The sequence below is a fragment of the Hyla sarda genome, chromosome 6 (assembly GCF_029499605.1).
Source record: "Hyla sarda isolate aHylSar1 chromosome 6, aHylSar1.hap1, whole genome shotgun sequence".
NCBI classification, from domain to species: domain Eukaryota; kingdom Metazoa; phylum Chordata; class Amphibia; order Anura; family Hylidae; genus Hyla; species Hyla sarda.
In genome coordinates, this window is record NC_079194.1 from 237,147,446 (window position 1) to 237,724,161 (window position 576,716).

The window sequence follows — 576,716 nt, forward strand, 5'->3', positions numbered from 1 at the left end:
TACATAACTCTGGGAGCAGAAATGGGAATACCCCTTTAAGAATACATAGTTCCTTTCTAAATGCAAGTAAGAGTCATAACAGAAAAGTGCTTGTGTATTGTGTTACACTACATACAGGATGCTTCTGTAACACTATAGATGAAAATATTACATTGCTGCATCCCTTAACTGTGTATGGTAATACATACAGTAACTGCATTTTGGCCTCAAGCATTACATGAGTCTAAAACAGTCCAGAGGTCAGTACCATATTCTACTAGTTGTCTTATTTCAATAAAATAAACACTGTTAAAAAAGGAGCATATATATATATATATATATATATATATATATATATATATATATATTCCACTAAAACTCTCCGCCATAGCTTTTTTTCTTCTTCATCCAATCCCTCCAATGACATCCCCGAGGCACTGCGCTAATACCAATGAGGCACTGTTTCAGAGCGAATTGGTCGAATTCACCCTCATGTTACCTGGCCCATACAATGGTTCATGACAGCAACAACGTGGGTTTTAGAAAATTTATCCATCTTAACATACATTAAATTTGTTTCCCTTAAACACAATCTTTTTTGTTCATACCTACATATTAAAACATGAATATTTTAGTGACTTAAGTCCTCAAAACTATACCACCATTATTATAAAAAAAAAGAAAAAAAGGACAAAAATACAGAATCCCACAAGTTAATTCATAAAATTATTTGCAACATTTAAAACATCAGTTTCTTCACTGCCAAAGCTGCAAATCATAAGATGTGGGTTATCTTTTTGTTTTTTCCACTGGTGCAAGTCAGCAGGTTTGACCTTCAAAAATTCCAGTTCCCATTCCAAAAGGGAGGGAGGGGAGGGAGCGAAAAAGAAAAAAAAATAAGTAAAAAAAAAAAAGTGAGCAAAATATGAGGTTTATGGGTTTCACTATTAAATAGCAGAAGTATCCAATACATTAAAATATAAAAAGTACAATTTATGTTCAGTAGCGGTGGGTAGGAGGAGAGAACTTGAACAGTTGGTTGTAGAAAGTTCAGAGGTTTTTTTGTTTGATTAAGTTCCTTTCGGGATTTGTTTCCCCATTAACCGGTAACGTCTCGTCTTCAGGTCTGTACTCTTGTTTCTGACGGCGAATTTCTTTATAACGCAGTGTAATGTCCCTGTGGAGGAGGAACAAAAATCCGTAATACTGTAGTTTAATAAATCACACTATACTGATACAATTAATGTTACGGGTGATGTACATAACAGGCTTGAACTTAACGTTATCAAAAACATTTTTTTTTTTTTTTGAAGGAAACAACATCAACTGCTGCCATGGGATAACCAGTCTATTGGTTTAGGATGTTCCAGCTGCAGTCTTAAAAAGGGGTGGAAATAAAGCTAATTTATTCTGGAACAGCACCACCTTTGTCCTCAGGTTATGTGTGGTATTGCAGCTCCGTTCTATTAATGTGAATAGAGGAAAGTTGTAATATCACACAATCTGGAGGAGGAGTGGTGCTGTTTCTAGAAAAAAAAAAAAAAAAAAACTCGGTTTCTAGGGGATAAGATGTCAGATTGACGGGGTCACGCTGCTGGGGACCCCCAGGATCACCACCGCAGCACCGCGCTATCAATACTGCACAGAGCGAGTTCGCTCTGTACGTAATGATGGGCGATACAGGGGGCCGGAGCATTTTTTACGTCACGGCTCCGCCCCTCGTGACGTCACAGCACGACCCCTCAATACTAGTCTATAGGAGGGGGCGTGGCGGTCGTTATGTCCACTGCCATAGACTTGCATTAAGGGGGCGGGCCGTGATGTCATGAGGGGCGGAGCTATGACATCACGCGGCTCCGTCCCCTGTATCGCCCGTCATTACGCACAGAGCGAACTCGCTCTGTGCAGTAATGATAGTGCGGTGCTGCTGCAGCGATCCCGGGGACCCCAGCAGCGGGACCCCGGCAATCTGACATCTTATCCCCTATCCTTTGGATAGGGGATAAGATGTCTAGGGGCGGAGTACCCCTTTAATGTCAACAGACAAAGAGAAGTCGTCTTCATGTACCCCACATCAGGTCCTGCAGTGACCACTAGAGTATTTTTGTCAGTACTTAAAGGGGTACTCCGCCTCAAGACATCTCATCCCCTATTCAAAGGATAGGGGATAAGATGCCCGATTGCGGAGGTCCAGCCACTAGGACCCCAACGATCTCTGCGCAGCACCCAGCGGTCGTTTAGAACGCTTGGTGTGGGCATCGGGGGTCGTGACATCACTACCACGCCCCCTCAATGCAAGTTTATGGGAGAGGGCATGGAAGCTGCCACGCGCCCCCCCCCCCCTCCAATAAACTTGAATTGAGGGGCGAGCGGAGTACCACTTTAAAGGAAACCTGTAAGCCGGTTCATATCTCAGGACCTACTGGACATATTTAGGTAAGCGACCACTCGTTGGGCTTCTGTTCACCCACACTATAACTCAGTGTATTTGGTTTAGTGTGGGTGAACAAGGCCCAACAAGGGGTCGCTTACCTAAAAATGTCCAGTAGGTCCTGAGATATGTCCCCAAGAAGATACTCTGCTAAATTATGTGAATTGCGAGCAGGAGGCGGAGCTTCGCCCGCTCAATTTGCATATTCATTGTCTGACTCCACATCCTAGTGAAGTGGAGTCACAGACAATGAATTTGTAAATGGAGTGGGCGGAGCCCCGCATCCTGCGCGCAATTCACAGATTCTAGCAGAAGAACTTCTGGGGTCATGTCTCAGGATCTACTGAACATATTTTAAGTCAGTTACCCCTCACTATAACCCAGGCTTTAACATTAAAAATAAATAAAAAGGTGAAACGCTTTCCATTATAGTATCTCTGTGTTGGTTCCTCTCCTGGTTTATGTAAAAACCCTGAGCAAAACAAGAACTTAGCCTTATACAGAATCCTTATTTACAAAGTATGCCCACCTTGCTTACCCACTCTTCTCTGAGCATGGTAAAGCTTATTTTACCAGTCTCCTGGGTATCCTCTCTCCATCAGCACAGGTGCCCTCCTATTGTCATTTCCCTTCTGCAGTGATAAAACCAGGGCCATACAGTATCAGAATGGCCTAGGCCAGTGTTTCCCAACCAGGGAGCCTCCAGTTTTTTCAAAACTACAACTCCCAGCATGCCCGGACAGCCAACGGCTGTCCGAGCATGCTGGGAGTTGTAGTTTTAAAACAGCTGGAGGCACCCTGGCTGGGAAACACCGGCCTAGCCCCACCCCCCAGGGTGTCTGAATGCTCTTGGTTTGTCTTGGCCTGTCCTTAGAAATCAGGCAAAGCAAATGTCTGCTTACCTGATGAAGAATCGCCATGCTGTCCACACTAGGACAAGAACAATACCCAGAATCCAACACTGCGTGACATAGAATGGTAATGGTAGTGTTATAGTGTAAGGATCATATTTTACAACAATAAGGAACTCTGTTACGGTGATAGCAGCCACCATCCATGCCTGCTGGCCCAGCTTCTTGTGGAACTTCCTGGAGAGTAAACAGGAATAAGTTATTGTAGCTCTCCTGTCATTAGATTACTGTACAATTGTCAGACTAGATGAAGAACGAAGGGAGGTAAAGCCTCTGTTTAATGCTGGGAGCACAACCTTTTAGGGCTCATTCACACTACATATTTGCTGAGTGGAGGGGGGAGTCAGTGCAGCAGCCTCCCATTGTTCTTAATGGGATTCGGCTGCAACATTCACACTATGGAAATTCCAGACCCCAGACTCCACTGAAAGAATAAACATGTTCATTTTTTCGTCAATACCCACTCTAAGTGCATTGCCGTCTATTGAGACAGTGAGACATTGAGAAAGTGAGGTCCTACAGACTGGTATTGCAGCTCTTCACACACCGCACAGTGTGTATGTACTACTCCTTGGGGAGACTATAGGATGCGAGAAATGGTTGTATTCTGCTAAGAGACTTGTTTGCCAGCAATAGGCAAATTATGGATCTCATCCAAACGTTAACGCAGTGTCACCAGGTTCAATGATCATAGTTAAATGCCAGGATATATCACATGTAGAAAGCAAAGAGACTTCTCTAGCAACCAATTTCTTATTTTCTTATTTAGGGCTCTATTCTGCCATCTAGTGCCGCATAAGTGAAGTACGTGTCACTCACACAATATTTATCTATCTATCTATCTATATAACTGGCTGTAAGTGACAAAAAGTGCACTCTCTAAAGCAGTGTTTCCCAACCTGGGTGCCTGCAGCTGTTGTGAAACTACAACTCTCAGCATGAACTTTGGCTGTGCAGGCATGCTGGGAGTTATAGTTTTGCAACAGCTGGAGGCACCCTGGTTGGGAAACACTGCTCTGAAGCAATATAAAAGCCTTTCCATATGTTGAGCCTAAAGACAGGCAATTTCACTGTAACTATATATTACCAAATGGATGCCATAAAGGTCAGTCGAGCAGTAAATTGCTATTTATAACATTGTGGTTGTCTTACATGTGATGAATATTAGAAAGTATCCTTAGAATGGTATGAAATTCATTCTTTCATCAAGGATGAGAGGTCCTCTAGATATCAGAGGAGGAGTGTCATGTGTGAATACTGCCAAGCGGTTGTCATTGTTCGGAAGGTATGTAGCACAAATACAGGGGGGTAAAACATCTGGATGTAGGTAAGAACACTGAATGAAGAATATGAACTTACAAGTCATCCATGAAGTCATAGATCTCCCTCATGGCCACTCCTCCCACGTTCACGAAAAACACCAAACGCAACAACACCAAGTAGTGTTCTGGAGGCATCCACAGGACACATTTTAGGTAAAATGTGTTGAGTTCTGCAAGTAAAAACTGTAGGGAGAAAAAAAGAAAAAATACAAAAAATAAATCCAAAACATTTTACATGAACCCAATGAGATGATGGTGATGGGTCATGAAATACCTGAATCTGATTTACTTAGGGGTACTTCTGTGGAAAACAAACAGATTTGTGAATTACTTCTATACAAGAATCTTAATCCTTCTAGTATTTATTAGCTGCTGTATGCTACACAGGAAGTTCTTTTCTTTTTGGACTTTTCTGTCTGACCACAGTGCTCTCTTCTGACACATCTGTCCATGTCAGGAATTGTCAAGAGTAGGAGCCCATCCCTATAGCAAACCTATCCTACTCTGGAAAGTTCCTGACATGGACTGAGGTGTCAGCAGAGAGCACTGTGGACAGATTGAAAAGAAATTCAAGAGAAAAGAACTTCCTCTGTAGTATACAGCAGCTGATAAGTCCTGGAAGCATTAAGTTTTGTAGATATACGTAATTTACAAATCTGTTTAACTTTCTGGCACCAGTTGAATTAAAAAAAAAAAAAATTCCACCGGAGTACCCCTTTAAGTGCTAAACCAGTCTGAAAAGAAAATCTGATCCACCACAGATACAATTCTTACATGTTACCAATACTACTTCATATGTACTCCTCATTCAGCAACCCTGAAAATGCCCTGAAACAGTGTTAGGCTATGTTCACACTATGGAACTTCCGAGTGTAGAAATTCAGGTGCAGCAGAATCCTATACGAACTGTGCAGCGGAATCTCATTGACAGCAATAGGACTCTGCAGAATCCAGACACTACAGAATTTCTTCACCTGTAAAATTCCGCTGCCAAAAGTATGATCTTGTTGTCCTTCTTTAGGCAGAACCCACATGATGTACATTATATAGTCTATGGAGACCGCAATGTATGCACGGTGCTAGCGCCAGCGCACTACGAATCGCAACCCAGGATTTTTCCATACTGTAGATTCTGTAAGGATAACCCAGCCTTAAAAGGGCCACTTCAATAGGGTATGGCCTACAGCCTTGTTTGCCTTAGGTGATGTAGAAGAGTCAATGTATATTTACATAAAGCAGATTTGCCACATAAATCAGTTCCTTTACAGGAAAGAGAATCTGATTTTTCTGCAACATATCTGCTTTGTGTGAATATACAGTTACAGCTTTATATTTCTTAGCACATTCTTATGTTTCTTCTATGTGTTATTAAAGGTTACCACATTGACAGTCATTGCACACCAACAGTGCACTGTGGACCCCAACATCTTATAAAGTAGAAGTGTGTTGCATGCTGTTACGGAGGCTGGGGCACAGTTGTGAACACAGCCTAACATGGTTGTACAATGACCGTTGCAAGAAAAAGTATGTGAACCCTTTAGAATTATATGGATTTCTGCACAAATTGGTCATAAAATGTGATCTGATCTTCATCTAAGTCACAACAATAGACAACCAGTCTGCTTAAACTAATAAGACAAAGAATTAAATCTTACCATGTTTTTATTGAACACACCATGTAAACAATCACAGTGCAGGTGGAAAAAGTATGTGAACTCTTGGATTTAATAACTGGTTCCACCTCCTTTGGCCATTCCCCTTTACAGAACAGTTTCAGTTCAGCAATATCCTTGGGATGTCTGGTGTGAATCGCTTTCTTGAGGTCATGCTTTGGGTCATTGTCCTGTTGCAACACCCATCTTCTGTTGAGTTTCAGCTGGTGGACAGGTGGCCTTAAGTTCTCCTGCAAAATGTCTTGATAAACTTGGGAATTAATTTTTCCTTCGATGATAGCAATCCGTCCAGGCCCTGACGCAGCAAAGCAGCCCCAAACCATGATGTCCCCTACTACCATACTTCACAGTTGGGATGAGGTTTTGATGGTGGTGTGCTGTGCCTCTTTTTCTTCACACACAGTGTTGTGTGTTTCTTCCAAACAACTCAACTTTGGTTTCATCTGTCCACAGAATATTTTGCCAGTACTGCTGTGGAACATCCAGGTGCTCTTGTGAAAATATGCAGCAATGTTTTGTTTTTTTGGACAAAAGTGGCTTCCTCTGTGGTATCCTCCCATGAAATCCATTCTTGTTTAGTGTTTTATGTATCGCAGATTTGCTAACAGGGATGTTAGCATGTGCCAGAGACTTGTCTTTAGCAGATACTGTAGGATTCTTCTTCACCTCACTGAGCAGTCTGCTGTGCTCTAGCAGTCATCTTTACAGGACGGCCACTCCTAGGGAGAGTAGCAGCAGTGCTGAACTTTCTTCATTTATAGACAATCTGTCTTAGGCTAGGTTCACACTACGGTTTGTAATTACGGTTCCCTTATACGGCTGGGAGGAGGGGTGGGCGGGGCTTAATCGCGGCGCTCGCACTCAGCCGTATAGGGAACCGTAGTTAATGTATGTCTATGAGCCGACCGGAGTGAACCGCAGCCTCCGGTCGGCTGCTTTTTCGGCCGTATGCGGTTTCCCGACCGCAAGCAAAAACGTGGTCGACTACGTTTTTGCTTGCGGTCGGGAAACCGCATACGGCCGAAAAAGCAGCCGACCGGAGGCTGCGGTTCACTCCGGTCGGCTCATAGACATACATTAACTATGGTTCCCTATACGGCTGAGTGCGGGCGCCGTGATTAAGCCCCGCCCACCCCTCCTCCCAGCCGTATACAGGAACCGTAATTACAAACCGTAGTGTGAACCCAGCCTTACCGTGGACTGATGAACAGCAAGGTTTTTGGAGATACTTTTATAACCCCTTCCAGCTTTATACAAGTCAACAATTCTGAATCGTAGGTCTTTGGTGAGCTCTTTTGTGCAAGGCATCATTCACATCAGGCAATGCTTCTTGTGAAAAGCAAACCCAGAAGTGGTGGATGTTTTTTATAGGGCAGGGCAGCTGTAACCAACACCTCCAATCTCATCTCATTGATTGGACTCCAGTTGGATGACACCTCACTCCAATTAGCTCTAGGAAATGTCAGTCTAGGGGTTCACATACTTTTTCCACCTGCACTGTGAATGTTTACATGGTGTGTTCAATAAAAACATGGTAAAATAATTGTGTTATGAGTTTAAGCAGACTGATTGTCTATTATTGTAACTTAGATGAAGATCAGATCACATTTTATGACCAATTTGAGCAGAAATCCAAATAATTCCAAAGGGTTCACATACTTGCAACTGTACATATAGCAATAGAACAAAGTTTCACTTATGTGCAGTTTTGGCACTGCTGATTTCTAGTGTGGAATGTTTTAATAGATTGCTGTGATCTTTGCTGCAGATTCACATCACAATATGCAAAAATTACATTCTGTTGTGGATTTTCACTTCACCATTAAAGTCAATTGGAAAAAAACTACAACAAATCTGCAGCATAATCATAACCAACAGTGGATAAAAAATCTGTTCAAGTGAATTCTCAAGGAACTTTTGTGCAGATTTTTTTCCTGTAGCAGATGGATGAGATTTATTAAAATCTTGTCTACATTGCTGCTACTATAATTTGCTACATGTGGACATGCCCGAATACACCATGACAAAATGTTTGAGCCAAAGCCAGAAGTGGGTCCAACAAGGTGAATTACAAGCCTCCCCTTATTTTTCTTCCTTACCTGTCACCAAACTAAACTTTTAATATATAAATCCACATGAAAGAAAGTCAGAGAAATTCTGGCACTGCTGTTTTATCCTGAGTAGTCCATTAACAATATTCAATGTATACTGATGGTAACTGAATGCCAAATTGTGGATCACTGCGGGTGGTGCTGAACGCTAGTAGAACATATGAAATCAATACACAAAAAGAGAAAAAGATTGCGGAGTAGCTCACCAGATCCTAAGTCTGTAGTATCGGGTGTCACATCGCGGTCAGGCGGCATTTTCTCCTATTACTCCTTGTAAAATTTTAAATTTGGGTAAAAACCAGCATTTTAGTAAAAAAAAAAAAAAAAAATGTTTTCTTCATTTACACATCCGACTAACAAAAAGTCGTCAAACACCTGTGAGGTGTTAAGGCTCACTGTACCCCTTGTTAAGTTCCTAGAGGCTTGTGGGTTGTAGTTTCCAAAATAGTAGGACATTTTTTTTTTGATGTTCTGGCACCATAATGGCTTCCTAAATGCAATATGCCCCCCAAAAACCATTTCAGCAAAATTTGCTTTCCAAAAGCCAAATGTGACTTCTCTTCTGAGCATTGTAGTGCGCCCGCAGAGCACTTGACGTCCACATGGGGTATTTCCATACTCAGAAGAGATGGGGTTACAAATTTTGGGGGCATTTTCTCCCATTACCCTTTTTAAAAATGGTAAATTCTGGAAAAACAGCACTTTAGTGGGGGTGTGGCCTGACCGCCGAGCTGAGCAGACGCATGCTGCGGTAGCTCCGTACTGAGTCCGTGCTTCCATACCTCCTGCCATCATCCTGGACACCTTAATCTTGCCCCAGAGGCTTCGGAACCAAGCAGGATCACTGGGCTCCCTCATGCCGCAGAACAAGGCCTCATCGGCAGCCACGGCGAAGCTGCAGCAGTTCAAGATGGCGCTGGTCCCTCGCTCCCACAGCCGCAATCGGGCCCTGCTGCTGCTGATATTCCGGCAGGTCTCCCACCACCTATACCGCCCGTACTGACATTAGAGGAGGTATCTACCCAACTCCTATCTGCTATTACGGTCTGCAAGACCTCACTTACCAACAAGCTGGAGGAGGTAAGGGTCGGATCTGGGCCTCCTTCGTCAGGACCTGCATAATCTTAGGGATCGGGTCTGGCAGACAGAGGATCGGATCTCCACAGTGGAGGATGCGGTGGCGCCTATACCTGCCTCCATTACCTCACTGGAAAGAGAGGCCTCTCGGTGGAGAGAGAAGGCTGATGACCTGGAGAATCGTCTGCGCAGGAACAATCTCCGCATCGCGGGGCTTCCGGAACGTGCAGAGGGCCAAGATCCGGGACCGTTTGTGGAACGATGGCTGCGTGAGCTCCTGCCTGACGCTCCCTTTTCTGCGGCCTATGCAGTGGAGCGGGCCCACCGTGTACCGACGCGCCCCCTACCACCTAGGGCACCGCCGCGCCCGCTCCTCGCCAGGATGCTGAACTGCAGCGACCGGGACCTGGCTCTCCGCTCCTTCCCAAAATCACTTATAATGGCTCTCCGGTCTCTATCTTCCCAGATTTCTCCCAAGATCTTCAGAAGAAGAGGGCGACCTTCCAGTCAGTTAAGCGTAAGCTGCGGGAAATGGCAGTGCCTTACTCTATGGTGTACCCGGCCCGGCTCCGGATCGTGGATGGGGACCGCACGCTCTTCTTCCTCTCCCCTCAAGATGCGGACGAATGGGCCTCTCGCCACCACAACCGCAGATGAGAGGTACCCGCTGGGTTGTAATTGTTGAGCCTGCGGTCCCCTGGGACTTCCCCTACCCGTGGACAGCTATTTGTGAGTACTGGCCCTGCTGCCTCCTGGCCCTCACCTGCCTGTTGAACTTCCTGGCACCCAGCCTCCCCTCTCCCCCTATGCCCACACCCAACCCCTTCCTATGCCCGGGATTGTGACCCACCTCGCCCCGGAGTGGACCATGACCCCCTAGACTTCATTGATGAGCAACGTCCTGCTGTTTGCTTGATTTCCCCCCCCCCCCCCTCTCCCACCTCACCCCTTTGTTTCCCATCCTGGACTGCCATGAGCATACTGCACAAACTCCCCCCACCTTCTCCTGGATTCCCCCACGACATCATTCCTCTCTCCTGATGTACCCATCACCCCCTGGACTGTCCCGTTCCCCCATGAGTATCCTGCTGCTGGGGATCCCTCTCCAATGATGCCACATGACTGAATCCTGTTACCCTCTGTGAACATTTATTCCTGGGACACTGAGTTATCGGGACTCTCGACAGTTGCTGATGTCTGTACCCCCCTCATCGGAGGTGGCCCTGACTACTCATAGATGTTGTCCCTGGGATTCGCTTCCTTACTGCCCGACTCTCGTTTTTTCCGTACCTTTCTCCTGCCTATTCCCCCCCCCCCCTTTCCTTCTCCCTATTGTATCTCCTTCCCCCCTTTTCTTTTGGGAGTTCTCTTATTGGGACTTGAGGTCTTTGTTCTGTACCCTCTTACATGATGTGACCTGGTGATTCCCAATCCTGGGATTATTTCTGAGTCTTGAAACTGTGCTGTGTTTTCTTGTAAAGTATGCACCTTGGTTCTATGATCACCACAATGTTCATGTTTTTTGGTTGGTATGTGTTCAGTGTGTGTCTTTTGTTGTCTGTATGTTCTTGTGCAACCACCTCATACCCTCTTCTGTCCCTGTCCCTCTCCCACTCCCCCCCCCCCCCCCCCCCCCTTATTGTTTTCTTGGTCTTTTTATTTCTCCCATGTGTCCTGTTCCTCACCTCTTATTCTTTTCTCCCTTACTTAATCAGGTACAATAGCCACCATGAAATTTATGTCATTGAATGTGAGGGGCCTCTGGTGTCCTCGTAAGCGTTCCCTAGTTTATGCTACTAACCTTAAGTATAACCCTTCACTTGTTTGCCTGCAGGAGACACATCTGACCACTGCCACCGCTCATTGGTTGTCCCGCCCCTGAGTCCAATACACGAAACACTCATGCCACACTTCACACTCACGTGAAGTCTCCATAATGGTCAGACTGACCCTGATCGTTAGATACGTGTTTATCTCCTCTCTGATTGACAATGTTCCGTATGTGGTGTTGGGTATATATTCCCCCCCGCCTTGTTCTCTGGATATTCTCCACCAAGCGGCAGTCTTTGCAGCAGCCTTCCCTGGAGCTAGAGTGGTGTGTATAGGAGACTTTAACACGGTTTTGGATCCAATGTTGGATAGGGCGGGCCCTGCCTCATCGGCTCGCTCCTCTGGCATTCATTCCGTTGCTACCCCCTTAGCTGCACTCCTTCAGGAATTGGGATGGCTAGATTTCTATAGGCACTTTTACCCTACTACCCGTACATTCTCCTGTTAGGCGGTAGGCTATTCTTCCCTTTCCCGTATTGAGTACGTGGTAGGAAACCCAATAGCACTCTCCAATAGCACTCTTCAATCTGCTATCTCCTTCCTTAAGAGGGAATCTATTCGAGAGGAGAACGAGCTGGCGTCCCGCTGCTCTGAGCTGGAGAACAACTATATAACTGACCCTACTGACACTCGACGGGATGACTGGTTGCAGGCTGGGCGACTGTATTTACTCTGCTTACAAGAGAAAGCTGCTAGGAAATTGTTCTTTAACAGACAGGTGGCCTTCGAGTTGGGCAATCATTCCAGTAAATTGCTGGCTCATCTCATACACCAAAACTCGTCGTCTCCGACTGTGCTCCAGATTCGAGCCTCGGATGGGAGCATTCTTACTTCTAGTGCAGACATATCGGCCAGATTTGCCTCCTTTTATAGTGACTTGTACACCTCGCGGGCCACCTATCCCCTGACTGCCTTGACCGACTACCTGGACACTCTTACATTCCCTAGACTAGCCCCTGACAGTGCGATTTCTCTGGATTCAGACTTCACTATGGAGGAATTGTCCAATGCCTTGGGTGCTCTAGCGAGGGGGAAGTCGCTGGGCCCCGATGGCCTCCCAATTGAGGTTTACAAGCGGTGTGAGGAGCAGCTGGCTCCCTGCTTGCTGGCCATGTATCAGGAGGCATTTCGTGATGATCGCCTCCCTGAATCATTCTATGATGCCTCCATAGTGGTGATTTTAAAGCCGGACAAAGACCCCCTGGACTGCAGCTCCTACAGACCTCTCTCCTGAATCTTGATTATAAAATGCTCACTAAAATGCTAGCTACTAGACTCAATCAGGTGATCCTAGAAATTATCTACGCTGACCAATCGGGTTTTATGCCCAGCCGCTCCACCTCTGATAATATCCGCAGGGTTCAAGTACTGACACAGGTGGGGGAGTCACGTAGTGAGGACTGGGCCATGCCATCTCTGGATGCAGCAAAGGCCTTCGACTCTGTTGAATGGCATTTTCTTTTGGAGGTGCTACGTAGGTTTGGCCCTAATTTTATTAAGTGGGTTTCCCTTCTGTACCGTTCTACAAGAGCCAGGTTGTCGGTGAACAGGGTGCTAGCCCCGTACTTCTCTTTAGCCAGGGGAACGCGGCAGGGCTGCCCTATCTCTCCCCAACTTTTTGCCATAGCCATCGAGCCTTTGGCGCTACTAATCAGTCAGTGCCCGGATTTTCGAGGCATCTGTATTGGCTCTCGGGAGGATAGGGTGGGTCTGTACGCTGATGATATGATACTTTTCATGTCCCAGGCCAGAGACTCCCTTCCTGTGGGAATGACAATCAGACAGGTTTGGACAATTTTCGGGCCTACATATTAACTGGGACAAGTCCACATTTATGCCCCTGAAATCGGGAGGGTGGGGAGACCTCTTTCACAGCTTACGAGTGGTCTCCCACTTTAAGTATCTTGGTATTCATGTAAACAGAGTGTATGGTGACGATCACCTGCAGAACATTCATCCTCTTCTCTCTCTAGTTCGAGATAAATTCCGGGTCTGGGCCTCCTTGCCGCTATCTGTGGCGGGACGTATCAACCTGGTCAAAACGGTGATCCTCCCCAAGTTTCTCTATGTTCTTGAACATGCATTCGCTCCGGTGCCAACGTCCATCTTTAAACAACTACATGCTATGTTTCCTTCCTTTGTGTGGGGTGGGAATAGGTCTAAGCTTAGATTGTCCGTCCTGCAGTGCTCCAAATCTGAAGGGGGTATGTCACTGCCCGACATGCATTTATACTATCTAGCTGGTCAACTACGCCATCTTAGGCACTGGGTATCCCTATCCCTGTTTCCTAATGGGGAGCACCACCTGGCCCAGTACATTTGTCGCAGCTATGGCCGGTCCTAGAGGGTAGAACCAATACGGGAACCTCTTGGCTGCCCCTACACAGACTGGCATCCCAGGTTTGGACGGCCTCCAAAAAACTCCTTACATACACTGACGTTATGTTGGACAGGCAGCTTTGGTCCAACCTGACACTCGCACACCTGACCGACTTACGCAACCCACCTTTCTGGAAATCACATGGGGTATACACTATAGGGGATATTCATGACGGAGACAACCTTGGGGACTTTCAGTATTTCTTAGACAATCACGGACTCCCCAGACACTTTTTATAAATACCTCCAGCTCAGGCATGCGTTCGCCACGCAGTTCCCCTTCTCGACAGTGCACTTCTCTCACTACCCCATCATTGGAGTCTTTAAATCGCAGGGACCCCGGGGCCTTGTCTCTGCTCTATACACCGCCCTTTTGAATGCCAGGATGGCGGGTGACCCTATCCCGGTTGAGACACGATGGAAAACTTTTCTACCTGACCTATCTGAGGAGGAGTGGAGGGAAGCCCTCTCCTCTCACCTCTTTGTTTCCCCCGCTGTCAACAATAGACTTATCCAGCTGTATATGTTTCATCAGTCCTATCTCACGCCTATTCGTCTGGTTTGGATGGTTAGGCACACATCTACGAACTGTCACCTTTGCGGGACACTAGGGGCTTACTTCCTGCACTTGATGTGGTCGTGTCCGATCATTCAAGACTTTTGGAATCAATCGATAGCCTTTCTAAATTCGCTCTTGCAGCGCCCCGTTCCTCCAGATATTAAAGTGTGCCTCCTGGGCATACTTTATGAGGAACAATGGACCCCTTATGAGATTATATTTTTAAGTGAGACACTATTTCTGGCCCGAAAGTCTATAGCTTTACGATGGATGGACCCTAGAACACCCACCATAGCTGGGTGGAAGGCGTTGGTGAACACCACGATTAATTACAAGTATTTGATTTATAAACATCGCAAGAACCCCTCTAAATTCAAAAAGGTGTGGTCAACCTGGTGTGCTTCTCCGAAGGCAAACTTTACCATCTCTAGATTCCTAGCTATGAGAGACCAGTTTGGGCCCCCCTCCTAGACTCATACGATTCGTTCACAGTGTTCTCATAATGAGTTTTCACACATAACCACTCTTAGTAGATGTCTTCGCTGTCGAGTTGATTTTCCTACTCTCAGTTCCTTTTCCCCTGCCTCCCTCCCTTCTTTTCTCCCCCCTTTTTTTTTTTCTTTCTTTTCGGCGGTTGCACTTCTATGTTGGTTCGTCTTGTCCGTTGTCCTTGTTGAGTCTCTGGCGTATTGTTTGTGTGTCCACAGTTCCAACTTAACGTGGTTGGTTTCAGAGTGTTTCCCTTCCGTTTTTTTTTTTGGTTTTCTTTTTCCCTTGGTTTGCTTTACACGGTATGTGCCTTCCTTATATTTTGCACTTTATGATGCCACCTGACGTGCCGGTCAGGTCTGTACTACCAATTTAAATGACTCTGCCTGACAGTTGTATTTCTCTACTGCACATACTTTGTAATACAGACAGTTAAGAAAAATCGAAGAAAACAGCACTTTAGTGAAATTTTTTCTCTTCATTTACACATCAGACGTTAACAAAACGTCAAACACCTGTGGGGTGTTAAGGCTCACTGGACCCCTTGTTTCGTGCCTTGAGTTTCCCAACTAGTATGCCATGTGTTTTTTTTTTTTTGCTGTTCTAGCACCATAAGGGCCTCCTAAATGTGACATGCCCCTAAAAACCATTTCAGAAAAACTCACTCTCCAAAATCCTATTGTTGCTCCTTCCCTTCTGAGCCCTCTACTGTGCACGCCAAGCATTCACATACACATATGAGGTATTTCCTTACTCGAGAGAAATTGGGTTACAAATTCTGGGGGGCTTTTTCTCCTATTACCCCTTGTAAAAATTCAAAAACTGGGTCTACAAGAACATGCGAGTGTAAAAAATGAAGATTTTGAATTTTCTCCTTCAATTTGCTGCCATTCCTGTGAAACACCTAAAGGGTTAACACACTTACTGAATGTCATTTTGAATACTTTGAGGGGTATAGGTTTTATAATAAGGTATTTCTAATATGAAGGCCCTTCAAAAGCACTTCAAAGCTGAACTGGTCCCTGAAAAATTCAGATTGAAAATTTTGTGAAAAATTTGAAAATTGCTGCTGAACTTTGAAGCCCCCTGATGTCTTCCAAAAAGTAAAAACATGTCAACTTTATGATGCAAACATAAAGTAGACATATTGTATATGTGAATCAATATATAATTTATTTGGAATGTCTGTTTTCCTTACAAGCAGAGAGCTTCAAAGCTAGAAAAATGCAAAATGTTTAATTTTTTTCAGCAAATTTTGGAATTTTTCACCAAGAAATGATGCCAAATTTACCACTAACATAAAGTAGAATATGTCAAAAAAAACTCTCTCGGAATCAAATTTATAAGTAAAAGCATCCCAGAGTTATTAATGCATAAAGTGACAGGTGAGATTTGCAAAAAATGCTCCTGTCCTTAGGGTCAAAATGGTCTCCGTCCCCAAGGGGTTAAAGGGGTGTGGAAATTTTTATAAAAAACTACTTGTCCATGGGACTAAAATGGAGTAAAATCTACTTGTCCCTCATGACGATCCACTTGTCTGGGCCAGTTTTCGCTTTACGCTCTAATTTTTTCCTCCTCACCCTATAATAGCCATAATTACCTACTATAATGATACCTTTTAATTTTTCAATAACATATTCTCCGAACCAAAAAATATATATATTAGGTGAAGTGAAATTGAAATAGTAAAAGATAATTTTGCAGATTTGGTGGTTTTCTTTTCTACGCCATTTACCTTGTGGTCAGATAACATGTTATTTTGATACTTTAGGCCGGCCTGATTACAGCATTACCAGATTCGTATAGTTTATGTCATGTTTTACAAATGTAAAAAAAATTTTTTTTTTAATTGCCATATTTTTTACCCCTGTAGCTTTATTTTTTTTTCACATACCAGGCTGTATGAGGGCTCTTTTTTTGCGCCATAATCTGTTTTTGTATCGGTACCATTTTGGTATTGATCTGACTCTTTAATCACTTTTTGACTTATTTTTTTCTGGGATATTATAAAAATTGCAATTCTGTGGTTTGGCATTTTATTTTTTACATTTACCGTACAGGATACATAATGTTATATTTTAATAGGTCGTACAATTCCGCACGAAGCGATACCAAATATGTTTATTTTTATTATGTTTGCATGTTTTTATATAGGAAAAGGGGGTGATTTGAACTTTTAACATGGAAGGGGTTAATGTGTGTTTTTTTAAACTTATACTTTTTTTTTTTTTTTACACTTTATTCATCTGTATGAGGAATCTAATGATTCCTCCTATAAGTCTAATAGAGTTCTATTGAACTCAATTGATATGTGTGCTCTGTGATCCATTGATAGAGCCTAGTCCAGCCAGGATCTATCAATGACAGAGCCACGGGACAGCAGGGAACAGAGGTAAGCCCTCCGGCTACCTCCACAGTGGATCACCCGCCCACGATCGCGCTGCGGGGGGCGATCCACATGTCCCTTTAGACGCCGCTGTCAGCTTTGACAGCGGTGATCTAAAGGGTTAATAGCCAGCCGCGGCGATCGCTGCATGCTGGCTATTAGCGGTGGCCCCCGGCTACTGAGAACAGCCGGGGGCTGCAGAGTATGGAGCGGGCAGGAGTCCGGAGCCTGCTCCATACACACTGCTGAGCACCGCATGCTGGCTATTATCGGTGGTGTGAAACTTGCGCCCCGTGCAGACGTATGACCGCTCCTCCCCTCAGCTCTCCAAAGCTTAGAGCTGTGTGGAGCGAAGGCAGAGGATGCAGGTCTGAACGGGGAGCAAGAAGCCATGCCGCCTCATCTCCCCCTCGCACGTCTGCATGGCAGAAAGAAGGCAGAGCAGGGGAGATAGGATCTCCCCTGCTCTGCTTCAGAGGACGCAAGTTTCCACAGCCGGGGGGTCCAGAGTATGGACCAGGCACGAGTCGGGAGCCCGCTCCATACAGACTGCAGAGCGCCGCAGCGCTCGTCAGGTCCGGTCCTGCTTGCCTTCGAAGCCGGGCTAAGGGCCGGAAAAATTCACCTGCCCGGCGCCCGGGACTGCATGTCCCGGGCGTCGGGCGTATGAAATTCCACATCCCTGGGTTAAATTATTAGACACTTTGCTATTTACTTGCTGTTAAAATTCTCAACCATTGTAGGTTTTTAATGTGCTTGAAAAAACGGCCACTAGTGGGCTCTGTTCTGTTCCCTGCTACAAGTCAGTTAGTTTGGTCTCCTTCTGGCCTGTCAGGAGACCAAACTTAGGTAGTGCATGCGGGGCATGGGGAGGCACAGATCTCACAGGCTCCAGTGATGTTGCGTCTGCTGGGGAACGCCCACTTTCTCCTGCCAGGAGCTCAAGGAGCTCACACAAAGTGATACAAAGGTATGATACAGAGCTTTTTAACCCCTTAACGACGCAGGACGTATATTTACGTCCTGCGCCGGCTCCCGCAATATGAAGCGGGATCGCGCCGCGATCCCGCATCATATCGCGGTTCCGGCGCTCATCAACGGCCGGGACCCACAGCTAATACCACACATCTTAACCACACATATTAACCCTTTACAAGCGGCGGTCAAAGCTGACTGCCGCTTCTAAAGTGAAAGTGACCCGGCTGCTCAGTCGGGCTGTTCGGGACTGCCGCGGTGAAATCGCGGCGTCCCGAACAGCTTGCAGGACACCGGGAGGGCCCTTACCTGCCTCCTCGGCGTCCGATCGGTGAATGACTGCTTCGTGCCTGAGATCCAGGCAGGAGCAGTCAAGCACCGATAACACCGATCACAGGTGTGTTAATACACGCCTGTGATCTGTGTAAAAGATCAGTGTGTGCAGTGTTATAGGTCCCTAGTGGACCTATAACACTGCAAAAAAAAAAAAAAAAAAAGTGTTAATAAAGGTCATTTAACCCCTTCTCTAATAAAAGTTTGAATCGCCCCCCTTTTCCCACAAAAAAAATAAAACCGTGTAAAAAAAATAAACATATGTGGTATCGCCGCGTGCGTAAATGTCCGAACTATAAAAATATATCATTAATTAAACCACACGGTCAATAGCGTACGCGCAAAAAAATTCCAAAGTCAAAAAGAGCGCATTTTTGGTCACTTTTTATACCTAAAAAAAATGAATAAAGTGATCAAAAAAATCATACTGATAAAAACTTCAGATCACGGCGCAAAAAATGAGTCCTCATACCGCCCTGTATGTGGAAAAATAAAAAAGTTATAGGGGTCAGAAGATGACATTTTTAAACATATACATTTTCCTACATGTAGTTAGGATTTTTTCCAGAAGTACGACAAAATCAAACCTATATAAATAGGGTATCATTTTAACCTAATGGACCTACAGAATAATGATAAGGTGTCATTTTTACCGGAATATGCACTGCGTAGAAACGGAAGCCCCCAAAAGTTACAAAATGGCGTTTTTTCTTCGACTGTCGCACAATGATTTTTTTCCCCGTTTCGCCGTGCATTTTTGGGTAAAATGACTAATGTCATTGCAAAGTAGAATTGGTGGCTCAAAAAATAAGTCAAAATATGGATTTTTAGGTGGAAAATTGAAAGGGTTATGATTTTTAAAAGGTAAGGAGGAAAAAACGAAAGTGCAAAAACTGAAAAACCCTGAGTCCTTAAGGGGTTAAGGAGTGGTTTTTTTTCCTTTTTTGCATTTTCGTTTTTTGCTCCTTGCCTTTAAAAAAATCATAACTCTTTCAATTTTGCACCTAAAAATCCATGATGGCTTATTTTTTGCGCCACCAATTCTACTTTGTAAAGACATCAGTAATTTTGCCCACAAATCTACGGTGAAACGGAAAAAAAAATCATTGTGCGAATAAATTGAAAAAAAACAACCCAGTTTTGTAACTTTTGGGGGCTTCTGTTTCTACGTAGTACATTTTTTGGTAAAAATGACACCTTATCATTATTCTGTAGGTCCATACGATTAAAATGATACCCTACTTATATAGGTTTGATTTTGTCGCACTTCTGGAAAAAATCATAACTACATGCAGGAAAATTAATACGTTTAAAATTGTCATATTCTGACCCCTATAACTTTTTTATTTTTCCGTGTATGGGGCGGTATGAGGGCGCATTTTTTGCGCCGTGATCTGAAGTTTTTAACGGTACCATTTTTGCATTGATAGGACTTATTGATCGCTTTTTATTCATTTTTAAATTATATAAAAAGTGACCAAAAATGCACTATTTTGGACTTTGGAATTTTTTTGCGCGCACGCCATTGACCGAGCGGTTTAATTAATTATATATTTTTATAATTCTGACATTTCCGCACACGGTGATACCACATATGTTTATTTTAATTTTTTTTCACACTTTTTTTCATGGGATAAGGGGGGTGATCCAAACTTTTAACAGGGGAGGAGTTAAATGATATTCATTCACTTTTTTTTTTTTTTGCAGTGTTATAGCTCCCATAGGGACCTATAACACTGCACACACTGATCTTCATCGTTGATCAGTGGTTTCTCATAAGAAACCAGTGATCGATGATTCTGCCGCATTACTGCTCATGCCTGGATCTCAGGCACTGAGCAGTCATTCGGCGATCGGACAGCGAGGAGGCAGGTAGGGGCCCTCCCGCTGTCCTGTAAGCTGTTCGGGATGCCGTGATTTCGCCAGCTTTCACTTTCGGTTTTAGCCGCGATCGGCGCTGCGCGCTATTAGCGGCGGGTCCCGGCTTCCCTATGATGCCAGGCCCGCCGTGATATGATGCGGGGTTACCGTGTAACCCCGCGTTATATCAGGGGAGCAGGACCAAGGACATACCAGGACGTACCAGGACGTACCAGTACGTCCTTGGTCTTTAAGGGGTTAAAGCTTGGATTATTTTTTTTTAATTTTCTTTTTAAGGGCAGGAGGGTTGTTAGGAGTAGTTAGGGAATATAAACGAAGTTAGTTTAGAAAATATGGTTTGATGACAGGTACTCTAATCGGAATTAATTTCTGGCTTTGGCTAATTAAAATAATGCATAAACAAATATGCAAGATACTTACTACAAATATAATACCGCAGACCGCCAGCCATCGGCGGAGATTTGATGCCGGCTTCCATTCAAACTTTACCCAGCTGTATGGTGTGAACTGAAAGGCTATTCTCTTCATTTTACCTCTAGAAGCAGAAAAAAAAAAAAAAAAAAAAACACATTGCATCAGACCCTGCAATATTGACACCACTGTTCGGATCATTTAACCCCTTAAGGACCAGGCCCACTTTCGTTTTTTCACCCTTTAATAGCCATAACTTATTTTTTCATCTATACACCCATATAAGGGCTTGTTTTTTGTGCATCAATTGTTCTTTCCAATGTCTTCATTCAAGTTTCCATAACATATGCTCCAAAACGGAAGACCGATTTGTGAGGTGAAAAAAATAAATAAAAAAAATAAAAAATAAAAAAGTTAAGCAAATTTGGGGGACTCTTTTGTTAACGCTATTCAATGTGCACTCAAATTAACATGTAATATTAATACTTTAGGTCGGCACAAATAAAATATCTAGTTTGTATAGTTCTCATGTCTTACTAGTAAAAAAAAAAAAAAAAAATGTATTGCCATTTTCTGACCACTATATTTTTTTGGTTACCGGGTTAGTATTTTTTCACCTTTACGAGGTTCACCATACAGGATAAATAAGGTTATATTGTAATAGTTCAGACAATTACGCACGTGACAATATTAAATAAGTTTATTTTTATTATGTTTACATATTTTTTATATGGAATTTTTGGAGTGGGCGATTTTAACTTTTGATATTGACTGGGTTAGGAGGAGTCATTAGATTCCTTTTACTGATCAATGCAGTTCCATAGAACTGCATTGATATGTGTTCTCAATATGTGTGCTCAATTGATAGAACCTGCTGAAGGGAGGCTCTATCAATAGCAGAGCCCCAGATGGCAGCGAAGGAGAGGTAAACCTTCCGGAGAGCTACACCCCCTTGCCAACCGCAATAGCGCTGCGGGTGGGATCCACCCCACTAGACAAGGTCCATTTAAATGTCCCTTCAGAAGCCATTGTTAGCGGCGATTCAGGGTGTTAATAGCCTGCCATGGCGATCACCGCATGCTGCTGGGAGCCGGCTGGCATAGCTCCCCTGTCTCCTACATGATCCTTGTTAACCCCGCCCCTTTATTATTATGCTAAGGAAGGCTGCCGGTGAGCACACAGAGAGCAGAGCGTTCGCCCATGCCCTTCATTAGCAAAATAGTGAAGGGGTGAGGCCGATGGGGGATTATGTAGGAGACGAGGGAACTATGCCAGCAGCCGCCCCATCTCCAAGGCACCCTGGAGCGCATTAGGAATTACATTCTTTACAAGAAGAACGCAGCACAAAAGTTAAAGTATTTCAGTGAGTAGCCCCTCATTTTACAACTCTTCACCCGCAATATAAACCAGTATACTGGGTTTAGTGAAGGTGAACTAGCTGTCAGATTCCCTTTAAGTATGGCCCGGCCGTGGTTAAGATTTTCTGGCGCCAAGAAAACATTTTTAGGGTACTTTCACACAAACAGGATTTTCTGCTGCAGTTCTCAATGTAAAATAAATAACCGAGCACAGCTCCTAATCTGCAGTTACAAATCCTGTATGTGTGAATAGATCCTTTGGCGGAGATTTATCGAAACCGGGGGAGAGGAAAAATTGCCCAGTTGCCTATAGGAACCAATCAGCTTGATTTTTACATTCTTAAGGTCTCTGAAAAATCAAGCGACCTGATTGTTTGCAACTGGGCAACTTTGCCTCTGAACAGGTTTTGATAAATCTCCCCCTTCATGTGTAAATACCTAATAGTTTGTTCTATTGTGATCATTAACAGATCCATCCACCTTATGGGAATTTTGTAGACTGCCAAGTATTGTTATATGCCATATTTGAACGTCCCATAGGGAGTGACTGGAATTTGACCACCATTACTACATACTTCTAATATAATCTTGAGATAACCCCTTTAAAATGTGCGGCTCCCTACATGGTCAGTGTCAGCGTGAAGTCTGTACCTACCTATATGTAGGAATGTTCCATAGGCCCTGCCATTTGTATGGTTTCATGGAGAGCCACTTTAAGGTCTTCATGCCACAATAGATTCCAAATCCATTACATACAATTACATCCATAATCCACTAAAAGAAAAAAAAAAAAGATATTTAGAATTGAAAGTGTTAAACTGTAAACACAAAGCGTAAATGATGTGTTGTCCAGGCCACAAGTTACAACACTATGGCCAACCTAAGTGGTTTCCTGCACGTGTAAGGCAAAGTTCACACTACTGTTGTGCTTTAACTCATTCAGGGTCTTTTGCGTCGAAAGGACCCTGAATGAGTCAGCGCACGACTGACACTACTATGTCCCAATGGATTACAATTACTTTATTGGTGTCCGGCAGGTGTCTGGTATTCTTGGAGAGTTAAGTGGAGAAAAAATAAAATAAAATAAAATAATAAATAATCAACATGCAGTATTTTTTTCTCCGTTCAACTTTTTGTGACAAGTGCGAGCAAGCCCTAACAATACTTTGCAAGCTCCTAGATTCTGTTCAGTCTCACAGCAGTATCTGTCTGCCGATACTCTCTTTTGAATGCTCACTCATTTAAGCTCAGACGAGATTTCATTTTAGTTAGTTTGATCAGATTCTAGCTTAAGGTGCCCATACATTTTCACTAATGGTCAGCTGAAGGTCAGTTCTCTTAAGTCTTCCCCTTTCTGCAAAGATGAATGTTCATGTGTTGTCTATGGGGAGGGGAGGGGTGAGCTGCAACCACACTTCTAGCGCTAGCTTAAAAGGGGTACTCTGTCTCTGGACATCTTATCCCCTATGTAGAGGATAGGGGATAAGATGTCTGATCCTTGGAGCCTCTGGGCGGGCTCCCCCCCCCCCCCCGGGCTCCCCCCCCCCCCCCCCAACGATCTCTGGCCCAACCAACAGCCCCCATCCCCCCGTTAATAATTTATTTTTAATTTTTTCCAGCAGTCTGGGTTCAGACAACATTGTTCTTGACGTCACGCCACAATCATGTCTATGGGAGGGGGCGTGATGGCGGTGGTCAATTGTCACGCCTCCTCTAAGGGTCAGGCAGCAAAAATCCAGTACCCCCAACCCTTGTCTCCATAAAACGTATTGTTTGGAGGCAGCCATACACCTTAGACAGTTGAACCAGCTAAAGGTGCATGGGATTTAGATTCAAACTCAGTAGAGGAAAGTGTAGCGGAGACAGTGTATAATTTTTTTTTATAGTTAAAGGGGTACTCCGCTGCTCAGCGTTTGGAACAAACTGTTCCGAACGCTGGAGCCGGGAGCTTGTGACGTAATAACCCCGCCCCCTCATGATGTCACACCCCCACCCCCTCAATGCAAGTTTATGGGTGGGGGCGTGGAGGCTGTCATGTCCCCTCCCATAGACTTGCATTGAGGGGGCAGGCTTTGACATCATGAGCTCCTGGCACCAGCTCCAGTGTTCGGAACAGTTTGTTCCAAACGCTGAGCAGCAGAGTACCCCTTTTAAACCTATGGCTAAGATGTTTTATATGACATGATACACACTGCTAAGGAACAAGTTTTAGTGAAAGTTGTTTCCGTGTCTGATATTCACTTAACAAAAACCTCAAAATAAAAAGGAACTTACGTGATCCCACCAGCATTCACTGAAATTGGGCAACTGATGCTCCAAGCTGTATTCCAGGAACTCGAACATAACACTGATCATCATACACATCCACCAGTCTCTTATCATTAGAGTCTGAGGAGAAGGTGGAGAGAAAGAACAAGGGATTAGAGACATCCAGAAGATAAAAGCACAGCTGCAATAGTAGAAACACTTACACATTATAAATCTATACTTCAGAAGAGCGAGGTGCACAATAATCCCACTACATGTACGCATAATAAAACACCCCACCGACCAAACCAAAAGTAGTATTAGCCCTGACTTACTTTTATATACCAGCCAAGGAAATGTGCAGGTACAAAGCCATCCATCTTGTCCTAAGAAGAAAGAAAAAAAAAAAAACCTTAGATGGTGGAGGCCCTGCACATGAGAAATCCTGTGGACATATAAAACCATATTTATGGTGTTCTTTTATTATATCATGCAGCTGCAAAAAGGAAAAAAAAGAATGTGTCATTTGGCAAAGGTGAGAGAAACCAAGATCAACTTCCTGTAGAATCTAACAGAAAGGATAGTTAAAGGGTTACTCTGCTACCCAATGTCCAGAACATTGAGTACTGAATGCTGTGTGCTGGCTTCCGTGTTCACGCCCGTCCCCTCTTGACGTCACAGCCTGCCCCCTCAATGCAAGTCTATGGGAGGGGGCGTGAAGGCCATCGCGCCCCCTTCCCATAGACTTTCATTGAGGGGGCAGGCCGTGATGTCAAGAGGGGGCAGGCGTGAACACGGAAGCCAGCACACAGCATTCAGTACTCAATGTTCCAGACGCTGGGGAGTGGAGTAACCCTTTAATTCTGGCTAAACTGGTTTCGCTTTCAAATTGCTCCAGCTGCCTAGAGAAGTCCAAGACTACAACCTGAAGTCTCCGAATCTAGTTTGGTCAGAATAAACCAGTCAATGACCGATCCGTTAGATCCCCATTCAGCAAAGGTTACTGTAGTTGTGTTCCCCTCCGCTCATGGGTTTTGTAAAATGTTACTGATTCACAATCTTTCTTGTGCTTTTTTCCCTAGCACTATGCTCAATGTCATGTGCACAATGACGCATGTGGAACTGACCAAACTGTTAAATGGGCACTAAGAGAAAAAACAAAAACACTTGGCATGCTGCACTTTTCTCCCAGCTTGTTCTAATTGTCAGTCTAAACAAGGTTTTTATTTTTTAAAGCAACAGATACACTCAACGATCACATTCCAGGTTACACTCACGCCTTCAGCACTAAACCTTTATGTCTCTTTTGAGCCTATATTACAACCATCTGACAGTAGCCATCACTTTTCTTCCTCCGTTTAGGACTTACTGAGATTTAGGGGTTTTAGTCGAATATGTTTCCTAAACGCACTAGGACTGTGAATTTATGGAACAGTCTACCTCAGGAACTGGTCACAGCAGGAAAAATTAACAGCTTTAAAACAGGATTAGATACATTCCTGAAACAAAACAACATTAATGCTTATGAAGAAATATAAAATCCCATCCCTTCCCCAATATCGCGCCACACCCCTACCCCTTAATTCCCTGGTTGAACTTGATGGACATTTGTCTTTTTTCGACCGTACTAACTATGTAACTATGAATCACTACATTATTCCACTGTCCTTTACTTTTCGTCTCATGATTATTTTTCTTTTCTACTATCTTTAATTCTATATTGTTTTTTTCTATTCTTTCCCCTCTAGATCTTGAATCTGTAAGGGCAGCTGGTCTGACCTTGAGATTATTATTTTCTTTGCCTTTCATGGATGTTTTAGGTTGAGAGCATAGAACACCCCTACCTTTGTGGTTACAGCTCAAGATTAAAGGGGTTATCCAGGAAAAATTTTTTTTTTTTTTATATCTATCAACTGGCTCCAGAAAGTTAGATTTGTAAATTACTTTCAGTACTTATGAGCTGCTGAAGTTGAGTTGTTCTTTTCTGTCTAAGTGCTCTCTGATGACACGTGTCTCGGGAACTGTCCAGAGTAGAAGCAAATCCCCATAGCAAACCTATTCTACTCTGTGCAGTTCCCGAGACAAGCAGAGATGTCAGCAGAGAGCACATTTTGGAAAATTAATAAACCGTAAAAAAAAAAAAAAAAAAAAAAAAAGGCATGAATGTTGACTCTGGTCCCTTCTGTCCACAATCCAGGTGATTCATACAAGTTACAATAAACATATGACCGTGCCGATCAGCTCCAGTAAGCAGGTCACTTATGTGATCTGAGGCCAGGCAATGTCAGTACGATGCTCACATTGTGCACTAGCTTACAGTTCTAACCTCCCTTTTGCTTGTCATTTTGTTACTGGAGTTTAAATAGAGAAGACAAATCCTTTCTAATCCTTCCTAATCCAGGCTTGGGCTGTCTGCTATGGGCTCCAGATGTGGAATGTCACACGTGAACTATCGTCGCGGCCATTTGTGTGTTTCAAGCACAACAGATAAGAGGAAGGGTCATGTAGTGCTGCAGCTAGTACAAGGCGACTTTATTTTCCTCCCATGGCAAGTGTCACATACAGGCAATGAAAACATTCCTTTTAGAGTACTTATCACCAAACTAAACCTAATATACTGTTCCTTATGTAATCATAAGACACTTTGCTATTTACTTGCTGTTAAAATTCTCAACCTTTATATGTTTTTAATGCAACAAAAACATCCACTAGGTGGCTCTGTTCTGTTCCCTGCACAAGTCAAACCATTTTGTCTACTCCCAGCCTGGCAGGAGACCAAGCTCAGGAAGTGCGTTCTCCAGCCGGGAACTCACAATAATGGACATCAACGGGTTTAGTCAGGTTTTCTTTACTATAATTGTCGCAAAATTGTCGCAACTGCGACTACGTGTTTTTCGTGCGACAATTTGCATGAACAACAAGAAAAGCAATAAAATTCAAACTTGCTTACGTAGTAAATTTTTCAAAATGGATTTGCTTTAGTCAGGTATTTATCAACTGCGACAGTCGCAACTGCGCAAAAAAAAGTCGCAACAAGGTTAAAAATTGACTAAATTTACTCCAGCTCCAACATGGAGCAGGAAAAGCTACTACCAAAGTACAAAAGGAAAAATTGCTTACGTGAAAGAAAATTATCAACAGGCTGAAACCAGTTGATAAATAAGTTGCACATAAGCAAAAAAAAAAAAGTAAAGAAAAAATTACTAAAAAAAGGAATACATAAGCAAACATTGATATATGTCCCTCAATGTGAGCAAGGGGAAAGGTATGATACAGCTTTTTAAAGCTCAGAATTTTTCCTTCAGTAGGAGGGGTGTTAGGAGTAGTTAGGGAATGTATTCTGAGTTAGTTTAGAAAATATGGTTTGATAACAGGTAGTCTTTAAAAGTGGACAGTACCGCAGCTCTGGTTACATGCAGAATATCATAGGGATACCTGTGTAAAATTACGCTGCCACCCATGTTTTACATGGACAGCAATTTTAGGGTTTTCTGTGAACAAACACCCAACAGACCCCATTTAAGTCAATAGGATCTGCCGGCGGTGTCAGTCGTGCTCTGACCGCTCAAGGTCCATTCGGCACAAAAAACCCTCAGTCAGACTCTGAACAGGAAGGAGCTCAGGTGATGTGAACTTAGCTTTAGAGCAGTGTTTCCCAACCAGGGAGCCTCCGGTTGTTGCAAAACTACAACACCCAGCATTGGAGTTGTAGTTTTGCAAATGCTGGAGGCACCCTGGTTGGGAAACACTGCCTTAGAGGGTATATACACGTTTGTCATAGCGCCCTGGAACCAAGTGACAGCTTACCATGCCACAACACATTCAAATTGTTGTTTTCTTGAATTGGTCCAACTGCATTGAAAAAAAAAACAAAAAACATTTTGACTTTTTGACCAATTGTGCAAAAATCTCCAGCTTTTTAACCACCAATGAGGAAAAAAAACAAACCAATCGCTAAGCTACCCCCATTGTTTAGTGGCTGTCCCGGATTACTGCAGGGTGGCTCTCACCGAAGTGAAGGGAAGCTGAGTTAGAGTTACACAACGCTGCTGGCTTTTCTGTTTAGCTGAATACCCTTCCTGACTTGGTGTTTCTTTGCTGTATTTACTTACTCTGGCGCACTCTCAATTATTGCAACATAAAAACCAGACAGAGAACATTTGTTGTCACACAACAACGAGAAATCCGAGAAGCAGTGAGCAAACTTGGCACGAAAAAGGAGAACTGTGTCGGCAGGGTTTTATGAACTTTGCCACAATTCTGTAAAGTTCTGTCAACATGTTCTACTGAACTGTCAGCCATGCCACTACTATACAAGTCAAAGGGGGTTATGTGGTGTAGGGCATACCTGTACCCCTTCATCCTGTTACCAGGGTTTGAACGGTGCTCATGAGCTGAGCAAGCTTCAAACCCGGTGGGTCCACACTGCTATCAGCAGCCAGTAACCAGGGTTAAAGGGGGTACTCTGCCCCTAGACAACTTATCCCCATCCAAAGGATAGGGGATAAGATGTCTGATCGTGGGGGTCCCGCCACTGGGGACCCCCATGATCTCTGCTACGGCACCCCAGACATCTAGTGCACGGAGCAAACTTTGCTCCGTTCAGAAAGATTGGCGATGTGGAGGCTCGTGATGTCACGGCCATGCCCTCAATGCAAGTCTAGGGGAGGGGGCATGACAGCAATCACACCCCCTCCCATAGACTTGCATTGAAGGGCGTGAGGGTCATGAGCGGGGCGTGGCCGTGACATTACGAACCTCCGGCGTGGCACCCGATGCTCTAAAGGAACGCCAGGTGCAGCAGGGAGATCGCAGGGGGCCCCAGCGGCGGTACCCCCATGATCAGACATCTTATCGCCTATCCTTTGGATAGGGGATAAGATGTCTAAAGGCAGAGTTCCCTTTAATGCCGGGCATTGCCGATCGGGCGATGCCCGGCATTAACCCTTCAGACGCCACAATTAAAGTTGATTGCAACATTTAAAATGCTGGGTTAATGTTCCATTAGCTGAGAGGAGCTGATCGGGACCATCACAGTGAAGCCCCTCCCCTAATAAAAATTGGAATCCCCCCCCCCAAATTACCCATTTTGCTAATAAAATAATGTAGTAGCCACATGCGTAAATGTCCGTACTATTAAAATATAAGGTTAGCTAAAAGAAAATAAACCTACATAAATTGGGTATCTGTGTAACCCTATGGACCTAAGGAATAAGTGTCATTTTTACTGAAAAGTTCACTGCGTAGAAACTGGAACCCCCGAAGAGTTACAAAATGGCTTTTTAAATTTCACCCCACAAACCCCTTTTTTTGGCTTCGCGGCAGATTATTATTTTTTTTTATAAAATAAGTCATGTCAAGTGCAATTGGTGACGCAAAAAATAAGCCCTTATGTGGGTCTGCAGGTGCAAAATTGAAAGTTATGATTTTTAGAAGGGGAAGAGGAAAAAACAAATGGATGTCCCATCTCTGCCAGAGACTGGCTGAGAGGTAGCGAGACATTGCTGTTGTTCCTGTTCTGGATCCCAACTGATCAGAAAAACCTAAATGGGGTCCATAGGAAATCTGGTATTTTACTAGATTTAGCAAAGAAAAAAAAAGAAAAATAGGATATGCATTTTTTTTCTCTGCTAAACTCCCATCGTTCTAACAGACTAGTTGATGGAGCACCATATACTTGATGGGAATGTGAATGAGCCCTGACATATTGGAAGACGACCTGGGCTGGGCTTAATATATTATATCGGTGCTCAACCTATCACTGGCTGAGGAAAGACAGCTTGCTCCCGATCTACAAGTGCAATGGTACAAGGGAAGCGCCGATAACACTGATCAATGCTATGCTATACCAAAGCACTGTTAGAGAGGTCAGAAAAAGGCTAATTTTAAAGCATACATTTTCTTACAAAAAAAAAAGTAAAATAAAACCTATATAAATCATCACTTTCAATTGTATGGACCTACAGGAAAAAAAAATTAAATAATTATGTGTAATTTTTTACCGAAAAAAGTGCACTGCATTAAAAGGAAACCCCCCAAAAAGTAGCAAAATTGCATTTTTTTTATTTAGCCCCACAATAAATCTTTTTGTGGTAAAATGAGTGATGTCATTACAAAGCACAATTATTGGCAAATATATAGTGGGCTACTGACAAGTCAAATTCTACACAAAATTATCAATAAACAAAATATATATTCATTTTAAATTTACTTTGTCGACAGATTCTTGACACTACGTGCAAAGAAAGCACAAACAACATGTTCATAAATTGACAAACGTTTTACTTCTTAAAAAGGTAACAGACTTACCCATACATTGTGGTAAGGATCAGTTTTATTGTTGGGATCGTATATAAGGCAGTTTCCGCCATAATCTCTTTCTGGTAGAGGAACTCCCAATTTGGGGTCAATGAATTTCATGAACTGTCTTCCATCTTGTACGGTCTGTAGGGATCAGAGTCACATTAACTACTAGCACAGCATGCAGTATCCTAACCATACAACATTATAAAAGAGAGCCAGAGCTCTACATTAACGTGACGCCATGTGCGCTCCACAATACTGTTTCTTAATTCAGACTTCTGCCTACAAGTTACAAGCAAACAACTTTAATTCACAGAAATGGAAGTTTTTCTGGATGTCAATGGCGGCATGTTCATTATACATAGGACATTTATATATCGACAATCGCTTGAGGATCCTAATTCGGAAAATCTGTAAGTGAGCCGTAAAAAAGTTCTATAAAGAAACTAAAGAAACCGCTCCACCCTTGACCATAGGCCATGCCTGGGTTCAGCTGCCATATCAGACAAGAGAAAAAAACAACAATCTATATCACGTTGTGGGAGAGATTTACTAGAGAACCATTAGGGTGTGTTCACACGTGCATATTTTTGCTGCAGATTGTTGCCTATTGACTTCAATGGTAGAAAAATCTGTGGCAGCAAATACAGCTGCAGCAGAAAATACACACGTGTGGAATTGCCCCTTAGAGCTTACGCTGCAGATCTGCCCAGAGCGGCAATACGCCACTACGAGCAGACACACTGTGATGTGCGAGTTGCAGCGCATACGAGGTGTACTCGCACATATCGCGGCCACTCCCCTTGCTCCATGAGCTAGGCCGAGAGCTGCCGCGATGTGCAGGTATACTGCGCATGCGCGCTGCGACTCGAACATCGCAGTGTCTGCTCGTAGCGGTGTATTGTCGCTCCAAGCAGGCACATGTAAAGCCACCATGCAGGGGTCCTTCAGCGGTGTAAAATACACTGTGGGTCCGCTTGTGTAAATGTACCCTTAAGGGTAAATGAACATGCTGCAGATTTATCACAGAAAGTTCTGACACTGTCCTGGCCATCTGCGCAGGTTGCAAAAACCAATCCCTATTAGAAATATGGAATCCTTTTTAGTAGAAGAAATGTCTGCAATAAACCTGGTTGTTATAATGGTTGTTAATGGCAGGATATGTCTCCTCACACAATGGGGGAGATTTATCAAAACCTGTGCAAAAGAAAAGCGGCCCATAGCAACCAGATCGCTTCTTTCATTTTGCAGAGGCCTTGTTAAAGGGGTACTCCGATGGAAATCAAATTGTTTTAAAATCAGATGGTGCCAGAAAGTTAAACAGATTTGTAAATTACTTCTATTTAAAAATCTCAATCCTTCCAGTACTTATCGGCTGGTGTATACTACAGAGGAAGTTTTATTTCTTTCAGGAATTTTTTCTGCCTGACCACAGTGCTCTCTGCTGACACCTCTGTCCATTTTAGGAACTGTCCAGAGCAGAAGAAAATCCCCATAGCAAACATATGCTGCTCTGGACAGTTCCTGATACAGACAGAGGTGTCAGAAGAGAGCACTGTGGTCAGACTGGAAAGAATTCCTGAAAGAAATACAACTTCCCATGGAGCATTCAGCAATTCATAAGTACTGGAAGGGTTAAGATTTTTCAATAGAATTTATAAAACTTTCTGGCACCAGTTGATAAAAAAAAAAAATGTTTTTCTCCACCTCTTTAAAAGTGAAAGATGTAAGCTGATTGGTTGCTATGGGCAACCAGGCAACTATTCCTCTGGACAGGTTTTGCTAAATCTCCCCCAATGTACTTATATTTTGCGCATAATATATTTATATATATATATATATATATATATATATATATATATATATATATATATAATGCATTCAGAAAGTCTTCAGACCCTTTCACCTTTTACACATGTTAAAATAAAATTTAAAAAAAACTGTTTTCTCTGTCATTATGGGGTGTTGAGTGCAGAATGATAAACACCCCATAATTTACCATAAGGAGTGCAATAGTAAAAATTAGTTTTAATGAGAGTGACCCTTTAAGGGGTTAAACTCCTTTGGCAGTGGTTTCAGTCTCCAGTCTTCTTGGGTATGATGCCACAAAGGTGAACAGACCGGGATTTGGGAATTTTCGACAGACCATTTAAAGGTTTGATGTAGACATGGGTAGAAGGCATTTTGAGGTGTTTGCAGACATATGCGATTGGGTTCAGGTCAGGACTCTGAATGGGTCACTCAAGGACATTTAAAGCGTTGTCCGTAAGCTACTTCTGTGTTGTGTTGGCTGTGTGTACAGGATCACTGTCTTGTTAAAAGGTGAACCTTTAGCCCAAGTCTGAGGTCCAAAGCACTCTGGGTCAGGTTTTCAATGATAATATCTCTGTACTAGGTAAGTATATATCTCAGCCCAGGGGACTACTTATGGGGCGGCGGGAGAGACTTGCAAGCTTCATATTTTTATCATCCCTGGGGGGTAAGAACATCCCCCAGGGATGATGAGGATGAAGATTTTACCATATATAATGCGTTGACACACATTATGTAATTGTCATTTCTGACGCTTGGATCCCTTTAAAGTGAAAGTGAAAGAACCAGACCACAATGCACTAATAAAGCATGGCAAACTGCTGGCTGTAGAGAAGTGACAAAATTGAGATATATGCAGTTTCAGTCCTTACCTGGAAGAGAATGAAGATGAGGAACAGCTCATACACCACACTGACACACAGCCAAAACCTCCAATAAGCTGCAAGACAGCAATGTGGACACTATTAATATGCAGCTTCTTTACAGACGTTAGAAAAGCTCTACTAGATGTGACTGAATGGGAGGCTGGGATCGCCCCTGCTCATATGATCTGCATTACACATGTGCACAATTTTTCCTTCAGAAGCAATTTGCAGTTTGTCCTTTGCTCTCCGCATGCACGGCATGTAACTGCTGGGGCCAGTGCATCGGCTGATGCATCATGGGAATGTACCAAGTATCATAGTTGCAGGCCCCAACACTAAGGCTAGGTCCACTTCTGGTTGGAGGCCCTGTCTGAGGCCTCCATCACAGATTACATTGAAATAACTGGACAAAGAAAAAGAAATTAGCCTGTAAAATGACAGACAACATGACGGAAACTCAATGGACCCAATTAAAGTCAATGGGTCCATTGGGCAGCAGTGCTGTTGAATGCATTCCGTAACAAATGAAGTCTCCGAACAGAGATGTGAACCTAGCCAAAGGACCTCAGTTGTGACCACCCATTTAGTTCAACCATTTTTCACTATTTTATCCTCACTGTCACTTTTTATCGTCTATTCCGTGAAGTTAAACTTATCTTTGTTAACTATTAAATAGTTGAAAAGAAATAATGATTACAAATAACCTAATAGAGCGTCCCAATCTGGCACAAAACCTGTGAGCCACCAAAATACCTGGATGAGGTCTTGAAAATGGTCCATCTTTAGCTTGAGTCACTCCAAAGCATAGGAAAACCAATATACTGGCAACGATTCCTCTGGAAAGTCAATGGAAGAAACATGAGCATCTTACTACAACCTCTATGATTTGGGTTGTACTTTAAAGTTGATCTTTGACACCCAATAAAAATGGAGGCTTACGACTTTATGAAACATTACACTTATGCTGTTCTACAGCACTGACAATTCATCATCATGACATAAGGGCCAGAAGAGAAGGGCTGCTAAAATGTCACATCAACTGTTTAAAGAAAGTACAGCTCACCTTCCCTGTCACTTCAGGCACGGATCCAAACTCTGGCTCCAATGTCCACTCAATGAATAAAGACTATGATCCAGCACTTGAAGGACAGCAGCTTTATTGTAAATAGTCAGGATAAACACACACAATCACTTCCACTCGTCTTGTCCATCTTGACGCGTTTCGAGCGCATGCGCTCGAAACGCGTCAAGATAGACATGACGAGTTGAAGTGATTGTGTGTTTTTATCCTGACTAATAACAATAAAGCTGTCGTCCTTCAGAGATGACCGCTGAGTCAGCTCAATAAATACTATACCATCTGGTCCCCCTGGCTCGCTTTTATGTCCTCTTCCGACTTTGTAGGTCTGCATACTGGAGAGTAGATACCTAGGATTTGGCCCTGCTATCTTTATTTCTATTACTCCATTTGAAACCGATGTTGAGTCCAGGGGTCTGCAGATCGTGCTCTCTCCATGAGGTGGGTATAGTCTTCCTCTCCTCTGTACAACTTTTTCTATTCTTTCCTCTCAATTCTTTTTTTTCTCCCCCTTTTCCTAGCTTCCCCCTCCACCCCTTACTTCACGTGCTTCTTATTTGGATGATGGGTTTCATGCCATTCCCTTTACATTTCCATCCCATTGAGATATAAGAACTGGACCCTTTTTTAGTCTTTGTTCTGAGAAGGTTATCCTGATTTACGTTTTAACCTGCTGAACGCTTCTCTCTATTTTCTACATCACGGTAACCTCCTGATTGTTGGAGAGGAGGGGTTCACCTACCTTTTGTGATGTATTTACATTGCTACTGTTGTGTTTATGAAAACTAACACTTTTTATCTATTTATTACTTTAGCAAGTTAACAACATCTTTGGTCTCAGCAAGTGTATATGTGTGTGTGTGTATATAAATATATAAATATATATATATATATATATATATATATATATATATATATAACAATTTACAAAATTTACACACACACAAACACATATATATACACACACACACACATAATATAATATACACATACACACACACATAATATAATATACACATACACACACACATAACATAATATACACATACACACACACATAATATAATATATATATATTAGGGATCAAGGTAATTCCCAAAATCGTGATCATTGGCCGATAATATGTCAAAAATAACTTTCCCTACACCCACTCCTCTCCCCCACTGGGTGAATCTGTTATTGCTATTCAATAAAACCAAATTAATATAAAAAAAAAAAAAAATGGAGCTCCCACAAGTGCTCCATTTCTTTTATTACATTCAATCAAAATTTTTACTTTCAAAATACTTGATTTAAATAAATAAAATAAATAGAAAGCTGCCATACTTCAAGTGCTGGATCATCTTTCTTAATTCCTATCAACTGTTTACCTGGGAATTTGTACCTGCCTGAGATTATATTACAGGCATCAGAAGAGCTGTTCATGTTTGATACTGGAAGGCAGATAGACTGGAGGCCGCCATACAGTCTGAATGATCAGTGATGACCGCATGTTATCAGAATATGCCAACCTAATGACAATATCACATGGACTTTCTAACTTTAAACTACTTGATGTAAAATATTTGTGAACTTGTCCAATACAAGAAGTGTGCAGAGCGGGTCAGGAAGGGGTGGAAGGGGACAGCGACACAAACTTCCTCCTGTTCCCTGAATATAAGGAATAAACAGGAAATCTCCACCTCCAAATAGAAGACCCAAGTTTCACCAGGACGTTATTTATAGCGGCCAAGATTTACACACGTTCTGATCTGTATTAGTGAATGTCTACCATCATTAGCTTCGCATCTCAGCATATAGTACTTACATGAAATGCTGATATTGCACATTACCGTGGAGGGGAGGGAATGCCCCAGCAACAATGTGAGTAACATTAAATGGACGATGTCAATAAAACAAATTTTTGCTATTGCACTCCTTACGGCAAATAAAAATTCTCTCTAACATACTTCGTTTAAAAATAGAAAACTTAATTTTTTTTATTTATATGTATTTGTATTTAAAAAAGTTGCCACTAGGTGTCTCCCTACTTGTCCAGAGCACATCTTTCCCCCACCTGGCAGAAGTCCAAAAGCAGGAAATGCAGTCTGGAGTGCTTAGGGGTGTGTGTGAAGCCTCTGCCAATCATAGCTCATCTAACAGTGAACTGCTCTGGGCTGTGTGTAGCAGAGTGAGGGAGGAAGTTCTCCCCAGTGTGGCTTTAGATGTCAGCCTGCTGTGGAACGCCCCTACCCAGTCTGTGAATCTGACTGAGCAGAAAATACAGAGCAATATCAAGGTAGAAAACTATTTTTTTTTTTAAATAAAAATAAAGGCAGGGGTGGTTTATCATGATGGGGGCAGTGAACTGGGAGGATTGTAAAATTTAACAAGATCATGAGAGGTACTCTATAAGGTGGGTCTATATTTACAGCTGCCCACCCACCTCATGCACACATGGGTATTACGGATCAGTGTTGAATAGGTGCATAATGCAGCTCTTGCACAATCTACGGCCCATACTGTACCTCCATATGCCCTTGATTCTATTACATCATAAGTCACATGGCTTATAAGGTTAAAAAAAAAAAAAAAAAGACCGAAGCCTATATCAACTTCAACCTATACCGCACAAGAATTGCTTCAAAGGCAGATGCACCATAAAGTGGCACACCGAGTGACTTCACCTCTGAAACATGTAGCCATGTGCACACCACAAAGCCCTATGCTGTACATTATGGATATGAATAAAAGATAGTGTGGTACAGAGGCACATGGATCATAACGATATAGCAGCAGAGATTGCACAGTGGCTTTGCTGCTTGTATGAGAGCAATACAAGGAGTCCTTAGGTTAAAGACAAGAGGTATCCAGAAGAGTAAAAAAAAAAAAAAGGATTAAGAACAGGAAGATGCTAGATGTTACAGAAAATGACTAAATCCAACCACTCAGTGCAACCTCAGTGTTCAGGAAGGTGGATAAGGTCCAGAGGACACAGAAGCCATTGAAGAACGGAAAGAGCCCAACCGACCTCCGCTACCTACTGAATGAATCTACCACAGGACACAGAGCCTACATTAATAACCTTTCTGCTAGGTCCCAATACTGACAGGAAACCCCTGTGGGATGAGGATAGACCATAAACCCATTTCCTGCCCTTATTAGGGTGAGGAGTTAAAGGGGTATTCTGGCTTTATACATCTTCTCACCTATCCAAAGGATAGGGGATAAGATGTATGATTGCAGGGGTCCTGCCGCTGGGGACCCCCGTGATCTTTGTGCAGCCCCCGGCATTCTGTGCACTGCCTCCGAGAAAGGGACGTGACGTCACGCCTCCTAGTGACGTCGCGCCACATCCTTCCATTCATGTCTATGGGAAGGGGCATGACGGCAGTCATGCCCCCTCCCATAGACCTGAATGGAGGGGGCGTGACATGAAGTCACTCCCATAGACATAAATGAAGGAGGCGTAGCCGTAACATCATGTCCTCGTCTCAGAGGCAGCATCCGGCACAGGATGCCAGGGGCTGCACAGAGATCGCAGGGGTCCCCAGCAGCAGGACATCTTATCCCCTATCCTTTAGATAAGGTATAAGCCGGAATACCCCTTTAACCTTCTGTTGTGCTGTTAATAAAGGATGATTCGAAAAGTGCCTAGGTGTATTATTTTTTTTTTAAACCAATGTTGTGAGTGGTCTCCAGACAACCCAGTAACACCTAGTGAACACAACGTAACCCTGCCAATACACATGATAGCCTGCGGGGTCTGGTGCTTGTAAAAAAGAAAAAATAACTTTCACCTATGAGGAAATAAGACGAAAAAGTTTCAGTGAAAACTGGGTGAAAGAACAAGTTGTATACATTAATCTGATGAGAAGTGCAGATTCCACACTAAGGTGTAACCTCCTCCAGTACAAGGCATATCCCCTTAGCTGTGCCCAAAAATGCTCATGACTGATGGGTCTTACATCAGCACCCAGCTCTACGGCATTCCACACAAAGTTACAGGTAACACCGGGGGGTTAAACAAAGGTAATCCCCTGGGCTCTGTGCTAAATCACAATATCCTACAACAGATTATGCCCTTGAGATCATAACCTTCAAGTCACAAGACAACCGCCCACCACCCCCACAGGGGGCACGATCTGTCACACAATTCACGCTTTACACACTATGTTATGAGACGTTTCCTGTCAAGTAGTTCGAGGTAATTGTATACTAAATACTTCCCTTGTAAGCAAATAGCAGCCATTACAGATACAGTTCACACCCACACCTCCCAGTCTGGTTACTCTGCAGTCACTGAGCAAGGGAAAGGAATATCTTATAACTAGATAGATCCGGAGGGTCTGGGAAATCTGGGGACAACTATGGGAGCCACAACAGGAACCACTTGTCAGTAGGGAAACAAGTAGGTAACTAGAGAAGCGCAACGCCAATTACACAAAATGCATGATCTATCAGACGTACTAGACGTAGAGCCACAGCTATGCTTTTTCCAGTGTTACTTGACAAAAAAGCCAAAAAAACATAAATCTGCGAGAATTTTTTTTTTTTTAAAGTATACCTTTATAGATGAATCCATCCAGGATGACAAGAGGTTTTCCCAACATTCCAAGTCTCTAAATAACACCAGTGGCACCTAAAATGCAGACATCTAATAGATGCTCATCATGTGTCAGGACAGTCCTCTACAGTCCCTGAGAAAATGGTGGCTGTGTAAGAGGTCCCGATGTGGTCAGCCATGCACTTAGAAGCTATCCTTTAATCGTATAAAAAGAAAAGGCAGTATGCACTCACCGCTAGGTTACGGTCATTGATCCTTGGAGTCCGGGGACACAGGTAGGATCGGCGTCTTCTAGGAGCGCTCGGAGGCTACACCCGTAGTTTCGCAGGATCAACCCACTTCATCCAGCCGAAAGACGCCGATCCTACCCGTGTCCCCGGACTCCGAGGATCAACGACCGTAACCTAGCGGTGAGTGCATACTGCCTTTTCTTTTTATACCATTTATGATACTGCAGCTTCTCTAATGTGCACCCCGCAGGTGGCCGAAGTATAAGGATACCAGGACTGCCATATACTGAGGTATATTAAACCCAGAGTGTTTTAGCCAATAAGTAGGCATTAGATAGTGACGACCTCACGAGTGCCCCCACCTTTTCCCTTATATGTGCTATCCTTTAATCTACACTAGTATTTTCTAGAGTGCACTGTCCTGTCTGGTGAGATATCCGTCTGTAGGCGACTGACACCTGAGTTCATTTTAGATTTCTTTTTTACCTAAAACCAAATATTAATACTTTAACTGATGTGTTTATATCTATTTACTGACAATGTATTATTCTATTTTCCACACTTGATAATGGGGGAACCAATCTTACTTCAGAAGTTGTTTAACCCCTTAACTACACAGGACGTATATTTACGTCCTGCATTTACGTCCTGCGCTGGCTCCCGCGATCACATCGCGACCCCGCATCACATCGCGTCGGTCCCGGCGCTCATCAACGGCCGGGACCCGCGGCTAATACCACACATCGCCGATCGCGGCAATGTGCCGTATTAACCCTTCAGAAGCGGCGGTCAAAGCTGACCGCCGCTTCTAAAGTGAAACTATCCCGGCTAGTCAGTCGGGCTGTTCGGGACCGCCGTGGTGAAATCGCGGTGTCCCGAACAGCTTACAGGACACCGGGAGGGACCTTACCTGCCACCTCGGTGTCCGATCGATGAATGACTGCTCCGTGCCTGAGATCCAGGCAGGAGCAGTCAAGCGCCGATAACACTGATCACAGGCGTGTTAATACATACCAGTGATCAGCATGAGAGATCAGTGTGTGCAGTGTTATAGGTCCCTACGGGACCTATAACACTGCAAAAAAAAAGTTAAAAAAAATAAAATAATAAAAAATTGTGTTAAAGGTCATTTAACCCCTTCCCTAATAAAAATTTGAATCACCCCCCTTTTCCCATAAAAAAAAAATAAAACCGTGTAAATAAAAAAAAAATAACCATATGTGGTATCGCCGCGTGCGTAAATGTCCGGACTATAAAAATATATAATTAATTAAACCGCACGGTCAAAGGCGTATGCGCAAAAAAAAATTACAAAGTCCAAAAAAACATTTTTTGGTCACTTTTTATACCATTAAAAAATGAATAAAAAGTGATCAAAAAGTCTGATCAAAACAAAAACCATACCGATAAAAACTTCAGATCACGGCGCAAAAAAGGAGCCCTCATACCGCCCTGTACGTGGAAAAATAAAAAAAGTTATAGGGGTCAGAAGATGACATTTTTAAACTTATACATTTTCCTACATGTAGTTAGGATTTTTTCCAGAAGTGCGACAAAATCAAACCTATATAAGTAGGGTATCATTTTAACCGTTTGGACCTACAGAATAATGATAAGTTGTCATTTTTACCAAAATATGCACTGCGTAGAAACGGAAGCCCCAAAAATTACAAAATGGCGTTTTTTCTTCTATTTTGTCGCACAATGATTATTTTTTTCCGTTTTGCCGTGAATTTTTGGATAAAATGACTAATGTCACTGCAAAGTAGAATTGGTGACGCAAAAAATAAGCCATAATATGGATTTTTAGGTGGAAAATTGAAAGGGTTATGATTTTTAAAAGGTAAGGAGGAAAAAACAAAAGTGCAAAAACTGAAAAACCCTGAGTCCTTAAAGGGGTACTCCACTGCCCGAGCTTTCAGAACATTTAGTTCCCAAAGCTCGGTGCGTGGTCGTGATGTCACAACCACGCCACCTCAATGCAAGTCTATGGGAGGGGGCGTACGCCCCCTCCCATAGACTTGCATTGAGGGGGCTTGGCGGAACTAAATGGGCTTTAGGAACCAAATGTTCTGAACACTGGGGCAGTGGAGTACCCCTTTAAGGGGTTAAATAATTTAAAGATTTGCAGCAGCCACATCAACCATAGAAACCAATAAGACTACTGACTATGGAAGAGTTGCGGCCATGCTCTTCCCATCACCTATAGTCACCAATGTATCCTGTCTTATTTGCATCCATGCTTGTAATCCTAATGTAGTCCTAATGTAGTCCTGCCTGTGATGATCAGTAGATCAGTGGGAAGTGATGGCTTATTATTAGGCTCCCAGGCCAGACAGAAAAGTGAAGTTCTGCTGCTGTTCCCAATCTGCTGAAGGCCCAATCACTTGGTCTCGACCAATCTAAAGCTTCTTTGCTGTAGGAAGGAAGGCAGTGCCGCCTATGTAACTCCATGAGATACCGTACAAACATCTCAGAGATATACAAAGGTGGCAAAGACTTTCGGTCTACAGTAGCAAATTTGTAAATTAGGACCAGGTCACATGGGTATTCACCGGGTTGGGAACAGTATTGAAATGGACAAAATTACTTTGAAATATGGATCTGCTAATGTGACTAAGACTGGCACATAAGTGCAGCGCGTCACACAAAATGTTATGAGGGATACTGGTTCACATTAAAAAGGGGTACTCCGCTGCTCAGCGTTTGGAACAAACTATTCCAAATGCTGGAGGCGGCAGCTCGTGACATAGCAACGCCCCCTCATGACGTCATGCCCCACCCCCTCAATGCAAGTCTATGGGAGGGGTCGTGACAGCCGTCAAGCCCCCTACCATAGGCTTGCATTGATGGGGCAGGGCTGGACGTGATGAGGGGGGCGGGGCTATGATGTCACATGCTACCGATGCCTGCTCCAACGTTCGGAACAGTGTTTCAAACGCTGAGCAACGGAGTACCCCTTTTAAGAGATCCAATTCTGTATGCAATTTTACAGGTAATACTCCATGGGAAAAGATTATGCAAATTAGCTGTCCCCGAGAAGTGAACTATCTAGTGCCACCTTTGGCTAAGATACCTTGTAAGTTCATTTCTAACCATTAAAAAGAGTCTTGGATTATAAGGATAAGAGTCATGTTTCAAGGGTTTAACAAGGGTCAGGCATTGACATAGATGGCACTAGCTAGCTTCCTTCTGGAGGGAATCTCATTTGCATGTCTTTTGCCAGCATCATGACTTCTGAAATACAGATAGATGGTTACGAACCAACCTCATTGACTTTGCTTATGTGAGGCAAGAACAGCAATATATGGTGTGCACTGATCCCAACAGAGGCTCTTAACACTAGTGCGAACACAGACAACAAGTACATTAAGAAATCTGATTATTAACAGACTTTACCTTTTTGTATTGTAAGCTGTGTCTTGGGGCGTCTCTTCAAGTAACGTAACATACACCAAGGAACATGTCAGGATGAATAATACGGTTAGTGTGTGGGCTCTCCTATAAACATTTCACAAAGAAGGGAAAGAAAAAAAAAGGGACTTATTACAACGTGCCAAATGGTAGGTCTATCAACATTTATACAAGCAATTCAAGAATTCACTAAATAGTCATGGGGAAAGATGTATGGGTACCAAGTCAGTGTTCGATAGCCGGTGTCAAGAAGGTCTTCTACGTGTCTAAAATAATCTAACCAATAAAGGGAAGAAAGGGGATTACATTCAGGAAGGAGCACTGTGTACTTACAGTAAGAACAGTACTTATGTAAGGAACAGTTGCTCAGACCTTTACAGCTGGCCATAGTTAAAAGGAAAGCCTTTATTTAGCTTTCAGGCACAGCATTGACCTTCTGGAAGAGGTCCCCTAGACAAGGCTTTCTCCTATACATAACTTTTTTAAGTTCCCGACCCCTTCTATATGGTGCAGAAGAGGGACCAAGACAGAAGGGAAGTGAGAATTTGTGGTCAAGAATTTAGAGCTGTTTTTTTCTGGGGTAAGGATTCATCTTTGGTGTATTATGTAATTTACGAATGTGTTACAAATCACACAGGCTATCAAATGGAGGGACAAGCCCATTTTCACCTTAAGGACCAGGCCAATTTTATTTTAGCACTTTCCTTTTTTCCTCCTCGCCTTCTAAAATTTTTTTTTTTTTTTGGTACACTTTTTATGTCCATATAGGGGACTACCTATAGCAATCATTTGATTGCTAATACTGTTCAGTGCTATGCATAGGACATAGCACTGATCAGTATTATCCGCGATCTTCTGCTCGATCTCAGGCCAGAGCAGGACATGCCGGGATACGGACGGAGGCAGGTGAGGGGACCTCCGACCGCCATTACAGATGATCGATCGCCGCACCTGAGGGGTTAATGGCGGACATCCGTGCGATCGCAGATGTCGGCCATTACTGGCGGGTAAATGGCTGCTGATAGAAGCCGGAACCTGCCGTGTATGAAATAAAGCTTTCTTGGCAGCATTAAGTGGATATTCACAATATTAAGTAGGTGGCTTTAATGTTATGGCTAATAGGTGTTCAGAGTTATTGGCCCAGATGTATCAAACTGAGAAAAAAAGTGGAGAGATTTTTCCACAGCAACCAGCTCAGCTAACAAGCTCTGGTAAAGTGAAAGCTGAGCTGTGATTGGTTGCTATGAGAAAATCCCTCCACTTTTTCCTCTTAGTTTGATAAATCTGGGCCATTGTGTGCACAAACTGGCATTTTCGTATAACAAAACACTGCCTTGCCAAAAAACACTTCACTTAAATCAGTGTTACCCAAACAGGGTGCCTCCAGCTGTTGCAAAACTATAACTCCCAGCATGCCCGGACAGCCAAAGGCTGTCCGGGCATGCTGGGAGTTGTAGTTTTTCAACAGCTGGAGACCTCCTGGTTGGGAAACACTGAATTTTGATAATAAACGATTTCTTTCTGTCACATACAAAAGGCTCAACACAAACTGACAGCCATAGCAGTGACAGTCGACATGCCTTACTGCCACAGCCCCAATCTTTAATGTTATTGTACAGTGAAGTTTAGGCTATGTTCACACCAGCGTTTGGAGATCCGTTCACTGATTCCATTGAGAAAAAAAATTCATGCAGGTCAAGGTTTTTTTTCTGCCTGCTGAAATCATGCAAAATAATGGGGCATCTAACAGAAGCCAAATGGACCCCATATAAAGAGTACCTGTCAGCAAATAAAACTTTTAATAGTGTTCCTTGTGTAATTCGCAGACACTTTCCCATGCACTTGACTTCAAAATTATCAACATAAATATGTTTAAAATGTAATACAAAAAACAGCCACTAGCTGACTGCTCTGTTCCCTGCTGCAATTAACACAGTGAATTTGGTCTCCTCCTGGGCTGGCAGGAGACCCAACTCAGGAAGTGTTTCTCTGCACTAAGCTTGATTGACAGCTGCACAGAAAGTGAAAGCTCCACAGATTTTCACAGAAAGCTGCACAGACTCAATGCTGCAGGAGAGCCTCACTGATAGCAACACAGACTGAAACATGCACAGAGCCTGAGGTCTTTTATTTATCACAGCTCTGCAACCATTTGAGGGCGGAAGTTGTCCACCAGCAGGCTTCAGTGATGTCATGCCTGCTGGGAAATTGCACAATGTGAACAAGAAGGAAAAGGATGATACACAGCTTTTGAAAGCTTAGGTAGTTGAGAACAGTTTATTTGGTGACAAGTACTTTGGCGTCCGGTGTCACAACCTCCTGAACATAGCCTTATAGCTATTATACTAGATCACTTTTCCTTCTCACTCATCAATTGAACAAGTCATGGAAGAAAGGAATAATAGAAGTTTATACTGGTCTTAGGGTTTTACCAACATGAGTTTTTCAGAGGTTTTCTATTTATGGTTCCGAATGACTACACCATCCAGCAGATCCATAGTTTATAGAGGTGTATCCCAACCAGGGTGCCTCAAGCTGGTGAAAAACTAAAACTCCCAAGTTGTAAGTTTTTACACCAGCCGGAGGCACCACAGTAGGAAACCCCTGGTTTATAGACTGACTTGTCAAATTTTGTATTTATTTTATTGACTGCCCATTCAAATATGCCATATTGGATCCCAGACCATGGTAGACATGCAAAGCATAGCAGGTGTAATGTGTCTCCACTATGGTACAAAACCAATGTGAAATTGACATCACTACTTTAGGCCACCCAGTATTAAAAAAACTAAAAAATAAATCCAAATATATATTCTGTGATAAAGTGTCTCCTGTACACAGAGTTCCTTTAGTGCAATGACAGCGCACATAATTTTTCTCCTGATTCTCTGTCTCCCTCTGACAAGTCTATTCTTTTGGCAGACCACAGAACGGGATTTCCCCCATGTGGACAGTGAAGCAGAATCCCATTGAAATCATTCCCGCCAATCAACCATGTGGACTGAACTAAACATTCTTAGCCAATAAATGAAGCATTGTTGCAGTACTTCCAAAAATGTGGTGGCTGGGTGCACGACTGTGTAGTAGAAGCATCAAAGGGACCTCTGTCCTCCAGACCGGTAAGTTTGGTGTCCGACAGGTCTTAAAGGGGAACTCCGCCCAAAGGATAGGCGATAAGATGTCTGATCGCGGGGGTCCTGCCACTGGGGAACCCGGTGATCTCAGCTGCGGCACCCCAGACATCCGGGTGCATGGAGCTAACTTCACTCCGTACCGGATGACTGGTGATGCAGGGCGGAGGCTTGTGATGTCACAGTCATGCCCGAATCATGGTGTCACAGCCACGCCCCCTCAATGCAAGTCTACAGGAGGGGCAGTCACACCAGACTTGCATTGTTAGGGCATGGAAGTGACGTTGCGAGTGGGGCATGACCGTGACATCACCAGCCTCCAGCGCTGCACCCGACGCTCTAAACAAACGCCAGATGCAGCAGGGAGATCACAGGGGTCCCCAGCAAAAGGACCCCCGCGATCAGATATCTTATCTCCTATCCTTTGGATAGGGGATAAGATGTCTAGGGGAAGAGTACCCCTTTAAGATTCATCGTTAAAAATACCCCTTTAACTACCTTCACCTATACCAACTTCCTCCATATCATACCCTGCAGGGAGTAGGATTAGGTTTATTAGCCTGTCATTACATGGAAAGCACGGCTTAATGTTCACAGTACAATCCTACAGAAGAATAGCAGACTACAGCCTAATGCCTGCAAATTACCTAAAGAGCACGTCATATAGCCTCTGGCATCTAATATAGCAGGGATCTAAGTGCATTGCTTCAAAGTCTTACCTAGGATTGTTATATTTCCCACACTCTGTAATGGCAGCAGAATACAGTGCAAGAAAAGCGTTAAGTTGGGGTGATAAGATACAATGAAGAAATGTAACATTGGGGGGATACACAATGAATTAAGCAATGGTCAAGGGATTTGCATTGGACTCTCCTTGGTTATAGGACTTTATAGTGAAAAGATATCTACCAATTGGCCACCATCTGATGTCCAGGACACAGATTCCAGACATGGCGGTAACACTGGGGAATGCTCAGAAGCCTGGCTTTTGCATTCTGTCGATGTGCTGGGAGGGTCACTGCAATGTTTATACTATTCAGAATACATGGACAGCTGGATAACATAAGGTAAAAGGATACAGTGCATATCTGCAGCGTATTTGACACTGCAGATGAACTGCCATCAGTCACAAAGCTACTGCAGAGTGAGCTCCCTGCTGCGGACGGGTAGCTCTGTGGTCTTTGCCACACTGGCAGCACATTTGCAGCAAAAATTTTCTTTTGCAACTTATGTAAAATGCCGTAGTTTCACCTGTCACCTGTATACATCTACAAGCTAGCCTGATGAATGGTAATGGTAGTGACTGGTCCTGTTTTATAAACCCTAACACAACAAAAGACACTCAAAGTACCAGCATTATCTCAAGACAAAATGGCTACTAACAGATGAAGAGTTCCCGCTAAGAACTTAAAGGGGTACTTCCCTACATTAAAATCTCCCCCCCCCCCCCCCCCACACACACAAGATAGGGGATGTGTGTGACTGCCGAGACCTGGCAGTGCCTTGTACGGCACCCAGGCTTACCTCGTGCACAGAGTGGGGGTCAACACACGCCCCTCCCTTCCACATGTATCCCGACACAAGAGTAGAGCACCCAGGCTCACGTCATGCACATGGGGGGGTCAACACGCGCGCCTCCTCTCCATGTATCCCGATAGGAGAGCCGCAGATACTCGAGTAACCCATAGACATGCATGGTGGTGGCAAGTCAACCCTATTGTCCTGCATTTTATGCAGGAGAAATATTCTTAGACTTCACTATTTTTTTTTGTATGACCAGAAACCCCTCCTTTTAGGTGTTCTGGTCTAGATCAATCAGGGTGTCTCTACTCAACTAGCTGCAGTTATGCAGGGCCCTGTACAATGATATCAGAGGGAAATTATTAGTCTAGACAGCACCCCTGTAAATCTTCGTGGAGTATACCACTGCACCCAAATAAAAGGCAGCTGGGAGATGCATCATGTTTGATGTGGAACAAACCACTGCACACATAAGGAGGGGTTATGACCATACTATAAGGAGGGGTTCTAACAGTTAAAGGGGTTTTACAAATTTACAATACATTTTATGGTTTACAACACATTTTATGGTTAAAAGGGGTACTCCACTGCTCAGCGTTTGGAACAAACTTCCAAACGCTGGAGCCGGCAGCTCGTGATGTCATAGCCCCGCCCCCTCAATGCAAGTCTATGGGAGGTGGCGTGACAGCCATCACGCCCTCTCCCATAGACTTGCATTGAGGGGGTGGGACGTGACGTCATGAGGGGGCGGGGCTAGACGTCACGAGCTCCAGTGTTCGGAACAGTTTCCAAACGCTGAGCAGTGGAGTACCCCTTTAAGTACCTGAAGAGATTAATAGCAAAGCAAAAAAAAAGAAACTTTGTAAATTCCATAACTAGGTAAACACAACAAAGTTAGTAATAAAAACTAGTATATAGTTACCAAACAGAGAACATTAAGACCAGTTTAGTCTCTTGGACGATGAAGACAATGAAGGTTTCTGAGAAGAAGAAGCCAAGATGCGGCCACTCAGTATAAAAGGGAAGTAAAGAAGGGAGCGCGGCTCCACCATCATTACATGGCAGGAACAGGTATAAATAAGTAATGAAGTATATGAAGAAATTCATTTCCCTTTCGGCCCTCCCCTACCCTGTTGGCATGGCTTTAGAGGCCTGTTCAGTAGCATTCTGCAGGTGTAATTGAATTATATTACAGCGGTGGAGCATGGTAAGAACGGAGATAAATCCCTGCCGGACGCTAGGATCACTTTTTAAATGCAGATATTATAGGAACAAGTTATCAGATCCCAGATAGGAGCGGTAGTATTATATCCTAGATCTGAAGATTCGGGACACACCTTTATCTGATGTTTAAAATAACATCCTGCAAAACCTGTCAAATATATGTTCACCTGTCTGTCCCCTGAAGACAGTCAGCCAGTGTAAAAGGATTAGAGATGAGCGAACTTACAGTAAATTCGATTCGTCACGAACTTCTCGGCTCGGCAGTTGATTACTTTTCCTGCGTAAATTAGTTCAGCCTTCAGGTGCTCCGGTGGGCTGGAAAAGGTGGATACAGTCGTAGGAAAGAGTCTCCTAGGACTGTATCCACCTTTTCCAGCCCACGGGAGCACCTGAAAGCTGTACTCATTTATGCAGGAAAAGTCATCAACTGCCGAGCCGAGAAGTTTGTGACGAATCGAATTTACTGTAAGTTCGCTCATCTCCAAAAAGGATTGAAAAAGGAAACTCTAGGGCAGTGGTCTTCAACCTGCGGACCTCCAGATGTTGCAAAACTACAACTCCCAGCATGCCCGGACAGCCAACGGCTGTCCGGGAATGCTGGGAATTGTAGTTTTGCAAAATCTGGAGGTCTGCAGGTTGAAGACCACTGCTCTGGTGCAACCTATAAGTAGCGACCCTATAAATCAATGTCCAACCCATAAAACCATCACTCGTCCTACAGCACCATTTGTTTTATATATGTATTTCACTACTCTACCTTGGTCATGTGATCACCAGTCTGACTGTCCGAATCTTTCGCTACTTAATGGTTACAACAGGATGTCAGACTGACTTCCCGTGACCTACAGGATAACATCACCTTCCAGATCCCCTTCTGCTTGTTCCCAGACCCCTCCCAGCTCCATCTGTTATCTCTATGGGATCAGGATATGTAGTTATATATGTAGTCATACACCTCCCCTGAGGCTCTGTTCACATAGCATTTTTTGCTGTGATTTTTCCAAAACAATGGCAAAAATTGGGATTGTGCTGCAATTGTGCAAAATCTTGTAAAAGCATGTCATTTTCACAACAATTTTGAAAAAATTCTGCAAAAAAACAAATGCTGTAAAAATGTGTGAAACATGCAGTGAAAATTCAATGTGTGAAGACAGCCTAAAAACATCAAATCTTCATAAAATCCTTCAATTGTGATTATAGGTCAAATCCCCTTTTCATGGTAATATTAAAAAAGCAATTTGAAGAAAACTGCACAGTGTGAGGTGACTGCAAGCTACTTAGACTAAAGTTCACCTGGGTGATCTCCAGCACAAGCAGTCTGATGAGATGACCAGCTGCAATAATCAAACACCCCACCCAAAGTGAGAGGACTCATGAGAAATGCAGACTGCTTCACAGAACAATTATTGTGCATTTGTAAACCTATGCCTGCCACATCAGATAAGCACAAGCCATAAACAAGAAGCTCTATTCTATGTTATAATAATTGCCTATAATACACTATATAAGCAACAAAAAATGTTTCCAGAATGCTGCTTTAAAAACAGCTTAGGAAATAGGGCTGCGCCCATAATGTACTTAAAATGTACATGGAGGGGGTGGGGGCGTGTCGGCCACGGCTTAGTGCAGGGGTCGAGACGCCCCTTTCCTGCGAACTGCCAGGGCACAGTGCAGGAGATCGAGGGGGGTTCCAGCGGTTGGACCCCCATGACCTAACTTACCCCCTACCCTTTGGATGGGGGATACATCTTTTTTCACTACAGTACTCCTTTAATGTGTTCATAGGGCTAGTAAGCATTGTGCAGTGACTTTCCATCCTGGAGGTGCTCCGACATGCCCTCCAACCACCAGTTTTTTTTTAACCCAATCCTCAAGCTTTTCACATTCTTAGCACTAGTCCCAGCTATTTGTGCATTTCGGCTGCCAAAACGGCTTCCAAGTCCTGTAATCCCCCGCCCCCTGCAAGGAGATAAGAAGATTAAAGGGCTCTTGAATGTAACAAGAACAAGTTATGAGAACTGTTGACAGGATAAAGCCGTTTAGTCTGAAGTTCTGGGGCCTTTTATGTTGCTAGTATAATCTTTCCTTCATGCATCACCACCTAAGAAAGTCAACTGTACAGTTTGTATAACCGGTCACACGCCGGGAGATCGTAGAGATACGAGGATGTTACTAGGATTCTAAATGGGCTGAACACAAAAGGAGTCTGCCAGCTGAAGCACCAGCTATCAATTGTTAGCACGAGGGCAGGGGACTGTTTGTCGTATGGCAAGGGCACTTATGTAACTTATGAAGGCCTCCAGAATGTAAGCGTGTGCAGTGGACCTCTAGATGGGTCCCAAGTAGCAAATTATCAACATGACATTCATATTATTCAAAGGGCAACCCAGCTATAAAAGGAGAAACACTACAGAAGTAGTGCTACACGTACACAACACACCCAAAAAGGAATACCCAACTTGAACCCTGGGAGGGGCACAAAAAGACCATGAAATCAACAAGGGCTATTAAAGGGGTACTCCGCTGCTCAGCATTAGGAACAAACTTTTCCGAACGCTTGAGCCGAGAGCTCATGACGTCATAGCCCCGCCCCCTCATAATGTCACACCCTGCACCCTCAATGCAAGTCTATGGGAGGGGGCTTGACGGCCATCACACCTCCTCCCATAGACTTGCATTAAGGGTGTGGGGTGTGATGTCATGGGGGCGGGGTTATGACGTCACGAGCTCCCGGCGCCGACTCCAGCGTTCAGAACAGTTTGTTCCAAATGCTGAGCAGCGGAGTACCCATTTAATGTTCCCCAAATTCAATCCTCCGGTTACAGGAAAGTGTAAGGGTGCGTTCACACGGCCGTCTGTCCCCTTTTCTTTCCCCTGTTTAGGTTCCGTTGTTGCTGCTTGTAAAATAATCCCCATTGAGGTCAATGGGATTTTTTTTTCCACAATTCCTTCACATACGTCTGCACTTTTTTTTGACGGGAGAAGAGACTGTGCATGCAGTATTTTTCTCCCGTCAAAAAAAATGGAAGCAGAAACAGATACAGTAAATTTAACATTGAAGTCTATGGAAAACAGATGAGCCTTTAATGTCATCCATTTGCATCCATTTTTTGATCCGTTTTTACTTCTGAGCATGCTCAGAACAAAATTTGCTAATTGTTTATTAGCTGAACACTAACAAATCCAAATGGATACTAACTGATAACATCCGTTTGCATCTATTGTCTTTTTTTTTAAAGTCAGTTATTTTGAATTATACAATTTTTATTAATTAAAGGACAACTGCAGTGGTAAACATTTATATATGCCCGGGCCTCAAAAATAAACAAAAACTCATACATACCTCCCTACGAGCCCCCGTTGGTCCGGCACAGGCCTCACGGTCCGGCAGTGCCGACATCAATCCACTTACTGGGGACAGGGACGCCGCAGAGCCATCGGCGTATCACCGGCCGTAGCGATGTCCCGCCCCGGCCGATGATAGGCTGAGCCCACTGTCATGTAAGAAGCCGGCCAGAGCTCCTTACATGACAGTGGGCTCAGCCTATCACAGGCCGGGGTGGAAATCGCCACGGCCGGTGATACGCCGACGGCTCTGCGGCGTCCCTATCCCCAGGAAGTGGAATGACGTCAGCACTGTCGGACCGTGAGGCCTGTGCCGGACCAACGGGGGCTTGTAGAAAGGTATGTATGAGTTTATTTTGTTAATTTTTGAGGCCCGGGCATATATAAATGTTTACCACTGCAGTTGTCCTTTAATAAAAAATAAAAAAGTAGGTGTCACATGTAGATTGAAACTATCCAAGACCCGTAAAAATAGAACCTGGATCGTGATGGTAGCGGGGTACATACTTATAACATCCCCAGCTAATAATATGGGCAGCAGGCACAGCTCTAGGTGCTCTGCCTATGCCCATCTTTTGTTAAAGGGTTACTCCACCCCTTGACATCTTCTCCCCCTATCCAAAAGATGTCTGATCATGGGGATTCCACAGCTGGGACCCCCTCAATCTCTGTGCAGCACCCAGCGTTCGTTTATAATGTTGGGTGTCGGCGCTTGGGGTCATGACGTCATTACCACGCCCCCTCAATGCAAGTCTATAGAGGGGGTGTGGCAGTCACCATGCCCCCTCCCATAGACTTGCATTGAGGGGGCGTGGCGTGATGTCACGTGCGGTGTGGTGTGGTCGTGATGTCACATCCCCAGCTCCAAGCTTCAAGGAACATACAGCACAGTTTCTCAATAGTGATAGCCCTGTCATGTACAGCTGAGAAAGCTCTACTGAGCATGTCCAGAGGACGGAGCTGTCCGAATTTACTACGCATGAGCTTCCTGCTGAAGATTTAATACAGCCAGGTGCCACTGGACTTGGGGTACTTTGAGACCGTAATTTCAAGTAAACTATACTATTTAGGCGAGTATGAATTGGTTATAGTACTTTACTTGGGAATAAAATCTGTAATTCTGGGACAACTTCAATTGTAAGAGCCCATTTACACTACTGAATTTACGAGCAGAGGTTCCGACGCTGTAGCCTTCCATTGTTTTCAATAGGATTCTGCTGCACTGTACACACTGTAGAATTTTGGAAGTTACAAAATTCTGTATTTTGACGAAAGAATCAACACGCGCAAAGCCTCAAACTACACGGTCGTTAATCGGGATGGCACATATACTTTGTAGTTCTACTGATAAGATGACTTAAATATACATTAAAAAAACGTAAACTTTAACGTAAAAAAAAAAAAATCAAAAATGGAAATAGCCACCACTAGGGTCATCTGTCTTTATGGAGACCGACTACTCTGTATTTTGCAGCATACTAGATACCGGCCGTAAAGTGTGTTGGTATCCAGTATAGGAGATCACCATTGCACCACTACAGCCTTCAGATGTTCCTAAACTACAACTCCCATGATGGGATTTGTAGTTTTGCAACAGCTGGGGGTACAATCTTTGTAAAACTGTTTTAGAGCTGTGTATTCTACAGCTGTGTGCCTCCAGCTCTTGCAAAACTACAGACAAAGGATGCGTGGGCATGCTGGGAGTTGTAACTTTGCAACAGTTAAAGGCAACAGTGCTTTATAAACACTGCAGCTACAGCTGTTGCAAAACTACAACTCCCAGCATGCCTGAGCAGCCAAAGCTTTCTCCTGAATGACAAAGAAGCTGATCAGACATTCAGAAGTCAGTGAAAGCTGAATGGCACAGTGACAGCTATGTTGATTAGCATCCAGCTTTACTAAAACCAGATTGAAAATGTATGAATAAAAACTACTGTGCAGTGATTTGCAGACTGCCAGGCTGCTCCCAGACTCAGATTAGTCATCACAGTGAGGAAGAGAGATGGACAAGCCCCCTCCAGAAGGCAAGAACACAAAGAAAGTGAGCAACATATGAATGCTATATTTTAGGGATATATAGGTCCTAGACACATTAAAATTATATGTACATGATCAAGTTTTTTTTTCACTATGACAGGTAAGCTTTAAAATGGAGAGATGCTGGGTGTAGCAAAAATACAGTAAACACGACAAAAGCAGCACCCCCCCCCCCCCCCCCTTTCCCATGGCATTCTTCATATTTGCCAGGCTGAGCTGACAGACTTCACAATGAACACTTAGGCAAACAAGAATTCAATTGAATACAAAGTAAGGCAATATAGAATAATGCCACTCACCTGTCTTGTCACCAGGAAAAACGAGGACACAGCAACCAGAAGAACAGGTTTAGAGTGGCGCAGGTCTCACAATGGACTAAACTTTATTCCTTCATGCAAGTAGTATGAAAACATGCATTTTACTACACCAATATGGGGGTTATTGTCTGTGTAAGTCATGTTCTTCTTACCTCCTGTTAACCTGGCCATGTTCTACCCGCACATTTATCAAAGAGGTGCAAGTTCTTCATAGAGTAGCTAGAACTAGCCAAACTAATTCTATACTGCCTGTAAGGCCAGATTCCTGTATGCAGATAAAATCGATGCATGCAGAACTTTTGATCAAACATGACCCCCTGGAGGGCATCTAAACCGGATTATCTGCTGGTCTGGTGCTGTGATTTATTGTAGCCTACGGGGCATGAGAACATGTATGATGCAGGGCATCTAGCTTGTTGCATCTGGTGTGGGCTCTGGATGCACAGAAGTAGGTGACACTAGCCTAACAATGATTGTGCTAATCTTGGGTGCCAAAGTCCCCACCAGGTAATCCTACAAATTAAAAACAAACAATCAAACCTTTCAGATAATAGAATCTACAGATGGCAACAAATTAATGAGATTACCTGGAAGAAGCTGGGGCCCATAAAATGCTGTCATTTACAGAACAACCCTAGCGATCACAGCAGAGCGTTACCTGTGGAACAGTCCTCGTGATCACAGCAGAAACAAACCTAGAGAACAGTCCTCGTGATCACAGCAGAGCCTAACCAAGAGAACAGGCCTCGTGATCACAGCAGAGCCTAACCAAGAGAACAGGCCTCGTGAACACAGCAGAGCCGAACCAAGAGAACAGGACTCGTGATCAAAGCAGAGCCTAACCTAGAGAACAGGCCTAGTGATCACAGCAGAGCCTAACCAAGAGAACAGGCCTCGTGATCACAGCAGAGCCTAACCAAGAGAACAGGACTCGTGATCACAGCAGAGCCGAACCAAGAACAGGCCTAGTGATCACAGCAGAGCCTAACCTAGAGAACAGGCCTCGTGATCACAGCAGAGCCCAACCAAGAGAACAGTCCTCGTGATCACAGCAGAGCCTAACCTAGAGAACAGGCCTCATGATCACAGCAGAGCCTAACCTAGAGAACAGGCCTAGTGATCACAGCAGAGCCTAACCAAGAGAACAGGCCTCATGATCACAGCAGAGCCTAACCTAGAGAACAGGCCTCGTGATCACAGCAGAGCCTAACCAAGAGAACAGGACTCGTGATCACAGCAGAGCCGAACCAAGAACAGGCCTAGTGATCACAGCAGAGCCTAACCTAGAGAACAGGCCTCGTGATCACAGCAGAGCCCAACCAAGAGAACAGTCCTCGTGATCACAGCAGAGCCTAACCTAGAGAACAGGCCTCATGATCACATCAGAGCCTAACCTAGAGAACAGGCCTAGTGATCACAGCAGAGCCTAACCAAGAGAACAGGCCTCATGATCACAGCAGAGCCTAACCTAGAGAACAGGCCTCGTGATCACAGCAGAGCCTAACCAAGAGAACAGGACTCGTGATCACAGCAGAGCCGAACCAAGAACAGGCCTAGTGATCACAGCAGAGCCTAACCTAGAGAACAGGCCTCGTAAAACAGCAGAGCCTAACCAAGAGAACAGGCCTCGTGATCACAGCAGAGCCTAACCTATAGAACAGGCCTCGTGATCACAGCAGAGCCTAACCTAGAGAACAGTCCTCGTGATCACAGCAGAGCCTAACCTAGAGAACAGTCCTCGTGATCACAGCAGAGCCTAACCTAGAGAACAGTCCTAGCAATCACAGCAGGGCCTAACCTAGAGAACAGTCCTAGCGATCACAGCAGAGCCTAACCTAGAGAACAGTCCTAGTGATCACAGCAGAGCCTAACCTAGAGAACAGTCCTCGTGATCACAGCAGGGCCTAACCTAGAGAACAGTCCTAGCGATCACAGCAGAGCCTAACCTAGAGAACAGTCCTAGTGATCACAGCAGAGCCTAACCTAGGGACAGTCCTAGTAATAACAGCAAATACTAACCTAGGGGGGGCAGTCCTAGAAATCACAGTAAACAAAACAGTATTAACAACAACCTCCTTCATAGCTGCAATGCACACTCATACCACCAATATCTTTTACCTGATCAATATAGGAGAAGCAAACAGTATCATTGCCATCTCCTAGTTGTCAATGGTATTGAAAGGGTTGTCCACAATTAGAAAAACATGGCTGCTTTCTTCCAAAAACAGCATGGCACCTGTGCGTTGTATCTGGTATTGCAGCTCTGCTCCATAGAAACGAAACGTGCTAAGATTAGTGCTGGGCGATATGACCAAAAATGAGTATCACGGTATATTTTTTTTTTTACATTGAGACTTGCATTGAGGTGGCGTAGCGGAACTATATGGGCTTTTGGAACCAAATGATCTGAACACTGGGGCAGTGGAGTACCCTTTTAAATAGATGTAACAAACAACCATACAGCCTCCAGCTGTTGCAAAACTACGACTCCCAGCATGTTGGACTATATAGTAGTGCATAGCATAGGTCAGTGTTTCCCAACTAGGGGTGCCTCCAGCTGTTGCAAAACTACTACTCCCAGCATGCCTGGACAGCCGTTGGCTGTCCGGGCATGCTGGGAGTTGTAGTTTTGCAACAGCTGGAGGGCCTACTGTAGGTATAGTATATTATACAGACCCCTGTCCATCCCAGAACCCTGACTCACCTTCCCAGTTGCTGAAGGGACAGTCCGGGGAGGGCGAGCCGGGCCATCCATCCTTCCTGTAGTGTCCGGCGGCATTCCGGGTGGAGGGTGAACCGGTCCGGGCTGTCCTTCTCCGGGGGTCCTCTTCTCCACTTCGGGCAGGCTCCGGCCTAGTAACGCTGCACAGACGCCGCTGTGCAGTGATGTCCGTGCGCAGCGACGCACCTGACGTCACGGCCGTCCCAGCATAGCGGTGTCTATGCAACGTACTAGGCCGGAGCGGAGAAGAAGGACAGCCCGGACCGGTTCACCCTTTACCCGGAATGCCACCGGACACTACAGGAAGGATGGATAGCCCGGACCACCCCCATTACGTGTAAGTTACATTTTTTTATTGACTCGGAGGGTGGGGGAGGGGCCCGACCGGTATAGCAGTATGGGCAAAAATCCATACCGTGGGAGAAAAAAAAAACGGTATCCGGTTCATACCGGTATACCGCCCAGCACTAGCTAAGCTCCATTTTTATTTAACAGTTCATTTATAAGTCTGATGCTCTCTAATACCTCAAAATACACCTAAAAAGCAAAGTCAGAAAACAGTCAACCTTCTTTATATCCTATGACTATGGGAAAAAAGCAGCACAGATTTTATGGTCTACATTCCTGCCGGCCTCTTCATCCAGGGTAAACCAATGCTATGTGGTTACTGATTAGTTAGAGGTGACCTTAGATGTGTGTGAGGAACATATAAAAGATCATGACACCACTTTTGGAAGTCAAGTTTCTGTAAATCCAGAGACTTCAACGGAGAAAGCCACAAAAGTGTAGCCAACACAGCTACAACAAAATACGAGTGGAGGGACCCCCGCAGCGCGAAAACAGGAACATTTACTTCTGAACGCTGGCCAGTGGAGCACCCATTTAGATAAATCTCCTCCAATATGGTCCATAAAAAAAAAAAAACAGCCTAAGCGGGTCGGTGCACAACTTGTCCATGTTGGACATAAGGATTCTACCGGAGGCCGGCGCCAAGAGCCATTCTTGGATCTTTTTTCTGTGCACAAATCTGTTAACCCTTACATCGCAGCATCAGATTCAAAAGAGAAAAATGTTAAGATCATGTGGTGACCAATCTTTTTATACGCTACACAATAACTACTTTGATAAAGAAAGAGGGCTCCAAATAAGATGTTGATGTGGTCGCCATGTAGATGGGATCCGCTAAACGCTGACACAGCAATGTACTTCTATACCACACTGGCCATTACAAGTGCTGTGCAGTTACTGTCTACAGCCAGATATATAGAATCCTCAGGATATGACTGATGGGATACCAGAGATATGTTGCAAGGGGCTTAAATCAGCGTTTCCTAAACATAATGCATCCAGCTGTTGTAAAACAACAACTCCCAGCATGTACGTACAGCCGAAGGCTGTCCGGACATGCTGGGAGTTGTAGTTCTGCAACAGCTGGAGGCACCCTGGTTAGGAAACGCTTGTCTAGCCAATTAAATATAAACAGCAGATGTATAAAGCTGCCTTCACTGGAGGTTCATTTCTGTAACTGCTCTATACATCTAAATGGCACTTTCCAAAATCTTTACACCCCAATTCATATGCCCATAACAGATTCTCAGTCGCAAAAGAGTGTGCAGCAATCCTATATAAGGGTACGTTCACACGAGCGGATCCACAGCGTATATTACGATGCAGATCTGCGGCTGAAGGACCCTTACAGTGTGCCTTTAGATGTGCCTGCTCGGAGCAGCAATCCGCTGCTACAAGCAGACACTGCTGCAATGTGCGAGTTGCCGCGCATGCACGGTCTACTCGCACACATCACGGCTGCTCCCGTTTCCCGAGCAGCCGCAATGTGCGAGTATACTGTGCATGCGTGTGACGATTCTCACATTGCAGTGTGTCTGCTCGTAGCGGCGGATTGTCGCTCCGAGCAGGCACCTCTAAAGGCAGCATACAGCGGTCCTTCAGCGGCGGATCCGCAGCACAATCCGCGCTGAGGATTCGCTCAGGTAAACGTTCTCTATGGTTGAATTTGCACGGCCGCCTGTCCCTGGTTTTTTTTATCCCCGTTTCGGTTCCGTTCTTGCAGGCTGTAAACGGATTAAAAACGGTTTTAAAAAATCCCATTCATGTCAATGGGATTTTTTTTTACAATCCATTTACATCCGTTTGCACCCGTCTGCGCTCATTTCCTTTTTTTGACAACAGTAAAAACGGCACATGCAGTATTTTTTTCTTCTGTCAAAAAAACGAAAGAAAAAAAGGAGACAGTAAATTTAACATTGAAGTCTATGCATTATCGGCAAGGTAATTGCCGATACCGATAATGCCCAAAATCATGATTATCGGCCGATAATATCGGCCAAACCGATAATCGGTCGATCCCTACTCAGAAGTAATTCTTTTTTGGTTTATTAAAGACAATAACGGATGCAGAATGATGTTATCCGTTTGTATCCGTCATTGTTCAGTTTTTTTTTTTAAAGTCCGTCTTAATTTTTGACGGAAGAACGGGACGGGTTTAGACGGCTGTGTAAACACAGCCTAAAAGATTATGCCCTGATGCCAATGTAAAATCCTGCGCCAAAATCCCCGCGATAGTGCAAGTATTTCTCTGTTTATTCCGCAGCATTCCCACCACAGATTCAGTAAGTGAACCGGGCCTGGTAGAACTTTATTCTTTTACACTATTGTATTATTCTTGTAGGATCTCTGAGAGGATTCCGCAACAAATCAGCAGTGTGTGAATCCAGACAAACAACATGCCGGGAACACATCAGGATGTCTATCATCATCACTTCGTAAGCCATACAGCCCAACAGAGACCTAAAAATGTCAAGTGAATGCTGCCATAGCCTACGGAATTTCTTTTGCTACAGAGTTCCATTGCTTTTAATGACGATAAAAACAGAAATCTCCAAACAGGGCGGGATGGATAGGAGCGCTGAGACCAGGTAAGAGCTTAAAAGGTTTGTTCCCACAATGCAACGCATTTCACGGTTACCCGCTTCCTCAGGCAACCGTGAAACGCGTTGCATTGTGGGAATAAACCTTTTAAGCTCTTACCTGGTCTCCGCGCTCCTATTCATCCCGCCCTGTTTGGAGATTTCTGTTTTTATCGTGATTTTATTCCAGCGGGAAGAAGCTGCAGAGACCCTTTGATGATATGCTTTGATCCATTGTTGTACTTGGTTGCAGTACAACTCCATGTGGTAAGCGCAGTTCACACATAGCGTTACCAATTGTACCCTGGTGTTACACTACGGAGCGCATCCATTTGTGCTTTTTATTTAAATTGCTTTTAATAGGATTCCGCTGAACAGAGCATGCCACAGAATTTCCATGCCGGAAACATCTGGTGCAGAGATTAAAACTCTGGCCTTTGCAGAAAGAATTAACATGTCAATTCTTTATGCAAAATCCACCAGGAAATGCAATGCCATCTATGGAGACGGGGGTTATATGTCTTATGTGGCACATTGTGCTGTAGATGCAACGTGGATTTACTGCAAGATAACCAGCATGCTCCATATCTGATCTACTGTCTGCTCATTTTCTTGCTGTAAGGGTGCATTCACACCACGATTAGTTGACAAGGTCACCGGATCCGGCTGGTAGATGTGAAAACCGGGCACTTCTGTACCCCAGCCCGCATTTCATTGATTTGAATGAGCTGACTGGGTGATGTCAGATAGTGACACCGGTCGACTCTTTTGTCCCGTATCCGGTTTTGTGACCAGACTGAAAACCGTGGTATACTACAGTTTTCAGTCCGCTCACAAAACCGGATACAGGGCAAAAATGAGCTGACTGGTGTCACTATCTGACCTGTATTAAGAATCCCTGTATTAAGAAATCGTTGTGTGAATGCACCCTAAGTGGATGGGTTTTGATCTCCCCATCCAAACACACTGCACAGTATATGTGCAGCTATTTCACGCACATGTGAACACGGCCTTAGGCTACAGTCACATTGGTTCCTACTAAGATGTCTGGGACAAAAGTGCTTTTGTTTCAATGTTGCCATTACACCCCTACCTCCACCAAAGTAGACAGATACGTCGAATTGAATCAATGTTGCAGTCAGCTATAGTTTTAGATAACATACATGAACAAAGGCTTACTCCTCCAAACACATGGCTGGATGAAAGGGCGCTGAGACCAGGACAAGATAAGGGAATTTTATTACACATCGGAAGGATAGGGGATAAGTTATAGATCACGGGGGGTCCGAGCGCTGGGCCCCCTGGGATCTCCTGGAAGGGGCCGTGGCAGTATTCTGGACCGCCCCCTCTGTGTACCCCATAGACATACATGGAGGGGCGTGTCTGCCGCGGCTTTCTGCTGTGGACAAAACAGCACTTCCTGCAGACTGCCGCGGCCCCGTCCAGGAGATCCTGGGGGCCCCAGCGCTCAGTAACCCCCCCCCCCGATCTATAACTTATCCCATATCTTTTGAATAGATAAGTTATGTTGAGATGGCGTGTTCCTTTAAAGGGGTACTTCACTGGTCAGTGTTCGGAACATTTAGTTCCGAATGCTGCAGGGGTCGGCTACGCCCCCCTCGTGACATCACACCACGCCCCCTCAATGCAGCTCTAAGGGAGGGGGCGTGACGGCTGTCACGCCCCCTCCCATAGACTTGCATTGAGGGGCCGTGGCGTGGCATCACAAGGGGACGTGGTCTACCCTAGCAGCGCGCGCACACAGCGTTCGGAACTAAATGTTCCGAACGTTGGCCAGTGGAGTACCCCTTTAAAAGAGCCATTTCCATCTCATATTGATGGCAGATCACTAGAATATGCCATCACTTCATGATCGTGGGAGCCTGTCCTATGGAACATTCAATTATGAGAATGAATGGGTCACAGAGCCGATTCAGTGCTACATCCCCTTTCAAGTTTTTCCCAGCACAGAGGTACACCAGGACACCCAGGACTGTGCAAGGAACCACAGCCAGCTCCAAGGACTAAAAATAGAGACACTGCCGAGTTGTGCATAGCTGGTTGGTTGAAGGAGCAGCAGAGAACAACAATGTCCCAGAGATGAGACCCCCCCCCCCCCCCCCCTCCAATGTTCATGAAGTGATGGCTTAAACTAGATTCACTTCTGTGCTCCATTCAGGGATGGAAAACTTCGCATGACTGTCCACTGCATGACAGACACCAATGGAAGCCATTAGACCCCACTGACTTTAATGGGGCCTGTTGGGTGTCAGTCATCATACTAGAAGATAACCAAACCTGCATGCAGCATTTTTTCCAGTTATCATAATGGATTCTTCCCTTCTTCCAATAGGAATGGCCCTATAACAGCAATGTGCACTTTTGTGTTTTAGTGCATTTGAGAAAAAAACAAAAAAAAACACATTAGCAAAATTACTATTAGTGTTCTAGAAAATATCCTTTCATTGGCATACTCTGCTTCTGTGCGCACTTATGAATCCCTAATGCAATGTTTCCCAACCAGGGTGCCTCCAGCTGTTGCATAACTACAACTCCCAGCATGCCCGGACAGCCGAAGGCTGTCCGGGAATGCTGGGAAGTTGTAGTTTTGCAACAGCTGGAGGCACCCTGGTTGGGAAACACTGCCCTAAGGCAACAAATTATGTGCACTCGGCAGTCCCATGTAACCTCAATCCTCTCTTCTATCTGCCCCGTCTACCTGTAGTAAAAAAAAAATAAAAATAATAAATAAATAAAAAAATAAAAAGTAACTTGAATTGTTTAGTTTATGAGGTTGAAAAAAGACCAGAATCCATCACGTTCAACCTATAACCCTAATGAGTCCCTACTGAGTTTATCCAGAGGAAGGCAAAAAACCCTCATACTAGAGGTAAAAATTCCTTCCCTACTCCAAATATGGCACCAGAATAAATCAACGTTCTGTCCCTATAAATCTAATATCCATAGCCTGAAATTTTACTACTCTCCTAAAATGCATCCAGCCCCTTTTAAATTCTTTTACAGAGTTCCCCATGACCACCACCTCAGGCAGAGAATTCCACAGTCTCACTGCTCTTACAGTAAAGAACCCTAGTCTGTGCTGGTGTAGAAACCTTCTTTCCTCTAAACGTAGATGATGCCCCCTTGTTATAAATACAGTCCTGGGTAGAGATAGATTTTGGGAGAGATCTCTGTACTGTCCCGATATATTTATACATAGTTATTAGGTCTCCCCTAAAACGTCTTTTTCCAAGCCCAATAACCTCAATTCTGATGATCTGTTGGACCTCCGATGACGGCTATCAAGGGATCCTACTCCACTTTGCTAGTCCTTGGAAAAGCCTACGCAGCACTATTGGTACTATGCAGGAACCTCTCCTGATATACTTTAGGATGCACCAAGGGGAGATAAAATAAGAGAAGCAGCGGATGAATAATGAAGTATATGGGAAGGCGTATACATGGCCTGTAGGCTGCTCACATTGCACAGGATATATGAGGAGGGGGTTTATGAGCTGCTCCTAATACTGTGGAGTGTCTGCAGGACGCCTCATGTTAACATGATGTGGTTTATCCAGAACATTAATCTCAATCCACTTAATCCAGGCTATTGAAGGCATCACGCTCATCCTACTAATTCATTTATGAGTAGGTTTCCTGAGGAGGAGAGTGATCTCAGTGAAGCCGGAGAGGGGCAGCCGCAGGAGAAAGACGTTTTTGATGACTGAGGCTCCATTACAGTAACCCCATGTCCTCTACAAGTAAATCCTGTTTGCACTCACTAATGGAGCATGTGTCTACATAAAACAACAAATAGTAAGGAAACACCAAGCCACATACCCAGACAGTGACTTCACATTAGGGATCGACCGATATTGATTCTTTAGAGCCGATATTTTGCTGCCGCCACCAGCTTCTCTCCCCCTGCCGGTCCTGAGTCCGACCATCGCCGCTGCCCCATTGCCTCCCCCATCCCCAGTTTTATAATTACCTGTTCCCTGGGTCCACACTACTTCTGGCTCCGGCGGCGTCCTGAGCTGTCACTGTGCGCACTGAAGGTGATGTCGCTTTGAGGACGTCACTCGTCATTGCGCAGCGCACAGCAACAGCGCAGGACACTGCAGGAGCCAGAAGTAGTGTGGACCCCGGGAACAGGTAATTATAAAACCCGGGGATGGGGGAGGCAATGGGGCAGCTGCAGTCTCTGGGCAGAGGATAGGTAGGGGGGGGGGGGCAGTGGTTGGACTCAGGACCCCAGGACAGGCAGGGGGAGAGAAGCGGGTGGCAGCGGCGGTCTCTGGCCCCGCAAAAGCCGCTGCAGTTCATTTATTTAAAGCGCCCGCATTATCGGCAAGGTAATTGCAGATACCGATAACTTCCAAAATCGTGAATATCGGCCAATCCGATAACCGGCCGATCCCTACTAAACATAAATGTTTTTTGGGCTCAACCAATAAATAAACCAAACAATGGGTGCTACTTCATAATAAGCACATTAATTCAAAACAAGAAAAAGCAGAAAGCACATACCGGCGCACACCAATGAATAAATGACAATTGATACTTTATTCAAATCACAAACAATGTATGTATCACACATTTGAATTTTTTTTTACAAATGGGAGCCAGATCACACATGGTCTCCCAAAGCCACGGAAGAGAACCCCCCAATAATCTGGAGAGTCCCCTCAAGGGACACCTGCTAATCCAAAGTCAAATATAACAATCCTCATATAACAAATGTGCACAAAGTGCAAGAGCGCCTGTGCAAGGTGGTGGATGTGCAGCGCACCGGAATCAGATGTTCGCCCGAAACAGATGACCAGAGGTAAACACCGGAAGCATGAGTGGTGTGTGTGATTGAATGAGAGGCTCAGAATGGACCCATCACACCTGTTGGCACTGGGGTAATTTAACATGTAAGTATATAATGGAGACGAGAGCACTATCAGGCCATGTGACCCTGAGGAAGTCACCCTTGGTGACGGAACACGTGGGGACACCTGCTCCTGTACCTACCATGTGATGTATTGCTAACTGCTTTTCTTCCCTTTATCGCATATTGGGCAGCATTCTTTATGACTTTTGTGGTTGTAACTAGTGTGACTAATATTGTGCACTTCTATTAGTACCTGCGTCTGCATAGAACCTGTTTACGGTGTACTTTAGTTTACATACTTTGGCTGCTCGGAATTGCGCAATATATTCATCTTTACATATAGGCATAGGGGTACATAGTGATAAGGGAGGATTGTTATATTTGACTTTGGATTAGCAGGTGTCCCTTGAGGGGACTCTCCAGATTATTGGGGGGGGGGGGGTTCTCCCCGTGGCTTTGGGAGACCATGTGTGATCTGGCTCCCATTTTTTTTAAATTGTTTTTAAATGTGTGATACATACATCGTTTATGTGATTTGAATTAAGTATAAATGGTCATTTTTTCATTGGTGTGTGTGCTTTCTGCTTTTTCTTGTTTTGAATTAAGATAGCCAGTAGAGATGAGCGAACTTACAGTAAATTCGATTTGTCACGAACTTCTCGGCTCGGCACTTGATGACTTTTCCTGAATAAATTAATTCAGCTTTCAGGTGATCCGTGGGCTGGAAAAGGTGGATACAGTCCTAGGAGACTCTTTCCTAGGAATGTATCCACCTTTTCCAGCCCACCGGAGCACCGGAAAGCTGAACTAATTTACGCAGGATAAGTCATCAACTGCCGAGCCGAGAAGTTCGCGACGAATCAAATTTACTTAAGTTCGCTCATCTCTAATACCCAGCCATCACATGCTTCTGCCTCAGGGGGATCAATATCGCAGTCAATAGTGATGGACATGAAGCTAGATTACTTTTTGTATAACTTCTTTATTTGAAGATAATTTCTTTCAGATGTTCTGCAGCGCTGGGGCACATAGTCCAGCTGCTACACAACCTTGGCATCTCAGAGGCTATGCAGCAGGTTAGGCACCAGCTGGGATGTTTATAAGGAGAGTGAAGCCCAGTGTCAGGCACAATTGATGGATCTGAATTTTCTCAACACTGCTCAAATAAAGGGAACACTTAACCAACACAATATAACTCCAAGTCAATGACACTTCTGTGAAATCACACTGTCCTCTCAGGAAGCAACACTGTGACTCAATTTCACATGCTGTTGTGCAAATGGAACAGACGACAGGTGGAAATTATGAGCAATTAGCAAGACCCCCAAAAAAGGAGTGGTTCTGCAGGTGGTGACCACAGACCACCTCTGTTTCTATGCTTCCTGGCTGTTTTGGTCACTTTTGAATGCCGGCGGTGCTTTCACTCTAGTGGTAGCATGAGACACAGTCTACAACCCACACAAGTGGCTCAGGAAGTGCGCTACCAGGAGACCGGCCAGTACATCAGGAGACGTGGTGGAGGCCATAGGAGGGCAACAACCAAGCAGCAGAACCACTACCTCTGCCTTTGTGCAAGGAGGAGCAGGAGGAGCACTGCCAGAGCCCTGCAAAATGACCTCTAGCAGGCCACAAATGTGCATGTGTCCACTCAAACGATCAGAAAGACTATGAGGGTGGTATGAGGGCAGATGTCCACAGGTGGGGGTTTGTGCTTACAGACCAACACCGCGCAGGATGTTTGGCATTTGATAGAACACCAAGATTGGCAAATTCGCCACTGGCACCCTGTGCTCTTAACAGATGAAAGCAGGTTCACACTGAGCACATGTGAAGGACGTGACAGTCTAGAGATGCCGTGGAGAACGTTCTGCTGCCTGCAACATCCTACAGCATGACTGGTTTGGTGGTGGGTCAGTAATTGTGTGGGGTGGCATTTCTTTAGGGGGTCGCACAGCCCTCCATGTGCTTGCCAGAGGTAGCCTGACTGCCATTAGGTATTGAGATGAGATCCTCAGACCCCTTGTGAGACAATATGCTGGTGGGGTTGGCCCTGGGTTCCTCCTAATGAAAGACAATGCTAGACCTCATGTGGCTGGAGTGGGTCAGCAGTTCCTGTAAGAGGAAGGCATTGATGCTATGGACTGGCCCGCCTGTTACCCAGACCTGAATCAGATTGAGCACATCTGGGACATCATGTCTCGCTCCATCCACCAACGCCACGTTGCACCACAGACTGTCCAGGAGTTAGCGGATGCTTTAGTCCAGGTCTGGGAGGACATCCCTCAGGAGACCATCCACCACCTCATCAGGAGCATGCCCAGGTGTTGTAGGGAGGTCATACGGGCACGTGGAGGCCACACACACTACTAAGCCTCATTTTGACTTGTTTTAAGGACATTACATCAATGTTGGATCAGCCTGTAGTGTGGTTTTCCACTTTGATTTTGAGGGTAACTCCATATCCAGACCTCCATGGGTTGATAAATTTGATTTCCATTGATCATTTTTGTGTGATTTTGTTAACACATTCAACTACGTAAAGAAAAGCATTTCATACGATTAGTTCATTCATTCAGATCTAGGATGTGTTCTTAGTGCATTATACTGTATCTTACTGTTACTGTTTCCCAACCAGGGTGCCGGCAGCCATTGCAAAACCCCAGCGTGCCCGAACAGCCAAAGGCTGACATGTAGTATAACAATAGTATAATGATCGAAAAGAAACCTGTCCCCCTTCTCCTGCTACCTATGGAGACAGCGTAGCGCAAGTCTTATTTATAGGCCCCGTTTTCTTGGTGGTACCTGAAGGACCCCATTATATAGCAGTGGGGTACAGCGAGCAGGCATCAGTGGGGTCTATTGGGTTTTAAAGCTGACAGGACACTTATCTTGATTACAGTCTTTCGAACAATTAAGAACCTTTTGTAGATGATCATGCTCCAGCTGCTGCAGAACTTCAATATGTCTTCACTGAAGATGCTGCTTCACATTAAAGGAGTACTGCAGAGTTAGACACTTATCCCCTACCTGCGATCTCTGGTATGGGGACCCTAAACACCCCTACATAGAGCTCTATGGGAGAGGCAGGGATGCACGAATGCTGGTCCGCCTCTCCCATAGAGATACATGCAGCAGCTGACACCTTTTGCATGGGATAGCAGCAGCAGAGCCGGGGCCTCGTACAAGAGATTGCGGGGGGGTGCCAGGGTTCGGACCCCCTGCAATCAGACACTTATCCTGCGGATAGGAGATAAGTGTCTAACACTGCAGATCTCATAACACTCCAAGAGGTTCTTTAAGGTCTATTCACACGTACAGTATTGTGCGCAGATTTGATGCGCAGGATTTCAAGCTGTGTTCATTTAGTTTACATTGACATCTGCAGCACAAAATTCTGAGCTTCAAATCTGTGCAGAATACTATACGTGTGAATAGACCATAAAGGACAAATATAAAGGCATAGCACGGTCTTGGTATGTCCATGATCTGTGACTAAGGGATGAGAACTTGTTATATGGCCTCAGTATGTGTTATACTGTTATATGGCCTCAGTATGTGTTATACTGTTATATGGCCTCAGTATGTGTTATACTGTTATATGGCCTCAGTATGTGTTATACTGTTATATGGCCTCAGTATGTGTTATACTGTTATATGGCCTCAGTATGTGTTATACTGTTATATGGCCTCAGCATCTCCAATATATAAGTTATAGTAGGTAGTACAGAGTCATATATAAACCATTCTAAAAACATTAAACATGCTATGTTATGGGTAGGGTATGTACAGGTATACAAGTCAGTGACTGCCTATTGATGTACAATGGAAAGTACAGTCACTGGACAATAAGTCTCCGTAAGGCTGGGTTCACACCACGTTTTTACCAATATGGGCGCCTATACGGCTGGGGAGAGCTAAAAAAAAAAATTGGCTCATTTTTGCCCCATATGCGATTTTCCCACCACACCTAAAATTGTAGTCGACCACGGTTTGAGGTGTGGTGGAAAACTGCATACCGGGCAAAAATGAGCCGACCGGAGTCAGCGCCTCACTCCGGACGGGTCATTGAAATGAATTCCATATGTGCGACATACGGCAGGGAGTGCGAAGTTTTAGCTCCCCCAGCCGTATGCGGTCCCGTATTGGTAAAAACGTGATTTGAACCCAACCTAATAAAGAATGCAGCTTCTCGGCAGTTTTTTCTTCTTCTTTACAATCTTTGAGTTTTATTAAAGGGGTACTCCACTGGAAGACCTTTTTTTTTTTTAAATCAACTGGTGCCAGAAAGTTAAACAGATTTGTAAATTACTTCTATTTAAAAATCTTAATCCTTCCAGTGCTTAGCTGCTGTATACTAAAGAGGAAGTTGTATAGTTCTTTTCTGTCTGACTCCAGTGCTCTCTGCTGACACCTCTGTCCATGTCAGGAACTGTCCAGAGCAGGATAGGTTTGCTATGGGGATTCTCCCCTACTCCGGACAGTTCCTGACATGGACAGAGGTGTCAGCAGAGAGCACTGTGGTCAGACAAATTAAATTCAAAAAGAAAAAACTTCCTCTGTAGTATACAGCAGCTGATAAGTACTGGAAAGATTAACATTTGCAAATCTGTTTAATGTTCTGGCACCAGCTCATTTAAAAAGAAAAAAAAAATCCACTGGAGTACCCCTTTAACTCCAGTGATTATCTGTTGGATTAAAAACAGAAAATCCTCTAGTAAGACTTCCTCCGAATCATGGAGGCCGTTGGGTAATATTGGGTGCAGACCTGTTATAAGATGAAAGGTTGTGCACATATATACAATATAGGTATATTGATAGGGGGGTAGGATGTAAAGATCCTTACAGAACATGCCGGCAGCACATACCGTAGAGCTACTCAGAGTTCTCTGCTGGTAAACCCCATGATCTCTTAAGATGTGGAAAACATTTACACAGCAGACTTGTGAGGACTGCCAGTTCCTTCTTCATAGGGTTCACTAAACTGCTCAAGTAGTTGCCAAGAACTCAAACTTTTGTAGGATATTCTGCATGCCATTGCCTACATACAAATATAACTGTGATGGAGGGAGGCAAACCACAGAACAGTGCATTTCTACCCCCAGTTCTGCTGATCGGTGGGGGTCTCAGCATGTAAAAAAAATTAAAATAATAATAATTCTTTAATGGGGGTCCCTTACAGTTTTCTGTTTTCCCATACCTCCAAGACCTACAGAATCATATGGAAATGATAAGGAACCAGGACCAGGCAGACCACGGCTGGGGTTTCCACTTTTGACAACTTTTTTACCCAATACAGAATCCTTAGTTAGATAGTGGGGGGTCCTCTGTACATGACCATCAGTTCTTGGCCAGAGTAAAGAAGTTACAAAGAGCATCCGTCTCCCGTCAGCCCAATAATATGAATACGTAATAAAAAAGGACAGGATCAAGACGGCGCTAGACAGGATTAAGACTTCCGCCGGGATAAGAGAACGTGTGGCTTTATTAGACCAACATGCAACGCGTTTCGCTGCGCATGCGCAGCGAAAAGCGTTGCATGTTGGTCTAATAAAGCTACACGTTCTTTTATCCTGGTGGAAGTCTTGGCCCTATCCAGTGCAGTTTATCATTCCTGGTTCTTCTTAAAGGGGTACTCCGCCCCTAGACATCTTATCCCTTATCTGGGCACCCCCGTCATCCAGTGCACGGAGCAAGCTAATGACTGGCAATGCGGGGGCTGGTGGATCGTGGCGTCACAGCCCCACACCCCCTTGTGATGTCACGCCCCGCCCCTTAATGCAAGTCTATGGGAGGAGGCGTGACTGCCGGTCACCATATGACAGGGGGTGCTGCAGGTGAGATTGTGGTGGTTCCCAGCGGCAGGACCCCCATGATCAGACATCTTACCCCCCCATCCTCTGGATAGGGGATAAGATGTCTATGGTGGAGTACCCCTTTAAGTTCTTTGATTACATATCCTCTTGGTGCAGGAAGGCTACAGATGGGAGCTGTTATTCACTTACACGCTTTCCATTGTTGTGTTGTGGTTACACAACTGAATTGGGTAAGCGGTTCTCTACTTTTGCCCATATCTGGTTATTGGGTTTTCCTTCACCATGGATCACCTCAAATTACAATAATATGAATGGACACTGAACCCCAGTTTCTCTTATGGTGATGCTCAGGAATATTGAGCAGATAACCGCTGATCGCGAACAGTCACTTTCATAGTCAAGAACCAATGGGTAGATTTATTATTATTATAATAATAGTAAAGCCATGCTGGGATTGGTTGCTATCGGCAACAAGGAAACACTTACTATAAGACAGATTGATAAATCTCCCCACTTAGTCAGTACTGACCCCCTTATGATGTTTTCTATAGGCTCCTTAAAGGGGTACTCCACTGGAAATTATTTTATTTTTTTTAAATCAACTGGTGCCAGAAAGTTAAACAGATTTGTAAATTACTAATACTAAAAAATCTTAATCCTTCCAGTACTTAGCATTGCTGTGTGCTCCACAGGAAGTTCTTTTCCTTTTGAATTTCCTTTGTCTTACCACAGTGCTCTCTGCTGACACCTCTGTCCATGTCAGGAACTGTCCAGAGCAGGAGAGGTTTGCTTCTACAATTCGTAAAATGGACAGAGGTGTCAGCAGAGAGCACTGTGGTCAGACAAAGGAAATTCAAGAAGACAACTTCCTGTGGAGCATATAGCAGCTGATAAGTACTGGAAGGATTAAGATTTTTTTTTATAGAAGTAATTTACAAATCTAAGGGGAAAAAAAGAGACTGTGTGTGCAGCTCACAACCTGGGATATTCGAGGTTAATGTGAATAAAAATCGGTCCCCACCGATCAAATAATGAAAAATCAAGTATGCAAATTTAACCACACCTCAAGAATATCGCCCTACTGGGTACACAATGAATAAAAAATGAGACAGATGGTTTCTGAAAAAATGCAAATTTTAATAAAAAACAGAAATATCAATATAAAATAGTAGTTAAAAGATCAGAGCATTAGTAATATTAAACTGTCACTGGGCCCTAATGACAGATAGATGTTGAAGCAACTACCTAAAGAATTCTAGAATAGTCCATGGATATTGCTCCGAATTGGACTGTTAGTCCGGCAAAAAAATTGTAGATGTTTCAAATGATGGCACAATTGTTAGAGTGGCATTAGATGGATTCGCTCACAGTTTGTATACAATGAATGGAACAGTCTCACCCAGGCTGCAAGTTCACTACTGAAGAAGGGGTCAATTTGAGCACCCTGAAACGCGTCTAGGCCGTTTCATCTGAACAGAGCGATATACAAGCACTACCTTAATTACCAACAACATCTGAACTTTAGCCGGCACGGAAGTTCGCAACCCAAGCCACCTGCTGCACTAACTACTGATCTCGCTCACTGAGCCTACCACAAGTCTGCTGCTTCTAGTGTGAGTCCGTTACTGACATCGGTGTTTGCTGACACCACGGACCGCTTACAAGGGAGCTCCTTGCCGGAACCCTCCAACTGCCAAGGCGTTCACGCCGAGAACATCGCAGAGAATACAGCACTTGTTTCCATTGCCCCGCCGCGGTGCGGAACCAGCAGCCTGGGTGAGACTGTTCCATTCATTGTATACAAACTGTGAGCGAATCCATCTAATGCCACTCTAACAATTGTGCCATCATTTGAAACATCTACTATTTTTTTTGCCGGACTAACAGTCCAATTCGGAGCAATATCCATGGACTATTCTAGAATTCTTTAGGTAGTTGCTTCAACATCTGTCATTAGGGCCCAGTGACAGTTTACTATTACTAATGCTCTGATCTTTTAACTACTATTTTATATTGATATTTCTGTTTTTTATTAAAATTTGCATTTTTTCAGAAACCATCTGTCTCATTTTTTATTCATTGTGTACCCAGTAGGGCGATATTCTTGAGGTGTGGTTAAATTTGCATACTTAATTTACAAATCTGTTCAACTTTCTGTTCCAGTTGATTTAGGAAAAAAAAAAATTCCAGTGACTTACCCCTTTAACTCCTCTGTCCACCCCAATATAAGCAGAAGATGTGAACTGGATGGATCTTCCATCTTTAGAAACCCTCCCATGCTGGGCGTTCTACAATTCCAGCTTCTTGGGTCTCGGCCTGCTTTTTATTATGATATGTGGCCCCTCTCGCAGAAGAAAAACAAAGCCGCTTTAACCGCAAGATTCTATGTTGCCATTGAAGCAGCAGGAGACATCCCGGGAGAATCAGTCGCATGTCTGACTAGAGAAACACAAGCTATATTTATGACCCCGAGAAGAAGTCATTTGAGTGAAGAAGCTGTGAAGGTATTTCTATGTATCTCGTATTCTAGAGGCATTTGGCATGACACGGCACCAGCTGTAATGCTGCAGAGAAGGTGACGCTATTCACACGTCCTCCGCAAAGCAGGAAGAACACCAAGATGAAAAGTGCAACTTCTCAACAGAGATAATAAAGTTGTGGGAGAGAAGAGGTCCAGAGATATCTTGACTATACCAGGGACTATATTACAGGAGTAGATAGTAAGAGCTCTTTATTAGGTCTTAGCACGGCTACAGCAAACCTCCGTGTCACCATTTTATTTAGGAAATAACCCCCCATCCTGTAAGAAATGATATGGCAATGCTTGTCAAACATGTCTAAGGCTGGGTTCACACCACGTTTTGTTAACTACGGTTCCCGTATACGGCTGGGAGGAGGTGGGGCGGGGCTTAACCTCTTCAGGACACAGGGCGTATGGATATGTCCTGCATTCCGAGTCCTTAAGGACCGAGGGCGTATCCATACGCCCGTGGGAAATCCGGTCCCCACCGCTAGCCGGTTGGGGACCGGAGCCGGATACCTGCTGAAATCATTCAGCAGACACCCTGGCACATCGCCCATGGGGGTCCTGAGACCCCCCCATGTCAGTGATTGGAGAAAATCGCATGTCAATTCAGACATGCGATTTTCTCCAATTCCGGGCTGATCGGGTCTCTGGTGACCCGATCACCCGGAAAATAGGGCTGATCGGAGTTGTTAGCAACAGCTCTGATCAGCCTAAGGGATAGGAGTGAGGTCGCAGAGCTGCGATCTCCTCCTATCCCCTGTCATTACTCAGAACGGAGTTCTGACCAATGGCAGCGCAGGACAGGGGGTTGCCATGGCAACCCCCCGTTCTGCCCGCCCCTGGATGTCGAGGGGCTCTTGGAAGAAGATGGAGGCCGTACCTGCAGGAGAAGATGCCTGGGGACCTGGGATCTTCACTGGAGCCTGCTGCATCTTTGCTCAGGTAGGGAATCGACAGTGGGGGATTGAAAGTGAAAGTAAAACGATCTTTACTGTGGCAACCACTAGGGGGGCCAAACTACAACTCCCAGCATGCTGGGAGTTGTAGTTTTGCAACATCTGGAGGGTCACAGTTTGGAGACCACTGTTACAGTGGTGCCCAAACAGTAGCCCTCCAGATGTTGCGAAACTACAACTCTCAGCATGCCTCGACTGCCCAAGCATGCTGGGAGTTGTAGTTCTGTAACATCTGTCCCTTCAGATTTAGCAAATTTCATGACATTTTTGAAAATTGCTGCTCTACTTTGAAGCCCTCTAATTTTTTCAAAAAGCAAAAATATGTCCATTTTATGATGCCAACATAAAGTGGACATATTGTATTTGTGAAGAAAAATAAAATTTATTTGGAATATCCATTTTCCTTACAAGCAGAGAGTTTCAAAGTTAGAAAAATGCAACATTTTCAAAATTTTCATGAAATTTGGGGATTTTTCACCAAAAAAGGATGCAAGTAACGCCGAAAATTTACCACCAAAATAAAGTAGAATATGTCACGAAAAAACAATCTCAGAATCAGAATATTCGGTAAAAGCGTTTTCGCGTTATTAATTCGTTAAGTGACGGTGGTCATAATTGCGAAAACGTGGTCGACCGCGTTTTTGCCTACGGTCGGAAAACCACATACGGCCGAAAACGAAGCTGACTGAAGGCTGCGGTTCACTCCGGTCGGCTCATAGACATACATTAAATACGGTTCCCGAATACGGCTGAGTGCGGGCGCCGCAATTAAGCCCCGCCCCCCTCCTCCCAGCCGCATACGGGAACCGTATTTAACAAAACGTGGTGTGAACTCAGCCTAAGGCTGCATTCACACCACGTTTTTGCAATACAGTTCCCGTATCAGGTTTTTGATGAAAAACGGATTCCTCAAAGCCGAACTTAACTGTATCAAAACGTGTGTACAAATTATAACCCGTATACGGTTTGAAAAGTGTTGTCTGGCTGCATCCGTTTTTTTTAAGAAAAAAAATGTATACGTTTTTAACCTTTCATTCCATTATGAATAAAGTTTCACTTCTTTGATTGAAATTCCAAGAAAAAAAAACAGTGCCAAGTCAAAAAAAAGTATGGTGAAAACCTGATGGAACCGTATGCGCACACAGTTCTCTACAGTTCCCATTGACTCCCATGTTAGGCTGCATTCACACTTCATTTTTACATTGCGGGTGCCGGATCCGGCTGGGGTACGGGAGCACCCGGTTTGCCCCTCCCCCAGCCGGATCCGGCACCCGTAATGTAAAAACGAATTGTGAATGCAGACTAACATAGACCAGTGCTGAACTCCATTTACTTTAATGAGCCGACCGGAGTCAAACGGTGACTCCAGTCGGCTCAATTTTTACCCGTATGCGGTTTCCTGACCGGACCTAAAACCGTAGTATACTACCGTTTTAGGTCCGGTCCCAAAACCGGATACAGGTCAAAAATGAGCCGACTGGAGTCACCATTTGACTCCGGTCGGCTCATTAAAGTAAATGGAGTTCAGCACTGGTCCGGGAGTGCCCAGTTTGCCCCTCCCCCAGCCGGATCCGGCACCCGTAATGTAAAAACGAAGTGTGAATGCAGCCTTAAAAAAATAAATAAATAAATAAACGTATACAGTTTCAATACGGTATTTCACCCGGTCCAAAAACCGTTGGGAAAAGGGGGGTGATTCAAACTTTTAATAGTTAAATGATCTTTATTCACTTTTACTCACCCATAGGGACCTATAACACTGCACACACTGATCTCCTATTCTGATCACTGGTTTCTCATAGGAAACCAGTGATCGATGATTCTGCCGCTTCACTGCTCATGCCTGGATCTCAGGCACTGAGCAGTCATTCGGCGATCGGACAGCGAGGAGGCAGGTAGGGGCCCTCCCGCTGTCTTGTAAGCTGTTCGGGATGCCGCAATTTCACCACGGCGATCCTGAACAGCTCCCTGAGCTAAACGGCATACTTTCACTTTAGACGCAGCGACACTGCGATCAATGCCGCGCACTATTAGGCCGGGCCCGACCGTTGTTAGAGGCCGGGCCCGACCGGCTATGACGTGAGGCCACACCGTGGCCTCGCATTATAGATCGGGAGCGGACACATGACGTTCCAGTACGTCATGTGTCCTTAAGGGGTTAAAGGGTACTCCACTGGAAAAACATTATCATTTTTTTTTATCAACTGGTGCCAGAAAGTTAAACAGATTTGTAATTACTTCTATTAAAAAATATTAATCCTTCCAGTACTTATCAGCTGCTGTATATTCCACAGGAAATTCTTATCTTTTTGAATTTCCTTTCTGTCTGACCACAGTGCTCTCTGCTGACACTTTTGTCCATTTTAGGAACTGTCCAGAGTAGGAGCAAATCCTCATAGCAAACCTCAAACATCTCCTGCTCTGGACAGTTCCTGATATGGACAGAGGTGTCAGCAGAGAGCACCGAGGTCAGACAGAAAGGAAATTCTTAAAGAAAATAACTTCCTGAGGATCATGTAGCAGGTAAGTACTGGAAGGATTAAAATTTACAAATATGTTTAACTTTCTGGTACCAGTTGAAAAAGAATGTTTTCCAGTGGAGTACCCCTTTAATGCCTTGGGTACTGTTCACACTGATGTTGTGACTTTTTTTTTATTTTATCAGGAGGCATGACAGTGGTTCTCTTTTAACCTTTAGCTGCTTTCCTCAGACCTGTGGTAAAGCATCATCTGTCAGAAAGCAGCCGTGTAATGGATTGGGTGGGTCTCTGTATTTTTAGCTGGTTAGAACACCTCAGTATGCCATGCTGTTGTACAGGTAGCTCAGTGTTTCCCAACCAGGGTGCCTCCACCTGTTGCAAAGCTACAAAACTTGTAGTTTTGCAACAGCTGGAGGCACTCTGGTTGGGAAAAACTGCCCTAGGGACTTGTGTACACACTCATACGTTTGTATTCTTTTCTCTCTGGCTCTCTCAAAGACTGTCCGGGCATGCTGGGAGTTGTAGTTTTGCAACAGCTGGAGGCACCCTGGTTGGGAAACACTGAGGTAGCTGTTGATCGAATGCTCTTTTGGCTAATAGCCGTTCCTCCTGACTACCTTCCAATAGGAAGAGGACCAGAAGGATTAGGTGTGTGTACAGCTGTTGCAAAACTACAGATGAGGTGTCATTTTTACCGAAAAATGTACTACGTAGAAACGGAAGCCCTCAAAAGTTACAAAACGGCGGTTTTTTTTTCAATTTTGTCTCACAATGATTTTTTTCCCCCGTTTCGCCGTAGATTTCTGGGCAAAATGACTGACGTCATTACAAAGTAGAATTGGTGGCGCAAAAAATAAGCCATCATATGGATTTTTAGGTGCAAAATTGAAAGAGTTATGATTTTTTAAAGGCAAGGAGGAAAAAACAAAAATGCAAAAACGGAAAAACCCTCGGTCCTTAAGGGGTTAATGTAAGTGGCTCCTGGTGCAGAGGTTTAGAGCAAATCCTAAACATCTATTGACAGCATGAGAACCTATTCCCAGAGGTCTAGACATTTACTGTGTACAGTCCACATGAATAATACTGTTATCCCCGGAGAATGGGGGAAGCTTTCCAGACCGATCTAACATTATCACCTACAACTTATCCGCCCTTTATCATTGGAAATGAAGGAGTTACTTTTGAAATATTTTACATGAAGCTAGATCATTAAATGTAGACACAAAAACATTTCACTAGCAACGCCTCTAAGGGTGCGTTCACACTGAGGAATTCACGAGGAATAATTTTGGTCAGGTAATTGTTGCCTTCTCCATCAAGCAGAATTTCCATGCGGAAATGAAGAGGAATGAAGGAAGAGGCCATTTAATCTACTTTTCTGAATTCCGCTCGAAAACGATGTCGGGCAGAATTATTTTTTTTTACCATTGCTCGCAGATTCCGCTTGAACAATGAACATGTTCTTTCTTCAAGCGGAAAGGAATTCAGCGCCAGAATTCCGCTAGCAGAATATCCACAGTGTGAACAGGACGGCAGAAATAACATCAAAGTCAATGGGCAGAGGGGATGTGCATTAAAGGGAACCAATCATCAGATTTTACCCTATATAATGCTTGGTAAAGCGTTATATAGGGTAAAATTGTTGTCCTCACCATCCCCGGGGGACGCTCCTGCCCCCAGGGATGGTGAAGATATGAAGTTATAAACTAGTCACCGCCGCTGCCATAAGTAGTCCCCTGGGCAGGGAGCTCCATTTACCTACTCCCGTTCTTTGGCCGGCAGCGAAGCCCCCTCCGCTTGATTGATGGGCCGCGTCATTGTTCTACTCACTGAACGGACGGAGCAGAGCGATGACGCGGCCCGTCAATCAAGTGGAGGGGGCTTCGCTGCCGGCAAATACCTTTATTCCCCTCTATCTTCAGTAGCTCAGTTTTGAACTGTGTACAAGGGGAGGAAGCGGGCGTGGACCGGCAGGCGCGACGTCATCTGATGCCTGCCGGGGCCGGCTTCTGCCCTTCTTCCTGTATGCAGCACTCTCAGGAGCGTGCCTACAGGCTGAGTACAGGGCAGGGATGGCAGCCTCTGAGTCTCCTCCTTTCTGGATATACACGTATCATACAGAGAGGAGGAACATCGGAGGGCGGAGCTGCAGTGCCCTGAAGGGATACGTGCACAGCGCTTGCTCCCGCCTGTCTGATTGACAGGCGGAGAGCTGCGCTTAGTATGCGATTTCAGACTCAGCAGCCAGGCCGGCGTGAGTCCGAAATCACTGAAACAGCGATCATAGGGAGCCCCTAGTGGCCAAACTTTCAAAACTAAAAAACACATGAAAGGAAACTTTTAATACAATACAATTACAAACCTAATCTATATATATTAAGCTATAAAATATCTGTAAAAACTTTGGACGAGAGGTACTCTTTAATATGAAAACATTTGTTTTCCACCGGAGAACCCCTTTAAAGGCTGTTCGGGCATGCTGGGACTTGTAGTTCTGCAACAGCTGGGCGCACACTGGTTGAGAAACACCGGATCTAGGGAGCCCCTAGATTGCAGCTGGCATCCTGAAGAACACCGACTTGAGAGGGGTACTCCGGGGGAAAACAAATGTTCTCATATCAACTGGTGCCAGAAAGTTATACAGATTTGTAAATCACAACTCCCACCATGCTAGGACTGCTGAAGGACGTCACAGCATGATAGGAGTTCATATATTTCAACAGCCAGAGACACAGGTCAGGTGCCCGTACCGGCCAACTATAGTGTGTATTTGTATGGGGGAGCACGAGGCCGAAAGATCATGTGGCTGACCGCAAACTAAACGTCATGACGGAAATCATATACAGTGATCCCTCAACTTACAATGGCCTCAACATACAATAGTTTCAACATACAATAGTCTTTTCTGGACCATCATAAGTTGAAACCAAACTCAACATACAATGTACGGACAGTCCAGATCTGTGAAACGTCTCAATGGCTTGAAGAACCGACCAATCAAAATGGGCATTCCCTGGTAAAACCCCTGTATTACTGAAGTGTATGCACTGACTGGTGTCTGGTATTACATGTTCTGTACACTTTACCTGTATCAGGGATAGCTGCTCTTTTGGACACCAGGTGAGGGCGACTCCATTACTTTATTGGGACATTGCGTGTACTGTACAGTAGGGATGTAAGAAAAAAATCGATTTGCGCGATTATCGCGATTTTTTCATTTGGCGATACTGAATCGATTCAAAATATTTTTGAATCGATTCTTTTAGGGATGTGGAATTTGTATCTCCTGACGCCCAGAACAGCATGTCCCGCCCATCAGGAGATACAAATTCCACATTTGTGGAGCCGGGCAGGCCGGATCTGACGCGGCATCGCTCTGGGTGTATTGAGCGGGCCGGCCGGATCTGACGCGGCATCGCTCTGGGTGTATTGAGCGGGCTCCGACTCCTGCCAGCTCTATACTCTGCAGCCCCCGGCAGTTCTCAGTAACCGGGGGCTGCCGCTAATAGCCAGCATGCGGCGATCGCCTCGGTTGGCTATTAAAGGAGTAGTCCGGCGCGCACTTTTCTCGTTTTATCCCATCTGGGCTGCAAAATAAAAGAAAACACACTCTCTCTTACCTGCCAACAAGCCCCCGGAGCTCCGGTACAGGTGTTCGGTCCCCGGGCTGTATTCTTCTTACTTAGAAAAGTGCGTGCCGGACTACTAGATCGCCGCTGTCAGAGCTGACAGCGGTGTCTATTGGGATCTATGAATGCTCCCAGGTGGGCGATGTATCATCACCTAGACGGTATCGCGATATATCGGGATATATCGAATCGCCATACTGGTATCGTGATTCGAATCGTATCGCCAAATTCTTGGCGATTCACACCCCTACTGTACAGGACCCTGAAGAAGCTCCTGCCCGCTACATAGACCAGTGTTTCCCAAGCGGGGTGGCCCCTGCTTTTGCAAAACTACAACTCCCAGCATGCCCGGACAGCCTTTGGCTGTCCGGGCATGCTGGGAGTTGTAGTTTTGCAACAGCTGGAGGCACCCTGGTTGGGAAACACTGACATAGACAGTGATTACAGCTCCCAGTAGATCTTTCTTACTTTTATATATAAGGATTTGCTTTATCTATATTAGTTATCTACTTATTTTTCTTTAATCCTCACTTTTTCCTATTTTTGGATGACATTTTGGTGGCTTCAGAACAAATTACCAGGTTTCCAGTTCTGGTCTCAACATACAATGGTTTCAACTTACAATGGTCGTCCCAGAACCAATTAATATTGTAACTTGAGGGAGCACTGTACATCCATGTCAGCAAAAGAAAGTCTTCCCACAGCGCTAAACATTTACTGTGTATAATAGACATGAATAATACAACACGTATCCCCAGAGGAAGACCCAGCGAACATTAGGTTTCCATACCCCCTTCATATGGGGGCTGTCATTTCTGGGAGGTTTGTCAAAATCTCTCATGACATGTCTGAGACAAAGGTCGTAGGTCAGAGAGGTCAATTTACATCATTTCAAGTGTTCCAGTCCTCAACAAGTCATGAAGTCTACCCCCCGCGATCTCCCTGCAGCAGCCCACATTCTATGCGTAGCTGCGTCTGAAGTTTCGGAAATCGCCGGGCTTCAGAGACAGGAACGTGACGTCATGCCACGCCCCCTAACATAGAAATAAATAGAGGGGGCGGGGCGTGATGTCATGTCCCCATCTCGGAAGCCCGGCGATTTCCGAAACTTCAGGTGCAGCTACACACAGAATGCGGGCTGCTGCAGGGAGATCGCGGGGGGTCCCAGCAGCGAGCCCCCCGTGATCAGACATCTTATCCCCTATCCTTTCTATAGGGGATACGATGTTTTTGTCCGGAATACCCCTTTAAGGTGGAATTGTTCCAACTTAAATAATCTTCATTGAGGAAAAAGGTCAGTCAGCCTTAAGTGATGAAGCAAAACAGGGTCAGGGACACCCAGGAGTATATCCTATACCTCAATCTATATACCCCCTGTATATCTATCCTATACCTCAATCTATATACCACCTGTATATCTATCCTATACCTCAATCTATATCCCACCTGTATATCTATCCTATACCTCAATCTATATACCACCTGTATATCTATCCTATACCTCAATCTATATATACCACCTGTATATCTATCCTATACCTCAATCTATATCCCACCTGTATATCTATCCTATACCTCAATCTATATCCCACCTGTATATCTATCCTATACCTCAATCTATATACCACCTGTATATCTATCCTATACCTCAATCTATATCCCACCTGTATATATCCTATACCTCAATCTATATACCACCTGTATATCTATCCTATACCTCAATCTATATCCCACCTGTATATATCCTATACCTCAATCTATATCCCACCTGTATATATATCCTATACCTCAATCTATATCCCACCTGTATATCTATCCTATACCTCAATCTATATACCACCTGTATATCTATCCTATACCTCAATCTATATATACCACCTGTATATCTATCCTATACCTCAATCTATATCCCACCTGTATATATATCCTATACCTCAATCTATATATACCACCTGTATATCTATCCTATACCTCAATCTATATATACCACCTGTATATCTATCCTATACCTCAATCTATATACCACCTGTATATCTATCCTATACCTCAATCTATATCCCACCTGTATATCTATCCTATACCTCAATCTATATCCCACCTGTATATCTATCCTATACCTCAATCTATATCCCACCTGTATATCTATCCTATACCTCAATCTATATCCCACCTGTATATCTATCCTATACCTCAATCTATATATACCACCTGTATATCTATCCTATACCTCAATCTATATATACCACCTGTATATCTATCCTATACCTCAATCTATATCCCACCTGTATATCTATCCTATACCTCAATCTATATCCCACCTGTATATCTATCCTATACCTCAATCTATATCCCACCTGTATATATCCTATACCTCATTCTATATACCACCTGTATATATCCTATACCTCATTCTATATACCACCTGTATATATCCTATACCTCATTCTATATACCACCTGTATATATCCTATACCTCAATCTATATACCACATATATATATATATATATATATATATATATATACACACACACCCTATACCTCATTCTTTATACCACCTGTATATATATCCTATACCTCAATCTATATACCACCTGTATATATCCTATACCTCAATCTATATACCACCTGTATATATCCTATACCTCAATCTATATACCACCTGTATATATCCTATACCTCAATCTATATACCACCTGTATATATCCTATACCTCATTCTATATACCACCTGTATATATCCTATACCTCATTCTATATACCACCTGTATGTATGTATATATATATATATATCCTATACCTCATTCTATATACCACCTGTATATATATATATCCTATACCTCTATCTATATACCACCTGTATATATCCTATACCTTTATTTGTATACACTATAGATCCCTATGTATACTATATCTACAGATCCTTCTATATACAATGTAAATGCTACAGATGTCTATACCCTATAGATCCTTCTACATACAGTGTATACACGATTGATCTCTATATATCACATGTATACAACACAGATCCTTCTATATACACTATAGCTCCCTCTACAAAAAATGTATGATACAGATCTTTATAAACCACATTCTATAGATCTATATATCACATGTATACACTATAGAGCACTCCATACCATATAGATATTACTATATACGCTATAGACCCCTCCATATACATCTATACCCTATAGATCCTTCTATATACACTATAAGGGGTCTCCATATATACCCTATAGATCCTTCTATATATGCTATAGAGGCCTCCATATACATCTATACCCTATAGATCCTTCTATATACGCTATAGGGAGTTTCCATATATATATATATACCCTATAGATCCTTCTATATATGCTATAGAGGCCTCCATATACATCTATACCCTATAGATCCTTCTATATACGCTATAAGGGGTCTCCATATACATCTATATCCTATAGATCCTTCTATATACACTATAAGGGGTCTCCATATATACCCTATAGACCATTCTATATACGCTATAAGGGGTCTCCATATACATCTATACCCTATAGATCCTTCTATATACACTATAGGGGGTTTCCATATATATATACCCTATATATCCTTCTATATATGCTATAGAGGCCTCCATATACATCTATACCCTATAGATCCTTCTATATACACTATAAGGGGTCTCCATATATACCCTATATATCATTCTATATACGCTATAAGGGGTCTCCATATACATCTATACCCTATAGATCCTTCTATATACACTATAAGGGGTCTCCATATATACCCTATATATCATTCTATATACGCTATAAGGGGTCTCCATATACATCTATACCCTATAGATCCTTCTATATACACTATAAGGGGTCTCCATATATACCCTATATATCATTCTATACACGCTATAAGGGGTCTCCATATACATATATACCCTATAGATCCTTCTATATACGCTATAGGGGGTCTCCATATATATACACCCTATTGATCCTTCTATATATGCTATAGAGGCCTCCATATACAACTATACCCTATAGATCCTTCTATATGCGCTAGAGGCCTCCATTTATATAACCTATAGATCCTTCTATATACGCTATAAGGGGTCTCCATATACATCTATACCCTATAGATCCTATATACGCTAAAGGGGGTTTCCATATATACACCCTATAGATCCTTCTATATATGCTATAGAGGCCTCCATATAAATCTATACCCTATAGATCCTTCTATATACGCTATAGGGGGTCACCATATATATACACCCTATAGATCCTTCTATGTACGCTCTAGAGGCCTCCATATACATCTATACCCTATAGATCCTTCTATATACGCTATAGGGGGTCGCTATATATATATTTATATACCCTATAGATCCTTCTATATATGCTATAGGGGGTCGCTATATATATATTTATATACCCTATAGATCCTTCTATATACACTATAGGGGGTCTCCATATATATACACCCTATAGATCCTTCTATTATATATGCTATAGAGGCCTCCATATACATATATGGGGAGATTTATCAAAACATGTCCAGAGGAAAAGTTGCCCAGTTGCCAATAGCAACCAATCAGATCGCTTCTTTCATTTTTAACGAGGCCTCTGCAAAATGAAAGAGGCAATCTGATTGGTTGCTATGGGCAACTGGGAAACTTCCTTTGCACAGGTTTTGATAAATATTCCCCCTATACCCTATAGATCCTTCTATAATCGCTATAGAGGCCTCCATATATCCTATATACGGATACAACTATATAATCTATAGATCATTCTATATATCCAGCATCACTAGGGGCCAATCACACAGATGGAATACATTATTAGGATAGATCCCTGGACGTCAGGGCCCCACACACCGTCTCCATATGTGCAATTATTCCTATAGGTGCTACCTGGCAGTGAATGAAGTAATCGCCCAATGACTCGCCATGTACCTAATATGGTCTTCACAGGCTTCCAGCTACAAGAACTTCTACAGCAATGCTACAATTCCACACAATGCCCCATTAATGGACAATGCAGTTCCCTATCCCAGTGTTTCCCAACCAGGGTGCCTCCAGCTGTTGCAAAACTACAATTCCCAGCATGTCCGGACAGCCGAAGGCTGTCCGGACATGCTGGGAGTTGTAGTTTTGCAACAGCTGGAGGCACCCTGGTTGGGAAACACCGCCCTATGCAGTAGCAAAGCCACAGGTTGGATCACTTGTCTAAAAGAAGCTGCAAATTAAATGGTTACTAAAAAAGACCAGCTAGCCCAGGCCTATCCAGAAGGACTACCACCCTGCAGATGCCTGATGGGAGTTGTAGTACTACACAAAGTCAGCAGTGCCGGACGGCCTACTCCTGGCACAGGCGCGGTCAGTGTAGGGCACAAGCCCCGGCAGCAGCTCACCAGAAGAAAGTGTTGGTGCCATCATCAAACACTTCGGACTCCGTGGTGCTCCTGGAGGTGTCCCCCCTGAGCAGGGACTTGCCGGCCGGGTTCCTACTTCTGACAACCTCCGTCTCCTCCCAGCACTGTCCGTCCAGGGAAGACTTCCTAGTAGCGGCTCCCTTCCTGCCCTCATGGCGTATCATGGCTCAGCAGTGGCGGCCGCTATCATGAGCAGCTCCGTCCGCCTCAGCCGCTGGGAAGTCTCCCACTGTCCCGGGGAGAGGGCGGAGCCGCCGGGGACGCACGCTTTCACCTCACCACGTGGGTCGGCAACACGTGACCACGTGACGTCGCCAGTCCTGACAGCCTGCTGGACGAGGCCGCTCGGTCGTTGCTAAGGGGCGGGGTTTGGGGATCACGCCAGGCGCGAGTGAGCCCGTCACGCATGCGCTGTCCGCGGTGCTGAAGCCGTGTGTACTAACTGTTCTTTTCCAGTAATTGTGTGCGGCTATCCTAGGGAGGTCCCTGAAGTGGTGGGGGGTCACAGCCATGGGGTTGTCTTTAGATAACAATACTTACAATTTATCTCCCCCTAAGTGACTATGTTACAGTGTTTCCCAACCAGGGTGCCTCCAGCTGTTGAAAAACTACAACTCCCAGCAGTCCGGGCATACTGGGAGTTGTAATCTTGCAATAGCTGGAGGCACACTGGTTGGGAAACACTGTAATAGACAGAAACTTTCTAACTGATTTATAAAATAAAAAATATATACAGTGATCCCTCAACATACGATGGTAATTTGTTCCAAATGAACCATCGTTACTTGAATCCATCGTATGTTGAGGGATCCGTGCAATAGTAATATAGAAAGTTATATTCATGTGTCTCCGCTGCTCTGGACCGTCACCACTGCCCTGGATCGTCGCTGTAATCATGTCTCCAAGGTGTCCTCGCCGCTCCGGACTGTCACCGCTGCCCAGGATCGTCTCTCTCCATCGTCGTCATTACGACCCCGGGGTGTCCTCGCCGCTCCGGACTGTCACCGCTGCCCAGGATCGTCGCTCTCCATCGTCGTCATTACGACCCCGGGGTGTCCTCGCCGCTCCGGACTGTCACCGCTGCCCAGGATCGTCGCTCTCCATCGTCGTCATTACGACCCCGGGGTGTCCTCGCTGCTCCGGACTGTCACCGCTGCCCAGGATTGTCGCTCTCCATCGTCGTCATTACGACCCCGGGGTGTCCTCGCTGCTCCGGACTGTCACCGCTGCCCAGGATCGTCGCTCTCCATCGTCGTCATTACGACCCCGGGGTGTCCTCGCCGCTCTGGACCGTCACCGCTGCCCTGGATCGTCGCTGTAATCATGTCTCCAAGGTGTCCTCGCCGTTCCGGACTGTCACCGCTGCCCAGGATCGTCGCTCCCCATCGCCGTCATCACGACCTCGTGGTGTCCTCACCACTCTGGACCGTCACCGCTGCCCTGGATCATCGCTGTCATCACGTCCCCACGGTGACCTCGCTGCTCCGGACCGTCACTGCTGCCCTGAATCGTCGCTGCCATCACGTCCCCGGGGTGTCCTCGCCGCTTCGGACTGTCACTGCTGGCCAGGATCGTCGCTCTCCATCACCGTCATCACGTCGCTGTGCACACCGCTTCGGACCGTCACCGCTGCCCTGGATAGTCGCTCCCCATTGCCGTCATCATGTCCCCAGGGTGTCCTCGCCGCTCCGGACCGTCAACGGTGCCCTGGATCATCGCTGTCATCACGCCCCCGGGGTGTCCTCGCTGCTCCGGACCGTCACTGCTGCCCTGGATCGTCGCTGTCATCATGTCCCTGGGGTGTCCTCGCCCCTCTGGACCGTCACCGCTGGCCAGGATCGTCGCTCTCCGCACCGCTGCTATTGGATGATGGGACGGCGTGCACGGTGACATGATTACGACGAAGGAGAGCGACGGCCATGCAGCGGAGCCCGAAGAGGACGGTCCGGGACTTTGGGGACAGGTGAGTGACAGTGCCGGATAGCCGTTTATGCCATGGCCCCGACATAAAAAAGCATTGTATGTTGATGCTGCCTTCAACATGTGATGACCTCTGAGAGGCCAACGTATGTTGAAATTATCATATGTCGGGTCCATCGTAGGTTGGGGATCACTGTAGTCCCCCTGCTCTTACACAACTGCATTCCCTCCTATTCGTACAGTATACTGCTTCTAAATCTATGAGGGGAATTTATGAAACCATTTAGATTGCTTTCTTCGTCTAATTTTGGCTGACCCCGTGCAACATTTTCTGCGACATTTCATTTACAACGTTTACGTTTCTATGTCAGTGTTTCCCAATCTACTACAACACCCAGCATGCACATTCGAAGACAATTACCCTATGTGAATGGACCTGCAGGAAAAGTTGTAGTTTCTTTAAAGGGAACCTGTCATCCGATTTTACCATATATAACGCATGGCAATGGTAAATTCTTCTTCCTTATCATGCCCCGGAGACGTTGCTGCCGGCAGAGTTGGTAAAGATGTTAAGTTTGAAAGGTGTCCCTTCCGACCTGTAAGTAGGTATCAACCGTCCTCTTCTAGTCCCTTCTGCTCAGCCTGAATTCTCACATTTTCAGCATGATTGACAGCATGGGTGCAGCCGCGTCTTCGCTCTTAGGGAGCAGAACGCTGATGCAGGCTGTCATTCATGCTGTTCTCTGATCACAGCCAAGCAGACAGGACTAGAAGAAGATGGCCTAGGGGACTACTTATGAGCCAGCCCTTCTTACCTGGGCATGTGTCCCGGGCATGGTAAGGAAGAAGATTTTACCATATGTAACCCATTGCCATTCTTTATATATGGTAAAATCTGATGACAGGTTTCCTTTAAGTGCCTGCGCTCTGGCAGTCATACTTTTTTTTATAGGATGCAATATATAGGAAGAAGTCTCGGCACTCACGTATCTCTGCAGCTTGGTCTGCGGGCACCACTCTGAGTCACACGGGTGCCGACTCCATCTACTCCATACTTTTTTAAAGGGACCCTTCAGCCTTAAATTTTATTTAATCAGGGGCAATTGCAGGTTAAGGCTAAACATTCGCCTCGTCTCACCACACAGTTTCATTCCCCTGCTATTCACTTTACTCCGCGCTGCATTATGACTAGTGTTACGCATGAATATTCGCAATGCAAATTTTGATATATATTCGCAATTGCGAATATTCAAATTTTTTTTTCACAGTACACATCACAGTACAAATCACAGTGATCTCCCCCCCTGCTTCCAGCTTGTGGTCAAGAAGGCTCCAATACTATTTACTGTGTGAGATTGGCGTGCAAATATTCGCAAATATTGATCCCTCCCTTCTTTTAGCTTGTGGGTCAATGAGAATGATGCAGATACAGTTGTCAGAGGTTAGCAACATCCCTAGCAACCAATAGGAAAGTATCCCACCCCTTCACTTTATAAGATTCCTCCCAGCAGCAGCTCCTCACGATATTGCGCATGTAAATTTTATGGGGAATGCGAATGCGCATGCAAATTTGATGATGAATTTTCGCATAGAAAAAAAAAGCCGCAAATATTCACCCATATATTTGCGAAATATGGCCTATGCCGCTCATCACTAATTGTGACCAGCCATTTCACACATAGGGTTGGGTGTGAAGCGGAAATCTATCTTCCTCTATGTATGTCTGAAAAAGATAAGAGAGCGCTCCAATGTGAAAGACTTAGAGGTTCTTGGTGAGGCCCCTGGTGCAGGAGATTACTCACCAAATCTTGTTGTGCAATCAAAGAGGCACAACGCTCAGCAGGCTTGATAGAAATGCATGTCCTGGAAGGAGATGCAGATGGTGGTAGTTCCCCTGCAGGACTGCGACTGGGTCCCGCTACTCACATGGATCATGAGCACATCAATGAAAGAAGTAGCACACAGGTGCATGCGTAAATGAGGAATTTGAAAAAGCACTGTAGTAATGCCGGGGTAATGCATGAAGAATTCAGGATTTATTAATAAAAAATATATATATAAAAATATATTACATGTAACGCGTTTCACAGGCAGGCTGCCCTCTTCATCAGACATCCTGTCATGATGTCTGATGAAGAGGGCAGCCGCCCTTGAAACGCGTTACATGTAATATATTTTTATATATACTTTTTTATTAATAAATCCTGAATTCTTTATGCATTACCCCGCTTTATGGACAGTGCTTTTTCAAATTCCTCATTTACGCACGCACCTGTGTGGTACTTCTATGTATGTCTATAAGACTCTCAAAGACTGCATCAAGGAAGTGACTTCTGCTTGACTGCAGCACACCAGGACTTTAGCTGGGGAAATAGCAGGAGAACAGTGGCCCAGTGGCCCCATCAGGAGAAAAATGAAAATGTTTTGTGGTTTGACACCAATTTTGGTGACACCAAAGTACTCCTCTCTTAGACATCTTATACCCTATCCAAAGGAAAGGGCATAAGAAGCCTGATCGCAGGGGCCCCGCCGCTGGTCACACCCGCGATCTTGGCTGCGGCACCCCAGACATCCGGTGGATGGAGCGAACTTCACTCCGTGCCGGATGACTGGCAATGTGGGGCGGAGGCTCGTGACGTCACGGTCACACCCCGCTCGTGATGTCACGCCCACTCCCATAGACTTGCATTAAGGGAGTGTGGCCGTGACATCACAACCGAGTGCAACCATACCTTAAATTTTTTTTTTTTTAAATTAATAAAAAAAATTAAAAAAAAATTAAATATATATATATATATATATATAAAAATATATATTGCTTTGGTGGATATTGTCTGTTTTAGCGTAGGAGGCTCGTGACGAATATATATATATATATATATATATATATTATTATTATTATTTTTTATTATTATTATTTATTTTTTTTTGGGCTGACTATTATATCTGAAAAATGACAGCGTCATCGGCCAGAAAGAAATCGGATAAGCAATAAGATAATTTTCCTTTACAAACTATCTTTCAGTAAAGTATCTTCATCCTTCTATATAGACAGATTAAAGTGCAATTAGACAATAAGATCCAAAAGTGTCCTGTAAGGGGTTATAACATTTTAAACATTTCTTGTAACATCTTTTATAAACCAATAAAAGGTATAGTAAAATGATAAAACACACATTATACATGTTGGGATAGATAAATCCTGGAATAGGCAGTAATATGACTGTTATCTGCAGTCCATGACATATCAGGCTTCGAGTCACGTGTATTTGCATTTCTCTTGATAAAGGAGTAATCAAGTAGTTTTACCGCTTTCATTTAGCCAGTAAAACCTGCAGATGTGTCATCCCACTGTCTGCTCATGTTGACCTTCCGATAAGTTTTATCTCTGTGTACTTTAGACGCCAACAATCAGTTCATATATAACCCATGGGGTGATCTGATCACCATCTTATGTAAAAGTGACTTACAATGTGTTGCACCATGTGCTACTGTTCTAAGATGAACGTTAGTTTATGTAAGATAGAAATACATCAGATTGTTCGGTTCATGGACCTTACGGAGATGGAGATAGAGAGTACACGCTCATCATCTGCAGTTAAAAGGTAGATACTTGCAAAATGTACTTCCTGCAATGCTGGAATAAAGTAAAGGTAAATGATAATGTATGACCAGGTTAACATTGCATAACTGCATATCTGTATGACCAGGTTAACATTGCAGTACTATGCAATCTTAAAGGGGTATTCCAGGCCAAAACTTTTTTTTTCATATATCAACTGGCTCCGGAAAGTTAAACAGATTAGTAAATTACTTCTATTAAAAAATCTTAATCCTTGCAATAGTTATTAGCTTCTGAAGTTGAGTTATTTTCTGTCTAACTGCTCTCTGATGACTCACGTCCCGGGAGCTGTGCCGTTCCTATGGGGATATTCTCCCATCATGCACAGCTCCCGGGACGTGACATCATCATTGAGCAGTTAAACAGAAAACTTCAGAAGCTAATAACTATTGGAAGGATTAAGATTTTTTAATAGAAGTAATTTACAAATCTGTTTAACTTTCTGGAGCCAGTTGATATATATAAAAAAAGGTTTTGCCTGGAATACCCCTTTAACCTGATCATACAGTTCACGTAGGTGGCATTCGGCTAACAACTATATCTCAATTTCTCTCCCCATACCAGTGGTGAATTAAAATATTGGATGTTTTGGGTGACTGTTAGGGTTCCAATGCTCGCCAGGTGCCCATAACTACCCACTTATACAACAATGAAACAAAGGAGACAACATTGTCCCCTTTAAACTGCACAGAAGTGCAACCACACAGATAAAAGGGTCTATTATAAAGGGTGATTAAAGGCTATAAAACGCTCATTCAACAGATGACTGACGGGATTATGTGGCCCTAAGAATCGCTGTTTGTAGACTGCACATCTAACTGTATAAGCCTGTATACAGCCTGTATGTGAGTGCACAGCCTGTATACAACCTGAATGTGAGTGCACAGCCTGTATACAACCTGAATGTGAGTGCACAGCCTGTATACAGCCTGTATGTGAGTGCACAGCCTGTATACAACCTGAATGTGAGTGCACAGCCTGTATACAACCTGTATGTGAGTGCACAGCCTGTATACAACCTGAATGTGAGTGCACAGCCTGTATACAGCCTGAATGTGAGTGCACAGCCTGTATACAACCTGAATGTGAGTGCACAGCCTGTATACAGCCTGTATGTGAGTGCACAGCCTGTATACAACCTGAATGTGAGTGCACAGCCTGTATACAACCTGTATGTGAGTGCACAGCCTGTATACAACCTGAATGTGAGTGCACAGCCTGTATACAACCTGAATGTGAGTGCACAGCCTGTATACAGCCTGAATGTGAGTGCACAGCCTGTATACAGCCTGAATGTGAGTGCACAGCCTGTATACAGCCTGTATGTGAGTGCACAGCCTGTATACAGCCTGAATGTGAGTGCACAGCCTGTATACAGCCTGTATGTGAGTGCACAGCCTGTATACAACCTGAATGTGAGTGCACAGCCTGTATACAGCCTGAATGTGAGTGCACAGCCTGTATACAACCTGAATGTGAGTGCACAGCCTGTATACAACCTGAATGTGAGTGCACAGCCTGTATACAACCTGAATGTGAGTGCACAGCCTGTATACAACCTGTATGTGAGTGCACAGCCTGTATACAGCCTGAATGTGAGTGCACAGCCTGTATACAGCCTGTATGTGAGTGCACAGCCTGTATACAGCCTGAATGTGAGTGCACAGCCTGTATACAGCCTGTATGTGAGTGCACAGCCTGTATACAACCTGAATGTGAGTGCACAGCCTGTATACAGCCTGAATGTGAGTGCACAGCCTGTATACAACCTGAATGTGAGTGCACAGCCTGTATACAACCTGAATGTGAGTGCACAGCCTGTATACAACCTGAATGTGAGTGCACAGCCTGTATACAACCTGTATGTGAGTGCACAGCCTGTATACAACCTGAATGTGAGTGCACAGCCTGTGTACAGCCTGTATGTGAGTGCACAGCCTGTATACAACCTGTATGTGAGTGCACAGCCCTGGGAGGGGACCGTGCAGTAATATAACCTTTTCCCTTTTCTCTTTTTTGTTTTTCTTTCCTTACTCTCAATCCCCTATTACACTCAATATTTTATAATTATTAATATGGCCCTTTGTATCTCTCTGAGAGCCATATGCCCTTTTCCCTACAGGGGATCCATATGGAGTCTATACCATAATATATATTTCCTGACTTATTGCTGCAATTTACCGTATTTTTCGCCCTATAGGACGCACCGGCATATAAGACGCGCCCAATTTTAACCCCTTAAGGACCAGGCCATTTTACACCTTAAGGACCAGAGCGTTTTTTGCAATTCTGACCACTGTCACTTTAAACATTAATAACTCTGGAATGCTTTTAGTTATCATTCTGATTCCGAGATTGTTTTTTCGTGACATATTCTACTTTAACTTAGTGGTAAAATTTTATGGTAACTTGCATCCTTTCTTGGTGAAAAATCCCAAAATTTGATGAAAAAAATGAAAATTTTGCATTTTTCTAACTTTGAAGCTCTCTGCTTGTAAGGAAAATGGATATTCAAAATAAAACATTTTTGGGTTCACATATACAATATATCTACTTTATGTTTGCATCATAAAATTTATGAGTTTTACTTTTGGAAGAAACCAGAGGGCTTCAAAGTTCAGCAGCAATTTGGAAATTTTTCACAAAATTTTCAAACTCGCTATTTTTCATGGACCAGTTCAGGTTTGAAGTGGATTTGAAGGGTCTTCATATTAGAAATACCCCATAAATGACCCCATTATAAAAACTACACCCCCAAAGTATTCAAAATGACATTCAATAAGTGTATTAACCCTTTAGGTGTTTCACAGGAATAGCAGAAAAGTGAAGGAGAAAATTCACAATCTTCATTTCTTACACTCGCATGTTCTTGTAGACCCAATTTTTGAATTTTTGCAAGGGGTAAAAAGGAGAAATTTTTTACTTGTATTTGAAACCCAATTTCTCTCGAGTAAGCACATACCTCATATGTCTATGTTAATTGTTCGGCGGGCGCAGTAGAGGGCTCAGAAGGGAAGGAGTGTCAAATGGTTTTTGGGGGGCATGTCACCTTTAGGAAGCCCCTATGGTGCCAGGACAGAAAAAAAAAACACATGGCATACCATTTTGGAAACTAGACCCCTCAGGGAACGTAACAAGGGGTAAAGTGAACCTTAATACCCCACAGGTGATTCACGACTTTTGCATATGTAAAAAAAAAAAAAATGTTTTACCTAAAATGCTTGGTTTCCCAAAAATTTTACATTTTTAAAAAGGATAATAGCAGAAAATACCCCCCAAAATTTGAAGCCCAATTTCTCCCGATTCAGAAAACACCCCATATGGGGGTGAAAAGTGCTCTACTGGCGCACTACAGGTCTCAGAAGAGAAGGAGTCACATTTGGCTTTTTGAAAGCAAATTTTGCTCTGGGGGCATGCCGCATTTAGGAAGCCCCTATGGTGCCAGAACAGCAAAAAAAAACACATGGCATACCATTTTGGAAACTAGACCCCTCGTGGAACGTAACAAGGGGTAATGTGAACCTTAATACCCCACAGGTGTTTCACGACTTTTGCATATGTAAAAAAAAAAACATTTTTTTTTACCTAAAATGCTTGGTTTCCCAAAATTTTTACATTTTTTAAAAGGGTAATAGCAGAAAATACCCGCCAAAATTTGAAGCTCAATTTCTCCCGATTCAGAAAACACCCCATATGGGGGTGAGAAGTGCTCTGCTGGCGCACTACAGGTCTCAGAAGAGAAGGAGTCACATTTGGCTTTTTGAAAGCAAATTTTGCTCTGGGGGCATGCCGCATTTAGGAAGCCCCTATGGTGCCAGAACAGCAAAAAAAAACCACATGGCATACCATTTTGGAAACTAGACCCCTCGGGGAACGTAACAAGGGGTAATGTGAACCTTAATACCCCACAGGTGATTCACAACTTTTGCATATGTAAAAAAAAAAAAAAAAAATTTTACCTAAAATGTTGGTTTCCCAAAAATTTTAGATTTTTAAAAAGGGTAATAGCAGAAAATACCCCCCATAATTTGTAACACAATTTCTCTCGAGTACGGCGATACCCCATATGTGACCCTAAACTGTTGCCTTGAAATACGACAGGGCTCCAAAGTGAGAGCGCCATGCGCATTTGAGGCCTGAATTAGGGACTTGCATAGGGGTGGACATAGGGGTATTCTACGCCAGGGATTCCCAAACAGGGTGCCTCCAGCTGTTGTAAAACTCCCAGCATGCCTGGACAGTCAGTGGCTGTCTGGTAATACTGGGAGTAGTTGTTTTGCAACAGCTGGAGGCTCCGTTTTGGAAACAGTGGCGTACCAGACGTTTTTCATTTTTATTGGGGAGGGGAGGGGGGCTGTGTAGGGGTATGTGTATATGTAGTGTTTTTTACTTTTTATTTTATTGTGTGTTAGTGTAGTGTAGTGTTTTTAGGGTACAGTCACACGGGCGGGGGGTTCACAGTAGTTTCTCGCTGGCAGTTTGAGCAGCGGCAGAAAATTTTCCTCAGCTCAAACTTGCAGCCGGATACTTACTGTAATCCTCCGCCCATGTGAGTGTACCCTGTACGTTCACATGGGGGGGGGGGGGAGAAACATACAGCTGTTGCAAAACTACAACTCCCAGCATGTAGGGTCTATAAGTGCATGCTGGGAGTTGTAGTTTTGCAACAGCTGGAGGCTCCGTTTTGGAAACGGTGGCGTACCAGACGTTTTTCATTTTTATTGTAGGGGTATGTGTATATGTAGTGTTTTTTTAACTTTTTATTTTATTTTGTGTTAGTGTAGTGTAGTGTTTTTAGGGTACAGTCGCACGGGCGGGGGTTCACAGTAGTTTCTCGCTGGCAGCTTGAGCTGCAGCAGAAAATTTGCTGCAGCTCAAACTTGCAGCCGTATACTTACTGTAATCCTCCGCCCATGTGAGTGTACCCTGTACATTCACATTGGGGGGGGGGGGGGGGGGGAACATCCAGCTGTTGCAAAACTGCAACTCCCAGCATGTACGGTCTATCAGTGCATGCTGGGAGTTGTAGTTTTGCAACAGCTGGAGACACACAGGTTGTGAAACACCGAGTGTGGCAACAAACTCAGTGTTTTGCAACCAGTGTGCCTTCAGCTGTTGCAAAAGCTACAACCCCCAGCATGTACGGACAGCGGAAGGGCATGCTGGATGTTGTAGTTTTGCAACAGCGGGAGGCATACTACTTTGGCTGGGGATGCTGGGGATTGTAGTTATGCAACAGCTGGAGACACACTGGTTTGCTACTTAACTCAGTGTGCCTTCAGCTGTTGCAAAACTACAACTCTCAGCAGTCACTGACAGCCAACGGGCATGCTGGGAGTTGTAGTTATGCAACCAGCAGATGCACCACTACAACTCCCAGCATGCACTTAAGCTGTTTGTGCAAGCTGGGAGTTGTAGTTACACAACAGCTGAAGGTACACTTTTCCATAGAAAGAATGTGCCTCCAGCTGTTGCAAAACCATAAGTCCCAGCATGCCCATAAGTGCATGCTGGGAGTTGTGGTGGTCTGCCTCCTCCTGTTGCATAACTACAGCTCCCAGCATGCCCTTTTTGCATGCTGGGAGCTGTTGCTAAGCAACAGCAGAAGGCTGTCACTCACCTCCTGCTGCTGCTTGATCGCCGCACAGGTCAGTCCCGCCGCCGCCGCCGCCGTCGCTCCTGGGGCCCCGATCCCAACATTAACGCCGGGGATCGGGGTCCCCAGCACCAGGGGTGCACGTCCCGCACCCGCTCACGTCCTCCGGAAGAGGGGCGGAGCGGGTGCGGGAGTGACACCCGCAGCAGGCGCCCTGATTGGTCGGCCGGGAATCCGGCCGACGAATCAGGGCGATCGTGAGGTGGCACCAGTGCCACCTCACCCCTGCAGGCTCTGGCTGTTCGGGGCCGTCTCTGACGGCCCCGATCAGCCAGTAATTCCGGGTCACCGGGTCACTGGAGACCCGATTGACCCGGAATCGCCGCAGATCGCTGGACTGAATTGTCCAGCGATCTGCGGCCATCGCCGACATGGGGGGGCATAATGACCCCCCTGGGCGATATGCCGCGATGCCTGCTGAACGATTTCAGCAGGCATCGGGCACCGGCTCCCCTCCGGCTAGCGGCGGGGGGCCGGGAAAGGACAGGACGTACTCCTACGTCCTCGGTCCTTAAGGACTCGGAAACGGGGGCGTAGGAGTACGTCCATTGTCCTTAAGGGGTTAAATGTGAAAAATCTAGAAAAAAAAAAGATTCTGCACCCAACAGTGATCTTCAACCTGCGGACCTCCAGATGTTGCAAAACTACAACTCCCAGCATGCCAGGACAGCCGTTGGCTGTCCAGGCATGCTGGGAGTTGTAGTTTTGCAGCATCTGGAGGTCCGCAGGTTGAAGACCACTTGGCGAAGACCACCTGTCCCCGCCGCTCCGGACCCGTCACCGCTGCCCTGGATGTCGCTCCATCACTGTCGCCGCGTCCCCTGCGCTCCGGACGACGTTTTCTTCCCCGGGATCCATGCTCTCCGTCGGCGTCATCACGTAGCCGTCATCACGTCGCTACGCACGCTGCTCCTATTGGATGACGGGACGCCGTGCGCGACGACGTGATGACGTCTAAGGAGAGTGTCGGCCATGCAGGGGATCCCGGCCCGGAGCAGACACCGAGGTGGCAGGTAAGGTCCCTCCCGGGGTCCTGTAAGCTGTTCGGGACGCCGCGATTTCACCACGGCGGTCAAGAACAGCCCGACTGAGCAGCCGGGTTAGTGTCACTTTCCCTTCAGACGCGATGGTCAGCTTTGATCGCCGTGTCTGAAGGCTTAATACAGGGCATCACTGCGATTGATGACCACAGGGACAACCGCAATAGGTGTGTGTATTCGCCATATAAGATGCACCAACTCCCCCCCCCCCCCCCCAGTTTTGGGGAAGAAAAAGTGCGTCTTATACGACGAAAAATACGGTAGCCTACGAAATAGTTCCGATAATAGATTGTGGTAATAGAGATATCTGGTGATACACAAATGTACTTAGTATAGATATGATCTTGTTAGATATCAATTATACTAACAATTGAAGAGGAAATATGGAAATGAGAATCCTATAACTGCCTGTACTCCTTCTATTTGTTATTATGTGAATGTTTATTGTCTTTATGAAAATTTTAAATCATAAATAAACAGTTATAAAAAAATTAAATCAAAGTAAATTTGGACATGTATGCAGGTCTAGACTAACTACATACAGGTTTAGTAAGTAGTCGGGAACTTTGGTAACATACAGGTCTAAATAGAAGCCGCACACACAAAATGGGAAGACATTTTAATGCAGTGTCATTTTCGGCTTAGATCCGTTTAGAGAAATAAAAAATTTGACTGTAAAGATGGGGATATACTGTAAGTTTTGTCTTCAGAAATATATACAGCATTCATACAAAATAAAGGAATATAAATGTCACGATGCCGGCTGGCAGGTAGTGGACCCTCTGTGCCAGAGAGGGATTGGCGTGGACCGTGCTAGTGGACCGGTTCTAAGCCACTACTGGTTTTCACCAGAGCCCGCCGCAAAGCGGGATGGTCTTGCTGCGGCGGTAGTGACCAGGTCGTATCCACTAGCAACGGCTCACCTCTCTGGCTGCTGAAGATAGGCGCGGTACAAGGGAGTAGGCAGAAGCAAGGTCGGACGTAGCAGAAGGTCGGGGCAGGCAGCAAGGATCGTAGTCAGGGGCAACGGCAGAAGGTCTGGAAACACTGGCAAGGGACACACAAGGAACGCTTTCACTGGCACTAAGGCAACAAGATCCGGCAAGGGAGTGCAAGGGAAGTGAGGTAATATAGGGAGTGCACAGGTGATAACTCTAATTGGAACCACTGCGCCAATCAGCGGCGCAGTGGCCCTTTAAATCGCAGAGACCCGGCGCGCGCGCGCCCTAGGGAGCGGGGCCGCGCGCGCCGGGACAGAACAGACGGGGAGCGAGTCAGGTAGGAGAGCCGGGGTGCGCATCGCGAGCGGGCGCTACCCGCATCGCGAATCGCATCCCGGCTAGCAGCAGGATCGCAGCGCCCCGGGTCAGAGGACGTGACCGGGGCGCTGCAGCGGAGGAGGTGAAGCGAGCGCTCCGGGGAGGAGCGGGAACCCGGAGCGCTCGGCGTAACAGTACCCCCCCCCTTGGGTCTCCCCCTCTTCTTGGAGCCTGAGAACCTGAGGAGCAGACTTTTGTCAAGGATGTTGTCCTCAGGTTCCCAGGATCTCTCTTCAGGACCACAACCCTCCCAGTCTACTAAAAAAAAATTTTTTCCTCTGACCTTTTTGGCAGCCAAAATCTCCTTGACCGAGAAGACGTCCGAGGAGCCGGAAACAGGAGTGGGAGGAACAGATTTGGGAGAAAAACGGTTGAGGATGAGTGGTTTGAGAAGAGAGACGTGAAAGGCATTAGGGATACGAAGAGAAGGAGGAAGAAGAAGTTTATAAGAGACAGGATTAATTTGACACAGAATTTTGAAAGGACCAAGATAGCGTGGTCCCAACTTGTAGCTAGGGACACGGAAGCGGACATATTTAGCGGAGAGCCATACCTTGTCTCCAGGGGAAAAAACGGGGGGAGCTCTTCTTTTCTTATCCGCGAACCTCTTCATGCGTGAAGAAGCCTGTAAGAGAGAATTTTGGGTCTCTCTCCATATAATGGAAAGGTCACGAGAAATTTCATCCACAGCGGGCAGACCAGAGGGCAAGGGGGTAGGGAGGGGGGGAAGAGGGTGACGGCCGTACACCACGAAAAATGGGGATTTGGAGGAAGATTCAGAGACCCTGAAGTTATACGAGAATTCGGCCCATGGAAGGAGATCTGCCCAGTCATCCTGGCGGGAGGAAACAAAATGTCGCAAATAATCACCCAGGATCTGGTTAATTCTTTCTACTTGTCCATTGGACTGGGGATGATATGCAGAGGAAAAATTTAATTTAATCTTGAGTTGTTTACAGAGAGCTCTCCAGAATTTAGACACGAATTGGACCCCTCTATCCGAGACAATCTGCGTAGGCAACCCGTGAAGACGAAAAATGTGTACAAAAAATTGTTTAGCCAACTGAGGCGCAGAAGGAAGACCAGGAAGAGGAATGAAATGTGCCATTTTGGAGAATCGATCAACGACCACCCAAATAACGGTGTTGCCACGGGAAGGGGGTAAATCAGTAATAAAATCCATACCAATCAGAGACCAAGGCTGTTCGGGGACAGGCAGAGGATGAAGAAAACCAGCGGGCTTCTGGCGAGGAGTCTTATCCCGGGCACAGATAGTGCAGGCTCGCACAAAGTCCCCAACATCCGTCTCCAGAGTTGGCCACCAATAGAAGCGGGAGATGAGTTGCACAGATTTCTTGATGCCCGCATGACCTGCGAGATGGGAGGAGTGACCCCATTTGAGGATTCCGAGGCGTTGGCGTGGAGAAACAAAGGTCTTTCCTGGAGGAGTCTGTCTGATGGAGGCAGGAGAAGTGGAGATCAGGCAGTCAGGTGGAATGATGTGTTGCGGAGGGAGATCAACTTCTGAGGCATCCGAGGAACGAGAGAGAGCATCGGCTCTAATGTTCTTATCGGCAGGACGAAAGTGAATCTCAAAATTAAATCGGGCAAAGAACAGAGACCACCGGGCCTGGCGAGGATTCAGCCGTTGGGCCGACTGGAGGTAGGAGAGGTTCTTGTGGTCGGTGTAGATAATAACAGGAAATCTTGATCCCTCCAGCAGATGCCTCCATTCCTCAAGTGCTAATTTAATGGCTAGAAGTTCTCGATCCCCGATGGAGTAGTTCCTCTCCGCTGGAGAGAAGGTCCTAGAGAAAAAACCACAAGTGACAGCATGCCCGGAAGGATTTTTTTGTAGAAGAACAGCTCCAGCTCCTACTGAGGAGGCATCAACCTCCAATAGGAAGGGTTTGGAAGGGTCAGGTCTGGAGAGCACGGGAGCCGAAGAAAAGGCAGACTTGAGTTGTTTAAAGGAGTCTTCTGCTTGAGGAGGCCAGGACTTGGGATCAGCATTTTTCTTGGTTAAAGCCACGATAGGAGCCACAATGGTAGAAAAATGTGGAATAAATTGCCTGTAATAATTGGCGAACCCCAAAAAGCGTTGGATAGCACGGAGTCCGGAGGGGCGTGGCCAATTTAAGACGGCAGAGAGTTTGTCTGGATCCATCTGTAGTCCCTGGCCAGAGACCAAATATCCTAGAAAAGGAAGAGATTGGCATTCAAACAGACATTTCTCAATTTTGGCATAGAGTTGGTTGTCACGAAGTCTCTGAAGAACCATACGGACATGCCGGCGGTGTTCCTCTAGATTGGCAGAAAAAATTAGGATATCGTCCAGATATACCACAACACAGGAGTATAATAGATCACGAAAAATTTCATTGACAAAGTCTTGGAAGACGGCAGGGGCATTGCACAGTCCAAAGGGCATGACCAGATACTCAAAGTGTCCATCTCTGGTGTTAAATGCCGTTTTCCACTCGTCCCCCTCTCTGATGCGGATGAGGTTATAGGCGCCTCTTAAGTCCAATTTAGTGAAGATGTGGGCACCTTGGAGGCGATCAAAGAGTTCAGAGATGAGGGGTAAGGGGTAGCGGTTCTTAACCGTGATTTTATTAAGACCGCGGTAGTCAATGCAAGGACGTAGGGAGCCATCTTTTTTGGAGACAAAGAAAAATCCGGCTCCGGCAGGAGAGGAGGATTTACGGATAAAGCCCCTTTTTAGATTCTCCTGGACGTATTCGGACATGGCAAGAGTCTCTGGGGCAGAGAGAGGATAAATTCTGCCCCGGGGTGGAGTAGTACCCGGGAGGAGGTCGATAGGGCAATCATAAGGCCTGTGAGGAGGTAGAGTCTCAGCTTGTTTTTTGCAGAAAACATCCGCGAAGTCCATATAGGCCTTGGGGAGACCGGTTACTGGAGGAACCACAGAGTTACGGCAAGGGTTACTGGGAACCGGTTTTAGACAGTTCTTGGAACAAGAGGACCCCCAACTCTTGATCTCCCCAGTGGACCAATCCAGGGTTGGGGAATGAAGTTGAAGCCAGGGAAGTCCAAGGAGAATCTCCGAGGTGCAATTGGGGAGGACCAAAAGTTCAATCCTCTCATGATGAGATCCGATGCTCATAAGAAGGGGCTCCGTGCGGAAACGTATGGTACAGTCCAATCTTTCATTATTTACACAATTGATGTAGAGGGGTCTGGCGAGACTGGTCACTGGGATGTTGAAGCTGTTGACGAGAGAGGCCAAAATAAAATTTCCTGCAGAACCAGAGTCCAAGAAGGCCACTGTAGAGAAGGAGAAGGCAGAAGCAGACATCCGCACCGGCACAGTAAGACGTGGAGAAGCAGAGTAGACATCAAGGACTGTCTCACCTTTGTGCGGAGTCAGCGTACGTCTTTCCAGGCGGGGAGGACGGATAGGACAATCCCTCAGGAAGTGTTCGGTACTAGCACAGTACAGGCAGAGGTTCTCCATACGGCGTCGTGTCCTCTCTTGAGGTGTCAGGCGAGACCGGTCGACCTGCATAGCCTCCACGGCGGGAGGCACAGGAACAGATTGCAGGGGACCAGAGGAGAGAGGAGCCGAGGAGACGAAACGCCTCGTGCGAACAGAGTCCATATCTTGGCGGAGTTCCTGACGCCTTTCAGAAAAACGCATGTCAATGCGAGTGGCTAGGTGAATAAGTTCATGTAGATTAGCAGGAATTTCTCGTGCGGCCAGAACATCTTTAATGTTGCTGGATAGGCCTTTTTTGAAGGTCGCGCAGAGGGCCTCATTATTCCAGGACAATTCTGAAGCAAGTGTACGGAATTGTACGGCATACTCGCCAACGGAAGAATTACCCTGGACCAGGTTCAACAGGGCAGTCTCAGCAGAAGAGGCTCGGGCAGGTTCCTCAAAGACACTTCGGATTTCCGAGAAGAAGGAGTGTACTGAGGCAGTGACGGGGTCATTGCGGTCCCAGAGCGGTGTGGCCCATGACAGGGCTTTTCCGGACAGAAGACTGACTACGAAAGCCACCTTAGACCTTTCAGTGGGAAACAGGTCCGACATCATCTCCAGATGCAGGGAACATTGGGAAAGGAAGCCACGGCAAAACTTAGAGTCCCCATCAAACTTATCCGGCAAGGATAAGCGTATCCCAGGAGCGGCCACTCGCTGCGGAGGAGGTGCAGGAGCTGGCGGAGGAGATGACTGCTGAAGCTGTGGTAGCAACTGTTGTAGCATAACGGTCAGTTGAGACAGCTGTTGACCTTGTTGCGCAATCTGTTGTGACTGCTGGGCGACCACCGTGGTGAGGTCAGCGACAACTGGCAGAGGAACTTCAGCGGGATCCATGGCCGGATCTACTGTCACGATGCCGGCTGGCAGGTAGTGGACCCTCTGTGCCAGAGAGGGATTGGCGTGGACCGTGCTAGTGGACCGGTTCTAAGCCACTACTGGTTTTCACCAGAGCCCGCCGCAAAGCGGGATGGTCTTGCTGCGGCGGTAGTGACCAGGTCGTATCCACTAGCAACGGCTCACCTCTCTGGCTGCTGAAGATAGGCGCGGTACAAGGGAGTAGGCAGAAGCAAGGTCGGACGTAGCAGAAGGTCGGGGCAGGCAGCAAGGATCGTAGTCAGGGGCAACGGCAGAAGGTCTGGAAACACTGGCAAGGGACACACAAGGAACGCTTTCACTGGCACTAAGGCAACAAGATCCGGCAAGGGAGTGCAAGGGAAGTGAGGTAATATAGGGAGTGCACAGGTGATAACTCTAATTGGAACCACTGCGCCAATCAGCGGCGCAGTGGCCCTTTAAATCGCAGAGACCCGGCGCGCGCGCGCCCTAGGGAGCGGGGCCGCGCGCGCCGGGACAGAACAGACGGGGAGCGAGTCAGGTAGGAGAGCCGGGGTGCGCATCGCGAGCGGGCGCTACCCGCATCGCGAATCGCATCCCGGCTAGCAGCAGGATCGCAGCGCCCCGGGTCAGAGGACGTGACCGGGGCGCTGCAGCGGAGGAGGTGAAGCGAGCGCTCCGGGGAGGAGCGGGAACCCGGAGCGCTCGGCGTAACAATAAACTTATTAGGGGGTTTTCTATCTTAGAAAGTGATGGCATATTGCTATGATATGGCATTATTTGATTGGTGGGGGTCTAACCAATTATGAGAATAAAGGGGAACAGTACTGTGCCCCCTTTTGGCCACCTAGCTATGTAGGGAAAAACTCAGAATGGATGTAGTGCAACACCAACACGTCGTCCCATTCATTTTGACAGTCAGTGAAGTTCCAGAGATCATAAAATGATGTCATATCCTAGAGAGAAATGTCATCATTTTAGAGACAGTAAAACCTCTTTAACCCCTTAGGAACACAACGATTTTTCATTTTAGCTTTTTCATTTTCTCCCTATGGCCTTTTAATATCCATTGGTCTTTTCATTTTCTATCTACAGGGCCATGTGAAGGCTTGTTTTTAGCAGAACTGATTAAACCTCATAAGGACATCACTCATTTTACCACAAAATCTATTGCAAAGCAATAAAAAAAATTGTGGGTCGAAATTGAAAACGAAAAACACAATGTTGCAGGTTCTGGGTGTTTACTTTGTACGCAGTGAACCTTATGGTTAAAATGACATTTTATCTTTATTCTGGAGGTCAGTATGATTACAACCATACACAATTTACATGGGTTCTAGTTTCATTTTTAATACTAGATCTCAGCTACAATGTAAAGTAGTGAGTGCACAGCATATATAACAGTGTTTAATATTGTGTCCCGAGCAGAACAAAAAATCGAGCAGCACACTCAGATATATGTGTAATATAAGATATTTAGAATTGCAATACAGCTATAGAGAAAATAGAGGTTCTTCGCTTACCTTTTGGCTAAATAGTGTGTACCATTCTACCACGTAAATGTGACCTCATTTGGGACGGACCCTACACTATAGATATGCCTCTCATGGGCTAGCAATAAGCCTAACATTTCTGGGCATGTAACATCCAGCTATTCCCTACTTAAAAACACCTAGTGAAAAGGGTGGAGTGCACAACCAAGATGTACCACTGTCCAGAGCTGTGCCACAGTATAGAAGTATCAGTGTTATAAGGCCTCTGCTTCTCCAGCCTGCCAAAGCAGAGCACTATTAAGATGGCAGAAAGGCAGGTGAAGGACCTCTGGCCGTCAACTCAGCTGATCAGAACACTACTGTCGCACTGCAGAGGTTCTGATCAGCTCTCCTTAAGTATGGGCACCAGTATTTTAATGCTCTTAGATCCCACAATTGACTTTGATAGCGGGATCTGAAGGTTTAATGTTGGACATCTTGGACCTGATTGGACATCTTGGACCATTTGGACCTGATGAAGAGGGTGTCCCACCCCTTGAAACGCGTAGTCCGTCACTTTTAAGCTTCCAATAAATCGCATCTTGATTTTATTATTTTATCTGTCCGCATCGGTTATTAAGTACTGTAGCCCAACTTACCTGTGCACTTACGACAAGAACCTTCCAAGAGAGCGCCGTAAACAAGGTCCTTTTGCCTTCCGTGTCCACGGAAAATCTACAAGCTAATGTTGGGCATCGGCACAATCGCCGATGTCCAGCATTAGCGGTGAGTTCTAACTTCTGATAGCAGCCATCACTCACGGGCTTTGAAGCAAGTTCAGCTCCTGAGCTCGCTTTAAAGTCTCATAGTAGACATAGGGCATAAATATGTCTTTGGGGTGGTCCTTGACAATATCTCAGTCTTGATTGATAGACCTCTACCCGTTTTCGTGTAGAGAGAGAACTATAGTCAAGGCTGGTGGAACAGGTTGGAGCTGTTGGGGACTGCCCCGATGACTTGTGGTTAAGACACATGATCACAGGGTCCCTTTAATAGAAGGGGAAAAAAATGTCATGTACTAGTCGTTTCTAAGATAAATTTTGACAATACTGTCCCTTTAAGAAAACCACACTATGGAGCTCTCTGCATTTTTATATACCTGTGATATATTCCCCATAGACTTCAATGTGATGGGACAATGGGGTTTTCTATGGAAGCAGTTCTAGTAGGAATATTTCCCAAACCTTGTATAATGACAGCGTGAAACATATTATTGTAGAATCTAAGAAATAAACATAGATTAGATCCATAGACAAATCAAATCCAGAAATGATGATTTTTGCTGGGGAGATGCTTTGCTGCGATTGACTGAAGATCCCAGGCATAATGTGTTCTCTTTGAGGATGATATGCAGGTCTCTGCGTGGGAGTCAGTCTGCTGAAGGCCAAGTAATTCATCTGACAAGGTTTTCCAAGGTAAAACCACTAAGCTCTGAAAAGAAGAGGAAATAATGGAGATATATTATTAATGATGAATATATTAATTTATCACTAATATAACAGTACATTACATGGATGTTACTGTAAATGCTTCCAAAATAGGAACCTTTATATCAAATTGAAAAAATTGTGCAATCGTCATGTCATTTTAATTTAGAGCATTTTTTTTTTCTAATGGCAGTAAATCAATTGTCCTTTCATGTAAAGGCTTTTATAGATCATTTATCGCTTTCTTATTATATCTGGTTCTGCTAGGTGACAGACAATGGGGGAGATTTATCAAAACCTGTGCAGAGGAAAACTTGCCCAGTTGCCCATAGCAACCAATCAGCTTGCTGCTTTCATTTTTATGAAGGCCTGTGAAAAATGAAAGAAGCAATCTGATTGGTTGCTATGGGAAACTGGACAAGTTTTCCTCTGCACAGGTTTTGATAAATCTCCCCCAATGTCTCTGTCATATACCGTATTTTTCGCCCTATAGGACGCACCGGCATATAAGACACACCCAATTTTTAAGGTGCAAAATCTAGAAAAAAAAGATTCTGAACCCAACAGTGATCTTCAACCTGCGGACCTCCAGATGTTGCAAAACTACAACTCCCAGCATGCCCGGACAGCCAACGGCTGTCCGGGCATGCTGGGAGTTGTAGTTTTGCAACATCTGGAGGTCCGCAGGTTGAAGACCACTGGATAGGAGGTAGCACTCACGTGTCCCCGCCGCTCCGGACTCGTCACCGCTGCCCTGGATGTCGCTCCATCGCTGTCGCCGTGTCCGCGTCGCTCCGGACCCGTCACAGCTGCCCTGGATGTCGCTCCATCGCTGTTGCCGCGTCCCCGTGGTTGCATCCGACGCTCCGGACGTCTTCTTCCCCGGGATCCACGATCTCCGTCGCCGTCATCACATAGCTACGCACACCGCTCCTACTGGATGATGGGACGGCGTGCGCGACGACATGATGATGTCGAAGGAGAGTGCCGTCATGCAGGGGATCCCAGCACGGAGCAAACACCGAGGAGGCAGGTACGGTCCCTCCCGGTGTCCTGTAAGCTGTTCGGGACGCCGCGATTTCACCGCAGCGGTCCCAAACAGCCCGACTGAGCAGCCGGGTTAGTGTCACTTTCCCTTCAGACGTGGCGGTCAGCTTTGATCACCGCGTCTGAAGGATTAATACAGGGCATCACTGCGATCAGTGATGTCCTATATTAGCCGCGGGTCCCGGCCGATGATGGCCGCAGGGACCGCCGCGATAGGGGTGTATTCGCCGTATAAGACGCACCAACTTCCCCCCCCCCCAGTTTTGGGGAAGAAAAAGTGCATCTTATACGGCGAAAAATACGGTATACAGTACATTATATGGATGTTACTGTGAATGCCATAAAATGCTTCCAAAATAGGAACCTTTATATCATATTGAAAAAATTGTGCAATCGTCATGCCATTTTAATTTTGAGCATTTTTTTTTTCTAATGCCAGTAAATCTCTGGTCCTTTCATGTATAGGCTTTTATAGATCATTCATCTCTTTCTTATTATATCTGTTTCTGGGATGCTAGGTGACAGACAATGGCCCTCATTTACTATTCTAAACCCAACCTCTTTTGTCGGGTTTTTTTGGCGCATCTTTGTCTGCGCCATGTCGCAGATATCATGCGCCATTCTGCGACACTATGCGACATTTTTTCCTGACGGACCCGATGTGGATTCTCCCAAACCCGAAAAAGGGGCGTTGCCCGACATTTCTGAGCTTTCCCACGTATTTATTAAGGTTTCCAACCCGAATTTGTTGAATTGTTGTGGATTTTTTCCCGACAGCTCAGAGGAGTTGGAAACCAAAACCTACAAAACCCACGTGCGACAAACAGGATGCGACATAATAATAAATACCAGGGGAAAAAAGCAGTCGGGTAAGAAAGCAACATAGACTTACAACCCGATTTTCTTAGTAAATGAGGGCCAATGTCATATATTAACTTTTTACCCAGTTTTTCCAATCTCTAAATCTATAAATCATACTAAAAGTTTGTGCACATCGGTGTATTATTGCACTTTACAACCCCAAAAGATGTATAGAGCCATATGATGGTGCGCATAGATATCTATGGGATCCTACTGTACTTAATTTTGAATGGTTGGTTGTTATTTTTGTGTTTGCATCACAATGACTCTTGGGGAGATGTATTATAAAGCCATTCTTCCCAAGAGGAATTATTCCTAGCATATGAAGACACCATACAGGGGAATGCAGAGACTGAACAGGGTCCTGTAGGTGGCTCTGCTGTGTGCATGAGGACTAATGTTGTTGTGTAGTTATACAGTATATAACTTTATAAATACCCAGATTTGCTATTCTAGAGTCCTGAAAAGCTATGTGACTACTCCTATTGGAGCTCCAATGCTCACTATCTGAGACTAGCAAGAGTTAATGACAAGGATGCACTCCATAGGCACTGACCTCAAAACTCCTCCCCAATGACAGATATCTGGAGTAGAGATGAGCGAATCGAATCTGACGAACCCGAATTTGTTACAAATTTCAGGAAAAATTCGATTCTGATCGAATACGAACTTCGCCGGGATTCGATCGCACGAATTGCTTTATTAAACTCCATTTTCCTGCGTTCTAGGCTGTTTTAGACCTAAGATGGCGGCTCCACATGTCAGTACATGGGGCAGGGCACCATGGGAGGGTGGGAAGCTGGCACGGGAATCAAGGTAAGCGGGCTGACCCTGAATCACTTGTCAGATGCAGCCTATCAGTGTTCACTGACCCCTGTGATGTCACAGCCCTATATAATCGGCAGCCATCTTCCCTCTGGTCATTTCTTCTCCACACGAGATAGGGAAAGGAAGTGACTACACGTCTGTGTGCTGATCGCATACAACGGCGTTATACAGCATCCGACCGCTACGAGTAGCGGTGAAATCAGCATTAGGGAAAGACACAGGGCACAGTGTTGCTGCAGTTCTGACCGAGAACGATTCTATCAAAACCTTGTATTCTCCTTTCTCCATATAGCAGGCAGAGAGGTGCTGCATAGCAGTCACCTGCGTCATAGATCTCACAGCTGTTTTACCTGTATGGAGCATCTAATCTCCTCTTTTTTCAGCCCAATTGAGTTTTTTCTGTTGCTCCAGAAATCTGATTCTCACAATTGTGTGACAGAGTGCAATTTAGGGTTTAATCCCTGTAAAAAAAAAAAAAATCTGTGGTGCTGCCCAGTTGGGTCCTGCTGCTGTTCAGAAATAAGTCATATTAGTGTGGACTTTAGTGCCTTTTTACCATTTTTCACCTGTTACTCTGTCTCTGTGCTAAATTCAGTGTTATACCAAACGTTATACACCTGCCGGTGTATTAAAGAAAAAAAGTTTTTCCTGCGTACAAATACGCTTAACAGTGCGCTCATCATTGCAAAGGGCCTACATACAAGCAAATAGCGTACCATATACTACCTTTTTTTTCTGTCTCTGTGCTAAATTCAGTGTTATACCACACGTTATAGCCCGTCCCCTCCGTCTCCCTCCCCCCCCCCGCGCCATCCCCCGTTCCCTCCATCACAAACCCCCCTCCCGCATACCCCGTTCCCTCATTACACTTACTGCAGAGTCCGACAGCGGGCGTGCAGGGACAGCGGCGGCGACGAGACGGTGGCGGCGGTGATGTGCGGGAGGAGTGGCCGGGAGCGAATGCAGCCTAACTGAAAAAGGACTGATTGCCAGGCCAAAATCAGTCCTTTTTCAGACATGATCAAATGTAAATTAAACCATTTTAATAAAAAATAAATATAATAAAAGTATATTAGAGATATGTTGTAGTACATAAGTACTACAACATATCAAAAAATAAAGTTGGTGACAGTGCCCATTTAAGGCCCAGGAGCACTGTATATGAAATATTCTGAATTGCATTACTGCTTTACTTACGATAAATGTAAATTTGAGGCTCTTAGCATACTTTATGATCAAAATGTGTCCCCCAAATGGAGATGGCCTAATTTCAGACAAGTCCCTAACATTCAACTGTCTCGCCTCTCCTCAGCTTAAAGGGGTACTCCGCCACTAGACATCTTATTCCCTATCCTAAACTTGTATTGAGGGGGCGGGCCGTGACCTCAAGTTACTCTGGTCCCTGTATCGCCCGTCATCAGGCACAAAGTGAAGTTCACTGCGTGCAGCAGATGACAGAAGGTGCTGCAGGAGAGATCGCAGGGATTCCCAGCAGCAGAACCCCCACGATCAGACATTGTTACGCCTAGCGCTCCGGGTCCCCGCTCCTCCCCGGAGCGCTCACGGCGTCTTTCTCCCTGCAGCTCCCCGGTCAGTCCCGCTGACCGGGAGCGCTGCACTGTCATGGCCGTTGGGGATGCGATTCGCACAGCGGGACGCGCCCGCTCGCGAATCGCATCCCAGGTCACTTACCCGTTCCCGTCCCCTGCTGTCATGTGCTGGCGCGCGCGGCTCCGCTCTCTAGGGCGCGCGCGCGCCAGCTCCCTGAGACTTAAAGGGCCAGTGCACCAATGATTGGTGCCTGGCCCAATTTGCTTAATTGGCTTCCACCTGGTCCCTGACTATATCTAACCTCCTCCCATGCACTCCCTTGCCGGATCTTGTTGCCTTGTGCCAGTGAAAGCGTTTAGTGTGTCCAAAGCCTGTGTACCTGAACTTCTGCTACCCATCCTGACTACGAACCTTGCCGCCTGCCCCCGACCTTCTGCTACGTCTGACCTTGCCTCTGCCTAGTCCTTCTGTCCCACGCCTTCTCAGCAGTCAGCGAGGTAGAGCCGTTGCTAGTGGATACGACCTGGTTGCTACTGCCGCAGCAAGACCATCCCGCTTTGCGGCGGGCTCTGGTGAAAACCAGTAGCCTCTTAGAACCGGTCCACTAGCACGGTCCACGCCAATCCCTCGCTGACACAGAGGATCCACTACCTGGAAGCCGAATCGTGACAGTAGATCCGGCCATGGATCCCGCTGAGGTGCCGCTGCCAAGTCTCGCTGATCTTCCCACGGTGGTCGCTCAGCAATCGCAGCAGATTGCCCAACAAGGACAGCAGCTGTCGCAGTTGACCGCCATGTTACAGCAACTTCTGCCTCTGCTACAGCAGCAACCATCTCCTCCGCCAGCTCCTGCACCTCCTCCGCAGCGAGTGGCCGCTCCTAACCTCCGCTTGTCCCTGCCGGACAAATTTGATGGGGACTCTAAACTCTGCCGTGGATTTTTGTCTCAGTGTTCCCTGCATATGGAGATGTTGTCGGACTTGTTTCCTTCAGAACGGTCTAAGGTGGCGTTCGTAGTAAGCCTTCTTTCAGGAAAGGCCTTGTCTTGGGCCACACCGCTCTGGGACCGCAATGATCCTGCCACAGCCACAGTCCAGGCCTTCTTCGCTGAACTCCGGAGTGTCTTCGAGGAGCCAGCCCGAGCTTCTTCTGCCGAGACTGCCCTGCTGAACCTGGTCCAGGGTAATTCTTCCGTTGGCGAGTACGCCATACAATTCCGTACTTTTGCTTCTGAACTATCCTGGAATAATGAGGCTCTCTGCGCGACCTTTAAAAAAAGCCTATCCAGTCGCATCAAGGATGTGCTGGCCGCACGAGAGATTCCTGCCAACCTCCAAGAACTCATCCATTTGGCTACCCGCATTGACATGCGTTTTTCTGAGCGACACCAAGAGCTCCGCCAGGAAAAAGACTTAGATCTCTGGGCACCTCTCCCACAGCATCCTTTGCAGTCTTCGCCTGGGCCTCCCGCCGAGGAGGCCATGCAAGTGGATCGGTCTCGCCTGACCCAGGAAGAGAGGAATCGCCGTAGAGAAGAAAATCTCTGTCTTTACTGTGCCAGTACCGAGCATTTCTTGGTGGATTGCCCTATCCGTCCTCCACGCCTGGGAAACGCACGCACGCACCCAGCTCACGTGGGTGTGGCGTCTCTTGGTTCCAAGTCTGCTCCTCCACGTCTCACGGTACCCGTGCGGATTTCTTCTTCAGCCAACTCCTCCCTCTCAGCCGTGGCCTACTTGGACTCCGGTGCCTCTGGAAATTTTATTTTGGAGTCGTTTGTTAATAAATTCAGCATCCCGGTGACCCGTCTCGTCAAGCCGCTCTACATTTCCGCGGTCAACGGAGCCAGATTGGACTGCACCGTGCGTTACCGCACAGAGCCCCTCCTCATGTCTATTGGACCCCACCTTGAGAGGATTGAGTTCTTCATTCTCCCCAACTGTACCTCTGAGGTCCTCCTCGGTCTGCCTTGGCTCCGGCTTCATTCCCCCACCATTGATTGGACCACCGGGGAGATCAGGAACTGGGACTCTGCCTGCCACAGGAAGTGCCTCTCCCCCCCTCCCAGTCCCTTCAGGCAAGCCTCTGTGTCCCCTCATGGCTCCCGTCCTTGTGTCTCCCTGCCCCGTGCCAAGCTTCACCCTCTGCCCTCCCTCCCCATTCCTACTCCTGCTGTACTGCCTGCCATTGAGGAAACCATCCATTCCTTCCCGGTGTCCTCATCCCAGGGGAGGCAGTCACCGGACAAAAAAAAGGGGAGACCTAAGGGGGGGGGGGTACTGTTACGCCTAGCGCTCCGGGTCCCCGCTCCTCCCCGGAGCGCTCACGGCGTCTTTCTCCCTGCAGCTCCCCGGTCAGTCCCGCTGACCGGGAGCGCTGCACTGTCATGGCCGTTGGGGATGCGATTCGCACAGCGGGACGCGCCCGCTCGCGAATCGCATCCCAGGTCACTTACCCGTTCCCGTCCCCTGCTGTCATGTGCTGGCGCGCGCGGCTCCGCTCTCTAGGGCGCGCGCGCGCCAGCTCCCTGAGACTTAAAGGGCCAGTGCACCAATGATTGGTGCCTGGCCCAATTTGCTTAATTGGCTTCCACCTGGTCCCTGACTATATCTAACCTCCTCCCATGCACTCCCTTGCCGGATCTTGTTGCCTTGTGCCAGTGAAAGCGTTTAGTGTGTCCAAAGCCTGTGTACCTGAACTTCTGCTACCCATCCTGACTACGAACCTTGCCGCCTGCCCCCGACCTTCTGCTACGTCTGACCTTGCCTCTGCCTAGTCCTTCTGTCCCACGCCTTCTCAGCAGTCAGCGAGGTAGAGCCGTTGCTAGTGGATACGACCTGGTTGCTACTGCCGCAGCAAGACCATCCCGCTTTGCGGCGGGCTCTGGTGAAAACCAGTAGCCTCTTAGAACCGGTCCACTAGCACGGTCCACGCCAATCCCTCGCTGACACAGAGGATCCACTACCTGGAAGCCGAATCGTGACAGACATCTTATCCCCTATCCTTTGACTTCATGACTTCATCTGAGAAAGGCCTTTGCAGTCGTTATCATCCTTGTGAAAATAAAGAGGAAAATAACATGTGAAAGAAGAAGCAAATTGGAAGTACCCACACACTTCTTTAAAGGTGGCAATTCATAGAAGTCTGCTATAGGAACATCAAAAATAGTGTCTCCTTCTTGAAGGAGGGCTCCATTTTGAAGTACTTTTTTCATCAGGAAGAGATTTAGGCATCCTAAATTGACTATAAGGCACCCGTCCTCCTGGGTTTTGGTATAAACTCTTTAGAAGGGGAACTTCTACTAAATCATTCCTCTGACTGATTTTCTAAGAGAATAGAAAAGACCTCCCTCCAATAGGAAGACTTTAGAAGTCAGGCTTTTTCCCTCTGTTGCCCCTTTGCTCCCCTCTGGGAACATTGACCCGGAGCTCTTCTGGACTGGAAGAATCTTTTAGAAATGAAAGCCTCCAAAAGAGCTTCACCCCTAACTCCTGTAGCCTCAAGAAATAACCTCAAATAGCTCATCAAGCTCTGCTCCACTTAAAGTGGAGGATATACAAGCTGTTTTTTATTTATTTATTTATTATTTTGATATAGCATCTTCTTGCCAGGTCTTACCACATAGCTCTACTTCCAGCTATAAAAAGTCCCATTGTTCTGGCTGCTAACGTCTTAAAAGACAGGATCCTAAATCACCATCATTTTAAACTCGTTGAAACCAGCTCTTAGGAAGTCATACTGGGCTTACAATGCTTATACCAGTTAAATGATGCTAAAAGGCATTGTGACAAAACCCAGAATCGAACAAGCGACCTTTAGTTAAACACACTCCCAAATTAGCTATTTTAACCTCCTGGCCAGCCAGGTATTAGCAATAGCTGTTGGTTAACCTCTAAGAAAGACACATTTGCCTCTTTAGTCCATAGGGTCCTTGAGATTAGAGCATCAGATGGTATGGTCTTTTAGGGTGGTTTCACACCTTGTTTTCAGCCTACTGCTGACGGATCCAGCTGGGGGAGGGGAAAACCGTACGCTTTCGTACCCCAGTCGGACCGGTGCTGAAATCCATTGACTTTAATGAGCCGACCGGAGTAAACGTTTGACTCCGGTCGGGTCATTTCTGCCCCATATCCGGTTTTGTGACTGGACCTAAAACCGTAGTATAGTACGGTTTTAGGTCCTGTCAGAAAACCGGATACGGGTCGAAAATGAGTGACTCCGGTCGGCTCATTAAAGTCAATGGATTTCAGTGCCGGTCCGGCTGGGGTATGGGAGCGCTCAGTTTTCCCCTCCCCCACCAGATCCGGCATCCACCTTGGGGGGCACTTGCCAGGAAGTTCTTGCTCTTAAAGGGGTACTCCGCCCATAGACATCTGATCCCCTATCCAAAGCCTGCTGTTGGGTAACCTCTAAGAAAGACACATTTGGCTCTTTAGTCCATAGGGTCCTTGAGATTAGAGCCATCAGATGGTATGGTCTTTTAGGGTGGTTTCACACCATGTTTTCAGCCTACTGCTGACGGATCCAGCTGGGAGAGGGGAAAACCGTACGCTCCCGTACCTCAGTCAGACCGGTGCTGAAATCCATTGACTTTAATGAGCCGACCGGAGTAAACGTTTGACTCCGGTCGGGTCATTTCTGCCCCATATCCGGTTTTGTGACCGGACCTAAAACCGTAGTATACTACGGTTTTAGGTCCTGTCAGAAAACCGGATACGGGTCGAAAATGAGTGACTCCGGTCGGCTCATTAAAGTCAATGGATTTCAGTGCCGGTCCGGCTGGGGTATGGGAGCGCTCAGTTTTCCCCTCCCCCACCAGATCCGGCATCCACCTTGGGGGGCACTTGCCAGGAAGTTCTTGCTCTTAAAGGGGTACTCCGCCCATAGACATCTGATCCCCTATCCAAAGCCTGCTCTACCCGGCGTTCGTTTAGAGCATTGGTGCAATGCCGGAGGCTCATGACATCACGACCGCGCCTGGCTTGTGACGTCATGGCCACACCCCATCATGGGAAGGGGCGTGACGGGGCATGGCCGTGACGTCACAAGCAGGGCGCAACCGTGATGTCACGAGCCTCCGCCCTGCATCGCCAGTCATCCTGCACAGAGCGAAGTTTGCTCTGTGCACCGGATGTCTAGGTTGCCGCAGCTGAGATCCTTTGGATAAGGGATGAGATGTCTAGGGGCAGGGTACCCCTTTAATAAAGGCAGCATAATATTTGAAGGACATTAGAGCTATGATAGATATGCTCACTTAGAAAACCCTAGGCCCCCTAGAGGTGGACTTTTCACTCTGTCTTGTCACTGTGCCTCTGCGCAGTCTCCAGGTCCTCTGACCAGATTACCCAAATAAACATTGGTACCTTCTCAGTGTTAGAGGCTGAGTGTGGTGCTGTCTTCCTCGTCAGAGCCTTGCTCATTCATGGACTGTTGTATCAGTGTTGAATTCAGCTGGACCCAAAGGAGTGTCCCCATACCTCCTGGGACACTGATAAGTCCCACACAGGGGCGGACACAGACAGCAGAGGGCCCCTGTGCAAAGAATATGCCTGGGCCCCCCCCCCAGGTAATATGTTTGCTAGGTAAGTGGGTAGTACGTTTGCAAGTAGTACATTTGCTAGTTAGGTATGTAGAACATTTTCTAAGTAGGTAGGCAAGTAGTAAATTTTCAAAACATATAGGCAGTTAGTAAGTTCAGTTGGTAGGGAGGCAGGTAAAAGGTTTGGTGCTAGGTAGGTAGGTAGGTAGGCAGGTATAAGTTTGGTTGGTAGGTGGGTAGCCACATAACATTTGGTGAGTAGGCCCTTAGTCCAGTGTTTTCCAAACAGGCTTTGGCTGTTTGGGCATGCTGGGAGTTATAGTTTTGCAACAGCTGGAGGCACCCAGGTTGGGAAACAATGGACTAAGGACCTACCTACCAAACCTGAGTGCCTCCAGCTGTTGCAGAACTAAAACTCCCAGCATGCCTGGACAGCTAAAGACTATCCGGGGAATGCTAGAAGTTGTAGTTTTGCAACAGCTGGAGGAGCCCAGGTTGGAAAATACTGACTAAGGAGGTGTTTTCAAAACAGTGTTTCTCCAGGTGGTCCAAAACTACAACTCCCAGCATTCCCGGACAGTCTAGTGAATAGTGAGTACAGCTCTGGAGTATAATACAGGATATAAATCAGTACATAAGTAATGTAAAGTGACCCTACATTCACCGCAATAGTGACATCTTGTACAACGGGTGGCACCCATTGTGCAAAATCTAACTATTGCAATAAATGAAGGGTCACTTTACATTACTTATGGTGGAAGCAGCAGGTCACTCACCTCGTCTCCTAAGGAAACTTTTAGATTCGACTGTTGTGATGCTCCTCAGGTTCTGTTATATGAATGGCGGCTCTGGAGTATAATACAGGATATAACTCAGGATCAGTACAGGATAAGTAATGTAATGTATGTACACAGTAATCTCACCAGCAGAATAGTGAGTACAGCTCTGGGGTATAATACAGGATATAACTCAGGATCAGTACAGGATAAGTAATGTAATGTATGTACACAGTGACCTCACCAGCAGAATAGTGAGTGCAGCTCTGGAGTATAATACAGGATATAACTCAGGATCAGTACAGGATAAGTAATGTAATGTATGTACACAGTGACCTCACCAGCAGAATAGTGAGTACAGCTCTGGAGTATAATACAGGATATAACTCAGGATCAGTACAGGATAAGTAATGTAATGTATGTACACAGTGACCTCACCAGCAGAATAGTGAGTACAGCTCTGGAGTATAATACGGGATATAACTTAGGATCAGTACAGGATAAGTAATGTAATGTACACAGTGACCTCACCAGCAGAGTAGTGAGTGCAGCTCTGGAGTGCTGACCAATTAGTTGCGGGTGTGGTCGTGCTTCAGCTGTGCTGTGTGTGTCTGCTGTGTCTCCTGAGCTCCAGGGAATTACCATCTATTCCACCTGGGGCCTGCTTCCTCCTCCCCAGGGAGGGAGTGGGTTTCCAGGCATGAGTGAGGGAGGCGAGGCCCAGGCTTCTGCTCCTCGGACTAGGCCGCAGGGGAGCAGTAGAAGCCAGCAAGCGGCCGGAACATCGGAGGATTTGGGGGTGAGGCGTTCCACCAGGAGTCGCAGCAATGCTGCTCCAACTCCCCCCACAGAGGCGAGAAGCTCCAAGGTGGGATCCTCCTTGGAAAAGCTGGGTGCAGCCAGCGGAAAGCTGGGTTTGTCTGGAAGAAGGCAGAGTGCTCATGGAGGTGAAGCCGACCTCAGTGAGGAAGGCTGGGGAGTGCTGAGGACCCGGGAGTCTATTTCCACCTATACCTCCCGGGTAAAAAGTCACCTCCGTGAGTATGAAGACGCCTGTAAGGCCATCAGGAGGCTCCGAGAGGAACTGCGCTGTGCCCGTGCCAAGGCCAAGATTACTCCAAAAAGGAAAAAGACAGAGATCCAGGGGCAGATAAAAAGACTTATGTCTGAAATACAAGTTTTGGAGGAGAGGAGAGCCGAATTATTGGAGAAGAGTGGTCCATTTAAAGAGAAACTGGAAAATGAGGAGCGCTTCAGGGTGAAAGAAGAAGATAAAAATAAAAGGTTGATGGGGCTGCAACCTGACAGCCAGGTGGATGATGTGGAGGAGATGGAGGAAGAACAACAGCCAGATCTACCTGGTGGCCTGCGGCAACAGCTGCAGGCCCCGTACAGTGGGCCCCCTGCACAGCAACCAGCAGTATCACCTGCCGACTCAGGGGAGGACAGTGACAGCAGCTACCAGGGAGGGGCGCTAATGGCCCAGATCCGCATGCTGGAATCCCCAGTGTGTCCTCAGAACCTGATGTTTGGAGATGAGCTCCCAAATGAGGCACCTGGGGGTAAGAAGAAAAAGAAGACCAAGCCAAAGCAGCAAGAAGTGGTGAGTTACATCTACACCCCCCTCCCTGTATACCCTGAGTCGGCCGCAGGGTCAGCTCATTGTGCAAGCCCCGTTACCCAGCCCAGCCCGTGTTCTGTGGTGGACTCGGTGCAAAGGTGCGGGGAGAGTACAGATACTAAAAGGGCGCAGAGCTCCATGCCTGTTTGCAGTAGCAGGGATGGAGCAGAGAAGGCATCGGCCGAAAGGCCGTACAGTGAGGGCGGCCCAGCGGTGGGCAGAGAGGCAGACTCCGGTGCTGTAGTTCGCTCCCCTGTGGGAGAGGGGGGTGACTCAGTGCCGGAGGTAGCAAAGGGCATAACGGACACTCCCAAAAGTGAAGAAAAACGTTTGTTTTGTATTGGTGCCGCTGATCCCATTGATCAGCGGCGCCATGAAAAGACTGGAGATGATGCTGATGAGGCGGAGGGCACTAATAAGAACAGGGCTGGGGCCTCCTCTAGACCGGGCAAGCATGCTGCCCGGTCCCTTAAAGGGCCAGCGGAGGTTGTCCCAGCCCTAGTGCCCCGTGATGCTGAGGCCGGATTATCTGTTTCAGGTCCAGCCAGTGTGAATGAGAAGGTAAATGGGGGTACGGGGTGTATGACTGGGGAGCGGATGGAGGTTAATATTATTGGAGAAGGTGATTTTGCTGTTGCTGAAATTAGGGGTGGTGATGGGACTACAGATGATGTTATTGGAAACAATGTTGTTGGGGGAAGTGCTAATGTTGTTATTGGGGGTGGTGGGGATGTTGTCATTAGAAGTGGTGTAGGTGTAGGGTCTGGTCCGGTTGCCCCCCCAGTGGTGACAGATCATAGGAGTTATGCCAATGTCACTGCTGGGGGAAGTAGAATACTTTCCTCGTCTCCTGACTCTAGGGACGGTTTATTGCAGCGACGTCTCCTGGAGGCTCTGAAAAAGGGGGAAAGGTCGATTAATGTAGAGGGTAGAGCAGTTGATCTGTCCTTCTGGATAGAGAGACACGGTCTCTCTGCCTTCCGAGAGGAAAGAGGGGGCGATACTGTGTGGTCCCTCCCAACAGCCGGGGCAGGTAGTAACCGTAGGAATGTGGTCCGTCTTCGGTGGCAGGGCGAAGATATGTGTCCTTCAAGGAGCAAAGTGGTTGAGCTCTTGCTAAAGATGGGCTTCAAGGCAGTTGATATCTTCGCCTTGATACATCCCTACGGTGCTCCTGAATTCGATATCAGTTTTGTTCGGCCAGAGGGGCTTGAGCTTTTCTGGTCGAATTATGAATTGGTAAAGAATGAGCCCGGCTGGCGAGACTTTGCCGTACAGGCATTGTCTCGTCAAAACGAAATCAAGAGAGTGACCGTTTTGACCCGTAACGAATCACTCTCTTGTGTTGACATCATCACCTGGTTAGGACGGTATGGCGAGGTAATGGGGGTCCCGCAGAAGAACAGGGACGAGTTTGGCATCTGGTCAGGAGCCTGGACGTTTCTGGTAAAACTTAAACGTTCAGGAAATACAGTTACCCATATTCCATCCTCTGCCTTTCTCGGCAGGGATCGTATCCAGATTTTCTACCGGGGTCAGCCGAAGCTCTGTCACAGATGTGGTGACCCCACACACTTCAGTGCAAACTGTACGGTGCAGAAATGTGCCTTGTGTGGGGGTGTAGGCCATCTTGCCGCATCTTGTGCGGAGATTAGGTGTCACCTGTGTGGTGACTTAGGTCACCCATTCAGTCGTTGTCCTCGTTCTTTCGCTAATGCAGTCTTGTCCCCAGCGGGTGAAGATCACGAGCCGGAATCTGCTGGGGAGGGGACTAGCAGGGGTGGAGGAACTGAGGGGTCAGTGAGGAACAGCAAGAGAAAGACACCAGCCCAACTAAGACGTCTTGATAAACGCCAAAGGGATAGGGTGATGGGGAAAGCCCGGGTTACTGGGACGACCTCTCATTCTGTCCCAGAGGCCAACCTTGCTGCTGAGACCCTGAGGGATGGCGAGCTGAATGAGGAGGTCAGGAGGATCCAGAATGAGGAAGGTGCCATCTCCTCAGATAGCGTGGAGGAGGATGATGTGGGATGGCAGAAGGAGACACGAAAGCGGGGTACAAGTAAAAAAAAAAAGGGAGATTTAAGATCTTCTCCCACCCTGGTCCAGGTGCCAAAGGAAGGCAAAACTGACTCCCCTCTGGTTGGCCTTTCCAATCGTTTCCGACCCCTCAGGGACATCTCCTCCTCTTCTTCGGAAGGGGAGGATGAGGGGGAGGTGGCAGAGGGGCTTCCAGGGGGCGCCGAGTCCTCTTCCCCTGGGGAGGTTATGTCCTCGGGGGAAGGGACTGGCCTAGAATCCGGAGACCAGGAAAGTAAAACGACGTCTGGTGAGATGGACACTTCCATTTCTCTAAAGAGGGTGAAGAGTTCTTCTGATGTGGAGGGTGAGAAGGGGAGTGGGAAAAAGAAAGCTGTTTAACTCAATCACCCTTGATGGCGGCACCCTCTCCGTTGACGCTGGCGTCCATTAATGTCGCCAGCATTAAGTCAGATACAGCTCGTTTTGCTGCCTATGATTTTTTTGCCCATATTAATGCTGATATTTTATTTTTGCAGGAGACCAGGCTTACAGATATGTCATCTATCTACAAGGCTAAAAGAGAGTGGAGGAATGGGCCCTCCTACTGGTCTCTTGGGGCCGAGCCGTATAGCGGAGTGGCGGTCCTTTTTACCGCAGCGGTAGAATGCCGACGGGTTATCGAGTTAGAAATGGGGAGGTGCCTGATCTTAGATGTCCTCATGAGGGGACAAGAACTTCGCCTTATTAACATCTACGGCCCACAGTCTAAGTGAGACCGGAAGTGCCTCTTTATGAGGATCAAGCCCTATCTTTTTACAAGTCGGCAGGTGGTCTTTGGAGGGGACTTCAATGCTGTCACGAGGCCCCAAGATAGGGGAGGTTCCAGAGACAAGCTGACTTATGATAGCGTCGCCCTTAATAGCATAGCGAGTGAGGCTCGCCTGGTGGATGTCCACATCCGGCACACCCCAGGCCATGCGGGATTCACCTATCATAGGGGTAGTTGTAGGTCTAGGATAGACAGGTTTTATTTAAAGGAGGAAGCCGTCTCTTCAGCAGTGTCTGTTGTTGAGGTGGAGTTCTCCGATCACTGTTTAATTTTGTTTTCTCTGAATGTCACAGAGACCCCCCGGATGGGCAGAGGCTATTGGAAGCTGAATTCGTCTCTCTTGGAAGAAGCGGAGATAAGACAGTCCTTTGAGGATTTTCTTCAGAGCCAGGTACCATTGCTGGGCCTTTGTAACAGTAAGTCAGAGTGGTGGGAGATCTTCAAGGAAAGGGTTGCGAGATTCTTCCGCCAGCTCTCGGGCCTCAGAAGCCTAAACAGGTACCGCTTGTACCAGGGCCTGAGGAAGAAACTTGAGAACCTTGTCTCGACTGGAGGTAGCCGAGAGGATATCTCCAGAGTGAAGTCCTTGTTGATGAAGTGCCAGTACGATAGGCACGCATCTTTGGTTTTTGAGAGGGATTACGGGAAGTACCGCTCGCCCGACCCTTACAGAAACTGCAAGATGTCAGTGAGTAGTAAAGTGGTCTCAGGACTGATTGATAGTACGGGATCCTTGAAGAGGTCCAGATCAGGGATCCTGGAGGTCGTCAGATGCTTCTACTCGCACCTCTTGGGAAGGAAGGATCTAGATCGAGATAAGGTATCAGCTTTCTTGGCTGAAACCATCCCTGAACCAGGAGTAGACCCCTCTCTTGACGTTTTGACAGAGATGATCCGGGAAGAGGAAGTCAGGATGGCTATTGATGGGCTTGCCCTCAAGAAGTCACCCGGTCCGGATGGCTTAACATCTGAGTTCTATAAGACCTTTAAGGACCCTTTGGTTCCCCTCTTGACTGCGGTTTTTAATGAGTGTCTATCCTCGGGCACTTTGCCAAAGTCAATGAGGAGGTCAGCGCTGATCATCCTGTCAAAGGGTAAAGACCCGTCCCACATTGAGAATTGGCGTCCCATAGCACTTCTCAATGCGGACAGAAAGATTCTGGCAAAAGTGCTGTTTAACCGGCTGGTGGAGTTTGCACCCCGGCTCCTTTCGGGGGCTCAGCATTGCTCTGTTCCGGGCCGCAGTACATTTAGTGCTGTGCTCAGTGTCCGAGAGGCTGTGGAGCAGGGTAGGGCTGGCCACTGGAAGGGGTACTTGCTGTCCTTGGATCAGGCAAAAGCGTTTGATCGGGTTAACCATGAGTACCTCTGGTCTGTCCTTCTGAGATATGGCCTGCCAGGGGTTTTTGTTGATTGGCTTAAGACCTTGTATGTAGGGGCAGAGAGTTTCCCGCTTGTGAATGGTTGGATTGGCCGCTCTTTTGAGGTTGGGTCTGGTGTCCGTCAGGGTTGTCCTTTGAGCCCTTTGCTGTACGTGTTTGCAATCGATCCTTTCCTTAGAAGGATTTATTGTGGACCGTTGGCGGGGGTGAGAATGGACCTGGCGCTGCCGGATTCGGCTCTGAGGGCGGTAGCGTACGCTGATGATATCACCGTGTTTGTCTCCTCACAAGAGGAGGGCAGATGGGTGATGTCAGAGGTGGACCGCTACTCGGAGGTATCCGGGTCCAAGATCAATCAGGATAAGTGTGAGAGTCTCTGGCTGGGAGGGGGAGATCCTGATTTTAACCTCCCGGACGCCCTTCCAGAGCCCCAGGAATCCGCAAAAGTCCTCGGCATCGAATTTGGTCACGGGGATTACCCCAAACAAAACTGGGACAGCAGGCTTAAGATCGCCGCTCAGAAGGTGGATCAGTGGAAGGGTTGGTCTTTGACCCTCCGGGAAAGGGTTAACCTGATGAAAACTTTCCTGCTCCCTTTGCTGATATATCTGGGCAGTGTATGCATGTTGCCAGAACCTCTTTGGACCCGGGTCTACAGTGTGTTCTTCCAAATGTTATGGGGGAATAGACTGAACCTAGTGAAGAGGGAGGTTACTTACCGTACAAGGAGACTAGGGGGGTTGTGTATGGTCAACCCCGTGGTATTCCTAGTGAATACCTTTCTTAAGACCAATATAGCAAACCTCTGGTCAGAGAGGGCTCCTCCGTGGGTATCCTCCTGTAGGGGATGGTTTCGGCCTTTCTTCCAGGAATGGGAGACAGGAGGGCAAGTGAAGGATCTTCGCACACCACACGGGCATCTCCCGGCTTACGCTACCCCGGTTCTGAAGGTTATTCGTCGGTGGGGTCTGGGGATGTGGGAGATTAGGACTCTGTCGAGGAAATTCCTTGACAAGAGGGTCCTGTCTTCTCATTTCCAGAGGCCATTGGCGCTCAAGGACTGCCCAAGTCGGGATCTGGAGGTGGGTTTAGAGCTTTTGAATTCTATCAGGATCCCCTTGAAGTTTTGGGACTTGACTTGGCGCTGCTTCCATGGGAAACTGTGTGTGAGGGACAATCTGAAGTGCAGGAGCTCTGATGACCGGGGATGTCCCCGCGAGGAGTGTGGAGGCATGCTGGAAAGCATGGAGCATTTTCTGCTTCATTGTCCCTTTAACACAGAGGTTTATAACAGGGTGGGCGCTTCCATTGGTTGGCCTCGGCTGGCCAGTCTCTCCTATGCGGAATGGGCCTATGGGGCATTCAGAAACCTTGGAGGCTGGGACCGGTGCACTTTATTCCTAGTCAGCTCAGTGGTCAGGTATTACACGTGGAACGCACGGTGTTTAGTGTCGACGCAGCGTAAAATCCTCCCTGTGGGTGAGGTGGTTAGGAACATTCTTGGTGACCTGGTGAAGGTGCGTTCTCTGGAGTACGAGAGGCTGGGTGCTGGCAGGGCCTCTCGTCTGTGGAGGGGCTCTGCCTTTAAAGTGCCTTAGCCTGTCGTCTCCCCCTGGTGGTGGGCTGATGCTGGCACATGAGTCTTTTTGTTTTGTGCTGTAGATATATGGTGATATAGGGCTTGCAGGCACTGAACTTGAGCTTTAGGGGTTTGTGTGATTGAAAAGCCTTATTGTTGTTTGTTGTTTGGTTTGTATAGTTTGTATTATTTTGTATATATTTGTTTTGTTTGTACATTTATGTATATGTATATATATGTATATATATTGTATTTTTTTTCTAGGGGTTGTGTTGTGTTGGGGTTTAGTGTTAGGTTGGGTGGTGGGTAGATGGGGGGAGGGGGGATTCTGTGTGGGACTTTTTATTTAAAAAAAAAAAATAAGTAAAATCCTGGACTGGTTCATGGACGTCTGTTATCATGTACTGGGGGCATGGGATGCGGGACCAGCTCAGGGCCAAAAAAAAAAATAAAAATAAAAAATAAAAAAATATTTGTATATTCTGTTTTTCTGTTTGCGGTGTTTGTTGGTGGTTTGACACATATTTATTATTTTGGGTGGTGAAATGCAACCGGACCAGTTTTTAGTTATTATTGTTATTATTATTACTGTAAGTATTATTATTATTGTAGAGTGTTTAGTAGTTGTTGTTATTATAGCGGTGTGTTTGGTGAGAATGAGGCTGGACCAGAAGATACTTGGTTGGACATTTTTGGACTAATATGGACTCATTATTGTATATATTATACAGGTGTATGTTGTTTGTATTATTGTTATGGTGATGTTCGTTCTTTTTGTAATGTTTTATATTTTTTAATAAAAGATCTACAGGATATAACTCAGGATCAGTACAGGATAAGTAATGTAATGTATGTACACAGTGACCTCACCAGCAGAATAGTGAGTACAGCTCTGTAATATAATACAGGATATAACTATTATAATTACTAGGTTCACACTGAAAACTCTCCAGACAGCAATGCATTTCTGAGCGGATCAGCAAAAAGATCTGCACGGTCCTGGCGCCGCCCAAAGGGCTAGCTTCTGGAGATTCATCAATGTGAACCAAGCCTTATACATGTGAGCAGGGGATTATTATAATCCTCCACTCACATATATGTAACATCTCCCCATCACATGTATAATCTAATAATTTCCTCCTCACATTTATAATCGCAAAATCAGATTATACATGTGAGGAGGGGATTATACACATGTGAGGGGGGATTATACATGTGAAGAGGGGATTATACATGTGAAGAGGGGATTATACATGTGAAGAGGGGACTATACATGTGAGGAGGGGATTATACATGTGAGGAGGGGACTATACATGTGAGGAGGGGATTATACATGTGAGGAGGGGATTATACATGTGAAGAGGGGACTATACATGTGAGGAGGGGATTATACATGTGAGGAGGGGATTATACATGTGAGGAGGGGACTATACATGTGAGGAGGGGACTATACATGTGAGGAGGGGACTATACATGTGAGGAGGGGATTATACATGTGAAGAGGGGACTATACATGTGAGGAGGGGATTATACATGTGAGGAGGGGATTATACACATGTGAGGGGGGATTATACATGTGAAGAGGGGACTATACATGTGAGGAGGGGATTATACATGTGAGGAGGGGATTATACATGTGAAGAGGGGACTATACATGTGAGGAGGGGATTATACATGTGAGGAGGGGACTATACATGTGAGGAGGGGACTATACATGTGAGGAGGGGATTATAAACATGTGAGGAGGGATTATACATGTGAGGAGGGGATTATATACATGTGAGGAGGGGATTATATACATGTGAGGAGGGGATTATATACATGTGAGGAGGGGACTATACACATGTGAGGGGGGATTATACATGTGAGGAGGGGACTATACACATGTGAGGGGGGATTATATACATGTGAGGAGGGGATTATATACATGTGAGGAGGGGACTATACACATGTGAGGAGGGGATTATATACATGTGAGGAGGGGACTATACACATGTGAGGGGGGGATTATACATGTGAGGAGGGGACTATACACATGTGAGGGGGGGATTATACATGTGAGGAGGGGACTATACACATGTGAGGGGGGGATTATACATGTGAGGAGGGGACTATACACATGTGAGGGGGGATTATATACATGTGAGGAGGGGATTATACATGTCAGGAGGGGATTATACACATTAAAGGATTATTATAATCCTCCCCTCACATATATTTATCATATCTCCCTCACATGTATAATCTGATAATCCCCTCCTCACATTTTTAATCCCCTCACATATATAATATCATAATCAGAGTATATGTGAGGGGATTATACAGGTGAGGAGGGGATTATTATAATCCTCCCCTCACATATATGTATTATCTCCCCCTTACATGTATAATCTGATAATCCCCTCCTCACATTTATAGTCCCCTCACAAATATAATCTCCTAATAAGATTACATGTGAGGGGGTTATCAGATTATACATGTGAGGGGGAGATGTTACATACATGTGAGGGGAGGATTATAATAATCATTATTATCCTCCACTCACATGCATAATTTCTTCCTCCCACCCCACACACAATCGCAACCCCCCCCCCAATCCTCACCCCACCCCCCTGCCAAACAACCCCCTACCCCTCAACTCACATGTAATCCAGATGATATACCGGTCCATCTGGCGGTGAGTGACGCTGCAGCCTGGAGGCCGTGTGGGGGCTGTAAATCACTGATAGAGAGGAGTGGAGGACTCCTCTCTGCTCCGCTCCTTTCATCTCTATGATGCCCGCGGTCCGCCATGACGTCGCACGTCACGTCAGCGGGCGTGACTATTTCCCAGGCAGCCACAGCGGTCCTGGGATAGTGGCTGCCTGTGGAAGATTGACGGCGGAGGCGGCAGCAATGAGTTAAAAAAAAAGGTAGCGGGCGGCGGTGGTGGTGGGCCCCCTCCCTCAGTCAAAAATTTTTAAGCCTGGCCCGCCTGTTTCCCAGCCCGCCTGTCATGACCAGAGCCCCGCGTGGGGCAAAAGGGGCTAGCTGCTTTTGGGCCCCCAGGAATGAGAGGGCCTGGGGGAGCTGCCCCTTTTGCCCCGCGTTAAAGACGGGCCTGGCCCCAGCGGTCAGTGAGTGACTGTCACTCACTGACTCGCTAATAGTTTCAGTTCCGGCTGGGCCCCCCTGGCTCCTGGGCCCCTGTGCAGCTGAACAGGCTGCACATATGGTATGTCCGCCCCTGGTCCCACAGCAGCATCAGCTTGTCCAAGGGTCATGGACAAGAGATTGATGATGGACAAGGCTGCAGGAGAAACACAGCTTGCAGCAATACTACTGTAACAATGAGCTTTACTAATCATGTGCCTCCAGCTGTTACAAAACTACAACTCCAAGCATGCCTGAACAGTCAAAGGATGTCTGGGCATGCTGGGAGTTGTATTTTTGTAAAAGGTGTAGACATACAGCTGAAAGCAACACTGCTGTAAAAAAGAGTTATCCAAACACTTTACTTCCAATTTATCCAAAACTATAAGTCCCAGCATTACAGGATTGCCTAAGGATGACACACATGAATGACATAGGAAGATGTAAGTTATACACTCACCATACTGTCTTTGGAGGTAGAGTACAGGCAATCTCCATTAATCATTGTTTGTGTGTGTGTGTGCTCCCAGAGCAGTGAGTCAGCAGAGTGAGAAAGGGAGAGGCGTTATCACAGTGCAGGCAAGAGAAGGACACACCTCCTTCCTCTGAGACAATTTAAAAGACATTGAGCAGCTATAATATGCTATTTTCTAGTATAATATGGGTGATAGAGATAGAAAAATTACATGTACATGATCAGGATGAGGTACTGAGAAACATTTAACAGTTTTGTTTTGTTTTCTTATCCTGTAGGATCTGACAGGTACGCTTTAAATGACGGACATTGGAGTGATCTGCGATGTCCGTCATTACTGGCAGATGTCAGCTGCTCATAGCAACAGGCATCTCCTGGTTATGACGCGAACCCGACCCATGGGCCCGTGTCATGTCCGCACACCCGGCCCATGACATGCATGTCTATCATGGGTCAGGAAGGGGTTAATCATTCCATCGGTCCTATTAGTCCGCAGGGCAGAGAAATCCCCACAATTATGCTGCTGACAGGACACAAGGGAAACCCTGGTTTTCAGGTCATGCTGCATTTTAATGTAGTCTCTTGTCATTTTACCAATGTAAAAAAATGGCAACATAAAAAAATTAATGAAAAACAAGTTGAAGTCATGATTTATTTTTTTTGACATGTGGCACCAATATAAGAACATTTGGACCAGTTTATTTTTTTCAGTGCAGAAATGATGTTGTGAGAGCACCCTACAGCCACCATAAAATAAACTGTTACATTTGTTTTTGAAATTTTATGTGTTAAAATGCCATTGGCATAAAGACACAGCATCCAGCAAATGGAAGAAAGGAAAAATAAGAAGATTCACATTTCTTTCCAGACGTGGCTATTCTGAAACTTAAAGGGGTACTCCACCCCAAAACATCTTATTCCCTATCCAATATAAGATATATACTGTCTAAGATGTCCGATCGCGAGGGTCCCGCTGGGGACCCCTGCAATCTCTGGCGCAACTCCGCAGTCATCTGTGCACTAACTGAGCTCCGCTCCTGCCAGGCGACTGGCGACTACAGCTGCCATGCCCCCTCCATTCATGTCTATGGTAGGAGGCGTGACGGCTACATACAAGCCGTCACACCCCCTCCCTTAGACATGAATGGAGGGGGCGTCGCGTGATGTCACAAACGCGGAAGCTCCAAGCTTCTGTGTTCTGGATGCCACCGTTGCCGACACAAAGATCGCAGGGATCCCCAGCGGCGGGACCCCCGCGATCAGACATCTTATCCCCTATACTTTGGATAGGGGATAAGATGTTTTTTGGCAGAGTACCCCTTTAAGCAACATTGATGCCCTGTTACTTATTGAATTATAATACAAAGTAACAAGCTGACTTTATAAATACAGGAGCAATATGATCCCATATTTCTGCTAGCCTTAAGCTTCCTTACATGTATAGTAAACAAGTGAATTAGTCTGTGACAAAAGCCATCTAGAAGCATTGTAAGAAAGCCTCAAGGCTCCCGATTGCCCAAGGGACTAGTGACACATACAGGATTTAGTCAGAGCCTCCAGAGATAAGTAATGAGATCTCAGCTGGATAGAGGCTGAAACAAATATTTATCTGAATGTTCAGCCAATAATGTAAGTGTTTGTGTCAAGGTTAGAAAGTTTATTAAAACATGTCGAGGAGATTATTAGGGTTAGTAAATGTTTGTTTGTTTATCTGTAAATAATAGCACAAAGGGTTACAGAAATGTGACTTCAGTCTGTGCCAGCCTATTAGATGTGATATCAGGTATAACTCTATAACAGAGCTCTAATGCAGCTGTACTCACATAGCCTCCAGAGCTGCATGCAGAATCACAACAGGAGAACCCTGTTCAATTGTACACCACATTTAAAGGGAACCAATCAGCAGATTTTAGCATATATAACACTCGACAATGCATTTTATATGCTAAAACCATTATCCTCACCATCCCCGGGGGACATTTGTGCCCCCAGGGATGGTGAAGATATTAAGTTATAAAGTCCACCCCGGCCACCCAGCAAGTAGTCCCCTGGGCGGGGACTTACACTTACTAGCTCCCGTTGCTCCGGCTGTGGCCCTGCCCTGACGGCTTGAATGACGGCTCGCATCATCGCTCTGCTCCCGTAGCAGATGGAGCAGAGCAGTGACGCGAGCCGTCAATCAAGGTGAGGGGGCAGGACCATGGCCGCAACGAACAGAGCTAGTAAATGTAAGTCCCCGCCCACGGGACTACTTTCCGGGGCAACCGTGGGGGACTTTATAACTTAATATCTTCACCAACCCTGGGGGCACAAACGTCCCCTGGGGATGGTGAGGATAACAATTTTAGCATATATAATGTCTTGTTGAGTGTTATATATGCTAAAATCTTTAACTGCTACTGTTCAAAGTTAGTCAGTGGACTTAAACATCCAAGGCCCACCCTCCATTTACCTGATACATGGTAGTACCATATCTCCCGGTTTATGGCCAGATAGAACACCACCAGTTGAGGAAATTCCAGGCGGACATTCTGTGTACAGTGGGTGTAGACTGATCAGTAGGTGCTATGACTGCTCAGACATGCACCTTCTCCATAGACGGCAATGCTTCTCCGAGCGCATGATCATTCTTTCGGCAGACTCTGGAATTTTAGTTTCTGCTGCTGAATTTTTTTCTGTGAAAATTCAGCAGTGTGCACTGTGCAGCAGAATCTCATTGAAGGCAATGGGAGGCTTCTGAATAAGTATTTCTGAGCATAACTTTTCAGCTTGGAAATTCTGTAGTGAGAATGTGGAGTGGCGGGGTGTGAGGTGCAGGGCAGATGTTGTTACCCTAGGGGCAGATGGCATTAACCCCTTGCATTCATGACGCCAGGGTGTGGTTTAGCCTATAACCACCCAAAGGTATACCGCTGGATCCTGAGCTAGGCACGGGGGCAATGAAGACAACGGTAGCTTTACTGAGGGTAGACAGATGGTACCATCTATGCAGTACAGCCAGGGCCCAAGGAGGTGACCAGTGACACAGAGACCTTAAGGGCTTGCTGGGCAACATTGCTTGACAATTTGACAGAGACGGACTTGACTTGACTGATGACGGACAATGCTGCGGGTTTAGCTTACTTGCACTTGACTGGCGCTGCAGAACTTGACTTGATGCCTCCAATACTCTGGACACACACACTAGGCACGGATGACCTCAGCAAAGACTTGGTGCAAAAGAGAAATAGGCTACCTCCTCCCAGGCTTTTATGGGGGAGACATAACATACAATACAGGAATATGGGTGCACTACTGTGGTAGATGTATACAATGACATTGGCTATCCCTAAACACTGATGTTAAAATTTAGACATTCGCTAGTGTATCCTTATATGAAGGACACACCAGAGCCCGCACACCAACGCCAAGGTTTCTCAAGATGGTGCGAGACCTACGCTAATCCTACCTGTGCTTGATAAGCAAAACAGGGGCCAGTGGGCAATTACGGCAGCATTCGGTCGACTCACAACTTCCTCCCAGATACCCTCCAGCGTGACTGAGCACACATGCAATGGGAGGAGGGAGGCAAGCTGCAAGCCCCACCTGAGTTGGCTAATATGGGTGCCTGGCCTCACAGGTGCTACCTTAATGCTGCCTTGAAGATATTCAAGGCGCATTAATTTTGGAGTTTACACACCTCCAAGTATAAAATTTAAACAAACAACAAAAAACGTGGTCTCAAATGGCTGGAGGTTCTCAACCCCAAATGCGGTTGTGCATTTATACTGGGGGAGCAGATCCTGCCCTTGTAGTCCGTTGATAAGGGCGATCCCCAGCATAAAAATGCATACAATGGAGGATGCCTGCAGCGGACTACAAGTGCCACAATAGAATCCTACACCAGATAAACGGTGTGGATGTGTAACAATTAGAATACAATACAGGAATATGGGTGCACTACTGTGGTAGATGTATACAATGACATTGGCTATCCCTCAACACTGATGTTAAAATTGAGACATTCGCCAGTGTATCCTTATATGAAGGACACACCAGAGCCCGCACACCAACGCCAAGGTTTCTCAAGATGGTGCGAGACCTACGCTAATCCTGCCTGTGCTTGATAAGCAAAACAGGGGCCAGTGGGCAATTACGGCAGCATTCGGTCGACTCACAACTTCCTCCCAGATACCCTCCAGCGTGACTGAGCACACATGCAATGGGAGGAGGGAGGCAAGCTGCAAGCCCCACCTGAGTTGGCTAATATGGGTGCCTGGCCTCACAGGTGCTACCTTAATGCTGCCTTGAAGATATTCAAGGCGCATTAATTTTGGAGTTTACACACCTCCAAGTATAAAATTTAAACAAACAACAAAAAACGTGGTCTCAAATGGCTGGAGACATAACATATTTACAATGTTGGAAACACTGCAGGGGGCCCTTGGGACACGGAGGGACACTGCCTGACAGGGCAGGGAAGGTACGGGGCAACACCATCCTGTACTGGGCCACCACAAACTCCCCCTTTTAAGTGAAGTCGCCCTCGACGCCCAGTCCTGGAGGGCGAAGGACCAAGGAGGCCAATAGGGCCAATGACAGTTCCTGGGGCATTAATACTCAACGGCCATTGCAGGTCTGATAATAGGAAGCAAAAGTTTTGCATGTGGCATGGGTAATGTCCATACATGCCCTTAAACATATGCAGGGAATTTTGACCTTGTAATCACTCTCTTGACATACGTCAACAACTATATGCATAATAATTAAACACAACTTTTCGGATTGGGCTACCGGAGGCTATCTACCCAATGCATTGGCTACTGGGGTCCTTTGGTTTTACACACTTTCCCCTAGAACTCTATACATATTATTCTAGACATTAGTGTTACTTTGACATTTGGTTATCTCTGTCACTTTACATGTTTTGTATAGCTATCAGGAATACCTTCTGGCCAGTAAAGTATCCTAGACACTTGGACGTGAGAAAAATATTAGATACATTTACTATAGACATTTGGATCTGTGGACTGGGACTAAAGTTGGTGCTACAGCCCTAATTTAATTATGAACATGTATATAGACTATTTAATTTTGTATGGTACATAACTTTGTGTGAGAAATTAATCTCTGTACCATGCTGGAATTTGACCGTTGGGACGTACGCAACACCACTTCTGGAGAGTCTGGAACACTGGTGTCTTCTGGAGCTCTTGGTACAGCTGGAACTGTGACTGGGTCTACCTCAGCGAATTTGAGAGTTGGTACAGGGTCAGGACTGGAAGGACACAGAGTCGCTAACTGTGGTGCTGGAGAGACTAGTGACAGAGTTGGCGCGCTGGAAACTGGTTTATTAACTGCAGCCAACGGTGACAGGACTGGAGCTGAAGTAGATATTAATGTTGGTGGAACCGACCCTGAGGCTGGTGAGACACAGGAGACCGCAGGCTGACTTGGAAAAAACATAGGGAAGTCCATAGATGGGTGGATTCCCTCACCTGGGACGTACTCTCTTACACGTCAGACAGCTGGAGGAGATGGCACTGGGAGCATGGGAAGGTCTTCTTTTAGACACAGTTTGATTCGTTTGTGGTGAACAACTTGTGGCTCATACCCGGGCTTTTGTACTTCGTACACGTCAGAGTCTGGATAGGGTATGGCCATCACCGTATACAGTTCCGTCTCCCAGATAGAGCCTAATTTATGGGTTCTTGTAAATTTCCGCAGCCACACTTTAGCGCCCAATTGAAGTGGTTTGGCAGAGGCATGACAGTTGTAATCCTGTTGCTGTCTTTGTTGAGCCTCGTCAATTGCTGACAATTTCTTTTGCTTTGTGGATTCTTCTCTGGTGGTCCGAGACCCATTCCAGGGAGGCTTGCGGAGAGTTATTGAAAGGGGCCTGGAGCCCAAACGTCCGGTCTTTAGAAAGCTGTCCATGTTGCCCCATCATCAAGTAGAAAGGGGTGTATCTTGTAGAACAATGGACTGTATTATTATAGATCTCTAATAATTCAGGCAGTAGTCAGGGCCACTCTTCATTTCTAGAGACAGAGGCAGCTCGCAACATGTGGATAAAGACTTGATTAAGGTCGCTCTACATACCGATCCAATAGAATCTGCTCCTGACAGCAGCTTCGGTCTTGTGGACTCCAAAGTGTCCCGACTGATCATGGTATGTGTTGAGGACCATCGCCACGGGAACCAGAATCTGATTAAGTCGATCACCAGAGACCGGATCCAAATAAATTTGGTATAACAGTCCCGTGTGCACAAACAGTCCCTTCCTCTGTCGCCACAGACTTTTCAGCTCATAATCACACTGGGCCCGGCGTAGACGGGTTGGTACCTTTTTTGCCAGAAGGTAATCCAACAGATCCCCCATGACTCGACTTTTGTCCTGAAGAGTCTTCCAGGTGTATAGGTCTTCTTGCACCTCTTCGGACCTGGGTTTGCCATCCCTGAGGGCGGTCACATTTTGGTTCACGAACTGTTGATAAAATGGGGGCATCTCCATGTCTTCCCACACGTCTTCGACAGGGGGTTCTTTGCCGGGGGTCATTCGAGACAGTACATCGGCATTGACAGTACATCGGACATTCATGTTCAGGTGGGCCAACGGGTTATTATCTGTGTAGACAGTAAAGGGTCTGGCAGCCAAATAGTCTTTGAACTTTTTTGTCATGGCCCATACCAAAGCGAGAAGTTCTCATTTGAATGAGCTGTAGTTTGCATCGTTCTTCCCGGCTCCTCGCAGGTTACGAATGGCATAGGCAACTACACGCTCCTGTCCTTCCTGGACTTGGGACAGGACAGCTCCCAGGCCTTCGAAACTGGCATTGGTATATAGCCGGAACAGCTGACTGTAGTCTGGATACACCAGAATGGGTGGTTCTGTCAGCACTATACCAGAACAAGAGAATACTGCATAGAGTGCACACCACAACAATGAAAATATTGTACAAATAATGCTTTGTTTATTTCACATGACAATAAGACCCAAAAAAGAGAGGGCTAAAATCAATTAGAAAGCTCAACAGAGCATAACCCAACATGGGAGAGGGGCCATGAACCCCCCCCCCCCTCACCAATGTCCCGTCCCAGTGATGTATACACTCAATGTGACTGCTAATACAAATAGAGATTATAGATCCATGTACTGCTTAAACACCTCATGGCTTTACAATGCAATTAATTCATATACAAATCTATCACAAAATATCAAAAATAAGTAAGGTGCCAGCAGAACAAATAATATCACCAAGATACAGCAGCCACAGACGGAGGATCCATACAGATAGACGCCGGGATGGGACCCCTAGACCCCACGCGTTCCGTCACACTCAGTGACTTCCTCAGGGGTGTTGTTTCTATAGTGGTTCTGTCAGCAGACATTTGAGAGCTGCTCTTGCTCTTAGGCCAATTCAACAGGTAGCCTTCCATTGTAGTTCTCCTTCGCCGTACCCCATAAGAGAGCTGTGAGGGCTTCTGCAATCTGGGCGAAGTGGGGAATGAAGCGGCGGTAGTAGCCGGCAAATCCCAGCAAGCTCTAGGAACACATTTTAGACCATAATACACACAAGTTTGCAGATTGGTCTGCCAGAGGCTATCTACTCAATGCATTGGCTGCTGGGGCCCCTTCGGTTCTTAACACTTCTCCCCAGAACTCAACAAGTAGTGTGATACTATATAACCATTTTACTTCTGCATAATGTACTCTGCCTCAACACGTGTCTTACTAACTTAAGAACTAACCTGTAAACGCTGTAGAAGGAGGGAGAGATCCTGGTGATATAGATGGAACTCTAAGTGGTGTGAGGGAGTGCTCTCCTGATGACTAAAAATGAATACACAGTGACTTAATTATGTAAAATGATATGCATGTCAATAGATTTGAGCTCTGTCTATATAGCGTGGTCTACCTTTAAATGATCAGTCGCGCTGGTGCAAGCGATGGAGGTTCAAACGGCTGGTGTGGTAAGCTGAGAGGGTGATGTTCCTGTGGTATAGAATGGGTTAAACAATTTGGTTATAATGAAAGGAGTGGTAAATGATTTCGGCAGAGTCGTTCCTATTAATACCTGTTAAAGAACTGTATTACTGAATCCGTATGGGTATTATAAAGGAGAATGCTTGATACTGTATGCCTGCGTGGGCTCTCCCTGAGGGTGCTCCAGAGGTTGAAAGTGCGAGAAAAGTCCCTTTCTACAGTTCAACTCTGAATAATTAGTAATAATAATGTGATCACAGCTAAGTATTGCAGGCTAATGGATGTCCGCAAAGCATATAAGTATTTTCATAAATAGCTGTTTGCTATTATAGCACTGAGTGGCGTACCTGATGTGGCTCCCGCTGGTGTCTGTTGCGCGATTAACGCTATTACGGGCCCTCACTGGGGGTGCTCCTGGATTGGTGAACGGGTGCGGAATATTTGTTTGTAATTCGGTTGGTTGAAAGGAGCGTTTGGCGGCAGTGGGAATGCGCCCCGGCCGGTGGCGCCTCAACCTACCTGCACGCTCGCTGTTAGATGGTTAAGGTGGAGGTGATTTGGATCTGGGTGACGTCACTACGGTATCCTCTGTGGTCCACAAACCTATCGACGCGTTTCGGAAGACTATCGGCTTCCTTCGTTTGGATAGAGCTGGTGGTTTGATGGTCCATTCTTATAGCGGCGTGTCTCCGATGTTAACCCCTTACAAACCGGATTATCAGTGTGTCGTTGCTAATGGTTACAGATATGCAAACAGTTCTAATTCAGCATTTAAACCGTGAGGTGCTAAAGAATTGAGGTTAAATATCCATTTGGTTTCGCTTCTGGATAGTTGTGCAATAAAATTACCTCCCCTCCAGTGGGGGGTAATTTTTTCAAATCCAAAAAATTGGGACATTTTAACTGATTGTTTGTGCATAGTTTTATAGTGTGCAGATAACGGGTGACCCTCAAAACCCCGTTGTATATTATATACATGTTCTTTGATACGCACACCTAGTTGCCTCTTGGTTCTGCCCAGATATATTTTATCACAGGGACATCTAATTGCGTATATGACTCCCTGTGTCTTACAATGTATGTGGCTTCTAATTTTATATTCTGTTTGTTCTTTACTGTTTTTCACAATTGTTGTAGGATGTTTGTTATCCATAGCTTTGCATGCATTACACATTTTGCAAGGATAGAAGCCGTTTTTTAGGGGCAAGAAATTATTACTGGTGTCTACTTTATTCTTATTTTTTGTTGTTTTATTCTGTACTGAGGGTGCTATGAAGGTTCCGATGTTTTGGGCCTTCTTATAGACAAAAGTCGGTACTTTTGGTATAGTACCTCCCAAGATTTTGTCTTCTAGTAGAATGTCCCAGTGTTTCTTGATTATTTTTTGAAATAGCAGACTATGTTTATTGTATTGAATTACTATTGGGATTTTTGTATTACAATTTGTGTCCTCATTCTTTCCAGTTGTTTTATCTTTTGGTATTAATAGTTTATCTCTGTCCGCTTCAAATACCTGTTGTTGGATTAGATTTAAATCTTCCTCTTTGTATTCCTTACTGATAAATTTTTTCTTTAGGTCCTCAGATTCCTGACTGTATTCTGCTGCCTCTGTACAAATCTTAATCCTTCCAATAATTATCAGCTGTTATGTGCTCCACAGAAAGTTCTTTTCTTTTTGAATTTCCTTTCTGTCTGACCACAGTGCTCTCTGCTGACACCCCTGTCCATTTTAGGAACTGTCTAGAGTTGAAGCAAATCCCCATAGCAAACCTATACTGCTCTGGACAATTCCTGATATGGACAGAGGTGTCAGAAGAGAGCAAAGTGGTCAGACAGAATGGAAATCAAAAATAAAAGAACTTCCTGTGGATCAAACAGGAGCTGATAAGTACTGGAAGGATTAATATTTTTCAATAAAAGTAATTTACAAATCTGTTTAACTTTCTGGCACCAGTTTATTTTAAAGTTTTCCAGTGGAGTACCCCTTTAAGGTCTCTGCGTCACTGGTCTCCTCCTTGGGCCCTGGCTGAACTGTATAGACTTTACCAACTGTCTACCCTCAGTAAAGCTACCGTTGTCCGTAACTTGGCTTTGAAGTCTTCATTGCCCCCGTGCCTAGCCCAGGATCCAGCGGTATTCCTTTGGGTGGTTTCAGGCTAAACCACGCCGTGGTGTTACGAATACAAGGGGTTAATGCCATCTGCCCCTAGGGTAACAACATCTGCCCTCATCACACCTGCTACCACATATATATGTGTGTATATATATATATATATATATATTTATATTTATATGTATATATTTTTTTTAAGTTCCATATCGTTCTGCTGGAAAGGGCTGAGAAGACTTATTAGAACTGGCCACAGCCTTTGAACCCATGATGTCCAGTTATAATACAGTGTAATATGCTTCTGCTACATCCAAGTGATGTAGGGCATTTCTTTATTTTACTTTGGTCCCTGACCTTTCCCAGCATTTCATGCGGCCAGAGACAACATGTCATCAGTTACATGGTGTCCAGGGGGCTGTGCTATGCTGCAGTGGGTGGGTGGGTGGCATTGCTTCAGCAAATCTCATCCACCCTACTATCTACCCACCCACTGCAAAAGTTTTGATGGGTCGGTATCTCAGTGCAGAGATGCCCACACAGTTGTGGTTCATTCTCAGTTCTTAGCAATCTTTGTCCCACTGCTCCATTATACGTCTATGGAACAGTGAGACAAAGATCCATATGAGCCGGGGAGTAAACTTACTCTTCTCTGGGCTCATTCTCCTCACCAGAAGGGGATCTCAGCACAAGATGTGGATTTGTTTGTGTCACATCAGGTTTAATTGTTTTTAGGTTGTTTTGAGTTTTGCGACCTCGGTGTGAGTCTCCACTGTATTTCCCCAGACAAATACAAGTTTGTATACAGGTTTGACTATGTACCTGTCACTGTCACGATGCCGGCTGGCAGGAGGTGGATCCTCTGTGCCAGAGAGGGATTGGCGAGGACCGCGCTAGTGGACCGGTTCTAAGCCACTACAGGTTTTCACCAGAGCCCGCCGCAAAGCGGGATGGTCTTGCTGCGGCGGTAGTGACCAGGTCGTATCCACTAGCAACGGCTCACCTCTCTGGCTGCTGAAGATACTGAAGAAAGGCGAGGTACAAGGGAGTAGGCAGTAGCAAGGTCGGACGTAGCAGAAGGTCGGGGGCAGGCGGCAAGGTTCGTAGTCAGGGGAGATAGCAAGGTACTGGTACACAGGCTATTAAACACACAAGGAACGCTTTCACTGGCACTAAGGCAACAAGATCCGGCAAGGGAGTGCAAGGGAGGAGACTAGATATAGCCAGGGAACAGGTGGGAACCAATTAAGCTAATTGGGCCAGGCACCAATCATTGGTGCACTGGCCCTTTAAGTCTCAGGGAGCTGGCGCGCGCGCGCCCTAGAGAGCGGAGCCGCGCGCGCCAGCACATGACTGCAGGAGACGGGAACGGGTAAGTGACCTGGGATGCGATTCGCGAGCGGGCGCGTCCCGCTGTGCGAATCGCATCCCCAACGGCCATGGCAGAGCAGCGCTCCCGGTCAGCGCTGACCGGGGAGCTGCAGGGAGAAAGACGCCGTGAGCGCTCCGGGGAGGAGCGGGGACCCGGAGCGCTAGGCGTAACAGTCACATTTTGGTCCTACACTAGTATACATGAGCAATTTGTCAAAAAAAGGTATATATGTATATAGGGTGCCTCATTATGGGAAGCATAGAGGCTGGATTCACCCTTGCTAATACCCTATGCAGTGTCATTGGTGAAAAATACTAAAATGGTCAATTCAAGAGCATATTCTTTTAAAATGTAGAATACATAAATTAAAGGGGTGCTCCGGGGAAGTTAAGAAAAAAAAATGCCCCAAAGATACCACAATACCTGTTCCCTTGTAGTTATCCTTGTTATTTCCCTGCTCCTGTGGCCCCTGTAGTCTCCTGAATATTCATTTATCTTGCTTACAGCCCCGACTATAACTCCCAGCAGCAATAAATCCTGCTATGTTTTAAATGGCAGCAGTCAGTATAGCTGATATTTGTGATATTTAGACAAATAAATAGGTTGATGAGAGGGAAAGGATGGGCTATGAGTTTAGTTCCTCAGAGTACCCCTTTAAGTAGTAAAAACGTACCTGGCCCAGTTCCAGTGCCATCGGTCTTCAATCTGCACGGTCATCAGCATCTTACATTGTCACTCTATAATTTAGCCAGCTGGCCAATCAGCTGTGTCTGCCAGTGCTCCCACCTCTGGGCGGTGAGTTATTTAAATGGAAATCTCACTAGTCAAGTTGATTTTGGATTGTGCCCTTCACCAATGTACCTGTACCCTATGCTCTTCTGTGTCCTGACCTCTGCTTGTGACTTGACATGGCCTCTTACTCACTGATTTTGTTCAATGCAACTCCTTTGTTTTGACCCTTGCTTTTCCAGACATTGCTTCTGGTTCTGATTTTGTACTGTGCTGCCTTCTTGTTTTTTTAAAACACCTCTGGCTTTTCCCTGGCAAACCCCTTGTCTGCTGATTTTGTACTTTATCTGCTCATGTGTTACTGACTGTCTGCCCTCCCTAACGCCCCATTCACTTATTAAGTGTAATGACAGTCGCCCAGCTTGGGGGTGCAATTTAGGAGGAATTGTCCAAGTAGTTTGAGGTGAGCTCAGATATGCACTGCTCCCTACTTGAAGTGACAGTAGGGTTTAATTGACTTCATACATATAAAAGATCATGATCGTGTAATATCCTTGTAAATCAACCACTGTCTTTAGGAAGTCTTTATAGTCTACCTCTATGAAAATTTCTATATAAAGGTAGAAAAAACATAAAAGGGAAGTATCCTTAGATAATAAGTACACATTAAATAGGTACTAGAATATTTAATAGGATCTAGGCCTTATACAAATTATGATTAAATTAGAGAATTGTATGTTGTGTAGTGTCCCAGACACAGTCTTATTGCCTAAAGAAAAAAAAAGATAGATGGGGAAAAGGATACCAATAAAACCATTTGAAATAACCTCATGACAAAAAAAGCTGTAATCTCATATTAAGTGTCAAGGCACTAACATAACATGTACATAATAAGTGCAATAACAGTAAGGGAGGTTGAAGGAACAGCTATAAGAGCAATGGATAAACAGAATGTTTATATAATATATACCTTCATGAGATATAATATCAATAAAGCCAGCCTAAATAACCACACTACACTATAGCTATAACTCATAAATGTGAAGGTATTAGAATGACCTTTGTTACTAGACGGAGTAATAACAATAGAGAAAAAAGATGTATTCATAGTAATAAGTAGAGAATAAAACTAGCCCAAATAATTGAGTGTAGTAAGGCTGCAATCTAGGGGCATTGAAATGAAAGTAGAAAAAAATAAATGTATTAGTTAAAAACACAGGTAAGGAAGGTTGTTGGGAGGGAAATGTAAGTTTCAGTAATTGGAATATCCTGTTATTAAAAAGTCGGCTTAAGGAAAGGAAGGAAAGAGTTAATGGAATCAATCATCTTGGGATCATATTAGTGCACGCTAATTTCAATCAGGCTAAAACTGAACCTTATTTAAAACAGAACATGTGGCCCACCCCCAAATGATATGCTACTCTCATAAAATAGCTTAGGATACTCTGATCACATGAGATATGAGGGTTTGTAGTTTGTTTGACAACTCAGGGAATCAGTCAAATGGGCTGAACTTGATTTTAATAATGGAAGTGACTATCAGGTAAGGGGGTGGGCTTTTACAGTCAGGGGTGTGAATGTTTTACATTGACACTGACTGTATTATCCCACTCATTACCTGATATTTATTCCTATTATTAAAATTAAAGGGGTTAGCCATGTTCTAAGTAAAATTGTAAATAGCCCCAAAATATATTAAAGGGGTACTCCGGCACTAAGACATCTTATCTAATCCTTTGGATAGGGGATAAGATGTCTGATCGCCGGGGTCCCGCTGCTGGGGACCCCCATGATCTTGCACGCAGCACCCCACTACAATCAGTCCCCGGAGCATATTCGCTCCGGGTCTGATTACTGGTGATCACGGGGCCGGAGCATTGTGTCTTCACGGCCCCGCCCATAGGCTTGCATTGAGGGGGCGGAGCGTGACATCACATGACGGCGGGGCCGTGACGTCGCAATGCTCCGACCCCGTGATCGCCAGTAATCAGACCCGGAGCAAGCATGCTCCGGGGACTGATTGTAACGGGGTGCTGCATGCAAGATCACAGGGGTCTCCAGCGGCGGGACCCCCGCGATCAGGCATCTTATCCCCTATCCTTTGGATAGGGGATAAGATGTCTTAGCACCAGAGTACCCCTTAACCCCTTGGGGGCGGAGCCCATTATGACCCTAAGGACGGGAGCATTTTTTGCAAATCTGACCACTGTCACTTTAAGCATTAATAACTCTGGGATGCTTTTACTTATAAATTTGATTCCGAGATTGTTTTTTCGTGACATATTCTACTTTATGTTAGTGGTAAATTTTCGGCGATACTTGCATCCTTTCTTGGTGAAAAATTCAAAAATTTCATGAAAAATTTGAAAATTTTGCATTTTTCTAACTTTGAAGCTCTCTGCTTATAAGGAATATGGATATTCCAAATAAATTATATATTGATTCACATATAAAATATGTCTACTTTATGTTTGCATCATAAAATTGATGAGTTTTTACTTTTGGAAGACACCAGAGGGCTTCAAAGTTCAGCAACAATTTTCCAATTTTTCGCAAAATTTTCAAAATCGGAATTTTTCAGGGACCAGTTCAGGTTTGAAGTGCATTTGAAGGGTCTTCTGGTTAGAAATACCCCATAAATGACCCCATTATAAAAACTGCACCCCTCAAGGTATTCAAAATGATATTCAGTCAGTGTGTTAACCCTTTAGGTGTTTCACAGGAATAGCAGCAAAGTGAAGGAGAAATTTCTAAATTTTCATTTTTTTTACACTCGCATGTTCTGGTAGACCCAGTTTCTGAATTTTTACAAGGGGTAAAAGGAAAAAAATCCTCTCAAAATTTGTAACCTAATTTCTCTCGAGTAAGAAAATACCTCATATGTGCATGTCAAGTGTTCGGCGGGTGCACTAGAGGGCTCAGAAGCGAAGGAGCAACAATGGGATTTAGGAGAGTGAGTTTTTCTGAAATGGTTTTTGGGGGGCATGTCCCATTTAGGAAGCCCCTATGGTGCCAGGACAGCAAAAACCCCCACATCGCACACTATTATGGAAACGACACCCCTCAAGGAACGTAACAAGGGGTATGGTGAGCCTGAACACCCCACAGGTGTTTGACAACTTTTTGTTAAAGTAGGATGTGTAAATGAAAAAAAATATTTTTCCACTAAAATGCTGTTTTTCCCCCAAATTTTACCTTTTTACAAAGGGTAATAGGAGAAAATGCCCCCCAAAATTTGTAACCCCATTTCTTCTGAGTATGGAAATACCCCATGTTTGGACGTCAAGTGCACTGGGAGCGAACTACAATGCTATGAAGAGAAGGAGCGCCATTGAGCTTTTAGAGAGATAATTTGTTTGGAATGGAAGTCGGGGGCCATGTGCATTTACAAAGCCCCTCGTGGTGCCAGAACAGTGGACCCCCCACATGTGACCCCATTTTGGAAACTACACCCCTCACGGAATGTAATAAGGGGTACAGTGAGCATTTACACCCTACTGGCGTTTGACAGATCTTTGGAACAGTGGGCTGTGCAAACAAAAAAATTACATTTTTCATTTTCACGGACCACTGTTCCAAAAGTCTGTCAGACACTTGTGGGGCGTAAATGCTCACTGTACCCCTTATTACATTACATGAGGGGTGTAGTTTCCAAAATGGGATCACATGTGGGTATTTATTTTTTTTGGTTTATGTCAGAACCGCTGTAAAATCAGTCACCCCGGTGCAAATCACCAATTTAGGCCTCAAATGTACATAGTGCGCTCTCACTCCTGAGCCTTGTTGTGCGCCCGCAGAGTATTTTACGCCCACATATGGGGTATTTCTGTACTCAGGAGAAATTGCGTTACAAATATTGGGGGTCTTTTTTTTGCTTTTACGTCTTGTGAAAATAAAAAGTAAAGGGCAACACCAACACCTTTTTTTTTACACTAACAGGCTGGTGTAGACCCCAACTTTTCCTTTTCATAAGGGGTAAAAGGAGAACAAGCCCCCCAAAATTAGTAGTGCAATTTCTCCCGAGTACGGCGATACCCCATATGTGGCCCTAAACTGTTTCCTTGAAATACGACAGGGCTCCAAAGGGAGAGAGCACCATGCGCATTTGAGGACTAAATTAGGGATTGCATAGGGGTGGACATAGGGGTATTCTACGCCAGTGATTCCCAAACAGGGTGCCTCCAGCTGTTGCTAAACTCCCAGCATGCCTGGACAGTCAGTGTCTGTCCGGAAATGCTGGGAGTTGTTGTTTTGCAACAGCTGGAGGCTCCGTTTTGGAAACACTGCTGTACAATACGTTTTTTATTTTTATTGGGGGGGGGACAGTGTAAGGGGGTGTTTATGTAGTGTTTTACTCTTTATTATGTGTTAGTGTAGTGTAGTGTAGTGTTTTTAGGGTACATTCACACTGGCGGGTTACGGTGAGTTTCTCGCTAGGAATTTGCGCTGCGGCAAAAATTTGCCGCAGCTCATACTTGAAGCAGGAAACTTGCTGTAAACACGCCCGTGTGAATGTACCCTGTACGTTCTCATGGGGGGGGGGGGGGGGGAACCTCCAGCTGTTTCAAAACTACAACTCCCAGCATGCACGGTCTGTCAATACATGCTGGGAGTTGTAGTTTTGCAACAGCTGGAGGCACACTGGTTGGAAAACCTTCAATTAGGTTCTGTTACCTAACTCAGTATTTTCCAACCAGTGAACCTCCAGCTGTTGCAAAACTACAACTCCCAGCATGCACGGTCTGTCAGTACATGCTGGGAGTTGTAGTTTTGAAACAGCTGGAGGCACACTGGTTGGAAAACCTTCAGTTAGGTTCTGTTACCTAACTCAGTATTTTCCAACCAGTGAGCCTCCAGCTGTTGCAAAACTACAACTCCCAGCATGCATGGTCTGTCATTACATGCTGGGAGTTGTAGTTTTGAAACAGCTGGAGGCACACTGGATGGAAAATACTGAGTTAGGTTCTGTTACCTAACTCAGTATTTTCCAACCAGTGTGCCTCCAGCTGTTGCAAAACTACAATTCCCAGCATGACTGATCACAGAAGGGCATGCTGGGAGATGTAGTTATGCAACAGCTGGAGGTACGCAACTACAACTCCCAGCATGCCGAGACAGCTGTTTTCTGTGTGGGCATGCTGGAATTTGTAGTTTTGCAACATCTGGAGTGCTACAATTTAGAAACCACTGAACAGTGCTCTCCAAACTGTGGACCTCCAGATGTTGCAAAACTACAACTCCCAGCATGCCCAGACAGCAAACAGCTGTGTGGGCATGCTAGGAGTTGTAGTTTTGCAAGATCTAGAGGGCAGTATAGAGACCACTGTGCAGTGGTCTCTAAACTGCAGACCTCCAGCTGTTGCAAAACTACAAATTCCAGCATGCCCACACAGCAAACAGCTGTCTGGGCATGCTGGGAGTTGTAGTTTTGCAACATCTGGAGGGCTACAGTCTAGAGACCACTATAGTGGTCTCAGACTGTAGCCCTCTAGATGTTGCTATGCAACTACTCACCGGCTTCCGTCGCATCCGGGAGCCGTCCTCTTCTGCCGCACGCCGCCACAGATCTCCGTCGCCGCCCGCCGATCCCCCTTCTATTCCGGGTCACCGGGTCACCATAGACCCGTAATGACCCGGAATCGGCGCAAATCGCAAGTGTGAATTCACTTGCGATTTGCGCCGATCGCCGACATGGGGGGGGTCTAATGACCCCCCTGGGCATTTGCACGGGGTGCCTGCTGATAGATATCAGCAGTCACCCCGGCCCGGTCCCCGCCCGGCGCGCGGCGGGGACCAAATTTCCCACGGGCGTATGGATACGCCCTTCGTACCAGGACGCAAGTACCAGGACGCAAGGGTGTATGCATACGCCCTTCGTCCCCAACAGGTTAAAGGGGTACTCCGGTGAAAACCTTTTTTCTTTTAAATCAACTGGTGGCAGAAAGTTAAACATATTTGTAAATTACTTCTATTAAAAAATCTTAATCCTTCCTGTACTTATTAGCTGCTGAATACTACAGAGGAAATTCTTTTCTTTTTGGAATGCTCTCTGATGACATCACGAGCACAGTTCTCTTTGCTGACGTTATTATAATAATAATAAGTCTTTATTTATTGTTGCCCTTATTGGGATTTGAACCCAAGCCCCCGCACTGCAAGGCAGCATTGCTAACCATTGAGCCACCATGCTTCCCTTAGCATACATCTGCTATGCATGGTTGCTAAAATGGACAGAGATGTCAGCAGAGAGCACTGTGCTCATGATCTCATCAGTGTTCCAAAAAGAAAGGCATTTCCTCTGTAGCATTCAGCAGCTAATAAGTACTGGAAGGATTAAGATTTTTTAATACAAGTAATTTACAAATATGTTTAACTTTCTGCCACCAGTTGATTTAAAAGAAAAAAAGTTTTCACCGGAGTACCCCTTTAAATTCTTCTCCACTGTATTCACCTGTATAACATTCAAGAGATACAATTTTGGAATATCTTGATAAAAATAAATGTATTACTCCATATCAGCATGGCTTTATGAGGGATCGGTCCTGTCAAACTAACCTGATCAGCTTTTATGAGGAGGTGAGCTCCAGACTGGACCAGGGGCAATCGCTGGATGTCGTATATCTGGATTTTTCCAAAGCATTTGATATGGTGCCACATAAAAGATTGGGAAATAGTAGACCAAATCCAGCTCACCATACAGTCGCCCCTCGCTCGGACCGTGCCGTGGCAGGCACACAATGCAATGTAGTAAACAAAGGAAGTTGTCCAGCGAGGAATTAGTGCTAAAAATCTTCTTTATTGTATGTACATACATTTTTAGTTTCTATCTATTCACCATCATACATTTTATATCCAATAATATCTTCAATAGTCAATGGATTTAGTTTTGATCTGTGCTAAAAGAATTGGGGAATAGAGGATGTATATGTGTTTATATGCACGTATGTGTTTTTTATTTTTCAATTTTTACTTTCTTTTCTTCCTCTTTTGCATTGTGTTTATTTATACTTTGTGCATATGTTTGCTCTATTTTACACAGACTAAGGATTTTTTCACGTGTTCTACTACAAGTTCTGTGATTTTAAACAGCAATGTGTACTACTTTACCCGCACATACATGTATGTATGTTTATATATGTACTTGAGTTTATACTATTTGTAATATTTAATATTCATCGCCCTATTGAGAGATATTATATATATATACGTTTTCATATATTTTTTCATACATATTTCTACATATATTTAATTTTGTTTTTTCGTAGCAGTGTGGATAAGTATGTATCACTTTGCTATTTTGCACATATATTCTGCTGCCCTGTCTTTCGAGCACATTTGATGTTGCTATTGGCAGTGCAGCATGATCAAAAGGATTTTACATGGGGATTTCACCTGGGGAGGGCTGACTCCACATCTCCCCATGCATATATATATATATATATATATGTGTGTAATTCACTCAGTTTTAATATGTACGACTAAGGGTGCCTATGGACACCTGAAACGCGTTACTTTATTCCTGTTTGCCGGCTTTTATACAATAAAGAAGATTTTTGGTACTAATTCCTCGCTGGACAACTTCTTTTGTTTGCCACATAAAAGATTGGTGCATAAATTGAGAAGGATGGGGCTGGGGGAGAATGTGTGTAAGTGGGTAAGTAACTGGCTCAGTGATAGGAAACAGAATGATTATTAATGGTACTTATTCTGATTGGGTGACTGTTACTAATGGGGTACCACAGGGGTCCGTCTTGGGTCCGGTTCTATTTAATATATTCATTATTGACCTTGTAGAGGGGTTGAATAGTATAGTAGCAATCTTTACAGATGATACTAAACTCTGTAAAGCGGTAAACACTATAGAGGACAGTGCACTGTTACAAATGGATCTGGATAGGTTGGAGGTTTGGGCTGGGAAGTGGCAGATGAGGTTTATAAGGGATTATAAGGGATTACATACAGGAATACATAGGGGATAATTGTATTTTAAGTGATAGCCAGCATGGGTTTACTAAGGATAGAAGTTGTCAAACCAATCTAATTTGCTTTTATGAAGAGGTGAGTAGAAGCCTTGACAGAGGAATGGCTGTGGATATAATGTTTCTGGATTTTGCTAAAGCGTTTGATACTGTCCCTCATAGACGTCTGACAGGCAAGTTAAGGTCTTTGGTAGAGATGAGCGAACTTACAGTAAATTCGATTCGTCACGAACTTCTCAGCTCGACAGTCGCTGACTTTTCCTGCATTAATTAGTTCAGCTTTCCGGTGCTCCAGTGGGCTGGAAAAGGTGGATACAGTCCTAGGAGACTCTTTCCTAGGACTGTATCCACCTTTTCCAGCCCACCGGAGCACAGGAAAGCTGAACTAATTTATGCAGGAAAAGTCAGCAACCGCCGAGCTGAGAAGTTCGTGACGAATCAAATTTACTGTAAGTTCGCTCATATCTAGTCTTTGGGTTTGGAAACTTTAGTTTGTAACTGGATTGAACACTGGCTCATGGATCGTACTCAGAGAGTGATGGTCAATGATTCGTACTCTGATTGGTCCCCGGTTATTGGTGGTGTACCCCAAGGTTCTGTACTGGGCCCGCTGTTGTTTAATTTATTTATCAATGATATAGAGGATGGCATTAACAGCTCTGTTTCTATCTTTGCAGATGACACCAAGCTTTGTAGCACAGTACAGTCTATAGAGGATGTACATAAGTTACAAGATGACTTGGATAGACTAAGTGTCTGGGCATCCACTTGGCAAATGAGGTTCAATGTGGATAAATGTAAAGTTATGCATCTGGGTACTAATGACCTGCATGCGTCGTATGTCTTAGGGGGGATTAAACTGGCAGAGTCACTGGTAGAGAAGGATCTGGGTGTACTTGTAGATCACAGACTACAGAATAGCATGCAATGTCAGGCTGCTGCGTCCAAAGCCAGCAGGATATTGTCATGTATAAAAAGAGGCATGGACTCGAGGGACAGGGACATAATACTCCCCCTTTATAAAGCATTGGTACGGCCTCACCTGGAATATGCTGTTCAGTTTTGGGCAATAGTCCATAAAAGGGACACTGTGGAGCTGGAAAGGGTGCAGAGACGCGCAACTAAACTAATATGGGGCATGGAACATCTTAGCTATGAGGAGCGATTAAAGGAGTTACAATTGTTTAGTCTTGAGAAGAGACGTTTAAGGGGGGATATGATAAATGTATATAAGTATATTAATGGCCCATACAAAAAAATATGGAGAAAAACTGTTCCAGATTAACCCCCCCCCCCCCAAAGGACGAGGGGGCACTCCCTCCGTCTGGAGAAGAAAAAGTTTAGTCTCAAGGGGCGACACGCCCTCTTTACCATGAGAACTGTGAAGTTATGGAACAGTCTACCTCAGGAACTGGTCACAGCAGGAAAAATTAACAGCTTTAAAACAGAATTAGATACATTCCTGGAACAAAATAACATCATTGCTTATGAAGAAATATAAAATCCCATCCCGTCCCCAATATCGCGCCACACCCCTACCCTTCAATCCCCTGGTTGAACTTGATGGACGTATGTCTTTTTTCAACCGTACTAACTATGTAACTAACTATGTAACTATGTAGGTTCAACACTGATAAATGTAAGGTAATGCACATTGGGAGGAAAAATCCCAGCAGGGTTTATGTATTAAATGGGAGAACACTTGGACGACTGATATGGAAAAGGACTTTGTAGTCTTAGTTAATAGTAAATTTAGCTGTAGTGACCAGTGTCCGGCAGCTGCTGCCAAGGCAAATGAAATCATGGGGTGCATCAATAGGGGCAAAGATGCCCATGACAAGGAAATAATTCTACCACTATACAAATCACTAGTCAGACCACATATAGAATACTGTGTACAGTACTGGGCACCAGTGTACAAGAAAGATGTGGTCATGGGGAAACCTGTAAAAGAATTCAAAAGGGGTCTGGATTAGTGTTGAGCGGCATAGGCCATATTCGAATTCGCGAATATTCGCGAATATATGGACGAATATTCGTCATATATTCGCGAATATTCGCATATTCGTTATATCCTCGTTTTATTTTCGCATACGCGAAAATTCGCATACGCGAAAATTCGCGTGTGCGAAAATTAGCATATGCGAAAATTCGTATATACAAAATTAATGCACGAGAAAATTCGCATATGCGAATATTAGCATATGCTAATTTTCGCATATGCGATTTTTCGCACGCCAGTCTCACACAGTAGTATTACAGCCTTCTTTACACCACACAAGCTGGAAGCAGAGAGGGGTGATCACTGTGATGTGTACTGTGAAGAAAAAAAAACAAAAAAAAACGAATATTCGTAATTACGAATATATAGCGCTATATTCGCGAAATTCGCGAATTCGCGAATATGCGATATTCGCGAATAATATTCGAATTGCGAATATTCGCGAGCAACACTAGTCTGGATACATTTTTGGAGAGTAAGAACATTGCTGGTTATGTATATTAGATTTATAGGGACAGAACGTTGATCCAGGGATTTATTCTGATGACATATTTGGAGTCGGGAAGGAATTTTTACCTCTAGTATGAGGATTTTTTGCCTTCCCCGGGATCAACTCAGCAGGGACTCATTAGGGTTATAGGTTGAACTTGATGGACTCTGGTCTTTTTTCAACCTTATTAACTATGTTACTATGTAAGAAACGACAGGAATGCAGAGTAGTAACCAGACTTTAGAGAATAATAGCAGCAGGTATATAGCAAACAGACAACAGCCTAACAACCAAATCCAGATAAAGGGCAAGAATGATAATATGAACTAGACAGGATAACTAAAAATATATAACAGCGAGACTAGAACAGGAATGCAGGGGTTGGACAGGTAAGACACTATATATCAAGAATGAATAAGAATGCATAAGAACCAATAACAACAGCTGTAGCAACAGCAACAGCTGTAGCGTCGCAATGGGGAAACAGAGGAAAGTGAGTTAATGTTTGTTTTGTTTTTTGCAGCCCGGACACAATAGGATGAAAAAAATATTTCATAATAGCACTCCTTTAATGACAATGAGGTTCGGCAACAGGCCCTCTTTAAAGGGGTACTCCGGTGGAAAACTTTTTTTTTTTTAACCAACTGGTGCCATAAAGTTAACTGCTTAACGAGGAAGGACATATATTTACGTCCTCTGCCGGCTCCCGCGATATGCCGCGGGGTCACGCGGTGACCCCACGTCATATCGGGTCGGTCCCGGCGGCCATCAACGGCCGGAACCCGCGGCTAATACAGGACATCCCCTGGATGTCAGAGCAGAGCGGGGGGAAGATGGAGGCGGGTGCCGGAGTACCTGACTGCAACAAGGGACGGCTAGGGACTGGCAATCGCGGCGGGACTGGCGGTGGAAAGGAGGCAGCGGTGGAGGCAGCAGTGAAGATCAGTGGTAAGTGATCTTCACTGCTGCCTTCTAGGAGTTTCCAAACTACAACTCCCAGAATGCCCAGACATCCTAAGGCTGTCTGGGCATGCTGGGAGTTGTAGTTTTGCAACATCTGGAGGGCCACAGTTTGGAGACCACTGTGTAGTGGTGTCCAAACTGTAGCCCTTCCAGTTGTTGCACAACTACAACTCCCAGTATGGCTGGACAGTCTGGGCATGCTTGGAATTGAAGTTTTGCAAGATCTGGAGGGCTACAGTTTGGACACTACTACACAGTGGTCTCCAAAATGTTCTTTTCCAGTTGTTGCATAACTACAACTACAACTCCCAACATGTCCTTCGGCTGTCTTGGCATGCTGGGAGTTTTGCAACAACTGGAGGCACACTTGCTGGGAAACACTGAGTTAAGTAACAAACTCTGTGTTTTGCAACCAGTGTGCCTCCAGCTGTTGCATAACTACAAGTCCCAGCATGCCCTTCAACTGTCACTGCATGCTGAGAGTTGTAGTTTTTGCAACAGCTGATAGCACACTGGTTGCGAAACACTGAGAGTTTGTTACCTAATTCAGTGTTTCGCAACCAGTGTGCTTCCAGCTGCTGCTAACTAAAACTCCCAGCATGCACTGATAGACCATACATGCTGGGAGTTGTAGTTTTGCAACAGCTGGAGGCACACTGGTTGAGAAACGCTGAGTTAAGGAACAAACTCTCAGTGTTTTGCAACCATTGTGCCTCCAGCTGTTGCATAACTACAACCCTAAGCATGCTCAGACAGCCAAAGGGCATGCTGGGAGTTGTAGTTTTGCAACAGCTGGAGGTTTGCACCCCCCCCATGTGAATGTACAGGGTACATTCACACGGGTGGGGGTTTACAGGGAGTGTCTCGCTGCAAGTTTGCAGCTCAAACTCCCAGTGGGAAACTCACTGTAAACCCCCGCCTATGTGAATGTACCCTAAAAACACTACACTACACTACACTAACACAAAATAAAAATGGCTGTAAATGTTGACACACCTGAAATTTTTCAAGAAAATTTAGTATTTCTCACAGAAAAGGATTGCAGTAATACATGTTTTGCTATACACATGTTTATTCCCTTTGTGGGTATTAGAACTAAACCAAAAAAGGGAGTAAAAAATGGCAAATTGGACAGAATGTCCCACCAAACTCCAAAAATGGGCTGGACAAAATTATTGGCACCCTTAACTTAATATTTGGTTGCACCCCCTTTGGAAACAATAACTGAAATCAGTCGCTTCCTATAACCATCAATAAACTTCTTACACCTCTTAGCCGGAATGTTGGACCACTCTTCCTTTGCAAACTGCTCCAGGTCTCCCTTATTGGAAGGCGCCTTTTCCCAACAGCAATTTTAAGATCTCTCCACAAGTGTTCAATGGGATTTAGATCTGTACTCATTGCTGGCCACTTCAGAACTTTCCAGCGCTTTGTTGCCATCCATTTCTGGGTGCTATATGACATATGTTTGGGGTCATTGTCCTGCTGGAAGACCCAAGATCTCGGATGCAAACCCAGCTTTCTGACACTGAGCTGTACAGTGCGACCCAAAACCAATGGTAATCCTCAGATTTCATGGTGCCTGAGGCAGCAAAACAACCCCAAAACATCATTGAACCTCCACCATATTTCACTGTACATACTGTGTTCTTTTCTTTGTAGGCCTCATTCCCTTTTCAGCAAACAGTAGAATAATGTGCTTCACCAAAAAGCTCTATCTTGGTCTCATCTGTCCACAAGATGTTTTCCCAAAAGGATTTTGGCTTACTCAAGTTCATTTTGGCAAAATGTAGTCTTGCTTTTTTTTATGTCTCTGTGTCAGCAGTGGGGTCCTCCTGGGTCTCCTGCCATAGGGTTTCATTTAATTTAAATGTTGACAGATAGTTTGCGCTGACACTGATGCTCCCTGAGCCTGCAGGACAGCTTGAATATCTTTGGAACTTGTTTGGGGCTGATTATCCACCATCTGGACTATCCAGCGTTGACACCTTTCATCAATTTTTCTCTTCCATCCATGCCCAGGGAGAATAGCTACAGTGCCATGGGGCTGCAAACTTCTTGATAATATTGCGCACTGTGGACAAAGGCAAATCTAGATCTCTGGAGATGGACTTGCAACCTTGAGATTGTTGATTGTAGTTTTGCAACAGCTGGAGACACACTGTTTGGAAAATACTGTCCAAGCAAAATTTTATTTGTATTAAACCCATTCTTTAAGTATTTTGGCATTAGTATTGCCACACTGCAAGGCAGCCGCAGGGAATTAATATACTCCCGCAACTTTCCTAGGAAGAGGAGGGAAGGCCAGATAATCCTACACAGCTCTGTTCTGTAAAAACTGACCTGATTTTTAACTCAAGATGGAGCACTACTTTTCGCTTCTCGGCCTTTTGGCTAAGATCAAGTGTAGTATCTGTTCTTATCAGTTTTATCGGTGGATCAGACACCATCGATGTATGACTGGTGTGGACGGGTGCTGCATGGAGGGGGCAAGTGTACCGGGGCATTCCGGGGCTGGTTTTCGATTGAATCAGCTCAACAGCTGCCCTGATATGACCTGCTTCCTTCGGGTCTCGCCATGAGGCTGAGAGGGTCTAGAGCCGAGGTACTTTTGTGCCTCTGGGAGTGGTGAACCCCGAGGTGCCGAAACTCACTGAGAGGATGGTCTCACTGAGTGGAAGCACTTGCCCCATATCTCTACACCTTGTGGCACTCATCTCTTGATTTCATGGCCTTCTGGCTAGGATCAGAGACATTTTTATAGATCAGACTGAATGTCCGGGCAGTAAACCTGCACACATTCATTTATTTCTTTCTTTTTGTTCACTGTGTCACTTTTTGCGTGTTTTTGTCCATAGGATTTGTCAGGATTTGGTAGCCCTTCTAGGTGTCCTTCCTGGCGGTCTAGGGGAGGTGTGTGTGGCCATCAGGTTCCGCACCTCCCTGCAAAAACCCCGGGTACACCTGCATGGGCAGGGTACTGACTGTTTACGCAGGGCCGGCGTTAGGGCATGGCAAACTGAGCAATTGCCCAGGGCCCCTGTCCTCCAGAGGGCCCCCTGCATCTGCTGGAGTGTTTGTAGCTGGGGAAAACAGTGTAGCCCTGCAGCCAACAGCATCCAGGATTGAGCCTCGCTGCAGAGTTCAATCACATAGTGCTGACAGTGAGAGGTTCCTTTAACACCCCTCTTTTCCCCATCTCCTCCTCCTCATGCTGCTGCTGTCGCACAGTTTAGCTGCCTGTCGGCCGACGATGAGGCCCAACCCTAGTCCAGCAAATATCCCAGCAGTGGCAAAATCCCAGCATGCTGAGAGTTGCAGCTTTGCAACAGCTGGATACACTCTGATTGGGATATATATATATATATATATATATATATATATATATATATATATATATATAAATATTATTATTTTTCTTTCCTCTGATATATACACACGCACAGTAGTGTATTTCAGGGGGTGTAATCCAAACTTCACCCTCTGGTGTGTCCAACCATCCGGCGTCAAATATGTTACTGTATGTGAAAATATTGGTCTGTATATCGTGGTTTTAATTTGGGAACAATATAGAGGTATTGTGTGTGTGTCTAGCAAATATTGTGTGTCTACAGGGACTGACGCTTTGTGCTCCTGATCTTTTAATCCTTTCAGGACTCAGCATTTTTCAGTTTTTGCACTTTCGTTTTTTTTTATCCTCACCTTCTAAAAACCATAAGGCTTTCAGTTTTCCACCTACAGACCCATTTGAGGGCTTGTTTTATGCGCTACTAACTTTACTTTGTAATGACATCAGTCATTTCACCACAAAATCTATGACGAAACAAAAAAAAAATATTTGTGTGAAAAAAAGACATTTTGTAGTTTTTAGTGGCTTCCATTTCTGCACAGTGCACTTTTCGATAAAAGTGAAACATATTTTTTCTGTAGGTCCATATGGTTACAAGGATACCCAATTTATATAGGTTTTATTTTATTATACTAATTAAAAAGAATACAACTACATGCACCAAAATTAGTATGTTTAAAATTGGCATCTTCTGACCAAGATATATGTTTATTTTTGTTTACATTTTTTTTTTTATGGGGGTGATTTAAACTTTTAGTAGGGAAGGTGTTAAATTACATTTATATTGCACTGATATTGACTAAAGATAATAAAACTCAACTTTTATTTGATTGCGTTTAAAAATATAAAGTGCACATTTCATAACATAACTACGGCCACCATCTACTACCTACTAATATAGTGTATCTGGGCGTAGTGAATTATTTGCTTTGATGTCAGCAATCAATTCAATTAGTATCCATACATTGCACTCACCCCTAGCAACAGTTTGGTATTGCACAGTTCCCTTTATTGCAATGTCCAAGCAGTTGGATGTCTTCAAATTATTGCACCATTCCCTTATGCAGAGTGTATAGCTAACACAGTTCTTGTGTGATAACGAGGTTACTGATAATGACCTTGTTGACATTAGTGATTCACTTTGCGTTTTTTGGTGTTTTAGGGTTAGGGTACCCACAGACCTCTACATCAAGGTGCCCCTGTGCATCATAGCAATTGGTCATAGACTAGTTCACTCTGACCACAGTCTATATATGAGGTGCCTGTGCATACATGTTATTACAATATTCCTAAGGTTCAGTGCATGTATGGATGATTGAAAAACCTGTCTCCCAGGTACTTGCTTCACCGGTCAGGGTTTTCAGTGTAGAGATATTCAGTTGCGATTCAACGCGTTTCATTGTCTGTTCATCAGGAATTGCTGATAAGGTTTAATAAAAGATCATTTCGCCCATAATCGGCTGGCGTGCAGGGCTTCTGATGGCGGCCGTGATTTAAACTTTTATTAGGGAAGGGGTTAACCCCTTAAGGACTCAGCCCATTTTGGCCTTAAGGACTCAGACAATTTAATTTTTACGTTTTCATCTTTTCCTCCTTGCCTTCTAAAAATCATAACTCTTTTATATTTTCATCCACAGACTATTATGAGGACTTGTTTTTTGCGCGACCAGTTGTCCTTTGTAATGACATCACTCATTATATCATAAAATGTATGGCGCAACCAAAAAACACTATTTTTGTGGGGAAATTAAAACGAAAAACGCAATTTTGCTAATTTTGGAAGGTTTCGTTTTCACGCCGTACAATTTATGGTACAAATGACATGTGTTCTTTATTCTGAGGGTCAATTAAAAAAAATCACAAACTTTTTAACCAAATTAGTACGTTTATAATCCCTTTATTTTGATGACCTCTAACTTTTTTATTTTTCCGTATAAGCGGCGGTATGGGGGCTAATTTTTTGCGCCATGATCTGTACTTTTTTATGATACCACATTTGCATATAAAAAACTTTTAATACATTTTTTATATTTTTTTTTTAAATAAAATGTATTAAAAAAGTAGGAATTTTGGACTTTTTTTTTTTCGTTCACGCCGTTCACCGTACGGGATCATTAACATTTTATTTTAATAGTTCGGACATTTACGCACGCGGTGATACCAAATATGTCTATAAAAAATGTTTTTTACGCTTTTTGGGGGTAAAATAGGAAAAAACGGACGTTTTACTTTTTTATTGGGGGAGGGGATTTTTCACTTTTTTTTTACTTTTACTTTTACATTTTTTAAAAATTTTTTTTACACTTGAATAGTCCCGATAGGGGACTATTCATAGCAATACCATGATTGCTAATACTGATCTGTTCTATGTATAGGACATAGAACAGATCAGTGTTTTCGGTGATCTTCTGCTCTGGTCTGCTCGATCACAGACCAGAGCAGGAGACGCCGGGAGCCGGACGGAGGAAGGAGAGGGGACCTCTGTGCGGCGTTATGAATGATCGGATCCCCGCAGCAGCGCTGCGGGCGATCCGATCATTCATTCAAATCGCGCACTGCCGCAGATCCCGGGATCTGTATTGATCCCGGCACCTGAGGGGTTAATGGCGGACACCCGCGAGATCGCGGGCGTCGGCCATTGCCGGCGGGTCCCTGGCTGCGATCAGCAGCCGGGATCAGCCGCGCATGACACGGGCATCGCTCCGATGCCCGCGGTTATGCACAGGACGTAAATGTACGTCCTGGTGCGTTAAGTACCACCTCACCAGGACGTACATTTACGTCCTGCGTCCTTAAGGGGTTAAATTACATTTATTAACTTTTTATTTCTTTGTACACCATTTTTTTTGTCCACATAGTGGACCATTACATGCAATCTTCTGATTGCATACACTGTTTAATGCTATGCCATAGCATAGATCAGTGTTATCTGCGCTCTGCTGATCCAGACGATTTTACCGTGGCGGTCCTGGACAGCCCAACTGAGCTGCCGTTAGACTTTCACGTTAGACGCGACAATCAACTTTGATTGCCATGTCTAAGGGGTTAATGTTGGGCTTCACCTTGATCGGTGATGTAAGGCATTAGACATGGGTCCTGGCTGCTCATAGCCAGCGTCATAGCAGGGGTGCCGGCGCAGGGCATACAGGTATGCCCTGCGTCCTTAAGAGGTTAATAAACATGTAACACTTTTGGCATGCTACATCCTGAATTAACTAAATGTGACTGACTTGTTCATCTTTTGGGGCCCCACTTTTAATTTTGCCCAGGGTCTAAAACCGGCCCTGTGTTTATGGCTCTGCGGGCAGATACCTTGGCTTACGCCAAGGGGGGATGCCGGGAGCATATCTGGTCCCTTAGTAGCTTTGGCAAAAAGGGACATCGAACCTGGAACCTTGTAGGTACCTTTTGGTACGGAGGTGAAGGGTAAGGTTTGTTGGGGGGCCTCTCTCCTGTAGGAGAAGGGCTTGCGATAGACCGCACCCTTTGTGCACATTTTTTAGTGTAACACGTTTTGCACTTTTTCTTGGGTGATTCGAGAGCATGTTCCTCGACCGCTTTTGACTTTTTTCTACGACTACCCAATAAATCCACTAGATGGCACCATATCACTTTGTTTAAATAGCTGTACGGAATTATTTCACAAATATATGGAGGTTTTCAGGCAGAGGGAAAGCTGCATTTTATTGTTTAGATGCATACAAGATAAAGAATATTAAAAGTCTATAAGATAAAGAACAAAACATAGTTAAATGAACTTATAAAAATATTTGCATATTATATATCAAATATTAGTCTTCCGATGAATGGTATGAGCAGGTGGCTGAGGATACCCCATTCAAAACTAAGCCAATGTTTGTTTCCTGTTTTTTGCATATGTACATGTACGATATGTACTTCTGTGCACTCTCCGGGCATTCCCAATGTATCTAGATGGCTTGTTAGTATCTGAGGGATTGGGGTGAAGGGGCACTTTGATGGATACAGGAGTAAATACAAACTTGCATTGCATTTGTTAGGACTTATGAAGCATCTCTAAATATACTATATCTATGTGGTGTCCCGGTACCGTATTTCATACCGTACCTTGTGGTGGGGTCCTCAAAGTCAGAGTCCCTAGGAACAGTGGGGGTCCTCTTCTTTAGTTAACCCCTCGTCACCCCTCAGTTAGCTAAAATTTGTGTAAATAAAAGTGTAAATAAGTATATTTAAGATGCCTACATTGTTAGCGTCGCAGGACCTGCGGGTCATGTGACTTGGTTCACAGAACTCTATGGTTTGCTAAAGGAACTTTGGTGGTTCTAGTCAGGTGATCACCCACAATCCTATATAACGGTGAGTGACAGATGACATGGACCAATCTAAAACGGTTCAGCCCCTGCCCATATAAGGCAGCTGCGGCCATTAATCTCTCTCTTTCCTCGTGGGCTGCTGATGAGGGTGGATCTGCGCAGCTACCATCGGCAACCCCTAGGCCTAAGCCTTGCGGCCTCGGCCACAATCCAAATTGTGAGTTATTACAATTCCCCAAAATCTTCGCAAGATCACTGGACCTAAACAAACCCCTAAATCCAGCGGATCTATGCAATCTAATTCTCCTACTCCAAAGAGAGCTTACTAGTCCCAACCGACTGTCAGTCATTGCCGTGCTGTATATAGACTCTGTTATCTGGACTATTACTATTACTGCATGTACAGAAAATCTTCAGTAAAGTTTCTACAAGTTTTCCAGTTCAGCACCGGTTGTGGACAATCCGTTATTCTACACTCACCTATCGCTCTTGGGAAGGGTGGCGATATGATGCCAAGGTGAGGGTTAAAACTCTGAGGTAATGCTGGGCCTGATTGACAAGGGTTAAATTAACCCCTCATATACTACAGCAACACCCCAACTACCCTACACCCCGAGGCCTACCACAAAGCCTTTTTGGCGTCTGACGAACAGGATTCGGGTGTGTGCCTGCTGCTGTTGCCACTATTGAAATTGTACTCCCCCAAATATAACGGACTTTATTCATGTGCTGTAAACCGCATTATTGTGTACAAGAGCGGCGCACGTGGTGCGTAATACAAGGGGGCCACGCGAAAAGTAAGGGGGGAGGCGAAGATTTATTCGCAGCAAGAATGTGTAAACTGCTAAATAAATACATGCTACGATCCTCTGGTCCGGTCAGCACAGGAAGAGTTAACCTGCTGCCGGAGAAGTGCGCGAAGAAGTCCCGCGCTGCGCCACACGCCGCCCCTGGGCGTGGCTGCCAAGTTGCTGTATCACAGCCGGAAGGGAACTTAGAGACAGAGGAGTCATTTCTGGGAGGACCGGAATTTCGGGGCTGCACCGATGATGTTCTTCCTGCCGGCAGCCATTTTGGGGAAGCCAAATATAAAAGAGACCCTGCACAGCGATCTCTTCAGTCTGCACAAGGAGCCGGAGAGTACAGACATGGAGGAGAGCAGCGTTCCATGTGGTGAGAACATCAAAATGGCGCCGGAGCAACGGAAAGTTGTGGCGGGCGCAGCCCAACTGTTCCAGGATATTGCCGACCGTCTGCAGCGGTTGTCATTGGACGAAGAGGGGGCCTGCAATCTTCCCCCACTGCCCAATGATGATGATGATGACTGGCCGGATACACCTCCAGGAGACTGCGCTGGGACACCTGGAGTAGCATCGCCGGTGAGATTGTTCCCTCACCACAGGACTTGGGGCTCGTGGGCCGAGATCCCATCAGAGGAGTCTGCAGTGAGTACCCCGCCAGAGGCGGCCTTTTCTTCCTGAAATACCCCTATCCAGCCTGCAGAGTGCACGACCGCGCTCGCCAAATTTGCCCCAGTGGATTTTTGGGGACGAGCCGGGACTCATCGAGTATATGCATGAGGTTCTACAACCGACACCTGAGAAGCAGCTCCCACCAATCCCAACTGCACAGAGGGAAAGGGCCCGTCAGGAAGCCGAGCTGGCTGAGTTGATGGACAAAATAAAGGCCCGACACAGAGAACTGTGCGCCCCTAAGCATGTGCAATTGCCTCCTGAGGAGAGAATTTGTTATCAGGAGAATACTAAAGAAATGGAAGCACTGTTCATCCTCAAGTGGGATCATCCCCAAAAGGGGAGGAGCCTTTAGAAAGACGAAGAGCAACTGTGGCCAAGTTCGACAAGGTCAGAGGTTATGGGACACTCTTAGATTGCCATACAGGGCAAACCATCCTTGCAAACCGGCGAGCAATACAGAGGCCATATCTTCATAAAAAGTTCTACTCTCTGGAGGTGGGTGAGATAGTGGAGTACAACCCCGTCCAGGGCCTGCGTTGAGAATTGGCTGCTGTGGTCACCAGACCAACAGCCCCAACACAGCTTCCCTTAAAATACTTTCCGTCTACAGAATGGGAATCAGATCCCTTCAACCTGAGGCCAAAATGGTCTGCTTCTGATGCCTCCACCACCGTACTCAAGGAGGAGGAGCCTCCCCAACAACAGTCATCTTCTTCGTACACCAAAGGGCCAAGGCCTGCTCAGGACCAAGAAAGTAGGCCCAAATTGCGGGCACCAAAGACTGTACCTAGACCCTCTCGGAGCAATGAGGGTTTGTCTGTTTCCAGGGTACCAACGTATGTACCAAGGCCCTCTCGGAGCAATGAGAGTCTGCCTGCTTCCAGGGTACCAACAAAACCGCTTTGGCCCACTCCTGGCATGGAGATGGGGCTAAAACCTTATGCACCAACCTTGATCCTGACCAGTAAATCCCTGATCACTTTGAATCCCACTGTTACCCACTCTACTCTCACCAATGTGGTGTGGGAGAGTTATATTAACTCCCAGCCAGCCCCTGATGTTGGAAGGGCTAGGGGGTCTACAAGAGGAACAAGAAGAGTTTGGTAAAATGTCTTCTGAAGGACTGTAAAGTAATGACTGTTGCTTTTCTTTGCTAACCACGTTTGTTTTCCAGTAACCAAGTTCAAGAGATTGTGCCTAGCAGGACTATGCTAAGAGTGCTCCAGTGCCAAGTTCAGCAACGTAACCATTAAGCTTTGTGCCTGACCATCAGGTCAAGAGACTCCTAGTCTGTAGGAGATTCGTAAGTTTTGTGCCCGGCTGATTGTGGTAAAGCCGTGTTTCCCATAGACTCCTCGTGTAGGTGGACTGCAGATCCTTACACGTCCGTTTTGTGTATATATCTATTTACAAGATTTTCTTGTTAAAAATGGCACTTATCAGGTGTATGCGCCTGAACCTTGTTGGAGAGTTAATAAATGTGTAAACGTGTATAATAAAAATGTATATGGTTCTTGTGCACAGGAAAATAGCCTTGTGTCTGTATACATAAAAAGTAGGTAAAGGTTGTACACGGAAAATGCCCGCTAGATGCACGTGTACACTAAAAACTAAAAACTTAAATAATTCTTGTATACATGTACATACAAATGTATAAAAAATACTAAAAAGGTGTTTTGGTAGTTGCTAAATAGGTGAATCTCCCGGCCCCTCCGAGAGTAGCATTCCAGTTGCCAATTGCTATCACAAAAAAATAACAATAGTAAACTACCCTTAAGGTATCAAGACTGACTACTAATCAGTACTTGCACACATTGTACCTCAAATGGCTCACTTAAATGTACTTAACTCAGTCTTCTTCAATACACAAAGTAAAATAAAAATATGTCTCACACTCAAGAAACACTTTAGGAATTGTAGCCTATTGATATTCAATTCCTGCCACTGTTAGGTACACTAATCTATCTTCTCTTTATTACGTGTGTGAGATGCTCTACCTGGCCAGTAGGTGCTCTTGCGAGCTAAAATTAAAAACCTAGGTAAGGTTATTCTGTTGTGTTCTAGGGGTAAGTAGCGTGTAGCCGATAGACCCTAGCAGCTAAACTTATTGGTAGATAGCCTCAGGCAAGCCAATATAACTTTTGTGTACAGGTGACTCATCGCGCAAAACAAAAATGTGGTGAGATTTCCAAAATGTTTAGTCAGCTTGAAGAAAAATGTATAGAGAGCTGCATAAATGTTTAGTTAGCCTCATAAATGTATAGAGAGAGGGCTATAAAAATGTCTAAGGAGCTAGAAACTAAATGTTAGATAGTTTCATAATGTCTAGTAAGCTTCATAATTGTCTAGGGAGCTTCATAATGTCTAGATAGCTTCATAATGTCTAGTAAGCTTCATAATTGTCTAGTCAGAATGCTAGTCAGAGTAAAAAGAAAAATGTCTAGAAAATTTAAAAGTGTCTAATGTTTACTCAGATTTTGTCAGGATGTGTATTTTGGTTAGTAATCCTGTCCTAGTCCTAGTCCCTCTGCCTTAGGGGACAGGCGTCAGGGTCGACTTGTTTTAAGTAAGGGGGTTTATTTTGTCCCGGTACCGTATTTCATACGTATTTCATACCTTGTGGTGGGGTCCCCAAAGTCAGAGTCCCTAGGAACAGTAGGGTTCCTCTTCTTTAGTTAACACCTCGTGACCCCTCAGTTAGCTAAAATTTGTGTAAATAAAAGTGTAAATATATATATTTAAGATGCCTACCTTGTTAGCGTCGCAGGACCTGCGGGTCATGTGACTTGGTTCTGGTCAGGTGATCACCCACAATCCTATGTAACGGTGAGTGACAGCTGACATGGACCAATCTAAAACGGTTCAGCCCCTGCCCATATAGGGGAGCTGCGGCCACAAATCTCTCTCTTTCCTCGTGGGCTGCTGATGAGGGTGAATCTGCGCAGCTACCATCGGCAACCCCTAGGCCAAAGCCTTGCTGCCTCGGCCATAATCTTAATTGTGAGTTGTAAGATCACTGGACCTAAACCAACCCCTAAATCCAGCGGATCTATGCAATCCAATTCTCCTACTCCAAAGAGAGCTTACCGGTCCCAACCGACTGTCAGTCATTGCCGTGCTGTATACAGACTCTGTTATCTGGACTGTTACTGTTATTGCATGTACAGAAAATCTTCAGTAAAGTTTCTACAAGTTTTCCTGTTCAGCACCGGTTGTGGACAATCCGTTATTCTACACTCACCTATCGCTCTTGGGAAGGGTGGTGATAGGCCCAGCATTACCTCATAGTTTTAACCCTCACCCTGGGGTCACGAGTGACAAGGGTTAAATTAACCCCTCATATACTACAGCAACACCCCAACTACCCTACACCCACCGAGGCCTAATATATATAATATTTCATATATTGCAGGACTCGTTATAATATGACTTTTCACAATATATACCTGTTAAAATTTTTTTACATTTTCACCTTAAATTAAAGCTCAAAATAGCCACTAGGGGTCGCCTGTCTTTTAGCCAGACAGATTAGTCTAGATTTTACAGCATACTGGATACCGGCCGTAAAGTATACCAGTATCCAGTATAGAAGATTTCTATTGAGTGTATGCGTGGGCACGCACTGCCTGTGAACAAGCACAGGGAGCATGCTCACACAGGCAGTCCCCCCCCCCCCTCCCTCACTGCCTTCAGACAAGCACCAAGGTCAGTTCCTAATTCAGTTCCTAATGTGTATAGCAGTGTGTGTATGAACATTTCTGTTCAGGTGGGGGTATGTGCAGAACATTGCACCGTTGTCTGTATTACAGACAATGGTGCAATGCTCTGCACATACCCCCACCTGTATAGGAATGTTCCTACACACACTGTGAAGGAGACAGACTGACACGCCCCCTCCAGCCAGCACAATGAAAAAGTTACTCACCAGCATATAAATGCTTATATCTGTGGATATATAGGTCCAAGACACATAAAAATTATATGCACATGATCAGGATTGGGTACTGAGTAACATATCACTTTTTTTCCTTTTTTTGCACTATGACAGGTACGCTTTAAGGACGCAGCCCATTTGGGCCTTAAGGACGCAGGCAATTTAATTTTTACTCTCAACAGTAGAACAGCAGACGGCTGGCACTGGTATGGTGTGGATGTACGCTTCTGATTGGCAATGCGGGGGCACTCAGGTTTAGGTGATCAGGTACTGGCTTCTTTATTTTCTCAGTGCAGGTAAAATCAATGCATAGCGGGGAGTCAGAGGACGATAGCTATTTCGTGGCGCTCCCGGCACTTCTTCAGGTCACGCCCCTCCAGGTGAACTGGGGTCAGGTAAATACTTCCTGCATCCCCACATCATCGGGAAAAGGGCGTAGCAAACGTGTTATACAAAAATACAAAAATGTAAAGTACAGACACTTCTTTAAAACCAACATTAGTAGTGATATCACCAAATATCATTTAGATACAAAATTGAACAAAAACATATGACGACCTGCTAAACGGATGAGTGTTTTACTAGTAAGGTCTTCATTCTGTCATACATCAATCAGGAAAAAACGCTCATGTCGAGACGCTCATTCAGACCAAGGTTTCCCTCTGCAGAGGTCCGAATGATCCATCTCGCTTCAGTTTGTAATAAGCGTTTTTTACTATCAGTTCCTGGGATTGAAAAAATCTTTTCTATGCCGACAAACTTTAATACTTTCATGTTCCCTTCATGCTCATCTTCCACAGGCGAGATTAACCTAGGGCACCCTTTTTTTGTAACTAATGACCTAACGTGTTCCCTAAAACGCACATTCATAGGTCTAGTGGTGCAACCTATATAAAATAGTTTGCATGTGCAAAAAATTGCATAGACAACATTGCTGGTTCTGAGGCACATAGTACTTTTATGAACAATATTGACACCTCCAAGTGATAAAGCCCCATCAATGTACGCATGCTGACACCAATTACAGGTGCCGTATCTGTACATTCCTGGGGACAAAGAACGATTTAGCCAGTTCTCTTTATTAGATTTTTCTTTAAAAGCTGTCTTCACTAGTACATCTTTTATGTTTTTAAATTTTTTAAAAACCACAATAGGTTTCTGGCTCGTACATTCAGCGAGATCCGCGTCATTCTGAACCAGAAACCAGTTGTCACTTATGGCTTTTTTAATTTTTTCTGCCATGGGGCTAAATGAAAAAGAGAACGTAAAACGGGGACTATCTACTTTCCTAGAGCCCTGTTCCGTGATAACGGATGATGCGATTTCTGTCCTGCCCTCTGTCTCTGCGCTCTGTCTAATTACCTCCCTATTACCTCTGTATTTTGGGGGTTTTCTGCTCTTATTCTTTCTCCTGTTTTCGCCATTCAGCAGCATTTTTCTATCTTGACGTTTTGCTCTATCCAATGCTTTTTCCAGCAGATTTTTAGGGTACCCTCTACTCATCAAGCGGCACATCAGGTCGTTCGCCTGTTCTAAGAAATCCTCGTCCCTACTGTTTATGCGCCTTAGGCGCAAGAACTGTCTGTAGGGGACAGCCTTCTTGACATGCTCGGGGTGGTAGCTATCAAAGTGCAGCAGTGCATTGCACGCTGTAGGTTTTCGGTAACCCTTGGTAACAATGCTACCTTCCTCTACCACCACGAGCACGTCGAGAAATTCTAGTTCTCCTTGTCCCACCTTAGAAGTAAAAGAAAGATTCATGTCATTGCTTCCATTTAATTCTGCTACGAATTCACTGAATTCTGACTTCGTCCCCGTCCACTCGATGAAAATATAATCGACAAATCAATGGTAACCTGCAACGTACTTCAAAAAACGGTTTGAACTTGAAAATACATCCTTTTTTTCGAACATTGGAACATAAATATTCGCCAAGGTACAAGCAATGGGCGTGCCCATGGCAACGCCGCCTACATGTTTAAACCACTTTTCGCCGAATTTGAAGGTGTTGCAGGTTAGAATAAGGTGGACAGACTCGCAAATGAACTCTATATAGCTTGATGATTTATTTGAATCCTGTAGAAGTTCACGAATGGCTGCTACACTCCTCTCCTGAGGGATACTCGTATAAAGGCTTTCAATGTCTAGTGACACCAGAATGCCATTGGGTGGCCAATTCATGCCCTCCAATGCTAACAAAAATTTGTTGTTATCTTTAACTAAGCCTGGTATCTCCTTCAGAAGAGGGTGCAGGAGCCAGTCAATATATCTCTAAAGAGTTTCTGTTAGTGACCCCACCCCGGAGACAATGGATCTCCCGGGTGGGGCCACCAACGTTTTGTGTGTTTTAGCATCTCCAACACTTGTTTTTCTTTAATGGATAAATTAGGGGGATCTTGGGGGTAACATAGTGCTCTCATGTCTGCTAAGACACGTTTTTGGAATAAATCAATGCTGCTGCCTGCAAAGATGGGGGGGGGGGCAAAAAGAGGATTTTACTCCACCGGTAAATTCAGATACTTCTAGGACATCACTTTCCCTAGATGGAGTTGCATCCAGCAATAAATCAGTGAGCATATTTAAACAGGTCATATCTGTCCCTTCCTGTATGTTAGAAAATCCCAAAGGACCAACACTAACCGGGACTTCCCCTCCATTCTCGCATTAGACTGTTTCTTATTCTGGAAAAATTTCTTCAGACTCAATTTACGAGTGGCTTTGAACAGGTCCATACGGAAATCAACCGGGTCAAAGTCATCCGTAATACAATAATTAAGCCCTTTACAAAGGACAGACCGCATAGCATCATCAATTTCATCGGTAGAAAGGTTAATTATCCAAAACCAGCGAACTGGTACTTTTTGCCTAAAACACACAAAACGTTGGTGGCCCCACCCGGGAGACCCAATGTCTCCGGGTTGGGGTCACTAACGGAAACTCTTTCGAGATATATCGACTGGCTCCTGCACCCTCTCCTGAAGGAGATTCCGGGCTTAGTTAAAGATACCAACAAATTTTTGTTAGCATTGGAGGGCATGAATTGGCCACCCAATGGCATTCTGGTGTCACTAGACATTGAAAGCCTTTATACGAGTATCCCTCAGGAGAGGAGTGTAGCAGCCATTCGTGAACTTCTACAGGATTCAAATAAATCATCAAGCTATATAGAGTTCATTTGCGAGTCTGTCCACCTTATTCTAACCTGCAACACCTTCAAATTCGGCGAAAAGTGGTTTAAACAAGTAGGCGGCGTTGCCAAGGGCACGTCCATGGCTTGTACCTTGGCGAATATTTATGTTGCAATGTTCGAAAAAGAAGTATGTATTTTCAAGTTCAAACCATTTTTGAAGTACGTTGCAGGTTACCATCGATTTGTCGATGATATTTTCATTGTGTGGACGGGGACGAAGTCAGAATTCAGTGAATTCGTAGCAGAATTGAATGGAAGCAATGACATGAATCTTTCTTTTACTTCTAAGGTGGGACAAGGAGAACTAGAATTTCTCGACGTGCTCGTGGTGGTAGAGGAAGGTAGCATCGTTACCAAGGGTTACCGAAAACCTACAGCGTGCAATGCACTGCTGCACTTTGATAGCTACCACCCCGAGCACGTCAAGAAGGCTGTCCCTACGGACAGTTCTTGCGCTTAAGGCACATAAACAGTAGGGATGAGGATTTCTTAGAACAGGCGAACGACCTGATGTGCCGCTTGATGAGTAGAGGGTACCCTAAAAATCTGCTGAAAAAAGCATTGGATAGAGCAAAACGTCAAGATAGAAAAATGCTGCTGAATGGCGAAAACAGGAGAAAGAATAAGAGCAGAAAACCCCCAAAATACAGAGGTAATAGGGAGGTAATTAGACAGAGCGCAGAGACAGAGGGCAGGACAGAAATCGCATCCTCCGTTATCACGGAACAGGGCTCTAGGAAGGTAGATAGTCCCCGTTTTACGTTCTCTTTTTCATTTAGTCCCATGGCAGAAAAAATAAAAAAAGCCACAAGTGACAACTGGTTTCTGGTTCAGAATGACGTGGATCTCGCTGAATGTACGAGCCAGAAACCTATTGTGGTTTTTAAAAAATGTAAAAACATAAAAGATGTACTAGTGAAGACAGCTTTGAAAGAAAAATCTAATAAAGAGAACTGGCTAAATCGTTCTTTGTCTCCAGGAATGTACAGATTCGGCACCTGTAATTGGTGTCAGCATGCGTACATTGATGGGGCTTTATCACTTGGAGGTGTCAATATTGTTCATAAAAGTACTATGTGCCTCAGAACCAGTAATGTTGTCCATGCAATTTTTTGCACATGCAAACGATTTTATATAGGTTGCACCACTAGACCTATGAACGTGCGTTTTAGGGAACACGTTAGGTCATTAGTTACAAAAAAAGGGTGCCCTAGGTTAATCTCGCATGTGGAAGATGAGCATGAAGGGAACATGAAAGTATTAAAGTTTGTCAGCATAGAAAAGATTTTTTCAATCCCAGGATCCCAGGAACTGATAGTAAAAAACGCTTATTACAAACTGAAGCGAGATGGATCATTCGGACCTCTGCAGAGGGAAACCTTGGTCTGAATGAGCGTCTCGACATGAGCGTTTTTTCCTGATTGATGTATGACAGAATGAAGACCTTACTAGTAAAACACTCATGCTTTTAGCAGGTCGTCATATGTTTTTGTTCAATTTTGTATCTAAATGATATTTGGTGATATCACTACTAATGTTGGTTTTAAAGAAGTGTCTGTATTTCACATTTTTGTATTTTTGTATAACATGTTTGCTACGCCCTTTTCCCGATTATGTGGGGATGCAGGAAGTATTTACCTGACCCCAGTTCACCTGGAGGGGTGTGACCTGAAGTGCCGGGAGCGGCACGAAATAGCTATAGTCCTCTGATGCCCCGGTATGCATTGATTTTACCTGCACTGAGAAAATAAAGAAGCCAGTACCTGATCACCTAAACGTGAGTGCCCCCGCATTGTTTCTTTGTTGGTCAATTTAATTTTAACATTTTCGTTTTTTCCTCCTCCTGTATTTTGCGCGACCAGTTGTTCATTGTAATGCCATCACTCACTTCACCATTAAATATATGGCACAACCAAAAAAATACTATTTGTGTGGTGAAATTAAAAAGAAAACCACAATTTTGCTAATTTTGGAAGGTTTTGTTTTCACCCCGTACAATTTACGGTAAAAATGACATGTGTTCTTTATTCTTTGGGTCAATACAATTAAAATGATACCTATGATAACATACTTTTCTATTACTGTTGCACTTTAAAAAAATTGCTAACTTTTTAACCAAATTTGTACGTTTAAAATCTAAGTATAAAGTATTGAAGACCTATAACTTTTTCATTTTTCCATATAAGCGGCGATATGAGGGCTCATTTTTGCGCTGTGATCTGTACTTTTTATTGATACCATATTTGCTTATATGGAACTTTTAATCAATTTTTTATAAAATTTCTTGGGAATAAAATGTTATAAAAAAGCATCTATTTTGGATTTTTTTTATTTTTACGTTCACGCCGTTCACTGTACGGTATCATTAACATTTTATTTTAATATTTCAGATATGCACGCGGCGATACCAAATATGTATATAAAATATTTTTTTAACACTTTTTGGGGGTGAAATAGGGAAAATGGGACAATTTATGTTTTTATTGGGGGAGGGGGTTTTTCAAATTTTTTTAACTTTATTTTTTTACTTTTTTTACTTTTATTTTTACACTTTAATAGTCCCCATAGGGAACTATTTATAGCAATCACTCGATTGCTAATACTGTTCAGTGCTATGTATAGGACACAGCACTGATCAGCGTTATCGGTCATCTTCTGCTCTGGTCTGCGGGAAGGCAGATCAGAGCAGAAGACGCCAGGAAGGCAGCGGAGCCAGGTGAGGGGACCTCCGTCTGCCGTGCTGGATGATCAGATCGCTGCGGAAGTGCTGCGGGTGATCCGATCATCCATTTTAGTGACCGCGATGCTGCAGATGCCATAATCTGTATTGATCACAGAATCTGAGGGGTTAATGGCGGACATCCGCGGGATCGCGGGTGTCCGCCACTATGGCTGGGTCCCTGGCTGCGATCAGCAGCCACGACCTGCCGCGCATGATCCGGGCATCGCTCCGATGCTAGCGTTAAGTACCGCGTTAAGTACCACCTCACCAGGACGTACATTTACAGCGCTTGTCGTTAAGGGGTTAATGTATAGACGGGATCCTAATATATAGATAGAGCAGAGGACCTGTGAGAGGTTGTCTCAAGAAAGTTTTGAGAGACAGGCATGAAAAAAGGAGGCGGCTGCCCCCCCCCCCCCTACTGCAGCGTCACTGAAAGCTCTGTCAGCTTTGTTTACAGACCATAAGAGACTCAAAATTATGAATACAGGAAAAGGGGATTCACATAGTAATAAATCACAGATCACATGACAACTAGTCACCAGGCTATGTCTTGTAAAATACAAGAGTGTCGAAACAGAACAGCATAAGCAAGAAGAGGCAAGGGTTAAATGACTAATTACTGATATTAAACAGATATCAAGACACAGGATCAGGATTAGTAAACACAAACATTGAATTTATCTTTGGAAATCACAACCAAACAAACCTAATAGTGACACAAAGATATATATATATATATATATATATATATATATATATACACTCGGACGCAAAAAGCTTATCAGTAGCCTTCTAAAACAGTCTCGCTGAGAGATTATATTCTGCTTCATTCAACTAAAACATTGCATACTCCAGAATGTCCACTAATCCGGCAACTTTCACATTTACTAAAAAGTATTCACAAACTGTCCCATAAGGTAAACACTTATTTCTTTGTCTACAGTATGTGACGTACAAGCCCCTCCTCTTGGAATTTTTGGGCGCTGGCCAGTCCCTAGATGCCATATTTAGACCATAAAGGTATCATACCTCACATAAGAGAAAAAAAGAGTTTCATTTCATTAAGACTCACTTAAAAATGTAGAATGTTAGGCACACCATGTCCTGTATACACAGTAGACAACACAACCTGAAAAAACAAACAATTGGTATGGAAATAACAAACATACACATAGATTTCACAGAAAGCTTCTATTTCCTTCACTTAGCTTTAGTCAACTCAACTTGTCAACATTCCCATAACCTGCTATCTTTCCAAACGCTGATTACTCAGAATTCCATCACTGTCACATTCTGATTTCATTTTTAACTCCGTACATCCCTTTAGTCCTGCTTGTCAGTCCCCTCGTCAGCAATACGTTTTCTACAGTTCTTTTTTATGTGTCCCGTCTTGTCACAATAATAACAAATTGGGGGTTTTGGGGGCCTGTCTCCTTTATTATTCTGCCCCCCGCCTTGGGATTTTTCAGAAACATATGCTATTGTAGTCTTTTTAGGGGCTCCCCGTAGGTCAGGTCCTATCCCCTGGGCGTTCAGTTGTTCCCTTCTCTGGGGTCTTAGACCGTCCACAAAAGCACATACAAACAGTCTCTGTATTGCGTCACTGTTCATGTCCGAACCTTCTAGACTAGGGTAATCGTCAGATACAGTCTGGGTCGGGGTTTGAGTACCTACTGTCACCGTCCCCCTCTCTCTCTGTCTTTGCATGCAAAAGGTTCTAAGAGAGTTAGTAAACGTCTGTCTGAAGGCCTCTCCCCTGGGTTCATTGGGTCTAGCTACATGAGTGACAGTTATAAATTGAGAGAACATGGTGGGTGGCATTTTTAACCTGCAAAGGTCTTCCCCATCCTGCCATGTGGCATTATGAGATTCCATGACCTGAGTCAGGTACCTACAAAAACCCAAAGGCTTAGTAAGTGGGTCAGGGGCATTTTGCACATTCCGCAGGGCTCCATGGTTTATACAGGTGCCTATTTAAAGGTACTGTCTGATACATCATCTCTCTCACCTCGTCCCTCCGTGGGTGTACAGGGGCTAGGTTGACAACCTGTCTTTGCCAAGGTGCCCCACATGCCAAGCATGTGTCTTTCCACCCTGGATTTTGCTGGCTGCAATTTGTGCAGACCCAGGAATGCTGAGGATCACAGGGACCAGGTTGTGACAGGAGGGCAGTCTGTGGAGTAATCATTCTGATACTCCGAGGTACCCCACAGTGGTAGCATTCTGAGGTTTTCTCTGGGTTAGGATACCCACATTTACAATGCCATCCTGAATAAGGGGGGTTACATACTTCTGACCCACGTAATGTAGAGAGGTCAGGGTACATTTTCTCAACAGGGGGTTTTAACTTCTGTTGGGGAGAGGGATTATTAGCTGGTGTAACATAGGGTGGAGGTGGGGCGCCTGTTTTTCCCCAGGATTTACTGGGCTCCATTTTCCACCCTTTCTTCTTATCGTCATATGTCCAGCCTTCCTCAACACATTGTGTGGAGGTGCTGATCAGACATTTGACTTGATAATCCCAATTGTGATCTTTCACTATGCCTTTCTTTCTTTCTGCAATATTTTCCCAAAACTCTGGATTCAATTGATCATTCTTTGGGACATGGAATTCCTTCAGTTCTCCCTAGCTGGAGTACTGCATCCTTGCCGTGTAACTCTTCAAGGATTGTTTTAAGAGCGTGTATCTGGGGTTCTCTGTCATTCTTGGACATTAGCTGACCCATCGTTAGCCGTCCGTCCTAAGTAGCTTATTGGGGAAACCCGTAGGTGTCTTTCCCCCGTTGCCGTCCTCTTAGGTGACTAATAGGTTAAAAAGGCTCTCCTGGCCTTTACCTGATTAAAAGGCTCTCCTGGCCTTTACCTGTGATGCATGACAATTCTGTATTAGACATTAGCTAACTCATACTAGCCGTCCGGTCCTAGGTAACTTATTGGGGAAACCCTCGTAAGGTGTCTTTCCCTCATTGCCTTCCTCCTAGACGACTAATATGCTAAAAGGCTCACCTGGCCTTTTCACTGTCTTCCACATCACTCTTATAGGGGCAGTGTCCGTCTAGATGTGTTTTACCACACCTTATTCCCCACAGACTACACGCGCTTATCACACGAATCCTGTCCTGGACTTATGATTTATTCCAGGCTCATGCTAGCAACCAGATAATAGTTTATGTGATAATATGGGATTTAAGCATAATCTGTGACCCCGTTAGGCGCTTTCACAGATCAGTTCGGCAATACCCTCATAAAATCACATACCATCCTCTCTTGGCTCATACATTCATTCCATGTCTCCTTGCGGAGTAACAGTGTACTTATCCAACCGACAGAAGGTATATTGGTTCTTTGTCTATTCAAAAATAGACCCACTATCACAGGAGTTTAGCTATTCTAAAAGCCAGTCTAAGTGCAGGACCCACAGCCACAGATCTCAGGAGGGCACAGATATAAGAAAAATAAAGCTTTTTCTTACCTGGCCAGGTAATTTCAATCTGTGGTCTCCAGAGTCCCGAGCCATAGTGGTCCCGCACTATATCTAAGATGCTCCTTGTTTCAGCAGCGGGTCCCTGTTCGGGCGCCAAATAATGTTAGGTTCGTCCCCAAAAGGTCGAGACGTCTTCTGTCGGCGGATTCCCAATAGTGCGTGGAAAGCCTGTATGGGGCTGCAGTCACCCTACTTTCCTTCCAATGCTACCTGCCATTCAAAATCACGACACAGACACAAATGTTGTATCTAGCTGAAGGCAGAACTGGCCTAGCCCTCTTTTCATCTGTATTTTATATAGCCCATTTTCAATTAGGCATGCACAGTAAAATTTACAAACACAAAAAAATATAAATCTTTCGCATAGTCACCCCCAATATATAGATTTGCTACACAGTGCCCCCAATATATAGCATTGCTACACAGTGTCCCCAATTTGTTAGCAGTACCCCGATATATAGCATTGCCAAACAGTGTCCCCAATTTGTTAGCAGTACTCCCAATATATAGCATTGCCACAAAGTGCCCCCCAATAAATAACATTGCCACACAGTGCACCAATATATAGCATTGCTACTCAGTGTCCCCAAAATATAGCATTGCCAAACAGTGTCCTCAATATATAGCAGTGCAACACAGTGTCCCCAAAATATAGTAGTGCCACAGTGCCCCCCAATATATATACTATAACACAGTGCCTCCAATATATAGTACTACCACAGTGCCCCTAATATATAGTACTGCCACATTATCCCCAATATATAGCAGTGTCACACAGTACCCCCAATATATAGTACTGCCACAGTGCCACCAACTTATAGTAATGTTGCACAGTACTCCCCATACATAACACAACTTGTGATTTTTTACAGGTGTTTTTTTTTTGTTTTGTTGTTGTTATTTAGGAAAAAGTTACACTCATTCTTACTTATTCTCAATCCTAATACAAATACTCTCCTACATGAACAAATAGAAACAAGAGATATCAGCACTGTTCATCCTCAGTCTTATGTCCTGTCTGTGTGGAGCACGGAGTACGGACAAAGGCATCCAGACCACAGGCAACACGGTAAGTAGTAAATAGAACTGCATTACTTTCTTTTATCTTCATAATAACAGGTCAGCACAAAAACCAACGCATTACTCATGCCTCATTGTAAGAACTGTTTTGTTACCCTAAATTGTCACCACAGGGGCCATTGTGCCCATAGATATCAATAGGCTATCCATGGTATTTACAGATATGTTGGATTTATCATTAGTCCTTGGGCGTAGTTGTTTTTCTCTACATTTTTTTTCCTTTGAATTTTGTGGAGTTGAGGAACATTTAATAATTGTTTGCACAATGGCCCTCATTTACTAAGAGTGGAGTGTCGGTTTGTGTTTTTGCAAGTCCTTTACTCCTTTTTTTTCTGATGCTATTTACTAATCTGTCGCCCAATTTCCCAGAAAAAAGTCTCTGCAAATTCTGACTACATTAGTGCTTGTACTACTACCCCTATCATGGAACAGGGTCTGTTCCATGTTGGGGGTAGTAGTAGAGGGGCTGAGGGATTGATCGCACTGAGTCTCACTTCTGAGATCCGATCCGATCAGATGTTATTAAGCAGGGGAGCGGGTGGCATGTTCCGAACCCCTGCAATGTACAGTAAACTTTCATTTTTAAATTCCCCACCAGGAGCCCTGAATGGCCGGGACCGAGGAGCCAATCAGGGCTCCTGGCAGGGTTTTAATATAGAAGCGCTGTGGTGGGCAAAGATGTATAGAATCGCTGGGGGGGGGGGTATATATCTGGCCCCTCCAGCGTTTCTATATATCTTTCCCCCTCCTGCGCTATATCAAACTTAGTGCCCACTGTGCTTGAATAAATGTACTGCCCCCCCAGCACTATTATATATCTATACTGCCCCCCGCTGCGCATATACTGACCCCCGCTGCGCATATTTATATATGTATACTGACCCCCCCCCCCAGCTGCGCATATTAATATTCATATTTTCTCCCTCCCCTGGTTGCCAATGAATGAAAACTCTATTAGCGGCGGTGCGGAAGGCTCGGAAGAGTTTGTCATTTATAGCGGGCAGCAGCTGCATATCATGCTGTGGGGGTCAGACATATGGATATGTGTCTGACCCTCACATCATACATATACAAATGCCGGCTCACCACTATGAATGACAAGTAAAGCAGTGCAGGGAGGCTCGCGCTGCTGCTCTTAATAGCTTACTTGTCATTCATAGCGGTGAGCCAGCATTTGTATATGTATGATGGTAGGGTCAGACATATATCCATATGTCTGACCCCCACAGCATGATATGCAGCTGCCTTCCGCTCCGCCGCTAAGAGAGTTTTCATTCATTGGCAGCCAGGGGAGGGAGAAAATATGAATATTAATATGCGCAGCTGGGGGGGGGTCAGTATACATATATAAATATGCGCAGCGGGGGTCGGTATATGTGCAGCGGGGGTCAGTATAGATATATAATAGCGCTGGGGGGGCAGTACATTTATTCAAGCACAGCGGGCACTAAGTTTGATATAGCGCAGCAGGGGGAAAGATATATAGAAATGCTGAAGGGGCCAGATATATCCCCCCCCCCCCCCCAGCGATTCTATACATCTTTGCCCACCACAGCGCTTCTATATTAAAACCCTGCCAGGAGCCCTGATTGGCTCCTTGGTCCCGGCCATTCAGGGCTCCTGGTGGGGAATTTAAAAATGAAAGTTTACTGTGCATTACAGGGGATCGGAACATGCCGCCCGCTCCCTTGCTTAATAACATCTGATCGGATCGGGTCTCACTTCTGAGAATGCAATCAATCCCTCAGCCCTTCTACTACTACCCCCAACATGGAACAGACCCTGTTCCATGCTGGGGGTATCAGGATTCACTCCGTTTTGAGGAATTTACCGACAGCTCTGAGCTGTCGGTTTTCTGTGAAGCAAAACTCACAGGTTTTCCTGTGAGTTTTCTTCACACTCGGAGTGTTTTTTCTCTTTTTGTCAATTTTTGTTGGGAACACGCCCCTTTTGTCGGGAAAAACGCCCCTTTTGTTGTTTTTTTTTGAGTGATTTTGATTTTGTCGGGTTGTGAGCCAGATTCTGGCGCAAATTCTGGCGCAGACAGAATTCGGGCGCAAAACCCGGGATCCTGTTCGTAAATGAGGGCCAATGTGCGATAAATTTCACACAAGTACACTAATTACTGGGTTTGCGCTATATTTCTGTGTTTTATACAAATGTCACACATGATACATTCATTACCACCGCATGCACATCCAGTGGAAAAAAATGCCTAGCTGGTCACTATTGTTGAATGCTTGGTGCTGACAGATGTTTAAGAAATTCACAAAAATTACGAATAATTAATAGATGAGAAAATATATGCGCACAAATTACACAAATTACACAAAACAATTATTAAAAAAAACCCTCCACATTCTTTTCAGCTTCTTTCCACTCTAAATGGTAAAAGTCATGAATGTGCACAATATTTAAAAATGAAGGAACATGGGTTTTATTTTATTTTTGCTTGGTCTTTTTGTAAAAATGTTTTTGATTATCTACTAGCTACATAAACAAATAACACTTTTTGTTTTCTTTAACTAATTTGTGAACTTTACTGTATTAGGCTGGGGGGGAATAAACAGAGGCATCTCATAATTAGTAGAGGGTGAATGAGTTAATGACAATATACTGTACTGCTACAGAACTATATGATGCAGAATAGTAATGTTCTATAATATGTGTATAGATAGAGATCACTCTGGTGTCCAGGAAGGGGCAGTAGTTTATGACGCTTCTCAATTACTCCATTCATTTCTGCTTTATTAATCCCACATCCTGCAGCTCTACCCAAACAACTGGAAGAAGTGTATGCCTCCAATATGGCCCCATTAGGGGTTTTAGAAATAAAGCATAAAGTGTAAAAACATTAAAAAAAACAACAGATCATTACTGTTCTATAGACTTAAAAAGCATTACAACAGTTCAGACATACATTTATGGTATTGTTGAACACATAGCTTTAAAGTAGCATCCATTCTCATTTCCTTAGGACATGTACTCCACAGCCAAGTTCAGACATCACTGGAATCCAGAAGGAAGCAGAGGCACTTGGAGGAGAACACATTGCAAACACTGAGCAGATGGCGCCTCGGTGGGAGCTGGAATCCTTACTCTGAAATGACTATAATTAGTAGAAAAAGGTGAAAAATATTTATAGAGTTAAAAGAAAAGAAAGGGAAGAAAAATATTTATCTACCAAAGTCAATCTGCAGTCGGCTTGAAATGAAAAAGCTGCCCTAAATCCTTATTTGCTATGAATGTAATCTCTGGTAATCTCAGCGATGTTTGCTCTATACGTCTGTGGCCTTTCTGAAGCAAAGAGACATGACAGATAGATATGAGATAGATAGATGATAGATGGAAAGATAGATATGAGATAGATAGATTTAAAAAAAATTCAAAAAAGCAGCACATTTGCCCAAGGCTAATGAAGAGTATGTTGGTGCACGCAGTCATAGGAGGCTTGGTTAGAAACTCCAACTTCAACACATCGGAAAAAAAAACACAGCACACAAAAAGTTTCTTTAGTGCAAAAAAAGTGCTATTTATTCCATCTTTAGCAAGATATACAAAAAGTAAAATGTTTTGGTAGTCTCACACCACCACCATATGCCTGAAGATGGTGATGTGAGACTACCGAAACGTTGCACTTTTTGTATATCTTGCTAAAGATGGAATAAATAGCACTTTTTTTTGCACTATAGACACTTTTTGTGTGCTGAGGTTCTTTTCTGATTTTTAGATAGATTGTTAGATAGATAATGAGATAGATAGATAGATATAAGATAGATAGATAGATATATAATGTCCCAGTACAGGACATGGTCCTGTACTACCCTTAGGCCCTGTCAGGTTGAGACCCTCAGTGACCTGGGGGCTCTCCTGCAGGGTCTCCCCCTGTTGTTTCCAGAATGTTGTGTATACTGCTTTAATGTGTAGTCAGTGTCCTAATGTATAGCTAGTCTAAAGGACTTGTAAGTCTGTCACATGTTATGTTATGCAGTCACATGATTTGTTGTCCAATGTTCTCCCAGAGAGCACCAGCTTAACATATCACCCGCAGCTTGACCAATGGGCCGTAGTCCAGCCCCCCACTATAAAAAGGGGCGGCCATTACAATTTTCTTCTCCACTCTTCCTTTACTGAGAACCAGCAAGTGCTAGTGACCAGCATCTGGAAGACAACAAAACTACAGTCATTCCAGTAAGTCACAAGTCTATGTCTGCTGTCACTACAAGTAGCCAAGTCCTGCATATAGTCAAGCCTCAAGATAATTGTCTCAAGTTTATTACAAGTATAATTGGTCCCAGCAAGCTGCGAGGTCTTCTGAGTTCCTGGCCACCTCTCTGGGAATCTGGCCTAGCTGTGAAGATAATACCATCTGTCTTAAACTCAGTAAAGCCTCCCTTAAACCATAACTGGTTGTGGACTCTCCTTTCCTTAACTAGCCATTAGAATAGCAGAGATACCGTTCGTGTGGTTCCGGTACAAAAGATCTCTCTGGCGTCACGAACACTAGGGGTTAATAATATCTTGCCCCAGGGGTTTATACCATTTGGCCCCACCACCTACACTACTACACCAGTGGTCCCGCCATACACTGATGGTCCACCACAGATAGATAGATATGCCGTGAAACTTAACTTTTTGTTACCTTATATGTGGACACCTGAGATTGAGTCTTTGGACAATGGGATGTAGTAGCCCTATTGAGGGGTCATCTGTGTTGTTTTGGTATCACTGTGCGTTGTATTTGGTGGTTATTAGACCTTATAATTAAAAGTTAAGTTATACGGCACCTTAATATAATTTTGATTAGCTTCATTTCTGTATGATGGTAGGATTGGGAGTACGTATATCCCTACTTTAATATGTATTGGCTAGCTATAGATAGATATGGTGTCCTCCATCCACCATGTGGAGGTGGCCTCTTGTCGGATGGGACCCTAACATGCTTAATCCACTCACCTCTGCTGGGTATATGGCCTCTGACTGGGTGACATGCAGGATCCACTACCAATTTAAAACCTCCTGTGAACAGGGAGGGGTGGGGGGCTAGAGAGGGTGCCACTCCCCCTAACTTGCATTGCAAAAACACAGAAAAGAAAAATAGCCAGCTACACTACTTAATACACGAGTGCACACTGCTGTGGAAAATGCAAAGTATGTAAAATAGGAGGTTGCAGTAGCACTCTTGGTCAAAAAATGGAGGCACTTGATCAAAACGTGTCCTCCATCCACCACGCTGAAGTGGCCTCACTTCGGATGGGACCATAACACTCATTTTACTCACCTCTGCTTGGCATATGCCTGGGTGACATGCTGGGCCTCTGACTGGGTGAGATGCAGAATCCACTATCAATTTAAAATAAAAATTCCTGTGAACAGGGTGATGTGCACGGATAGAGAGGGTGCCACTCTCATGTTTTGATTAAAAAAAAATTGCAGTAAGAGCCTCCATTTTTTGACCAAGAGTGCTGCTGCAACCTTCTTTTTTGTATACTTTGTATTTGCCACAGCAGCTTGCACCCGTGTATTAGGTTGTAGTGCTGGCTATTTTTCTTTCAGTTTTTTCTATGCAAGTTAGGAGGAATGGCACCCTCTCTAGCCGTGCACCCCTCCCTGTTCACAGGAGTTTTTTTTTAAATTGATAGTGGCTGCATGTCACCCAGTCAGAGGCCATATGCCCAGCAGAGGTGAGTGAAATGGGTGTGTTAGGGTCCTATCCGAAGTGAGGCCACGTCCGCGTGGTTGGTGGGGGACACGTTTTGATCAAAAAGTACACTAATAGCCTCCTTTTTTTCACCAAGAGTGCTGCTGCAACCTTCTTTTTTTGGATAAATAGATAGACCCATCTGTTACTTGAATGTACACGTGTCCTGCCTCATCTCTCTGTTGGAATGCCTTCAGTAGGTTGCATGTCATCCAGAAATATACTTAAAGCTATTACGGTTTATGATATTATTATGACTCACACTTTTCCTTGCCATATATAATGTGTATAATTTATTCTGCTTGTTTATTTATAATATTTGCCTGAAATAATGAATACACATCCCACCTGCACCACATCCACATATGCCCTCTATATTTAGAACAGCGCACATCATAGCTCTTATTCATTACTCATTTTCTGGCCCACACAATTCTTTAACAACCTCCCCTATTGACATCCCCAGCACCTACACTGCCCACTCAGTGGTGCTGTGCCCTTGCTGCCCATTTATTACAAGAGACATATCCTCTGTCCAAAAAATAAATGTAATAAAGAACAAAAACTAAATCACAACAGCAAGACAGAGAGGCTGCTTAGACTTCCAACAACTTCAAAAAAAGAAACAAAAACTGCAAGAAATAACAAGAACCATCCTAGCAGTAGTAGTAGTGTAGTTATAGTAGTAGTAATAGACTAGAGCAAGGTACAAAATAAATGCAAGGAATATTGGGGTTAAAAGCTCAGAGTTTATGCACAGAACTGCAAAAACTGCAAAAACAGGGAATTGGATTTTTAGAGAGAGGCTAACTAGTGTTGAGCGGCATAGGCCATATTCGAATTCGCGAATATTCGCGAATATATGGACGAATATTCGTCATATATTCGCGAATATTCGCATATTTGTTATATTCTCGTTTTATTTTCGCATATGCGAAAGTTCGCGTATGCGAAAATTAACATATGTGAAAATTAGCGTATACAAAATTAACATACGTGAATATTCGCATATACGAAAATTAGCATATGCTAATTTTCACATATGCGAATTTTCGCACGCCAGTCTCACACAGTAGTATTAGAGCCTTCTTTACACCACACAAGCTGGAAGCAGAGAGGGGTGATCACTGTGATGTGTACTGTGAAGAAAAAAAAAATACGAATATTCGTAATTACGAATATATAGCGCTATATTCGCGAAATTCGCGAATTCGTGAATATGCGATATTCGCGAATAATATTCGAATTGCGAATATTCGCGAGCAACACTAAGGCTAACCAGGATTAGCTCAAAATAAACTGATCCAGAGCAAAGGTTCAGCTTCAGTGACACAGTTGTATAGCATTGGAATGGTTGATTGTACAAGATATTCGGCACATCACTGCTGGCAGCTTGTAAAAAAATTCTTACTAAAAAAATTCTAGGTATAACCCCAGCATACAATTTAACTTGTCTGATGTAGGAAACCCATTTTTAAATTTTCTACTAGGGAATAAATATAAGAATTAATAACAGAGGGATCCCCATTCACAATGCCCAGTAATAGGAACAGCACCCTTTACTTTGGAGGACTCAACATATTCATGTATTAAACACAATACATGAGCACAGTGTAATGTTTTGTTTTCCCTGTGGTGGCGCTGTAGGGGGATTTAAACACTTGCTGCCTGATTCTCTCTCAGATTACAGAGGATTGCTGGGGTTTCTTGAAGTGGGATGTTCTGTGGTCAGCCTATTGTCTGAAGACCCTTCTAACAAACAGATACTGTCTAAAGCAAAATTATCTGTATTGTAACATACTATGGGGGTTAAAAGAAAATGTATTAAGAGGCGCAGCCTCCTAAAAAATCTGTGACATTTTTGTATGTCACATTATTCCAACCACCATTGATTTCTTATTTTATAACTCACACTAGTGTTTGGACATTGTAATAAATGTGTTGGGCATTGGAGACCCTACCCCCTTCTGCCATGCCATACCATCTTTTTTGTAAACATGGTAAGAATAGAGCTAACAAAAATAACAAACAAGCAGGGTTCTGTACACTGAGGACAAGCAGGGCTCTGTGCACTGAGGACAAGCAGGGCTCTGTACACTGAGGACAAGCAGGGCTCTCTAAAGAGGACAAGCAGGGCTCTGTACACTGAGGACAAGCAGGGCTCTATGCACTGAGGACAAGCAGGGCTCTGTACACTGAGGACAAGCAGGGCTCTCTACAGAGGACAAGCAGGGCTCTGTACACTGAGGACAAGCAGGGCTCTGTACACTGAGGAAAAGCAGGGCTCTCTACGTAGGACAAGGAGGGCTTGGTGCACTGAGGATAAGCAGGGCTCTGTACACTGAGGACAAGCAGGGCTCTGTACGCTGAGGACAAGCAGGGCTCTCTACAGAGGAAAAGCAGGGCTATCTACAGAGGACAAGCAGGGCTCTCTACAGAGGACAAGCAGGGCTCTGTACACTGAGGACAAGCAGGGTCTGTACACAGAGGACAAGCAGGGCTCTCTACGGAGGACAAGCAGGGCTCTCTACGGAGGACAAGCAGGGCTCTGTGCACTGAGGACAAGCAGGGCTCTGTAAACTGAGGACAAGCAGGGCTCTCTACAGAGGACAAGCGGGGCTCTGTACACTGAGGACAAGCAGGGCTATGTACACTGAGGACAAGCAGGGCTCTCTACAGAGGACAAGCAGGGCTCCGTACACTGAGGACAAGCAGGGCTCTGTGCAGTGAGGTCAAGCAGGGCTTTGTGCACTGAGGACAGGCAGGCCTCTGTACAGTGAGGACAAGCAGGGCTCTGTGCAGTGAGGATAAGCAGGGCTCTGTGCAGTAAGGACAAGCAGGGCTCTGTACACTGAGGACAAGCAGGGCTCTGTACACTGAGGACAAGCAGGTATCTGTACACTGAGGACAAGCAGGGATCTCTACAGAGGACAAGCAGGGCTCTCTACAGAGGACAAGCAGGGCTCTGTACACTGAGGACAAGCAGGGCTCTGTACACTGAGGACAAGCCGGGCTTTCTACAGTGCACAAGCAAGGCTCTCTACAGAGGACAAGCAGGGCTCTGTACACTGAGGACAAGCAGGGCTCTGTACACTGAAGACAAGCAGGGCTCTCTACAGAGGACAAGCAGGGCTCTGTACACTGAGGACAAGCAGGGCTCTGTGCACTGAGGACAATCATGGCTCTCTACGGAGGACAAGCAGGGCTTTGTACACTGAGGACAAGCAGGGCTCTCTACGGAGGACAAGCAGGGCTCGGTGCACTGAGATCTAGCAGGGCTCTGTACACTGAGGACAAGCAGGGCTCTCTATAGAGGACAAGCAGGGTTCTGTACACTGAGGACAAGCAGGGCTCTGTACACTGAGGAGAAGCAGGGCTCTCTACAGAGGGCAAGCAGGGCTCTGTACACTGAGGACAAGCAGGGCTCTGTACACTGTGGACAAGCAGGGCTCTCTACGGAGGACAAGCAGGGTTCGGTGCACTGAGGACATGCAGGGCTCTGTACACTGAGGACAAGCAGGGCTCTCTACAGAGGAAAAGCAGGGCTCTGTACACTGAGGACAAGCAGGGCTCTGTACACTGAGGACAAGCAGGGCTCTCTACAGAGGACAAGCAATGCTCTCTACAGAGGACAAGCAGGGCTCTGTACACTGAGGACAAGCAGGGCTCTGTACACTGAGGACAAGCAGGGCTCTCTACAGAGGACAAGCAGGGCTCTGTACACTGAGGACAAACAGGGCTCTGTACATTGTGGACAAGCAGGGCTCTATACGGAGGACAAGTAGGGTTCGGTGCACTGAGGACATGCAGGGCTCTGTACACTGAGGACAAGCAGGGCTCTGTGCACTGAGGACAAGCAGGGCTTTGTGCACTGAGGACAGACAGGCCTCTGTACAGTGAGGACAAGCAGGGCTCTGTACACTGAGGACAAGCAGGACTCTGTTCAGTAAGGACAAGCAGGGCTCTGTGCAGTGAGGATAAGCAGGGCTCTGTGCAGTAAGGACAAGCAGGGCTCTGTACACTGAGAACAAGCAGGGCTCTGTACACTGAGGACAAGCAGGGCTTTGTACACTGAGGACAAGCAGGGATCTGTACACTGAGGACAAGCAGGGATCTCTACAGAGGACAAGCAGGGCTCTCTACAGAGGACAAGCAGGGCTCTGTACAGAGGACAAGCAAGGCTCTCTACAGAGGACAAGCAGGGCTCTTTACACTGAGGACAAGCAGGGCTCTGTACACTGAGGACAAGCAGGGCTCTCTACAGAGGACAAGCAGGGCTCTGTACACTGAGGACAAGCAGGGCTCTGTACACTGAGGACAAGCAGGGCTCTGTGCACTGTGGACAAGCAGGGCTCTCTACGGAGGACAAGCAGGGTTCGGTGCACTGAGGACATGCAGGCCTCTGTGCACTGAGGACAAGCAGGCCTCTGTGCACTGAGGACAAGCAGGGCTCTGTACACTGTGGACAAGCAGGGCTCTCTACGGAGGACAAGCAGGGTTCGGTGCACTGAGGACATGCAGGCCTCTGTGCACTGAGGACAAGCAGGCCTCTGTGCACTGAGGACAAGCAGGGCTCTGTGCACTGAGGACAAGCAGGGCTCTGTGTATTGAGAAAAAGCAGGGTTCTGCTTGTCCTGCCCTCACTTCCTGTATTTTTTCTCTGCACAGAGACACACAGGCAATAGCTGCAGGGACAGCATTTTTTCACCAAAAGTATACACATTTTTAAACAGTGTATATTACAAATATACATATAATGTTATTATTTACATTACATAATAAGTTTATGCAAATAAAAAAGGTACACTTTAACTCCTTAAGGACTCACGATGTACCGGTACGTCCTGAGCCCAGCTCCCGGTGTTTAAAACCATAGCCGGGACCCTGGGCTAACAGCGCGCGGCACCAATCATTGTGCCGTGCGCTGTTAACCCTTTAGACGCGGCGATCAAAGTTGACCTCCGCGTCTGAAAGTGAAACTAAACGCTTCCCGGCAGCTCAGTCGGGCTGATCGGGACATCGCGATAAAATGGCGATGTTCCGATCAGCTGGGATGCAGGCGGAGATCTCCATACCTGTGTCCGTGGCGTCCGATCGGGGTTTGATTGCTCCAAGCCTGAGCTACAGGCTTGAGCAATCGAGCCCCTATCTCGCTGATCCATGCAGAGCTATGGCTCTGCAGGGATCAGCATAGGAGATCAATGTGTGCAGTGCTATAGCTCCCTATGTAAAAAAAAAAAAAGTTAACAAAAGGTCATTTAACCCCTTCCCATCACCCCCCTTTTCCCATAAAAAAAAACTGTGTAAATAAAAATAAAAATAAACATATGTGGTATCGCCGCATGCGTAAATGTCCGATCTATAAAAATATATCATTAATTAAAGCGCACGGTCAATGGCGTACGCGCAAAAAAATTCCAAAGTCCAAAATAGAGTATTTTGGGTCACTTTTGATATCATATAAAATGAATAAAAAGCGATCAAAAAGTCCGATCAATACAAAAATGGTACCGATAAAAACTTCAGAACACGGCGCAAAAAATGAGCCCTCCTACTGACCTGTATGTGGAAAAATAAAAAAGTTTTTGGGGTCAGAAGATGACAATTGTAAATGTATGCATTTTCATGCATGTAGTTATGATTTTTTTCAGAAGTGTGACAAAATCAAACCTATATAAGTAGGGTATCATATTAATCGTATGGACCTACAGAATAAAGATAAGGTGTCATGTTTACCAAAAAATGCACTGCGTAGAAACGGAAGCCCCCAAAATTTACAAAATGAAATTTTTTCTTCAATTTTGTCGCACAATGATTTTTTCTCCGTTTCGCCGTGGATTTTTTTGTAAAATGACTAATGTCACTGCAAAGTAGAATTGGTGGCGCCAAAAATAAGCCATCATTTGGAATTTTATGTGGAAAATTGAAAGCGTTATGATTTTTAGAAGGTGATGAGGAGAAAATGAAAATGCAAAAACGGAAAAACGCTGAGTCCTTAAGGGGTTAATGAAAAGGGTCTGTTCAGGCTCTGAATTGACTCTGAGCTGAATTAGGGTGCATTCACTCCACGTTTAGCTAATATGGTCACCAGATCAGGCCGCTACACTTGACTTTAATACCAGACATAGTCCATAGATGGTGTTTATGTAAAATTAAACCAATTCATTCAGATGACTTTTTATTTTACCATTAGAATAATGAACAGGGCTGAAGAAATATAATCAACTCTTTTGGGCCCAGATACACCGGACTAAACCTCATAGGTGACATTATTAAGAATATGATGGACGGATTCTTTGTGCTAGAGTAGTGTGACTTGATTTATTGATTCCATAGCTCTCCATTGTTATTAATGAGAGGGACTTTTCACTAAGATTGATGGAGTGGTCCCACCAAGTAATGAATTTCCAGCTTATGTTTGCATTAAAGGAAAACTGTCACAAAATTCTCTCTCCCCCCCCCCACACTAACCAGAGGTACTTGCTGGTAGTGCAGGGGACACTGATCAATATGCTGCCTACCATGCCAGTTCCTGAGAATGGTGTGGCTGCAGGCTTTATACTTCTTCTCTCTTAAGGCCTTCTCAGATCACCTCAGACTTCTTCTCATACTTCTCCACACTGTACCTCAACTCACACTGTAGCTCTGCACTCAGACTAGACTAAACAGTTTCTCCCCCCTACACTACATACATAAAGGCTATGGTAGGGGCCTCCCATTGGACATCAGGATCATCTGGTTCACTCTGCAAGGTTGATCACACTGGTAAAGATCATTGAACACAAAATGGCAGCAGAACACAATACAGTAAACCCTGGAACAGTGGGCCTAGAACAGGGACACCAGGTGTGCCTGAAGCAACATTTCGCAACAGGACAACATACTGTACTGGGACACCACGGTTGGAGTTCTGAATCTGATCTCAGAGGTGTGTGAGCACTGCCAGAGAGAAGCAGAGATGAGTTGCTCTGAAGCAGATCAGCTTCTCTGTGATATGGTGGATACTGATACACTGCACCAAAAAAGGCTGACTTTAGGACTGGGCGTGCCAAATTGTGAGTGGGAAGATCAGAAGTTTATGTAAAGAACCTGATGTTTATGCTTCTGTTACACCACATGCTGCAATCACAAATGTATTGGTTTATGAGAATTATTATGATAAACCTAAGACTAATAAACTGTCACCTACCTGTTTGGGTCTGTTTGCTTTCTGGCAAGATGATTTAAAGGAGATATATCATGCTGAAAAGCCTATTCCCTACGTAATAAGTTTTAGATCGCTGGGGGTTTCAGTAAAAAAAAAAAAAAGGTTTAGCAAACTTTATATAAAAAAATTAAACGTTAACCTAATCCACGTCTACCAGACGATCACCCCCTCTCCAAACTGTGCTTTATAAAAGAAGATTGAGCTTAAATCAGGATGTAGGTAAACTTCATGGTAAAGTCACATGGCCTAATAATAGCCGGGAACACGTCTCCTCATAAATAATCTGTCTTCAGCAACCCTTGTAACTTGGTGAAATATTTAGGGCAGAAACTTGCCAGTACTCATTTGAACTCCTGATGTTTCTACTGTTGAGCTTTTCCTCAGGAGCAAAGTGATATATCCATGTTTAATCAGAAGTGACAGATTGGCCGCGGCGCGGTGGGAAGATGTTTTTGCAGCTTTGTCAGAAATGTTATTCTCATCTTACAATTCAGGAAAAGAACATTTCGAATATCTTCACTTCTTATACAGTCACACCATTGTGGACCCTAAGTCCTTTAGTATGGGGGGACAATATTAGACAAATAGAATATTTTTGCTATGCTAAATATATCAGTTGTATGGGAAGCATATACAGTGGTCCCTCAAGTTACAATATTAATTGGTTCCAGGACAACCATTGCATGTTGAAACCATTGTATGTTGAGACCGTAACTCCATGGAAACCTGGTAATTGGTTCTGAAGCCCCAAAATGTCATCCAAAAATAGGAAAAAGTGAGGATTAAAGAAAAACAGGTAGATAACTAATACAGATAAAACAAGTCCTTACATATAAAAGAAAGAAAGAAAGAGCTGCTTGGAGCTGTAAATTAATGTGTATGTAGAGGACAAGAGCTTTTTCAGGGTCCTGTAGAGTACACAATGTCCTAAAAAAGTTAAATGGAGCCGCCCTTACTTGGTGTCCAAAGGAGCAGCTAACTGTGACATAGGTAAAGAGTAGTACAGAACATGTAATACATCCCTGTACTGTAGAGAGGCGCTACCAGACAGGAATTCAGTGCATGTGCTTCAGTCATGGCCGGCGTTAGGGTGGGGCAAACCAGGCAATTGCCTAGGGCCCCCATCCCCCACGGGGCCCCCTGCCGGCTGCTCAGTGGGGGCAACTGCTTTAAAGTAGGGGGAGAGGGGGGAGCAATGAGCAGGGGAACTATACTGCCAACCTAATGTGGGGGAACATACTGCCAACCTGATGGGGGAAACTGCAACCTAATGTGGGGTAACATACTGCCTACTTAATGTGGTGGAACATACTTCCAACCTAATGTCGGGGGACATACTGCCAACCTAATGGGGGGGGGGACTGCAGCCTAATGTGGGGGGGACATACTGCCTACCTAATGTGGGGGAACATACTGCCAACCTAATGTGGGGGAACTATACTGCACCTAATGTGGGGAAACTATACTGCCTACCAAATGTGGGGGGAAATACTGCCAACCTAATGGGGGGAACTGAGGACACGCAGGCCCCTGTACACTGAGGACAAGCAGGCACCTGTACACTGAGGACAAGCAGGGCTCTGTGCACTGAAGACAAGCAGGGCTCTGTGCACTGAAGACAAGCAGGGCTCTGTGCACTGAGGACAAGCAGGGCTCTGTGCACTGAGGACAAGCAGGGCTCTGTGCACTGAAGACAAGCAGGGCTCTGTGCACTGAGGACAAGCAGGGCTCTGTGCACTGAGGACAAGCAGGGCTCTGTGCACTGAGGACAAGCAGGGCTCTGTGCACTGAGGACAAGAAGGGCTCAGTGCACGAAGGACAAGCAGGGCTCTGTACAGTAAGGATAAGCAGGGCTCTGTACAGTGAGGACAAGCAGAGCTCTGTACAGTAAGGACAATCAGGGCTCTGTGCAGTGAGGATAAGCAGGGCTCTGTACAGTAAGCACAAGCAGAGCTTTGTACACTGAGGACAAGCAGGGCTCTGTACACTGAGGACAAGGATGGCTCTGTAAAGTGAGGACAAGCAGGGCACTGTGCAGTGAGGACAAGCAGGGCTCTGTACAGTAAGGACAAGCAGGGCTCTGTACAGTAAGGACAAGCAGGGCTCTGTACAGTGAGGACGAGCAGAGCACTGTACACTGAGGACAAGCAGGGCACTGTGCAGTGAGGACAAGCAGAGCTCTGTGCACTGAGGAAACAAGCAGAGCTCTGTACACTGAAGACAAGCAGGGCTCTGCACACTGAGGACAAGTAGGACTCTGTAAAGTGAGGACAAGCAGGGCACTGTGCAATGAGGACAAGCAGGGCTCTGTACAGTAAGGACAAGCAGGGCTCTGTGCAGTGAGGATAAGCAGGGCTCTGTACAGTGAGCACAAGCAGAGCTTTGTACACTGAGGACAAGCAGGGCTCTGTACACTGAGGACAAGGAGGGCTCTGTACACTGAGGACAGGCAGGGCACTGTGCAGTGAGGACAAGCAGGGCTCTGTACAGTAAGGACAAGCAGGGCTCTGTACAGTAAGGACAAGCAGGGCTCTGTACAGTGAGGACGAGCAGAGCACTGTACACTGAGGACAAGCAGGGCTCTGTAAAGTGAGGACAAGCAGGGCACGGTGCAGTGAGGACAAGCAGAGCTCTGTGCACTGAGGAAACAAGCAGAGCTCTGTACACTGAAGACAAGCAGGGCTCTGCACACTGAGGACAAGGAGGACTCTGTAAAGTGAGGACAAGCAGGGCACTGTGCAATGAGGACAAGCAGGGCTCTGTACAGTAAGGACAAGCAGGGCTCTGTGCAGTGAGGATAAGCAGGGCTCTGTACAGTGAGCACAAGCAGAGCTTTGTACACTGAGGACAAGCAGGGCTCTGTACACTGAGGACAAGCAGGGCTCTGTACACTGAGGACAAGCAGGGCTCTGTACACTGAGGACAAGCAGGGCTCTGTACACTGAGGACAAGCAGGGCTCTGTACACTGAGGACAAGCAGGGCTCTGTACACTGAGAACAAGCAGGGCTCTGTACACTGAGGACAAGCAGGGCTCTGTACACTGAGGACAAGCAGGGCTCTGTACACTGAGGACAAGCAGGGCTCTGTACACTGAGGACAAGCAGGGCTCTGTACACTGAGGACAAGCAGGGCCCTGTACACTGAGGGCAAGCAGGGCTCTGTACACTGAGGACAAGCAGGGCTCTGTACACTGAAGGCAAGCAGGGCTCTGCACTGAGGACAAGCAGGGCTCTGTACACTAAGGACAAGGAGGGCTCTGTAAAGTGAGGACAAGCAGGGCACTGTGCAGTGAGGACAAGCAGAGCTCTTTGCACTGAGGACAAGCAGAGCTCTTTACACTGAGGACAAGCAGGTCTCTGTACACTGAGGACAAGCAGGGCTCTGTGCACTGAGGACAAGGAGGGCTCTATTATGTTAGAACCCTCCTAGCACAGGGGCTATAACATTGCATAGAAAAAGTGAAAAAAAAGTTAATAAAGATGATTTAACTCCTTCCCTAATAAAAGTTTGAATCCCCCCCTTTTTCTCATAAAAAAAAAAAAAACTGTGTAAAAACCGTATTTATCGGGGTAAACCACGCACCGGCCTATAACACCCACCCTCATTTTACCAAGGATATTTGGGTAAAAAAAAGTTTTTTACCCAAATATCCTTGGTAAAATGAGGGTGCGTGTGTGTGCATGCGTATACCCCGATACACCTCCAGGAAAGGCAGGGGGAGAGAGGCCGTCGCTGCCTGCTTCTCTCCCCCTGCCTTTCCTGGGGTCTAGAGCCCTGCTGCTGCCGCCGCTTCTCTCCCGCTGGCTATCTGCGCCGCTGCCCCTTCTTTCCCCCTGGCTATTGGTGCCGCTGCCCCATTGCCGGCGCCGATGGCCAGGGGCCTCCGGTGTGCGTCCCATGCGTCGTAGCTATGCACTGCATGGCGCGGCGCAATGACGAGTGACGTCATTGCGTCTCGCAGCGCACAGCAACGATGCAGGGGACGCACACCGTAGGCCTGAAGCAGCGCGGACCCGACCCCGGCAACAGGTAATTATACAACCGGGGATGGGGGAGGCAACGGGGCAACGCTGCCCCTTCTCTCCCCCTGTCTGTTGGCGCCGCTGCCCCATTGCCGGCGCCGCTTCTCTCCCCCTGGCTATCGGCGCCCGCAATGGGGCAGCGGCACCGATAGACAGGGGGAGAGAACAGGCAGCGGCACTGATAGCCAGGGGGAGAGAACGGGCAGCGGCACCGATAGCCAGGGGGAGAGAAGGGCCGGCAGCAGGGCTCTAGACCCCAGGACAGGCAGAGGCAGAGAAGCCGGCAGCGACGGCAGGTCTCTGCACCTGCAAAGCCACTGCAGTTCATTGATTTAAAGCGCCCGCTTTAAATCATTGAACTGCAGCGGCTTATCGGCATATAAAAATTTTTGCCTAAAAAGTGCGTGTCATACGCCGATAAATATGGTAAAAACACTGTGATCGCCTGGAGGATGTAGGGTATGGGGACTGTAGCTGTGCGGTAATTAAAGGGTGCTTGTTAACCCTTGCTATTCGTGACGCCAGGGTGAGGGCTCCTCAGTAATGCTTGTCCTACTGCCACCCTTCCCAAGAGCGATAGGGAGGTATATAATAATAGATTGTCCACAACCGGAGAGTTTTCTGAAACAGGATTACCTTTTACTGAAGATCTTCTGCAAGCTTCAATAACAGAACAGTCTCTATGCATACAACTGCTTTCTTTGGGGATTGACAAAGGTTGGGACTTTAGCATTTAGAGTCTTTAGGTATTGTGCGCTGTTCCACTGGATTTAGGGGATTTAGTTGCGGTCCAGTAGTCACGCTAGCTTTAGCGGGGGGTTAGATTAGAACTCGTGGTTTTGGTTCTGCTGAGGCCGTAGGTTTTGAGGCCTAGCGTGTCTTTGAAAGTTGCGCAGAACCGTCCTGCTAATCCAGCATCCACGAGAGCAGCAAACCAAGAGAGCGATAATTGGACACAGCTCCCTTATATGGGCAGGGGCTGGACTAGTGCTAATTGTTCCATACTGATGTCAATCACCATTACAAAGACTTGTGGGTAACACGTGACCCAGGGACCTCCAAGGGTCCTACAACATACCATAGAGGTTATTAACATGGTCACATGATCGAAGGTCCTGTGACGCTAAATAAGTTAAGTACTATATATTATTATAAAATATATACTATTATTAAATATATACATGTATTAACATTAGAGAATTAGACTTGAGGAGAGGTGACTAGGGGCTGTCCCACCTGAGGAACCCTACCTGAACATAGTTACTCTGACTTTAGAGACCTCTACACTAGGTACGGTATGTAATACGGTACCGGGACACCACAATAAAAATAAACATATGTGGTATCGCCGCGTGCATAAATGTCCAAATATATTGTTAATTAAACCGCATGGTCAATGGCGTACGCACAAAAAAATTCAAAAGTCCACAATAACATATTTTTGGTCACTTTTTATACAACAAATCTTTTTTTATCAAAAGCGACCAAAAGTCCGATCAACCGCCCCATAAGTGGCAAAATAAAAAAGTTATATGGGTCAGAAGAGGATAATTTTAAACATATAAAGGTGTAATTTTTACTGAAAAGTGAACTGCGTAGAAACGGAAACCCCAAAAAATTACATTGTCACACAATAATTTTTTTCTGTTTCACCGTAGATTTTTGGGTAAAATGACTGATGTCATTACAAAGTAGAATTGGTGGCGCAAAAAATAAGCCATCATATGGATTTTTAGGTGCAAAATTGAAAGGGTTATGATTTTTAAAAGCTGAGGAGGAAAAAAATAAAGTGCAAAAACGGAAAAACGCTATGTCCTTAAGGGGTTAAAGTATGTTTCTTATAAATTGCTTCCTAAAATATTCCCGGAAACATTTCTTGTACTTTGTAAGAAAACCATAGGATGTTATTTGCATTTTCTGTGGATGATTTATGATGTTGCTTACACCTCAATGAAGATGGAGCCATGCTTGTCCTTAGGCAACATTTGTTTGCATTAGTTCTTTTCTATGATTAAGATCTGCAATTGGCTTGAAATGCGTGTACATTAAAATCTCCTGTATAGATATGCATATAGATTATTTTAATGGATGGACAATTACAATTCTGACCTTCATCTTTTACTACATAAAATAAATTTATAGACTTTATTTCACAATCAAAAATGTATCTGGTCTTTAAGGGTTAATTGGATAGTCATATCACATAGGCATTTGAGGGTGAAGTCACACATGGCAGATTAATTACAAAAATGTCTATGACTATTCTAAGTATCTGGATGGGGTTCGCAGAAATCCAGGTTCTTGCCCATGCAGATAAATAAAATTGAGTTACAGCTGCAGAAATCTCTACAACCAACCTGCCATGTGTGAACACACCTTAACCCCTTAAGGACCGGAGGTTTTTCCGTTTTTGCATTTTCGTTTTTTGCTCCTTGCCTTTAAAAAATCATAACTCTTTCAAATTTACACCTAAAAATCCATATGATGGCTTATTTTTTGCGCCACCAATTCTACTTTGTAATGACGTCAGTCATTTTGCCCAAAAATCTATGGTGAAGCGGGAAAAAAAATCATTGTGCGACAAAATTGAAAAAAAACCCGCTGTTTTGTAACTTTTGGGGGCTTCCGTTTCTACGTAGTACATTTTTCGGTAAAAATGACACCTGATATGTATTCTGTAGGTCCATACGATTAAAATGATACCCTACTTATATAGGTTTGATTTTGTCGGACTTCTGGAAAAAATCATAACTACATGCAGGAAAATTAATACGTTTAAAATTGTCATCTTCTGACCCCTATAACTTTTTTATTTTTCCGTGTATGGGGCGGTATGAGGGCTCATTTTTTGCGCCGTGATCTGAAGTTTTTAACGGTACCATTTTTGCATTGATAGGACTTATTGATCACTTTTTATCCATTTTTAAATGATATAAAAAGTGACCAAAAATGCACTATTTTGGACTTTGGAATTTTTTTGCGCGCACGCCATTGACCGAGCGGTTTAATTAATGATATATTTTTATAATTCGGACATTTCCGCACGCGGTGATACCACATATGTTTATTTTTATTTACACTGTGTTTTTTTTTTTATTGGAAAAGGGGGGTGATTCAAACTTTTAATAGGGGAGGAGTTAAATGATCTTTATTCACTTTTTTTTTTCACTTTTTCTTTGCAGTGTTATAGGTCCCATAGGGACCTATAACACTGCACACACTGATCTTCTATGTTGATCACTGGTTTCTCATAAGAAACCAGTGATCAACGATTCTGCCGGATGACTGCTCATGCCTGGATCTCAGGCACTGAGCAGTCATTCGGCGATCGGACAGCGAGGAGGCAGGAAGGGGCCCTCCCGCTGTCCTGTCAGCTGTTCGGGATGCCGTGATTAGCCGCGGCTATCCCGAACAGCCCGACTGAGCTAGCCGGGAACTTTCACTTTCACTTTTAGCCGCGCGGCTCAGCTTTGAGCGCGCGGCTAAAGGGTTAATAGCGCGCGGCGCCGCGATCGGCGCTGCGCACTATTAGAGGCGGGTCCCGGCTTCACTATGACGCCGGGCCCGCCATGATATGACGCGGGGTTACTGTGTAACCCCGCGTTATATCAGAAGAGCAGGACCAAGGACGTACCGGTACGTCCTTGGTCCTTAAGGGGTTAAGCCGGGCTCACACGGCCGAAAATGAGCGGATGTTCTCCCGGAAAACACGGACAGACATTCCGCACATTTGCACGGTGCTAGGACTGCTGTGTGCAGTCTCATAGACAGCAATGCATTTGCGAGCGAAATAGACAAGTCGATTCTTTTTGCAGACGCCGGTCTCCTTAATAAAATTTGCTGAGTCCTTAAAGGGGTACTCGGGTGGTCAACGTGTTTTTCCGTTTGTGACTTACCCTATTTGTTTTGTTTCATTTCTATTCTTGTTGTTTAGCCTACTCTATTTCCGTTCTTTTTATCCCCCACTTTGTTTTCCTATCTTTGCTTCTATTTCCTGTTTCTTGCTGTGCTGAAAACTACAAATCCCAGCATGCCACATGCCTTGCTGGTTTGGGGCGGCTCCTTTTTTTTTTTGTTCAGCCCCCCTACTTTACCCCCCCCCCCCCCCCACCCTACTATTTTCCCGGTCAGCCCCCTTATACACAGCACACTAATAAAATCAGCCCTGGTTGGGATACACTGGCATACACACACACACAAAAGGGACTACAACTCTCAGCATGTGTCATTCAGGAGTCTTCAGTCTGTGGTATAACACCAGCATGCTGCCTCTGTAGTCTCCTGGGGGTTGTAATTCATCACACCTCTATAGGGCATACACCAGTGTTTCCCAACCAGGGTGCCTCCAGATGTTGCAAAACTACTACTACCAGCATGCCCGGACAGCCAAAAGGTGTCTGGGCATGCTGGGAGTTGTAGTTTTGATACAGCTGAAGACACCCTGGTTAGGAAACAATGCACTTTGTTTGTAATATACTGAATAGGCTAGGCCAGTGTTTCCCAATCAGTGTGCCTACAGCTGTTGCAAAACTACAACTTCCAGCACGCTCAAAGGCTGTCAGGGAATGCTGGGAGTTGTAGTTTTACAACAGCTGGAGGCACACTGGTTTGGAAACACTGGTGTAACATGATGTGTATGCTGAATAGGCTAGGACAGTGTTTCCCAACCAGTGTGCCTCCAGCTGTTGCAAAACTACAACTCCCAGCATGCCCAATGTCTGTCCAGGCATGCTGGGAGTTGTAGTTTTGATACAGCTGGAGGCAGACTGGTTTGTAAACACTAGCATACACACACATAACAGGGACTACACCTCCCAGCATGTGTCATTCAGTAGTCCCCCCCCCCCCACCTCACACATAGAAATCATCCCCAGTCTGAGATTTATTCCCCTGCAGTCCATACATCCCCAGCCCGTGCACTTTGTTATCCCTTCACATTCATCTTCACTGGCTTCTTTCAGTGCAGACCTGCGTCCTCACAAGAGAGGGGAGATGAGGAGCTGTGTAGGAGCTTCTTGCTCTCATGCACACCTGTGACCACCTGGAGGGGGAGATAAGGGGGAGTGGCTTATCTCTCATGCAGTTTTGAAAGAACAGAAAAAAAAAAAACATGAGATCTTGTCCACAGCCTAATCCTAACCTGTGGACAACAGTCAGAGATCCAACACAGAACTACAGAACTTCCTGGCCCACAAACAGGTAAGAAAAAAAGACACATGCTACACAAACATAGAATACATGTCAATTGCAAAAAACATGAACATTAAAAGAAGATGCAATATAGCCAAAAATCTTAACCACCGGAGTACCCCTTTAAGACCTAAATGGGCTGAATCCTTAAGGGGCTAAAGGGGTACTCTGGTAGAATTTTTTTTTTTCTATATCAACTTGTGTCAGAAAGTTAAACAGATTTGTAAATTACTTCTATTTAAAAATCTTAATCCTTCCAGTACTTATCAGCTGTTATATGCTCCACAGGAAGTTCTTTTATTTTTTAATTTCTTTTCTTTCTGACCACAGTGCTCTCTGCTGACACTTCTGTCCATTTTAGGAACTGACAAGAGTAGAAGCAAATCCCCATAGCAAATCTCAAACCTTTTATGCTCTGGACAGTTCCTGATATGAACAGAGATGTCAGCAGAGAGCACTGTGGTCAGACAGAAAGGAAATTTAAAAAAAAAGAACTTGTGGATCATACAGCAGCTGATAAATACTTGAAGGATTAAGATATTTTAACAGGATTAATTTACAAATCTGTATAGCTTTCTGGCACCAGTTGATTACATTTTTTCCCCCCCAATGCAGTACCCCTTTAGCATAACCCCTCCAAAACTAATCAGGCTAAAGCTTTGTAAACATTACATTACATGCCGATGTTCACATGGCTGAATCTGTGCGGAATGTCTGCAGGTGGGCGCTAGGACTGCTCGGAATTGCACCGTTTAATAGACAGCAATGCATTTCCAAGCAGAATCTACAGAAAGGAGAACGGAATTTCCGCTGTGTGCACTCTGCAGCAGAATCCCATTGAAATCAATAGGACTCAGAATGTCCATGCAGCATATTCCGGGGAAATTACGCATGGACATTACGCCGTGTGATCATACCCTTAGGTCTTCTTCACACAAGTGAAAACAGACATTTAGCACATTTAAACAATCCGGCGGGTGCTGGGACCACTCTGAAATGCCCCGTCTCATAGACGGCAATCCACAAAAATGAATAGACAAGTCTTTTCTTTTCACAGACAACGGAATCGGAATTCCAGTGCAGCAGAATCCCATTGAATGTTTGCAGTGGAATGTCTGTGTGGAATATTCTGGCAGAATTTGGCACGGACATTTCGCTATGTGGACATATCCCTACTGTGACATATTAAAGGCTGCTTGCCAATACAAAACCTCTCCAAAACTAATGAGGCTGAAGCTGAAACAGTGCAGCAGAATCCTATTGCTGCAGCGGTATGTCCGTGTGAAATATTCCAGTAGAAATTGGCACGGGCATTCCGTCATGTGAACATACCCCTACTGTGACATATTAAATGGGCACTCTCATTAAAACAAATGTTTCCTATTGCACTCTTTAAAAATGAAGTTTTCCATGTTTTATTTGTGTTTAAAAGAGCTGCCACTAGGTGTCTCCCTTGTCCAGAGCACATTTCCCAACATCTCTTGCACATACTTTGGACTCCTGCTGGCCTGACAGAAGTCCAAAATCAGGAAACGCAGTCTGGAGTGCTGAGGGGGGGGGGGGGGGTGCAGCCTTAGCCAATCATAACTCATCTCACACACTGAACTGCTCTGGGCTGTGTGTAGCAGAGTGAGGGAGCAAGTTCTCCCCTGTATGGCTTCAGATGATGTCACGCCTGCTGACATGGAGGTGCGTGCATGTCACGGCTTTCTGCTGGGGGCAAAACTGCACTTCCTGCAGACTGCCGCGGCCCTGTCCAGGAGATCCCAGGGGACCCCAGTGCTCGGACCCCCAGAAATCTATGACTTATCTCCTATCCTTTGGATAGGGGATAAGTTATGTTGCGCTGGAGTACTCCTTTAAAATAATAAAAAATAAAGGTGGGGGGGGGGGGGTTATCATGATGAGGGCAGTGAACTGGGAGGATTATGACATTTAACAAGATCATGACAAGTATTCTTTAAAGCGTACCCTTCAGATCCAACAACAACAAAAAAATTTACATATCACTCAGTACCTAATTCTAATCATGTACATCTACATTTTTATGTGTCTAGCACCTTTATTTATGTTTTTTTATTACACTTTTAATTTAGCTCACTAATCTGAATTCCTCTCAAAGGGAGGGGGCGTGGCCTCACTGTGCAGGTCTCCGCCCCCTCCCTCAGTATGGTGTCTGCTCACATCTCCCCTAGCATTAGCAAAACTACATCTCCCAGCTTATCCTCACTGACAGTAGCGGGACACAAGATGACAGTGGGAGGATTTTTCCTTCAGCTGTGAGCCCTGCGCTCAAAACTGTCAATCAAGGAAGTATGCCCATGACTCATGGACACAGCAGGACTAGTATGTGTGTCCAAGCAGGCAGGGGAAGCAGTTGTTTGACTGGCTTTTTTAGTATGAAATACTGAACATTTTCTAATGAAAGCAATTGCAATACCTATTGGTTTTGCATGCTTTACAACATATCAAAAGTTTTTATATCTGACGGTGCCCATTTAAAGCCTACCTGCCATGTAACCCTTCCAAAACTGATGAGGCTAAAGCTATCAGGGTGACTATCTCCCAGGGTCTAGGGCACTGTTTCCCACCAGCAAGTCTCCAGCTGTAGCAAAACTACAACTCACAGCATGCCCGGACAGCCGAAGGCTGTCCGGGCATGCTGGGAGTTGTAGTTTTGCAACAGCCGGAGACACCCTGCTTGGAAAGCACAAGTCTGGAAGGTCTAAGACCCCTACCTATGGCATCGTCCAACATTGGTGGTGTCTGCATTTGAAGACTAATGTGCTGCTATATGTTCTGTAAGCTGATTTAACATGCATTATTTGTGCTTTAACTGAATGCAAAATAGCACAGAAAATCTGCAGTGTGGGCAATGAGTAAAAAGCATGCTGCAGGGCCATGATATTGGAGGCTTTGATCTTGATATACTGTTATTACTCTGACACAAGAAGAGGATCTGCATTCCATTTGGTGACTGCAGCCTGCAGTCTACTGCAGCAACTTAGTAGTGTGTCTCCCAGCCTGTGCAGCACTGTATTGGGAATGCCCCTACACCAGAGTGTTTTCCTGAGGATGCCCCCCTCTTCTGAGCTTCCCTATACTAGTGATTTCAGGGGTGGGACTTCTGCAGTCAGTAGGAGGGCTTGAATGAATGCAGTGAGAAGCATCCTCTCTGCCTCCCAAAATACCTAGGCATCCCTGTGGATGTGCTCTACAATTCAGCCCCAAAGTCTCTAGGATGCACATATGAGGAGCAGGGTCCCCAGGACTGATCAGGACATCTCTGGGATCTGCTCCAAACATGGGTGTTTACAGGAGAGCAGCTTGTCCTAGGGACAGAAATCACATGTAAGGAGCCAGAAGCATCTTAGATCATTCCTGCAGCAAACTCTAAGCAAGGTAACCCTTTCATGCCCACCCTCTTCGAACTTTTACACTCTTCCATAATATGTGTAACCACCCAGCCCTGAACATTGCCCAGTAGTTATTGTAGTAATTATCAATATTTGGTGCTGGTATTGTGGTTGTTTATATATTATCTATATTATGTTTACAAACAGTTGTAGTCATTATCAATATTTGGTGCTGGTATTGTGGTTGTTTATATATTATCTATATTATGTTTACAAACAGTTGTAGTCATTATCAATATTGGGTGTATGTATTGTAGTTGTTTATATATTATCTATATTATGTTTACAAACAATTGTAGTAATTCTCAATATTTGGTGCTGGTATTGTGGTTGTTTATATATTATCTATATTATGTTTACAAACAATTGTAGTCATTATCAATATTTGGTGCTGGTATTGTGGTTGTTTATTGTTGTTTATATATTATCTATATTATGTTTACAAACAGTTGTTGTAATTATCAATATTTGTTGTATGTATTGTGGTTGTTTATTTATTATCTATATTATGTTTACAAACAGTTGTAGTAATTATCAATATTTGGTGCTGGTATTGTGGTTGTTTATATATTGTTGTTTATCTATATCATTTTATCACATACTTCGTAGGGTTCTGTCTACCTCTTCACCAGGTACCTTAAAATATTTAATAAATGGTTTGTAGCTGTAGTATTCCCCAGTATGATGCTGTCAATTATAGAGGCTGCAAAGGTAAATCTCTGGTTGTTTTTGGCAGGGCGAAGGGTTGTGTACCCCCTTTTACAAAGTGAGCCTCCCAGCAACAGGCTTCCCAAGGGGTGTCTAGTGTCATATTGGTGAAGGGATCCTCAAAGTTGTTGTTTTCCCTCTGGAGAACAAAGCATTACGCGGTGCCCATTAGAATCAATGAGTGTATATTGATTTTGATGGATACTGGGCAGCTTTCCAGGGCTGAGAACTGATCTGACTGTAGGGTCCAGAGTGTGGGATTGCCCTCTATGAGTCTGATATGTCCTCAGTTCACACCATGATATATATATATATATATATATATATATATATATATATATATATGTCACTATTTATCTATTTATATCATTTGTTATCTATTTATCCATCTCATATGAATCGAGGTATCTCCCATCTATCCATCTATCACAGAGCTTCCCAATCAGGGTGCCTCCAGCTGTTGCAAAACTACAACTCCCAGCCTTTGGCTGTCCAGGCATGCTGGGAGTTGTAGTTTTGCAACAGCTGGAGGCACCCTGGTTGGGAATCACTGGTCTACCATCTCAGTGTGATACAGGTTAGCTGCCTGTTACATAAGCATAGACACTGTAGTGCTGCAGTTCAAACTTGGCTCATTGACGTCAGTAAAACCATTACAATACATGTAGACTGCAAGAAGTTGCAGAAGCTGAGCTTGCCATTGTGAATGTAAATCACTGTGTTTATCTAGCTGGATTGTCGCATGTTCCCATTCGGTAGCTGTACCCTGTAGGGAAGTGTTTTTGAAACTGGGTGCCTCCAGCTGTGGCAAAACTACAATTCCCAGCCAAAATCTGTCCGGACATGCTAGTAGTTGTTGTTTTGCAACAGCTGGAGGCACCCTGGTTGGGAAACACTGCTGTAGGGTTGTTGTAACCCCCCTGTGGCTGCCATTACAGATTCTATAGGAGCCATCTCTCTTTTTTTTTTTATCACAATAGTAAATCAGTGCTACATTCCCAATTCCATATTGCTGTATAAGGCGAATGCACTGCTCAGGTTTATAGGAAAGAAGGCAAAGTTATAGTGTATGAGGATGCAAGAAGCAACAGCTCCTATGTATGACTGGCGATAGCAATGTAGGTCATCCTGTTAGCAAGCAGAATATATATCAGTGACTACTGGGATGAATGATAAACAATGGGAAGCGTTACACAACAGCCCAGAAGTAATAAGGGTTTATAAGGCACATTATATAGAGATCGTGTTCACTCAGGTAACCCTAAACCTTCCAGTACTGAAGATGAGAATGCTCAGTATTCAATGGTTGTCTATCAGAAAAAATGTAAAAGGAGACGATGTCACCAATGATTATAAGGAACAGAGACTTGAGGGCATTGCTTCTTGTGTATATTGTCAAGGGGAATGCCATGTATAGGGACATTGAACCTTATGTATATTTTGCATAAAGCATTTCAAATTAAAGGGGTACTTTTTGTTTTAAATCAACTGGTGCCAGAAAGTTAAACAGATTTGTTAATTACTTCTATTAAAAAATCTTAATCCTTCCAATACATTTTATGGGCTGTATACTATAGAGCTTTTCTTTTTGGATTTCTCTGATGTCACAACCACGGTGCTCTCTGCTGATCTCTGCTGTCCATTTTAGGAACTGTCCAGAGCAGCATATGTTTGCTATGGGGATTTTCTCCTGCTCTGGACAGTTCCAAAAATGGACAACAGAGGTCAGTAGAGAGCACTGTGGTCGTGACATCAGAGAAATCCAAAAAGAAAGGCATTTCTTCTGTAGTATATAGCCCCTAAAAAGTACTGGAAGGATTAAGATTTTTAATAGAAGTAATTTACAAATCTGTTTAACTTTCTGGCACCAGTTGATAAATGAAAAATGTATTCCACAGGAGTACCCCTTTAAGGATATTCCTGGTGTCTAATAAACCAACACTTGTTCCAGTACAGAATAACAATATTATGTGGAATTTCACAGCATCAGATACAGGACACAGAGCAGAGAGAATCAAAGAGGACATTCCTATGTTTAAAGGGGTACTCTGGCGCTTAGACATCTTAACCCCTATCCAAAGGATAGGGGATAAGATGCATGATCGCGGGGGTCCCGCCGCCGAGGACCCCCGTGATCTTGCACGCCGCACCCCGTTAGAATCAGTCCCCGCACCCCGTTAGAATCAGTTCGCTCCGGGTCTGATTACTGTCAATCACGGGGACGGAGCATTGTGACGTCACGGCTTCGCCCCGTGTGATGTCACGCTCCGCCCTCTCAATGCAAGCCTATGGTAGGGGACATGACCACGCCCCCTCCCATGGGCTTGCATTGAGGGGGCGGAGCGTGATGTCACACGGGGGCGGAGCCGTGATGTCAAAATGCTCCGTCCCCGTGATCGACAGCGAACACGCTCAGGGGACTGATTCTAACGAGTGCGGCGTGCAAGATCACGAGGGTCCTTGGCGGCGGGACCCCGGCGATCAGGCATCTTATCCCCTATCCTTTGGATAGGGGATAAGATGTCTAAGCGCCGGAGTACCCCTTTAATTCCTGTGTTTAATCTACAAATGTATTGTAGACGATTTCATATAAATGTTTTATTTTTGTGCTGTATTCCTGAGAGTTCTCTTCCCTTTCAAGTGAGTTGAATACACATCTCTATGACAGTCTGATAATCCAGAAGAACTGATGCAGCTGATATTGAGGAGGAATTTTGCTATTATGGTTTCTGGTACCATGAATTTGACCTCTTCCACACATAACAGCCATAGCAAGGGTCTCCTGTCTTTGAGGTTGGAGGTGGCTGTCGTCAGAGTATACAAGCCACTTGTCTCTGTGCAAATGAATTGTCCCGAACCAGGTGTCATAATCCCCCTTCTTTGTGCATAATACATCTAAAATGTTAAGGAGTTGGAAGAGTCATCCATTCTTTAAATGTTTACTTTAAGTTATTGGTTTGTGAAAATGTCTGGCTATCCTCCTCCCTCTTGGATCTTTATATGTTTGCCAAGCAGCATTGTCATTAAAGGTATCATTCATGCTGCCTGAACAGAAAAAAAGATCTCTACCTATAACTCAACAGGAGATCTATGAATCAAAGCTGTTTGGGAGAGAAGAAGTCACAATGGCTAGAGAATTGGGCAGCATGAAAGTGATGACAGGTTACCTTTAAATGGTCGCTCTCATTAAAACAAATTTTTGCTATTGCACTCCTTATGGTAAATAAAAAATATTTCTAATATACTTTGTTAAAAAAAATGAAGTTTTCTATGTTTTATTTGTGCTTAATAAAAGCTCAAGAGCACATTTTCCCCCATCTCATACACAGACTTAGGACCGAAGTCCAAACACAGGAAGTGCAGCCTGGAGTGCTGAGGGGGGTCTATCCAACCAACAGCATATGGCAGTTAAGTGTGAGAGGAGCTATGATTGGATGAGGCTGGACACCCCCCCCTCAGCACTCCAGGCTACACTTCCTGTGTTTGGGCTTCAGTCCAAAGTCTGTGTATAAGATGGGGAAAATGTGCTCTTGAGCTTTTTTAAGCACAAATAAAACATAGAAAACTTCATTTTTTTTTAAACAAAGTATATTAGAAATATTTTTTATTTACCATAAGGAGTATAATAGCAAAAATTTGTTTTAATGAGTACGAAGGGCTCCCTCTGAATAGCACAGGATTCAGCAGAATGTTTCGGGGCAGTACTTTGGGTAGCTTATGGCAGTACTTCTGGGTATCATTCAATCAAGACAACAATAAGATAGAAACCAGACATATATACTGGCGTGAGTATCTATACATTAACAAGCAGAGCAGAGTTTCCCATAGTGTAATGCCATAGGATTACTAAAAACAGATCATATAACAAATCGCGGTTCAGCTTGGGCTGTTAATAGCTTATTTACGTATATATAGATGAATAGTGCAGCCTCCCGGACTTCAGTAGGTAGATTCCTGGCTGAATATAGAGTATAGCTGAATTGTGCAGGGAAAAAAACTGGTTTTCTACGGCACTGTCTACTAGGTCAAAGAAACGTTAAATCACACTCCAATGTGTATTGTAGATAAAAACTTTTATTGAGCCAAATCATCAAACATATTTCCAGACTTAAATGTCTCTTCCTCAGTGAATACGCTTGCCCAATCAAAGTGTATTCACTGAGGAAGATACATTCAACTCTCAAAACACGTTACATTTTTTGACTTAATAAACTAAGTATTTATCTACACTACACATTGGAGTGTGATCCAACATCTTTGACCTATGAGTAGATGACGCTGTGAAGAACCTGTGTTTTTTATTACACAATTAGCTATATTTACAGACAGGGAACTCAGATATATATGACTTAGGGTAGTGTGATGGACAGATCAAATAAGAACAAAGAAAAAAACTGGATGTCCAATCTTTATTTGAAGCCTCCTCAGAAGTTTTAAAATTCATGTTACTGCTTTTATCTAATGGAGATTTTTGAAGGGAAATGTGTAGCTACCAAAATAAAAGTCTTCTGATAATAATCTGATCAAACAGTATGCTGGCACTCCCAGCAACCACCCTGGCAGCAAGCATTCGATTTCCCTACGGCACTACCACAGGGTAAATGAAGCATTTCATGATGCCTATTAAAATCAATGGACTATCTGAGTAATGCTTAGACAGGTTGGGTCCTCCAGGGGCTCAAACTTATCTTTTACTTCACAATAGGGTATTGGAAAAAGAAGGAGCTATAAACCAAGCAACCCATTTAAATATAATGTTGTGTGGTGTCCCGGTACCGTATTGCATACAGTAGCTAGTGTAGAGGTCCCCAAAGTCAGAGTAACTACGTTCAGGTAGGGTTCCTCAGATGGGACAGCCCCTAGTTGCCCCTCTTTAAGTCTAACTCTAATGTTAATGTGTGTCTATATTTAATAATTATATCTATATTTCATAGTAATGTATAGTACTTACCTTGTTCGGCCTCGCAGGACCTTCGGTCATGTGACCATGCTAGTAACCTCTATGGTATGTTGTAGGACCTTAGCAGGTCCTTGGGTCACTTGTTACCCACAAATCTGTGTAATGGTGATTGACATCCGTATGGACCAATTACCATTAGTCCAGCCCCTGCCCATATAAGGGAGCTGCATCCAATTATCGCTCTCTTGGGTTGCTGCTCTCGTGGATGCCGGACTAACAGGACGGTGCTACGCAACTTTCAAAGACACTCTAGGCCTCAAAACCTATGGCCTCAGCAGAACCAAAATTGTGGTTCAAATCTAAATTCCTACTAAAGCTAGCGTGACTACTGGACCACAGCTAATTCCCCTAAATCCAGTGGAACAACGCAATAGACTAAAAGGCTCTGAATGCTAAAGTCCCAACCATTGTCAATCTCCAAAGGAAAGCTGTTGTTATGCAAAGAGACTGTTATGTTAATGAAGTGTACAGAAAATCTTCAGTAAAAGTTAACACTGTTTACAGAAGCTCTCCGGTTGTGGACAATCTTTTATTCCCTACCTCAAACCTATTATCATCTACCTCCCTATCGTTCCTGGGAAGGATGGCGGTAGGAAAAGCTTTATTGAGGAGCCCTCACCCTGGCGTCACGAATAGCAAGGGTTAACAAGCAACCTTTGATTATCGCACAGCTACACTCCCCATACCCTACACCCCCCAGGCTATCACAGTTGCTTACAGCATCTAACACATTAAAGGGACCTTGTCATCACTTTCATGCTGCCCAAACCTCAAGTCATCATAGCGGTCCCTGGGAACTTCTTCCGACCCCATTGGCCTTGATTGATACATCTCTTCATTTTTGGGGTTTAGGGGAGATCTATCAATCGAGACTAATGTGACAGGAAGAATCCACCAGGAAGCAATAACAGGCTCCCTTTAAGCTTACCGTAAGAGAAAACCAGTGATTCTGCTCTATAACATTTTATCTTAGATGTGGTATAGCGGCTGTGATATAGGCAAGTTGTTTTGAAACCTGCTGAGAGACTGAGCGTCTCGCAGAAGTGGGTTGCCAACATAGTTTGGACACTTGCCCAAAATACTGTAGTTCAATTAATATAAGGCATCCAGCAATAACATGTAGCTAAATGAATTTGATCATCCCTCCAGCATTATAGTAGACTCAAGAGTCACTGACATCACCCACACAAGTAGCAATACCATGGCTCTCACATTTCTAGTTGTTTCCATGCAATTCATAATCACATTTCACATCTATCAGTGTGTTGGTTCATTTTTCTCAATAGAAATCAATTAAAGGGATGGCGCCAAGCTATAACATTTTACATTGGTTCCAACATTGCAATTTGCTATCACAATCCATACAGCATCCTAGAAGCTAGGTGTCCTATGAAGTGACGTTAATATTGTGCTTTCTCTTGAATTGCTAAGGGATTTCTCTAGATGTTGCATTTGGAAGCTTCCTTCACCTTCTATTACATTATCTCCAAGCCCTGAATACAGGAAGACACAACGATATGCTTCTCATTTATTCTCCATTCTCGGCAACTTGTGTATTTGATTTAATTAGGTCATTGCTAAGATACAGAAGGAATCATTCGAGATACCAAGCTGCGTCTCACAGAGAATTCTGGTCACTTCATTGCCTCCAGGCATATAGCAGAGAAGTAACAATTGCGACATTTCAGCTGTTTCAGGCACTAAGGGAGCAGGATGATGTGAACTACAACCCCATATGTGCAAAAAGTTACAATGGAGCTGGAATCCTTTGCTAATGAGTCTATTAGGAAGCTTCATTTCCTGGAGACCTCACTAAGCTGCAATGAAAATCTGCTGGAATTACTAGTATAGGAAGTTACATGATGCCCCTCGGCACTACTGATTGGTTTGGAGCAGGGCCGGCTCTGCCTATAGGCAAAATAGGCAGCCGCCTAGTGCACCCTCCTGATGGGGGCGTCACTCTGTCCGCCACAACAAAGTTAGACAATCAGCATCTAAACCACTCGCTCAAACAGCTCAGCCAGCAACACCACCATAACCCCCCTCATGTGTGTTCCCCCAGTAGTAAAGTAAGTATACAAGGAGGGAGTTTGTTACAGTGTGTCACCCCAGTGGTAAGGGGATTACATTAGAAGGAGGGGGTTTGTTACAATGTATCACCCCAGTAGTAAAGAGATTACATGGGGAGGAGGTTTGTTACAGTGTGTCCTCCCAGTAGTAAGGTGGGGCATGTCAAAGGGCAGGCCAATAGGCAGAGTCAAGGGGCGGCAAAATTAGCTTTTGCCTAGGGTGGCAAAAATTCTTGCACCAATCCTGGTTCGGAAACACTATATATGTGTGTAGCCTGCTATAATATATCCATCTGGGACTTGCTACCTGAGGGCATATGGCATCTTACACGACACTACAATGAAATGTCATTAATCTGAGATGCTAATGACTAAGGGTGCATTCACATTACGATTTGGGCATACAGCAGCTGGATCTGACAGGAGAATGCATAAGACATCTGCTGCTGTATACCTGCTGGACCCGCGCTGCACCCCATACTTTTCACTGGAGTCAGATAGTGACACGGGTCGGCTCATTTTTGGCCCATATCAGTTTTTTGCCAGACTGAAACCGTGGCCTGCTGAGGGTCCAGTCCAGCAACAAAAACTTGCAAAAAACTGTCAGCAGCCGTTTTTTTGCATTCTTCTGCTTTATCTGGATTCTATGGGGGAGATTTATCAAAACCTGTTGAAAGGAAAAGTTGCCCAGTTGCCCATAGCAACCAATCAGATTGCTTCTTTAATTTTACAGAGGCCTTGTTAAAAATAAAAGAAGTGATCTGATTGGTTGCTATGGGCAACTAAGCAACTTTTCCTCTGGACAGATTGTTCTGTGGTTTATTATAAAGCGAAAATAAGGAAAAGAGAATAACATGACTGCAGGATCAGATTACCCAGGATGTGTTTGTAGTCTGTAACCATGGAGAAACATACCGTATTTTTCGCCGTATAAGACGCACTTTTTCTTCCCCAAAACTGGGGGGGGGGGGGAAAGTCGGTGCGTCTTATACGGCGAATACACCCCTATCGCGGCGGTCCCTGCGGCCATCAACGGCCGGGACCCGCGGCTAATACAGGACATCACCGATCGCGGTGATGCCCTGTATTAACCCTTCAGACGCGGCGATCAAAGCTGACCGTCGCATCTGAAGGGAAAGTGACACTAACCCGGCTGTTCAGTCGGGCTGTTCGGGACCGCCACGATTTCACCGCGGCGGTCCCGAACAGCCCGACTGAATAACCGGGTTAGTGCTTACAGGACACCGGGAGGGAACTTACCTGCCTCCTCGGTGTCTTCTCCGTTCAGGGATCCCCTGTATGGCCGGCGCTCTCCTTCCTCGTCATCACGTCGTTGCGCATAACGACGTGATGGCGGCAACGGAGAGCGAGGATACCCGGCCGGCAGCAGAGAGGTTCTGGAGCGACGGGGACACGGCGACAGCGATGGAGCGACATCCAGGGCAGCAGTGACGGGTCCGGAGCGGCGGGGACACGTGAGTATTACCTCCTATGCAGTGGTCTTCAATCTGCGGACCTCCAGATGTTGCAAAACTACAACTCCCAGCATGCCCGGACAGCCAACGGCTGTCCGGGCATGCTGGGAGTTGTAGTTTTGCAACATCTGGAGGTCTGCAGGTTGAAGACCACTATTGGGTTCAAAATCTTTATTTTTTTAGATTTTGCCCCTAAAAATTGGGTGCGTCTTATACGCCGGTGCGTCCTATAGGACGAAAAATACGGTAGATCTTTATAAGTGCTGTATACATCACCTGGTAGAATATTTAAAATTTAGATCATTTACAGACTTGATTTAGTTTTTATTTTAGATGCATTGGAGCAATGGCAAGGGTTAGAAAAATGCACATAACTTTTGACACAGGTTTTACCTCTTGGCAATAGCTCTCCAGTAAAGCCTGGTGTTATACCTTATGTTCTGTCCACCACATGGACCACCAGACACCTCAGCAATGATACCCCACAGCTCACCCCGGAGACACAGAGACTAATACTCATCCATCATGCATAAAAACCTCCTATGAAGCACTTTTGGGACTTGAGGGTTTACGGCAGTGTACCGATTGTCCTGCTTTCATTAATCACTTATTATGTGCATTGACTAACTTGACTTTACTGCACAATCTCCTTAATTTACATGGGTTAGTGGTTCAATAAGAACCCCAAATGAATGTCAGCTTGACCTATCCCGAGTTGACTTCCACAGGAGTAGTATTGATGCCTGCAGCAGTAGTGTCTTGTCAGCTAATCTCTCCAGACAGTGTATGGATTGTTTCATTCCTCAAAATGTCATTTTGAAATACCCAAGAGGATTCTGGGGGAGTTGGGAGGGAAGATCTGGGATATCCCTTATTTGACATGCTGGGCACAGAGCTTACTGCAATATGTTTGTTTGCTTCAGATTCTACTTGAAAGCTTTGTTGTAAAAGGAACCTTTTAGTACATAGTAGGGCTGGCCATATAATGGGTCCTGTTGGGTCCATTGGACCCAGGCGGCACCTTCACAGAGGCGGCAAATTGCCACCCGAGAAGATTTATAACAGGCAGGGGCAAGGCCGCCATCAGGGGGATACAGACAGTGCCGGCTCCTGGGGGCCCAGGCCCCCGCTGCACCCACTGCAGCACAGAAGCAGCAGACATCTGTTTAAACAGCGGTCTCCTGCTTTCAGGGATGGTCCAGGACACATTAAACTATAAACGCAACTTATAGACATGCATATTGTTCAATGCGGGGCTCCTCTCCCTGTCAATCACTCTTGTGGCCGCCCACAATATGCAGGTGTCCACAAGAAGCCCAAGTGTTCTTTCTCTGCGCTCCGGTGCATGAAGGACATTATCATCATGCGCCAGAGCACAGACCGGAGGAGAAGACAAGAGGGAAAAGGCCATGGACCGTGCTGGGGCCAGGTAATTATGATTTTTTATATATAAATCTGTTAATACCTAAAGGGGGTTGCTGCTTATAACTACCTAAGGAGGCTGCAGCTTATAACTTCCTAAGGGGGGGGGGGGGGGTTGCTGGTTAATACTACCTAAGGGGGGCTGCTGCCTATAACTACCTAAGGGGGGCTGCTTGCTATTACTACCTAAGTAAGGCCGCTGCATATAACTAATTTTACTCTTGGACCCAGGCAGCACTATGTATTGGGCGGGCCCTGGTACATAGCATAGTAATGCAAATGTAGTATTGTAGTACAATTAGCTATTTACTCTGGAGCAACCTAACTAATGGGTGATGGACAGACCTACCTACTCTTTCCCAACCCACTTATCTAGCCACTCTATTATTTCTGTAGGGAGCGTTATAGGTGCTGGAAATGTGTGGAGACGAGTTGTGAAAGGAGAAAGAAGAAACTATCATGACAGTCTAGGTTGGATGGAGAAGAAAATGGAAAGTGAACGACTTCAATCAGAGAAGATGTCACCTGTGAGGGACCTGATGTAATTTTACTCTTGGAACCAGGCAGCACAATGTCTTGGGACAGCCCTGGTACATAGCATAGTAATGCAAATATAGTATTGTTATTTAAGTAGCTATTTACTCTGATATTAAAAAATCTGATATTAATGTCCTCCAAAAAGTTTGTCACTGTTGCCCACCTCAATTTCTGGAAATTATATTTTGTTAGCTCAAAGCTCTGTCAGAGTCAGACACTGTCTTCCTTTTTAGTATTAGAGATAACCAGCTTAGATAGCAGACAAGGGTGAAAGAAACCTTGGAGGACAGTTCACAGGCTGGAAGGAGAGAAGGAGAGCAGATACAAGGCAGTCTTCAGTAGAGAATCATAACGTCTGTGAATGAGTATGGAAACAAAATAGAGTTTGCAAAGGAAACTAGAGGCTATAGAAGTAAACATCATTTTTTATGAAGACCTACGGAGAATTTTTTTTTGCAACATAATAAGTACAAAACAGGGATTAAAAACGTCTTTTCAAAAGGTGTCCATATGCTTCTAAGTATGGCTGCTGCACTAGGTAAGGGAAACCGGTAACAAAAAGCTGGAATATGATTTCTGGATGTCACAGAACTTCCCTGCTGACCTTCATATTGTCATAGTGGCTTACTGCAGCTATCAGAACAGAGATCACACCGCAAACATTTTTATATAGCTTCCATCGACTTCTGCTCAGTATACACTTAGCTAGTGTTGGGTGCATGTAGCCAGAATTATCAAATTTATGACAGTCATTTGTCACTTACTAGAATCAACAGAACAATTCCCCATAACTTGCTGTTGACAAGAGGAGAGCCCCAAAGGAGCTATGAGACATTGGCTGTTTTAGAAACAGGGACACCATATACATTATTTCCGGGGGATTCAAGATAACAGGAAATTTCAGATTCTTTTTACTTAGCTCATTCCTATCGGAGTCTTTATATATGGTCTGTATCTATGTTTCAATACAATAGGTTTAGCAGTATCCAGTATAAAAGAGTCAGTACACTAACTAATTGTCACATCTGCTTAAACCCCAACATCTTTCCTCCTTCAATTCCATTCAGGATCTAAATTACCCTTATGAATCAGTTTCACTGTTTAGTTTTTCATTAAATATGAATTAAACTTCATTATCCCAGTGTTGTCTGAAAATGAAATATTATAATGAATTCAAGTACAATTAATAGGAAATTAATATCTTACACCACATAACAGTAACAATGATGCCACTACATCTTCTGATATAATTGGCAAATTAACTGATGCCAATGGTTTACTATGAGGAGATAATGGAACGTAACCTAAATAACTCATCATTCAATTAGAAGTAAAGTGCAGTCAATGATATGTGTGGTTATAAGAAAGATTCTACAATATCAGCCCTAGTTACTTTAAAGAAGCACTCCAACATTCAGTATAGAATAGGCTGTTCTTAAAGGGGTACTCTGTTGAAAAACACTTTTTTTTTTCATATCATCTGGCTCCAGAAAGTTAAACAGGTTTGTAAATTACTTCTATTAAAAAAAATCTTAATTCTTCCAGTACTTATCAGCTGCAGAAGTTGAGTTGTTCTTTTCAGTCTGACCACAATGCTCTCTGCTGACACCTCGGTCTGTATCGGGAACTGTCCAGAGTAGGAGCAAATCCCCATTGCAAACTTCTCCTGATCTGGACAGTTTCCGAGACAGACAGAGGTGTCAGCAGAGAGCACTGTGGTCAGAGAGGAAAGAACAAGTCAACTTCAGCAGCTGATAAGTACTGGAAGGATTAAGATTTTTTAACAGAAGTAATTTACAAATCTGTTTAACTTTCTGGAGCCAGTTGATCTGAAAAAAAATGTTTTTCACCGGAGTACCCCTTTAAAGTATAATGTAGAGGCTCCTGCGTATACTTTAGTTGATGTTCTCCTATTTGCTTCTTGTATCAAATGGCTCTGCTAATGCAGACTCATGTCCAGCCCCACAGCCTACATTTCTACATTATACCTCTGGCACTTTAGAAGCAGAGGAGGCAAATTACCGCTCTGAATCTTGTGTACGGACAGGAATTTAAGATCAGTGTAGGAACCTGTGCATGGCTGCCAACTATCTGTGAATTCACGGATGGTTTGTTCTGAAAAGTTGTGAAATGACTCAAGATTCGTCACTTCCAGCGATCAGCTGTTTTATTACTGCGCATGCCCGTGCTATACATTACACAATGGGAGATTTCTCAGTGCAAGAAAAAAATTACTGAATGTTCTCTGTTTAAAGGCATGGGCAAGACCCTCAGAGCCAATGACAGACTAAAGGGTTTCCCTGCCAACGCCGCCTGTATATATGGACAGGTCAGTGCGTGGGGGGCGGTGCCCAGGAAATTCACCAGGGAACTACTTTGCTGCCAAGCTGGGGAGGGTGGGAAGCTGACTGAGATGCTGCTGTGGAACCCTGCCTAACTCCACCACTCAGGCCGAGTCAATATAAACTTGATCCAGCGCACAAAGAATTAAATCTCCTAAATTTATGTTGATAAAAATAGAAATGCATAAGGCAAACTATGCCAGCAGCACCCCAGCTGAGAGTCAGGAACATTGTGGGGGTTAAGAATAAACACCTACCTCACTCACAGACCACCAAAGTGGCTGCTGACTGAGCCCATTCTGCCTGCCCTTTCTGGGGCTGTGTCATTGGGAAGTAGCCGGTAGCTACTGCCTGCCTCTCTCCTCCTGTTTGTGGCATTCTGGCTGTGGGTGCCTGGTCTAAGTCTCTAGAGTTTGGGCAGGGTATTAAGGATTGTTAACCCCATTTAGGGCAGTCACTGGGACGAGGACCTAAAAGGAGTATTCCGGCCAAAGACATCTTATCCCCTATCCAAAAGAAAGGGGATAAGATGTCTGATCATGGGGGGGGGCTGCTGCTCCTGTCTCGGAAACCTCAGTCTTAGAAACCATGCCACCGGCCATCACGCCCCCTTCCATAGACATGAATGGAGGGGGTGTGACGTGACGTCACGAGGGGGCGTCATGTCACATCTCCAGTTCTGGAAACACAGAAGTTTCCGTGTCTGGAGCAGCAGACTGCGGGTTCTGCATGAAGGTCGCGGGGGGTCCCAGTGGCGCCAAACCCCCCCCCCCGCGATCAGCCATCTTATCCCATACCCTTTGGATAGGGGATAAGATGTCTTTGGCCGGAATACCCCTTTAAGCCCTTTAGACCCCATCAATAAGATGTGATTTCATATGAAAGCAAATGTTTCATTCATTTCCCTATAGTGGAAAAAATGTGTTTTTCAGCAATTCACATTAATGGCTTATCCTTAATTTAGCCCGTCCATGTATTTTCCCGGTATTTCCCTCTAAATGCACATGGTTAGTAAGGTCTGCATCCCAGCTAAATAAGGCATCACATTTCTTTAGTCTTTGTATCCAGGACTCCGTTTCTTGCTTTCAAGTGTTTGTTTTATGATTACTTCACCATACAGAATGAAAAACATGCTGAAGGCGTTCAGACGAAGATGCTGGCTGGAGCTTCACTTGCATAAATCTGTGCTCGTGAATCGGGCATAAAGCTGCATATCTATTCCTTTAGAGACTACGGAGTTTTGCGGGTTTTTGCTGCTTCAGCTGCTTGATAATAAGATTTTCTTGTATGGCTCTAAGAAAAAAATGTCACTTTTACAGCTCTGCAATACATGTCTATTTTTAATGGAATTGAAATAGGGGGCAACTGTACACTGGCTACATTTATTTCGCACTTTAAAAAATCAAACACCAGCACCAGAGTGAAAAATCCTGTATGATATGAAGCTAAAAGCATTAAGAAAATCCAATAAGGCACTGCAGTAATGGGAGGCTGGAGTGTGAAAGCCTGAAGACCAAGCCTTCATTGTACTTAAAGGTTACTGAAAAATATTTGACAGAACAGCAGTATACCATAAAGTTGGCTATGGTTAATAAAGCGGTTGACTGCTTTGAACAATTCCTTTTGGTTAAGAGGGGTTCCTTGAAGGGGTACTCCGCCCATAGACATCTTATCCCCTATACAAAGGATAGGGGATAAGATGTCTGATCGCGGGGGTTCCCAGCCATGCCCCCACCCATAGACTTGCATTAAGTGGGGTGTGATGTCACAAGGGGCCGTGACATCATGATCCTCCAGCCCCTGCATGGCCAGTCATCAGGCACGGAGCGAAGCTCGCGCCATGCACCAGATGACAGGGGATGGTGCACGATCAGACATCAACCCTCATCGACCCCCACGATCAGACGTTTTATCCCCTATCCTTTGGATAAGAGATAAGAGGTCTAGGCTGTTACATTATGCGCTCCGGCCACACACGCTGGCCGTGAGCGCATGGTCCCGTTACCTGCTGCTGCCGGCAGGGCTGGGACTCACATCGTGGGACGCGCCCGCATGCGAGCCCCAGTCCGTCACTCACCTGGTGCTTCTCCTGCTCCAGCCTCTGCCTCTCTGTTCCGGCGCATGTGTCCCCGTCCCCTAGGGCGCACTCACGCCGGAGCTTTAAGTATAAAGGGGCCAGTGCGCCAATTAGAGTGATTCACCTGTGGCTCATTGATACATTTCTCCACCCTCCTCACTTCCCTGCCGGATCTTTGTTGCCTTGTGCCTGAGAGAAAGCAATTCTGAGAGTTGCCTTACCGTGTATCTGATCCTTTGCTCTGTGACTTGACCTTCCTCCTCTGCCGCCTGCCTACTGACCTCCTGCTACGTCCTGACTACGCTACTTTGCCATCTGCCTTGACCTTCTGCTATCCTGACTACGAGCTGCCTTATCCCTCCTGTGCCTCGCATCTCCTCAGCCGCCTGTGTGGTCAAGCTACGCCAGGGGTAGCTTGACCTGGGTGCCGCCTGCCGCAGCAAGTCCATCCCGCTTTGCGGCGGCCTCTGGTGAAAACCAGCACCACCTTAGACTCTGCTCCCTGGTACGGTCCAAGTCATCTGCCACACAGGTCCAGCAGATCCACATCCACCGGAGGGCAAATTAAGCATTACACTGTAATAATTAAGCTGTTAATGTAATGTGTGAATGTGCATTATTCCACCTCCACATTTCCGGATTAAAGAAAATGATCCTGAATGTGGGACCCCATTTTGTTAATACATACTCTGTTAGGAAATCAGAGCTTTCCTAACAGCGTATTTGATGTGTTTTCCAAACCAGACATTCCATTTACACACTGTGGGTGTCATTGATAACATGTGCGGCATTTGTTTTTCTTGCCTGTGTGGCGCAGCTGGTCAGAATTTATCAAGATGCCTGTTCCCTTTAATTAATGGCGGCTAATGTTTTCAAAAATTATGTGAAGCACACATGTCAGTCATTCTGGCACAGCTGGAGTGGCTGTTGTGTAAAAATGTGCGACTTAATAGATCAATGTGTAAACTGTGCCCCTATAAAACTTCACACAAACCACACCTACAGATAGCCCATGGGATTCACCAGCACATAAAGTCAAATATGCTGTTGCATAACAAATGCAGAAAACACAATGCGCCCCGACTGTGCAAAAATATAGGCTTATTAGGGCCTTGATAAATGACCCCCTTGTTCAAATGGAAGAATTTCGGAGCAGAATCCAGTAGAATCCCATTGTTTTCAATTGGATTCTTTTGCCCCATACACACTGCAGAATTTCCGTGCCGGAAACATCTGGCATGTAAACTTAAAGGGGTACTCCGCTAAAAACATCTTATCCCCTTATCCAAAGGATAGGGGATAAGATGTTAGATTGCGGGGGTCCCCCGCAATTTCTAGTCTGTTCTAGTACATAGCCATCACGCCTCCTTCCATAAACATGAATGGAGGGGGCGTGGCGGCTGGAATCGACAGTCATCGGACATGGAGCAGAGTTCGCTCCGTGCACCAAATGACAGGGGTGCCGCCCGCTATTAGACATCTTTTCCCTTATCCTTTGGATAGGGTATAAGATGTTTTCAGCGGAGTATCTCTTTAAATTCCATTCTTCACAGAAAGAATTGACATGTCAACTCTTTCTGTGAAATTCAGTCAGAAATGCATTTCCGAGCAGTCCTAGCTGTCTGTGGAATGTTGGCCGGAAAGTTAGCGTTGCATTTACAAATCAGTTGTGAATTTGTGTAGATTACAATACATTACAATTTCCCCAGAGTTTTTTTTTTTCATAGCACTACCTACCTTATTCTTTGATACTGCAGAAGTGATGGACACGTCCAGTGCCACATTTTGAATGACTTCAATCGGTAGGGAAATATACAGCAGCAAAATACGGCACATTTGACCCTACCCTTAAAGGGGTACTCTGCTTAAAACATCTTATTCCCTATCAATCTCTGGGCCAGCAGAGGCAGCACCTGGAAGTCGGAAGCTTTCAGCTTCCGCATTCGTGACATCATGCCACGTCCCCTCCATCATGCCACGTCCCCTCCATTCACATATGTTGGAGGAGCCATCACGCCTCCTCCAACATGTGAATGGAAGGGGCATGACGGCTGGCATCGCCAGTCATCGAGTACGGCGCGTAGTTCACTCAGTCCACCAAATGACAGGGGTGCCGCAGCGGAGATCGTGTGAGTCTCCAGCAGCAGGAACCCCGATATCTAACATCTTATCCGATATCCTTTGGATAGGGAATAAGATGTTTTCGGCAGAGTACCCATTATAAGGGGATGTTTAAATGAACACATTGTTGTCATATCACTAGTCATTTCCCATAGAATTTATACTTCCAGTTTTAAGGGAGTTTTTCCTTTAAATTCCCTAAAACCCACACACTATAGAAGCTAATTTTGCAGATAAAATCTGTTGCCTTTAATTGAGTCAAATGCAATTGAATCAGCACTGACATTTTAAGTTGGTGCTTTTCTAAGCACAACAAAACCATTGCAGACTCCATTGGCATTTTTATTAGTAAATGTGATTGTGAGCTTGAGTTTAATAGGATTGTACCAAAAAAATTGCAAACAAAGAATTCCTAGGGAAATGCTTAGACTGAAACTTCAATGCTAATTTATTTTACTGGAAGAGAAATTAACCTAAAGCAATATCTACATCAGACATTTATATGAAAAATGTTGTTGTTTCTGAGATGCTGGAATATGATATTTACTTTTATAAATCCTAAAAAATATAATAATATGACTTTACATGGTGAAGTTAAACAACAAAATGTTAGTTATCTGTACACACCACTAGGGGCAACGTATGTCATACAGATTAATATAGCTCCTAATAAATATAGCCTAGCATGGAATTCTTGGGTCCTGCATGGATTCTCATTTCCTTATAGTAAAGAGCATAGTAACAACCAAGACGGAACACTTTTCTCCAAGGACCCATACATAGCAGCCTGTCCTCATGGTAGATACACCCTTGATTTCAGCATTTAAAAGGTGTTATCCAGGAATAGAAAAACAGACCTAATTCCTTTCAAAGACCACTCCCTGTCTGTCTCCCCTTTGGGTGTGGTATTACAACTTGGCTCAATTCCCTTCAATAGAACTAAGCTGTAGAACCACACCCAGCCTGGGGACAGACAGGGAGCGGTCTTTTAACAAAATTATCTGTTTTTCCATTCCTGGATAACCCCTTTAACCCCTTCCCGACCTATAACATACCTGTACGTCATGGGTGGCAAGGTGTTCCCGACCCATGACATACAGGTACGTCATGAACATTTTTGCCGCTACTCGCGGCATCCCGCAGCGCCCGGTAAGATGGAAGCCAGCCATCTTACCATGCGACCACGGGGGGTTTCGTACCCCCCCCCCCCCCAGCGATCGCTGCTATCAGCTGGTCAAATCTGACTAGCTGATAGCAGCGTTTCGCTATCAGAATACTTAGCAGCGCGGTGTGTCGGGGATCGGGACACACACCGCTCTGCTAAATGTCCCTGACCTGTCCCCCGGCGTCACTTACCCGGCCATGCGATGTCCCGAGCGGCCCCGGCGCGAGCGACATCTTCCAGGCAGTTCCGGCAGCGCTGCGTCCCAGCGGTGAGTTTCCGGCAGCAGTGCGGCATCTTCATTGGCAGCAGTGAGATCGCCGTAAAGCGATCTCACTGCTGCCTCTGGGAGTTTCAAAACTGCAACTCCCAGCATGCCCAGACAGCCTTTGGCTTTCTGGGCATGCTGGGAGTTGTAGTTTTGCAACATCTGGAGGTCCACAGTTTGGAGACCACTGTATAATGGTCTCCAATCTGTGCTCTTCCAGATGTTGCAAAACTACAACTCCCAGCATGCTCAGTCTCTCCAGGCATGCTGGGAGTTGTAGTTCTCTAACATCTGGAAGAGCACAGATTGGAGACCATTATACAGTGGTCTCCAAACTGTGGACCTCCAGATGTTGCAAAACTACAACTCCCAGCATGCCCAGACTGCCCAAGCATGCTGGAAGTTGTAGTTTGGCAACATCTGATCCTTCAGATATTGCCGAACTACAACTTCCAGCATGCCTGGGCAGTCTGGGCATGCTGGGAGTTGTAGTTTTGCAACAACTGGAGGCACACTAGTTGGGAAACATTGTCCGTTTCCTACCTCAGTGCCTCCAGCTGTTGCAATTGTTGCAAAACTATAACTCCCAGCATGCACTGACAGACCATGCATGCTGGGAGTTGTAGTTTTGCAACAGCTGGAGGCACACTGGTTTGGAAACACTAAGTTTGTTTGCAAAACACTTGAAAGTTTATTACTTAACTTAGTGTTTCCAAACCAGTGTGCCTCCAGCTGTTGCAAAACTACATCTCCCAGCATGCACGGACAGCCAAAGGGCATGCTCGGAGTTTGCAACAGCTGGATGTTTGCCCCCTCCCCCCAATGTGAATGTACAGGGTACACTCACATGGGCGGAGGTTCACAGTGAGTGCTGCAAGTTTGAGATGGCGCAAATTTTGCGCTGCAGCTCAAACTCCCAGCGGCAAACTTGCTGTGAACCTCTGCCCATGTGACTGTACCCTAAAAACACTACACTACACTAACACTAACCTAAAATAAAAAGTAAAAAACACTACATATACACATACCCCTACACAGCCCCCCCTCCCCCCAAAAAAATGAAAAACGTCTGGTACGCTACTGTTTCCAAAATGGAGCCTCCAGCTGTTGCAAAATAATAACTCCCAGTATTGCCGGACAGCCATTGACTGTTTAGGCATGCTGGGAGTTTTGCAACAGCTGGAGGCACCCTGTTTGGGAATCATTGGCGTAGAATACCCCTATGTCCACCCCTATGCAAATCCCTAATTCAGGCCTCAAATGCACATGGCGCTCTCTCACTTTGGAGCCCTGTCGTATTTCAGGGCAACAGTTTTGGGACACATATGGGGTATCGCCGTACTCGGAAGAAATTGCCTTACAAATTTTGGTTGGCTTTTTCTTCTTTAACCCCTTATGAAAAGGTGAAGTTGGGGTCTGCACCAGCATGTTAGTGTAAAAAAATAAATTTTTTACACTGACATGCTGGTGTTGCCCTATACTTTTCATTTTCACAAGAGGTAAAAGGGAAAAAAGACCCTCTAAATTTGTAATGAAATTTCTCCCGAGTACGGAGATACCCCATATGTGGGCGCAAAGTGCTCTGGGGGCGCACAGCAAGGCCCAGAAGGGAGAGTGCACCATGTACATTTGAGGTGATTTGCACAGGGGTGGCTGATTGTTACAGCAGTTCTGACAAACGCAAAACAATAAATATCCATATGTGACCCCATTTTAGAAAATACCAGAACAGTGGACCCCCCCACATGTGACCCCATTTTGGAAACTACACCCCTCATGGAATTTAATAAGGGGTGCAGTGAGCATTTACACCCCACTGGTGTATGACAGATTTTTGGAACAGTGGTCTGTGAAAATGAAAAATAAAATTTTTCATTTGCACAGTCCACCGTTTCAAATATCTGTCAAACGCCAGTGGGGTGTAAATGCTCACGGCACCCCTTATTAAATTCCATGAGGGGTGTAGTTTCCAAAATGAGGTCACATGTGGGGGTCCACTGTTCTGGCACCATAGGGGCTTCCTAAATGGGACATGCCCCCCAAAAACCCTTTCAGAAAAACTCACTCTCCAAAATCCCATTGTCGCTCCTTCCCTTCTGAGCCCTCTACTGCGCCCGCCGAACACTTTACATAGACATATGAGGTATTTCCTTACTCGAGAGAAATTGGGTTACAAATTTTAGGGTGATTTCTCTCCTTTTACCCCTTGTAAAAATTCAAAAATTGGGTCTACAAGAAAATGCGAGTGTAAAAAATGAAGATTTAGAATTTTCTCCTTCACTTTGCTGCTATTCCTGTGAAACACCTAAAGGGTTAAAACACTTACTGAATGTAATTTTGAATACTTTGGGGGGTGCAGTTTTTATAATGGGGTCATTTATGGGGTATTTCTAATATGAAGACCCTTAAAATCCACTTCCAACCTGAACTGGGCCCTGAAAAATTACGATTTTGAAAATCTTGAGAAAAATTGGAAAATTGCTGCGGAACTTTTAAGCCCTCTGATGTCCTCCAAAAGTAAAAACTTGTCAGTTTTTTTATGCAAACATAAAGTAGACATATTGTATATGTGAATCAATATGTAATTTATTTGGAATATCCATTTTCCTTTCAAGCAGAGACTTTCAAAGTTAGAAAAATGCTAAATTTTCAAAATTTTCATGACATTTTTAGATTTTTTACCAAGAAAGGATGCAAATATCAGTGAAATTTTACCAATAACATAAAGTAGAATATGTCACGAAAAAACAATCTCGGAATCAGAATGATAAGTAAAAGCATTCCAGAGTTATTAATGTTTAAAGTTACAGTGGTCAGATTTTTAAAAAAGGCCCAGGTCCTGAAGGTGAAAATGGGCTGGGTCATGAAGGGGTTAATAAGACCATTACCATAATTTAAAGGGGTACTCCACTGGAAAACATTTTTTTTTTTTTTATCAATTGGTACCAGAAAGTTAAACAGATTTGTAAATTACTTCTATTAAAAAAAATCTTAATCCTTTCAGTACTTATCAGCTGCTAATCCTTTCAGTACTTATCAGTACTTTAGGAACTGTCCAGAATAGGAGCAAATTCTTATAGAAAACCTATTCTGCTCTGGACAATTCCTAAAATGGACAGAGGTGTCAGCAGAGACCACTGTGATCAGACAGAAAGGAAATTCAGAAAGAAAAGAACTTCCTGTGGATCATAACAGCAGCTGATAAGTACTGGAAGGTTTAAGATTTTTTAATAGAAGTCATTTACAAATCTGTTTAACTTTCTGGCACCAGTTGATTAAAAAAAAATATGTTTTCCAGTGAAGTACCCCTTTAACCACATAAACCTCTTGAAGATGACAATTTCATTTTATATCAGATCTTAAAGATCAAGCTAATAAAACTTATCTTATCCACAGGATAGGGGATAAGTTTCTGAACCCTCCCCAGTTAGACCCTTTGCAATCTCCAGAAGAGTGCCCATCTCTCCCCTCAGGGGATTCCAGTCCCCACCTTCTAAAATATGCTTGTCTTGGCAGTGATGGCCAGCTCAACCAATCACTAGTACACCCCCCCCCCCCCACCCCCAAATAGACACTTAACCCCTATCCTGTGGAAAAGGTTTATTATTTAGATAAACCCCTTCAAGGGGGGTTTTCAGGCTTTCAGCATTGATGGCCTATCCACAGGATACAGCACAACTCCCATTTAAGTGAACGGGAGTAGATGGTTGGGTCATTAGTGTTGAAAGCCCAGAAAATCCTTTTGGGACAGGGTCAGACAGGGCGCATCTGTAGTGTATTTCACGCTGCGGATGCGCCGACAGCAGTCACAAGAGGAACTGCAGAGTGAGCTCCAAGCTGTAGTCGGGTAGCTCTGTGTGCTTGTAGCGGTGGATTTCTACAGCATCAAATATGCTGTGTGCGCGCCCTTAATGTAATTTTTTAAGGGGTGGACAATGATTTCAAATAAGGGTCTGCATTTTTATTCCAAAAACAGCGCCACTCTTGTTCACGGACTGTGTCTAGTATTGCAACTCATCCCCATACCTTTCTTTCTTGAGTTAAGAAACATCCCTAACTCTATAGCTATGTCCTCAACTCATACAGCTCAGTAAAATATTGAGCCATATCGCCACCACCGCAGTGGCTTTGGATTATAGCCTTTTAGCAATTAAATTATAATTCTTTAGTGGAAAATGGAATGGAAATGAAATATTAAACCTGCCCTGAAGACGGAAAGTACTCAGATTCTATGGCAGGCATAGTTATTATTGGAAATTTAGTAAAGTGCTGCAATAGAAGCCGGGATATTCTGGACACCTGGTGCACACTGGGATATGCGGTACGCTCTAAAATACGATCTGGTTTGTGACAGAATGTGTTTAGTCATCCATTTGTCAGCATGATTTGGCTTAGCTAGAAAGATTTTATATTGTGTTTTCTTTTATAGGCAAGCAAGGGGCAATCTGTCATGTCAATAAATTTTATCCCCTTTAATGTGATGAAGCGTCCGTTTATGTCAAAATGATTATTTTCTCGCAGTTAAGGTTTGCTGGGATAACATGCACAATGATGGACTCATTTCTTGATGTGTTACTTGTAGAGCAGTTTTTCCCAACCAGGGTGCCCTCAGCTGTGGCAAAACGACATCTCCCAGCATGCCCGGACAGCCGCTGGCTGTTCGGGCATGCTGGGAGTGGTAGTTTTGCCACACCTGGAGGCCCCCTGGTTGGGAAACACTTTTCTACTACATCTCCCAGCCATCATTGCAGCTCTGCTCTGCCAGCCCCCACCCTTTTGCTCTGAGCAGCAGAGAGAGATACAGTGTCTGATTGGCTGAGGCTGCACACAGCTCCCAGTTTTCAGCACTAAAGAGAGCATGACTCATCAGTGCAGGGCACAGGACACTGGTCTATGTCTCTCAGGAGGGTGGGGGCTGCTTTCAGAGAGCGATTTGGACAAAGACAGAGTGGATGGCTGAATGATGTCTATCCCTCACTTCATGCAAGTGACAATCAAAGAGGGGAAACTGCTCTATATAGCTAATGAATGATATTTATATGGTGGCGGGGTGTGTGGTGCAGGGCAGATGTTGCTACCCTAGGGGCAGATGGCATTAACCCCTTGTATTCATGATGCCAGGGCTTGGTTTAGCCTATAACCACCCGAAGGTATACCGCTGGATCCTGGGCTAGGCACGGGGGGCAATAAAGACACCGACGCCAAGTTACGGACAACGGTAGCTTTACTGAGGATAGACAGTTGGTAAAGTCTATACAGTTCAGCCCGGGCCCAATGAGGTGACCAGTGATGCAGAGACCTTAAGGGCTTGCTGGGACTTGTAGTGGGACTGGACAATCTGGTGCAGACCACGCTGACTTGACAGATGACAGGGACTGACTTGACTTGACTCATAAAGCTGTGACTTTAGCTTACTTAACTTAATGGTGGCTGCAGGACTTGACTTTGAGGCCTCCAACACTCTGGACACACACACTAGGCACGACTGCACTGGACCTCAGCTTAGCAGATGAGCAGAGCTCAAAAAGAGAGAGGCTAGCTCCACTCAGGGCTTATATAGGGGAGACTAGCAGGGAGCCCATAGGTCACTCTTGGGGTCACTTGGTCACTGATACCTCCTGGGTAACAAATCACATGGCATATCACATGATATAACTCTTAAAACAACATTACATTCTATAACACTTTACATGGTAAAACATATTTACAATGGGGAAATAAGTGCAGGGGGCCTTGGGGACACTGAAGGAGGCTGCCTGAGAGGACAGCAGGAGCACGGGGCAACACTTCCCGTACTGAGCTACCACAAACTCCCCCTCTTAATCAAAGTCATCCTCGACACCCAATCCTGGAGGGCGGAGGACTGAAGTGGTCACTAAGGCCTAGTGACAGTTCCTGGGGCATTTATGCACAATGTCCTTCTCAGGTCTGGATTACGAAACAAGATAAGGATGAGTCCATGTGGCATGGTGAATGTCCATACATGTTCTTTAAACATATGGGGTTAATTTGACTTTGTAACTGCTTTCTGAAGACACTCAAGACAACAATATACATATCAATATACATAGATTTACGGATTGGGCTGCCGGAGGCTATCTACCCAATGCCTTGGCTGCTGGGGCCCTTCGGTTCTCAACACTTCTCCCCAGAACTCAATATAGGTTGTTACACTATACAACAGTGTTACCTTTACATTTATCAATTCTGTTGCTCTACGTGCTTTATCTAGATATCGGGTGAACCCTCTGGCCAATAGAGTACCCTGTACACGTGGACAGGAGAGAAAACTTTAGACACATAACTGTATATATTTAGAATTTGTGGACTGTAACGACAAATTATGTTACAGTCCTATCTTAACTATTTGCATATATGTGGACTACTTTTACTACCTTGCAGGAATTTGTCCTTGTGTCGACCGTTGGGACCTTAGCAACATCACTTTGGGAGGATCTGGAACTCTTGCATCTTCAGGAGTCCTTGGAGCCTATGAAGCTGCAGCTAACTCTTCCTCGACGAATTCAAGAGCGGGTATTGGTTCAGGGCTGGCGGGACCCAGAGTTTCTGGCATCTGCACTGGAGAGGCTGGAGACTGAGTTGGCACTCTAGAGACTGGCATATAGGCCACAGCCAATGGTGACAAGACTGGGACTGGCGTGGAGACTAGTGTTGGTTGAACTGGCACCAGGGTAGTGAGACACAGAAGATCACATGCTGAGTTGGAGGAAACATGAAGAAATCCATGGATGGGTGGATTCCCTCACCTGGGACATATTCTCTCACAGGTCTGACAGCTGGAGGAGATGGTGCTGGGAGCACTGGCAGATCTTCTTTCAGACACAACTTGATTCGGTTTTGGTGAACAACTTGTGACTTATACCCAGACTTGTGTACTTTGTATACATCAGAGTCCGGATAGGGTATGGCCATCACTGTGTCTCCCAGATAGAGTCTAACTTTTGGGTCCTTGGAAACCTCCGCAGCCAGACTTTATCACCCAACTGAAGTGGTTTGGCAGAAGCATGACGGTTATAATCCTCCTGTTGTCTCTGCTGGGCCTTGGCCATCTTCTTGCTGACAATTTCTTTGGCCTCTTGGATTCTTCTCTGGTGGTAAGAAACCCACTTCAGGGAGGCATGTGGAGAGTTGTTGAACAAGGCTTGGAGCCCAAATGTTCGGTCTTTAGGCAGCTGGCCATGGTGCCAAATCATCAAGTAGAAAGGGGTGTACCCCGTAGAACAGTGGACTGTGTTATTATAGATCTCCAATAGTTCGGGCAGCAGTTGGGACCACTCTTCTTGTCTTGACACTGAGGCAGCTCGCAACATGTGGATAAAGACTTGATTGATGCGCTCACAGAGCCCATTCCCCTGGGGGTGATAAGCAGTAGGAGTTTCTTGCAGGCATGGAATTGACACAGCTCTTGGAAGAGTTCGGCCTCAAAGGCCGTTCCCTGGTCTGTTAGGACATACTCCGGACACCCAAGGATTTGCACCCAATTGGAGTAGAACATCTGGGCCGCTTTCTTGGCTGTGAGATCTTTGACGGGGACAACGACAAACCATTTAGAGTAGTGATCCCCTATGCTGAGAGCATAAGTGTACTCGGACCGGGTAGGAGACAACTTGACATGGTCTAGCTCGACCAACTGGTTAGGCCTTTCACTCTGGATGTAATGGAGGGGTGCTCTTGCGTCATTGTGTACGTCCGCATTCTGATCCAATAGAATCTTCGCCTGACAGTAGCTTCGGTCTTGTGGACTCCAAAGTGTCCCGACTGATCATGGTATGCGTTGAGGACCATCTCCGCTTCTCTTGGATCCAAAGAATTTCGGCACAACAGCACTTTGTGCACAAACAGTCACTTCCTCTGTCGCCATGGACGTTTCAGCTCATAATCACACTGGGCCCGGCGTAGACGGGTTGATACCTTTTTCATCAGAAGGTAGTCCAACAGATCCCCCATGACTCGACTTTCATCTTGAAGAGTCTTCCAGGTGTACAGGTCTTTAACTGTCACGATGCCGGCTGGCAGGTAGTGGATCCTCTGTGCCAGAGAGGGATTGGCGTGGACCGTGCTAGTGGATCGGTTCTAAGTCACTACTGGTTTTCACCAGAGCCCGCCGCAAAGCGGGATGGTCTTGCTGCGGCGGTAGTGACCAGGTCGTATCCACTAGCAACGGCTCAACCTCTCTGACTGCTGAAGATAGGCGCGGTACAAGGGAGTAGACAGAAGCAAGGTCGGACGTAGCAGAAGGTCGGGGCAGGCAGCAAGGATCGTAGTCGGGGGCAACGGCAGGAGGTCTGGAACACAGGCTAGGAACACACAAGGAAACGCTTTCACTGGCACAATGGCAACAAGATCCGGCGAGGGAGTGAAGGGGAAGTGAGGTATAAATAGGGAGTGCACAGGTGAACACACTAATTGGAACCACTGCGCCAATCAGCGGCGCAGTGGCCCTTTAAATCGCAGAGACCCGGCGCGCGCGCGCCCTAGGGAGCGGGGCCGCGCGCGCCGGGACAGGACAGACGGAGAGCGAGTCAGGTACGGGAGCCGGGATGCGCATCGCGAGCGGGCGCTACCCGCATCGCGAATTGCATCCCGGCTGGAGACGGTATCGCAGTGCACCGGGTCAGTGGAGCTGCCCGGAGCGCTGCGGTAGCGAGAGAGAAGCGAGCGCTCCGGGGAGGAGCGGGGACCCGGAGCGCTCGGCGTAACAGTACCCCCCCCCTTGGGTCTCCCCCTCTTCTTAGAGCCTGAGAACCTGAGGAGCAGACTTTTGTCTAGGATGTTGTCCTCAGGTTCCCAGGATCTCTCTTCAGGTCCACAGCCCTCCCAATCCACCAAAAAGAACTTTTTTCCTCTGACCGTCTTGGAGGCCAGTATCTCTTTCACTGAGAAGACGTCAGAAGAACCGGAGACAGGAGTGGGAGAAACTAATTTGGGAGAGAAACGGTTGATGATGAGTGGTTTAAGAAGAGAGACATGAAAGGCATTAGGAATACGGAGAGAAGGAGGAAGAAGAAGTTTGTAAGAGACAGGATTAATTTGGCACAAGACTTTGAAGGGACCAAGATAGCGTGGACCCAGTTTGTAACTGGGGACATGAAAGCGGACATATTTAGCGGAGAGCCATACCTTGTCTCCGGGAGCAAAAATGGGGGGAGCTCTTCTTTTCTTATCGGCAAACTTTTTCATGCGAGATGAAGCCTGTAAAAGAGAAACTTGGGTCTCTTTCCATATGGTGGAAAGATCACGAGTCACTTCATCTACCGCGGGCAAACCAGAGGGCAAGGGAGTAGGGAGGGGGGGAAGAGGGTGACGGCCGTACACCACGAAAAATGGGGATTTGGAGGAAGATTCAGAGACTCTAAAGTTATACGAGAATTCGGCCCATGGTAGAAGATCTGCCCAATCATCCTGGCGGGAGGAAACAAAATGTCGTAAATAATCACCCAAGACCTGGTTAATTCTTTCTACTTGTCCATTGGATTGAGGATGATATGCAGAAGAAAAGTTTAATTTAATCTTGAGTTGTTTACAGAGAGCCCTCCAGAATTTTGACACGAATTGGACGCCTCTATCCGAGACTATTTGTGTGGGCAACCCGTGAAGACGAAAAATGTGTACAAAAAATTGTTTAGCCAACTGAGGCGCTGAAGGAAGACCAGGAAGAGGGATGAAATGTGCCATCTTGGAGAATCGATCAACGACCACCCAAACAACAGTGTTGCCACAGGATGGGGGTAGGTCTGTAATAAAATCCATACCAATCAGAGACCAAGGCTGTTCGGGGACAGGCAGAGGATGAAGAAAACCAGCGGGCTTCTGGCGAGGAGTCTTATCCCGAGCACAGACAGTGCAGGCTCGCACAAAGTCCACGACATCCGTCTCCAGAGTCGGCCACCAATAGAAGCGAGAGATGAGTTGCACAGATTTCTTGATGCCTGTATGACCTGCGAGATGGGAGGAGTGACCCCATTTGAGGATTCCGAGGCGTTGGCGTGGAGAGACGAAGGTCTTTCCTGGAGGAGTTTGCCTGATGGAGGCTGGAGAAGTGGAGATCAGGCAGTCAGGAGGAATGATGTGTTGCGGAGAGAGTTCAACTTCCGAGGCATCCGAGGAACGAGAGAGAGCATCGGCCCTAATGTTCTTATCGGCAGGCCGAAAGTGAATTTCAAAATTAAATCGGGCAAAGAACAGAGACCACCTGGCCTGGCGAGGATTCAGCCGTTGGGCAGACTGGAGATAGGAGAGGTTCTTGTGATCGGTGTAAATAATAACAGGAAATCTTGATCCCTCCAGCAGATGCCTCCATTCCTCAAGTGCTAATTTAATGGCTAGAAGCTCTCGATCCCCGATGGAGTAGTTCCTCTCCGCCGGAGAGAAGGTCCTAGAAAAAAAACCACAAGTAACAGCATGCCCGGAAGAATTTTTTTGTAGAAGGACCGCTCCAGCTCCTACAGAGGAGGCATCAACCTCCAATAGGAAGGGTTTAGATGGGTCAGGTCTGGAGAGCACGGGAGCCGAAGAAAAGGCAGACTTGAGCCGTTTAAAGGCGTCTTCCGCTTGAGGAGGCCAAGACTTGGGATTGGCATTTTTTTTGGTTAAAGCCACGATAGGGGCCACAACGGTAGAAAAATGTGGAATAAATTGCCTGTAATAATTGGCGAACCCCAAAAAACGTTGGATAGCACGGAGTCCGGAGGGGCGTGGCCAATCTAAGACGGCAGAGAGTTTGTCTGGATCCATTTGTAGTCCCTGGCCAGAGACCAAGTATCCTAGGAAAGGAAGAGATTGGCATTCAAACAGACATTTCTCTATCTTGGCATAAAGTTGATTGTCACGAAGTCTCTGAAGAACCATACGGACATGCTGGCGGTGTTCTTCTAGATTGGCAGAAAAAATCAGGATATCGTCCAGATATACAACAACACAGGAGTATAAGAGATCACGAAAAATTTCATTAACAAAGTCTTGGAAGACGGCAGGGGCGTTGCACAGGCCAAAGGGCATGACCAGATACTCAAAGTGTCCATCTCTAGTGTTAAATGCCGTTTTCCATTCATCCCCCTCTCTGATGCGGATGAGATTATAAGCACCTCTTAAGTCCAGTTTGGTAAAGATGTGGGCACCTTGGAGGCGATCAAAGAGTTCAGAGATGAGGGGTAGAGGGTAACGGTTCTTTATCGTGATTTTATTAAGACCGCGGTAGTCAATGCAAGGGCGTAGAGAGCCATCTTTTTTGGACACAAAGAAAAATCCGGCTCCGGCAGGAGAGGAGGATTTACGGATAAAGCCTTTTTTTAAATTTTCCTGGATGTACTCCGACATAGCAAGAGTCTCTGGGGCGGACAGAGGATAGATTCTGCCCCGGGGTGGAGTAGTGCCCGGGAGGAGGTCAATAGGACAATCATAAGGCCTGTGAGGAGGTAGAGTCTCAGCTTGTTTTTTGCAAAAAACATCCGCAAAGTCCATATAGGCCTTAGGGAGACCGGTTACAGGGGGAACCACAGAGTCACGGCAAGGGGTACTGGGAACCGGTTTTAGGCAGTCCTTGAAACAAGAGGGCCCCCAACTCTTGATCTCCCCAGTGGACCAATCCAGGGTTGGGGAATGGAGTTGAAGCCAGGGTAGTCCAAGGAGGATTTCGGAAGTGCAATTGGGGAGGACCAAAAATTCAATCTTCTCGTGATGAGGTCCGATGCACATTAGAAGGGGCTCCGTGCGGAAACGTATGGTACAATCCAATCTTTCATTGTTTACACAATTGATGTAGAGGGGTCTGGCGAGACTGGTCACTGGGATGTTGAACCTGTTGACGAGAGAGGCCAAAATAAAATTTCCTGCAGATCCGGAATCCAAGAAGGCCATAGTAGAGAAGGAGAAGGCAGAGGCAGATATCCGCACAGGCACAGTAAGACGTGGAGAAGCAGAGTAGACATTAAGGACTGTCTCACCTTTGTGCGGAGTCAGCGTACGTCTTTCCAGGCGGGGAGGACGGATAGGACAATCCTTCAGGAAGTGTTCGGTACTGGCACAGTACAGACAGAGATTCTCCATGCGGCGTCGTGTCCTCTCTTGAGGTGTCAGGCGAGACCGGTCGACCTGCATAGCCTCCACGGCGGGAGGCACAGAAACGGATTGCAGGGGACCAGAGGAGAGAGGAGCCGGGGAGAAAAAACGTCTTGTGCGAACAAAGTCCATATCCTGGCGGAGCTCCTGACGCCTTTCGGAAAAACGCATGTCAATGCGAGTGGCAAGATGGATGAGTTCATGTAGGTTAGCAGGGATTTCTCGTGCGGCCAGAACATCTTTAATGTTGCTGGATAGGCCTTTTTTAAAGGTCGCGCAGAGGGCCTCATTATTCCAGGATAATTCTGAAGCAAGAGTACGGAATTGTACGGCGTACTCGCCAACGGAAGAATTACCCTGGACCAGGTTCAACAGGGCAGTCTCAGCAGAAGAGGCTCGGGCAGGTTCTTCAAAGACACTTCGAATTTCTGAGAAGAAGGAGTGTATAGAGGCAGTGACGGGGTCATTGCGGTCCCAGAGCGGTTGTCACGATGCCGGCTGGCAGGAGGTGGATCCTCTGTGCCAGAGAGGGATGGCGAGGACCGTGCTAGTGGACCGGTTCTAAGACACTACTGGTTTTCACCAGAGCCCGCCGCAAAGCGGGATGGTCTTGCTGCGGCGGTAGTGACCAGGTCGTATCCACTAGCAACGGCACCTCTCTGGCTGCTGAAGATAGGCGAGGTACAAGGGAGTAGGCAGAAGCAAAGTCGGACGTAGCAGAAGGTCGGGGGCAGGCGGCAAGGTTCGTAGTCAGGGGAGATAGCAGTAGTTCTGGTACACAGGGTATAAACACACAAAGAACGCTTTCACTGGCACTAAGGCAACAAGATCCGGCAAGGGAGTGCAAGGGAGGAGACTAGATATAAGCAGGGAACAGGTGGGAACCAATTAAGCTAATTGGGCCAGGCACCAATCATTGGTGCACTGGCCCTTTAAGTCTCAGGGAGCTGGCGCGCGCGCGCCCTAGAGAGCGGAGCCGCGCGCGCCAGCACATGACCGCAGGAGACGGGAACGGGTAAGTGACCTGGGATGCGATTCGCGAGCGGGCGCGTCCCGCTGTGCGAATCGCATCCCCAACGGCCATGAGAGAGCAGCGCTCCCGGTCAGCGGGACTGACCGGGGAGCTGCAGGGAAAGAGACGCCGTGAGCGCTCCGGGGAGGAGCGGGGACCCGGAGCGCTAGGCGTAACAGCGGTGTGGCCCATGACAGAGCTTTTCCAGACAGAAGGCTGACTACGAAAGCCACCTTAGACCTTTCAGTAGGGAACTGGTCCGACATCATCTCCAAGTGCAGGGAACATTGGGAAAGAAAGCCACGGCAGAATTTAGAGTCCCCATCAAATTTATCCGGCAAGGATAGTCGTAGACCAGAAGCGGCCACTCGCTGCGGAGGAGGTGCAGGAGCTGGCGGAGGAGATGATTGCTGAAGCTGTGGTAGTAGCTGCTGTAGCATCACGGTCAGTTGAGACAGCTGTTGGCCTTGTTGCGCTATCTGTTGTGACTGCTGGGCGACCACCGTGGTGAGGTCGGCGACAACTGGCAGAGGAACTTCAGCGGGATCCATGGCCGGATCTACTGTCACGATGCCGGCTGGCAGGTAGTGGATCCTCTGTGCCAGAGAGGGATTGGCGTGGACCGTGCTAGTGGATCGGTTCTAAGTCACTACTGGTTTTCACCAGAGCCCGCCGCAAAGCGGGATGGTCTTGCTGCGGCGGTAGTGACCAGGTCGTATCCACTAGCAACGGCTCAACCTCTCTGACTGCTGAAGATAGGCGCGGTACAAGGGAGTAGACAGAAGCAAGGTCGGACGTAGCAGAAGGTCGGGGCAGGCAGCAAGGATCGTAGTCGGGGGCAACGGCAGGAGGTCTGGAACACAGGCTAGGAACACACAAGGAAACGCTTTCACTGGCACAATGGCAACAAGATCCGGCGAGGGAGTGAAGGGGAAGTGAGGTATAAATAGGGAGTGCACAGGTGAACACACTAATTGGAACCACTGCGCCAATCAGCGGCGCAGTGGCCCTTTAAATCGCAGAGACCCGGCGCGCGCGCGCCCTAGGGAGCGGGGCCGCGCGCGCCGGGACAGGACAGACGGAGAGCGAGTCAGGTACGGGAGCCGGGATGCGCATCGCGAGCGGGCGCTACCCGCATCGCGAATCGCATCCCGGCTGGAGACGGTATCGCAGCGCACCGGGTCAGTGGAGCTGCCCGGAGCGCTGCGGTAGCGAGAGAGAAGCGAGCGCTCCGGGGAGGAGCGGGGACCCGGAGCGCTCGGCGTAACAGTACCCCCCCCCTTGGGTCTCCCCCTCTTCTTAGAGCCTGAGAACCTGAGGAGCAGACTTTTGTCTAGGATGTTGTCCTCAGGTTCCCAGGATCTCTCTTCAGGTCCACAGCCCTCCCAATCCACCAAAAAGAACTTTTTTCCTCTGACCGTCTTGGAGGCCAGTATCTCTTTCACTGAGAAGACGTCAGAAGAACCGGAGACAGGAGTGGGAGAAACTAATTTGGGAGAGAAACGGTTGATGATGAGTGGTTTAAGAAGAGAGACATGAAAGGCATTAGGAATACGGAGAGAAGGAGGAAGAAGAAGTTTGTAAGAGACAGGATTAATTTGGCACAAGACTTTGAAGGGACCAAGATAGCGTGGACCCAGTTTGTAACTGGGGACATGAAAGCGGACATATTTAGCGGAGAGCCATACCTTGTCTCCGGGAGCAAAAATGGGGGGAGCTCTTCTTTTCTTATCGGCAAACTTTTTCATGCGAGATGAAGCCTGTAAAAGAGAAACTTGGGTCTCTTTCCATATGGTGGAAAGATCACGAGTCACTTCATCTACCGCGGGCAAACCAGAGGGCAAGGGAGTAGGGAGGGGGGGAAGAGGGTGACGGCCGTACACCACGAAAAATGGGGATTTGGAGGAAGATTCAGAGACTCTAAAGTTATACGAGAATTCGGCCCATGGTAGAAGATCTGCCCAATCATCCTGGCGGGAGGAAACAAAATGTCGTAAATAATCACCCAAGACCTGGTTAATTCTTTCTACTTGTCCATTGGATTGAGGATGATATGCAGAAGAAAAGTTTAATTTAATCTTGAGTTGTTTACAGAGAGCCCTCCAGAATTTTGACACGAATTGGACGCCTCTATCCGAGACTATTTGTGTGGGCAACCCGTGAAGACGAAAAATGTGTACAAAAAATTGTTTAGCCAACTGAGGCGCTGAAGGAAGACCAGGAAGAGGGATGAAATGTGCCATCTTGGAGAATCGATCAACGACCACCCAAACAACAGTGTTGCCACAGGATGGGGGTAGGTCTGTAATAAAATCCATACCAATCAGAGACCAAGGCTGTTCGGGGACAGGCAGAGGATGAAGAAAACCAGCGGGCTTCTGGCGAGGAGTCTTATCCCGAGCACAGACAGTGCAGGCTCGCACAAAGTCCACGACATCCGTCTCCAGAGTCGGCCACCAATAGAAGCGAGAGATGAGTTGCACAGATTTCTTGATGCCTGTATGACCTGCGAGATGGGAGGAGTGACCCCATTTGAGGATTCCGAGGCGTTGGCGTGGAGAGACGAAGGTCTTTCCTGGAGGAGTTTGCCTGATGGAGGCTGGAGAAGTGGAGATCAGGCAGTCAGGAGGAATGATGTGTTGCGGAGAGAGTTCAACTTCCGAGGCATCCGAGGAACGAGAGAGAGCATCGGCCCTAATGTTCTTATCGGCAGGCCGAAAGTGAATTTCAAAATTAAATCGGGCAAAGAACAGAGACCACCTGGCCTGGCGAGGATTCAGCCGTTGGGCAGACTGGAGATAGGAGAGGTTCTTGTGATCGGTGTAAATAATAACAGGAAATCTTGATCCCTCCAGCAGATGCCTCCATTCCTCAAGTGCTAATTTAATGGCTAGAAGCTCTCGATCCCCGATGGAGTAGTTCCTCTCCGCCGGAGAGAAGGTCCTAGAAAAAAAACCACAAGTAACAGCATGCCCGGAAGAATTTTTTTGTAGAAGGACCGCTCCAGCTCCTACAGAGGAGGCATCAACCTCCAATAGGAAGGGTTTAGATGGGTCAGGTCTGGAGAGCACGGGAGCCGAAGAAAAGGCAGACTTGAGCCGTTTAAAGGCGTCTTCCGCTTGAGGAGGCCAAGACTTGGGATTGGCATTTTTTTTGGTTAAAGCCACGATAGGGGCCACAACGGTAGAAAAATGTGGAATAAATTGCCTGTAATAATTGGCGAACCCCAAAAAACGTTGGATAGCACGGAGTCCGGAGGGGCGTGGCCAATCTAAGACGGCAGAGAGTTTATCTGGATCCATTTGTAGTCCCTGGCCAGAGACCAAGTATCCTAGGAAAGGAAGAGATTGGCATTCAAACAGACATTTCTCTATCTTGGCATAAAGTTGATTGTCACGAAGTCTCTGAAGAACCATACGGACATGCTGGCGGTGTTCTTCTAGATTGGCAGAAAAAATCAGGATATCGTCCAGATATACAACAACACAGGAGTATAAGAGATCACGAAAAATTTCATTAACAAAGTCTTGGAAGACGGCAGGGGCGTTGCACAGGCCAAAGGGCATGACCAGATACTCAAAGTGTCCATCTCTAGTGTTAAATGCCGTTTTCCATTCATCCCCCTCTCTGATGCGGATGAGATTATAAGCACCTCTTAAGTCCAGTTTGGTAAAGATGTGGGCACCTTGGAGGCGATCAAAGAGTTCAGAGATGAGGGGTAGAGGGTAGCGGTTCTTTATCGTGATTTTATTAAGACCGCGGTAGTCAATGCAAGGGCGTAGAGAGCCATCTTTTTTGGACACAAAGAAAAATCCGGCTCCGGCAGGAGAGGAGGATTTACGGATAAAGCCTTTTTTTAAATTTTCCTGGATGTACTCCGACATAGCAAGAGTCTCTGGGGCGGACAGAGGATAGATTCTGCCCCGGGGTGGAGTAGTGCCCGGGAGGAGGTCAATAGGACAATCATAAGGCCTGTGAGGAGGTAGAGTCTCAGCTTGTTTTTTGCAAAAAACATCCGCAAAGTCCATATAGGCCTTAGGGAGACCGGTTACAGGGGGAACCACAGAGTCACGGCAAGGGGTACTGGGAACCGGTTTTAGGCAGTCCTTGAAACAAGAGGGCCCCCAACTCTTGATCTCCCCAGTGGACCAATCCAGGGTTGGGGAATGGAGTTGAAGCCAGGGTAGTCCAAGGAGGATTTCGGAAGTGCAATTGGGGAGGACCAAAAATTCAATCTTCTCGTGATGAGGTCCGATGCACATTAGAAGGGGCTCCGTGCGGAAACGTATGGTACAATCCAATCTTTCATTGTTTACACAATTGATGTAGAGGGGTCTGGCGAGACTGGTCACTGGGATGTTGAACCTGTTGACGAGAGAGGCCAAAATAAAATTTCCTGCAGATCCGGAATCCAAGAAGGCCATAGTAGAGAAGGAGAAGGCAGAGGCAGATATCCGCACAGGCACAGTAAGACGTGGAGAAGCAGAGTAGACATCAAGGACTGTCTCACCTTTGTGCGGAGTCAGCGTACGTCTTTCCAGGCGGGGAGGACGGATAGGACAATCCTTCAGGAAGTGTTCGGTACTGGCACAGTACAGACAGAGATTCTCCATGCGGCGTCGTGTCCTCTCTTGAGGTGTCAGGCGAGACCGGTCGACCTGCATAGCCTCCACGGCGGGAGGCACAGAAACGGATTGCAGGGGACCAGAGGAGAGAGGAGCCGGGGAGAAAAAACGTCTTGTGCGAACAAAGTCCATATCCTGGCGGAGCTCCTGACGCCTTTCGGAAAAACGCATGTCAATGCGAGTGGCAAGATGGATGAGTTCATGTAGGTTAGCAGGGATTTCTCGTGCGGCCAGAACATCTTTAATGTTGCTGGATAGGCCTTTTTTAAAGGTCGCGCAGAGGGCCTCATTATTCCAGGATAATTCTGAAGCAAGAGTACGGAATTGTACGGCGTACTCGCCAACGGAAGAATTACCCTGGACCAGGTTCAACAGGGCAGTCTCAGCAGAAGAGGCTCGGGCAGGTTCTTCAAAGACACTTCGAATTTCTGAGAAGAAGGAGTGTATAGAGGCAGTGACGGGGTCATTGCGGTCCCAGAGCGGTGTGGCCCATGACAGAGCTTTTCCAGACAGAAGGCTGACTACGAAAGCCACCTTAGACCTTTCAGTAGGGAACTGGTCCGACATCATCTCCAAGTGCAGGGAACATTGGGAAAGAAAGCCACGGCAGAATTTAGAGTCCCCATCAAATTTATCCGGCAAGGATAGTCGTAGACCAGAAGCGGCCACTCGCTGCGGAGGAGGTGCAGGAGCTGGCGGAGGAGATGATTGCTGAAGCTGTGGTAGTAGCTGCTGTAGCATCACGGTCAGTTGAGACAGCTGTTGGCCTTGTTGCGCTATCTGTTGTGACTGCTGGGCGACCACCGTGGTGAGGTCGGCGACAACTGGCAGAGGAACTTCAGCGGGATCCATGGCCGGATCTACTGTCACGATGCCGGCTGGCAGGTAGTGGATCCTCTGTGCCAGAGAGGGATTGGCGTGGACCGTGCTAGTGGATCGCTTCTAAGTCACTACTGGTTTTCACCAGAGCCCGCCGCAAAGCGGGATGGTCTTGCTGCGGCGGTAGTGACCAGGTCGTATCCACTAGCAACGGCTCAACCTCTCTGACTGCTGAAGATAGGCGCGGTACAAGGGAGTAGACAGAAGCAAGGTCGGACGTAGCAGAAGGTCGGGGCAGGCAGCAAGGATCGTAGTCGGGGGCAACGGCAGGAGGTCTGGAACACAGGCTAGGAACACACAAGGAAACGCTTTCACTGGCACAATGGCAACAAGATCCGGCGAGGGAGTGAAGGGGAAGTGAGGTATAAATAGGGAGTGCACAGGTGAACACACTAATTGGAACCACTGCGCCAATCAGCGGCGCAGTGGCCCTTTAAATCGCAGAGACCCGGCGCGCGCGCGCCCTAGGGAGCGGGGCCGCGCGCGCCGGGACAGGACAGACGGAGAGCGAGTCAGGTAAGGGAGCCGGGATGCGCATCGCGAGCGGGCGCTACCCGCATCGCGAATCGCATCCCGGCTGGAGACGGTATCGCAGCGCACCGGGTCAGTGGAGCTGCCCGGAGCGCTGCGGTAGCGAGAGAGAAGCGAGCGCTCCGGGGAGGAGCGGGGACCCGGAGCGCTCGGCGTAACATTAACCTTTTCAGACCTGGGTTCACCATCCATCAGGGCGGTCACAACATTCTGGTTCATGAACTGTTGATAAAATGTGGGCATCTCCACGTCCTCCCACACGTCTTCAACAGGTGGTTCATCGCTGGGGGTCATCCAAGACATTGGCATTGACATTCGACTTGCCGCTTTTGTACTTGATGGTGAAACTGTAATTGGGTAATCTTGAAGCCCAACGTTGCTCGATGGCACCCAACTTGGCAGCGTTCAGGTGGGCCAACGGGTTATTATCCGTGTAGACAGTAAATGGTGTGGCAACCAAGTAGTCTTTGAACTTTTGGTCATGGCCCATACCAGGGCAAGAAGTTCTAACTTGAATGAGCTATAGTTTGCATTGTTCTTCTCTGCTTCTCGCAGGTTACGACTGGCATAGGCAACTACTCGCTCTTGCCCTTCCCTTCCTTCGAAACTGGCATTGGTATATAACCGGAACGGCTCACTGTAGTCTGGGTACACCAGGATGGGTGGGTCTGTCAGCAGACTTTTAAGAGCTCGGAATGCTGTCTCTTGCTTTTCGGCCCATTCAACAGGTAGTTTCCCATTGTAGTTCTCCTTCACCGTACCCCGTAAGAGAGCTGTGAGGGGTTCTGCAATCTGGGCGAAGTGGGGAATGAAGCGAAGGTAGTAGCCAGCAAAGCCCAGGAAGCTACTGACATCTTATACCGTACAAGGAGTAGGCCAGTTCTTGACAACTTCCACCTTTTCAGGATTGGGCTGGACTCCCTCGGCACTGAAAGCATGACCCAGGTAGTGTACCTGAGGTTTTAGCAAGTGACACTTTGACGGCTTGATATTTAGCCCATGCTTGATCAGGACATGGAAGATGTCTGACAGATAACTGAGGTGTTCCTGGTAGGACTTGGAATGCACAATGACATCGTCCAGATACAATAGGCCATTTTGAAAATTTAGATAGCCCAGGCACCTTTCCATCAAACGCTGAAATGTAGCAGGGACATTACATAGCCCAAACGGCATACTTTTAAACTCGAACAGTCCCATGGGTGTCACAAAGGCAGTCTTCCACGGCCAGAAGTTGATGGTTCTATCTTTTTTCTTGACCAGGACAAGTGACGGCGCCCAGGGACTCTGATTTTCTTGGATGACGTCTGCCTCTTTCATGTCAACCAGCATCTTCTTGACAGTCTGATACATGCCTGGCATGTCTGAATGTGTCTTTCCTTGATAGGTGGGCTGTCGCATCTGAGTATTCGGTGTTGGATCATGGGCGTATGCCCGAAATCTGTGGAGTGTTTGCTAAAAGCTTCATGGTACCTTTTGGTGACATTGATGGCTCTCTTTACTTGGTCCCTTGGGGTAGTGTCGTCTCCAACTTGGAGTTGTGCCCACCAGTGCTCAGGAGGACTCGGACTGGATCCTTCAGCCACTTGGGCTGCACGCTGTCGGGCCATCATATGTTCTGTTAAGATGTCCTTTGATTATATAAAATACAACTGAGCTACTGGGGTTTATTTGGGTAACACAGTAGCAGTATCAGACAGGTTGACTAACCGGACTGGAACTCTCCCGTAACGGTGACAAGGCTTCTCGCAGCTCGGACAAGAGAGTGTCTTCTAGTTGCAGTTGCTCCAGCAGGGCTTGATAGTCTCTATTCTTGACTCCGGGACGTGCACGACACCAGATGATAATCTCTGTGTTGGGTTGCAAGGTCACCGACCGGATGTCTTGTACTCAAACTCTGCAGATTTCACCTTGCTTGTTGGCAAACTTCTGCTCCGCTTGTGGAACTTTCAAGTGGTGCTGCGCAGCCCGCTGGCCTGAAGGGGACATATGGGGAAGAGAGGCATGCAAGGCATCTACTATTTCAACAAAGCAGTTCTTCATAATGTTCATCCCCAGTATAAATTCAGCAGACCCCTTATCTGTCACATTAGTTACAATCACTCTGTGCCCGCTAAGTGCATGCTCTCCCAGCTGAATGGTTGGCTCCCAGTATCCATGTCTGGGGACTGGTTGCCCATTACCCGCAACTACTCTGAAGTTAACATCCTCCGGTTCACACAATAAACTAGCATCCCAATGCTGATAGAAAACATTTTTAGGTATAGTAGAAATTTGTGACCCTGTATCTATCAACGCCTCCACCTTATACAATCATTTTTACATAGGGGCAGGAGGCAACATAAAGTGAGAGTCCTGACTGAGGTCGTTTGGGGATTGGACCTGATGACTGTTTTCCTGAGGGCCAGTCCGCGACCTCAGGGGAAATCCTTTTAAATCCCAACACTGCATTTTCCAATGTCCTGTGCAAAAGGGTCTTTGAGCCACTGAGGGTCTATTAGGTGGAGGGTTGTTTGGGTTGAAATTGCAGGGAACAGGAGTTTTCTGGGTAGGGGCAGTTCAGGGGCGGTAGCTAGTCCTATACCACCACCATCACCAGCCCCTGCCCCAGTGTCACCTGCTTTGCCAGTCACCGCAGCCTCAGATTTACAGACTGTTCAGTAGGATATTGAATAACTGACTATGGCTGTGAAGGAGCTTGCCACCCGGTCGGCCCCTTTGACCGTGAACCACCCTTACCCAGAAAACAGTTGCCTTCTCGGCGGATGGCCAGCTGCGGACTTCCTCGAACGCTGGTCCCTGTAGTTGTCCTTTGAGCAATTGTACCTGTTGATTAGGAGGGAAAGAGTAAAAGACAAACAAACTCTGGATCCTTTCGTTGAAATCCCTCAGGGTGAAGGGGTCTCCATTGTAGGTAGGGAGGACAGGTTTACCCATGAATACCAGTGCAGATGCTGGAACACAAGGGTTGTTGATGTGGACTGCAGACAGGACTGGCAACATTCCAGCCGCTGGGGCAGGTGATGATCCCGCTGCTGTCGCCTGGTTGATCTAGAGAGCTGGGTTCTGACATCTTGTTGAATTTTGAATGCGTTGTCGCTTTAAGAAGAATAAGGTGCTTTCCCCTTTAAGATGATTGCTGAAGTGCTGCATTACCTTTGACTCGGCTAGTGGGAGTACTATAATGAATGCTCCCCCTCTATTTTGCAGGTAACTGGTAGTAATATGTCTTGCGACTAGACTTGCAGACACTAGGGGGTTAATTCTGATAGTTACCGACACCGGAGACTTGATACTGGTAATTGTTGGTGTTTCCAGAGTCTGCGCTGCAGAAGGTGCTTGATAGAAGATAGAGGAGCCGGATGCAGCCGCCAGAACCTCCAATATGGTCCGGACGGCAAAGTCTTCCCCTATGCAACACAGTGCGGCTCTTTGGTTCCTCCTCTCTGTGCTCGAGAGGCGTCACCACTGGGGACTGACGGGGCGAAGCTGCGACTGCTCTCACGCGGGAAGCACCGGACCCAATTAACAATTTCAGGTACCAAACCTCTACAGTCCACGATGGCAAATAACAGTCTTTTCTTCACCTCTGTTTCACAAGCGCCACTAGTAAAACACTTTTCACTTGCAAAGGCCTATAACCTTTTTGGCACAGACTTAAATCGCATCGGCATGCGGTTTTTGCAGACAATATTGGAAACAGTTCAGACTAGGGGGGAGGACTTGTGGCATAAGGCGCACACCCGTATCCTGTTCATGATGCCAAAAGTTGTGGTGGCAGGGTGTGTGGGGCAGGGCAGATGTTGTGACACTAGGGGCAGATAGCATTAACCCCATGTATTCATGACGCCAGGGCGTGGTTTAGCCTATAACCTTTTTGGCACAGACTTAAATCGCATCGGCATGCGGTTTTTGCAGACAATATTGGACACAGTTCAGACTAGGGGTGGACTTGTGGCATAAGGCGCACACCCGTATCCTGTTCGTAGGACGCCAAACGTTGTGGCGGCAGGGTTTGTGGTGCAGGGCAGATGTTGTTAAGCTAGGGGCAGATGGCATTAACCCCTTGTATTGGTGACGCCAGGGTGTGGTTTAGCCGATAACCACCCGAAGGTATACCGCTGGATCCTGGGCTAGGCACGGGAGCAATAAAGACGCTGATGCCAAGTTACGGACAATGGTAGCTTTACTGAGGGTAGACAGTTGGTAAAGTCTATACAGTTCAGTCAGGGCCCAAGGAGGTGACCAGTGACGCATAGACTTTAAGGGCTTTCTGAGACTTGTAGTAGGACTGGACAATTTGGTGCAAGCCACGCCTACTTGACAGATGACAGGGATAGACTTGACTTGACTCATAAAGCTGTGACTTTAGCTTACTTGACTTGATGGTGGCTGCAGGACTTGACTTTGAAGCCTCCAACACTCTGGACACACACACTAGGCACGACTGCACTGGACCTCAGATTAGCAGATGAGCAGAGCTCAAAGAGAGAGAGGCTAGCTCCACCCAGGGCTTAAATGAGGGAGACTAGCAGGGAGCCCATAGGTCAATCTTGGGGTCACCTGGTCACTGATACGTCCTGGGTTACAATCACATGATATATCACATGGTATAACTCTTAAAGCAACATTACATTTTATAACACTTTACATGGGAAAACATATTTACAATAGGGAAACGAGTGCAGGGGGCCTTGGGGACACTGAAGGAGGCTGCCTGAGAGGACAGCAGGAGCACGGGGTAGCACCTCCCATACTGGGCTACCACATTTAGACAATTAAATAGGTTGATGAGAGAGAAAGGGCCATGGCTTTAGTTCTCTGGAGTACCCCTTTCAGTCCTGAATTATAATACAGATTTGCAGTTCCTGGTGAGCTTGTAACACAGTTGTGATGTACCCAGTTAGCTCTTAGAGCCTTAGGGTATATTCACACTACGGAATCTCCGCATGTAGAATTCTGATCGGGAATTCTGCTTGGAGATTCTGTTTGGTGGTAGCCGCTGAAATCCTTTGGCTATAGGACCGTGTGGACCAGCGCTATTCACCATTGACAGCAGTGCAGTCTGCACGTAATTCAGCTGATAGAATGAACATGTTCATTCTTTTGACAGTTTAATACAATTATGGAACCTGAACACAATTCCTCGCATGAAAATTCAGTAATTGTATGTTTACATTCAGCTGATACATTGTAAAAAAAAATTCAGATTTGCAGGAAAAAAACTGCAGCATTTCCACAGGAAATATATACACCAAATATATATATATATATACACACACCAAATGGGGGATTATCCCTTAGTGTGTGTATATAAGATCTGTTATTCCAGGGTTATTCTAGCACTACATTTTATTTTTGGACTGAAACCATACTGACCCTTACCCCAATCTTCTGCATCTGCCATTCTGACGACTCACTGTCCCCCTGCTCCTCACTTTTTCCTGCCTCCTGTTAAATCCCAGCAGGAACTGCCACTCAGCCAATCAAAGACTGCAGTGGTGACCCGCTCCAGTCAGTGATTGGCTGAGCTGGAATTTCCTTCATGGAAGACACTTCTAAGGAAGCAGTAAGAAGCAGGGCAGGTGAATATGGTTTCTTTTTTATTTTTAACTAGCTGAGTACCCGGCGTTGCCCGGTTTTTCCTTCCTAATCCTTGTTGTGGAGGAAAATCAACAGAGGAAGCTTTTGACTTCATATCCCGTCCTCATATATTGTTGTCATATCCCAACCCCATATCTCATCCTCATATCCCAACCTCATATCCCGACATCCTATCCCGTCTTTCTATCCCGTCCTCCTATCCCGTCCTTCTATCTCGACCTCCTATGTCAACCTCCTATCCCGACTTCCTATCCCGTCCTCCTATCCCGTCCTCATATCCCGTCCTCCTATCTTGACCTCCTATCTTGACCTCCTATCCCGACCTCCTATACCGACCTCCTATCCCATTCTCCTATCCCGTCCTCCTATCCCGACCTCCTATCTCGACCTATCCCTTCCTCGTATCCCGTACTCCTATCCCAACCTCCTATCCCATCCTCCTTTCCCATCCTCATATCTTGACCTCATATCCCGTCCTCATATCCCGACCTGTAATATGTGTACCAGCTATTGAAATATCTTCAGCCGTACGGAAGTTATGTGGGAACATACATTTCCCATTGATTTGCATGGGACTTTAAACGAAAACCCCGACCCTCACAAATGGGGTAGCTAAGGGTTAAATTATGCATAATTTAAGGGTTAAATTAACTATCCTATATTTTAAGTGGACATATAAGTAACATGTGACCAAGTATTATCAAAATATCTCCAGCCGTTTGGAAGTTATGCAGTAACATATATTTCCCATTGACTTGTATGGGACTTTAAATGGGTATGTCACGCCCCCTCCCATAGCAGTCACGCCCCCTCCCATAGGTTTTCATTGAGGGGCAGAGCCGTGACATCACATGGGGCTGAGCCGTGACGTCACAACGCTCAGTCCCCGTGATCGACGGTAATCAGACTAATTTAGATTTTAATGGGGTGCGGCGTGCAAGGTCACGGGGGTCCCCAGTAGTGTTGAGCGGCATAGGCCATATTCGAATTCGCGATATATTCGCTAAATTCGCATATTCGTAATATTCGAGTTTTATTTTCGCATATGCGTAAATTCGTGCATGCGAAAATTAACATATGCGAAAATTAACATAAACCAAAATTAACATAAGCGACAATTCGCATATGCGAAAATTCGCATATGCAAATTTTCGGATGTGCGAAAATTCGCACGCCAGTCTCAAACAGTAGTATTAGAGCCTTCTTTACACCACACAAGCTGGAAGCAGAGAGGGATGATCACTGTGATGTGTACAGTGAGAAAGAAAAAAAAAAGAATATTCGTAATTACGAATATATAGCGCTATATTCGCGAATATTCGTGAATTCGCGAATATGCGATATTCGCGAATAAAATTTGCATTGCGAATATTCGCGAGCAACACTAGTCCCCAGCAGCATCAAGCATTTTATCCCCTATCCTTTGGATAGGGGATAAGATGTCTAAGCGCTTGAGTACCCCTTCAAACAAAAACCACGACCCTGGCAAATTGGGGGCGAGTAAGGGTTAAATTACCTATGCTATGTTTGTTGTTGACATATAAGTAACGTGTGCCAAGTTTCATGTTAATAACTTTAGCCGTTTGGACGTAATGCTGGAACATACACACACAACACACACACATATATACACACACATACATCGAGTTTTATATATATATATATATATATATATATATATATATATATATATAGATTTACACCTTGACCTGGAATAACCCTTTAAAATCTCAGACCCTAAATTGTAAAAATAATGCACTACAAATTTTCTGCTTGCAAAATCTGCATGAAGGCTGTGTTCACAGTCAGTATGCATGTGTTTAAGGATGAATGGGCATCTTTGACTCTCTGCGTCCTTGTTTGCTGCACTTTGCTTCCAGCACCAATGGCAAGCTAGTCTGGATTTTGCTGACCTTCCTTGGATTGAATTGGCCTGGCAAAGGAAGAGTATCCAATCCCAGATTGTACATGCACTCTCTTTACTTTAGCAGGCGATACAAATGCTTCCACATCCTTGTCATATTTCCTGTGCAGGTATAGATGTCAGTCATGTATTGAGGGCGTGGAGTTTAGCTCAGTAAAGATGGGCAAGCAGCATACTGTTACGCCGAGCGCTCCGGGTCCCCGCTCCTCCCCGGAGCGCTCGCTTCCCTCTCGCTACCGCAGCGCTCCGGGCAGCTCAACTGACCCGGTGCGCTGCGATACCGTCTCCAGCCGGGATGCGATTCGCGATGCGGGTAGCGCCCGCTCGCGATGCGCATCCCGGCTCCCGTACCTGACTCGCTCTCCGTCTGTCCTGTCCCGGCGCGCGCGGCCCCGCTCCCTAGGGCGCGCGCGCGCCGGGTCTCTGCGATTTAAAGGGCCACTGCGCCGCTGATTGGCGCAGTGTTTCCAATTAGTGTGTTCACCTGTGCACTCCCTATTTATACCTCACTTCCCCTTCACTCCCTCGCCGGATCTTGTTGCCATTGTGCCAGTGAAAGCGTTTCCTTGTGTGTTCCTAGCCTGTGTTCCAGACCTCCTGCCGTTGCCCCCGACTACGATCCTTGCTGCCTGCCCCGACCTTCTGCTACGTCCGACCTTGCTTCTGTCTACTCCCTTGTACCGCGCCTATCTTCAGCAGTCAGAGAGGTTGAGCCGTTGCTAGTGGATACGACCTGGTCACTACCGCCGCAGCAAGACCATCCCGCTTTGCGGCGGGCTCTGGTGAAAACCAGTAGTGACTTAGAACCGATCCACTAGCACGGTCCACGCCAATCCCTCTCTGGCACAGAGGATCCACTACCTGCCAGCCGGCATCGTGACAGTAGATCCGGCCATGGATCCCGCTGAAGTTCCTCTGCCAGTTGTCGCCGACCTCACCACGGTGGTCGCCCAGCAGTCACAACAGATAGCGCAACAAGGCCAACAGCTGTCTCAACTGACCGTGATGCTACAGCAGCTACTACCACAGCTTCAGCAATCATCTCCTCCGCCAGCTCCTGCACCTCCTCCGCAGCGAGTGGCCGCTTCTGGTCTACGACTATCCTTGCCGGATAAATTTGATGGGGACTCTAAATTCTGCCGTGGCTTTCTTTCCCAATGTTCCCTGCACTTGGAGATGATGTCGGACCAGTTCCCTACTGAAAGGTCTAAGGTGGCTTTCGTAGTCAGCCTTCTGTCTGGAAAAGCTCTGTCATGGGCCACACCGCTCTGGGACCGCAATGACCCCGTCACTGCCTCTATACACTCCTTCTTCTCGGAAATTCGAAGTGTCTTTGAGGAACCTGCCCGAGCCTCTTCTGCTGAGACTGCCCTGTTGAACCTGGTCCAGGGTAATTCTTCCGTTGGCGAGTACGCCGTACAATTCCATACTCTTGCTTCAGAATTATCCTGGAATAATGAGGCCCTCTGCGCGACCTTTAAAAAAGGCCTATCCAGCAACATTAAAGATGTTCTGGCCGCACGAGAAATCCCTGCTAACCTACATGAACTCATCCATCTTGCCACTCGCATTGACATGCGTTTTTCCGAAAGGCGTCAGGAGCTCCGCCAGGATATGGACTTTGTTCGCACAGGGCGTTTTTTCTCCCCGGCTCCTCTCTCCTCTGGTCCCCTGCAATCCGTTCCTGTGCCTCCCGCCGTGGAGGCTATGCAGGTCGACCGGTCTCGCCTGACACCTCAAGAGAGGACACGACGCCGCATGGAGAATCTCTGCCTGTACTGTGCCAGTACCGAACACTTCCTGAAGGATTGTCCTATCCGTCCTCCCCGCCTGGAAAGACGTACGCTGACTCCGCACAAAGGTGAGACAGTCCTTGATGTCTACTCTGCTTCTCCACGTCTTACTGTGCCTGTGCGGATATCTGCCTCTGCCTTCTCCTTCTCTACTATGGCCTTCTTGGATTCCGGATCTGCAGGAAATTTTATTTTGGCCTCTCTCGTCAACAGGTTCAACATCCCAGTGACCAGTCTCGCCAGACCCCTCTACATCAATTGTGTAAACAATGAAAGATTGGACTGTACCATACGTTTCCGCACGGAGCCCCTTCTAATGTGCATCGGACCTCATCACGAGAAGATTGAATTTTTGGTCCTCCCCAATTGCACTTCCGAAATCCTCCTTGGACTACCCTGGCTTCAACTCCATTCCCCAACCCTGGATTGGTCCACTGGGGAGATCAAGAGTTGGGGGCCCTCTTGTTTCAAGGACTGCCTAAAACCGGTTCCCAGTACCCCTTGCCGTGACTCTGTGGTTCCCCCTGTAACCGGTCTCCCTAAGGCCTATATGGACTTTGCGGATGTTTTTTGCAAAAAACAAGCTGAGACTCTACCTCCTCACAGGCCTTATGATTGTCCTATTGACCTCCTCCCGGGCACTACTCCACCCCGGGGCAGAATCTATCCTCTGTCCGCCCCAGAGACTCTTGCTATGTCGGAGTACATCCAGGAAAATTTAAAAAAAGGCTTTATCCGTAAATCCTCCTCTCCTGCCGGAGCCGGATTTTTCTTTGTGTCCAAAAAAGATGGCTCTCTACGTCCTTGCATTGACTACCGCGGTCTTAATAAAATCACGGTAAAGAACCGCTACCCCCTACCCCTCATCTCTGAACTCTTTGATCGCCTCCAAGGTGCCCACATCTTTACCAAACTGGACTTAAGAGGTGCTTATAATCTCATCCGCATCAGAGAGGGGGATGAATGGAAAACGGCATTTAACACTAGAGATGGACACTTTGAGTATCTGGTCATGCCCTTTGGCCTGTGCAACGCCCCTGCCGTCTTCCAAGACTTTGTTAATGAAATTTTTCGTGATCTCTTATACTCCTGTGTTGTTGTATATCTGGACGATATCCTGATTTTTTCTGCCAATCTAGAAGAACACCGCCAGCATGTCCGTATGGTTCTTCAGAGACTTCGTGACAATCAACTTTATGCCAAGATAGAGAAATGTCTGTTTGAATGCCAATCTCTTCCTTTCCTAGGATACTTGGTCTCTGGCCAGGGACTACAAATGGATCCAGACAAACTCTCTGCCGTCTTAGATTGGCCACGCCCCTCCGGACTCCGTGCTATCCAACGTTTTTTGGGGTTCGCCAATTATTACAGGCAATTTATTCCACATTTTTCTACCGTTGTGGCCCCTATCGTGGCTTTAACCAAAAAAAATGCCAATCCCAAGTCTTGGCCTCCTCAAGCGGAAGACGCCTTTAAACGGCTCAAGTCTGCCTTTTCTTCGGCTCCCGTGCTCTCCAGACCTGACCCATCTAAACCCTTCCTATTGGAGGTTGATGCCTCCTCTGTAGGAGCTGGAGCGGTCCTTCTACAAAAAAATTCTTCCGGGCATGCTGTTACTTGTGGTTTTTTTTCTAGGACCTTCTCTCCGGCGGAGAGGAACTACTCCATCGGGGATCGAGAGCTTCTAGCCATTAAATTAGCACTTGAGGAATGGAGGCATCTGCTGGAGGGATCAAGATTTCCAGTTATTATTTACACCGATCACAAGAACCTCTCCTATCTCCAGTCTGCCCAACGGCTGAATCCTCGCCAGGCCAGGTGGTCTCTGTTCTTTGCCCGATTTAATTTTGAAATTCACTTTCGGCCTGCCGATAAGAACATTAGGGCCGATGCTCTCTCTCGTTCCTCGGATGCCTCGGAAGTTGAACTCTCTCCGCAACACATCATTCCTCCTGACTGCCTGATTTCCACTTCTCCAGCCTCCATCAGGCAAACTCCTCCAGGAAAGACCTTCGTCTCTCCACGCCAACGCCTCGGAATCCTCAAATGGGGTCACTCCTCCCATCTCGCAGGTCATGCAGGCATCAAGAAATCTGTGCAACTCATCTCTCGCTTCTATTGGTGGCCGACTCTGGAGACGGATGTCGTGGACTTTGTGCGAGCCTGCACTGTCTGTGCCCGGGATAAGACTCCTCGCCAGAAGCCCGCTGGTTTTCTTCATCCTCTGCCTGTCCCTGAACAGCCTTGGTCTCTGATTGGTATGGATTTTATTACAGACCTACCCCCATCCCGTGGCAACACTGTTGTTTGGGTGGTCGTTGATCGATTCTCCAAGATGGCACATTTCATCCCTCTTCCTGGTCTTCCTTCAGCACCTCAGTTGGCTAAACAATTTTTTGTACACATTTTTCGTCTTCACGGGTTGCCCACACAGATAGTCTCGGATAGAGGCGTCCAATTCGTGTCAAAATTCTGGAGGGCTCTCTGTAAACAACTCAAGATTAAATTAAACTTTTCTTCTGCATATCATCCTCAATCCAATGGACAAGTAGAAAGAATTAACCAGGTCTTGGGTGATTATTTACGACATTTTGTTTCCTCCCGCCAGGATGATTGGGCAGATCTTCTACCATGGGCCGAATTCTCGTATAACTTTAGAGTCTCTGAATCTTCCTCCAAATCCCCATTTTTCGTGGTGTACGGCCGTCACCCTCTTCCCCCCCTCCCTACTCCCTTGCCCTCTGGTTTGCCCGCTGTAGATGAAGTGACTCGTGATCTTTCCACCATATGGAAAGAGACCCAAGATTCTCTTTTACAGGCTTCATCTCGCATGAAAAAGTTTGCCGATAAGAAAAGAAGAGCTCCCCCCATTTTTGCTCCCGGAGACAAGGTATGGCTCTCCGCTAAATATGTCCGCTTTCGTGTCCCCAGTTACAAACTGGGTCCACGCTATCTTGGTCCTTTCAAAGTCTTGTGCCAAATTAATCCCGTCTCTTACAAACTTCTTCTTCCTCCTTCTCTCCGTATTCCTAATGCCTTTCATGTCTCTCTTCTTAAACCACTCATCATCAACCGTTTCTCTCCCAAATTAGTTTCTCCCACTTCTGTCTCCGGTTCTTCTGACGTCTTCTCAGTGAAAGAGATACTGGCCTCCAAGACGGTCAGAGGAAAAAGGTTCTTTTTGGTGGATTGGGAGGGAGGTGGACCTGAAGAGAGATCCTGGGAACCTGAGGACAACATCCTAGACAAAAGTCTGCTCCTCAGGTTCTCAGGCTCTAAGAAGAGGGGGAGACCCAAGGGGGGGGGTACTGTTACGCCGAGCGCTCCGGGTCCCCGCTCCTCCCCGGAGCGCTCGCTTCTCTCTCGCTACCGCAGCGCTCCGGGCAGCTCCACTGACCCGGTGCGCTGCGATACCGTCTCCAGCCGGGATGCGATTCGCGATGCGGGTAGCGCCCGCTCGCGATGCGCATCCCGGCTCCCGTACCTGACTCGCTCTCCGTCTGTCCTGTCCTGGCGCGCGCGGCCCCGCTCCCTAGGGCGCGCGCGCGCCGGGTCTCTGCGATTTAAAGGGCCACTGCGCCGCTGATTGGCGCAGTGTTTCCAATTAGTGTGTTCACCTGTGCACTCCCTATTTATACCTCACTTCCCCTTCACTCCCTCGCCGGATCTTGTTGCCATTGTGCCAGTGAAAGCGTTTCCTTGTGTGTTCCTAGCCTGTGTTCCAGACCTCCTGCCGTTGCCCCCGACTACGATCCTTGCTGCCTGCCCCGACCTTCTGCTACGTCCGACCTTGCTTCTGTCTACTCCCTTGTACCGCGCCTATCTTCAGCAGTCAGAGAGGTTGAGCCGTTGCTAGTGGATACGACCTGGTCACTACCGCCGCAGCAAGACCATCCCGCTTTGCGGCGGGCTCTGGTGAAAACCAGTAGTGACTTAGAACCGATCCACTAGCACGGTCCACGCCAATCCCTCTCTGGCACAGAGGATCCACTACCTGCCAGCCGGCATCGTGACACATACATAACAGTCAAAGACAGCGACACAGTTCAGATGCAGTACAAACTTACTGTCTCCTGCTTTTTATTATCCAAAAACAAAATAGAGCCATATTCACATTGGCTGAAAACAAAACTAAACCTGCTGGTCCACCACGAACTAAACACTTTTAACTGGTCCTCACTATACAGCTGGAACGCTACTGGCCACACGACAAAACAAACTTGAAATGTGTTCCCAGGAGAGGCTAGCAGACCTCAGGACTTCAAGTCAAGTTCCTCATAGAGCCTCTCTTGGCAGACTGACTCTCAGGTAGTCTTAAAGGGTTTCTCCAATGCCCTGCCTTCCGGAGCTCCACTCGCAGCGTCCGGAAGTTTATTACTCCGAACGCTGTGTGCGGGCTTCCGTGTTCGAGGCCGCCCCTCGTGACGTCACGCCCACCCCCTCGTGACGTCACGCCTGCCCCCTCAACGAAAGTCTATGGGAAGGGGGCGTGACAGCGGTCGCGCCCCCTTCCCAAAGACTTTCGTTGAGGGGGCGGGTGTGACGTCACGAGGGGGCGGGCGTGACGTCAAGAGGGGGCAGCCGCGAACACGGAAGCCTGCACACAGCGTTCGGAGTAATTATCTTCCGGACGCTGCGAGCGGAGCTCCGGAAGGCAGGGCAGTGGAGAACCCCTTTAAAACCCAGTGACAAGCTGTCTCCAGCACCTGTGCTGCTCTGAACTTGTTTGAAATCCTGGAGTGGCCCAGGAAGGGGATGAAAGGCTCAACTATCAAGTTGCCTTGCATCCCATTAAAATCCAGCCCAAAATTAGGACTTACCAAAAGTCCCTAGCAAGCTAATTTTGCCAGAAGTTTAACTATCTCCAGGATTCCATTATACCTCCCCAAGCTTTCACTGGATGACACGTGCATCCTAGAACCTTTAGTCCACATATAACAGCTAGCCTGTGGAAATGTAGCTATCCCCAACCACCATTATTGTCACGGGACATACAGCTGAAGCTTAGTGTACATTACTAGGACTTATCCAGTAAAGACCCAGGGGGACATTTATGATTGTGTTTATGCCTTTTTTTTGGTGTTAAAAAGGTGCATCTTTAGGCGCAGTGTGTAGTAGTACCTATTTTGTGCGCCTTTTGATTAAATGGCCTTTTTACAACCCGGCTGTGAAATCCAGTGGTGCGCTTTTTCCAATGTAGTGGATGTTATTTATTACATGCACCTTTTTTCAAAAGGGCACATAAAAAGCTACATCTACCTAAAAAGAGCACAGATTCATTCCATGTCGAGGCAACCTTTCCATTGGGGCTGGAGCCAGCGAAATCTGAGCTAAAATTCAAAAGGCGCAATATATTTTAAGGCCGTGTGCCTATAGTAAACTAGCTGAGTACCCGGCGTTTCCCAGTTTTTTCTACCTAATCCTTGTGGGGGAGGAAAAGCAACATAGGAGGAAGAACTTGTCCTCATATCCTGACCTCATATCCAGTCCTCATATCCCGAACTCATATCCCGACCTCTTATTCCGACCTCATCTCCTGTCCTCATTTCCCATCCTCATCTTCCGTCCTCATCTCCCATCCTCATATCCCATCCTCATCTCCTATCCTCATATCCCAACCTCAGGTGGAGCTGAGTTGTGATGAAGATATTGTAGGCCGAAAATAGAAGGAGGTGTGGTTTTGTGAAGTGGGCAGGACTTGTAAGCTGGACCAATGCACAAAAAGGGTAGAAAATAAAAGGGGTGCAGCCTAAATTGTGGGTGTGGCTTTGCAAGATGGGGCGTGGCATGCACGCGGCGTGTGGCCAGACTGACACACCAGGAGAAGCAGAGCGGAGCTTGTGGAGTATGGTATTGGAAGTCCTATATACTTGCATGGGACTTGACAAAAACCCCATCCTTCATTTAAGAGGTTAGGTTAGGGTTAATTTAAATATCATATAATTTTATTTCAAATATAAGTAACATGTGTAATAAGTTTCATCAAAATATCTCCAGCCATTTGGAAGTTATGCTGGAACATACATTTCCCATAACCCCACTGTTGCAAATGGGGGTAGTTAAGGATTAATTTATCTATCCTGTGTTTGTAGTTGGCATATTAGTAACATGTGTACCAAGTTTTATCAAAATATCTCTAGCCATTTGGAAGTGATGCTGGAACATACACACATACACATATACACACATTGGCCCTGATTTACTATTGTAAACCCGACATGTTTTGTCCAACTGTGCGCCAGATATTGTGTCTGCGCCAGAATTTGCTCCAGAATTGACAAAAACCCGACCAACTCTCCATTTTTACTGAGAAAACCCGAAAAAGGGGTGTGACCGTCAAGAAAAGTGGGCATGACCGCTGAAAAGTGGGCGTGTCCCCGACATTTTCACAAAAACCCAACATATTTACTAAGGTTTCCACAGAAAATGTGGTGGATTTGAGCTTTGGAAAACTCGACAGATTGGAGCATGAGTAAAAAAGCAAAGTGTAGGGAGAGTGGAAAATGTAGGGAATTAAAACGCACAAAGAAAACTATACTCAACTCTTAGTAAATCAGGCCATTTAGTTTTAGATATATAGATTTGGCGCAAGTTAGACAAAAAAAAAGCCCCAAAAATTGTGCCAGGGAAAACTGAATCCTATAGCCAACATAAATGTGCCCCCCCCCCCCCCCCCAGTGTTTTATTGTATTTTAGAAGACATTAGTACAGAAACATTTTAAATGATAGTAAATACAAAATTACAAAACTCGTTGGTTTTTCTGTCTGAAAATATAAACTGCTGTACCCTGCAGAATTTGGAAAGCTCTTGTTGTAAGTCACTTTTAGCTTCAGCTGATATAAAATTCCTGGGCACAAGAGAATATAATAATGAAACAACCCATCTTGTCATATTACATGTTAGGGAATGTACTCGAAGAATTAAGCTTGCCGATTAGACTCGAACGGTAGCCGTAAAGAAGGGAATTGATTGGAATTACTTGCCAAATGTATCAAAGTTCAGATTCTAAAGATTACTCTTTAATTACTAAGTTATTTCCGTCACTGATTTTAGTAGCAATTAATTTAATTGCTGAACATTTAAAGGACGATGAGATGTGAAATATCAGATTCTCTGTAGAGGGTTGTAGCAAACATGTTTCAGATGATATGAAAGCATATCCGTATTACTGGCCTGACCGAGGTCTAATGACCTGAACACTACAGGCGGACTAAGACTTGTGGCCATGACTGATGAGGCCTGATAATTACCCCATAATCTTGATAAATAATAACCCCTTCCCCAAAAGAAGACAGACACAACTTTAACTGTAAATGGGTAGGGGTAGGCCACAGCTTTTATTTCATAAATAACAGAGATAAGTAACAGAGAATTTAAAGGGGTACTCCGCTGCTCAACATTTGGAACAAACTGTTCTGAACGCTGGAGCCGGCGCCAGGAGATTGTGACGTCATAGCCCTGCCCCCTCATGACGTAACGCCCCACCCCCTCAATGCAAGTCTATGTCACGCTCCCTCCCATAGACTTGCATTGAGGGGGCGGGGGCGTGATGTCATGAGTGGGTGGGGCTATGACATCACGAGCTCCCGGGGCCGGTTCCAGCGCTCAAAACCTCTATAAGGCACTTCAAAATCAATGACAAAGTTTGCACAATAAGCACTGCTGCCTCTGGCAAGCATGAATGCCGCAGACCTGGGCCGTACCAGTGCAGTTTTGCTCCATAACCAACCGCTGTGGCTTCAACTGGAAACTGACAAACTGCAAGATACAGAAATCAACAAACAAAACGACATAACAAAAGGCAGGGAAGGCGGGACAACCTATGGGATCCAGTGAGGGGGAAGGTGCCTGAGGCAGCAGTAAATGAGGAGGGACTAAAAATGGCGGGAACAGACTAGGGGTATCCCGACCAAGAACTCACAGGGGGAGGGAGAAATAACTTAACCCCTAAGGATAGCAAAGAGGGGAGGCGTGAGCCCCTTAGGTTTTAAAGAAACAGGAGGGCTACAAAGTAAGGAGGGACAATATTGGCATCCAACAATGAGCCCCTACAATTACACTAGTCTAAATCTGCCTAAACAGTATTAGAGCTTGTCCTAGACACACACACACACACACATAATCTCTTTTGTATAGATCCATATACACATACTTTATGGAGCATATTTACTAAAGCCTACATACTCTTTGCAAAACCCCCTTGGATTGCCTTGTGCAACCATAGATTTTGCACACTATTTTTGTTATATGTGAATAAACCAGTAAGCATGATGAAAATAATGCTCATAACGAAAGTAATAATTCATATGTAAAAATGGGAACTATCTACTATACTTGCATGAAGATCTATCACTGTGTTCTTAAATCTAACTGGTCACCACTTTTGAGCCGAAGCACACCGGGGACTGGAAAGTAGCTCGGACCAGTGCAGGTGAAAAGAGACACTTATCCCCTATCCTGTAGATAAGGGATAAGTTGTGTTACCCAGAGTACCCCTTTAAGGAAAGATGCCCCAGAGTTGTTATATTGGGGTGAATACAATAATTTACTGAAACAGATCATCTATTTTACACTGCGGGTTCATCAATGACGGATCCTACAGTGTGCCTTCAGCTGTGCCTGCCTGCTCGTAGCGGCAATCCGTCATCGGTAGATCCGCAGTGTAAAATATGCTGCGGATCCGTTACATGTAATCCTACCCTTAAACAGCATTTACAAATGAGACAGTGTATGTTTACCATTATTGTCAATTGTTCGGCAATGTTCACACTGTGTTGTGATTTACATTCAGAACAGAAGCCAAGATGCTAGGTTAGATTTGCTCTTGAACTTGAGATTGTTGCTGTGAGAATATGCATTTTACCTTTTCTTTTTTCCATTTAGGTAGAAACTAAATACATGACATGGAGGGTAAAATGATTGACTATCGCATTAGTGGTAAGTGACATTTTATGATTCATGACATTAAGGTGTGAACTACTGGGGATGGTTTATATTGTAATAAACTTGTGGACTAAAAATAAATAAATACTGTAACACAAGGAAAACAAGGGTTTCATGTCTGGTTTCACACATTTTACCGCCATAGTGAAGAAACGTATATATAGAGATCAGCCCTGATATTCATTGTCCTGAGCTCTGAAGTGTCTCAAGTCCAAAAAAACATTAAATGCAGGATGGAAGATTGGAAAACTCTTCATGCTGCTGAACGTGGATTTAGATCCCATTTAGAGAGCTTTACATATTGACTGCTGCCAACTGAATTTTATTGCTGCTTTATGTTCCTACATAAAATTCTTCATGGTTATTTTATGGACGTGTTTTACAGTCATCACAAGCCCGCCTGGATGGGAAATAGGAATATACATTGCTGGCGCGCTGACTTTACTTGGGGTAGTGGGTCTCCATTTATGGAAGCTGTACAAATCAGGCAGCTACCCATCTCCTTCTCCGTTCCCCAACTACGATTATCGATATCTGAAGCAAAAATATGGCGCATCATACTCAGAGGTGAAGAAGAAGGTAAGATCTTTGCAACAAGTGCCTGGATTAAAATAAAATTGTATTGATTATTAAGCTAGGTTCACATTGGTCTTTTTTCTGTTCATCTGCTCGTTGACTTTATTGGGGTCTATCAGGTTTCCAGCATGCATTTTTTTGTCCGTTGTTTTGGGCTTAGGCTGCATTCACACTTCGTTTTTGCATTACGGGTGCCGGATCCGACTGGGGGAGGGGCAAACCAAGCTCTCCCATACCCCAGCCGGACCAGCGCTGAACTACGGTTTTAGGTCCTGTCACAAAACCGGATACGGGTCAAAAATGAGATGACCGGAGTCGCCGTTTGATTCCGGTCCGCTCATTAAAGTAAATGGAGTTCAGCGCTGGTCCGGCTGGGGTAATGTAATGTAAAAACGAAGTGTGAATGCAGCCTTATTCTTCTTTCCAACAGAGCTTTTGTTGCAGATGTGAACATAACCATTGATGCCAGAAACATTTGGGACCATTTATTATTGTTGTCTTTAGAATGTGTGTTTTAAAGTAATTTATTTTTGCTTTGGTTTTGCTTACTGGTCCAAGTTTTGGAGGGGGTTGTGATTTTTTGTGCAACACTCATACCCTATAAATCCATTACCACTGCAAAGTAAAAAATAGAAAATTGTTACATCTCGCACAGTGGCCGGACATGCTGGACGTGGGCGCACCCCTTGCCCGTCTCCCTGTACTATGTCAGGGACAAGATGCGCCGTGGCTTGCATGTCCAGCTGCAGGCACACTCAGCCGGCCGGAGGATACTCACCCCGCCACGTTCCTGGCTCCTCTGTCTTTCCTGACAGCCGGTGTGTGCATACCCCGCTTCCTAGGACGCGCACGCGTCGGCTCTCTGAAATTTAAAGGGCAAGTGCATCGGTAATTGGCTATTGCCAAGTGCTGACCCTATAAAGTCTTCCTTTGACCCCTGCCGGATCTTTGTGCTATTGCCATTGTGAAAGATTACCCTAATTGTGTTTTGCCATACCTTGTACCAGTTCTGTCTGCTACGTTCCTGTCCATTGTATCTTGCCACTGGCCCTGACCTTCCTGCCTGTGCCTTACCAGGAATCCTTCCCTACTAGTCTGTACCTTGCCTCACCTCAGCCACCACTGTGGGCAAGTCGCACCAGGGGTAGCGACCTGGGAGTCCATCCTGCTTTGCGGCGGGCTCTGATGAATACCGCTCCCTGGTGCGGCTTTCACCATTGTCCTCAGTGGTACAGCGGACTCACTATAACAGCCGTTACGGTAAGATCCGGCCATGCATCCCACCGAGGTGCCTCTGCCGAACGTTGCTGACCTCACCATCATCGTGGCTCAACAGTCTCAGCAGTTAGCGCAACAGGTGCAACAGTTGAATCAGCTTTCCGCTATGATGGGGCAGCTCCTTTCCTCCCAGCAGCAGCAGCCGCAACTGCAACTGCAGCAACCTGCTCCTCTGGCTCCTCCGGTGTCTGCAGCTTCCGTGGTGTCTTTTTGTCCTAAGCTTTGTTTGTCCCTGCCTACCAAGTACGAAGGGGACCCTAAATTGTTCAAGGATTGTGTGACCCAGTGCTCCCTGCATGTGGAACTGATGGCCGACGAGTTTCCGACTGAGCGTTCCAAGGTGGCATTCATGGTCAGTCTTCTTTCCGGGAAGGCCCTGGCCTGGACTACTCCTCTCTGGGACAGAAGCGATCCAGTGACAACTAATTTTCAAGCTTTCCTCTCGGAGTTCTGCAGCATCTTCGAAGAGCATGCACAGGCCTCCTCGGCTGAAACCGCACTTCTGAAACTTTGCCAAGTGGATTCTTCAGTTGGTGAATACGCGTTCCAGTTTTTCACCCTAGCCTCTGAGCTTGACTGGAATGACACGTCCCTATGTGCCTCTTGTCGTGCTAATTAAACCCAAAAAATGAATCACTATGTTTTAATATGTTTCATAGCATAATAGCATGATGTCAGCCATTTTGTGTATGTTCTAAATAAGACCACAGTAATTCTAAGTTCTCCTATTCTAATGCCAGTCTGAGAGTACAATGGATCTTGTATCTTCAGCTTATTTATGGTGTTTAGATTAGAGACTGATAAGGGGTTTGGTTACATTCTCTAAACATTCACACATCTGTGAAAGAGACCTATATCAAACTCTTATCACTTCAATAAATTAGGATGTCTAATTGGAGACTCTATGTCTATGAGAATCAAGGGTTTGATTACTTATAGATGTCAAAAGTAATCCCTGTTTGTTAATTATTGTTCCATTCGTCAAAGTGTGGAATGTTGGTTTAAGACCAATTATTGACAGTTAACCCTTGATGGTAATTATGCTAATTTCTTATGCAATAGCACCCCCTAGCGGATGGGTAGTTGACATTACACCCACAAGAAAGGCATTATGGGTGATATGCTCAATGCATTCTGGTTAGTAAAGTGATGTCATAGTCATTACCATATGTACACGCCCAACCTACATTCATTGGGAAATTCCAATTTAGGAGGGTGTGTCTAACTAATTAAAAAGTCTGGTAAACCAGATGTTAGATACTGAATACTGGGAACTGAAGACTCTCTGAACTGTAGACTGTAGGCTGAAAAGGACAGACAAAGACAGGGTCTTCCACTGAAAGAGGTCCACAAGATGGAAGCCAGGAAAACAATGTGAGATCCCAGATGCCGGACTGATCACACGGTACCGACCCAGTGGCTGCCCCTGATGATGAGATGGACCGTTCAGGGTTCCTCAGAGCAGAAGTATGGTTTTTACAAAGTTTTGGTGAGAGACACAAAAATGGTATTCCATTTAATTAAGACTAATTGAGATCATGTGGATGGGATTATACCATTTAGATTGGCGAATAAATTAATTAAATACAATAATTTATTATCTCGATATTGAGATTATAGTTTTAGGATATTGTGAGACTTCATTCTACCTTCCATGGTGATTCAGTGCCCTTTTTATGTATTCTGCACCTTTCTATGTATATTTTTAACTTTTTGTATCTAATAAAGTATATGGATTTATAATGATTTCATGTTTTTGTGTGCACTGTTTGGTACACATTTTCGGCGTTCCCACTTCATTCTACCTGCAGAAGAATCAAGACTCATAATCTATCAAAGCATTAAATAATTGCTTAGACATTGATAGAATTCCTACTCACCAAGCTAAGTGTTATAAATATATTTCCCACACACGAAACTTGTTTCAAGTTTTTCCTCCTAAAATATAGAGCAAGATCATATATCTCTGCTAATTGTCTTAATAGTCTTACCAAGATCATGTATAGAAAATAGTCCAGAATGGGGTAGAATTAGATCATAATTCTTCCACATTTATATCTTAGATGGATTTCCCCATTCTTGGAGTCATGTGATTTGTAGTTGGTTAGAAGAGGGCGGAGTGTATATAGCATTCCATATTTATGTCTTTGATTAGATATTTCCCACCTTAATATCATGAGGTTCCTCTAATGATATTCTAACCTGGTAGCTTTTGTTTTATTGTAACAAGTTACTTACTACTCACATGTATTGTTCTACTATATGTAGTCAATTAACAATCTTATACCGTTTACTAATATCTAATTGATATTCATTTGCATATATCGTGTTTATTACTCATTTATGTTTATAATCTTATAACCAATAAATCTTCATACTTTATAATACCTGTGTATTATTGTATATTGCAAAACTACATCCTTAAGCGTTAATGTCATCCTGTCATAAAAAGAACTTGTTGATATCTGAGGAAATAGTTGGACTCAGATGTGAATTGTATTGATTAGCTTTGTTTACAATTCACCAGGTCATAATTTTGATATTTTTAATAATTTTCAATTTTTCATAATTAATAAATTTTTTATGACCATAATTTATCATTCATAATTGAGTTATTACCGCACGACACTCTTTTAAAAAGGTCCTTTTCAGCAGGGTCAAGGATGCTTTGGCCGCACGAGACCCTCCGTCTTCCCTAAGTGAGCTTATTTTGTTGACTACCCGCATCGATGTGCGCTTCACTGAGAGGCAAGAGGAACGCCGCCAAGAATGCAAACCAGCCCGGTCACGTCTTCTTCCCCGTTTGGCCCCTGTGTTCCAGCGGCCGCCTCAACCACCCAAGTTGCCATCTGCTGAAGAATCTATGCCGGTGGATCGTGCCCACCTGACCCAGCAGGAATGGTCTCGTCGATGCAAAGAAAATTTGGGTCTTTACTGTGCCAGCCCAGAGCATTTCCGCAGGAACTGCCCATTACAGCCTCAACGTCTGAGAAACGCACGCACCTAGGGTTTGTGGGAGAGGCACCCCTAGGTGTGAAAACCTCCTCTCCCCGACTGACCATGCCAGTTATGCTTTCCTCCCCAACCGGGGTTCCGTACCACACCTCAGCCTATGAGGATTCAGGTTCTGCTGGGAACTTTATTAATCGCGCGTTAAGCCGTTATACAATGCCTGAACTACGTGGTGCGTTTTCGCACTGAACCACTGATGCTGCAAGTAAATGTCTTGCATAAGGAGAGGATCAAGTTCTTCGTGCTTCCTCACTGCACTTCGGCTATTTTCCTCGGTCTTCCCTGGTTGCAACGTCACTACCCCATCTCCCGCTGGGGGAAAGATTGCTTGAATCGCTGTCTGGTGACACCACAACGGAAGTCTTCCTTACCATCTCCTTCCTTGCCAGGCCTGCCTTCTCCTTACCAGCACTTTGCAGATGTGTTCTGCAAAAAAAAGGCATCAGCCCTATGTTCCGATTTGGCATGTTCCGCATCGGCCCGATGATAGTCTGATCGACCATCTGCCTGAGACTACACCTCCCCGGGGAAGAATCTATCACCTGTCAGCCCCTGAAACTCTAGCCATGGCTGAGTATATTAAAGAGAATCTGCAGAAAGGATTCATCCGAAAGTCCTCCTTCCCTGCCAGTATTGATTATCGGGGGCTCAATAAAATCACAATCAAGAACCGGTACCTCCTATTTCTGATTTTGGAACTTTTTGACTGCTTGCAGGGTGCCATGGTCTTCTCTAAGCTGGATCTGCGAGGAATTTGCAATCTAATCAGAATACGGGAAGGAGACAAATGGAAGATGGCCTTTAATACCAGTGATGGACATTTCTAGTTTTTAGTGATGCCATTTGGTCTCTGTAACACCCCGGCTGTTTTCCAGGTATTCGTCAATGACATCTTCCTGGATCTCCTTTATACTTGTGTCGTGGTATATTTGGATGACATCCTGATCTTTTCGCCAAACTTGGAGGTCCATCGCACCCTTATGCGCCAAGTCCTGCAACACCTTAGGAGCAATCGACTCTACGCCAAACTTGAGAAATGCCTTTTTGAGAAGATGAGTCTGCCATTTCTTGGTTATATTGTTTCCAACATAGGCCTCCAGATGGACCCAGACAAGTTATCATCTGTTCTCAAATGGCCACGACCTACTGGTCTGCGGTCTATACAGCGCTTGATTGGATTCGCCAATTACTATAATCAATTCATTTAACATTTCTCCTTGTTGGTTGCCCCGATTGTGGCGCTTTCCAAGAAGAATGGTAATCCCATATCCTTGCCCCTTGAAGCTGAAGAAGCATTCACCCAGTTGAAATCGGCGTTTGCCTCCGCACCTGTTCTGTCTAGACCCAACCCTGAAATGGTCTCTTTTCTTTTCCAGATTTAATCTCCTTGGACTCACATTGCCATTACACCGTCATTTGGGTGATCATGGATCGGTTCTCTAAGATGTCCCATTTTGTACCACTGCCTGGACTTCCCTCTGCTTCTCAGCTGGCGGACGAATTCTTTCAGCATATTTTTCACCTACATGGGTTACTGTCACACATTTGTCTCCAAATTTTTGGTGGGCTCTCTGTTCCCGTCTCAAGGTCAAGTTGGACTTCTCCTTGGCATATCACCTGCAAACCAATGGCCAGGTAGAGAGGGTGAATCAAATTCTAGTAGATTTCCTCCGCCACGTTGTTTCTGCTTGGCAGGACGATTCGGCCAACCTGTTACCTTGGGCGGAGTTTTCCTATAATCATCGGGACTCCAAGGCTACAAGAACATCTCCGTTCTTCATTGTCTACGGTCGCCATCCTCGCCCTTCCCTTCCTCTGCCTGCCTCTTCTGGAGTACCTGCTGTGGATGACCAGGTTCGGGACTTAAATGCTATTTGGCAGGTAACCCGGCACTCTTTAGTTCATGCCTCTATCCGCATGAAGACTCAGGCCGACGAGTGAAGACCATCTCCGATTTTCTCTCCTGGGGACAAGGTTTGGCTGTCTGCCAAATTTGTGAGTTTGAAGATCCCTAGTTACAAACTTGGTCCTCGGTTTTTAGGCCCTTTCAAGATCTTGCATCGGTGTCTTATAAAATCTTTCTGCCGCCATCCCTTCGTATACCGAACTCCTTTCATGTCTCTCTCCTTAAGCCGCTAGTACTCAACCATTTCTCCCAGGGGGATGTCTCCTGTGACTGGTGCTGCGGACATATTTGAGGTATAGGAGATTCTGGCCACCAAGACCGTCAGGAACAAACGATTTTTCCTGGTAGACTGGAAGGGGTTCAGACCTGAGGAAAGGTCCTGGGAACCAGAGAAGAACATTCTGGACCAGAATCTGGTGCTTAAATTTCTGCAGGCAAAAAGGAGGGGGAGACCTAAGGGGGGGGGAAGGGGGGGAGGGGGTACTGTTACATCTCGCACTGGTAATTGGCTATTGCCAGGCACTGACCCTATAAAGTGTTCTCACTTCCTTTGACCCCTGCTGGATCTTTGTGCTACCTTGCCATTGTGAAAGCTTATCCCAATTGTGTTTTGCTATACCGTGTACCAGTTCTGTCTTCTACGTTCCTGTCCATTGTATCTTGCCGCCGGCCCTGACCTTCCTGTCTGTCCTTTACCAGGAGTCCTTCCCTACTAGTCTATACCTTGCCTCACTTCAGCCGCCACTGTGGGCAAGTCGCGCCAGGGGTAGCGACCTGGGAGTTCGCCTGCTGCAGCAAGTCCATCCCTCTTTGTGGCAGGCCCTGGTGAAAACCAGCGGCTCCTTAGACTCCGCTCCCTGGTGCGGCTTTCACCATCGTCCTCAGTGGTAAATCGGATCCACTACTCCAGACGTTACAATCATTTGTAGTTTTTTGCTTGCAGAAAAAGTTGCAAAAAATGTGCTTAGGGCATGTGCAACATTTCATGCACCAAATATAAGGTAAATCTCCTCCATTAAATTTGTAGTGCTTGGATGGAAAGTGCATAGAATAAACATAGCCAGCCCAGACATTTCCAGAAATAAAAAAGCTAAATGAACTGCATATAGCATAATGTAGCTATTTCTAACCTGGTCTTGACTGTCTCAAAAATTATAGTGTACATTAGTGATGTCTGAGGGACTGTGTTTTACTATCACAATGAAGAGACAAATATTGCTGGTAACTGGGTTAGGGCATTGCTATAATGAACCAATAAAGAATGCATGATGTTCTATTTCTGGAGGCTATAGTCCTTTAGTATATGCCTAGATAGTCACAATGCATGCTGTGCATAGTTAAATAGGCTTCTTTATTTGCACAGATACATTTATATTTATACATTAGATACTGTATATACAGTACCTGTATGTAATATAAAAAATTACCTGCCTAATATTGTGTAGGTTCCCCTTGTGCCACCAGAAAAGCTCAAGCATGTACTATACAAGACCTCCTAGGGTGGTATTTGGCATCTGAGGTTGACAACAGATCCTTTAAGTCTTTTTGGGAGTGGGGGCCTTATGGACTTGTTATTGAGTCAATTGAATTTAGATGCCCCCTTTAAGAAGATAAGCCCCCAATTGATCACAAATAGTAGGAAGGCTAGCCCCCACACAGTAGGTATACCTTTATTATGTCCCATACACTAGTTATGCTTCTTTTTATTAATAATGCTGCCATTGCGCCAACAAGAGATAAAAAGAGAGTGACCGCTCCCTGTACCATGCTGAGTGACTATGTCCTCTTCCTACTGGATGTGATCCAATGCATGGCTCAATACAGTCATATCATTGTGCCTCCTGCACTAGGACACTGAAGTCTTCAGCTTGCTCAATCACTTGTAGGCCCCATAAATCAGGCTATGGTTTTCTAAGAGCTTACAGGGTAGGGAGCAAATGGTTCTCTGCTCCAATAGTGCCACTACAGTTTTCAACTAGATCTGCTCCAATAGTGCCACTACAGTTTTCAACTAAATCTGCATTCTAAAGATACTGATGAGTGTTGATGCTCAGGCCACCAGCAGGCGATTCCCTTCCCTGACAGCCAGGGGCTATCTGACCATCTTAGCCTGTTTTATAGTTATGATAGACATTTAACACATTCATACTTCACATTGCTTTGTGCTCCGACCTTTTCTCTGCATAGAAGTCTATGCAGAGAAAAGGTCAGATCTCCTGGTTGGCCTGGGAGCGAAGCGCAATGCTGCTCGCTTCCCCAGTTAATAACTCACAATCGTAGCAAGTGAGACCTGCTGTGATTGACAAATTTTCACATGTTTGAGCCACGTCAAAAGTTGTTTTTTATGAAAATAATGCCAATGTCCACCATAATCTTCTAACATAAATGATCAATTCTACTTACTCGTATCTTATGCTATGTCAGAAATGTCTGTTATTGCACCCTGGAACGTTATTTTAGGAAATTCACTATTTGGCAATATTCAAACATCATGTTTTTTTGTTCTGGATCACGATGTTACAGTTCACTAGTTACATAAACTTTTTTTTTTTTTTTTTCTAGAGAGCCTTCCAGAGCAATGCAGCAATGGCAAATCTCAGTGACACCTATGAAAGCGTTAATGAATTTGGTCCAATGGAATTGATCAACAGGGATATGGAAATGTCTCCCTATGGGATGTTGAAGAAATCCGTCTCTACTGATTCCCTCAGCTCTATCTCTTCCATTGGAAATAATTTTGGCTCAGACTTTACTGTGGGGCAGATTGAAGTTACTATGGACTATGATGTGAATTCCAACACATTACATGTCTCTTTAATACAAGGAAAAGATCTGCTGGAGAAAAAAGAAGATGGCAACTTTGAGTCTTGCTTTGTGCACATCAGCCTGCTCCCAGATGAACAAATTGTTGGCATTTCCAGAGTGAGTATACCCAAAACGTGCATGTACAGTAAAAAACATGTATATCATTGATACTGTCTGCATATTATGGAATCCTGAGCCTTGGTCTGAGCAACCAAATGCACATTCTCTTTCACCATGCATGTGTATCCTGACCTTTTGGAAATGATTTGAGAATCTTCAAGGCTATCTCATAGCAGATAGATAGATAGATAGAACGTTATTCTACATTGATAGATATGAACCTTTATCACAGGTTCAACCTACATCCAAAAAGTAGTATTCTCCGTTGACTGGTTTCCAACTGTCCAACTTGCTGGACAGTCTATAAAAATAGAGAAACATTTTCCTGTGTTAGGGTGTTTTCACACCACATTTTGTACTTACGGTTCCCGTATACGGCTGGGAGGAGGGGGGGGGGGGTTTATTGCGGCGCCCACATTCAGCCGTATAGGGGAACCGTATTTAATGCATGTCTATGAGCAGACCGGAGTGACCCGCAGCCTCCGGTCTGCTGCGTTTTTCGTCCCTATGCGGTTTCCCGACCGTAGGAAAAAACGCGGTCGACCACGTTTTTACCTGCGGTCGGGAAACCGCATACGGCCGAAAACGCAGCCGACCGGAGGCTGCGGTTCACTCCGGTCGGCTCATAGACATGCATTAAATACGGTTCCCCTATACGGCTGAGTGCGGGCGCCGTGATAAAGCCCCGCCCCCCCCTCCTCCCAGCCGTATACAGGAACCGTAAGTACAAAATGTGGTGTGAAACCACCCTTATATGGCTTTACAGATTTCACACTGTTTTGAGGCACTGGTATCACTGGTCACTGGTATATGTCAGGATACCTTCATAAAGGCATGCCCATGTATACCCCAGAAGGTCCGTTTAGATTAATTAGCTAAAAAAAAAAGAGTGTACTCGTGACTATGTTTGGTTCATTTCCTGAACACTTATTTTGCAGGACTCAAAACCATGGTCTTCGTCACTTTTGAGTTCAAGAAAATAAATGTACATATTGACGAAATAGAGCAAACATAGTCACTAGTAGACTCTGATCTGAACAATTTAGTTTTAATCCACTGGTGCCAGAACGTTAAACATATTTGTAAATTACTTCTATTTAAATATCTTAACCCTTCCAGGACTTATCAGCTACTGTATGCTCCACAGGAAGTCCTTTTCTTTTTAAATTTCTTTTCTGTCTGACCACAGTGCTCTCTGCTGACACCTCTGTCTGTCTCAGGAACTGTCCAGAGCAGGAGCAAATCCCCATAGCAAACCTATCCTGCTCTTGACAGTTCCTGACATGGACAGAGGTGTCAGCAGAGAGCACTGTGGTCAGACAGAGAGGAAATTTAAAAAGAAAAGAACTTCCTCTGTAGCATACAGCAGCTGATAGGTACTGGAAGAAGATTAAGATTTTTAAATAGAAGTAATTTACAAATCTGTTTAACTTTTTGGCACCAGTTTATTTTAAAAAAGAAAAGGTTTTTCACTGGAGTATCCCTTTAAAGGGACTATGCAAGCCAATGTTTCCCAACCAGGATACCTTCAGGTGTTGCAAAACTACAACTCCCAGCATGTCTGGACAGCCTAAGGCTGTCCAGGCATGCTGGGAGTTGTAGTTTTGCAACATCTGGAGGCACCCTGGTTGGGAAACACTGATGTAAGCACATAGGGGGAGATTTATCAAAACCTGTGAGAGGAAAGGTTGCTCAGTTGCCCATAGCAACCAATCAGATCGCTTCTTTCATTTTGCAGAGGCCTTGTTAAAAATGAAAGAAGCGATCTGATTGGTTGCTATGGGCAACTGGGCAACTTTTCCTCTGCACAGGTTTTGATAAATCTCCCCCATAATGTTATGTATGTCAGCATAATTTTTTTTTCAGGTATGTTGACCTGTACCTGCTGTGAGTCCCACTGCAGTATGAACCCAGCCCCCAAAAAATGGATGCGTGTGCGGGTTATTGTATAAATGTCCTCATTTTACAGGTCACAGTAATGCTAGTCTGAGCTATAGACATATGGGCCCAGATTTATCAAACTGTGTGAGAGAAAAAGTGGAGAGATTTTTCCACAGCGACCAATCACAGCTCAGCTAACGATCTCTGGTAAAGTGAAAGCTGAGCTGTGATTGGTTGCTGTGGGAAAATCCCTCCACTTTTTCTCTCACACAGATTGATAAATCTGGGCCATATTACTTTATATATATATATATATATATATATATATATATATGTGTGTGTACATATAATATGTATATATATATATATATATATATATATATATATATATATATATATAAATCTATCTATATATATATGTTTATTTTTGAGATTTTACATATAAAAATAAATTTTTTTAAATTAACAAATGGATAACATATAGTAATAAAGGACAAAGAAAAAAGAGAATTAAAGGAGTAGTCTTGTGGTGAACAACTTATCCCCTATCCTAAGGATAGGGGATAAGTTGCAGATTGTGGGGGGTCCAACCACTGGGGCCCCCCGTGATCTCCTGTACCTGACAGCCTGCGGGAAGGGGGCGTGTTGACCTCTGCACAAACCGGCGGCCAACACGCCCCCCTCAATACAACTCTATGGCAGAGCCGGAGCACTGCCTTCAGCAATCTCCGGCTCTGCCATAGTGATGTATTGAGGGGGTGTGTCGGCTGCCGCTTCGTGCGGTGGTCGACACTTGCTATCTGGCCGGAGAGCCGGGGCCCCATACAGAGAGTTCGCAGGGGGCCCCAGCGGTCGGACCCCCCCGCACGCGATCTCAAACTTATCCCCTATCCTTAGGGTAGAGGATACGTTATTCACCACTGGACTACCCCTTTAAAAACAATTCTCAAAAATTACCATCCACACATGTCCATCTAAAATATAACATCAATGAGGCAGATCCGAGACATGTATAGAATCTGGACATATTATTTTTATGATTCGTTATGGTTTTTTTACAATATATTTTATCCATGATTTTTGCGATACAATATGCAGAAAAATTCCGATTGGCAGCCCTGTGAGGATATACTTATGCCTACAGCAGGTCCATTCCCACTCTGGATTTCCTCAAAGCTTTTCTCCCGAGCACTTTGATACCATCAGGACTTTTAGAGATGCGCCGCTCCATATTAGGGCAGACAAGGGTGATAAAAAGGCTGTAATACAAGCAGCAATTTGAGGAGAATGATGTAGAATGCATTAGAAATAAATACAACTGTGATAGTCCAGGGATGAATATAGTCCTCTGGTCTGTACTAAAGCGGCTGATGATTTGTATAAGATCTTATTTACTCTCTTTCCATTGAGGCCAGTCTATTACATGTCCCTGAATGCTCAGATCTACATTCATTACATAGCTCTCTCTTAAGACTCCCACCTCCTTCCATGTTAAAAGACCTTGCAGTAGTGTTATATAGAAAGCTAGTGAATCGTATAGGCAAGGAGAGACGAGGCAGGCAGATCGTCCTTGGGGGATACTGCTTGCCAGGCTTCCAGCATCCCAGTGTGCTGCGTGGGTGTGTGTGTGTGCTGCAAGTTTAATATGGTAGATACTTATTAAAATATGACAGCAGAAAATTGTGTCCCGCTCCGTCTACATGCCGCAGGATTCTTTCTACCATGGTCCTCTTCATTATAAGGAAGACAGCAGTACAAGGGACTGCACAGCAAGTCTTACAATGACGTACAAAGGACTAGTGCATAGAGAACACTATAAGAAACATATTAATCGGCAAGAAAATGAAGATAGGGCACTCACCAGGCTGGTTGTCTTTCTGTAATGCTTTATTCAAGAACTTGAGGACAGAACAATAATAACTTCAGTGCAGGACGGACAGGTGTGTAGCAGCAGGGCTTCCTGAGCAGGCAACGGTGCAGTATCACGCACAGTTGTGCTGCGCCTGGCCCTTAAGGGCCAGTCGAAGCGCAACTGCACGTGAAACGGCACTCACCAGGCTGGATGAGTGCCTTTTAGGGCCAGTCGAAGCACAACTGTGCGTGAAACTGCACCGTTGCGCGCTCAGGTAGCCCTGCTGCTACACACCTGTCCGTCCTGCACTGAACTTATTATTGTTCTGTCCTCAAGTTCTTGAACAAAGCATTACAGTAAGACGACCAGCCTGGTGAGTGCCCTATCTTCATTTTCTTGCCGATGCATTTGTGAAGTGTTGTTCAATGATAGTGAGCACCACGTGGTGTTGGCAGCGGGAAGCCATGTGAACAGTGTCCTGGATTGCCAGTCAGGATTAGCCGGCATACTTTGGCGGTAGAGCTGTGCCGAGTCTACTTTTTTTTCTCCTTGTATCAATGGACACTGTAAGAAACATACTCTGAGATAGTCTTCTAGGGGGCTTTACCTGATAAAGATTTAGAAACATAAATCATGCAAGATTTAGGAAATGTGATAAAGAAATGTACAAATCCTCTAAATGTCAAATCGGGCAGAAGATATCCTGTTGGGTTTGTAAGCCATACACTTCATTAGGATTTGACGCTCCATTTGTTCAGTACAGAGCCCTGATAGGATGCTCCCGGGTGCGTTGTATTTCTCAGTGCCTGCCCTTTTCACTTGCTACACACTCCATTTTATCTCAGAGTAGAGTATAAATAGCAAATAAATACACCATGAAACAACTAGGAGACACAACCACAGGAATACTGAGGCACTCTGAGGCAAGGACAAGACCATTGGTGTCCCAATACTGACAAATAGAGCACTGATATTTATATATGCATATTGAAGAGATATAGCTAGGCTTTTTATCACTTTTCATTTTTGCTGCCATCATCCTGTATCTAAATACTCTCGTAAAGGCTGAGGGACTCCCTGGCACTAATGTGCCTAGTATGCATGGCACATTAACCATCAGGGTTCTCTTAGTTCTGCCTCTAGCTGCTCAGCTGGGGAAGTTCTTCTTCACTTTAGATTGTAACCAAAATAGTTCCCCTATATAACTTTATTATTAGATATTCTACTTTAGGAGTGATCCAATAGTAACATAGCCACAGGTCTATGGAGATATATCAGAAAAACATAGGCTGTAGATAAACACTGTAAGCAATCTGTAAAGCAGGCAAATAGCACCACGCCTGTCCCCAGGTTGTATGTGGTATTACAACTTGGCTCCATTCACTTTAATGGAAAAGAGCTGCAATACCACACACAACCTAAGGACAAGAGTGGCACTGTTTTTTGTGGAAATCAACTGTTTTTCTATTCCTGACAACTCCTTTAACTTCGGCCTGTCTGACTACGCCTGCCTTCTGCTTGAAAATCTTCTATCATCAGCTGTTGCTAAAGGAGCTGGGCTTAGTGACCTGGGGAGTCCCTGTCACAGACTAGCCCAAAGCTTAATGTGTTATAACCAAAAGAGTCTACCCAGGGAGGCCATTTGTCAATGTGTCAATGTTTAGCATTTTCCAATAGTAGCAATTTTTGTACTTCTAGTACACCTGCCTCTATAGACCAACAACTGCTGATATTTCTTGCTTTTGCTGATCTATGGGCTCTTTACCTGTTTTTTTTTTGTAATAATTATATGGAATAGTAAAGAAATAGTGAAGTGAGCTGTGTGTATAATATTCAGGACAATAAACAATGTATTGGGTGGGGTGAGGCATAGATTCAAGCCAAATATCATCAGTTTGTAACGCCAGGGATAGTGAGGAGGCTTGACATTTTTATTACTTTGAAAGAGATTCCCTTTAGGAAATAACCTACTGTTTTCAGTCCACAAGTGACTATAAATGTAGGGTCAATGTCTATAGAATTTGATGTCACGTAATTGTAGCCATGCTACTAAAAAAGAAAATTGGATTTTCTCCTCCTTAGAACTATTGGGGAACTCACCTCACAAAACATCATAGATAATGATGTGTCTAATTGACACCAAAGTATTCAGGCGCTGCTACGTGTTTTTTAGTGTCACCTAAAGATCAAAAAGTTGAGATAGTTTGAATTTTTGGATATCTAGTGGACATTTGGTGGTGTTTGGAGTCAGCCTGTAACCTTTACTTAGCTTAAAGGGGTACTCCGCTGCTCATCGTTTGGAACAAAATGTTCCCAATGCTTAGAGCCGGCGCCAGGAGCTCATGTTGTCACGCCCCCTCCCATAGACTTGCATTGAGGGGCGGGGCGTGACATCATGAGGGACGGGGCTATGACGTCACAAGTTCCCGGCACTGGCTCTAAGCATTCGTAACATTTTGTTCCAAACGCTGAGCAGCGGAGTACCCCTTTAAGGGGGGCTGTTCACATATTTTTTATAGCATGTTAATCATATAGGGCCTGAGATATAGGGCTTCGTAGCCCCTTTGAGGATAGAGGTAATCCATCAGTGGGCCAGGAACGGTGATTATAATATAGCCTGTGTTTGGTCCATAGACTGTAAAGAGGGGGGGAGGTGCATAGATATGGCTGCGCTATGTGAACAGGATCTCTGAAAAATTAGACTAGGGCAAGTCATCACGATTATGGGCATACTTTTTTATGTCTATATCCTTTTTAAGCACCGAGAAATAAGCCGTTTTTGTTATTATGCAAAGGAGGCACAAAAGCCCAGGCTGGAGTTTTCTAGCACTGCAAGAACCCAAGTCCAACCCATGCCCTCTTTATCTCCTGGCCGTCAGTAAAACAAGATACATGGATGGAAGTGGGCCAGAGGACAGTAACAAAAGGACATGGAACTTTTTTTTGTCTCATTTGCATAATAACAAAAAGACTTGTATAAAATTGCTGGGAAGAACAATAGAGATAAAAAAGGAGGAGAATGAGCTGATGATGTGTAAACCCCCAAGGATCTTGCAATATCTTTGAGGGTGGGGAAGGTGGCTTTTTACCTTTCCTCTGAGGAAAAGGTAGTATTTTAAGGTTTTTCTCAAAGAGTCTCTACAAAGAGGTTGTATAACTTAAAAAGAAAGGTGTTTCTCTACCCCAAGTGATCAACTCCCCTTTCAAACAAAGGGCAATATGTGTAATGAATAGTGATGAGCGGCATTGGCCATATTCGAATTTGCGAATATATGTTCGCGAATTTCGCATATATGTTATATTTGCATATTCGCGTATTCAAGGAAGAAAACAGTGAGGGGGTGGGGGTGGGCAACTTTACTATTGGTTGCTAGGGATGTTGTTGATAACCTCTGACAAGTGTATTTGCATCATTCTAATTGGAAAAAAAAAACTTGAGGGCGTGGGTATTATTAGGCTCCACGTCAAGGCCACAAATTGTATAGCCCACCCAGCATAAATCATATGTTAAACCCGAATAAAAGTTACATTTTAAAGCACACCCTGAACACAACCCCCTGATTTGCTGTTCTTAAGATTTATCATTCTAATTGGCCCACAAGTGAAAAGAAGGAATATGCGCATATGCGCATATATGGAAAAAAAGCAAATATTCGTAATTTCTAATATAAATAAAATATATTCTAATTTTTATTGCGAATATTCGCAAATTTGCAATATTCGCAATAAAAATTCAAAATACGAATATTCGCACACTAGTAATGAATGTACATTTTTGATCCACTATGCATCTGTTCTAGCACAGTGGGGAAGGGGGTCCCAAGCGGGAGCTCCTCTATGATATCTACATGCTCATATCGGACATTTGTGGGTGCTATTGTGAGACAACCCCTTTAAACTCTTTTAATCCGGTTTAGGAAAGAAAGTTTGGGAAAATTCTCTTTTTTGACGTCAAGTATGTTCTTCTATGTATTTGTGGTTCCCTGTGTCCTGGTGGTCACTTATGTCTGAGCTTGTTATTGATCTCTTTATTTGTCCTTCAAAAAAAATCCACATATTCTTCCTTAAAGTCAGCCAAAAAATGTATTTAAATAAATGGAGAATAAGCTCACGAGGGCTGGGGAATCGCTTCAGTATATTGTAAATGTGTCAGATACTTTATATTAACCCCTTAACCCCTTAAGGACCAGGCCATTTACACCTTAGGACCGGAGCGTTTTTTGAACATCTGACCACTGTCAATTTAAACATTAATAACTCTGGGATGCTTTTACCTATCATTCTGATTCCGAGATAGTTTTTTCGTGACATATTCTACTTTATTTTATTGGTAAAATTTTGTCGATACTTGCATCGTTTCTTAGTGAAAAATTCCAAAATTTTATGAAAAAATTTAAAATTTTGCATTTTTCTAACTTTGAAGCTCTCTGCTTGTAAGGAAAATGGATATTCCAAATAAAAATTTTTTTATTCACAAATATAATATTTCTACTTTATGTTTGCATCATAAAATTGACGTGATTTTACTTTTGGAAGACACCAGAGGGCTTCAAAGTTCAGCAGCAATTTTCCAATTTTTCTCAAAATTTTCAAACTCACAATTTTTCAGGGACCAGTTCAGGTTTGAAGTGGATTTGAAGGGTCTTCATATTAGAAATAACCCACAAATGACCCCATTATAAAAACTGCACCGCCCAAAGTATTCAAAATGACATTCAGTCAGCGTTTTAACCCTTTGGGTGTTTCACAGGAATAGCAGCAAAGTGAAGGAGAAAATTCACCATCTTCATTTTTTACACTCGCATGTTCTTGTAGACCCAATTTTTTTATTTTTACAAGGGGTAGAAGGAGAAAATGTATACTTATATTTGTAGCCCAATTTCTTTCGAGTAAGCACATACCTCATATGTCCATGAAAAGTGTTCGGCGGGCGCAGTAGAGGGCCCAGAAGGGAAGGAGCGACAAGGGGATTTTGGAGAGTACGTTTTTCTGAAATGGTTTTTGGGGGGCATGTTGCATTTAGGAAGCCCTATGGTACCAGAACAGCAAAGAATCCCCACATGGCATACCATTTTCGAAACTAGACCCCTTGGGGAACGTAACAAGGGGTAAAGTGAACCTTAATACCCCACAGGTGTTTCACGACTTTTGCATATGTAAAAAAATATATATTTTTTTTCACTAAAATGTGTGTTTCCCCCCAAATTTCTCATTTTTGCAAGGGTTAATAGCAGAAAATACCCCCCAAAATGTGTAATCCCATCTCTTCTGAGTATGAAGGTACCCCATAAGTGGACCTGAAGTGCACTACGGGCGAACTACAATGCTCAGAAGAGAAGGAGTCATATTTGGCTTTTGGAGAGCAAATTTTGCATATGTAAAAAAATATATATTTTTTTTCACTAAAATGTGTGTTTCCCCCCAAATTTCACATTTTTGCAAGGGTTAATAGCAGAAAATACCCCCCAAAATTTGTAACCCCATCTCTTCTGAGTATGAAGGTACCCCATAAGTGGACCTGAAGTGCACTACGGGCGAACTACAATGCTCAGAAGAGAAGGAGTCATATTTGACTTTTGGAGAGCAAATTTTGGTCGGGGGGCATGTCGCATTTAGGAAGCCCCTATGGTGCCAGGACAGCAAAAAACCCTCACATGGCATACCATTTTGGAAACTAGACCCCTTGAGGAACGTAACAAGGAATAAAGTGAGCCTTAATACCCCACAGGGGTTTAATGACTTTTGCATATGTAAAAAAATATATATTTTTTTCACAAAAATGTGTGTTTCCCCCCAAATTTCACATTTTTGCAAGGGTTAATAGCAGAAAATACCCCCCAAAATTTGTAACCCCATCTCTTCTGAGTATGAAGATACCCCATAAGTGTACCTGAAGTGCACTTCGGGCGAACTACAATTCTCAGAAGAGAAGGAGTCATATTTGGCTTTTGAAGAGCAAATTTTGGACGGGGGGCATGTTGCATTTAGGAAGCCCCTATGGCGCCAGGACAGCAAAATAACCCCAACATGGCATACCATTTTGGAAACTAGACCCCTTGAGGAACGTAACAAGGGGTACAGTGAGCATTTACCCCCCACTGGTGTCTGTCAGAACTTTGGAACAGTGGGCTGTACAAAATGGTTAATTTGCACAGCCCACTGTTCCAAAGATCTGTCAGACACCAGTGGGGTGTAAATTCTCACTGCACCCCTCATTACATTCCGTGAGGGGTGTAGTTTCCAAAATGGGGTCACATGTGTTTTTTTTTTTTTTGCGTTTGTCAAAACCGCTGTAACAATCAGCCACCCCTGTGCAAATCACCTCAAATGTACATGGTGCACTCTCCATTCTGGGCCTTGTTGTGCGCCCCAGAGCACTTTGCGCCCACTTATGGGGTATCTCCGTAGTCAGGAGAAGTTGCATTACAAATTTTGGGGGGCTATTTTCCCTTTTACCTCTTGTCAAAATGAGCAGTATAGGGCAACACCAGCGTGTTAGTGTAAAAAATTTATTTTTTTACACTAACATGCTGTTGTAGACCCCAACTTCACCTTTTCATAAGGGGTTAAAGGAGAAAAAGCCCCCCAAAATTTTAACACAATTTCTCCCGAGTACGGCGATACCCCATTTGTGACCCTAAACTGTTGCCTTGAAATACGACAGGGCTCCAAACTGAGAGCGCCATGTGCATTTGAGGCCTGAATTAGGGATTTGCATAGGGGTGGACATAGGCGTATTCTACGCCAGTGATTCCCAAACAGGGTGCCTCCAGCTGTTGCAAAACTCCCAGCATGCTTGGACAGTCAACGGCTGTCCGGCAATACTGGGAGTTGTTGTTTTGCAACAGCTGGAGGCTCCATTTTGGAAACAGTCAGACGTTTTTCATTTTTATTGGGAGGGGAGGGGGGCTGTGTAGGGGTATGTGTATATGTAGTGTTTTTTACTTTTTATTTTATTTTGTGTTAGTGTAGTGTAGTGTAGTGTTTTTAGGGTACAGTCTCACGGGCGGGGGATTATAGCGAGTTTCCCGCTGCGAGTTTGAGCTGCCACGCAAAATTTGCTGCATCGCAAACTTGCAGCCTGATACTCACTGTAAGCCCCCTGCCCATGTGAATGTACCCTGTACATTCACAGGGGGGGACCTCCAGCTGTTGCAAAACTACAACTCCCAGCATGCACAGTTTATCAGTGCATGCTGGTAGTTATAGTTTTGCAACAGCTGGATGCACACGGGTTGGGAAACACTGAGTTAGGAAACAGACAATGTTTCCCAACCAGTGTGCCTCCAGTTGTTACAAAACCACAACTCCCATTCTCAGGCATGCTGGGAGTAGTAGTTCGGCAACATCTTTAGATCTAGATCTGTGCCCAATCTGTGCCCTTCCAGATGTTGCAAAACTACAACTCCCAGTATGCCAAAACTGTCCAGGCATGCTGGGAGTTGTAGTTCTGCAACATCTGAAGGGCCAGATGTTACAGAACTACAACTCCCAGCATGCCTGGACAACAAGGGCATGCTGAGGATGTGTAGTTTTGCAACATCTGGAAGGGCACAGTGGTCTCCAAACTGTGGACCTCCAGATGTTGCAAAACTGCAACTCCCAGCATGCCTAGACGCCAAGGGCTGTCTCGGCATGCTGGCAGTTGTAGTTTACAGGGTCCCATTACAGCAATGCATGTCGCTTTACGGCGACATGCATTGCTGTAAAGGGCCCGACCGCGGCTGAAGATCAACTCACCTGTCGCCGCTGCCGCTGTCTCCGTCGCCGGGATCCGGGTCTTCAGGGACGAGGTAAGTACCGGGGCCGGTCCCCAGCACTCCCCTGTCCCCCACCGCGTCCTCCGGTCTTCCTCCCGTCCTCTCTGAACTTCAAGGGGCCGGGCAGGATGGGAGGAAGTAACCGCCCCCCCCCCCCCTTGCGATTGGTCGGTTAGTTAACCGACGGATCGCAGGGGATCGGAGGAGGTGGCAGGCTTGCCACCTCGCTCCTAGTCTTCAGCATGGTCCTGGCTGTCTGTGACAGCCGGGATCATGCAAAATTACCGGGCGGTCGGGTTCCAGAGACCCGATCAGCCCGGTATCGCCGCAGATCGCAGGGGCGATTTCCCTTGCCTACATGGCCCCCCTCGGCGTTTGCCCTGGATGCCTGCTGAAGGATTTCAGCAGGCATCCGCTTCCGATCTCTGCCCGGCGCGCGGCAGAGACCGGAAATACAACAGGACGTTCTCTAACGTCCTTGGGCATTAAAGCCCAGTTAGCGGGGACGTTTTTTTTTCTTCCATCCCTGGGAGGGTGAGGAGGGGTGTTAGGGCTGGGGGTGAGGCACTGGCAGATCAGGGGGGGGGGGGCCTGGATGCCTACCTAATGTCTGCTGCCTACCTTATGTGGGGGAACTGCTGCTATACCTAATGTGGGGGAACTCCTGCCTATACCTAATGTGGGGGAACTCTGCTGCCTATTCCTAATGTGGGGGAACTCTGCTGCCTATCCCTAATGTGGGGGAACTGCTGCCTATACCTAATGTGGGGGAACTGCTGCCTACCTAATGTGGGGGACATCTACTACCTTCCGAATGTGTGGGACATCTGCTGCCTAGCTAATGTGGGGAACTATCTACTGTGTTCCTGCCTAGCTAATATAGAGATAAAGGGGGAGATTAAGCAAAATCTGTTCAGATGAAAAGTTGCCCAGTTGCCCATAGCGACCAATCAGCTCGCGTCTTTCATTTTTAACAAGGCCTCTGCAAAATGAAAGAAGCAATCTGATTGGTTGCTGTGGGCAACTGGGCAACTTTTCCTTTGCACAGGTTTAGATAAATCTCCCCCAAAGTACCAAACTAATAGGGGGGTTTTCATACAGGGGACAGCTACAGGGGGGATTTATCTACAGGGGGAATGACTACCTACCTGGGGGACATTAACTACTGGGGGGCATGACCTATTATGGGCCACTACCTCCTGGGGACACTACCTATCTGGTGGCAATATCTACCTGTAAGTTCACCTTATTTGCTTTCCGCTAACACAAAATTCTCTGATAGTGCCCCTCCCGAGACTAGACTCTGGATCTGCCACTGGGTGGAGGAAGGTGCTGGCTACCTACTTGACTAACTATCTGGCTACCTAACTTTATACCTGGATGCCTAAATACTTACCTGGCTATATAACTACTTACATACCTGGCTACCTAACTACCTACATACTTGGCCTACATACCTGGCTGCTTAACTACATACCTAAATATCTTGCTACCTAGCTACATACCTGGCAACCTAACTACATAAATGGCTACCTAACTATGTACATACAGTAGCTGGCCTTCATACATGGCTGCCTAACTACCTATCTAGCTACCTACCTACATACTTGGCTACCTACCTATATATCTGGCTTCCTGATCTACCAACCTAGTTACCTACCTACTTGCCCTTTACCTGTGCAGGACACCAAAGAGGGTATTATTACAGTTTGTGGGCCTATGGATGGGAAGATTGTGTAGAGGAGAGGAGGGCACTGGAAAATGCAGAGTCTAACATGTTTGCCCTGCAGATGTCAAGAGATCGACATAGTGGTCTTATCCAGACAGAGCAAAAAAGGAAAGAGAACGCCGACGATCAGAAAATACATAATTGTTGGTCCCTAGATGTAACTGTAATCACTTATATGGTGTGTACAGCTGATATTTTCCGCCATATGGTCCTGTATATAATCACTTATATGGTATACAGATATTTGTACAGTTTGTATCTGTAATCACTTACACAGATCCTGTATAGTATACTGGTCTGTGGTTTTATTCAGTATAGTATGGCGGTATTATCCAGTTATTGTGTGGTGGTATATATTCCCTATTTGTATACTGGTATTATTAGTCATGGAAAATGATGTGTGTAGGGGGGTGGAGGGATTTGGGTGGAAAAGGGGCGGGGCAAAAGTGTGACCAGCGGCGGAGCCTCGCAGGTGCCCTTGCTGTTTCTGGTCCGGGGGCCCTTAGTTTTGTCATTCTGTCCCTGTTCCCAATAGTGGTCCCAGTGTTGGTAATGACTGGTTCAACAGACAAGGAGACATGGGGGGGGGGTCTTTGCCAGACATAAGTTATGGGTAGGCAGTAAGATAGTATAGGCAAGAGAGTCAAGGAAGGTGTCACAAGATTAGGGTCAGTAGTACAGGGTCAGGCACAGGAGAAACAGTGTGGCACACAGGAGTCAAGCAGATGCAGAGTGAGGAGAAACAGGTACAGGTCATACACAGATCAGGAAATACAGCATACGTTTGATATGAACCACAGTATTGCTCAGGAACATGTAAGTGAGTAAATAGGTAGCTCAGAACCATGTGGAGGACAGATTTGAAGTGACAGGGTAGGGAATTGTGGTGACCCACGGTGATGACGGGACACCAGGGTTTAGCGGTGTAGGTGGATGGGGCAAGATGGTATTAACCCCTAAAGTTTGTGACGCCAGAGTGGTTTTTGGGTACCGGTATCTCTGCTATGCCAATGGCTAGGCAGTGAAAGGAGAGTCCACAACCAAGTTATGGTTTAACGGAGGCTTTACTGAGTTAAGACTTAGAGTTATTATCTTCACAGCTTGGCCAGAATCCCAGAGAGTCGACCAGTAACACGGAAAGGGCCCTGCAGCTTGCTGGGACTTGTAGTTATTGTAATAGACTTTAGTTCAGCCATGCAGACTAGAATAGACTTGATAAGTGTCTTGACTTTAGTAGAGACAGCAGACATAGATGAGATGACTTACTGACAATGTGGCTGGTATGCAGGCTTTATGGCCTCCAGGTGTGCTGGACATAGGATCTGTAATGTCTGTGCTTTGCTGTCCTCAGCAGAAAGAAAAAGAATTGTAATGGCCGCCCCCTTATATAGAGGGGGGCTGAGCCAAAGCCCATTGGTCAAGCTGCGGGTCATAGGTTGCATACAACTGCTGGAGTCCTCCAAAGGTCCTTTAAACTGACTATACATTAGGACACTGACTATCCATAAAATAGATAACAGTAGACTAACAGCAGGGGAGACACTGCAGGAGAGCCCCCAGGTCACTGAGGAACTCAACCTGAGAGAGCCTAAGGGTAGTACAGAACCATGTTCTGTACTGGGGTATTACAAATCCCCCTACTTAACACAAATCACCCTCGATGCAGGTTCTGAGTTGAGGTTCGAGGTGGCCCTGGGGCCGGATGCAGTCCCGAGACATTTTTGCACACATACGTCCATTCCAGGCTGGTAAAACTGGAAACATAAGAGTCCCTGTAATATTGTCCATACATGCTCTGATTTTTTGGTGTTCAACTGAGAACAGGATTAATAAGGACTAGGACCAATACATGTAACCTAACTTTAAGGACCTTTGACTATGCATTTGGTGACTTGACTATGCAAAACAGTGTATTAAACACAACAGGACATTTGGACTATGCATGTAACATAATACTCATGACTAGACTTAATACACTAGTCATTTGCGGATTGGGTTGCCTGAGGCTTTCTGCTCAATGCCTTGGCTACTGGGGTCCCTTGGCATTGAAAACACTTCTCTCCAGAACACTATATTAAGTGTATTCTAGACATTTTTATGCTAGACAACTGATATAGATAACATTTTGACATTTCTGTTACCTTATATTGACTATGTGCAGTACTTTAGTATCAGCAATACCTTCTGGCCAGGAAAGCATCCTGTGCACAAACACAAGAATACATATGACATTAGACATATGACATTGTCAGGATCTGGATACTGTGAGGATACTGGTGGTGGATCCTCTGTGTCAGTGGGGTGATGACGTGGGCCGTACCAGGGGAACGGAGTCTAAGGGGTTACTGGTTTTCACCAGAGCCCGCCGCAAAGCGGGATGGACTTGCAGCGGCAGGTAACCCCCAGGTCGTTCCACCCGATAGCGACTCAACCCCAACTGACGGCTGAGACAGGCGCGGTACAAGGGATTAGGCAAGAGCAAGGTCGGACGTAGCAGAAGGTCAGGGCAGGCAGCAAGGATCGTAGTCAGGGGCAACGGCAGAAGGTCTGGAACATAGGCTTGGGACACACAAGGAAACGCTTTCACTGGCACAAGATCCGGCAATACTGGGAAGGGGAAGTGAGGTTATATAGAGAGGGCACAGGTGTGAGTACTAATTGGGCCAGGCGCCAATCAGTAGCGCACTGGCCCTTAAAATCGCAGAGAGCCCGCGCGCGCGCCGGGACTGAGCCGTCGGAGAACAGGACGGGTGAGGAGAATGGGATGCGAGCCGCGAGCGGGCGCGTCCCGCTACGCGGGTCGCATCCCCGCCGGTAGCATTAATGCAGCGCTCCCGGTCAGCGGATCTGACCGGGGCGCTGCAAGAAGGTGAACGCCGCGAGCGCTCCGGGGAGGAGCAGGGACCCGGAGCGTTCGGCGTAACTGACATTAAGTAGACAGTGTAATTTTGAGTGCTACAGTACTACTGTATGTGACTTGTGGTGTACATTACTTATGTGTACTTTTTATGTGTACATTATGTGGGAGATTTATCAAAACCTGTGCAGAGGAAAAGTTGCTGAGTTGCCCATAGCAACCAGATTGCTTCTTTCATTTTGCAGAGGCCTTGTTAATAATGAAAGAAGTGATCTGATTGGTTGCTCTGGGCAACTGGGAACTTTTCCTCTACACAGTTTTTGATAAATCTCCCCCTATGTGTACATTTTACGTGTACATTATGGGGGAGATTTATCAAAACCTGTGCAGAGGAAAAGTTGCCCATAGCAACCAATCAGATCGCTTCTTTCATTTTTCATAGGCCTCTTTAATGATTGGTTGCTATGGGCAACTGTACAACTATTCCTCTAAACAGGTTTTGATAAATCTCTCCCTATGTGTACATTAGTGTACTACACATACTGTTTATTGTATATGAACAATGTAGATCAGGACAAACCCCTGTAAGGATACAACCAGTCATCAGAAAAAGACTGTACACAGTGACCTTTTGGTGTACAATAACTTATATACACTTTTTTGGACCTTGCCAAACATACTACAGGACCATAACATTTTAGTGTACCCCCGTAACCATTTTTATAGAACAAAATATATTACTTTAGGTATTTACACAACAGTTCATGTACTGCTCAGTATTTCATGTACATAAAGGGGTTCGTTGATGTGGCTCAAGTCAGGGTCCCCCTCCTGACTTGTTTGTGCCTATGCAGAACTAATAGTGAATCTCCTTCACCCAGTAGTCTCTCGGGTGAACCCGGGCACATTACTTACAAATCTTGGTTGCAAAAAGAACAAACATTTTCTTGACAAGTCTGCCAGGTACATTTCTTGAATGTTGTAGGAATCTGGAACAACAAAAGTGTGCTACTGCACCACAGTCAGTTAGTCTTGCAACTAAAGTTTGGTTACATTTACTGTACACAAAGTTACTTAACCCCTTAAGGACTCAGGGTTTTGCACTTTCGTTTTTTCCTCCTTACCTTTTAAAAATCATAACCCTTTCAATTTTCCACCTAAAAATCCATATTATGGCTTATTTTTTGCGTCGCCAATTCTACTTTGCAGTGACAGTCATTTTACCCAAAAATGCACGGCGAAACGGAAAAAAAAATCATTGTGCGACAAAATCGAAAAAAAAACGCCATTTTGTAACTTTTGGGGGCTTCCATTTCTACGCAGTGCATATTTCGGTAAAAATTACACCTTATCATTATTCTGTAGGTCCATACGGTTAAAATGATACCCTACTTATATAGGTTTGATTTTGTCGCACTTCTGGAAAAAATCATAACTACATGCAGGAAAATTTATACGTTTAAAAATGTCATCTTCTGACCCCTATAACTTTTTTATTTTTCCACGTACAGGGCGGTATGAGGACTCATTTTTTGCGCCGTGATCTGGAGTTTTTATCGGTATGATTTTTGTTTTGATCGGACTTTTTGATCACTTTTTATTCATTTTTTTAATGGTATAAAAAGTGACCAAAATACGCTTTTTTGGACTTTGGAATTTTTTTGCGCGTACGCCATTGACCGTGCGGTTTAATTAATGATATATTTTTATAGTTCGAACATTTACGCACGCGGCGATACCACATATGTTTATTTATTTTTTTTATGGGAAAAGGGGGGTGATTCAAACTTTTATTAGGGAAGGGGTTAAATGACCTTTATTAACACTTTTTTTTTACTTTTTTTTGCAGTGTTATAGGTCCCATAGGGACCTATAACACTGCACACACTGATCTCCTATGCTGATCACTAGCGTGTATAAACACGCCTGTGATCAGCATTATCGGCGCTTGACTGCTCCTGCCTGTATCTCAGGCACGGAGCAGTCATTCGTCGATCGGACACCGAGGAGGAAGGTAAGGGCCCTCCTGGTGTCCGATCAGCTGTTCGGGACGCCGCGATTTCACCGCGGCGGTCCCGAACAGCCCGACTGAGCAGCCGGGTCACTTTCAGTTTCACTTTAGAAGCGGCGGTCAGCTTTGACCGCCGCTTCTAAAGGGTTAATACCGCACATCGCCGCGATCGGCGATGTGTGGTATTAGCCGCGGGTCCCGGCCGTTGATGAGCGCCGGGACCGACGCGATATGATGCAGTATCGCGGCGCGATCCCGCTTCATATCGCGTAAATATACGTCCTGCGTCATTAAGGGGTTAAACTGCCTTCTTTCTTTCCCAGTCTCGCCTACCAGGTGAGGTCCTAGGCTGTGAGATGAATCTAGGGTTGCGAGACTGGGCCCCTTGCAAGTGGTCAACATGGGTGTTCCATGTTACATGTGACAATCGAGAATTGGTGATGGTGGGGCTGACTGTAACCACCACCTGCACTGCAGCGGCTTGCGCCACAGAGGGATTACTCGTTGGTGCCTGTTCTTCTGGCCAAACCTCCGCCACTGCAGGAGTAGGCTGAGACACTTTCATCGGTAGCCGCTGATTAGGCCAAACCTCCTTTACAGCTGGAGTAGGCCAGGGTACATTAGTTGGTGCACGATGGTCAGGCCAAACCTCATCGCTCCTCGGAGTATGCCTGGGCACATCTGTACTAGAACGGTGAGGTAGGTACTTGGGATCCATCGCTGGTGGATCAGGATACTCCTCCTGGACGACTGCTCCTTTGGCACTTGGAGGAAGAAGACCGAAGGGGGGAAATAGGCGAATGGGATCTGGGTAGGAATTTTGGGTCTGGTGACAGCAGCTGCCCAATCCCCTTGCAAGCTTTGCACTGGAGTATATTCAACAATCTCCCCGCTCTTTAGAGGATGCTTTTCTGGGGGGGGGGGGGGGGGGAGATAGTGCCTCTGTACAGCTCTCCTTTTGACTAGGAATGCCTCCCTGGTGACAGTCCATAAGGGTGCCAAATCCCCGTACACGATCATGCTTTACTTCTGTGGCATGTCGGTGCTCCAGGGGTGGCTCACACTCTCAGGGATGCTCTAGTTTATGGATACACAGCGCATCTGGCTGCTTAGTGTCCTGTTGCTGTTTCTGCTTTACTTCAAAGGGCAGATGTTTAGGCCCATATCGTTGTAGCCTTTGCGCCCTCAGTTCCTCCATGATGGCGGCCACCTCTATGTCTCTCTTAGCCCTTTCGGACTGGGCCAGAGGAACTGGGGGCAGGGGCTTCCCGAGGAAGGGAAGTAGGTGCTCCCGCATGTACCAGATGAGACTCGGCTCATCGCCGAACAGCCACTTAGGGAGCGGTGGTGACCGGGGATGTGCTGGAGGATGTTGGGCCTTGGGTGCAGGCTCATGGCTGGAGGTGGAGGAAGGAGTAGAGAAATCAGCCTCAGCCGGGGTACTCCCATCAGACTCCTCCGTGGGGATCTCAGCCCAGGAACCCCAGCTGTGGTGGTGAGGCGACAATCTCACAGGTGACGGCCCACTCTGGAATCTTCCGTTGTCCCCTTCTCTGGGGTGATGGCCCACTTTCCGTCATCCTCGGGTAGAGACACCTTCATTAAGGTTTCTTTGGTCTCGATAGACAAGCGGTGTAGATGCTCCGATAACTCTTGGAACATCTTCATCCGATCCTCTGGCTCCATCTTGGGACTCCTGGTGCACATGGATCGCTGTGACTCCGCCATGTTACTGCTCACTGCCAGCACTTCCTGTAGACTGAGAGGTCGGACTCCGCTTTGCCTTTTATATTGGTCTCCAACAAGATGGTCGCTGGCCGGAAGGACGTCATCAGCGGAGAACATGACAACAGAATGTAGGCCCACACAATATGAAACGGGAATCAAATGCAGCCAAAAACATTACCGTAGAAACATACCAAGAGCCTGTAAATCCCACTCATGGAAAACTTAAAGTCACAAAAGGGGAAATATACAGAAAAGAGAAATTCCAGAGGTCAAAGAATATTCAGAGGTGACATAGAACCTTCTCATCCATAGCCCAGGCTGGACAAGCTCTAACAGGATGGTAAAGTCCACATCAGCCTGGGGGTGGGGGGGTCCATGCAGTCGCCACCGCAGAGGCAGCTGTTGTCGGGATGCAATCAGGGGAGGGCCTCATCTGGCGATGAGGCAGCGGAGGGCGAGCCATGCCCTGTAGAAGAAGGGTACATCGACAAGGCCACACTTCAGTGTGATGTTGCTTAGGGTCCACATTGTATCCTAGCCCTGCTGAGTACTGATGCCTATAACGCATCGTTACTGTGCTGTTTTTACAATATAGATGTTCTGTAAAACATTTTACGACAACATATTCAATTTAACCTGTTCTCATGACTATCTCTGGATTAGCAGCAACCATCCAGAAGCTTTATGTTACATATCATGGATATCTGATTTGAGCCATCTTATTTGTTAATATTTTGTTTGCAATATAATCCCTATCCATACATTGTAGAATCCCTAATGTTTATATACAAACAGAGTCATCCTGCTATTTAGCTTGTGTCTTTGGTTGGGATTACCATAGTCAGTGATCATAGCTTCATTACAAGCTTAGTCCGATCAATACAGTAAATGGACAGGCAGGCTGAGGTAGCATTGTAGCATAAAATGCTTGTGTCTCGGGGGGGAATTAATTAAAGTGACCTTGTGTTCTGCAGAGCGGAGCAATTAGAAAGATGAATTTACTGCTCCAGCTTAACGGGAAACATTGCGAATATTAAAGGGCAGAACTGTCACATTATCTGGGCGCACATTACAAGAATATCACTCATTGAGGAGTTGTCATCTGCTCTTTGGGGTCAGTCGCTGTAGGGGAAGAACTTATATATGAAAGCACGAATCAATGCAAGCTGGTAACCAATATCGAGAACAGGAACTTACCAATTAACATATACCAAAATAAAATGTTATGACCCACCCTCTACTATATAAAATATAAATATTTATTGTTTATCAATTAAGACATACAATATAAAGTGCATAGAGAAATCAAATACATGCAAACCAGGTCAGCACCATCATCAGTCAGTATATAATGCCAATAATATATATATATATAGAGAGAGAGAGAGAGAGAGAGAGAGAGAGAGAGTAGGGATATACCGATACTAGTATCGGTATCGGGGCCGATACCCGGTATTTGCATGGGACTCGTCTAATGCCCCCGATACCAAAGCTGATACCTGGTGGAGTGCTCCGCTGCTTCTCTGATCCGCATCATGCCGCAGCCCTGTTCTGCCGTTCCGATTACTGCTGCTGCTCCGTTCTGCCGTCTGCATCCTGTGGTCTTATGGGGGAACATGTGACACACACGTCACTCCACGTCCTACCCTGCGCCCAGTATAACGCTACGGAGGAAGCAGAGTGACGTGTGTGTCACATGCTCCTCCATAAGACCACAGGATGCAGACGGCAGAACGGAGCCTGCTGGCTAAAAGGGGGGTCCTGCTGGCTAAGAGGGGGGACCTGCTGGCTAAAAGGGAGGTCCTGCTCACTAAAAGTCAGGTCCTTCTGGCTAAAAGGGGGGTCCTGCTGGCTAAAAGGGGGTCCTGCTGGCTAAAAGGGGGGGTCCTGCTGGGTAAAAGGGGGGACCTGCTGGCTAAAAGGAGGGCCCTGCTGGCTAAAAGAGGGGTCCTGTTAGCTAAAAGGGGGGCCCTGCTGGCTAAAAGGGGGCCTTGCTGGCTAAAAGGGGGGTCCTGCTGGCTAAAAGGGGGGCCCTGCTGGCTAAAAGGGGGGCCCTGCTGGCTAAAAGGGGGCCCTGCTGGCTAAAAGGGGGGTCCTGCTGGCTACAGGAGGGCTGATACAAATGTCTACAGGGTGGGCTGCTGTCTAATGTCTTCAACTATCTATACTACTTACAAGGGGATACTACCTACTATTAAAGGCAATCTTACAGCAGATTCACCTGCACTAACTTAAATTTATAGGTAGATAGTGCAGGTGACCCGGTTTCTACCGCTGCTCACCATGTGTACATCAGTCATCGTTCTCGCCGCCAATACAAATTCCCTGTTCTGTCCAATGGAGAAGAGAGAAATCTTGGCTCATACTACAGCAGCCGCCTCCATTGTACACAACAAGGACCCACATATCATACGGTAAACAGCACCAGAAACCGGGTCACCCTGCTGTCAGATTCCCTTTAAAATATAAGTACTTGTACTTGGTATCGGCGAGTACTAGAATTAAAGTATCGGTACTGGTACTCAGTCTTAAAAAAATTGTATCGGGACATCCCCAATAGAGAGAGCAGGAAAAGATATAACTATACCAAAATATGGAATATACAGACTTGATATGTAGGACAACCAGTCTAAGCAAAAAGAGATTAAGGGTATAAATAGAAACATTATAACATTATAAACCACAATGGATCATAGCAACCATGCATGTAAGACAAAATAGCCCTCTCCCGTGTACCATAATTATCTACCTAAATTAACGCGAATCTACAATGAGGGACATTTATGAAGGTATATAGAACCTTTTTTTTTTCCTTACTTCAGGCGCACAAAAAGTTGCATGTGTGCCTACGCACTGATTTTTCTGCAAACACCCCACCCCCCACCGCCAGCACCCTAAGGCAGCTGCTTTGGCTGCCTTAAGCTAGCACCAGCCCTGGCTGATACACCAGGATTAAACTGAGAGAACAGCAAACACAAGGCACAGAAAAAGCAATTACATAAGAATGAATCAACTGGACTGACCAGGAGCAAAACTCTGCTAGAATACGGATATAAGAAAAACAAGAAATACCGAGTTTAAATACCCAGAGCATTTGCTATATTACGCACCCTCTGCAAAAGTTAGACATCTTTAAAGAAAGACTGACCAATCAGAAACTTGTACTCCAAACAAGCCATGAGTTGAGCAGCAAAACCAGCTAATCCACACTAATAAGTCAGCTGTGGTAGTGGATAAGTTTTTATGGTGATAAAAACCCCTTTAATGGGGTATTCCTCTGGAAAACATTTTTTTTATATCAACTGGTGCCAGAAAGTTAAACAGATTTGTAAATTACTTCTATTAAAAAAATCTTAATCCTTCCAGTACTTATCAGCTGAATTTTTTTTTAGTCTGACCACACTGCTTACTTCTCTGTCCAGGTCAAGAACTGTCCAGAGTAGAACCAAATCCCCATAGCAAACCTTTCCTGCTCCGGACAGTTCCTGACATAGACAGAGGTGTCAGCAGAGAGCACTGTGGTCAGAATGAAAATAACTACTCAATTTCCTCTGGAGCATACAGCAGCGGATAAGTACTGGAAGGATCAGGATTTTTAAATAGAAGTAATTTACAAATCTGTATAATTTTCTGGCACCAGTTTTCCAGCGGAGTATCGAATGGAATGAGGAATTGTAGAGGAAAAGTGTGTAGAGTCATTGTTGGATTTGAGGAGCTTCTGTTGGGGGAATAGATCCTAAATCATGAAGTAGGTTATTAAAGGGGCTATCCAGTGGTATTTTTTTTTGAGGACTTAAGCAGTGAATGACATTAAAAATAAAAAATGTTACTTAACTTACTTACCTCCAGTGCTCTAGCAGTGGCTCCGGAGCTTAACTTGCACTGACGTCAGCACCGCCCGTCAGCAACGCTGCCCACTTAGGAATATTCATCCCCCCTCCCTCCAGCTCTCTCTCTCTTTTCGCAGCTCCTAACTGGACTTCACGGCGCATGTCAGGAAGCGGCGCATGCGCAGTGAAGATCAGTTGCAGTGAAGATCAGTTAAGCTACAGAAACCTCGCCCGTGCCAGTTACAGCCATATTTCCAGACATAATAAAACTAAGATTGCGGGCGAACGGCCTGGCGGATCCGGCCAATGTAGGGATCATAGGACTCCCGCACTATCCATCAGTACCCCTGGTTAGTGCGGGAGCAAACATGTGACTGTTTTCTTTTAAGGACACAGACAGTTGTATTTTTGCATTTTTTTTTCCTCCTCGCCTTCTAAGAATCATCACTCTCTTATATTTCCATCCACAGACCCATATGAGGGCTTGTTTTTTGCAAAACACATTTTACTTTGTAATGACATCACTCATTTTACCATAAAATGTACGGCGCAACAATAAAAATATTATTTATGTGGGGAAATTGAAAACAAAACCACAATTTAACACATTTTGGAAGGTTTCGTTTTCACGCTGTACACTTTATGGTAAAAATGACATCTTTTCTAAAGCCAAGTTTAAAAAAAAATCTCAAACTATTTTAACAAAATATGTATGTTTGAAATTGCCCTATTTTGACCACCTATAACTTTCTCATTTTTCTGTATATGGGGCAGTATGAGGGCAAATTTTTTGCTCTGTGATCTGTAGTTTCTATCGGTACCACTTTTGCTTATATTTTACTTTTTAATTTAATTTTTTTTTAAATACAATGTGACAAGAAAGCAGCAATATTGTACTTTTTTTTTCTTTACATTTACGTCGTTCACCATATGGGATAATTAACATTATATTTGGTAAGTCAGAGATTTACACACGTGGCAATACCAAAGTTTATTAATAATTTTTTTTACACCTTTTTGGGGGTAAAATGGGAAAAAGGGACGATTTACATTTTTATTGGAGGAGGGGATTTTTTTTTACACTTTATATGTCCCCATAGGGGACTATTTATAGCAAACATATGATTACTAATACTGTTCAGTGCTATGCATAGGGCATAGCACTGATTAGACCAGAGCTGAAGACCTCTGGAGACGGTCGGAGGCAGGTGAGGGGACTTTCGGCCGCCATGCTGGATGATCGGATCCCCGCGGCAGCGCTGTGGGCGATCCGATCATCCATTTTAAGTGCAGCATCTGAGGGGTTAATGGCGGAAATCAGCGTGATCGCTGATGTCCGCCATTACCAGCGGGTCCCTGGCTTCTGATAGCAGCCAGGACCTGGCGTGCATGATGTAAGCACCGGTACGGTGCTTGTGGTCATGTACATTACGTAAATGCACGTCCTGGTGCGCGAAGTACCACCGCACCTCAAAATTTATGTCAGATGTCGTTAAGGGGTTAAATTTCCCTATACCTTTGCAAACCAAGCACATCAAATAATTTTTTTTTGTTTAGAATAATGGTTATTGTTGTTCATGAATTAAGGGCCCATGCCCATCATTGCTGTATCTTTGGCTACAATCTAAGACAGACAACTGAAATCCCTCTTGAGTACGTCACCCCCTTTTATTATTAATTTGTCTCCATTAAAACAACACCTTGGAAAATACCCTATCATGCGCTAAAAAATAACTAAATATAGATAATGTATTATTTATATGTCCTTAGATAATGTCAATTCACCACCATTAGCAATTACATGGCAACAATTGCTCTCTCTACAGTTGCGCTCATTACATTTAACCTCATTTTTTCTCGATATTTCCTCTTGTCTCAGAAAATATGCAGGAGCCTCAGAGATTTGAACAGCGGGCAGCAGGATAGTTAAAACCCAGCAACATATGACAGATAATCCCCCGTCTCTGCAGGAAATCCCAGTTGCATCAATTTGTTCCTTTTGGAAATGTTCATTGCTTGACTGAGTTTGCTGCATCAGATGCTGAGCTCTTAAAAATATAAGAGACTTACAGTTGAGAATACAAAGGCTCATTGGTGAGAAATACTGAGCTCTCCCAGTCATATCTCTTAAAGGGATTGTTCACCTTTTATCATTATGTCATGTTAGATCCAACATTCTCTGCTGATTTATTCCTTAATATACAGTTATAGCTTCATTTTTCTTATACGAAGCCCTAAATATCTTGTAGAGACCTAGAATTCACCCCTTAAAGGGGTACTCCACTGCCCTGGCATTCAAAATATTTTGTTCCGAATGCTGGGTGCGGGCCGCAGCGGTCGTGAGGTCACGGGCACGCCCCATGTGACGTCACGTCACCCCTCCTCAGTGCAAGTCTATAGGAGGGGGCGTGGCAGCCAACACGCCCCCTCCCATAGACTTGCATTGAGGGGGCGTAGCGTGTCATCACGAAGGGCGTGGTCGTGAGCTCACAACCCCCACAGCCTGCACCCAGTGTTCGGAACAAAATGTTCCAAACACTGGAGCATGTGTGGGACAACTACACAGGGCCACTGTGGGCAAGGTAGCCTTGTGTGTCAATTAAGAGGAGGAACAGTCGTGACATAGAGAAAAGCCTTGGGGCCCCTGAAGTGTAGCGAACCCAGGGTCCTACCTCTTTCACAGTCCTGGACGACTTCTGGTCGATTTTAAAAAAATGTTTTATGAATTTACAGTCCCCCCCCTAAATTATGAAAAAATGTATGTCTGGATTTGGCCTGTAAAGCTCTACTGCAATGTGTGTGCATCTTAACAAAGTCTTTGTTATGTGACAGATAACAGGGAACCTTTCATCAGTTTAATGCTTCCCAAATCATGGGCAGCATAAAACTGGTGCAGGCAGTGTAGTCTTGCAGTTCATAGTGTACCGGCATAGTGCTGCCTGCACTTGTGCTGTCAGTTTGGGCAGCATAAAACTGATAACAGGTTCCCTTTAAATAATAACATTTTGGCTGCCATTAGCCACCACTAGAGGAGCTTGGGAGCTTAAAGGGGTACTCTGCCCCTAGACATCTTATCCCCTATGACACAGGGGCCGGAGCACAGTGACATCACGGCTCTGGCCCCTCGTGCCGTCACGTCACGCCCCCCCCCAATATATAAACAGTATGAATACAAGCAGACAGACTAATTGTCTCTGTAGAGGAGTGTAAATCTCCATAACAGCAGCAGCGTTTGAGCGATATTGAACTAATTCAGTGTCCTATGAGAGCATGCTCTGCTACTTCAGTGTCCTATGAGAGCATGCTCTGCTGCTTCAGTGTCCTATGAGAGCATGCTCTGCTGCTTCAGTGTCCTATGAGAGCATGATCTGCTACTTCAGTGTCCTATGAGAGCATGCTCTGCTACTTCAGTACCCTATGAGAGCATGCTCTGCTACTTCAGTATCCTATGAGAGCATGCTCTGCTGCTTCAGTGTCCTATGAGAGCATGCTCTGCTGCTTCAGTGTCCTATGAGAGCATGATCTGCTACTTCAGTGTCCTATGAGAGCATGCTCTGCTACTTCAGTATCCTATGAGAGCATGCTCTGCTACTTCAGTGTCCTATGAGAGCATGCTCTGCTACTTCAGTATCCTATGAGAGCATGCTCTGCTACTTCAGTGTCCTATGAGAGCATGCTCTGCTACTTCAGTGTCCTATGAGAGCATGATCTGCTACTTCAGTGTCCTATGAGAGCATGCTCTGCTGCTTCAGTGTCCTATGAAAACATGCTCTGCTGCTTCAGTGCCCTATGAAAACATGCTCTGCTACTTCAGTGTCCTATGAGAGCATGCTCTGCTGCTTCAGTGTCTTATGAGAGCATGCTCTGCTGCTTCAGTGTCCTATGAGAGCATGATCTGCTACTTCAGTGTCCTATGAGAGCATGCTCTGCTGCTTCAGTGTCCTATGAAAACATGCTCTGCTGCTTCAGTGCCCTATGAAAACATGCTCTGCTGCTTCAGTGTCCTATGAGAGCATGATCTGCTGCTTCAGTGTCCTATGAGAGCATGATCTGCTGCTTCAGTGTCCTATGAGAGCATGATCTGCTGCTTCAGTGTCCTATGAGAGCAGGCTCTGCTGCTTCAGTGTCCTATGACAGCATGCTCTGCTACTTCAGTGTCCTATGAGAGCATGCTCTGCTGCTTCAGTGTCCTATGAAAACATGCTCTGCTGCTTCAGTGTCCTATGAAAACATGCTCTGCTGCTTCAGTGTCCTATGAGAGCATGCTCTGCTGCTTCAGTGTCCTATGAAAACTTGCTCTGCTGCTTCAGTGTCCTATGAGAGCATGATCTGCTGCTTCAGTGTCCTATGAGAGCATGATCTGCTGCTTCAGTGTCCTATGAGAGCATGATCTGCTGCTTCAGTGTCCTATGACAGCATGATCTGCTGCTTCAGTGTCCTATGACAGCATGCTCTGTTGCTTCATTGTCCTATGACAGCATGATCTGCTGCATCTAGCCCATGCTCTGCTGCTTCAGTGTCCTATGAGAGCATGCTCTGCTGCTTCAGTGTCCTATGAGAGCATGATCTGCGGCTTCAGTGTCCTATGAGAGCATGCTCTGCTGCTTTAGTGTCCTATGAGAGCATACTCTGCTGCTTCAGTGTCCTATGAGAGCATGATCTGCTGCTTCAGTGTCCTATGAGAGCATGCTCTGCTGCTTCAGTGTCCTATGAGAGCATGCTCTGCTGCTTCAGTGTCCTATGAGAGCATGCTCTGCTGCTTCAGTGTCCTATGAGAGCATGCTCTGCTGCTTCAGTGTCCTATGAGAGCATGCTCTGCTGCTTCATTGTCCTATGAGAGCATGATCTGCTGCTTCAGTGTCCTATTAGAGCATGATCTGCTGCTTCAGTGTCCTATGAGAGCATGCTCTGCTGCTTCAGTGTCCTATTAGAGCATGCTCTGCTGCTTCAGTGTCCTATGAAAACATGCTCTGCTGCTTCAGTGTCCTATGAGAGCATGCTCTGCTGCTTCAGTGTCCTATGAGAGCATGATCTGCTGCTTCAGTGTCCTATTAGAGCATGCTCTGCTACTTTGTATCCTATGAGGTGTATTCTTTACACTGAACCCATAGGGGTTAAAAAAATCCTCTTGGATATGTGTTGATAAATAATACTTAACTTTTAATGTATATAAATAAAAAGTGAGAACGAACATTTAAAACCACACCTCATGAGGTGACACTATTTTACTATTGGTCCCTACTGTACACTAATTAATCTAAACGCCACTGTTAGTCCCAATTTAGGGTATGTGCCACTATATCAGTCCACTATAAGAACGTCACTACAATAGACTCCAATTAGAGATTTGGAGTGGACGTATAGTGGTAATAGCTTGTAGGCTGACCAAGGTAAATTTATTTTATGGCCAGCCCACCATTGAAGCCTGTGATGATTGACATCAACCACTGTTCAAGATAGAGTTAGCCAACCCCCCACCACACTGTGCACCGCGGGTGTGGGTTGGACGGTGGTGCTTAGGTAGGAATTAGTTATTTATGTACATTTCACTCTTTAGGTCACAATGAGGTGCAAATTTAAAATAAAATGTTGTCACCCTGACATGTTTCGCCCCTCACAGGGCTTTATCAAGGAGACAACTGACAGCAATGAGTGTCTCAGTGCTTCTGAGCTATTTATACCATTTTGGGAGGGTCTAATTTAGACCTCACCAATCAGAAACCGTATACATATCTGCCAATAAAAATGACACACAGCGCTTATTTCCAACCAATCACCATGCTATCTACTCTGTTATTAACTTACTAACCAATGTATCACTTGCACATCACACGCCACCGCACTTCTAGCCAATCAGGGTATGTGAACGTCATCTCTATACACAACACACATTTGCCCAATCGCAGCGTTCCGCAGACGAGCCTCCTCGTCACCATGATCCGGCTCCGCGATTGGTTTCGTTTTCATGCATCTGTGATTCTCACTGGGACTAAGGTGCCTCCTACCAATCACGCTAGAGCTCCACCGGTATCCGCCCACAGTATCCTTCCAGCCAATCCTTCCAGCATACTGCCGTTGTTTACTCACGTGATCCTGGCCATGTGGTACCTGGTCAAATGAGCTGCGCATGTATCTAGAGTTTGTTTATCCGTTGGTATGGAAACATCACAGTGCAGGTATTACCTACATACTGTGATAGAGCAAAACAGTGTATTTACGGAATAGCTTATAAACAAACAGGTAAGTAGATGTTCTATTTAAATACAATCGATATGCGATGGGTGCGTGGTCACAAAGCCAGGCATCTTAGTCCCAGTGAGAATCACAGATGCATGAAAACGAAACCAATCCGGATCATGGTGACGAGGAGGCTCGTACTCTGCGGAACGCTGCGATTGGGCAAATGTTTGTTGTGTATAGAGATGACGTTCACATACCCTGATTGGCTAGAAGTGCGGTGGCGTGTAATGTGTAAGTGATACATTGGTTAGTAAGTTAATAACAGAGTAGATAGCATGGTGATTGGTTGGAAATAAGCGCTGTGTGTAATTTTTATTGGCAGATATGTATACGGTTTCTGATTGGTGAGGTCTACATTAGACCCTCCCAAAATGGTATAAATAGCTCAGAAGCACTGAGACACTCATTGCTGTCAGTTGTCTCCTTGATAAAGCCCTGTGAGGGGCGAAACATGTCGGGGTGACAACATTTTATTTTAAATTTGCACCTCATTGTGACCTAAAGAGTGAAATGTACATAAATAACTCATTCCTACCTAAGCACCACCGTCCAACCCACACCCGCGGTGCACAGTGTGGTGGGGGGTTGGCTAACTCTATCTTGAACAGTGGTTGATGTCAATCATCACAGGCTTCAATGGTGGGCTGGCCATAAAATAAATTTACCTTGGTCGGCCTACAAGCTATTACCACTATACGTCCACTCCAAATCTCTAATTGGAGTCTATTGTAGTGACGTTCTTATAGTGGACTGATATAGTGGCACATACCCTAAATTGGGACTAACAGTGGCGCTTAGATTAATTAGTGTACAGTAGGGACCAATAGTAAAATAGTGTCACCTCATGAGGTGTGGTTTTAAATGTTCGTTCTCACTTTTTATTTATATATATTAAAAGTTAAGTATTATTTATCAACACATATCCAAGAGGATTTTTTTTAACCCCTATGTGTTAATTTGTTGTTAGGGGTCGATACCTCTGTATGTGTTGTTTGGCCACAAAATAGTAGTGAGAGTATTCTTTACACTGGGCTCGGTACATTAGTCTGAAGCATCATAATTTGTCACTTAGTTTGTGCGCTTCAAAACATTGGAGCATAGTTTGAATATTCCACAGAGACCTCCGTATTTCTTCCAGCAGAATGCGCATCTCATTTTAACATATGCATACAATTTTTGTTTTGACAGATACAGAGAAATGCATATTCGGTTTTATTTGATGAAAAGTTTTCCATTCCCCTCGATCCGTTGGCGCTAGAAGAAAACAGCCTGAGGTTTTCTATTTTGGCAATAGATGGGGATGAAAGGAATGTGAGCACGGGAGTGGCTGAGCTGAAGTTATCAGACCTGGATTTGACTGTGCGACCTTTCAATACATGGATATACCTCCAAGACGTCAATAAGGTCAGTGTATTGATTTTCTTTACTATTAAGGACTAAAAAAGGTAAATGAAGCAACAGTAAAATCTTCCCAAAAGACCACCTCTGTGTGAAGACCACCCTCTTATCCAGACCAGATTTTCTCTTACTGATTTTCAGCACCACCATATATTATGCATACTGGCACTGGCTTAGCTATAGGGGGTGCAAAAGTAGCAGTCTCATTAGGGCCCTGGTGCCTTAGGGGCCCAAAAGCACATCTGCCCTATAAGAGACCAGTATTATATTTGGTTCATGGGACCCTGTGGCAGGTTTCGTATCAGGGCCCATAAGCTACAAGTTACGCTTCTGCACACTGGCCAACTACTATGAGAATACCACCCACAATATTGGTTGGTTACCTCAATGGGTGAGATTTATCAAAACCATTGCGAAGGGAAAGTTGCTCAGTTGCCCATAGCAACCAGTCAGATTGCTTCTTTCATTTTGAGAGGCCTTATTAAAAAGGACAAGTTTTGATAAATCTCCCCTATATCCTTTCATTATGATCATTTGTTGTTATTTTGGTGGCTTTATGTAGTTGCTTGAAAATGTTCTTCATTGTCGGCTGTTTTTATGTTTTTTATTTTGAGTGCAGCTCCTAGAGGGAGTCTAAAGTATTCTGAAACCTCTTGTCTTATCATTGGCTACTTCTCTGACCCCATCTATTATTGCTCTGACAGTTCTGATTGGCTATATAAAAGCACAAACCCCTAGACATCTTATCCCCTATCCAAAGGGGACCCCCGCAATATAGCAGGCGGCACCCACCTGTTACTGCTCCGGAAGCGCTGGAGGGTCTGGGTCCCGACCACGGGAATGGAAGATCGTGACGTCACGACTCCGCCCCCGTGTGACGTCACGCACCGCCCCCTCAATGCAAGTCTAAGGGAGGGGGCGTGACGACCCTCCAGTGCTTCCGGAGCAGTAACAGGTGGGTGACGAATGCTATATTGCGGAGGTCCCCAGTGGCAGGACCCCCGCGATCAGACATCTTATCCCTTATCCTTTGGTAAGATGTAAGGAGTAGTCTAATATAACTATCCACACAATCTGTAGGATCTCCCGCCAGGTGCCCCACCCCTATGCATAAATGGAGTGTGTCAACAACAGCACAACGCTGTGACCAACACAACCCCCCTATACATCTCTATGACAGAGCCAGTCATACCCGAACGCTGTATCTCTCCCATAGATATACATGGAGGGGATTTGTTAGCCACCGTTTCGTGCAGTGGTCGACACGCTTCCATTCATGATGAGAGTGGGGCACCGTACAGAAGATTGCTGGGGGTTCCAACAGTCAATTAGGCGATAACTTTTGTTATACTGGATAACCCTTTCCTGGGTTAAGTTACCTTGGTTAAAAGACTTTACAGGAAATTTACCAATAGCTTTCCATCACTATTTTAATGACAAATTGTGCCACTCTCACCACAAAAACAAGAAAAAAGTGGGATATCCACTCGCCAATGGGTTTGTTATAATTAATGGCAAAAATCTATGCCAAAATAGACCATGAACAACATTACAAAATGAGCTAAAACACAGTATTTTGGAAAAACAAAACTACATCATGACATCTAAGCCATCTAATGACCATTATATGCACAAATAATGTCAAAAACAAAATCACAGTTTTTTGGCTGAGCAATGTCCTGAAGATGACTTCGTCTAAAGCAAGAACAAGAGATCGGCCCTGTCCCAAACATGGTTTTGCATCTGATTTATAATGGTAAACAGAAGATTAGGTGAAAATCCCTTATGTAAACCGCAGTGTTGTCTTTTAGGCCTCAGATGCTGTAGGAGAAATTCTGCTGTCTCTCAGTTTCCTTCCTACCGCTGAACGTCTTACAGTGGTGGTAGTGAAAGCAAAGAACCTACAGTGGACAGAAGGGAAGTCAACAGCAGGTAAGAGCATCGGCCGTATTGTATAAGACCAAATTATTGTGATGATTACAGCATAACAAGTTGAACAAATTCTTAAAGTCTACCTGTCTCTTTTAAAAACTTTTGATATGTCCTAAAGACATGTCAACATTTTGATCAGTCGGGATCTGAGTGTTTAGACCCTGGTCGATCACCAGAATGAGCAAAGAGACATTGTTAAGTTTGTGTTGGTTATGTGGCACAGAGCTTGAAGAGAGCGCGCTTAACACGCTCTTCTCCCAGCTCATTCTAGCAATCCGTCAGGGTCTAAATGCTCAGACCCTTACCATTAAAAACATTTGACTTTACATGTAAAAAGATTTTATTTAAGTGACAGTGCCCACTTATTCTATATACATTTGTAGCTTTGTTCCAGGGCATCTATAAAATGGGTCATATTTACACATAGGCTCAGATTTTTCAAGCTGTTTGAGACAAAAACTGCCTGGCTTTGCCCATAACAACCAATAACAACCAATTGCTATGGGCAAAATCAAAATTTTTTTCCCAAGCAGATTGAAAAATCTGGACCATAGTCTTAATCAAATATCCCACTGTTTTCTGTGTACAGCTTCTCTATACACCTGTCTAGAGAGTCAGTCCATTTTAAAGTGCACCACCATCTGACCTTTTTAAAGTGACACTCTGAGCACAATGTAAGTATTGTAACGGCTGGCCACCTAGAGGTATTAAACATGCCTTGGCCTTTAGTTTTGTGATGTTTTTTTTATCTGAGTTTGTAGCATGAATTGATTGTTTTCCACAGATATTACAACCTCTGCTGCACATCAGTGGGCTGGCAGCAGTAGTTGTCATAATCATTGCCCCATTATTCAGGAGCTATGGGCAGAAGCTGCAAAGTGCTGAGCATGGTGGGGCATGAAGATGTCACAGGCTATTATAGACTCTTCTGACTATTCTTCAGTGCCCAGGCAAGGCTCTGTGTTTGCCTATTTAGTATAGAACCCAACATGTTTCATGACTATGTCCATGGCTGGCTCTGCATATAGGCAAAATAGGCAGCCGTCTAGATGGCCCTCTAGATGTGGGCGCCGCTGTGCCTACTGCAATAAAGTTAGCAAGTATCCGAAGCACCCGCCCATCAAGCAAAACTCGCCACGCTACCCCCACCCTACTATAATTATCAGCATTTTGCAGCCTGCTGGAGGAGCGCAGCCATGGCAGACGGGAAATCACTAAGGTCAGGTCCATCCAACATCCTGTCATCGCGCGTGCCTCCATACATCAGGAGGAGCCAATGGCATGGTCAAGGGGCGGAAAAATTAGCTTTTGCCTAGGGTGGCAAAAATTCCATGTCTGTCAGCCAGTGCAATGAAAACAGGGGCCTATAGAACAGGCATAGGCAACCTTCGGGACTGCAGATGTTTTGCACTGCATCTCTCACGATGCTCTTACTGCCAAAATGCTGCTAAAGCATAATGGGATATGTAGTCCAGAGGATCTGCAGTGCCGAAGGTTGCCTATGCCTGTTCTAAAAAGTAGTGGATCCAGCGGTGAATCCACCAGTTTTCCTTTCTGGAGATCTCAATCATCACTTTATGCCTGACATTTGCATCCATGCTAACAGTAAAGAGTCTCATTACCATAAAAAAGGGTCTTTTGGGTGCATGCTAACAGTAAAGAGTCTCATTACCATAAAAAAGGGTCTTTTGGGTGTAGGCTAGAATAAAAGGTGGCTGAGGCTTATACGCATAAGGTTGTACATTCCAGAAGAGCTCTTAGAATTTTTATACATGAATCTACAGCACTTTAGTAAAGATGTATAACCCTGGCAGTAAAATCACTTGGGTTATATTTGTATGTGGATGCTGTGTCTTGTTCTAAAATTTTATGTGGTTATAAAAATAATGATCTCCTAGTGTTAAAGTATTGAAGAATAATTCTTGCCCAAACTCCTCATTGAAAGGTAATCGTGGGTATTCATCACCTTGCAGAAGACGATGGGTCAGCAAATATTTCATGGTTTTTGCTCCTGGCATATTAACACGCCACCTCGGTAATACCAATGAGCACAAAGGAGCTTTGTATTCCTAAGAATTACAGCGGTGTCAGGGCAGTCGTTTATCTTTATCTCACGTAACAGAGAGAAAAAGCAAATATTTTCTCAACTCTTAGGACCCCAGTATGAAGGTTGGGACGCAATGGAGAGTAAAGTCCAACATGACACACACTATGATTGGACCTGGAAGACATTTTATCTGCTGCAGACATTTGCAAAATTCTACTATTTCCTTATATTCTTAACAGTGTGTTTTTTGACCTTTCAACATTTTTTGGACACCCTAAACCCTTCTTGGCTGAATTGGTGGATTGTAGCAGGCTATGTGTATTTGATGGTGTCGCAACTCTTCTGGATGCAGATATCGAAGAAAACAAGGATCTGGAAGTGACTTATTTCCCTCATTACATTAAAAACGCTTGCATGTTAAACCAAGACAAGTGTGCATGTGTTTGGGGTTGTCAGCAGGAAGAGCTGTTGACTAAAAACTATAGGAAATGTATGGACAGCTTTTTTTCTGCTTGAACACCAATACATTTATATTTAGTCTCAAGAGCAGATTTATGATTTAGACCACCACAGTATATCCATACATAGGCCTACATTCATGCTGCATAATACAAACATACATACATCAAATGTTTCCATAGATATGCTGTATATGTAAATGCAGAGCCTGTTGTGAACAGGTTTAGGTGCAGATTGGTTTTGTGCAACTATTACAAATATAGAAAGCCAGCCATGACATAGACACAGCATTACGCCAAACCAGCACATATTATGAGAGCTTTCATATATATATATATATATATATATATATATATATATATATATATTTGAAATATGTTAATTTCATATAATGCACCAGTTTAGACCTAGTTTTCTTAATGGGACAACCCCTTTAACATGTGTCCTGAGATCTTCTGAATGTGGTTTGCATGGTTCATAGCAATCAAAGAACCAGTCAGTAACCAGGTTATGTGTGTCTTTATTTATTGGAAAAAGTATCCATGAAGCTCTCTCTTCTAATTTTAGTCCAGATCTCTGATGAAGCTCTGAGGAGCAAAACATGTCAGGAGGGCTATGTGTTTGAGCTTTTAATTAGCCTTTGTCACCAAGCATATTTTAACTCTGTTGTAAGGACTGCAGCCATCAACATTACATATGATTTGAGCCAGTCAGTGCTGCCTTCTAAGAGCAAAATAAAGGAGAAGACAAGGAGAGGACAGCGCCTCGTGTGATTCCGTGGGTATAATTCCCACTTTTACCCCAGTGTGATATGTGCTTACCTGGGGGACTTTTGGAAAAGGTGTATCACCCCTCCGTGTGGCGTCAGACAGGAGATCTCGGGCTGCAGCCTGCAGGAACTTGGCCGAACACCTCGGGTGGCGATCGGCAGGAGTTAACGTTCTTGGAGAAGGAAGAAGATGTTCTGCGCCGCTGCAGAACCTTCTAAGAGCGGAAGCTCTAATATGTTACAGTGATGCACGTTCACTATAGTTAGACTGGTGACACCGGTATTTTTAAACTTCCTTTAGTTGTACCTTTTAACATATATCAATACAAGTGAAGTTTTAGGGTGGTGAACAGTTTGGGTATTAGTGATACTCTTTGTAGTATTTGTGGTGTTTAGTTGTAACTTACCTGCTGGTGCATTATTATTATTATTATTTTTTTGTGTGGAATATAGTTTATTCCTCCTGCTCAGTAGATACTTTACAAGGTCCTCTAGTGTAGGATGCCACATAAATGTTTTAGAGGAGCAGAGACTCCTGTTGTTTTGATGGGAGACCCTGATCTCTACAGTAAGCAGTAAGGATCTATGCATTGCTACTTACTATCCTTGGGCACATGGAACTTAATGCTATACAATGCTACTTATGTTTATTACACACGCTGGGCTAAGCACTTGGACCCCCTGACAGGCCAGATGGACAGAAGTTATTACATAGTAGCAGGAAAAGTGATTAGTGTTTGCAGGGCCGGATTAAGAGCATAATGGGCCTGATGCTGAAGATTTTGATGGGCCTTTTTACAGAAATATATAAAATAAAAACGCAACACAAAGCAATTTTGTTCAACACAAATAAAGTGAATTCGTCACATGTTTTAAGCACATTAAATTAAAAGGATAGATCTTTATGTACCTGCCTTTAACATATAACTTATATCTCAGACTGTGCCATATACAATTCATAAGCCACCCACCTGGCCAGGCTACCCTGTTTTGGGTCAATGCAACTGTCGACCTGAGAAGGCCGGCAGAGAGATCAGGGCACTTCTTCGGGAGGGCTCTGTACACTGAGGACAAGCAGGGCTCTGTACACTGAGGACAAGCAGGGCTCTGTACATTGAGGACAAGCAGGGCTATGTACACTGAGGACAAGCAGGGCTCTGTGCACTGAGGACAAGCAGGGCTCTGTACAGTGAGGACAACCAAGGCTCTGTACACTGAGGACAAGCAGGGCTCTGTACACTGAGGACAAGGAGGGCTCTGTAAAGTGAGGACAAGCAGGGCACTGTGCAGTGAGGACAAGCAGAGCTCTGTACACTGAGGACAAGCAGGGTTCTGTGCAGTGAGGAAAAGCAGGGGTCTGAGCAATGAGGACAAGGAGGGCTCCGTAAAGTTAGGACAAGGAGGGCTCTGTAAAGTGAGGACAAGCAGGGCTCTGTAAAGTGAGGACAAGCAGGGCTCTGTGCACTGAGGACAAGCAGGGCTCTGCACAATGAGAACAAGCAGGGCTCTGTACACTGAGGAGAAGCAGGGCCCTGTACACTGAGGACAAGCGGGGCTCTGTGCACTGAGGACAAGCGGGGCTCTGTACACCGATGACAAGCGGGGCTCTGTACACCGAGGACAAGCAGGGCTCTGTACACCGAGGACAAGCAGGGCTCTGTACACCGAGGACAAGCAGGGCTCTGTACACCGAGGACAAGCAGGGCTCTGTACACTGAGGGCTCTGTACACTTAGGACAAGTAGGGTCCTGTACACTGAGGACAAGCAGGCCGTACACTGAGGACAAGCAGGGCTCTTTACACTGAGGACAAGCAGGGCTCTGAACACTGAGGTCAAGGAGGGCTCTGTAAAGTGAGGACAAGCAGGCCGTACACTGAGGACAAGCAGGGCTCTTTACACTGAGGACAAGCAGAGCTCTGTACACTGAGGACAAGCAGGGCTCTGTGCAGTGAGGACAAGCAGGGGTCTGAGCAATGAGGACAAGGAGGGCTCCATAAAGTGAGGACAAGGAGGGCTCTGTAAAGTGAGGACAAGCAGGGCTCTGTACACTGAGGAGAAGCAGGGCTCTGTGCACTGAGGACAAGCAGGGCTCTGTACACTGAGGACAAGTAGGGCCCTGTACACTGAGGAGAAGCAGGGCCCTGTACACTGAGGAGAAGCAGGGCTCTGTGCACTGAGGAAAAGCGGGGCTCTGTACACTGAGGACAAGTGGGGCTCTGTACACTGAGGACAAGCGGGGCTCTGTACACTGAGGAGAAGCAGGGGTCTATACACCGAGGAGAAGCAGGGGTCTGTACACCGAGGACAAGCAGGGCTCTGTACACCGAGGACAAGCAGGGGTCTGTACACCGAGGACAAGCAGGGGTCTGTACACCGAGGACAAGCAGGGCTCTGTACACCGAGGACAAGCAGGGCTCTGTACACTGAGGGCTCTGTACACTGAGGACAAGTAGGGCTCTGTACACTGAGGACAAGCAGGCCGTACACTGAGGACAAGCAGGGCTCTTTACACGGAGGACAAGCAGGGCTCTGTACACCGAGGACAAGCAGGGCTCTGTACACCGAGGACAAGCAGGGCTCTGTTCACCGAGGACAAGCAGGGCTCTGTACACCGAGGACAAGCAGGGCTCTGTACACCGAGGACAAGCAGGGCTCTGTACACCGAGGACAAGCAGGGCTCTGTACACCGAGGACAAGCAGGGCTCTGTACACTGAGGGCTCTGTACACTGAGGACAAGTAGGGCTCGGTACACTGAGGACAAGCAGGCTGTACACTGAGGACAAGCAGGGCTCTTTACACTGAGGACAAGCAGGGCTCTGAACACTGAGGTCAAGGAGGGCTCTGTAAAGTGAGGACAAGCAGTGAGGACAAGCAGAGCTCTGTACACTGAGGACAAGCGGGGCTCTGTGCACTGAGGACAAGCGGGGCTCTGTACACCGATGACAAGCGGGACTCTGTACACCGAGGACAAGCAGGGCTCTGTACACCGAGGACAAGCAGGGCTCTGTACACCGAGGACAAGCAGGGCTCTGTACACCGAGGACAAGCAGGGCTCTGTACACCGAGGACAAGCAGGGCTCTGTACACCGAGGACAAGCAGGGCTCTGTACACCGAGGACAAGCAGGGCTCTGTACACCGAGGACAAGCAGGGCTCTGTACACCGAGGACAAGCAGGGCTCTGTACACTGAGGGCTCTGTACACTTAGGACAAGTAGGGTCCTGTACACTGAGGACAAGCAGGCCGTACACTGAGGACAAGCAGGGCTCTTTACACTGAGGACAAGCAGGGCTCTGAACACTGAGGTCAAGGAGGGCTCTGTAAAGTGAGGACAAGCAGTGAGGACAAGCAGAGCTCTGTACACTGAGGACAAGCAGGGCTCTGTGCAGTGAGGACAAGCAGGGGTCTGAGCAATGAGGACAAGGAGGGCTCCATAAAGTGAGGACAAGGAGGGCTCTGTAAAGTGAGGACAAGCAGGGCTCTGTACACTGAGGACAAGCAGGGCTCTGTGCACTGAGGACAAGCAGGGCTCTGTACACTGAGGACAAGTAGGGCCCTGTACACTGAGGAGAAGCAGGGCCCTGTACACTGAGGACAAGCAGGGCTCTGTGCACTGAGGAAAAGCGGGGCTCTGTACACTGAGGACAAGTGGGGCTCTGTACACTGAGGACAAGCGGGGCTCTGTACACTGAGGAGAAGCAGGGGTCTATACACCGAGGAGAAGCAGGGGTCTGTACACCGAGGACAAGCAGGGCTCTGTACACCGAGGACAAGCAGGGGTCTGTACACCGAGGACAAGCAGGGCTCTGTACACCGAGGACAAGCAGGGCTCTGTACACTGAGGGCTCTGTACACTGAGGACAAGTAGGGCTCTGTACACTGAGGACAAGCAGGCCGTACACTGAGGACAAGCAGGGCTCTTTAAACGGAGGACAAGCAGGGCTCTGTACACCGAGGACAAGCAGGGCTCTGTACACCGAGGACAAGCAGGGCTCTGTTCACCGAGGACAAGCAGGGCTCTGTACACCGAGGACAAGCAGGGCTCTGTACACCGAGGACAAGCAGGGCTCTGTACACCGAGGACAAGCAGGGCTCTGTACACCGAGGACAAGCAGGGCTCTGTACACTGAGGGCTCTGTACACTGAGGACAAGTAGGGCTCGGTACACTGAGGACAAGCAGGCTGTACACTGAGGACAAGCAGGGCTCTTTACACTGAGGACAAGCAGGGCTCTGAACACTGAGGTCAAGGAGGGCTCTGTAAAGTGAGGACAAGCAGTGAGGACAAGCAGAGCTCTGTACACTGAGGACAAGCAGGGCTCTGTGCAGTGAGGACAAGCAGGGGTCTGAGCAATGAGGACAAGGAGGGCTCCATAAAGTGAGGACAAGGAGGGCTCTGTAAAGTGAGGACAAGCAGGGCTCTGTACACTGAGGACAAGCAGGGCTCTGTGCACTGAGGACAAGCAGGGCTCTGTACACTGAGGACAAGTAGGGCCCTGTACACTGAGGAGAAGCAGGGCCCTGTACACTGAGGACAAGCGGGGCCCTGTACACTGAGGACAAGCGGGGCTCTGTACACTGAGGACAAGCGGGGCTCTGTACACTGAGGACAAGCGGGGCTCTGTACACCGAGGACAAGCAGGGGTCTATACACCGAGGACAAGCAGGGGTCTGTACACCGAGGACAAGCAGGGCTCTGTACACCGAGGACAAGCAGGGGTCTGTACACCGAGGACAAGCAGGGGTCTGTACACCGAGGACAATCACAGGGCTCTGTACACTGAGGACAAGTAGGGCTCTGTACACGGAGGACAAGCAGGCCATACACTGAGGACAAGCAGGGCTCTGTACACTGAGGACAAGCAGGTATCTGTACACTGAGGACAAACGAGGCTCCGTACACTAAGGACAAGCAGGGCTCCGTACACTGAGGACAAGCGGGGCTCCGGGGCTGTAGTAGTGTGGAGGATGGGGGGGCTTTAGCATCCTCAATCTCTACACAGCTACAGCCCCCCCCCGGACATTCTCCACACTCCTACAGTGACCCCCCCCCCCCCTCTGCCATCCTAAACTACACATTTCCTTCCCAGCCGAAACCCGCCCTTCCCCACCTCCATAGTGTCCGCACCTTGTAGAAGCAGCAGCTCTTGGCAGCGGCGGGATCTCCTTCTGCTGCTTAGCAGCTGGGGTAGGGACACGTCCGTGACGTCGGGCATGCATACGCTCGGACATTTTAAAGCAGCAGCGTCCCTGCCCCTGCTCAGTTTATTTGGAGCCAGGTGAGTTGTTGAGAGCACCGCATTTGCTTTGTCAGCGGGTGGTCCACATTGTTGGCGGCTGCCAGTTGAGTACCCCTGAATCTAGCGGTCACCGGCGGCCTTTGTGGGCCGCCTGTGCTGACCGCTGGGTTTATTTTAACGTAGGGGCCTGGAGCGGCAGCTCCATCCACCCCTACGTTAATCCGGCCCTGAGTGTTTGAATTTTGAGGGTTAAACTGCTGGAAACCCCATGATCATGAGAATGGTGATCCCATGTCCCCTTAGTTTGAATGTAGTGGTGGTTAGGCATGCACAAAACGTCTCCATTCACACTATGAGATTCTCAGAAATAGCTAAACACTGTACATTCCGTTGAACCTGGTGGGGGGGGGACCATTGTTCATGTGACCCTTTCGGTATTCTCCATACTCATTTTCACCACTATCTGCTCTATGCAAAAGGTATCCTGAACAGATGGATAGACTTACATAACTTTTTTTTTTTTATGTTTGATATGTACATATGTCTTTTCTAGATAATGTTTTACTTGTGCATTCGCTGAAATTGAAAAAGAAACTGTTGATTCATGTCAGGATTGTATCTGTTTCCTGCAGCTTCATATATTTAACTAAACACTACTAATGCCACGTTAGAGAAGCACATTGTTTACCCTCATCCTGTTACATTGATTTTATAGACCCATTTGTGAAAGTGTACCTACTGCAAGAAGGCAGAAAGATCAGCAAGAAAAAGACGGCTGTGAAGCGAGATGACAGAAATCCGGTTTTTAATGAAGCCATGATATTCTCTGTACCAGCCATAGTCCTGCAGGTGAGTCATGGCAATTGTGCCATAATGGATTCAAATCTGTGAAAAGGCAGCTGGCGGGGACATGTAATAGCAGACGTGGCTGTGAATGCATTACTCAGTTTTTCAGAGTAAAATTATATTCCTGTCCTTAAATAAAGTTTCTCCACCAAAAATAATTTTTTAAGGAAAATCACATTCATGTACACCTGCGCCTGGGTCCAGATATTCAAGAATTTTCCTTTTGCTCTTTAAAGGGGTACTCCGCCCCTAGATATCTTATCCTCAATCCAAAGGATAGGGGATAAGATGTCTGATCGTGGGGGTCCCACCACAAAAAAAAAACACGATCTCGGTGCAGCACCCAGCATTCTTCCAGAACGCTGGGTGTGGGAAATGGGGTCATGATGTCACTGCCACGCCCCTCGTGTTGTCACGCCACACTCCCTCAATGCAAAGTCTATGGGAGGGGGTGTGGAGGTTTATACCTATGGATACATTTTTTTTCCCCCGAAGTCATCTGGAAGATTTCTATTATCTGGCGATCTTTTTTCCTATTTTTTATGTTAGGAGGGAATCCACTCTAACTCCTGGTTTTATCTGGGGTCAGATTACAGATTGTTTTCTGATTAAGTGTTATTAGTAGAAGAAAGACATTTATAGAGCAATGAAAAACGACCTTGTGCACAAGGCTGCAGGAGTCTGTATGCTGAATACTGAGTGAATGGAACAGGACACAGAAATCCGCTCACATCCTCTCTTCTATACCAATCCCAAACAGAACTGTGCGCATTATATACACATGGCGGTTTATCCTTTCCTACTTGTTGTTTTTATAATCCACATGCACACTAAAATAAAACTAGGCACAATCCCATTTTTCCCAATAATGCACACACGTGCAGATTATTATTATTATTATTAATAATATATATATATATATATATTTTAACTGTTTATTTATAGGCTTTTTCACATTTTTTTCCATACAAAGTGAAAAGCAAGAGATATTCAAGTATAAAATACAGGAGTAAAATTAAAACAACAAAAAACAAAAGGGATATGACCTACATAACAATGTTGCATCACTGTCGATTAAATTCAAAGACATGAAGATGCATATACTGTATCAGTAGTAGGCACTTGCAAAATCGGTACTGGCATAACATTGGTCTACTGTGTGGTGAGGATACTTAAAGCATAACAGAAAAATAGAAAAAAAAAAAAAAAAACAATATAGGGAAAATCTAAGCCAAATAATAAGAACAAAAACAAGAAAGAGACAAATGAAAAAGAATAAGGAGTAAGAGCAGTAAAGATATTAGAAGCCCGCACGGCCGTGCACGAGAGCTTCCCCAAGGGAGAAGAAAAAGAGGTTTGGAAGTTAAGCGTTATCAGTGAGGTCCCATGGCCTCCATATTTTATAAAAAAGATGTAAGGTATTATCAATAATGGCTGATATGTGCTCCATTCTACGTATATCCCTAATCTTGTCCAGGAGACTCGACATAGGGGGAGCTCTAGGGGATTAATATTTATTTTTATAGCGCCTTGGTTCCAGGAAGCTGTACGTATGATAAAGGTTAAAGGGGTTCTCCAGTGCTTAAACATCTTATCCCCTATCCAAAGGATAGGGGATAAGATGCCTAATCGCGGGAGTCCCGCCGCTGGGGACCCCTGGGATCATGCACGCGGCACCCCGTTTGTAATCAGTCACGTCGCCCGCCCTGTAGTCGCCGGTAATCAGTCCCGGAGCGAACACGATCCGTGGACTGATTACAAACGGGGTTCCGCGTGCATGATCCCCCAGCGGCGGGGAACCCCTTTAAAATACGTAACACAAAGCAAGTACAATAAAAGTGACACAGAGTAAATGACAGACTGATCTACAGGTAGAGAGGGCCCTGCCCATGAGGGCTTACAGTCTACAAGGAGAGAGTAGGTGGGAGAGACAGCTTGTCGTCTATATGTTAGGGGACTAGCCATTCCCAGTGCAGCAGGGTTATTGTAGGTCACAGGCTTGCAGTAGGTCCTTTACTTTTCAGAGGTACCCCTATTAGAAAGCAAGTGGTCAGTGGTCCAGTGTACTATCTACAGTGCCAAAGATTCCTATATGCTTTAGTTAATGTCTCCACAGATGCAAATAAGTATTTCCATGGTAGCCAGCACCAGGGCCATGTTTTTTGATCAAGTCATGGGGTAAAGATAGTACAAATTCATTTGAATGGTACAGTCCAGTGACTGTATCTCCCATATAGGGGCTCTTGTTTTCAGGGTATTTATCTCTTTTAAATGAAAAGCGGATCAAATTTAGGAAGCTCCAAGAATTTAGCGAAATTAAATAGAGAAAATTAAAAAGATAGGACAGAAAGTTGGTCAGTAACTATAGAGGGTCGGACATAGAGTATCATAGACACAGATCACTTACCCCCCTGTTCCTACAGAAATATGTGTGCACACACAATGGAGTTGGGCATGGCTGCCCTCAACCAAATAGGTGTTTAGCCAACAGTAATCCTAAAGAGATTGGGAAATTCCTGTCCATATTTCCTATTCTGGGCAATATATATCTTACAGCATGGTATTCTGCTATGAATTCCTTACTTCCTATGAGTCCCCACTCTTGGTATCCTCTTTTGGGACCCATTTATATAGGCTAGCGAAAGAACCTGCTGCAAAAAAATCTCCTTTTAACTTTTGTGTATGACGTGATCCCTGTCAGCCCATGAGCATCTCTGAAAAGAATCATTGTAGTCATACAGATTGATATGGAGTTCAATGAGCCATATGCCTTTCTCTATGCTATGTACCGTTTCTAGGTTCATGAACCACAATAATGATTTTCAATTCGAAGCAGGTAGGACTTATCTTTCTTCTTTGGCCTGGGCTACATGGAGATTTTTTGGAGTGACAGTATTTATTTGGTCTATAGTTAAAATCAATTGGGAATGCTGCAAAAAGTCTCATGTAGCCCAGGCCTAAGGCATATGTGTTTTTCTGGAACAGTTTTTCTGGAATACAGCAATGAAGCAACTTTCCAAATATTCTTAATTTTACTATATTGTCAATACAGCATTTGTGCAGATCTATGTATTCATATAGTTACAGACTAACATCTTTCAGCCATATACTATTTTACATTATCCCTCCCTCTTCTACATTCTATAGGCCAACAATAAAAACAAGCCATACACATTGTTTAAACCCACCAATTTCAGCAGGAAAAGGTTATAGGGGTCTCCTGCGTCTCCACTAAGAGCAAATGTCACAGGAAAGAAGGATTGGGCATGTTGATAGCCTTATAGCCACTAAAATTGCAAAGATTATGCATGTTTATATGAACTCACCTATGTTAAAAAGCGTGAAAGAAAAAGAGTAGCGTAGTGGACAATTGGCCTACAGTGTGGAAGAGGTTTGCTATGGGGATTTTCTTCTAAACTGGGCGGTTCCCAAGACACGTGTCATCAGAGAGCACTTAGACAGAAAAGAACAACTCAACTTTACCAACTCATAAGTACTGAAAGGATTAATATTTTTTTAATAGAAGTAATTTACAAATCTGTCTAACTTTCTGGAGCCAGTTGATATATAAAAAAAAGTTTTTTCCTGGATAACCCCTTTAAGTGTATTAGCACCTTAACACATGATTGCAGGGTCAGACTATAGAAGGCTTGTTTGCCATATGTTACCATTGGTACACAGATGCCCAGATCTATCAATCTGCCTAAAATCCAAATTGTCGGGTTTTTTCCCATAACAACCAATCACAGCTAAATTTTCATGTCTTAACAAGTTCTTGTAAGGGGAAAGTTGAGCTGTGATTGGTAGCTATGGGGGAAAAAATTGACAATGAGGGCTTCAGGCTGATTGATAAATTAGGGCCAGAGTTCTGCATTTCAGCATTGTATATTTTAGATACAGTGGTGCAATAGGAAATTTCTGGTACCCTTTAAAGGGTAGCTCCCACCATCCTTTTTTTTTTCTTCTGTCCCTGCCTATTGCCCATCTATCCCTAACCCCCTCTCTGCCTTTAATTTTTTTTTTTTTACATATTAAAAATGCCTTTTGTCTGCCTGGTAGTGTGCTCACTACCAGGCAGACTTCCCCAGCAGGCACAACGTCACTGATGCCTGCTGGGGGGGCACACTTCTGCCCTTAGTTCACCTATTCAGTGTATCTCCAGCTGTTTCCCCACTGCAACTCCCAGCTTGCCCTGACATCTATTGGCTGTCAGGGCATGCTGGGAGTTGTCATGGCGAAACAACTGGAGGCATACTGTATAGGTGAACACTGATGGCCGCACATCCCGCTTCCCGCCGCGCACCCCGCAACCCCCCCAATTTTCATGAAAAAAAATAAAATAAAAGTATATTAGAGATATGTTGTAGTAGTACTAGAATATATAAAAAAAAAATTGGTGACAGTGCCCATTTAAGCTTGGTGTCTCCATCAAGTTAAAACCTAATGCTTTGTTGTCATTTTAGGACCTATCGTTGAGGATTACAGTGGCGGAATGCTGTGATGATGGAAGGGCAGAGAATATTGGACATGTGATCATTGGTCCATCAGTTAGTGGGATGGGCATGACTCACTGGAACCAAATGTTAGCTACACTAAGAAAACCTGTGTCCATGTGGCATCAGTTACGGAGAAATTAAGAAAGTCGGGAGCCCTGATTTGTCAAGGAGTGCAAATGAACACAAGACTAGAGGGGCATTTGCTCAAAATGTACACTGGTAAACATATCAATATACAGAACCTTTTGTGTAGATATTGTGCATGGCACCAACACGTTCCTATGACTTGTAATATTTCAAGCAGGTGACACCTGCTGCGTTTATGATTTGTTTTGTGAAATTGTTTCCAGGGATTATATAAAGACAGACTGCGTATAGCAAAATATATTATTATTGCTTTTAAGCGTTATTGCCAAACAATGATATGCTTTGCTGCACAAGCTATATTAATGCCAGTTATTAACCACAGCTATCTAATGGACACAGGGGTATAATAGCTACGCTAACTACAACACTTAGGGGAGAGCTGTCCACCAATGGGATAGTAACTACCCTTGACCAAAGCCATAAATACATGTACTGACGGAATAATGTACTTACTTTTACTATAATAAATATCCATCTGAACAAATACATTATTGAAATCCGTGTTGGGATGCATTCACTTAGAGATTTTGCCCTGCCCAAATGGGAGGTTGCAATGGACAGGGATGGCTTCGAGAAGGGACCCGGCTCAAACGGCGCTGACCCACCACGACAAGGTATGAAGAATAAAAGAGGACTTTATTGACCAAGATGCAACGCGTTTCACTGCACTTGCGCAGCTTCCTCAGGCATGACAAAGGAGGTACAACAGCATGTTTATAAAGGTAATAATTAACCCCTTCTTTAACAAGGCAGGAACCAGACACAAGACAACAGGAGAAATTAACCCCCTGTGTGTCTAATATTATCCACATTGCGAGTTGCCACGGGCAGTCGCAAAATGCGAATCCCATGGCAAATCGCAATGTGCAGTTAACACGAGTATTAACACCAATATATGAAGTTACAAAAATAAAATATAAAAATGATTACAAAATTATTACAAAGCATACATGTATTTTTATAAAATATACATACATAAAAAATTATTATACAAAAAATATATAAAAATAAAAATATATATGTAACACATGCAGCAAAAACATGAAAAATGTGTGTGTGTGTGTGTGTATATATATATATATATATATATATATATATATATATACACACACAATACTGTAAATAATCACCAAACATTCTCTATTGATTCACTAAGCCCCTGGGGAGTCAATGTGGCAAGCTTAAAAATCCAATAGGATTCACGGTTAATTAGTTTTTGATAACGGTTAGGAGTTATTTCTGGGATAGTTTCTAAAATGATAAGATGTAAATCATTAATGTCATTATTATGTACACTAGAAAAATGAGGTGATACACTATGTAATAAGTAGTTGTTTTTAATATTGGATCTGTGTTTGCACATACGTGATCACACAGTTTGAATTGCGTGACCCATGTATTGCCAACGACAGCTACAACACAACAGATATACCGCTAATTGAGTATCACAACTCACCCTATGAATAATAGAAAATGTTGGGTTAGTTTAAAAAGAATCAAACACAGTATTGGGTGTACCAATCATGGGACAGCATAAGCATCATACCTTATTACAGGGATAACAACCCATCATTGTTGATTTAGAAGAAATTTGGATCTCATCATTGCTATTTTTTTACCTATTCGGGGGCCACTAAACTTTGCAAATTTCTGAATCGCCAAAATGTCACTCCAGGGGTCACAGGCACAATATCTTTTAAAACAGGGTCACTGCAAATAATAGGCCATTTACCCCGCAAAATACTTCGAATCTTGGTAGCTCCACAATTATAATTGGTGATAAAATTATACTTAAATGTATTTTGGTCTTTAATTTTATTTGTATTTTTTTTATTTTTATAAATGTTATCATCTTTTTCTCCTTTTGTTGTGATGGTATTATTAATAGTGGTATTATTTAGATCTTCATTCTCATTCTTTTTTGGAGTAACAAGCTCAGTCTGTTTAGTGTTTTTTTTAACCTTTTGATAAGCTCTACTAAGGAGGTTTCCTTGATATCCCTCTGCTGAGAAGCGGCCCCTAAGAATGGTCGCTTGATGGTAAAAGTCGGCATCTGAGGTACAGTTTTTACGTATCCTCAGGTATTGGCCGTAGGGGACGATCCTCAGCTAAGAAGGATAGAGGGCACTTCATAATTAAGAAAACTATTAACGTCTACTGACTTAAAACATTTTTGTATAATCATTTTTTATGTATGTTTATTTTATAAAAATACATGTATGCTTTGTAATAATTTTTATATTTTATTTTTGTACCTTCATATATTGGTGTTAATTCTCGTGTAAACTGCACATTGCGATTTGCCTCAGGATTCGCATTTTTTCACTGCCTGTGGCAACTCGCAATGTGGGTAATATTAGACACACAGGGGGTTAATTTCTCCTTTTGTCTTGTGTCTGGTTCCTGCCTTGTTAAAGGGGTTAATTCTTACCTTTATAAACATGCTGTTGTAACTAGGGATGCACCGATATATCGGCGGCCGATACATATCAGACGAAAATAGCTATTTCGGCAAAATGCCGAAACAACTAAAAATCTGCCGATAATGACCCACCTCCCCTGCCCGCCCACAGCACAAGTTACAAACACTGCCAGTGGCAGAGGCACTCGTGGGGGGTGCAGGGGGGGCCGGCCGCAACATCTGGGGGGGGGGGGGGGGGGGGGGGGGTGTTGCGCTCTCCGGGATAGGATTAGGAATACTTCTTTTTATGTGCCCGGGCCGGCTCCTGTGTGTGGCTGCAGGCGGGGGCCGACCAGAGCATATAAAAACTAATACTGTATACTAAAAACCAGGGGGCCTCCAGCTGTTGTGAAACTACAACTCCCAGCATGTCCGGACCAGCAAAGTCCATAGAGACGCAGGAGGACCGCAGGATCGTCGCAGGAGAACGCACGCCGGCCGGGGCCTGGTAAGTGACCGCGTCATCTTCTTCAGTGTTCCGGTCATCGCTCCTCCGGTCCCGGCACCAGCACCTACTGCTATGGTCCATGGGCCATAGCAGTAGATGTGACACCGGAACACTGTGGGGGCAGCAGTACAGACATACAGCCTCCAGCCATACACTGAATATGGCTGGAAGCTGTATGTCTGTGGGGTGGGGGAACTGCTGACCTAATGTGGGGGGGAGCTGCCTAAAAATGTGTGTGTGTGTGTGGGGGGAGCTGCCTAATATTGTGTGGGGGGGGGGAGCTGCCTAATATTGTGGGGGGGGGGGGAGCTGCCTGATATTGTGGGGGGGGGGGGAGAAGCTGCCTGATATTGTGGGGGGGGGGAGCTGCCTGATATTGTGGGGGGGGGGGGGAGAAGCTGCCTGATATTGTGTGTGGGGGGGGGGAGCTGCCTGATATTGTGGGGGGGGGGGGAGCTGCCTAATATTGTTGAGGGGAGCTGCCTAATATTGTATGGGGGAGCTGCCTAATATTGTTGGGGGGAGCTGCCTAATATTGTGGGGGGAGCTGCCTAATATTGTTGGGGGGAGCTGCCTGATATTGTGTGGGGGGAGCTGCCTAATATTGTTGGGGGGAGCTGCCTGATATTGTGTGGGGGGAGCTGCCTAATATTGTTGGGGGGAGCTGCCTGATATTGTGGGGCGGGGGGGAGCTGCCTACAAATGTGGGGGGAGCTGCCTAATATTATTGGGGGGAGCTGCCTAATATTGTGTGGGAACTGCCTACTATTGTTGGGGGAGCTGCCTACTATTGTGGGGGAAATGCTGACCTAATGTGAGGAACCTGCCTACTATTGTGGGGGAACTGCTGACCTAATGTGGGGGGAGCTGCCTAATATTGTGGGGGGGGGGGGCTGCCTGATATTATGGGGGGGGGGAGCTGCCTAATATTGTTGGGGGGAGCTGCCTAATATTGTTGGGGGGAGCTGCCTAATATTGTTGGGGGGGGAGCTGCCTACAAATGTGGGGGGAGCTGCCTAATATTGTTGGGGGGAGCTGCCTGATATTTTGGAGGGGGGGGGGAGAGCTGCCTACAAATGTGGGGGGAGCTGCCTAATATTGTTGGGGGGAGCTGCCTAATATTGTGTGGGAACTGCCTACTATTGTTGGGGGGAGCTGCCTACTATTGTGGGGAACCTGCCTACTATTGTGGGGGAAATGCTGACCTAATTTGGGAACCTGCCTACTGTTGTGGGGGAGCTGCCTACTATTGTGGGGGAGCTGCCTACTATTGTGGGGGAGCTCCCGACCTAATGTGGGGGAGCTGGCAATCTAATGTGGGGGAATCTAATCTAATGAGCGGAGCGCTGCATTTTACCAGAAGACGGGGAGAAGTCATTTTCGGTATCGGTTTCGGCCGGACATTTTTTTTTTATTTCGGTTTCGTTTCGGTTCTGAAATTTCCATTTCGGTGCACCTCTAGTTGTAACCTCCTTTGCCATGCCTGAGGAAGCTGCGCAAGCGCAGTGAAACACGTTGCATCTTGGTCAATAAACTCCTCTTTTATCCTCCATACCTTGTCGTGGTCGCTCGGCGCTGTTTGAGCTGGGTCCCTCCTCAAAGCCATCCCTGTCCATTGCATATACCAGTGACCGGAGGGCAGCAGACAACCTACTATTTGTATGCTATCATCATTGTTGTGTATGAAGCTACACAACCACCCAGGGTGAGCAATCATTTGTTTTTTACCTCACACTGGGGCTTAACAATGTTATGGAGTGCTTGTTTTTCTACTTCTAACACATGGGAGGTTTTCATTGTACTCCTCCAGTCTCCAAAAATGACCACCAGGTATAGGAAGTAACCAATTGAATTTGTATAACTTGCTATAGGTTTATTCTGAAGTGTTAGCTATTGTGGATCCATGAATTCCACCATAATGGTTGTTATTTGCCATAAAAATAAAAGTGAATGTAGACTCTTGAACACTATCTTGCTATTTTAATTTAAAGTAAAAAATAGTTCTGCAAAGATTTATTTAATAGATCTTAAATAATATATCTTTATAGAAATAAAGCTTAGATTTATAAATACAAAGCTCTAAATCTCTAGTATAGCCACAGAGCAGGACAGTATCTGCCATGAGGCGAGATGAGTATCTCCCCTCAGAGGGCATGTTGCAGAATCCCTTAGGAGTGGCATGTTCCAGGGAGTGGCTGTACATCACACCGTCTACACATCACACCATTCATCCTATGACCTGCAAGCAATGACTAGACACAAATGTAGAATGCAAGGCAGTCATGACTGGGAATGCAGTAATGGGTAACTGTTTGACACTTTGTACATTTTGCTGGAACTGTTATATATACATTGCTGATTTTCTGCATGCAAACCTTTCTTATGATTCTCAATGGGAGCAGGGGGGCACCATTTTATTTATTGCCTCAGATAGCAGAAAAGCAAAGTTTAAGTATAACTCCAACATTTGTCTCCTACCTGTTCAGATCAGTGCCGAGAGACGCAAGGTCCTCTGGGCGTTACAGTTCCTGAGGCAATCGTTTGATGTCTAGCAAGTATAGAGCACCAGCCCCGCTTATCAGAAAAGGTCTTGTGCATACAACCGGGTGGGCATCATATAGTAGCCGAGGCAACTTTACCACCCAGCACGAGCTGCATCTCTCGGGACCAATCTTTCTAGAACAGATGGGAGACAAACACTTTAGTTACACTTTAAATGATATTAATCTGGCAGTAAAGTGCCACATTTTCTTAGTCTCTGACTCAACCCATGGCAGTGTCTGCTCAGCCAATCACTGAATGAAGTGCATCATCGCTGGTACCATTGTCAGAGTGGGCATCTGCTGTGTGTAGGGATGAGATGCTAGACCTAAAATGACATGGTGCTAAAAAGAGGAGACACTTAAGGAATTTTATGGCATGGAGAAAAAAAAAACATAAAAAAGCAATAATCAACTGCCTGATCCCCTGGTTCTGTGGTACCATCAATGCTTAGTCCCTGCTGCTCACTATAATCTGGTTCCTGTCTAGGCAGAAGGAAGAGCCTGCTCAGCCAATCACTGACTGAAGTGAGTCACTGCTGTAGCTTGTGACTGGCTGTGCAGCATTTCCATATGTTTGGAAAGCAACAAGGAAGTGGTAAGCCTCAGGGATTGGCATAGCTAAAACGGTAGCTGCACCTGACTAATCTGTTAGTACAGGGTTATAGAGCAGGTGACACCGATGACTACCATACTCATGATCTTCTATCAGTGGCTATATCCTTCTATGATACCGGTCTTCTGTATATGGTAATAAAACGCTTGGAGCACGAGGGGCTGTCCTAAGCCCCCTGTGCAGGGTGACTTCTGTGTTTTAGCATCTGTGCATGCTGGCTCTTTCATTGTCATTTTCCTCCTGCTTTGCTAAGTCTGCTGTGCTGCAGAATGGAGTTCCACTCTGCAGCATAATGGCTCTCCTCCCCATGTGCGATAGCCATGGCCACAGCCATTATGCTGCTTAGTGGAGCTCCATTCTGCAGCACAGCAGGCTCAGCACAGGGGGTAGTTGGGAATGCCTCCCTGTACTCCAAGCTCCTCTTTACCATATCCAGATGATCGGGGATGTCAGGAGAATGAAACCAAAGACAGAAGATGGGTAAGTATGCTTTTCATCAGTGTCACCTGCACTATGACACTGTACCAACAGGTAAGTGCGGGTGATACTGATGACAGATTCCCTTTAAAACTTTTTTTTTCTCCAGCTTGGCCATTTAAAAAAATTAAAATAAATAGCAGACAATTTTTTTTTAAGATGGCAGTTTGGTCACAATTATACTTGATGTGGTAGAGGAACTTCCAATGCCATTTGTTCCTATTTTACAGTGATGTCAGACAGTGAAACTTGGTCTGACTAAGCACCTTTTTTTTATAAACCTGTAAAGTCTTGGATAGGGAGCTGTCAGATAGCAAATGGGTTGGATTTAATTACATGTAAATATATGTAAATGAGCAAGTTCTAGTTGACTGTATGCATGCAAAGTATGTCCGGATATTTTTATATTGTAAGGTAAGGTTAACAGAATGGGCTACTTGTAGGCAATGCAATACTAGCAAAGGAAACTCTCTAAATACTTCACTTTATGAACTCGAATCGATATGTAAAATTGTATTTTCTTAAATATATTTGTTATATCTGATAACCTTTGGCTAAATATTGGTAAGATTGTAATTAAAGGCACTCTCCAGGATCAGGCAATAGGATATATTTTTCTTCACTAAAAGAGTGCCACTGTTTTGCATACCCTTTGTCTGGTATTGCATCAAATCACCTTTCAAGTTAATGCGGCTAAAGCTGGCCATACAAATTAGTCAGCTGATCTGACTACCATCTTGAGTGTTTGATGGCCTCCAAACTTTCCCCTGATGGCACTTGTAAGGGGAAAGAACTGTAGGACATGTTAGATTCTTCCCTTCTCCCCATTCAGACAAGTGTGCATGGGTTTACAGAGAGGTAAAAAAAAAAAAAAAACATTGTTGGCTGAATGAGCATTCACCTGCCAGCTATCTGAAATGTATGGCCATCTTAAAGGGGTATTCTGCCGCACACATCTCACCCCCTATCCAAAGGATACGGGATAAGATGTTAGATCGCGGGGGTCCCTACGCTGGGGACCCCTGCGATCTCTGGGCCAGCAGCTGCAGCGTCCAGAAGACGGAAGCTTGCAGCTTCCGTGTTTGTGACGTCACACCACGCCCCCCTCCATTCATGTCTATGGGAGGGGTCGTGACTGCTAGTACAGAGCCTTCACGTCTCCTCCCATAGACTTGAATGGAGGGGGCGTGGCGGCCTGCATCGCCAGTCAACGGGCACAGAGCGCAGTTTGCTCCGTGACCTGAATGACATGGGTGCTGGCACGGAGATCGCGGGGGTCCCCAGTGGCAGGACCCTGCTATCTATACTTTGGATAGGGGATAAGATGTGTGCGGCGGAGTACCCCTTTAAGCTGAATTTCCAGATAAAGCATGGCGCTGTTTCTCCAAAATTTTTAATCCTGGACAATTATTAAAAAAGTGTTTAAAATGTTTTAAAAAATGCCCTCTTGTCCTTTACTTTTTCCGAAACAGCGGCACACTAATATTTTTCACAGATTTCATGTCTGCAGTTTATATTTTTCTACAAGACTCTTCACATGTACATGCATTTAATATACATTAACTAGTTCAGAAAGAAGGCAAGCCAATTGTGATAATGGTGTTAATGAAAAATTTGTATATATGACTATTCTTATCATTATTACTACAATATTACAGTATATCATACATAATCCAGTATACCCAATCCAGCATTACAATAAAGAAAATCTAGAAGATTATATAATACAGTCACATTTAAAAGTTAAATCGTAACTCTCATTAAAATAAATTTTTGCTATTACATTCCTTATGGTAAATAAAAAATATTTCTAATATACTTTGTTTAAAAAAAATAAAGTTTTCTATGTTTTATTTGTGCTTAAAAAAACTCAAGAGCACATTTTCTTCCTATCTTATACACAGACTTAGGACCGAAGTCCAAACACAGGAAGTGCAGCCTGGAGTGCTGAGGGGGGTGTGTAGAAACATAGAAAACTTCATTTTTTTTTTAAACAAAGTATATTAGAAATAGTTTTTATTTACCATAAGGAGTGCAATAGCAAAACATAGTTTTACAGGGGTACTCCGGTGAAAACCTTTTCTCTTTTAAATCAACTGGTGGCAGAAAGTTAAACATATTTGTAAATAACTTCTATTAAAAAATCTTAATCCTTCCTGTACTTATTAGCTGCTGAATACTACAGAGGAAATTATTTTCTTTTTTGAATGCTCTTTGATGACATCACGAGCACAGTTCTCTCTGCTGATGTTATTATAATAATAATAACACTTTAGTTATTGTTGTCCTTAGTGGGATTTGAACCCAAGTCCCCAGCACTGCAAGGCAGCAGTGCTAACCACTGAGCCACCATTAGTATACACCTGCTATGCATGGTTGCTAAAATGGACAGAGATGTCAGCAGGGAGCACTGTGCTCGTGATGTCATCAGTGTTCCAAAAAGAAAAGGAATTTCCTCTGTAGTATTCAGCAGCTGATAAGTACTGGAAGAATTAAGATTTTTTAATAGAAGTAATTTACAAAAATGTTTAACTTTCTGCCACCAGTTGATTTAAAAGAAAAAAGGTTTTCACCGGAGTACCCCTTTAATGAGAGTTACACTTTAAAGGAACACTCTTAGTCTTGATCAGATTTTTTTTACATACATTTTCCAACAAACATAAAGTGTACCAGTGGTTTCAAATAACTTTTTAGGTTAAGCTGATGTAAATAGATAAGAGGCAGTATCATATCTAACCACTATATTAGTTGTATATGGAAATTTTCACCAGTTTTCCCAGCTTTATATCTAATTTTAAGTTGCCCTAAGCCAGTGAGTGGAAACAAGCAGCAATGGTGTCTCCCATACACTACATACACACAGAACTGGGGATCTTGCTCCCCTATATTTCTATAGTAGCAACAGCAGCATGAAGGACATTATAGACCAGTAGTGAGAAATGTAATGACACTTACTACAGCCTTCAGCAGCTTCTATGTGTCTCTCTCTTCCTCTCACTTTCCAACCACTCACCTCTCACCCTGTTTAGTGGTGAAAAATACGTTTTTCTCTAGTAAAATACAAAGTTTGTGATATTCACTTATGTTCTTGTTACAGACCACCCCCCACCAGATATAATTTATAGATTATATTATTTGTCTGCTAATACCTGAAGTGTTCCTACACTAAAGGGAACATGTCATTCGTTTCATGCTGGCCAAAAATGGTACAGGCATCATGATTCCAAGAAAAACTCTGATATGCACGGGCTTTTCAAAGTAGTCACAGTTTAAAAATGCCTCCGCTACCGGGGTGGTACCTGATGACTGCTCCAAGCCGGACAGGTTTGAGTGACGCATCTGTCCCCATACACTGCTAGGGAAAGACGTGTCTCTCAGTACTCGCTGGGCGAGGAGCAATGCTGCAGTTACGCTTCAACCAAACAAGGATTTTGTCAACAACAGTTAGAGATGAAAAGGCTTGGAAACAAAAAAAATTAATTGGAAAAAAAATTGTCTTTTTCAATTTTTTTTTTCCAAAGCTCCAATGGCTCCATGGCTTCAATACTTGGAATAACAGCTTGAAATCCTTTTCTGGGCCCATGCAAAGTATCTGGAACATGAAACATACCGTATATAACAAAATTGAACTGTTATATATGTTGACATATTGTCACTTAAAGAAAATTCACTAGTGTTCTGTATTATGACCACTACATTTTGTATATTGTCCGCCAAAATAACACTATATATCACAGTGTTACACTTTATATCTTCTACTATGTTTATTACTTACATCTATACACACCCAGATATTCTCCCATGATAAAAAAAAATCTGTGGATGACTCCATTTTGGAAAATAGATAAGAGCAATAATTATTTTCAAAGTTATTATTGTACATAAATGTATCTTTATGGCTCTCATGTCCATACTTTATAATATACCGTATATATGGACACTCTTTCTTGGTATTTATTATATGGGGGAAAATCCATCTATTCACTTAATATGTCCGTAACATAAATGCAATAATGTGGAAAGGGAAAAGTAAGATTTTCCACTAGCTTCTGTCATGTTCAATTTAAGGTTTCAGTCTGTAAAAATGTCTCTTTGAAATTTTATGAAACAATTAAAAACATATAAAAAGTGAAATGTTGTTTCCTGATATTTTTTATGAAATTAGCTGTGAAGTACACAAGGAAAATGCATAAAATACAATAAGACTAATGAATAGCATTGCTATACACAGGGACACCATTAGGGCTTAACAAGTAATACTGTGTCAGGGACCCAGAGATTTAAGAGCCTAAACACGCCTGTGGGAGATACAAAGTTGTATTTATAAAATAAAAGGGCCACGTGCTATAAGCAATGATGTGAAGCTCTAGGTGCCCACCAGCCGGGGACGTGGTCCAAGTCTACTGAGGATCCAGGTTTTTTTGTCCCATGTGCAGTACACACACATAAAGTAGAAGGCGTCCCCTCTGTATGAGCCACATCTGCTGCCTACACAGAGAGGAGGTATGACCTCCGCCCTCACGCGTCACTCATCGGCACCTGCACTGTTGAGGAAGGAAGACGCGGGCCCCTGCTGCGTGGGACATCAGGTGACGATAATTTTTTATTTCAACCACGGAAATGGTGGGGGGAACTCTGCTGCCTACACCTACTGGGGGGGGGGGGGGGGGGGCGGGGGACTCTGCTGCCTACACCTACTGGGTGGGTGACTGCTGCCTACACCTACTGAGGATCCAGGTTTTTTTGTCCCATGTGCAGTACACACACATAAAGTAGAAGGCGTCCCCTCTGTATGAGCCACATCTGCTGCCTACACAGAGAGGAGGTATGACCTCCGCCCTCACGCGTCACTCATCGGCACCTGCACTGTTGAGGAAGGAAGACGCGGGCCCCTGCTGCGTGGGACATCAGGTGACGATAATTTTTTATTTCAACCACGGAAATGGTGGGGGGAACTCTGCTGCCTACACCTACTGGGGGGGGGGGCGGGGGACTCTGCTGCCTACACCTACTGGGTGGGTGACTGCTGCCTACACCTACTGGGGGGGACTCTGCTGCCTACACCCACTGTGGGGGAACTCTGCTGCCTCCACCCACTGTGGGGGAACTCTGCTGCCTCCACCCACTGTGGAGGAACTCCGCTGCCTCCACTCACTGTGGGGGAACTCCGCTGCCTCCACTCACTGTGGGGGAACTATCTACTATGTTCCTGCCTAGCTAATAATGGGAAAAACTACCAAACTAATAGAAGGGCTACCTATAACTTGCATAGGGGTTTTTCTTACAGGGGGAAGTTTTCTGGGGGATTTACCTACAGGGGGCATGACTACCTTCCTGGGGGACATTAACTATCTGGGGGCATGTAAGCAACACCTTATTTTATGTCCGCTAACACAAAATACTCTGATAGTGGTCCTCCTGAGACTAGACTCTGGATCCACCACTGGGTTAAGGGGGGGGGGGGTGCTGGCTACCTACCTTTATACCTGGCTGCCTAGCTACATACCTACATATCTTGCTACCTACCTACATACCTGGCTACCTAACTATGTACATACCTGCCCTTCATATATGGTGGCCTAAACACCTAGCTAGCAACCTATCTACCTGGCTAGACACCTACCTACATATCTGGCTTCCTGATCTACCTACCTAGTTACCTATTAACCTGGACACCTACCTACCTGCCCTTTTACTGTGCAGGACACCAAGGAGGGCATTATCACAGTTTGTGGGCCTATAGATGGGAAGATAGTGGGGAGGGCACTGGAAAAACAGAGGAGGGGAGAGCACTGGAAAAACAGAGTCTAACATGTTTGTCCTGCAGGTGTTAAGAGATCCAAATGGCGGTCTGATCTGGATGGAGAAGAAAAGGAAACAGGACGCCGCCAATCAGAAAATACGTAATTGAGAGTCCCTAGGTGTAACTGTAATCACTTGTATGGTATATACATCCTGTGTACAGCTGATATCTACTGCCAAATGGTCCTATATATAATCACATATTGTATACAGATCTCTGTACAGCTGGTATCTACCACTATATGGGCACTGTATATAATCACTTATATAGTACTGTATACAGATCCTGTGTAGTATACTGGTCTGTGTATAGTGGTTTTATTTAGTACAGTATGGCGGTATTATTCAGTTATTGTGTGGTGGTGTATATTTACTCCTTGTATACTGTTATTATTGGTAATGGAAAATCGTTTCACCTACCTTAAAGTGTTTCTTATTTATAAAATGTAGTTTATTTTGTGTGTAGGGGTGGTGGAGGGATTTGGGTGGAATAGGGGCAGAAGTGTGACCAGCGGTGGAGCATTGCAGGGGGCCCTTGCTGTGTTGAGTGTTATCAGTCCGCCCCTGCCACCAGCCCAGCGTCTAGGGACCCACCAGGTATACAGTATGGGCCTAAAGGCTGTCCCAGGACTTTAGGAGCCCTTACCGTTTTACCTGTATGAATCCTAGATATTTCTGATGGTGTCTCTGACTAGTCATACCTTTCCTAGTGTCTGACACAGAGTGAAAAACAGAGCGATTTCTTGAAACGTTACATTAGAATGCAGTGAGAAAACTGCTGAAGATTTAAAACATTTAGGGTCTATTCACACGTACAGTAATTCTGCGCAGATTTGATGTGCAGGATTTCAAATCATTCAGTTTACATTGAAATCTGCAGCAGAAAATCCTGCACATAAAATCTGCACAGAATACTGTACGTGTGAATAGACCCTCAAGAAAGGAATAAAGAGCATCAGCTAAAGAAGGGGGGTTTGCAGCCTGCAGTGGTAGTGGTGCTCACAGCTTCCAACCTGCTCCTCCGCTCCCGGAAGATACCCTCAAGCCTTCCTCACCACTCTCTGCCTTCCCCACTGTTAGACAATCTTTTGCAGCAAGCTGTGTTTTGTGGTACATGTGCCCAGCCACGCACCACTGAGGGAGAAATGACATAGATATATATATATTAGGGGTGTGAATCGCCAAGAATTTGGCGATTCGATTCGAATCGCGATACCAGTGTGGCGATTCGATATATCCCGATATATCGCGATACCGTCTAGGTGACGATACATCACGATATATCCCGATATATCGCCCACCTGGGAGCATTCATAGATCCCAATAGATGCCGCTGTCAGCTTTTCTCATGTTATCCCATCCGGGCTGCAAAATAAAATAAAACGCACTTTATCTTACCTGCCAACGAGCCCGCGGAGCTCCGGTACAGGTGTTCGGTCCCCGGGCTGTATTCTTCTTACTTCCTGTTAGTCCGGCACGTCACATGGAGCTTCAGCCTATCACCAGCGGAGGCGGGACATCGCTGCGGCTGGTGATAGGCTGAAGCTCCATGTGACGTGCCGGACTAACAGGAAGTAAGAAGAATACAGCCCGGGGACCGAACACCTGTACCGGAGCTCCGGGGGCTCGTTGGCAGGTAAGATAAAGTGCGTTTTATTTTGCAGCCTGGATAGGATAAAATGAGAAAAGTGCGCACCGGATACTCCTTTAATAGCCAGCCGCGGCGATTGCCGCATGCTGGCTATTAGCGGCGGCCCCCGGCTACTGAAATCAGCCGGGGGTCGCATAGTACGGAGTGGGCACGAGTCGGAGCCCGCTCCATAGCCGTGTCAGATCCGGCCTGCCCGGCTCCACAAATGTGGAACTTTTATCTCCTGATGCCCGGGACATGACATGCTGTTCCGGGCGTCCGCAGATAAAAATTCCACATCCCTAAAAGAATCGATTCAAAAATATTTTGAATCGATTCTGTATGGGCAAATGAAAAAATCGCGATTATCGCGAGAATCGATTTTTTCTTACATCCCTAATATATATACATATCTATATATACACACAGAAGTGTACCTACTGTCTGGTGCCCTGTGCAGACCACATAACATATCCAGAGCCTGAGGTTACTTGTGCTGTGGCTGTGCCTTTTGACCTCAGGGCGCACACCTGGCTAAGATGGAGGGCTGGCATTTGATATTCCAGGCTAAGTTCTGCACTAGTGTGTGCCCTGAGGTCAAAGACCACAGACGCAGCACAAGTTACTGATGCCTGGATCTTTTTTGTGGTTTGTGAGTCCCCTGTGTGTGTGTGTGTACATAAATAGCTGGACCAGGAATCATTGTCTTGACTCTCCCTAGGACAGCAAACTGGCTGTAGGGGGGAGGCACATGGAGGAAGACTGAGTGAGAAAGGAAAGAAATCAGCTCACCCAGTGCTTTTGGAGGCTGTGAGGGACCCATACAGCGAGGACTGTGATGTCATGGTAACACGAGTGGAGTACTTTTTCCCCAGTGCAAAGGACAGAGTTGGACGGGCTAGCTGAGGAGTTCAGAAGGTTGAGGTGAGTAAGGCTGCAGAAACATGTGTTTTTAACCCCTTAAGGGCCAGGGTTTTTTCCACTTTCCTTTTTTCCTCTTTAACTTTAAAAAATCAAAAAATCATAACAAATATTTGCACCTAAAAATCCATATGATGGCTTATTTTTTGCGCCACCAATTCTACTTTGTAATACAATCAGTCATTTTACCCAAAAATCTACGGAAAAACGGAAAAAAAATTGAAGAAAAAATGCCATTTTGTAACTTTTGGGGGCTTCCGTTTCTACGCAGTAAATTTTTTGGTAAAAATGACACCTCTTTATTCTGTAAGTCCATATGATTAAAATGATATCCTACTTATATAGGTTTCATTTTGTCGTACTTCTGAAAAAATCATAACTACATGGAGGAAAATTGGTCCTTAAGGGGTTAACTGCCAGTGATCACTCCACCAGTTGGGAGACTGTAATGCTTAGTTAGTGGCCTGAAAGTATTTTGTTTGGTTCCTATCTTTTGTTTTTATATTGTGCAACCTGCCTAATAAAGCTGGCGAGGAGCCAGACTTGCATGAATAAATAGTTCTTGGTCTGGTGAATGAGGTGGAAAACGTGTCCTTTTGGCTGCGGAGAAGGACAATCCTGGAGCGAACAGATCAGCAGTTATTACATTGAAAATTACCAGCAAAAAACGTTACCTGTGGGGGAACAATGTCGCCAAGACAAATCAAATGGTATTCATAGAAATTATAGTTGGAGATGGTGGTTTTTATAGATTAACCCCTTAGAGTGGTGATTTTAGTGCTTCCACCGCTGATATTGAACCACTCCATGATGCACATCAATTTATCATTCTCTCCATTTCAGTGGGCGTGACCAAAGCTGAGATATTTGCTAGAAGCACACACATAGCTTCTTCCTTTCCTTTATTTGCCTGGTCAATCATAGCACTGTACCCACTGCTATGCCATGACATTAGTACTGGTGAAACTGCACTGGACTTAACAGGCCGACTGTGCTCTGGGAGGATTTACAGTATACTACTATAAGATGGCTTATGGAGGGAGAAGGTGGTTACTGATACATAGGCTTTGCAAGGTACTATGTGAGCAGAAATGAAAAAAAGAGCAGAAGCACAGTAAGGAAGGGGTTACCCTAAGTAATGAATTTCTGCTGAGATAACAGGGAAGCCCTGAGTTAATTTCAGGGATAGTGTAGATCATGAAGATTATCAAATGGTGTGAATTCAACCTAAATACAGGCTTATCTCTATTAAACTAAAACAACATAAAAGGACAGGTATACCTATTCACTTGTTTCAATGCAAAAATAAATAAAATTTATTTTTTTCTGTTTTGTGTTCTGTAACGTCCCAAACAGGTGGGGACCCGCTTTGTCACTTACCAGTTTGGCTTTGGCCCAAACTTGGGAGTGGAATCTACAGTAAGTGTTCCTCTGGTTTTCACTCTTAATTCCACTCCAGGATGCAGAATTTGGACTTAACCGCAGGGGAACACCAGGTCACTGCCACATGAGTTGTCCTGGTAAGTGACAGCTAGCTGGGCAAGTCAGAGCACCCTAGTGCCAAGCACTAGGGAATCCAGGCAGGTGGGGAAAGCCGTTGTAGGTGGAATAAGTGCAACTACAGAATGAGGTGCAGAGGAGCTGGTCAGGTGAATAGCAGTGCTGGTGCTGTTAAAACAGCAGAGGTGGATAGCTCAGGTGCAGATAGATGGATCAAGCTTGCAAGTAGGTAAAGGCATAATCCATGGTCCAAGTCAAACACAGGAGAGGCTAAAACAGGAGCAGAGGAATCAGGCAGAGACATAGTCAGGAAAAAGTCAGGAAGCTGGTACACAGGAACAATACTATCTGGAACTTTCACTGTAGTAAACCTACAATATTGCTCAGGCACCATAGGAAGGGAGGAGAACTATCTTATAGGTGGTGGCTGGTAGGGATTAGAGGAGGATCCAATCGTAGCACAGTATAGACTGGCCCTATAAGTCTCAGCCAGTGCACGCACGTGGCCCATGGATGTCGGAGGTGAAATTGCAGCACTGGCAGAAGCAGCAGGAGAGAATTCAGAGGAGGAAGATCAGAATGCATAGCAAAGACACAGCACAAATTTTTTTTCCTGATGCAGGTAAGAGCCAGTACGCTGATGCTTGCCAATCAGCAGCGTTACCTTTTTATGTTTTAAGACTACAAACAAACCCTGTGTACTCTGATACCATAGTCATACTCCCTATTCCCCTATACTCACCTATTTCTTACCACTTACTTTAGTAAGTTAACAAACAAGAGAGGGTTCTTTCTATATGGAAACTTGTGTGTCTGCACCTGCAAAACAAAGGAAGATTTATGCTTCTTTCAAGCTGCTTCATTTAGATGAATTGGGACAATTAAATGGTTGTGTGAGAGTAGAAGAAAGTCTGTTTTCTTCCCAGAAACAGTACCACTCTCCTCTATAGACTTTCAAATCGATGGGCTGAACTGCAATACCAGACACCGCTCAAGAGTATTGTTTCTGAAGGAGGGGGGAGAAGCCATTTCTGCAAACAGTGTTTAGATATCCTCTGTGACAGTTTCATTAACCAGTAGCTCTTGGGCGCCCTGCATGTGGCTGCTTTAGAAACCTTCGTGTACAAATGGTACCACGGATGTGATAGAATAACTAAAACTTCATAGAAGGGAAAAAATTATCACTGCCAGTAACCACTAGTCATACAAATTTATATTACTAGACCATATATTTAAAGGGGTTATCTTAAAAAGCGTTACATTTATTTATTTATTTATTTAATTTAATATAACTATGGGTATCCACAGTTCAATGTAAGAAAAACATGTCAAATAATTCCCATACCTTGTCATTCCATTGTTTCAATGACAAACAGATGGGTGCTAGCACAGTCACTCATTTGGAGGGGGGGGGGCATCGCAGCCATGACACTGTTTGCTGAATATCTGAACACCAATCCATACAACTTAAAGGGGTTATCCAGGAAAAAACTTTTTTATATATATCAACTAGCTCCAGAAAGTTAAACAGATTTGTAAATTACTTCTATTAAAAAATCTTAATCCTTTCAGTACTTATGAGCTTCTGAAGTTAAGGTTGTTCTTTTCTGTCTAAATCCTCTCTGATGACACCTGTCTCGGGAAACGCCCAGTTTAGAAGAGGTTTGCTATGGGGATTTGCTTCTAAACTGGGCGTTTCCCGAGACAGGTGTCATCAGAGAGGATTTAGACAGAAAAGAACAACCTTAACTTCAGAAGCTCATAAGTACTGAAAGGATTAAGATTTTTTAACCCCTTAAGGACTCAGGGTTTTTCCATTTTTGCACTTTCGTTTTTTCCTCCTTACCTTTTAAAAATCATAACCCTTTCAATTTTCCACCTAAAAATCCATATTATGGCTTATTTTTTGCGTCACCAATTCTACTTTGCAGTGACAGCAGTCATTTTACCCAAAAATTCACGACGAAACGGAAAAAAAAATAATTGTGCGACAAAATCGAAGAAAAAAGGCCATTTTGTAACTCTTGGGGGCTTTTGTTTCTATGCAGTGCATATTTCGGTAAAAATGACACCTTATTATTCTGTAGGTCCATACGGTTAAAATGATACCCTACTTATATAGGTTTGATTTTGTCGGACTTCTGGAAAAAATCATAACTACATGCAGGAAAATTTATACGTTTAAAAATGTCATCTTCTGACGCCTATAACTTTTTTATTTTTCCACGTACAGGGCGGTATGAGGGCTCATTTTTTGCGCCGTGGTCTGAAGTTTTTACCGGTACGATTTTTGTTTTGATCGGACTTTTTGATCACTTTTTATTCATTTTTTAATGGTATAAAAAGTGACCAAAATACGCTTTTTTTGGACCTTGGAACTTTTTGCGCATACGCCATTGACCGTGCAGTTTAATTAATGATATATTTTTATAGTTCGGACATTTACGCACGCGGCGATACCACATATGTTTATTTTTTTTTTAGGGAAGGGGTTAAATGACCTTTATTAACACTTTTTTTTAACTTTTTTTTTGCAGTGTTATAGGTCTCATAGGGATCTATAACACTGCACACACTGATCTCTCATGCTGATCACTGGCGTGTATTAACACGCCTGTGATCAGTGTTATCGGCGCTTGACTGCTCCTGCCTGGATCTCATCGGACACCGAGGAGGCAGGTAAGGGCCCTCCCGGTGTCCTGCAAGCTGTTCGGGATGCCGCGATTTCACAGTGGCGGTCCCGAACAGCCCAACTGACTAGCCGGGATACTTTCACTTTCGCTTTAGAAGCGGCGGTCAACTTTGACCGCCGCTTCTAAAGGGTTAATACCGCACATCGCCGCGATTGGCGATGTGTGGTATTAGCCGCGGGGCCCGGCCGTTGATGAGCGCCAGGACCGACGCGATGTGATGCGGGGTCGCAGCGCGACCCCGCTTCATATCGCGGGAGCCGGCGCAGGACGTAAAGGGTTAATAGAAGTAATTTACAAATCTGTTTAACTTTCTGGAGCCAGTTGATATATAAAAAATAAGTTTTTTCCTGGAATACCCCTTTAAAATTTACTTACCATGTAAACTCAACATTCATAGTTTTTTTGGAGTTAGAATTGACAGGAAAACATCATGACACCATTTCGGTTGCCACTCATCGCAAACCCATTTCTGGGAACACGGTACTTAGGGCTAATAGCAATTACCCTTTCCACACTACACGAGCTATATCTGTAGGAGTGCTCACTAGGCCAAAAAGAAATTGTACCGAACCGAAGGTGTTTAAAAAACAGAGACTTAAATGTAGGGGTTATTCCTTACATACATTGAAAAGAGCTAATCATATTGTAGCTGGTAAGGATCAAAACAAATTAATTAACCCTCTATATGTAATAAAAAAACGGTGTCAAATACCTGTTCTTGCACTCACGTTTTCTCCTCACTTCAACAGTGTGAAAAATATAGTATCGAATTACTATCGAATTACTTACATTTTTTTTTAAAACAAGATGAAGTTCTGAGGTGAGGGATGTCATGTGGTCTCCAAGAGGCAACCTACATTAGGGGACCAATCGTCACCTAGTATTGCCCATACTCAAACAAATTCTAATAGCAGTTGGCTAGCTCAATAAGGGCTCTTTTAAATGTGGCCACAATATCTGTCGCACGTGCAACTTACCTGCCTACCAAGCAGTTCGAAAATGCAGATGTAACCAAGACATTTTACATAAAAGATTATATTAACTGCAATTACAGTAATATAGTTTATATTACTGAATGTACCTCATGCAAATTGAAGTAAGTGGGCTACACCACATGCAAACTCAAAGCACGAGTGCTGGAACATCTTAATGATAGTAGTACCACTGCTGTTCTGCACATTTTCATTCTGCACATGGATTTAAAATCTATGCAATAGAACATGTAAATGCTGGGATAAGAAAGGGATGATTGTAAAAAAAAATGGCAGATAGAGAGGCATTCTGGCAATTTACATTTGGGAAGTGAGCCCCATCAGGGATGAATGCCTGCCGTGAATTATTATTTCATTATAAAGTTCTGCCAGTTTTCCCTAACTTATCCCACATGTTGTCCTGACCCATTAGGTTTTCACCATGTTGATTTTTATGCATTTTATCATATTGTTCAAGTGTTATAGTGAATGTCTCATCTTCAGTTTACCTTTACTCCGCCCCGCAAACAGGCATTTAAACCCTCACCTGGGAACAGACTGATGTCCCCGAGGAGGAGCGCATGCACTCAAAACGCGCCTGATGGTATAGTCGTTTTTACCAGTGTGTGATGTGATCTTCAATGAAGTGCTGGCCATCACCTACTTTCCAGATATGGCAGCACAGTCACAAATTACCATTAGTTTGCATTTTTGCTCGGTAATTAATTTTCTGTTCCCGCCCCCGAGGGACTGCATTTTTTAAACTTTCATCTCCTTCCTCCAAGCTTCTGAAAATTAGTTTTTTTTACTTAATCCTTGTATAATAAAGTGTCCTGCCATATCTGCTTTATACAGCTTTCTCTAATAGGCTCAAAAGCATATGTTACTCTGCCCATGTGGGTTCTTCTCTGCTTGTTTAAGAAAAAGTCACAGCATTTGTGCATGCCCTGCGTTTTCCCTGAGGAATAACCTGCTGACCACCAAACTACTAATGGATAAAGAACAGAGAAACAACATGCATGTCCACCATTTCACTGCAAGCAACGTTAAAGGGTGCATCACGCAGGGGAAAGGGAAGCCACAAGGGTACTACAACTCTACAAAGAATTATAGGGCTTCAATACAAAATATGCTTAAAATTAAGTGGTCTATCAGATTTAATAGAAAACTACTCGCGGGATAACCTTTTTATAGGCCTTTTCACTTTTATTATTCAATGTGGCTCAATATCAGCCCTCATATTTGAAAGTGGCTTCTGGCCTACAAATTGTTGGGGGTCTGTGCTCTATGACAATGTGCAGCTCATTTGTTTCTTAATCTCTATTGTGCTATGTAATGAACTGCAGAAAGATGTTACATGCTACAATGGGTATGGACTACAGGTCTGCATTATAGCCGTCATTGATCACATAATAAAACCATTAAATACAATCTGCTAAAGAATATTTAAAATCTTTAACTTTTATTGCAAAAAATAATTTACTTTTCCTTCTTAACTTTTCTTTGGTTTGATAATTCATTAATTTTCTTATCTAGTTTTCTGTGTAGATGAGCTTTCTTTGTTGGGTCTAGAGAGTGGTCCTTGTATCCACTTCCTGCATAAATCACTCCTTCCGAGCTGATTCTTATTCGTGCCTTTGCTTTGGCTCTGTCACCACAGCCGTGAACCTAGAAGACATTATCAACATGGAAGTTAGCAAAGGAAATTTATCAAAAGGAAGAAACCTGGTGTCAAAAATCAAGTACATTGAGGAATTTTAATAGACAAGTGTCCAAAGAAGAAAGGCAAAAGAAGGTGACAAAAGATTTACCAGTTAAATTTTCTGGCATAAATACAGTACATAGTAGAAAAGTTTGGTATTTGCTCGGAAGGTCATCTTAATTTTTTATGAAGATTTTCAAAATTTTTTGCTTTATTGATGTTTGCCTACTTCGGATTTGTCTGTGTGCAACATGTTAATGGATCTGACAATAAAAGAAAGTACAAAGAACGCACTCACCCGGGTTTCATGCCAAAAAGGTGTAGGTTTATTCCAAGCAGTACATGGAAATCAAAAGGTTCGGGTCGGGGAAGGAGAGAAAGCATGAGCTCAGCCGAGCTTGTGGAACGACTGTCCCGGGTTCTCCGCTTGGTCACGCCCCTGGAATAAACCTACACCTTTTTTGGCATGAAACCGGGTGAGTGCGTTCTTTGTACTTTCTTTTATTGTCATATCGGATGCATCATTTTTCTATATGAACGCACCCCCAACACAGCCACATCACCCGTCCACACGCATCCACCTGTCTCCACCTCAGCACCGCGGGAGCATTTCCGTTACCACAGTGCCGGCTGCTTTTCTCTATGTTATCCATATTAATGTTCATGGATCTGGTGCACTCTTCACACTAAAGAAATGCTAGCATGGAACTTTAATATGGCTTGGTCCAAAGATAGGAACAGAATAAACAGTGCCTGGTACTGCAATTCTCTCTTATTTATTCATTATGTTGAATAGCCACTACATTGATCAGGTATTGATAGGCCTTTCATGTTTAAATACTAGAAAACCCCTTTAAAAATGTTTTCTCAATTTTACAAATATATTCCAATGTATAATACTATTATTAATGAAGGGGGCGTGGCTGTGCTCTTAGGAGATCCTACTTTCTCAACATGGCCACTACCCCAACACGGCCTCCCGCTACAGTCACCGAATGGAACACAGCCCATATATATATACCCCAGGTTCCCCCCCTCTGGCAGACTGCCTTGGGACTACACAGCCCTATAACTCAGGAAATGTGGTAGGGAGGGGAGGAGGCGATCATCATGCTGTAAACCAGTATTTAATGAGCCCCCAATATAGCTACAAAATAGTTTACTGCCACGTGTGTCCACAGGTTATGGCTTGATCATCATCTGTATCACAACTTGTTGACAATGGGGTGAACTTATCATTGATATATGCTAAGCAAATTTTTTTGACTTTCCTTACTTGAGATCCCCTCTGATTTTTTTGTCCGGATCTACTGTATATTATGTGCTGAATTTGTTAAATACAAATTTTTTTAAGCAAAAAAGTCACATTCTGATGCCACACAGGAGGTGGTTTATTTTCAAGCATACAGCAAGGGTGGTGTATTACATGGTCTATGTACTGTCGGCACACAGGCCATGAAATAGACGAGAAGTCCAATGAATGATAACTTACACAATCTTACCTGCGACACTAATTTTGCCATATATTTACTGTCTTGTCAGTGCGGTTTACAATATGTGGGCCGCACTGTACAAACAGTTCGGGCACGTATGAATCGCCACAGATGGAATATCAGACATGGGTATATGCTGCACAGCATTTCTAAACATTTTTCATTAAAACACAATAGTTGCATAGATTCTTTATATTTGATTATTTTGGAATCGGTTCCAAAAGGTATTTCCAATAGATTCCAACGTTTAAGTAACCGTGAGAGTTTTTGGATTCATAAGTTGGTAACTTTATTTCCGCACTGTTTGAATGAGACAATTGAAAATACTCGTTGACTTTATCATTCGTTTTTATAATTTTTTGCAATATTTTTACCTATATCGAATCTTCTTCTATTTCTCATTCAGACTGTGCATATTATTATTATTATTTTTATTATTTTAATACCTTCTTATTATTTTTTGGAACCTGTTCAGACTGTGCGTTTTTTGCTAAGCTTCTATAAAAATGTTTTTCCTCTATTTGATGTTCTCTGTATGAATCATGCAGCTCATTCTATCAACCATCTGGCTAAATTGGATACGCCCTATTGGAACCTTGTTCTTATTTTCCACCAACTCACACCATGCGGTTATTTGGTTTTTTATTTTTATTATCTTTATATATGTCTCCTTAATTTTATAGATGTAATTTATATAATATTTTCTTAAGATCAGGGCTGAGTGTTATAAATTTATATGTATGATCATTGTTATTTATACATTTTACATTGTCCATTTATTATGGTTTGGAATATATTTTAATTATGCATTTCATGGGTTAATCCCGTGGGGGTATATAACCCCGGTACAACTGCCGTGTATTAAGCCTGATGAAGCCGCGCAAGCGCGGTGAAACGCGTTGCTAATAAACCTCCTTCTTTTACCTGGGCTCCGATACCTTCTCTATGGTCAGCGCCGAAAATCCTGGTTTCTCCCTGAAGTCTTGTTTTATTCCACATATCCTCCAGGAAGGCTGCAGACAACAGGATTGTGATCCTTAAAATCACATGCATTCAGCATAGTTGTGTATGTCTTCACACAACTCAGCAGGGTGAGCACGGATATTGCAGTAATTCTCCTCTCTACCCTCGTGCTGGCTTTACTACTCAAGGAGCACCTTTCCTCTTTTCTCTTTTTTTAAACTTACACAGTGGGAAAACTTATTAACAATTTTTCAAGAACTTTGGCAACGAAACAGAGAGAATGATAAATCCCACCCCCCAGGCAAAGTTTGTATCCTTTAAAACCCATCAAGGCATTTTCCCATGTTGTGGATTTGTCATAACCAAATCTGATGTGGAGTCTAAACACTCAGATTTCTGTTATGTGCCAAAAATGCACAAAAAATGATCATCAATAAAGTGACTGCATCTCTTCTGTGTGGAATCAGAAGAAAATAAGTGACATGTTATTTATAATTCACTTGTATTGGAGCATTCACTTGTCTTCAGACCTAGATTTTTGCGCCAAAATCTGTGTCAAATCTAGGACTGCAACGACTGATCAGTATAATCGATTTAAATGGATAATGGAAATCGCTGTCGACAATTTCAATAATTAATTAATCAGTAGTTAGGGGGCAGGACCTCAATCGTTAGGTGGCATAACCAAGTAACAATATTCCTACTATTTTTGTCTGCCTTTTAACCCCCTCAGTCCACCCCCACATGTCCCCCTCCATCTCCTCTTACCCTCTGGTGCCTTTTTGAAGATGTTGCCAGCCTGCGACATCTGCAGCCTACCTGCAGCGCCCAGATCGCGGCCTGGAGTGCTGTCCGGAAGCTCGTGCTGCTTTCTTGTCCTCGGTGCTTCCTGTAAAAGGAGGCTCCAGTTCTGACATTGCGGGAGCCCCCTGTCCGGCAAGAAGCTGACAGAGGTTTCTGGTGCAGGAGGACAAGCCATCACTGAGGTCTATGAACTGGTCCTTCTCCACTGTAGCAAGGCTCCTCTGTTAACCCTTTAGGTGCTGTTCCCTTTCTTTCCCCCCTGTTACCTCTTCACAATGCAGTCCCAACTTCCTCCCGCCCTCCTGTTAACCCTTCCCTGGTCCCATAATCCCATTTTGGGTTTTTATTCGATTAATCGTACCAATAATCGGCTAACTAATAGATTTTAGAAATAATGGTTAGTTGCAGCCCTATTCAAATCCTTCATGCAGTGCTTCCCAACCAGACTTTGGCTGTCCGGGCATGCTGGGAGTTGTCATTCTCCAACAGCTGGAGGCACTCTGGTTGGGAAACGCTGCCTAAATGTGTCAACATGTTACCTTAAATGGGTGAATATGAAGTAATTTTCTTCTTTTTTTTTGGGAACATTAGATATCTGGAGTGGATTTTGGCATCAGCTGTGGATGAGATCTAACCAAATCTCACGCACTCAATGCAGACATTCTCTGTATATAAACAGACATGCAGTGTGGGTTTATAAAACCGCCCCACGTCAACTTATTTTGAAGATTTATTCATTCATTTATTGTAGTTTTCCCCATGAACTTTTAGCGGGAGTTTGCATGCAAACCTTGTCCGTGGATCTTTAAATGGGCACTCTCATTAAAACTAATTTTTGCTATTGCACTCCTTATGGCAAATAAAAAATCTTTCTAATGTACTTTGTTAAAAAAAAAAAAAAAAAAAATGTCATTTTCTATGTTTTGTGTTTAAAAAAGCTGCCACTAGGCGTCTCCCTACTTGTCCAGAGCACATTTTCCCCCATCTTTTGCATGTACATTGGACTCCTGGTGGCTTGGCACATGTTCAAAAGCAGGAAATGTGTACAGCCTTCTCCAATCATAGCTCATCTCACACTGAACTGCTCTGGGCTGTGTGTAGCAGAGTGAGGGAGGAAGTTCTCCCCTGTATGGCTTCAGATTATGTCACAGCCTGCTGGGTTACGCCCCTTCCCGGTCTGTGGATCTGACTAAGACTGAGCAGAAAATATAGAGCAATATCAAGGTAGAAAACTAACAAAAAATAAAAATAAAGGCAGGGGGGTGGTTTATCATGATGGGGGCAGTGAACTGGGAGGATCATAAAATTTTACACGATCATGAGAGGTACTCTAACTTAATCTGCAATTTTGGATTTTAATTAATCTTTGTAATTCTTGTTCCTGAATTTTGGATAACAAACATATACAAAGAGTATATTCTGCACGGCTGACTTGTGTTTCGTAATGGTGGTTTTGTGCTAAAGTGATTTAACAGGACAGTAAAACGAAAAGGTCTCCTGTCTACACTTAGCAATAGGAGGCTATGTATTGTTTACTATTGGAACCCGTTAATTTGAGAACAGGTTGACTATAGTGTTGTTTATCGGGAAGACAGATCGGAAGTCCAGGAACATGTCTATCTCCCATGATCACAACTCTCCCTGATATCTTCAGTTCCCAGCATTCATTTGCATACATATTCAGTATAAGTTGCTACTATATATAGGCCAGTGTTTCCCAACCAGGGCACCTCCAGCTGTTGCAAAACTACAACTCCCAGTGTGCCCGGACAGCCAAAGGCTGTCCGGGCATGCTGGGAGTTGTAGTTTTGCAACAGCTGGAGGCACCCTGGTTGGTAAACACTGCTATAAGCTGCTGTTCTTAAAGCATAAACATATCATATTAATGCAATGCAAGCTCAATGTCCTGTCTACGTTATACAGACCGTGTGTTAAAAGATAAGGCTATGCAAGTATTCAAGTTCTTTTTTTTATTTTGCTTCTGCTGAACATCAACTACGCGTGCCGCTCAAAGCGCGATGCTTGTGCTGATATACGGCTTGCTCCATGACGCCGACGTGTTCTGAATGGGGATGAGGCTCCCATGCTGATTTCTCATAATGACAATAATAAACCACTGAATGGGTCGGATATTACTCCATCACTATCTGTATATTAATGTGAAATGTTATTACATTTCATATTAAAGAGACTTGTATTAAAAAAAAAAAAAAAAATTGCTCCGTACAAAATTAATTACACTGTTCTGGGCAAATAAAAAAGGTTAGAAACAAAGAATTGCGTTGAAAGAATAAAGAATTTAAAGAGATATTTCAGGTGGCTGTCAAAGATTACTGATACAAATGCAGCCCTGGTTTCCGAGGAATACACAAGGAAAGGCCTAGTTCAGCAACGGGATGGTAAGTATAACTCTCTTCACTGTATTACATTATACAGCTATATAGATGGTTGCATAAGGTATACACCCCCCTCAATGAGTTAACTAGCCCTGCTCAGCAATGTTAATTAACTCCTTCCTTGTTGGGCTGAGCTGTAATTGCAGCTGTCAGCTGCAAGCACAGCTCGGCCCTGACATTGCCAGGTTTGTGCAAGCCAAACTTGGAAATGTTCGGTGAGCCGCGAACCACCCGAAGTTTAGATCGAATCAGAGTTTGCGGGGCTCAGCTCGCTCAACTCTACTAACCATTATACATCAGATGGGTCTCTTTAAAGAGAAACAGAACTCCCCCATCCTGAGTCGTATCTAAGGCATCTATCTATCTAGCCAGCCAGTGCCCTGTTCTGTACAGATAAGAACCTTGAAACAGGTGTCAGATTGGTGACTTTTTCCATTTGTATTAGACTGGCTAATATGACATTTCTTCTGGATGGCAGCTAATTTAAATAAAATGTTCCCAAAGCACATTGTTGGAAAATAAATCTCCATAAGCCAACTGGGTCTCTTAAATGATAAACAGTAATCTCACTTACCAGTGTTCAACCATTATTATCGGCTGGAGTCAATAGTTATTTTTTCTCATATGCAATAGATTTTTTAGTTTGAACCCTTTGTCGGGACTATATATTACTAACTAGCTGTCATAAACAATCTAAAAGACAATAGAATCAACCAAAGAATCGTGTTGACCGAAGCAGCCGTTCATGATGGTTGACACATAATTGATGGGGTATACTACTAGCTATGAGTTCTTCTGAGTTATCTTTTTGTCTGGCTGGCTTCCAGAACATTCACATTCTGCTGCCTTGGTTTGGTCTCCTACTGATCGTAATTTGTGACAGGATCAGACAAGGCTCATTCAGTCTGTCTCTGTCCCTGTGTGGTACGCTAGCAACATAACAAACTCATAATTCCCTTTCAGATAGTATCTGGAATACACAGCCTAATCTAATGGATGACATAAAGAACAAACCTCTCAAGATCGCATTCTCAGACAAGCAGAATCAATGTAAGGGGACGCGCTCACTGATGGTTATAGTGCAGCCCACGGTAGTGCTTGAATTGTAGATCAATGTCTTCTGCTTCATCAGTCTTAATAGCGGTGTTTTAATGTTATCGATATGTAGGTGTGTCTGATGACCTGTACTACAATTACAATTGCAAATATGTACGATATAACATGCACAGTACAAGTGAGTCTACGGGAGATGAAACAATTGCATTGAGAAGAGTGCCTCCATGATAGTACTGTAGAAGAAGGCTCTACAGCCCAGGCCCCACACCAATCACATATTTATGGCCATCAATGTTATCTGAAAAAAACCTTTATTATTACTGGTTATTCTACCAGTCATCAGGCATGCAACTGCCCCTGTACCAAGAAATCATTGCTGATTTAACCTTGGCAGAGGCCCAGTGGCTAAAAAAGTAGTCTGCCCCATTCTACCTCTGGAACCTATATCCCACTGGAACGAGGCTTTTGTTTTGCTGCATTTGCAGCATATGTATTGTGTGACTGATAGAAACAGCCCTCAGGGATCGCTTTATTTCCACAAGTTACCTGTCCATTGTGGACACAAGGTTTCAGAGAGCATATATCACATCCAGGGAAAGCTGTATTAGACATGATGAATCTAGGAAATGGTTAAAATCCCTGGCGAGACTTCACTTGCTAGGGAATTTGGGAAGTACGGTTATTGGATCTGGATTTTTTTTTACATGAAAGGAAGGCTTGGTAGTGGGGCCTTTTATTCCATTTTTCTGGGCTAATCCAAAATTTCACGTTGGCCCCAAGTGAGCACAGGTGCTGAGACTGATTAATATTGGGCTTATAGAAGTTGGAGTCCTGAGGTGGGTAGCCTCAAAAGAGTAACACATTTTTGGTGACTGTTTTGTTGGGTCAAGGCGCTGGGAGTTGTAGTTTCTTATCAACTGAAGAACTGCACTGCTGTACTCAAAAAGAAACCTGTTCTGTTGACAGGTTACCAATCGACAGAATATATCACAATCAAGGGAGCTAGATGAAGCAGCATAATGGAGATAGAAATATCCTCTCAGTAACCCCACGGAAGAGCATTGGAGGCATTCTCTTCATCAATGGATGACAATTGCTGATAATTACATTTAGCTGTAAAGCAAATGTAGGATACATGTGTTACAAATGTGTTATCCAGCATTATAAAAGAAAGCTGGAAAATAAAGCCCTCAATATAGGCTCAATAAAACTCAGTACAGAGATCATTCTAGGGATCTTCTCATACCTTGGCCGGTAACCATGACAAGGGGGCATCCTCTACATCTACAGACGGGGATTCTTTACTGTAAGAGCAGTGAGACTATGGAAGTCTCAGCCACATGATGTCTGACTCAATAAACAGGATGTTTTTCTTGATAAATCTAATATTAAAAGTTATGGATACTAGATTTCTGGACACAGGGTGTTGATCCAGGGATTTATTCTAGAGTTTAGAAGGAATCTCTCCCCCTATTCTTCATAAGGGAAATTGGAAACAATCTCATAAGGTTTTTTTTCCCTTTTTTTGGATCAAGATAGAAGGGTTATAGGTTGAACTTTTGTCTCTCTTCAACCTTATCAAATTAAGAACCCTGGCACTCCTGCCGATTAGCGGTGAGCGCTGCAGCATCCATCACTTGTACCTGCAAGCGTCCAATTCAAGTGAATGGGGCAATGCTGCAATCCCTTGTACCACAGCTACTAAAAGTTCAGCTATGCAGGTATGAGAGCTGTTAAACATTGAAGAGAATGGTCCCTTCAAACGAATTATCGAGGGTATAACATGAGGGTGCCAAGAACTCCACTGATCTAATATTATATCATATTCTTTATAAGACTAGAGAACCTCTTTAGCATACGCTTAAAAGGGACACAAAGTATAAGAACGGTCTCTTCACACCGTCTTGTTTGCTCATTCGGTATAAATAGCCAGTATTGACCTTTCTGGAGGATTACTAAATCCAGCACAGTAGTGATTTTGGGAAATAGGAACCACATTACTATCATAAATGAATCGCGGGGAAACCCAATTGAGTGCTTTTGGTTTACATTTTAATGTAGTATTAGTTGGTTATCCACTAAACATGGTGTAATTATGGTTCCCATAGGACCGCGCTACGAACAGCTGCTCTTTCCAAGCCTGAAGGCATTTATACAAGTCACATGATCTGGCGTATTATCACTCAGCTGGGACTGAAGGCATATCAGGACTATTAACTACTTGTGGGACAAATTAGTAAGATGATCTCTAAGACTTGCCAAGGAATAGCACATGCCAGGGCTTCTTAACATTGTCCTCAAATGCCTCTGATTTGCCAGAATCTGTAGCATTAATCTGCTGAAATATTCGGCAAAAACATTATTAGGCACTTTTGCCCACATTAGGACTCTTTTCAGACTGTTGTTTTCCATAATCCATGAAGTATTTTATTTCAATAGATCTCATGGTCTTAAAATAGTTCTGTCAGGTTTCGACCTTTTTAAAAACTTCTTTTTATTTCTAAAGTTCTTCTGCAGACCTATAAAGTAACAAACTACAACCAAACCCTGAGCGGTCTGACTATGCAGTCTTAAGATCCTCATGCAATTTAGAGGTAAGTCTATTGAACACGCAACTTCTGTGGGAATGGCTAACCATCTACAGGGTATGGCGGCCTCCCAACTCTGCCCCAACATGTGATGTCAGTGGAGAGAAGATCTGCATGTTGGATTTCACCTGCACGACCCATTTGTCAGAGAGATTGGATAGATTAACAATATGACTGCAGCAACAGACTAGACAGGGTTTTGTTTGACGTCTGTAACCATGGAGACACGTGTCTGCTCTCTGTAAGGGTGTGTTCACACGGCCGTCTGACCCCATTTTTTTTTATCCCCGTTTTGTTTGCTTTTTTGCGGGCTTTAAACAGATTCAAAACGGTTTAAAAAAAATCCCATTCATGTCAATGGGATTTTTTTTAACAATCCGTTTGCACTCATTTTCGTTTTTTTTTGTTGGCAGAAAAAACGGCACATGCTGTATTTTTTCTACTGTCCAAAAAACGTTAGAAAAAAAGGATACAGTAAATTTAACATTGAAGTCTATGGAAAACAGATGAGCCTTTGTCATCTGTTTGCATCCGTTTTTTTCAATCCGTTTTTTTATCCGTTCTTACTTTTAAGCATGCTCAGAACAAAAAAATATATTTTTTTGTTTATTAACTGAACAAATACGGATACAAACGGATAACATCCGTTTGCATCCACTACTGTCCCTTTTTTTTTTTTAAGTCCGTTTTTAATTTTCACGGGAGAAGAACGGAACGGGTCTAGACGGCCGTGTGAATGCAGCCCTAGAGCAGAAAATATTACATTTTTAACTAAGACAATTTTTACATTTTATCTTTGATACAGTAAAACATTTTTTTATTTTTTATTAGCTACATTGGTGTTCATTGGCTTTAAAGGAGTTGTATCATGGACATAAAAGAGAATCTTACAGCTAGTACAGCCGCATCAAACCCAGTATACTGGGTTATAGAGCAGATGAACAGCTGTAAAATAAGGGGTTACTCACTGAAATCCGTAGGTTATGTGCAGAGTGAGGCTTGTACACAGCTTTATCCCTAATGCGCCCGCTGTAGGCGGGTAGCCAGTTGGCTGAGCTCTCAGTTCCTCCGCCCCATGCAATCCAATACTATGCTAATGAAGGTCGCAGATGAGCGCTCTGCTCTTTGTGTGCTCACCAGCTGCCTTTTTAGCATAATAATGAAGGGGGCGGGGCCGACGGGGAATAGGAAGGAATCAGGGGAGCCCAGCCAGCCGGCTCCCTGCCTCCATTGCACGCTGGGGCAAATTAGGAATAAAGCTGCTTACAAGCATAACGCTGCACATAACCTACGGATTTCAGTAACCCCTTATTTTACAACTGTTCACCTGCACTATAACCCAGTATACTGGGTTTAGTGCGGGTGAATTATCTGTCAGATTCTCTATAAGGAGGGAGGACTCAACTCTGGAACCCATATGAGCCAGAATAGAGAGCTGTTCCAGGAAAAGGGCTCCTGTTCTAGTAGAATCGAGACGTCCATGCATTCATTACCTGCCATGAGAGTAAACTTCTTCCCTACATCTCCCTTACAGCAGCTAAGGGTTTTCCAGTTGTTGCTGGGAGAAGACTCATTACAATCAGTAGATCGCTATGGCACCTACATATAGAAAGGTGTCTCTGAGGATACAACACACATTTCTTCTTGTTGCTCTATAAGCTTACCAGCAGAATGTGGGCTGTCCTTAAAGCAGCAGGCACAGGCTGTCAAAATGTAACCTATTTTGTGTATGGACAGATAATAAATACTTGAGAAATTATAAATGTGACTGCACTCCTACTGTGGTGTGTGCTGCATGCTGTTCACAAACCGATGCATCTAGGCAGAGGAAATATACAGTCAACAAGGTTCAAGTACATGAGCCCTGCATTACAGGTCCTATGCTATAAAATGGGGGTATTACAGCAAGGCTCCCATACTGAATTTAGTACTGCCTGTATGCACTGTAGATCACTGGAAGTCTATACTGGAACACTGCATATGTAAGTGAGCACCAATCTAATGAATGAACACTAATCTACAAAGCCTTTATACTAGGACTCCAACAGTCCCAGGCGTCAGGTTGTCATGGCAACTAAGAATTTAATGCTGGTGTCGAAGTGTTTGTCAGCCTGAGCAGTGTACAGAGGTTAGATGCAGCCTCAGCAGTGACAGCCAGGTACAGAGGTTAGACACACCCAGCATGTATCTCTCTGAATCAAGCGCTGAGCCTCCTGTACAAGGAATGAACCAGCTTGGTGCTGCCCCTAGCAGTAACCGGAGGTAGCTCCTCCCATACTTTCCCCTCATTGAGAGGCTCCTGTGCCGCCTCCTCTTACATGCAGAGTCTTTTGGACTAATCTGGGGTCTGTACACCAAGATTCAAAGTCATCACCTTTAAACAGAATAGGTGACAAATACCTGATCGGTGGGGACCTGACCCCTCTACCGATCATGAGAATAGAGATCCCTTGTTCCCGGGGTGAAAATTTTATTTAAATTAATGTGCCCAGACAGCCAAATAAAACAATAAAAGTTTTTAACTAACCTTCCTTGCTTATTGGTCCTCAACAACTATGTCTAGTCTCACCGCTGGTACCCCACAATCCCTAGAATGGGGACAAAACTCAGTGGGGATCCTTTACTTAGTAACTCCCCCCCACACACACACACTTTGATCAGCATGTTTTTCTATATTAAGATGGAAATATCCTTTTATATAGATAATTTTAAGACTATTTACACCTTTGCAACCAATTTTTATATTGCTCTAGCAGCAAATTTGTAAATAGTGTTTATTAAACATTAATCCAACTAAGGCTGGGTTAACACCACATTTTAGGCAGTACGGGACTGCATACGACTAAGGAGAGCTAAATCCGGGTAGCTCCCGTATGCGGCCCATATGTAATGTATTTCAATGAGCCAACCGGAGTGAAACGCTGACTCCGTTCGGTCCATTTTTGCCCTGTATGCGGTTTTCCCACCAGACCTAAAACCATGGTCTACCACAGGAGCACCCGGTTTAAGCTGCCCCCAGCCGTATGCGGTCCCGTATTGCCTAAAATGTGGCGTGAACCCAGCATAAGGCATCTCCATGGTAACAGGAAGGTGAGGACAGAACTCCTTTCATAGGTGCAATAACGGCTACTAGTCTGTAAGAAGGTCTGTTCTAACTGTCTACAGTCAAGGTATCAAGTTCATATACAAGCTAAATAAATTCTATTGTTAGAAAAAAGCACCTGTAAGATCAATGCGGGAGAAGGTTAACGCTAAGAAGTAATTCTTCTTAAAGACTCAAATTGTTAGTGGCGTCTGAGTACATCGGTGAGATCTATTTTAACAGGTTACACCATTAGGTACCTCATAGATCTCTCCAAATGAATGGGCCTGGTTAATGTACTACAGAAGGCCAGCACATACATAACAGTGATTACCTCTGGGATGTGGTGACTGAGGCAGTAGCGTTTATTGCAGTGTACGCAGAACTCTCCCACGGTTACAACGCTGGACTTGCATTTAGCAAAACCGCAAGTGCTGTCGGCTTTTACTACAGACGCAATCAGTGCATCAAAATTGTCGGCGTCCAGGTTCTCTGCCGCTGGTTTTTTATCAATTTTACCTGGGACATAAAAAAAATAACAGTAAGTAGGCCGATACCATACAGACATAAAGGAGTGCTCTTATTACATCCTGGTTTCCTCACTTTAGGTTGGGCAGTAAATAAATTCTACAGCTTAAAAAGTAACAGAAATTCTGTCTGTGAGATGTGTCATACAAGGTGTTTGGTCAAATAAGGTTCACCCACTATTACTAGTACAAGACTGCAACATAGCTCTCCATTATGTGCACCCTGGATCACACAAGACACCCCCATGGACTAATTGACCAGGAATATATATAATGTATAACCTGGCTGCACGTCTCTAAACCATGTATATGGAATAAGGAACCCAGCACTCACCGGCAATGCTAAATCATGTGGATTTATTGATCCATAGTAAAATTCATTACATGAAGGACGCGTTTTGGCATTTTGCCTTCCTCAGCTTGCTGCCTATGGCAGAAAGCTGAGAAAGGCAATATGCCGAAACGCGTCCATTATGTAATGATTTTTACTATGGATCAATAAATCCACATGATTTAGTATTACCGGTGAGTGCTGGGTTCCTTATTCCAAATACTGGTCTGCTCCCATCTCGTGCACCACCACCACAGATGGAAGTGCCAACCTGACTATTACCAAATTATCGAAACCATGTATAACCTGGCCGCATGTCTCTAAACTATCTATAACAGCCTCGTTGTTCACTCTCCATAATCCTGGCACCATGGTGATGCCAGGGGGACAAAGCACGACCGCCGAGGCCTCCGATTGGCTGCAGTGGTTATGTGATGTCTGCTTAAGTAACTCTGAAGCACCGTCCTTGAGGCAGAACAAAAACAAGGGATCAGCAAGGGAATGGTGGGGGAGGTGTAAGCACAACAGGGGATTGGCGTGGGAACAGAGGGGGAGGGGACAGTTATTTTAAAAGGTGGATTACCCCTTTAACCAAATGCCAGAGGTAAAATATAGGTGAGGTTCTCAAGACTGACACCATATTGAGTCCTTTTCAATTAGCCCACGCATGTCCTACACAGGACTTATGTGAAGTGCCATAACATTTTTTTCCATATACTGGTCTGCTCCCATCTCGTGCACCACCACCACAGACGGAAGTGCCGACCTGACTATTACCAAGTTATCGAAACCATGTATAACCTGGCCGCATGTCTCTAAACCATCTATAACAGCCTCGTTGATCACTCTCCATAATCCTGGCACCATGGTGATGCCAGGGGGACAAAGCACGACCGCACGACACTTTGATCAGCATGTTTTTCTATATTAAGATGGAAATATCCTTTTATATAGATAATTTTAAGACTATTTACACCTTTGCAACCAATTTTTGTATTGCTCTAAGAGCAAATTTGTAAATAGTCTTTATTAAACATTAATCCAACTAAGGCTGGGTTAACACCACGTTTTAGGCAATACGGGACTGCATACGACTAAAGGGAGCTAAAACCGGGCGCTCCCGTATGCGGCCCATATGTAATGTATTTCATTGAGCCAACCGGAGTGAAACGCTGACTCCGTTCGGCCCATTTTTGCCCTGTATGCGGTTTTCACACCAGACCTAAAACCATGGTCTACCACAGGAGCACCCGGTTTAAGCTGCCCCCAGCCGTATGCGGTCCCGTATTGCCTAAAATGTGGCATGAACCCAGCACATATATAAAAAATCTTTAAATAAGAATTGGATATAGAATTTGCTAAAACATTTAGGGTGAATTTATCAATGCTTGAAACCAGAAAAATGAGCACGTTTTTTGTGCGGGGCTCTCAATTTTTGCACTAAACACAGAAAAATTAGCAAAGTTTCCCACAAAGATAAGGCTTGCGCAAAACATGGCAACTTTTTTACCCCAGTTTTTTGGTGTCAAGCATTGATAAATCCCCCTTTATATATAGAAGTTATAAACGCCTTTATATAGGCCATGGTATAGCTGCAGGATAAATGCACTGTAGCGTAACCTACTTTTAGAACCAGTCTTCTTCTTTTCTGTAGCTTCCTTTTTCTTCTTCTCTTCAAGTTTTGCGTTCTCCCTCTGCATCCTTTCCATATGTAGAAGCTTCAGATCAGGAGTGGCTGAGGGGACACCACTGCTGACCTCTTTCTGCTTTACAGTTTTTTCCACTGTCTGCAGTTGTAAATGTTTCTGAATGACAGATTCATCTATTGTCGGAGACTCGGGGACAGCTGAAATTGCTTTGGTTTTGGTGAGGGAAATACATCTATTTCTGCCGTCGCCGGAGCTTACATGCTGCAGTCCATATTCTTCAGCAATCTGATGGACCATCAATCGGTCATGTGATGTAAGCTCTGATGGGAACGTGAACTGGGTCTTATTTTTATCTTCAAAAAACTGAAGAATTGTCTCTCTTAGGCTGTCCTTACTGGAGGTATCTTCTGTTTGCACATCTGTGCTCCCAATTGTTTTCTTATTATGAGCAGAGTCAGCCATCTTTGCCTTGCCGGTCCCTTTAGGCAGACTGTCGGCAGTACTACTGGATTTTTGGCTACCTACTTTTGGAGCACCAGTCTTTTTTGATTTGGTGTTACTTTCTTTTCTAACACTGGCTTCTGCCTTACAAGCACTGCCAGTGTCATGGGAATACTTCTCAGGGATGATGTCATCAAGGTATTCAAAAGCAGTCCGGACTTCTCCTTGTTCAGTGAAGTAAGTCACCAAGTCCTTGAGAAATTGGTTGTTCCCGACAGTGTGAGAATCGCAAATGACAGCCACGTGACGGCGGGCACGCGTAACAGCTACATTTATCCTTCTTTCTTCAGCCAAGAACCCAACTTCACCTAAAAAGAAACACACCACTTGTATTATGAGAAAGCTATTATACTAACTAGGAGAACAATAATTAGTACAATCTTGTTCTTCCTGTTATTAAGTACATTAATACAATGCAAATATAAGAACTACCTGGCATGTACAAGTAAATGGATGAAAATAGTAAAAGGAGGCATGTCTGTTTATCAGCAAATACCGTATTTTTCACCGTATAAGACGCACTTTTTCTTTTTCAAAACTGTGGGGGGGGGGAAAGTTGGTGCATCTTATACGGCGAATACACACACCTATCGGGTCGGTCCCTGCGGCCATCAACGGCCGGGACCTACGGCTAATACAGGACATCACCGATCGCGGTGATGCCCTGTATTAACCCTTCAGACGCGGCGATCAAAGCTGACCGTCGCGTCTGCAGGGAAAGAGACACTAACCCGGCTGCTCAGTCGGGCTGTTTGGGACCGCTGCGGTGAAATCGCGGCATCCCGAACAGCTTACAGGACACCGGGAGGGACCTTACCTGCCTCCTCGGTGTCTGCTCCGTGCCTGGATCCCCTGCATGACGGCGCTCTCCTTCGACGTCATCACGTCGTCGCGCACGCCGTCCCGTCATCCAATAGGAGCAGCGTGCGTAGCGACGTGATGATGGAGAGCGTGGATCCCGGGGAAGAAGAGGTCCGAGCGTCGGGGACACCACGGGGACGCGGCGACAGCAATGGAGCGACATCCAAGGCAGCGGTGACAGGTGAGTACTACCTCCTATACCAGTGGTCTTCAACCTGCGGACCTCCAGATGTTGACGGCTGTCCGGGCATGCTGGGAGTTGTAGTTTTGCAACATCTGAAGGTCCGCAGGTTGAAGATCACTGTTGAGTTCAGAATCTTTTTTTTCTAGATTTTGCACCTTTAAAATTGGGTGCGTCTTATATGCCGGTGCGTCCTATATTCATTAACATATTTTCATATAACGCCTAGAAACATATGAATAAACTGACAACTAGATGCTGCCAATTAGGGGAGTGCCCCTACATACTGTGACATGGTCCAATTGGAGTGTATGCACAAGACCCTTTGACAAATGGAAAGGTAACACCCAGCTGCCAATCTCTTCCTATCTTTTTAGATGGAACAACAAAGGAACGACATGGCTGGAGTTCTTAGCAAAGATTATTCTTAGGGGGCTCTCCAGGTATTAAAGAGTACCTGTCATGATCTAAGTTAAATTTTATAATCCTCCCAGTTCTCTGCTCACCTAATGGTAAACCACCCCCTGCCTTTATTTTTTATAATTTTTTAAGTTTTCTACCTTGATATTGCTCTGTATTTTCTGCTCAGTCAGATTCACAGATGGGGAAGGGGCGTTACCCAGCAGGTGTGACATCATCTGAAGCCATACAGGGGAGAACTTCCACCCTCACTCTGCTACACACAGCCCAGAGCAGTTCAGTGTGTGAGATGAGTTATGATTGGCTGAGGCTGTACCCCCCCCCCCCCTCAGCACTCCAGATTGCATTTTAGATTTTAGACTTCTGCCTGGCCAGCAGGAGTCCAAAGTCTGTGCAAAATATAGGAGGATATGTGCTCTTGACAAGTAGAGAGACACCTAGTGGCAATTTTTTTAAACTCAAATAAAACATAGAAAACGTAATTTTTTTTTTTAACAAAATGCATCAGAAAGATTTTTTATTCACCATAAGGAGTGCAATAGCAAAAATTAGTTTTAATGACGGTGCCCATTTAAACAACGATGGAAGCCCTGGGTTCCACAGAACAGGGGCCCATCTCTAACCTCTGAGCGCTCCAACCCCTCACTTTATGAAACTGGTCTCGGCAGTGACGGCCTACTCAGCCAATCGATGATTGGCTAAGAGGTCTGTCAATGCTGAGACCAGTTTGTTTTGGAAAGTGGGGGCAAGAGCGCTCAAAGTTAGGGAACGGGCCCCATTTTGGAGATTGCACGGGGTCCCAGCATTCGGACCTCGTGCGATCAGACACTTCTTCTTCTATTACTCCATGGCCGAACGTGCCCATTGTAAGCATTTTTTTAGGTGGATGGTGGTCAGCGCGGGCACTATGACTGTTCTGCAGTTGCACAGTCCTATACACAGAAACATTTAGTACACAATTTGTGATACAGTAGCACTTTTGTGGAATAAATCCAGACAGACTAGCCCTCATCCCCTATCATTGAGAATTCAGCATCCATGACCCTGTTGCATGTTTTCTGTTTGTCCTTCTCCTTTGGATCACTTTTGGTAGATGCTAACCCCTACATACCAGGAACATGCCATAAGAGATGCTCTGATCCAGTCATCTGTCAATCACAATTTGTCCCTCGCCTGATTCAATAAGATCCTCACTATATCACATTATTTCCTGCAAGAACTGACAGATCACTTGCTGTCTAAATACATCCCACCCCTTGACCCCTTACCTTTCACAACCTGAAAGGTAGGTCTAGCCGAAAAGACTGACTGAATATGTATTTATATTCAGATGTGATGATTAGATATTACATTGGCTATTTAGATTATGAAAAATAGAATGTGCATAAAGAAGCTAAAGCGTGTGCCAGCTAATAGACATCTCCTAGCAGTCACAGTACCTGGGGGGATCACAAGGCGCACTACTATATGATTTCATCTGTAAATGAGAGTTTTCATAGCTGCTATACACAGATGAGCAGAGCTTAATCTATTACAGGCAGTGTAATTAATCTATAAGATTAACCCTGTATCGCCACCAAAACCAACAAACCTGGTATATATGAGCAAAAATAGATGTCTCTGGAAATACTGCTACCCAAATGATGTGTGTAGTCGGGAGAAAAAGCATATCTTAACCTGGCATTTTAACTTTATTGACAAAAACATAAATAACATGTATTCTCTATGGCTCCCATGGCTGGAGTGATCAGAGTACAGTGCTCTAGTATCCCTGGGGGCTCCTATACAGAATGTGTGCTGACCCCACGCTCTATACAGCGGAAAGATTTGGGGCCCCAATGTGGAGATTGTGGGGGTCCTAGAGGTCGACTCCCCCCCCCAAAATAAACATAATCAGACATCTATTCCCTATCCTGTGCATTGGGACTATGTTTTTAAATGCTGGAGTACGCCTTCAATAGGGCATGGTCAGATCCAAAAACCTTTTAGATGTTTTGTAATATTTTTTTTCCCCCTCTATGGCTATTGTGTGGTATATAGAAAAATAAAATAAACATCTACTTACCTCAAGCGCTACTGCAGTTCCTCTGGTGTCCCCTGCAGCCATCAACTTTCTGAGCTGCAGCGTGACGCTGGCCACAGCGACGTCCCACCTGGGCCAGTGATTCGCTGAGCAGGAGTATGACACATTGGGCCTAGGTGCATCCATAGATGATGTCACGCTGGTGCTCAGGAAGACTATCGCTGCATGGGACCAGAGGAGGACACTGGAGGCCCCAGCAGAGTTCTCCTATAATGATTACCTGTCAGTATAAATCCTTGCCATCTCCTATTAAGCTGTTGAAATTCAGCCATTTCTTTGTTTTATTTGGCCTGGGAAAGCTGGGTGAAATATAATAAGGTTGCCAATACAGACTGTCACCCAGACTTACCAGTCCTATGCAAGATTGCTTGGCAAAGAATAAGCACCCGTCACTGCTAGATATGTTGAGTGCAGGGGACACCACATGATGATGGCTGGTAATTACTGACTAATGATATCTGTCACATGCTAATTACCTTAATGAGTTGTCACTGGGTCACTCGCTGATTGTCCCAATGTGGGTGTATGCTACATCTGCATTAGTGTATCCAAGTATGTGACATTTCAAGAATGATTTCCCAGAATTCCACAAAACCGTTAGATTTATTTCCCATTAGATTTATTTTAATATTATATACTCATACTAATTCTTTGTACAGTGCTCTGAATTCCACGTTAGACCAATCTTCCAGAACAATGAAAACAAAATTGTAATTTGAGGGTCGGCCATACATGAATTATTACACAATTATTGTGCATTTTTTAGGAGGGGTTTTTTGGGGGACACAAGGTTCTTGTTTTTTTTTTTTTTTTTTTTAAATAAGTCCAGGTGCTACAAATGAAATCATACCCCCTGTTCTGACCTCCCACAACTGTCGTCATCAAGATTGTGCCCAGTTCCTATTGCACTCTGGTTTGCTCAGCCAGCTGCCAATTGTTGGCTCAGCAGGCAGATCCTGCAATGGGATGAAGTGTAGAGAGCAGCAGGGAACAGGTGCCATCGGAAAGGCAGCAGCAGGGGATAAGGACAAGGGAGTATAGATTCATTTTTATTTTTGCAGCAAAAAAAATTGGTCTCTGAAAAATCAATTTAAAGGGGAACTCTAAGTTCTTTTTCCCTATCCACAGGATAAAGGAAAAGTGTCCAATTGCGTGGAGTCTGACTGCTGGGACCCCCTCAATCTCCAGCCCGGCACCCCGGTTCTCCACACACACCCTGCATGGATTACTTTTGACAACCCTCCCTCCATGTATCTTTATGGGAAAGCCGGAGATACAGCGCTCGTGTATTTTTGACATGGAGGGGCATGACGCCACTGCTTTGTGCGGTGGTCAACAGTAATCCGTGAATGGAGCTGTGGCCAGAAGATCGCAGGGGGTCGAAGTGGTCATATTCCCCCTGTGAGCGGACACTTATCCCTATCCTGTGGATAGGGGATAAGAACTTATGTACTAGAATTCCCCCTTAAAGGGGTAGTCCAGTGGTGAAAAACGTATCCCCTACCCTAAGGATAGGGGATAAGTTTGAGATCGCGGGGGTCCGACCGCTAGGGCCCCCTGCGATCTCTCTGTACGGGGGCCAGGCCTCTCCGGCCAGATAGCGGGTGTCGACCACCGCACAAAGCGGCGGCCGACACGCCCCCTCAATACATCGCTATGGCAGAGCCGGAGATTGCCCAAGGCAGCGCTACGGCTCTGCCATAGAGGTGTATTGAGGGGGCGTGTCGGCCGTCGCTTCGTGCGGTAGTCGACACGCCCCCTTCCCGTGGGCTGTCGGGGCCCCGTACAGGAGATCGCGGGGGGCCCCAGCGGTCAAACCCCCCGCGATCTGCAACTTATAAGTTGTTCACCACTGGACTACTCCTTTAAAGGGTTTAGGCAATTCTGCAACCTTCATTTTATTTGCTTCAATGCAACTAAAATAAGAAATCGAGAGGCCAAGCCATCCCTGAAACGCTGTTGGATTTTTTTGGGGATTTTTTTTGGCCTAACTAACTCTTAGTAAGTCCTGTAGCTGTGAGTGACGTCACTACTATCATCTTCACTCTGCAGCATGCAGGTAGAGACGCCGCCGGCCGGGGAAGTTCTCCCTGCAAACTGCACGGATTACTATACAGTCCAGTATAATCGGCAGAAACATCGCAGATACTGGAGGAATAGGATCAGACCAGAAATACACATCAATAAAGGTAAAACATCTTATGAATATATTCAAATACTTGGCTAAGTTGTGACAAGTACATCTCGCTCTGTAACACAGAGGCATGGGTTCGCACACACTACTGTGCGCTCTCATGCACATACGTATATCGGACAACAGAACTATTTGTAAGACCTCTACTAGCACTACTGACGGTCAAATAACTTTGTAAAATAATAAATCGAGTAACTAGGTAAACAGACTTGATTAAAGGGGTTGTTTTAGATAAGAAGAAAGGGTCTGTTATTAAACTGGAAACAGCACCACTCTTCTTTATTGGCTAGTATTGCAGTTTAGCACCATTTCATTTAAGCCACTTAATCCCACTAATTTGTGTATACAGCTCCTATGCAGGCCAAAGTATCTCTATGGTTACAGACTACAAAACAAACCATGACTGTAGTCTGATACTTTACTTGTGTACAACCTTCTATACTGCACTCAATAGCTTAGCACAGTGTTTCCCAACCAAGGTGCCTCCAGCGGTTTCGAAACTACAACTTCCAGCATGCCCGGACCGTGTTTGGCTGTCTGGGCATGCTGGTAGTTGTAGTTTTGCATTTCCTGGTTTGGGAAACACTGGCTTAGCATGAGGAGGAGGATCTGACAGTATGCATGGTTTGTGAATTGGTAGTCAATTTGAACTTTTTTTTTTTTTTTAAGTTACATTAGGGCAATGACATTTTTTTAAATGGTATATATTCTGTAAAACAATATCTTCTGACTGCAGGAAATCTGCTCCAATAAAGAAAAAGATATGTGAGGCAATGCAATAGTATATCACATACAAAGGAATATCCATGGGGACAATCTTTCTGTGTCTTGTTCTATTCCTGGTGCAGATCCAGTAACCGCTGGATTGGAGATAACCTGCCTTATGTATGCCCAGATTTAGTCAACATTGTTCTGATCACTGACCTTTGGCATTGGACCTGACAAAGGATAATATCACAGCTTCTTTCTCTCTTCCTTGAAAGCCATCCACAGATTTGATTTCAAGATCTGAATATCTCTGCCGGAGACACTGTCGGAGCAAATCCACCTGGAAATGAGACATGAGAATTTGTTGGTCTTTATTAAAGAATGATGTATCGGTGTAGTCCTACTTGCAGGATACATACAGTAATGGCTGCATTCATCGCCTGCGTTTGTGAACACTGAGAACTTCAGTGGATGCTACCTAAGTGTAAATCATGGAACACACAAATGCACAATAGCTGAAGATGTGGTTATATGCAATATGTGGACAGTCCATAGATTTCATTGGGAGCTGTATAATGCTGCACGGGAGGAAACATACCCGGTGATTAGTTTGGATGGGAGAACAGAGGATATGTTACCTAGAAAACAGCTACCAGATTGCTGCAATGGTTACATACAGTAGCTATGGGTGGTGTGATGAACTGTACCATTATTTTACATATTCATAGATGCAAATCAATAAAACACACCTTTCATTCCTTGTCAAAGTGGCATGGAACAGGCACTTAGGTGCCATGTAATGCCTCTTCCTGCTCTCATACACCGACCTCTCCATCCTCAACCCCTTTGCTTGACAAAGAGGGGTCTCCGAACACTCAGAATGTAGAGTGGGCAAGTCACTTGGGCAGGGAATAGTGCAGCCCTGAGTTCACTCAGACCACTGTCCTTGTCTTTTGGGGTGCCCACCTCATTAATAGGATGACCCCAGCAACAGTGCCAGACCCTACAGTGCAAGACGTAGTAAAGTCCAATAAATAAAGCCTGTACAGAAATCAGTATAGAAGGTCAGGACACAATGCAATAACAGGCATAACACAAGAAACAAAACACGGGATAAACAGACAAACAGCAAAGAATAATCAGATGGGCCGAATCCAAACCTAGAGAGCTCCCAGTACAAATACGGAAAACAGAAGAATAGTCAGGTCACTAAGCTAAGGGTCAAAATATACAGGATAGATCAAGCAAGGAGTAATAGAAGAGCTAGTACAGAAAGAACTTAGCTCAGGCAAAGAGTAAAAGGCTAGCTGAGCATTTATATGCCACCTGAGAAGGGGGTGGACGCTGAGACCAGATGTAATTGGCCTGTCGGCCAAGCCCCGCTTCGCCAAAGCAACACAGGATGCATCAGCCAACTCTGGAGGAAATAACCATTTTGCTAGAAACAGATCTACTCATTACAGGGAAAGACTAAGCACTAGCGCTCTGACAGTGACTGTGTACACGTGGTAAGGCAATGAAGCTGCCACTGATTCAGGTTTACATTTTAAGGTTTGGTATTTCCAGAATTCTGTCTTTTACAATCTCGTTGCCATTGTGCTCCAGCATGTTCACTCCCTGGCCTGCTCCCTTTTGTTATGTGAGAGCCGGGTGTAGCGAGGAGCAGCGCTCTTATCCGCCATCCCCTCCCCCACAGACTCTCATGTTGCGGAAGGAGGTGGGCCAGGGAGTGAATATTGATGAGGTAGGGGAGCTGGGTGAGCTGGAGTGCAAATGGCAACAAGATTGTAAAGGGCAGAACTAAGTATCTAACCTAAAAATGTAAGTGCTGTTATTACAACTATTCACCTGTACTATAACCCAGTATATTGAGTTTAGTGCGGGTAAAATAGCCATCAGATTCTTTTTAACGGTGTGTGGCATTTAGCACTCCACTGGAAATTATAGGAAAAATAATATATTCTTTTTCCAGAATTCCCAACTGAGTGCAAAATGGCTGAACATTTTCCACACATTGTTAAGGTGCTCTCCTCAAGGAGAACAGATACCCCAAATTGATAAGCCTCTCACATGCCAAGCCAGATCAAACATACTCTGTACTGATGAGGAAGGAGCACGATTGGGTTAAATCTACCTTTTTAGAGAGATATCTGGCTTGGCAAAATTTTCCAGTCAGTTAGCAAGACTCCATAGCAAGTGATAGCAAGTGTCACCTGACCAAGAGGCATATACTGTACATTGACTTTACATATTCTTTTAATACAAAAATATGGCCCATGCATAGGATTTCAGCAATCAAAGGAGGTGTAGGCCGGAAAGCACAGTGTAGGAGAAAGGAGAGAGGCATTAGAGGGCAGGGCACTTCAGTGCCTTAGCCACGCCTCTTTGACACTCCAGAGTCGGCATAAAAGGCATTTTGTTATTGTATTGCAGCCACGGACAAGTGAAATAACGCTTAAAGCTTATCACACTGCACCCATAGCTATGTAACCATTTTAGAAGTCAGGTAGCGATTTTCTAGGAGACCGATTTCCTTTAAAGTGAATGTACATGATATTACAATTTATATAGAGATATAATCTACATTAGCAGTTTGTATAGATATTGTTTTACTTTTTGTACCAAATCTTGAGTTACAGCCAGTTGTCTACCCTGTAACAATAAAACAATTGGTTGGGAGGTTTGCTGTGTATGCTCTAATAATGGAATGGATGGGGACTCTACAAGGACTCCTGCAAATATCCCCCCTCACCTGAAGATTGTAGGGCGCTATAACCGCAATATCACAGGCTTTCAGGCCAGCGTTGGTCAGAGCCTGAACATGTAAATCCACCAGCCGCACCTCACCTGACAGGAACAAAAACAACAATATACAGAGCTGCAAGGGAATGAGGCTTCACATCGCATTGTGCCAAACGTACATTTATTTTACACCATGGTGACATTATTAGAGATGAGACTGAAGTAAATGGACGCTAAGCTGTCACTACACAATGTACAGGGCTGTTTGCTACGGTCTCTCTTCTTTGTATATATGGGAACAGCTGATCAGCACAGGTGCCGAGTATGGATCTGATACTGATGACTTATACTGAGGAAATCAATACAATAAGCCCAGAAAACCCCTATAAGAAACGGAAACAATTCATCTTTATTATGTAAACTGGACATGTTTTCAATCTTACTCCCTTATGAATGTTGTAAATGAGTAGAAAACAATGATGGATTATCTGAGTTCTACAACACATTTCTCAACAACTGATCATACATCTCACCTCTTCACATTTCATTCATAAGGGACAAAAATGACATTTTATTAGAGAATTGCTATGCTATGCAGGGGGGCTCTGACAATACAGATATAAGTCCAGGGCAGTGTTTCCCAACCAGGGTACCTCCAGCTGTTGCAAATCTATAACACCCAGCATGCTAAACCCTCTCCACCCAGGCTGTTATCTGCCAATGAGTTGCACAGTGCAGACTGCCAGAGCAGTAGAGTATTTGCTGACTGACCTGCAGGGCAATTGCATGGTATCTGCAATTTAAAGGGGTACTCCGGTGGAAAACTATTTTTTTTTTATTTAACTGGTGTCAGAAAGATAAACAGATTTTTAAATTACTTCTATTTAAAAATCTTAATCCTTTCAGTACTAATCAGCAGCTGTATAATACAGAGGAAGATATTTTCTTTTTTCCACAGTGCTCTCTGCTAACACATCTGTCCATGTCAGGAACTGTCCAGAGCAGGAACAATTTCCCACAGCAAACACATCCTGCTCTGGACAGTTCCTGACATGGACAGAGGTGTCAGCAGAGAGCACTGTGGTCAGACTGAAAAGAAGTTAAAAAAGAAAACAACTTCCTCTGTATTAAACAGAAGCTGATAAGTACTGAAAGGATTAAGATTTTTAAATAGAAGTCATTTACAAATCTAAAGTAAAGAAGGACTCGGCACCACCTCTATTAGCACTTGGGATATAGCTATATTCGGTTTTCCTGTGTCTTCCCTTGCAACTGCTGGAGGGACTTCAGTGGTGCTCTACGTTAGGACAAGTCCATTCAATATGTGTATAACAGAGAGATAGAAAAACGGAGCAACTCACCACACCGACCCAGGTATACTTTGCAAGTGGTTCTTTATTCCATATCTTCAACCATAGAAAAGAAGCAGGGGAGAGTGAACGTAGGACGCGGGGGTATCCTCTCGGTGACGGGACCGTTTGGCGCCGAGGCGCTTCGTCAGACCGGGATAGTGAGGTCACGGGAAGGGGTGTGCTTTAAAACAGGTAAGACCCAGTGACGCTTGTCATTTACAAATCTGTTTAACCTTCTGGCACCAGTTGATTGAAAAAAAAAAAAAAAAAGTTTTCCCCCAGAGTAACCCTTTACCACTTTTAGTGTTACGTTGGTGCACTTGACCCGCCTCCAAACCTTACTGCACACACAGGGCTGCGACAGGAAAGCCCTGTGTGTCTGTTCATAGCAAAATGTAGTGTATTTCTCGCAGCGTGAAATACTGAAAGCAATCCCACTGAAAGCAATAAGAGGCTGCTGCTCCATATTTTCTTAAGCAGAGTTCCGCTAAGAAAATATGTAGTGTGAATGGGCCTTAATCTTTAATGTGTTAAATACTGCTGTGTGAATGAGGCCCTTAAACTGCTATATAGGCACCTCCCACAAAGGGGGACAAAAACCAGGCATCCAGTGATATTTATTTTGCCATTTATCAATGCAGTGTTCGGCTCTATGCCACATTTTTAGATTAGAAGAGCTGTTTCTTCCCGAGGACTTGAACTCCGGTCACTGTACAGAAATGCCTTATGAACAATTCTCTAATACATATTTCAGATCTGATTTAATCCCTGTGTGAGTAGAAGCGACATGGTATCAGAGCAGACAACTGAGTTTGCCCTTCTGGCTGGGGGTCAGGAAAATACAGACATCAGTGTGTGTTCACTGAACAAAGCCAGAGACAAAGCCTACAAGCACAACGCACTTTTATTGTAGTGATGACCCCCACAGGGCAGCCATGGCGAGATTCAATTTCTTACGGATGTCTTTCAAACATAACCCACTTCTAAGGGGAGTAGTTTGCTATACAGATCTAAGACTTCTTCTACAGCTGCCTGATATGATCTGCAATACTGTAAGCTATGTTCAACTTGATAAAAGGATCCAAATTACTGAATCTCTGGACCATTCCGGCTGCCATTCGCTTACATTATTGTTGGCAGCAGATCCCTATTCACAAAGGGGAATATGCTACCCACTGATAATGATTTTTAGGGCCACACGATCCCATTGACCTGACTTGTTTATTAGCTGATGGCTGGGCCTTTTACACATGCCTGTTCGACTTCCCATGTGAAAAAGGGGTACTCCACTGGCCAGTGTTCGGAAGTAAATGTTCTAAATGCTGTTTTCGCTCTACGTGGGTCAGCCACGCCCCTCGTGACAACATGGTCACACCCCCTCAATGCAAGTATATGGGAGGGGGCGTGACGGACATCACTCCCCCTCCCATAGACTTGCATTGAGGAGGCGTGACCATGTATCGAGGGGCGTGGCCAACCCCGCAGCGAGAAAACAGCGTTCAGAACATCTACTTCCGAACGCTGGCCAGTGCAGTACACCTTTAAAGAAAAAAGGGAAATATAAAAAAATCTGTCAGGTCCAGCAAAAGCCGGTTTACTCTGGACAAAACGATTACACTACATTATACTTGGCACCAGAAGTGTAACTTGTATCTCTGGGCCACAATGCAAAATCTGCAGCTATGAGCCTTAGTTGCAGATTCTGTTCAAGAGCAGTAAAGTAGAGTGCTGGACAAAAAGGGCATGACGGACACCAACAGATCTACTTACTCGATTTTAGTCATACATATAAACAAATATACGCAAATATACGATAGCAGTCATACAGTCAACCTGAGGTTCTTTCCTAGCAATACTATTTACAAAATTAAAGGGGGGAAAAGTGCATCTAAAACATAAATTTTATTAGGATCATTAAAAGCTCACCAAACACTGTTGTGAACCCTACTACCAATAAAATACAAATTTTGCCAGCCACTGCTGGTCTCACCGGATAGTAATAATATAGGTGATGTGAAGATATCAACAGTCAATAGATCAAGAGTGCATGAAAAATCAATTATTCCCCGACGAGTTTCTACCACTGTTCGTGGTGTCTTCAGGGATAATTGAAGTAACAAAGTCTGAGAAATAAATAAGTTGCCACATAAAAATAATAGGTTTGTACTATGTACTTTGTATTATTTTGATGTGGCAACTTATTTATTTCTCAGACTTTGTTACTTCAGTTCCCCCTGAAGACACCACGAACAGTGGTAGAAACGCTTTGAAGCTTGAGGGAATAATTGATTTTTCATTTACTCTTGATCTATTGACTATTGATATCTTCACATCACCTATATTATTACTATCTGGTAAGACCAGCAGTGGCTGGCAACATTTACAATAGTGTTTGGTGAGATTTTAATAACGTTAATAAAAGTTATGTTTTAGATGCACCTTTTCCCTCCTTTCATTTTGTCTTTTAATTAAATAGATTCAGCCTCAGATGCCCCAAATTGAGCAAAAGCAGATGGAAACATAACCCTTAGGTAGCACAGGGAACCCCCAGACATCAGGGCCCTAGTGCAACTGCTTCCTCTGCACCCCCTAAAATGAAGCTCTAGCTTTGTATGGGGACTGTGCATGATACAGGGACTGAAAGAAAAGAGAATGCCAATGTTGTGAAACACCTTTCAGGCCCAATACTCAGTTTTAATGGTCTTTAAAGGAGCTTTTTTTTTTACTGAAATAGGTAAAACAGGACACTGCATTGGATATAAATGATAAAAACAAATTTGGCAAAAGTGTGGCCCTATGTAATGAATACAGAATACCGCACTATGTGACCTTACCTGGATTACCCTTTGACTGCTCATCTTCAATGTCTATCTCAAACAATCCACAGTGAGCAGTATCAATAAGCAATAAGGGAATACTAGTTTCATCTGTTGCAGTCACCCCTGGTAAATCCCTACAAGAGATAATAGAAAACACATACATGAAAGTGTCACTGTCATTAAAAAGTACCTGTCACCAAATAAAGTGTTCTCAACTACCTCAGGCTATGTTCCCTAACTACTCCTAACACCCCTCCTGCCCTTAAAAACAGTTTCAGAGCTTTAAAAAGCTTTGTATCATACTTTTCCTTCTTGCTCGCATTGTGCAATTTCCCAGCAGGAGAAAGTGGGTGTTTCCCAGCAGGCATAACATCACTGAAGCCTGCTGAGGGACCACTTCCACCCTCACATTGTTGCAGCATTGTAATGAATAGAAGACCTCAGGTTCTGTGCATGTTTCAGTGTGTGTTGCTATCAGTGAGGCTTTCCTACAGCTTTCAGTCTGTGCAGCTTTCTGTGAGAATCTGTGGATCTTTCACTTTCTGTGCAGCTGTCATTCAAGCTCAGTGCAGAGAAGCACTTCCTGAGTTTGGACTCCTGCCAGGCCGGAAGGAGACAGAACTCACTGTATTAATTGCAGCAGGGAACAGAACAGAGCCACCTAGTGGCCATTTTATATATTACATTTTAAACATATTTATGTTGATAATTTTAAAAGCAAGTGAATAGGAAAGTGTCTGCTAATTACACAAGGAAAACTATATTAAAAGTTTTATTTGGTGACTCTCACTCCTGATACCCACTGTGATTAGGAGTTATTACTCTTTGAAGTGCACTGCAGCGATCTTCACTCCCCTGATGGCTGCTCTATTCGCCCAGACATAGACCAATGCAGTGAAAGTGTATAATTTGTTTGACAGCTGGGGATCGCAGGACTGAGAACCAATGCGTTCTAAACTTTTGTCTGGATAACACATCAACATTTTTTAAATTACACTAATTCTTTAATCTACCTGCTACATTTTAGGTAGTCACATGTGATTTGTATATTTAAAATAGCAATGCACTTGGGATATTTGTGTAACTACCATGTTTCTCCGAAAATAGGACCGGGTCTTATATAAAATTTAGCCACAAAAAAACACACTAGGGCCTATTTTCAGGGTAGGGCTTATTTATTTACAGTACGGTATGCACATTGAACAACATGGCGGTTCCACGGTACGGTATTTACACCCCCCTCCCCATTATCAACATGTGATGGGCGCAGCTCTGCCCCCCAACGTCCCTGCGCCCCCCTGCCGGTTTATAAGCCCAGCGCTGCACACCACATCGGGGGACTAATCATTTGTCACCCGCGAGCGCAGCTTCTCTCCCCCCCTGCAAATAATTGTCAGCCGCTGCGCTGTATCTATTCCTGTGCCCGGGCTGCAAATATTAAAAAACAAACTTTAACTTACCTTTGTCCTCCGTTCCCCCTGTTGCTAAGGCACCGGCCTCCGTCCTCCGCTGTTCTTGCTGCTTCCTGGGGATGGGAACGTCACAGACCCTTCAGCCTATCACCGGCCACAGCGATGTCCTGCCTCGGCCGATGATAGGCTGAGCCGACTGCCATGTAAGAAGCCGGCCGGCTTCTTGCATCACAGTGGGCTCGGCCTATCATCGGCCGAGGCGGGACATCGCTGTGGCCGGTGATAGGCTGAAGGGTCTGTGACATTCTCATCCCCAGGACCGCAGCAAAAACAGCGGAGGACAGGGAGGCTGGTTCCTTAGCAACGGGGAAATGGAGGACGAAGGTAAGTTAAAGTTTGTTTTTAATATTTGCAGCCCGGGCATTGTCTAGGTCAGTGGTCTTCAACCTGTGGACCTCCAGATGTTGCAAACATTTGCAACATCTGGAGGTCCGCAGTTTGGAGACCACTGGTCTAGGTCTTAATTTCGGGGTAGGGCTTATATTGCAGCCCACCCCGATAATCCAGCTAGGGCCTATGTTCGGGGTAGGTACTATTTTCGGGGAAACGCGGTAGTAGAGTATTGGTAAAACTGATCTATGGTTTTCTAGGATCTTGGTATACAGAATATGTGAAAGAAATATAAAATGCAACAAGGAGTATGCGGCTAACTGTATTTCCAGTTTACAATGTCATAATCTGCTGCTCGGCTGGAGTTACCTATAGGCACAGTAGACCTGGTCCTATAGACTGCTTCTAACAGAATTAACATACTGTTCCACTGCAGTGAGTAAGGGAAGCTGGCAGGTTTCCCTGGCGAAGATGTCCCTTATATTGTTTCTTAGAGTTTATATGGTTCCCTCCAAATGACATTACACTTTTTCCTCAGGATTCTCCACTCTGCTTCCGGGAAGGCACCACGCCGGATACCATGTATCATGCATAGTGGAGCTGCCCAGTGGTTGCAGAGCTCTGGAGGCAGGTGCTGGATATTTTGACTGAAATTGGAGTACCGCATCCCACAGACTCCCTCATTCTGCCTCTTGAGCTGTAAACCTAGCAGAATGCCTTTCACCTGTTCAGATTAGCTCCGTTTATTTCATAAGCAACCCACATTTATATAGCTTGATAGTAAAAACAACAGTCATTGGTATTGGTAAGGGTTATTGACACGGTCAGTCTGATCCTATTGAATGAGAAGTTATCTGCCAATCTTGAAGATGGAAATAGTCTTCCCATTGTCCACCTATTCAACATTGTATGTCTCTTTACTAAGAGGGCGATGGATTGTTTGGGGAGGGGGCAATATAGCTTATCCCCTATCCTAAGGATAGGGGATAATTTATAGATCGCGGGGCGTCCGAGCGCTGGGGCCCCCGGGATCTCCTGGACGGGGCCGCGGCAGTATGCTGCAAAGGGGGCGTTCTGTCCCCGCATGACGTGGCGGCCGACACGTCCCCTCCATGTACCCCCTAGAGATACATGGAAGGGGCGTGTCTGCCGCGGCCCCGTCCAGGAGATCCCAGGGGGCCCCAGCACTCGGACCCCCACGATCTATAACTTATCCCCTATCCTTTAGGGGATAAGTTATGTTGCGCTGGAGTACTCCTTTAACATTTAAACACCCTTAATAGCACACGATCATGTACAGATGTAGCACATTTTACCCTGAGCTTTAATTTAAATACCATAATAAAAGAAATTACCGTACATTGAAATGTCATTGAAAATGTCAAGATAAAGTTAGTAAGTGACATGTATTTATATCTTATGTTAGTCGTGAACTCACAGTACTGTAGAAATGAGAGCAGGACAACAAGAGAGGGATGAGAAGAAGGATGCAGTGTGCACTTAAAGCAACGCATGACCTAATGTGTGGCCTACTAGACGGGCAAAGTCTAAAACTTGTTACAAACATTAGATTAATGTTGGCCGAACCTGACAACCATCTAATATGTTTGGGGCCCTCCTGACCCTTTCCTGGCAGTAGATGCCCGGGAAAAGAAGGGTCGGACATGTTGAGTTTAACAAGCATGATTATTCTGTTCCAATAGGAGATAAGGCCACCAACAGATGAGTCTAGCAGCAGCCTTCCCCTCTTTCCCTACAGTGAACACAAGCTCGGCTGAGCAAGCATTCATGTATATGAGGATTCTGAAAGCAATAAGCGCCAACCAAGCAAGACATTGGCAAAGGCCACAAATATGTAAACCCAGTTGTGTTCCACATAGATCATGATTTTAGTTACACATCAGACGACACAACTATTATACCTAGTGCATGCAAACCCATAAACCTAAGAAGCATTTGATGACATTAACTATTACTCTTAAGCAAGGAAAACATATGAAAAATACTGTGATTCACACTTGACTTACTTGAGTAAATGTTGTGAGACAGAACAATGTGATTCCAGCTTCCCACCGTACAGTGCATGCGATGCCCACTGCATTATACAGTCATGCATACGATATTGTACAGTCAGCATTTTCACCACCCTGTCTCCATACTTCTCTATAACACGTTCCATTAAACTCAGGGACAAACCCTTAGCCGCAGCCCTGTAAACAACAGAATAATAGTGGAAGCATTTACTATATGCAATATATAGACAAGCTGAATGGCAAGGAGTAGTAATGCTTATAAATGACTTTACAATGGATATTATGTTTACCTCAGCTTCATAATCTACTTCTGTTGTTTGTTGTATGTTAAAATACAGGACTACTGAAATAAACACAGAAATACCCATCTAACCTTGTAATATGAGGACATAGTGGAAAAGAATAATAATAAAAAATAAAAATAAAAACTGAATACTAAATGAATAATAAAAAGGAATGGACCACACAAAACATGCCCTCCTTCATGCAACTCTGAGATAACTAGCTGCAGCAGGAGCCCCCCCCCCCCAGCTCATTGCGATGACAGACAAATAATGTTAGGCCTCACCCATTCCACAGGCCCCATCCATCAATCATTTGCAGCCAAAAAAGAAGCGTGGCTTAAAACCTAGAGGACGTAGGGTGTACAGGTACGCCCTGAGCATCAAGGACTTAGGGCACCTGTACGCCCAGAGTCCCGCTGCGGCTATGATGTGAGTGCAGGAGTTGCACTTGCATCATGGACCGCGAGTTTGGGCTGCTATCAGCAGCCAGGGACCCGTAGTTAATGGCAGAAATCAGTGATCGCACTGATGTCTGGCATTAACCCCTCAGATGCCATGATCAATATTGATCCCAGCATCTGCGGCGGTTCTGGTGGCAGATCTTATCGCCAGCGGTACAGCCCCAGGTATCAGATCAGCTAAGATAGCGGGCGAAGGTCTGCTTACATGCCTTCTGCAGCCATCATGGTATCTTCAGAATTACAACACAGAACCCCAGGGGGTTCACCAATTCCTTCTAAGGTTGCATTCACACCACGTTTAAGAGATCTGGCTGCCGGATCAGGCTGGAAAATGTCAAAATGTTGCGCTCCTGTATCCCAGCCAGGACCAGCGCCAAATCTCATTTATTTAAATGAGCCGACCGGAGTAAGATATTGACTCCAGTCGATTCATTTTTGCCCCTTATTCGGTTTTGTGGCCGGACTGAAAACCGTAGTATACCACAGTTTGCTCATTTAAATGAATGAGATTCGGTGCCGGTCTGAGCAGACCAGAGAAGTAGATCGCCAATAGATCGCATATGCATAGCACTGATCAGTATGTGCAATCTAAAGATTGCAATATATAGTCCCCTGTAAGGACTATAAAAAAAAAATTTTTTTTTAAAAGTAATAAAAGTGAATAACCCCCTCCCTCAAAAAAATATAAAATTCCCCTCTTTTTTACTATAAAAAAAAATTATTAATTAATAATCAAATCAATATATTTTGTCGTTACAAAGTAAATTTGGCCATGCAAAAAACAAGCCCTCATATGGGTCTATAGGGGGAATAATAAAAAAGTTATGGCTCTTAGAAGGTGAGGAGGAAAAAGCGAAAATGCTAAATTGGAATTTTCCTGTGTCCCAAGGCCAAAATGGGTTGTGTCCTTAAGAGATTAAAGTAGGGGCGTGGCTTGGAACTAACTTAGGCAAGTACAGCCGAAAAAGCGCAGTTGGTGCCAAATACCAAAGGGGGCCGGGACCGGTTTAGTGTACAGGGCATGGTGTTTATTTTATTACTAGCTGAGTACCCGGCGTTGCACAGTTTTTCCTTCCTAATCCTTGTTGGGGAGGAAAATCAACAAAGGAGGAAGCTTTTGACTTCATATCCCTTTCGCATATATTGTTGTCATATCCCAACCTCCTATCCCGTCATCATATCCCAAACCTCCTATCCTGTCCTCCTTTCCTGTCCTCCTATCTCGACCTCCTTTCCCGTCCTCCTATCTCGACCTTCTTTCCCGTCCTCCTATCCAGTCCATCTATCCCGTCCTCCTATCCAGTCCATCTATCCCGTCCTCCTATCCCGTCCTCTTATCCCGACCTCCTATCCCGACCTCCTATGTCGACCTCCTATGTCGACCTCCTATCCCGTCCTCCTATGTCGACCTCCTATCCCGTCCTCCTATCCCGACCTGTAATATGTGTACCAGTTATTGAAATATCTCCAGCCGTACGGAAGTTATGTGGGAACATATATTTCCCATTGATTTGCATGGGACTTTAAACAAAAACCCCCACCCTCACAAATGGGGGTAGTTAAGGGTTAAATTAACCATCCTATATTTTAAGTGGACATATAAGTAACATGTGACCAAGTATTATCGAAATATCTCCAGCCGTTTGGAAGTTATGCAGTAACATATATTTCCCATTGACTTGTATGGGACTTTAAATATAAACCCCGCCCCTGGCTAATGGGGGTGGAAAGGGTTAAATCACCTATCCCATGTTTGTTGTTGACATATAAGTAACATGTGTGCCAAGCTTCATGTTAATATCTATAGCCGTTTGGACGTGATGCTGGAACATACACACATACATATACACAAACGTGGAGTTTTATATATATATATATATATATATATATATATATATATATATTATTAACATAGGGATTTTAATTTCAGATTACTTAAATTAACGAAATGATTTACCTAAAAAATTCTGATAATACAATATTACAAAAACTATATTAAAAAAGGAGGCGGATCAATGTATTTTCGGTTTGCGTCCAAGCACTGCCTAAATTTTTGATTTCCCTTTCGGTGCATCCCCAATATTAAAGGTCAATAGCAGTAACAACACATTGTACTCAATTGCACAGCAGATCAGACAGGATAGATTTAAAGGGATACTCTGCCCCTAGACATCTTAACCCCTTATTCAAAGGATAGGGGATAAGATGTCTGATCGCGGGGGTCCCACCCCTGGGTCTCCCTGCTGCACCCGGCTTTCGTTTAGAGCGTTGGGTGTAATGCCGGAGGCTCGTGCAGTCACGCCCTCTCTCATAGACTTGCATTGAGTGGGCATGGCCGTGACATCACGTGCGGGGTGTGACCGTGACGTCACAAGTCCCTGTCTCGCATCGCTAGTCATCCGACATGGAGCGAAGTTCGCTCTGTGCACTGGATGTCTGGGGTGCCGCAGCTGAGATCGCGGGGGGTCCCCAGCGGTGGGACCCCTGCAATCAGACCTCTTATCCCCTATCCTTTGGATAGGGGATAAGATGTCTAGGGGCAGAGTACCCCTTTAACTTTTAGTGTCCCCAGTTATTGTTTCATAAGATACCACAAAGTGTAACTAATTGTTATGGCTCTGATATAGTACAAGGAATGACAATGTAGCCGCCATCTTCTTACTTGTGAGAGATGATGGTGGGTGGTAGCTGTTTGTGATCACCGGCCAGGATACACTTCTTTGCCTGCAGTAGTGTGATCCAGCAACTCGCTTCTAACGCCTGAGCGCACTCATCAATCACGACCAGGTCAAAATAATTCTCAGGAAGCAGCTTCAGAGGACCGTCCAGGGAGGCGCCTGGCACAGGGAAGAAGTTGGATACAGATCAATGAGTCTCCGACACTGTCATTTCTCAATAAACTATTATTGGTAATTAGTATAGAAAAATAAGCTTCATTAAATGTAACGGGGAGAGGGCATTGCGCCGAGCCAGATCTCGGAGATCATTCCACAATCTGTTTGCAGAGATTAGGTGAACACTGGCAGCCTGGAAGCCAAATCGGGTCCAAAACCTTGTAGACAACATCAGTCATGTGTAAGGAGCAGAAACTATAGAGAACGTACTGTCCTATATTCAACCAGTCACATTCGTGTCTTCTGTTATTAAAATTTCACAGTACTTATTATCTAACATGTCATTTTATTATGTCCTTCACCCCTGATCTGCATCAGTGTCTTTTGTTGCTGGATTAAAGCATGAGACACAGTAAAATAACAATAATAAAGTATGCAGCTACGCTCCTGCTTCTCTTGACCTGCTGTGACTCAAATACCATGGTAACTATGGCTAATACAACTGCAAAACACAATACATGAAGATACACCCGAGTAAAAAAAAAAACAATGCCGCTGCCTAAGATTACTCTACTCTCCTAAACACACTACAGTTCAATAGATCATCAATATAGACACAAAAACATAATAATGATAATAATAATAATTACAGTTACATTTTTTTAATCTGACATCCCTCAAACCAGAATTGTTGACAATCTTACACTTATTTCCAGCATCTTTTATGTTAGAGTTATTTATTCCATAGCATCATTACAGTGTACGTTCTCTTTCAATAGTTGCTGGACAAAATCTTTTTCTGCCAAAGCTATTCCTCTCCCTATACATATGCATGATGGGTGTAAAATCACCTAAACAATTGACATGAATCAGCTAAACATGACCGGGGACAGAAGACATGTTGAATTTCAACTACTCTATATTTTTGTTCTTGGGGAATTTGGCAGCAACTTTTCCCCTCTGTCCATTCAGAACATGATAAAGAGGTATTCCGTCCCTAGACATCTTAACCCCTATCCAAAGGATAGGGGATAAGATGTCTGATCGCGGGGGGGTCCTGCAGCTGGGGACCCCCGCAATCTCGGCTGCGGCACCCCAGGTGCACAGAGCGAACTTCACTCCATGCCGGATGACTGGCGTTGCATGGTGGAGGCTCGTGACGTCACGGTCATGCCCGCTCATGACATCACGTCCATGCCCCCTCAATGCAAGTCTAAAGGGAGGGGACATGACGTCCGTCATGCCCCCTCCCATAGACTTGCATTGAGGGGGCGTGGCTGTGACGTCACGAGCCTCCGGTGCTGCACCTGACGCTCTAAACAAATGCCGGGTGCAGTAAGGAGATCACGGGGGTCCCCAGCGGTGGGAACCCCACAATCAGACATCTTATCCCCTATCCTTTGGATAGGGGATAAGATGTCTAGGGGCGGAGTACCCCTTTAAGGCTTGCTCAAGCATTTATGTGTATAAAGGGATCAGGAGAAATAACTGTTGACCTAACATCAGGCAATAGTATTTGTATGGCCAATTATACAAAAAGGTCTAAATACATAACACTTACATATAAAATACACTAATAGAGAAGTACAGAGAGCCCAACCCGTGAAAACCAACAGTGTTAATACATCTTCAATAGCTGTTGAGCAGAGTTCCTTTGGCCGACAGCTATTCCTCCTCCCTATACAAATGTGGGCTTGACCTGGACCCATAACACATAAGACAGTCGACTGTTCCCGTCTAAAGGCTGAATTTTCTCTAATGTAAATAGGGGCCATTACAATGTAAGAAGCAATAGTGAAAGGGCAGAGGGTGGAGATAAAAGCTGCTTATACAGTAGATATCAAAAGTCTACACACCCCTTGTAAAATGCTAGGTTTTTGTGATATATTATATATTTAAAATAAACAAACTGGACTTACCTCCTGCCACCCCTCTGGTGCCACTGGTATTCCGCTCCCGAGCTTCACAGCGATCCTCTTCCTTCTTGTGGTCTACGCGTCACACTGTGGCTCAGCTAATCGCCGGCTGCAGCCATGTCCTGCCTCAGACGGTGACTGGCTGATTGTCAGTGTGATATACGGAGCCCAGGCCTTGGTGCCGGGGCCCAATACTTCACACTGCTGCTCAGCCAATCACCAGCTGAGGTGGGACATCGCTGCAGCCAACAATTAGCTGAGCCACAGTGTGACGCGTAGACCACAAGAAGGAAGAGGATCGCTGTGAAGGTCCGGAGCGGTATACTAAAGGCAGCAGGGGAGCGGCAGAAGGTAAATCAAGTTTGTTGCTTAAATGCCATCATTCCAGGCAAGTTTAGATTTTTTTTTTTTTTATCCCGGAGTACTTCTTTAAAGAATGAGACAAATATAAATAAATGTCAAAACTTTTTCCACATTTAATGTGACCTATAACATGAACAATTTAATTGCTAATCAACCAAATCTTTGAGGGGGAAAGAAAAAAAAACTGGTTGCATAAATGTGCACACCCTCTTATAACCAGGAAGTGACCCGTTTAGAATTAACCCCTCACAATTCTCAAAAGCATCAGATGAAACACAGTGAAAACAGTCATCATCAAGTGAAGAAAATATGGCACAACAGAGACGTTATCAAGAACTAGACGTCCCTCCAAAACAGATAAAAAGACCAGAAGAAAACTGGTGAGGAAGGCTTCAAGGAGGTCTACTGCAACATTAAAGGGGTACTCAGCTGCTCAGCATTTGGAACAAACTGTTCCGAACGCTGGAGCCGGCGCCGGGAGCTTGTGACATCATAGCCCCCCCCTCAATGCAAGTCTATGGGAGGGGGCGTGACGGCTGTCACGCCCCCTCCCATAGACTTGCATTGAGGGGGCGTGGCGTGATGTCATGAGGGGGCGGGGCTATGACGTCACAAGCTCCCGGTGCGGGCACAAAACTTTCATGTATTCGTTAGAAAGCTAAAGATGAAGAGGACGTTCACCTTCTGGCATCATGATGACACAAAGCACACATCCAAACCCACAAAAGAATGACCCCACCAGAAGAAAATTAACATTTTGGAATGGCCCAGACAGAGCCCAAATCTTAATCCTATTGAACATCTGTAGGATGATCTAAAGAGAGCTGTGCACCGGGATGTCCTCGCAATCTGACAGATTTGCAGTGCAAGAACGTGTGGGTTAAATATTGCCACGTCAAGTGTCCTGCTAATAGACTCCTACTCAAAAAAGACTAAATGCTGTAATAAAATCAAAGGGGCAACAAAGTATTAGTTTAAGGCTAGGTTCATACTGCGGGATCTCCGGGCAGAAAATTACCGCCCGGAGATTCCGAGTGTGGCCAGCGCCGACTGAATCTGTTGGCACTAGGACCGCGCGGATACCGCAGTCTCCAATAGAATGCAATGTGTTCCGCCAGTATTTCCGCCTGAAGAATGAGCAACGCCAATTCACAAATTCTGAAGTGTGAATTTGTGAACGGAAACCCATTCACTACACTAGACATTTTATTTAGCGGAATTTCTGCCTGAAATTTTAAAGTAGAATTACAGGCGGAGATTCCGTAGTGTGAACCTAGCCTGAGGGTGTACACAGTTATGCAGCCAGGTTATAGTGTGTTAATGTTTTATTCTTTTCCCTTTAAAGGTTTCAGTTTGTTTTGCAATTGAATTGTTCACATTATCAGTCACTTAAAAAGGTGGAAATGTTCTTACATGATTTATTTTTGTCTCATTCTTTAACATCACAAGAACCTGGCATTATAACAGAAGCGTGTAGACTTTTATATGCACCGTATATGTGTGTAGTTTAGTTACTTCAGGGTGTAAGCTTTTTCTAAAGAGTTGTGTGTCCAGGTTGCTTTTGTAAAAGTTAATAGTAGGAGAGAGTCTGCGGTGCTTTAGCAGTGAGTTTCATTGTATAAGAGTTGTGTGGGTGTAATAATGGATAGGGTGATGTAAGGATGTATAAGACGGTCCAGTGATGACAGCAGATTTAGGGGGAGATAACAAGACAGACATATCCTGAGGGAGTAGATTGTAAAGGGATTTAAAGGGAAACAGTCATCAATTTCATGCTGCCTAACCATAGTTTTGACTCATAGTTCTCTCTGTTTTGGAAGAAGCTCCCGATGACCACCCTAAGAACCGGTCATGCTGCCAGTGATGAGCGGTTCTTGGGGCGGTCCCTGGCAGTGGCAGCAAGACAGTGATGACGGGTTCTCTTTAGATGTCAGTCTCCTGAAAGGTATTCTAGCTAACCGGCAGGAGAAGTGGTAAGAAAATAGGGGAGAAGTAAATTAACTGGGCAGCAGATCTGAAGATGGTTTGATGGGGGCGAAAGAGGTTACGAGGAGGCTACAGAGCACAATGTTGCAGTGTTGTGGGTGGGATGTGATAAGGGCATGTTTAGGTGACAAAAAGAAAGTAGCTCTAAGATGTTTTCTGAGCTGGAGGTGCTTAAGGGGTTAAATGGGATAGGGAAAGAGGAATTTTAGGATGTGTGAGGTGAAGAGAGAGAACTCTGGGTAAAAGAGGGAAAAATCAGAGGGAAAGCTCAGAACACAGAACCTTGAGGATGTAAGGAGGATAAATGCGGTGTGGGTTTGGTTAGACAATCATAAGGAGACACTAACCAATCAACGGCCCCTACCGTTCTCTGGAAGAAAGGGGCTGCAGTTCACAGGCACTTCACATTTTGCAGATTTCATGGAGAGACATTAATAATAAGTCGTCAGCTAAAACAATAGGACTATTATGTCCCATTATATTGATAGAAGCCAAAGAAGCACAGTATGAAGTTCTAGTGATCAGTAAGGCTCCCTATTCAGGGACCTAAAAAATATAAACAGACAGCAAATTACTGTCAAGTACAACATTAAAAGCACCAATGCAAAACCAGACCAGTCACTGACTTCCTTAAAGGGGTTCTCCTGTGGAAAACTTTTTTTTTTTTTTTTATCAACTGATGCCAGAAATTTACACAGATTTGTAAATTACTTCTATAAAAGAATCTTAATCCTTCCAGTACCTATTAGCTGCTGAATACTACAGAGGAAATTATTTTCTTTTTGGACTACAGAGCTCTCTGCTGACATCATGACCACAGTGCTCCCTGCTGACATCTCTATCCCTTTTAGGAACTGTCCAGTGCAGCATATGTTTTCTATGGGGATTTTCTCCAACTCTGGACAGTTCTTAAAATGGACAGAGATGTCAGCAAAGAGCACTGTGGTCATGATGTCAGCAGAGAGCTCTGTGTTCCAAAAAGAAAATAATTTCCTCTGTAGTATTCAGCAGCTAATAAGTACTGGAAGGATAAAGATTTTTTAATAGAAGTAATTTACAAATCTGTTTAACTTTCTGGCACTAGTTGATAAAAAAAAAAAAAGTTTTCCATCGGAGTACCCCTTTAGGAAGTCAGTGACTGGTCTGGTTTTGCATTGGTGCTTTTTATGTTGTACTTGACAGTAATTTGCTGTCTGTTTATATTTTTTAGGCCCCTGAATAGGGAGCCTTACTGATCACTAGAACTTCATACCGTGCTTCTTTGGCTTCTATCAATCTAAAGGGACATAACAGTCCTATTGTTTTAGCTGACGACTTATTATTAATGTCCTTTAAGTAACTCCATGCAGAGTCTAATCCTTACGGGTGGAGGACAACAACAATGCCATTTAAACTAGTCACAATATTATTGACCAATAGGAATAACAATCATAGAGGAACACATGGCTTCTTCACTGAGGGTCAGGAGTCAGACCCCTACTAATCTGATAATAATGGCATATTCTAAACAAGTTACATGGTTAGTACGGTCGAAAAAAGACATATGTCCATCAAGTTCAACCAGGGAATTAAGGGGTAGGGGTGTGGTGCGATATTGGGGAAGGGATGAGATTTTATATTTCTTCATAAGCATTAATGTTATTTTGTTCCAGGAATGTATCTAATCCTGTTTTAAAGCGGTTAATTGTTCCTGCTGTGACCAGTTCCTGAGGTAGACCGTTCCATAAATTCACAGTCCTCACGGTAAAGAAGACGTGTCGCCCCTTGAAACTAAACTTTTTCTTCTCCAGACGGAGGGAGTGCTTCCAATGTGGGCAGAAATATTGCCCTGGGGGGCACTGAAACGAATGGGGGGGGGGGGGGGGGGAGTATAGTTGCAAAGGCAAAAATACTTAAAATAGGCAATCAGAAAAGGTTAAAGGGGCTCTCCAGGACTTGACCTTCAAGGTTTGATCAGTGGGGGTCCAACCAATACATTCTGTCCGGCAGAGCTATTGTGGTGTTGGTGAGGAGGGGGATGTACGCAGTGTACAGGAATGAAGCAGAAGAGTTTCTTTCACAATAAGATCTCATCCTGTCCTCACAGCATTGGTGCACATTCATCATACCGCAGGATAGCAATATCCATCCAATTATACTTCTGAACTATGCAAAGAAACAGGGAGCCGGAGGACTGTCTATGGCAGGCAGGCTGGTACAATGGTCAAATCCTATGGAGCTTATTATGAGAGGGGGTCAGGTCTGAGATATTCAGAGCAGCATTTTAATTCAGCTTGTCCTGGAAATATCGTTATAAAAAAACTGTCAGAATGTCAGGTGTCTGCAACGCTGTTATTGCTACCAATGGAACAATATTGGAGAAATGTCACGTTATATGAAATATAAGAAATTATCAAATTGACTTATTATGTAAAGGAACAAACTGTTCCGAACGCTGGAGCCGTCAGCCTGTGATGTCATAGCCCCGCCCCTCATGACGCGTGATGTCATGAGGGGGCGGGGCTATGACGTCACAGGCTCCCGGTGCCGGCGTTCGGAACAGTTTGTTCCAAACGCTGAGCAGCGGAGTACCCCTTTAATGATGCAGAGAACACATGCTGAAGAAACCACATTGGTGGACTGCACCCCCATAATCCCAATAAAAAAAATTAAAAAAATTATATATATATATATATATATATATATATATTTTAGGGATCTACCAATTATCGGTTTGGCCGATATTAACGGCCGATATTCACGATTTTGGACATTATCAGTATCGGCAATTACCTTGCCAATATGCAGAGAATGCCCCGCCCCCCTCTCCCCGGCCAGAGACCACCGCCCCCCCCCATTGCCTCCCCCATCCCCGGTTATATAATTACCTGTTCCCGGAGCCTGGGGTCCGCGCTACTTCTGGCTCCTGCAACGTCCTGCGGCGTCCTGCGAGCTGCGCAGCACAATGACGAGTGACGTCCTCAACGCGACGTCACCATCAGTGCCGCACAGTGACAGTTCAGGATGCCGACGGAGCCAGAAGTAGTGCGGACCCCGGGAACAGGTAATTATAAAACCAGGGATGGGGGAGGCAATGGGGCAGCGGCGGCGGCGGTTGGACTAGGGAGGACCCCAGGACAGGCAGGGGGAGAGAAGCGGGCGGCTATCTCTGGCCCCACAAAAGCAGCTGCAGTTCACTGATTTAAAGCGCCCACTTTAAATCATTTATCTGAGGGGCCGGGGGGGGGGGGGGGGGAGGGTGTTAAATAGTAGGGATCGACCGATATCGATTTTTTAGGGCCGATACCGATAATCTGTGGAGGTGAAGGCCGATAGCCGATAATTTATACCGATATTCCGGTATAAATTATCGGCTATTTCTCCATTGCGCCAGCATAATTCCACTGTGGCAATTCCACAGTATACACAGAGCAACAGAATCCCATTTTAAACAATAGGACTCTGCTGCTAGTGGATTTCCACAGTGAAATTATGCCAGCCGAATGTCCGCAGTGTGGATGAGCGCTTAGTCCCCCTAGATCTCTTAGTTCTCCTCCAGATCCCCCCTTTCCCCTTGTTTGGAACCCTTAGTCCAGTGGTGTCCAAACTGTGGCCCTCCAGATGTTGCAAAACTACAATTCCCAGCATGCCCGTTCCATTGGCTGTCCGGGCATGCTGGGAGTTGTAGTTTTGTGGGCCACAGTTTGTACACCACTGCCTTAGTCACTCTCAGACCCTCTGTTATCCTCCTTCAGCCACTAAGTCCCCCCCAGATCCCCTTGTCTCCTTCTCCACCACACTTTTCTGCCCTCCTCCCCGACTCTATAATTATTAAAACTTCACTGCCATCAACCACACACACACACCTCTCTGATGCTTTGTTATCTTCTAACCCCCCCCCCCCCCCCCTGTGATTTTCTACACTCCAATTACAGCCCCCTCCCTCATTCCATACTGCTCTCTCTCCCCTATCCTCCTTTTCACCCACCTTGTGGGGAGGACAGCTGAAGCAGCTCTGTGGCGGCGGGATGTCCTCCTCCTCCAGCCAGGGTACGGACCGTGACGTTAGGTGCCTGCGTCGTGTGCTGCGTCCCTGCCTGTTAACTCATCGCTGTTGTAATAAAGAAAACTGTGTCCCTGTAGCAGAATGTGACTCTCCTCCACAGGGACACAGTTTCCTTTATAACACCGGCCCGGAGCGAGGTCCCCTTAAGTGCAGAAGGGGAGGAGAGCGGCGAGGTCCGCATATGCTTTATTAAAAGAAAAAGTGCAAGGGCAGATAAACGGCCACTGTAAATATGCCACTACTGCCTCCTGACATTCGGGACTCCTTTGCTGACATATGGGGCTCAGGCCCCGGATAATTTGACTTAGTGACGCCGTGGATGGCAGCGGGAGAAAGGTGAGGGAGTGGAGAAGTGGAGGAGCGGAACAGCTGACAGCTTCCTCTTCACCATGCTGTCAGGCAATTGCTCCGCACGGCAAAACAAGGCGTGCGCACGAATGGCGGGACTTCAGTCCCGGCCTGAAGTTCAGGGCCGGGACTGAAGTCCCGCGATTCGTGCGCACGCCTTGTTTTGCGCATTATCGGCAGGTTAGAAGCCGATACCGATAACGGGAAAAAACGTGAATATCGGCCGATCATATCGGCCGTGCCGATAATCGGTCGATCCCTATTAAATAGCCGATAATTTATACCGGAATATCGGTATAAGTTAATGCCTATCGGCCTGAAAGGTTGCAGATTATTGGTATCAGTATTGGCCCTAAAAAAATAAAAAATCGATCCTTATATATATATATATATATATATATATATATATATATATATAGCTAATCCAAACGAATCTCTGTCCTCAAGGAAAAGGTGGTCATTGGAGGAAATGGGCATGTCCCCAAAAAAAGGGGCATCTCTATGCTTTAACACAGCCCTGTAGAGTTGATTACAGGACCTGTAATAAAGAAAATCTATTTGTCCTTTCGGCTTCATGTTTGTTGATGAGATCATTGAAAAATAAACTATATATTTCTATTTGAAACTGAATACAAGCCTCTATCCTTCTACCATCTGCCTTTTTGTTTTCCACAACACGTTTCACCAGTAACCTGGGAATCTCAGGAGACCAAGACACTGTCCTCAGGGGATCAGGTTACTAAAGAAATTTCTTGGAGATACGTGTTGCTTCTTAAAAAGATCTAAAACTCTCTGGTGTACTGAACACAACGTGCATCTACAGCATACAGCAGCAAAGCATCTTTTACTCATATACCATATATACTCGAGTATAAGCCGAGTTTTTCAGCACAATTTTTCGTGCTGAAAACACCCCCATCGGCTTATACTCGAGTGAACTCTCCGCCCTCAGTGGTCTTCAACATGCGGACTTCCAGATGTTTCAAAACTACAACTCCCAGCATGCCCGGACAGCCATCGGCTGTCCGGGCATGCTGGGAGTTGTAGTTTTGGAACATCTGGAGGTCCGCAGGTTGAAGACCACTGTTAAATCAGACATTGACAAGTGGTGATGATGAAGGGGGTGGTGTGGGATGATGACAGGGTAATGATGACAGGCGGTAATGATGAAGGGGGGGGTGTGGGATGATGACAGGGGGATGATGATGAAGGGGGGATGATGACAGGGTGATGATGAAGGGGGGATGATGACAGGGTAATGATGAAGGGGGGATGATGACAGGCGGTGATGATGAAGGGGGGATGATGACAGGGTGATGATGATGAGGGTGTTAATGACGGCGGTCTGGATGATGACAGGGGGGATGATGTACTACCCTAGGCTTATAGTCGAGTCAATAACTTTTCCTGGGTTTTTTGGGGTGAAATCAGGGGTCTCGGCTTATCGATGGGGATTCCAGTGGTCAGACTTCCAATGACCAAATACATATGGCACTCCATTTACTCTATATGGGGCTCCCCAGTATAATTTAGAACTGTACTTGGCCATTTTCAACAGTCTCATACGCAGCAAACGGAGTGGTATCCAAGCATGCACACTGTCAATCCACTCACCTGGCATCCTTGAGGTTGGTCTGGGTCTCAAAGTTTAGACCACCACAGGAAAGGGAATACATTTACATTGCAGTTCCATCTCGGAACAAGTGCCAGACTATTAGGGACCAATTACACTGAGGAAATTCAGCAAGAAAAATATCCTCACTGAACCCCACAGAGGATCCATGGTCTTCTGCATGAAGCAGAAATTATACGGAATAGACATCTATGTAGGTTGCATAGGCACAGGCACTGCCCTATTGACTTTCATGATGGATTCTGGCAGAAGACTGAACAAGTTTAACCTTCCGCTGGAATCTAAATCCTGTCGGAAATTCCATCACACTTCTGGCGTGTGAATTGAGCACCACAATACCCACTGAAATCAATAAGGTCTACGGTGCAATTCTCTGTAGTGTGAATCTAAATTGTTCTGCTATACTGGATGCCTGATGAAAAGGAATTTCCTTTTATTGCTAAGTTCACACATCATAAAATAAGTTGATATATTTCATTTCACTTAACTCCTTGGGGACAGAGCCCATTATAACCCTAAGGACGGGAGCATTTTTTGCAACTCTGACCACTGTCACTTTAAACATTAATAACTCTGGGATGCTTTTACTTTTCATTCTGATTCCGAGATTGTTTTTTCGTGACATATTCTACTTCATGTTAGTGGTAAATTTTTGTCGATACTTGCATCGTTTCTTGGTGAAAAATTCCAAAATTTGATGAAAAAATTGAAAATTTTGCATTTTTCTAACTTTGAAGCTCTCTGCTTGTAAGGAAAATAAACATTCTAAATAAATAATATTTTGATTCACATATACAATATGTCTACTTTATGTTTGCATCATAAAGTTGACATGTTTTTACTTTTGGAAAACATCAGAGGGCTTCAAAGTTCAGAAGCAATTTTCCAATTTTTCACAAAATTTTCAAAATCGGAATTTTTTTAGGGGCCAGTTCAGTTTTGAAGTGGATTTGAAGGGTCTTCATATTAGAAATACCCCATAAATTACCCCATTATAAAAACTGCACCCCTCAAAGTATTCAAAATGACATTTAGTAAGTTTGTTAACCCTTTAGGTCTTTCACAGGAATTGCAGCAAAGTGAAGGAGAAAATTCAAAATCTTAATTTTTTAGACTCGCATGTTCTTGTAGACCCAGTTTTTGAAATTTTACAAGGGGTAAAAGGAGAAAAAGACCCCCAAAATTTGTAACCCAATTTCTCTTGTGTATGGAAATACCTCATATGTGTATGAGAAGTGTTGGGCGGGCGCAGTAGAGGGCTCAGAAGGAAAGGAGCGACAATGGGATTTTGGAGATTGAGTTTTGCTGAAATGGTTTTTGGGGGCATGTCGCATTTAGGAAGCCCCTATGGTGCCAGAACAGAAAAAAAAAAAAAAAAAACACATGGCATACTATTTTGGAAACTACACCCCTCAAGGCATGTAACAAGGGGTCCGGTGAGCCTTACCACCCCACAGGTGTTAGACGACTTTTCGTTATATTCGGATGTGTAAATGAAAAAAAAAAAAATTCACTAAAGTGCAGGTTTTTCCGCCAAATTTACCATTTCTACAAAGGGTAATGGTAGAAAAATCCCCCCAAACTTTGTAACGCAATTTCTCCCGAGTACTGAGATACCCCATATGTGGCCCTAAACTGTTGCCTTGAAATACGACAGGGCTCTGAAGTGAGAGAGCGCCATCCGCATTTGAGGCCTGAATAAGGAATTTGCAGTAGGGATGGACCCGGTTACAAGGATGGGGCTTGTCTCCACCAAAACCCTACAGCAGTGTCTCCCACAGGGTGCCTCCAGCTGTTGCAAGACTCCCAGCCTGCCAGGACAGTCTATGGCTGTCCGGCAACACTGGGAGTTGTGGTTTTGCCACAGCTGGAGCCGCCGTTTAGGAAACACTGCCGTATGAGACGTTTTTCATTTTTATTGGGGGGGGGGAGGGGGGGGCGGCGACGTGTAAGGGGGTGTATGTGTAGTGTTTTACTTTTTATTATTTGTTAGTGTAGTGTAGTGTTTTTAGGGTACATTCACACAGGCAGGGGTTCAAAGTAAGTTTCCTTGAAGGAAACCCACTGTAAACCCGCCCGTGTGAATGTACCCAGCTGTGGCAAAATGACAACTCCCAGAATGCACTGACAGACCGTACATGCTGGGAGTTGTAGTTTTACAACAGCTGTAGGCACACTGGTGGGGAACCACTGAGTTAGAAAACAGACTCTAGCTCAGTGATTCCAACCCATGTGCCTCCAGCTGTTGCAAGACTACAACTCCCAGCATGTACGGTCTGTCAGTGCACTCTGGGAGTTGTAGTTTTGCAACAGCTGGAGGCACACGGGTTGGAATCACTGAGTTAGGAAACAGACTCTAGCTCAGTGTTTCCCAACCAGTGTGCCTACAGCTGTTGCAAAAATACAATTCCCAGCACGGCCAGACAATCAGGGATGCTGGGCGTGTAGTTCTGCAATATCTGGCCCTTCAGATGTTGCAGAAATACAACTCCCAGCATGCCTGGACAGTCTGGGCATGCTAGGAGTTGTAGTTATGTAACAACTGGGGAAGAACAGTGGCCTCCAAACTGTAGCCCTCCAGATGTTGCAAAACTACAACTCCAAGCATGCCCAGACTGTCCAGGCATGCTGGGAGTTGTAGTTCTGCAACATCTGAAGGGCCAGATATTGCAGAACTACACGCCCAGCATCCCTGACTGTCTGGGCATGCTGGGAGTTGTAGTTTTGCAACATCTGGAGAGCTACAGTTTGGAGACCACCATATAGTGGTCTCCAAACTGTGCCACTTCAGATGTTGCAAAACTACAACTCCCAACATGCCCAGACAGTCAGTTCATGCTGGGAGTTGTAGTTTTGCAACATCTGGAGGACAACAGTTTAGAGACCACTACACAGTGGTCTCCAAACTGTGACCCTCCAGATGTTGCAAAACTACAACTCCCAGCATGCCCAGACAGCCTTTGGCTGTGTGGGCATGCTGGGAGTTGTAGTTTTGCAGCTTTTAGAAGGCCACAGTGAAGATCACTCACCAGTGACCCGATTTGCGCGGATCGCCGATATGGGGGGGTCTCAGGACCCCCCTTGGCATTGCCACGGGATGCCTGCTGATAGATATCAGCAGGCATCCCGGTCCGATCACCGCCCGGCGAGCGGCAGTGATCGGAAATACGGAGGGTGTATGGATACGCCCTCCGTCCTTAAGTGACGGGACGCGAGGGCGTATGCATACGCCCTTCGTCCCCAAGGAGTTAAAGGGGTACTCCGGTGGAATTATTCTTTTTTTTTTTTTTAATCAACTGGTGCCAAAAAGTTAAACAGATTTGTAAATTACTGCTCTAAAAAAATCTTTACCCTTCCAGTACATTTTAGCAGCTGTATGCTACAGAGGAAATTCTTTTCTTTTTGAATTTATTTTTTGTCTTGTCCACAGTGCTGTCTGCTGACACCTGATGCCCGTGTCAGGAACTGTCCAGAGCAGGAAAAAATCCCCATAGCAAACCTATGCTGCTCCCAACGCGTGCAGGTGATGTCACACGCGAGTGAGTCGCGGCTCGCGTGTACGTCCCCTGTGATTGGCCGGAGACCGGTAGTCCCGCCTCCAAGATGGCGACGCCCACCGGAAGACGCCATGATTCGGATTCGGGTGGTGGACGCCAAATTCAAAACCCTGGGCATATAAGGAAGCCCAGGTCTATCCAACATCCTCTGGATCACCATGGATAGTTCGGTCGCTGGCCGCTTCAGATTTTTTAATAGAAGTAATTTACAAATAAATCGGTTTAACTTTCTGGCACCAGTAGATTTAAAAAAAATGTTTTCCACCGGAGTTCTCCTTTAAGCCTTTTCATCCATTTCGGGAGAAAATCTATGCGTAAAATAATAAGTCACAGCGTTTTACAATTATCTTTATATACACTTTACATACTTTTCTGTTATGTACATATCCCTTTCTCTGCATAGAGAAGTAACCTTACAAACTGAGTGTTATGCTGTTGTGGAGAGGCGAATTGTACTTTGCCTAGGCACACTAGGGAATTTTCGCCCAAGGCAGCAGCCTCCCATTGTATTCAATGGGATTCTGCTGCACTGTGGAAATTCCAATTTCATACTCCACCGAAAGAATGAACAACATGTTTATTCTTTAAGTGACATTCCAACTCGAACCGCATTGCTGTCAATGGGGGCAGCACATGTCCGCCGCGCGGTCATAGTCCGAATTCATTCTGGCTGCTCCTGAACATGGCATGGAGAGATGCTGCTGCACAGCTGAACAGTCAGTTAAGTGACTAATACTTCTTTTTTTGGAGTACCTTTTATTTTCACCGAATCCTTACAGGGTATTTATTAATTAGATAGTGCTTATGATTCTAGCATTATCAGATGGAATTGAGGACATTTTGGAGAATGACTTACAGAATTTCTTGATGATGACTCATAAAGTCATCGCTATTTCTATCCATCAGGAAAGACATCACATGAACTGTCTATGAATCATACAGCTCCCTATGGATTCTATCAAGACCGGATACTAGGGAGATGTCCACAGAAAATGTGATTAAAGCCGAACAAATTGTATCTGCCCACCGTCCCCTCACTGACCTGTGTTGGTGGCGAGGAGGACATTGGCATTTTTCAGCGTCTCTATCATGGCCGCCTCCTCTCTTTCCTTCAGCTCTTTTCTCAGAGCTCGGATTTCTCTTTTGAAGCTGCTCTTTTCATCTCTGTTCTGCAGTTTTCTCATTTTAGCCTTTCAAGGAGAAAAAAAAAAGCAATCCTATAATAGCAGTGATTTGTTGTTCTTTCATTTAAAGAGAATATCAAAATGTTATCATAGCCGTATAATGGTAAATCAGATGGCACTGCAGTAGCCAAAGTTTTTTTTAACCCATTAAAGCAGTGTTTCCCAACCAGAGTGCCTCCAGATGTTGCAAAACTACAACTCCCAGCATGCCTGGACAGCCGAAGGCTGTCCAGGCATGCTGGGAGTTGTAGTTTTGTAACATCTGGAGGCACCCTGTTGGGAAACACTGCCCTAAAGACATGTTTTACAGTTACATGCATGTGCCGAATCTCTAATCTCACCAACGTGCCTCATTTATCTAACTATAAACTACCCTTGTTGCCCATAGCAACGCTTTAAACTAATTTTCTCTCTTAAAGAGGACCTGATCAGGCGATAGTCCTGGGGATAGTCAGGGGGTTTGAACATTGTACATTGATGGGCGTGTATGCCTAATACACACCCCTTGACTATTTAATCCCGCTCCTTACCTGATAATCACTCCTATTACACCCATAAAACTATTTAACCCCTTAAGCACCAAGCGGTTTTCAGTTTTTGCACTTTTGTTTTTTTCCTCCTTACATTTTAAAAATCATAAACTTTTCAATTTTCCACCTACAAATCCATATGATGGCTTTTTTGTTTTGTTTTGCGCCACCAATTCTACTTTGAAATGACAGGAGTCAGTCATTTAACCCAAAAATCTATGGCAAAAAAAATAAATCATTGTGCGACAAAATAAAAATACGCCATTTTGTAAATTTGGGGGCTTCCATTTCTATACAGTATATTTTTCGGTAAAAATTTATACCGTATATACTCGAGTATAAGCCGATCCGAATATAAGCCAAGGCCCCTAATTTCACCCCAAAAACCCAGGAAAAGTTATTGACTCGACTATAAGCCTACGGTGGGAAATACATCATCCCCCCATGTCATCATCCAGACCCCCGTCATTAACACCCTCATCATCATCACCCTGTCATCATCCCCCCTTCATCATCACCGCCTGTCATCATCCAGACCCCCATCATCATCACCCTGTCATCATCCCACCCCCCCTTCATCATCACTGCCTGTCATCATCCCACCCCCCCTTCATCATCACCACCTGTCATCATCCCCTTGTCATCATCCCACACCCCCCCTTCATCATCACCACCTGTCATCATCGCGTTGTCATCATCCCACCCCCCCTTCATCATCACCACCTGTCATCAGCCCCCCCCTTCATCATCACCGCTTGTCAATGTCTGATTTAACAGTGGTCTTCAACCTGCGGACCTCCAGATGTTCCAAAACTACAACTCCCAGCATGCCCGGACAGCCATCGGCTGTCCAGGCATGCTGGGAGTTGTAGTTTTGAAACATCTGGAGGTCCGCAGGTTGAAGACCACTGCGGCCTTCGGCATCATCCAGACCCCCCCTCCCTCACCCCCTTTAGTTTTGTACTCACCTCTGCTTGGTGGGACGTTAGGGTGCGCTGGTCCGGGCCATCTGTGCTGCAGGGACCTTCCGGTGGGGAGGGATAGTCGTTCCGGGCTGTCCATCTTCACCAGGGGGGCCTCTTCTCCGCGCTTCGGGCCGGAATAGAGACGTTGCCTTGACGACGACACACAGGGACGTTGCTCAAGAACGTCCCTGTGTGTCGTCGTCAAGGCAACGTGACCATTCCGGGCCGGGCCCGAAGCGCGGAGAAGAGGCCCCCCCGGTGAAGATGGACAGCCCGGAACGACTATCCCTCCCCACCGGACGGTCCCTGCAGCACAGATGGCCCGGACCAGCGCACCCTAACGTCCCGCCGAGCGGAGGTGAGTAAAATACTAAAGGGGGTGAGGGAGGGGGGGGGGGTCTGGATGATGTCGAAGGCCGCAGTGGTCTTCAACCTGCGGACCTCCAGATGTTTCAAAACTACAACTCCCAGCATGCCCGGACAGCCGATGGCTGCCTGGGATTGCTGGGAGTTGTAGTTTTGAAACATCTGGAGGTCCGCAGGTTGAAGACCACTGAGGGCGGAGAGTTCCCTCAAGTATAAGCCGAGGGGGGTGTTTTCAGCACAAAAAATCGTGCTGGAAAACTCGGCTTATACTCGAGTATATACGGTACCTTCTCTTTATTCCGTAGTTCCATACAATTAAAATGATACCCTACTTATATAAGTTTAATTTTGTCGTACTTCTGGAAAAAATCATAACTACATGCATGAAAATAAAAATTTTTAAAATTGTCATTTTCTGACCCCTATAACTTTTTTATTTTTCCCACGAAAGGGGCAGTATGAGGGCTCATTTTTTGTGCCGTGATCTGAAGTCTTTATCGGTACAATTTTTTGTTTTGATCGGACTTTTTGATCCCTTTTTATTGATTTTTTTTTTATGGTATAAAAAGTGACCAAAAAGACGCAATTTTGGACTTTGGAATTTTTTTTTTTGCGCGTACGCCATTGATAATATATATTTAACAATATATTTTTAGGGTTTTGACATTTACGCATGCGGCAATACCACGTTTGTTTTTATTTACACACTTTTTTTTTATAGGAAAAGGGGGGTGATTCTGATTTTTATTAGGGAAGGGGTTCCCCACATGAAATTGCCCCCTATCTGCATAGGAACAGGAAGCACAAGAGAGGTTAAAAAAGCCCCTCCCTCCATACTCCCTCAGTGTTTCCTGTTCCTATGGAGGGGTGCAGAGAGGGGTGTACCTTTTTTCCCTGCAGGCTGCACTGGTGGAGTTCGGGCGGGGCGAGTCGGTCACCATTGGCCTCCTCTTCTTTCCCGTACCGGGTCGTGGCCTTTTCCCGAGGCGCTTCTCCGGTCCCGCTTTCGGTCCCCTGCGGTGCTCCGCAAGTTTATGCAGGGGACCTAGTTCATTGGCCGGCCTCGGGTGCCCTAGTTCCCCTGGCTGTTTCCGGTTTCCTATGGCGGCAGTGCGCGCGTGCAGGTGATGTCACACGCGAGTGAGTCGCGGCTCGCGTGTACGTCCCCTGTGATTGGCTGGAGACCGGTAGTCCCGCCTCCAAGATGGCGGCGCCCACCGGAAGACGCCATGATTAGGATTCGGGTGGCAGCCGCCAAATTCAAAACCCTGGGCATATAAGGAAGCCCAGGTCTATCCAACATCCTCTGGATCACCATGGATAGTTCGGTCGCTGGCCGCTACGGATCTCTGGAGCGCACAGGACCCAGCAACCCAGTGTGTAGCTGACCCATTACGGGTAAACCTACTTCTATTTTTTTTTTTTTTGGGGGGGGGGGGGGGGGGGGGGGGGGTATTGTTTTTAAAAATTCCATATTCTTATAGGTTTCCTTCTCTCCTCTTTTAGGAAGACAAGGAGGCCCCGAAGAAATCTAAGGAAAAAGAATCCAAAGTTAAATCCAAAAAATGTGGGGTTTGTGCTATTGTATTACATGAAGGATATAATAAACCCCTATGTAAAGTCTGTATGGATAGGTTAATTCAGCAGGAATCCCCATCTTTTTGGGAGGAACTTTGCTCTATTATTAAATCTGAAGTTCAAACTTCTGTTGCTGCGGCTCTGCCTAAAGCTCAGTTTGTTGATCCATCTCCACCGATTGATCCATTCCATATGCCGGATCTTCCTTCTTTTTTGAATCCTCCTCCATTAAAAAGACGAAAACCACTTTACTAGTGAACTCTGATTCAGATTCTGAGGTTGATATTGTTTCTTTGGGTTACAATTCTCAAGAGAAAGGTGAAGTCATTGAACCCTGTACACAGATTTCCATTTAATGAGGAACATACGAAATTGTGGAACGAAATTCCAAAATTTATGTACAAGTACAGTGGTCCCTCAACATATGATATTAATTGGTTCCAGGAGAACCATCATATGTTGAAACCATCATATGTCGAGTACATATGTCTATGTAAAAATGGTAATTGGTTCTGGGGCCTCGGAACCATTGTATGTTGAATACATATCTCTATGGGAAACTGCTAATTGGTTCTGGGATGACCATTGTATGTGGAGTGTATGGGGAGTGTTTAACAAACCAGGGTGCCTCCAGCTGTTGCACAACTACAACTCCCAGCATGCATGTACAGCCATTGACTGTCTGGGCATGCTGGGAGTTATAGTTTTGCAACAGCTAGAGGCACACTGATAGGGAAACACTGATGTATGGGGTGTATTGTGTGTATATGTATTGTATGTGATGTGTGACATCGCATACAGTACTGTACAGTTATTTAAATACCTTCAGGGGAGACAGAATGTCCTCCATTACGATCCTGCCGACTACAGCTCTATAGGAAAGGAAGGGGAGGGCAACCAGCAGCTCATTGGATGCCTGCAGCAAGATGGCTGCACTGGGGGGGGTGGGGCTTACATGGAGCTCACAGTGGAAGCTTGCGTGAGTTAGCAGGACAGCATGTGAGTAACCGGAGGCAGAACGGGGCACATTAAACAACTATCTGTCAGTTGCTGAAGTTGTCAGCGCTGTCAGATAGCTGTTTGTATGATGGCCCCGACACACAGCAGCATCATATGTCGAGGCTGCCTTCAACATACGATGGGCTCTGAGAGGCCATCATATGTTGAAATGATCATATGTCGGGGCCATCATAAGTCGGGGGGTCACTGTATCAAAAGTGCTTAAGAAGACATCCTTACCATTTGAGGATAGCGCTCAACTAAAAAGATCCCTTAGACCATAAGATGGACAAGAGCAGAGATTTCTTACTCAACCCTCATCTCAAAAAATCTGTTTATTCTAGAGTTCAGCTTCAGAATCGAATTTGCTTTCCCTCCTCCTCAAGGATATCGCATTACAGATCTAGCATCAAAAAATGCAAACATGAGGCTTAGCTCAGGTATAAAAAAATCTGTTATCCCTTGGGATTATCATTCCGGTTCCTCAGCAAGAACAAGGCCTAGGACACTATTCCAACTTATTCTTAGTCCCAAAGCCCAACAGTTCCTTCAGGCCCATTATAAATGTAAAGGGTCATAAGAAATGTATTACATACAAAAAGTTCAAAATGGAAACATTGAAATCTGCCATTCATCTAATTTAAAAAGACGCCTGGATGGTCACTATTGACTTAAAAGACGCTAACTTTCATATTCCTATCTACGAGCCTCACCAGAAATACCTTCGGTTTGCAGTCCAGTTAAACAAAAAAGTCTTTCATTACCAGTTCAAGCTCTACCTTTTGGAATATCCTCGGCACCAAGGATATTTACAAAAGTTATGGTGGAGGTTGTAGCCTCCCTGAGACTAGAGGGGATCACCATCATTCCCTACCTAGACGATCTTTTGATCACTGCCAATTCTTACCCCCTGCTGTCTCTGCATGTCCAACAGTGTCATGTCTGCAAGTCCTGGGCTGGATAATACATTTCCAGAAGTCGGATCCCTCTCCCTCCAGAACCAAGAGATTCTTAGGCATGATCCTGAATTCAGAGGTACAAAAAACCTTTCTTCCAGCAGAAAAGGTATCCTCCATTCAGCAGAAGATAAAAAAAGGTGTTGCAAAACAAATCTGTTACCTTGAGGGAAGCCCTGTCCCTACTGGGGTCCATGACTTCCTGTATACCAGCCGTACTCTTGAGTCAGAGTCATTCCAGAACTCTTCAGTCACAAATACTGAAATCCTGGGATCGCTCTCAGTTGTCACTAGAAAATAAGATTAAAGTTCCTCTTATTGTAAAGAAATCCCTAAAGTGGTGGCTGAAGAAGGAAAATCTTCTGGTAGGGATACCATGGTTTCCTCTTCCATCTATCTCTATAACGACAGATGCCACTCTGTGGGGCTGGGGAGCCGTGGTGGAAGATTTCCAACTTCAGGGTGCCTGGTACCAAGAAACCCGAACCTGTTCCTTGAATTATCGAGAACTAAAAGCGATATTTAAAGCTTTAAAAGCTTCAAAAAATTTAGTGGAGGGCCTTTATGTAAAAGTCTACTCGGACAACACTACAGCAGTGGCCTTAATCAATCATCAGGGTGGAACAAGACACACACCCCTGAAGATTCTAGCAGAGAAGATATTTATTTGGGCAGAACAAAATGTGTTATCCCTTTCTGCAGTACATCTGAAAGGAGTAGACAACCCATCAGCAGATTTCCTAGATCGCCATATTCTAGATCCAGGGGAATGGTCCCTGAATGCTCAAGTCTTTCTCTCTCTGACCCAAGCCTTGTCTATTACATTATTGTACTCAAAGATAAGATCAAAAACATAATCCTACCTTTCTCCCAAAAGTTGTTTCCAATTTTCATAGGTCTCATGACATAATTCTTCCCTCTTTCTGTGCCAGTCCCAAAAACATAAAGGAGGAAGAGTTCCATAAACTGGATGTCAGGACAGCGGTCTTACATTATCTGGAGATTACTAAGACCTGGAGAAAATATTCTCATCTGTTTGTTCAGTATCAAGGACCAAATAGGGGGAAGAAGGCATCAAAAAACTCCATTTCCAGATGGCTTAAGTCGGCAATCAGTCATTCCTATACTGCTGCAGGTCAAGATGTTCCGGTAGGCATCAAAGCTCATTCCAGTCTCCTGGGCCGAGAGAGAAAAGATATTCAAAGCAGCAAAATGGTCTTCGCACACTTTCTTCAAGCATTATAAGCTGGACGTGGCCTCTTCTCAGGACCTTGGGTTTGGCCGAAAGGTTCTGCAGGCCGTGGTCCCTCCCTAAATATACACTTATCTGGTATGTCTCATGTGGTGCTGTCGTGGGTGGACAGCACCATCACAACAGCACCTATCTATTCCCACCCTTATTCTTATATGTACCTGTACATGTTTATTTAATAACTGCTCTCTTAGTAATTTATAAACGCTGAGGGAGTATGGAGGGAGGGGCTTTTTTAACCTCTCTTGGACTTCCTGTTCGTATGCAGCTAGGGGGCAATCTAATGTGGTGCTGTCGTGATGGACTCATGAAAACTGAATTATCAGGGAGTTATAATTCCGACTTATTTTAACTTTTTTTATGCAGTGTTATAGCCCCCTCTAGGAGCTGTAATATTGCATACACTGATTGCAGGCACTGTTCGATGCATTGCCATAGGAATGCATTGATCAGTGTTTTCTGTGCTTGATTGCTCAAGCCTGGATTCCAGGCTTTGAGCAATCAAACGCCGATCGGACCATATACGTCCATGGTCGTTAAGGGGTTAATGATCCTGCAATCAAATTTTTGGCTACAGGCCCTCATAAGTAAACCCTAAAATGGAATTCGGTGTCAGACATAATCTTCAATATACTTTGAAAGACAAAAATATTCCTTTAAATGGAACCTACCAGGTCCCCAGCCCAAGGACCTAACAGGTAATGCTGCAGACAGAAGTATAGTAACTTTCTCCGACACATACCAAAGAAGAGAGAAGAGAGGGGTCACTACCCTGCTCTCCACAGTTTCCGTGGCTTTTGTGCGAGACACCAGGAACCTGACAGGTTCTTTTTAACCCTTTAATTTTGTGTGTAGTAATTCTCTTCATTTTTTTTATTAACTCATTCCAAGAGCCATTTGATTATTTTGGGGTGCAAAAAAAACAAAAAACATGGCTCAATAGAGAGCTCAGGGAAGGAATACATGATATCCTGGTCAGCTAGCATGACAAAGATAAAGTTTGTTGAAGATCCCAGGAGCAAACCCCACAGGTGCCCAGTGAGCGGGCTTTTCTTTTTAGGTGCTCAGAGCTTTTTGTATTGGGAGCTTTCCTCGCCCCTCCTCATGGTCCGATCAGGATATGACACGAGCCATCACTCATAGCTTAGAGCAGCGTTTCCCAACCTGGGTGCCTCCAGCTGTTGCAAAGCTACAACTCCCAGCATGCCCGGACAGCCAAAGGCTGTCCAGGCATGTTGGAAGTTGTAGTTTTGCAACAGCTGGAGACACCCTGGTTGGGAAACACTGGCTTAGAGAGAGGCTAGGAACACTCTCAATACAAAGAGCTCCGATCACCAAACAAGGGCCTATCCCTGATCACTTTCAATGCCCGGGACCTTCAATAGGCATGATCGAGACATCATGTATGTATGGACTCCCCTCCTGAAAGTCTTTAAGGACACGTCACCACTTTATTGGCTTAAAAGTGGGACCAGGTCCGGTTTAACTGTATTCTACAAGTCAATGCTATTACATTAATACCAAACTTATGTTGTTTTTTTCTGTGTTAGCAGGATAAAAGTGCTTTATGGTAATTGTGGTTCGCCATGTGAGATGTCTAATTTTCTTTATTTTTCCAAGGACAGAGCTGTAAAAGGGCTTGTTTTACATGAGATGCCATTTTCTTGGCAAGGATCCAAGGTACATTCAACTTTTTAACCTCATCATGAGTCATTAATAGATCTACCATAACCATGGGCACTGGCTAATTTGTTCATTTTAAAGGGGTACTCCGGTGGAAAACATTTTATTTTTTAATCAACTGGTGCCAGAAAGTTAAACAGATTTGTAAATTACTTCTATTAAAAAATCTTAATCCTTCCAGTATGTTTTAAATGGGCACTGTCATGAAAAATTATTTTTGATATGTTGTAGTACTTAAGTAGTGAGCACACTACCAGGCAGACTAAATGCCATTTTTAAAATAGTAAAAAATAAAAATAAAGGCAGGGAGGGTGTTAGAGATAAAAGGGCAATAGGCAGGAACAGAAAAAAAAACATGATGGTGGGAGCTACCCTTTAAGGTCTGTATACTACAGAGGAAATACTTATCTTTTTTTTATTTCTCTTCTGTCAAAACCACAGTGCTCTCTGCTGACACCTGATCAGGAACTGTCCAGAGCAGGAGAAAATCCCCATAGCAAACATATACTGCTCTGAACAGTTCCTAAAATGAACAGCAGAGGTCAGCAGAGAGCACTGTGGTCGTAACAGAAGAGAAATCCAAAAAGAAAAACATTTCCTCTGTAGTATACAGCCCTTAAAAAGTACTGGAAGGATTAAGATTTTTTAGAAGATGTAATTTACAAATCTGTTTAACTTTCTGGCACCAGTTGATTTAAAAAAAAAAAAAAAAAAAAAAAAAAAAAAAAAAAAAGGTTTTCCACAGGAGTACCCCTTTAACCTGTTCAGGACATGGGGCGTATGCATACGCCCTGCATCCCGAGTCCTTAAGGACGTGGGAATTCCGATCCCCGCCGCTAGCCGGTTGGGGACCGGACCGGGATGCCTGCTGAAATCATTCAGCAGGCATCCCGGCACATCGCCGAGGCGGGTAAATTCAGACATGCGATTTTCTGCTATTCCGGGCTGATCGGGTCTCTGGTGACCCGATCGCCCGGAAAATAGGGATGATCGGAGCTGTCAGTGACAGCCCCGATCATCCTGAGGGATAGGAGCGAGGTCGCAGTGCTGCGATCTCCTCCCATCCCCTGCCATTGGTCAGAAATGAATTCTGACCAATGGCAGCACACGACAGGGGGTTGCTATGGAAACCCCCCACTCTGTCCACCCCTTAATGTCGGGCAGAACGGGGGGAGAAGATGGAGGCCGGTACCTGGAGGAGAAGATGCGTGGGGACCGGCGATCATCGCTGGAGACTGCGGAGATCACAACACAGGTAGGGAAGCGACGGTGGGGGGGGGCAAGGAAGGGGGCAGTAAAGTGATCTTTACTGACGCCCTTCTAGTGGTTGCCAAACTGCAACTCCAAGCATGTCCAGACAGCCAAAGGTTGCTGTCTGGGCATGCTGTGAGTTGTAGTTTTGCAACATCTGGAGGGTCACAGTTTGGAGACCACTATTACAGTGGTGCCCAAACGGTAGCCCTCCAGATGTTGCCAAACTACAACTCTCAGCATGCCTAGACTGCCCAGGCATGCTGGGAGTTGTAGTTCTGTAACATCTGTCACTTCTGATTTTGCAATTTCCATGAAAATTTAGAAAATTGCTGCTATACTTTGAAGCCCTCTAATTTTTTCAAAAAGTAAAAATATGTCCATTTTATGATGCCAACATAAAGTAGACATATTGGGGGACATTTATCAATGTTTGCTTATGTATTCCTTTTTTTGGTTATTTTTTTCTTACTATTTTTTTGCTTATGTGCGACTTATCAACTGCTTTCAGCCTGTTGATACATTTCTTTCATGTAAGCAATTTTTCTTTTTTTGCTTTGGTAGTGGCTTTTTCTGCTCCATGTCTGAGCTGGAATAAATTTAGTAGCTTTTTTCATGCGATGCGACTGTTTTGCAACTGTCGCACTTGATAAATCTCTGACCACCAAGTCAAAAATCACTTTTTGCTTTGGTAAGCAAGATTTTTATTTTTTGCTTAGGACACTGAACAAGCAGAAAGTCGCAGAAAAAAAGAGCGCAGGCGCACATGCGACAATTTTAAGCAAAAAAAAAACAAACTACTACATGCTTTGATAAATGTCCCCCATTGTATTTGTGAATCAATATAAAATTTATTTGGAATATCAATTTTCCTTACAAGCAGAGAGTTTCAAAGTTAGAAAAATGCAAAATTTTCGAAATTTTCATGAAATTTGGGGATTTTTCACCAAAAAAGGATGCAAGTAATGACGAAAATTTACCACTAAAATAAAATAGAATATATCACGAAAAAACTCTCCGAATCAGAATAATCGGTAAAAGCATCTTAGAGTTATTAATTCGTAAAGTGACGGTGGTCAGAATTGCGAAAAAGGGCTGTGTCCTTAAGGTGAAAATGAGCTGCGTCCTTAAGGGGTTAAGGATATGTTCACACCACGTATTTTAAATGGAATCTATTCTGGCGGCCACCGCCAAAATATTTTGGCGGCAGAACCACACGGCACTGCGCTGTCACCATTGACGGCTATGCAGTGCTCGCAGACTTCCGTGCAAAGAAATAACATGTTCCTTCTTTGCGTGGAACTATTTCAGCGACCGTATTGTCCGCCGTTGAAATTGCTCAGTGTGAACGAGTCTCGCGGAAACCCATTCACACTGATGTTTATGTTCACAGCGCGTGATTCCGATCGCAGAATTTCGCGTGAATAACGTAGTGTGAACATACCCTAAGGCCCTACACTAACCTGTCGGCTGCCACGAGTCCTCTAAGTGTCACTGCATATGACCTACAGGTTTATACTTCTATTAGATGAGTCTGCCATCACAAGCAATAGTGTCTACACATGGGGCACGTGTTATCTTCACAAGCCCCTTTTAATCTTCCCGGGACCCACCAAATATAGTGAATGGACTGTAAAGGGTGCATAAATGTGATATTTCTTATTCCATACCACCTTAAAGGGGTACTCTGGTGGAAAAACTTTATTTTTTATTTTGTTTAAATCAACTGGTGCCAGAAAGTTAAACAGATTTGTGAATTACTTCTATTAAAAAATCTTAACCCTTCCAGTACTTTTTAGCAGCTTTATGCTACAGAGGACATTCTTTTTGAATTTATTTTTTGTCTTGACCACAGTGCTCTCTGCTGACACCTATGTCTGTGTCAGGAACTGTCCAGAGCACCATAGGTTTGCAATGGGGATTTTCTCCTGCTCTGGACAGTTCCTGATACTGGCATCAGGTGTGAGCAGAGAGCACTGTGGACAAGACAAAAAATACATTAAAAAATAAAAGAATTTCCTATGTAGCATACAGCTGCTAAAAAGTACTGGAAGGGTAAAGATTTTTTTAATAGAAGTCATTTACAAATCCGTTTAACTTTCTGGCACCAGTTGATTTAAAAAAAATAAAATTTCCCCCGGAGTACCCCTTTAAGGATCCTATGCATTCTGAATTACTGCAGAAATTTCGAATTGTGTCCCATTCATCTGAATTGAGCTTGCAGAAATCCATGCGCCATGACTGGTTTCCAGTTGCAGAAATTTCTCCAACAAATCTGCTGCTTGGGAATCTACCTTAATAGGATCTCATTTAGAGCCGGGCAGAAGAGAAGCCAAACAAAGAGTGAAGTATCAGCTATAACATTAAAGTGACTGATGTTATCGTAATGGCAAACACAACATCTACGTATATAGAGACAGTAATAGCCCAATTAAAACGGAAAAGAAAATACACATTAGATTTGTTTGAAGAAATATTATAGTTTTAGCTTGTGACTGAACAGATGTGATCATTAACTCCTGCATAACTATCAGTATACATGGATCAGCCATAACATTAAAATTATGTGAATCCACCTTCTGCTGACCAAACCGTTTTGACTCATTGAACCATAGACAGCACAAGACCTCTGAAGGTGCCTTGTGGTATCGGACTACCAGAGCAGAACATTGGTGGCAGATCCATTAAGGGGGTACTCTGCCCCTAGACATCTTATCCCCTATTCAAAAGGATAGGGGATAAGATGTCTGATAGCGGGGGTTCCGCCGCTGGGGCACCAGGCACGGAGCAAAGTTCTCTCGGTGCACCGGATGTCTGGGGTGCCACAGCCAAGATCGCGGGGGTCCCCAGTGGCGGGACCCCCGTGATCAGACATCTTATCCCCTATCCTTTGGATCCATGGATGGGACTTCCAGCACATGCCACAGATTTTTGGAGTTTTGAGGCAAAGTCAACATCATGATTTCTTTGTCTTGTTCCTCAAACAATTTTTGCAGTATGGCCGAGGGCATTTTTCTGCAATTAGGCCATTAGGGAATACTACTGCTATGAAGGGGTGGACTTGGTCTGCATATATGTTTCAGTAGTTGGTACATGTCATATCATACACCTAAATGCCATGACTTAAAGGGGTACTCTGGCCCTAATGCATCTTATCCCCTATGCAAAGGATAGGGGATAAGATGTATGATCGCGGGGGTCGGGCAATGGGAACCCCCGCAATCTGTCATTGCGCACCCACCTTTGCGAGCTCTCTGCAGCGCTGGAGGCTCAGAGTGTGTAAAGTGACAACCACGTGGCAGTCACGCCCCCTTCCATAGACTTGCATTGAGGGGGCGGGGCATGACATCACACTGGGGCGGAGTCGTGATGTCACGATACTCCGGCCCCGTGGTCGTCACGCTACACACTAGGAGCCTCCAGCGCTGCGGAGAGCTCACAAAGGTGGGTGCGCAATGACAGATTATACATCTTATCCCCTAGCCTTTGGATAGGGGATAAGATGTATTAGGGCCAGAATACCCCTTTAAGGTTTTCTAGCACAACGCTGCCCAGAGCATCACAGTGCATCCTGATGCCACCAAATTCCCAGGTAAAAGACATATGCAACAGACCGTTCACACGATAAAATGTCATTCATCAGACCACATTTTCTGCCTAATATTGCAAACGCCTAAATGAGCACCATTGCCAGAGATGATGAATGTTATCCACTTGATCTTTCAGTGGTTTGAAGGGGTGGTCCAACAATGAAACCTATTTTAAACTATCTTATGACTGAACATATTTTGGTAAATAATGTTATTTTACTAAATTTTTGTCGTCTTTCAGGTTCTCCTTCTGCTTCTGATGCAATCTGCCTCATCTATTTTTATTAGTCCAGCTTCCTGTCTGGTCAGACCCTCTAGCCAGGGATATAAGAATACTCTGACTTCCTCCCACTACATCTTCTTGACTATAACCCCTCCCACCATGTGATGCAATAAAGTTGGCTAAATTCCTGGCTATAGTGCACACAGGAAGTTTATTACAGTATGTACACCAGAAAGGAAGTTAGGCTAATAAAGACAACAAAACAGACAGTTTGCATCAAAAGCAAAAGATAAATAAATAATAAAAAAAAAGACCACAGAAAGGTAGTAAAATAACTTTATTTTGCAAAAAAATATATATTTATTTATATTTATTTATTTAGACAGTTAAAAATAGGATTCATCTATAGACTACTGCTTTAATCCATTGAGGACGCAGGGATTTTTTATTTTTGCACTTTAGTTTTTTCCTCCTCACATTCTAAGGCTATGTTCACACAGCGGAATTTCCGTGCAGAATTCCGCAGAAGCATTCCACCGAAATTTACTGCACATTGATTTCAATCGGCTTCCACAGTCCCATTCCACACAATATAACACCAATCTTATATTTTGTAGAATTCTGTAGTGGAATCCAATTGAAGTCTATGGATTGCATTTTGGAGGAGTTCTGAGAACACAGAAATTCTGTTGCAATTCTGACAGAATTCCCCAATTATGTTTAGCAAGGTTTACTGAACGGAATTTGTGAGAAATTGAGGAAATTCTGCCATTTGAACATAGCCTTAAAGCCATAACGCTTTTAATTTTACATCTACAGACCCATATGAGGTCTTTAGGAGGAAAATTACATTACTTATTTTTCCACAAAATCTGCGGCAAAACAAATTTTTTTTATTGTGGTGCAAAACTGGATAAAGATCCGCCGTTATGCAACTTTTGGGGGCTTTCATTTCTATCCAGTGCACTTATCGGTAAAAATTATGATGATTGTGATTATTCTGTAGGTCCATAGGATTACAACGATACCTAATTTATATAAATGTTATTTTATTTTATTACTTTTAATAAATTCTGTCTCTCTGTACAAAATAAGTATGCTTATCCTTTTCTGACTCCTATCACACTTCTATCTTTCTGAGGATGTAGGAGTGCTAATTTTTTGCGCCTTAATCTGAAGTTTTTGGGTGTACCATTTTTGTTGAGAAAAAAATCAGCAACTCTGGACTTATTTTTTTCCGTGTAATGTGCAGTGCAGGCGATTCAAACTTTGATTAGGGGGAAGGGATTATTCACATTTATTAACATATTTTTCAACATTTTAATTACTATTTTTAGTCCATAGGGATTCTTTCAATTGCATACACTAAACAATGTTGTGCCATAGCACAGCATTGATAAGTGTTATCAGAGCTCCATTACTAAAGGCTGCCTGCAGCACTGGAGTGCCGATCATACAGGACAGAACAAATTAGGGACCATCTCCCCATCCTCTAGGCTGATCAGACCCTGCGATTTTGCTGCAATGGTTCCCAGCTACCGGCAACTACAATTTTGACTTCACAATCAACATTGATTGTGGCATCTTAAAGATTAATGCCAGAAATCACGCTGATAAGTGATGTCAGCCATTAGCCATGGGTTTGGGTTCCTGAGCACAGTTCATAAATTGGGAGCAGGCACAGGGCATACATTTATGCTTGCAGTTAACCTGTCTGCCAATTTGGAGACCAGGCACAGACCTGGAAAAAAAAGTCACACATTTTTATGCAAATATATTGCTTGCACAACCTATTGCCAGGAATGCAGCCTTTATAAATTTGGGCCTCGGTTATTTCTTTTTACATGTCCTCCATTGAATTGTTCCCTGCTTTGTTTTCAATAACTGCATTAAAAAACATTAAGACACCCCAATAAATGTAAGATATGGAGTGGGCTAGGATTGCACATGGCGGATAGGGTAGCACTGGTGAAGATGGTAATTTTACCAATGGTATGACATTGTTTAAAGGGGTCACCAATCTGGATTAGATTAAACATTTTAAGGGAATTGAAAAAAGGACAAATTAATTGATATGGGGGAGGAAGCACATTAGAATAAAGAGTATTTACATGAACCCACCTTTAGAACAAGGAGGGTTGAATGTTCCAAATTTTTGGGTGTATTACATTGTAGCACAGTTGACGTATGTAGCAAGAACAGGAGATGGTGATAAGGGTGATTAATGATTTAGGAATAAAATGAGTTAATATATTTGAGATTCTGGAAGCTGGGAGATTAAAAAATAAAGTAGTTAAAAAGATAGCCACATCCAGGCACTTAATAACACATGGGTGATTGTTAGGAAATTAATAGGTAGTAAAGGGAGTTTTGAGTTTACTCCAATCTGGAACAACATGTACCGTATTTATCAGCGTATAACACGCACCCCCATTTTAACAGGTAAATTTAAGTAAAAAAAATAAAATGTCAAATAAATGACTTGGACTAAATGCCACATCATCCCCCCAACTTCGTTTTCTTCTGCACCTCAGTTTGGTCCTGTCCCCTCCAGTGCCACATCATTCCTTCCCTTTTATCAGTCCCTGTGCCACATTTACCCCTCTCATCGCCACCTCCATGTCTCATTAAACCCCCCATGTCTCATCATTTCCCCCTGTCATAGACCACCACTAGCCATACAGACATTAAGCATTTAGTGCCTCCCCACCATCATTTCCCCCTGTCTCATCATGTCCCCCATCATTCCCCTCTCATCATCCCCCCACCCTGTCTCATCATGTCCCCCATCATTCCCCTCTCATCATCCCCCCACCCTGTCTCATCATGTCCCCCATCATTCCCCCCCTCATCATCCCCCCCACCCTGTCTCATCGTGTCCCATTATTCCCCCCTCATCATCCCCCCACCCTGTCTCATCATGTCCCCCCATCATTCCCCCCTCATCATCCCCCCACCCTGTCTCATCATGTCCCCCATCATTCCCCCCTCATCATCCCCCCACCCTGTCTCATCATGTCCCCCCATCATTCCCCCCTCATCATCCCCCCCACCCTGTCTCATCATGTCCCCCCATCATTCCCCCCACCCTGTCTCATCATGTCCCTCATCATTCCCCCCTCATTCCCCCCATCATCCCCGTCTCATCCCCCCCTCATCATTTCCCCCTTTCTCATCCCCCCATCATTCCCCCCTCATCATTTCCCCCTGTCTCATCCCCCCATCACCCATCCCTCATCATTTCCCCCTGTCTCATCCCCCCTCATCATTTCCCCCTGTCTCATTCCCCCCTCATCATTTCCCCCCGTCTCATCCCCCCCCCTCATCATTTCCCCCCGTCTCATCCCCCCCCTCATCATTTCCCCCCGTCTCATCCCCCCCCTCATCATTTCCCCCCGTCTCATCCCCCCCCTCATCATTTCCCCCCGTCTCATCCCCCCCCTCATCATTTCCCCCTGTCTCATCCCCCCCCCTCATCATTTCCCCCTGTCTCATCATCCCCCCCCATCATGTTCCTCCTATGGCATCCAGTGGTCTTCAACCTGCAGACCTCCAGATGTTGCAAAACTACAACTCCCAGCATGCCCGGACAGCCAACTGCTGTCCGGGCATGCTGGGAGTTGTAGTTTTGCAACATCTGGAGGTCCGCAGGTTGAAGACCACTCTTCCCCTTTCTTTACTTGTCTGTGCTTCGGCTGTCTTGCGGGGTCAGTGAAGCAGATGAGTTACGTCCTCTCCCGGCTTCTCTGTGCGGCATCAAGGATGTCACTTTTCGGCGGCGACTACAAGAAATGAAGTGATGCCGCACAGAGAAGACGGCAGAGGACGTAACTCATCTGCTTCATTGACCCCGCAAGACCCTCCGCCTGACCTGACCTGCCGAAGCGTAGACAGGTAAGGAAAATAAACAAAAAAATAAAAAGCAGGGAAAGGGGGAATGATGAGGTACTGGTGGATTGTGTGGGAGACGCGGATTAAAAGGTAGCGCAGATCCGGACAAGGTAGGGCTCATTTTGATCAGCGTCTCCCGCACTATCCACCAGTGCCTGTGGATAGTGCGGAAGAAAACAAGTGACAGAGCGGGGAGGAGACGCCGCTGGTCACTGATTTAAAGTGGCCACGGGCGTGCTGTTAACACTTAACAAGCAGACGCTGCTGCGGTCGCTTTAAATCAGTGACCAGAAGACTTATCGGCGTATAACACGCAGGCAAACTTTTTGCCTTAAATTTAAGTTTTAAAAGTGCGTGTTATACGCCGATAAATACGGTACTTATCAGAATTAAAAAAAAAAATCACAAATGATCAAATATGGGAGAAAAAGGGTATAAAGAATCTTTAAGAGTATTTAAGAGATTATGGGAAAAATGGAAGGGATAACAGTCAGAATGTAAAAAAGGTGTGAAAAGGTGCCAGGCGAGGGAGGGGAGGGTGGAGGTAGGGTCAAGGGACTTATTCTGTGGTTAAGTGGATTCAATGTTTTTTTGTATGATGGTTTTTGAAAATAATAAAGAAATAAAAAATAAATTTAAAAAAAAAGACACCCCAATCAACCTGGTGATCAGGTGTATTTTCTCAGCCGATAATCATAATATTAATAAAACATTAAGAGAAACATTTTGGTAAAAGTATGAACCGGAAGACAGAGCAACTACTGAACCAGCAAATTCGCCATAATACTTACAAAGGTCAGGTCAATATCTTTGCGGATATCAGACACAAGTTGTGAATTATCACTCCGGGCCAATACCGCATCAAGGGAATGATGTTGTAAGGATTCCAGAAGTCTTGCTGGGTGACCGAGACGTAATATCTTCTCTTTATACACAGCCAATCGTTCAACTAGGTTGTCTACAGCTACATTAGATGGAGCGCAGCAAAGGACCTATGGAAGAAGCAAGAAACACGATTAAGTTCATCCTGCCCAAAGTGAGGGGACATGCCATGTCAAGTTTTGTTCAAAAGAAAAATGCCACATTTTGGACAGCTGGGACCCCCATGACCTTCAAAGGGGTCCCTTTTCCCCAGAGGAATTGGAGTGGCAGCACACAAGCTCAGCCGCCACCCCATTCACTCTCTATGGGACTGTTGAAGCTAGCCAAGAGCTGTAATGTGGATAAGTGATAATCTTGGGATTTTCAACTTTATACAGTATAGGGAAAAAAAAAGGGACATATACTGGCGCACCCTGTGCCTTTATCTCGTGTTTACAAGAGTGTGTAAGTGTGCAAAGAAACTGCTCACCTTGTTGAGTTGGGCTCCAAGCACAACACTGAAAATCACCTGGGGGGGGCGTTAGTGGATAAAAGCAGCAGCCTGTGTCCATCCGTACCCAGAATCCTGGGACGGTCGTTGAACTGGAGAGGACCACAGCCTGCGGCAGTGTTGTGAGAAAAATGGACACTTCTCTGGCGCTTACTGGATGTGGCTCCGTAGTAAAGATTTTAGACCTCAGAGTAGTAGAAATAAAACAGTGTTTTAGTTATACAAACTGGGATGACAACGCATTTCGAGGGAACAGTACCCCTCTTCCTCAGGTCATTAATTCATGACCTGAGGAAGAGGGGTGCTGTCCCCTCGAAACGCGTTGTCACCCCCAGTTTGTATAACTAAAACGCTGTTTTACTTCTACTACTCTGAATTCTGAAATCTTTCCTATGGAGCCACATCCAGTAAGCGCCAGGGAAGTGTCCATTTTTCTTCCAACACCGCCGCAGGTTGTGGCCCTCTCCAAATCTTGTGATTTTCCTACAAATAGAACCTATCCACAAGACAGAAGGTACATGTCTGTATGATGGGCCCAGAATGATCACAAGAACAAAGTTCCTCTGCCTCCACTTTAATGTAGTGCAAGTCAAGCTTTTGAGCTACTGCTCTACTCAAAGTCTATAGGACTGACAAAGAGAACAGAGCATAGTGCTTGGCTATCTTCATTGGTTCAATAGGCTTAGAATAGAGCAGCAGTGCACATGCCCCGCAGAAAATCCATTTGGCATACCTTATCCACCCTGATCTAGCATAAGGCACATTTGTACGGCATCTGCCCTCTCCCTGAAAATAATCAGATAGAAAACACTTCTGCATGTGGAGTTTTTAAAAACATTGTTATTGGGGCATTGTGTTATTTTTCTCATCATCACAACTTGTTTCATGTGAAAAATTTATACTTGTGGGAAGAGCTGAGAAGATTGATACATATGTTTTTGGCATAAGAGCCAGCGTAACTTGTAACTTATTAATTGAAATCCCTGATCTTTCATTCCTTAGGAGTCCTGTGAACAGTCTAACTTAATGATAAGACCACCCACTGGACTCCTAAGCATCGAAACAACTGGGATTTTTAATTATTAAATGACAAGTTATACTGAATCTTTTCAGAAAGCTTTATATATCAATCTGCTCCTCCTGCTCCATCACATGATGTTGGTTTATTAAAAGGGGTACTCCGGTGCAAAACATTTTTTTTAATCAACTGGTGCCAGAAAGTTAAACAGATTTGTAAATTACTTCTATTAAAAAATCTTAATCCTTCCAGTACTTATCAGCTGCTGTTATGATCCACAGGAAGCTCTTTTCTTTTTGGATTTCCTTTCTGCCTGACCACAGTGCTCTCTTCTGACACCTCTGTCCATTTTAGGAACTGTCCAGAGCAGAATAGATTTTCTATAAGAATTTGCTCCTATTCTGGACAGTTCCTGACATGGACAGAGGTGTCAGCGGAGAGCAATGTGGTCAGACAGAAAGGAAATCCAAAAAGAAAATAACTTCAAAAGAGCAGCTGATAAGTACTGGAAGGATTAAGATTTTTTTTTAATAGAAGTAATTTACAAATCTGTTTAACTTTCTGGCACCAGTTGATTTAAAAATATGTTTTCCAGTTGAGTACCCCTTTAAACTATGTGTACAACATACAGTTTCCCTTTAACTAAAGTGTATCCCCTCAGATGATATCAGGGGTTGTATTTAGTGCCCAAACAACATATCAGGTTGACGAAATTTGTGAAAAATAATAATAATACCATGCCATCATAAAGAGTGTCAAAACAACATCAATTTCATTGTCCTTCCATCCCCATATTCCAGTGTTTCCAAACCAGGGTGCCTCCAGCTGCTGCAAAACTACAACTCCCAGCATGCCTGGACAGCCAAAGGCTGTCCAGGCATGCTGGGAGTTGCTGTTTTGCAACAGCTGGAGGCACCCTGGTTGGGAAACACTGCCATATTCAATGTAAACAGCACTTGCTCTTTAGAGGGGAAATACAATTACAAGGCTGTGTCTCCGCTTGTGACGGAGGTTCCAATAAACAACATTTTTGTCATTTTTCCACCGCAGGTGTCCTAATGAGAGTGTCGGAAATCAGAATGACATTACGGAGCAGAGACGTTTACAACCAAGAGCGCAATGCCCCAATGACTACAGAGAAGGCACTGTTCTCACCTTCAGCCCTTGCTTCACAGCTTGCAAGATAATTTCCACCACTGTTGTTGTCTTGCCAGTACCAGGGGGCCCGTGAATAATAGCAATTTCTCTCTGGTTGAGGGAGAAGACAACAGCCTCCTTTTGTGAATGGTCCAAGTTTGGATTGAGAAATTCCACAGGTCCTGAAGGCACAAGAGGAAAGTGACTTCAAGAAAAAAAAAGAGGAAAAATGTATGGAAGCACCAAACCAAAATACCCTATCTGCAACAATAATGGAAGACAAAATGTGCAATGAGAGTCCCATATGATACAATACATGTAGTAAGCTGTAACTGGCAGTGCTGCTCGGAAACAAAGTCTAAGAAGGACAAAAATAAGTAACAAAGACAAAAAAAATCCTACAACTCACTGCATGTCATGTTATTCAGAGCATGGAGACTGTCATGGAGGTCAGGGGGTGAACCGGAGGCTCAGAGGCTACAACCGGTAGTTTCGTGCAGATGCATTTCTTCCGGGATGTCCGGCGGTGAACAGGAGGCTCAGAGGCTACAACTGGTAGTTTTGTGCATATGCACTTCTTCTGGGAGGTCCGGGGGTGAACCGGAGGCTCAGAGGCTACAACCGGTAGTTTCGTGCAGATGCATTTCTTCCGGGATGTCCGGCGGTGAACAGGAGGCTCAGAGGCTACAACTGGTAGTTTTGTGCATATGCACTTCTTCTGGGAGGTCCGGGGGTGAACAGGAGGCTCAGAGGCTACAACCGGTATTTTCATGCAGATGCACTTCTTCCGGGAGGGCCAGGGGTGAACCGGAGGCCCAGAGGCTACAATCGGTAGTTTTGTGCAGATGCACTTCTTCCGGGAGTGAACGGGAGGCTCAGAGGCTACAACCGGTAGTTTTGTGCAGATGCACTTCTTCTGTGAGGTCCGGGGGTGAACAGGAGGCTCAGAGACTACAACCGGTAGTTTTGTGCAGATGCACTTCTTCTGGGAGGTCCGGGGGTGAACAGGAGGCTGAGACTACAACCGGTAGTTTTGTGCAGATGCGCTTCTTCTGTGAGGTCCGGGGGTGAACAGGAGGCTCAGAGGCTACAACCGGTAGTTTCGTGCATATGCACTTCTTCCGGCCTCAGGCCGGAAGAAGTGCATCTGCACGAAACTACCGGTTGTATCCTCTGAGCCTCCCGTTCACCCCCGAACATCCATGGTGGTCTCGATGCTCTGAATAACAAGACACGCGGTGAGTTGCAGGATTTTTCTCCTTTGTTACTTGACAAGAGGAAAGTGAACTCATGGAGCAAGAATGGGAGATTATTTTAGGAAAAGGGGGGAGATTTATCATTGCATTTAGAGGTTTTTTTCCTGCTTACTCCGGGCACACAAAATGTCACACGTGCGCTTAAACACTTTTTTTTAATGACTTTTGTGGGTACTCATAAAATAGCGAACAGCCTTCCTAAGCAACTCTTAGTTTTCACTATGCAATGGTTCCAAATTTATGAAGTGCAAATGTTACACGTAGGCAAAAAAAAGTCACAAACCCTTCCAAAACGTTTTAAATGAAAGCCAGGTAAAAAGGACTTCAGAGAGAACTTTTAAAAAGTCTCACAAAAAGTCACAACTGCGACTTTCAGTGCAGAAAAGTCACAGAGGAGAGGAGGAATCATACAGAATGGTGTTCTGAAGTGATTTATTGTGTTCCGCTTATGTGAGCTAAATTTATCAATCACCCCCCACCCCCCACCCTTGATAGTATAATTAATGTATCGCACATAAGCAAAAACAAAAGTTACTTAAAAACTCACTTACCTAAGACGACAATGAAAAATCTCCCCCATAATCCTTTACATCAATAGCTGAAGCAGAAAAGAATATGCCAGGTAGAGAAGGGTTCACACAAGGACTTCTCCAGCCTTTACATATTGAGCCTTTACTCAAGGCTGGACGTCAATGTTAGATCAACAGGGGTGCAATTCCCAGCAGCCCTACAGACCACCGATTTAAGGGGCCATAGCACTTGTGGGAGCACTGGAATAGAGGACTGCATTGGGAATGAGATTCCACAGAACCAGTTGAAAAGGCTAGGGCGGTATTAAAGGGGTACTCCACTGGAAAATATATATTTTTTTAAATCAACTGGTGCCAGAAAGTTAAACAGATTTGTAAATTAGTTCTATTAAAAAATCTTAATCCTTCCAGTACTTATCAGCTGAATTTCCTTTCAGTCTGACCACAGTGCTCTCTGCTGACACCTCTGTCCTCTGTCAGGAACCCTTTAGAGCAGGATAGGTTTTCTACGGGGATTTGCTCCTGCTCTGGACAGTTCCTGACATGGACAGGGGTGTCAGCAGAGAGCACTGTGGTCAGACAGAAAATAACTTCCTGTGGAACATATAACAGCTGATGAATACTAGAGGGATTAAGATTTTTTAATAGAAGTAATTTAAAAATCTGTTTAACTTTCTGGCACCAGATGATTATATATATATATATATTTTTTTTTTTTTATTTATTTTTTTTTTTTCCCAGTGGAGTACCCCTCTAAGTATGTTTAGGGGTGGGAGCTGGCAGCCGCAAACCCCCTCCCATAGACTTGCATTGAGGGGGCGGTGCATGACATCATGAGGGGTGGGGCTATGACGTCACAAGCTTCCGACGTCGGCTCCAGCGTTCGGGACAGTTTGTTCCAAATGCTGAGCAGCGGAGTACCCCTTTAAGACCCTGAATCTGTACATATCTCTCATCAGTTAATGGACCCCTCCAACACTGACGGCAGTTTAAAAGATTAACTAAGTGTACTTGTCATTAATGTTGAGCGCAAATATTCGAAATGCGAATTTTTACTGCAAACATCGTCACTTTGCGATTTTGCAAATATTTACAATATAGCGCTATATATTCGTAATGACAAATATTCGTTTTTTTCTTCACAGTACACATCCCAGCAAGGATATGTAATGTGTAAAAAATAAAATAAAAAAAAAGGCGATCATCCCTCCCTGCCTCCAGCTTGTGGTCCATGTGGAGCGTGTGAATATGCAAATATTTGCGAACATCCGCACTTCCAGAGGACACTGATCCCTCCCTTCTTTTAGCTTGTGGGCCAATTATATAACTGCAAATGTGCACTATGTGAATTTCATTACGATTTTCGGATGGGGAAAAAAAAGTGAAAGAACATAGTGAATACGTGAATTTTGCGAACGTAGGACGAATATTCGTCCATATATATGAATATGTCCCCTGCCGCTCATCACTACGTGTCATTGTAATAACTTTTCACATGTCAGAGAGACATATCAAAATGAACTATTAAAAGGTATGTGCGGATTTAAGGTCAAAAGCCCTATACAGCCATGCTTTTAAAACCGACTGGCAGTTCAGCATTAAAACAGTAAATGGACTTGGATCATAAAGTAAATCTGACAGACAGTGTTATTCATAGTGTGAGTAGTATTAAGTAGCTGCCAGCAGGTGTCACTGTTTAGAGAGTATTAGGTCATTTTATATGGTGAATTTTGTTCGGGTTTTGAAAGTCAGGTGAACAAATAACTTTAATGTAAATACCATAGATTTTGACAGATGATACATTTCAAAAATGTGTTTCACCAAAACACATGCTTCTTTCCAGTGAGATTTTTCCCCTTACCTTTAAAGTGTACCTGTCGTCAAAAAAACATATTATACAATGTAGATAATACCATTACATGTATATTTGTAATATACAAGCAGGGCCCTGCGCACCGAGGACAAGCAGGGCCCTGCGCACCGAGGACAAGCAGGGCCCTGCGTACCGAGGACAAGCAGGGCCCTGCGTACCGAGGACAAGCAGGGCCCTGCGCACCGAGGACAAGCAGGGCCCTGCGCACCGAGGACAAGCAGGGCCCTGCGTACCGAGGACAAGCAGGGCCCTGCGCACCGAGGACAAGCAGGGCCCTGCGCACCGAGGACAAGCAGGGCCCTGCGCACCGAGGACAAGCAGGGCTCTGTACACTGAGGACAAGCAGGGCTCTGTACACTGAGGACAAGCAGGGCTCTGTACACTGAGGACAAGAGCCCTGCTTGTCCCGCCCACACTTCCTGTATTTGGACTCCTCACAAAGACACACAGACAATAGCTGTAGAGACAGCATTTTTTCTCCCAAAAATATACACATTTTTTAACCAATGTATATTACAAATATATATATATATATATATAATGTTATTATCTACATTATATAAAAAAAATTTTGTTCATAACAGGTACACTTTAATATTCAATAATGCAAAATGCAATAAAATGCAATAAGAGGGAGAAACACACCATGTGCACCCAGACTAAGGCTAGATATTGACGGAAAGTTGTAATGCTGCTTCAATTGTTCTGTATGAAAAAGAAAGTTGCAAAAGACTACTGTAAAAATACCCACTATGTCAGTGTAACCACAACTTGCGCACACCTCAGTCTTGCTGTGTAGCCTGAGCCCTCATCTCTATAAATCCAGAGCCCAAAGAGGCTCAATACCCTCCTCCCAATTAGGGGTTTTGTTTGCCAAAACAGGATTGAATCTTTTATTCTTAAGAATTACACCTACTTGGTTGCCCTGTACTAGTAGGTTGAGAAGAAGAGAAGAGGACATCTATTAGGTCACTAGCCGGTCCAGAACGGTTCTGACTCAATGCAGTCAAAGCTCTGTAGAATGGAAAAAAACATAGAAAACATGTTTACAATATCCACTACTATATACCTTATCAGAGTATTATAAGGACAATAAAGATGGTCTTGGTCAGAGAGAAGAGCAGTTACTAAGAGGATCTCTCTATGGAGGACTTGTCCTGTCTTACATTAAACAGCCTATTGATTTTAATGTTCTCTGCCTCATGCTTCACCTTCTGCACAGATCACAGCTGATCAATGAGGGTCCTAGAAGGGGTCCCTTTTGCAATTAGCTTATTATCAAGGGACCTAACAAAAGCATAGAGTTTAATAAAGCAGGGAGCCCATTAAGCAGCTTCCATTATGTAACTGGATTGCTCATGGAGGCCACAACTGTTGCCTGTACTGCCCATCACTGGCACAGCAGGACCACACTGTGGGGTACTTGGACATCATGTGATCGCCAATAGCAACACTGACACTATCTGAATTCACAACATGGTGCTCATTGTGCGCTATGTAAACTGCAAAGTTGGAGACAGAAGCCCCCACCAACAACTTCTGCCTGATCTGCCCCAGCCAGACTGCAGGAATGCTAAACACGCAATGTACATTTACTATGTTATGGGTTTAAAGCACAGGACCAGGCACCGTACATGTAGTCATAACAGGTTAAAGTGGGTCCAAAGTGCGGTTTTACTTGAAATCATCACATTCACTGCTTGTAGAGCTTCTTTCACTCTAGGTGTCATGTATCCCTGTACATTAAGAGAGATTTTCCTGACAGCTGTAAGGAAATATAATATTGTATAAGTCCTATTGAAATATTCTTTGTCGCGGTGCTCTGCTATGGTTAATTGAGGAGAGGGTCCAAAGTTGGCGACCCCTCTATGATGTCCAAATCCGAAATGCGACAACCTCTTTGAGGTCCATCATGGGATATCATGTTATGTAATATGCTTGTCTGGCCGCATTCCAGCAACAATGCCCCACGCTCCATTAGACCAGACTAACAGGACATCTTCCTGCCACAGGTGCCTAGCAACACTAGCATCCCTGATCTTGCTGCCTTGTTGTTAAATCTGCCCTTTGGCTTAGTTCTTCATTAACCTCCTCTGCCCTGGCATACCCGCCTGGCTTCTGACACTTAGAATGAACGCTAAGAACCCCTTGCTTAGTGTTCCTACCATTACTTGACCTCCTGTCTCCAACCACTAATCAAGAGAATGAGTGGGGATAAGCCTGCAGCAGAACACTACTCCCTGGCTCTTTGTCTCACTCCCCTATAGTCATATAATGGAGCAGTGAGACAAAGATCACTGATCACTGTATTGTGCACTATCACATGCTTATCCCTGCTCGTTCTTATGATCAGTGAAGGTCTCAGCACTGATACCCTGACTGAGCAAACTTTTTTTGCATGTCAAAATTTCATTACATGTACACTTTAACTATGAGATTAAAGGGGTATTCCGCCCCTAGATAGCTTATCTCCTACCCAAAGGATAGGGGATAAGATGTCTGATCACGGGGGTCCCGCAATCTCAGCTGCGGCACCCCAGACATCCAGTGCACGAAGCGAACTTCGCTCTGTGCTGGATGACTGGCGATCCAAGGCGGAGGCTCGTGACGTCACGGCCACACCCCCTCAATGCAAGCCTATTGGAAGGGGCGTGAGCCCATACACTTGCATTGAGGGGGCGCGGCCGTGACGCCACGAGTGGGGAGCAGCCGTGACGTCACGAGTGGGGAGCGGCCGTGACGTCACGAGCCCCCGGTGCTCAGGCGTTACACCTGACGCTCTAAACAAACTCCGGGTGCACGGGGTCTCCAGTGGCGGGACACCCGCAATCAGATATCTTATCCCCTATCCTTTGGATAGGGGATAAGATGTCTAGGGGCGGAGTACCCCTTTAAAGAATTGCCCCCTTGGCTTACTTTTTAATCCTCTTATAAGTGACATCGTTGGCCAATTTCAGGAGTCTGTAGGTGGCCTCGCTGCCCAGATTCAATGAATCACTATGAGCTTCATCAAAGGCCACATTGATAGTCTTCTGTGTAATGCCGGACACAATCCCTGTAGCGATAGGTTCTTTTGGGGCATTGGAGTCATAGACTCCTACAATGTCACCTGCAACAAAGAAAAGAACAAATGAAACCAGATCTAGTCTTCTTCTAAGATTATCTGCAAAGAACACAATGCACGCTTATCAGGCAGAGGTTTGGATAGGACATGAAGACGTCCGCTGGATAGTAATAGCACAGCAGAAGAATTTTAATTCATTTATGTGGAAATAAAACCATGTTGGTCATTATTACGTCGGATACTGATTTTCACAACAAAATTCAGTCTATAGAGCAGTGTTTCCCAACCAGGGTACCTCCAGCTGTTGCAAAACCACAACTCCCAGCATGCCCGGACAGCCGAAGGCTGTCCGGGCATGCTGGGAGCTGTAGTTTTGCAACAGCTGGAGGCACCCTGGTTGGAAAACCCAGCCATAGAGTGACCAATCCACTGCCACCACTACCCATTCGTCTGCTGCAGAATAACACACACATTGGGGAAGATTTATCAAAACCTGTCCAGAGGAAATGTTGCAGAGTTGCCCATAGCAACCAATCAGATCGCTTCTTTCCTTTTTAACAAGGCCTCTGCAAAATGAAAGAAGCGATCTGATTGGTTGCTATGGGCAACTGAGCAACTTTTCCTCTGGACAGGTTTTGATAAATCTTCCCCATTGAGCTGTGTTTCCTCAATGGGGGAGATTTATCAAAACCTATCACCACTCTTACAACCTACTGTTGGTGCCCACATACCAGTGTTATTGTCTAAATGTAGAATATTTTTTTTTTTTTTATAAAAGGCTTAAATAAAGATGTATTATCTGTGTCTAAAGCTCCTGTGCAGACCTACACTCACTGGCCACTTTATTGAGTACACCTTGCTAGTACTGGGTTGGACCCCTTTTGCTTTCTTTCTTTGTGGCGTACTTTCCACATGATGCTGGGAACGTTCCTCAGAGATTTTGGTCCATATGGACATGATGGTATCCCACAGTTCCTGTAGATTTGTCAGCTGCACATCCATTATGCCAGTCACCCCTTCCACCACATCCCAAACACCCCCACCATATTGGACTGAGATTTGGTGACTGTGGAGGACACTGGAGTAGGGATCGATTTTTTTAGGGCCGTTACCGATAATCTGTGACCTTTCAGGCCGATAACATATACCGATATTCCGGTATAAGTTATTGGCTATTTCTCACCCCCCACCCGCCCCGCAGAAGCTGCTGCAGAGCAATGATTTAAAGCGGGCCTTTAAATCAATGAACTGCAGCGGTTTTTGCGGGGCCAGAGACCGCCGCCACCGCCTGCTTCTCTCCCCCTGCCTGTCCTGGGATCCTCCCTAGTACAACCACCCCCGCCGATGCCCCATTGCCTCCCCCATCCCAGGTTTTATAATTACCTGTTCCAAGGGCCCGGGGTCCACGCTACTTCTGGCTCCGGCGGTGTCCTCAGCTGTCACTGTGTGCACTGACGGTGACGTCACGTTGAGGATGTCACTCGTCATTGCGAGCCAGAAGTAGCACGGACCCCGTGCCCCGGTAATTATAAAACCGGGGATGGTGGAGGCAATGGGGCAGCGGCAACGGTGGTCTCTGGCCGGGGAGGCGGGGTGGGGGGGGAGGCGTGGCATTGTCGGCATGGTAATTGCCGATACCGATAATGTCCAAAATCGATAATATCAGCCAAACCGATAATCAGTCGATCCCTACACTGCAGTACAAGGAACTGATTGTGATGGAATCAGTTTTGAGATCATGTGATCTTTGTGACATGGCGCATTATCATGATGGAGGAAACTATTAGAAAATGGGTGCACTGTGGTCATAAAGTGATGGACATGGTCAGCAATAATACTCAGGCTGTCACGTTTAATCAATGCTCAAATGGTAATAAGGGGCCCAAAGTGTGCCAAAAAAAATGCCCCCCACATGATTACAGCACCACCTCCAGCCTGAACCATTGATATAAAGCAGACGGGATCCATGGTTTCATGTTGTTTTTTGCCATATTCTGATGTTGCCATCTGAATGTTTTAGCTGGAATCGAGACTCATCTGATCAGGCAACGCTCTTCCAGTTTTTTTATTGTCATCCTGTCCAAATTGTGTAGTTACTGCTGTAGCCTATCTGCTTCAAGGTTCAACGTGTTGTGCGTTCAGAGATTGCATTTGCCATAACTTGGCTAAAATTAGTGGTTATGTGAGTTACTGTTGCCTTTCTGCCATCTCTAACCAGTCTGCCCATCATTCTCTGACATCAGCAAAGCATTTTGTCCACACAACTGCCATTCACTGGATATTTTCTCTTTTTCAGACCATTTTCTGTAAACCCTAGAGATGGTTTTGTGTGAAAATCCCAGTATATGAGGAGTTTCTGTAATGCTTAGACCAACTAGTCTATTACCACATTCAAAGTCACTTAAAGGGGAACACCGGGGGAAAACAAATATCAAATCAAATGTAAATTACTTCTATTTAAAAATCTTAATCCTTCTAGTACATATCAGCTGCTGTATGCTCCAGATAATATTTTGTCTTTCTTTCCAGTCTGACCACAGTGCTCTCTGCTGACACCTCTGTCTGTGTCAGGAACTGTCCAGATTAGAAGAAAACCTTATAGAAAACTTTTCCTGCTCTGGACAGTTCATGATACGGACAGAGGTGTCAGCAGAGAAGTGCATTGTCAGGCTGGAAAGAACTTCACAAATTTCTCTGAAGTTTATCTGTAGTATACAAATTTGTATAACTTTCCCCTTTTTCCCACTTTAAAATCCCTTTTTACCCATTCTGATGCTCGGTTTGAACCTCAGCAAGTTGTCTTGATCAGGTCTATATTCCTTAAAGGGGTTATCCAGGATTAAAATCAGAACTGATTATTAAAAAAAAAAAAAAAAAAAAAAAATAGCACCACACCAGTCCTCAGGTTGTGTATTATATTGCAGCTCAGTTCCATTGAAGTGAATGGAGCCAAGTTGTTATACCACACACAACCTGAGGACATATGTGGTGCTGTTTTTAGAAGAAATTAGCTCTGTTCTTCAATTCCTGGTTGAGGCTAAGTTTCCACTTGTTTTTTTTTCTGGCAGTTTTTGGATATCTGCCACTGCAGTTTTTGAGCCAAAGTCAGAAATGGATCCATAAGTGAGGAGAAGTGTAAGTCCTTCCTTTATATGTCCTATTCCTTTTTAATACACTTCTGGCTTTGGCTCAAAAGCTGCAGTGGCAGATATCCAAAAACTGCCAGAAAAAAACCAAGTGGAAACTTAGCCTAACCCCTTTAATGTGTTGAGTTGCTGCCATATGATTGATTAGCTTTTTGCGGGTATACTTAATAAAGTGGCCTATGAGGTATGTGCCTCCACTTCAATCCTCCATCCTTCTACCCTTCCATGGATGCCTTACTTTTTAGCTAAGTTATGCTTGATAGGCCTGTAATAAACTCAGCTTAATAACCCTATGTGATCTAGGGTCGGTTCTGAGCAATGTTATATAGAATTGTTAGACCAATGATACCTGATCCGAAGCTGTTTGTAGGCAGCACGGCATCTGCATCATACTTTCTTGGCGTGAAGGTTACAAGGAGACGTCCGTACAGCCCTGTTCTTTGGTTCGCTACCTGCAGCTTCAGTAAGCAGACTCCTCTCCGCTGTAACTCTTTTAAGGAAACATTCTCCCGCCAGGCTCTGCAAAGGAAAGTAAGATCCAGGACTATGACTGTACGAACCACCTAACCATGCCAGTCTGCATACACCCTATGCATGTATAGAAGCACTAACTAAGGACTAGATGGGCACCTATGTGTCATGGTGATATCAATATGAAACACTGCAAGTATGAGGCAAAGAGTCTTAAAGGGGTACTCCCCTGGAAAACTTTATTTATTTATTTATTTTTTTATATCAACTGGTGCCAGAAAGTTAAACAGATTTGTAAATGACTTCTATAAAAAAATCGTAATCCTTCCAGTACTTATTAGCTGCTGAATACTACAGAAGAAATGGTTTTCTTTTTGGAACACAGAGCTCTCTGCTGACATCATGACCACAGTGCTCTCTGCTGACATCTCTGTCCATTTTAGGAACTGTCCAGAGCAGGAGAAAATCCCCATAGCAAACATATGCTGCTCTGGACAGCCCCTAAAATGGACAGAGATGTCAGCAGAGAGCACTGTGGTCATGATGTCAGCAGAGAGCTCTGTGTTCCAAAAAGAAAACGATTTCCTCTGCAGTATACAGACCCTAAAAAGTACTGGAAAGATGAAAGGGGTACTCCGGTGAAAAACTTTTTTTTTTTTTTTTTTTTTTTAAATCAACTGGTGCCAGAAAGTTAAACAGATTTGTAAATTACTTCTATTAAAAAATCTTAATCCTTCCTGTACTTATTAGCTGCTGAATACTACAGAGGAAATTATTTTCCGTTTGAAACACAGAGCTGTCTGCTGACATCATGAGCACAGTGCTCTCTGCTGACATCTCTGTCCATTTTAGGAACTGTCCAGGGTAAAAGGAAATCCCCATAGCAAACATATGCTGCTCTGGAAAGTTCCTAAAATGGACAGAGATGTCAGCAGAGAGCACTGTGCTAGTGATGTCAGCAGACAGCTCTGTGTTTCAAAAAGAAAAGAATTTCTGCTGTAGTATTCAGCAGCTAATTAGTACAGGAAGGATTAAGCTTTTTTTAATAGAAGTAATTTACAAACCTGTGTGAATTCATGTAGAAAACAGACATGGTCGCAAATCTACAATCTTGTATAATGATCTGATTGCTTCTCAGCATAATATCAAAAACTAACAGGTTGTTAGTATACATTTTTGATCAAAAATACAAAGCCCACTGTTACGCCGAGCGCTCCGGGTCCCCGCTCCTCCCCGGAGCGCTCGCTTCTCTCTCGCTACCGCAGCGCTCCGGGCAGCTCCACTGACCCGGTGCGCTGCGATACCGTCTCCAGCCGGGATGCGATTCGCGATGCGGGTAGCGCCCGCTCGCGATGCGCATCCCGGCTCCCGTACCTGACTCGCTCTCCGTCTGTCCTGTCCCGGCGCGCGCGGCCCCGCTCCCTAGGGCGCGCGTGCGCCGAGTCTCTGCGATTTAAAGGGCCACTGCGCCGCTGATTGGCGCAGTGGTTCCAATTAGTGTGTTCACCTGTGCACTCCCTATTTATACCTCACTTCCCCTTCACTCCCTCGCCGGATCTTGTTGCCATTGTGCCAGTGAAAGCGTTTCCTTGTGTGTTCCTAGCTAGGGATGTAAGAAAAAATCGATTCTCGCGATAATCGCGATTTTTCATTTGCCGATACAGAATCGATTCAAAATATTTTTGAATCGATTCTTTTAGGGATGTGGAATTTTTAATAAAACGCACTTTATCTTACCTGCCAACGAGCCCGCGGAGCTCCGGTACAGTCCGGTACAGGTGTTCGGTCCCCGGGCTGTATTCTTCTTACTTCCTGTTAGTCCGGCACGTCACATGGAGCTTCAGCCTATCACTGGCCGCAGCGATGTCCCGCCTCCGCTGGTGATAGGCTGAAGCTCCATGTGACGTGCCGGGCTAACAGGAAGTAAGAAGAATACAGCCCGGGGACCGAACACCTGTACCGGACTGTACCGGAGCTCCGCGGGCTCGTTGGCAGGTAAGAGAAAGTGCGTTTTATTTTATTTTGCAGCCCGGACGGGATAACATAAAAAAAAGTGAGCACCGGAGTACTAGATCGCCGCTGTCAAAGCTGACAGCGGCGTCTATTGGGATCTATGAATGCTCCCAGGTGGGCGATATATCGCGATGTATCGTCACCTAGACGGTATCGCGATATATCGAATCGCCACACTGGTATCGCGATTCGAATCGAATCGCCAAATTCTTGGCGATTCACACCCCTATTCCTAGCCTGTGTTCCAGACCTCCTGCCGTTGCCCCCGACTACGATCCTTGCTGCCTGCCCCGACCTTCTGCTACGTCCGACCTTGCTTCTGTCTACTCCCTTGTACCGCGCCTATCTTCAGCAGTCAGAGAGGTTGAGCCGTTGCTAGTGGATACGACCTGGTCACTACCGCCGCAGCAAGACCATCCCGCTTTGCGGCGGGCTCTGGTGAAAACCAGTAGTAACTTAGAACCGGTCCACTAGCACGGTCCACGCCAATCCCTCTCTGGCACAGAGGATCCACTACCTGCCAGCCGGCATCGTGACACCCACTCGCCACATCAAGGCCATCTATTTAGAGTGGGTCCCTAACGTCCCTAGCATAATTTACAAACCTGTTTAACTTTCTGGCACCAGTTGATAAAAAAAAAAAATTTAAAAAAAGTTTTCCACCGGATCCACCGGAGTACCCCTTTAATAATAAAGACACGCTTTACACTGCCTAAGTTGCTCCTTAGTATAAGACTACAAAATGCATTGCTGACAGTAGCATTATTAATAGGATTATTAGGTGTTGTCACAGCGGTTATAAAAAAAATAAATTGTCAAATCCCAGAAAAGCCGCAAGCAAGTTGCATGGGACAAGCCTTGAGGTCAATTTTGAGAACGCTGCATGTGAATTGTGACCAGAAATGTGCATTACATTGAAATCTTTGTGTTGCATGACCAAAGTCCCCATGTAGCGAGTTGCAGATTAATGTGACAAATAGCTGGCAAGGCTGGAAATATTGTGTGCAACCAGTTGGGATTTCTTGTGACAGACGTGTCACGATCACATCAAACTTAGGGTCGCAATGTGAGTACTCTGACAATTATTAGATGTGACCCGAGCTGCCGTATAGCTCCAGCCTAAATCTTTGCCATGGGGGGTGAGCCGACGCGGCCTTTAAAGTCCCCTGTGCATCAGGTGATGCAGCCCATGTATAACTGGGCAGATCTGCCATTCTGGTGCAGGGAAAAGCTGCGTGACAGGAAGAGCTATCATGGTAGCAATACTGGCTGAGATATATATGTGGGAAGCCTATCAGGCTGAATTTGTGGGAGGGGCTTTGGCTATTTAACATCCATCGGCCCCTCCCTCTGGGCGTATGCTGGGTTGGCGAAATTGCGGGGGTTCTTTCGGTGCGTACGCTGGGTCAGGTGTGTGGTGGTGCAGGTAAGTGCCGGGTGACCAGCAGGTTTCTTTTACTGGGGCCCTGGTCTGTTGCTATTTGCTCCCCTCGTTTGGCGGGCAGGCTCCGGCACCCAGCGTGTTATGTAGGCGGCGGTCCGTCGGTGCAGCGCGTGCCCGGGCTGGCCGCAGTGAACACGGCCTCTAGATCCAGCGGCAGCTGGAGGCATGGCAGGCGCGGGGAGACGCGACCCACGTGGGTCTCCCTGTGCCGGCGTCTCACGTGTAACACGGGGCTCTGAACGGGCGGAGTCACAGCATGCCAGTGAGCTGGCGGTATAGCTCCACGGATGGCCAGCAGGTGGCACTGAAAAAAATAAAAATAAAATGTGTGTGAGGAAATGTGTTAGGCTTACAGAGTGTATTGGTACCATGCAGTAATAAGGGGCTGGCTCATGGTGCACCGGTGTCAGGCCACAGTTCCTGACACATGCACTGTCGCAGACAAGGGGCAGCTTGTAAGTTAATAATACTATAATCCATATTACTGTGGCTTCGGTTAAGGGGGGGGGGGGGGTCATGCATAAAAGATCGGGGTACCGGGTCAGAGGCTTGGGGTAGTCAAGTAATTAGTGGGGTTGGGGTAGTTTCAGGCATAGGGGGGGGGGGGCTAGGGGGTGCCAGCATGTATGGGTCAGAGGTGGTAGGTGGCGCGTAAACCATATGGTTAGAACACTGTTAGTTTCTCTTGCAGATTAGGTGGGCTGTATCCAGTTAGGTGGTCGTTACGTTCCTGGTCATTGCAAACTTGGCTACGGTCAGTACCAACCGTACAGCGGTTTGTTCATGTTATTAATTCACGTTTCACGGTGGTCATCACTTTCGCTAGCAGACGCTAGTTCACGTCATTTCAGTCAAATGCTTAATACTCCTGTTACATTAGTTAATGTTACGCACTACTGCTGTTACACATAGGCCCTGAATCACTGTATATCTGACTCGACATGTCAGATAGGGTTCAAGGCGTCATTGCTTCTGTCACGCATACAGAGCATTTCGTTTACACGGGTAGTGGTCACTGCGATCTTGACTCTTCTACAACGGTGACCACTTGCCTGCGGTGGTTGCTGACACGTCTTCAGAGCCATCGCTAGTTAGTTAGAAACGGTGCACACTGTAATCTTGACTCGCAGTCAGGAGGTGTTCACGGTTTAATTATTCATGACTATACGCGTCATGCACACGTTCTCGGTCAGACACACGGTCAGGCCTCGTTTCAAACTATTCAGGTGGTACTCTGGGTCGCACTGGCACTACGGTCAGCACTCTTGGGTTCAGCCACATTGCACAGTCATCTGCAGCTGTAAGCTAACATTAAGTATGTATTCGGTTGTTTGCAGGGTTACAGTCGATTTGCTGTTCGTCTCAGGCGTCTTACTGTTGTGTTACAGTGGTGGTAAGGTCAGTCAGTACTCAGCAAGGGGGGTACACGTTTCTCATATCTGGTGACTCACGATTACCGTTTTTCTCCCCGGCACCCGTTACAGCCCGGACAGGTCATGTCTCACGTGTCAGACATAGAGGACCCGATGTCCATCCCTGATACACCAGCTAGAAGCTCCGTGCGAGGGACGCCCTCCTCTGCAGCTTACAGGGCTTGGACGATCCCCAAGTTGATGGAGGAGTTGCGCAAGAGGGCAATTCCATTTCCAGCAACCTCCCGAAAAGCAGAGTTGTACAACCTCCTCATGGCGGATCAGGGGGCTGGCGACAGTCAGGAGGGAACCTCGGGCCAGTCCACCCTCTCTGAACTGCATGCAATGATGACTTCCATGTTGGGCAGGCTGGATTCTCTGGAGAGAAGGGGCATTCAGGGGCCCCCAGCTCCAGCAGCATTGCAGGCGCCAACGCCTACACAGATGTCTGCCCCTGTTCCGGTAGGCAACCCAGGTAGGCGCTCTGGGCCGCCAAGGGTGTCACCAGTCCATTTTGTCCCAGCGGCCCAGAGAAAGGACATACTGGAAGGGAAGGACATCAATTTGGCGGCCCTGTTGCTATCTGCCTTCGACGTTGAGGACACTAGAACGGTAGCGTGCGCTGACTTATCTGTTGTCCTTAAGAGTAAGGACACCAGGCTGAAACGGAAGCTAAATATCCACGAGTTTGTGATTGCCTTCAGCAAATACAGGGAGGTGATATGCTCAGCCAGGCCGGAGCGCAGAGAGGAGCTCGACCTGTATTTGCTGAGGGTTACTGAATACGCATACAAATACGGTGGTACCCATTTCTACGATTATCATAGAAGTTTCTCAGCCATGGCAGCGGCGGCCTTCAGCCAAGATGGGTACCTCACGGACTGGAGCATCGAAGATTCACAGATGTTCTGCAGCCACTTCGCAAATCTCAAATTCCCCGCATGTGCCGCCTGTCAATCAATCACGCATACTACGGCGTGGTGTGTAGGGCTGGCTCAACAGTGCGAGCAGGGCGTCACCAGACCGTACACTTCCACGGACAGTTTCAGCAGGTCCGCACCTTCCGTGGATAAGTTGGGCCGTCCAGTACACTATCTCGGAGGCTCACAAATTTGTAACAACTAAAACATGTCTTCGTGCAACTTCAGCAATTGCAGGTTATTACACGTCTGCTTCTACTGCTTCAGGGCACATCCGGGCTCTGCATGTAGGCAGAAAGGGCCAGCATGACTAGGCGGGGTACGTACCCCAGTCCTGGCCGCTCTGCTCGCGGATCACCCGGACCCAGATTGGGTCCAGTGGTTGATCAATAGTTTTGATAGAGGCTTCCACGCCGGCATGGTCACACTGCCGCAGGCCACATTTGTATGCGACAATCTGCTGTCTGCCGTAAACGATCCCGCTGTTGTCACTGAATTAATAAATGCTGAGCTAATGAAGGGTTATATGATTGGCCCCTTGTTAGTTTCTCCATTCAGGTCTTGGAGGGTCAGTCCGGTAGGGGTGGTAACAGGCAAAATCAATGGGAAAAAGAGACTGATATTTGACTTGTCGGCTCCTCATGGGTCACTTGTCCCCAGTATCAACTCTCTCATTCCATCCGAGGAGTTTAGCATGCATTATTCTTCCATAAGACCAGGCTATTCAGGTCATCTTGGCGCTCGGCCCAGGGACTTGGATGGCGAAGGCGGATATCACTGATGCCTTCAAGTTGCTGCCATTGCACAGGGACCAGTGGCAATGGTTTGGGCTCAAATGGCAGGGGGCATATTATTTTGCTTCCAAGTTGACTTTCGGATGCAAGAGCAGCCCGTGGCTGTTTGACCAACTGGCCCAGGCATTGCACTGGCTGCTGGTTAATGTCTCTGGATGCAGCCAGGTCATCCATTATTTGGATGACTTTCTTCTGCTCAGTCGCCCGAGGGAAGAGCCGGACCAGTTGGTCAGATTGCTGAAACTGTTCACTGATATTGGGGTGCCAGTGTCTCCCAAGAAAACGGTCGGTCCAACTAAGTGTCTCACCTCTCTGGGAGTAATCCTAGATTCAGTCGCAATGCAAGTCAGCTTGCCCACTGACAAACTCAACCGTATCAGAGACACTATCCACAAGTACACGGTCTCCCAGGTCACGACCAAGGGCGAGTTGCAGAGCTTGCTGGGAATGCTGGCATTTGCTATGCGAGCAATCCCGCAGGGCAGTGCGTTCGTATCCAGAATATTGTCTTTGCTGCATGGTGTCCCTCATCAACACAGTAGGGTTTGGTTAGATTGCCAAGCCCTGGCTGACCTGAACATGTGGGATAGGTTCATGGCACAATGGAATGGGACGGCTATGTTTGTCCCGCCAGCCTCCGAGTTGTCCCCCAAGATCTGCACCGATGCGTCATCTTCCACCGGTTATGGTGCAGTGTGGGGCGGCAGGTGGATGGCGGGCCAATGGTCCAAGCAGGTATTGGCTCTGGCAGGCTTCAGTAGCACTTCGGCACTTTTTGAGGTTTTCCCCACTGTAGCAGCTGCAGTGACATGGGGCGACAAGTGGTCAGGGCAGACGGTGGAGTTTCAGTGTGACAATCAGGCGACAGTTGCCATAGTCAACAAGGGCAGTTCCAGGCATGCTACTGTCGTGTCATTCATGCGCAGGCTAGTCTGGGTGTCCTTACAACACAACTTCAATTTTGTAGCCAGACACATAGCGGGGGTAGACAACACGGCCGCAGATGCTCTGTCCAGGGCTAATTTCCATCTCTTTTCACAGGTGGCTCCGCAAGCAGACACAGTAGGAACACAACCCCCTTGCCTGGCACAATTAATCTTGGACTGAATTATTACACACAGGTGGCCCGGGAGTTAATGTCGGACGCCTTAGCCCCCAATACCAGAAAGGCCTATCATGCAGCACACGACACCTTTAGGTCATATCTGTCGCAAAATAGCATCCCCTTTTCTTACGACACCACTATCATTCTATCTTTCATCGGTTTCTGCCACTCTTCTCTGCACCTGTCTCATAGCACTATTAAATCTTACCTTTCGGGCATTCAGCATTTCATTTCTTTATCCCACCCAGACAGGCTATCTATTCTATCATCTCAGGCTGTCAAGGCTGCGCTCAGAGGGGTGGTGGCTCGTAGCGCCACAGCGCCACCTCTCAGGAAACCGATCAGCGGCGAGCTGTTCCGAGCCATGTCTGACGCATTAGCCAATAACCTGTTTGGCTTCGAGCGCAGTCTGATAATCAAATCTGCCATTTATCTAGCCTTCTATGGCTTCCTCCGGCCGGGTGAATTTTCATGTGTCAGGCGGGGAGCGACGCATCCACAGAAGGCTCATTTAAGGTGGCAGGGTTCTTGGTTCGAAGTTTCACTGTCCGTCACAAAAAACTTGCAGGTGGGGGGCGGTGGTTAAGTATTTTCCTTCAGGCAACAACTGGTGCCCGGTGGCGGTGTTGGCACAACTGGTTGAGTTCCTCCATGATAAGCCTCTGGAGTCGCCACTGTTGCCTTTCGGTGGGGGTGCTCTTACCACTTCTCTTTTCACATCGCATGTCCGCACGCTGCTTGGCAATTTAGGACACAACCCCAGAGAGTTCTCAGGTCACTCATTCCGCATAGGAGCAGCATCGGCGGCCTCCAGGCACAAGGTGCCTGTACATGTCATCCAGAAGTTGGGGAGGTAGCGTTCTGATGCATATACCACTTATGTCCCAGATCCCTCAAGGGAAATGGCAGAGGCATTTCAAATTTTGGCATTATAAATAAATGATACTTAATTACCCTAACTGGTGGTGTATTTTTGCCCTCTATAGGCGGACCCTCGACGTGGTTTTCAGGCACACCTCAACTGCTGTTTTATGTTATAAGTAGAGTTTTGTGTTAGGTCTTGGTAAATCTAGTTTCTTGCAGGTGGCCTTGGCAGGAGATAACAGGTAAGCCCATACACGGTTCAAAGTCCTGACCACAAATTTATATATATATATATATATATATATATACACATACACACACGTCTGACCTACTAGGGCAGTGGTCTCCAACCTGCGGACCTCCAGATGTTGCAAAACTACAACTCCCAGCATGCCCGGACAGCCAACGGCTGTCTGGGCATGCTGAGTGTTGTAGTTTTGCAACATCTGGAGGTCCGCAGGTTGGAGACCACTGTACTAGGGTGTTCCTTTTTATCAGTGTTCCCAAACCTATGGCTTTCCAGGGGTTGCAAATCTACTCAGAGAATACTGGGGGTTGTAGTTCTGGATCCCTGGCGTTCAGGGCATGCTGGGAATTATAGTTTTTGGACAGCTGGAGGAGCACAAGTTGGGGCTAACAGGGAATTATGCTAGGAGTTATAGTTTTTTTAACAGGTGGGGAACACTGACTAGAAAACTGGGCAGTACAGAAGACAATGACGTCCTCCATATTGCTTTTACCTGGTCTCTTCTATTTCAGCTTCTCTTTCCTCTTGCAAGAGATGCAGCTGGGTTTTCACAAACTCCTCCATGACATATATTCAATTCCAGGCAAAGACAGAAATGTGCATGATATTTCCTGTTATTCCCTGTCCGGTGTAATCATTCTTCCTCCCCCCGGTACTTCCTGTTCGATAGGAACTAAGCTCGTGATTAATATTTCCGGGGGACACGTTTCTGGAGCGCACCCGGCCGCGGTGTACGGAGTCTGTGGTGCAGGGTGTACGGAAGAAGAGGATGGCTCTGGCCTGTTGGGGGCCGCTGATGAGGAGTGTGTTGGCCGGGGGCTGTGGCCGGGCTATTACTGCAGGTACCGGGCTGGTGTGGCACGGCTGAGGCGGGGTAGGGCTCCGGTGACATTCACGTGGGACCTGGGGTCATCACTACCATCAGTTCTCCAGTGCGGCTGCAGAGGGCGCTGTTCCTCCTCATTTCCCTATATAACATTGGCTGCATTCTGTCAGTTATGTCACCTCATGTATCCCTATAGAAGTCGTCTGGTCAATAACTACAACTCCCAGTGTGCTGTGATGGCTACCAGGCAGTAATCTCCAAACTGTCTCTTCAGCTGTTGCAAAACTATAACTCCCAGCATGCTGGGAGTTGTAGTTTTGCAGCAGCTGGTGAGCCACAAGTTGGCGATCACCGGCTGTCAGTACATGCTGGGAGTTGTAGTTCTGCAACAGCTGGTGAGCCACAAGTTGGCGATCACCGCCTGTCAGTACATGCTGGGAGTTGTAGTTCTGCAACAGCTGGTGAGCCACAAGTTGGCGATCACCGCCTGTCAGTACATGCTGGGAGTTGTAGTTCTGCAACAGCTGATGAGCCACAAGTTGGCGATCACCGCCTGTCAGTACATGCTGGGAGTTGTAGTTCTGCAACAGCTGGTGAGCCACAAGTTGGCGATCACCGCCTGTCAGTACATGCTGGGAGTTGTAGTTTTACAGCATCTGATGAGCCACAAGTTGGCGATCACCGCCTGTCAGTACATGCTGGGAGTTGTAGTTTTGCAACAGCTGGTGAGCCACAAGTTGGCGATCACCGGCTGTCAGTGTATGCTGGGAGTTGTAGTTCTGCAACAGCTGGTGAGCCACAAGTTGGCGATCATCCACTGTCAGTGCATACTGGGAGTTGTTGTTTTGCAACAGACGGCAAACCACAAGCTGGTAATCACTGGCTGTCAGTGCCTGTTGGGAATTGTAGTTTTTCAACAGATGTCGAGCTCCAAGCTGGCGGCCACTGGCTGTCTGATTTGCGTCAGCTGGAGAGGCCTCTGTAAGGGATCCCTGCTCTAAGATGTCCGAACATGTTTGGAGTTGTAGTGCTGCTAAGGAAGAAAGTCTGCATTCTTCTATCCCAATGTTTCACAACCAGTGTGCCTCCAGCTGTTGCAAAACTACAACTCCCAGCATGCCCGGACAGCCTTAGGCTGTCCGGGCATGCTGGGAGTTGTAGTGTTGCAACAGCTGGAGGCACACTGGTTGGGAAACTGGTCTATCCTGTAGAAAAAACAAATGGACATTTCAACAGCCAAACGCTTTCCTGGAGCTAAATGGCTGTATAAAATATTTCAAGTGCAAAGTTTGAGGCCAACACGATCTTCAGCTCCAGCATGTGGGGGGGGGGGGGACCCCTGGAGATTTCCACGCTGGACCCTATAATTGCCACGCACAATGACGTTCCCTGCACGAGCCCTGTTCACCAATATAAGACTTGTTGACACAGAAGTACGCTGAGCGTGGCCTGTGTCTCCCCATGCTGGAACTAAAGCTCGCCCTTGCCTGAAATTTTGGACTTTTGCTTTAAAGGGGTTCTCCACCATAAGGTGATTTTAGTACATACATGTCAGGCAGTAATGGACATGCTTAGGAAGAGTCTGCGCTTGTCTTGGGGCTAAATGGCTATGCTGTGAGATTACCATAACACTGGGGCTAGCTTTTTGTGAACTGGTATTTCCTGTTGGATTTTCACCTCAAACTACACATCCTATAGTTCCTTACTTGTAAGTTTAAGGTCACTTTCCTCCCTCCAACACATCAGCCACCACACTTATTGAAACACAAATGAGTTGCATTCCATTCGAAAGACCAGTGTTTTCTAACTAGAGTGCCTCCAGCTGTTACAAAATGATCTCTCTCTCACCCAGCGGTCACTCCACCCATTGAAGCAGGATAGGCTCCCTCTGATCACCTGACTAGTGATGTCAGGTCTCGACACACTTCAATCTCGGAAAACCTGAGACCTGAGGAATTTTGTATCCTGTTAAAAATAAATATTGGGGTGAAAATAACAAAATTTCAGTCACATACAGGTACAGACAATATATTATGAATAGAGATGAGCGAACTTACAGTAAATTCGATTCGTCACAAACTTCTCGGTTCGGCAGTTGATGACTTTTCCTGCATAAATTAGTTCAGCTTTCCGGTGCTCCGGTGGGCTGGAAAAGGTGGATACAGTCCTAGGAACGAGTCTAATTCGAATCGAATTTACTGTAAGTTCGCTCATCTCTAATTATGAACTACACTAACTTTACAGCCCCTGTAGCATAGTCAAATAAAACAAATCCTGGAATACCCCTTTAACCATATACAGTGCTCCAGACTTTCATCACTTAGTTATGTTACAGCTTTGTGCGAAAATGAAAACACAAAAATGCAGTTTCCTCATCACTCTGCATAATGAGACAAATTGTTTAAAATAGTTGCTAATTTATTGAGAAGGAAAAACGAAATCATTTCATTGCCATGAGGCTGTGTTCACACCTTGCGGTACTGCAAGCGAATATGAATATGCTAATGAAGTAACCTGCAGTAAAAAGCACAATTATTATTTTTTTAACCACGATTTTGGCCATTCATGACAAAATGCGCGCCGTAATTAGTTGCGGTACCGCAACGTGCGAACACAGCCTAAGTATCCAGACCCTGTACTTAGTTGAAGCACCTTTGGCAGCAATGACATCCCCCCCCAGTCTTCTTGGGCATGATGCCACAAGGGTTGAACACCTGAATTTGGGGATTTTCTGCCATTCTTCTATGCCAGGCATAGGTAACCTTCTGCACTGCAGATGTTTTGGACTACATCTCCCATTATGCTTTTGCAGCATTTTGGCTGTAAGAGCATCATGGGGGATGTCACCCAATACATTTGCAGTGCAGAAGGTAACCTATGCCTGGACTATGCAGACTCTCTCAGGTTGGATGATGACCAATGGTGGAAGATATGTGCAATCGGGTTCAAGTCAGGGCCACTCAAGGACAGGGGGGTGGAAATTTTATAAAAAAAACTACTTGTCCATGGGACCAAAATCTACCTGTCCCTCATGACGCTCCACTTGTCCCGGCCAATTTTCGCTTTTACGCTCTGATTTTTTCCTCCTCGCCCTATAATAGCCATAACTACCTACTATAATGATACCTTTTAATTTTTCAATAACATATTCTCCGAACCAAAAAAAAAATTATATATATATATATATATTTTTTTTTTTTTAAGGGAAGTGAAATTGAAATAGTAAAATATAATTTAGCAGATTTGTTGGTTTTCTTTTCTGCGCCATTTACCTTGTGGTTGAGGTAACATGTTGTTTTATACTTTAGGCGCCTGATTACAGCGATACCAGATTTGTATAGTTTACGTCATGTTTTACTAATTCTGAGCTTTTTCTAAATTTAAATTTTTTTAACCCCTGTAGCTTTATTTTTTTTCCGCATACCAGGCTGTATGAGGGCTCATGTTTTGCGCCATAATCTGTTTTTTGTATCGGTACCATTTTGGTATTGATCTGACTTTTCAATCGCTTTTTAACTTTTTTTTCTGGGATATTATAAAAATTGCAAATCTGTGGTTTGGTATTTTTTTACATTTACCGTACGGGATACATAATGTTATATTTTAATAGGTTGTACAATTATGCACGAAGCGATACCAAATATGTTTATTTTTATTATGTTTGCATGTTTTTATATAGGAAAAGGGGGTTCTGGCATGCTGGGAATTGTAGTTTTGTAACATCTGGAGGAGCACAGTTTGAAGACCACTGGGTTAATGTGTCTTTCAAACTTTTATTAAAACTTTATTTTTAATTTTTTTTACACTTTATTAGACTTATAGGAGGAATCATTAGATTCCTCATACAGATGAATAGATTCTATTGAACTCTATTAATCTGTGTGCTCTGTGATCCATTGAGAGAGCCTGGTCCAGCCAGGATCTATTAAAGGACATCTGCAGTGCTGGGCAAAAAAACTTTTTTTTATACCTCATTTAATAGGTCTTTGAAAGACCTTTCCAACGATGTCTCCCCCATCAAAATTGGCCCAGTCTTTCTCCCGTTATCAGCACACGAATTACGGAGGAGAAGTGAAAATAAAACTACATCTCCCATCATGCCTTGTGCTTACTTCCTGTAAGCTGCTGCCCTCCCCCTGTTCTATCCCCCGAGCAAATTATTATATTGTAACGCCCCCATCTCCCTCCCCTTCTGCTCATCTCCCCCTCCCCATGCTGCTCCTGTCCAGTGATGAAGCAGCTGCCTCCGTGCTCACTGTAGTGTCTGCACTGGAGAGTGGAGAGTGAAAGTAAAAATGGTTAAAAAAATAATAATTGTTTGTCTATAAAACTGTCCTGATAGGGGTCCCTCCATCTTTTTCACAACTACAACTCCAAGCATGCCCAGTTATTTTATATGCTGTTCGGGCATGCTGGGAATTCCAGTGGTGCCTCCAGCTGTTGCAAGACTACAAATCCCAGCATGCCCTGTCAGCTTTCTGCTGTATGTGCATGCTTGGAGTTGCAGAGGTGACTCCAGCTGTTGTAAGACTATACATCCCAGCATGCCGTGTCAGCTTTCTGCTGTTTGAGTGTATAAAGGAGTTGTAGTTCACCAACACCTCTACTGTATCAGGAGACTCCTGGGAGTTGTAGTTCACCAACACCTCTATTGTATCTCTGTAGTCTCCTGGGAGTTGTAGTTCACCAACACCTCTATTGTATCTCTGTAGTCTCCTGGGAGTTGTAGTTCACCAACACCTCTACTGTATCAGGAGACTCCTGGGAGTTGTAGTTCACCAACACCTCTATTGTATCTCTGTAGTCTCCTGGGAGTTGTAGTTCACCAACACCTATATTGTATCAGGAGTCTCCTGGGAGTTGTAGTTCACCAACACCTCTATTGTATCTCTGTAGTCTCCTGGGAGTTGTAGTTCACCAACACCTCTACTGTATCAGGAGACTCCTGGGAGTTGTAGTTCACCAACACCTCTATTGTATCTCTGTAGTCTCCTGGGAGTTGTAGTTCACCAACACCTATATTGTATCAGGAGTCTCCTGGGAGTTGTAGTTCACCAACACCTCTATTGTATCTCTGTAGTCTCCTGGGAGTTGTAGTTCACCAACACCTCTACTGTATCAGGAGACTCCTGGGAGTTGTAGTTCACCAACACCTCTATTGTATCTCTGTAGTCTCCTGGGAGTTGTAGTTCACCAACACCTCTATTGTATCTCTGTAGTCTCCTGGGAGTTGTAGTTCACCAACACCTCTATTGTATCAGGAGTCTCCTGGGAGTTGTAGTTCACCAACACCTCTATTGTATCTCTGTAGTCTCCTGGGGGTTGTAGTTCACCAACACCTATATTGTATCTCTGTAGTCTCCTGGGGGTTGTAGTTCATCAACACCTATATTGTATCTCTGTAGTCTCCTGGGAGTTGTAGTTCACCAACACCTATATTGTATCTCTGTAGTCTCCTGGCTGGGAGTTGTAGTTCACCAACACCTCTATTGTATCTCTGTAGTCTCCTGGGAGTTGTAGTTTACCAACACCTCTATTGTATCTCTGTAGTTTCCTGGGGGTTGCAGTTCACCAACACCTCTATTGTATCTCTGTAATCTCCTGGGAGTTGTAGTTCATACACCAATGTTTCCCAACCAGGGTGCCTCCAGATGTTGCAAAACTACTACTCCCAGCATTCCCTGGTTGGGAAACACTGGCATACACACACACATAACAGGGACTACAACTCCCAGCATGTGTCATTCAGTAGTCCCCCCCATCTCACACACAGAATCATCTCCAGTATGATATTTATTCCCTGTATACACCACCAGCCCGTGCAGTGTAATATGTCTCCTCCACACACACACGTCCTCCCCTCCCCCCTCCCTGCTCTGTGGTTTGCTCTGTGTTTTCCCCCATGATAACTTGAATCCTCCCGGTGATAAGTGAGGTCCTATGTAGACAGAGCAGGGGAGGGGGGAGGAGCTGTGGACGTCCTCATTCTCCCCCTGCTTGAATCTTACAGATAGGGGCGTTTCTGAGGATGAGCCTATGGCTGCCTCAGAAAGCACCCGCTCATGCATATGCATAAGAGGGAGGAGCTGACAGAGGCTAGGGGGAGCACAAACACTGCTGGGAGGAAGAGATCTCCGTCCCCAAGATGGCGGCTGCAATGTAATGAATAGGGGACGGACGCAGGACTACTGGGCTATGCTGGCAACTCTAATATCTCAGAAACGGCTGCATATAGGTAAATAGGACTAATTGACTGAATTGTATAACTTTTGTTTGGGGAACATTTGGGCAGGGATTTTTGACCACTACAGTTGTCCTTTAATGACAGAGCTGGGACAGGAGGAAGCAGAGGTAAGTCCTCCGGCTACCTCTATAGTGGATCGCCCCCCTGCGATCACGCTGCGGGGGGCGATCCACCCCACTAGCCCACCAGGGAGCATTCACATCTCCCTTTAGACGCCGCTGTCAGCTTTGACAGCTGCGATCTAAAGGGTTAGTAGCCATCCGCGGCGATCGCTGCATGCTGGCTATTAGCGGCGGCCCCCCGGCCACTGAGAATCCGGAGCCCGCTCCATACACACTGCTGAGCATGCATCTCCCCGTGCAGACGCGCCTCCTCCCCTCAGCTCTCCGAAGCTACAGCTGGGGGGAGTGAAGGCAGAGAACGCAGGTCTGCACGGGGAGAAATAAGCCACGCCCCCTCATCTCCCCCGCCCCCCCCCCCCCCCCCCCCCGCACGTCTGTGGAGAGACGACAAATACACAGCTTCTCATCTCCCCTGCTCTGCTTCGGAGGACACAGGCTGCAGAGTATGGAGCGGGCAGGAGTTGGGAGCCCGCTCCATACAGACTGCAGATCGCCGCACTTGTCAGGTCCGGCTCTGCTTGCCCGAAGCCGGGCTAAGGGCCGGCAAATTCACCTGCCCGGCGCCCAAAACTGCTAGTCCCGGGCGTCGGGTGATAGAAATTTCACGTCCCTGAAGGACATTCACAAAGTTGTCCCTCAGCCACTCCAGTGTTACATAGTTAGTACGGTCGAAAAAAGACATAAGTCCATCAAGTTCAACCAGGGAATTAAGGGGTAGGGGTGTGGCGCGATATTGGGGAAGGGATGAGATTTTATATTTCTTCATAAGCATTAATGTTATTTTGTTCCAGGAATGTATCTTATCCTGTTTTAAAGCTGTTAATTGTTCCTACTCCAGTGTTGTCTGTGCTTAGGGTCATTGGGGGGGGGGATTATTGGTTTTACCCTGGTTTAGTGGGGTGAATTTGTCACACAGATGCTGTTTTGAGACTTTTCAAAGCGACGTTTCATTTAGAAAGGTTTTCAAAAAGAACATACCAAGTAGGGATCGACCGATTATCGGTTTGGCTGATATTATTGGCCGATATTCACGATTTTCTAAGTTATTGGTATTGGCAATTACCTTGCCGATAATGCGGGCGCTTTAAATCAATGAACTGCAGTGGCTTTTGCGGGGCCGCCGCCACCCGCTTCTCTCCCTCTGCCTGTCCTGAGTCCAACCACAGCCGCTGCCTGATTGCCTCCCCCATCCCCGGTTTTATAATTACCTGTTCCCGGGGTCCGCGCTACTTCTGGCTCCGGCGGCGTCCTGAGCTGTCACTGTGCGCCGGACCACTGACGGTGACGTCGCGTTGAGGACATCACTCGTCATTGCGCAGTGCATAGCAACAGCGCAGGACGCCGCAGGAGCCAGAAGTAGCGCGGACCCCGGGAACAGGTAATTATAATTATATCCCCAGGCCGGTGAGTCTGTTCATGGTGAAGGCTAGGCTGGTGCCCGGGGACAGCACTCCTCCGGTGTCCGGGTACAGCATGCTCCGGCCACAGGGCAGCAGAGTGCAGGGCAGTGCAGCGGAGGGGCGGCTGGGGCTGAACTCACTCAGCAGCTTCTCCATCTCCATTGTGCAAAGCGGCGGGGTTGGACTCAGGACAGCGGCGGTGGTGGTTGGACACACACATGGCGGGCAGGGGGAGAGAAGCTGGTGGCGGCGGCGATCTCTGGCCCCGCAAAAGCCGCTGCAGTTCATTGATTTAACCCCTTCAGGACGGAGCCCATTTTGGCCTTAAGGACCGGAGCGTTTTTTGCACATCTGACCACTGTCACTTTAAACATTAATAACTCTGGAATGCTTTTAGTTATCATTCTGATTCCGAGATTGTTTTTTCGTGACATATTCTACTTTACGAATAGTGGTAAATTTTTGTCGATACTTGCATCCTTTCTTGGTGAAAAATCCGTAAATTTGATGAAAAATTTGAAAATTTAGCATTTTTCTAACTTTGAAGCTCTCTGCTTGTAAGGAAAATGGATATTACGAATACATTTTTTTTTGGTTCGCATATACAATATGTCTACTTTATGTTTGCATCATAAAATTGACGTGTTTTTACTTTTGGAAGACACCAGAGGGCTTCAACGGTCAGCAGCAATTTTCCGATTTTTCACAAAATTTTCAAACTCAGTATTTTTCAGGGACCAGTTCAGGTTTGAAGTGGATTTGAAGGGTCTTCATATTAGAAATACGCCATAAATGACCCCATTATTAAAACTACACCCCCCAAAGTATTCAAAATGACATTCAGTCAGCGTTTTAACCCTTTAGGTGTTTCACACGAATAGCAGCAAAGTGAAGGAGAAAATTCACAATCTTCATTTTTTACACTCACATGTTCTTGTAGACCCAATTTTTTTATTTTTACAAGGGGTAAAAGGACAAAATTTTTACTTGTATTTGTAGCCCAATTTCTCTCGAGTAAGCACATACCTCATATGTCTATGTAAAGTGTTCGGCGGGCGCAGTAGAGGGCTCAGAAGGGAAGGAGCGACAAGGGGATTTTGGAGAGTACGTTTTTCTGAAATGGTTTTTGGGGGGCATGTTACCTTTAGGAAGCCCTTATGGTGCCAGAACAGCAAAAAAAAAACACATGGCATACCATTTTGGAAACTAGACCCCTCGGGGAATGTAACATGGGATAAAGTGAACCTTAATACCCCACAGGTGTTTCACGACTTTTGCAAATGTAAAAAAAAAATAAAAAATTTTACCTAAAATGCTTGTTTTCCCAAAATTTTTTTATTTTTAAAAAGGGTAATAGCAGAAAATACCCCTAAAAATTTGAAGCCCAATTTCTCCCGATTCAGAAAACACCCCATATGGGGGTGAAAAGTGCTCTGCTGGCGCACTACAGGTCTCAGAAGAGAAGGAGTCACATTTGGCTTTTTGAACGCAAATTTTTCTCTGGGGGCATGCCGCATTTAGGAAGCCCCTATGGTGCCAGGATAGCAAAAAAAACCCCCACATGGCATACCATTTTGGAAACTAGACCCCTCGGGGAACGTAACAAGGGGTTAAGTGAACCTTTATACCCCACAGGTGTTTCACGACTTTTGCATATGTAAAAAAAAAATTTTTTTTTTACCTAAAATGCTTGTTTTCCCAAAAATTTTACATTTTTAAAAAGGGTAAAAGCAGAAAATACCCCCCAAAATTTGTAACACAATTTCTCCCGAGTACGGCGATACCCCATATGTGACCCTAAACTGTTGCCTTGAAATACAACAGGGCTCCAAAGTGAGAGCGCCATGCGCATTTGAGGCCTAAATTAGGGATTGCATAAGGGTGGACATAGGGGTATTCTACGCCAGTGATTCCCAAACAGGGTGCCTCCAGCTGTTGCAAAACTCCCAGCATGCCTGGACAGTCAACGGCTGTCCGACAATACTGGGAGTTGTTTTGCAACAGCTGGAGGCTCCGTTCTGGAAACAGTGGCGTACCAGACGTTTTTCATTTTTATTGGGGAGGGGAGGGGGGCTGTGTAGGGGTATGTGTATACGTAGTGTTTTTTACTTTTAATTTTTTTTTTTGTGGTAGTGTAGTGTTTTTAGGGTACAGTCGCACGGGCGGGGGTTCACAGTAGTTTCTCGCTGGCAATTTGAGCTGCAGCAGAAAGTTTGCGGCAGCTCAAATTTGCAACCAGATACTTACTGTAATCCTCCGCCCATGTGAGTGTACCCTGTACGTTCACATTGGGGGGGGGGGAACATCCAGCTGTTGCATAACTACAACTCCCAGCATGCCCGTTGGCTGTTGGTGACTGCTGAGAGTTGCAGTTTTGCAACAGCTGTAGGCACACTGGTTATGTATCACTGAGTTTGTGACCTAACTCAGTGTTTCACAACCAGTGTGCCTCCAGCTGTTGCAAAACTACAACTCCCAGCATGTACGGTGCATGGTGTACGGTGACTGCTGAGAGTTGTAGTTTGCAACAGCTGGAGGCACACCGGTCGTGAAACACTGAGTTAGGTAAAAAAAAACTGAGTTTCACAACCAGTGTGCCTTCAGCTGTTGCAAAACTACAACTCTCAGCAGTCACCGACAGCCAACGGGCATGCTGGGAGTTGTAGTTATGCAACCAGCAGATGCACCACTACAACTCCCAGCATGCACTTTAGCTGTTTGTGCAAGCTGGGAGTTGTAGTTATACAACAGCTGAAGGTACACTTTTCCATAGAAAGAATGTGCCTCCAGCTGTTGCAAAACCATAAGTCCCAGCATGCCCATAAGGGAATGCTGGGAGTTGTGGTGGTCTGCCTCCTGCTGTTGCATAACTACAGCTCCCAGCATGCCCTTGTTGCATGCTGGGAGCTGTTGCTAAGCAACAGCAGGAGGCTGTCACTCACCTCCAACGATCCAGACGCTGCAGGTCAGTCCCGCCGCCGCCGCTGCTCCTGGGGCCCCGATCCCAACAGGGGCGCCGGGGATCGGGGTCCCCAGCACCCGGGGTCGTCTTCCCGCACCCGCTCATGTCCTCCAGAAGAGGGCCCGCAGCAGGCGCCCTGATTGGTCGGCCGGTAATCCGGCCGACGAATCAGGGCGATCGTGAGGTGGCTCCAGTGCCACCTCACCCCTGCAGGCTCTGGCTGTTCGGGGCCGTCAGAGACGGCCCCGAACAGCCAGTAATTCCGGGTCACTGGAGACCCGATTGACCCGGAATCGCCGCAGATCGCTGGACTGAATTGTCCAGCGATCTGCGGCGATCGCCGACATGGGGGGGCATAATGACCCCCCTGGGCGATATGCCGGGATGCCTGCTGAACGATTTCAGCAGGCATCCGGCTCTGGTCCCCAACCGGCTAGCGGTGGGGGCCGGAATTCCCACGGGCGTATGGATACGCCCTCGGTCCTTAAGGACTCGGGATTCAGGGCGTATCCATACGCCCTATGTCCTGAAGAGGTTAAAGCGCCTGCATTAAATCATTGAGCTGCAGCGGCTTCTGCGGGGCCAGAAATAGTTAATCAGGGTATACTCGCACACACGCACCCTCATTTTACCAAGGATATTTGGGGGGGGCAGGACTTAAAATGCACGGAGTATCGGTATAAGTTATCGGCTATCGGCCTGAAAGTTCACAGGTTATCGGTATCGGTATCGGCTCTAAAAAACCAATATTGGTCGATCCCTAATACCAAGTGGTGATTTCAGTTGCTGTCATGCAGTGGTCAGGAATTTATGATGTCGCAACTGCGCTAACTGAGGGGCAAATCTACACCAGCCCTGACTTGGCTTCCAAAACTGCCTATGGACAGCATTATTGAATGGATAAAAAGTCGCAGATGGATCCCCATTTCATAGTGGAGTTCTGAAGTAAGAAATGTGATCAGCACCAGATTTATCACATTTGATAAATTTGGTGCAGGTACACCGTTTCCACCACATGAATTAATGGGGTAAAAAGACGTTCACCTACATCACTCTGAATGAATTCCCCCCCCCATAGTCTTGTTAGAAGGTGATCCTTCCACCCGGTCTGAGGTCCACAGCACGCTGGATCAGGTTCTCATTAAAGGAGTACTCCACTGCTCGGCGTTTGGAACAAACTGTTCCGAACTCTGGTGCAGATGCCAGGAGCTTGTGACGTCATAACCCTGCCCCCTCAATGCAAGTCTATAGGAGGGGGCGTGATAGCCGTCACGCCCCCTCCCATAGACTTGCATTGAGGGTGTGGGACGTCATCAGGGGGCGGGGCTATGATGTAAAAAGCTCCCGGCTCCAGCGTTCGGAGGTTTGTTCTGAATGCTGAGCAGCTGCTGCTCCATTTAGCTTTCCCTCAACCCTGACCAGTCTCCCTGTCCCAGCCGCTGAAACACACTCCCACATTAAAATGCTTACTGCACCATACTTCGATGTAAGGATGTTCTTAGACAGGTAATATACAGTGCCTGGTTTCCGCCAGGCATGACGCTTAAAATTGAGGCCAAAAAGTTCAATGTTAGATCTTCATTAGAGCAGAGAATCTTGTTTTTCACAGTATTACACCTTTAGATGCTTTTTTGCAGACTCCAGACAGGCTTTCATGTGTCTTTTACTGAAGAGAGGGTTCTATCTGGTCACTCTGCCATAAAGGTCAGATAGGCCACAATATTACAAAGTAAAGAGAAGTGAAAGGGTCTGAAAACTTTCTGAATGTTAATAGCCATATGAATGGACAACCAAAGGATAAATTGGCCAGCACTATTGATCCAAACTATTGTAAAAACCTGGCTTGCAGGTGCAGGCTGCTGGGCTAAATATACAGCAACATGAGAATACAGCAGCACACTGCTAGCACAAAGATATAGATGAAACATGAGTATATAGATAGAACATGAAAAGCTATACAGCTGTAATGCAATAAATGAAGATATGAAACTATGAAAATATGAGGTACTTAGCTTGCAAATTTGGCGCCAAATAGCATGGACCGTCCCACCACGTGGACCTCCATGTTGGCTCCTGCATTTACGGCCAACATTTACGGCCATGACTGTATATCTTTGGGTCCAAAGCTTAATCCTTTACACAGAAAGAAAAGGAAAAGAAAAAAAAGTGGCTTTTCTCTTATAAAGTGTTTCTTATAAGTATCTGATCTTGAGTAAACTCCATACAAAATTATTAATAATACCAATATTAAGGATATTTATCCTAATAATGTTTATACTGAGTCCCCCTTAGCAAAATAGAAAACATGCAACAAAAACAATAAGAGAATCGCTAACGTGAATGAAGAACTGGGAATCGGTAACTTAGATAACAGACAGGGATTCTTTACTGTAAGAGCAGTGAGACTGGAACTTTTTGCCACATGAAGTTGCGATGGCTGACAATAAACAAATTCAAGGAGGACTAGTCGTTGTTCTAAAAAAAACGAAAATTCAGGGATTTATTCTGGAGTCAGGAATGATTTTCTCCTCTGTTGTAGGGCAATTGGCATCAGCCTCATGGGGTTCCTCTGCCTTCCTCTGGATCAAAACAGAAGGGTTTTAGATGAAATGTGAGACAGACACAGGCTGTAGCGACCTATATCCTGTCATTTTCTTTCAGGGTGTCCTTATACTGAAGTCTCTTCAGCACCTTCATTGTTAACACTGTACTGGGGAATTGCTATGGATGTAGTTTCATCTGGTATTATCTGCACTGGCTTGCAAATTTTAGCTATCTTTTTGGAGTATAAACAAGAAAAAGCCCATCCAAATCTCATAGTCTGCTCCGTTCTCAGTAGTTTCTGGCTCAGAATATGAGTAATGTCCCTCTAGTAGATAAGAAGCCATCCGCACACAGCTATGTTCTGGCTTCTTATCTATTGCTATTCTTGGACTGAGAAGAACCCTAAATAACCTGTCCACAGATGCATTTATCCACATGCCAGTAACCACTTCCTTATGGAATAATCCATTAAAATTATCATTGCGATTTACAGGAAAAAACAGTAACTTCAGCGGAATGTTCCAGCTAAACAATGTAGATAACTGCAATAGTGGTGTCTTATTGGGGATCAAGGAGCAATAGCCTGCGGGCGCTGGTTGTATTAATATCATTAATGACGCTCCTGTCCCAGAGATGGCAAATAAATACACAGATACTGTCTTAAAGGGGTCTCTTAATGCACATCCTGACGGCCTTCGCCACGCACTGTTATTTTTGCACAAAATGCTTGTATCGCTGCAGGGGAATAGAAGGATTACATTGAATCAGAGATTAGTACATTGCTTGTAATGGACATGCCGCGTCCTGTAGGGTGAAAGCCCATCTTTACCGTGACTCTGTGGTCATAATCTGGGCCGTAGACCCTTTAAAGTAATTGTTTTTCTTTATCCAGTAATAGAATCTCATTGTTGATTCGGGATCATCAGGCTTTATACTGAACTATTGGTTTCTTTCATGGTACCTTATGGCTTCTTATTTCTGACTGACAAGTCTCTTCTCCATTTCAGCCTCATTGCTTCGGCCGGCTCTCCGATGTATGAGCTCACAGAGGTCGTCTCTGCAGCTTAGGTATTTGTCATTTTTTTTTGTCTCTGAATATTTCAGTAATTTCCTTGGGATTAAAGGGGTACTCTGCCCCTAGACATCTTATACACTATCCAAAGGAGAGGGGATAAGACGTTTGATCGCGGGGGTCCCGCCGCTGAGGACTCCTGCGATCTCCATGCTGCACCCGGCGTTCGATTTAGAGTGTCGGGTGCAGCCCCAGAGACTCATGACGTCATGGCCACACACCCTCAATGCAACTCTATGGGAGGGGGCATGGCATTGCATTGAGGGGGCGTGGCCTGTATGTCACAAGCCTCCGCATTGCCAGTCATCCATCACGGAGCAAAATTTGCTCTGTGCATCGGATGTTTGGGGTGCCACAGCCGAGATCACGGGGGTCCCTAGCGGCAGGCCCTTCGCGATCTTATCCCCTATCCTTTAGATGTCTAGGGGCTGACTACCCCTTTAAGTGTATCTGCTGCTGGGAGGACAGTCTTCTTACTATGATAATAGCATTCGGAGAAGGTTTTCCAGCATTGCCGTGTATCATTGGTCATTGATGATGGGGTAGCTGCAGCCATTTATATCTACATACATAGCATTCATTCTACTCCAGAGAGCCCCCTCTGTGACAGCAATATGCTTCCCAAAGACCAGCACGGGTCAAAACTTTGCACCATTGTACTTCAATATAAATTAGGGCCTGTTTTCTACATTGGATGCTGTCAGCTATTTTGGTTAGAAATCAGTAAAACTAAGACTCCATCTAGGTGTTCCAGTACACATGTTGATAACGGGGCTGGACGGAGGGGGTAATGCCAGACACCCAAGAGATCCCAACAGGTACCATTCACTTTAAATGAGGTCCATCAGGTTCCTTTTATATGTCAGCTATTTTTAGTTTTTTTTCTTAGTATAAGAACCCCCTCATTATAACCGAATAAGCAAATGAAGCTCCTTATGCTGATGGGAACATAGCCTAAGTGTCATTGTCATTTAAAAAAAAGTTTTGATCATTCAGGGTGCTAGGACCCCCACCGATCGCAAGAAAAGCCAAGAGAAGCACTTAGCTAAGTGCTTCTCATTAGCTGCAGGAGTTGGATTCTGTGGAGCCTGTTTCTTGCAGCAACGAGGAGTGAAATGGGGAGAGAAGTGCTCAGCAGATGGCTTCTCCCAGCTCGTTCTTGCGATTGGTGAGGGTCTCAGACCTTGACTGATCAAAACTTCTGCATTGTCAAAAGTGTTTTTTTTTTTTTTTTTTTTTTTTAATCTCTGGCACCTTGTATGTGTATGAAGAGGGTTGGTTTTACTGCAGGTACCCTTTTTTATAATCACATATTTTGTTTTTATTCATGTTGCTTGTATACTGTATGTAGTAAGTATTCCTTGGTGTATACCTCAGTCATGTCTATAGGTCCCCATGCACCCAGCATATACTAAAAGCATCATTTTGGCATATGGTTAGTCAGTATGCATCCCCTTTTTCCATTGTAAAGATGACTGTAGTCTGCACTTTTCGATGCAGAGGGATAAAAAAAATATTCCGTACCTAAACAGTCCTGCCATCACCTGCTGTATATGATGCCATTTTTTTGCCATCCTTTTTGTACAACACAATGTAATATGGGTATGTTTCTACTTGTGAAACATTTGTGCTAATGTAACCTGATGATTTTTCAGCCATGTCGCAAAGACTTCTTTATCCGAACCACCTTGGCCTGAGATCCAACTTCCAGATCCTATTAAAGAAACAGAGGAACACAAAGGTGAGCCCTAGGAGCATGCACTCTACTATGTTTCAGTACATTGGAAGTTGTTGTATGACTGGGCTTGGTTTTTTGTGAAGTTCTTGACGCTAGAACCAGCGTCTGCATGCAGCACTATTCATGACAGAACTCTGTGAACCTCGGTGTAAGTCAATGGGGTCCACTGCAGCTTCTGTTGTACTGAAAACCATTATAGCGTTGTGAACAGAACCTCCCTATGTCTTCAATATAAAGGGTGCCAGTAAATTTGGAGCTCTATATCTCAGTTATCTGCTCTCATATTGTGAAAATGGGCACATAATTCTCATAACAAAATTGCTACAATTCACAGAGGGGTGTACACTGCTAACATTCTAATAAATGTGCAAAAAAAATGTATGTTAATGACGCACCAGATCCCTCAACATGAAGTACAACCCCTCACAATAGAGGGGAAACACGCCTGTACCCAACTGGTAATGCTATACATGCAAGGTTACAGATGATATACCATCAGATTGTACAGTGACAAAACGTGTTCTCACCCACTACTGATGGTCCTACTGTTGTTCCCAGATGTGAAGGGTGGGTTTCAGCGTTGACCAGGGGTCTCTATTCAAAGAAAGCGGAAGGATCTTGACATACAGTCACTCCTACAATAAATCCTAGAAAATTCTATGGCCGGGTTCACATGGGGGAATTTGTGCATAATGTCCGCACAGAAAACCAGTGTCAAACTTCCGCACATTTGACTAGTAAGGCGGGCGCTAAGCCCATTCGAAAATGTTCCATCTCAGACAGCAATGCATTTAGTTGCAGAATCCACAGAAAGAATAGACATGTCTAGTCTTTCTGCAGATGCTGGAATTGGGATTGGGATGCTGGAATTGATATCAATGACATTCTGCATAAATTCCACCCTGTGAACATATACTAAGGGTTAGTGTAGTGAAACTAGTCCTTCTAGGTCAAGGACCATCGGGGCACTTTCTCAGCAGCCTCATTGTTAAAGGGGTACTCCGGTGGAAAACAAATTTTTTTTTTAATCAGCTGGTGCCAGAAAGTTAAACTGATAAATTACTTCTATTTAAAAATCTTAACCCTTCCTTCTATTATTTTTGAATTTCTTTTGTTGTCTGACCACAGTGCTCTCTGCTGACACCTCTGTCCAGAGCAGCAGATGTTTTCTGTGGGGATTTCTCCTACTCTGGACAGTTCCTGACACAGACAGAGGTGTCAGCAGAGAGAAATTCAAAAAGAAAAGCACTTCCTCTGTATTATACAGCAGCTGATAAGTACTGGAGTTAAAGGGGTAGTCCTGTGGTGAAAAACGTATCCCCTATCCGCTGGGGCCCCCTGCGATCTCTCTGTACGGGGGCCAGGCTCTCCGGCCAGGTAGCGGGTGTTGACCACCGCACGAAGCGGCGGCCAACACGCCCCCTCAATACATCTCTATGGCAAAGCCGGAGATTGCCGAAGGCAGCTCTCCGGCTCTGCCATAGAGTTGTATTGTCGGGGCTCCATACAGGAGATCGCGGGGGGCCCCAGCGGTCGGACCCCCGCGATCTGCAACTTATCCCCTATCCTTTGGATAGGGGATAAGTTGTTCACCACTGTATATCTCTTTTAATTTACAAATCTGTTTTTCTGGCACCAGTTGATTTAAAAAAAAAAAAAAAAAAAAAAAAAACACACAACAGAGTACCCCTTAATCATTACAGGCAGGATTATAGTAAAGGTAACTCCTGTATAAATAAAATAGAATCAGGCCATTCACAATAGATAAGTCACATCTCTCCTCCCTACATTGTGACCTCTGCACAGATCACGGAGCATACTTTAGAAAACACACCTATAAATGCTGATAATAGCTGCTCAGGTATTATGGCTGCAATCATGTATGAAAAATAATTGAAAAAGAAACAAAAATAAGAGCTGATAATAAATAAATAAATAAATAAAGAAGTATAATAAAAAATAAATTTAATAAAAAAATGTATAAAGAAATATATATATATATATACCAATGAGTAATCTTCAACCTCCATGATCTATAGCTGCTCAGGTATTATGGCTTCCACTACAATCATGTACAGAAAAAATACACTGCTCAAAAAAAATAAAGGAAACTCTAAGATAACACATCCTAGATCTGAATGAATGAACCAATCATATGAAATACTTTCGTCTTTACATAGTTGAATGTGCTGACAACAATATCACACAAAAATTATCAATGGAAATCAAATTTATCAACCCATGGAGATCTGGATATGGAGTCACACTCAAAATCAAAGTGGAAAACCGCACTACAGGCTGATCCAACTTTGATGTAATGTCACAAGTCACAAGTCACAATGAGGCTCAGTAGTGTGTGTGGCCTCCACGTGCCCGGATGACCTCCCTACAATGCCTGGGCATGCTCCTGATGAGGTGGCGGATGGTCTCCTGAGTGATGTCCTCCCAGACCTGGCCTAAAGCATCTGCCAAATCCTGGTCAGTCTGTGGTGCAACGTGGCGTTGGTAGATTGAGCGAGACATGATGTCCCAGATGTGCTCAAACGGATTCAGGTCTGGGGAGCGGGCGGGCCAGTCCATAGCATCAATGCCTTCCTCTTACTGGAACTGCTGACACACTCCAGCCACATGAGGTCTAGCATTGTCTTGCATTAGGAGAAACCCAGGGCCACCCGCACCCACATATGGTCTCACAAGGGATCTGATGATCTCATCTCGGTACCTAATGGCAGTCAGGCTACCTCTGGCAAGCACATGGAGGTCTGTGCGGCAACCCAAAGAAATGCCTCCCCACACCATTACCGGCCCACCACCAAACCGGTCATGCTGGAGGATGTTGCAGGTAGCAGAACGTTCTCCACGGCGTCTCCAGACTCTGTCACATGCTCAGTGTGAACCTGCTTTCATCTGTGAAGAGCACAGGGCGCCAGTGGGGAATCTTGGTGTTCTCTGGCAAATGCCACATGCCCTGCATGGTGTTGGCCTGTAAGCACAACCCCCACCTGTGGATGTTGGGCCCTCATAACACCCTCAAGTCTGTTTCTGACCCTTTGAGTGGCTACATGCACGTTTGTGGCCTGCTGGAGGTCATTTTGCAGGGCTCTGGCAGTGCTCTTCCTGCTCCTCCTTTGAGGACTATAACTTAGTTCTCTTCAAGGACAATGTCCGTCCTTTTTACCAGACATAAGGCGGGACTTAATAAATTATTTATTATGAAGGAAAAATATTCGCAGTACATATAAAACAGATATTAACAAAACAAAGTTTCATCACACGGAAAATAAAAATAAATGGGGAAAAAACTAGAATACTCACTTACAAAAAGTTCTATTTCATGGGGTCTGGTAGGAAATGACGTCTGGCATCCAAAATTAGATCTTGTCCCCCATACAAGCGCACCCCAGGTCTGTAGTTTTATACCCTGTTATGGATAGGTGACACCTCTATGGGCGGGACAAGGAGGAGAGATAGATGTTGCCCACTTCCTTATGATACCTTTATGCCCAAAGAATAGGAATTGTCCTCCATCTTCTATCATGGGCCAGGTACCCACATCATTTTCTTATATTTGGGTTCTACATCAAATCCTCTTTCTAGGGGTACCTGACATGACCCCTTTTATTGTGTACGATTTACCCAGTGCGGGCAGATCGGGCAGGGATTAATTCACAAGGGTCTTGTAAAGATTTAAAAGGTAGTATGACGGAGAATCCGACCGTATAAGATAGGGGCTGCAGACATACTTCCCTGACCCCCATATTTAATATTGGAAAATACGGCATTTTTTAAGTGGGCCACCTCCATACATACATACATACTCTTTCATCTATTGACACGCAAGCTGGTGCCTGATTGGCTGAAAGCAGTGTTAAATTTCCTGTCACAGATCAGCTGTGTTAATACCCCCTTAGCATGACTAGTCCCCTCTATACCCAATCCTGATAGACATACAGGCTCCATGAATGATTCTCTTTAGAAAGCTAAACCAACACAGATAAGGGTAATTGAATTTACAAGTTGTACATACAAATGGACATTTTATACAAGTAATAAATGATAAACAATCACAATGCAACATGGATAAATATTGTAGCCTCTGTATATGAAACATGGAAGCTGTTCCGGCCGCCGCAGCTGCCGGCCTGGAGATGTACCCCTTTAAACTATTTTTTTCATATCTACTGGCTCCAGAAAGTTAAACAGATTTGTAAATTACTTCTATTAAAAAAACAACTTAATCCTTCCAGTACTTAGCTGCTGGATACTACAGAGGAAGTTGAGTTGTTCTTTTTTGTCTGACCACAGTGCTCTCTGCTGACACCTCTGTCCATGTCAGGAACTGTCCAGAGCAGGAGCAAATCCCCATAGCAAACCTATCCTGCTCTGGACAGTTCTTCTAGAAGTACTTCTATAAAAAAAAAAAAACTTAATCCTTCCAGTACTGATCGGCTGCTGTATACTAAAGAGGAAGTTGAGTTGTTCTTTTCAGTCTTACCACAGTGCTCTGTCTGTATCATGAACTGTCCAGAGTAGGAGCAAATCCTCATAGCAAACCTCTCAGTTCCTGACACGGACAGAGGTGTCAGGAGAGAACTCTACTTTCTCTGGAGCATACAGCAGCTTATAAGTACTGGAAGGATTAAGATCTTTTAATAGAAGTAATTTACAAATCTTTTTTACCTTTCTGTCATCAGTTGATTTAAAAAAAAATATATATATATTTGTTTTCCACCGAAGTACCCCTTGAAATCAGACAGCCCTTTTTAGTTCTGTAATAGCAACGTCATGGCTCTAACAACTTGCCAATGGATTTGTATACAGCTGCACTGAGTCACCAAGACAATAACAGTGGAAATGACCGCAGGCCATGATATTCTAGTCCTGGTCACCTTCACCTCAGGTCTTCCATATTGCCTGGTTTATTTGTAATGCGATGTGTCTGCTGGAGTTAGAAACACTGTGACAGTGTTGTTCCCCACCATGGTAATATTTATACAGTGCGGAAACATGCTTATTTTATGAGCGGCACTGTAAGAGTACAAATAGCCGCCTGGACGTCATTCTGCTGTTCTGCAAGCCTCGCCAGTGTTTATGCTGCCTGAAAGGTCAATGACAGCTCCAAAGCTCGCTGTTTTTAGCCAATAGTTCTGCTGATAACTAATATTTGTTATTTCTGTCCTTTTTTTTCATTCCATTCTTGTCATTCTTCTAGAGCTTGTTAAAAAAGTAAACAACCTTATTGCCACGGGACAGTACGGCCGGCTCTTTGCTGTCGTCCACTTTGCAAGTAAACAATGGAAAGTCACCAACGAAGACCTTGTTTTAATTAGCGGCATTGTAGACGCGGAGTGCGGAGATAGAATCAGGCTAGAAAAGGTACGTTTTACCATAGATGTGTATGGAAGTAGATACAGAGCAGTGGTCTGCAGACTGTGGACCTCCAGCTATTGGAAAACTTCGACGCCCAGCATGCCCGGACAGCCAACATGCTGGGAGTTGTAGTTTTACAACAGCTGGAGGTCCACAGAGTGCAGACCACTGACATGGAGTAGGCATATAGGAAAATTTAGCAAGCTCATACAGAAGTTGAGAATTTTTACACGGGGGGGGGGGGGGGGGGGACGGGAGCATTCGGCAACAGCTGGAGGCACAATATGGGTCTGTTATGTGTGACCCTACAGAGTGCCTGACAGTAAAGAAGGCCCAAATATATGTGTATATATATATATATATATATATATATATATATATATATATATATATATATATATATATATATAATTTTTTTTATTTTTTTTTACATTTTTTTACATTTTTTTGCTTCTTACACCTCTGTAGTTATACTTTAGACTGCTGTAAAGCACGGGGAAAAAAAGTTACGCCAAGTACTCGTTTTACTGTCAGTAAATTTTTCCAACATCTACATTCCCTAAGGCCCCACTCGCATGCCGGAAACCATTGCAATCTCAAATCTTAAAATGCGTCCCTCTATCGTTAAAGAGAAACTGACAGCTGGTTCACCCGTACCAAACCCAATATACTGGGTTATAGTGCGGGTGAATATCTGTAAAAAGAGGGGTTACTCACATATTTAGCTGTAGTATTTTTGGAGTTCTGCCCGTTCCTAATTCTATCACCATTGCGCATAATCATCAGAGGGGTGGCCCGTACAGTGAATCTGAAGAACGCGGGAGCTTGGCAAGCCGGCCCCTTGCCTGTTATTGCCTAAACCTGCGCCGTGTCAACAGAATTGGTAACGGGCAGAACCCAGGATTGCCACACCTCTGTATTTCCTATCTCTCGACACTCGGGGCATGCAGTTCCATTAACTGCTTCCATATTAAAAGTTTAAATCGCCCTTCTTTTCCCATTTTTTATATATAAAATAAAAAAATAAACACGTTTGGTTTGCCACGTGCGTAATTGTCCTAACTATTAAATTATCCTGCACTGTAAACGGCATAAACGCAAAAAATTCCAAATGCAAAATTGCTTATTTTGGTCACATCACATTCCACCAAAAACGTAATAAAACATAACAAAAACTATATTTAAAAAAAGGGGCGGAGCAATGCATTTTGTGTTTTCAGTTTTCAGCCAAGCACAGTATAAATTTTTGGTTTCAGCCCAAAATTCCCCATTTGGTGCATCCCTACTATATAGGGTTTTTTTTTTTCTGGCAGCCCTACCTTTCTACCACCTGCCAGCCTACCTGAAGGGGGGTCTACCTACTTAATTAAGGGGACGTACTCAGGGTCCCTATCCACCTAATAAGGTGACATGTTGGTCTGCCTATTAAAGGGGAACTCCGGTGGGAAAAAAATTCAAATCAACTGGTGCCATAAAGTTACAGATTTGTAAATTACTTCAATAAAAAAAAATCTTAATCCTTCTAGTACTTATCAGCTGCTGTATACTACAGATATACAATCATGGCCATAAATGTGCACCCATGAAATTTTTCAAGAAAATTAAGTATTTCTCACAGAAAAGGGTTTCCGTAACAAATGTTTTGCTATACACATGTTTATTTCCTTTGTGTGGATTGGAACTAAACCAAAAAAGGAGGAAGAAAAGCAATTTGGACATAATGTCACACCAAACTCCAAAAATGGTCTGGACAAAATTATTGGCACCCTTTCAGAATTGTGGAAAAATAAGATTTTCAAGCATGTGATACTCCTTTAAACTCACCTGGGGCAAGTAACAGGTGTGGGCAATATAAAAATCACACCTGAAAGCAGATAAAAAGGAGAGAAGTTCACTTAGTCTTTGCATCGTGTGTCTGTGAAAATATCAACAATCTCAAGGTTACAAGTCCATCTCCAGAGATCTAGATTTGCCTTTGTCCACAGTGCGCAACATTATCAAGAACTTTGCAACCCATGGCACTGTAGCTAATCTCCCTGGGCGTGGACGGAAGAGAAAAATGTATGAAAGGTGTCAATGCAGGATAGTCCGGATGGTGGATAAGCAGCCCCAAACAAGTTCCAAAGATATTCAAGCTGTCCTGCAGGCTCAGGGAGAATCAGTGTCAGCGCGAACTATCCGTCGACATTTAAGTGAAATGAAACACTATGGCAGGAGACCCAGGAGGACCCCACTGCTGACACAGAGACATAAAAAAGCAAGACTACATTTTGCCAAAATGAACTTGAGTAAGCCAAAATCCTTCTGGGAAAACGTCTTGTGGACAGATGAGACAAAGATAGAGCTTTTTGGTAAAGCAGATCACTCTACTGTTTACCGAAAATGGAATGAGGCCTACAAAGAAAAGAACACAGTACCTACAGTGAAATATGGTGGAGGGTCAATGATGATTTGGGGTTGTTTTGCTGCCTATGGCACTGGGTGCCTTCAATGTGTGCAATATCAAAAACGAAAGACCAGGGAGTCAGGAGTTTGTCTGGCGCAGAGAGGAACCATCAGGCAGCCGAGTAAAATCAATGGATTTATTAGATGCAACGCGTTTCGCTGCGCATGCGCAGCGAAACGCGTTGCATCTAATAAATCGATTGATTTTACTCGGCTGCCTGATGGTTCCTCTCTGCGCCAGACAAACTCCTGACTCCCTGGTCTTTCGTTTTTGATTTTACTCTTACCCAGGAGGGCTGCAGTGGACCTTCTTCTTTACTCCTTCTGCACTTTACCTTGTTGTGTGTGGGCGCACAACCAACTTTGGTAAGCGGTTTGGGAATTACCGTCCCCTATCCCCACCAACAAGATCTACTGATCCCGCACATGAGGCGCCTTCCTCCCTCTCTCTAGATTTCAATGTGTGCAAGACATCATGAAATCTGAGGATTACCAATGGATTTTTGGCCGCACTGTACAGACCAGTGTCAGAAAGCTGGGTTTGCGTACGAGATCTTGGGTCTTCCAGCAGGACAATGACCCCAAACATATGTCAAAAAGAACCCAGAAATGGATGGCAACAAAGCACTGGAGAGTTCTGAAGTGGCCGCAATGAGTCCAGATCTAAATCCAATTGAATACCTGTGGAGAGATCTTAAAATTGCTGTTGGGTAAAGGCGCCCTTCCAATAAGAGAGACCTGGAGCAGTTTACAAAGTAAGAGTAGGCCAACATTCCGACTGAGAGGTGTAAGAAGCTTATTGATGGTTATAGGAAGCCACTGATTTCAGTAATTTTTTTCCAAAGGGTGTGCAACCAAATATTAAGTTAAGGGTGTCAATAATATTGTCCAGCCCATTTTTTGAGATTGGTGACATTATGTCCAATTTGCTTTTTTTCCTCCCTTTTTGGTTTAGTTTCAATGCACACAAAGGGAATAAACATGTGTATAGCAAAACATGTGTTACTGCAATCCTTTTCTGTGAGAAATACTTCATTTTCTTTTCCAGGGGTGCCAACATTTACAGCCATGACTGTACTACAGAGAAATTTGTGAAGTTCTGACACTGACAGAGGTGTCAATAGAGAGCACTGTGGTCAGACTAGAAAGAACTTCACACATTTCTCTATATCATACAGCAGCAGCTAAGTATTGAAAGGCTTTAGATTTTGAAGTAGAAATGATTTACAAATCTGTTTAACTTTCTGGCACCAGTTGATTTGAAAACATTTGTTTTCCCCTAGTTTCCACCGGAGTTCCCCTTTATGTCTATTAATAAAGACCTTATTTCCATACTATTTTGGTTGAAATTATTTTATGTACCAGGAAATGTGGATTGTCATGAGGGACAAGTAGATTGTGCTCCGTTTTAGTACCTTGGACAAGTATTTTTTATTTATTTTTTTATTCTACACCCCTTAAATGCTACACCTAAATATGTGAGTAACCACTCTTTGTGCAGCTATTCCGCCACACTATAACACGAGACTATTTGTCTGCTGAACCTGGGCTTAGTCATGGCCACCTACCTTATGATTCATTTGAACGTCATTGATGTGCTGCTTGTCCATGTAGGTGTTATTTAGCAGCCCTTATACTATACAAGATGCTAGGACAATAGCTTACACCTATTTTATGCATTTTACAGATCAGTCTTAAAGGGGTACTCTGCTGCTCAGTGTTTGGAACAAACTGTTCCGAACGCTGGAGCCGGGAGCTCGTGACCTCATAGCCCTGCCCCCTCATGATGTCACGCCCCACCCACTCAATGCAAGTCTATGGGAGGGGGCGTGACGCCCCTCCCATAAACTTGCATTGAGGGGGCGGGGCTGTGACGTCACAAGCTTCCGACACCGGCTCCAGCATTTTGGAACAGTTTGTTCCAAACGCAGAGCAGCAGAGTACCCCTTTAATGCTTGCAGTGCCCAATTTATTCCTGGAAACTGTTACATCTCCTAATCATGCAGAAGCTGGACTGGCACTGATAGAGAAGAGGGACAGCAGCTTGGCAGCAGTCAATTCATACCATTCCCAATCGCCGTCTGTGCTATAAATCCAATTTGTTGAAGTGATTATTAGCATAATGTCTGCTGAATCTACAGCTGCAATCTACGGGGCCTCCTGTAATAGCGCCTTAAGTGCTAAACTAATAGTCTCATTACTATTCATGGACTTACTCGCTTTCCCAGTAAATTTGGTCTATTATCTCATTAGATTTATTTCAATCTTTATTGAAGTGTCCTTTTATTTCACTGTTCAGATCTGAGTCTATTTCTGCCTTTTTTTTAATTAATTTTTTATAGGTTTTGCTAGTTGGCGGTGATAATTTTACGTTACTAGGAAAGCCTCTTCTTGGGTAAGTAGATCAATAGGACTCTTTGGGGGAGATTTGTCAGAACCTGTCCAGAGGAAAAGTTGCTGAGTTGCCCATAGCAACCAATCAGATCGCTGCTTTCATTTCTGAAAAGGCCTCTGCAAAATGAAACAGCGATCTGATTGGTTGTTATGAGCAACTCAGCAACTTTTCCTCTGGACGGGTTTTGATAAATTTCCCCCTTTGTATTTTAAAGAATATATAGATGCAATAAAAATGTCTGAATATAAAAACAATGAGGTTTAGATTAAAATAAAGTTCCATTTGTGTTCTAGATTTCCCATTGGACCTATAGTTTTATGTGTTGTGATTAGGGTTGCCACCTTTCTTGCAATAAAATACCGGCCATGCTAATTTGCATAATTATCTATGCGTGACATCACAGGATACACATATGCGGGAGAATTTTTTTCTGTTCTGACCCCTATAACTTTTTTTTCTCCCTATACGGTCCTGTATGAGGGCTCATTTTTTTGCGCCCCGATCTGTAGTTTTTACCAGTACCTTTTTTTTTTTTTTTTTTTTTTTTAATTAAATTTGGGAGTTGCAGTTAGTTACTAACTACAACTCCCAGCATGCCCTGATACAGCCTGTGGCTCAACAGCTTCCCCAAATGAAAACTACAACTCCCAGCATGTTGGACTATATTGTAGTATATAGTATAGGTCAGTGGTTTCCAAGCAGGGGTGCCTCCAGCTGATGCAAAACTACAACTCCCAGCATGCCCAGACAGCCGTTGGCTGTCTGGGCATGCTGGGAGTTGTAGTTTTGCAACAGCTGGAGGCGCTCTGGTTGGAAAACATTGGTATAGGTTATGGTGCAACATTCCCGGAGTTGGGGGATTGGTCGGATAAATACTGGCCATTGCATTGCTGGTATTTTTAATATAAAAACACCGGCTGTGGTGGTAAAATACCGGCCAGGTGGCAACCCTAGTTGTGATATTTTATATAGAGGATCTGTCCACGCTCCTGAACTGTCTGTTTTAGTAAACCTATTCATTCTCTGTGAATAGCATTTCTAGAACATCTTTTCTTAGAACTCTCTGTTATTCCTTCAGAATTATTTACAACATAGCGTTACTCTACTTTTTGCTAGTTGTGTACGTGCTCCAGTCTAACGGTGTCAAGCAAGGACACATCCAATTGAAATGACTAATGGCAACACATAGTTTCAGTTTGTGCTTAGATTTCCAGGAGGGATAACAGAGGAAATGCACAATAGGGGAGATAAAAATAAAAAACTGAATAAGACTGCCCCGCATTTTTAAGAGTAGCTCATGCTTTTTAAAACTCTGCCTCAACTTACTGTCTGCCCTAATCCTCAGTACCTGGCTCTGTTTAGGCAAAAAATTTGCCCCTAACGCGTACACATTTTTTTGGTACATTTTAAGCCTTATTCCTTTTTTAACCAAGACCATGCCCCTTTTTTTTTTTTTTTTTTTTTTTTAATTTTTTTTTTACAGAAACAGCCGAGCATGGTGTAAAAATAAATAAATAAATAAATAAATTATTTTTTTTGCCTTATTCATTTAAAGGAAAACGGTCAGCCAGTTCCCCCACACTAAACTCAATACACTGGGTTATAGTGTGGGTAAACAGGAGTCCCTACATGGTCCCTTACTTTTTTAGGTTTTCTTGCCGCCCGCTAAAGTTCCGTAAGTTTGGCCTTCATTTGCGCTGTGAAGGAGGGTCCCCCACCGGCAGCCTGGCTTTGGGTTCCAGAGGAAGGGATCTTAGCTCGCCCCCCTTGTTCGCATATTCATTTTCCCCCTGAGCACAGCGCTCTGTCTGCAGAGCCCATGCGCTGAGGGTCCGGATCAAATGCGTACGGAAATGTGAACCTAGCCTAAAAGAAAAACTGATATCAGTGATCATACTGACCCAGAGACAGAAATAGGATACAGCACTTAAAATGCAACAAAAAATTCTATATATCTCTGACATAAAAGCCTACAGAAGGCTGGTAACAAATGGGTTAGTGAATGGTGACAGCTCTGTTCTGAGATTAATCCTATTAATTAATCCTGTATATCTGCTATAGGAAAGACTTGGTACGAGTTGAGGCCACAGTGATTGAGAAAACTGAGTCCTACCCAAAGATTAATATGAAATTCTGGAAAAGACACAGATATCAGAAGAAGAAAAGTAAGTTGTTTTTAATATGCCCAGAGTAATGTGCTCCAAGATTAGACTCTGCACTTCCTACTTTGTCCTAATTTTTTCTTTATAATGTGAACGGTGTCAATTGTGAGGTTATTACAGTGTCCAGGAAGTGATAAGGTATGGCAGGGGGCATGAAGCAGGTGGATGCATACATAGCCTTATTTGTGTGTTTAATGCTGCTATCCTACATTTCCTAGTTCTCTAGCAGTACAGTGGTGCTGTCACAAAAGCCTTACTATCACCTAAAGAAAAGAAGAAGAAAAAAAAACCTTTTTGACATGTTGCCCAGTTGTGAATAAAATATGGCACTCTCTTTGAATTATGGTGCTCAAGTAGGATCCCAATCCTTAATTCATAATAGAAATAAACTCGGCACTCATTTGCAATTAAGTATGTGTAGGTTTATTCCGCAAATTTAGCAATCCAACAGATTATTTACATATGACGTTTCGATCTGTAATTGGATCTTTATCCGATATCTGTAAATTGGTAAACATACAGAGTCATGAGAAAATAGACCAACGAAAAGAGCAAAAAATTTAATATTAGTACACATGCACCAGGGCGAGACTAGGATCAAGGTATCAAGAGGAACGGTACGTTATAGAAACATAGAATGTGTCGGCAGTTAAGAACCATTTGGCCCATCTAGTTTGCCCAATAATCTGAATCCTATCAATAGTCCCTGGCCCTATCTTATATGAAGGATAGCCTTATCCTTATCCCATGCAAATTTCAGTTGCCAGAGTTCTGACCATTCTTCTAGGTTTCCTAAATCCTTTTCCATTTGGTGTATCCCTGCAGGAACATCAACCCTGTTACATATCTTTGTGTCATCAGCAAAAAGACATACCTTACCATCGAGACCTTTTGCGATATCACTAATGAAGATATTAAACAATATTGGTCCCAGTACAGATCCCTGTGGTACCCCACTGGTAACAAGACCTTGCTCTGAATATTCTCCATTGACTACAACCTTCTGTTGTCTGTCACTCAGCCACTGCCTAATCCACTCAACAATATGGGAGTCCAAGCTCATTGACTGCAGTTTATTGATAAGTCTTCTATGTGAGACAGTGTCAAAAGCCTTACTAAAATCTAGATATGCGATGTCTACTACCCCTCCGCCATTTATTATTTGAGTCACCCAATCAAAAAAATCTATAAGATTTGTTTGACATGATCTCCCTGAAGTAAACCCATGTTGTTTTTCATCTTGCAATCCATGGGATTTTAGATGTTCCACAATCCTATCCTTTAGTAGGGTTTCCATTAATTTCCCCACTATTGATGTCAGACTTACTGGCCTATAGTTGCTTGATTCCTCCCTACTACCTTTCTTGTGAATGGGCACGACATTCGCTAATTTCCAATCTTCCGGGACGACTCCTGTTACCAGTGATTGGTTAAATAAATCTGTTAACGGTTTTGCTAGCTCACCACTAAGCTCATTTAATAATTTTGGGTGTATCCCATCAGGCCCCTGTGATTTATTTGTCTTCACTTTAGACAGCAAACGTAGAACCTCTTCCTCTGTAAAGACGCATGCATCAAACGATTCCTTAGTTTTCCTCTCTAATGGAGGTCCTTTTCCTTCTGTAAAAACTCAACAGAAGTATTCATTAAGGCAGTCGGCTATCCCCTTATTCTCCTCAACATACCTTCCTTCCTTTGTTTTTAATTTTGTTATTCCTTCCTTTTTTCATTTATATATCTGAAGAATGTCTTATCCCCTTTTTTCACAGACTGAGCTAGTTTTTCTTTTGCCTGCGTTTTAGAAGTTCTTATAACTTGTTTGGCCTCTTTCTGCCTAGTCTTGTAGATTTCCCTATCTTCATTGCTCTGGGTTGTTTTATAATTACTAAATGCTAGTTTTTTGTTTTTTGATGATTTTGGCCACTTCTGCTGAGTACCACAGTGGTCTCTTTTATTGACAAGTCTAATGCAATTTTCTGTTGCCTTCAATAATGTGTCTTTTAAGTAGTCCCATTTCTCCTGAACTCCATGTAATTTGTTCCAGTCTGATAGGGACTCATTTATGACTAATCTAATTTTTGAATAGTCTATTTTTCTAAAATGTAAAACTTTTGTTTTCGTGTGGTGTGACTCCTTCACTGTTTTTTATATTAAACCACACTGATTGGTGATCACTAGATCCCAAGCTTTCGCCAACAATAACCTCATATACCAAATCCCCATTTGTGAATACCAAATCTAAAATGGCCTCCCTCCGGGTTGGCTCCTCAACCACTTGTTGTAGAGATAATCCCAGTAGGGAATTTAGAATATCTGTACTCCTGGCAGAACTAGCTATTTTGGTTTTCCAGTTTATATCTGGAAGATTGAAGTCTTCCATAATGATAACTTCTCCTTTCATCGTCATTTTAGATATATCTTCAACTAGTAGATCATCTACTCCTTTAACTTGGCCAGGTGGTCTATATATCACACCTACATAAGTTACTGAAGCAAGTATGTATCAGCTCACCCTCTGCAAATAGCGCACGGACTGGCGCGGACTTCGCCAGGCAATAGTGGAAAGAGAGAATGTCCAGCGCTCGACTCGGGAACAATACTTTATTTAGGGTCCACAGGAGAACATACAGGAACACGGAGACGTGTGACGCGTTTCAGCTTGTGTCACCAAGCCTTAGTCATACACTAAGAACATCACAAAAGAGTCACCTATGTAGGGGGCGGCCAGGTAAGAGCACACTTGAATCCGGTTGTCCAACATTGGCCACACCCCCACACAATCACAGTGCAACAAATATATAAGAAAGCTATTTAAAACCTTATGCCTGTGTTCAGACACAATATAAAACACAAAATGAATACATTTTACCTTAGAAAAATTTAAAAGGGGGGGGGGGGGGGAGAGTTTCTTAAAGAGTTTATATACACGGTACATTCAATCTCATACTGCTGTAAAACAATAATAATTATGACCCGGTGGGGATATGTCATATACATTATTTTTAATATACGGGGAAATTATGTCCTCCCTACAGGTCAAGCAGGAGAAAGAACTTTATGAAATACTGGAGGATGGGTAAAGAACCAAAGAGGTATATTGACACTAGAAAGTGACAGTGAATTCAGGAACAGACTAGTAGTGTAAAATCGTGTCAAGGCGTCTGTTCAGACCTGAGGGGGCTCTCTTATTTAGTTTTAAAATCCAGAAGACCTCACGGTCCAGGATTTTTTGTTTTAGATTGCCACCTCTGGAAGACAACCGGACCCTTTCTATATCCTGTAATGACATGCATGATGGATCCCCTCCATGTCTCTCTGCCACATGTTTAGATACCAAAGATACATGGCACGATTGGAAATGGTTAACATCAGAAAGATGTTTCCTCATTCTAACTTTAAGTGGGTTAGTAGTACACCCTACATATTGCATGTTGAAATCACTGCATGTAAATAAGTAAATTACTCCAGAGGTATTGCAGTTGATGTACTGCTTTATGCTGTGGGTACTGTTGTTACTGGATGATGTAAAAGTTTTAGAATTATGCATGTACCCACAGCATATACACCTAGTAGCTCCGCACTTATAGGATCCCACATAGTTTAACCAGGTGGGTTTTGTCACTGGTTGTTCTATAAATAGGCTCGGTGACAGCATTTGGCCCAAGGTGGGAGCCCTTCTCGAGACACACATATAGCCCGGTCCTAGAGCTTCCCTAAAATTGGGATCAGTATGTAAGATGGGTATGTACCTATCGATTATTTTCTTAACTGCTCCAAAATCTGCGCTTTATTGTGTCGAGAAGACGATAGGAATATTGCCCTCCTCTTTATTGCAGCTCACCTCTTTTGGCCGCACTAGGTCCTCTCGTTTCTTTCCCTTAGCGATGTGTACCGCCCTGGAGATAGTCCAATCAGGATACCCCCGTTGTCGCATGCGGTTGCCAATGGCAACCGCCTCCTTGGCGAAGTCATCCTCCAGGGTGCAATTGCGACGGGCTCGGATCATTTCTCCTACAGGGAGGTTTTCGACTACATGCGAGGGGTGGCAGGACGTGGCATGAATGATCGAATTCACAGCGGTCTTTTTCCTAAATGTGGCAGAGATGATCCGGCCACTCTCCATGTCACCCCGCAGATGTAAGTCGAGAAAGTCAACCTCCTGCAATTTGAAACATACTGTAAAGGTGAGGTTCAGATCATTCAAATTCAGGAATTCTCCGAACCCCTGTATGGCCATTACATCGGACCCCCAAATGAAAAGGAGGTCATCGATGCAACGGTCATACCACAGCAGATGTTCGCCGTGTGGGTTAGTGGGGGCGAAAAGAATCTCACTCTCCCACCAACACATGTAGATGTTGGCGAGAGAGGGGGAGAATTTTGCCCCCATTGACGCCCCCGTTACCTGCAGAAAGAAGGAACCATTGAACATGGCCGTGAGTGGAGGTGATAATTTGGACATATTAAACGGGATGACTCATGAGGAACGCATAGCTAAGCTATTGAATGCCACTGATGTTGAGACCCAGGACACGCTGGATTTGAAAATCGCTATGAAAGCCCTGGAGGAGGCTCTGATGAAAGAAACGAGAATTTGGTGGGACATGTCCACACTCAAAAAGTATGTGACTCAGAATATGGTCCCCAGAGGCCTCCGAATAAGGAAGTTTCCAACAACCATCTTCTCTGACAAGTTTAAAGCCGATTGGAACAACCTACTGGCCAATACTTCTCTCCGATTTGTCCGTCTAATTGTGGAACATGAGGAAAAGGCGTTGCAAGAAATTAACAACAAGATTAAAGATCTCAGAGCAACCCTCTCACAATTCGAACAGGACAGTACATATAAAGAGCAGGATGCAAAAATGAGAGAGAATATCAATAAACTTGAGATCTCTATTACAGATATTAAACAGAGAAAATGTATTCGAGATCTCGAGGACTATCGGACTGATATGGTCTTTCCATGGCCCACCAGAGAGGGCCAGGTACACACACCTAAGTCCCTCCTCAAGAAACGCAGAAAGAACTTCAGGAAGAAAACACCCACAGACAAAAAAGACCTACGTGTTAGCTTCTCCTCCCTGGACTCTATTGATGTGGATTCCGGAGACTCAGATGCTCAGCCGGATCCAACCCTTCTGAATGCCATGTCTTCACCGCTCCAGACGCCAAACTAAACCACAAAGCAAGCCGTCAAAAACGATGCGCGGGACGGAAACATCGTACCCACAAGAAGGTTCACCTGGACCAGCAATTCGAACAGGTAAGGACTGTACCCATTTTCAATTTATCGGCTGTTATTTTGTCGGAAGCTGAGCTTTCTGTGCTTGCACGTGGACTGTCCTTCGCGCCAACCAATAAGATGGACCTTTTCAGGACAATGCTAGATGTAAACCGATTCGTTCGGAACATTACCTTACGTAAGCATTTTTTAAATGTTAGTAATGAGAATTGCATTGAACCTGAAAATGTGTCTGAACCTGTTAATGTTAATATAAATGTTATGCAGCAAACTGCATCATCTGAATTTACTGGTATTGAACCTGGACATGCCGGGTTCGGTTTTGCTGAACTCTGTGCACCTGCAGGAGTTATGTGACCAGGGTCCTAGTATTGATATACCTGAGTTTGCTACATCTAATCAATCTTTTTATCCTACTATGTCCCGCTCCTCTGTACTTGTTTCAGGAGGCAGTAGAGAGGGACATATATGAGCTTTCAACAAAAAAAGTTAACAGGTATCAGAATCTTACTATCAAAGAAAAAAACGCACTAAAGGAATTAAATGAGATGCATCATGTAGTGTTCAGGCAGGCTGACAAGGGTGGAGCCGTGGTGGTCCTGGACAGGGGCCTGCATTGTAAAGCCAACATGGAGATGTTGGAGGACCCATTTACCTACAGGCCCCTGCCCAGTGACCCCACGGACATCTTTAGGTCCCGTCTGTCTTCCATTGTGCAACTTGGACTAGAGGGATTTTCAGCCAAAAGGTGGCTAAATATCTGATTATTGAAAACCCAGTCATTCCCATATTTCACTCTCTTCCGAAAGTGCACAAGGAAGTCTTTCCCCCACCACTCAGGCCCATAGTTGCGGGAATATCTTCGTTAAACGCACACCTATGTGCCTGGGTGGATTCCCTCCTGCAACCCCTCATTCCGCATATACCAGGCCACATTAAAGACACAAAACATCTGCTAGGAATGCTAGAGCAGGTTACCTGGAAGGAGTCAAATTGTTGGGTGACTGCGGATGTAACATCTTTGTATTCCGTCATCCCCCACAATCTTGCACTCCAAGCTTTATCATGGTTTTTGAGGGTTTACTCCCGCTACTCTGCAGAACTAAGTGAATTTATTTTAACGGCGGTAGAGTATCTATTGAGCCACAACTATTTTATGTTCAATGGTTCCTTCTTTCTGCAGGTAACGGGGGTGTCAATGGGGGCGAAATTCTCCCCCTCTCTCGCCAACATCTACATGTGTTTGTGGGAGAGGGAGATTATTTTCGCCCCCACTAACCCGCACAGCGAACATGTGCTGTGGTATGGCCGTTAAATCGATGACCTCCTTTTCATTTGGGGGTCCGATGTAACGGCCATACAGGGGTTCGGAGAATTCCTGAATTTGAATGATCTGAACCTCACCTTTACTGTATGTTTCAAATTGCAGGAGGTTGACTTTCTCGACTTACATCTGCGGGGTGACATGGAGAGTGGCCGGATCATCTCTACCACATTTAGGAAAAAGACCGCTGTGAATTCGATCCTTCATGCCACGTCCTGCCACCCCTCGCATGTAGTCGAAAACTCCCTGTAGGAGAAATGATCCGAGCCCGTCGCAATTGCACCCTGGAGGATGACTTCTCCAAGGAGGTGGGTACCGTCGGCAACCGCCTGCGACAAGGGGGGGTATCCTGATTGGGCTATCTCCAGGGCGGTACACATCGCTAAGGGAAAGAAATGAGAGGACCTAGTGCGGCCAAAAGAGGTGAGCTGTAATAAAGAGGAGGGCAATATGCCTATCGTCTTCTCGACACAATATAGCACGGATTTTGGAGCAGTTAAGAAAATAATCGATAGGTACATACCCATCTTACATACTGATCCCAATTTTAGGGAAGCTCTAGGACCGGGCTATATGTGTGTCTCGAGAAGGGCTCCCACCTTGGGCCAAATGCTGTCACCGAGCCTATTTATAGAACAACCAGTGACAAAACCCACCTGGTTAAACTATGTGGGATCCTATAAGTGCGGAGCTACTAGGTGTATATGCTGTGGGTACATGCATAATTCTAAAACTTTTACATCATCCAGTAACAGCAGTACCCACAGTATAAAGCAGTACATCAACTGCAATACCTCTGGAGTAATTTACTTATTTACATGCCGCGATTGCAACATGCAATATGTAGGGTGTACTACTAACCCACTTAAAGTTAGAATGAGGAAACATCTTTCTGATGTTAACCATTTCCAATTGTGCCATGTATCTTTGGTATCTAAACATGTGGCAGAGAGACATGGAGGGGATCCATCATGCATGTCATTATTACAGGGTATAGAAAGGGTCCGGTTGTCTTCCAGAGGTGGCAATCTAAAACAAAAAATCCTGGACCGTGAGGTCTTCTGGATTTTAAAACTACGAGAGCCCCCTCAGGTCTGAACAGACGCCTTGACACGATTTTACACAACTAGTCTGTTCCTGAATTCACTGTCACTTTCTAGTGTCAATATACCTCTTTGGTTCTTTACCCATCCTCCAGTATTTCATAAAGTTCTTTCTCCTGCTTGACCTGTAGGGAGGACATAATTTCCCCGTATATTAAAAATAAAAATAATGTATATGACATATCCCCACCGGGTCATAATTATTATTGTTTTACAGCAGTATGAGATTGAATGTACCGTGTATATAAACTCTTTAAGAAACTCTCCCCCCCCCCCCCCCCCCTTTTAGTTTTTCTAAGGTAAAATGTATTCATTATATGTTTTATATTGTGTCTGAAAACAGGCATAAGGTTTTAAATAGCTTTCTTATATATTTGTTGGACTGTGATTGTGTGGGGGTGTGGCCAATGTTGGGCAACCGGATTCAGGTGTGCTCTTACCTGGCCGCCCCCTACATAGGTGACTCTTTTGTGATGTTCTTAGTGTATGACTAAGGCTTGGTGACACAAGCTGAAACGCGTCACACTTCTCCGTGTTCCTGTATGTTCTCCTGTGGATCCTAAATAAAGTATTGTTCCTGAGTCGAGCGCTGGACGTTCTCTCTTTCCACTACACAAGTTACTGCAACGTAACTGACTCTATGTTGGCCTCACTAACTTGTATTAGGTTAGATTTTATGCTATCTTTCACATATAGGGCCACTCCTCCTCCTTTCTTGCCTTCTCTGTCTCTTCTGTATAAAGAGTACCCTGGTATGGATATGTCCCAGTCATTCCTTTCATTAAACCATGTCTCAGTAACAGCCACTAAATCTACATTCTTAGATGCCATTATTGACCCAAGTTCATTGATTTTATTACCTAAACTGCGGGCATTTGTAGACAGGACTCTGAGCTTGTCATTTCTTAACCTCTGGGCCACTGACATGTTCTGGCATTGTTTCAGGGGGCAATTGGACTCATGGATTTTCACTCTTTTGCCCCCCCCCCCCTTCCTAGTTTAAATACTCCTTAGCAAATTCTTGGAATTGTTCACTGAGTACATTTGTTCCTTTGAGAGAAAGATGCAAACCATCTTTTTTGTACAGTTCCTTTCTATTCAAAGTAGAGCTATCAAGAGACACAAAGCCAAATCCTTGCTCCTGACACCATTTACTAAGCCATAGGTTGAACTCCTTAATACGCCTCTGCCTATCATTCTGCAAAATGAGTACTGGGCATAATATAGAAGTAATATTCATAGTGCCTAATACTGCCAGTGGTCACCGGATTTCTTCTGATGAGAATATCTTGTCAATAGTGAGATATCGGAGGCAATGCATGAGTAAAAGGAGGATATGTGCAACACCGGACCTCACATGGGTATAAGAGAATAATGGTAGTATCGTAAAGGAAGCAATGGAGGAAATAGATAAAATCAGAGATGTAGGCAAAAGGGGATTCAATGAAGTGTGAGAGAACTCCGTATATTATTAAGTAGAAGCTAAGAAGGAGTCAATGGAGGAAAGGTATACAGTGGGGATCAAAAGTTTGGGCACCCCAGGTAAAAATTTGTATTAATGTGCATAAAGAAGCCAAGGAAAGATGGAAAAATCTCCAAAAGGCATCAAATTACAGATTAGACATTTTTATACTATGTCAACAAAAGTTAGATTTTATTTCCATCATTTACACTTTCAAAATAACAGAAAACAAAAAAATGGCATCTGCAAAAGTTTGGTCACCCTGCAGAGTTAACCCCTTAAGGACCAGGGGTTTTTCCACTTTCATTTTTTTCCTCCTCACCTTTAAAAAATCATAACTCTTTCAATTTTGCACCTAAAAATCCATATGATGGCTTATTTTTTGCGCCACAAATTCTACTTTGTAATGACATCAGTCATTTTACCCAAAAATCTACAGCGAAACGGGGAAAAAAATCATTGTGAGACAAAATTGAAAAAAAAAAACACCATTTCGTAACTTTTGGGGGCTTCTGTTTCTACGCTGTAAATTTTTCGGTAAAAATGACACCTTCTCTTTATTCTGTAGGTCCATACGATTAAAATGATACCCTACTTATATAGGTTTGATTTTGTCATACTTCTGAAAAAAATCATAACTACATGCAGGAAAATTTATATGTTTAAAATTGTCATCTACTGACTTCTGTTTTTTTTTATGGGAAAAGGGGGGTGATTCAAACTTTTTTTTTTTTTCACTTTTTCACTTTTATTTTTTATTTTTTGCAGTGGGGCTATAACACTGCACACACTGATCTTTTACATTGATCACTGGTTTCTCATAGGAAACCAGTGATCAGTGATTCTGCCGCTTGGCTGCTCATGTCTGGATCTCGGGCACTGAGCAGTCATTCGCCGTTCGGACACGAGGAGGCAAGGTAGGAGACCCTCTTCGTGTCCCAGAGATATTCGGGATGCCGCTATTTCACCGTGGACATCCTGAACAGCCCCCTGAGCTAGCCGGCAGTGATTTACTTTCACTTTAGACGCGGTCTATTAGCCATGGGTCCCAGTCATTGCCCCGTGCTATTAGCCACGGGTCCCAGCCGTTGTTAGAGGCTGGGCCCGACCCGCTATGACGCGGGGCCACGACTTGGCCCCGCGTTATAGAAAGGGAAAGGACTCAGGATGTAACGGTACATCCTTGGTCCTTAAGAGGTTAAAGGGGTATTCAAGGAAGAAACTTTTTTTTATATATCAACTGGCTCCAGAAAGTTAAACAGATTTGTAAATTTCTTCTATTAAAAAATCTTACTCCTTCCAATAATTATCAGCTGCTGAAGTTGAGTTGTTCTTTTCTGTCTGGCAACAGTGCTCTCTGTTGACATCTCTGCTTGTCTCGGGAACTGCACAGAGTAGAATAGGTTTGCTATGGGGATTTGCTTTTTCTCTGGACAGTTCCCGAGACACGTGTCATCAGAGAGCAGTTAGACAGAAAAGAACAACTCAACTTCAGCAGCTCATAAGTACTGAAAGGATTAAGATTTTTTAAATAGAAGTCATTTACAAATCTGTTTAACTCTCTGGAGCCAGTTGATATATAATAAAAAGTTTTTTTTTCCTGGATAACCCCTTTAATATCTTGTACTGCCCCCTGTGGCAAGTATCACAGCTTGTAAACGCTTTTTGTAGCCAGCCAAAAGTCTTTCAATTCTTGTTTGAGGTATCTTTGCCCATTCTTCCTTACAAAAGTCTTCCAGTTCTTTGAGATTTCTGGGCTGTCTGTCACGCACTGCTCTTTTAAAGGGGTATTCCAGGCAAAACCTTTTTTTATATATATCAACTGGCTCCGGAAAGTTAAACAGATTTGTAAATTACTTCTATTAAAAAATCTTAATCCTTCCAATAGTTATTAGCTTCTGAAGTTTTCTGTCTAACTGCTCAATAATGATGTCACGTCCCGGGAGCTGTGCATGATGGGAGAATATCCCCATAGGAACTGCACAGCTCCCGGGACGTGAGTCATCAGAGAGCAGTTAGACAGAAAACAACAACTCAACTTCAGAAGCTAATAACTATTGGAAGGATTAAGATTTTTTAATAGAAGTAATTTACAAATCTGTTTAACTTTCCGGAGCCAGTTGATATAAAAAAAAAGTTTTGGCCTGGATTACCCCTTTAAGGTCTATCCATAGACTTTCAATTATGTTGAGGTCAGGAGATTGTGGAGGCCATGGCAAAACCTTCAGTTTATGCCTTTTGATGTAATGCCCCGTGGATTTCGAGGTGTGTTTAGGATCATTATCCATTTGTAGAAGCCATCTTCTCTTTAACTTCAGCTTTTTCACAGATGGCATCAAGTTAGCATCCAAAATTTGCTGAGATTTTATTGAATCCATTTTTCCTTCTACTCTAGAGATGTTCCCTGTGCCACTGGCTGCAATACAACCCCAAAGCATGATTGATCCACCCCCATGCTTAACAGTTGGACAGAGGTTCTTTTCATTAAATTCTGTTCCCCTTCTTCTCCAAACGTACCTTTGCTCATTCTTGCCTAAAGGTTCAATTTTAACCTTATCGGTCCACAGAACTTGTTTCCAAAATGCATCAGGCTTGTCTATATGTTCATTTGCAAAGTTCAAACCCTGATTTTTGTGGTGAGGACGTAGAAGAGGTTTTCTTCGAATGACTCTTCCATGAAGACCATATTTGTACAAGTATCTCTTTATAGTGGAATAGTGTACCACAACTCCAATGTCTGCCAGATCTTTCTTGAGGAATTGTGCAGTCAAACGTGGGTTTTGAATAGTTTTTCTCACAATCCTGCAAGCTGTTCTGTCTGATATTTTTCTTGGTCTTCCAGATCTTGCTTTAACTTCCACTGTTCCTGATGACTGCAATTTCTTAATTACATTCCAAACAGGATATTGACATCTGAAAACATTTTTCTATCTTCTTTATAGCCTTCTCCAGCTTTGTGAGCATCAACTATTTTCAGTTTCAGATTTCTAGACAACTGCTTAGAAGAACCCATGGTGCTGATTGTTGGGGCAAGGTCAGATGAGTCTGGGCATTTAAAACCTTTGAGATTGACATCACCTGGTCTTCCCAGAAGATAATTGAGAACAATCTATGACACTGGCAGGTCTCAGCTTTGCAAAGGGGGCAGTGCATGCTATAAATTCTGCAGGGTGCCCAAACTTTTGCAGACGCCATTTTTTTGTTTTCTGTTATTTTGAAAGTGTAAATGATGGAAATAAAATCTAACTTTTGTTGACATATTATAAGAATGTCTAATCTGTCATTTTATGCCTTTTGGAGATTTTTCCATCTTTCCTTGGCTTCTTTATGCACATTAATACAAATTTTTACCTGGAGTGCTCAAACTTTTGATCCCCACTATATACATTTCCTCCATTGCCTCCTTCTTAGCTTCTACTTTATAATATACAGAGTTCTCTCACACTCCATTGAATCCCCTTTTGCCTACATCTCTGATTTTATCTATTTCCTCCATTGCTTCCTTCTTTACATTCACTTTACGATACTACCTTTATGCTTTTATACCAACGTGAGGTCCGGTGGAGCGCATATCCTCCTTTTACTCATGCATTGCCTCAGATATTCTCATCAGAAGAAATCCGGTGATTGTGTTTAGCACACAGGACCACTGGCAGTATTGGGCACTATGAATATTACTTCTATATTATGCCCAGTACTCATTTTGCTACTACTCTCCAATACGGCCTACAGTTGTATACTGCATTGTTTGTGTATATAAATTATTGTACATATTGTATATACCTTGTGGCACAATTGTCTTATTTTCATGTACTAGTATGCCACCAGTGGGATGGTTTCTAGACAGGATCATATATTTCTATTATTATATTACTCCATATACATTTCACCATATTATTCTATAATGTACCGTTCCTCTTGATATCTTGATCCTAGTCTCTCCCTGGCGCATTTGTACTTATATTTTATGTTTTCCTTTTGTCGTTGGTCTATTTTCTCATGACTCTGTATGTTGACCAGTTTACAGATATCTGATGAAGATCCACTTACGGATCGAAACGTCATATGGAAATAATCATTTGGACTGCTAAATTTTCAGAATAAACCTGCACATACTTAATTGCAAATGAGTGCCGAGTTTATTTCTACTACGTTGCCCAGTTGTGTCAAAAGTTTTGATCGCACAGGGTCTCATAACTCGATTGCAATGGGTCTCAGAATTATTTAGGGGAAGTGTCCAGCATTGCACTTGACTCCCCAGCCAGTGCCGAGATGTGACCTTTTCGCTACATGTACTTATATAGTAAAAAAGGTCAGATTTGATTTACAGCTGGGGAGAGAGCCATGCGCTGCTACGAACTTTCATAGCTAATAACTAGTGACAGCAGTGGATCTTTAGAGTGCGACCCGGTGTGATCACAACTTTTGATATGTCTGGGCAACATGTCAAAGGTTGTAACCCTTTAAAGCTGGCCATATACATAAGATTAGTATTGGCTGATCAATAAATCATCTGATAGCTTATACCAATGATCTGACAATTGGTACACCAGACTAAATTAGCTCATGAGGATGATTATTTAACCAACAACTGAATTGCCAAAAAATGGATCTACTGTAATTGGCCAACAATATCCTACATGTATAGCGGATAGGGGTTTTCCAAGCTAAATTAACTTAAATTAATGTCATCAACATCAGATTAGTTAGGGTCCGACACCTGTCGTCCTCACCGATCAGATGTTTGCCAGAGCCACTGCATTGTTATATACAGAGAACAGTGCCTGAAGCAGACAGGTCCATACATTGTGTTGTGGCCAGTGGTTGACCAAAATAGCCAAAGTTGTCCACTCGGCTTACTACTGTCTTATATGTATGGCAAGCTTTTCTCACCCACCTTCTTTTGACAATGAGGTGATGTTCCTCATCTTGTGCTTGTACACACAGCAAAACGGACACGTGAGCTATAGAGAACAGGAGATCCTCTGCACAGGTCACAGAGCATGCCCACAACACTCTATCCTGTAAAAGTCAGCCATTCATCTCCACACTGCAGGCTCCTATGATACAGGTGGCTTTATGTAAAATCTCTCCAAATGCTGTTAACAGCAGATTACCTGGCGGACCCCATAATCATATTGGGGCATCACCTCAAGATGCTTTTTGAGAAAATGAATGTACATTACATTAAGGGGGTCCACTTAAAATCAAGCCTATGTTTGGAAACCCCGTGGTCTGAGAGGGGTATTTCAAATCAGACAATCTTATAATAGTTTTGTAAACTTGCACAATTGTACATTTGTATTGGCTTAATGATAGTTTTACATGTCCTAGGTTTGAGATGCTGGCACTATGGTTTCTATATCCTAATGATTGTTATTTTTGTTTTTCAGTAACCATTGCACCACAGACAATCCTGAGGATCAACACCATTGACATTGCTCCTGCTTTATCTTGATTTTACATATTTTTCTACTATAACTTCACTTATTAAACAAAACTATGAAGAATACAGTACATGTGTTTCTAGCTTTATATTTATTTATTATTCTGAACAGTAATGTAGTCTGCCACCAGCTATGGCGCCTCTGTTTCCATTATATTTTTTGCCATTTTATATATTTTTAGGCCTTAGTGACTCTTTATACACCTTTTTTTCCTCTCTGTTAGAAATTTTTCACACTAGAAAAGGCATAGGGCAAAACATGAATCCCTGTGCATGTCTATGAGTGTCCTGAATAAAACAAAGCGTAATATGCCCATGTAAAGTGGTGTAGCTATAGGTGGGGGTACAGTAGAAATGGATGTTGTACATTTTGGAGTCTTGGAGCTTCTGGCCATGTACATGAGGCCTTATTCTATTAATCCAAGTAGAACTGGCACCTTTTTTTGTGTTGCTGTAAAGTTCTTAGAATTTAAAGGGGTTATCAAGCAATAATTTTTTTTTTTAAAGAGCAAATTTCTTCTAAAAACAGCACCACTCCTGTATGCAGGTTGTGTGTGGTATTACAAATTGTCTTAATTACCTTCAATAAAACTGATCTGCAAAACTACACCTAACCTGCAGTCAAATGCAGTGAAGTTTTTTATTTTTATTTTTTTAAATTAGCTCTTTTTGTTTGTTTTTTGAATGGTGGATAACCCCTTAAACTAGAATTAATTGACTTTCACTAATAGAAGTTTTAGAAGCACACGTAGCGATCAAATTTACCATGTTTCCAAACCACAAAAGAACAAACTAAGGCTGGGTTCACATCACGTTTTTCCCCATACGGGAGCGCATACGGCAGGGGGGGGGAGCTAAAAACTTGCGCTCCCGTATCCCTGCCGTATGTGGCCCGTATGTAATCCATTTCAATGAGCCGACCGGCGTGAACCGGTCGGCTCATTTTTCCCCGCATGCGGTTTTCTAAAATCATAGTCAACCACTGTTTTAGGTCTGGTAGGAAACCGCATACGGGGAAAAATGAGCCGACCGGTTCACTCCAATCGGCTCATTGAAATGAATTGCATACAGGCCGCATACGGCAGGGATACAGAAGTGCAAGCTTTTAGCTCCCCATGCCGTATGCGCTCCCGTATGGGGAAAAAATGTGATGTGAACCCAGCCTAATACTGAATACAAGTGCACACCACTGATAATTAGCAATCATGAAAAATACTTTTACATTACATGGACATAGCAAAATATCACACCTAAAATATGCAAAATGACAGACACATCCAAGTAAAACCGTTCACTGGAAGCGCCAGCACAACCCTGGGGAGAGGCCATGAACCCTCTTCCCTGGAATGCGACCCTGTCCTAAAGAAAATGTACACCATAATGCATCCTGCCAGAGTATGTTATACAGTTGAATAATATGCCCCTCCTAAGTATATAATATAAAAAATAAATATCCAAATATGGCAATTCTAATTAATGAATAAGTTGTTAATAATGAAGGAAAAAAAAAGCATAAATGGCAAACCAGACTGGCAGGGAAAAACCGTGCGGTAGTGATGTGATCGACGGGGCCACACAAGAATCCCATGTGTTCTGTCGTCAAGCGACTTCCTCAAGCAAACACCCCTGAGGAAGTAGCTTGGCGACAGAATGCGTGGGGTTCTTGTGTATTAACAACTTATTCATTTATTAGAATTGCCATATTTGTATATTTATTATTTATATTATATACTTAGGAGGGGCATATTGTTCAACTGTATAACATACTCTGGCAGGATGCATTATGGTGTACATTTTCTTTAGGACGGGGTCGCATTCCAGGGAAGAGGGTCCATGGCCTCTCCCCAGGGTTGTGCTGGTGCTCCTAGTGAGCCTTTTTACTTGGTTTTAGATGTCTTTTTGCATATTTTATATGTGATCTTTTGCTATGTCCATGTAATGTAAAATAAAGTATTTTTCATGATTGATAATTATCAGTGGTGTGCACTTGTATACAGTATTAGTTTGTTCTTTTGTGGTTTGTCTAGATATCCACGCTGTAAGTAGCACCCCATCAGTACATTGGTTTAGCCCCCCTTTTCTATTATATACAAGTATTTACCTTGTTGCATCATATACAGCATATACTTCAGAAATTTCTATCAGTAGTATGGCAGTAATCCCAGAAAACCCCTATAGGAGATAATCACACATAGCAGATTTGTGATTTAAGAAAAAAAAAAAATTTACCACTGAAAATTGATGCCATTCGTTTGAAAAAATGCATTGTTTTGGCATCAGACACACAGATTTCTGAAAATTGCATTCAAATGAATGGAACAATTTTAGAACATTTTACAATTATCCTGCCACATGTAAATGTTCAATCTGACTTGGCAATGTTAGAACACTATAGGCCTTGTTCACATCTATATTATGCATTACAATGCTTGGATATATTACAATACAAAAGAAAAAGTATTTCAGCGTATACCTCAGCATACCCATTGGGTTGAACAGACCTACATTTAGTCTGCTCCACTGAGGTATACCTTTTTATTTAAATATTTATTGACAATATCTTGGTAGACTAAGGTATTTGTTTCCACATATAAAATGCTTACCACAGGAAAGCGAACCGTAACAGAAAAAAAGGCTACATTCAGTCTATTCAGCCCTATCGGTAGGCTGAGTATTGTGGGAAATTTGCAGTCAATTAGCAGTCAAAGACAGGAACCTGAGGTGTGTGCTGCCTCAGCCAATCAGACACTGAACTTCTTTCTGATGCTCAGAGCAAGAGGCTGGGGGCTGGCAGAGCAGAGCTGCAATGATTGCTGGGAGATGTAGGCAAGGAAAAAGAAGGATGGCAAAGAATATCAAGCAGCCAGAGAAGACAACAGAGGCCACAGGAGCCATGTATATCAGGCAGGATAGTTTACAGGGAACATATCCAGGAAGTGTTGGGGCTTTGGATCTTTTTTACACTGCTCAAAAAAATAAAGGGAACACTAAGATAGCACATCCTAGATCTGAATGAATTAACTAATCGTATTGAATACTTTCGTCTTTACATAGTTGAATGTGCTGATAACAAAATCACACAAAAATTATAAATGGAAAACAAATTTATCAACCCATGGAGATCTGGATATGGAGTCACACTCAAAATCAAAGTGGAAAACCACACTACAGGCTGATCCAACTTTGATGTAATTTCCTTAAAACAAGTCAAAATGAGGCTCAGTAGTGACTGTGGCCTCCACATCCCCGTATGACCTCCCTACAAGGCCTGGGCATGCTCCTGATGAGGTGGCGGATGGTCTCCTGAGGTATGTCCTCCCAGACCTGGACTAAAGGATCCACCAACTCCTGGAAGTCTTTGGTGCAAGGCGTTGGTGGATTGACCAAGACATTATTAACCAGAGGTGCTCAATCGGATTCAGGTCTGGGGTATGGGTGGGCCCGTCCATAGCATCAATGCCTTCCTCTTGCAGGAACTGCTGACACACTCCAGTCACATGAGGTCTAGCATTGTCTTGCATTAGGAGGAACCCAGGGCCAACCACACCAGCTTATGGTCTCACAAGGGGTCTGAGGATGTCTTCTCGGTATCTAATGACAGTCAGGCTACCTCTGGCAAGCACATGGAGGGCTGTGCGGCCCCCCAAAGAAATTCCACCCCGCACCATTACTGACTCACCGCCAAGCAGGTGAAGCTGGAGGATGTTGCAGACAGCAGAACGTTCTCCACAGCATCTCCAGACTCGATCACGTCTGTCATGTGCTCAGTGTGAACCTGCTTTCATCTGTGAAGAGCACAGGGCACCAGTGGAAAATGTGCCAATCCTGGTGTTCTCTGGCAAATGGCAAACTTCTTGCATGGTGTTGGGCTGCAAGCACAACCCCCACCTGTGGACGTCGGGCCCTCATACCACCCTCATGGAGTCTGTTTCTGACCGTTAGAGTGGACACGTGCACATTTGTGGCGTGCTGGAGGTCATTTTGCAGGGCTCTGGCAGTGCACCTCCTTGCACAAAGGCGGAGGTAGCGGTCCTGCTGCTGGGTTGTTGGCCTCCTCCACATCTCCTGATGTACTGACCTGTCTCGTGGTAGCACCTCCATGCTCTGCACACTACGCTGACAGACACTGCAAACCTTCTTGCCAACGCTCGCATTGATGTGCCATCCTGGATGAGCTGCACTACCTGAGCCACTTGTGTGATTTGTAGACTCTGTCTCATGCTACCACTAGAGTGAAAGCACTGCCAGCATTCAAAAGTGACCAAAACATCAGCTAGAAAGCATAGGAACTGAGAAGTGGTCTGTGGTCACCACCTTCAGAACCACTACTTTATTGGGGTGTCTTGCTAATGGCCTATAATTTCCACCTGTTGTATGTTCCATTTTCACAACAGCATGCGAAATTGATTGTCAATCAGTGTTGATTTGATTTCAACAGTGTGATTTCACATAAGTATGATTGACGTGGAGTTATATTGTGTTGTTTAACCTCTTCAGGACGCCGGGCGTATGCATACGGCCTGCATCCCGAGTCCTTAAGGACGTGGGGCGTATACATATGCCCGTGGGAAATCATTCAGCAGGCATTCCGGCAGGCATCCCGGCCAAAGGCTGTCTGGGCATGCTGGGAGTTGTAGTTTTGCAACATCTGGAGGGTCACAGTTTGGAGACCACTGTTAAAGTGGTGCCCAAACGGTAGCCCTCCAGATGTTGCCAAACTACAACTCTCAGCATGCCTAGACTGCCCAGGCATGCTGGGAGTTGTAGTTCTGTAACATCTGTCCCTTCAGATTTTGCAATTTTCATGACATTTTTTAAAATTGCTGCTCTACTTTGAAGCCCTTATGCACCACTGAAGAAGGGGTTACATAACCTTATACTAATACCCCGAAACGCGTTTGATCAAATATACAGATACCGGAGCATATTGACGCCTGTTCACATTGTGAGAAATATGTGGACTTTGTTCCTTAGGATTCTCCAAGGATGACTGTACCATTCGAATACCTGCATTAGCTGATAACAGCCTACTTTGGACATTGCAACAGAGTACTGCATTGTACCTCCACAGAGAACTCTTTATTTGAATTGATTGTGGCGAAGAAAAAGCCGTTTGAAAGTGAGCGCTCCTTACCTGATCAGCTGACCCGTGCTCCATATCTGATCAGCTGACCTGCCATCAGCTGATCGCTGACGTCAGACGCCGCCGAAAGCACACGCTGAGGATAACGCCTGCCGCCGCTCACCTACACCGGAGCTCGCTGGTGAGCACGGTATACCAACACCACCCCAGCTTGAGCTGAAAAAACCCGTAGATCGGTATCGCAGGAGTGGTGAGTGGCACCAACGTGCCGACAACTTTCACATTTCAGGCACTAACGTACTTATACACCACGGAGTACAATACGGAGCGCCACTTAAAGCTGCATGAACTGTGTTATCACTTAACAGGTGGAGGACCTATTAGGATCTTGCAGAAATCTGTTGCAGGACTTTTTCCTTTTTCTTTTTGCAGGATTTGTTATATGTAGGACTTTTTCATACACAGGATTTTCCATACACAGGACTTTTTCACATACAGGATTTTTCTTTGCAGGACATTTTCTTTTATGAGAATCAAATTTTACAGGATTAATGAATTTCGTTTGGTAATCAGATTGACTTCATAGGAGGTTGCTACGGACAACCACAAAGATAATATCCATTTATTAGGAGATTTTTTTCAGGATTTAATGTTTCCAGAAGTCATTCTAGCAATATTGGAATAATAACAACCACTATCCACGTTATTCCTTGCATTTTTATATTATTTTATGTATTTTATAATTTTTTACTTGGGAATATATATATGTATACACGTTATCTAATATTGTAAGAATTTTCACAAAGCACTTCCGCAGGGCCCTGCGGTAAGTGCATGAAAATATCTATCCTATTTAATCTTAACATTTTTTAATAAAGAACTGTTGTTTAATATATAACTATATCCTTTTCCTTTTCTCTGAGACAACAAACATCCGTCCATGACTATTTTTTACATAGGAGTGTGCTGAGGACTGAAACCCTGTCCCTTATAAAACATTTGTTATATTTATTCTCTGTGGGTGAGAATATTCAGTTAACCTCGCACGCCCGACACTGTGAGCTGCACAGATCGTATTTTTTCTCAAGATTTGTAAATTACTTCTATTAAAAAATCTTAATCCTTTCAGTACTTATGAGCTTCTGAAGTTAAGGTTGTTCTTTTCTTTCTAAGTGCTCTCTGATGACACGTGTCTCGGGAACCACCCAGTTTAGAAGCAAATCCCCATAGCAAACCTCTTCTAAACTGGGCGGTTCCCAAGACACGTGTCATCAGAGAGCACTTAAAAAAGAACAACCTTAACTTCAGAAGCTCATAAGTACTGAAAGGAGTAAGATTTTTTTTAATAGAAGTAATTTACAAATCTGTTTTACTTTCTGGAGCCAGTTGATATATATATATATATATATATATAAAAAAAAGTTTTTTCCTGGATAACCCCTTTAAGTGTTCAAACTAGAAGAAAGGTAGATGGCACTCACCAGGAAAGTAGCTTCAACTTCTTTATTTTTCTTTTGCAATCGTGTCAGATGAAGGGAGCGGTGTCAGGCAGGTATCATGGCGGAGATGCCGGGGACCCAGCGTGGAGGTAACAGCTGTGTCGTACTTCCGTACTTCTTCAGACCATAGATTTGCACTGAGGGGGTGGGGCTATGACGTCACGAGCTCCCGGCGCCGGCTCCAGAGTTGGAAACTGTTTTTTCCAAACGCTGAGCAGTACCCCTTTAATGGAAAATGAAGGCCTCTTGTAGGCCCATATTGTACAATAATTGGGAAAATAGATGTAGTATTTATCCCTATCAACATTTACAGATGCTATGAGGAGAATTTTATGAAGCTCATAAACCTGCTTTCTGATATATAAAGGTTGCAGGTTTTTTATGCAAGTTGCAATTTGCCCAAATATTACTACCCCCACCTACTGATTGACAGATTTTACCCTATACACAGTGATTACCATTTGGTAGGTGGCACCTGATGAATACTGGAGACTCTTTTGTGGCAGTGACTGCCAGGGGCTGCATCTTATTGTATGTAAGTACAGTAGAATCTCCCTTAGCGGACACCTCCCAATAGGGGACACCTCCCAAAAGTGGACAGTTTTTAATTTTCCGGCAGAGTCCCATAAGGCACCCTTCGAATAAGGGATGTTTCCAATAGCGGACGCGGACTCACTTAATAGGGGACAAAACACTTCCAATTGGGGACAAAACACTCCCAATAGGGCACAACCAGGCTTATGTGCCGGCCCTACCTTGTACACAGGGCCGTCATCAGGGAGTACAGCCAATACCCCAGTAAGGGGCCCAGGCCCCCGCTGCACCCCCTGCAGAAGCCCCAGCACAGAAGCAGAAGACCGATGTTTAAACAGTGGTCTCCTGCTTCTGTACGTCCGCCAACCACATCATACACTCCCTCCCTGATTTCCCCCACCCCCCCCCCCCCACCCCCCGGTCCACTTTATTCCCCTGTGCCAAATCATCCCTCCTTTATTACTCCCTGTTCCAGAGGGTAATGAAGGGGGAATGAAATGATGTGGCACAGGGGGTAAGGGGGGGATAATTTGGCACAATGCACGGGGGAATAAGATGGGACAGGGTATAAAAAGGGGGATGAAATGATAAGGGAGATAATGGGGGACAAGACATTGGGAGATTCTACTGTAATATTGCTTTTATTGTGTTGTATAGGTAATTACACTCTGGGGTGAGTACAGAACAGTATTCCATAATTTAGAAAGGCTTTTTAGCCTTTTTTTCCCCCAATAAGGGACATCTCTCAATAGCGGACACTTTTTTTATTCCCCATGAGAGTCCGCTATTGGGAGATTCTACTGTACTTATAACCGACTGCTCATTATAAGTGACAAACCACTGTTTGCCAATATATTATGCTGCTAACAGGTTTCCTTTAACAACATTTACACCAGCTCGTAGCTAATGTATATTTCTAAATCTGGTACATAGACAGTAAGAAAAAAAGAGCCAAATTTTTTGGAGACTTGTGCATCTTTCACTGTTTAGTTCTTAAAGGAATACTGTAGTGTAATATAACTTATCTCCAATTCGAAGGATAGGGAAAAGTTATAGATCGCAGGGGGTCCGACCGCGATCTCCCATACGGGGTGGCAGCAGTCCGAAGGACATGACACAGCGGCCAACCCCCCCCATGTATCGGCTTCCTGCTGAGGACGGCACAGTGCTTCCTGCGGACTGCCGCTGCCCCGTTCATAAGATCATGGGGGGTCCCAGTGGTTGGACCCCCGCAATCTATAACTTATCCCCTATCCGAAGTTATATTACACTACAGTATCCTTTAAACATATGAAATCCACAATACATGGTTGTCCATAGTTAATCATTTTGATGGAAAACATAATTTTCCCCCTCAATTTGTTGTGTATTTAACATTTAGTCCTTCTGCGCGGAGACCAACGCATATCATGTTCCATGTCGTACTGTGACCCTCTCTAAGCAAGGTCATTTGGCAAAGTAAATGTGTAGGAAAGTTAAGAAGAAAATGTCTAGAAGATCTAAAATATTTCCCAGTGGTTTCTGAGCAATTAAAATGCCTGATGCTGATACAGAAGATACAGGATCTGAAGTTGTGGAAGAACATTGCAGAAAAATGTTAATTTCATCTAATGGAGCTTCAAATGGAATAAAGGAAGAACAAACTGCAGGGGTTTGAGAACAACATTACACATGATTGGAATGTGCACGTCTGCACCAGAAATGTGAAGACAACGTAAGGGAAAGTGAAATGAATGAATATCGGGTACAAGGGTTTGTGAACGTGAGGCAGGCTTGTTGCCGAAAATTCTGCTCCTGGAAATCCTCTGAATGGAATTGTTTATGCAGCATGTGCATGGATTTCTGGATATAATCTGCCATGTAGACTCTAATGCATCTTTCACACTGTTGTTGTGCTCCGTCGGCAAACATCCCTCAGGCGCTCAGCGTTTGGAAAAAATGTTCCTAACGCTTAGAGCCGGCTCTGGGAGCTCGTGATGTCCTAGCCCCACCCCCTCAATGCAAGTCTATCGGAGGAGGTGTGATGGCCACCATGCCCCATCCCATAGACATGCATTAAGGGGGCGTGGCCATGATGTCAAGAGCCTCCGCCCCGCCAGTCATCTGGCATGGAGCGAAGTTCGCACCATGCAGCGGATGTCGCGGGGGTCCCGCCGCTGTCCTTTTGGATAGGGGATAAGATGTCTAGGGGCGGGCTACCCCTTTAATGAATCGGATGCAGGGATATGACTAAGACTGGCATGTGAGACAGCAATCTCTGTAAATCACCCCCATAATGAGTACTTAGCCTCAGTCATGCTGGATATGTATTGGAAAGTCAGGTTAAATAATGGTTGCCTGAATAAACATTCAACTGACAGCTAACAGAGGTGTATGGCCCCATGGATAAATAGGCTTATTCTGGGCCTCTACAGTATCCCTTAATCAGATCACTGTAATGGAGTTGCATTTAAAGGGGTTATACAGGAAAAAACTTATATATCAACTGGCTCCAGAAGGTTAAACAGATTTGTAAATTACTTCTATTAAAAAAATCTTAATCCTTCCAATAATTATCAGCTGCTAAAGTTGAGTTGTTCTTTTCTGTCTGGCAACAGTGCTCTCTGCTGACATCTCTGCTTGTCTCGGGAACTGCACAGAGTAGAAGAGGTTTGCTATGGGGATTTGCTTCTAAACTGGGCGGTTCCAGAGACAGGTGTCATCAGAGAGCACTTAGACAGAAAAGAACAACTCAACTTCAGTAGCTCATAAGTACTGAAAGGATTAAGATGTTTTAATAGAAGTAATTTACAAATCTGTTTATCTGTCTGGAGCCAGTTGATATATATAAAAAACGTTTTTCCCTGGAATACCCCTTTAAGTATCTGTATTATGGCCACAAGCCCTGGCCTGACTGTAATCCATACTGTAAAATCTGAGAGAATAGCAAAGTCCCCTTAAAGAAGCATTACCAAAATAATGTCTTGATAATGTCTGTAAATAGTTCAGGATAAAGGATTGCAAGGTAAAAATGACTGCTTTTTTAATTGCTATATTTTCAGCCCCAATTTTACAACCTGACCCCCTGACCCAGGGGCATATGTAGATTATTTTTAGCATTCGAGGTAGATCCAATTATTAATTAAGTTGTCTGAAACATTCTCTGATCCCAGCATATAAGTGATTACAGTCCAGTTATATCCAGTGATGCCCCTGCATACTGCATAAATAAATAATACTGCCACACCATAAACCGCTATCACTAATACTAAAGACAATAAAAGTGGTCATGTCCCAGCCCGTGATTGGCTGAGCAGGCTGTCACTCCTGCGTTCAGGGGACTGGTAAGTTGAGCGTTGAGAGCCGGGCCCCATACAGGAGATCATGGGCAATCCCGGTACGATACAAATCTTATGTGTGCATGTATTAATGTTTAAACGGTACCTAAAGTTATAAAAAGTTGGGTACTATACGCTACTAATCTTATATTACACAGCAAAACCGCTACTAGATACTGTGCTTACTTATAGAGTTTTTAATGACAGTTGCGCTTTTAATATCTTCATGCATGTATAAGGAAGTGTTATTTGCATGCACAGTAAATCTATTAAATGGTTAATCCAGCGGGAGGGTTTTTTCGCAACTTTGCCCACTTGAAAGTCTATAAAAAATAAACTTTTACTTACCTCCCATGCTCCAATCTTGACTCCGGTGTCCTGCTCAGGTCCCCAACTGCGCTCCTCTTCCGCTCAGAAATTTCCTGGGCCCAGAGTGTCATGTGCCCCTTAGCCAATCAGTGGCCGTGGAAATGTCCCGCCTTAGCCAGTTATTGGCTATGGGGCAGTGTGACACTGTGGACCCTGACGTCACTTCTGAGCAGAAGAAGAGCGCAGCCAGGGACTGGAGTGGCACACCAGAGGCACCAATGAAGCACAGGAGGTGAGTAAAAGTTTTTTTTTTTCCTAGTAGGCAAAGTTGTGGGGGAAAAAAAACCTCCCGCCGGATAACCCCTTAAAATATTTATTATTATATTGCTAATTTTTATATCATATTAGAGATAATATTTATGCATATTTTTAATAATAACTTTATTATGTTGATTACCTGTAGCTATGTTGCCATTGCATCATTCTATCTTTTCCACCTTATCATGGTGACTTTTAGGCTATGTTCACACGACAGAATTCTGCATGACAATTCCGCAGTAAATGCCTCAGAAATGTATTGCCCATTCCCATCAATGGAATTCCTGCAGCGGAAAATCTGCTTTGTGAATGGGTCAGTGGAATCCCATTGAAGTGTATTGGCTATAAATTCATGCAGAACTTTCTTGCAGAATTACATGCAAAAATGATGGCGTGTGAACATACCCTTAGTAAAAAGCTTTTTATGTGATATACTGCACAGTCTATTGATAAATAAAAATGGTATTGTTTTTTGTTGTATGTACGGTATTTTATGGGGCTAAATGAAAAAAAAAATTTTTAGGTGCTATATGCTTGAGAGCATCTACCCCCATTTTGGTATTTTAACAAAGAGACTGCCAAAATTCTTGCCATCAACACGTAAACTGGACAGAACATCATGAAATGTTTTTTTTTTTTTTCTCTGTTAAAACAGGCAGATGGCAACCTACATCTACAGTACAAATAAATGTTTGTATTAGAGAAATACATCTGCTGCTCACAATGATATGCAGAATGAATGCCCTGGGTTGATGATTTACAAGCAGATACAATAGGTTGTGATTGGAAATAATACAATGGAATTCATATTCTAAGTAGATCAATAAAAATAAATAAATGAGAATGTTCAACAATTTCCAAGAAGCCCACAATGTTTGCAGAAGAAGAGAATGTCATCGCTTATCGTGCAGAAAATACCGAAAGAATTTCAAGTATAATGGAAGGCGTGCTTAACAATGGAATGATAAGGAGTCGTCTAGGACTGGGAAAACAAGGTGGGAGGAATAGTTTACAAAGCTTAAAGGAGAACTGTCACCCTGATCACCCACACTAAATCCAATGCTCAGGGTTTATAGTGTGGGTGACCAGGAGTGCAAAGTGGTGTCACTTCCAAAATTCCATCCAGTGACTCCTGTGATATAGCCCGACGAATGTCCCGTGCTCAATTTGGTTACCTGCGCGCAGGAGGCGGGGCCCCGATGGCTGTCCGCCCCCTGCTTCCTTCTGCCTCCCGAAATAATCTACCTCTATTAGCATATTCAAATTCTGCGCTGCGCTCTGAGGCAAGAGCGCAAGCGCAGTTAGTTTACAGACCATTCTCACGTCCTAGTGACGTGAGAGCTCTCCTTGCCGGAGCGCAGCGCTCACGTGACATGCGACTCAGGTCACTAGGACATGAGAACTGTTTGTAAATTAACTGCGCTTGCGCTCTTGGCTCAGAGCACAGCGCAGATTTTGAATATGCTAATAGAGGCAGATTGTTTCAGGAGGAAGAAAGAAGCAGGGGGCGGACAGCCATCAGAGCCCTGCCTCCTGCGCGCCGGTAACCGAAATGAGAAAGGGACTTTCATCGGGAAATATCACAGGAGCCACTGGATGGAATTTGGTAACTGACATCTCTTTGCACTCCTGGTCATCCACACTATAACCCTGTGTATTGGGTTTAGTGTGGGTTATCAGGGTGACAGTTTTCCTTTAAGAATGGATGAATATCCTGAAGTATCCAATTTAGATACGTCTTAGATTTTTGTAACTCTATAATATAACATATGTTCCAGCATAACTTTCATACGGCTGGAGATATTTTGATAATACTTGGTACACGTGCTTCTTATATGTCAAATTAAAATGATAGGATAGTTAAATTAACCCTAACCCTACCCCCTTATGTGAAGGTGTGGGTTTTTGCCCATTGGACTTTTGGTACCTTACTTACCTTGCTATGCATCTCCGGGTGAGTGTGTCAGTCCGGCTTGCAATCCACACCCGTCCTGCAAGCCACGTCCATCTCCCAAAGCTACATTCTCTGCCAGAAAGCCACACCCCTCTATTTTCAACCTATTTTGTGTGTCAGGCCGGCTTGTAAGTCACCCTCACTCCCACAAAGCCACGCCCACTTCTATTTTTGGCCTACAATCTCTTCATTGCAACTCACCCCCACCAGAGAACAAGATATGAGGTTGGGATATGATGACAGCATATGAGGTGGGTATATGAGGATGGGTAATGAGGACAGGATTCAAGGCTGGTGTGATGACTGGTTCTGCCAGAACTCGTAGGGTTAATTCATTCTAGCTCTGTCATTTATTCTGTTGCTGGGACTACGCCTCTGTGCTCTGGGTGTGGTTCAGTTTGCTGAGCCAATTAGAATCTTCCTGCTAGCAACACAGGGATATATAAGAAAGTCTTTCTCAGTCATGCCTTGCCTGTGAAAGTTCTTGTGACTGAAACTAGTTACCTCTGTACTTATATTGTCTTCTTCTTCTGTCACTTTTTGGCTTGGCTTTTGACTACCCTTTGGCTCGGCTTTTGACTACCCTTTGGCTCTCTGTTATTGTACTCCGTTCCCTCCTGTCTTTGACTCAGCTCGGTGACTTCGGTTCAGGGTGTGTGTGTGTGTGTGGGTTTAGGTTTATTTCGGTTATTTTTGTGTGCCTCCAGCTGCTCCTGACCTTTGTCAGTTTTTGTACTTTGTTGCTTTGGCCTGAGATTGTCCCTCACCTATTTAGGAAGGGACTGGCACCGTGATTGTGGAACCGCTGCCTAGGTCGGGTACGCAAGTAGACTGGGACAGAGGGAGTGGGCGAGATCAGGGCTGCACTCTATCTCTGCCCAACATGACGGCTGGGATATGAGGTCGGAATATGAGGTAAGGCTATGAGGTGGGGATATGAGTATGGCATATGAGGTCAGGCTATGAGGTGGGGATATGAGGATGGGTAATGAAGACAGGATACAAGCCTGGGATATGAGATCAGTATATGAGGGGGGATATGAGGATAGGATATGAGGAGGAGATATGAAAATTGGTAATGAGGACAGGATACAAGGCTGGGATATGAGGTGGGGATATGAGGTCAGGTTATGAGGTCAGGTTATGAGGTCAGGATATAAGGACGGGATATGAGGACAAGAGCTTCTTCTTATGTTGCTTTTCCTCTCTCACAAGAATTAGGTAGGTAAAACCGGGCAACGCCAGGTAATCTGCTAGTACTTTATAATAAACTCTACAATAAAATGCTATTGATCAGGCTGCAAATACTTACTAAATGTCCTGGAGCTCTGATAGGTTTTCATCATATCAATGAGTAAAAAGTTGGCATATTGTGTTAAAGGGGCAGTCTTGTAAAGACACTTTTTTTTATTGAAGCCAGGTCATTGACCGGATGATCAACATGGGTTCAGCTTCTGAAACCTCCAATGATCATATTATATCCATTAGTTAAAGTATTTTTGCCATTTAATAAATCTTTTGACCGGGGCCGGTTCTACCTATAAGCATAATAGAGTGCCCTTTTGATGAGGGCACCGCTCTGCCTGCTGCAAGAAAGTTAGAATCCAACCAGCATCCGAAACACCAGCTCAAGTTTACTTCAGGGAGATCATGTCAAACAAATCTTATTGATTTTTTTGATTGGGCGACTAAAATAATAGATGGCGGAGGGGCAGTAGACATCACTTATCTAGATTTTAGTAAGGCTTTTGACACTGTCCTACATAGAAAACTTATCAATAAACTGCAGTCATTGAGCTTGGACTCTCATGTTGTTGAGTGGATTAGGCAGTGGCTGAGTGACAGACAACAGAGGGTTGTAGTCAATGGAGAATATTCAGAGCAAGGTCTTATTACCAGTGGGGTACCTCAGGGATCTGTACTGGGACCAATTTTGTTTAATATCTTCATTAGTGATATTGCAAAAGGTCTCGGTGGTAAGGTATGTCTTTTGCTCATGACAAAAAAGATATGTAACAGGGTTGATGTTCCTGGAGGGATACGCCAAATGAAAAAGGATTTAGGCAAACTAGAAGAATGGTCAGAACTCTGGCAACTGGAATTTAATGTGGATGAATGCAAGATAATGCACCTGGGGCGTAAAAACTGAAGGGCATTGTATAGAATATTTGACACAGTCCTGACCTCAGTATCTGAGGAAAGGGATTTAGGGAATCAACACGGTAAAGGAGGAAAGCTTATTTAAAAGAAGAAAAACTACCACAAGAGGACATAGTTTTAAATTAGAGGGGCAAAGGTTTAAAAGTAATATCAGGAAGTATTGCTTTACTGAGAGAGTAGCGGATGCATGGAACAGCCTTTCTGCAGAGATGGTCACTGCAAATACAGTGAAGGAGTTTAAGCATGCATGGGATAGGCATAAGGCTATCCTTCATATAAGATAGGGCCAGGGACTATTGATTCAGATTATTGGGCAGACTAGATGGGCCAAATGGTTCTTATCTGCCGACACATTCTATGCTTCATCCGAGGCATCTGCCCAGCCAGCACCACCGTCGCAGGGAGGGAGGTGTTACAGTGTGTCACCCCAGTAGGAAGGTGGGGCATGTCAAAGACAGAGCCAATGGGCGGGGTTAAGGGGTGGCAAAATTAGCTTTCGTCTAGGGTGGCAAAAATCATTGCACCAAGCCGGCTTTTGACATGTGAAAAGTTTAGTTCACACTGGGTCTCACTCCTGAAACCCTTATAACTGGGTTAAGCATGCAGCAGCATGCTCCACTCAATGGCCGGCTGCCCGATCTAACTGGTGGGCTCCGTAGACTATTGTAGCTGGTCTCAGGAGTGGCACTCAATGTGATCTAACGTCCATGTCTGGACGACATGTCAGAAGTTTTACTAAATGACAGGTGGACGTGGTGCACCACAATTCTCCCCTTATGACATCCATATGCCCAGAGGGGTAACTTGTAGCTTCTGGGCCCCGATGCAAAATCTGCAACAAGGCCCATGTGCCAATCATAATACTGGTCTCTTAAGGCGCATATGTGCTTTGGGGCCCTCTTAGGCACCAGGGCTCCAATGCAACTGCTACCTCTGCATCCCCTATAGCTGTCCGAGCAGGCTTGGAGATGTAGTTTTGCAATAGCTAGAAGTCCACAGTTTGGGGATCACTGCTTAGGGATTATAGATAACCACTTTAAGGCTTTTTATATTCTATTCATCTATCATGGATTTATCGTGGCCCAAAGCTGTTCGTACACAAGATAGCTATCAAATGAATGCTTGTTTTCCCTAAACTTCCCAGTCTTTGATGTTCGATCATCCAGACATGCATATTTATTTAAAGAGATATAAATAAACTGCTGCCAGACATATCTGTCAGTGCTAATTTCTAAGGGGAACAAGGAATTGGACATGTTAAATAGAACCTGTCAGTTCCCAGGTGCCTCGCACATTGGCCCCAGGATCTAATGCTATTCTTCAATGCTCTATGTGATGCCGATACTACATAGAACAGACAGGTTACCACAGGTTCTCTTTAGGGTCACACAACACAGATCTGCAGTGAATTTTACGCTGTGGATCTGTCAGTGACCTGAACCTTAGTGTGCCTCCAGCTGTTCCCCCCCCTGCTCGCAGCAGTGATTCGTCGCTCCGAGCAGTCGCACAGGGGCCGGCGAGTCACGGCTGCGACTCGCGTACAGCCACGGTGTCTGCGTACACTGCACATGTGAGCGGTGACTCACACAGTGATTCGCCTTGTGTGACAGCTAGGAGGGACTGTGAGCAGGGGGGTACAGCTGGAGGGACACTAAGGGTCGGGTCACCAGCGGATCCGCAACGTAAAAAAATCTGTGTCGTCGTGTGACGCTACCCTTTTTTTTTTTTTTTTTTACTTTTTAAATCAATCTAGGAAGGGACTAAAAGGTGAAGGCTGGCCAGGCTGTGGCACTTGAGCAGTTGAGCCCCACCTCCTTGACACTTAAAAAAAAAGGCAATTTTGTAACTTTGGTAACCACCATCAGCTCTAGAAAAGGTACAGTCTGCTTTTAAAACCCTATCAGCTATTGAACAGTGTCTGCAGCTTTTAGCAGCAAATTGACCAGACAAATTCCCTCAACCCTTTAATGACGCGGCCTGTTTTGGCATTAATTACAAGGCCCATTTTTCAATTCTGACATGTGTCTCTTTAAAGGGGTATTCCAGAATTTTTTTTATTTGACTATGCTACAGGGGCTGTAAAGTTAGTGTAGTTCATAATATAGTGTCTGCACCTACGCTTCACGGCAGTCTCGCAATTCTTCTGTGATTTTTGCCCCAAGGTTTATTTTTAACAGCATACAAAATTACTCATGTCCTTGTTTTCATGTCTAGTTTACATGTCAGGTGTTCAGAGAGAGCCTGTGTTTGCTTCAATGGGTGGAGCTGGGTGGGAGGAAAATGATTCAGTTTTTGCAACAGCTGGAGGCATCCTGATCTGAAAACACTGGTCTAATGCATTGAAGAGATAACAGGTATGTTTCAATCGGTGGGGTGGCTGATGTATGGGAGAGAGAAAGGTGACCTCACACATACAAACAAGGAATGATGGGATTTGTAGTTTAAGGGAACAAACTCCAACAGAAAATAGCCAGTTTACAAAAAGATATCCACAGTGTTATGGTAATCTCACAACATTTAGCCCCAAGACAAGCACGGATCCTTCCTATGCATGACTATTACTGTGTGGCATTTTTTTAAATTATTTTTTAATGGCATTCACTGTGCAATAAAAATGACGTTATCTTTATTCTGCAAGTCTGTAAGATTGCGGCGATAACCAACTTATATACCAAAGCTTTTTGTGTGTTTTTTTTTCCTTTTCACAGCAAAATTCTTTTTTCACTTTTTTGTGCTGCTATGTTCTGACAGTCATGACTTTTTTTTTTTTTTCTATCACATTGTATAAGGTCTTGTGGCAGGACAAGCTCTACTTTTCATTGGTACCATTTTTACAAAACGTGCTACATTTTCAGAATTTTTATACCACTTTGTTTACTAAAATTAGCAATTCTTGTGCTTCTTTTGTTGTTTTTTTTTACAACGTTCTATGCTCAGGATAAATACCATTATCGCTTTATAGTGCAATTCATTATGAACGTGGCAATACTGATCATTACTTGAAAAGGTGCATTTATCGATATATATTTTTTTACACTTTTTGGATACTTTACAATTTTTCCCTATACTACACTGCAGTACATCTGCATACTGCCAGTTAACCTATGGCTGGATCTCACAGGATTCCATACTTAGTAGACAAGGAGACCATCATGTGGCCTTTCAGCTACCATGGCAACCATCTGGACCCCGCAATTGCATCATAGGGCTGCTGTTGGGGGACAGGGTGGGTGTGGGTATCGACGTATCAACCTAAAGATGCAGCCAGTCAGTAGTGCAGTGTATTATATAAGCAAAGATTACAGGTGAAAGACCCCTTGGGAAGATGTAATGAAATAAAATATGTAATATTGTAATGTAATAATAATTTTAAAAAATCACCCAAACTCCCAAAAGTACATGCACTGGAAATCTGGGATGCCGCAGCCAAGATCGTTGGGGTCCCCAGCGGCGGAACCCCTGCGATCAGACATCTTTTCCCCTATCCTTTGGATAGGGGATAAGATGTCTAGGGGTGGAGAACCTCTTTAACCCCCAATTGCTGCCTTGCTCTGCACCATAATAGCTTGAGAGCAGTGTCATGTGACTTGTAACTAGACGTCTGGCTCGTAGCTCAATGTTGTGGAAGTGTCTTCTGATGGCTTGTGTAGACACTGGACATCACATACCAAGCCTAGGGCATCTAACAATTTTAGCTGCAGACCAGAATGGATCACTTCTAATCTGATGATTGGTTTGTGCAGAGCTTCGCCCCTTTGCACCTCTTCCAACCACTGGGACATACAGTGCTAAGTAGTGCTGACATCTAGGCCTATATGCATAGTGATCTGCCGGAGAGGGTATATGGGAAAATATTTCACAGTAGAAATACTGCATTATCTTTTGTTTCTCAAATATCTTTAAATACAGTGGCAATATATATATATATATATATATATATATATATATATATATATATTTTTTTTACTAGCTTATGTGTTTTTTTCAATAGTTTACTATTTTTACTAAATAATTTATTCACAGACAGACTTCTGACACCTCATTATGTCTGTATTCACAACGTTATTGTATTGTAGTCAGCCTGATGGATGTATACTAAATAAAAATAGACTGGAAGGTGCACAGCACAATGTGTCCGAAAACTTTCCTTTGGGGTCGGTTCTCCTGGTTTCCTCTTTTATGATGCTTTTTATTTATTTATATATATATACAGTAATTTATACAGTGTCACAGTTACTGATCCTTATAAATATAGCCTAAGTGCTAGAAAAATGCATCTATGGCATAATATAAAGGTGTCACTGGGTTTAAATCTAGGTTCTACGGTGACTATTTTCTTTCTTTAACTGTATGAAACAATTCGGACTCTAAACCATGTCTGTATTATGACCACATTAAACAAGTCTAAGTTCTAGAAAAAGGATTTTTCAGTCCTCAGTACACCCCCTATTCCAAAATAGCTGTATGTTGGATGTCAGTTCTTTTCAGAAAAAAACAGCTTCGAACAATTAGCATATAGCTAAACAATTTAATTTAAAATATAAAACAATAATAAATGCACAAACTGCAGGGCTCTACGGTTGTTCATGCATTTAAAATGACTCAATTAATCACCAATGTCCCTTGATATCCCAATATACACCAAGGTATCTCCTGAATATATCTTGTAGTCACTAACAGGTATAGGAAGTAGTATTAAATCCAATAGGTAGCGATAACGTTGTTAATGTCACAATCTTATACTATTGAGCCTGAAAAATGCAAAATGAATGTCCTGTATGTCCTGTAATCAATAAAGTCCTGCAATGAAAGAGCAATTAAGGTCCTGCAATTAATAATTCAATGTATCGTGTAGTGATTGTGCAGATTATATACTGCCAGTCCTGTGGGGAAAAAACCTTGCAGCGGATTCTGACAAATTGTAGCAGAGGAGTTTTTCACTGTGGATCCTGTAAAGGAAAAGCATGTGGTGGGGACCTGCAAGGAAAACATCAACGTCCCGCTATATATTGGCACTGCCTTCCCAGCACAAGTAGATGGAGGTCTGTAAATAAATGATTAGAGCACAGCGTGCCACTCACCACTCCACGTCATTCCGGTGAAATAGTTCTCAGCTCTAGCTGGAGGCGGTGATGGATTTGCACGATGTGCGACCGCTCGCTCCAGCGAGTTCTCCGGTGGCGTGTGACTTGGGCAGTCAGCTGATTGCAGGTCAGCTGACCGGACTGGATGGAGCGCGCGCTCTGTAGTATTTTTTAAAGTTCTCTGGACTTTCCTCCTGTTTGCTTCAATGACAAGAAGTCATATCAATGTCGTTACCTTCAGCGTGAATAGGGTTCAAGTGCTGAAATGAGTAGCTATCATAAACAAACGCGTTTCGGGGTGTATAAGACAATCCTGTACCCCTTCTTCAGTGGTTTACCACTAAAAAGGGGTACAGAATTGTCTTATAAACCCGAGGAAAGTCCTACATCATATTGTGGAGGGGAGTGAAAACTGCAAAGGAGCCTGCACAAGCTTGCCAGCATAATTTACAACCTTTATTCAAACTTTTATCTAAGCCATAGAACTTTAAGGGTGCGTTCACACGGAGTAAATTCACGCCGAAAAATTTACGGGTGGAAAAAGGAATTTTATTTTCGCGGGAAATTCGCAGGAAATTGGCACGCAATTGCGCATGGAAATGGGGGAGAAAGAAGTTAAGGGTTTTTCAGCCATTTCCGTGCGAATTGCACGCAAATTCCACGCGAAAACGATGTCGGGCAGAATTGACTTAACCTCCTGAGCGGTATTCCCGAGCGTGACTCGGGGTTAACTTTCCCTGCTAGGATCGGTATCCCCGAGTCACGCTCGGGGTAGAATTGCAGAGTTCCCGGCCGGGCTGCATGATATATCGCAAAAGCAATGCGATATAGCGATGCGGCCCCCGGGAAAACATGCGATTATCTGCTCTGGTCGTCTCCCGTTGCGGGGGCCGGCCAGAGCAGGTAAAGAAAAATACTAAAAGTCAGTGTTTCCCTACCAGGGGGCCTCCAGCTGTTGCAAAACTACAACTCTCAGCATGCCCGAACAGCCAAAGGCTGTCCGGGCATGCTGGGAATAGTAGTTTCACAACAGCTGGAGGCCCCCTGTTAGTAAAACACTGAGCTAAGTGTAAAAGGAAGAAGTAGTAAAATAAAAAAAAACTTTTGCTCACCTAATCCCGGTCCCTGAAGATGCCGTTCCCCTCCGTGCGGTCCGGGGTGTCCTCTCTTCACTATTCATCTTCTAGGACCTTTCACTTTTCAGCCAATCACAGGCCGCAGTGGTGTAAAGCCTGTGATTGGCTGAAGGGGAAAGGACTTGTTCTGCAGGAAATACACTAGGTTTGAAATCTGCCCGGCAAACCTAGTGTATCCTGCTGCAGGACAAGGTGACAGAGGGGGGAATGTGACACAGGGGAGAATGTAACAAGGGGGGGGGGGGAATGTGACAGAGGGGGGAATGTGACAGGGGGGGGAATGTGACAGGGGGGGATGTGACAAGGGGGGGAATGTGACAGGGGGGGGAATGTGACAAGGGGGGAATGTGACAGGGGGGGAATGTGACAAGGGGGGGAATGTGACGGGGGGGGGGGGGGGGAATGTGACAAGGGGGGGGAATGTGACAGGGGGGGAATGTGACAAGGGGGGGAATGTGACAGGGGGAAGAATGTGACAAGGAGGGGGGAGAATGTGACAAAGTGGGGGGAGAATGTGACAAGGAGGGGGGAGAATGTGACAAGGAGGGGGGAGAATGTGACGGGGGATGTGATAAGGAGGGGGGAGAATGTGACGGGGGATGTGACAAGGGAGAGGGGGAATGTGACGGGAGATGTGAAATGGGCGGAGGGAGATGTGAAATTCAGTAAAAAAAAATTGTACCGCTTTTGGTACAAATTTCCAGACAGAATCATACCGCCAGGGAGGTTAAATTGATTTCTGCTCTTGGATTCTGCTTGAAGAATGAACATGTTCTTTCTTCAAGTGTAACGGAATTCAGCGTCGGAATTCTGCTAGCAGAATTTCCGCAGTGTGAACAGGACAGCAGAAATAACATTAACGTCAATGGGCAGAGGGGATGTGCATTAATATGGGGCGGAGAATTCAAGAGGAATTACTCGAGTAAATTCCTCTTGAATTACTCAGCGTGAACGCACCCTAAAAATGTACAGAGCGCGCGCTCCATCCAGTCCGGTCAGCTGACCTGCAATCAGTTGACTGCCCAAGTCACACGCCACCGGAGAACTCGCTGGAGCGAGCGGCCGCACACCGTGCGAATCCATCACCGCCTCCAGCTAGAGCTGAGAACTAACTTCACTGGAATGACGTGGAGTGGTGAGTGGCACGCTGTGCTCTAATCATTTATTTACAGACATCCATCTACTTGTGCTGGGAAGGCAGTGCCAATATATAGCGGGACGTTGATGTTTTCCTTGCAGGACCCCGCCACATGCTTTTCCTTTACAGGATCCACAGTGAAAAACCTCTCTGCTACAATTTGTCAGAATCCGCTGCAATGTTTTTTCCCCACAGGACTGGCAGTATATAATCTGCACAATCACTGCCAATACATTGCATTATTATTTGCAGGACCTCAATTGCTCTTTGATTGCAGGACTCTGTTATTATTTGCAGGACTTTATTGATTACAGGACATATGGAATATTCATTTTGCATTTTCCGTATCAATAGTATAAGATTGTGATATTAAAGGGGTATTCCAGCCAAAACCTTTTTATATATATATCAACTGGCTCCGGAAAGTTAAACAGATTTGTAAATTAGGTGCAAATTAGAAAAATGTGTGCAGCTCACAACCAGGTATTCGAGGTTATTGTGGTTAAAGGATTGATCCCCACCAATCCAAATGGGTAAAAACTAAAACAAAGATTAACCACACCTCAAGAATACTACCCTAGGGCACACAGTGAATAATTGTTTGAGACATAAAGTTTTGAAAAAAAGTGCAGATTTTATTAAAACAATAAAAACCTAAATGGATAAAAATATCAGAGCAATGTCAATGTTATCTTAAACTGTCATTGGGCCCTAATGACATATTTAGAAAATATGAATATATGTATAGCAACCACCTAATATAGAATAATCTATAGATGTAAAAAACAAATGCAATTTTTCAACGATATATAATGATCCGGAGTCGACTATTAGTCCGGCACCTATGATGAATAAAAAAGGGCTGATATCTAATCTGAACAGAGCACAATTTGCACGCACCACCTAGACTGAAGCCGGACCAGAACTTTGTGCACCACTTGCTGCATTCATCAAACATCCTCTCCCACTGAGCGCATTACCAACCTGCTGCCTGCACTACCAGAACCCAGCCACAATCTCTCCAGCGAAGGTCCGATACACATCCAGGTATTTGCCGATACCACGGACCGTTCCCGAGAGAGTCTCCTGCCGGAGCCCATATCCATCCAGGCTCTCACGCCAGGATTGCTGCAGCCAACACAAGAATTTCAACTATCGGCCCGTCGCAGTACGGGACCAGCAGCCAGGGTGAGGTTGAACTTTGCATTTGTCTAACAACTGTGGGCAGCTTTTTATACACCTATACATCAGTCCATCAAGTGACTTTGCCTTTTCCATTACAAGTGCCGGACTATCAGCACTTTTTTATTCATCATAGGTGCCGGACTAATAGTCGACTCCGGATCATTATATATCATTGAAAAATTGCATTTGTTTTTTACATCTATAGATTATTCCATATTAGGTGGTTGCTATACATATATTCATATTTTCTAAATCTGTCATTAGGGCCCAATGACAGTTTAAGATAACATTGACATTGCTCTGATATTTTTATCCATTTAGGTTGTTATTGTTTTAATAAAATCTGCACTTTTTTTCAAAACTTTATGTCTCAAACAATTATTCACTGTGTACCCTAGGGTAGTATTCTTGAGGTGTGGTTAATCTTTGTTTTAGATTTGTAAATTACTTCTATTAAAAAATCTTAATCCTTCCAATAGTTATTAGCTTCTGAAGTTTTCTGTCTAATTGCTCAATGATGATGTCACGTCCCAGGTGCTGTGCATGATGGGAGAATATCCCTATAGGGACTGTACAGCTCCCGGGACGTGAGTCACCAGAGAGCAGTTAGACAGAAAACAACAACTCAACTTCAGAAGCTTATAACAATTGGAAGGATTAAGATTTTTTTTATAGAAGTAATTTACAAATCTGTTTAACTTTCTGGAGCCAGTTGATATATAAAAAAAAGTTTTGGCCTGGAATACCCCTTTAACAACGTTATCGCTACCTATTGGATTTAATACTACTTCCTACACCTGGTAGTGACTACAAGATACCTTGGTGTAAATTGGGATATCAAGTGACATTTGTGATTAATTGAGTCATTTTAAATGCATGAACAACCGTAGAGCCCTGCAGTTTGTGCATTTATTACTGTTTTATATTTTAAATTAAAAATTGTTTAGATATTTGCTAATTGTTCTAAGTTGTTTTTTTCTGAAATGAACTGACATCCAACATACAGCTATTTTGGAATAGGTGGTGTACTGAGGACTGAAAAATTCTTCTTCAATATTTTAACCCTTTTATATCTCTCTTTGGGTGCGAGAGTTCTTCAGTTAGCTGCTCCGTGAGCTGCACAATCCAATCTTATATAGTCTAAGGGGGGGATTTATCAAAACCTGTGCAGAGGAAAAGTTGCTCATAGCAACCAATCAGATTTCTTCTTTCATTCTCCAGAGGCCTTGTTAAAAATGAAAGAAGAAATCTGATTGGTTGCCATCGGCAACTGGGCACCATTTCCTCTGCACAGGTTTTAATAAATCTCCCCCTAAGTTCTGACCTTTTAAGATGCATAAAAACAATACATATGTCATGACTATTACATCTGGTGTAATTACATCTTCTCCTACTGTAAATGTCCTCCCCTTTTCTTCTCATATGACAGAGGCTATACATCAGTGGTCTCCAACCTGCGCACCTCCGGATGTTGCAAAACTACAACTCCCAGCATGCCCGGACAGCCGTTGGCTGTCCGGGCATGCTGGAGTTGTAGTTTTGCAACATCTGGAGGTCCGCAGGTTGGAGACGACTGCTATACATAAAAACCTTTCTAAAAGACGACCTCTTTGAGAACATCAACCCCCTATCCAGATCTGATTTAGTGTGATGCATTTTCAGCCCACCTTACATTATGTATAGAAGACCACCTCCTATAGGTGAGAGATTATTGTGCGGGAGGACAACTATGAGGAAAGTGTGTGGAAGAAACAGTACTTTCAAAAGATTTTGAAATCTGTTTTGTTACATTATTAATACTGTTATTAAGCCCATTTATGGTGAACATCTATTTATCATTCTCTCAATTTTAGGGGGCAGGACCAGAGCTGGGTTGTGTACTCACACCTGGACTCATTTGTCTTACTTGTCTGGCCAATCACAGGACAGCACCTACTCCTCTTTGCTATGCTATGACAAAGTGCTGGAGTAAGTGCACTGGAAATAAACAGGTTAGCAATGTCCAAGGGGAGGATTTATAATACACTACTATAGATGGAATGTAGTGATGTACTGGCTTTGTAAGAAGCAGTGAATGCAGACAGGAAAACAGCAACAACATCATAGCCAGGCAGGGGTTACATCCCAAAAGCAGTTCTGGTCTAAGCAGTGAACTGATTATAATCATAATAATATACACAAGGGAAAGCTGTTAGCTACTCTGAACACTCCGTGGCTCTCTGTGGCCATTGGAGTATTACAATGTGGTAGGTCGGGGAACTAAAGCCAATTGTGGTGCAGGCTAACTGAGAGTTGTAGTCCTTAAGATGATATGTCATATATGGCAGGGTGGTATAGCTAATCTGATGTTACCTGTGATCCAAGCATAACCTTTTGCCAAGAAAGCTGTTCCCATATGCAAAGTGCAGGAATGAGACCTCTGGACACTAGGATTCAGGGAAACAACTTCAGCAACTTTACTTAAACTTCCTGTGCAATTCCAACACAATACAGTATGTGTGATATAGCAGATGTGAATGTTCAATTACTGATGTGAATCTTCACCGGTTGGCTTATTGTGGCACCATATGTAGATTTTTCTTTACTCACTCAACTTTGGTTCTCCAACTTTTTGTGTAAGGCGACAGTAAGGCAGCACTAACTGGACTGACTAGGCAGCACTAACTGGACTGATAGTTGGCTAACAAACATTATGTTGTAGGTGATCACCTGGAAATCTTTTTCACAAAAAAAAAAAATAATAATAATCTGATAAAGGAATGATTGGATGAGGATGGAATAGCTAAAAGGCACCTCTGCCATTTCCTCTACTGGTAAGCATGTTGTTGGCAGTTCCAGCATTGTGGGCTCCATCCATTTGGCTTAGGCCCAGTACAGGTAGCAGCAGCAGCTAGGTGCCTGGAGGGAGTAACAGGGGGATGTGTTGTTTCAAAATCATAACAGAGCCATTGTGGACTAACTAGTTACCGGTCATCTCAAAAGAAGGAAAAATCTAATGATATGACATAAGCCTGCTGGTATGATCAAGAGCAGATGATGGTGACACTGCTGCATTAGCAGGCTCAAGACCTTCCAGAGAAGGGGTACAGTTGTGTGGTGGTATGCCTCTTTATGGTATTCTGTCGTGTGGAAATTCTTTACTACCTTACCAAATAGGAAAAACCAGGCACAGAGCTGTATTTGCAAAAAGAAAGTAAGGCATGACAAGAGCCTGAGTATAAAAATGATGGCTTCATGTAAGCACATAGAGCAGAATCACAAGTCCTGGCTACAAGTATCATTAGTCTACCACTTTCTGCTGTATGCTGGCTACTACACCTACCATCAGTCCATCACTGTCTGCTGATACAGATACCACTAATCCACAGATGCGTGCTGTCATCTGGCTACATCTACTTCTAGTCTAACACTGCCTGCTGATACTGACAGGCATATTGTGCGAGAAAGGCAATAGATGAGTACTGAATAGCCACACTCTTAGACCCACTGTATAAAAGGCAGAAAGGTGGAATTTGTTTTCTCTGCCGAGAAGGAGGCTAAATTGGATTTTTATAAGGATAAGCTACGCAACCAACTTGCCACAGCGTTCCTACCGCAAACACCTGCTGAACGGGAGTCCACTCTCGGCTTCTGGTTCAGACAATGCTCTACTCTCTGCCAGCACTACCCCTGCTACTCCTTTGTTTGTTATAATAAATCAGGCATGGATCATTGAGGAATTTAAAACTTCTGTTCTAGGTGCCCAGTTTACCAGATGTATTGTTTAGACAGTATTACCACCACCACTGCTGTACACTCGCTACTTTCAATCCCAAGCATCTCAACCACCTGCTTTCTGCTGGTTACAGCAATCACTATTCCGCCAATGCCTGCTGGCTACTACAACTAACACCAGTCCACCATCCTTGCTGCTGCTACTACCAGCCAGGTCTACTCATACACAACCCATTGTCCCAAAAATGAGATTTTTTCAATCTCTTAATGTTTACAAAAGCTATTTCTTTTCCACTATTTTGGGACAGCAATCCTGTTGCAACTCCCAGAATGGAGAATTTTTGGATTGCTTGGAAAAGGTAATTGCGTCTTGTGATACCTCAGTGTGCTCTTTAACACTGACAGACATCTGCCAAGGTAAAGGGATACATAATGCACCTTTATGTTAATGTTAAAAAGCATTTAAAAATCCGCTAGCGCAGTGTGCTTTTAAACAAGCTGTTAGTTACCATGGCTTATCGCATGCTGCCATAACTTTGACAATAACTTAGGCTTACAACCTCTTTAAAACTACTTGAATACATTCCTAGGTGACCCTAGCATTGTTACACAGGGCTTTAGAGCTCATGTGCTTTGAGTGTTATTGCATTGTGAATTTGGTGTGAACTTATTCGCCGCGATCCTAATTTTTCTGAAAAGTTCTGCAAGCCCGGCGAACTAAAAACTTTTCAAAAGTTCGCTTAACTCTACCCTTAGACATCCATCAAACAGCTAGGTTTGCAGAAAAATATAAAGTTAGGGCGCTTGGTATGTATCAATGAAAAAAAAGCTTAGCCTTGTCATTAAGGGGTTACATTTGTGCATCATCCTGTTTTTGTTTTTTCAGTTAATGGTTAATAGGGGGTGATATATGCAAGATGAAAAAGTAAATTGTTCCATTAACTTTCTAAGAGCTGACTTTTGTACTCACGTTGATTCTACTGTCGGCTCTTACAGAACACACTGGGTTAAATATTTTGTGACGTCTAATCCAGCCGAGCACTCATCACCTCTGGTCTCTCTTGGTTTCTATCATATGTCACTTTGCTTCAGGCAGCATTGTATGGAGTTTGTTGATGCTTCACAAATGAACTTTAGATGCTGAACTACACTTTGTGAATGCAAGTCCCTAGAAAACAAGGAGTTAAAGTTGGCTTCATTTACTCAGTGTAACCTTTTGACACTCCATAATGATTTGTGCTTCCAAACAATACCAATCTATGCCAGTACATAGCATACAATTTTCTGCTTCAACAGCCAGAAGAATAGGAGGCGGGAATACACTGAGAAGTAGGCAGGAAATATTCGATTTAGAGAGGAGAGGTTGGCTGGAGAACAGAAATGTATTTATTTCTTGCCAAACCAAAAAGCACAGCACCAGAGCCTGAATTACATGGCACATCAGCCTTGTTCAGCATTTCGAATCTGCTGCCTGCTGAATCACATTGGCTACATTAAGGATCCATCCGAAACAAATTATACAATGACCTCTAACTTTCCACTTCCACGGCCTCTGAGAAGATCCTGGAGTTTGGCTCCTGCCCGGACTATGCGTATTGTGGTTCTGGGGCAAAGTGCAGTAGGGAAAACAGGTGAGTTGGGGTTATATATTTTTGGGGTGATTTTTAATCAATGTATAAAATGTGATACAGCTTTATGCTTTTATATTGTGTATTAGATTAGGTTCAATAGGTAAATATTTATTTATACATAAGTAACAGGTTAAAATGTGGTTCTTGTGGAGTGTGGGTGTGCCTATGTTCCCTCTTTCATGGACTTGGAATAAGTTTCTTAACCTCTGTCTATGTATCCTATAGGTAAGGACAAGTTTATGCAACAATCTTCTACCATTGTGGTGCTGGGAAAATTGGGAAGTGGGACCATTTTTAAACATATACATATACACACATATATATATATATATATATATATATATGTATATATATATATATATATATATTAGCTGAGTACCCGGCGTTAAATAACATGTGTGCCAAGTTTCAGGTTAATATCTTCAGCGGTTTGGACGTGATGCTGGAACATACATACAAACACACATACACACATTGGGGTCATTTATCAAAGACTAGCTGAGTACCCGGCGTTGCCCACTTTTTCCTTCCTAATCCTTGTTGGAGAGGAAAATCAACAAAGGAGGAAGCTTTTGATTTCATATCCCGTCCTCGTATATTGTTGTCATATTCCGTCCTCATATCTCAACCTCATATCCCGTCCTCATATCCTGACCTCATATCTCGACCTCATATCCTGACCTCCTATCCTGTCCTCATATATATATATATATATATATATATATATATATATATATATATATATATAATGAGTACTGCATGAAATCCCCTTTTCTGCATGCAAGCTGGATGCCTATGACCTACATAATAATGTTGGCGACCATTTGTTAAACCCTAAATGTAGATAACATTACAAAGTTTATTATTGTTAATGTTGAAATTTAAGAATTTAGTATTTCATATGTATAACTCTGTTTTTATGTACATAGTCAGGGGGGTATATCCAGAGGGGGCTCCTAAAGCAAAACCGGTATGATTTTTCAGTCCTAGATTACATTCTTGGTTACTAGCTGCAATGTCTATGTGATCTCCCAGTACGGGATACAGTGCCCTACGGTACTTGGGCCCTGTCTGGTTTAGTCCCTCTGTATCCTATGGGCCCTCCTGCAGTGTCTCCCCCATAGTAATATATATTATGTATAGTGTCATGTGTGTACAAAGGACCTTCTTTATAAGAGGGGCAGCCATTACAATCTCTCTCTCAGATCCTGAGATACAGTAAAGACCAGACGTCTCAGAGCTAGTGTCCAGCATATCTGGAGGCCTCAAGCCTAACCAACAGGCACATGCCAGTAAGTCAAGTCATCTATGTCTGCTGTCACTGCCTACAGTCAAGTCAAGTCTATTTATAGTCAGTGTGGCTGTCCTAAAGTCTGTCAAAGGCACTACAAGTCCCAGCAAGCTGCGAGGTCCTTCTGTGTTACTGGCCACCTCTCTGGGATCCTGGCCTAGCTGTAAAGACTATTACCATCTGTCTACCTCAGTAAAGCTACCGTTAACCCTAACCTGGTCTTGGACTATTATTACCCTGCCTAACCTAGGGATAGCGGTGCTAACGTTTGAATAGTTACCGGGAAAACCACGCCCTGGTGTCACGAACATTTAGGGGTTAATAACACCTGTCCCATACACCACACCTTCACACCCCATGGCACACAACATCTCCAAGTCCTAAGTAAAGTTCTATCAAATTCCAGTTGTGATACTGGTGCCCACCCCACCTCCACCCATCCTATATAGGAAAAGCCATGATCAATGGCATGATGAAAATTAAAAGATGTCATTTATATCTCAAATACCATACTTTAGAGGAGTCTAGTCCAATATCATTCAATACCACTCCTCCTTTACATCTTCAGTCCCATAACAATGGAAAAGTCTTCTATAGCAAGTATCCTGTGCGTGTAGTTATAAACCAGTGTTCCCCAAATTGTGGCTCTTCAGCTGTTGTAAAACTATAACGCTTAGAATTTCTAGAAAGTTGTAGTTTTGCAACAGCTGGAAAGCCGCAGAAAGCAGCAGGTGCAAATTGTTGAAGGGAAAATCTGACTTTACTGATGCTTTAAAGGGGTACTCCAATGGGAAAAAAAATATTTACAAATCAATTGGTGCCAGATATACAGATTCTAGTTATACAGATTTCAAAACTACCAGTCACTGTGCATAGGTTTGGCAATCTAGTGCTGCAGGTCAATCACTCAAGGCAGGAAGGGGTGGAGGGAGAAAATGTGGCTAACTACTGCCTTCTTGTCACATCATAAGATCACACAGGAAGATCTAAAGTTGACAGATTCTCTTTAAAGGGGTACTCCGCCCCTAGACATCTTATCCCCCTATCCAAAGTATAGGGGATAAGATGTTTGATCTCTGGGGTCCTGCTGCGGGGGACCCCCCATGGCCATCATGCCCCCTCCCATAGGCTTACATTGAGGGGGCGGGACATGATTTCACGAGGGGGCGGGGCCATGACATCACAATACCGCGTCCTCTGTATTGCCCGTCATTAGCCATGGAGCAAACATAGCTCCAGGCTGTTGATTTACAGGGGTGCAGCAGGAGAGATCGCAGGGGTCCACAGCAGCAGAACCTCGGCGATCAGACATCTTATCCCTTTTCCTTTGGATAGGGGATAAGATGTCTAGGGGTGGAGTACCCCTTTAAAGACATACTTGCATATGTAGGGTCAAATGTAGTTTGTGTGTAAGGGGATAGAATTCCCCTTTAAGAATGATTGCAGAAGCCTTCGCAACAGTAGTATAAATGCTTGATGGTTACAAACACATAAGTTACACAAAAAGATAGTGGTTGTAGGTTACTGTTGGTGATATAAAACACTTGAAAGTTGCAGACCATAAATTTCTATTGACTGTTGAGTAGTCCTCTACTGGGTCGGGGGACCATGTAATATTTGTCAGATTAGTATGTTAAATTATGCCTCATTGCGCCAATGAATAATGAGCATCAGGCATACAGTGTATTCATCACTGTTCAATCAGTATAGGAACAGGGACCCTTGTCTTTAACTGGAGTCCCTGCTTCTGTACAAATTTGCCCAAACAATTCTGAAGTTTTTGTTAAAGTTTAAACAAGTTTGATTAATTTCCAAATCAATACTATTATCTTTAGTTGCTGTAGATTAAAAATTATTTTGGTACGATGTAAATCACATTTGCAAAAAAAAAAGAGTACGGTATGTTTAAAATACATTTGCCAGCAGATAGCTGACACTGCCCATATTTTATCACACAAAACATGCTAATAGACTCCCTTTTAAATCAAATATTCCTCTGTATTTCTCCCATAATACTAAAGCAATTGTTGTTGAGATGACTAAGTAGCACAAGACGTGTTCTAAAAGGTGATTAATTTGGTTAAATTGTAGTTGATTGAGCATTATAAGAGGATGCTGGGTCTGAGGGGATTGGTGGTGTGTGGTCTGTTTCCTCTGTCTGGGGCACAATGTTCTATCCCAAGCACATTCATGCACTTAATGTCATTAGACAGTGTTCACTGAGGTAACTGGGAAAGGACATTTCTGTATAGGGTATGGTAAGCTGGAAACATCCCAGGAAAGTGGTTCTGTGTCCAGACTCTCTACTTAAAACACTTTGAATTAATATTCACAGACCTAATAAAGTTTACTATAAATATAAACTACAATGAGAAACACTGTACTAGGTAGGGAGATGTACATCTAGTGAATTAACTATCTAACTTGAAAACTTCTTGAGCTAAGGTAATGCAATACGGCAGTTCCATAGGATTTTCTCAAGAAAGGGGGGGGGGGGGGGGGTTGTAAGGGTTGTAAGTCTATCTTGCTTTCTTACCCGACTGCTTTTTCCCCCTGATATTTATTATTATGTCGCATCCTGTTTGTCGCACGTGGGTTTTGTTGGTTTTGGTTTCCAACTCCTCTGAGTTGTCAGGAAAAAATCCACAACAATTCAACAAATTCGGGTTGGAAACCTTTATAAATACGTGGGAAAGCTCAGAAATGTCGGGTTACGCCCCTTTTTCGGGTTTGGGAGAATCCACATCGGGTCCGTCGGGAAAAAATGTGGCATCGTGTCGCAGACTGGCGCACGATGTCTGCGACATGTCGCAGACAAAGATGCGCCAAAACAACCCGATAAAAGAAGTCGGGTTTAGAATAGTAAATGAGGGCCAATGTAGGGAAACTATGCTACCTAATGTGGGGAAACTATGCTACCTAATGTGGGGAAACTATGCTAACTAATGTGGGGAAACTATGCTACCTAATGTGGAGGAACTGCTGCCTACCTAATGCTGCATATTAATGTGAGTTGCAGTACAATTTTATGACACAGTACTTTTTTTTTTTTTGAGGGGGGGGGGGGGGAGTCACATTCTTTGCACAGGGGCCCTCTGCTGTCTGTGTCCACCCCTGGTAGCAGTCATTATCAGTCATTATGCTAATTATGCTAATGCTATATCTGCTTGGTAAGTACACAAAAGGAAGTAATTCTTACAGTAAATTATAAATAGTTTGTTGTGTTCTGCAACATGTTAATTAGTTTAATGTCTGCACCATTCTTTAATCCACAAACATCTGTAACCAATTGGATTTAAATAAATGTAATTTATATAATTTTAATATAAAACACAAAACAAGATTCATTTCATTTTTTTTTAAATGTACCGCAGCCTGCGCTGTGCAGTGTCAACAGTTTTGTACTGTTTTCTAGAATAAAGCTGGGGTGGAATCTCTAAGATAGTAAATTGTGTATAGACTTTGGGATGTCATCACACTTTGTGTAGTGCCAAATGATGACACAACTGGTACATTAGTCAGCACTGAATTATACAATTATGTCTTTTCATGTATCATAACTCAATGCCAACTAATGTACTAATGACGTCATAGTTTGGCATTGAACAAATGCTGTGTGATGGCATCCCAAAGTCTATAAATAGTGGTACCCACCGTGAGATGCTGCCATTACAGGCGTCCCACCCCCCCTATGACATGTTTCACTCTCTTTTCATTTTTCGATACAGCAATTAAAAAGCGGTCTTCTTGGTTCCGAATTAGCGGATTAAGACACTTCCTTTTTAAAATCTAACAATTATAATAATAATCCTTTAATAACATCCAGTAAATAGAGTGCATTATCTAGCTAGAGGTGGTCAAGTATATATATATATATATGTATGGGGAAAAAAAGAGTGACTGAGCTATTACGCAGGGAGGAATCACCACATATTATATAGCAAAGTATATACTACCTGTGGTATTTACTGGACAAAGATTAAAATGAAATAGTGAATAATAATAAATGGTTGTCAATCCATATGTATAAGTTTATACATTTTACCTAGACACGAGCGAGCTGTAGAACCCCGCTTTGGCTAAAATGAGGTTCGGCAAACATTAGAACTTTGCCTGGCTAACTTTGCATGAGCCTTGCAGCAGCACTATTGTAGGAAAAGGGATAAGTAACACATTGGGGGAGATTCATCAAAACCTGTCCAGAGGAAAAGTTGCCGAGTTGCCCATAACAACCAATCAGATCGCTTCTTTCATTTTGCAGAAGCCTTGTTAAAAATAAAAGAAGCAATCTGATTGGTTGCTATGAGCAACTGGGCAACTTTTCCTCTGGACAGGTAGGAGGAAGTAGGAACACTAAGATGACAACAGGGTAGCCTAGAACACTTTGCAGCTTGCAGTAAGATCACTTGACCGCAGGTTAGCCAATCATTGCTTGCATACAGCTCCCAGGCCCATCAGGAGACAGCATAGGGATGGGTCTAAGAGACTGCGTGGCCACCAACTTGAAGAGAAAGCTGAGCAGTAAATAGTGCACAGAAATACTTATCCCAGTAAAGCTTTCCCACTACAATTTAAAGGAGAACTGTGGCCAAAAACTTTTACCTTCCTCTGTTCCCAGCCGGGACCCTTGGCTAAACGGCTGGGACCCCTGGCTAAAAGCGCATAGCACTGATCGCGGTGTCGGGCGCTATTAACCCTTTAGACTCGGCGTTCAAAGTTGAACGCAGCGTCTAAAATGAAAGTAGACTGCTCCCGGCTAGCTCAGCGAAATTGCGGCATCCCGAACAGCTGTAGGACAGCAGGAGGGTCCCTACCTTCCTCCTCACTGTCCAATCGCTGAATGACTGCTCAGCGCCCGAGATCCAGGCATGAGCAGTCAAGCGACAGAATCATTGATCAATGGTTTCCTATGAGAAACCATTGATCAATGTAAAAGATCAGTGCATGCAGTGTTATAGCCCCCTATGGGAGCTATAATATTGCAAAAAAAAGTTTAAGAAAAAGTGAATAAAGATCATTTAACCCTTTCCCTAATAAAGTTTTGAATCAGCCCCGTTTCCCATAAAAAAAAAACTGTGTAAATAAAAATAAACATATGTCATATCGCCACGTGCGGAAATTTCCGAATTATAAAAATATAACATTAATTAAACCGCATGGTCAATGGCGTGCGCATAAAAAAATTCCAAAGTCCAAAATAGCGTATTTTTGGTCACTTTTATATCATGAAAAGATGAATAAAAAGCGATCAAAAAGTCCGATCAATAGAAAAATGGTACCAGTAAAAACTTCAGATCACGGCGCAAAAAAATGAGCCCTCATACCGCCACAGCAATGTCCTGCTTCAGCCAGTGATAGGCTGGGCGCACTGTCATGTAAGGAGCCTGGGCTGCAGGGAGAAGGCGGGGCCCGAGCTCCTTACATGACAGTGCGCTCAGCCTATCACCGGCCGAGGCGTGACATCACCAGAGGAACGGGACGCCGACATCGCCACAACAGGGAACGTAGGAAGGGAAGTTAAAGTTTGTTTTTTTAGTTTTTGCAGCCCGGACACAGAGAACGGTAAAAGTTTTTGGCCGCATTTCTCCTTCAAAGCAATTTGAGCAAAGTATTGTGCAGTGGGCTGACCACAGTGATTTGCATTACTGTGTCCAGTTGCTACCTGTAGAACAAGCCCATAGAAAAAGCTACTATATTACAATACAAAGGAATTTTAGCAACACATTGTGAAGTGGGCTCACCTGCGTTACTGTGTCTAATTGCTGAACTTCATATCCCAGCCATATGACTGCAGAACGAGCCTATAGAACGCTATAACACTACATTAAAAGGAAAGTTGAGCAAAGCATTGTGCAGTGGGCTGAACTCAGTGACCTGCACTACTGTGTCCAGTTGCTGCACTACAAATCCCAGCAGCGTGACTGCAGAACGAGCCAATAGATAGCGGTCACACTACAACAAAAAGCAATTTGAGTAAAGCATTTTGCAGTAGGCTGACCTGTATTTTATCTGTATTTTCTAAGTTTAACCAAATATAGATAATTTCTAGCTGAGTTTAACAAAAAGAAACACATTTCTAGCTGTAAAAAGTTCACTGGGCCTATTATACTACATTACTTGAATTTTCTGGGTTTAAATAAATATAGAGCATTTCTAGCTGGGTCTTAAAAAATGCATTTGTAGTGGTGAGAGTAAAAGTTCATTGGGCCTGTTATGCCACATGGTATTTAAACTGTAATACCCCAATGGATGCGGACCAGTTGTACCACTTACCAGTTATCCCATTACAGGATGTGTAAGCTTGACTTCAGTTGCAGGGAAGAGACCAGGTCACTACCACAAGAGTAGTCTGGTTAAGTGGCAGCTGGCCAGGCAGGCTGGAATGCCCCAGTACCAAGCACTGGGGATACAGGTAGGTGGGGCGAGCTAATACTTCAGATGGTATAGGGCAGCAACAGAGTTTGATGAAGCAGAGCTGACTTGATGTTATAGCTGTTAGAACACCAAAGCTAAGGAGCTAAGATGCAGCCAAGTGGAGCAGGCTTGATCAGCAGACAAAGGCGTGGTCATCAATGCAGGTCATACACAGGAGAATCAAGACGGTACAAGGGATGAGGCAGAAGCAGGGTTAGGTCAGACACAGATATGCAAATCAGGAACAAGGGAACAGACAAGAATTTAGAATTTTGGATACTGTCCTTTAGTTCCCAGGATTGCTCTGGGGCCATAGTTTTTCCAATCCACCAGGAAGTACCTCTTGTCACCAACCCACTTGAAATCAAGGATGTTTTTTTTTTTCTGCAGGAACAGATTTGACAGAAGACTTGGAGTAGGAATTGAGAACCAGTGGTTTAAAGGGGTACTCTGCTGCTCAGCATTTGAAACAAACTGCTCTAAACGCTGGCGCCGGCAGCCGGGAGCTCATGACATCATAGCCCCACCCACTCATGCTGTCACGCCCCACCCCCTCAATGCAAGTCTATGGGAGGGGGCATGATGGCTGTCACACCCCCTCCCATAGACTTGCATAGAGGGGGCGGGGCTATGATGTCACGAGCTCCCGAAGCCAGCTCCAGCGGTCAGAACAGTTTGTTCCAAACGCTGAGCAGTGGAGTACCCCTTTAAGGAGAGACACATAAAAGGAGTTGGAAATGAGACAGATTGATTTGTTCCAGAATCACGAATGGCCTGAGGAGCAAGGGAACAAATTTATAGCAGGGTACTTTCATATAGATATTCTGGGAGGAGAGCCAGACGGAGGCCTCTGCTTGTATCCACATTCCTCTTCATCCGACACTGCCAGAAAAAGAGACTCCTTGGTCTGCTTCCAGAAGTGCAGGAAATCCCCAAAGTAGAAATTTGCAGCAGAAATCTCAAGAGATGCTAGGATAGACAACGAAGCACGAGAATGAAGATGATAGATGTGGAATGGAGAAGGGCCAGTAGAGTCTCCAGAGGGATTATTGTAGGAGAACGCTGCCCATGGTAGAAGAAGTACCCAGTTGTTGTGTTGAGCAGAAACAAAGTGCCACAGGGAAACCCTGAAAGAAAGTATTTCATTTCCCTGAAGCACCAACTCAGGAAAAATGAAGTATTACACATTGACCATTCAAATCAGTGTGTTTTATGTATAACTAGCTGAGTAGCCGGGGTTGCCTGGTTTTTCCTTCCGAATCCTTTTTGGGGAGGAAAATAAACAAAGGAGGAAGTTTTTGACTTTATATGCAGTCCTCACATATTGTTGTCATATCCCAACCCCACATCCCGACCTCCTATCCCGTCCTCCTATCTCGACCTCCTGTCCCGACCTCCTATCCTGACCTCCTATCCCGACTTCCTATCCAGACCTCCTATCCCGTCCTCCTATCCCGTCCTCCTATCCCGTCCTCCTATCCCGACCTCCTATCTCGTCCTCCTATCTAGTCCTCCTATCTCGACCTCCTATCCTGTCCTCCTTTCCCGTCCTCCTTTCCCGTCCTCCTATCTCGACCTCCTAACCCCTCCTCTTATCCAGTCCTCCTATCTCGACCTCCTATCCCGACCCACTATCCTGACCTCCTATCCCATCCTCCAATCTCGAACTCCTATCCCGACCTCCTATCCTGACCTCCTATCCCGACCTCCTATCTCTAACTCCTATCCCGTCCTCCTATCATGTCCTCCTATCCCGTCCTCCTATCCCGACCTCCTATCCTGACATCCTTTCCCATCCTCATATCTCGACCTCCTATCTCGACCTCCTATCCCATCCTCCTATCTCGACCTCCTATCCTGACCTCTTATCCAGACCTCTTATCCCGTCCTCGTATCCCGACCTCCTTTCCCGTCCTCATATCTCGACCTTCTATCTTGACCTCCTCTCCCGTCCTCCTATCCCGACCTCCTATCCCGACCTCATATCTCGTCCTCCTATCCCGACCTCCTATCTCAACCTCCTATGCCGACCTCCTATCCCGACCTCCCATCCCATACTCATATCCCGACTATGTGTACCAGGTAATGAAATAGCTCCAGCCGTACGGAAATTATATGGGAACATACATTTCCCATTGATTTGCATGGGACTTTAAAAAAAAAAAAAAAACCTGACCCTCACAAATGGGGTTAGTTAAGGGTTAAATTAACTATCCTATATTTTAAGTGGACATATAAGTAACATGTGACCAAGTATTATCGAAATATCTCCAGCCATTTGGAAGTTGTGCAGTAACATATATTTCCCATTGACTTGCATGGGACTTTAAACATAAGCCCCGCCCCTGGCAAATGGGGGTGAGTGAGGGTTAAATCACCTATCCTATGTTTATTGTTGACATATAAGTAACATGTGTGCCAAGTTTCATGTTAATATCTTTGGCCGTTTGAAAGTTTTTGTGGAACAAACATTCATACATACACACACACACACACACACACATTGAGTTTTATATATATATATATATATATAGATAAAGGCCAGTTCGGGTCCCCAGAATGAGAGAAGCTCTTTGTAAATAGGGGCCACTGCTGCCATTCCAATGCACACCAGGGCTTTGTTGAACATGACTTCCTGGTCGCTATTTCATGTAAGAAAATGCCTGCTCAGCCAATCACAGGCTGACCTGGATCACTTCTGCAATAGTGAATGGCTGAGCAAGGATTTTCTGTGTGTGGAACCACTGATCAACAGGGAGAGCATCGGGGTGGCAGCAACAGTAGGGGAAGGGGCAGGTGAGTAATTCCTCTTTTTTTTTTTTTAGCTCAATTCCCCCCCCCCTATAGTAACAAGTAAAATTCAGAGAACCCCTATAAATGCTTTTGGTATACGTGTAACACTGGTTAAAGGGGTATTCCAGGACAAAACTTTTTTTTATATATATCAACTGGTTCCAGAAAGTTAAACATCTTAATTCTTCCAATAGTTATCAGCTGCTGAAGTTGAGTTGTTCTTTTCTGTCTGGCAACAGTGCTCTCTGCTGACATCTCTGCTTGTCTCGGGAACTGCACAAAGTAGAAGAGGTTTCCTATGGGGATTTGCTTCTACTCTGGACAGTTCCCGAGACAAGTATCATCAGAGATTTACAATTGACCACATCAGTAGTCACTAGTACCCTAAATTTACCATCCATTAAATTAACTTTAAAGGTAAAACATAACTTTTAATACTGTGCCTATTGTTAAAAACCCAACAGATGGTCTCTCTATATTGTGCTCAATATTGTAAAGCATGTAACTACATGCCACTGATATATGTGAATTGCGGCTGCAGTCCACAAGTTACTTATTGAGAGACCTAACTGTTGTTATTTTAAAACGCTATACACATCGCCCCCCCCCCCCAACGTTTCACCACCACCCGGTGGCTTTTTCAAGGGTTTATGGGCAAATGGCGTGTGCAGGAGCCGAGCGTGGGGCTTTATAACCTCCCCTATATGATATCACCACTCCGGATATCATCATGATGTTTTGTTTCAACTTTACATTGGTCGATACGAGACTGATACTCGCATCAGCCAATCCTCTGTAATCAATATAGTGACGTGAGAGGTATCCCAGGATACTTTCTCATTCCGTTATTCAGATTGACAGGTTGTCAACCTCTCCTGTCAGTTATTGAAATGGCCACTCAATTTGATTTGTTGCGCAGGACTTCCGCTTCTGCACCTAACATCCTGCGCAAACTAATAGAGAATTTCCTTGCGCCGTATTAGCGCTAACAGCGCCTGCGCACGTGTTTACATATGCACTCATTGGTCGACTTATTCAATGACGCAATCACTTTCTATTCGCTGGCATTTCCTCTCCTCCTATTGGTCCAGGAATCCCGTCCGCGCAGATCAAGCTGCGCGGACTAGTAGATGGATTTCCACTCCTGCGCAGTCTAACCTGCACGAACTGATAGAATCTTCTGTGCGGATAAATTCACGCTAGATAGACAACCTCTTTGTATATTATTATGGGATACCCGATCACACACAAAATTATAAGTATGGTTGGATCATTATGTTTACATTATACACAGGTAAGTATTAAATCTTCTAATGGGTGTTACCCTATTTATACAAAAGTTATATAAATATTTTCATATCCATATGTATCCTGTGTGGTGACTGTTATTTACATTAGCTCCAAAAATTAGGCTACCTAATAATTTTATTTGTTAATCATCCTGCAGGTTATATATAATTATTCTATTAAAGAAATGCTGAGAAGGTAAACCATTTGGGCTTTTCATTTTTAAGCGTTGAATCCACCGTGCTTCCTCTTTGAGGAGCTTTTGGTTCAGGTTTCCGCGTCTTGGGCCTAACTTGCAGTGCGTAATACCCCAAAATTGCAAACTTAAAGGATCCTTGGAATGTATTTCTCTCACATGTCTGGATATAGGTGTATCTACCGCAGTGTACTAGTTTAGGGTACTAGTGACCACTGATGTGGTCAATTGTAAATAAAGTGTATAACAAATTACCCTCATTCCATAGGTCCTTTTGTGAATAATAAGTGTCCTCAGAGAGAACTTAGACAGAAAAGAACAACTCAACTTCAGCAGCTCATAAGTACTGAAAGGATTAAGATTTTTTTAATAGAAGTAATTTACAAATCTGTTTAACTTTAGGGAGCCAGTTGATATATATAAAAAAAAATGTTTTTCCTGGATAACCCCTTTAACTAAAATGGACTGATGGAAACAAGACAAAAATAGGACAAAGAGGAACTTGCTTTTAAGATAAATAATATGACCAAAGCCTCTAAACAGTGTAAACAATGCAACAAATAGTTTTCTCTGTGACCTTGTAGTACAATAGGTGGCAGATGATTCCCGGCTTGATAAATAGCAGATTGTGTTGGCACACTGTGAGATGTACAAGCTTCATCCATCCAGCCACAGGAAGAAATGCGCAAGCCGTCAACTTTCTATAACATTTGTTATATTAACTGATTGGCAGGAACACTGAAACCATGGAAGTAATCCTGCGTCCTTCGTTTTCCTGCAAAGTCTGTGCACATTCAATACAGGGACAGCAAACTGCGCATATCTCCCAATGGCATATAAGGAATATGTCAAGGAATGGAGAATTCCTTTCCATAAGCTATGATGTCCTAGTATGATATGGTAATGATACATTTATTAAGGTTATTTATTGGATGGATGAGCTTGTATTAAGATCATAAGGAGTTAATCTGGATACATAAAAACACACATTACCACATTTAAATATAGATACAGTGACATATATTCAATATATTCATTTTACCAGCATGTATGAGACGTAAAAAGGTCCTTTCTAATTCAGTAAAAGGGGTAGATGAATTGATAAAGACCTGTGAAGATCTGATACATTTTGAGTTTTCTTTCTTCGTTATGTTTTTTTCCTCCTCCCCAGAATAAAAGAAATATTTATGGAGTGAAATTGTAAAATGAAATGCTGCAATTGCACAATTTTGTAGGGAAATCCTTTTTTCCCCTGAGATTACAGTTCGATGACAATATGTTAACTTTAATTTAGGTGTCAGTGCAATTTTTGGGTATTGTTTTACAATAAAAAAAACTTTATACTCACCCCTGTACAGCTTGCCTGTGGGCAGACTGTAACAGGACAGTGTACATGGCAGCCACACAGGCCTTTAGAAGGCCTCCTGCTGCAGCGACAGTGTTTCGCAATCAGTGTGCTACCAGCTGTTAAAAAAACTACAACTCCCAGCATGTTGGGAGTTGTAGTTTAACAAAAGCTGGAGGCACTGGTTGGAAAACAGCTGGTACCATACTAAAGGATTATTAACCTCTTGGGGACGCAGGGCGTATGCATACGCCCTGCATCCCGATCCTGGTTCAGTATAACGGGTTTAAACCGTTCTCACCGGCTGAGAATGGGTTAAACCCCCTCGGGCAGCCAGGACCCACGTCTAATACCGTGCACGGCCGATCGGGTCGATGCCCAGCATTAACCCTTTACACGCCGCAATTAAAGTTGATCGCGGCATCTAAAGCGAAAGTAAAAGAATCCCGGCAGCTCAGCGGAGTTGATCGGGACTATTGTGACAAAATCGCGATGTCTTGATCAGTTTACAGGACGACGGGAGGGTCCTCACCTGCCTCTTCGTCATCCGATCGGCAAGCTATTGCTCCATGCAATAGCATAGCATTGAACAGTGTAAGCAATCAGAAGAATGCATGTTGTAGCCCCTATAGGGGCAAAAAAAAAAAAAAAAAGTGTAAAAATGTTTTACCCCTTCCCTGTTAAAAGTTAAAATCACCCCCCTTTTCCCATTTTTTAAAAATAAAATAATGTAATAAAGAATAAAAATAATCATATGTAGTACCGCCGCGTGCATAAATGTCCGAACTAATAAAATACAGTGTTAGCTAAACAGCACGGTCGATGGCGAACACATAAAAAAATACCAAAGTCCACAATTGTGCATTTTTGGTCACTTCATATACCATAAAAATATTAATAAAAAGGGATCAAAAAGTCCCATCAAAACAAAAATGGTACATATAAAAACTATAGATGACGGCGCAAAAAATGAGCCCTTATACCGCCCCGTACACGGAAAAATAAAAAAGTTATAGGGGTCAGAAAATGGCAATTTTAAACATACTAATTTTGGAGCATGTAGTTTAAAACATTTTTAAGTATTAAAATAAAATAAAACCTAAATAAATTGGGTATCATTGTAACCACATGGATCTATAGAATAAAGATAACGGGGGAGATTTATCAAAACCTGTGCAAGGGAAATTTGCCCAGTTGCCCATAGCAACCAATCAGATCCCTTCTTTCAGTTTGTAGAGGCCTTGTTAAAACTGAAAGAAGCAAGCGGATTGGTTGCTATGGGCAACTGGGCAACTTTGCCTCTGCACAGGTTTTGATAAATCTACCCCTCTGTGTTATTTTTACCAAATATTGCACTGCGTAGAAACGGCAGCCCTCAATATTTACAAAATGGTGTTTCTTTTTTTAGTTTCACCGCATATATAAGTTTTTTTTTTTTTGTTTCGCCGCAGGTTATATTATAAAATAAGTGATGTCATTACAAAGTACAATCGGTGAAGCAAAAAACAAGCCCTTATATGGGTCTGTAGGTGTAAAATTGAAAGTGTTATGATTTTTAGAAGGGAAGGAGGAAAAAAACTAAAATGCAGTCCTTAAGGTGAAAATAGGCTGAGTCCCTAAGAGGTTAAACATCTGAAATCACATGGATCACAAGATGAAAAACAACATGGGTTTACTTCAGGGAGTTCCTTTCAAACTAATCTTATAGATTTTTTTGATTGGGCGGCTAAAGTAAAGGTTAACGTAGATAAGTTAACCTGATTAGTGGGAGGAGTATGGTCTGATCCACACAGGTGCTGTCAGCAGCGTGCAAGACGTCCCCACCCTCCCTTCTCCTTTCTTCTACACCCCAGGCCTAATCATTCACCTAAGTGGTACACTCCACTCACGGTTCATGCAATTTGACCACAAATTATAGATAGTGGAGGTGCAGTAGACATCACTTATATAGATTTGAGTAAGGCTATGTTCACACGGGAGTTCCACCAACAGCAGAGCAGAACATGCCGGCACTAGGACCGCCAAGAAATGCACCATCTCATAGAAAAAATAGGCATGACTATTCTTTCTGCAGACACCAGAATCTGATGTTCAGCGCCAGATGTTTCTTTGGCCATGTGAAAAGTACAGTAGAATCCAATTGAAATCAATGGGATTCTACTGTACTACTGCTGCGGAATGTTGTAGTGGAATTCTTCTGGGGAATTCTGCATGGAAATTCCATCGTGTGAACATAGCCTCAGGCTTTTGACACACTGTCCCAAATAGAAGACTTATCAATGCATTGTCATATATGGAGCTGCTGTATTCCTAGCAAGGACATGTTTTGCCGGCACCTGCTTTCTGCAGAATGCAGCTGTTTTAACATAGCCTTAAAGGAGAGCTTTGCAATGCTGAACATATTGACACAGTTTCAACCATTATTTTGGAGTCCACCAATTTAAACTACACAAAGTTTATAAGGGGTTATAGGTTAAATTTGAAGAATACTTATATATATATCACTCAGTTCCTATTCCTGATCATGTACATATAACTATTATTTATGTTTCTAGCACCTATATTTGTTTCACAAATACCTATTTTCTGTTGATCACTTGGTTTTTAATTCTGTGCTCTGGAGGGGTGTTTCCATCTCTTCCTTTACTCTGCATGGCTCATCTTCCTTCTTGAGTCTGCTGTGCTGTGCTGGTTCTCTTCGTCCAATCAATGCAGGCTGCTCTGTAACCGCCTCCCCTCTGTTTTCATTCTGCAGTCTGATAGGAGAGGAGTGAGCACAGAGGAGTGTTAGTCCTGCCCTTACTTACTGGACTTTGTCCAAGCCTGTGCTTCAGCTTGGACAAAAATGATGCTTCAGTTGGAAAGGATTATGATCTGGATGGTATGGGGACCTGTAGTGGTTTTTTTTTTTAACCCTTTGCTTCTATAAGAAGGTGATAAAAAATTTTATCAAGTACATTAGAAAGGTTAATGTTTTGCCAAGATGTACAACATATATATAGAGTTTTTGAATCACATTTAAACACACACCAAATTTCCCCCATCAACATAGCCATAGAAAGGCTTGGTTTTCTCTGAAATCAATAGAAAAATAATATTTAATGAAAGCATTTTTCATAGAAATAAATGGTATTTTGACATAGCTTGACAATTTACATGTGTCTGTTGTACAATAGTACACATTACACAGTAATGAAAAGAATAGATAATTAATACATTTTTTATGTTGCCCCCTTTGCAACATTAACACATTTAACATGTATTATTTGGGTCATTCCAAGTGGGACAAGAAAAAATAATATATATATATATACATACAGTAGAATCTACCAATAGAGGACACTCACGGGGAATAAAAAAGTGTTTGCTATTGAGAGATGTCCCCTATCAGGAAAAAAGGCTCAAAAATCTAAGATATTACAGTAGGATCTCCCAGTGCCATTTAATTACCCCTTATCACCCTCTGTACCATTTCATCCCTGCTTGATACCCTGTGCCACTTTATTCCCACTGTGACTTGTGCCAAATCATCCCCTCCTTACCCCCTGTGCCATATCATTTACCCTTGATCCTCTGTGCCATTTCATTTCCCCTTTATTGCATGTGTGAAAATTTATAATCCCCCTCTCTACCAAATCCTACGCAATTTCTCTACCACCCCATGCCCTGTGCCAAATCATCTTCCCTCACCCCTTGTGCTACATCACTTTTCCTCTTTCCTCCTTTCCCTGTTGTTTTTCTTACCTTGCCAGCAGGCTCAGGTGCAGGGGCTCTCAGTGAGTTTGATGTCCTGAAGTCCTCTACATGGCACTGACTGATAGCAGCAGCAGTGGCTACGGGTACTGACACTCTTCAGTGTCCGCAGCCGTCACTGCTCACAGTCTCTCAGTGAGTGCAGCGCAGAAGACATCAGGAGAACGTCAAACCTGCTGAGAGGCCATGCACCTTAGCCTGCTGGCCAGGTAAGAAGAACAGCAGGGGAAGGAGGGAAGGAAAAAAAGTGATGTGGCAAAAGGGGTGAGGGGGGATGATTTGGCACAGGGGCAATCAAGTGGCACAGGGGGATAAAGGGGGAATGAAAAGACACAGGGGAGATAAAGGGGGGGGGAAAGAAATGGCACAGGTGGGATGAAATGGCACAGGGGGTGGAAAAGAGGGGGTGATAGTTAAGGGAATAAAATAGCACAGGGGGGGCAGTTAGGGGGAAGTTATGTGGCACAGGGGGTAATGAAGGGATCGGGGGGGTTGTTAATGATGTGGCCAGTGCACATACAAAAGCAGGAGACCACTGTTAAATAGCGGTCTTCTGCTTTTGTGCTGGGGTTGCACTGCTTGCCAGGGCTCCCTGGGAGCCTGGGCCCCTTACTGAGGTATTGGCTGCACCCCCCCTGACTGCGGCCCTATGTACAAGGCAGGGCCAGCACATAAGCATGGTTTTCCCCTATTGGGAGTGTTTTGTCCCCTATTGGGTGTGTTTTGTCCCCTATTGGGTGTGTTTTATCCCCTATTGGGTGTGTCCGCATCTGCTTTTGGGAGTGTCCCCTGCAAATACATTACGTTCCAAGGGACTCTGCTGGGGAATTGAAAACTGTCCGCTATCGGGAGGTGTCTGGTAAGGGCAATTTTACTTTATGTGTATATATATATATATATATATATATATATATATATATATATATATGTAATTTTCCATAATAAATAAGTTGTTTCTTTAAAATATTTTTTTTACCTTTTTTTTTTCCATAGTCTCACTAGAATCAACAAAACCTTTGATATCCACTATAATACACTTTTAATAGTGCTGTTATTGCAGTGTATTATTGCCTGTGCATGTTGGCACTGCTAAAGGGGTACTCCACTAGGAAACATTTTTTTTCTATATCAACTGGTGCCAAAAAGTTAAACAGATTTGTAAAATACTTCTATTTAAAAATTATAATCCTTCCAGTACTTATGAGCTGTTATTGTATATGCTCCACAGGACGTTTTTTCTTTTTGAATTTCTTTTCTTTCTGACCACAGTGCTCTCTGCTGACACCTCTGTCCATTTTAGGAACTGTCCAGAGTATAAGCAAATCCCCATAGCAAACCTATACTGCTCTGGACAGTTCCTGATATGGACAGAGGTGTCAGCAGAGAGCACTGTGGTCAGACAGAAAGGAAATGCAAAAAGAAAAGAACCTCCTGTGGAACATACAGCAGCTGAAAAGTACTGGACGGATTAAGATTTTTTGATAGAAGTAATTTACAAATCTGTATAACTTTCTGGCACCAGTACCCCTTTAAGCCCCAGCTGCAATGACAACCGATATCAGTACCTGAGATCCCAGACATTAGAGCTTTATTGGCTTACAATGCACTCATACCACACCTATGCTGCACTGTAATACTACAATATACTGTTTTGGTGCAAGGTGGGAAGAGGTAGAGAAAAATCCCTTCCTATGGAGGACACCCCTTGACCTTTTACATGGTTTCTCACCTAAACAATGAGGTGCGGTAAGTCTCCTGGCAGATCTGCTGATCTTATAAAATCAGTTTTAGTTCTTTCTTTCTAATCAGTCACATAGCAGATTTACTTGTCAGGGCTTATTTTTTCTGCTTTTGATCAGATTTTGGTAACCTACATTTTAAATAAAAGCTCAGAAATGCGTTGACCTATTTTGACTTTTTCATAACTCACCTTTTCTTTGCATAATTCATTCTTACACAATTCTCTGATCTTCAGCACAAAGGGAATTTCTTCATTTTGACTTCCATTAACTTGACCCATCACTGGGAGATGGCAATGTGTTTTTAACTATACCGGCATTTAGGGAAGCTCCTGCTCACTTGGTATACAGCATGATCGTTACTGCAGTTAGTCTGTCACCAATTGTTTTTGCAACAAATTTGTTTGCCTATGCCATTCCCAACCTCTGATCAGATAAGAATGGGGAATTCTCCTTAAGGGTCTATTCACACGTACAGTATACTGCGCAGATGTGATGCGCAGGATTTGAAGCTGTGTTCAGTCATGCAGTTTACATTGAAATCTGCAGCAGAAAATCCTGCACATCAATATATTTTTTTATATCAATATATATTAATATATCAATATATTTTTTTTAGCTATGTCTGTCGCCATTTGTTCACACTGAGGAATTCAAGAGTAATTCACGAGGAATAATTTCAGTCAGGAAATTGTTGCCTTCTGTCTTTTTATCCATTGTGCAGAATTCATGCGGAAATTGAGCGGAATTCAGCTGGAATTTCCACACGAAAATGAAGAGGAAAGAAGGAGGAGGCAATTTAATTCTACTTTTCTGGATTCCGCTTGAATTCCGCATGTAATGGATTTCGTCAGGAAAAAAAAATGCCATTGACTTCAATGGGCTTTTTCTCAGGGATTCAGCCTGAAAAATAATCATGTTCAATCTTCAGGCAGAACAGAACTGCAATTGATAAAGGGTAGGATATTTCCCGAAACGCGTCTTGCCTTGGATGTACATGTAAACTGTTTTCTATAATAAAGTATGGTTTGCCTATCAAGAGAGCCATCTATGCTATTTATCCGGGAAAGCGCCATCTTTGGAGTTCTTTTTTCTAATTTCTCTTCATTAAAGTAAATGGATGGTTTGCCTATTTGCCTATTTCAAGTAAATTCCTCAGTGTGAACATACCCTTATAGAGGAAACAGCATAAGTGAGAGATGTGGTCTGGTCTTAGAGCAGTTTTCATGGTCTGTTTCTGGTGACAAGGTGATCATTGACATCTGTTCTTATTGCTGGGAGAAGGTACAAGCTTATTTTCCTATAGGTAAACATTATAATATGAATGAACATTTGTTGTGTATAATGTACCAATCTGATATTGTCAAGTGAACTTATCAGACTTTTATAATGAGACTTTTGCTTTCTTACCAGCTCTTACTGTCAGATTCATCACCAAGCGATTTATTGGAGATTACGATCCAACTCTTGGTAAGTCTATCTATCAATCTCATATTTATCTATCTATCTATCTATCTATCTATCTATCTATCTATCTATCTCATATCTACAGTGGGGAAAAAAGTATTTAGTCAGCCATGAATTGTGCAAGTTCTCCCACTTAAAAAGATGAGAGAGGCCTGTAATTTTCATCATAGGTTTACGTCAACTACGAGAGACAGAATGAGAAAAAAAATGCATAAAATCACATTGTCTGATTTTTTAAGAATTTATTTGCAAATTATGGTGGAAAAAAAGTATTTGGTCAATAAAAAAATAATTCATCTCAATACTTTGTTATATACCAGAGGACAGAGGTTTTCTGTAAGTCTTCACAAGGTTTTCACACACTGTGGCTGGTATTTTGGCCCATTCCTCCATGCAGATCTCCTCCAGAGCAGTGATGTTTTGGGGCTGTCGCTGGGCAACACAGACTTTTAACTCCCTCCAAAGGTTTTCTATGGGGTTGAGATTTGGAGACTGGCTAGGCCACTCCAGGACCTTGAAATGCTTCTTACAAAGCCACTCCTTTGTTGTCCGAGCGGTGTGTTTGGGATCATTGTCATGCTGAAAGACCCAGCCAACTTTCGTTTTCATTCAAAATCTCACAATACATGGCCCCATTCATTCTTTCCTTTACACGGATCAGTCGTCCTGATCCCTTTGCTGAAAAACAGCCCCAAAGCATGATTTTTCCACCCTCATGCTTCACTGTAGGTATGGTGTTCTTTGGATGCAACTCAGCATTCTTTCTCCTCCAAACAAGATGAGTTGAGTTTTTACCAAAAAGTTCTACTTTGGTTTCATCTGACCATATGACATTCTCCCAATACTCTTCTGGATCATTGAAATGCTCTCTAGCAAACGTCAAACTTCAGGCCCGGACATGTACTAACTTAAGCAGCGGGACACGTCTGGCACTGCATGATTTGAGTCCCTGGCGGCGTAGTGTGTTATTGATGGTAGCCTTTGTTACTTTGGTCCCAGTTCTCTGCAGGTCATTCACTAGGTCCCCCCGTGTGGTTCTGGGATTTTTGCTCACCGTTCTTGTGATAATTTTTACACTCCAGGGTGAGATCTTGCATGGAGCACCAGATTGAGGGAGATAATCAGTGGTCTTGCATGTCTTCTATTTTTTAATAATTGCTCCCACAGTTGATTTCGTCACACCATGCTGCTTGCCTATTGCAGATTCAGTCATTCCAGCCTGGTGCAGGTCTACAATTTTGTTTTTGGTGACCTTTGACAGTTCTTTGGTCTTGGCCATAGTGGAGTTTGGAGTGTGACTGTTTGAGGTTGTGGACAGGTGTCTTTTATACTGATAACAAGTTCACACAGGTGCCATTAATACAGGTAACGAGGGGAGGACAGAGGAGACTTTTAAAGAAGAATTTACAGGTCTATGAGAGCAAGAAATCTTGCTTGTTTGTAGGTGACCAAATACTTATTTTCCATCACAATTTGCAAATAAATTATTTAACCTCTTCAGGATGTGGGGCGTATGCATACGCCCTGCATCCTGAGTCCTTAAGGACGTAGGGCGTATTCATACACCCGTGGGAATTCCTGTCCCTGCCGCTAGCCGGTTGGGGACCGGACCGGGATGCCTGCTGGAATCATTCAGCAGGCATCCCGGCACATCGCCGAGGGGGATCCTGAGAACCCCCCCCCCCCCCCCATGTCGGCGATCGCAGAAAATCACAGGTCAATTCAGACATGCGATTTTCTGCTATTCCGGGCTGATCAGGTCTCTGGTGACCCCATCACCCAGAAAATAGGGATGATCGGAGTTGTCAGTGACAGCCCCGATCATCCTGAGGGATAGGAGTGAGGTCGCAGTACTGCGATCTCCTCCTATCCACTGCCATTGGTCAGAACTGAATTCTGACCAATGGCAGCGCAGGACAGTGGGTTGCCATGACAACCCCCCGTTCTGCCCCCCACTGGATGTCGGGCAGAACGGGGGGAGAAGATGGAGGCCTTTACCTGAGGACCAGATGCGATGGGGCCCGGCGATCATCAGAGATATCAGCGGAGATCACGGCGCAGGTAGGGAAACGATGGTGGGGGGAGGGGGTTAAGGAAGGGGGCAGTAAGCGATGTTTATTGCTGCCCTTCCTAGTGGGTGCCAAACTGCAACTCCCAGCATGCCCAGACAGCCAAAGGCATTTGCAACATCTGGAGGGTCACAGTTTGGTGACCACTGTTACAGTAGTGCCTAAACGGTAGCCCTCCAGATGTTGCAACAACTACAACTCTTAGCATGCCTAGACCGCCCAGGCATGCTGGGAGTTGTAGTTCTGTAACATCTGTCCCTTCAGATTTTGCAATTTTCATGAAATTTTTGAAAATTGCTGCACTACTTTGAAGCCCTCTAATTTTTTCAAAAAGTAAAAATATGTCCATTTTATGATGCCAACATAAAGTGGACATATTGCATTTGTGAAAAAACTATCTCCGAATCAGAATATTTGGTAAAAGCGTTTTAGAGTTATTAATGCGTAAAGTGACGGTGGTCAGAATTGCGAAAAAGGGCTCAGTCCTTAAGGTGAAAAAGGGCTCAGTCCTTAAGGGGTTAAAAAACATACAATGTGATTTTATGGATTTGTTTCTCATTATGTCTCTCATAGTTGAGGTATACCTATGATGAAAATTACAGACCTCTCATCTTTGTAAGTGGGAGAACTTGCACAATTGGCCCAATTTTGCCCCACTGTATGTCGTATCTATCTATCTATCTCATATCTATATATCTATCTCATATCTATCTATCTATCTATCTCATATCTATCTATCTATCTATCTCATATCTATCTATCTATCTATCTCATATCTATCTATCTCATATCTATCTATCTATCTATCTCATATCTATCTATCTATCTATCTCATATCTGTCTATCTATCTATCTATCTCATATCTATCTATCTATCTATCTCATATCTATCTATCTATCTCATATCTATCTATCTCATATCTATCTATCTATCTATCTATCTCATATCTATGTATCTCATATCTATCTATCTCATATCTATATATCTCATATCTATCTATCTCATATCTATCTATCTCATACCTATCTCATATCTATCTATCTTTCTGTCTGTCTATCTATCTCATATCTATCTATCTCATATCTATCTCATATCTATATATCTCATATCTATCTATCTCATACCTATCTCATATATATCTATCTTTCTGTCTGTCTATCTATCTCATATCTATCTATCTCATATCTATCTCATATCTATCTTTCTGTCTGTCTATCTATCTCATATCTATCTATCTCATATCTATATATCTCATATCTATCTATCTCATATCTATCTATCTATCTATCTATCTATCTTTCTGTCTGTCTATCTATCTCATATCTATATATCTCATATCTATCCGTCTATCTATCTATCTATCTATCTATCTATCTCATATCTATCTATTTATCTCATATCTACCTATCCATCCATTTACTGAAGAAAAAGCAGCACTGCCAGCAAAGCAAAGAAGGAGTGCCCGCAGGTGGAGAACCCAGGTCAGGGTCTCAAAATTGCAGTCCAAAGAAGATCACATGCAGCGCTCCATAAAGTTAACCAAGTGAGTAGCTTTATTCCATCAATACTTGGTTCACTTTATGGAGTGCTGCATGCATCTATCTATTCATCCAGTACCTGTCCATGTGTCTCCTATCTATTTATCCAACTACCCATAACTTTGTATTTACTCCACTGTTTCCTCCATCCTTCCCTTCACTCTTGTATTTTTGTCATATAATATAGAATTTGAAAAGATATTGAACAAGTAATGTCTATCACTCTATACAGTGTCATAACAATTTTATGAGTGGTCATTGACTAGGGCTAGGGACTAGGGATCGACCTATTATCGGATTGGCCATTTTTATCGGCCGATATTCACGATTTTTTAAGTTATCGGTATCGGCATCTAACCTTGCCGATAATGTGTCCAGTGCGTGCTCCCCCGATACCTGCTGCTGTGCGGCCACGCTCCGCTGTCCCGTTCTCCCGATCGCATCATGGCGTCCTATGGAGGAGCATGTGACACACACGTCACTCCTCCACCCCTGCACCCAGCGTAACGCTACGGAGGAAGCAGAGTGACGTGTATGTCACATGCTCCTCCATAGGACGCCATGATGCGATCGGGAGAACGGGACAGCGGAGCAGCAACACCCGAGGACAGCCGCAGGTGAGCTGTCTACAAGAGGAGGAGGGGGGGGGGCTGCTGTCTATAAGGGAAGGGGGGCCTGCTGTCTATCAGGGAAGAGGGGGGGCCCGCTGTCTACAAGAGGATGGGGCCTGCTGTCTACAAGGGGGAATATCGGTATACGTCTTAAATTTACTTTGGCTACATTATAGATTTGGATTAATCTTTTTCCTGTTTTTATATACTACTGGGGATAGTAGATTATATTTGGGAATTGTAGCATATCCAGATTGGATTGATAGCTTCCTGTCGGCTTGAGATTGACAGGTGGTGGCAGCGATTTAATGGGGTGGTGTAAGAGGGATTTTTTTTATCATTATTTTCGGTCTAGTGTAGACAAATAGTGATTTTAGAGATAACCCTTCCACCCGCACGTCTCGGTTCGTGACACCCTATCCAAAGGATAGGGGATAAGATGTCTGATCGCGGGGGTCCCGCCGCTGGGACCCAGTGATCTCCGTGCAGCACCCGCATTCTATGCCGGGCTGCTGCTCCAGGCCCCCTCGTGATGTCACGCCACCCTCTCTCGTGATGTCATGCCATGCCCCCAGCGGTGTGACGTCACGTCTCCAGTCCCGAAAACACAGAGGTTTCCGAGGCTGGAGCAGCAGCAGATATTTAAAAGTAATTTGCCTTTTTTTTGTTTAAAAACTAGGGATCGACCGATTATCGGTTTGGCCGATATTATCGGCCGATATTCACGATTTTGGACATTATCAGTATCGGCAATTTCCTTGCCGATATGCCGTTAATGCCCCGACCCACCGATAATTTATACCAGAATATCGGTATAAGTTATCAGCTATCGGCCTGAAAGTTCACAGGTTATAGGTATCGGCTCTAAAAAATCAATATCGGTCGATCCCTACTAGGGACCTCGCAATATTCCATCTGGTCCACCAGAGTTGGATTGTGCCCTAAAGCGTTTGATGACTTTTGCCTGTCCAGTGCCACTATGGGTCTCGAGAAGGTAACTCCCTGCCTCTGTGGGGTTTTGTGGCAGCTGCACCAATACCCTGGCAGACTGCTCACAGCTGTGAACAAGAATGCCCTGGAAGGGAAAGCATTGGACTGTAGGGGCACATGACAGGGGGATTAGGCAGCGAGGAAAGGGTTAATGGGTTAGAGCGGGAGTTTTAAGGAGGAAAGGGAGGAGCTAGGTACAGGGGTCATAAGTAGGTAGGCAGGAAGTTAGGGCCAGTCGGGACACGAGGAGGAACGTGAGAAGAGCTCCCTACCTGATGGAGGACATGGACGCGATCTTGAGGCGAGTGAGGGAGGAGGCACTGCTCCGTGGGCCCCAGTGGTTCGCGGAGCAGTTTCCGGGATTTGCGGCGCGGTCGGTGGGGGAGTCCGGGCCCCGGTCCAGCGGCCGGCGCTCTCGCCCTCCGGAGCGCCTTTCACCTGCAGCCTCTCCCTCTGCTAGACGCCGGCGGGTGAGCCTTTCGGCCGTTGCCGCTGGCGGGAGGCCCGTGGCGGCCAGCGGTGTGCGGTCGGGGGGACCGCCTGCCGGTTCGGATGCTGCGCTGGTGGGGAACGCGAGGCGTGCGGGCGGCACGTCTCGCTCACGGCAATGGGAGCGTGGTGCTGCGGCCTGCTCCCGGGGAGTGTCGGTGCTGGGGGAGCAGGCCAAGGGGAGGAGGACGACACGTGCCCCGGCTGACCCTGCGGGCCTGGCAGTCACCCAGGCCACGATTCATGCTGCGCCTGCGGCCTCCTCCACTGGGGGGGGCGGGCGGCATACTGGATTGTTGCGGGCTGCTGCTGCTGCAGGGGGAGCTGCAGTGTACGGGGGGGATGACATTAGCCCCGCCCCTAGCGATGCCAGCGGTGACGAGCTGCTGCTTGCTGATGGTCCTGCTGTTGCCCTGGACCCGTTGGCCTATCCCCTGCTTCCCCTCGGGGTCGCAGGCACGGAGGTTAGCGGGGGCCGGAATTCTTCCTGTGACGATGCCGCTGTTGGGGGTGATTTGACCGGTGTTGCTGCAATACGCACGGAGGGGGTTCTTCGGGTCCAGCCTCCCGTCGTCATTGTGAGCCGAGTCTGTGATGTCCGGAGTATTCCTGCAGCTGGAGTTACGGCCGCTGGTCCAGAGCCGGTGAGGTCGGGTGAGTACACCACTGTCTCCACTGCTGCGGGTTCAGGGGGGGGGGGGTTGGGGGGTTTGCAAGGTTTTGTAGATGGGTTGCAAGCGTTGCTGCGCAGTAGCGGGTTGTCTGCGGGTGGGTCGCCGGTACCTGTGTGGGGTGCAGCGTCCGTGTCCAAGGGGCTGGGGGATCAAAGGGGTGCCGGGGGGGTGGATATAGTCGGGGGTCCTGGGGTTGCTTGGGCGAGCTCACCCCCGGTGTTGGGGGCGTTGGGATCAGGTGGGGGGGTTCGTTTGGCTGATTCTGCTCGGGGGAGATGTATGTGTGTTTCGAGGGCCCCCTGGGCGCGCACCTTAAGGCGGAGGTGCGGGGAAAAGATTTGGAAGCGGGAGTATGTGGATATTTTTTCGCTTCTCCCGCTTGAAAAATTTAATCTGGACAGGGTTAGGCCGGATGAGTCGAAGCGTCTGGAGAAGGTTGAGGAGGAGGAGCGCCGGCGGTATCGGCTGATACCGAGGACCTTCTCTAACTGGATCCAGGCGTTCGCTATTTTGGCCAGTGTAGTGGGGGAGAAGTCGCCGGAGCATTGCTCTGGTCTCTTTTGTTATTTGGACGCTGTGGGAGAGGCGTATCGGGTGTATGGGGGTTCGGCGTGGCTTCGGTACGACGAACAGTTTCGGCAGCGGATGGCGGTGCGCCCTGATTTGAGGTGGGACCATTAGGACATAGGGCTGTGGATGCGGCTTATGGCGGCTCCACGCAGTGGAGGTGGCCTGAAGTCCTTTCGGGACAGCGCCGGAGGTGCAGGGCCGGTGTCAGGGCGGTCCGGGGGCCTGGTAAGGGTGTTTGCTGCCAATTCAATGAAGGCAATTGCAAGTTCGGAGCAGAGTGCCGTTTTAAGCACGAATGCTCCGGGTGCGGAGTGGGAGGCCATGGGCTGTCGCGCTGTTTCCGGCGGGGTAAAGGCAAATTGGGGGAGGTTGATGCGAAGAGGGGTGACCTCGGTGCAGGTGGCAAGGATGGAGCCTTTCCTCGCCAAGTACCCAAATAGGGCGGCGGCGGAATTTTTGAGGGCGGGGTTTACGGACGGATTCCGTATCCCCTTTGAGGGGGTTCTGGAGGGGAATGGGGAGGTTAGGAATTTGGTCTCGGCGCTTGCCCGGCCGGATTTGGTGGAGGAGAAACTGATGAAAGAGGTGTCTTTGGGTCGGATGGCTGGTCCTTTTGACTCACCTCCGTTGGTGGGCTTGAGGGTTTCCCCATTGGGTCTGGTTCGTAAAAAGGAGCCTAATAAATTCCGCCTGATTCACCACCTTTCACATCCTTCTGGAGGGTCGGTGAATGACGGCATTGACCCAGCTATTTGTGCTGTATCTTATACTTCTTTTGATGCGGCATTGGCGTGGGTCCGGAGGTACGGCCAGGGGGCCTTGTTGGCCAAGACGGACATTGAGGCCGCTTTTCGTCTGTTGCCGGTACACCCGGACAGTTTTGCGTTATTGGGGTGCTGTTTGGGTGGGCGGTTTTTTGTAGACATGTGTTTGCCCATGGGCATTGCCTTTTTGGAGTGGGTGGTGCGAGTGGAGTCGGGTTTGGATTCGGTTTTGCACTACCTTGATGACTTCCTGTTTTTGGGCCCGGCGGGGTCTAGGGTGTGTGCTATTTTGCTTCAGTAAATGGAGAGGGTGTCGGGCTGGTTTGGCGTTCCGTTGGCGCCTTACAAAACTGAGGGCCCGTCTACGTCGGTGAAGTTTTTGGGCATAGTGATTGACACTGTGGCCATGGAGTGCCGGCTGCCTGAGGATAAGCTGGGCGAGCTGAGGGAGGAGGTGGAGAGGGCGTGTCGGGTTCGGAAGCTGAAGCTGCGGGAGGTCCAGTCTTTGCTGGGGCGTCTCAATTTTGCGTGCCGGATCATGCCTATGGGGAGGGTTTTTTGCAGACGTCTCGCGGCGGTCACGGTGGGTGTTTCTCGGCCTAATCACTATGTGCGGTTGCCGGTGGGGTTGCGTGAGGACCTGAGGGTGTGGCAGGATTTTTTGGGTCGGTATAATGGGCGCTCTGTGGTGATGAGGAGGCCGGTATCGAGAGTTGACCTGGATCTGTATACCGACGCGGCTGGGGCCTGCGGGTTTGGGGCTTACCTTCGGGGTCAGTGGTGTGTGGGGCAATGGCCGGAGGTGTGGCGTGAGTCGGGGCTGACTAGGAACCTTGCGCTCCTGGAATTGTTCCCGATAGTGGTTGCGGTGTTTGTATGGGGGGAGCTGTTTCGCAATAGGAAGGTGTGCTTCCATTGTGACAACCTGGGGGTGGTTTTGGCTATTAACAACCAGACGGCGAGTTCTCCGCCGGTGGTCACATTGCTGAGGCGATTAGTGTTGCAGGTGCTAGAGCTTAATTCTCAGGTGGTGGCGTTGCATGTGCCGGGGGTGGACAATTCGGTGGCTGACGCTCTCTCTCGCTTACAGTGGGACCGTTTCCGGGACTTGGCGCCGGAGGCCGAGGTGACCGGCCTTCCGTGTCCGGAATGGCTGTGGCGTCTGGTTTAGAGGTGGCGCTCGCTTTAGTCTGTCGGTCAGTAAGCCAGGCTACTTGGGCTTCTTATCGACGCTGGTGGTCGGACTGGGAGACGCTACTGGGACAGTTGTCGTTTACGGGCGCCCCTGCTGATTGGGAGGCGGCCCTATTGTATTATGTGGGTAGGGCGTTTTGTGAGGGCGTGTCTCCGGGGGGGATTAGCCGTCGGATGTCGGCTTTTGCATTCTGGTTCAAAGTTCGTGGTTTGCCGGACGTCTCCAAGTCGTTTTTGGTGCGTCAGGCACTGCGGGGGTTTCGGAGGGGGGCGGTGGCCAGGGATTCGAGGCGTCCGGTGACTTTTCCGCTTTTGTGTCGGTTGGGGACGGCGTTGGTAGGGATTTGTTTTTCGGATTACGAGCGTTGTTTGTTTCGATTGGCGTTTGTTTTGGGGTTTTTTGGGGCTTTTCGGATTTCGGAGTTGGTGGCCCCCAGTAGGCAGCGTGCTGGGGGCTTGCTTTTTTCGGATGTTGCTTTGGAAGGCGGGGTTTTGCGTTGTTTGCTGCGCCGTTCCAAAACGGATCAGGAGGGTCGTGGGGTTACTGTGCGTTTGGCGGCCTTACGGGGTTCGGATATGTGTCCGGTTTTTTGCTATACGGCTTTTTTGGAGGTGAGGGTGGGGGTTGTGGGTCCTTTATTGGTACACGCAGACGGGAGTTTTTTGTCGCGTTTTCAATTCGTGGGGGTTTTTCGGAAATGTTTGGCGGCGGTGGGTTGTGTGGCGCGGGATTATAGCTCGCATTCGTTCCGCATTGGGGCGGCTACCGAGGCGTCTCGTTGGGGCTTGGGACCCGAGATCATTAGGCGGATTGGGAGGTGGGAGTCGGAGAGGTTTCAGTTGTATGTTCGTCCTCATTTGCTGTGATTGTTGTGTGTTGGGGGAGTGCGGTTTGTATTTTGCTATTGTTTTTTGTCTTTCAGGTGGCGGCCCGGGACTTGTGCGGATTATCGGCCACTCCTATGTGGTGAGGGGTGGGGTGTGGGCTGGTGTTCGTCCGGCGGGCCGGCAGTTGGGATTGGAGAGTTCAGCAGGTCAGGTCCACTGGTTGGGGAAGAGCGGAATGCGGTGGGCAGAATTGTTGGCCAGGGTTCAGTTTTTTGTACACTTGGATATAGCCCCCCAACGTCCTTGTCATACACCTAGGGGGGAATGATTTGGGTGTGAGGAGATCCCGGGATCTGACCCGGGACATCAAGCTGGACTTGATGCGATTGTGGTCGTCCTTTCCTGGACTGATCATCGTGTGGTCTGAAATGGTGGCCAGGAGGAAATGGAGGCAGGTCAGGTCTGTGGTTGCCATTAATAGAGCAGGGATTATACTCAATAAGGTGGTGGGCAGGTTCGTGGCCCGTAATGGCGGCCTGGTGGTGCGTCATAGAGAATTGGAGGGGAGCTCTTCGGAGTTCTTAGATGATGACGGCGTTCATTTGAATATATTTGGTATGGATCTGTGGATCTTGGAGATTCGGGAGGTAGTGGAGTGAGCACTCAGTCTGTGGCGGAACGGGGACAAGTGAGGAGTCACTTGTCGCCGTTGTGGCGGTGGCAGGAGAGAGACCTGGAGGTACAAGTGGATGGCATGGAGGTGATGGGATACAGTGTGGAGGTGGGCTGGGAGCGGTCCCAGCCTGATGGAATATTCTGCAAGGGAACATGGGTTCCCAGGATGGTTGGGGGGCCTCACAAAATGGTGCTCCTGTGCAGGCGCTAACGGCTAGGAGCAAGTGAGGCCCCATTCTAGCTTGGGCTCGGTAACAGTGCCTTCAGGTCCTCCTCCTGTATTAGGGACATGTTAATTGGTTAACTTATGTTAAGTATGTTTTATTCAATGTTATGTATGATGTTCATACAAGGTTGCCTTACAATGTTTTATTGTTATTTATGGTTTGATATTTAATAAAGGGGCTGCTGTGGCCTTGTTACCACCAACACTGTGTCTGTCATGTTTAAGGTAAAGGATTCCGCGTTAAAGGGGGGAGGTTTTGGGGGGGGTTGGTGGATGGTAGGCCTTAGCAGCTATAATATCCCCTAGTCATGCATTATACATGTCACCCAATACTCTGTACAGCAGGATTATGGAACCATGTGTCACTAGACAGTTTGAATCCACTTTCTTGTTAGAAAATTTACATAATCTCTGCAAGGATTGTTCAATGTGGCTTGTAACAGCAGCAGTAGCAACACACTTGCAGCTTCTACACATGTTGACTTTTATTGCAAAGTACAACATAACACAAGAGTCACCATTTCCTCTCAGATCCCATTAGCTTCTTACTGTTGCTCTCATCTTTCCCAGTCTACTCACTCTTCTGCAGATGGAACCACAGGCCTCTCACACAGCCTCAGATTAGACTGTACTGTTCTCTAAGGGGGCTACTAAAGAACCTCACTGAGAAACTCCACGTAGCTTATCAGTAGCTTACTTCCCTCTTTCCAGAAGTCTGTCTGTCTCAGATACTGTGGGCAGGCTGCTCTGTAACCTCGCGTGGTCTGACCACACTCCCTATCAGGGTCTGACTACCAATACTTGAGCCTGCTCACTGTGGTCTGCAGACTCTTGACTGGCTACACAGGCTTTCCAGGCCTTAAAAGGGTACTCTGCCTCTATACATCTTACCCCCTATCCAAAGGATAGGGGATAAGATGTTTGATCGCGGGGGTCCCACCACTGGGGACCTCTGCGATCTCGGCTGCCACACCTCAGACATCCGATGCACGGAGCGAACTTCGCTCTGTGCCGGATGACTGGCAATGCGGGCCAGAGGCTCTTGACGTCACACCCCCTCCCATAGACTTGCCTTGTGGGGGCGTGGCCATTGATGTCACGAGCAGGGCGTGATGTCACGACCCTCTGGAGCTGCACCTGACCCTCTAAGCGAACGCCAGGTGCACTGTACAGTGACATTGCCTTGTGTATTATCCCTGTACTGTGACATCACTGTGTGTATTATCACTGTACTGTGACATCACTGTGTTTATTATCCCTGTACTGTGACATCACTGTGTTTATTATCCCTGTACTGTGACATCACTATGTATTATCCCTGTACTGTGACATCACTGTGTATATTATCCCTGTACTGTGACATCACTGTGTATTATCACTGTACTGTGACATCACTGTGTATTATCCCTGTACTGCAACATTACTGTGTATTATCCCTGTACTGTGACATCCCTGTGTATTATCCCTGTACTGCGACATCACTGTGTGTATTATGCTTGTACTGAGACATCACCGTGTGTATTATCCCTGTACTGTGACATCACTGTGTTTATTGTCCATGTACTGTGACATCACTGTGTATATTATCCCTGTACTATGACATCACTGTGTATTATCTCTGTACTATGACATCACTATGTGTATTATCCCTGCACTGTGAAATCACTGTGTATAATCCCTGTTTTGTGACATCACACAGTGATGTCATAGTACTGGGATAATATGCAGTTACAACACAGTACAGTACAGGGATATTACACACAGTGATGTCACAGTACAGGGATAATACACACAGTGATGTCATAGTACAGGGATAATACACACAGTGATGTCACAGTACAGGGATAATACACAGTGAGGTCATAGTACAGGGATAATGCACCCAGTGATGTCACAGTACATGGATAATATGCTGATACAGTACAGGGATAATACACACAAGGATGTCACAGTACAGGGATAATATACAGTGATGTCACAGTACAGGGATAATATACAGTGATGTCACCGTACAGGGATAATACACACAGTGATGTCACAGTACAGGGATAATAAACACAGTGATGTCACAGTACAGGGATAATACACAGTGAGGTAATAGTACAGGGATAATATACACAGTGAGGTCATAGTACAGGGATAATGCACCCAGTGATGTCACAGTACAGGGATAATATACAGTGAGGTCATAGTACAGGGATAATATACACAGTGATGTCACAGTACAGGGATGATATACAGTGAGGTCATAGTACAGGGATGATACACAGTGATGTCACAGTACAGGGATGATATACAGTGAGGTCATAGTACAGAGATAATGCACCCAGTGATGTCACAGTACAGGGATAATATGCTGATACAGTACAGGGATACTATACACAGTAATATCACAGTATTGGGATAATATGCAGTTAGAACAAAGTACAGGGTTACAATTCACAGTGTGTGTGTGTGTGTGTGTTTGTTTGTTTGTTTGTTTGTGTGTGTTTGTGTGTGTGTGTGTGTGTTTGTTTGTTTGTGTGTGTGTGTGTGTGCTGGTCAATGAGGAATGGGAAGTATAGTATTTATAGTTTTACCTGTGTAACCTGCCAGCCATGAGGTAATCTGTTCAGGTCTCTCAGATCTTCTTCCCCTTGACCCCAGCAGGCCTCAGTGTGAGTCTGAGATCACATGACCAGCAGATGAAGGAGCTGAGCAGGCAGGCCAAGACAGTGTTTTCCAAACTGGGTGCCTACAGATATTGCAAAACTACAACTCTCAGCATGCCCAGACAAGCTTTGGCTGTCTGGGCATACTGGAAGTTGTAGTTTTGCCACAGCTGGATGCACTGGGAATCACTGTTGTATGGAGGCTGTGAAGGGTGGATGGGGTGACACCACTGTGGGATTAGTTGGCGGTGTCACCCCATTTGCGGGTGTCACCCAGTGTGGTCCACTCCCCCCGCACCCCTCTTGCGATACTTCTGGCACCCCCACACCCCCTAGCAATGCTACTGGTGGAAATGCCCATTGTCAAGCCCATAAAGGGCTAAACAGATCCATTGTAAAGTAAACTATTTCAGTTCTACTATCTAAACATCTTTACATCATGTATTTTGTGTCTCTATATCAGATTTTAGTCACTTTGTAAATGACAACATTATAAATGACAATAAATCCTGTAAGTACATATATGAATTCCACTACCTTTCACATATGCCAGGACACAAATCATTCCTTAGCTGTCTGCCCATAAACAAGGCTGCGGTGTGTACCGTGATAATACTTGTTATTCCTTGGCAGATCCTTCTGGGCTGATTACATTATCATACAACCCATCCTTATCTCTGGAGAAAAGCTTCTCAGTTATTCTGCTTTATTCAGATTTTTTTTTAATCAACTGGTGCCAGAAAGTTATACAGATTAGTAAATTACTTCTATTAAAAAAATCTTAATCATTTCAGTACTTATCAGCTGCTGTATGCTCCAGAGAAAGTTGAGTTGTTCTTTTCTGTCTGACCACAGTGCTCTCTGCTGACACCTCTGTCCATGTCAGGAACTGAGAGGTTTGCTATGAGGATTTGCTCCTACTCTGGACAGTTCATGATACAGACAGAGAGCACTGTGGTAAGACTGAAAAGAGCAACTCAACTTCCTCTTTAGTATACAGCAGCTGATAAGTACTGGAAGGATTACGTTTTTTTTTATAGAAGTAAGTTACGAAACTTTCTGGAGCCAGTTGAGGTGGGCTTATGAGCCAGTTTGGAAACGGTTAAAAGAGTCACAAAGTAAACATTTAAAAATAAGACTCAGCACATACGTAAAAAAAAAAACCACCTTGTTTCTGGCTTTATATCTGTGATCTCCTGTTTATCTGTGTTAAAGAGTACCTGTCAACAACTAAACTTTCCCTGATCCCCCTCCCCATCTGTCCCTTACTTTAACTATGCCTATCCTTGTGTTTATTGAGGTTTACAACGCTGTGGAAATAACTTTTTTTATCCCTCTTCATTAGCTCAGGAGCACTGTCTTTCTGAGGGGTGGAAGGAGGTGGGACCCGGCAGGCATGATGTCACATGAAGCCTGGCCGGGACTCTGCTTCTGCCAGTCTTCCTGTATGCTGCTCTCCCTCTGCAGCAGTGTTTCCCAACCAGGGTACCTCCAGCTGTTGCAAAACTACAACTCCCAGCATGCCCAGACAGCCAACAGCTGTCCGGGCATGCTGGGAGTTGTAGTTTGGCAACAGCTGGAGGCACCCTGGTTGGGAATCACTGCTCTGCAGTGTGCATACAGACTAAGTACAGGGGAGGGACGGCAGCCTCTGTCTCTCTCTCTCCTGTGTCTCTCTGCACTAAAAAGTCAATGCTGAGAACCAGGGACGGTGGGAGCAATTACAGAGGCAGTAATTAAGACGAATGTCAGGGGGGGGGGGGGCACAGAGCAGGGAGTGCAGTGAGATAATACAATGTATAAGATAACGTGTGGTAAGGGGCATGGAGAACACAAAGCAGGGGGGAGGGGGAGGTGACTAGCCTCTGTTATATGAGAGGCATGTGCAGGCTTGTAGCTCACAGTACTGAACTTCCTGTGTAAGGACCAGAGCCCTTTCAGCATTAGTCCTAAAAGCTGTACATTTACTATGAAAAGCATAGGAAGCTGCCTGCAGACCAGGCATAGAAGAGAGACCCCTAGTGGCCAAAAGTATGAAATGAAAAAACTGGTATAAATATTAATATTTTTTAATGAAGATATATTACAATATATCTTCATTAATGATTATGAACAACATATTAAAAGTTTTTGTTGATGACAGGTACTCTTTAACTTCTTTGGCTACTGACCCAACTATTCTCAGCTTTTTGATTCTGTACCTCACTGCTATCTTAGTTTTGACCTGACTTGGTAAACCAATCTCTTTTTGTTTCTTTGTCAGTTTCGATAATTACTGGTGTTTTGTTTCCTGGTTTTTGCTTTGATTAACCAATTGTGTTCTGAGCTGTTTCTTGATCTCTGCCTTGTGTTTTATATTATTGTTTTGACATCGCTACGCACTCATTCCGTATAGGGACCAGTTGAGGGTCTGTCACTTAGGAAAGAGATTCAAGTAGGCAGGGATAGAGGCTGCAGAAGCTCAGTGCTGCATGTCTTCCTGCCCAACGTGACAGTGAGTGCTGCAGAAAGCTATTTTCTTTCCATTACATATAGTTATCCCATTGATGTAGTAATAGTTTCTACTGAATGTCATCAAGCAGAGATCTTTAAAATCATAATAAATTGATACAGAAAGTACATAGGAAAATTGTATTCTAAAAACATTGGACTAACTTTTTTTTACAATAATGTTTGAGGAAAGAAACCAAATAGTACAAAACACATCACAATATAAATGCAAGAAAAATAATGTTCTACATAATCATAAGAAAAGACTGATAGATGACTATGAAATATTCTGCATTTCATTGCTTATGTGCCAGTTCAGCTTTGTATTGCTGTATTTTAGCGAGAAGGTTTGTTCCGTCTTCAGTTTATTACTAATTTATTTTGTAACTAAGGCTCTCTCTAATTGTTTGTATTAAGAAATCCAGGGCACTCAAGTGATTTGAAGTTTTTTCAGGCCTGAAGATCCACTCCATCGGTCATTGAGTGTGCCTTTTATGGTAAAACGGTTCTCCGAGTTCATTCCACTTAATCTGTTTATTTGGGTGCATTGAGAATTCTGAGAAAATAGGCATTTTGAGTTAAAGGGTAACTCTGGTCTGCAGGTACTTTCTATTACATTTTACAAATCCTGCACTGACATGTCAAAGGTTTTAATTAGTTGGGGGTCCTAGTCCTGAGACCCCCATCGATCAGGAGAACAAGTGGGGAGAAGTGAGTTGTAGCGTGCTCTACTCCCTGGCTCTCAGCAATCTTTGACATTCTGCCTCATAGATTGATAAAGGAGCAAGACAAAGATTGCTGAGACTTTTGACATGTCAAAAGTTTATTTTTTACAAGTACAGGTTTACTTTAACCCCTTCAGGACCAAGCCCATTTTGGCCTTAAGGACCAGAGCGTTTTTTGCACATCTGACCACTGTCACTTTAAACATTAATAACTCTGGAATGCTTTTAGTTATCATTCTGATTCCGAGATTGTTTTTTCGTGACATATTCTACTTTAACATGGTGGTAAATTTTTGTGGTAACTTGCATCCTTTCCTTGTGAAAAATCCTAAAATTTTATGAAAAATTTGAAAATTTTGCATTTTTCTAACTTTGAAGCTCTCTGCTTGTAAGGAAAATGTATATTACAAATAAAAATTTTTTTTATTCACATATACAATATGTCTACTTTATATTTGCATCATAAAAGTGACGAGTTTTAACTTTTGGAAGACACCAGAGGGCTTCAAAGTTCAGCAGCAATTTTCCAATTTTTCACAAAATTTTCAAACTCACTATTTTTCAGGGACCAGTTCAGGTTTGAAGTGGATTTGAAGGGTCTTCATATTAGAAATACCAAACAAAAGACCCCATTATAAAAACTAAACCCCCCAAAGTATTCAAAATGACATTCAGTCATCATTTTAACCCTTTAGGTGTTTTACAGGAATAGAAGCAAAGTGAAGGAGAAAATTCACAATCTTCATTTTTTACACTCGCATGTTCTTGTAGACCCAATTTTTGAATTTTTACAAGGGGTAAAAGGAAAAAATGTATACTTATATTTGTAGCCCGATTTCTCTCGAGTAAGCACATACCTCATATGTCTATGTAAAGTGTTCGGCGGGCGCAGTAGAGGGCTCAGAAGGGAAAGAGCGATAAGGGAATTTTGGAGAGTACGTTTTTCTGAAATAGTTTTTGGGGGGCATGTTGCATTTAGGAAGCCCCTATGGTGCCAGAACAGCAAAAAACAATCACATGGCATACCATTTTGGAAACTAGACCCCTTTTTTTTCACTAAAATGTGTGTTTCCCCCAAATTTCACATTTTTCCAAGGGTTAATAGCAGGAAATACCCCCCAATATTTGTAACCCCTTCTCTTCTGAGTATGGAGGTATCCCATAAGTTGACCTGAAGTGCACTATGGGCGAACTACAATGCTCAGAAGAGAAGGAGTCATATTTGGCTTTTTGAGAGCAAATTTAGCTTGGAGGGCATGTCGCATTTAGGAAGCCCCTATGGTGCCAGAACAGCAAAAAAAAAAACACATGGCATACCATTTTGGAAACTAGACCCCTTGAGGAATGTAATAAGTAATAAAGTGAGCCTTATTACCCCACAGGTGTTTCACGACTTTTGCATATGTAAAAGAAAAAAAAAAATTTCCACTAAAATGTGTGTTTCCCCCCAAATTTCACATTTTTGCAAGGGTTAATAGCAGGAAATACCCCCCAATATTTGTAACCCCATCTCTTCTGAGTATGGAGGTACCCCATAAGTTGACCTGAAGTGCACTATGGGCGAACTACAATGCTCAGAAGAGAAGGAGTCATATTTGGCTTTTTGAGAGCAAATTTTGCTCGGGGGGCATATCGCATTTAGGAAGCCCCTCTGGTGCCAGAACAGCAAAAAACCCCCACATGGCATACCATTTTGTAAACGAGACCCCTTGAGGAATGTAACAAGGGGTACAGTGAGCATTTGCCCCCCACTGGTGTCTGACAGATCTTTGGAACAGTGGGCTGTACAAGTTTTCATTTTCACGGACCACTGTTCCAAAGATCCGTCAGACACCTGTGGGGGGTAAATTCTCACTGCACCCCTCATTACATTCCGTGAGGGGTGTCGTTTCCGAAATGGGGTCACATGTGGGTTTTTTTTTTTTTTGCGTTTGTCAAAACCGCTGTAACAATCAGCCACCCCTGTGCAAATCACCACAAATGTACATGGTGCGCTCTCCCTTCTGGGCCTTGTTGTGCGCCCCCAGAGCACTTTGCGCTCACAAATGGGGTATCTCTGTAGTCGGGAGAAATTGCGTTACAAATTTTGGGGGGCTTTTTTCCCTTTTACCTCTTGTGAAAATGTAAAGTATAGGGCAACATCAGCATGTTAGTGTAAAAAATTACATTTTTTTACACTAACATTCTGGTGTAGACCCCAACATTTCCTTTTCATGAAGGGTTAAAGAAGAAAAAGCCCCCCAAACCTTGTAACGCAATTTCTCCCGAGTGCGGCGATACCCCATATGTCGCCCTAAACTGTTGCCTTGAAATACGACAGGGCTACCGGACGTTCTTATTGGGGGAGGGGGGCTGTGTAGGGGTATGTGTATATGTAGTGTTTTTAACTTTTTATTTTATTTTGTGTTAGTGTAGTGTAGTGTTTTTAGGGTACAGTCACATGGGCGGGGGATTACAGCGAGTTTCCCGGCGCAAAATTTGCTGCATCTCAAGATGCGAGAAACCCACTGTAAAAGCCTCGCCCATGTGAATGTACCCTGTACATTCACAGGGGGGGGGGGGGGGGGGGTGCACCAGCTGTTGCAAAACCACAACTCCCAGCATGCATGGTCTGTTAGTGCATGCTGGGAGTTATAGTTTTGCAACAGCTGGAGGCACACAGGTTAGGAAACACTGAGTTAGAAACAGACAATGTTTCCCAACCAGTGTGTCTCCAGTTGTTGCAAAACTACAACTCCCAGCATGCCCAGACAGCTGAAGGGCATGCTGGGAGTTGTAGTTCGGCAACATCTGAAGGGCCTGATGTTGCTGAACTAAAACTCCCAGCATGCCTGGACAGTCAGTGCATACTGGGAGTTGTAGTTTTGCAACAGCTGGAAGAGCACAGATTGGAGACCATTATACAATGGTCTCCAAACTGGGGCCCTCCAGATGTTGCAAAACTACAACTCCCAGCATGCATGGTCTGTTAGTGCATGCTGGGAGTTATAGTTTTGCAACAGCTGGAGGCACACAGGTTAGGAAACACTGAGTTAGAAACAATGTTTCCCAACCAGTGTGTCTCCAGTTGTTGCAAAACTACAACTCCCAGCATGCCCAGACAGCTGAAGGGCATGCTGGGAGTTGTAGTTCGGCAACATCTGAAGGGCCAGATGTTGCTGAACTAAAACTCCCAGCATGCCTGGACAGTCAGTGCATGCTGGGAGTTGTAGTTTTGCAACAGCTGGAAGAGCACAGATTGAAGACCATTATACAATGGTCTCCAAACTGGGGCCCCCCAGATGTTGCAAAACTACAACTCCCAGCATGCCCAGACAGCCAAAGGCTGTCTAGGCATGCTGGGAGTTGTAGCTTTCAGACTCCTAGAAGCAGCAGTGAAGATCTTCACTGCTGCTTCTGAGGACCATATACTTACCTGCCGGTCCCGTCGCTGCTCGTCCACGTGGCCGGTCCTGCCGCTGCTCCTCGGTCCCGCCAGGTAAGGCCGCCGGTCCCCTGATGTTCTCCCCCTATGCCGCAGGTCCCCGCGAGCCCCCGCAGCCATCGTCCCCCGTTCTGCCCGACTTCCAGGGGCGGGCAGTGCGGGGGATCTGAACTTTCACCCCAGATCACTGTGATTGGTCCACAGGGACCAATCACAGTGATCGCTGACCAGGACCATCAATGGATGGTCCTGGGGGTGAAGCAGAAGTTGTCCCCTGCTGGAAACAGCGGGACTTCTGCCAGTTAACCCGTGCGATGCTGCGCATCGCCGGGTTAACTGAATGTCATTTATAAACGACGGGATGCGCGAACGCACTGCAAAACCCGGCGTTTATATATGACATTCTGCGGGAAGGGGTTAAAGGAAACTGTTCAGAATCTGAGACTCAAGAGAGTCTGCATATGGGGATGTGTGAGGGCTCATTTTTTGCGCCGGCTTTTTATTCATTTTTTTAATGGTATAAAAAGTGACCAAAAATATGCTATTTTGGACTTTGGAATTTTTTAGCGCGTACGCCATTGATCGTGCGGTTTAATTAATTATATATTTTTATAGTTCGGACATTTACGCACGTGGCGATACCACATGTGTTTATATTTATTTACATGTTTTTTTTTATGGGAAAAGGGGGGTGATTTAAACTTTTATTAGGGAAGGGGTTAAATCACATTTATTAACTCTTTTTTTACACTTTTTTTTTTTGCAATGTTATAGCTCCCATAGGGACTATAACATGCAGTACATTGATTGCCAGGACTGTTCAATGCAAAGCCATAGCAATGCATTGATCACTTTTATCGGCGGTCGATTGCTAAAGCCTGGATCTCAGGCTTGGAGCAATCAATCACCGATCAGACGCGCCGGAGATAGGTAAGGGACGCTCCTGTTGCGTCCTAGCTGATTGGGACATCGTGGTTTCACCGCGATGGTCCCGATCAGCCCAACTGAGCTGTGGGGAATGCTTTTTCTTTACAGTTTAGACACGGCGATAAACTTTGATCACCACGTCTAATGGGTTAATAGAGTGCATCACCGCGATCGCTGACGCACGCTATTAGCCCCGGGACCCGGCTACTGTTAGCCGCCGGGACCGACCCGATATGACGCGGGGTCATAACGATGTACGAAAACTTGATTTTTTTTTTATTTTACCACATGGCTTCAGCATAACAAAATGTAAAAATGGCCCAAAGGTCTGAAAACCTTCTAAATTCATTGTATACTAATTAGCTTAACTCCTTAACGACCAAAAAAGTGTATACATGTGAGTGTGCCGTTAAGGATGTATGGCGCAGGCTTCTGACTCGAGCCAACGCCATACCGAACTGCATTGATCTGTATGTGGAATCTAATGATTCCCTAAGGGGACCAACAAATTGCTAATTTTTTATCACATCATATCCCAGAAAAAAAATTTATTAAAAAGTGATCAAAAAGTATGATCGATACCACAATGGTACTGCTAAAAATTACAGATCACATCGCAAAAAATTAATCCTCATAAATGACCATATACGGAAAAATAAAAAAGTTATAGGTGTCAGAAAATGACTATAACATTTTTTTTTCCTAAAAAGTTTCATTTTTTTTTTATTTTTTATAATTAGTAAAACATGATTCAAACTATACAAATTGGAGATTGTTTTAATTGTATCAACCTGAAGAATCAAGAATACATGTTAGTTTGATATGTTATGGAAAAATGCCCTTATATGGGTGTGTCGATGAAAAAATAAAAGAGTTATGGCTATTAAAGGGCAAGGAGGAAAAAACTAAACTGAAACAGTGAAAATTAACCAGGTCCTTAAAGGAGATGTCCGGTGCTCACTTTTCTTATTTTATACGTTCTGGGCTGAAAAATAAAAGAAAACAAATTTTCTCTTACCTGCCTAGGCTCCCCCGGTGCTTCAGTACAGGTGTTCGGTCCCCGGGCTGTATTCTTCTTACTTCCTGTTAGCCCGGCACGTCACATGGAGCTTCAGCCTATCACCGGCCGCAGCGATGCCCCGCCTCGGCCAGTGATAGGCTGAAGCTCCGTGTGACGTGCCGGGCTAACAGGAAGTAAGAAGAATACAGCCCGGGGACCGAACGCCTGTACCGGAGCACCGGGGGAGCCTAGGCAGGCAAGAGAAAGCTTATTTTCTTTTTTTTGCAGCCTGGAACGGATACAATAAGAAAACTGAGCACCGGACATGTCCTTTAAAGGGAAACTGTCAGCTGGTTCACCCACACTTATCCCAATACACAGGGTTAAAGTGCGGGTAAACTCGATTAAAATTATGTATTAGGGTGCATTAACACTAAGTTTTGGGCATACCGCTGCCGGATCTGTCAGACCATGGTTTTCATATTGGCAACAAAACCAGACACGGTGCAAAAATGCCTGCCCCTGTCTTTGCTGCTCTCATATGCCGTCACATAGGTGATGACCATGAATATTTTTAAGGGGGGCAGGCAAATGGGATCAGAGAGGATGGAGGCAAGGAAGCTCAGAACCCTAGCTTCCACCCTAATATAGCGTGTATCTCCGGAACCTGAGCAATACATCATTTTAATCCTGCACTATAACTATGTGTATTGGGTTTGGTGTGGGTGAACAATTTGTCAGGATTAGGGTACGTTCACACGTACAGGATCCTGCGCAGATTTGATGCGCAGGATTTGTAACTGCCGAATTGAAACTGTGCTCAGTCATTTGGTTTACATTGAAATCTGCAGCAGAAAATCCTGCGCATCAATTCCTGCGCATTAAATCTGCATACATGTGAACGTACCCTTATACAGGTTTTAAAAATAAATACTTTGCTTTCTTCCAGAAACAGCCCCACGACAATCCACAAGTTGAGTGCCACAAGTTGAGTGCCACAGTCCAGCTAAACAACTTTAACTGAACTGAGCTGCAATACCAGACACAACCAATTGACATGTGTGATTCTGTTTCTGGAACACAATAGCCATGTCTCAAGCAGGTTTTCTACAAGCACAATACATCTGCACTATAACACACACATGGTCATGCCTGCCTGAAGGTCTAATGATTAGGAAGATCACTATGATATTGTCACTTCGGGTCACTAGGCCTGCGGTCAAGCTGGGACTTACTGGTGAAATATGGATGCAAAATTCCCCCGAATTATGCTTATGTCGTTTTTTATGATAGGTACTGAAATGCTGTAAAGCATTACAGTACCTGTCATAAAACCTTTTTTTTCACCGCTATTCACATCCTTAACTACTTTTATCTGGAATCCCATTCCCTCTGTTCATCACTGCATATGGTATACAGAGGGGAGGAATAGGATTGGAGACCTGCCATGCCAGCCGGCTGTCAGGGTCCGGACTAGCGGCTGGTGAGGACACTGGAGGTGGATCCTCTGTGCCAGAGAGGCGATGACACGGGTCGTACTGGGGAATCGGTTCTAAGCAGTTACTGGTGTTTACCAGAGCCCGCCGCAAAGCGGGATGGACTTGCTGCGGCGGTAACTACCAGATCTTGTTCCCCAGTAGCGACTCGACCTCTCTGGCAGCTGAAACTGGCGCGGTACACAAGGACTAGACAGAGGCGAGGTCAGGCGTAGCAGAAGGTCAGGGCAGGCAGCGAGGTTCGTCGTCAGGGGCAACAGCAGAAGGTCTGGGTACACAGGCTAGGGAGCACACTATAACACTTTCTCAGGGCACAAGGCAACAAGATCCAGCAGGGACCGGAAGGGGAAGTGGGTTTATATAGTGTAGGGAAGTGATTGAACTGATTGGACCAGGCACCAATTAGCGGTGCGCTGGCCCTTTAAATCTTATAAAGCCGACGCGCGCGCCCTAGGGAGTGGGGCCGCGCTCGCCGGGACGAGACAGACACCGGAGGAGGAGGGTGAGTAGAACGGGGTGCGATCCGCGAGCGGGCCTGACCCGCCACGCTGATTGCGTCCCCGCAGGGCAGCGCTCGCGGTCAGAGACAGAGACCTGAGTGCTGCTGCTGAGTGCCGCTCGGGGAAGCCGCGGGACCAGGAACGTTCGGCGTTACACCGGCTTTGTATGGAGTGGGGCACGGGGACATGCTAATTAAGCTGTCGGCATGCGTTAATGCAAAGAACTCACTCTCACAGAGCGAGAGCTATTCACTGCCTATGGCCAGACCGCATTTTCGGACTTTGGTCTCATGCCAGTCCAGCAGGAGACCAAAATCTGTGCTTTTGAGAAGATGGAATGCGGTCTGGCCAAGAAGGGAGACCCCTAGTGGCCATATATAAGCCATGAAACTGGCAAAAAAATATCTTTTATTTACTTAACCTAAGGAATCAAATGTGAAAAAAACACTTTTAATGACAGTGCCCATTTAAGAGTTTGGGAGTTGTGAAAGTACAGGATGCTGTTGTGAAAATTATTAATGCTTGGCTTACTCGTATTATTACATAATAAAAGGATATGTAATATGATGTACTATTAGCCAGCAACCACAGGAGAAAGCAGATGGTGAGTAGTCTCTGTAATGAGTCACTGTATAAGCCAGAGAAGAAGCTTTCATCCATTTGATTTATTTCCAAACGTTCAGAATGTTTTGTACATGCTCTTAAATCGACAATAATAGACAATAACAATGTGTTTTATTTGTTTTATGTGTTATTGTGCTGGTAAAATAACTGTGGTGGCCCAGTACAGGAGTCGCACCCCTGTACCCTTGCTGCCCTGTCAGGCAGCCTCCATACAGTGTCCCCTGGGACCCCCCCCCCTGCCCCTGTTCCATTGTCTATTCATTTGTATGCCTGTTATATAATGTATTATACCTAAAATGTGTAATAGCTTTAAGAACAGTTGACATGTGATTAACCTGTTGTCATGTGATTGTAACCCAGTGAGGTATCAGTGACCATGTGAGTCCACGGATTCTCAAGTCCATTGCCCCACAGGTCAAGTCACACACAGGTCAAGGGGTGAAGTCAGTCATAGTCTGTCATAGTCAAGTCAGTCCAAGTCATCCTGTCTCAAGTCATCATGCTTCACCCAAATTGTCCAACTCCACTATAAGTCCCAGAAAGCCCTAAGGTCTCTGAAGTCACTGGTCACCTCTGTGGGTCTAGCCAAGCTGTATAGACTGCTACACCTGTCTGACTCAGTAAAGCTGCTGTTGTTCCGTAACTTGGTCGTCGGAGTCATTATTTTCCCCTGTGCCTAGCCCAGGATCCAGCGGTATACCTTCTGGTGGTGTAGAGGATAAACCACACCCTGGCGTCACGAACACAAGGGGCTAATTCCATATGCCCCTAGGGTAATTCCATCTGCCCTCATCACACCCTCACTACATAACCCTCCCTTCAAACATGTATTGAATGAACGGTTTGCCTGCTGGATCAGTCATCTAATAAAAAAAACTTTGCAAACTAAGAAGTTAGGCTTTTACCACACCAAATTTTTGTAGTGTTCAGTTGGGGTATTCATTGGGGTCTTCCACATAAAAAATATATACTGCACAAAACCCCCCACACTTAATCTTGCATTATGATTTCCATTCAACAGAAAAACTAAAAACTTTAGCAGAATCTACCAAAACGGAGGCCCAAATGACACTTTTTGACCTCTGTAGGGTGACCCGAAGTCTATGAACATATTTGCCATATGTAGTGAGATTTTCTAGTGCAAATGGCAAATGGACATTACAAATATGGCCTGAAAGAAACTTTGAATATGCTTCTTTTGGGAAATACAGTATCTCCTATCATGTGGAAAGGGGATGAGGTATTTTTCGACAGAGATCTCCTTTAAGTGAGACATTCAAGAGCTCCGCACCACCAGGGGTGACGACCAGAAAACACAAAGCTTACTGTGCCTGCAACCATCAAGCCTATTGTGCCACTGTTGTGTTAAGAAAGAAATGTAAACTCTTTTTTTTTTTAATTGATATAAACTGCAACTACATAGTACAAATGACAAAGAACAAAGCTGCAGAGAGCCTGTGGGGGACTTGTTAAAAACGTGTTTACTTAGACCGGGCAATATAGGATTGTGCCAGATTTTAACAGTGACTCTGATGCACCTTAAACTGTGCGCTCAATCTACACCACCTTTAGATCATACTATTAAAAATGTGGCACAATCTAAGCCACCCCCCAATGGGGAAGATTTATCAAAATCTGTGAAAAGGAAACGTGGTGCAGTTGCCCATAGCAACCAATCAGATCACTTCTTTAAATTTTTTAGAGGCCTTTTTAAAAATCAAAGAAGCGATCTGGTTGGTTGCTATTACCAGCTGCATCATTTTCCTCTGCAGGGGTTTTAGTAAATCTCCCCCCATACAGGGGTGTGGAAATAAAAAAAAAAACTACTTGTCCAAGGGACTAAAGCAGAACACAATCCACTTGTCCTGGTAGATAAAATAATTTCAACTAAAATAGTAGAATTCACCCCACTAGACCACCAGGGATGGATATAAGATCCCTTTAGACATTGCTGTCAACTTAGACAGCGATGATCTAATGGTTTAATAGCGGCCACGGTGATAGCAGCATGCCAGGATATTAGCGGCAGGAGAGCTGTAGCTCCTTTTTACACCCAAGGCAAGCCCCCCCCCATCTGACCCCTATAACCCCAATTTCTCCATATACAGGGATGTATGAGGGTAATCTTATGTGCCGGGATCTGTAGATTTTATCGGAACCATTTATCAGAACTTTTATTAGAAAAGGGGCTTATTCACATATATATGCACTTTTTAAAATATTTTAATCACTATTTTTCAGTCTTCATAGGGACTTATACACGGAGTCTTTTGATTGGATAACAGTGAATGCTGTTACAGGGCGGCGGGGGGGGGGGGGGGTGTCTGCTTCTCCAGTTTATGTGATGCATTTTATTTACTCTAATTTATGTGTCAGAAAATGCTGAAAGTTGCATTTAGTTAGTAGATAACTACAACACCCAGCATGCCCTGATGCAGCCTATGGTTGTGTGGGTGTTGCAGCATGTTGCATTGTATAGTAGTACAGTTAAGGTTATTGTGTAACATGCTGGGAGTTGTAGTTTTGATTCGTGTCAGCTGTAGAGCCATAGTCTGTGTCAAGGAATACTGGGAATTACAGTTAGTAACTACAACACCCAGCATGCCCTGATACAGCCTATGGCTCTGCAGCTGACCCGAACCAAAACTACAACTCCCAGCATGTTACACTTTATAGTTCTACAGTTTAGGTTACGGTGCAACATGCTGGGAGTTGTAGTTTTGGTTCAGGTGTGTTTGTGTGCATCCATGGGGCTCTTGGTCGGCGGGTGAGTATGAAGGGGGTGGGATTCTAATGGTGCAATTTAGTGCGGGTGGCCAGAAGCCACTAAAAATAAATAAATAAAACTAGATGGCACAACTGGCGGCAGCACTTGTCAGTCCGCCCCTGTACAAAACATACATGCATACACATATCATACATACACCGGCCACTGCCCCCTATATTATACAGTATATACATACATAGACACATCATACATACATACACCGGCCACTGCCCCCTATATTATACAGTATATACATACATCATACATACAGACACATCATACATACATACACCGGCCACTGCCCCCTATATTATACAGTATATACATATATCATACATAGACACATCATACATACATACACTGGCCACTGCCCCCTATATTATATAGTATATACATACATTATACATAGACACATCATACATACATACACCGGCCACTGCCCCCTATATTATATAGTATATACATACATTATACATAGACACATCATACATACATACACCGGCCACTGCCCCCATATTATATAGTATATACATACATTATACATAGACACATCATACATACATACACCGGCCACTGCCCCCTATATTATACAGTATATACATACATCATACATAGACACATCATACATACATCGGCCACTGTCCCCTATATTATACAGTATATACATACATCATACATAGACACATCGTACATACATACACCGGCCACTGCCCCTATATTATACAGTATATACATACATCATACATACAGACACATCGTACATACATACACCGGCCACTGCCCCTATATTATACAGTATATACATACATCATACATAGACACATCGTACATACATACACCGGCCACTGCCCCCTATATTATACAGTATATACATACATAGACACATCATACATATCTACACCGGCCACTGCCCCCTATATTATACAGTATATACATACATAGACACATCATACATACATACACCGGCCACTGCCCCTATATTATACATAACATACACACACACACACACACAAAATACATAGACACATCATACATATACATACACCGGCCACTGCCCCCTATATTATACATTACATACATACATCATACATACAGACACATCATACATACACCCGCCGCTGCCCCCCCATCATACATTACATACACACATACACAGACATCATACACACAGACATCATACACACATCATACATACACAGACACCATACACACATCACACACAGACATCATACACACATCACACATACACTCAAACTATACACATACACCATACATATACACCATGCATATGCACACATCATACATACACAGACACCATACACATACACACATCACACACAGACATCATACACACATGTATGGGGAGAAAAAAAGAGAGACCAGAGAGGGCGCCTCGTGTGATACCGTTGGGTGGTTGAGGGAAAAGGAAGGGAAGTAGGTGCGGGGCTTGCAGGCCCCTTAGGTAGTAACTGCTCACCTTAGAGCAAGTATTAAACTTGCATATCAACCCAATGCACGGGTTACAAAATAGCCGGAGCCGCTGCTGAGCCTAAGGGTAACAGGTGAGGTAAAAACCGTCTCCTGGAGAGAGTAGGTGATCATAAAAGAGCAAAAAAGACCTCGCAAATGGCGCTGCTGGTTCCGTGGAGATATAGGAATAAACCAAAATCCAAGTTGGAATATTGTAAAAGCTTGTGGATTTTATTGCAAATGAATAAAACCAATAAAAGCAATAGCAATAAAAGAGTGATACAAGTTAAGATTACGCGTTTCGGGGGCGCCAACCCCTTCTTCAGATCAGTATGCAGACTATACAAACAGAGATTCTATAAATACTGGAAAAATGGGCGCCCGGTACATTAGGGGGCGGAGTTATGCAAATTACATACATGTGAAACAATAGGAAAAACCACAGAAACCGAGTGTGCGTCACGTGGCTAGTGCGGCCAATCAGGAAGCAGTGATCATCACGGAGAGCTGTCAGTGGTATGCTGACAGCTAAGTGCGCTGCATCTAACAGTGTGTAGCTCTGTGTAAGCTGGCGAGAACTGCGGGGGGATGGAAGAGGATATCCAGAAATGATTAAATTGATATAAATAAGAGTGAAGTGTGTTATTTAGGGGAGAGTGATGCATGATACAGGGGGATGGGGGGATACGGAGCATGAGAGGACTAAGAAAGAAAATAGGAGAGTGTGATGACAAATATTGGGAAGATGGGCTAGTTAGTAGTCATACCTGGGTACTGTGGACATGGGGTGGAGGTACATGGCATGTACATAATGGGTGACAGCTACTGGAGTGGGGGTACTAGTTCAGGTAGCATAAATATATATATATATATATATATATATATATATATATATATTTATATATACATACATACATTCATCGACTGGATCTCGTGCCCCCGCCAATGTATGTATGTATATATATATATATATATATATATATTTATGCTACCTGAACTAGTACCCCCACTCCAGTAGCTGTCACCCATTATGTACATGCCATGTACCTCCACCCCATGTCCACAGTACCCAGGTATGACTACTAGCCCATCTTCCCAATATTTGTCATCACACTCTCCTATTTTCTTTCTTAGTCCTCTCATGCTCCGTATCCCCCCATCCCCCTGTATCATGCATCACTCTCCCCTAAATAACACACTTCACTCTTATTTATATCAATTTAATCATTTCTGGATATCCTCTTCCATCCCCCCGCAGTTCTCGCCAGCTTACACAGAGCTACACACTGTTAGATGCAGCGCACTTAGCTGTCAGCATACCACTGACAGCTCTCCGTGATGATCACTGCTTCCTGATTGGCCGCACTAGCCACGTGACGCACGCACCTTAGCAACGCGTCCGTGGCAACTCCCCCCTGACGCGCGCCCTTGCATTACACATCACGGCCGCTGTCAGAGCTGTTCTGGCTCACATCTGGACCCCGGATGTTTTCATCTGAGGTCCGGATGTGTGGCCTGATACTGCCAGACATCGGCAGCCTCATCTTTGAGCCACACACTGAATTCCCTGTCTAAATAACATTTGGCCCCCCACTGTTACCTATATAAGATGTACATTCTTTGATTACTCCGCCCCCTAATGTACCTGGCGCCCTTTTTTCCAGTATTTATAGAATCTCTGTTTGTATAGTCTGCATACTGATCTGAAGAAGGGGGTGGCTCCCCCGAAACGCGTAATCTTAACTTGTATCACTCTTTTATTGCTATTGCTTTTATTGGTTTTATTCATTTGCAATAAAATCCACAAGCTTTTACAATATTCCAACTTGGATTTTGGTTTATTCCTACATCTCCACGGAACCAGCAGCGCCATTTGCGAGGTCTTTTTTGCTCTTTTATGATCACCTATCATACACACATCACACATACACTCAAACCATACATAAACACCATACACATACACCATACATATACACCATACACATACACCATACATATACACCATACATATGAACACATCACACATACACAGACACCATACATATGCACACATCATATATACACCCGCCGCTGATACACCCCCCTAATTATACATTACATACATATACAACCACCCTCCCCGCCGCCTGCATGCTCGGCCTCCTCACCTGAGCTTCACACTGCTTCACACTCACTTGCTTCTACATTACACAAGAAGCAGGGGGAATGCAAGGACGAACACCGCTCCGTACAAAGCTCCATCCCCTCCCCCGCACACAGCTCCATCCCCTCCCCCTGCTCTGTCTCCTCAGGACCTCATCTACCACAGAGAGGCTGCAAGTTTGCACGGGGAAAACACAGAGCAGGGGGGGAAGAGAGAGGACGTCCATGCACAGCTCCTGACCTCCATAATGACTGCTGTGTGTGAGGAGGACAGACTGCACTGCACAGGGAGGATTTCTGTATGTGAGGAGGACAGACTGCACTGCACAGGGAGGATTTCTGTGTGTGAGGAGGACAGACTGCACTGCACGGGGAGGATTTCTGTGTGTGAGGAGGACAGACTGCACTGCACGGGGAGGATTTCTGTGTGTGAGGAGGACAGACTGCACTGCACGGGGAGGATTTCTGTGTCAGAAGGAGGACAGACTGGGGCACGGGGTGGGTTCTCTGAGCAGCGGCCCCCGGCTACTGAAATCAGCTGGGGGCCGCCGCCTCCTCCATACACTCTAAGCCCGGTGTGAAGTGAGATTTCTGAAGTCGGTCCGGCCCTGCTAGCCCGATACAGGGCTAAATCTATGAAAAATTCACCTGCCCGGCGCCCAAAACTACTTGTCCCGGGCGTCGGGCGATAGAATTCCCACATCCCTGCCCCATACCCTTAACCCCTTAAAGACGGACCCATTTTTTACCTCAATGACCATGTTCTTTTTTTATTTATTTGACATGTATCTCTTTAAATGGTTATAGCTTTAGAACGCTTTTTCTGAGCGGAGCGATTCTGTGATAGTTTTTTCGTGACATATTGTACTTAATATAAGTGGTGCATTTTTGTTGACACATGCAGCATTTTTTGTGAAAAACTTCAAAATATTGTGAAAAAATTGAAAATTTCTGGCATTTTTATTATTGTGTACACTGTGCAGTAAAAGTGATGTTATATTTATTCTGTAAGTCAGTAACGATTATGGCGATACCCATTTTATGTAGCTTTCTATGTTCCTTTTCCTTTTCTGAGCAAAATTATTTTTCTGCCATTCATTTTCCAACAGCCGTAACTTTTTTATTTTTCGTCCGATGCCATTGAGTAGGGGCTTATTTTTTGCGGGATGAGCTGTACTTTTTATTGGTATCATTTTTGTGCTACGTGCTTCCTTTTGATCTTTTTTATTCCGCTATTTGTACCAAAATTTGTGAATTTTGCGCTTTTTAAAAAAATGTTTTTCTTTTTATTTACGGTGTTCACCGGGCGGGATAATTTACATTATAGTTTTATAGTACAAGTCATTACGGACGTGACAATACCTATTATGTATGTAATTTGTGTTTTTGATCTCTTTTGGTGATAATACAGGGCTTTTATTGGGAAAGGGGCATTTATTTTATTTTATTTTTACACTTCATACTTTTATTGTACTTTTTATTTTATTTTTTACAGGTTATACTATGCTGCAATACATTTGTACTGCAGCACAGTGTGACCTGATGAGCTGTACACACTACAGCCTGTACTATCCAGCCTCTGGCTGGATATCACAGGCTTCCATAGCAGGCAGACAGGAGGTCATGATCTGACCTCCTGCTGCCATAGCAACTAACGGCGACCTGCGATTGTATCGCGGCACAGTCGTTGGTGAACAGGAGGAGAGTGCTCCCCCTGTCAACACCATAGATGCCATGATCAGGATTGATCACGGCATCTAGGGGGTTAATGCTGCCGGGACCGGCGTGATCGAGGCTCCGGCAGCTGCGGCGGGACTCCGGCTGTGATTAACAGCCGGGTCCCATCGCCGATCTCCTGCGCTGCCCGCGGCAGCGCCATAGATCGCTAGGATACGTCCTATAGCGGGAAGGGGTTAAAATAAAGTAAAAAATAAAATAAAAAAAATTGGCAAATAGGTTATATACAAGGCAACATCCCTTTTAAAAATGTGTGCTGTGCTGCTAATCTTGTGCAGTTTTTACTAGGGATCGACCGATATCGATTCTTTAGGGCCGATACCGATAATCTGTGACCTTTCAGGCCGATAGCTGATAACTTATACCGATATTCTGGTATAAATTATCGGCGGGTCGGGGCATTAACAGCATATATGCTGAGGAAATTGCTGATACCGATAATGTCCAAAATCGTGAATATCGGCCGACAATATCGGCCAAACCGATAATCGGTCGATCCCTAGTTTTTAAACAAAAAAAGGCAAATTACTTTTAAATATCTGCTGCTGCTCCAGCCTCGGAAACCTCTGTGTTTTTGGGACTGGAGACGTGACGTCACACCACTGGGGGCATGGCATGACATCACGAGAGAGGGTGGCGTGACATCACGAGGGGGCCTGGTGTTACATCACATCTCCGGTGTTGGAAACACAGATGTTTCCGAGACTGGAGCAGCAGCCCGGCATAGAATGCGGGTGCTGCACGGAGATAACTGGGTCCCAGCGGCGGGACCCCCGCGATCAGACATCTTATCCCCTATCCTTTGGATAGGGTGTCACGAACCGAGACGTGCGGGTGGAAGGGTTATCTCTAAAATCACTATTTGTCTACACTAAAATAATGATAAAAAATCCCTCTTACACCACCCAATTAAATCGCTGCCACCACTTGTCAATCTCAAGCCGACAGGAAGGACTTGCCAATCTGGATATGCTACAATTCCCAAATATAATCTACTATCCCCAGTAGTATATAAAAACAGGAAAAAGATTAATCCAAATCTATAATGTAGCCGAAGTAAATTTAAGACTATAACTTCAATCTCTTCAAGGACAATGTACGTCCGTTTTACCAGACATAAGGCGGTACTTAATAAATGAATGATTTATTACGAAAGAAAAATATTCACAGTACATGTAAAAATAGATGTTAACAAGACAAAGTTTCACCACACAAATAAAATAAATGGGAAAAACATAGAATCCTTACTTACAGAAAGTTACAGAGTTCTAGTCCATGGGGTTTGGTAGGAAATGGCGTCTGGCATTCAAAATTAGATCTTGTCCCCCATGCAAGCGCACCCTAGTCCCCCCAGGTCTGTAGCTTTATACCCTGCTATGGACATGTGATCCCTCTAAGTTCAGCCCCTGGGCAGGACAAGGAGGAGAGATAGATGCTGCCCACTTCCTCATGATAACTTTATGCCTAAAGAATAGGAAATTACCCCTAACTTTTATCATGGGTCAGGCACCCACATCATTTTGTTATATTTGGGTTCTCCATCAAATCCTTTTTCTAGGGGTACCTGACATGACCCCCTTATTGTGTATAATTTAACCAGTGTATACAGTTCGGGCAGGGATCATTACACAAGGGTCATGTGAGGACTCATTTTAAAGGTAATATGATGGAGAATCCAACCATATATAATAGGGCCAGGGACGCACTTCCCTAACCCCCATATTTAATATTGAAAAATATAGGATTTTCCAATTGGGTCAACTTCATACATCTCTTTCATCTATTGACACCCAGGCTGGTGCCTTGCTGGTTAAAATGGTGTTACCTTTCCAGTAATAGAGCAGCTGTGCTAGGATTAGTCACACCTATACCCAAGCTGGATAGACATGTAGGCTCCATGGTGCCCTGATCAAAAGAGAATTATTTATTGTTGAAATGCTAAACTCACCGGTAAGGGTAATTGAATTTACAAGATGTACATACAAATGGACTTTTTACAGGACATATATCACAAATGACAACAATCACCCTGCAACATGGATATATTTTGCCATGGTATATGACATAGGGCATAAGATGTCTATATCCGGAATTCCCTTTTAAGCAGTAAGGGGCAGGTGTACATAGGGACTCTCTTGGTAAACAGAGCAGTTCATTTGCTATAAAGATAAGTTCTATACTATCTCACACCACAGATTTCTTAAAAGCAGTAAGATACTGAAAAGTATCTTTTCAGTGTAAAATCTAAGTTATAAACATTCTGCTGGCTTTCTATTTTTGGTTAGTTACAACTTAAATGAATATTCTTTGTTTTCACAGAAATGATTTACAGACACACGGCAGCAATAGATGGGGAATTCATCCATTTTGAAATTCTGGACACTGCTGGTCAGGTATGATCTACTGTATTTTACTATCTTTCTAGATGTGCTTAAAGGGGTACTCCGCTGCTCAGCACCGGGAGTTGGTGATGTCATAGCCCGCCCCCTCAATGCAAGTCTATGGGAGGGGGCATGACGGCCGCCACGCCCCCTCCCATAGACTTGCATTGAGGGGGCGTGCCATCATGAGGGGGCGGGGTTATGACATCACGAGCTCCCGGCGCAGACTCCAGTTTCGGGACAGTTTATTCCAAATGCTGAGCAGCGGAGTACCCCTTTAAAGGAAATCTTTTACAGCATATGTAAGCTTTTGCAACAATTTGTATTGCGTGAGTGGATGAAAAGGTGAAACAACTTTGCTAATAAATTCCTAAAAATCTAATACAATTTTTTCTACACAGCCCATATTTAAACCTTTGTATTTCTATGGTTACAGACTACAAACAAACAAAATGTGTCGTCTGATTGTGTTGACAAGTATTACTCCATTTTTTCTGAGCCAACCTACAGGACATAGAAATTGGGCAGATAAAAGGAAGCCATCAGATGACTGGGTTATGTTGGTCCTTTATAGAGAGGTCTTGAATTACCAATTGCTTTCGAAATTATAAGGAGGTTTGACCACATTATGATGAATCTTTGCATGAAGCTGAATATTCCTGGTTTGGAAATCTCAGACACATAATGCTGTGCACTTTGTGCCATTTGGTACAGTAACAGCATATACATAGCAGGCGAAAAGCACTATCACACATAAGACACAAAGTAAGAGAGAGATGTGGCAGTGCAGTACTATATCATACTATTTCATACAGAGTACATCATCTACGAGAAGAGGTGAAAGTCTTGTGCTCTGTGCTCGATTAATAAAGCCTGGCCCTCCGCAATAGCCAGCACTACAGGAGAGGTCAGCCCCCCGGCTACCTCAGAAGTGGATCGCCCCCCGCGATCGCGCTGCTGTGGGGCGATCCACCCTACTGGACCACCAGGGAGCGGTTAAAGGTACCTTTAGACGCCGCTGTCAGCTTTGACCCTGTTAACGGCACAACGGCGTGTATACACGTCCTTGGTTGTTAACCAGTTAAGGACGTTCTGTGGTGATACGGTTGCTATGGGCTACAGTATGTTGCGGTATTGTATTTAGAGGGAACACTGTGTGGCAAGGTTATATTCAGAGGGCACAGTGTGTGGTAGTAATAATTAGAGGGTGCAGTGTTTGGTAGTGATAATTAGAGGGCACATTGTGTGGTAGTAATAATTAGAGGGCGCAGTGTGTGGTAGTAATAATTAGAGGGAGCAGTGTGTGGTAATATTATATTCAGAGGGCACAGTGTAGGGTAGTATTATATTTAGAGGGCACTGTGTGTGGTAGTATTATATTCAGAGGGCACAGTGTGGGGTAGTATTATATTCAGAGCGTGCTGTGTGTGGTAGTATTACATTCAGAGGGCGCTGTGTGTGGTAGTATTTTATTCAGAGGGCACAGTGTGGGGTCGTATTATATTCAGAGGGCACAGTGTGGGGTATATTCAGAGGGCAGAGTGTGGGGTAGTATATTCAGAGGGCACAGTGTGAGGTAGTTTTATATTCAGAGAGCGCAGTGTGAGGTAGTATTATATTCAGAGGGGGTAGTATTAAATTCAGAGAGTGCAGTGTGAGGTAGTATATTCAGAGAGCGCAGTGTGAGGTAGTATTATAGGTAATATTATATTCAGAGAGCGCAGTGTGAGGTAGTATTATATTCAGAGGGGTAGTATTATATTCAGAGAGTGCAGTGTGAGGTAGTATTATATTCAGAGAGCGCAGTGTGAGGTAGTATTATATTCAGAGGGGTAGTATTATATTCAGAGAGCGCAGTGTGAGGTAGAATTATATTCAGGGGGGGTAATATTATATTCAGAGAGCGCAGTGTGAGGTAGTATTATATTCAGAGGGCGCTGTGTGCGGTAGTATTATATTCAGAGGGGTTGTATTATATTCAGAGGGTACAGTGTGAGGTATTTTTATATTCAGAGAGCGCAGTGTGAGGTAGTATTATATTCAGATGGGGTAGTATTAAATTCAGAGAGTGCAGTGTGAGGAAGTATATTCAGAGAGCGCAGTGTGAGGTAGTATTAAAGGTAATATTATATTCAGAGAGCGCAGTGTGAGGTAGTATTATATTCAGGGGGGTAATATATACAGAGAGCACAGTGTGAGGTAGTATTATATTCAGAGGGGTAGTATTATATTCAGAGAGCGCAGTGTGAGGTAGTATTATATTCAGAGGGGTAGTATTATATTCAGAGAGCGCAGTGTGAGGTAGTATTATATTCAGAGAGCGCAGTGTGAGGTAGTATTATATTCAGAGGCAAAGTATTATATTCAGAGAGCGCAGTGTGAGGTAGTATTATATTCAGGGGGTAATATTATATTCAGAGAGCGCAGTGTGAGGTATTATTATATTCAGAGGGGTAGTATTATATTCAGAGAGTGCAGTGTGAGGTAGTATTATATTCAGAGAGCGCAGTGTGAGGTAGTATTATATTTAGAGGGATAGAATTATATTCAGAGAGTGCAGTGTGAGGTAGTATTATATTCAGAGGGGTAGTATTATATTCAGAGAGTGCAGTGTGAGGTAGTATTATATTCAGAGAGCGCAGTGTGAGGTAGTATTATATTCAGAGGGGTAGTATTATATTCAGAGGGCGCAGTGTGAGGTAGTATTATATTCAGAGGGGTAATATATTCAGAGAGCGCAATGTGAGGTAGTATTATATTCAGAGGGGTAGTATTATATTCAGAGAGCGCAGTGTGAGGTAGTATTATATTCAGGGGGGTAATATATTCAGAGAGCGCAATGTGAGGTAGTATTATATTCAGAGGGGTAGTATTATATTCAGAGAGCGCAGTGTGAGGTAGTATTATATTCAGGGGGTAGTATTATATTCATAGAGCGCAGTGTGAGGTAGTATTATATTCAGGGGGGTAATATATTCAGAGAGCGCAATGTGAGGTAGTATTATATTCAGAGGGGTAGTATTATATTCAGAGAGCGCAGTGTGAGGTAGTATTATATTCAGGGGGTAGTATTATATTCAGAGAGCGCAGTGTGAGGTAGTATTATATTCAGGGGGGTAATATTATATTCAGAGAGCGCAGTGTGAGGTAGTATTATATTCAGAGGGGTAGTATTATATTCAGAGAGCGCAGTGTGAGGTAGTATTATATTCAGAGGGGTTGTATTATATTCAGAGGGTACAGTGTGAGGTAGTTTTATATTCAGAGAGTGCAGTGTGAGGTAGTATATTCAGAGAGTGCAGTGTGAGGTAGTATTATAGGTAATATTATATTCAGAGAGCGCAGTGTGAGGTAGTATTATATTCAGGGGGGGTAATATATTCAGAGAGCGCAGTGTGAGGTAGTATTATATTCAGAGGGGTAGTATTATATTCAGAGAGTGCATTGTGAGGTAGTATTATATTCAGAGAGCTCAGTGTGAGGTAGTATTATATTCAGAGGGGTAGTATTATATTCAGAGAGTGCATTGTTAGGTAGTATAATATTCAGAGAGCACAGTGTGAGGTAGTATTATATTCAGAGGGGTAGTATTATATTCAGAGAGTGCATTGTGAGGTAGTATTATATTCAGAGAGCGCAGTGTGAGGTAGTATTATATTCAGAGAGCGCAGTGTGAGGTAGTATTATATTCAGGGGGTAATATTATATTCAGAGAGCGCAGTGTGAGGTAGTATTATATTCAGAGGGGGTAGTATTAAATTCAGAGAGTGCAGTGTGCGGTAGTATATTCAGAGAGCGCAGTGTGAGGTAGTATTATAGGTAATATTATATTCAGAGAGCGCAGTGTGAGGTAGTATTATATTCAGGGGGGGTAATATATTCAGAGAGCGCAGTGTGAGGTAGTATTATTCAGAGGGGTAGTATTATATTGAGAGAGCGCAGTGTGAGGTAGTATTATATTCAGAGGAGTAGTATTATATTGAGAGAGAGCAGTGTGAGGTAGTATTATATTCATTGGAGTAATATTATATTCAGAGAGCGCAGTGTGAGGTAGTATTATATTCAGAGGGAAAGTATTATATTCAGAGAGTGCAGTGTGAGGTAGTATTATATTCAGGGGAGTAATATTATATTCAGAGAGCGCAGTGTGAGGTAGTATTATATTCAGAGGGGTAGTATTATATTCAGAGAGTGTAGTGTGAGGTAGTATTATATTCAGAGAGCGCAGTTTGTGGTAGTATTATATTCAGAGAGGGCAGTTTGAGGTAGTATTGTATTCAGGGGTTATATTACATTCAGAGAGCGCAGCATGAGGTAGTATTATATTCAGAGGGGTAGTATTATATTCAGAGAGCGCAGTGTGAGGTAGTATTGTATTCAGGGGGTTATATTACATTCAGAGAGCGCAGTATGAGGTAGTATTATATTCAGAGGGGTAGTATTATATTCAGAGAGCGCAGTGTGAGGTAGTATTATATTCAGAGGGGTTTTATTATATTCAGAGAGCGCAGTGTGAGGTAGTATTATATTCAGAGGGGTAGTATTATATTCAGAGAGCGCAGTGTGAGGTAGTATTATATTCAGGGGGGTAATATTATATTCAGAGAGTGCAGTGTGAGGTAGTATTATATTCAGAAGGCACAGTGTAGGGTAGTATTATATTCAGAGGATACAGTGTGTGGTAGTATTATAATAATTATTGTTTTCATATAGTTAATAAGAATCCACTGATGAAGTGAGGAGCCAATACTATCTGGGTGTTAAGTTCTGCAGAATGAAAATTTAAATTGAATAACTCCCGGTGGTATGTACCAGCTGCATTAGATAAGAGAAGACTATAGAGAAGACGTCACCTGTAGTCACTGATATCATTCACTATGTCCCATCAGATCTGTAGTCACTTGTAAGTTCTGCAGTAATGATGGATAAAACAACAACTCCAAGCATAACCTCACCAACGCTTTCAGTGGGGATCAAAGGTTTGGGTGCCCCGGGTAAAAATTTGTATTAATGTGCATAAAGAAGTCAAGGAAAGATGGAAAAATCTCCAAAAGGCATCAAATGACAGATTAGACATTCTTATAATATGTCAACAAAAGTTAGATTTTATTTCCATCATTTACACTTTCAAAATAACAGAAAACAAAAAAATGGCATTTGCAAAAGTTTGGGCACCCTGCAGAATTTATAGCATGCACTGCCCCCTTTGCAAAGCTTAGACCTGCCAGTGTCATGGATTGTTCTCAATCATCATCTGGGAAGACCAGGTGATGTCAATCTCAAAGGTTTTAAATGCCCAGACTCATCTGACCTTGCCCCAACAATCAGCACCATGAGTTCTTCTAAGCAGTTGTCTAGAAATCTGAAAATAGTTGACGCTCACAAAGCTGGAGAAGGCTATAAGAAGATGGCAAAACGTTTTCAGATGTCAATATCCTCTGTTTGGAATGTAATTAAGAAATGGCAGTCATCAGGAACAGTGGAAGTTAAAGCAAGATCTGGAAGACCAAGAAAAATATCAGACAGAACAGCTCGCAGGATTGTGAGAAAAACTATTCAAAACCCACGTTTGACTGCACAATCCCTCCAGAAAGATCTGGCAGACACTGGAGTTGTGGTACACTATTCCACTATAAAGAGATACTTGTATAAATATGGTCTTCATGGAAGAGTCATCAGAAACAAACCTCTTCTACGTTCTCACCACAAAAATCAGCATTTGAACTTTGTAAATGAACATATAGACAAGCCGTTTGCATTTTGGAAGCAAGTTCTGTGGACCGATGGGGTTAAAATTGAACTTTTTATCCGGAATGAGCAAAGGTACGTTTGGAGAAGAAGGGGAACAGAATTTAATGAAAAGAACCTCTGTCCAACTGTTAAGCATGGGGGGGATCAATCATGCTTTGGGGTTGTATTGCAGCCAGTGGCACAGGGAACACCTCATGAGTAGAAGGAAAAATGGATTCAATAAAATTTCAGCAAATTTTGGATGCTAACTTGATGCCATCTGTGAAAAAGCTGATGTTAAAGAGAGGATGGCTTCTACAAATCGATAATGATCCTAAACACACCTCGAAATCCACGGGGGATTACATCAAGAGGCGTAAACTTAAGGTTTTGCCATGGCCTTCACAATCTCCTGACCTCAACATAATTGAAAATCTATGGATAGACCTTAAAAGAGCAGTGCGTGACAGACAGCCCCGAAATCTCAAAGAACTGGAAGACTTTTGTAAGGAAGAATGGGCAAAGATACCTCAAACAAGAATTATAAGACTCTTGGCTGGCTACAAAAAGCGTTTACAAGCTGTGATACTTGCCAAAGGGGGCAGTACAAGATATTAACTCTGCAGGGAGCCCAAACTTTTGCAGATGCCATTTTTTTGTTTTCTGTTATTTTGAAAGTGTAAATTATGGAAATAAAATCTAACTTTTGTTGACATATTATAAGAATTTCTAATCTGTAATTTGATGCCTTTTGGAGATTTTTTCCATCTTTCCTTGGCTTCTTTATGCACATTAATACAAATTTTTACCTGGGGTGCCCAAACTTTTGATTCCCACTGTAGGTTATACTGGGAGCTGTAGTTTTAAATGGTTAAAACTTCTTTAGCGCTTTATTCTTACTTATCAATTGGTATATTTAATTATTATAGTGGAAATGGTACTCTGCAATGCACTAACAACACAACAGTCTAAAAGAAATACTTTGGTTGGGGGTATGGGGTGACACTATTTTCTTCCGCACTGGGTGACACCAACCCTAGCAACACTAGGTGCGAGTTACATGATAGCATGTAGTGCACCATGCTGGCTTACAACCTATGTAGTGATGCCCATTACATTTGATTAAGCGTGTTGTTGCCCAGCATCTTAGATGTTCACCCCACAAAGCATGGTGCACTACACGCTATCATGTAATTGGCAATTAAAGTACTAAGCTACTACCCCCATCATGAATAATAGGTGTGTGAGTGGTTCATCAGTATTTTGCTCCTGTGGGGCCTCCCTCTATTTAGCATTGTGGCTAATCTGCATATCATGGTGGAAATAGGTCTCTCTAGACATAGAAAGAACTCCAAGACTGTTTGTTCATTCACCCTGCTGCTAGGGCACAGACTTCTATGGGATTCCTCACTCCCATTCACACTTCTGAATTTCCTCTTGCGGAATTCGACTAGTGAAATGGACCCAAGTGTGAATGGACCCTTAGGCTACATTCACAATATGAAATTTCCAAGTGGAATTCTGCTTGGAAATTTTGCTGCATTAGTGTAAATGGGTTTTCTGTTGACCATTCCTTTTTGCAGAATTTGCGCAGTGAAATATTCGGCCTTGGATATATTTGACTCTGGACCTGCCAAAAAGAATGAGTATGTTCATTCGTTAGCTTTGTATCCATTAGTGTGTATCCATTAGGCTTTGAGGATGGGTTATAGATTTATTGACATTGAATGATTTCAAATTTTTTTGTAAATCCAAAAAATCTATTTTTTTTTTTTTTTTAAGGAGGAGGACTCCCTTCAGATCGAAGAGAAAATTAAATGGGGTGATAGTTTTGCAGTGGTGTATTCGGTGACAGATCGCTGCAGCTTTGATGAAGTCATGAGATTATGTTTCTTGATCAATCACATTCACTCAGCCAGTAAGAAAGGATCAACAGAACAATCCCCCATAGTCATTGTGGGCAACAAGAAGGATCTCCAGTACGATCGCATGGTGTCCACCGATGATGGGGAAAAGCTCTCAAAGGCCTTAAAGTGTCCAAGCTATGAAATTTCCACTAGAGACAGTTATGAAGAAACCGCCATGGTCTTCAATACACTTTACTATGAATTACTGAGACAAGGGAACCTTTCTCCTGGGACTTTTAAGAAAAGAAATGTATCCAAACTGATGGAAAAGATTCCAAAGATTTATGCCAACTCTACACTAAATGCAAATGGTCGAAGTTTAAGTTTCAATTCTTTTCGGGATTATATTCCAGAGTGAATGACGCTCAATGATGAAGCTATGGAGAAGAATTCTGGTTTGCCAGGGAAATGTTGAGCACAACTCTTGAGTATGCTAGGATTAGGAGATGTACACATGTCTTCACTAGTGAGGTATAGTCTATAGGCTGATAGACATGTTTACCCCAGTACACTGAGATAACATTTTATGACATTAGTTTGACTAGTTGTCCCAGATACTTAATATGATACCAGGGGGATTTAACACAATCTCTTCCACTATACGTCAGCTGCAAATAAATCTGGGAAAGGCATGGCATAATGCCTATTTGTACTTTGTGTTTATTTTGGTAACATATCAATTGTGTGTACCTTATTGAATGGATCAGTTTTATGTCGTAAAGAAGTAGTGCCACAACAGCTACACCAGAGCTTCTTTACATTTTTATGTCACCAAGCTAAACCTTAAATATATTGTTCCTTATGTAATTATAAGACACTTTGCTATTTACTTGCTGTTAAAATTCTCAACCATTATGTGTTTTTAATGTGGTTGAAAAACCGGCCACTAGGTGGCTCTGTTCTGTTCCCAGCACAAGTCAAGCAGTTAGTTTGGTCTTCTCCCTGCCTGGCAGGAGACCAAACTCAGGAAATGCATATGGGGCATAGCAAGGCACAGCTCTCGCAGGCTTCAGTGACGTGCCTGCTGGGGAACGCCCACGTTCTCCTGCTGGAAGCTCACACAATGTGAACAAGGGAAAAAGTATGATACAGCTTTTTAAAGGGGTATTCCAGGATTTTTTTTTTATTTGACTATGCTACATGGGCTGTAAAGTTAGTGTCTGTACCTGTGTGTGATGGTTTTCTCACAATTCTTATGTGATTTTCACCCCAATATTTATTTTGAACAGCATACAAAATGACTGCTGTCTCGGATTTTTCCCAGGTTGCAATGAAGTGGAGACCTGACTCACTAGTCAGTTGATGACAGGGAGCCTGTCTGCTTCAATGGGTGGAGGGATCAATCTGCAACTAATGCAACAGCTGTAGGCATCCTGATTGAAAACCACAGGTCTGAAGCTCATTTATGTTTCAATGGTTGGGGTAGCTGATGTGTGGGAAGGAGGAAAATTGAATCATGGGTTTTGTAGGCAAACAAGAAAACTGAAAACAGGAAATACAAGTTCACAGAAAGCTAGCCACAGTGTTATGGTAATCTCACAGCATAGCCATTTAGCCCAAGACAAGTGCAGATCCTTCCTAAGCATGTCCATTACTGCCTGCCAGGTACTTACTAAAATCCCCTTATGGTGGAGAATCCCTTTAAAGCTCAGAAAATTGTTTTAAGGGCAGGAGGGGTTTTAGGAGTAGTTAGGGAATATAATCTGAGTTAGTTTAGTAAATATGGTTTGATAACAGGTACTCTTTAAGTTATCAGATATTAAAAGGGTCTAGTTTCGAAAACCCATTATCAGATACCCTATCAGGGAATTCTGTATTATTAGATGGGTACCTCTTGTCCAACATCTTCATCTCTGGCCTACTTTACATAGAGCATTTTCTTTGGTAGAGGGATTTTAAAATATCATGAACACTTCTTCTGGTAGTTGCCTTTTAGAAGTATATGTAATAGTATGAGAATTGAGACCATACATGAAGAATACCAGAAACAAGATAGCTCAGTAGTAAGATTTGTCATAGGCTATCACAGATCCCCCATCAAAAATATGCAAACAATTAATTAAACCTGGGTTATGACAGTTACTTTTTATTAGATATAACAGGGTAAAATAATATAACCCCAACTGGACAAACATATATTAATCATGTGACCGCAAAGAAAAATCACAGATAATGGAATAGACTTTCGTCCACCACCCCACCTATTGCACATATATACAATTGTTACTTTATAGTGACTATAAAAAATATAGTGAAAACCAATTGAGAAGAGAGAAACAAGTGGCACTGCTAGCAACCACAGGGTCTAATTATAAAGGATACACATCAGAGGTTTACAACAGATAGGTACTTGTACAAGGGGTCCCATCGGCGGTGCTAGGGGAAACAGAACGTAGTCAATAATAGAACAAACAAAGAACAAAATCACACCTGCACTCACCCCAAGGGTACCGCAACTCCGGCCTCACTCGAACGGTGCCTCCATTCAACGATCGGGCATATCAGATGTGGAGCGCTTAGAAAAGGCGACTGCCGGCGGTTTCACGCAATCACTATGCGCTTCATCGGCCGCCTAAAAAATATAGTGACTAGAAAATATCATGAAGTTATATCGTAATCTATATGTAAAACCGCTGATAAGGAAAAAACGTATCCTACAGCAAGAGAGCATCCCAAGTCCTATGTAGATATCTATCAAACCAATCATCTGCTCTGCTCTGTAGACCTCTATACCTTGGAATATGTTAGTGGGGCCTTAGATGGTTTGAGGTTATATGTTTTTCCAAACTCTAAAGACTGAACTTCAGAGGTGTATGCAAACCATACATAAGTTGATGTTAGATTTAGACTGATATTGACTTACTTTTTTTGCCATAACTTTCATTAAAGCAACTTCAGACTTAACAGTGAATCATGTGTTTGTGTGTTGTATTCATAATGCAAAGCAATAGAAGAAAAGGGGGAGAGGGCGCTCTGGGTAGCGTTATCCTAAGATTTATTGGACTTCATCTAAAAACCGACAACTCGTTTCAAGGGAATGACTCCCCTCTTCATCGGGTCTGAACTAAGGAAGAGGGGAGTCCATCCCCTTGAAACGCATTGTCTGTTTTTGTGTGAAGTCCAATAAATGTTTTTTATTACACCTGTGTTGTATTTATAAAAATAAAACAAAATGGTCCAGCGCAGCTTAATCGATCAACCCCTGAGGACGCAGGGCGTACAGGTACGTCCTGCATCTGGAAAACTGAAAGAGGTATGATCTTTAGACGGTAAAGAGGAAAAAAGTAAAGTGCAAAAATTTACCTTTTTTAGGTTAAAAGCTTGTTATTTTATTTCAATCCAAGAGACACAGACACAAGTGGAGACAAAAGAGTGAAGCGTTTCAGTCAACCATGTTAAACTTAGGTTGACTAAGGTTGACATGGTTGACAGAAACGCGTCACTCTTTTGTCTCCTCTTGTGTCCTTGACTCTTGCATTGAAATAAAATAACAAGTTTTAATTCATCAAGCCACACTGGACCTTTTCTCTTATATTTCTGGTCATTATTGGTGCTTGTCTACACTAGTCCAGGCGCTGCTACAGCAATCAGTGGGTGGGCTGACGTATGCATATGTCCTACTGACTTTCTTCTCTGCGGGATATGCTCCCGAGACTGAGATCGCAACAGTTTTGGCAATGTTAACCCGATAGGTGCCATGGTCAGTATGTAATTCTGACAGTTATGCTGTGCGACAGTACAAATGTACATAGTATAACATGTAAAAGGTGTAAAAATAAAAGGTTTTTCAATAAATAAAGTCTAAATAAAAAATGAAAAAAATGTCCCTTTCCAAAAAGTAAATAAAAACCTATAAATAATAGGTATCACCACATTCCAAATGTTATATATCCCAAACGGTAAACGCCATAACATAACAACAAAAAGCGCAAAATTGCTAATTATGATCCAAAACGTGAAATATAAATCACAAAAATGGTACTAATAAAAAGTAAAGCTCGTCCTGAAAAAAAATAAGCCCTCACACAATGTGGACGGACGAAATATACATAATGACTGTCGGAAAAGGGCAATGCAAAAAAGGGGAAAAAAGGATTTTGTTGTGAAAAAGGAAAAGAATATAAAAAGCTATATAAATTGGGTATAGCCATAATCATACCGACCTGAAGAATAAAGGTAATATTATTTTTACCGCACAGCAAACGCCATAAAAAGGTAATTTAAATGCCAGAAAGTTTCCAATTTTTCTGCGAGATTTTAGCATTATTACAAAAATGCTGCATGTATCAACCAAAATTTACCAATAATATAGATTGCAATCTGTCATGAAAAAACAAACAAACAAACAAACTATCTCACAATAGCTTCACTCAGTAAAAGCATTCTAGGTTTGACCAATTAAAGAGACACATGCCAGATTTACAAAATTGGGCCCGGTCATTAAGATAAAAACCGGCAGCATCCTCAAGGGGTGAAAGGAAACTTAAAACCCAATTTTTAGGCCACATGGCGTTATTCTGGACAGTAATAGTATGCTAAGTAAGGATTTGTAAAATGCTACTTAATGGGGTACTCCTGTGGAAAACAATTTTTTTCAAATCAACTGGTGCCAGAAAGTTATACAGATTTGTAAATGACTTCTATTAAAAAAATGTAATCCTTCCAGTACTTATCAGCTGCTGTATACTACAGATGAAGTTGTATTTCTTTCTGGAGTTCTTTTATGTCTGACCACAGTGCTCTCTGCTGACACTTCTGTCCATGTCAGGAATTGTTCAGAGCAGGATAGTTTTGCTATGGGGATTTGCTCCTACTCTGGACAGTTCCTGACATGGACAGAGGTGTCAGCAGAGAACACTGTGGTCAAACAGAAAAAAACATCAGCATCCAGCAGCTGTTAAGTACTGGAAGGATTTTTTTTTTTTTAATAGAAGTAATTTACAAATCTGTTTAACTTTATGGCACCAGTTAATATGGAAAAAATGTATTTCACCCCTTTAATTTACAAATTGAACTTATAACATAGCAGAGTTGTATGTAAAATGCTGATGAAGTGTTGTGTGGGCATATTGTGATGTGGAACAGTCATACGCCCCATGTGACATCTCACAGACCATGCTGTAGGTTGTGTGTTTAAGAATTAGACTTCTTGACTCTAGCATCACGCGACACCACGACAACTCTTTATTGGTAATTTACCTACAATATGCTATAAAATTTCAATTTCTACATTAGGCAACATTGGTAGTTTATACAATGCCATCTTTAGAATAGGAATGTGGAAGGAAAAAAGGAGGCCCTTAGGTCCGGCGCTGCTCGGTCCACAAAGGTTCAGTGGAAGACGTGGTAAAGGTTAAAATAGTTTATTTAAAATTAGTATATAAAACTAGTTTCCAAATGCATGCAAGCATTTGTAAATTAGTTTTATATACTAATTTTAAATAAACTAGTTTAACCTTTACCACGTCTTCCACTGAACCTTTGTGGACCGAGCAGCGCCGGACCTAAGGGCCTCCTTTTTTCCTTCCACATTCCAGTACTATACGGGTTCCTGCATAGGATACCAGTCCAGGCACCTCGGCTGCAGCACGAATATCATCAGTACCCCTTAAAACGGGGAGACACGCCTAACCCTCAAGAGGGTCACCAGGTGAGAATATACCCTGTCGGGGGTTCCATCTGGGGTCATTTGTTTTATGGTATCACACGAGGCGCTGTCCTCTCTCCACTTTTTTTCCTCATTTTCTCTTTATCTTTAGAATAGTATTACCATCCAGTATAATGGCATAAAACTCATGATAGGTTTCCTTTGTGGTCGTGGCTACAAGCGTAAAGAACTTACCTGAGACTAATCCCCATAATAAGCAATAAAATTAACAGTAATGACAGTCACAATGATATAAAATAAAAGGAATCGAACAACAACAATATTAATAATAACAGTGGTGCTGTGCGGCGTCCGTTGCCGCTGTGGTGCCGTGTCTGTGTGGGGGGGGTGCGGCCCATAGTCTGGTTTGAGTGGCATTGGGGCTGCTCTGCCAGTGGGTCGTTCCCCCCCCGTGGGCACTAGTGCCGCGGCGGTGGTGGTCGCCGCCCGGTGCTACGCCATATTATGCTAGGGACGTTAGGGACCCATTCTAAATAGGTGGCCTTGACGTGGCGAGTGGGCTTGTACTTTTTGATCAAAAATGTATACTAACTACCTGTTAGTTTTTGATATTATGCTGAGAAGCAATTAGATCATTATACAAGATTTTAGATGTGCGACCATGCCTGTTTTTTCTACCTTGATTCACATTGTGTTTTATATCCCCTCTTTTTTTTTTTTAACATGTGTCTGCACTCTTCCCCACCCCCTCAGCCCAACCCTATATAAGTAGTAGTTAGCTACACAAGGGCCATTTCTTTCCTAGCAGCCTCCCAGTCTGACTGGGAGAGCATGGTAAGTGTGCTATAACACCTTGTTCACACTGGTGTGGTGCTGTGCAGCATCCGTTGCCGCCGTGGTGCCATGTCTGTGGGAGGTGCGGCCCATAGACTGGTTTGAGTGGCATTGGGGCCGCTCTGCCAGTGGGTCGTTCCCCCCCGTGGGCACTGGTGCCCCGACGGTGGTGGTCGACGCCCGGTGCTACGCCATTTTATGCTAGGGACATTAGGGACCCACTCTAAATAGGTGGCCTTGACATGGCGAGTGGGCTTGTACTTTTTGATCAAAAATGTATACTAACTACCTGTTAGTTTTTGATATTATGCTGAGAGGCAATTAGATCATTATACAAGATTGTAGATGTGCGACCATGCCTGTTTTTTCTACCTGAATTCACTTAATAATAACAGTAACAACAAATAATCATAAGCATACTTACAGCGCTTAGATGTGCCACGCCTATAGTGGGCCAAAAAACCAGCAGTAACAAGAAAACTGATTATTGCATACCTAATCCCAGGCATTTGACCCCCTTGGCTATGGCGTTTACAAAATACCATGCTCCATCACATAACGAACCATGCAATTAGGTGGAGAGACATATGTGTGACTGTTGAATCTGTGTCCCTGGCTGCCAAACAGTGTAACCATACCTATGCGAATGAGGCAAACCTTGACCTAACAGCTAGTAAGGAGCCACAGGGCGAAATGCCTGTAAAGGCCAAAAATTTAAAAAGAACTAGCATGTTATACAGTTAAGTATTGCGTATGGCTTCACGATAACCCTGAAGTGTCTCAAACATTCCCTTCTGTAAACTACACCAATGCCTTGCTCAACAGAAAGAGATCTATCTGCCCAACTACACTAATGAGGCCCCAAGGTGATAGATCTTTACATAACCATCTCGCCTATACGGGTGACAGATCATAAGTCAAGCAACTTGCCTTAAAAGTGGTAGGTCTCTACGTAACCACCGAGTCTGCCCAGGTGTAAGATATTTGCAAAGCCGCCATTCCTGTAAGTGACAGGACATGACAAACATCCCTCTACCGCCATGGCAAATACAAGCATATCGGTACCTACATGACAAGATGTTATTGCCCTGAAAACGTGTCAGTAACAATAACCTGTATTTGGCTACCCCCTGCAGACGTGGCAGGCAGAATGGGTAAAGACCACCAATGCGTTGAGATGTTATTGCTCTGGAGACGTGCTAGCAACAACAACCTATGTGGTGCATCCACCCGCAGACGAGGCAGACGTAACAGGTATACAACCATCTCATGTCGTAACGTTATTGCTCTAAAATGTGTCAGTAACAATAACCTATATGGTGCATCCCCCTGCAGACGTGGCAGGCACAACGGTAAACGAACCCCTGAGTGGAAATGTTATTGCGCTGAAAATGTGTCAGTAACAACAACCTGCTAGATATACGCCCCTGCAGACGTGGCAGGCATAATGTGTATACCCTCACCTAAAGTAGCATAGTTATTGTTCTGAAAACGTGTCAGTAACAATAACCTATATGGTGCATCCCCCTGCAGACGTGGCAGGCACGATGGTAAATGACCACTTGAGTCGAGATGTTATTGCTCTGAAAACGTGTCAGTAACATCAACTTATGTGATGTAACCCCCTGCAGACGTGGCAGGCATAATGGGTATATCCCCCGTGTCAGTAACAATAACCTATATGGTGCATCCCCCTGCAGACGTGGCAGGCACGATGGTAAATGACCACTTGAGTCGAGATGTTATTGCTCTGAAAACGTGTCAGTAACATCAACTTATGTGATGTAACCCCCTGCAGACGTGGCAGGCATAATGGGTATATCCCCCGTGTCAGTAACAATAACCTATATGGTGCATCACCCTGCAGACGTGACAGTAAATGACCACTTGAGTCGAGATGTTATTGCTCTGAAAATGTGTCAGTAACAACAACTTATGTGATGTATCACCCTGAAGACGTGGTAGGCATAATGGATATATCCCCCCTAATGTCGTAATGTTATAGTTCTAAAAATGTGACAACGATAATAACCTATGTGATGCATCCCCCTGCCGACATGGCAGGCATAATGGGCATACAATCACCTATGTATCACAACTCAATTGCTCCAATAAGTGTCAGTAATAGTGTTGAACGCGAATATTCGCAATTCGAATATTTATCGCAAATTTCGCATATTCACGAATATGGCGAATATAGCGCTATATATTCGTAATTACGAATATTCATAATTTTTTTTCACACAGAACACATCACAGTGATCTCATCCCTCCCTGCTTCCAGCTTGTGATCTAAAGAAGGCTCCTATACTATTTACTGTATTAGACTGGAGAGCGAATATTCGCGAATATGAGAATATTCGTGAATATCCTCATATTCGTGAATATTGTCACTAAAATTAGATAGGTAGATAGTGATGATATTCGCGAATATGACATGACAATATTCAAAATGAAAATGTCATAGACCCATTATCACTTCTGTATAGACCAAGAATTAGGAGATAGATAGATAACATAGATAGATAATATAGATAGGTAGATATTAATCCATATATTCGTGAAATATCGTGAATTCGTATATGGCATATGCCGCTCATTACTAGTCAGTAACTATAACTATGCAGTGCATCCTCCTCCAAACGTAGCAGGCATAATGGATATACACTTCCTATATGTGGTTACGTTTTCTCTGAAGATGTGTGTTAGGATTCGGCTAGCTGGATGTGGATCCTCTGTGTCAGCGAGGGATTGGCGTGGACCGTGTCGGTGGACCGGTTCTAGGTTGCTACTGGTTTTCACCAGAGCCCGCCGCAAAGCGGGATGGTCTTGCTGCGGCGGTAGCAACCAGATCGTATCCACCGGCAACGGCTCAACCTCGCTGACTGCTGAGAAGGCGTGGGACAGAAGGACTAGGCAGAGGCAAGGTCAGACATAGCAGAAGGTCGGGGCAGGCGGCAAGGTTCGTAGTCAATAGCAATAGCAGAAGGTCTGGAAACACAGGCTTTGGACAACACTAAACGCTTTCTCTGGCACAAGGCAACAAGATCCGGCAAGGAATTGAAGGGGAAGTGGGGTTATATGGACAGGGAGCAGGTGGAAGCTAATTAGACTGATTGGGCCAGGCACCAATTACTGGTGCACTGGCCCTTTAAATCTTAGAGAGCTGGCGCGCGCGCGCCCTAGAGAGAGGAGCCGCGCGCGCCAGAACATGACAGCCGGGGACCGGGACGGGTAAGTGGCTTGGGATGCGATTCGCGAGCGGGCGCGTCCCGCTATGCGAATCGCATCCCCATTGTGAATGTCAGTGCAGCGCTCCCGGTCAGCGGGTCTGACCGGAGCGCTGCAGAGAGGAGAACGCCGCGAGCGCTCCGGGGAGGAGCAGGGACCCGGAGCGCTCGGCGTAACAATGTGACATCTAACATAGAGCATCTTCTCTGCAAGCAAGGCTTACACCATGAGTGTGCCCCCAAATGACTAATGCTTTGGAACCATATAGTCGGCATAGATGGATGTTATGTACCCATATGAATGCTACAAATGGGCACTAAACAATTGCTTGAACGGTGCACATACGAGAACCTGATATAACTGCTATGGCTGTATTGCACAGAATAAATGTTATGAACGTGTGCCCGGTATGAATGCTATAACTGCGTACAATAAGAAATGCTATAAACATGAAATACTTGCGAGCGACAATAACTAAATAGTGAAACCCCCCCTGCATACGTGACAGGCAGCATGAAAGTATGTATAGTAAAAAGGCTAGGAATGCACACCTAAAGTGTGTGCTAAGCATAATAATTGTTATACACACAAATGCACCGAATAAACTAATAGCCGAATGCACCCAATAAATATGCTAACCATAAACACTGAATGAACATGCTAACCATATATTCAGACTAACATGCTAACTGTATGCACAGAATACCACATGCTAACCGTAAGCACATAATAAAACATGTAAACTGCATGTGCATAATAAACATGCTAACCGTGTGCACAGTGAGACATGCTAACTGTATGCGCATAAAAAGAGCTAACCGTATGCACAGAATAAACCAATCAAATCGAATGCACAGACTAAGCCATGCTAATCGTACACACATAACATGCTAACCGTATGCAAGGAAAAGCTTCAAGAGTATGCACCGCCCAATGCTAAGATGTAACACACAGACTAAATGCTGAACATGCACAGATTAATTCTATAACATATGTACATAATATGCTATAACACCATGTACTAATTAAATACTAAAAAGTCTCAACATGCTTACCATAAACAAATGTTAATATAGTATGCACAGAGCAACGCTAGGAGGTATACATAGACTAGAGATCTAAAGCCTACGCAGAGACTACTTCCATAAACGAATGTACAATATGCAAAACCTTGTGTACAAAAAAATTCTATAAATGCTATGCTACATAAGCAAAATGCTATAAACATGCAGCAATAAGTACTATCCATATCAAATGCTAAATACATAAGAACGCAATGAACATGTACCTGCTGTGAAGGCTACACACGTATGCACCGGGTAAAAATTTATGAACAAATGCACGAAACCCTATGACCATATGCATGATGTAAATGCTATGAATTAGTGCATGTACAGTATGAGTGCTTTGAGCGTATACAGTATGAATGATAAGAAAGCTATGTATGAACGATATGAATGTTATAAGCATATGAATAGTAAAACTATGCAGAAAACCACGTATGTACAGTAAATGCTACGTACAGGAAAGCTATGTAAGAACAGAAAAACTACAAACGTATGTACAGTATAAAGTTATCAGCGTGTGTACCCTTTAAATGCTATCAGTGTATGTACAGTATGAATGCTACGAGCAAATATATAATACGAATGCTACGAACGTATGTACAGCATAAAAGCTGCAGCGCATTTACCGCATAAATGCTACAAGTGTATGTACAGCATGAATGCTACGAGCGTATGTACAGCATAAATGCTACGAGCATATGTACAGAATAAATGCTGAGTGTATGTACATTATAAATACTATGAGCCTATGCACAGTATAATGCTATAAGCGTATGTACAATATAATTACTGCTATGAGTGTATGATATAATATAACTGTTAAGAGTGTTTGTACAGTATAAATGCTATAAGCATATGTACACTATAACTGCTGTGAGCGAATGTAGAATATAACTGCTAAGAGCGTATGTACAGTATAAATGCTATGAATATGAATATTCATCCCCCCTCCCCCCAGTTAGGAGCGGCAAAGAGAGGGAGAACTGGAGGGATGGAGGATGAATATTCATAAGCGGCGCTGACGTCAGTGGCAGTTAAGCGCCAAAGCCCCGCCCGTGCCAGTTACAGGAAGATTTCAACAGATAATAAAACTACAATTGCGGGAGAGCAGCGGCGCAGATCCGGCAAAGGTAGGGCTCATTTTAATCAGCGTCTCCCGCACTATCCATCAGTACCTGTGGATAGTGCGGGAGAAAACAAGTGACAGTTTTCCTTTAACAGGTTTTTACTTCCAGTCTGCCAGGAAGGGGCGGAGCTAATTAACCTCTTAAGGACCCATGACGTATGCATACGTCATGAGTCCCGGTCCTGCGATATAACGCGGGGTCACACGGTGACCCCGCATCATATCGCGGCGGGCCCGGCGTCATAGTGAAGCCGGGACCCGCCTCTAATAGCGCGCGGCACTGATCGCTGTGCCGCGCGCTATTAACCCTTTAGCCGCGCGCTCAAAGCTGAGCCGCGCGGCTAAAAAACGAAAGTAAAAGTGCCCGGCTAGCTCAGGGAGCTGGTCGGGATCGCTGCGGTATAATCGCGGCATCCCGAACAGCTGTAGCACAGGAGGAGGTCTTCTTACCTTCTCCTGTGCTGTCCGATCGCCGAATGAATGCTTCAAGCCTGAGATCCAGGCTTGAGCATTCAATCGCCGAAAACACTGATTGATCCATTCCTATGGAGATGGATCAATCAGTGTAAAAGATCAGTAAATGCAATGTTATAGCCCCTTATGGGAGCTATAATGTTGCATAAGAAAAGTGTAAAAAAATCATTAACCCTTTCAATTATCCCTTCCCCTAATAAAAGTTTGAATCACCCGGCATTTACAAAAATAAAAAAAACATTATGTAAATAATAATAAAAATAAACATATGTGGTATCGCTGCGTGCGGAAATGTCCGGTTTATAAAAATATACCACTTTTTAAACCGCTCGTTCAATGGCGTACGCGCAAAAAAATTCCAAAGTCCAAAATAGCGCATTTTTGATAACTTTTTATACCACAAAAAAGTGAATAAAAAGTGATCAAAAAGTCTCATCAGAACAAAAATGGTACCGCTAAAAACTTCAGATGACGGCGCAAAAAATGAGTCCTCAAAGCGCCCTGAATACAGAAAAATAAAAAAGTTATAGGCGTCAAAAGATGACCATTTTAAACGTATAAATTTTCCTGCATGTATTCATAATTTTTTTTCGGAAGTGATACAAATTCAATCCTATACAAGTAGGGTATCATTTTAACCGTATGGACCTACAGAATAAAGATAAGGTATCATTTTTGACAAAAATCGTACTGCGTAAAAATAGAAGCCCCCAAAACTTACAAAATAGTGTTTTTTCATCAATTTTGTCGCACATTGATTTTTTTTCCCGTTTCACCGTAGATTTTTGGGTAAAATGACTAATGTCATTACAAAGTAGAATTAGTGACGCAAAAATTAAGCCATTATATATAATTTTAGGTGAAAATTTTTAAGAGTTATGATTTTTTAAAGTTAAGGAGGAAAAATTGAAAATGAAAAAACGGAAAAAGCCCGGGTCCATAAGGGGTTAACCTCATGATCCCCATTCCATTTTTAAGCAGCCTCTGTGCAGGGCTCTCTCTCTCTTCAGAGGATCAGGTTACTGTGTATTGTGACATGTACATGTTTTTTTTCTTCATGAGAGCTACTTGCTGTTAGCATATGTATGTGTTTTTATTTTTTCTTTCTTTCTTTGTTCCTTTATTATTTTCTTGCCATAGAATTTTTTTTTCTTATTGTTCCATACAGATGTCCTCTATGGAATCTAGTGGTTCTGGGGGTCGTAGGGAATCTAGCGGGAAATCAAGCCAGAGGCGGAGACACCTTTTAAAACACCCTTACCTGATGGATATGATTATCAAGTCTGTCAACTATGCCATCCCAGATTTCCTCCTAATTTAGAACCTAATATACAAGATATGTTTATCTGGGTTAAAGAATTCATGTCTAATTCTATTAACCCCTTAAGGACTATGGGTTTTTCCGTTTTTGTACTTTCGTTTTTTCCTCCTCACCTTTTAAAAATCATAATCCTTTAAATTTTGCACCTAAAATTCCATATTATGGTTTATATTTTGTGCCACTAATTGTA

At 44.5% G+C, this 576,716-nt stretch overlaps 5 protein-coding genes and 1 pseudogene across 8 annotated transcripts; 4 read left to right on the top strand and 2 right to left on the bottom strand.

Moving 5' to 3' along the window:
• Window positions 1-512: 512 nt before the first annotated feature.
• PTDSS2 (phosphatidylserine synthase 2) lies at window positions 513-85,865 on the bottom strand. Of its 2 annotated transcripts, XM_056526713.1 has the most exons (12): window positions 85,507-85,865; window positions 42,587-42,688; window positions 34,087-34,169; window positions 33,340-33,407; window positions 30,662-30,796; window positions 24,688-24,738; window positions 24,380-24,493; window positions 22,761-22,879; window positions 20,757-20,871; window positions 4,681-4,826; window positions 3,313-3,498; window positions 513-1,156 (listed from the first exon to the last, which is right to left on the bottom strand). In XM_056526713.1, exons 1-12 carry the CDS (start codon window positions 85,689-85,691, stop codon window positions 1,030-1,032), a joined length of 1,431 nt encoding a protein of 476 aa, XP_056382688.1. In that variant the 5' UTR covers window positions 85,692-85,865; the 3' UTR covers window positions 513-1,029. The 2 variants fall into 2 exon arrangements, with proteins under 2 accessions (XP_056382688.1, XP_056382689.1); XM_056526714.1 differs by lacking the exons at window positions 34,087-34,169; window positions 42,587-42,688 and having other exon boundaries at window positions 85,507-85,619.
• Window positions 85,866-154,009: 68,144 nt separating this feature from the next.
• On the top strand, window positions 154,010-154,117 carry LOC130277852 (U2 spliceosomal RNA; annotated as a pseudogene).
• A 46,243-nt stretch (window positions 154,118-200,360) lies between these two features.
• Window positions 200,361-314,785, top strand: SYT12 (synaptotagmin 12). The gene is made up of 8 exons (XM_056526715.1): window positions 200,361-200,687; window positions 257,173-257,226; window positions 257,618-257,811; window positions 266,567-266,926; window positions 298,006-298,221; window positions 300,027-300,147; window positions 309,378-309,511; window positions 313,972-314,785. The coding sequence occupies exons 2-8, from the start codon at window positions 257,193-257,195 to the stop codon at window positions 314,143-314,145; spliced, it is 1,233 nt and encodes a 410-aa protein (XP_056382690.1). The 5' UTR covers window positions 200,361-200,687; window positions 257,173-257,192; the 3' UTR covers window positions 314,146-314,785.
• Window positions 314,786-331,292: 16,507 nt separating this feature from the next.
• On the bottom strand, window positions 331,293-427,687 carry IGHMBP2 (immunoglobulin mu DNA binding protein 2). Its single transcript, XM_056526716.1, has 16 exons — window positions 427,552-427,687; window positions 418,138-418,307; window positions 414,495-414,687; window positions 412,495-412,592; window positions 407,938-408,101; window positions 405,184-405,384; window positions 386,967-387,114; window positions 371,905-372,079; window positions 368,492-368,674; window positions 364,678-364,796; window positions 360,502-360,596; window positions 357,966-358,089; window positions 350,777-351,610; window positions 348,629-348,813; window positions 335,694-335,878; window positions 331,293-331,365 (listed from the first exon to the last, which is right to left on the bottom strand). The coding sequence occupies exons 1-16, from the start codon at window positions 427,620-427,622 to the stop codon at window positions 331,308-331,310; spliced, it is 3,003 nt and encodes a 1,000-aa protein (XP_056382691.1). The 5' UTR covers window positions 427,623-427,687; the 3' UTR covers window positions 331,293-331,307.
• MRPL21 (mitochondrial ribosomal protein L21) lies at window positions 427,593-470,986 on the top strand. 2 transcript variants are annotated; one of them, XM_056526717.1, is made up of 7 exons: window positions 427,593-427,932; window positions 442,164-442,224; window positions 443,884-443,969; window positions 449,179-449,342; window positions 454,124-454,176; window positions 456,238-456,341; window positions 470,866-470,986. In XM_056526717.1, exons 1-7 carry the CDS (start codon window positions 427,593-427,595, stop codon window positions 470,928-470,930), a joined length of 873 nt encoding a protein of 290 aa, XP_056382692.1. In that variant the 3' UTR covers window positions 470,931-470,986. The 2 variants fall into 2 exon arrangements, with proteins under 2 accessions (XP_056382692.1, XP_056382693.1); XM_056526718.1 differs by having other exon boundaries at window positions 427,743-427,900.
• Window positions 470,987-499,447: 28,461 nt separating this feature from the next.
• LOC130276824 (ras-related and estrogen-regulated growth inhibitor-like) lies at window positions 499,448-565,776 on the top strand. 2 transcript variants are annotated; one of them, XM_056526719.1, is made up of 4 exons: window positions 499,452-499,980; window positions 520,212-520,268; window positions 555,167-555,240; window positions 562,741-565,776. In XM_056526719.1, the coding sequence occupies exons 1-4, from the start codon at window positions 499,782-499,784 to the stop codon at window positions 563,221-563,223; spliced, it is 813 nt and encodes a 270-aa protein (XP_056382694.1). In that variant the 5' UTR covers window positions 499,452-499,781; the 3' UTR covers window positions 563,224-565,776. The 2 variants fall into 2 exon arrangements, with proteins under 2 accessions (XP_056382695.1, XP_056382694.1); XM_056526720.1 differs by lacking the exon at window positions 520,212-520,268 and having other exon boundaries at window positions 499,448-499,980.
• The last annotated feature ends 10,940 nt before the right edge of the window (window positions 565,777-576,716 follow it).

Coding starts and splice junctions, on each gene's coding strand:
- IGHMBP2 (XM_056526716.1), bottom strand. CDS start 427,622: ATGGAGGAGTTTGTGAAAACCCAGCTGCATCTCTTGCAAGAGGAAAGA. Junction 414,688..418,137: donor TACAAACAGCTTCGGATCAG/GTATCATTGGTC, acceptor TCTTTGTTGCAG/GTGACATTGTAGGAGTCTAT. Junction 358,090..360,501: donor TAGCGCCCTACAATCTTCAG/GTGAGGGGGGAT, acceptor TCTCATTTCCAG/GTGGATTTGCTCCGACAGTG.
- PTDSS2 (XM_056526713.1), bottom strand. CDS start 85,691: ATGATACGCCATGAGGGCAGGAAGGGAGCCGCTACTAGGAAGTCTTCC. Junction 33,408..34,086: donor ATTTTCAAGACCTCATCCAG/GTATTTTGGTGG, acceptor GCTGTCTTGCAG/CTTATTGGAGGTTTTGGCTG. Junction 30,797..33,339: donor TCATCTTCATTCTCTTCCAG/GTAAGGACTGAA, acceptor TGATCCCTACAG/ACCGTACAAGATGGAAGACA.
- SYT12 (XM_056526715.1), top strand. CDS start 257,193: ATGGAGGGTAAAATGATTGACTATCGCATTAGTG. Junction 257,812..266,566: donor ACTCAGAGGTGAAGAAGAAG/GTAAGATCTTTG, acceptor TTTTTTTTCTAG/AGAGCCTTCCAGAGCAATGC. Junction 298,222..300,026: donor ACCTCCAAGACGTCAATAAG/GTCAGTGTATTG, acceptor GTTGTCTTTTAG/GCCTCAGATGCTGTAGGAGA.
- LOC130276824 (XM_056526719.1), top strand. CDS start 499,782: ATGGCACATCAGCCTTGTTCAGCATTTCGAATCTGCTGCCTGCTGAAT. Junction 520,269..555,166: donor AGATTACGATCCAACTCTTG/GTAAGTCTATCT, acceptor TTGTTTTCACAG/AAATGATTTACAGACACACG. Junction 555,241..562,740: donor TTCTGGACACTGCTGGTCAG/GTATGATCTACT, acceptor TTTTTTTTTAAG/GAGGAGGACTCCCTTCAGAT.
- MRPL21 (XM_056526717.1), top strand. CDS start 427,593: ATGCAGCTGGGTTTTCACAAACTCCTCCATGACATATATTCAATTCCA. Junction 442,225..443,883: donor AGGTCGTCTCTGCAGCTTAG/GTATTTGTCATT, acceptor ATGATTTTTCAG/CCATGTCGCAAAGACTTCTT. Junction 454,177..456,237: donor CTAGGAAAGCCTCTTCTTGG/GTAAGTAGATCA, acceptor TATCTGCTATAG/GAAAGACTTGGTACGAGTTG.